At 39.9% G+C, this 576,716-nt stretch overlaps 3 protein-coding genes and 1 non-coding gene across 4 annotated transcripts; 1 reads left to right on the top strand and 3 right to left on the bottom strand.

Annotated features, from left to right (window-relative positions):
- Positions 1–19,873: 19,873 nt before the first annotated feature.
- Positions 19,874–118,006, bottom strand: LOC124804222 (arrestin homolog). Its single transcript, XM_047264736.1, has 8 exons — positions 117,849–118,006; positions 100,293–100,483; positions 78,943–79,121; positions 57,736–57,871; positions 27,021–27,178; positions 23,521–23,664; positions 20,738–20,867; positions 19,874–20,434 (listed from the first exon to the last, which is right to left on the bottom strand). Exons 1-8 carry the CDS (start codon positions 117,955–117,957, stop codon positions 20,333–20,335), a joined length of 1,149 nt encoding a protein of 382 aa, XP_047120692.1. The 5' UTR covers positions 117,958–118,006; the 3' UTR covers positions 19,874–20,332.
- A 54,240-nt stretch (positions 118,007–172,246) lies between these two features.
- Positions 172,247–400,440, bottom strand: LOC124804190 (MMS19 nucleotide excision repair protein homolog). The gene is made up of 19 exons (XM_047264733.1): positions 400,150–400,440; positions 399,803–400,041; positions 384,203–384,347; positions 369,151–369,338; positions 349,492–349,653; positions 327,205–327,421; positions 317,177–317,289; positions 299,342–299,462; positions 299,051–299,249; positions 298,833–298,927; positions 280,001–280,166; positions 261,751–261,951; positions 254,992–255,112; positions 232,342–232,510; positions 221,122–221,404; positions 186,756–186,915; positions 179,080–179,247; positions 178,920–179,000; positions 172,247–172,584 (listed from the first exon to the last, which is right to left on the bottom strand). The coding sequence occupies exons 1-19, from the start codon at positions 400,226–400,228 to the stop codon at positions 172,465–172,467; spliced, it is 3,027 nt and encodes a 1,008-aa protein (XP_047120689.1). The 5' UTR covers positions 400,229–400,440; the 3' UTR covers positions 172,247–172,464.
- Positions 400,441–400,490: 50 nt separating this feature from the next.
- On the top strand, positions 400,491–467,447 carry LOC124804206 (ubiquitin domain-containing protein 1). Its single transcript, XM_047264735.1, has 5 exons — positions 400,491–400,691; positions 400,888–401,124; positions 408,808–408,930; positions 435,145–435,263; positions 465,716–467,447. The coding sequence occupies exons 1-5, from the start codon at positions 400,610–400,612 to the stop codon at positions 465,866–465,868; spliced, it is 714 nt and encodes a 237-aa protein (XP_047120691.1). The 5' UTR covers positions 400,491–400,609; the 3' UTR covers positions 465,869–467,447.
- A 23,065-nt stretch (positions 467,448–490,512) lies between these two features.
- Positions 490,513–490,586, bottom strand: Trnaa-cgc. Its single transcript has one exon. It is a non-coding gene; the product is annotated as a tRNA-Ala (tRNA).
- Positions 490,587–576,716: the final 86,130 nt, after the last annotated feature.

Below are 576,716 nucleotides of genomic sequence, written 5' to 3'. Positions count from 1 at the left end.
TTGTTTGTGCCCTCTGTAGATTAGTTCAGATGTTCTTTGCACAATAGTATTTAGCATGGATAGGGACTGCAACTGCTGTGTTCGGATACGGGCTGAGTTGACATCCCTTCACTCCCAGCTTCAGGCATTGTTGGCTTCGGTCACACAGCTTGAGGCTGTTGCCAATGGGCATCACTGTGGGGGTCTGGATGGGGGTTTCACTCGTCCCACGCATCCCCTGATCGGACTACGGCTGTGGCTGCCCGGGATACTGCCCACATTGAGGCTGACCCCTCACCCGTGGTAGAGTGGGAGGTTGTCTCGAGGTGTGGCAGGGGGCGAAAGACATTCCGTAGGGCTGAACGGAAGGCCTCTCCAGTTTGTCTCATGAACCGGTTTCAGGCTCTGTCTCTGGCTGATACTGATCTTCGGCCGTTCCAGAGGTTGCCCCTCAGTCTGCAAGATCCGGGCAGTCGCAGAGGGTGGGCTTACTGGTAGTTGGGAGCTCCAATGTCAGGCACGTAATGGGGACCCTTAGGGATATGAAGCAAGAGAGGGGAAGAAAACCAATGTGCACTCCATGTGCATACTGAGGGGAGTCATTCCAGATGTGGAAAGGGTCCTTTCGGATGTCATGAAGGGTACAGGGTGCACCCATCTGCAGGTGGTTGCTCATGTCCGCACCAGTGATGTGTCGCTATGGATCAGAGGAAATCCTCTCTGGCTTCCGGTGGCTATCTGATTTGGTGAAGACAGCCAGTCTTGCTAGTGGGATGAAAGCAGAGCTCACCATCTGCAGCATCGTCAACTGGACTGACTGTGGACCTTTGGTACAGAGCCAAGTGGAGGGTCTGAATCAGAGGCTGAGACAGTTCTGCGACTGTGTGGGTTGCAGATTCCTCGACTTGCGCCATAGGGTGGTAGGGTTTCAGGTTCTGCTGGATAGGTCAGGAGTCCACTAAACATGGCAGGCGGCTACACGGGTAGCAGGGGTTGTGTGGCGTGGACTGGTCGGTTTTTTAGGTTATATGGCCTCGGGCCAGTACAGATAGGGCAACAGCCTCAAAGGGTGCGAGGCAAAGTCAGGACGTGCGGGAACCAAGCAGCAATCTGTCGAAGCTGCGTTGGTAAAGTACCGGAACTTCAAGCGCTGATAGAAAGCACCAAAGCTGAAATTGTTATAGGTACGGAAAGCTGGCTGAAGCCAGAGATAAATTATGCCGAAATTTTTACAAAGGCACAGACAGTGTTTAGAAAGGATAGATTGCATGCAACCAGTGGTGGCGTGTTTGTCACTGTTAGTAGTAGTTTATCCTGTAGTGAAGTAGAAGTGAATAGTTCCTGTGAATTATTATGGGTGGAGGTTACACTCAACAACTGAGCTAGGTTAATAATTGGCTCCTTTTACCAACCTCCCGACTCAGCAGCATTAGTGGCAGAACAACTGAGAGAAAATCTGTAATACATTTCACATAAATTTTCTCAGCATGTTATAGTCTTAGGTGGAGATTTCAATTTACCAGATATAGACTAGGACACTCAGATGTTTAGAACGGGTGGTAGGGACAGAGCATCGAGTGACATTATACTGAATGCACTACCCGAAAATTACCTGGAGCAGTTAAACAGAGAACTGACTCATGGAGATAACATCTTGGACCTACTGATTGATTGATTGATTTCTTTATTAATCCATGTAACAATTTACATTGTGTGGATTTCGTCAGCAAAATCATATACAATACAATATACCTACAATTATACACATAAAATTAGTATTTACACACATTTTTGAGGTATCTTAAATTAGTTTTATATCCTTGTGTAATTTGTAATTTTCTTATAGTACTGTACAATTTTTGATTTCATATCATAATTATTTCCTCATGTATTACAATGCAGGCTACTTTAATTACACTACATGTTTTAATTCAGATAGTCCGTTACTGCGTAATAACTTTTATTTAATAAAAAAAAATTTAGTTTTGTTTTGAACTGTCCAATTGTGTCAATATCTCTTATTTTTTGGGGTAATTTATTATACAATTTAACAGCATTGTACAACAAGCTCTGCTGAGTTTTAACTTTATTTTTCCTCTCTAGATGCAGATTGAATTGGTTTCTAGTTTCATAGCTGTGTACTAATGAATTTTTCATATAGCAGTCAATATTTTTTTTTACATACATAACACTTTGAAAAATGTATTCACAGGGGACAGTTAGGATTTCCAGCTTTTGGAAATGTTCAAGGCAGTGAGCCCTACTGCCACTCTTGGTTATTATACGAATTGCTCTTTTTTGTAATTTGAAAACTATTTGAATATTTTTACTGTTGACTCCCCAAAATATTATTCCATAGGTAACAACAGAGTGGATATAAGAAAAATATACAGATCTGACACATGTAGTATCACAAACTGCAGTCAGAATTCTCAGAGCATAGCATGCTGTAGTGATTCTGTTACTAAGTATTTTAATATGTTCTTCCCACTTTAACTGACTGTCAATATGCATACCAAGAAATTTTGTGTAGTCTACACATTCTATAGTTTCATTGTTTAACTTAAAGTTGTTAAAGTGTGGTTTTTTGCAGACATAGAAGTTAACAGCATTTGTTTTTTTAAGATTTAGTGTTAGTTTATTATTGGATGCCCACTCATGTACACTGTTTAGTGTTTGTTCGGCTTTTTCTTTTAGTGCATCTGGTGATTTGTCACTGATTAGAACATTTGAGTCATCTGCAAACAATATTGTTTGTCCATGCTTGATGCTCTGTGGGAAGTCGTTTATGTAAATGAGGAATAGTACTGGGCCAAGGACACTACCCTGTGGGACACCTATATTTACATAATTTGGGTCTGAAGTATACTTTACAATATAGTTTGAGCAACTTGAAATATGTGAGATTTCAGTTATCTGTCTTCTATTTTTTAGATATGACTGGAACCACTTTTTCACAAGTCCCCTAATTCCAAGTTCATCTAACTTATTTAACAATATGTTGTGGTCTACTGTATCAAACGCTTTAGTTAGATCAAGAAATATACCTGTTGTGTAGTTCCCTTTATCTAATGCTTCTAGAATGTGTTTTGTGAGGTGTGCTGTTGCTGATTCTGTGCTTTTCCCTGATCGAAATCCAAACTGGTCAACAGACAGTAAGTTGTATTTATTTAAATAATTGATTAGCCTATCTTTCATAATAGTTTCTAATATTTTTGCAAAGCATGATAGTAGAGAAATTGGCCTATAATTTTCAATTATTCCTGCATCACCTTTTTTGAAGAGAGGTAGTAATTTTGCATATTTTAAATAGTCTGGAAAGTAGCCCTGCTTGAAAGATTGATTTATAATATCAACTAAAAGTGGAAGTAGGCTCTTGATACAGTCCTTAATTATAAAAATGGGGACTTCATCCAGACCAGCTGAGTTTTTGTTTTTCAGTTTGCTGAGTGCTTTATAGACTTCTTCCTGTGTTGTAGGGAATAACACCATTGAGTGTGATACACCATTATTTGGCTTTTTGACCTGAGGGGCTGTTAGAAAATTTTCCTGTAATTTTATTCCTATGCTACTAAAATAATCATTTATATAGTTTGCCAAATATATTGGGTCTTTTATTAACCTCCCTTCCTCTTTGATTTTCAAGTTTGACAGATTCATTTTCCTGGTACCAGTTTCCTGCTTCACAATCTTCCATACTGCCTTATTTTTGTTTTCAGCAGAGTGCACTATTTTGGAGTTATGAGCTCTCTTTGCTGCAAACAATATTTTCCTATATGTTTTCCTATATCTTTTATAAAAGAGTGAGAAAGCAGGATTAGTTTGGCTGTGTTTAATGGAGCTCAGGTACTTTAGTGTTTCAGATGATTTTTTGATTCCTTTTGTGACCCACTTGCTTTTTCCTGCTGTTGGTAATGGACATAATACTTTAGGAAACGTTTCTTCAAAATTTAATTTAAACAATGTCATGAAATTTTTGAATTTTTCATTTGCATCTACCTCTGAGTATACTGAGTCCCATGTTTGTCCTGCTATGTGTTTGGCAAACTCATGTCTATTTTTTTTAGAAAAAATTCGTCTGTAAATATGCATTTTCTTTGTTTCTTCTGGAGCCACTTTTATATTAATGATTTGAGCTGAGTGATCAGATAATCCTAGCTCTGCTACCACCACCTCACAGTTTTCTTTGCCTAAATCTGTTAATACCTGATCAACAGCTGTCTTTGAGTATTTTGTTATTCTGGTTGCACTGTTAACCATTGGAACTAAATTGAAACTTTGAGCAAGACTTTGTAATGAGTCCCATGTAGAATCAGGATTCAGTTTATCCACATTTAGGTCTCCACATATGAGAATGTGGTTCTTTGGAGTGGATATCTTGTCAAGAACATGATTAAGTTTGGAGAAAAAGATATTGAAGTCTCCACCAGGAGATCTGTATATACATAAGATAATCAAATTCCTACACCTGTATTGGTCCCTGATTTCAACTGCTGCCAGTTCAAAATGTTGCTCTTCACTGATTACACATAAATCGCTTCTGGTCTTACACTGATAATTTTGTTTTACATAAATACAACACCCTCCACACTTCATAGAAGTCCTACAGTATGCACACGCTAAATTATAAGACTGCAAGACTAACTGATTAATTTCAGCCTCATTGCACCAATGCTCAGTGAGACAAACAACTGAGCACTCTGTAGATTCCAGCTCCACTTCCAGCTGTTGGGTCTTATTTGCTAGGGAACATATATTTTGGTGAACAATTGTTAAGTAATTTTTTCCACCGCTATTTGCATTCCCACTTTTTTTCGTTTTAATGTCGTTCTGTTTTGGTTCAACTGCTTCCTTATTACGACTACACTCACGTTTTTTGATTGCATATGTTATTCTTGTATAGTCACCCCCTGCAGACCGTATTACTTTCCCTTATTTTTTATAATTTTACATAAATCCAGGAGCATTTTACTGAAAGTCATTGCACCTAGTCTGTTTAGGTGCAGGCCATCCCTACCCAGACATTTGTCGTCGAGAAATTTATTTGGGTCAACAAACACAACACCAAGTTCGTCGCACTGTTCCCTAATGCCGGTGTTTATTTTGTTTGTATACGCGTTACTCACCGATCTTCTTTGTAGAATTCCGTTGATAACAATTCTGGAGCTTGTAAACAAACCTTTGGCTGATCGAATTACATTACGAATATCATTTATGATTTCTTCTTGTCTGCTGCTTCTAATAGAGTTTGTCCCTACGTGAATGATCACGCCTTTAAAATTTGTGTTGGAATCATTGTTGTTTTGGTTGGATTTTTCCGTGTTCCTAATGTTGTTGAAATGTTTCACAATCTGCTGTGGTCGGATTCCAGGGCGAACATCGACTTTACAGTTCGGAACCACTACATTTTTAACATGGAATCGCCGATAACAAAGAAATCACTTTTGTCGATCTGTTTTGCTGGATTTCTTTCACATTTATCTTTTTTCTTATACGTCACAGTTTTCCACTTATATTTGCTTACAGATTTACCGCACGAATCGTTTTCCGCCAGTTTTCACTGGGATTTGCATATGCGAGTTTACACAGGTTTGTTTACTTCCCAATACCGGAGTTTGCACGCGCGAGTTTATTGAATTTCCACATGTTTCGCTTTCTGCCATTGTTTTTGCGGGAATATGCACATGTAAGTTTTCAAGGTTTTGTTTTTTCCTCGCGAACGGAGTTTGCACAAAAGAGTCCTCACATTTGTTTGTTTTGTTCTGTAATGGGTTTCCGCATACGCAGCTGGCCGATTCACTTTTTAGCTTTGCGTTTTCTTCTTTCAGAGACTGAATCTCTTTTTTGAGAGTTCCGATATAACTTTGTAACACTTTAATTATTTCTTCTTTTGACTTTATGGTACTTACAAGTTCTGATGTTTCCCACTGCAAACAGTCGGTGCATGTCCACGGAACTTCGTCACTAATGAATTTCAGGTTCACTTTTGCGCACTTCTCATGAAGCCAAAAATTGCACTTTACGCATAAGATTCCTTTTATCACACGTTTTCTGCATTGCTTACATGTAGAACCGCTGATTTTTTCCTTTTTTGTAGAGACAGACGTGTCGTTACACTTTTCATTCGGCGCCATCTTGCTTACAGACCCGAACTTTTCAACTTTGTAAGTGCAGAACAGGGAATCAGTGATCATAAGGCCATTGCAGCATCCCTGAATATGGAAGTAAATAGGAATATAAAAAAAGGGAGGAAGGTTTATCTGTTTAGCAAGAGTAATAGAAGGCAGATTTCAGAGTACCTAACACATCAAAATGAAAATTTCTGTTCTGACACTGACAATGTTGAGTGTTTATGGAAAAAGTTCAAGGCAATCGTAAAATGCATTTTAGACAGGTACATGCTTAGTAAAACTGTGAGGGATGGGAAAAACCCACCATGGTTCAACAATAAAGTTGAAACTACTGCAAAAGCAAAGAGAGGTTTCCTGCAAGTTCAAACACAGCCAAAACTTCTCAGACAAACAGAAGCTAAATGACGTCAATGTTAGCATAAGGAGGTCTATGCGTGAAGCGTTCAGTGAAGTTGAAAGTAAAATCCTATGTACCGACTTGACAGAAAATCCTAGGAAGTACGTTAAATCAGTAAGTGGCTCGAAACAGCATATCCGGACACTCTGGGATGATGATGGCATTGAAACAGAGGATGACACGTGTAAAGCTGAAACACTAAACACATTTTTCCAAAGCTGTTTCACAGAGGAAGACCGCACTGCAGTTCCTTTTCTAAATCCTCGCACAAATGAAAAAATGGCTGACCTCGAAATAAGTGTCCAAGGAATAGAAAAGCAACTGAAATCACTCAATGGAGGAAAGTCCACTGGACCTGATGGGATACCAATTCGATTCTGCACAGAGTACACGAAAGAACTTGCTCCCCTTCTAACAGCCGTGAACCACAAGTCTCTAGAGCAACGGAAGGTTCCAAATGATTGGAAAAGAGCACAGGTAGTCCCAGTCTTCAAGAAGGGTTGTCGAGCAGATGCACAAAACTATAGACCTATATCTCTGACATCGATCTGTTATAGAATTTTAGAACATGTTTTTTGCTCACGTATCATGTCATTTCTGGAAACCCAGAACCTACTCTGTAGGAATCAACATTGATTCCAGAAACACCGATCGTGTGAGACCCAACTCGCTTTATTTGTTCATGAGACCCAGAAAATATTAGATACAGGCTCCCAGGTAGATGCCATTTTTTTTGACTTCCAGAAGGTGTTCAATACAGTTCCGCACTGTCGCCTGATAAACAAAGTCAGAGCCTACGGAATATCAGACCAGCTGTGTGGCTGGATTGAAGAGTTTTTACCAGACAGAACACACCATGTTGTTCTCAATGGAGAGATGTCTACAGACGTTAAAGTAACCTCTGGTGTGCCACAGGGGAGTGTTATGGGACCATTGCTTTTCACAATATACAGGGTTATTACAAATGATTGAAGCGATTTCACAGCTCTACAATAATTTTATTATTTGAGATATTTTCACAATCCTTTGCACACACATACAAAAACTCAAAAAGTTTTTTTAGGCATTCACAAATGTTCGATATGTGCCCCTTCAGTGATTTGGCAGACATCAAGCCGATAATCAAGTTCCTCCCACACTCGGCACAGCGTGTCCCCATCAATGAGTTCGAAAGCATCGTTGATGCAAGCTCGCAGTTCTGGCACGTTTCTTGGTAGAGGAGGTTTAAACACTGAATCTTTCACATAACCCCACAGAAAGAAATCGCATGGGGTTAAGTCGGGAGAGCGTGGAGGCCATGACATGAATTGCTGATCATGATCTCCACCACGACCGATCCATCGGTTTTCCAATCTCCTGTTTAAGAAATGCTTCTGCTTTAGCCTTTTCCGTAAGATTTTCCAAACCATCGGCTGTGGTACGTGTAGCTTCCTGCTTGCTTTATTCGTCGACTTCCGCGGGCTACGCGTGAAACTTGCCTGCACGCGTTCAACCGTTTCTTCGCTCACTGCAGGCCGACCCGTTGATTTACCCTTACAGAGGCATCCAGAAGCTTTAAACTGCGCATACCATCGCCGAATGGAGTTAGCAGTTGGTGGATCTTTGTTGAACTTCGTCCTGAAGTGTCGTTGCACTGTTATGACTGACTGATGTGAGCGCATTTCAAGCACGACATACGCTTCCTCGGCTCCTGTTGCCATTTTATCTCACTGCGCTCTCAAGCGCTCTGGCGGCAGAAACCTGAAGTGCGGCTTCAGCCGAACAAAACTTTATGAGTTTTTCTACTTATCTGTAGTGTGTCATGACCATATGTCAATGAATGGAGCTACAGTGAATTTATGAAATCGCTTCAATCATTTGTAATAGCCCTGTATATAAATGACCTAGTAGATAGTGTTGGAAGTTCCATGCGGCTTTTCACGGATGATGCTGTAGTATACAGAGAAGTTGCAGCATTAGAAAATTGCAGCAAAATGCAGGAAGATCTGCAGCGGATAGGCACTTGGTGCAGGGAGTGGCAACTGACCCTTAACATAGACAAATGTGATGTATTGCGAATACATAGAAAGAAGGATCCTTTATTGTATGATTATATGATAGCGGAACAAACACTGGTAGCAGTTACTTCTGTAAAATATCTGGGAGTATGCGTGCGGAACGATTTGAAGTGAAATGATCATATAAAATTAACTGTTGGTAAGGCGGGTGCCAGGTTGAGATTCATTGGGAGAGTCCTTAGAAAATGTAGTCCATCAACAAAGGAGGTGGCTTACAAAACACTCGTTCGACCTATATTTGAGTATTGCTCATCAGTGTGGGATCCGTAGCAGGTCAGGTTGACAGAGGAGATAGAGAAGATCCAAAGAAGATCGGTGCGTTTTGTCACGGGGTTATTTGGTAAGCGTGATAGCATTATGGAGATGTTTAGTAAACTCAAGTGGCAGACTCTGCAAGAGAGGCACTCTAAATCGCGGTGTAGCTTGCTGTCCAGGTTTTGAGAGGGTGTGTTTCTGGATGAGGTATTGAATATATTGCTTCCTCCTACTTATGCCTCCCGAGGAGTTCACGAATGAAAAATTAGAGAGATTCGATCACGCACGGAGGCTTTCTGGCAGTCGTTCTTCCCACGAACCATACGCAACTGGAACAGGAAAGGGAGGTAATGACAGTGGCCACCGTTGGGTGGCTTGCAGAGTATAAATGTAGATGTAGATGTAGATGTACCCTGGAAAACCAAATACCAGTTATGGTAAATTGGGAAGCTGTTGGGCATCTCAACAAACCTGGACCTCTTTTAGTGGCTATGAAATACTGAGAGCCCTTAAAGTATGTCCATTAAACTGTGAAATATTATTCGCCATAAACTGGATGGGGCATGATCTAACTATCAATGGATAAACCAGTATGAAACAAAACTCTGGTGCAGTACTAACTGTTTCTGGTCTCCTTCAACCACTTTCAGATGCAACTCCAGCAGACTGCGGAGCTAGTACCGCAAATCTAGTAAAGACAGAAGAGAGATTAGTTAGACACTGGGAGCAAGGGTGAAAACGGTTTTTGGAACAATCAACAAGGAAGATATACAAGGGTAATAAACACACAATGTGACAAGTGCATACACACATGGGAGATAACAGGGAAACAATAGAACTGCATGTCACATAACTGGGAAATGTGAAGAAGTACATAGTTAACAACACAAGGCACCTCTATGCTTGAATCTCTGCATTAGTGATTCACATTCAGGAGACAGCAGCCATGGTGTACCAAGACTTAGACATTGTCAGAATGCAATTTAAATCATTCACACCCAGCTGACCACTAAGAGGCTACTGTGAACCTTCACTGATGCCAACATCGAAGGAGCCAAGCTGCTAGAAGCACTGATTCACACCACCCATGGATACCTAATCTCATTACTATTGCTGCTGGGACAATTTCTTGAGGAACTACAGAAGGTTCATGACGGGTTAATGGCCCCTCTAGCGTTGCTGTTGACATTGTAAGAACCACCATTCTACCATGTGGCTGAATTGAATGTAACATTAGATGAAATGTAGCTACAATTATGGTTACTATAGCACTGACATGTAAAGAGTGCCGGTTGAAGTGCTATGTAATTCACTCTTACCTTCAAGCATGAGGGGCCCTAAAAACTTGTTAGTGCAGAACATTCTATTTATAATTGCTGATAGAGAGTACCACATGCTAATTACCACCTCAGAATTGTTACAGAACCAAACCAAACAAATCACTCTACATTCCACAAAACTGATCCATAACACTCAATGATCATGTGAGCTCAGCCTGTTTGATGCATAAAACCCCATATATGATTATCCTCTGGAAATACTTACTAGTCAAGGAAAATTGGTTCAAAAGATTAGCCCAGATTGCTTTATTTTCAGCAGTGGAACTGATGATCATTATTTGCACTTGTTATGATCTGGAGCACCTAAGCAGATCACACCACCTAAAACTAAAGGGTTGGAATTTAATGATCAATGGAACTCATTGTGATGTATTTGCAACCATTACATGAATCACAGTACTGGACTCCACCTATGTACTGCCTCATCTACCCTACCTTTGTTTCAAGATTCTCCCCACTGAAAACCTAACATACCTGAACACTACATTGGAGCAACACTTCTTGTCTTTCTATATCAGCTTTAGCATCTCAGAATAATTGTACTTGAATGGAGCAACTATTGAGACAAAGGCAATAGCACAGAGAATATCAGTATTGACTTCTCAAATTGGGAAAATCCACATTAGCCACCTATCAAGCCTTGATAATGATAGACACTGTCTGTTGCTACCACAAACAGAGAATTATTCAGATCCTACCTCCACTGTCCTTACACCTAAGAGCCTATGACACTGGCACACCAGAGAGCTACAGCTCTACAAACCCTAGAGAGAGTTGTAGCTTTTAAGTGAGACTGAATGTCTATTTCTAGTATCATCACAGCTAGCTTTCCTCAGAGAAGCACCACACTAAATTCAGGGACTGAATTTCTCTGAAGAGGAAAGGAAATTGCAGCATTTACTGAACACAGGAGTGTCATGGAATATTGTGGCATGGTGATTCAGTTGCTGTTTCTGAAGGCACTTGGTTGATGACATGCCCCACCAGTTAACTGCTACTAGCATTAAGTCAATGCGTAGTGAGACTCCTGTGTTAACTCGGCATTGTAGCAATTTCCCGTATGTGCCTCCACCACCAGGCAACAATGCAACTTGCTGAGGCTCAATTTCCTACCGGGCAGGAAAGAGATGGTGACAAAGCGCAATGGACCTGTGTATAGGGCCAGACAGTGTCTGCCAGCAGGTGGTCCATGTAATCCCATGGATGCAGCAGGCCTTTTCCAAGCCCCACCAATTGCACTAACCACAGCTGCTCCTGCCTACGAGATCACTGCTTATGCACCAACTCACCATCACTGCAGTCTGTCACCACCACACCACCTCCTAACATTGAGCGAGAGCTTCAGGCACAACCACCACTGCTACTCTGTGTAAAAAGATGCCGTGAGTCAAGATCTGTGTCTGCTCCAGTGTGATGTAACATGAAGAGTTTTACTGCAATCAGTCTGTCTTACTTGAGTGCCTCTCACTTTCCACAGTCTCTTGACTCCTTGCCTGCTGAATGAATCCACAATGTCTGAGTGGGAGGGTGGCTATGTCATTCTGGCCGAGAAAAAGCAACATTCCTCCACCTCACGATGACAGACTGTAGAAGCTGTCCATTACAGAGAAAAGGAGTTTAGCTGTTGAAGAAATTGGTGGAGTTCATCAGGCCAGATAACAAATATGTCACTGAAAATCCTTTACCAATCCATGTGGTATAGCTTCTGGAAGTTGAAAATTAGCTCTTCCGTGAAGCCCATGAAAAAAAAAAAAAAAAAAAAAAAAAAAAAAAAAAAAAAACCAAACCAACTTTATAAAGAATAGGGACTCCCTGCTGACATAGATGTCCTGATTTGTTTGTAGGTCTGACCCTCAAAGATGAAGAAGTTAAGGGTAAGGATAAAGTTATTCCTTTATCTTTTGGACATGCACATGGGATGCTGTTATTTCTTCTGTTGCTAATTTAGCTGATAACCTTACAGCTATCACAAAGATGAGTCACATTCATAATTTAAACCATTTGATGGAAAACGGTGGAGTAAATGCACATGTGTCAGATATAATGTTGGTTAATATGAAACAACAAGGTTGTAGAATGAAATTTTCACTCTACAGCGGAGTGTGCGCTGATATGAAACTTCCTGGCAGATTAAAACTGTGTGCTGGAGCGAGACTCGAACCCGGGACCTTTGCCTTCTGCAGGCAAGTGCTGTACCGACTGAGCTACCCAAGCACGACTCACGCCCCATCCTCACAGCTTTAATTCCACCAGTACCTCGTCTCCTGTGTGGGAGTGTGTGTCATGATTAATCTTGTAATTTGGTACTAACAAGTTCTTACCCTTTGTTATGAGTATTATCTTGCATTAATCAACATTTAAAGGGAGCTATCATTCATTATATCAAGTGACAAATTTGTCCAAACCTTTCTGCATTTCCTTACGATAATCCAATGATAAAACATTTGTGTAAATAAGGATATCAGCATTGAACAATGTTATTATGCTGTTTACTAAATATGATAAACCATTTATGTATATTGACCTCACTGGTGGTCCTGTGATGTCCTTTGGGGCAGACCAGATATTACATTTGTTTCTGAGGTATATTCGGTGTCCATTATAACTGGTAATGTACGAGAATTCACTGATCCGATTCTTTGAGGGAAGCTTATTTCCTCCAATAACATTATAAAGTTCAAGCTTAAAATATGCTCTAGTACCCTGAAACAAATGGGCAAGAGAGCTATTGATCTGTAATTCTGTACTTTTATACTTTTTATTAGCAGGAGTGGTGTACACTCTTTTGCAGTTATGTGGGACTGTTTGTCACACAAGAAATGCTTGGTGAATATAAGCTACGAAATGAGCGAATTTCACAGCACATTCAGTCCAAATTGCATTAAATGCCTGGTGCCTTGTTCACTGTGATTAGTCTTAACTGTTTTCCAATATCAGGAATGCTTATTTTAAAATATTTTGTGTGTGAGAATATGTGTTGGTGGTGTAACATTGGTATGATAGTACCCTCACATGTAAAGCTCTTTTCAAATGCAAATTTAATGTTTCGGCATTCTGTCTGCAGTCATCAGTTTTAAATCTAATCTACAAGAATTTGGATGAAAGCTTTGAATCATTCACTAAATTTACATTAAACCAGAATGTCTGAGGATTTTCTAGAAGGTCCTTTTCCATAATCTATCAAAAATATTATGGGTATTACATGTAGCCCTTCCAACAAAGTATCACATGCCATCAAGTTTTTTTCTTTAAGTTTCTCTGTGTCCTTTTTTGTAGTTAGACCATAGTAAACATTATATTGTTACATTTTCTATGTTGTATCATTATACCAAGCTGGGTCTTTCCACTTTTGTTTTAGTTTACTAAGTATATACTGGTGTTAATTTGAAGAGCACTTTAAATCGAAAGACCATAACATTGTAAGATGAAGTTTTGAGCTGTTTCTCACTTTCATTCAGAATAATGCTGTCTGATTCATTGTTTAAAGCTCAAAAGTATATTTCTCAATCAAGAGAAACTAAAGCACAAAGGAAATATACTTCCCAGAATAATGATGAAATGAACTTCCTAATGTACAATTTAAGGTATGACATAATGATATGATACGAACTTCTTACTTGTACAATTTAAATTGCAACATTTTAGAACAAATCCATAACTAGAATGGTGTAAGACTTCGTACAGTTATGGTAGATATGACAAAGCAATACTGACTGAGACTGAAAGGACAAATATGATGGTGGTTACTAGCTAGAGAAACTTCTGAAAGAACTTGAAGATGAAAGGACATGCAGAACATTGACTTTGTTCATGAAGTTACATATGCAGCTGCTACATTTTTGGATATCATGCAGATTTTATTTCTAAACAGTTACATTGAATCTATAGTTACTGACACTCCTTTTATTACAGAAAACACACACACACACACACACACACACACACACACACACACACAGAGGCACATGCCTCTCTCCCTACATTGTGTTCAGTTGACTGGCATCTCTTTTCTGGCCCACAGTGAGGTGGGGGTGCATGGTAGGGTGGGGTGATGCATGGAGAGAGGCTGGGGGCAGAGAGGGGGTTGGGGGGAGTGCCCAGCGGCTTGTGGGAGAGTGGGGAGCTCTCTGTGGGCTATCTAGGGGTGCAGGTAGAGGGGGCAGGTGGCAGCTGGCTGAGCATGTGATTTCACAGATTAGGGCATGAGATGGCAGCATAGAACTATGTGACACATATTGGGTGGACATACTGTGGGGATGGCATGTGTATTTACAAACAATCTCTCTCTCTCTCTCTCTCTCTCTCTCTCTCTCTCTCTCACACACACACACACACACACACACACTACTGGGTGGGAGATGGGTGGAGGGGGAGAGCAAATTACCTTAGGTTTAGACCAGGGAGGTTGCAGGAGCGAAGCATGTGCTGTAATGGTAGCTCCAATCTGCACAGCTGAGAAAGGTTAGTAGTGGTGGGGAGGATCCAGATGACATTGGTTGTGAAGCAGCCATTGAAATCTTGTATGTTGCGCTCTGCTGCATGTTTTGCCACTGGGAGGTCAACCTTGTCTTGGGCAACGGTTAGGAAGTGGCCATTCATTCTGGTTGACAGCTGGTTGGTTGTCACATGAATGTAAAATGCTGTGTAGTGGTTACAGCAGAGCTGGTATATAACATGGCTGCTTTCACAGGTGGCCTGGTGTCTGATGGGACAGGATAAGTCTGTGACGGGACTGGAGTAGGTGGTGCTGGATGGGTGGATAGGTCAGGTTCTTGCATCTAGGTCTTCCACAAGGATATGACTTGTGTGGCAGGAGATTGGGGGTGAGAGTGGCTTACGGATGGACTAGGATGTTGTGGAGGTTCCACCCTATGCCACTCCCACCCCCAAACCCCTGCCACAGGGATCCTATCCTTGTGGAAGACCCAGATGCAAGACCTGCCCTATCCACCCACCCAGCACCTCCTACTCCAGTCCCATCACAGGCTTAATCCACCCCATCAGAGGCTGGGCCACCTGTGAAAGCAGGCATGGTATGTGCAAGATCCCAGTGAATCTTCACACCCCGTGCCATCAGGATCATCCCCATCACCACCAGCTTTCCTCAGTTGTGTAGATAGGAGCAATCCTTACAGCACACGCTTTGCTCCCACAACCTCCCTGTCGAAACCTAAGGTAACTTGCTGTTCCCCTTTCCCCCCAATCCCCACTCCCTAGCAGCACCCTCGCTGCAGCAAAGCCCAGCTGTCTGCCGCTTGCCCCTCTGCCTGCACCCCTAGATAGCCCAGAGAGAGCTCCCACTCTCCCATGAGCCAGTACATGCTCCCCTTCCCAAACCAACCTTGCCTCCCACCTCTCTCTATCCCACATCCCACATCACACTGCACCCCCACTTCACCCTAGTACACTCACCGTAGGCCAGGAAGGAGCTGGCAGTTGACTGAGCACAATATAGGGAGACGGGTGCATTCATGTGAGTGATCAAGCAAGTGTGTGTGTGTGTGTGTGTGTGTGTGTGTGTGTGTGTGTGTGTGTGTGTGTGTGCGTGCGTGTGCGTGTGCGTGTGCGTGTGCGTGTGTTTTTCTCCTACAAGCTTGAGAAAGGAATTTCGTTCTGAAAGCTAGTAAAGCAAAGCTAGTAAAGCAAAGTGCTGTACATCTTATTTGTGTAACTGTCGATGAAACAGCGCTTCTGCCTATGTACGTGCGTGTGTGCATTCCATGTTTCCGACCTTATTTTCATAGTCTCTACTACCTTCTTATTTGAGCCCCTTTCTTTTATTCCATGCCTTCAGTTTATTTATCATGTACAAAAATGCAATAAATGAAGCCAGTGAAAGGGAATACAAATGTGTAAAAAATGGCTAAGTGGGAATGGCTAGAGGAGAAATGTAAGGATGTAGAAGCATATATTACTAGGGATAAGTTGGATACTGCCTACAGGAAAATTAAAGAGACCTCTGTAGAAAAGACAACCACCTATATGAATATCAAGAGCTCAGATGGAAAACCAGTCCTAAGCAAAGAAGTGAAAGCAGAAAGGTGGAATATAGAGGTTATACACAAAGGAGATGCACTTGAGGGCAATAATGTGGAAATGAAAGAGGACATAGAGGAAAATGAAAGGGAATATGATACTGCATGAAGAATTTGACAAAACACAGAAAGACTCAATTCGAAACAAGGCCTTGGGAGTAGAGAACATTCCATTAGAGCAACTGATACCCTTGGGAGAGCCAGCCATGAGAAATCTCTTCCATCTGGTGAGACAGGTGAAATACCCTCAGACTTCAAGAGGAATGTAATAATCTCAGTTCCAAAGAAAGCAGGTGCTGACAAGTGTGAAAATTGCCAAAGTGTCAATTTATTAAGTCTCAGCTGCAAAATACTAACATGAATCGTTTACAGAAGAATGGAAAAACTGGTAGAAGCTGATCTCGGGGAAGATCAGTTTGGATTCCAGAGAAATGTAGGAACATGCAAGGCAGTACTGACCGTACAACTTCTCTTATAAGGTAAGTTAAGGAAAGGAAACCTTCATTTATAGCATTTGTAGAGAAAGCTGTTGACGATGTTGATTGAAATGCTGTCTTTCAAATACTAAAGGTGGCAAGGGTAAAATACAGGGAGCGAAAGGTATTCCCAATTTATACAGAAACCGAATGGCAGTTATAAGAGTCAATGGGCATGAAAGGGAAGCAGTGGTTGAGAAGGGAGTGAGACAGAATTGTAGCCTATCCCTGATGTTATTCCATCTGTATATTGAGCAACCAGTAATTAAAACAAAAGAAAATTTTGGAGTAGGAATTAAAGTCCAATGAGAAGAAATGAAACCTTTGAGGTGACATTGGCATTCTGTCAGAGACAGCAAAGGACTTGGAAGAGCAGCTGAATGGAATGGACAGTGTCTTGAAAGGAGGATGTAAGATAGACGTCAACAAAAGCAAAACAAGGATAATGGAATGTTGTTGCATTAAATCAGGTGATGCTGTGGAAATTAGATTAGAAAATGAGACACTTAAAGTAGTAAATGAGTTTTACTGTTTGGGAAGCAAAATAACAGATGATGGTCGAACTAGGGAAGATATAAAATGTAGACTGGCAATGCCAAGAAAAGCATTTCTGAAGAAGAGAAATTAGTTAACACTAAGTATTCATTTAATTGTCAGGAAGCCCTTTCTGAAATTATTTGTGTAGAGTGTAGCCCTGTATGGATGTGAAATGTGCACATAAACAGTTTAGACAAAAAGAGAATAGAAGTTTTTGAAGTGTGGTGCTACAGAAAAATGCTAAGATTAGATGGGTATATCATGTAACTAATGAGAAGGTACTGAATAGGATTGGGGAGAAGAGAAATTTATGGTAAGACCTAACTAAAAGAAGGGATTGGTTGGTTGAACACATTTTGAGGCATCAAGGGATTGCCAGTTTAGTACTGGAGGGAAGTGTATAAGTAAAAATTGTAGAGGGAAACCAAGGAATTCGTACAGCAAGCAGAATCATAGGGATGTAGGTTGCAGTAGTTACTAGAAGATGAAGAGGCTTGCATAGGATAGAGTAGCCTTGAGAACTGCATCAACCAGTCTTTGGACTGAAGAATACAACAACAACAAGATGACATGAGACCAGTGTACATAAGCTTCTGACCCTTTTCAGTTCCTCTTTTCATTTGACATATAAAGACAAGCACAATATATTTTCTGACAGAACAAATTTGAAAATATCAGTTAATTGCTACTTATTAACTCTTAAGCTCTCTGTTAGTTATACTCATATTATTTTACTTCTCGGTAAAAATGTAATCTTTTTCATTGATACTGTAAAGTCATGTTTAAGGTAACCACCTCACCTTCCTCACTCATTATTCCCTGAAGTGTGAATTATAGGAAATTGGATCTGTTGTCCCAATAAATTTGGTGATTTTTCTGGGTTTTTCTTTTACTTCATGCTGTTATGAGGATCTTGAGGAAGAGTACTCATTCTGTATGAAGCAGCAGTTCATTTTTCTTAAATTTATTTTGTGGTTGCCACATGTTCTGCTTCAGAAATAGTGTACTGGAGAGTACAAGCTGCTTACTTGTTACGGTGTCTGTTTGTAACTTAACATTGTATATCAGGCATCAAAGTTTAATCACTGGCAGATTTTATATAGTCCTGTTGTACAGAGATTGGTAAATTGTTGCACTGGTTCCAGATTCATGAGTATTTGTTGACGATAAATGCTATATCACTGTGCACAGAACCTCATTCGTATGTTTATATGCGTTATACTCCTTTAGGTATTTTCTGGTTTTTAAATTTACACATGTGACTCTTCTGCAGTCTGCAGTAAGCACTTTAATAATAATCAGTGGTGCATTTAGTAAATAATCGTGGTTTGTCATATGTTTGATAGTATTGCTGACATAATCAAATTTTTGATTGCTGCTGTCTGTCATTACATTGTGGGCAATTGAAGCATCTTTTGGGACACTGAATATGATCATGCAGCCAATTATATATATTTATGGCTATCTAATGGTTTTCTAACTCACTTCATTTCCAGTTTTATTACACAAATTTACTAGACACAGCCTGAAAATCTATTACAACATTTATGTGTCTTGTGTTGAGAAGGACATAATGTGTTTCGTTATGAAAAAAAAAGAAATAAAAAGAAACATTTGGGTGCCAGTACACAACAGAAAATCATTAATGTTATAAGCAGGCAACAGTATGTGGTAAATATACATTCTCTGTTGAGAAACAATTATGAAATCTGTAAGTGAAAGACGTTATTAGCTATATTTGCTGTCATTTGTTCATAATTTTATAAAGAGACTCCTGAACTACACCACCTTTTTCCATCCCTCCTTCAAGTTTTGTATCTATACCACTCTACTTAATGAATGTATTCAGTTTCTTTTGTATGAAATCTAGGCACTAAGAAACAAATTTGCTCACACAAAATAGGTTTAATCAAAGCTATTTGGCCAATTCTATTTCTTTAGAATTTTTATTACCATAAAAAGTCACCTATAATTTCTTTGTTCAGTATTTGTGGATAACAGTACAGAAAGCACATACAAAGCTTTTATTCAACGAAGTTTTTCTTTATTCCAGTTATATAAGTACACAATTTTCCAGTCAAGTTTTAATTTTAATTTACACTTTTATACCCCTCCTCCCCAACTTACATTAAGCAGATAAGAAATTGATATTTTTTTTCAAGGCTCATAGAATTAAATTGATATTCCCTGATCCTTAGAGACTGCAAGCTATGTAGTTGCACTGTGGTTATGAATTTTTAAATGATCATATAAATGAAAGAAATTGTACCATTTTCAGTGGATACAATGGCTAGAAAAGGCCAATAAAACTAATGACTGTTTCTAAAACTTTTAGAAACAATTGCTCATTTTTAAATTAAATTGTGTAAAATAAAGGAAGAGGAACTTCAAGAAGAAAACAAAAGTAACTGAAAAATAGTCAAAATTTTGTGCCAACAGAAATGCAGTATGCACTGAAGGATATAAGTAAAATATGGACATAATGAATAATTGCATCACAATTTAAAAATGGCATGATAGCCACTAATGCTGTATAGCAGAGAATGCAGTGAATTCCTCAGAGAATAGAGCAAACATAAAAAAGATTAGTAAAGGACAGAAATGTGGTGTGAAATATAGGCAGGAAAGATGTTTATGTGCACATTTCCTGGTTTACATATTCTTCATTTTCTTTTTTGTGTTCTCTCATCCCTTTATTTGTACTGATCTTTTTTTCCCTCTCTGTGCTCATCTCTAAGTATGTGACTGCATTCTCTTCACATTTTGTCACAGACTTATTTTTCATTTGACATTTCATCCATACAATTGTTCCTCATCACAACTTGTGACCAGTGTATTTGTTTATGCTGATAGTATTTGCACTGATTCATGCTTACATTAATAAATTTCAGATGTAATATAGTTTTCTTCTCACTTCAATCAAAAACCGTAAAAGAAATCAAGACAGCTGTTTAAAAGGCAATTTTGAATGATCAGGATGGCCTATTGGTCTAATAATGATTTTGTTATAATGAGGACAAATCCTTAATTATCAGTGTCATATGTGATGATCTCATTTATTTATTTATATTTATTTTTGCTTAAATTTGTAGAATGCATTGCATGACAGTATTAGAGATATCACGTCAGCATTTAGCAGCATTTGTCATGTCACCATCAAAGGTTTCCTGTCGAAATGTCTCTACATCAGCATGACTATCTGCATGTACAGCTTTCATCTTTTCTGGCTGTTATTAAAAAAGAAATAAAGAGAATTATTAAGTGTATTTGTATATTACTTAATGAATTGCATGAATAAATGGAATAGAGCAGGTTGCTTTTAATTATTGCAATGAATTTGAAGTTCATTATTAAATAGTTAATGACATTAAATCACAAAATTTATTTTTAAAATGTAAACTTTTTGTGCATCAGATATTTCTTGTAAACATACACTCTTTTAAGAAGTATGCTAATGAGCAATGTATTTCATAATGGAATTGAAACACATAAAATATTAAATAGATAATTGAAACTAATAATTGAAATACCTTAGGATGCATAAGAACTAACGGTAGTTCTGCAACAAGTTCACCTCCAAGAGCACCAAGATAAAGTTTCACTTTCACGGAATATGACACCACTATTCCAAATGCATCTCGATGATCTGGAGAGGCAAGTCTGTCAATGAAATGGCATGTATTTAAACTCCAAACAGTCTGCTGATGGTGAGAAAGGTATAAATTTCTAAGCTATACTAATCATTGAGCATGAGGAAAAAATCATTATTAATTCTGTGGCTACGACAGCAGACAGTAAGTTGCTGATTTTGAACAACAAAATTTTAAAATTGCCATTTTGAACTACAAGCAGTAAACATATTCACAACTATGACAGAATTAAAATATGATTACAAACTCTTTACAAACAAATTACTACTTTGGCACAACTAGAAACTAAACAGAAATTTTATTGTGACATATATCATTAATTTGTGTTATTTAATCTCAAGATGAGAGGTCACTAAAATTAGATTTGGTCTACATTTTTGGATTTCATGATGAAACAATGTCTTGCTGACACTCTTTGGCATAGTGCCTGACTTTGACACCAACTGAAATAATCCAAAAGAGCCTCAGTAATGCATAGAGGTTTTACCTAAAAAAACCAATAGAGCATTGGTTCCCAGAATTCCTTAGACCATTACCCCTGGGTGCAGTTAGACATTAGCTATTACCTGGCTCTTGGTTCCATCCCCCCTGCCATCTGTTGCCCTTCCCCCACATTATCACCAACGTTAGCACCTAACTGAACTGCCGAATGACAGACTTTTCTTGGAAAACTTTTATTTTTAAAATGATAAAAGATGAATAATATTTTGTGTGTGTGTGTGTGTGTGTGTGTGTGTGTGTGTGTGTGTGTGTGTGTGTGTTAGTATGAATGAAGAAGGAATTTGTGGTGCATCACAAGTGCTACCCGCAATTCCTTCTCAGATAATAAAGCTAACTTCCACAGTGAGGGTAGACACTTGTTACAAAACATACTTCCCTCTTCTCCATTGTGGCACTTGCTTGACCTGCACACTGCAAACTCATGTAAAATCAACGAAGTTAAAATGTATACACTATATGTTATACCAGAGTCAAGGTAGCACCTGAGGGCTGCCAACCCATATTACACCACAGAGGACGAGGTTGTCTATGCCCAAGGCATACCAAAAGTACCATGGTAAACACGGAAACAGACATTCTGAGAACTACTTCCTGCAGGGGGAGCAAGAGCCACAGCCTGTGGGAAGTATCAACCTTCTGAACTTACATCAATAAAAGTTGTGTTTGTGAAAAATTGCGAATTGTCAGTCACAACACTATACATACTGTTTGTAAATCACTTGGTTGCTGCACTACTTACTTCTGAACTGACTGAAGTTGCAAGACTTCAGGCTGTTAATGTTTTGCATCTAACTGTTCTAATAATAATAATAATAATAATAATGCTGCGTACAGCACTATAGTAGCCCTTATGTAGTTACTGCTGTGTCTTGCTGTCAGTTAATTCATTTACTTTTTTCGAAGTGAGTAATGAAGCAATTTATGAACTACTGCAGGTACTATCAACAACCTGGAGAAGACATTTTCTTGAGATTTTAGCATTTACTCTGTATATATCTCACTTCATCATCGGCGATGGATGGGACAAAACACAACATATGTATGTAGTCAATGAACTATGTGAGTAATCTGTAACCTCCACTGCATTAATGCTACAAATTGAGAAAAAGTAATTATTCTAACTTATATAATCAATATTACAGTTTTACAGAATTGTGCTAATAGTAATGATCTTCTGAAAATAATTTAGTTTTGTGACTGAAATAGAATTGAATCATTTAGTTTTTATCCCTCAGAAAATTTCAATTTATCCCTAAGGGGATAATTACCCCCAGGTTGGGAACCACTGCAGTAGTGTGTTTGTGATATCAAGGATAACATAAGCACTATTTATGATGTACAACACCACCATTTCTGGGATTTTTTGACACCTATTTCATTTCCATTTCCATCCACATTGAAGGTCACTACATATGTTAGTTGAGTTATCGATCTGAAACCCAGTCATGGAAAATAATTGACAATGAGAATTTAGCTGGGAAGGGTAGGAGATGTGATACAAAAGTGGGCATCAGAATGTGTGCAAATATCATAGATTGGATTAAAAATCTCTCGACGGTGCCCCATGAAATGAGAGAATGTGACATTACTCTATGAAAGGGATAAGCTCAGAGATCACTTTTGTAATATTCAAAAATAATATTAATTGAATATTATGAAAAACACAGTATAATAATTGTGTGCTTGTGACTTACTGAGTAAATATTATACTGCATATGTAAATATTGTATTTTTTATTCCTAGCTGCTTGTAGGATTTCTTTCTTTCATTTAATACAACCATCTCTAACAATGTTTTGCATATATACCCAGCTGCTCACTGTTCAGACTCTGCACTTTACTGGAAGCACTTCCACAATAGCCTGAGAGAGTTGGTTCATAGACAAGAAGCTGACTGAGGCTGTATCATCTCCAAAAGACCAGGCCTAAAATATCAGTGTAGTGTTCAACTTAATGTTTAGATTCTTTCCTGATTCATGTTTTTAATCTTGTAATATTTGGAAAATAGTGAAGCACAAAACACTTAAATCATTCTTACCTGCATTCCTACTTAACAGTTTAACATACACAGTAAACACTATTCACAATGTAAAATTGACATTTACTATGCCATAGTCTATATTTTACAAAATCATCACTGATAAAATGATGTCTTGAACTTACAGAGTTGTTGATGCTAATGTAACATCTTCGTGTTTGAGAGTACCATCCAGAGCAACACCTCGTCTTCCTCTATTAGACTCTAATGTAGGTATTAGATAGATTACTTTCTGGAGACTGGATCCAGGATTTACAGGACAACCTTCTCTGGAAAAAAGAAGAATATATACAATATCAACTGGGAGAAAACTATGAAGAACTTTAATTTAGAAGATGTTTCTGAATTGTGTTGTACTTAAGTGCACAAGACCAATACCATTGACCTTATATTCCAAGAGAGGTGTAGTATAAGCTCCTAGTATTGTAAGGAACAAAATCTACAACAATCGTAGCTCACAAAGCTCTGTTTTAGGTCCTATACTCTTTCTGATTTTTATAAAGTATTTAGACTTAGCCAAATTCTAATGTAAATATACATAAATTCACAGACAACACCATTGTACTGTCCAAAGGAAGATCTATTGAAGACATTGAAAAGTTTTTTCTATTTAAGACATTATACTAAATAAACAAATACATTTGCACACAACACTTGCATGTGGTGCTGAATACCTATCCTCTGGAGCCAACTGTAGCTATTCAGCAAAACCATGGATAACAAACAAGTCATAAAATTCCTTGGAATAAGGGTGCTACATATCTAAGAAAACAAGTTTCTGTAATGTCTTCATCTGATCATAGTGCATCATAATTTTTTGTTCTTATTGTAATTTAATCATCAATCATACCATGGCACATCGCCATCTGCACTGACAGAAAAAAATTGCAGCACCAAGAAGGAGTTCTGTGACATGGCAGGCATGTTTCAACATCTGAAAGATGATATCTATTCAAATTTCATACTAGTCACATAATAATGGTGCTAGTAGTGCCAATATGAGGATGTACATTAAGTTTGCACTAAATACATGCTGTAAAGCTCTTGAGCATTAGTTACCTTTGAGATTGGACATGGTGAGTTGAAGTTAGTCAAGAATGCCTTTAAGGTGACAAAGATGCAATTATCAACATAACTATGTGATCAAAAGTATCCGGTCACCCCAAAAACATATGTGTTTCATATTAGGTGCATTGTGCTGTCACCTGCCACCAGGTACTCCATATCAGTGAACTCAGTAGTCATTAAACATTGTGAGAGAGCAGAGTGGGGCGCTCCGGGGAACTCACGGACTTCTAACGTGGTCAGGTGACTGGGTGTCCCTTGTGTCATACGTCTGTATGCAAGATTTCCACACCCTTAAACATCCCTAGGTCCACTGTTTCCGATGTGATAGTGAAGTGGAAACATGAAGGGACACGTACAGTATAAAAGTGTACAGGCAGACCTCATCTGTTGACTGACAGAGACCACTGACAGTTGAAGAGGGTTGCAATGTGTGATAGGCAGGCATCCATCCAGACCATCACACAGGAATTCCAAACTGCATCAGGATCCATTGTAAGTACTGTGGAAGTTAGGTGGGAAGTGAGAAAACTTGGATTTCATGGTGGAGTGGCTGCTCATAAGCCACACATCACACCGGTAAATGTCAAACGACACCTCGCTTGGTGTAAGGAGCATAAACATTGGACAACTGAACAGTGGAAAAATGTTGTGCGGAGTGACAAATCATGATACACAATATGGTGATCTGATGTCAGAGTGTGGGTATGGCGAATGCCCTATGAACATCGTCTGCCAGCATGTGTAGTGCCAACAATAAAATTCGGAGGCGGTGGTGTTATGGTGTGATCGTGTTTTTCATGGAGGAGGCTTGTGCCCCTTGTTGTTTTGCATGTCACTATCACAGCACAGGCCTACGCTGATTGTTTTAAGTACCTTCTTACTTTCCACTGTTGATGAGCTATTTGGGGATGGTGATTGCATCTTTCAGCACAATCATAATGCACGGCTTTTGGCAGAGTGGTTCATGACAATAACATCCTTGTAATGGACTGGCCTGCACACAGTCCTGACCTGAAACCTATAGAACACCTGTGCAATGCCGACTTCATGCCAGGCCTCACCGACCGACATTGATACCTCTCCTCAGTGCAGCAGTCCGTGAAGAATCGGCTGCCATTCCCCAAGAAACCTTTCAGCACCTGATTGAACATATGCGTGCGAGAGTGGAAGCTGACATCAAGGCTAAGGGTGGGCCAACACCATATTGAATTGCAGCATTATCGATGGAGGGTGCCGCAAACTTGTAAGTCATTTTCAGCCAGGTGTTCGGATACTTTTGATCACATAGTGTATAACTGAGTTTGACTGAGGTCATGTAATAGGGCAACAAGAAGTTGGATGCTCCTTCTACGATAATACAGAAAGGCTTAGCTGAAATATACCACTGTACATGACTGCTAGTGGTGGTGGCCACGAGAATGTATGATCACAAGAAGAAGATAAGGGTCCGGGTGGTCACGTGGCAGTACCGAGAGGGAAGACCACTGTCTTTAGCATATGCCTCTATCACATCATACTGCATCTGCAACAGCAATTTGAGCAGCAATCGGTACCTCAGTGAGACAACAAACTGTTACAATTGGTTACTTCAAGGACAGCTCCGAGCTAGATGCCCTGTAGCGTGCATTCCACTGACCCCAAACCACCACCGTTTGTGATTTCAGTGGTGTCAAGTGAGAGCTCATTAGAGGGCAGGGTGAAGGTCTGTTGTGTTTTCTGATGAAAGTTGGTTTAGCCTTGGCACCAGTGAGGGTCATGTGTTGGTTAGCAGGCGGCCAGTTGAGGGCCTGCAACTAACCTGTCTGCATGCTATACACACTGGACTTACACCTAGAGTTATGGTCTGGGGTGCAATTTTGAAAGACAGGAGGAACAGTCTTCAGTTATCCCATGCACGCTAACTGCAAATTTGTGCATCAGTATGGTGATTCAACCTGCTTTGCTGCCATTCATGAACAGCATTCCAGAGGACATTTTCCAATAGGATAACGCTCACCCTCATACCATGGTTGTAACCCAGCATGCTCTACAAAGTGTCAATGTGTTGCCTTGGCCTGCTTGATTGCCAGATCTGTATCCAATTGGGGACATCATTGGATGGCAACTCCAGTGTCATCCACAAATAGCAGTGAATGACGTCTGTATTGACACACCAAGTGCAATTGGCATGGAACTCCATCCCACAAACTGACATCCAGCAGCTGTACAACACAATGCATGCACATTTGCTTGCTTGCATTCAACATTCTGGTGTTACAATGGTCATTAATGTACTAGCATTTCACATTTGCAATGACTTATCTCACACTTACATAACATGTCATTTTGCAGTGCTAATCACTTAAATAAGTTACTTAGACAAATTCCTGTAATTTCATTACTCCACATTAATTATTTTTTAGTGTTGTGATTCTTTTCTGTCAGTGTACGTTTGTTATCACATGATCTTGCATAATTCCCAATATCACTATGCTGACTTGTCCTATATCATCCTGTACCACTTTTACTACAATGATTTATGAATGAATACAGTTACAAGTTATTGTAATTTGCTTACTGTGATTCAACACTTGCAACAGCAGAACGGTATTGGCCATTTTGGAAAAGTACAACATCAACACCTTGTTGAACCATTGCTTTAATTTTCTTAACAACTTTGTTGCTGTTATTTCGAATACAAATATTGACACCAATTTTTTCTCCATGGTGGTAAACCTGCAATCAGAACCAAGACAGGCAAAACTAATACAATGTAACAAAAATATAGATTCATTTCTCATTAATTTGGGTTATCACATCAATTAGTCATGGAATCTGACTATATTAGTTGATTAACTGAAGTGTGTAAAATGCTTTAGAATACTGCACACGAGCATTAACTAGCTAGACAAAATCAAGTAACAGCTTGGACCTCTTAATTTCTAATGAAATTTTTCAGTGCAGTTATTATCAGTTTGTAAGAAATATCTCATTGAATTCTATAAACATTTGTGTCTGTAAAAGTCTTTTGTTGTAAAAATAGTTCTTGACATTGACACAAATTTCATATAACTTAGACTAACAGATAATATCGGTGTCGGGAGAATTTGTGTACTCAATTGTTTATGCTGTGTTGTTTCCCATACTTAGTAAGGCATAGGGCCAGACTTTGGACTTCGAGTGGGAAGCAAAGACAGATGCTTGATACTTGTAAGGAAGAGGAAGCAGCAATTTCAATCACGGTGCAGGCCCATTGTGCCAGTTGCTCCTGCAGTGGGCCAGAGTTGCCAAGAGCTTGTCCAGCTCACTTTCCTGTGCACGCACCACTTCAGCCCTATTTGGAAGGTTCCAGACACTGCTGTCATGCCTGTTAAAGTGAAACACTGTCCAGCCCCAGCAGTCAGTAGTTTTTACTCCAATGGTAATGGTGGAGAAAACAATTAAAAATTCAAATATTTTGTTTCAAATTATGTCGCTTGAAAACTGATAAGATTTTATTTTTATTTTCCTTATGCTGTGTTATTACAGTCACAACAAAATATCATTGCAATTTTAAATTTCAATGAGGAAACCACCGCAGAACTTAAAAATTGTTTCATTGTCCTCTTTTGTTTTCGTCAACTAATTAAAAAGAAACATAAAGCAATAAACACAGATAGCACTCTATGGTATTGATAAAAGCATTTTCACTTGCATGTTCAAAAAAATCTAAAACATAGCAACGGCACTAGATTATCATTTCCAACATAATTTGTGAATGATTTCAGCCGGATATTACTGGGTTTAAAAGAAGTTTCGCATGTGCCAAACATTTCTGCATACATTCCAATGAAAGGTGATTTCCTTACAGCTGTTCTTTATTTTTATTTTGATATTCATCTCACGTCTGTACAATAAATTTCAAGGCAATTTTGTCTCATCTTCAGGCAGTTGTTAGGTGTGTTTCATGAATCGCATGCCATAAGTACTGTAACTGTTCAGTTCTGCCTTCAACTCCTCTAACCTGAGTCTTGTTTTTGTATAATTTGTAGACAGTCTTTTGCTCTTCACTGAAGCTGGCTTCTACCAGTCTTTCCATTCTCCAGTAATAATTTGTGTTAGTATTTTCCAACTACGGCTTATTAAACTTATGGTTCAGTAATATTAACACTTTTTGGCATCTTCCTTCTTTGAAATTTGAATTATTGCATTCTTCTGGATGTGTGAGGGTATTTTGCCTATCTAATATGTCCTGCATACCAGATGGAATAGCTCTGTCAAGGATGGTTCTCCCAGTTCTGCCAAAGATCTCAGTAATTCTAAGGGAATGTTGTCTAATCATGGTGACTTGTTTTAATCCCGGGAGCGGAAAGACTTACCTTAGGGGGAAAAAAGGACGGGTATACACTCTTTGTCTTCAAATATGTCTGCTTGTGTCTGTATATGTGTGGATGGATATGTGTGTGTGTGCGAGTGTATACCCGTCCTTTTTTCCCCCTAAGGTAAGTCTTTCCGCTCCCGGGATTGGAATGACTCCTTACCCTCTCCCTTAAAACCCACATCCTTTCGTCTTTCCCTCTCCTTCCCTCTTTCCTGATGAGGCAACAGTTTGTTGCGAAAGCTTGAATTTTGTGTGTATGTTTGTGTTTGTTTGTGTGTCTGTCGACCTGCCAGCACTTTCATTTGGTAAGTCACATCATCTTTGTTTTTAGATATATTTGTGCAGTATTATAGATTCCATCTGATCTTCAACTACTTCCTCTTCACTTTCCATAATATTGTTTCCAATTTGTTCCTTTTGTACAGCAACTCTGTATATTCCTTCCATCTTTCTGTCTTCCCTTCTTTGCTTAGTACTTGCTTTCCATATCAGTTCTTACAACTGTAATATTACTAATTATTCTGAGGTTGTTTGATACCTTAAGTCAAATTATATTATTTATGAAACTGGGATGTATAGGTATTAAACAACCACAAATGTATGGATAATATAATTCCTACAAATAAAAAATAGGTAATGGAACCCGTATTCTATAAAATACAGAGGCACGATGCGGTTAGTAAACATATTGACCTGAGCACTGTAAGACATGATACGTATAACGTCCTTGTGGCTGTGGCACGTGCAAGAGAGGGCGAATAAATTTTGCACAGCTTGGCAGAGGCTGCGAGATGATCGCCATTACCTCAGCTAATGACGCAGCCACTTGTGCAGCTTATACAGCCTTGTGGAAAGCTGCAGATGCACACAGGTCGCAGAGCTGCAATGTGTGAAGGCTCGATACTTTTCCGTAGGCCTCGCACTGCATTATGGTGTAATTAAACATAGTGTTTCCTTATACATATGAAAGGGCCCACATGCCGTGTTAGACTGCACTTGCCAAGTGCGAATGAGATTGGACCACGTGGATGGCAAGTGATGGGGAAAGAGTGCCACTCGCTCAGTTTGTCACACAGATTATGATGTAATAATGTCTTTACATGTATCTACAAATACCAAATGGGTACTGATAACTACTTGTGTGATGTAATAAAATTCAACACATTGTATGTGCCTATTGGTACTAATGGGTATGGACTGCTATGGTATGTGGTGTAATCGAGTCTAACCGATACCTTATATGTACCTACTGATATCACTGAGTGTCAGTAACTACAGTAGAAAAATCAAACTTTATGTAAGTTAATTTTCAAGTATGAGTAATTTAAATTTGATTTTTTACATTCATTTGTTATGGATTAAATAATTTTGACAAATAGCAACTTGAAAATGAAAATATATCAAACTTACATCACAACTTACAATAATATTTTCTTTAACTTCTATATTTTTTAGATAAAATTTATATGAAATTAAATCAGGGAGTTTGTTTGAAGCTATATTGATTCTTACATGATTGTACCTTTTTAAAAAAATGCAAGGAAGTTCACCAAAGACTATTACCAATTGCTGGTGACATGTGGTGGTCTCTGAAAAAAAATTTTAAGTAGTTTGTTTGCTAATAATATGAATGTTATCACTCTCTGTTTTGATTATAGTGATAAATGTACAATAAATTGTACTGTAATAATTATTGTAACGGAAAGCATTGTTTGGACAATATTTTGCCATGCTCATCTTAAGTGGCAGTTTCAGTTGGTAGTTGTTAGCAGGCAGCTGGTTTTTTATTTTTCTGTGTATATAAAATATACTGTCATTTAGAAGATTATTTTGAGGGCAAAATTCATAACAGAAAACTCAAAAGAAAATTGTGTTAAGATGATTTAATTGATGCTATCTGCATGGTTCACTTTGGTTTATAAAGAAAATTACAGCCACTTCATAATGCAAGATCTGAGTCAACATTCATTACCCTTGAAGAAGACAATGAGATGATCATATAATGTGATAAGTATTGTTTTAGGAAATTAGTAATGTGAATGTGTCTCTATACGATCCATATTGAAATGACACAAATCTGAATATTGAGCCTCAGATAGCAATGACAGAAAGTGTCATGCACATATGATCAGCCTATCAGGTGTGAACGACATGACAAAGAGTGAAGCCAATGTACATTTTTTTCACTGTGAAAGGCTTTGTTATCCTTAAAATATGAAAGTGGTTGTAGGTGGAGCACCACACAGACAAGACCTGGCAGACTGAACATGTATAAGTCAAGAAATCCCATACATAAATATGAAACTAAACAGACGCTTTCAAAATATGGTAACCATCAACACTTCTGTTAGCAGAGATAACAGGCAGACATACACAGCACAATTTTTGCACCTGAACATTAGAAACAAATGGTAAAAATGATTACTGAATTATTGACAATAAGAGAAAGTGTGTAAAAACTCATGAGAACTTGGCTGGAAAACCATTTGGACACAAAGAAGTATAACAATAGACTCATAAAAATTAAATGCTTCAATAAGTAATTCAACAACCAACAAACTCACCATCCTCAATTCACCATGAAGGAGAGAGGGAAAAGTTGACTATTTATTGAGCAGAAGTGGCAGTTGAGTGTAGTGTGTGATTGAATTGACAGGAACACGGATGACTGGGATTGAGATTTGATGATTTACACTTCATGATTTTGCATGATATATTAAATTGTAAGACATTTCCAGGGGCAGATGTGGACTCTGACCACAATCTATTGGTTATGAACTGTAGATTAAAACTGAAGAAACTGCAAAAAGGTGGGAATTTAAAGAGATGGGACCTGCATAAACTGAAAGAACCAGAGGTCATACAGAGTTTCAGGGAGAGCATAAGGGAACAATTGACAGGAATGGTGGAAAGAAATACAGTAGAAGAAGAATGGGTAGCTTTGAGGAATGAAATAGTGAAGGCAGCAGTAGGTAAACAGACAACGGCTAGTAGAAATCCTTGGGTAACAGAAGAGATTCTGAATTTAATTGATGAAAGGAGAAAATACAAAAATGCAGTAAGTGAAGCAGGCAAAAAGGAATACAAACGTCTCAAAAACGAGATCGGCAGGAAGTGGAAAATGGCTAAGCAGGGATGGCTAGAGGACAAATGTAAGGATGTAGAAGCTTATATCATGAAGGGTAAGATAGATACTGCCTACAGGAAAATTAAAGAGACCTTTGGAGAAAAGAGAACCACTTGCATGAATATCAAGAGCTCAGATGGAAACCCAGTTCTAAGCAAAGAAGGGAAAGCAGAAAGGTGGAAGGAGTATATAGAGGGTCTATACAGGGGCAATGTTCTTGAGGACAATATTATGGAAGCGGAAGAGGAGGTAGATAAAGATGAAATGGGAGATATGATACTGTGAGAAGAGTTTGACAGAGCACTGAAAGACCTAAGTCGAAACAAGGACCCGGGAGTGTACAACATTCCATTAGAACTATTGACAGCCTTGGGAGAGCCAGTCCTGACAAAACTCTATCATCTGGTGAGCAAAATGTATGAGACAGGCGAAATTCCCTCAGACTTCAAGAAGAATATAATAATTCCAATCCCAAAGAAAGCAGGTGTTGACAGATGTGAAAATTACCGAACTATCAGTTTAATAAGTCACAGCTGCAGAATACTAATGCAAATTCTTTACAGATGAATGGAAAAACTGGTAGAAGCTGACCTCAGGGAAGATCAGTTTGGATTTCGTAGAAATGTTGGAACACGTGAGGCAATACTGACCCTACTACTTATCTTAGAAGAAAGATTAAGGAAAGACAAACCTACATTTCTAGCATTTGTAGACTTAGAGAAAGCTTTTGACAATATTGACTGGAATACTCTCTTTCAAATTCTGAAGGTGGCAGGGGTAAAATACAGGGAGCGAAAGGCTATTTACAATTTGTACAGAAACCAGATGGCAGTTATAAGAATTGAGGGACATGAAAGGGAAGCAGTGGTTGGGAAGGGAGTGAGACAGTGTTGTAGCCTCTCCCCGATGCTATTTAATCTGTATATTGAGCAAGCAGTAAAGGAAACAAAAGAAAAATTCAGAGTAGGTATTAAAATCCATGGAGAAGAAATAAAAACTTTGAGGTTCGCCGATGACATTGTAATTCTGTCAGAGACAGCAAAGGACTTGGAAGAGCAGTTGAATGGAATGGACAGTGTCTTGAAAGGAGGGTATAAGATGAACATCAACAAAAGCAAAACAAGGATAATTGAATGTAGTCGAATTAAGTCGGGTGATGCTGAGGGAATTAGATTAGGAAATGAGACACTTAAAGTAGTAAAGGAGTTTAGCTATTTGGGGAGCAAAATAACTGATGATGGTCGAAGTAGAGAGGATATAAAATGTAGACTGGCAATGGCAAGGAAAGCGTTTCTGAAGAAGAGAAATTTGTTAACATCGAGCATAGATTTAAGTGTCAGGAAGTCGTTTCTGAAAGTATTTGTATGGAGTGTAGCCATGTATGGAAGTGAAACATGGACGATAAATAGTTTGGAGAAGAAGAGAATAGAAGCTTTCGAAATGTGGTGCTACAGAAGAATGCTGAAGATTAGATGGGTAGATCACATAACTAATGAGGAAGTACTGAATAGAATTGGGGAGAAGAGGAGTTTGTGGCACAACTTGACCAGAAGAAGGGATCGGTTGGTAGGACCTGTTCTGAGGCATCAAGGGATCACAAATTTAGTACTGGAGGGCAGTGTGGAGGGTAAAAATCATAGAGGGAGACCAAGAGATGAATACACTAAGAAGATTGAGAAGGATGTAGGCTGCAGTAGGTACTGGGAGATGAAGAAGCTTGCACAGGATAGGGTAGCATGGAGAGCTGCATCAAACCAGTCTCAGGACTAAAGACCACAACAACAACAACAACAACATGGATTATTTTAATGTATACTGAACGATGAAATAGAAAATCAATTTAACTTTGCAAATTTGTGCACTGTAATCAAATGTATGGATAAGAGCACAATGATGCACCTGAATTTATATGTTGGTGATTCTGAAGCAGCTTTCTCAGTTTTTGGTGTTACAGTTGTGTAAGGTTTAAATTCAGAGTGTTTGAATTACCAGTAGAAGTGTCAATGTTAAATTAATTTTCCTGGTAATCATCTTTAATTATCCTGCAGAGTCACAAATACATATGGAGTAGTCATAACAATCTATTTTAGATTATGTGCAGTTGCTTGCTATAAGTATAAAAATATATTTGTTACTTTATTGGTCTACAAAGTTACAAAGTATAAATCTGAAATCAAACAATGAAAAAGCCAGACCAGAATATCAACAATATTATGAAAAATACAGATTGCTACTCACCATAAAGATGACACTTTGAGTTTCCCACAGGCACAATGAAAAGAGTTACACATTGAGCTTACGGGTAAAGCCCTCTTCTGAAAGGAAAACACACAAGCATTCACACAAGCAAGTGCACCTCACACACACACATGTGACCACTATTTCTGGCCACTCAAGGCAGAATGCAATGTGTCACACAAAAGAAATAGCAGTCCACCATGTGGCAGGGTTAGAGGAGGGATAACAAAGTATGGGTGGGGGTTGGGGTGGGGGGGGGGGTGAGGGGGGGGGGGGAGAAGTCAGCACTGCCTGGCCTGACAGAGTGTGCAGGGAGTAGGTGGTGGCAGGAGAAAGCTACCAGGTGCAGTGTCAGGAGGATGTGAGTGTGAGCGAGGGGAGGGGATTAGGGAGTGGAAAAGGAGAGGAAGAGAAGGGGAAAAGACCGGTGGGTGCATTGGAAGAGAGCAGTGCACAATGAGGGTGATGGGATGTGAATTGGGAGAAGGTGATAGGACAGAGGGGATGGAAACTGCTGGGTGCAGGATGTGGAGACAGTAGTTTACTGTAGGTTGAGGCTGGGACAATTTTGGGAATGGAGAATGTGTTGTAAGGATAACTCCAGTCTGCACAGTTCAGGAAAGCTGCTGGTGGAGAGAGGGTCCAAATAGCTTGGATTCTGAAGCAGCCATTGAAATCAAGCATGTTATTTTCAGCTGCATATTTTGCTCAGGGTTATCCACTTTGCTTTTATCCACTTTGCCCTTAGTCACAGTTTGGTGATGGCCGTTCATTCTGGTGGGCAGCTGGTTGGTAGTCATACCAATGCAAAAAGCTATGGAATGATTGCAACAGAGCCGGTATATGAGATGGGCATTTTCACAGATGGCCTGGGCTCTGATGGGATAGGATAAGCCTGTGACAGGAATGGAATAGGAACTGTTGCTTGGATGGACTTGGCAGATCTGTTGCATTTGGGTATTTCACAGGGATATGATCCCTGTGCCAAGGGGTTGGGTTTGGGAGTGACATAGGGATGATCTAGGATGTTGTGGAGCTTGGGTGGGTGATGGAACATCACTTTAGGAGGTGTGGCAAGGATCTTGTGTAGGATGCCCCTTATTTCAGGGCTTAATAATAGATAATGAAAGCCCTCAAGTCCCAGAAGTCCAGTATAACCTCCAATCCCTGCTTAAAGCCTTAGGCTCTTCCCAGAACTTCTCCCCTGAATGCCTTTCCCTGCTCATCCCTATGATATTGCATACTACATGCTCCACAAAAATTCACAAACCCAACAATTTTGAACATCCCACTGGAACTGGTCATTGTGCTACCACAGAAAGAATTTTGGCCCTCACTGAAAAACACCTCCAAACAATTTCCTGAAGTCTAGCCTCCCATGACTGTGATACCAATCATTTCCTCCACCAACTCTCCACCATTCCCACCCCTTTACCTCCTGGATTCCTACTCATCACTGTTGATGCCACTTCACTATTCACCAACATCCCTCATGTCCAAGGCCTTTCTGCTATTGAACACTCCTTCTTGCAGACTCCATACACACTATCTCATTCTTCATACCATGCAATTACTTCTCCTTTGAAGAAAAAGTATAAAAACACATCCATGGCACAGACATGGGCACCCACATGGCATCCTCTAGTGCTACCCTGTTTATTGGCCATTTAGAGGGAACCTTCAAAGCCTCCCCAGACCCCTGGTCTGATCAGGATCATTTAAAATACCTTCATGATCTGGACTCAGGACCCAGACACCCTATCCTCAGTCCTTCACAAGCTCAATACCTTCTCTCCCATCCACTTCACCCGGTCCTCCTCAAGCCAAAGAGCCACCTTCTGGGACAATGACTTCTTCCTCTCTGATGGCTCCATCCACAGTGCTGTCCACATTAAATCCACCAACAGTGCCTGAATTTCAAAAGCTGCCACTCCTTTAACACCAAAAAAATCCCTTTCATACTGCCTGACCAACCAGTGACAAGCAATCCCCTGCCAAATATGCTGAAGGTTTCACAGACAGGCATTATCCTCAGACATAGTCCACAAACAGATTTCCCATGCCATATCACCACACACCCCCATTCCTCTCACTACACCCAAGAATCATCTAGAAAGGAGTGCCACCTTTGTCACCCAATACCAACTGAACCACATCCTCCATTAGAGCTTTGATTACCCATCATCATGTCCTGAAATGAGGGACACCCTACCCGATACCCTACCCACCTCTCTTATTGTGGTGTTTTATCACCAGTCTGAAGTTCTAAAACATTATAGTCCATGCCTATGCCACTCCCAATCTCAGCCCCCTGCCACGGGCATCATATACTTGTAGGAGACCCAGGTGCAAGACCTGCCCAATCCACCCAGCCAACACTTCCTATTCCAGTCCTGTCACAGACTTATCGTATCCCATCAGAGACCAGGCCATCTGTGAAAGTAGCCATGTCATATACCACCTCTGCTGCAATTGTTGCACAGATTTTTATATTGGTATGACTACTAACCAGCTGTCCACCAGGATGAAAATGGCTACTGCCAAACTTTGGCCAAGAGAAAAGATCACCCTGTCCAAAACATGCAGCTGAACATCATAACATGCTTCATTTCAGTGGCTGCTTCACAATCCAAGCTATTTGGACACTCTCCCCACAACCAGCTTTTCTGAACTGTGCAGATTGGAGTTATCCTTACAACACATTCTCCATTCCCAAAATTATCCCAGTCTCAATATATTGTAGCCTACTGTTCCCAGACCCTGCACCCAACAGTTTCCATTCCCTGTGCTCTATCACCTTCTCCCAATTCATGTCCCCTCACCCTCATTGTGCACTGTTCTCTGCCAAAGCACCCATTGGTATTTTCCCCTTCTCTGCTCCTCTCCGTTTCCACTCCCTGATTCCCTCCCCCCACCCACCCACACAGCCTCTTGACGCTGCACCTGGCAGCTAAGCCCTGCCAACTTCTAGTCCCAGCATGCTCTGCCAGGCAGTGCTGACTTCTCTCCCCCCACCCGTACCCTGTTATTGTGCCTCCTTCCCCGCCCCGCTGTGTATTGCTGTTTCTGTTTTGTGAACAGTGCATTCTGCCTGGAGTGGCCAGAAATAGTGGTCATGTGTGTATGAAGTGTGCTTGCTTGTATAACAGTGTGTGTGTTTTCCTTTCTGAAGAAGTCTTTGGCCAAAAGCTGAATGTGTAACAGTCTTTCGTTGTCCCTATCCGGAACTGTTTGTGTCATGTTTAAAGTGACCAGCAATCTATCCTTTTCATAATAAAGTATAAATATGGAGCCTTTTCATGTTTCTCTGTCTTCCAAGTGTGAGAATTTTATTTTTCGTGTTCTTGATTACTTGTGTTAATAGCATCAAATGTGTTGAATTCTATTTTCTGAACTGAAGGGGAATATTTTGAAAAAGGATATTTTCATATGAGACTACTTTATTGTCAGTGATGCACTGGAATACTGAATCATTTAGAATTGGCAGAAGCTGGTGTTTTGGTTGGTGTCTCAAGTAGTTCTACTCACTGCTTTGGTCATCAAACATCAAGTTATCCATTACAAGATCAGTGGGAAAAATGAATGACAATAGACCAGCAGTAAGACAAACATTACACCTCACAAAAGCAGTCAGTTCAAATGGCAGCAAAAATAACAAGAGAAATCAAACACAAGCACAGCTAATAACCCATGCAAGAGCTGCAGAATTGTAAGCCAGTATGAAGTTGTCTACAATTAATTAAAGTATCAGTATAAGAAATGAATAATTTATTTCAACAAGTAAATAAGAAAAAGTATAATTACTGTTTCAAGACTCTAGGAAGAAAAACCAAATTTTAGAAATCCTGTATCCCATCAGCAGGCTACATACAGCAATTAAATCATAGAAAGAAACTGCCAAACATTTTTTTGGTGGTACCAGGTAGCATGCAACTCCAACCTAAATGATACAGACTGTCAAGTTCAGCAGACTGTCAAGTTCATCACCAAGTACATGTAAAAGAAATAAAGTAGGCAGAAATACTGGATTGCAGACAGTCATAATGGCTAGAACTATGAGTGAATGTGTATAGGTAAATTGCTAGTAGAGGAAAATGGGTAAAGACAACATGCTGACTTAATTGCAAGTTGACATCTGCTGTATTAAATGTAAGCTATTAGAAATGGAACATTTTTGTAATATTAACATACTCAGTGTTATATTTATATCTGAACAAGCACTGACAAAAATTAACTGTATTTTCCCCTCAAGGAAATATTGTAGCAGACATCACATGTAGAAGACACATCAAGTGCAATTTTGTAAGATAGTGGGAGTGCAATTTTCAAAAACTGAGGTGTCAGCATGCTATGGGAGTGGGGAGTTGAGTTGTGTAGGACTTGTGTACTAAGACGTAATAATTGTTAGCTTGTTCTGTAATGTATTTACTGAACAATTTAGTAGCTAAAAAACTTAAAATTTCAAAACCAGAGTTCATTATTATAGTGTCACATAGTGATACTGAGATGGACATGTAACAGGGGGCAGTCTCTTGCTGGAGGACAGTGCACTCTTGGGCATGGTGGGATGTTCTGTGTCGCATATGGTGTGTGTGTCCTGTGGCATGGTGTAACCATTAAAAGCCATCATCACATCCTGATCACTTCACTTGGTATTCATCACTCACCATGTTGTTCACTCAAACTTTCAGACTTCTCTGAGGACAATGATCCCCGGAACCTTGGTACATTTGTGGATGCTATTTCGATTCACTGTGACCGTGTTATTGACAACTCACTATAAACTGGTGTATGGACTGCCACTTCAGTTGCATATCTGTACTAAAACTACATATTTTGTCATGAGTATTCATTACTGTAATGATTTTCATGTGTTTAAAATAAATTCTTCCTCCAGAGTGATTTTTTGCTGGTGATGAGATGTGTCAGACTTTACATTTTAATTAACAAATAATGTAATGGATGCTGTTGTTATAGGAACAACAGTTAGGGAAATTACAGGAAAAAATGAACTACAACAGAATAAACTGTTTTTCTAGCATTCCCATCATTCAAGGAAGCCAAAGAGGATTGGGAAGCTTACATCAAAGTAAAGGACATTGTCAACCGAAAAGCCTTCTTTTGTTATGGTTTAAAATAGATGTGTTTCATTTGCTACATAGTCTGGCCTCAGTAGCAGACCCAGGTGCATTGCCATTTGTGGAAACGTGCAGTAGAATCTATTGTTCATGACACAATGGTGCAACATGCACCAGACAAGAAGGTGTGACACATGGATTCAAAGTTATGTGAGCCTTCTCTAGATTTCATTGCCCAATCATTTGAGCTTGCCCAATAAGCTAATGTACAAATAGAACTTCAAAGAGTAACAGTTCTGGAGCAGAGAGCTTCTAATGTATCACAGTCATTCGGCACATCACATAGGAGCTCAGACTCACAACAAGTGTGCCCCAAGCATGTTGTGTCATGGCTACAGAATCAATCATGGACTCCATGTCAGAACAGCTAGCATCATAAACAGTCAATAAACCAAGCTGCACTGCAGTTGTTTTCTTGTCCATAGTGCTTTATTAGGTACTGTAGTGTAACTGTGGTGTACTGTAGTGTAACAATCCCTAAAAAATCTTAAATCTGTGGGCTGGGATGAAATTCCAACAAATATCATAAAGACAGGAAGTGACAGCATTGCACCTCAACTCTGTAAAATAATAAACCAATCATTTGATGAGGGCTGCTTTCCAGACAGACTGAAATATGCTGAAGTCTGTCCAATCTACAAAAAGGGAAAACAAGATGATTTAGTAAATTTCCACCCAGTGTCTATACTCCCAGTTTTCTCCAAAATAGTTGAATGAATAGTATGTAATCAATTAGAAAAGTACAATAAGGAAGGTAATATTATTCTCAATAACCAATATGGATTTAGGAAGGGATAAAACACTTCACAAGCTGTAAATGAACTAATCTTTAAAGTAAGTAAATGCCTTGACAACAAACAAAGTGTATCTGGTATTTTTTGTGACCTCTCAAAGGCATTTGATACAGTAAACCATAAGCTACTGCTCCAAAAATTGGGTACCTATGGCTTCCATGGAAAATCTATAAGATGGTTTTCATCGTATCTCAAAAATAGATACCAAAGGGTGGTGATACATCAAAAGGGAGAGAAAACTTGCTCTATCTGGAAAGAAATTCAAGCAGGCATGCCCCAGGGCTCGATATTAGGACCACTTCTGTTCTTATATTACATAAATGACATGCCTAGCAAAGTAAATACAGATACAATACTTTACGCAGATGACTCAACTGCTGTAGTCTGCTGCAAAACCACTGATGAATTAGTAAGGACCACAAAGCAAACTCTACAAGAACTTGAACAATGGATAAAAGATAATGCTATGAAATTAAATCTTGAAAAAACCCAAATCATACACTTCAGGACCAAACAAACTACTGAATGTATATAACAAATAGAATATTCAGGTAAAAAACTGACCACAGTTGATTCTATAAAATTTCTTGGGATAACTTTAAATAAAAACTTGCAATGGACCGACCATGTGGACAGTTTACTGAAGAGATTAAATAGTTTAGTTTATGCAATGAGGGTACTACATTCATGCAAACCACTATTCAAAAGCTTGGACTTCATGACAATCCCTTCCATCTTCATATATGAAATACTTCTCTTTGAACAGAAAAACGCGCATCTGTTTGAAGGAAATACATTCACACATGCCTATGAAACTAGACATAAATTGAAATACATGCTACCTTGTCACCGACTCACAGTATATGAAAATACTCCATATTACATGGCTCTGAAGATCAGAAATAAGATAAGGTCAATATTTGGGGAATCCACATTGGAGACCATTGGCACATACCTAAAAAGCAAATGTTATTATAGTCTAGAAGAATTTCTAAATGAATAAAAAGCAATGTTATAGTTTAGAAGAATTTATAAATAGGAATAGGGAGTAAAGATACAAGTACAAGTGGTATACTTTCGAAGCCATATAGATACAAAGTATACACGTTCACTGTATATTCATGTTTATATATAGAATTATAGTTTGAATGGCAGTTTGTATCCCATTCACTACATCCATACTTCATATAGGTGAGTGAAGGCTACGGTAATGATTGGATGAGTTATGAAAAGATTTAAAATATAATGTTGTATTTTTATTATAATAAACAATGTGTGTATTACGTATTTCCTGTAGTATATAAAATACTGTAACAACTTAGGTTAAAGACTCACGAGTCACCAATGTTCTCAATCAAATGATTCTACAAAAACATGTTATGTGACAAAAAAGTATCTTATCTTATCTTATCTGAAGTAATGTTTTGCAAAAACATTTTTCAAACCAATGAATGATGAGCTTCATTATAAAAAGTTTATTTTCATAATGAATTACATAATATCCTGTTTGGATGTATGTTTTATGCATGCACATGTATTATGAAATGGATGGACACAACTTTTCTGCAAACTGGATTTATGATAAACATTGTACCATGTTCATAGTACCTGCTGGAGAGGCAATTTATCCCATGCCATCGGGTCCTGCCTTGGAGATATGATGTGAGTCATGGAAGAAGAGTGGCGGCCTTGACCATGCCTATGACATCATGGGGACAAGAGGAAACTTGTTATACACTCCTTTGGAACCTCTTAAATAAGACAGACTGTTTTTGGGCTTGGTCCTTATCAATGTGATTATGATGTTTCGAATATTGAAGCAATTTTTATAGTTAATGGTCAATCTAAACAATAGTACAATATATGAAAAGGATAGATTGCTACTCACCGTGTAGAGGAGTTGTTGACTCACAGACAGGCACAACAAAAACACTGCTAAACATGTGAGCTTTCAACTAAAGACCTTCTTCTAAAGTAGACACACACACACACACACACACACACACACACACACGTGAATACTGTCTAATACTGTCTCTGCCCACTGAGACAGTGGTCATGTGTGAGTTGTGCTTGTGTGAATGTGTGTGCTGTCTACTTTAGAAGAAGGCCTTTTGGCTGAAATCTCTTCATGTTTAGCAATCTTTTTGTTATGACTGTCTGCAGCTCAACATCTCCTCTATATTACAATAAGAAATCTATCCTTTTCACAATATTGTCATTATTCCATCCTAGATTTTCCATTGTTAGAATACAATATACAATACATTGTTTATGGGAAGCTTCATATTTATTTCAAGAAATGGATGTTGGGTTTGTAGTCTTAACTTCCTACAGTAACTGCCACACTTTGACAAACATAGTTCAATTGGAAAAGGTGGGCAAGTGTGCTGAAAGAATGAAATGAGCAAGATTGGATACCAGAAAGTCTTAGCTCCTGATCAGACTTTACTTTTTCACCTAATATCACAGTAAAGAACAGGCAGAACTTTGCATGTGATGACTGTGACAGGATTCAGAACAAATGCAACTGGAAGTAAACAAAGTTATGAAGATTGAGAAAAGTATACAGAAAATTGAAATTTTAAAGAGGCTTGGTAAATTTTGAGCAAGCAGATTTGCAGAGTGGATATTATTGTCAATAGTAACAAAGATCAATAGCCAAAATCATGCTGCAGTGCAAAATCAATTGCTAGCCCTGCAAATCAAGAGAAGTTGAGTAGTTGATGGACAATTATTAAATCCTTTGACTATAATTACTACAGAGACGAAAATAATGATTCCACAAGCCAGAAGATTTCAAGTATGACTATGGAGGGCTTTGACTGTATTATCCACAATAGTCTACAACAGCAGTTGCAGATCACAGCTGTAGCTTGTCAACCTGCAGTGGTGGAAGTGTCAACAGTGCACTCACTTTCGGTGATACGGTACAACCTACACCAATCCAGCTTTGTGTCAGCATTTACATGTGCTGAGATTCTTGTGAGCTGTATAAAATCTGAGTTGATTAGTTTCCAATACAGTTGTGGTGGTGGTGTTTGTGTTGTGGGGTGAACTGCAAGTGATAGTGGAACAGCGAATGTGGGGGTATTGCAGCGGCATACCTAGCTTTGATACAATATTAAGCTGAGGTTAATTAAACATGTATTCTTGTAGACATTGAGGGCCCATGGTGACAAGAAAAATTGATGTGTATGTATCTGTTTGGTTTAGAAAAATATAGTATACAACTGAGTAATGACCTAATCGAGTTCACTGTTAGTATAAGGCAATAAACATGAAATACTAAAACTGAATTAAAAAGTGAAATAAAAACAAGAAACACAACACTAGAACAGCATATCAATGATTCATTTAAGGCAAAGGAAGTCATCAAAACTGGAAAATTGCAGTTACAGATGAAACTTTCCACCTTACCACAGGAGCTAATTTTGGAAATTTTGAAATAGTGTGATTTAATTCAAAATTAAGTGAATGAGCAATCAGAGATGTGAACAAGAACCTGAAACAATCAAAAGAATCAACTGAGTAGGAATCTAACACAACACATGATCAAATCTCAGGCACACAAGTAAGGTTCAGATTGTCGGAAAAATTGAAGATTCAAATGTGACCATCATTCCAGGCTCCATGCTTGGTAGTTTGCATGGGCAAGTAGTTGAATTAGCTGATAATAAAGTATGAAAAAGGATTGAATCATCTGTAGATACATCTTATTTTAACACAGAAACAGAGAAAGACTTCAGAAGGAATCTCTGAGGTGGAGTTAAGCGTACATTTAAAAATGTCAGATGCTACATATAGAATCTATTATTTATGACAAAAATTTTACGGCATGAACCAGATAAGAGGCATGACACAAGGCTTCAGAGTTACAGGACCCTTCACTAGACCACACTGCCTATGAATTTGAGGAGGAAGGAACAGGAGGAGGCAACTGATGCCCTAACGACACAAGTTTCTGAAATAACAAATTCTTATGAAGCAGATTTTAAGCAACAATTTACATGTCCATGGGACTGTGCTAAAGTATACCATGCTCAGAAACCTACCTGAGTACACTGATGAAGATTTAAGCCTCGAACATAGTCTGTGTCAATGGGAGGTGGGATATGAGTGGATACATCAAATCATACTGTGATTTTTATTTTGTCTGTGTCTGCTTCCTTAACTGAGCGGTCAGCATGTCTGACTGTCATACAGCAGGCCTGACCAGGTCAGAAGTTTCTCTGCTCAGGTACAGCATGTTGTGTTGTCCTCACATCATTTCATCATCATTGTCCTCACATCATTTCATCATCATTGACAAGCAAGTCACCCAATGTGGTGTAACATGAAAATACTTGCGCTTCAGTGGCCAAACTTCTCCAGGTGGGGACTCCCAGTCATCAGTGTCATACAATAACCTCACTTCATTTTTATTGTGAGAAGTATTTGAACAAGAATATGCATTTGTATGGAGCACTACCTATGAAAGTGTTTTACATAAACTGCTATGCAATTTATTATCTGTGGAAGCAGTAAGGTTTCTTAGTAGTGTACGGTGCATAATTTTAGGTATGCTATCTTATGTAGATGCTTGGTGCCAAGTAACAAGAAGTGTACTGTTCAGTGCAAAGAGTCAGAAGGTTAGATTTAAAATGTGTCTTTTGCCCAAATCCTAGAGGTGGTTCAGTTATTTTATGCTGAAGACACATAGGACCTGTCTGATGTTGTGTGCCTCACAAAAACCAGTATCTGAAGCATTTTTATTTCATTTACGGTGTTGGTTAATATTTCTATAATTTTAGTTACCGCTACTCATATTTATTTACCTGAAGCAATAGAGTTACATTTATTTGTTGGAGGAGAAGAATAATATCTCATGTTAGCAAAATGCAGAAAATAAAAGATGAGCCAAAAACTGATGAATATTTTGGAAACATAATAAATTTGTGCGCAGTATATAGGTTATGAAGGAAGGTAAGAGAAATGGTTTACTCAAAAGAAGAACATTATATTGGAGACAGCATGAAAAGTCATACCACCGGAAGCTGCATATATTTAAAATAGCAGTAGGGGATCTGATTTGGTTCATATACACGAGATATGGACATTCTGGTATACAATAGTGAATCTGGTATATGAAAAAGTTTTATTACTTTAAAAATCTAAGTAGATAAATAAAAAGGAATTAAAAAGTTGTGATCTTTGTCAGAATGTTAAAGAAAATAATGAACAAACAATATTAATTGTATCCAGTAACATTACATGATTTAACCTGGATGTTAGCTTTGCCCTTTTTGCTGGTGGAATGAAGGGGGATATACCCTTAGTTATGAAGTGTAAACATGATGAGCTAACATCCAGGTATGATTGTTGAACCATATAACAGGAGGACACTCATTAAAACACATGATAAGAGGGCTTTCAGAGTTACTGCAGTGAGTGAGTATGTACGGGGAATGAAACAAATGCGAGAGTGAGTATTTAAGGGGAGTGAAATAAATGCAACATAAAGAACAAATTAAAAACCAGGGCTACAGCAGGAGAAGGTTACCTCAATATATAAGTATAAAAGGAGAAGGTAGAGGAAAATGATGACCTACATCTGGGAGAAAAAGAAGACTACATAAATATGACAATGAAAACAATCAATTTTTGACAAAATAATTTAATAATTTAATCTAATTGGATAGATAAAAAAAATCTACTCACCAAGTGTTGGGAGAACACACACATCAAAGAAGGTTGTAATTAGGCAAGCTTTCAGAGATAGTGGCTCCTTCTTCAGGCAGAAGAGAAAGGAAGGGGGGTGAAGGAAAAGGACTGGAGAGATCTAGGAAAAGGGGTAGATTTCAGGAAAGGCACTCAGAACCATGGGTCAGTGGAGACTTACCATATGGGATGAGAAGGAAAGACTGATTGTTGGGGACTACATCCAATTAGAATACATAAATCGTAGCACTGTAACTATGAAAAATTAAAAAATTGTTAAAGGATAATCTTTCTTCAGAAGGAGGTGTATCTTGAAGATTACTACATAAGTTGGTACCATTAGTTTTAAGGTACCTCCAAAACAGCAAAGTAGATTAATTTAACTGAGTTTGTCAATCTGTTCTATATGCTACTTTACAGACAGCATAATAATGAGGCAAGTGTCTGAGTTTTGTATGCTGTTCTTCAGGATTGGAAAGATAGGTAACTGATTATAGAATGTCCAACAACAAATGCTTGTTAATTATTCAAAACATGTAACTCCTCTGGTTCGATGAGAGTTTATAAATGCTGATGGTGTTTGATGAGGAAAGTGGCCTCATAACAATGAATGTTGTGTTCCCTACAACAACCACATAGGACAGCATCCCAGTATAGCTCTGTGAGTTTTATAGAGTCTCATATGATCCTCTTAGAATAATATCTTTATTATTATTAATAGGGATGATAAGTATTATGACTACTTTTATAACAATTTTCTATGGGAGTTTTGGGTGATCAAGTCCATGGAATTAATATGAATGTGGAGTTTACAAAGGCAAATGTGATTACTGTGTTGTGTTGCTACCTTCTTCTCTAGCCATCAATAGTAAGGTGTTAGGGCCACTTTTTGGGGTCTGCATGAATGAAGCCAGGAAGTCAGTTCTGGAGGGTATGCTGAACAACTTCAACCTCTAGCTCCTCAATGAAGAACTTGTCAGGAAGGAAATCTTGGGGGGGGGATCAGTCTTTGGAATCAATTTTCTTTTTCTCTTAGGTTCTAACATCCTTAGTCTTTCTTTTTCTTTCTTTCTTCTCCTCCTGGATACCTTGGATAATTTCCCTCTTTACGATATTCGATAGTCTCCATCATGGAAACCTACTTTTATCTGTTCATCAAAACCTATATTCACACACTTGCCCATGGGGTAGCACAAGACCAGTAATTTCCAAAAGTTTCATGAGCATGGCTAGAAAAGCCTGAGTTCTGGATGCAGTATATTTGATTATGTGAAATAGGGTAGTATATGTTTGTCATCCAAGATTCATATCCAGAGTAAAATAATGATTACTGGGTAGAAAGGTTAAGAAACTTAATTAAAGTGAAGTCAAGGCAAATATATGCCTATGATTGATGGTTTGCAATTCATTGAGGAGCATTCCACATGTAATAAACATGAATAAGCATAATAATTACATATGAGATACAAGTACATCTGTGGTTGTACATAAAATAAACATAATATATTAATTCCTGTTGCGAGTAGCTTAAAACTAGTTTTAAACTTTGAATATTTACTGTTTGGTCAGCACAGTGATGGCATCATTCTCTAAGGGAAGGAATCTGTAGTGCAGAGCTTCCCAACGTGTGGTCTGTGGACCCCTTAGGGGTCCACCGGCTCTTTCTAGGGGGTTCGCGGCCACCTTTCACCAAATCGTCTAAAGTAATGAGTGAAATTATTGAATAAAAATGTGAAAATCAAATTCATTATATTTTTATTTATTTTTTTTTTTCATGTGAAAAACATGTGTACTTTTAGTTGGGGTCGTATTCCCAAGCAGCCTTTGCAGTTCCTAAGTGAGAACGCATACACAGTTTAGTGCTGGAGAATGCGGCTTCTCTGATCGTCTGTTTCACAACAATATGGGGGTTGTTTGTGTGCCAGCTCACAGCGCTAGATGCGCTGAAACCTTTTAAGCATGCACGGAGCGAGCTTTGTCAACCAATCACAGTGCTCGCTGGCACGTATGTGATCCCAGGCATCATTAAATGTTAAACTTGCTTTGTCAGTGCACTACCTATTTCATAAGTCGATTTTTGACCAGTTTATTATTTCTAACATGGATCCTTGGCTGAAGTTGGGGTTGGGTTGGGTTGTTTTGGAAAGGAGACCAGACAGCAAGGTCATCGGTCTCATCGGATTAGGGAAGGATGGGGAAGGAAGTTGGCCGTGCCCTTTGAAAGGCATTTGCCTGTAGCGATTGAGGGAAATCACGGTAAACCTAAATCAGGATGGCCGGACGCGGGATTGAACCATCGTCCTCCCGAATGCGAGTCCAGTGTCTAACCACTGCACCACCTTGCTTGGTTTGGCTGAAGTCAGGATCATTGAAGAAGGGTGCAGTTTCTCCATCGCCTTCACAACAGGGGAAGTGTCCAGTTGAAATGAATGAGGAGGGAGGATGACCAAAGCAAGAACTGTCACAAGAAGCTCCAAAGACTATTGATACTGCGGGAAGGTGGGGGTGGGGTGGGTGGGGGGTGAGGGTGGGGGGGGGGGGCAGGGTGTCATTGGGAACATGGCACTTCCATTAAGAAGCTTTCAGTTCCCATGGGTTTTGCTCTGAAATTTAAAGTTACTGTGCTCTTGATTGACTAGGGTCCGCCATGGATTTTCGACTGTAGAAGGGGTCCACCAGCTGAAAAGTATGGGAAGCCCTGCTGTAGTGGAACATACCACTTTGATGAAGTGATGTGTTGCACAAGCATTTTTTGAACTGATAAGTGATAATCACCACTACAAAAATTTTATTTTTGTGATGCATTAGATAATCTACTATTTGGATGTATGTTTTATTTATGTTCATGTATCATGAAATGGATGGATGCAGCTTATTGGCAAACTGGAATGACACTAAACATCATAACATGTTCATGGTACCTGTTGATCAAGTGGTTTATTTTGTGTTGTTGGACTCTGCCTTTGAGATATGGTGAGAGTTGTGGAGGAAGAGTAGCAGTGAAAATGCCTACGATGTCACGGGGTCAAGAGAAAACTTGTTATACACTTAATCAATTGGAATCTATTAAATAAGACAGTCAATTTTTGGGCTTAGTCCATATCAATGTAATTTAGATGTTCCGAATAATGAAGAAATTTTATAATTCATGGTCATTGTAAACAAGAGTACAATATATGATACGTTATTTATGTGAAATCTTGTATTTATTTTGAGAAGTGGATGCTGGGTTTGTATTTTTTACTACCAACTGCAGCACTTTGAGAAACGAAGTTCAATCAGGAAAGGTGGGTAAGTGTGCTGAAATAATAATTTGAGCAAAATTGGATAATAAGAAGTGTTAGCTCCTGATTAGACTTAACATCACCACACAATATCACAGAAAAGAACCAACAGAAGTTCACAGTATCAACATGAACACAGCCATTTTTGTAATGCAGTCTGATAATGATGCAATGTACGATGCCACCTAGAAATAGTCTAATAAAAAGACTGTATGATTGGTCATCCTCAAGTGAGGAAGCTGTTGTAATTAGAGCAAATGTATTAGAAACCCAGTGTTATCCTGGATCCAATATGCTCTATGAAATATCAGTGACAGTTAATATCACTAAGCACCAGCATCATTTCTAGTACAAAACAGTGCAATAGTAATGTTAAACAGCACTGAAATGTTGGACCTTGTGTTCCAGTGGTAAAGTGCATACCTGGAAATGAAAAGGACATGTGATTGAATAATGGTCAGACCACAAAATATCTCAATCTGCCTTTAACCTAGCCTTCACTTCTTAATTATGTGAATGACATATGGTTTCAGATTCCACATTAAACTGGAGGTTCTCTTTCCTCAGTCTGATTAATGAAGTAGGTTAGGGGTATGCATGTCAGTGAATTGGTCTTGAGAAGTTTCAGAATTCAGCAGAATTAAATTTTAGGAAATTTCCCATTTACATTATAAGCACAAGAATTTCTGTACTTAGGTCATCTGAAAATGAGCAAGTGTGTGATAGAACAACTGTGTTGACTAATTTAATACCAACAATTAAAAGAGATGAAAATGTTCAAGCAGTCCAGGAAGCTCTAATATTCATATGTGGATAAAAAAATTTTATATGTCCCAATACTTATTTTGTGTTTCAATATTTTGTTTGAGGTACTCCTTGGTCGACCTGTGGCAGCCAGAGTTATGAAGCGGAAGGCCGGACATCACATCAAGTGCTGTACGAAGCTACCAATGCCAAATTGGATGTCAAGGAGGGCCTCAGATTACTCCATTCATTGATGTTGAGTCAAAAATTGTCTAAGTATTGAATGTAGAAACAAAAACCTACTAACAGTTAGTACTATATGAGTAAGTGTCAATGTTGTGATGATCAAAGATCTGCAGATTTGTAAGCCAGAGGTTGTCTAGAATAAATGAAAGTATCAGTATAAGGAACAGAGTGTTTAAATTCAACAAGAACATATTGTATAATTATTTAAATATGGGTGAACCTGAGTTATGAAAGCAGAGCTGTGGCAATTGGGAAAGAAGGAGAAGAATGTCTTGAATTGTACATACATGATCTACTGGTTCATGACTCCAGAAAGAGAAACAAAGTATGAATACCTCATCACATTTTTATTACATCCTCAATAGACAATGTTGCATTTCAGAATCTAATCAACAGACTTGCATCAGACATTGTGCCACATGAAATAATAATAATAATAATAATAATAATAATAATACTAGTATAATACGGAAGTGTTCACCATTATCATGAGCTGGCCACTGACTGACATAATATGGCAAACAAGGAATACCAATTGTGACGAAGCAAGCTGGGATATTTTTACTTCCCCTCTTATTGTGCCATCAGCCTCCTTAAATTCATTTTTTTGATTTTTAACTGATTACCATTAACATACGTGAGTATAATCTACATTTTCATAAAAGAGAAAGAGTGGCCCGCAGTTTTATAGAATATAACACCAGATATAATTTTGTGCTTGGTTTTATGTATGTAATTGATTTTCTAATTTATTTTGACTATTACTAGTTAGTATCTTTCATTATAGGGCAAAATCAGTAATTGTTTTGTAACTTAAATTCTACTGTAGACATACAAACAAATATAAATTCTGTATTAATTATACACACTTGGAAGACAAAATACTAGTAATCTTAAAGTATCTATTTGGCTATATTTGAAAACACATTAGCAAAGCCAGCCCTTAATTAATTCCAAAGTAATTAACAAGTATAAGTTATACATAATGAGTGACCTTAACGAACAAGACAGTGTGACTGAGAAACACGCTGTAGTGGTTAAGTTGTTAAATGGACAGAAAGGCCTAAGTAAGACTGGTTCTGTAGATGATTATAAATCAAACATGAATGTAACTTTGAATGATGGGGACGAAAATCTTATCGTAGATGAAATGGTAAATCATCATCTACAGTGTATGGTGAGGTGAGTGAAATGGACGAAAACAGAACAAAAGTGCATGAGGTCGTTAAGGTTAAGGAGGAGAAACCTAGTGGCAAAAATCAGCAAGGGCAAAAGTTTATGGCAAACAGAAAAGTGCAAGCGATGTTAAGACAAACTATGAGTATTTTGAATAATATAGCTATGAAAGAAGACATTAATAGTTTGAAAGAAGACATTAGGGGGTTGGGAAATAGTATAAAGAAAGTAGTACATAATGCTAATGAGAAATTAGCATTGAGTAGAAAATGTGTAGAAGAGAGAGAGAAACTTTGTTATGACAATAATAGAAAGGTGGAGGTTTTCGAGAAACAATATGCTGAAAATAGGGTTAAACTTGACAACCAAATTGGTCACATTAAAAATGATTCAGAAACAGATGTAGAAACCAAGGGTTCTGTAGTGGTAGAGGAAAGACTGGAAAAATTAAATGAAAATGTAGATTCAAAATTGGCTGAAATTGAGAAAAAGGTGGAAGAAGTAGAAAATCTAAAGCATAGAGAAAGTGACAGTGGGTCTGATAATCATTTTGGTAAGCAGGAGGATAGTTTTTCCAGGGAAAAAATTGAGGATTTGTTGTATGAACAAGATGAAATGTTAAGTAAAAAGGAAGTTGGCACCCTGTAATAACAGCAAGGGTACAAGGAATACATGTCAAGTGTTTACTAGACAGTGGTAGTGATATGAATGGTATTTCACAAGCATTTTTTGAATCTATTAAGAACACAGAGAGTGTAGCAGTGATGTATGTTTCTGGAATAAAAATTATTGGTGCTACTGGTACGCTATCAAAGAGTGTGAAACGAAATTGGCAGGACAGTTGTTGGGGTGCAATTTGTTGGTGATCCAAAATCTCAGCTTTGATGTAACATTGGGACTACATCCTTGTGCAATTAGCAAGTAGGGGTTTCAACATTCTGTGTTGGATTCATTGTTTGGTGATAGTGCTTCCCCAGCTGTCTGTCTCATTTTTCATGTTTCCTGAGGCAACCAAACTCTTCTCCTATCCTGTCTGTAGCTTGTAAGTGAATCAGAATTAAGCTCTCTTCAACTTTGAAGTGATTTTGTGCAATAGCACACTTTAGTATAGAAATATGTTAGAAAAGTTTTCCTTAGCGTTATCTGTATATCTATTTATATTATGTTGTGTTCATTATAAGTAATGAATCACAAGAGGATGGAAGAAAGTAAATTGGTACAATGGTTAAAGAATTTCTGTCTAAGAGGTAAGGTAAACAGAAAATGAGAGGTGTCAGCATGTGTGGAGGATAATTAAAATCTGAAGTAATCAGCTCATTGGTGCAGCAGCAGAGGCAATATGCTGTAAGAACCTTCCTGGATACCAGATCTTAATATTAATTCTTGTATAATTGAAGTTTTCGTGTTCAGTGCAATCAGTACATGGAGATAACTATATATCGGTGTCATGGTACAGCCTTTTCTAACATTAAGGAATTACAACTTTAAACATAGTTGCCTGGAGTAATGTGTATGGAAAGAGTATGGAAGATTTGTATCTATATCACCCTTCAGGCAAGGATCTTTAGCAATTTGATGGAATACAGGTAAATAACAGTTTTTCTGAGTGATAATTTTGTCCGATCAATAATGAGAGTTGTTTGCCTTAGCATAAGGATCTGTTACTGTGGAGTGTTTTTCAATAGAGTCAATTTTGCATTAGATAAGCAGAGCAGGTGTTTATTTATTAGATAATGAAACAGTTATGAAATAAGAAAATAGTCAATAATGTTAGGGTCTTAATGGTTAGGGAACCTGTCACTGCAGTAGGGATATTTTTTGAGAATGCACTCCACTAGCTAACAAGGTAAGAAATGTAAGTGTAATAATGGAGCCGACAGACATGATTAATGAAAAAGGTAACTGTATACAAACAAAAGTGGTGTAACTGTATTAATGATCTAACTGTGAACTAGGCAACATTGTGTACTATGTATATTGTGCAATTCATGACACTGCAGCTGGGAATGTGAGCTTAACCAAGAAAGTAAAATTCTAGTGTGGTACAAGGCATATAATGCTGCATCATTGGACCTATATGTCATCTGAAAACTTCTTTTTTTGTTTTGAGGAATTATGAGCTCGAAGTGGTAACACTAGGATGAAGGACAATAATTTTGCTGATTCACTGATAACTGTGGTGGTAGACTGAGATGAATATTCTGACAGGTAAACTATTTGGTAACATTGTGTGACTTTGTGAGGATTTAATTTTCTGATTGAGTGAGAGTAGTACTCAGAGTGGAGAAATAGGGCAATGATTTGGTACAACTTTCATCCCCTTAATTTTGATCTGAATAGTACATATGGTGACTACTCTTTTTTCATACTGATTTGTAAATCTATGCTACTGCACGTCTTGAGTTCTAGAGGTAAAAAATGAAATGTCGTGTGACGAGGGCCTCCCGTCGGGTAGACCGTACGCCTGATGCAAGTCTTTCGATTTGACGCCACTTCGGCGACTTGCGCGTCGATGGGGATGAAATGATGATGATTAGGACGAACAACACCCAGTCCCTGAGCGGAGAAAAATCTCCGACCCAGCCGGGAATCGAACCCGGGCCCTTTGGATTGACAGTCTGTCGTGCTGACCACTCAGCTACTGGAGGCGGACAGTTCTAGAGGTAATGCACATCTTGAGTTTTTCATATTTTGCAAATGGAAAAGAAACCCAAATCTTTCAAGTTTAACCAGTTTCAGACACTTATGACTTATAGTAATGTTTTGTTGTGTAATGTGTACTTGATTTTAAAATATTTTCTAGTCCACACCTTTCATACTATAGTCAAATTTAGTGCTAATTATTGTACTGTTGTGAGAACTATGTATTTATTTATGATGTAATGACTATCTTTTGCCATTAGTATTAACATTTTTTGGGCTTACTTAGAAGTAAAAGTAAGTGTACTAAAGTAAGATATTTTGTCAATTTTTTCATGTACCACCTCCAAGGAAACGGATTGCAGTGCATTTCCTTATTAAAGGCCACTTGGACCTGTTGAAGATGTGTACTGCTTGGTGAGAAAGCATGTTGAGGCTCATTAAAAGTGTGGAAGTGATTGCAAAAAATACTAAACACTGAGTAAGTGAATTTTTTGTCTAAACATGAACTGCAATGTGCACTGTAATTTAAATTCTTTGCTACCCATGAGGATTTATTTTGTTTGACTTGTATCAAAGTGATATGTATTTTAAAATGTAGTCTTTGCTTAACAAAAAAGGACGTCACTTATGATGAAGATGTGTAATTTTTGTTAAAAAGTATAACTTGTGGATATTTTGTGATATTATACAACACACTGTATGCAATTATTTTGTATGGGGATTTTCATATGGCCAGTTCACATAAGTATAAATTAAAAAAAAAAAAACATATGTACTGTAGTTTTGATAAGATTTCTTTTGTAATATTTTTTGTGTGTAGATTTTATACCCAATTTCTGGCGTCACTTGTGGTCATTGAATTGCCCATTTAGCTATCTGCAATATCTATCTGGTCAATCCAGTGAGGGGGTGATGTGATGAAACAACCAGGGATATTTTTACTTCCCCTCTTGTTATGCCATCTGTCTCCATAAATTCATTTTTTTTAACTGATTACCATTAAGCATACGTGAGTATAATCTACATTTTCATAAAAGAGAAAGGTTGGCCTGCGGTTTTAAAGAATATAACACTAGATCTAATTTTGTGCTTAGTTTTATGTATGTAATTGATTTTCTAATTTATTTTGACTATTACTAGTTAGTATCTTTCATTATAGGACAAAATCAGTAATTGTTTTGTAACTTAAATTCTATTGTTGACATACAAACAAATATAAATTCTGCACTAATTATAAACATTTGGAAGACCAAATACTAGTAATCTTAAAGTATCTTTTTGGCTTTATTCAAAAACAAGTTAGCAAAGCCAGCCTGTAATTAATTCCAAAGTAATTAACAGTCCATTCAAAAGTATTGTTTGTGTACTTATATTTGTTAATTTCATGATTTAAACAAATAATTCGGCCTAACTCTTTTAGTAGAAGAAACTGTTAAAAAGACGGAATTTTTCGATGTATTCAGTTAACTTAATGAGTTAAGTTTTAATTGTAATTTCTGTAAATTTAACATTGAACAATGTGTAGTTTCTGTACCTATTATTGTGAGGATATATAAGGGCCTGATTTTTGGTCACGAAACAGTCAGTCCATGGCCGAGTTTCAGATGAGGAACCTGTGCTGGTTAGAACGACAACAATGCATCAACTTAACAGTGAATAAGTGTCACACCAATAGGCCATGTGTTAAAGCAATGACAGGGACTGTTCAATTTATGTGAAAGGCTGTGAACTATGTGGTTATGTTTTTACTGCTTGTAGATGTTCAACAGTAAACTGTGGTAGCAGTGTATGGATGTTCGCCTGCTAAATATTTATGAGGCTTATGGGAAGTTAGAACAATTGGGCACTGGCTATATATATAACTGTGTATTATTGGGGGGTTGTGAAAAATGAAAGTAAAAGACTGTGAAACACAACTGTTCATCTGTCGGCAACATTATTTACAGTACTCAGTGTCGGAATTACAAACCCCATTTTTCAGACAGTGTAGCAACACAGAATGTTGACACCGAGGACAATCAATAAAGAAATAAAGAAGGCAAACCGCTACACAATCAAGAATATGTTCAGAAGAGAAGCCAGTTACAAGGAAGTAGTACGAAACATTTTGATGATGGCACATACAGTGACAAATATTTTTGGACTTGAGCCATTCAAAACTTTTAAGTTCACTATGCAAGATTCAATCAACTTGAGATATTTCTTTCCTCCATTTAGAAAGGTTGGTGAAGATTTTTAAAGAACAATTTTAGCCTGGACCCAAATGTGCAGGCAATTTTAAAGCCCCCAGTAACATGAAACAGAGCATGGCCAACATCAACTGCAGTTAAAGCAGCAGCCAAGCAGGAAATAGCGCGACTCCAGATGCTCTGCTGAAGAAATCTGTAACTTTAAAGTCTTGTGTCATTCTTCCTTATCTGTGCATGCTGCAGAGTAATTTCATGACTAATAGATTTCATACATGGTGTTAAATGTACATTTATGTCCCCAACCACGCAAATCCATTATGCAACCATTGTAAGATTGATTCCTATTGTTACGTGTTTGATAAAAACATAACTATGTTACCTCAATATGTGTTTGCTCATGATAATATGATTTTAGTAAATCACACATTTCCACAAATAACAAAGCATCTGGGTCTGCTGCTTGTGGCATCTTATATAGCAAATGAAACATGTATGGTCCACACCACCACAAAAAGAAGGCTTCTTGGTTGGGTATGTCCTCTACCTTAAAAATTGCAAAATGCTGCCACAATGTATGATTCTCAAAATTCTTTGGCTTCCTTGAATGAAAGGAAAGCCAGAAGTAGCATAGTGAATGACACCACTGCTGCCTGTGGTTTTTGCTACATTTGTAAGATGTAGTCCCGCCATTTCTGCATATTCATAGACTAGTCAGTATATGCTGAGTGCACTCTACATACTGATGTACTGCTCATACATACAGCACACTCAACATGAAGAGGTGGAATCTGATTATGAACATACACAAAGATTAAATAATACATAAATACATATTACTAATGTATTTTACTACTGGCAGAAGTGACAAGGGATGGATTTATTTTATTCGATGTTGCAGTTAGAAAATTGCCTTGTAAAGCACTGTAAATACCTTTATGAAACCTGAAGAAGATCTGATGATCAAAACTGATAGTAAATATGGAATTATTTTATCAGGAGTGACTGGCCATTTTGATATATGATTTTATTTTGAATAATAACATTTAACTGAAGCATTTCCTGGTAAAGGTCTCTTTAGTTTACATTGTTATTTTTGTAATTCTAAGCCACCCCTAAACGTTTGTGACACCATCTGTAAACATACTTATATGATTGTCTTTTTGTAATCAGTAGCAGTAGATAAAATTAACTGACATATGTCCCAGCAACAACTTCCACCCTAGTATATACAGAGTATATTTACATTCTGAATCGTCATTCTTTCTGTTTTCTGCCTCCTTATTACTTATTATAATGCATATGTGTGTGTGTGTGTGTGTGTGTGGTGTGTGTGTGTGTGTGTGTGTGTGTGTGTGTGTGTGAAGGGAGGGAGAGTGGGAGGAAGGGAGGGAGGTAGGGATGAAAGGTGTGTGTGTGTGTGTGTGTGTGTGTGTGTGTGTGTGTGTGTGTGTGTGTGTGTGAAGGGAGGGAGAGTGGGAGGAAGGGAGGGAGGTAGGGATGAAAGAACAGAGAAAGACATGGAAATTGTGCATATCTTTAGAATGATAAGTAGTGATGCCGATTTTTATAGGAAATTGAACCCCAACTGGGGGAAAAAAACTAGAGAAGTTAAGCACTGTAAATCATTAAATTATAGTGGTGTAGTATTTCATACCTGTTTGTCTAGAGTTACTTCCAGTTCAAGCTCACCAGGACTAAGCATAAAATCTTTCCTCACAACAGTACATGGTTGGCGGCCTTGTTTTGAAGGTGCATATTGTACTTTTCTTATGCCAAGTGCTACTGTACTCCTAAACCACAAAGCAAATAGAGAAATTGTTAACAATCAGTACTTATATATTACAACATTAAGAGAATCAGAATTGATTAACTGATTTGCTAAAACAAACAAGCCTTTTGGTATGGATGTGTGTATGACAAGGCATGTACATTTCTGTACACAAACACATTTAGACACACACAAATTACATTTCAGATTTCCTTTTGATTATTATTATGTACAAAGATTTCACTGTATGATATAGTGATTTATTATTGCCCATTAGCAAAAACCTTACTAATAAGTTCAGGTAATATTGATGAGGTAATATTCAAAATGGTATTTGACAGGATGGAAATTTATAGTGTTTAATATGTTTCGATAAGACCAATAAAATGATAAGATCAATAAAAAAGTTTAAATATCTACTGTTTGGATCACAAAGGCTACTTTGTATTTAAGAATCACTGCTCCTTCTCTCACACTACTTAGATGCTGTTTTTGTTTAATACTTCAAACAAAGCATTTATGTAACTTTACAGAACCAATGTCAGCTGTCTATATATTGGAGAAGTCAGGATTTATCTAAAACATATATTAGAGCTAAGCTGAATTTACATACCTGAGTCAAAATATGCTGATAAACTGCAGGAGCAGCTAATAAGATATTCTTTTACTTTCTTTTTGAATACTCAACAATTTTCAATTTTCTTTCTGGTATCTACCAGCAATCTCTTAAAGACTTTTGGAGCAGAATATAAAGCGCCATTCTGAACCATAGAGAGGGATGCATATTCTGTATGGAAATTATTTTTTGCACTTCTAGTACTGTGATTCTGAATTGCTGAGTTCATCCTAAATTCAAATACCTGTATGGAATATAAGAACTGGCATGTAAGTGCAAGAATCCCTATGTCCCTGAAGAGGCTTCTGCAAGATGTTCAGTTATTAACTTCATGCAATCTTCTTCTTATTCTCTTCTGTTAAATAAGTACTTTTTTATCTTACCTGCATTGTCACAGAAAATTATTTCATAGGACAGAACTCAGTAAAAGTATGGAAAGTATACTAGAAATTCCGTTTGCAGCCTGTCAATGAGAAAGATTTTTAAGTGCAACGCAGACTGATTTGATATTTTTGGTAGCCTACCCGCATGCTGGTGCCAGCTCAGGTGTTATCCATCTGGATGTCCAGAGACTTCACAAATGGAGCCTCATTCAAAGTGTGTCCATTGGCACTTGTAAGTCATTTTTAATTTGTTTGGAAATAGATGCTGTGAGTGTTTTGTATGATTAAGTTTTAAGCTGTTGGCTGTCAACCAGAAGTAGGTTAATTCCATTATTCTCCTGGTGCATCCAGTATGGATATTTTTGGGCCTATCACTACACCTGTGTAATTAGCAAACATTACAGTTTTGAAGGAAGCCTCCAGTGTTGCAGGTAAATCTCTTATGTAGACCAAGAACAGAAGTGTGCTACACACTGGACATTACAGCACACCACATTTAATGTTTCCCCATTATGAATTTAATCATATTCCAATTGCATGCAACCCTCTGTTTTCTATTGTTCCATGGAAGGAAGAGACCTTTAATGCTGTACCATTTTAGTTTCCTCAGTAGAACTTTGCATACTTCAATCTTTCAGGACAAACACCTTCACTCATCAATTGGTAACAGAGGTATCTCAAGTGTGGCACTACCAAGCCAGCACATTTTAGTGATTTACTTGAGGTACCATCTTTGCCACAAGAACTGCTACTTTTTAGTGACCTAGTGATTTTTGTGATCACTCTAACATATTAATTGGCAAAACAGAAGAAACCATTTTTTTGTTCTCATGGTTTCATCTTCTGTTGGGAGAATTCATTGAATCTAGTTGTCAATGATTGAAATTTTATATCATCTGTCATACTGCTACCGCTACTCCCAGATGACAATCTGGGTTTAGTATTATTTTTCTTGCTGGGTTTATTTGTTTCATATCTAATAATACTCCATATTGTCTTTGCAATTTTCTTTGGATGAATTTTTTTTGCATAGTACATGTTTTCTGCCTGTTCACTGACACACTGAAGAATGTTACAATACTGCTAGTAAAGCAATTTTTAAGTCTTGATTAGAGCTAACCATCTATATTAAATAAAGCACTCTCTCTCTCTCTCTCTCTCTCTCTCTCTCTCTCTCTCTCTCTCTCTCTCTCACTCGTACAAGATACTCTGATTTCCCCTTTTCCGCTTTCATTTTAAATGTCCCCTTACCCACTGTAAAGAAAAGCTGAATTCTCTTTGTTACAAGAATGCTATTGGGAAGAATTCAATTTCTCATGTATCTAGCATCCTATGTAAGCTACTTCCCATTCTTCATCTAGCAAATTCTCTGTAATAGTGTAAATGAGTCAGCATATACAATTCTCAGAAAATTTCCTTTTCCATTCGTAGTTAAATCTGACTGATGGGGATGATTATTGCTGTCATTTTACCATCACAGTCAGATGGGTTCACATCTTTTTCAGGAAAGACAGATGGATTTAAAAATAAAATATGACCTTATATTACTAATGAGAATGTTACTGTGGAAGTCAAACCAGAGCTGGCCTTCAACTACCCTAGGTGCCATCAATCAGAACTGTCTCAGAGGAAATCTATATTGAACTCTCCACATATAATCACTCCCCAGACATTACTATTACTATGTGTTGTTAATGCCCTCTCTTAAAACATTTTTGTTGGGAGCCTATAGACTGTCAAACTGCTATATTGTTTGCTGGTCTATTACTGAATTACAGCAATCAAAGAGCTGGCCATGTATAAAGTCACTCCTCCTTTCTCCGTATTCCCAAATGTATTATGATTGTTTTCCTTTCTACTCACCAAGCTGGCATTTATTTATTTATTATTTGTCCCGTAGATCAAATCAGTACAATGGCTTGTACAACTGATATGGGATAAGTCAATAAAAATATACAGTTTACAGTAGTCTAAAATAGTAAACAAGAACACAGAAGAATGATTATTTTACATTACCTACAAAATTATGTTACTTAAAGTTACAGCTTTACAGAGAATTGTTACATGATGTGAGAAAATTGACTTAACAGCATTCAGCTTTGATACATTATCATGCACTAAGACAATTTTGATTCCAAATATTCCTGGATGGTATAAAAGCAGTCTTTTATTAAAATAGATTTCACTGTCTGTTTGAATTTATTTATTTCTTGGATTTCTTGTACAAAAGTTGGAAGCTGATTATAGAATTTTATTCCCATGCACTTGACACCATCACTGTACCGTTTTGTTGAGTGGGGAAGTATTCTTAGAGAGGTTTTTGATCTTGTGTCATAATCATGGTAATCCATATTTTTGCTAATTTTGTTGATACTTTTTTTGGTAAAGAATAATAATTCTAGTATGTATTGGCATGGGAGGGGCAAAATATTTAGTTTCTTAAATAATGGTTTACTAGTGTCTCTTTGTTTTTTGAACATAGTTGTTGTGACTATCTTCTTTTGCAGTTTGAACATCTTAATTGATTCAGAATTTTGACCCCAGAAGATGATTCCGTAGTTAAGTACAGAGTGAAAGAGTGCATGGTACTTTGTGGTTAGGGTACTTGTGTTAGTGACATTCCTTATTGATCTAATCATGAAGTATACTTTACTAAGTTTTGTGCTGGTAACGTCAATGTGCCTTTTCCATGTGAGTGTATCAGTAATAGTGACCCCCAAAAATTTTATTTCATTTTCAAGTTTAACATTATTTTTTTCCAGTGATATAGTTGGTAGTAATGGATTTCTGTTTTGAGCAGTGTGAAAGGTTATTCCAATTGTCTTTTTTGCATTAAGCAGCAGCCTGTGACTTTGAAGCCATCGACTTATTTGATCTGTGGTCCTATCTATATTAGATTGGAGAATTTGTTCGGGCACAGATATGAGTATAGAGGTGTCGTCAGCAAATAAAAGGGTTTTTGTGTTTGGTAGGCTGTGAGGAAGGTCATTTATGTAAAGTAAGAACAGCAAGGGGCCCAGGACGGAGCCTTGGGGAACGCCTTGCTTTATGGTATGTATGGAGGAATGCACAGTGCTAGCTGTACCTGAGAGCTTAGTTTCATTTAATTCGACATACTGCTGTCGATCTTCCAGATAGCTTTTAAACCAGTCATAGGCATTTCCTCTTATTCCATAGGAATGCATCTTTTGCAGAAGTATACTACGATTAACCATGTCGAATGCCTTTGTTAGATCTAGGAAGATACCTATGGCTGGGAGTTTTTTGTCCACAAGCTCCAGTGCATGATCTAGAAATTCTTGTATTGCATCAGTTGTAGCTTTTTTACTTTGGAAGCCAAATGGAGCAGGTGACAGGATATTTTCTTTGTCTAGAAAGGACATGATTCTGGTGGCCATTATATATTCAAATACTTTACTAAAAGTTGAAAGCAGTGCAATGGGTCGATAATTACTGGGATCCTCTTTGCTTCCTTTTTTGTGGACAGGTATAATTTTTGCAATTTTGAGCATACCAGGAAATGTACCAATCAGGAATGAGAAGTTTATAATGTGGGCTAGGGATTTACTGATAAAGTTACTGCAATTATGAAGGAGGAAGCATGGGATTTGATCTTGTCCACCAGATGATTTTTTTTAATTTTGCTATGAAGTGTCTTTTCTATTTCAATTTCAGATGTAGGCCTTAAAAAGAGTCTCAGAGCATAAGTTTGGTTCTAGTTGTAAGGGACAGCTATTTTTAAGATGGTTAGCCAGGTTTTCTACTGTTTCTGTAAAGTAGTTATTGAATTCCTCTGCTGTTTCTTTCCCACTGGAGACTAATTTTCCATTTATTTTTAAGTTAATATCACTTTGTAGCTGTTTTCCTCTATTAGTATTCATATTAATAAGTTTCCACATGCTTTTGCTCTTATTTGATGACACTTTGAGGTAGTTATCATTCTGTAGCTTTTTGGCTGCATTTACTATGTTCCTTAATATCTTTTTATATAGAGTAAAGTATGACTTAAATGCTTCACTACTGCCTAGTTGTAAGGGAAAGTGGCAATTAAAATAATAACAGAAAATATCAAAGAATGCTTCATATTTGCTGTCTACTGTTTGAGCCTAATATACATTTTGCCAGTTTTCATTTTGTATATCAAAGAGGAAAGTATGCATGTGGGTTTTATTGAAGTTTCTCCTCTGTACAGTGATTTTATTGTGTTCTTGACTGTTATTTTGCAGCCAGACCTGCATAATTAATGCATTGTGATCTGAAAATCCTAGTTTGACGGAGGACACAGTACAATTTATATTGCTTGCTACTTGATCCAGACAAGTGGTACTGTGATTTGTTATCCTGGTTGGAGTGTTAACCATTAGGTCTAGGTTGTAGCTGTTCATAAAATTTTTAATGCTTAGATGGCTAGAGTTTTCTGAGAGAAAATCTATATTATAGTCACCACATATTAGAACACTATACGATTTTCTTTTACTTAGATTTTCTATTACTGGTGCTAGATTTTTGTAGAAAGTCCCTAGGTTACCAGAGGGTGACCTGTAAAGTGCTGTTATATAAACATTTATATCTGTAAGCTCTACACCTGACAGTTCTATATCTTTTTCAATACTATACGAATTGCAAATATCAAGAGGTGTAGCAGTAATGTCTTTTACAAATATGCAACTACCTTCACCTTTGTAAGATGTTCTTGAGAAGTGACCTATGAGTTTAAAATTTGGTATCACAACACTTTCTATTTCAAAAGACCTCATGAAATGTTCATTAATACATAATATCTGTGTATCTGACAGTTCACTTGCACTTGATAACAAAATTTCTAATTCATTAAGTTTGGTTTTGAGCCCTTGTACATTATGGATGTATACTTTTAGATCAAGAATTTTTTTGTTTAATTTTTTTACACATTGGTGAGGAGGTTCAGACTTTACCTTATTTACTACAATTTGCTGATGGAGTCCTTTGCAAGTTTTATGGTGTATCTTTAACTTGTTTGATGATGCTATCTTTAACTTGTTTGGTGATGCTAAGTTTTTTCTTTTCTCAGAGGGGGATAGAAAAAATCCTCCTTCTTGGGTATATTCCGCCTTGATCTTAAATTAACTCTTACAGGTGTAGCTGCTGCAGCTCTTTGTGGATCTTCTGATGTCTCCTCTTTCCTGCTTTCTTCATTCTTGTCGAATTTGCTTTCCTCATTTTTGCTTGTAAGTCTTTCAGGAAGCTGATAGACTGATCTATTTCGTAATAGTCTTTCTTTAATTATTTCACTGATGTGATCGCACATAGCACTTTTTCCGTCGTAACTAAGGTGCATTCCGTGTTTGGTGTGTAGGTTTCGATGTAGTTTACTTACATCCAGTACATCGCACTTTGCGTATTCTGCACACAATTTCTTAATTCTGATGTTAGTCTTCCTAATTTCTTTATTAACATACGATCTGTAAATTAGGTCGTGTCTATGAGGCACAGTGGCTACTATTGTGTTCCTAGATTTATTCATTTCTAGAAAGTTCTGTAGCATTTTAATGCAGGCATCGGCTTCATTTTTAGCTATGTCATTCGAACCCGCTATACATACTATAAAGTCATTATCCTGTATTGTGTTCATCTGAAGATCAGTGTCTACGACATGGTGTGTTCCCGCTCCAGGTTTCACTATGCTAGTCACTGCCGTTTCTCGATTTTTCTCTCGGAGCATGCTTCATAGCTTTCTGCCATTGCTTGTTGCTACTTTGTGTATACTTATTAAGCTCCTCACACTTTAGAAAAATTTAGCTTGAAAATGCCCCCATGAAAAAGTTGGAAATCCTAGGGATTGGACAGCTGGGGTTCAAGTTACAATGAATGATTCTGGAAATTTGTACATTCAGCTATGGACTATGCTGTATGTGATTTGACCATAAGAGCAGCAACATATCAGACACACCTATTTGTGGTTGCCCTAGTCTGTTGTGTGACTCCTGTAGCTCTATATTTAAATACACAATAGAACATTTCATCCAGGGCTTGTCATTTTGCTCACAGAGTGACACAATCTTCACATCTGTGTGAAGAGCATTCCGAGCAATGTGCCCGATCATCCATTCCATTCAACTAATCTTTCAAGTCCTTTGCTGCCTCTAATGGAAATATATCATCACTGGCAAACTTCAAAGTTTCCATACGTTCTCCCTGAATTCTAATTCCTTTTTCCAATTTATCCTTGGTTTCTTTTACTGCTTACTCAAAATACCAACAGAAGAACACAAGGTACAGGCTACAAACCTGTCCCTTCTCAATAATTGCTTCCCTCTCATGCTCTTTTACACTTATTACTGCAGTCTGGTTCCTGAACAAGTTGTAGACAAAGTGTATGTGGTACCTGGTCTTTCGGACATGTCCAAAAAAACACACATCATTTTTTGATCCAGCAGCCATTATGAATGAAGACACAAAGGAACTGCAGTCTTTAGCTGTGAAGGGGCACTGATTGAAATCATTGGAGAATGTTGAAATCTTGTGCCAGACCAGGATTCGAACCCAGGTCTCCTGCTTACTAATTAGATGCTCTGACCAACAAACTGTCTGGACACAGTGATCATTGCAACTGCATGGACTATCCTAGCATGACTCCCATTAGACCAAAATTCTCAACTTAACCACACACCACTAATGTAGTATTCCTTGCCAATTATCTTCATTATTTGTGGCATTTTGCCAATTCCCATGAGAGTTTGAGCCTGTTTTATTTTTTTATTTACACGTCAAGTTCTGTAGGACCAAATTGAGGAGCAAATCTCCAAGGTCATGGAATGCGTCAGTACATGGCATAAAAGTAATAACAGATAAAAATAAAATGTTTATGAACCTGAAAAAAATTCAGTTCATAAGTTTATATAAACACAATCAACAATACGACAAGTATCAGCCTACTTTTTCAAGGAACTCCTAGAAAGAATAGAAGGAGCGACCCACGAAGAAACTCTTCAGTTTCAATTTGAAAGTGCGTGGATTACTGCTAAGATTTTTGAATTTGAGTGGTAGCTTATTGAAAATGGATGCAGCAGCATACTGCACACCTTGTTGCACAAGAGCTAAGGAAGTCCGATCCAAATGCAGGTTTGATTTCAGCCGAGTATTAACTAAGTAAAAGCTGCTTATTCTCAGGAATAAGCTAATATTATTTACGAGAAATGACAGTAAGGAATATATATATTGAGAGACCAGTGTCAAAATACTCAGACTTGTGAACAGGGGTCGACAAGAGGTTCATGGACTTACACCACTTTTTGCTCAAACCGCCCATTTCTGAGTCAAAAATATGCTTTTAGAATGGAAAGAGTTACCCCAGAATATAATACCATATGACATAAGTGAATGAAAATAAGCAAAGTAGACTAATTTCTGTGTCAAACAATCTCTCACTTCAGATACCATTCAAATGGTAAAAATGGCAGCATTAAGTCTTTGAACAAGATCCTGAACGTGGGCTTTCCACAACAGTTTGCTATTTATCTGAACATACAGAAATTTGAACTGTTCAGTTTCACTAATCATATGCCCAATCTGTGAAATTAAAATGTCAGTTTTATTGAATTGTGTGTTAGAAACTGTAAAAACTGAGTCTTACTGTGATTTAGCATTATTTTGTTTTCTACAAGCCATGACGTTAGATCATGAACTGCACTATTTGAAACCGAGCCAATGTTGCATTCAACATCCTTTACGACCAAGCTAGTGTCATCAGCAAACAGAAATATTAGAGGGCATATCATTTATGTAAATAAGGAACAGGAGTGGCTCCAACACTGATACCTGGGACACACCATACCCCACTCAGACCTCACATCACAGCCATTCTCAACATTGTGAATAATGACCTCTTGCTGTCTATTGCTAAAGTAAGAGGTGAACCAATTGCAAGCTACTCCCCGTATTTCATAATGGTTCTACTTCTGGAGCAATATTTTGTGAGCAACACAATCAAACACCTTAGTTAAATAAAAAAATATGCCTCATGTTCAAAACCTTTTGTTTAACCCATCCAGTACCTCACAGAGAGAATATAGCATTTTCAGTTGTTAAGCAATTTCGAAGGCTGAACAGTACATTTGATAGGAAATCGTGTGATATAAAATGATCAATTATCATTACATACACAGCCTTTTCAATAACTTTAGCAAACACTGATGGCATAGAAATAGGTCTAAAATTGTCTACATCATTCTGGCAGCAAAGGACATTATGGAAATCGCTCATGACGAAGATGTCGAAGCATATGCCTACGCGGACGACATCGTGATAGGCTCAAAAAACTTAAAGAAAATACAGGAGAGTATAGAAGACGTGGAAAAATGGTGCAGAAAACACAAGTTTGTAATCAACACCAACAAAACGGAAATGATGGTATTCAGACCAGGCGGGCAAATCCCAAAAATGACAAGAACTGCACTACAAGGAAAGCAAATATCTATCACAAAAGATTACAAATATCTAGGGATAACACTCCAGCCGTCCGCAAAGTGCTTCACTAAACACACAACAGAGAAAGCGACACAGGCCATCAGAGCGATAAACGAAATAAGTTCTATCAGAACACTAAATCTAGACACAGCCATGGCACTCTTCAAAGCAAAAATAATACCGATACTGGCTTATGGGATAGAAATCATATGGATACACCTAAATGAAAAGAACTTAGAAACATTGGAAAGAGTAAAAGCAACCTATATCAAAAGAGCATTAGGGGTAGCAAAAACCACAAGATCAAGATTAGCCTACCTTCTCGCCCGAGAATCTTTCCTCATCTAGGATCTAAGGACAATGTTCTTACTTCCCAACACATCAGCATCGGAGAACCTACTAAGATCACTACTCAAGAAAAGAGAGGAAGTACCAACGGATTCTATGGATCCGGGGCCATGATCGACCGCACTTGGACAGCAGCAAATTTTGAGATGAGACACATACTTACAAGACTCGCAGTACACGGATTCCACCATGAAATTTGTGCAAATACAACATACCATGAACCGTCAAACCTTTGCAAGTGTACACTATGTGGACAGACTTGTGAGAGAGACCATATAGAAACATGCAACAAGAGGACCAGATCAATTAGAGACTATGCAATAAATGGTTCAAATGATAATCTGTTATAATACTTGCACTGAATGTAATCTACTAAGAATTATGCAGACACTCAGTACATCCTTGTAATTCACTCTCAAATGATTGTAATCTAATGTATAACTATAATGGCTATTTTGCTGCAATAAATCGTTTATGAAATTGTCTACATCATCCTTTTGTCCCTTTTTATAAAGCAGCTTTACTACTTAGTGCTTTAAACGTTCAGGAAACTGACCATTCTTAAAGGAAAAATTACAAATATGGCTAAATACAGGGCTAACATCTGCAGCACAGTACTTTGTATTCTGCTAGGCACTCCATCATAACCATGCGTCTTCAGTGATTTAATTATTGACTCAATCTCCCCCTTGTCTGTATCACAGAGGAGTATTTCAGACATCAATCTCGGAAAGGCATTTGCTAAGAAAGTTATATGATTCCCTGTAGAAACTAATTTTTTATTTAATTCACCAGCAGTGCTCAGAAAATGATTGTTAAATATTGTACATGTATCTGACTTACTAGTAACAGAAATATTTTTACTGAAAACTGACTTTATATCGTCGAACTTGTGCTGCTGACCAGACACTTCCTTCACAATGGACCATATGGTTTTAATTTTATCCTGTGAATTAGATATTCTATTTGCATACCACATACTCCTTGCCATCCTAATAACATTTTTGAGAACCTTACAATACTGTTTATTATGGGCTACTACAGCTTGATTGTGACTACTTCTAACATTTTGATATAATTCCCACTTTGTTCTACATGATATCCTTATCCCACTAGTCAGCCACCGAAGCTGCCTTTTACTGCTACTATCCCATTTAGTATGTTCTAATGGACAGCAACTCTCAAAGAGCATCAGAAATGTGTTATGGAAAGAATTACATTTATCATCTATGTTATCGACACTATAAACATCCTGCCACTCTTGTTCCTTGACAAAGTTTAAAAAAACTCTCTATTTCTGTTGGATTGACTTTCCTACATAATTTGTAATTAAATCTGGCATTTGTTTGAGTACAAAAGCCTTTTAGTGTTAAAATTTGTGCATCATGGTCTGAAAGGCCATTCACCCTTTTACTAACAGAATGCCCATCTAGTAATGAAGAATGAATAAAAATATTGTCTATGGCTGTGCTACTGTTGCCCTGCACCCTAGTTGGAAAAATCTCAGTCTGCATCAGATCATATGAATTTAGGAGATCTACTAACATCCTTTCTCTTGCACCATCATACACAAAATTTATACTGAAATCACCACACATAACTAATTTCTGGTACTTCCTACAAAGTGAATCAAGAGCCCTCTCTAGCTTGAGCAGAAATGCAATTATGTATATGTGGTGTTTGTTCTTTTAGAAATGTGCAAAGTCCCATGTTCAACAATGTGTGCTAAACAGCGTGCTTTGAAAGACTTCTGATTGCACCAGCATTGTACTCTGTCATGAAATCTCCACAAATCACCATCTGCCCTGCTTTATGGGGTGAGCAAGGCTCCAGTCTCCACATTATGTGATGAGGCACAGGTGTCCAACAACTCATCACCTACTCATGGTTTCATTGTCTTTCAACCACTTTCCATGTATGCTTATGACAGTGACCTGAGACACTCATTCCCAGGTGTTGAGCCACAGCAATCTTTGCTTTCTCATTGTCTTTGGTGTCAGTAGATTTCCCCGTTTATGGCCACTATCATCACTAGGATGATTCCCCAATCATCTCTATTCTACTTTTATGTGTTCTTTACTGTGCCATGTGCCCACAACACAAGTAGCAATCAGTCTCATGGTGAGTAGTGGTCATATTGATCTGGCTCATCAGTGTACATGTATGGTTCACTAATATTAACACCTGTCAGCTCCTGACTTCTTTGAAATTGCCATTATTACTTTTTTCTTGAAGACTTGGGAATTTTGTCTGTTTAATATATCTTGCATACCAGGTGGAACAGTTTTGTCATGGCGTATTCTCTCAAGGATCTCAATAATTCTGAGGGAATGTCATCTACTCCATGTGTCTTGTTTTACCTTATGCCTTTCAGTACTCTGTGAAATTCCTCTCACAGTACCATAACTCCCCTCTCATCCTTACCTATTTCTGTTTCCCTTTCTGCGATATTCTGTTCAAGTTCATTTCCACTGGATAGCCCTTCTGTACAGACTCCAGAAATCATTGATAAAATCCATGATATGGTGAAGGATGACAGGAGAGTTAAGGTGTGTGAGATTGCTAGTGCTGTGGGTATCTCGAATGAATGGGTACATAATATTTTGCATTACCATTTGGACATGAGAAAGCTATCTGCAAGATGGATTCCGTGATTGCTCACGCTTGACCAAAAACGGAATCGTGTGAAGTGTTGCAAGGATGGTCTGCAGCTGTTCAGGAAGAAACCACAGGACTTTAGGGATTGTTTCATCACTGTGGATGAAACATGGATACATTAATATACTCCTGAGACCGAACAACAGTCTAAACAATGGGTTACCAAGGGAGAATCTGCACCAAAAAAGGTGAAGACCATTCCTTCAGCTGGAAAGGTTATGGCGACTGTCTTTTGGGATTCGTAAGGGATAATCCTCATCGACTATCTGGAAAAGGGTAAAACTATTACAGGTCCATATTATTAATTGTTATTGGACTGTCTGAAGACTGAGCTCCAAGAAAAATGGCGACGATTGGACTGCAAAAATGTCCTTTTCCATCACAACAATGCACCAGCACACACCTCAGCAGTTGTGGTCGCAAAATTATTGGAAATAGGAGCCCAACACGTTTCACATCCCCCCTGTTCTCCAGACTTGGCTCCCTTGGACTGCTATTTGTTTCTCAATTTGAAGAAATGGCTGGCGGGACAAAGATTTTATTCAAACGAGGAGGTGATTGCAGCAACTAATAGCTATTTTGCAGACTTGGACAATTCCTATTATTCGGAAGGGATCAACAAATTAGAACAGCATTGGATGAAGTGTATAAGTCTAAAAGGAGACTATGTCAAAAATTAAAAAAGGTTTACCCCAAACACGTAAGTGGTTTTTATTTTTGCACAGACTTTTCAAACACCCCTCGTAATAGTGCAACAGTACTCACAGATATTTGCACTTTCCTTCTTTGGGATTGTAATTAATATATTTTTCTTGAAACAATCCTGTTGGACAAACATTCACAACTGAGCATTATACCAAAGGTTGAAAATACCGCTTCAGTTGTAAAGTTCTTTTATTATCACACGACTGGTTTTGGGCTTTCATACGCCCATCTTCAGGTGTCGTAACTTGGTCCTGTGTCCTCCAAGTGCTGCAGTAGCTGTGTACAAGGCATGGTGTGCTACCTATGAGTGCAGAGCAGGCTTTTTGCTCATAGGTAGCACACTGCGCCTTGTACACATCTGCTAAGGCACTCGGGGGTCGCAGCACGAAGTTATGACACCTGAAGATGGGCGTATGAGAGCTCGAAACCGGTCGTGTGATAACAAAAGAACTTAACAATTGAAGCAGTATTTTCAACCTCTGGTATTTTTCTTGAAGCCTGAAAGTATTTCCGTTGCACATCAGGTGCAATAGTTTTATCTGAGCTGGCTCTCCCAAAGATATCAATAATTCTAAGGGAATGTTGTCTACTCCAGGTGCCTTACTTCCACACAAGTCTTTCAGTGTTCTGTCAAATTCATCATGTAGTATCATATCTCCTATCTCATCATCACTAACTTCTTTTCTTTCTATTTGATTTCTTCCCCACTATACAAGGGGGATACCCAAAAAAACTGGAATTACTTTTTAAAAGCTATATATAAACAACCATATCCCCTTTAACATACTCTCCATTAGAATTAATACATTTGTCCCACCAGTGTTTTCACTGTCTGAAACATTTTTTGTAGGCATCTTTAGAAATGGCTGACAGCTCCTCCCTTGTTTTTTTCTTAACTTCAGTGTTGTCAAATTGGTGTTCTTTCACGTCCTTTTCATGCATGGGAATATGAAAAATTCACACAGAGACATATCAGGCAAGTAAGGTGTGTGGGGCAGCAGAACCATGCCATTTTTAGCCAAAAACTGTCTAACAAAGATGGCTGTGTATGCAGGTGCGTTGTTGTGGTGGAAGAACCAGTCTCCTGTTGGCCACAAATAGGGCATTTTTTATGAATTCTGTTGTACAATCTTCTTAAAACTTCCAATTAAGAGGTCTGATTGATGGTCTGACCTGGGAGAACAATCTTTTAAACATTTTCATCGATTTGGGCAGTTGATGGGTGTGCAGAATAAGGTTTGTCATCAATTGATATGTTGCCATTTTTAAATTGAGCAAACTACTCGTACACTTGAGTTTTTTCCGTACCACATCTTGGTAAGCTGTTTTCAACATTAGAACAGTTTCAGCAGCATTTTTACAGAGTAGAAAACAAAATCTTACAGCTGCACGTTGTTCACTAAAACACGCCATCATAAAAGACGAAACAAGAACAAAACAGTGCTAGCAAAAACAATCACTGCAGATGAACAGAACAAGCCAAGTCAACATCACAGGCAGCATTGATCTGGCAATGAGTTGCACCATACCTCAAAAAGACCCTCTATATATCTTTCCATCTTTCATCTTTCCCTTCTTTGCCTAGTACTGATTTGCCTTCTGAGCTCTTGATTAATCCGAGGGCCTCTTAAATCTTCTTATAGGTGATATCTGTTTTTCCCCTAGTTCTGCTTTTTCCTATAGCCTTGTGTTTTAGACATTCCCTTTTGCATGCTTCACTTGCCCTAATTTTATATTTTCTGCTTTCATGAAATAAATTCAGTACCTATTGTGTTATCCAAGGATCTCTACTATGCCTTGTCTTTTCATCTATGAGATTCTCTGCTGCCTTCACTATTTCATCTCTCAAAGCTATCCATTTGTCTTCTATTGTATTCCTTCCCCCTGTTTCATTCTGACATTGCTTAATGCTCAACAACATCTTGTTCTTTCCATTTATCCACATTCCATCTCCTTAAATTCCAACCTTCTTGCAATTTCTTCAGTTTTAAACTGCAGTTCATATCCAATAAATTATGGCCAGAGTCCACATTTGCCCCTAGAGATGCTTTAGAGTTTAAAATCTGGTTTTTGAAAATGGTGTCTTGTTATTACATAACCAATTTGAAACCTTCCGGTGTCCCTTGTTCTCTCCCCATTTACAACCTTCTTTCATGATTCTTAAGCCATATGTATTCCTTTTTGTCTGCTTTGGCTTCCATACTTTCGTATTTTCTCCTTCCATCAACTAAATTCAGTATATTCTGTGTTATTATTAAATTATGCCCTATGCAAAATACCACCAGGTGGCTCCCTCTTTAATTCCTTTCCCCAGTCCATGGTTTGCTATTATTTTTCTTTCTCTTCCTTTTCCTACTACTGAATTTCACTCAATGATTACGATTAAATCCTATCTGATTTTGTGTTGACAACCCTGTAGTGAGGTGACCAGAAGTCTATTCTTCCTGCTGCTGAAGTTCACTAATTCCAGCTACATCAAATGTCAACCTATCCATTTCAGAGTTTAAATTCACTAGCTTATCTGCCCAATTGAAGTATCTAACATTCCGTTCTCAAACCCATAGAATGCCAGTTTGTTTTCCTAATGACACCATCCTTCTGAGTAGTTCCCACCTGGAAATATGAATGGGGGACTATTTTACCCAAGAGGATGGCATCATCATCTACTCATACAGTGAGCTGCATGACCCCAGGATGTATAATGGCTGTAGCTTCCCCTTGCTTTCAGCTGTTTGCAGTACCAACATAGCACTTTGATTGGATTCAGGGACTGCAGTCATGCCTATATAAACAGAAAAGTGTACCACACCTGGTAGCTGTTCTTGATAGTGATGAAAGAGATAGCCAACAAAAGCTTGAGTGTTATATTCGAATTGACAGGCTTGAAAACTGAGAAGATTTTATTCAGTTATACAGACTGCTGTCCCAGCAGCTAGTGGAAACGCTAGCTGTTTTAATAGTTAGGAGCTACCCAGCATACATAAAGGAAAATTCACATCCAGTATAAGAAACTACGATTAGGAATTTAAAGTTTGCATTCTCTTCTAGCCATTCCTGCTTCACCATTCTGCACTTGCATCAGTCTCATTTTTTAGATTACTATATTTCCATTTGCTTGATTTATTAGCCCCATTTTTATATTTTCTCCTGTCATCAATTAAATTCAATTTCTTGTGTGTTGTGCAAAGATTTTGACTCATCTTCTGGTTTTGTCTATTTGATCCTCAGTTGCCTCCACTGGTTCATCTCTCAAAGATATCCATTTGTCTTCCATGGGATTTCTTTCCCCACTTGCTGTTGACCATTGTGTAATAGTCACTCTGAAAACCTCAACAGCTAGTAACTCTTTTGCTATATCCAGGTCCCAGCTTGGTAATTTCCTATCTTTATGTAATTTTTGAAATTTTAATTTACAGTTAATAACCAAAAAAATGTTGTCAGAGCCTAGATCTGGATCTAGAAATGTTTTGGAATTTAAAATCTGATTTCTACATCTCTATCAAAGATTGTGGTGTCTCCCTCCAGGTTTCTTCCACATATCTCTACATCTACATTTACATGACTACTCTGGAATTCACACTTAAGTGTCTGGCAGCAGGTTTACTGATTCAATTTTTACACTTGGACAGCTTGCAGGAAAAACAAACTTTTAAATCTTTCCAAGAGCCTGGCAGAGAGTTTACTGAAGCATTTTTACGCATTTCCCTATCAGTCCACTCTTGAACACCACGCGGGGAAAAAAAAAAAACTTAGATCTTTCCGTGCAAGCTCTGACTTCTCTTATTTTATCACAACAATAATTTCTCCCTATGTAGGTTGGTGCCAACAAAACATTTTTGCACTTGGAGGGGAAAATTGGAAACTGAAATTTCATGAAAAGATCTAGCTATAACAAAATACACCTTTGTTTCAATAATTTGCATCCGAAATTGTGTATCATTTCTGTGACATTCTCTCCCCTATTTTGTGATAATTCAAACCAAGTTGCCCTATTTTGAATCTTTCTGATGTCTTCCACCAATACTATCTGGTAAGGATTCCATACTGCACAGCAATACTCTAACAAAGGATGGACAAGCATGGTGTAGACAGTATCCTGTAGATTTGTTGCATTTTCTAAGAGTTCTGCCAATAAGTGCAGTATTTGGTTCACCTTTCCCCAACATTATCTATGAGGGGCATTCAATAAGTAATGGAACACATTTTTTTCTGATAGCACACTGGTTTTATTTGGGTTTCCAATACACAATATTATTCCCCACTCTTTTAGTTACAAAGCTCTATTTTTTTAACATAATCTCCTTTCAACACAATGGCCTTATTCCACCTTATGGAAGGACCTGTATGCCTGCATGATACTTCTCTACTAGTCAATGTCAGAACCAATATATAGCTGCATCAATAACCTCACCATCATCCATTTACTGCTTCCAGCAGAGTGTATCCTCCATTGGGCCAAACAGATGGAAGTTGGGAGATGCAAGATCCAGGCTGTAGGGTAGTTGAGAAAGATAAGTCCAATGAAGTTTTGTGAGCTCATCTCAGATGCCCAGACTTGTGTGAGGTGTTGAGTCATCATGGAGAAGTTTGTTTGCACTTTTGTAGCAATGAACACACTGAAGTCATCCCTCCAGTTTCCTGAGGGTAGCACAATACATTCAGAGTTGTTCATTGAACCACAAAGGAAGACATCATTCAGAATAACCCCTTTGAAGTCCCAGAAACCTGTTGCCACGATTTTACTGGCTGTGGGTGCAACTTTGAACTTTTTCTTCGGAGGAGTGGTGGCATGGCGCCACTCCATTCCATGGAGTGCCGATTTGTTTCTGGTTTGAAGTGATGAACCCATGTTTCATCACTTGTGATGATTTTCATCAGAAAATTGCCACAATCAGCCTCATAACATGCAAATAATTCTGCTCAGGCCTTCTGTTAGGCGGCAAGAAACCCACTGGGCACACACTTGTGAGTACCCCAACTGATGGATTAGTGTGTCAGCACTACCAACAGAGACATCCAGATGTGTGACGAGATGTTTGACAGTGATCCATCAGTCACCTCCTATGAGTGTGTTGGATGTTCCAACACTATAGGAGTCATAGCTGTGTGTGGCTACCTGGCATGTGGAAGATCAGATGGGTTTGCATGACCTTGTTGCAATGATGACAGACAGCTTGCCCAATAACTCACTATGCTTCTGTTCACTGCTAGGTCTCTGTAGGCATTCTGCAAGTGCCAATGAATATTTTTGATCCTTTGGTTTTCTGCCAAAAGAAATTCAACAACAACTCTTTGCTTGGAATGCACCTCATTACTGACACCATTTTGAAGGCTTTGTATAGTACTGCAACCTATCAGAACTTCATGAAACTATAGAGGCTGAAATGGGAATATTCGATGCTATCCCACAACAAATTCTGTAATTTTACAACTGAAATTGGCTGAGAATTGCATTACTTACTGAATGCCCCACATACATGACCATTCCAATTTAACTTGTTCATAATTGTTATCTGTGGGTAGGTAGTTGAACTGACAACCTTTAGATTTGTGTGATTTATTGTGCAACTGAAATTTTCTGGTTACTCTTGTGGATGACCTCAAACTTTTCATTATTGAGAGTGAATTGCCACTTTTTGCACCCTACAGATATGTTGTATAAATCATTTTGCAATTGGTTTTGATCTTCTGATGTCTTTACTAGATGGTAAATGACAAAATCATCTGCAAACAATCTAAGATGGCTCCTCAGATTGTCCCCTAAATCATTTATATAGATTATAAGGCCTGAGGGAACACCAGATATCACTTCTGTTTTTCTCAATGAATGCTAAGGAGGACCACAGGCTACTTCATAAAGTGTGTAGTACAGCATATTTACTGATTTGAAGAATATAACACAAAATACAGAAAAATAATTACTCTTTGAAAAAGCTATTTACTCTTTGACTTTTTAACTTTATCATATTTGTGAAAATGCTTTTATTGTTTGATTTGTTCTACATAATATGATTCAACATAATGAATACAATGCTTATACAGTCCTTCTGTATTTAATCCATACCTCTATACTAATACCAGTCACAAGCCCATCACATTTTTATAACTACTTTTTTTGCATTCTAATTTACTTAACAGCTCTGCTCATGTGGTTAGTGTCATAGACTCACAATCACGGGTTCCCAGGTTTAATTACTGCTCGAGTTGGGTTTTTCTACCTGCTTGAGTCGGGTTTTTTTCCCTGCTTGCCTTTGGATGAGTGCATTGTCCTTTTTTTCTGCTCACATCTGGATATGTGCCTTGTCCTCAACATCATTTCATCATCATTGACATACAAGTCACCAAAGCAGAATCAAATAAAAAGACTTGCACCAAGCTCCCGAACTTTCCAACTGGGGTGTCCCAGACAATAGAGTCATTTTACTGATGCACAAGTGCAGCCATGGGTAACAGCTAGAATACAATGCTTGTACAATCACCAAAGTGTTTAATCCATGCCAATTCATACTTTCATACTAATACTATAAATACAAAAGTAACTCTGTCTGTCATGTTTTCACGACTGAATCGCTGAACCGACTTCCATGAAATTTAGTGTGAGATAGCTTGAATCCTGCTGAAGAAGACAGGCAAGCTGCTCTGTAAAGTGTGTAGTACAAAATATTTATTGCTCTGAAGAATATTACACAAACTAAGGAAAAATATTTATTCTTTAATAAAGCAATTTACTCTTTCACTTTTAAACTTTATCGTATTTGTGATGTTGTACATAATATGGTTCAATGTAATCAGTACAATGCTTATTCAATTCTCAATGTGTTTAATCCATAATTTAACACTAATACAAGTAGCTCTCTTGTTTTGTTTTGACAAATCTACTAATGAACAGATTCCAATGGTATTTGGTATGGATATAGCTTGAACCCCGAGGAAGGCCATAGGCCACTTTAGAAAGTTGTATCTTTTTTAGTGTTATTAACTTTTTTAAATATGGTACATGTGAGTGACATGCACACAATGCTGGCATGATGGTTGGCGACTCTTGGTGTTTATAGATTATTCTGTGACAGTGCAAATCCAATGTTACTATGTGTGTGGTTTATGATATTGAATTCCTGCACCACCTGTCATAGTAGGAAAGTTTTGGTGGAGATACAACAATAAAACTGGACAGTAAGCCTGAGAACCATATTTAAAACTGTTATTATAAGCCTCACAAATGTAAATCTGAGTTAGCACTTAGTTCTAAGAGAGCTCAAGTTGTAAAAATTACTCAAATCCAACAAACCTCAGAGCAATCTCATGATCACTGGAACTTGGGACACAGACTGTCAGGTGGCCTTAAGAGCTTAAGAGACATTAGAACATTCACAAGCCCATCATATTTTAGATGCAGGCTGTCACACCTCTCTTACAGCTTCCAAGATGCTTGAAGACTCACAATGTTGGCATCATTTAAAGGCTGTATGACAAACAGAGAGTCACACCTTTACACGTGGAGAGTGGGAGGCTTTTCATGAGACTGCATTTGATTACACTTTATTAACTGACTATGTTAATCATAAATTAGTCATCACAGGAGGATGGAGCATGCATTTAAAATGGAAGAGAGAAATAGTTGGTAGGTGTTGCTCTGGTGGAAAAATCTCATGAACAGTACTAGGTGACCCAAAGACACCCCTAAAAACTCTACTTCTGCACAAATGTAAAGAATTGAGGCATTTTAAATATAATTAGAAAATATAATGTATCCTTTCAGATTCAACATTCAGCAAACTAATAGAAACACTTCCATTATGTACCTACACATTGGCATTGCAGACATTTTTTAGATGTATATCACTACACCACAATATTGTTCATCATAACAAAACTAATAATATGCGAGCAAAGCAGCGGGTAACAACTAGTATAATATAAAAACCAAGTGTAACACACCTTCTGTGAGTTCGGTCAGTTTCAGAATCTCCAGAAAAAACTTTCACAAAATATTTCACACCACAGGGTTCACCTTCATCCTCTCTTCCGGGTTGCAATGTCACTGATGCTGGAGCATTTGGTGGTAGTGTGAAGGTAAATGGAAATGCATTTGGTCCAAGTTTCTTTATGAGACGTTCCTGTAAATACCACATTTTTGACTAGTTATTGTAAACATCATAACTTTTTAAGATATTTATTGTCTCTCATTTACTTTCAAGCTAATATCGAACAAAAATATTTTCCATCTACAATCAATCAAATTGTTTTGTCCAACTAAGTGTTATATTACAAGAATGTGTTACTTAATGTCTCTGAATCATCTGGAAATTCTAAAAGAAAAAATCATACTGAATGGTAAAGGAGGCCTGGGCCCTGTCTATGATTATCATCATGGTAAAGAGGTAAATGCACCAAAGGCATGGATGGGCTCCCAGTTTCATTAACTAAGTCACTTTAACCTTTCATGAAAATGCTGGTATTCACCCATGCAGCAGAATGAGATGACTTTAGTGGTGTATGAAAGCAATCAGAGAGTAGATTATAGCTGTTTTCTGGTACTCTCTGGACCAAATGTGTCATTTTACCTCCTTGTTTACTTAAACCTCCTACAGAGTTAGTACACCTAAAACTTTTGCAGTATTTTCTAAACTTCTTAAATACTTTTGAAGCTTATTCAATTTAAGCTATTTGGTGCCTGATGTTAAAAGTTTTTGGCTATTTTCAGTGCTTTGCTATGTGTGACCTAATTTAGGCCACACATATGAAATTTCTATAGAAATATCCATTTGTTTGTTTACTCACACTATACTGTACTTATATGTGAAAGTAAATCTTAGACAAACACCTTTCTAGGAAATCAGAATGTCACGGCATATCTAGCCGGGATATCTGTTAAGTAACATACATAATCCATTGCTTGCTTAAAGCTAAATACAACTTAAATAAAAATGTTATTTACATGTAATTTTTAGCCTTTGGTGTGTTCTATGTCATATCTGTAGATTCTCTTGCTAAGATTCTACAATATGTTAATAGTTTCATGATAGCTACTTGATATTATCATTGTGAACTATATCTCAAAGAGCATTCTATTTATATTCTAAGACGTTGGTTTTCATTTCCATTCATTGTAGCCACTGCGACTCTGTCATCCACTTTCATGGAAATAAAGCAGTGGGGCACATGGTCAATTTTTTGTGGGAGGGAGAAGTTTGGTTGATGCCCCTTTATAGTGACTCACTAAGACTGAATATTGGACATTTATAAACAGACATTAGAGTTTTGTTGGACAAATCTTTCCGATGTAATTCTGATGTGGTATCAGTGTTTCATCTCTTGAAAGAATTTTGTATGAAAGAAGTTAAAATTGTGCCAGACCAGGATTCGAATCTCTGTCCCTGTATTTATTTAGTGGGTAGTGTGTTACCAATTACATCATCTGAGCATGACACCCAGACTAGCACAAAGTTTCAACTTGTCACGAGCAGTTCTTATTTACTTCCAAATTCTGCAGAAGCTCTCTCATTATTCTGCAAGACTTCTTTGCAGCAAATACTCTGCTCAGAACTAAGCCAGAGGCCATGAGTAGGTCAAAATTCCATACTTGATCACACAGAGGAGATGATGAGTCACAAACAGGCACAACAAAAATATTGCTATACGTTTATGTGAATTGCGAGTGGGCAAGTTGTGCTTTAGTGAATATTTGTGTGTTTTCTGCTTCAGAAGAAGACCTTCTGACTGAAAACTTAAGGTATGACAATTTTTCCATTGTGCCTGTCTGCAACTCAATGTCTCATCTATATGGTGGAGTAGCAAGATATCCTTTTCATAATATTGTCTTGATTCCATCATGGACTTTCCATTGCTTGATTTTTTCCATACTAGATCCTTTCTCTTGGAGTTGCTAGCCCCATCATTCAGGAAGAAAAGGGGAGCAATTCTGTATCAAGAGCAGAAAATCAATGGAAGACTATGGCACAAATGTTCTAACATTGTTATTGACTACAGTGAACTGTATTGGTTAATAACAGTCTTGGTTGCAATTTTAGTTTTTTTATTTTTCAACGACGTAGTTCATGGTGTGGGTTCCTGTAGTCATGTCCTAGTTCATGAACCATGGACAATGTATGAGTGGCCAAGTAAGTGGTCCCGACAGTCGGGTTACCAGTTACTTTGGAATAAGGCTGGGCATCTCGGACATATTCTGAGTTGTGGTCACCTTTGTGCTCATACGGCAAAGACTACCAAATCCACCGGTTAGTCCCTCAGCCATTAGGGGTAAAACCCAATGCGACTCGGGGCAAGTAAGGCTAGCAACCTGCTTCCCTGGTACTTTAAATATGATGCTGGTAACAATCAGAGCAAAATGCTTTGGACCTTTGGAGGTGATGGAGTCACACCTCTAACTGACAAACCAGGGACTCCTAAGATACGACTTGGCAAACAAATGGTAATGAGATGGGGAGCTATTAATATCAATGGGGGCTACTCTGGGAAGAAGGTAGAGCTGGCAGAGGCTGCAAGTTAGATGGGGCTGGACGTTTTAGCTGTTAGTGACATTTGGGTAAGGGGTGAGAAAGAAGACGAAGTGGGAGAATACAAGGTCTACCTGTCAGGAGTCAAAGCAGGAATAGCACAATGGGGTGTAGGGCTTTACATCAGGAAAGAAATTGAACCCAGCATAGTTGCAATAAGGTATGTAAACGAACGACTGATGTGGATAGATTTGACAGTGTCTAACAAGAAAATTAGGATTGTGTCAGTATATTTGCATTGTGAAGGGACAGATCAAGATAAGATGGATAGTTTTTATAAGGCACTCAGTGATGTAGTTGTTAGAGTAAAGGACAAAGACAGTGTTCTGCTCATGGGTGATTTTAACGCCAGGATTGGAAATCGAACAGAAGGGTATGAAAAGGTTATGGATAAATTTGGAGAGGATATGGAGGCCAACAGTAACGGGAAACAACTCTTGGATTTCTGTGCCAATATGGGCTTAGGAATCACAAACTCATTTTTTAAACATAAGAACATTCACCGGTATACTTGGGAAGGCAGGGGAACCAGATCTGTCATTGACTATATAATAACAGATCAGGAATTCAGGAAGGCTGTGAGGGACACATGTGTATTCAGGGGATTCTTTGATGACACTGATCATTATTTAATCTGCAGTGAAATTGGGATTGTGAGGCTGAAAGTGCAGGAGGTCAGGTCCATATCTAGGAGGATAAGAGTGGAGAAACTTCAGGATAAGGAAATCAGGCACAAGTACATAACAGCGATCTCAGAAAGGTACCAGTTAGTTGAATGTAGTCAATTACAGTCATTGGAAAAGGAATGGACAAGGTACAGGGACACAGTACTAGAAGTGGCTAAAGAATGTCTTGGAACAGTAGTGTGTAAAAGTAGGATGAAGCAAACAGCTTAGTGGAATGACATAGTCAAGGCAGCCTGTAAAAGGAAAAAGAAGGCGTATCAAAAATGGCTACATACTAGAACTCAGGTAGACAGAGAAAGTTATGTTGAAGAAAGAAACAAAGCCAAACAGATAATTGCAGCATCCAAGAAGAAATCTTGGGAAGACTTCGGAAACAGGTTGGAGACTATGGGTCAAGCTGCTGGAAAACCATTCTGGAGTGTAATTAGCAGTCTTCGAAAGGGAGGTAAGAAGGAAATGACAAGTATTTTGGACAGGTCAGGAAAACTGCTGGTGAATCCTGTGGATTCCTTGGGCAGATGGCGGAAATATTTTGAAGAGCTGCTCAATGTAAGTGAAAATACAATCAATAATGTTTCAGATTTCGAGGTAGAATGGGATAGGAATGATGATGGAAATAGGATCACATTTGAGGAAGTGCAGAAAATGGTCAATACATTGCAGTGCAATAAAGCAGCTGGGGTGTATGAAATTAAGTCGGAACTCATCAAATACAGTGGAATGTCAGGTCTTAAATGGCTACACAGAATAACTGAATTGGCCTGGGAGTCGGGACAGGTCCCATCAGACTGGACAAAAGCAGTAATCACACCAATCTTTAAACATGGAAACAGAAAAGATTGTAACAACTACAGAGGTATCTCTTTAATCAGCATTGTGGGTAAAATCTTCTCAGGTATTGTTGAAAGGAAAGTGCGAGTATTAGTTGAGGACCAATTGGATGAAAATCAGTGTGGGTTTAGGCCTCTTAGAGGTTGTCAGGACCAGATCTTTAGCTTACGGCAAATAATGGAGAAGTGTTATGAGTGGAACAGGGAATTGTATCTATGCTTTATAAATCTAGAAAAGGCATACGACCGGGTTCCTAGGAGGAAGTTATTGTCTGTTCTATGAGATTATGGAATAGGAGGCAAACTTTTGCAAGCAATTAAATGTCTTTACATGGATAGTCAGGCAGCAGTTAGAGTTGACGGTAAATTGAGTTCATGGTTCAGAGTAGTTTCAGGGGTAAGACAAGGCTGCAACCTGTCTCTACTGTTGTTCATATTATTTATGGATCATATGTCGAAAACAATAGACTGGCTGGGTGAGATTAAGATATGTGAACACAAAATAAGCAGTCTTGCATATGCGGATGACTTAGTTGTGATGGCAGATTCGATTGAAAGTTTGCAAAGTAATATTTCAGAGCTAGATCAGAAATGTAAGGACTATGGTATGAAGATTAGCATCTCCAAAACGAAAGTAATGTCAGTGGGAAAGAAATATAAACGGATTGAGTGCCAAATAGGAGGAACAAAGTTAGAACAGGTGGACGGTTTCAAGTACTTAGGATGCATATTCTCACAGGATGGCAACATAGTGGAAGAACTGGAAGCGAGGTGTAGCAAAGCTAATGCAGTGAGCGCTCAGCTACGATCTACTCTCTTTGCAAGAAGGAAGTCAGTACCAAGACTAAGTTATCTGTGCACCGTTCAATCTTTCGACTGACTTTGTTGTATGGGAGCGAAAGCTGGGTGGATTCAGGTTACCTTATCAACAAGGTTGAGGTTACGGATATGAAAGTAGTTAGGATGATTGCAGGTACTAGTAGATGGGAACAGTGGCAGGAGAGTGTCCACAATGAGGAAATCAAAGAAAAACTGGGAATGAACTCTATAGATGTAGCAGTCAGGGTGAACAGGCTTAGATGGTGGGGTCATGTTACACGCATGGGAGAAGCGAGGTTACCCAAGAGACTCATGGGTTCAGCAATAGAGGGTAGGAAGAGTCGGGGCAGATCAAGGAGAAGGTGCCTGGATTCGGTTAAGATTGATTTTGAAGTAATAGGTTTAACATCAGGAGAGGCACCAATGTTAGCACTGAATAGGGGATCATGGAGGAATTTTATATGGGGGGCTATGCTCCAGACTGAACGCTGAAAGGTGTAATCAGTCTTAAATGATGATGATGATTTTTCAACGACGTGTTTTGCCTTATTTAGGCATCTTCATGTTATCTACATAGAAAACAAGGAACAAATACATCTATTTAAGAATCGCGATCACGTTGTGCAGACTTGGATAACCTATAAGCATGTATAAACAGATCACCTATTGAAAGTATAAACAGATCACCTATTGAAAGAGCAAATACCTTAATTTGGTATTTCTTAAAAGAATCCATTAATCAGTGTAGCCAAAGGGCATTGTCAAATATATCAGGCCAACATCGCCTTTGCTAAACTCAGTAAAAACTAGAAATATAAAACAGTAAAATCATTACCTTTTCTAGATAGACGCGAGAGGCACCAAGATCTGAATAATGCGTTCCCTTTCACAGGAGTGAGTAACAGTAAGATGGGGGCTCAGGTAGTAAGCATAATGCACCACAGCGTCGTGTGCCAGTACTGAAGCCTAATACAGAATCACCTCAAGAGGTGGTGCTCTGACGCAGCAGTGATTAAAAATGAGAGATTGTAAACTGGATATACATACCCACTAAAACTTTATAAATGTAATGCACATAAAACATAGATAAGATGGAATTACTAGGGGCAACACTTGTGCTTAACTTATCCTAAAATTTTGACAAAGTAAAATATAAATGGAGGCAGTAAATTTAAAATGAGAAGACAAGGTGTATAATACAACACACAGATGCAGTACATAAACAGATTTTTCGTATCATATACCACTAGAACGAGAATATTAAAAACACAGGACCGTAATTTCAGATAAAGAGGTCACCACCCATATAACACTCCATACTGCATCATTCGAAGCTAGAACGTCTAGCAAGAAAACTTTTTTTAATTTTTTTTTAATAACATACAAGTAAAATTATTAGGCTTAAAAAATACACACCAATATGGAAGACGGATGTTATGTGGGTAAACTCCCCCCCCCCCCCCCCCTCCCTTTTTATAGTTACATTGAAATGTGTAAAATGAGTCATCATTTAAAGCGACAAACTCGCAAGTATCCTATTTTGAGTCAAAAAAAGACCCTAATGGCTTGGCTAAGAAGATGACATAAGACCAGAGAGGAACAGGGCTCATATTTAGGCAGAACTATGAGAGCTCCAGGATTACATTAATAACACCGATTTCATAACTTCTAAAAAGGCCTGATTGGCGCCAAATATTTGGCTGTTAAGAAGAGACAAATCTTTGTCTTCCGTATGCCTAAATATTTCAATTTCTTCCAAAATGTTCAACTTCTTACCCTTTTGGGCAAAAAGCAAAATCTTAAGATTTTGTACTTGCGGAGGACTGTGGCCACTGGCTTTAAGGTGTTGGGCAAAGGCAGAGCTCTGTTTTACCTGTCCCCATCTATTAAGAAGATGTTCTTGCGATCTAATTTTGAAGGTTCTGCCTGTTTGTCCAACATATCCTGCATTACAATCGCGACACTCCAGCAGATATACCCCCGATGCCAAAAGGTTGTGCTTTTTAGGTGATTCATTATGTATGTACATAAACTGGAGACTGGTAGCCACGGAAAATACTATACGAGAGCTCACTCCCCAGAAAAGTTTTGCCAGTTCATAACTAAAATTGCCCATAAATGGCAAAGAAATGTAATTGTGCTCCACGACAGAAGGTGCATTGTGTGCACTCTGAAGGGGCATTGTTGTTTTGTCTTGGTATATCTTATCAACGAGCGCAACACTGTAGCCATTATTATGGGTGATATACTTTAGTGTGTCAAGTTCTCTATTAACTGTGTCTTCAGATAATGGTAATTCGCATGGACGCGTAATCATAGCTTTAAAAAAAACTAATCTTATGCTGGCGAGGATGGCAGAAAGAAGCATGAATAATAGCATCTGTGGTCGTGAGTTTCTGCCTAAATATGAGCCCTGTTCTTCTCTGGTCTTATGTCGTCTTCTTAGCCAAACCATTAGGGTTTTTTTGACTCAAATAGGATACTTGCGAGTTTGTCGCTTTAAATGATGATGCATTTTACACATTTCAATGTAGCTATGAAAAAAAGAGGGGGGGGGGGGGGGGGGGGAGTTTACCCGCATAACGTCCGTCTTCCACGTTGGTGTGTATTTTTTAAGCCTAATAATTTTACTAGTGATATATGATACGAAAAATATGTTTATGTACTGCATCTGTGTGTTGTATTATACACCTTGTTTTCTCATTTTAAATTTACTGCCTCCATTTATATTTTACTTCATCAAAATTTTAGAATAAGTTAAGCACAGGTGTTGCCTCTAGTAATTCCATTTTATCAATGTTTTATGTGCATTACATTTATAAAGTTTTAGTGGGTATGTATATCCAGTTTACGATCTCTCATTTTTAATCACAGCTGCATCACAGCAACACCTCTTGAGGTGATTCTGTATTAGGCTTCAGTACTGGCACACGACGCTGTGACGCATTATGCTTACTACCTGAGCCCCCATCTTACTGTTACTCGCTTCTGTGAACGGGAACGTGTTATTCAGATCTTGGTGCCTCTCGCGTCCATCTAGAAAAGGTAATGATTTTACTGTTTTATATTTCTAGTTTTTACTGAGTTTAACAAAGGCGATGTTGGCCTGATATATTTGACAATGCTCTTTGGCTACACTGACTAAAGGATTCTTCTAAGAAATACCAAATGAAGGAATTTGATCTTTCAATAGGTGATCTGTTTATACTTTCAATAGGTTATCTGTTTATACATGCTTATAGGTTATCCAAGTCTGCACAACGCGATCACAATTCTTAAATAGATGTATTTGTTCTTTGTTTTCTATGTAGATAACCTGAAGATGCCTAAATAAGGAGAAACGCGTTGTTGAAAAATAAAAAAAAAAACTAAAATTGCACCCAAGACTGTTATTAACCAGTACTGTTAAGCACTGGTTTGCTGTATGCCACATATGGATTGGAAGAATTTCTATAGTGAACTGTCTTTAATTTACAATATGGTGAGATATGTACAGTAGTTTGTGGCACACTGAGTTCTAGAATACAGTTTAGGTATCCTGAAGATATATGTATTGCTGATTTGAGAGTTTTATAGTATTCAGTGGTTGAAATAACTGTACATGGTGTACTGTGTAGTGATACATGCCATTCCTTGAATGAGACACATCATGTTCTTAAGACATATGTCAGGGAAAAGATGTTTGTGACAGAGAGTAATTAATAAGTGGTGGGCACCACACTGTTGGGAGATGTTTTAAATCATAGGTGCTGATACCAGGGCTAATGATCCAGTGATTCTATGAAATTGGATAGCAACCAGACAACCCTACGTGCTGAGTGGGAGATAGGTGTTTCATGGGGTGGGTGGTGCATAGGAAAGAGCTCCATGAAATCTAAGAATGCAAAATGTCAAAGCTAATAAATGTATTGTTAATCATCAAGTTTAATGTCAGATCTGTTATGTATGTGATACAAAGAGGCAGTATACGAGTTGGTAGCTGCCCTAATTGATCATATATTGGGTTGTAATTTTGAATATAGTATAAGGGGGGTGAATTGAGTCTCACTTCTTATTTGTGTGTTGGAATGAATGAGAATGAGAAGTTAATTCTCAGCAGCTTTATTTTCAGCCTGCAAAGAGGCGAAGTCTGAGCCAAATTGGAGGAAGAAGGCACAGACTACCTGAACCCTGATTAATAATATTTAACGGTGACTAAATACTCAGTAAGCAACATTCATTGTTTATACAAGGAATGTTCAGGTGGCAACTTATTTAAGTGTTTGATGCATGAGGTGAAGTATAACAAAACACCACACAGTCTGAGCCAACCTGAAACACTTCAACTGCGGATCCCACTTCCTCCTCCAGTATCAAGTGGTCACTGGGTTTGCCACTAGATAAACTGAGAAAAAGAGAGATATCAGAAAAAAGAGAGATATCACAGCTTTAATTACTCTACAGAAATAATTCACAGAATCCGTACTTTGGGTTAATCACAGAACAAGTGTTTATCAAAGTATCAAGGAATTAAAAGAACAAATAGCACATGCATCTTAAACACATTCAGTAGCCAATCGTAGGTTTTGCTACAATTAATATGCACCATGTCCCCATAGACCCATGGCACCAGAGAAATGTCTCATTTAATATTTATGTAATTTTACTACATTTTTCAGTCTAATGTCTTGTCATGCAATTTCTTGTTTTGAGAGGGTATTTTTTTTGTCTTTTTCTTCATATTTGTGACTGCTATGTTGTAGGTAGAAGTTTTACCCACCTTAATTTAAAAAAAGATTTCATACTGGAGTTCATCCCTTTTGCTGAGGCAAAATAAAAAATTTTAATGTTACAGTTTAGCTCAATTCTATATTAGTTCTCATTACATGGACAGGAATGAAATAAAATGCTTAAGGCTTCTTGGTATTCAGATGAGTAATAAGTTGAAATGAAATGAATACATCAGCTAACTATTCCAAAACAGGTTTCAACTGTGTTATATTGTAGTGCCTCAAAAAGTTTGGTGTAAATTCTAGAAACACTTGGCCTTCAACTGTCTCAAATGCCTGATATTTTAGGTATGAGTGCAGGAGAGTGAGAACGTTTCTACTGATCCACCTGTTTCTATGTGCAGGTCGGAAGTTTGTTTTTAGAAGGCTGTAAGAGGGGTCAGTCACTGACAACAACAACTGTTTGCCGCCAGTGCCACAGAAGCCATGAGGAGAACTCAAGTAATAATTATGTCGTATTCTTTGATGTGTTAGTGTCTGTGGTGATTGTAAAAAAGACATTTGAACAATGACAGATAGACTGCTATGCACATTCATGTCTTGGACCCGGAGGAGTGAAGATGCAGGTTCAAATTCTCATATGGTTTTTAAACCAACTCTTATGTCTCAATGTGCTTAATTATTTCTAAAGCTCGACCTGCAAGTGAGATGATGAAGATATTTATATATCTAAGAAGAGAATTTTGTTCTGTATAGCAGTTCTGGTACATCATTAATCAACGAGTACGTTGACACTGAAGTTCATATATGTGATCAATAGATTACAAAAATAAGAAGATATTATTTTCTGTCGCAGAAAATGTTAGAACGTGGCAACCTAAGTGACAGGACCAGAAGAAAATGGGGATTTAAAAACAGAAACAGAAAGAAGATATTTGGTGTTGCCACAGCAACCAGGCCAAACAAGATACGAGAACTATTTTCAGTAATTGTATTGAGTCCAATAAACAAATGGAAGAAAGATGCAAGTTCAATGCAGTAAAAACCATGAGAAAGTAATATTGGAGAAAACTGGAGAGAAGACCTCAACTTTTCGACTAAGAAGATCGGGTGTGGAGAGTAAGCAGTCACATACACTGCTTCAATGCAGACGCAGTAATCAGCTATCGATGCTGACTGCACCAGCAGCCATTCACCGGTGCTGACTCTGCATCCGCTCACCAACGATGATGCTGAAACCAACATCTGACGCCACTGGTGCCAGTGCTCTCCACCGCCACTGATTACACATTCACTCACCTGCACCTCTAGAACTCTACACCAGGTGAGCGAAAACCAATAATTATCTGGTAAAAGTTGAGGGGATGGGTGAAAGATAAACTGTTATTATAGTTATTGTACTCAGGGATGAATTTTCTTTAGATCTAAGATCTTTAGGTCTAAGATCAATAAAAATAGGATAAAGAACAACAACTAGCAGAATCAGTCACAGCAATTAGAGTGACCAGGAAAATGCAGACTTGTCTGAATTAGTGAATTTAATTAAATGCCAGCGAGCAAATTCAGTGTCTGTAAATGCTCAAATTGAGAATTTAAGTGAAAAATTAAATGCTCAGAGTGAAGCTTTAAGGAGAGAAATAGGTGTTGTACATTCTAGATTAGATGCTAAGGTAGAGGACCAGAGAACAGAGTCAAATGCTCAAAATGCTTCACTGAGAAATGAACTGAATGCGAATTTAAGTCTTAAGTTAGATTCAGTGAATACCCAATTAAATAGTAAATTAGATGCTCCGAGTGAAATTTTAAGTAATCAAAGTGAAACCTTGAACAGTCAAGCAGCAAATACAGTTTTATTAAAGACTGAATTTGACTCTTTAAATAATAAGGTAGAAAATCTGAAGTTAGATTTAAAGAGTGAACTCACTAGTTCTTTGAATACTCTCGTAAATCAACTGGTCACTGACTTTAATCAGAGACAGAATGAGACTTTAAATATTCAAATGACAAATATAGGTTTGTTGCCCATCAAAATAGATGCTCAAAGCAAAGAATCTAGTAATTGGTGCGAAGACATAGTTACTTTGGACACTGAATGCGACGTCAAATATAATAATAATAATAATAATAATAATAACAATAATAATAATGTAGAATCTGAATTTAGTAAAAAATTAAAATTTTGTAAAAATGTATGTAATGTTAAATTTAATTCTGCAGGACAAGAAATGAATACTTTGGAAGAGAGCACAGACCAGCCTAAGCAATTAACGTCTATTATTCAATCGAAAATTCCAGGTGTTAGTATACAAGATGTTACTACACGAGCTGTCAGTTCACAAGTAAATAATGTAGAACAAAATTTCAAAGAAAAAATAGTCATCTTTGACATTATAAATATAAGTAATCTGGCAGAAACATTTGAGCTAATTACAGAAAGAGAAATTACTGAGAGTATAATCTCCGGACATGTTGTGACTGTTGCTTTTTCCAAACCTAATGATACTAACAATGTTATAGACGACTTGTGTAAAGAATTCAAACTTGTCCATGACAGAGTAGAAAATAGAATAATTTTACCTAATGTTGTGTTATCTAGTAAAGTGGTGATTGTTTTGTTGTGGGTAGATTTTCACACAGAATTTAACGAAAAGTACCAGGCATTTTCTAAAGTGAGTTTAATATCAGATCCATGGGATCTGGGAACAGTCACATCTGTCTCCTAGGGACGTTAATGTTCTGTGTTAATGGGCGTGGTGACGACTGTTGGATCCCCAGTTGTTTTCAGCGATTCTTCTGTTCTATTTTTCCTGCAACAAATTTCCTTCAAATCTTAAACTATTCTGTAATCTGTTCTTGAATTCTTATACTACAGTATTATCCTATTGCTTCTGCATACTTGTCTTTACTTGGCTGACAAGCAAAGCAAGTCATTGATATCAAGACCATACTGCTTCTTGTAGTAATAGCAATAAGTGATTATATCACTACTCGTGGTCTTAAATGTGTTACGTGTGCTTCTGGTCCACACTATGTAATCAATGTGATAAATTTTGTTGTTATATCGAGTCAGGACTGAAGCATCTATTAATGTTTTCATAATATGCTTCTCAGAAGCAGTTGGATTCCAATTTGATACCTCGGCAGTTACATCCAGAACAGTTAGTGCCCAATAAGTATTTCAATCGACTTCACGCTCTGCTCTAGTCAGCGGTGGCCTCGAATCCCAGCTTCAAAGTGTAGTTACATCTTAATTTTGCCTAAGTTATTCTTTGAGAGTAATCAAGGAATATTAGATTAATACAAAATGGAAGTTTATATGAATCATTACATAATTGTGATAGCATGATACATAATAATTTTTACCCTTTGTGAGATGTAATGTATCACTTTTGGAAAGGGGGGGGGAGGGGGTAGTGTAAATACAAGCAGACTAACACTAATCACACACCCCACCTTTCAGACAACCCTTGCAGACAAGTGTAACTGATTCTTCACCATTTGTGATTCCATAGGTGTTCCTAACATTTTCTTTGGGGGGCTTCAAAGGTGAAGGTGAGAATGTCCATTCTGTAGGAGATGTTTAACATCATACCTCCTCTGGCTTCTCACTCAAGTACTGGCAAAGTAGGGATCCTGGGGAAAGGGGGTGGTAAGGGTTTTTTTGTCTTTGGGGCTATCTTCTTTCTCTTCTTTGATCTTAGCATTCTCTTCTCATTTGAGTACCGGTCTATCTTTCCTTCTTTCCATATGCATATACTTCTATCGCTGAAGTCCTCATTATTTTCCATGGTTTCCAAAAACCTTCAACTTATTTCATATAAGTAGGCCAAAGAATCAGAATACACAAACACACATCTACATACACACAAAGATAAACTTAAACACAAACAGGAGAATTACAAATTAGATGTCTGAACTGCCAAGGGATTTGGGGAATAAAGATATATGTACATCTGAGTCGATGCACATATTACATTGCTGATATGTGATGATTCTGTATTGTTATTTTTTGTCATGTACATCTGAGTCGATGCATATAATACATTGTTGATATGTGACGGTTCTGCATCGTTATTTTTTGTCACTCTCAAAAATATATTTACATGTGCCATGCTAGTCCTTTGAGAAAAGGCATAGTATCTACTGGGAGGTGGTAAATACAGGTAGACAGAGCATCTACTATGTGTGGGCTTGATATCTGTTTATATGGTAGACGTGAGGAGTGAAAGAGAACTCTAGGGTATTAGATGGAGCATTAGAAAGTGGAGTTAAGGTGTAAAGTAGAGTTGTAATTTTTCCAGAGAATATTTATGGATAGTATTCATAAAGATGTATGATAGGGCAATGAACCAGGTGGCCTACTCAAGAAGAATATGGAGGGCGCATTCAACAGTTATTGGATGAGAAAAAGGGCGGATAGGCAGACATGTGAAAGGCTGACCTATACTGCATGGGCAGGGGCACCAAGAAGGGGATTGACCTTTACCATAGGAGGACAGGAATGAGAAAGGGGCATACATACCAAAACAGAAGGAGAAGGGGTACTCGTAGGATCAACCCATGTAACATATCAGTACAGTTCCCAATGGGAAAAAGAGCAGTATTGTGACAGAAGTCACACGTTTAAAGGGATGAGTGGTAAGTTTGAATTCTATGCAGCACTAGCATTTTTACGTTTTGGATTTACAAGGGTCAGAAGAAGGGAACATTTTTTTTCTACCCAGAGTTCCTCCAGATTACAATAAGTAATGCATAAGTACATAATTAGGACAAATAGTATGGGAAGTAAGAACAAAGCAGTAGAGTATTCATGAGTTGCATGCCCCTGGAATTTATGGTTGGAAGAGGAATAGAAAACAAAGATGTTTTTTGGAGACTGAAAAGAGCTAACTCACAATGTGGATTGAAAGGTTCACATTTTCTAATTGTGATAAAATATGCATGGTTATTAGTAAAAAAGAGAGGTACTGTTAAAAGATAAAGAATTATCATCTTGTGTAATATTATTGTACATAATGAATATGTATAAAATATCACATGTTCAAGCTAAGGAGAGGGATATATAGTGCCTCAAGAATTTCGGTGTAAATTCTAGAAACACTCGGCCTTCAACTGTCTTGAACATCCGATGTTTTAGGTACAAGTGCGGGACAGAGAGAACATTTCTACCAATCCACCTGTTTCTACGTGCAGGCCGGAAGTTTGTTATTAGAAGACTGCAAGAGGGGCGAGTCACTGACGACGACAAGTGTTTGCCGCTAGCATCACAGAAGACATGAGGAGAACTCAAGGAATAATTATGTCATAGTGTTTGACGTGTTTGTGTCTGTGGTGATTGTAAAAAAAGACTACTGAACAATGGAAGATAGACTGCTATGGACATTCATGTATTGGACTCACTTGAGACTAGAGACTTTTAAATTATTTCATGTCTTGGCTATGAATTAAACAAGACACTTGTATGTTATTTGGATATGTGTAAATGAGTCTAACATTTAAGGAATAAGTTAGCTTGCAGAAGTTATTATCTGTGAAAGTTAAAAATATAAAGTGATGGAACTAAAAATTATTATACAAGTACCAAACTTATTTCAAGGATAGAGAAGAATTTTAATAAATTCCCTTAACCAGCTATAGTCTTCGGAGAAGGAGCTTGTGGGAGATCGATGAAGCTGATTACCCAGAGAAGAGAATTGGCTACACACAATGTGCAAGTTAACTGAATTGAGAGACATGTGTGCCTTGCAACCCAATACCACACTGTCTCTTGTCGTCTGAAAATGTTAGAATATTTAGAATTGTTTTATAGTGAGTCAATATATATGAAAATGTTCTGTATTTTATACATTTTATTTGTTTGTGTCATGTGGGATATCTTCCCAGCCTCACTTAAGATGAAGAATATTTGTACAACAAAATCATGCAGAAAATGAAGAATAAATAATCAAATGTTGGTCATATACTATTTAAAAACAAATCCTTTCTTGTACTTGTTATAATAACTAAACTTATTATTTTTCTTGCTGATGACAGAGAATAATTCATGTATATAAGTGCCTGCAGATTGAAACAAAAAGTAGGGAACAGAAAATTTAAGATATAAGTGGAAAATTAAGTATAAGGAATACAAGACTATGAATTTCTTTCAAAAAAATTAGTGTTGATGGTCTAATGTCAAGTCAGCAATGCTCTTTTACGTAAACCAGTCAGTAATATAAACTGTTCAGTACTTTTTTTACATTATTATTTAAATTATGGTATCCTTGTAAATTTTCATCATTTACTGTGAAGCATAGTTACATTCTTATAATTTAATGCCATTTTATTGTATAATTTTGTCTGTATTTTTATGTATAACTGTGCTGCATATACTCAAAAATCAACAAAGCATTTGAAAAATAATTAAGTCATATATAGTAAATGAATTATTCCAGCCATGATAACGCTGTCTGTATGCTGGCCTATATTCACATAAATGAAAGGTACTTAAAAATGTATCTATCATTTGTTGTTGTTGTTGTTATTGTTGTTGTTGTTGTAGTCTTCAGTCCAGAGACTGGTTTGATGCAGCTCTCCATGCTACTCTATCCTGTGCAAGCTTCTTCATCTCCAAGTAATTACTGCAACCTACATCCTTCTGAATCTGCTTAGTGTATTCATCTCTTGGTCTCCCTCTATGATTTTTGCCCCCCACACTGCCCTCCAATTCTAAATTGGTGATCCCTTGATGCCCCAGAACATGTCCTACCAACCGATCCCTTCTTATAGACAAGTTGTGCCACAAATTCCTCTTCTCCCCAATTCTGTTCAGTACTTCCTCATTAGATATGTGATCTACCCATCTAATCTTCAGCACTGTCCTGTAGCACCACATTTTGAAGGCTTCTATTCTCTTCTTGTCTGAACCGTTTATCATCCATCTTTCACTTCCATACATGGCTACACTCCATACAAATACTTCCAGGAAAGACTTCATGACATTTAAATCTATACTTGATGTCAACAAATTTTTCATCTTCAGAAATGCTTTCCTTCCCATTGCCAGTCTACATTTTATATCCTCTCAACTTTGACCATCATCAGTTATTTTGCTCTCCAAATAGCAAAACTCATCTACTTTAAGTGTCTCATTTCCTAATCTAATTCCCTCAGCATCATCTGATTTAATTCTACTACATTTCATTATCCTCAATTTGGAATTGTTGTTCATCTTATATCCTCCTTTCAAGACACTGTCCATTCTGTTCAACTGCTCTTCCAGGTCCTTTGCTGTCTCTGACAGAATTACAATGTCATCGTCGAATGTCAAAGTTTTTATTTATTCTCCATCATCATCATCATCATTTAAGACCGATTATGCCTTTCAGCATTCAGTCTGGAGCATAGTCCCCCTTTTAAAATTCCTCCATGATCCCCTATTCAGTGCTAACATTGGTGCCTCTTCTGATGTTAAGCACACCCTCCCATCTACTAGTACCTGCATGGATTTTAATTCCTACTCCAAATTTTCCTTTTGTTTCCTTTACTGTTAGCTCAATATACAGACTGAATAACATCGGAGATAGGCTACAACCCTGTTTCACTCCCTTCCCAACCACTGCTTCCCTTTCATGCCTCTCGACTCTTATAATTGCCATCTGGTTTCTGTACAAATTGTAAATGGCCTTTTGCTCCCTGTATTTGACCCCTGCTGCCTTCAGAATTTGAAAGAGAGTATTCCAGTCAACATCGCCAAAAGCTTTCTCTAAGTATACAAATGCTAGAAATGTAGGTCCTTAATCTATCTTCTAAGATTCGTTGTAAGGTCAGTATTGCTTCACATGTTCCAACATTTCTACAGAACCCAAACTAATCTTCCCTGAGGTCGGCTTCTACCAGTTTTTCCATTCGTCTGTAAAGAATTTGTGTTAGTATTTTACAGCTGTGACTTATTAAACTGACAGTTCGGTAATTTTCACACCTGTCAACACCTGCTTTATTTGGAATCAGGATTATTATATTCTTCTTGCAGTCTGAGGGTATTTTGCCTGTTTCATACATCTTGCTCACCAGATGGTAGAGTTTTGTCAGGGCTGACTCTCCCAAAACTGTCAGTAATTCTAATGGAATGTTGCCTACTCTTGGGGTCTTGTTTCGACTTACCGGTAGGTCTTTCAGTGCTCTGTCAAATTCTTCACATAGTATCATATCTCCCATTTCATTTTCACCTACATCCTCTTCTATTTCTATAATATTGCCCTCAAACACATCGATCTTAAATAGACCCTGTATATACTACTTCCACCTTTACTTCTTTGTTTAGAACTGTTTTTTCATCTGAGATCTTGATATTCATACAAGTGGTTTTCTTTTCTCCAGAGGTCTCTTTAATTTTCCTGTAAGCAGTATCTATCTTACCCCTAGTCATATATGCCTCTACATCCTTACATTTGTCCTCTAGCCATCCCTGCTTAGCCATTTTGCACTTCGTGTCGATCTCATTTTTGAGACATTTGTATTATTTTGCCTGCCTCATTTATTGCATTTTTACATTTTCTCCTTTCATCAGTTACATTCAATATTGCTTGTGTTATCCAAGGATTTCTACTTTGCCTCAACTTTTTACCTACTTGATCCTCTGCTGCCTTCACTATTTCATCTCTCAAAACTACCCACTCCTATTCTACTGTATATCTTTCCCCTCTACTTGTTAATTGTTCCCTAATGTTCTCTACAACCTCTGGTTCTTTCAGCTGATCTAGGTTCCAGCTCCTTAAATTCGCAACTTTTTGCAGTTTCTTCAGTTTTAAACTACAGTTTATAACCAATAGATTGTGATCAGAGTCCACATCTGACCCTGGAAATATCTTACAATTTAAAACCTGGTTCCTAAATCTCTGTCTTACCATTATATAATCTATCTGAAATCTTCCATTGTCTCCAGTTCTCTTCCACATATACAACCTTCTTTCATGGTTCTTAATCCAAGTGTTAGCTATGATTAAGCTACACTCTGTGCAAAATTCTACTAGGTGGCTCCCGCTTTCATTCCTTACTCCCATTCCATATTCACCTACTACTTTTCCTTCTCTTCCTTTTCCTACTATCAAATTCCAGTTCCCCATGACTATTAAATTTTCATCTCCCTTCACTATCTGAATGATTTCTTTTATCTAATCATACATTTCTTCAATCTCTTCATCATCTGCTGAGCTAGTTGGCATATAAACTTGTACTACTGTCGTAGGAATGGGTTTTGTGTCTATATTGGCTACAATAATGCGTTCACTGTGCTGTTTGTAGTAAGCTTACCCACACTCCTATTTTTTTTTATTTATTATTAAACCTACTCCTGCATTACCAATATTTTATTTTGTATTAATAACCCTATATTTACCTGACCAGAAGTCTTCTTCCTCCTGGCACTGAACTTCACTAATTCCCACTACACCTAACATTAACCTATCCATTTCCATTTTTAAATTTTTTAACATACCTGCCCGATTACGGGATCTGACATTCCATGCTTCGATCCATAGAATGCCAGCTTTCTTTCTCCTGATAACAATGTCCTCCTGAGTAGCCATCACCTGGAGGTCCGAATGGGGGACTATTTTACCTCCAGAATGTTTTACCCAAGAGGATGCCATCATCATTTAACCATACAGTAAAGCTGCAGGCCCTTGTATATTTAATAAATAAATAAAAAGAGAGAAAATCAAAATGGAAGAACTTCCTTTAAAATCCTGATTTTCTTGTGTAGATGACAGTCATTTTATTTGCTGTAATGGATCAGTAATAAACAATTGAGGATCACAGTACTTTATTGTTATCACATAAGTAAAACTACAATTAATACTAAATGGCAGAAGCAGTGAACAAGATTTTCATTATTTGCCTAATGTGCAGTGATCACTCCCATAGGGATCGTGAGGATGCCAAAGCACATATAGAGGCACTTGAACATCACCCTTTCTGCACTCCATTATTATAGGCTAGGAATAGGCCCAAAGACTGGAACAATTGGAAGTACTCTTTCCCATGCCTTCACTGTGGCTTTGCAGAATATGGATGTAGATGCAGAATGATAAATGAAGTACTCAAGTAAAGGCACTCCGGGTGTTGTCAATGGTCAGTGCAGTTGCATTTATATGACTGAACTAGTACAATATTCCCATAAGGTGGAATGTTGAACCACTGGTAGGACAGGAGACGTTTGAACACAGCATGAAATAACAAAGGTCATTTTAGTTTCCTAAAGTGTAATACAATGTATTCAGAATGGTGGTATTTGACTGGTGGTATGGAAAATGGGTTAATTAAGAGCTCTAACATATGGGGACAAGGAAAACCAACATTGCACACTGCCGAATGTTGATGCCATAGGCCGTTCTTTCCATTTTATGAATGGCAATCCTCAACAACACAGAGCCCACTATAACCATGAATAATGATTAAAATTCTACACGAGACAAATAGGCCTATAATGACATGCCATGGTCCTAATAAGTTTACTGTCTGCTCCCTATTGGCCAAATAAAGCACCATCAATTTCATTCAGTTTGACTTCAGCTGTGTAGACCCAGACACAGTTACAGAAAGCAGATAGTACTCAATTGCTGGATATTCAAACTAAGCAGGAACAGATATTTAATGCTATAAAGAATTTTAACTCTGCTGCTTTTCCTTCAAGAATATCTTCTCATATTTGTGACTAGGTTATGGAGGTAGCCTGCTACACTTACAAATACTCATGTTCTTGTGCTTATCCTTCTTTTCATGTCAGCCATCTGTGGACCATGTTAATTTGGATCAGCTTTATTTCTTAAATGGTTTTCTTCAGCTGAACAACTGGAAGCACACCATTAATCATGATGAGGAAACCTGAGAGATCATATAGCTTTCGATTTCACTTTATCCTTGTCCATTTTTCTTTCAGTCTCATACTTTGCAATCTTCTTCATTTCACTGTGCATGATGTTTTCATCTTGACTGTAATTGTGACTTCTGCAATTAATATAAACAAAGTAAAGAAATAGATAACTAGCTATGTCATGTGTTCACTGGCTTTGAAGTTGCTGAACTTGTCTGGAGTTCACTTTAAAGATGTATTACATCTGAAGCAGCTCCTCTCTTAGCTATTCCACAACAGGAATTTTTTTCTTTGAGAAGCAGTAAAATTTCCTCCAGGAACTCTTTTCTCTCCAGGGAGTTATACCATATTCTCCATGGGTTTATGCCGTACTCTCTGTTAATTTAGTTAATGAACAGTCCATTGAACAGCCAGCTAAAGAGTACGTTCAATGAAATTATTCTGGAATGTTCCAAGACATTGTAAATGCTCCACCTTAAATGCTCAGCTGGATACAGTAATAGGATTTAAATTTCTGATTGGTTTATCCATATTATACTGCTGTATATTTTTATTAAATACAGCTGCCATACAAATAAATGATATAAGTAATAATACCTTAATTGTTCTGATGACGAGTGTGTATCTCTGACTGGCTCAGAGATGGCTTCATTTCATACAGGAATTTATTAGAAGAAGTTCGTGTGTGTGTGTGTGTGTGTGTGTGTGTGTGTGTGTGTGTGTGTGTGTGAGGGAGGGAGAGAGAGAGGGAGAGGGAGAGGGAGCGAGAGAGAGAGAGAGAGAGAGAGAGAGAGAGAGAGAGAGAGAGGGAGGAGGGTGGGGGGCAAAGGTTGGGGGGGAGACAAAGTAGATATTTGATCAGAAAAGAAACATACCTGGAGTTTAGTCAGACCATGTTCTGATTTTTCTGGAGGTGGATACAACTGTTCCGAGGCAAGATAAAGATCCTTTTGGAAATTAAGTCCCATAACTTCATCTTCTTCACGGCCATATCTGAAACTGCATATAACCTGGCCAAAAATTTTTCTTTGATCTATGTAGTCCTGATCAAGTAAAATTACACCATCTGAAACAGAGTATACAGCAACGATTTTAATGCGTTATGTTAAGAATGTTTCTGTACTTCACAAAGACATTTATATACAGTCTTTCTTTCTTTATTTAATCTTAATGTATACTGTCGGTTTCTTACTTTGTATAAAGCACCATAGGTTTTTTTCCATTGCTTTATTGTTATATATTGTTACTTTTCAGAAATCACATGCTAAAGATGGTAGGAAGGAGGCTACACACACACCTCATGTCTGTTCATCGGGTCTCATTCTCAGTGAAGCTTTTGTTTCATCATAGCATCTTCCTTATCAAAAACTACTGTGGTAAAATGATATAACCACTTTTTCTATATAAAACTGATAACTAATTATACTGATCAGTAACTTTTCATACCCGTTAAAAAACTTGGCGATATTTCATTTCGTAAACACGACCTTAGCAGTGGACCTTTCAGGATGCTGTCAATTGTGTGATTGTAAATGTATATACAAAATGTGGCCTATTTTTGTACATTACTAACTTTCATTTTCTACTCTATACTTTTTGCAAACATTCTGAAATTATATTGACAAACAATTGTGACATCAAAAAGTAATAAGGAAACATTAAAAAGGCACAACACATATGCTACAAATTACTCAGGATGATGATAAGTGAAAATCTGGAATTACTGGGAACAGATGATAATAAGTCACTATTCTCCAAATAGAAGAGACATTGAGAAATAGGCAGGCACAAAGAAAAGTACGATAACAGCTGTTTTTTTGCAGCGTATGTGAAAATGCTGCATTGTGTGTCATTTGTCCATGATGTTTATATGATATTAATGATATGACAAGTGGCTTTTTTTCTGGTGAAATAAGTGAAAACTTGGAGAGTGAAAAGAGGAATAAGAGTTGGCAAAGCAAGTTTCGGAACAATGGTACACGACACTGGTACTGGAAAGAGTCTGGAAATAGGGAAGCATAGTATCTCACAAGTGTGTTGCCATTTTTCTGATGGATAATAAAATTATGTTGAAAACAAAGAAATTAGAATAGTTTTTATTTGCACACTGGTGGTTTTTTGGTAATAAACCATTTATGCTTGAATAAATATTCACATCAGTTGTGATGATAATTTTTAAGTCAATTGAAAGACATGCTCTTGACTGCTAGACAGGGATGCGATCTGTGACAGCAATGAAAGATGGCAAGGCCAGAGATAAATATTTATGAGCAATCCAGTGTGCACTAATTAATTAGTAGCTGTCTGTCTGTCTGTGTTGGGATCTCAAGGAGACTAGATGCATGTCTATGCCCACCAAGTATGGATAACATTGTGAATGTATTACATAAAGGTTGTGTGTTCAAATAAATTTTGGGCAGTTATAAAACAGTTGTTTGAATATTTATCAGTCTGCCACCATCCACCTTAACAATTTTGGATGATTTTGATGACCTGTAAGGACACCAGTAATAATGGAGGGAAACACCAGGTTGTCACCACAGCGTTGTAGAGGTTTAACAAGGAAATTATTTCAAAAAGGAACACAAAAAAATTAACTTTTATATCTATGTATTCATAACAAAATGTTCAACCTTTTCTTCATTAGCTATGGTGAATGTTTGATTATTCCAGAATAACGTGAAAAAAGTCATTTACTCATTTAAATAATATTTTCCTGGTCTTTTCCAAATCTGTTTTCTACTAATAATACACTACACAATAAAACCAAATTCAGTAAAATGAAGTTAATGGGGATGAAATAGTTTTGAAATACCAGGTGTCTCAAAATGACCATCAGCATTTTTAGGCTTTGTAGCATTTTTTGTATTCAACTTACAATTATAAATAATACATCAAATGAAAGAGAAACTTAGATAGTTTTGTTCGTATCACTGTATGCATGCACTGTTTCCTGAGCTTTCCATTATAAAGTTTGCTTGATGTTGGATGGTGCTTCTGTGCATAGAGGCTGAGTGGCAGGGGATCTTGAAGGGAATCAGATCTGTGCATGCATGACAGTAGAGAGCGGGCAAACAAAGTCCATGTTGCTGAACTGTGTTATTGCAGACAACAGCCAGGTACCTATGCCTACAGTACATCATTGTATTATACATTCACATCTATCAGGGGAATAATAAATTTTAAAATTGGTTTCAATCAGTCGTCGTGAGAGAAATCTTACTTCACATCTTGACAACGTTGCGTCCTCTGCTCCACAGCTTTAGTTTGCATGATGTTAGAAGGCGAGAACAACCCACACAGCTTTGTGAAGACATCTAGTACAATTTTTCTCAAAATGACAACAGTCTAATGACAAGGTCATTGAAACTGCTTGTTATAAATGTGAGTTATTGCAGTTTGGACTGTATTTTAAGTAAAAATGTACGACACAGCAAAATTATCTTGAAATACCAACCAGGATCATTATATTTGCTTGACAACTGCTTCTACTCCATAGAATTTTTACAAATGTGTATAATGCATGTATGTGGGTGTCTTTGACTGTAGTTAAGTGTAATTAGCCTGCATAAAAAAGGATTACTGGTAGAAAAGACTAATGTAAAAGACTATTATAAAAATGGTCAGTATGTTTCATATTTTTCACTGTCAATGGATATTCTGAGTATAAACAAACTTGATCGACATTATAGTGAGAGACTGCATTTATAATAACATCAAAAACCACCTATATCATGACACATAACTGTCCCTGTCATTTTAAGGTATTTTTCAATTTGCACCTTGAAAATGACAGGGGTTTAGCTGTGGAAATATCACAGTTTTTAATGAATTTATCTGGCTGCATTCTTGCAAGTTATTAGAGCATATGACACACTGGGAAAAGCTTAAGTTCTTCTTGGGCAATACACTGAGCCGAAACATTATGACCATCTAATAAATAGCTTGTTTGTCTGTCTCTGGAATGAAACAAATAACTGATTATGCGTATCAGGGATCTGACAGTCCGTTGGCAGGTTTGTGGAGGTATGTGGCATTAGATGTCTAAGCACCAGGTCAAGTAATTCATGTAAATAACGGGCCACTGATTTGCGTATGTGGAGATGGCACCCAATAGCTACCCAGGTGGGTTCCATAGGATTTACGTCAGGCAAATTTGATCAGCAAGACGTCAAAGTGAGTTCACTACAATGCTCCTCAAACCACTCTGGTACAGTTCCGGCTCTGAGACCCAGACAATTATACTGCTGACAGATGACATCGTCAAGGAAGACATCAAGCATGAAGGGATGCAGATGGTTTGCAGCTCTCAGCGTGTCTTCGATTGCTAAAATAGATCCCTTGCAAGTGCAGGAGAATGTCTCCCATATCATAATACTGATACCACCAGCCTGCATCCATGGCATGCTGAACATTTTGAGCTCCCATTCACCTCTGATGGCTTTTCTGGAAACAACCATCAACCTAGTGTAGCAAAAATGTGATTCACCTGAAGAGCCAATACGTTTCCATAGATCAACAGTTGAATCCTGATGGTCTTGTGCCCACTGGAATTATGTCATTGGGTTAACACATTCAACAACATCTGATGAATGGTGTGCTCTGAAACATGTGTGCATGACATAGCATTTGCACCCTTTCAGCAGAGATGCCACAGATCACCATCTATCCTACTTTACAGAGCAGACAAGCCTCAGAACCCCACATTCTATGAAGAGTCATGGGCATCCAATCATTTGGTGCCTAGTGGTAGTTTCACTGTCCTCATTTTTGATATACTAATTCACAGATTCTGTGTAATAATAATCTGCTCTTTGTCAAAGTCGTTTATCTCAATGGATTGCCTCATTTGCAGCCCATATCTTCACTAGGGTGACCCCCGTCCATGTCTGCTCCACTTACGTCCTTTTGTTACCATGTTATGTGCCCACACCACCACCAGGTGGCATCCAACATTGCATCGGGTAGTGGTCATAATGTTTTGGCTGGCCACTGTATGTTGAATATTATAGTCTTCATTCTTCTTAGGATACAAATTCCTAATCAATAAAGTCTAGGAAGTTCTTGTATACTATGTATGCAATTGAAATGTTGACAAACGCATTTCTTAAACCATGAGTCTTTGAAACTAAGAAATATTATTACTTTACTTTGTTCCAAAGCCTACATCATAATACCATCATCATTGCTATCTGAGTCTGTGTCTGAACCATCTGCTTGTAAATTTATGATAATAAGTTCAAGGCCTATATCCATCTTCACCTCCCTATCAAAGTCTTCTTCCTGAAGCTTTTCAGCATGCCGCACAGACTGTGCCCATGTTGAAATGGGGATGTTTTCTGTTGCTTTTCAATTCAGTTTCCTTTAACCTGAAAGATATTTTTTTTCCTTCCCCACACATAGCCTTTAACCTTTTCCCAAATTAATTCCATGGGATTATACTGACAGTAATAAGTTGGTACATGCAAAAATGTGTGACCACCGTCATATGCCAGGAAGTCAAGTCTGTACGTATAAATTAATGAGCTGCAGGAGTTCGGCATGAGTCTGATTTATATTGTGTGATATATTTTTATTTTTAAGCCAGGGCAAAATATCCGCTTTCCTTGTGTTTGTGATTGGTGTTTTCTCTGCAACAACTGAATGATAACTTATATGGTAATTACAAAGACAAATTTCGAAGCAAGGTATGGCAAGAATCGTTCAGTGAACCATTTCACAAAACTAACAGCATTCATTTCCAAGTGGCAGTCACTGCTGTTTTCTCTACAGCTAAATACAAGTTTACTCTCAGGAACATAAGTAGAAGAAGCACTAGTGTGTACAATAATTATCCAAGAACCTATTCCTATGTGAATTTTAAAACTGCCTGTACATCACTCACATTCCAGCAAGTTTCCCTGGGATGACTCTGACTCACCTTTGTTTCATGAAGATGGTACAGTGTTGAATTACCTCCTTCTCTGGTATTATGCATCTTTATAAGAGATGTGGTTCGTGCTGCACCTATGTCCCTTCTTTCAACTAAAATCTCTCTTCTTAACATACTGTCTTTGAAACCAATGTATTTTAAAATTCTTTACATTGACAAAGTGCGACCTTTGAAGCCATGCATAACTGTGAAAAAGTTTTTGGGATTTTGGGTAGTCACCATTCACAAGGACTGCTTATTGAAGCATTTGTTGTAGCAATTACTCCAGACACAATGATCAAGGTTTGGAAAGACTTCACCTCTTGACTCAATCTGTGTCATATGACACATAGTGCTCACGCTGAACACGTGTATGAAAACTGTTTGAGCTGCTCTTTCATTAAATGTATCATTTATAATCGTACATTGAGTGTAATAAATGCTACAAAGCCTTACAACCTCAATATTCATTACAAAATACTCAGTACAATGATAAACAGGGTGAGTCACCTACCATTACCAATGGAAACACCTCCCAAACCACAACAAACACTGAATAATGAGTTCTGCAGACAGAAAGTGTGGGGAGGGGCTGGTGTCATTAGTTAATACAAAACCATTGAGAAATGCACGGAAGTATGATTTTCAACACATACTTATGTTTTTTTTTTAAATGTAAACCTGTTATTATTTTTAGCACAACTGAAAATAGAAACAAATACTTAATCAATGCCATTTGTTACATTGTAAAATGTTAATTACATCCACAGTAATTTGTGACATAAAGTTGACACTTGAGTAACTCCTCAGCAGTTCAATCATGTGTATAGGAGAGAACCGAATTAATTAGGGATACAAAAAGAACAGTGATGTAACATAGGTACAGAAGAGGCATGATCAGCATGTTACATCCACATGCTAACATTTTTATTAGTCTTTTTATCTGAAGAATACTGTATGGCACTGATTTGTTAAAAGAAAATGTACATTAACATAAGAATGTAGTTAAACTTATAAATTTGGTTTTTGTTTTCAATTACAGAATGTAAACAAGTGTGTCTTGACATTTCAGGCCAATAAATGTTCAAAGTGGTGCCCAATATTTTCTGCACACATTTGCAATCTACATTTTCAATGAATGTCTTACACAATGTAGTACACCTGGTGTAATGTTGCCACAGGCTGCCTTAATATGATGTTTCATATTCTCTGGAGTTGTAGGCACATCATGATACACATTCTCCTTTAACGTACCCCACAGAAAGAAGTCTAAAGGTGTAAGATCAGGAGAATGGGCTGGCCAATTTATGTGTCTGCCATGTCCTATGAAATGCCTGTCAAACATTCTGTCAAAGGTCAGCTAGTGTTCATTGCAGAATGTGCAGGAGCACCATCGTGTTGATACCACATATGTCTACGTGTTTCCAGCAGGACATTTTCTAGCAATGTTGGCAGATCATTTTGTATTTTGCAGCTGTTTGGGTGCCTTCACTGTGCTGAGGACCAATGAGATGGTTGCCAATTACTCCGCACCATACATTTACAGTCTACGGTCGCTGTCACTCTACCTGTCAAAGCCAGTGAGGATTGTCCATGGACTGGTAATGCATGTTTTGTAAATTCAGTGCTTCATCAGTAAATAGGTAGAACTGCAACACTTTCCCTGTTAATACTCATTGACAGAAATTCACTCGATTATTAAAGTCATCTCCATGTAATTGCTGATGCAGTGACACATGATAAAGGTGAAATTTGTTACGATGAAGTAAGCGCATTACACTACTTTGACTCATTGTACTGCCTCTAGCGATGTCATGTGAACTCGTGTGGGTTCACGGCAACAGCAGCTAACACACCAACTGCACCTGCTTCTCCAGTGATGGGTTTGTTATGGAACCGTTTGTGTGTTACGACCACACCTGTTGCATACAATTGTTTGTAGATGTTTTCAAATGTGCGATGCATTGGATGGTCTCTGTCTGGGTACCTTTCTACAACATGCAGGCTACAGTTGCATTTTGTGTACACTCGCCATAGATGAGTATCATCTCTGCCTTTTCAGAGTTAGAAAAAAGCATTTTCACAGTTCTTACAACACTGTACACACTGTTGTACTTGTGACCTTCTCTCGCTCTTACTATGCGTACTTCTGTTCTTACTTGTGTACAGTACACTATCACAGACATCTGGTAACACAGCATACTACAGTTATTCTGAGTACAAGGACTAATTCAGCAAGTGCTACATGGAGACACTGAGACAGCTGAACTTGTAAACATCGTAGTCTTCATAAACATATCCCTACAGATCTTGTTTGTTACAACACGCAACTGAACATCTGAGGTTTCAAGTGTCAGCTTTATGTTACAAATTACTCAGGATGAACTTAACATTTTACTGTGTAACAAATGGCATTGATTAAGTATTCATTTCTATATTCAGATGTTCTAAAAATAATAACAGGTTTCCATTAAAAAAAAGTATGTCTTGAAAATCATACTTCCGTGCATTTCTCAATTGTTTATATTAACCAGTTCCACCAGCCCCTCTCCTCACTTTCGGTCTGTGGAATTGGTTATTCAGTGTTTGTTGTGGTTTGGGAAGTGTTTCCAGTGGAAATGTTAGGTGACTCACCCGGTATACACTATATGATCAAAAGTATCCGGACACCCCTAAAAACATACGGTTTTCATGTTAGGTGTATAGTGCTGCCACCAACCACCAGGCACTCCATATCAACAACCTCAGTAGTCATTAGAAATCATAAGAGAGCAGAATGGGGTGCACTACAGAACTCATAGACTTCGAACATGGTCAGGTGATTGGGTGTCACTTGTGCCATGCGTCTGTACATGAGATTTCCACACTCGTAAACATCCCTAGGTCCACTGTTTCTGATGTGATAGTGAAGTGGAAACATGAAGGGACACGTACAGTATAAAAGTGTACAGGCAGACCTCATCTGTTGACTGACAGAGACCACTGACAGTTGAAGAGGGTCATAATGTGTAATACGCAGACATCTACCCAGACCATCACAAAGGAATTCCAAACTGCAACAGGATCGACTGCAAGTACTGTGGAAGTTAGGCAGGAGGTGAGAAAACTCGGATTTCATGGTTGAGTGGCTGTTCATAAGCCACACATCATGCCGGTAAATGCCAAATAACACCTCGCTTTGTGTAAGGAGCATAAACATTGGATGAGTGAACAGTGGAAAAACATTGTGTGGAGTGACAAATCATGGTACACAGTGTGGCGATCTGATGGCAGGGTGTGGGTGTGGCGAATGCCCTGTGAAAATCGTCTGCCAGCATGTATTGTGCCAACAGTAAAATTTGGAGACAGTGGTGTTACGGTGCAGTCGTATTTTTCATGGGTGGCTTGCACCCCTTGTTGTTTTGTGTGGCACTATCACAGCACAGGCCTACATTGATGTTTTAAGCACATTCTTGTTTCCCACTGTTGAAGAGCAATTCAGGAATGGCAATTGCATCTTTCAACATGATCATATCGCATGGCCTGCGGTGGAGTGGTTGCATGACAATAAAATCCCTGTAATGGACTGGCCTGCACAGAGTCCTGACATGAATCCTACAGAACACCTTTGGAATGGCGACTTCATGCCAGGCCTCACCGACCGACATTGATACCTCTCCTCAGTGCAGCACTCCATGAAGAATGGGCTGCCATTCCCCAAGAAACCTTCCAGCACCTGAATGAACATATGCCTGTGAGAGTGGAAGCTAAGGGTGGGCCAACACCTTATTGAATTCCAGCATTACCAATAAAGGGCATCACGAACTTGTATTTTCAGCCAGGTGTCCGGCTACTTTTGATCACATAGTGTATGACATCATTGAAATCCATTTGTAGATGCTGAATGTGCAATGGAATACACATGAAAATTTATACCAGACTGGGATTTTCAGGCAGATCTCCAGCTTTTCATGTGTAAGTATGAGATCTGACCAAATCACACTCCGGTGCATTTTCTTCAAATATCGGATGATCACTGCATTGTGCCACTCCACCTTCTCCCTCTTTCCTCTACAATCAGTCAATTCCATTTTGTATTAGTTTCATGGTGAATCATCATGCAACCCTTTAGTATTAGCAAATGGATGTGTTAATCTGTTGGTTTAGGCATGATGGAGGGGACAGATTATACAACTTTTGGAGCTGGTGCTTCAGTCTTGAAAAAGAGTCAGTTTATGAAATATTTGGTAGCTGATACAGTTGATGTATATTAAGACTATCACCAGCAGGAGGAAATGAGCCCTTAGCACAAGTATGAGAGACAAGGAAAGGTGGGTTAGCATGAACTTCTGAACAAACATGAATTATTTGTTATATCTGGACAAAAATGATTTATTTATTGCTTGGAGTAAAAATTGGTGAAGAACTAAAAGATAATTATTGCTCTGCAAGACATTAGTAATTGAACAGCATAGCAACAATCACTACTGAAAAATTTCTGTCATTGCCTATCTTTTGTTTACAACAGCATTTCTTGTTAGTTCCTTCTTTAAGTCCATTGACACTTACTTAAATTACATAGGGACAACAAAACACTGTGTTCTCACATCACTGTTGAGCTGATAAGGTAGAATAAGATACACAGTGCTTGTAACATTTCTGTATCTAAATTAGGCCAATACAGAAGGGTCAAAGACTGTAGTCTCAAACAATAGAAAGTCAGGGATGGAATAACAACAATCTACAAAGGTAAGATTGCTGCTCACCACATAGAGGAACTGTTGACTTATCAACAGGGGAACTGCTGACTTATCAACAGGCACAGTGATAAAGACTGCTTTACTCTCAGATATTTACATTGGTACTTCAGTCACAGGCGCCAAAAAGTTTTCTGTGGGTTGTGTGTGGAACACAATCTCATTCCACATTTATATTCTTACAGATACAACAAATTCAGAACACACTCTCTTTTTTTTCTGCCACAAGTTTGCAACTTAATCAGCGAAATATCAGAACTTTTTTTTTTATTTCGGAAATTATAACAAGTTGTTTGCTTACATTCCCATTGTTTAATAGCTTCAGCTCATTTCTCTTAGCTATGAGTCTAAAATTCAAGGTGAATAAGAATTCTTTGTTCATTCTCACATTCTGTCCTCTTATGAAGGAGAACTTTCATGGATGTGGAATGCATCAGTTATATGTGCAACTGACTTTGTACTATGTCACTGTTTATTTCAAAAGTACCATCACATGAGGGTATCAAACAAAGTTTAAAATATTTGCTGTTGAATGACTTCTGTAGCTCTGCATTTACACATTTGATAGAATGCTTTATCTTCAGAATGTTGTATCACTCAAAGAGTGTGCAGTATTCACATTTCTGTGAAGGGTGTTCCAAGAGTCATGCTTTTTGTCATCTTTAAACACATGGTTGGTGTTACTATCAACACTGTTCCTAGCACCCTCGATAGGCACTATAGTATTGTGCTTATTGAGATCTTTCCCCAGAAGGCCCAAATCACAGGTGGCACAGCTAAGTCCTGTACTTCAGTTAAGAATACATGGAAGGTATGGAAAATGCTAGTTGTTCAAAGCCAGATATCTGTTTTCTTGTCACCACATACTTTTATGCTGTCATGACTATTAATGAGTAAGTGATTGAAGGATCACTTTACAATGCTATAGGATCTGCCAGTTTGATATACAGTGGTTTAATGAGGAGGGACAGGACTAGTGTTTAGCTGTTACCTTCTTGAAGGAACTATTCCAGCAATGAAAAATTCATACAGTACAGATATTTTTAATATGTCAAACAATCTATTGAAAGAAATCATACATTACATTGCAGCACCATTAACATATTCTATAAACCTGTGTCTCATAGAAGGGTGTTTTCCTGATGCTCTCAAACTATCCAAGGTAACTCCAGCGAGAGCACCAGCAGCAGCGAGTACTGTTTGTATAAAGCGTTTATGTTGCATTTTGTTTACGACCTTCCACTAAGGAAGGGATTCTATTTGTGTTTATCTGCTCTGCATAGTAACTAACAGTTCTTGATAAAACTTTACGTAGTTTTCGTGTTAGATTTCTTAGTGTTTTCTTGATCGTTTAGAACAGAAATCGCCCTAAAACCGTCTTTTGTTTGTTTCGCGGCCGTTAGCCACTAGTCACTTGAATCAGCAGTTGCCTTGTGACAGCCAGAGCGAGAGCACCAGCAGCAGCGAGTACTGTTTGTATAAAGCGTTTTTGTACTTATTTGCTGCGCTTAGCTTTTAAATAGTTTTTCTGGGAAAACCTAGCGTAGTTTTCGCGTCTCGTATTTCAGTGAGTGTTTCTTGAGTATCAGAGTAGCTCATCAGAAGATTATCTTGGGAATTTGTCACCGTATAGAGTAGGGTAAACATAGTCATGTGTAGGGACTGTGGTTGTTGTGAGCGGACGCAAGGAGAATTGGCCACTCTTCGGGGGCAGGTGGAGGCTTTGTCTGTTAGGCTCATCGAGCTCGAGGCGCAGGCGTCGGCTCATAGTGGCGTTGGGGCAACTGTGGTGAGACCTATGCCTACTTCGGTGGTCTTGGAATCACATGGAACCCCTGATGTCGCTGCGTCTTCCGGCAGTGAGCATCTTACTGGTCAGCCATCACTCCAGGGTGAATGGCGGACAGTGGTGGGCTCGCGCATGCCTGGCCGAAAGGCGAAGGTGGGATCTGGCCGCGTGGCAGCTGCCTTACCCCTTTTCAACAGGTACGGGGTGCTTCCTAGTGGTGATGACATCGTTTCCGAGCCACCACAGGATGCCTCGCCTGTTGGGCCAGTGGCCGATTCTCCGGCAAGGTCCCGACAGTCACAGAGGGCGGGCCTATTAGTTATAGGGAGCTCCAACGTTAGGCGGGTTATGGAGCCCCTCAGGAAAATAGCGGGTAGGTCGGGGAAGAATGCCAGTGTGCACTCGGTGTGCTTGCCGGGGGTCTCGTCTGTAATGTGGAGGAGGCCCTTCCGGCAGCTATTGAACGCACTGGGTGTGACCGGCTGCAGATAGTAGCACATGTCGGAACGAATGACGCCTGCCGCTTGGGTTCTGAGGCCATCCTTGGTTCCTTCCGGCGGCTGGCTGATTTGGTGAAGACAACCAGCATCGCACGCGGAGTGCAAGCTGAGCTTAATATCTGCAGCATAGTGCCCAGAGTCGATCGCGGTCCTCTGGTTTGGAGCCGTGTGGAGGGTCTAAACCAGAGGCTCAGACGACTCTGCGACTATAATGGTTGCAAATTCATCGACCTCCGTTATTGGGTGGAGAACTGTAGGGCCCCCCTAGACAGGTCAGGCGTGCACTACACACCGGAAGCAGCTACTAGGGTAGCAGAGTACGTGTGGCGTGCACACGGGGGTTTTTTAGGTTAGAGGGACCCCCCCTTGGGCGAAACGATAAAATACCTGACGGCTTACCAGAGAGGACATTATCATCGTTGATAAAGAACGTCCGTCCTCAGAGACCAAAAACAGGAAAAGTTAACGTAATATTGGTAAACTGCAGGAGTATCCAGGGCAAGGTTCCTGAATTAGTATCTCTTATTGAAGGAAATAGTGCGCATATAGTATTAGGAACGGAAAGTTGGTTAAAACCGGAAGTGAACAGTAACGAAATCCTAGACACAGAATGGAATATATACCGCAAGGATAGGATAAACGCCAATGGTGGAGGAGTATTTATAGCAGTAAAGAATTCAATAATATCCAGTGAAGTTATTAGTGAATGCGAATGTGAAATAATCTGGGTTAAGTTAAGTATCAAAGGTGGGTCAGATATGATAGTCGGATGCTTCTATAGACCACCTGCATCAGCAACCGTAGTAGTTGAGCGCCTCAGAGAGAACCTGCAGAACGTCGTGAAGAAGTTTCGTGATCATACTATTGTAATAGGGGGAGACTTCAATCTACCAGGTATAGAATGGGATAGTCACACAATCAGAACTGGAGCCAGGGACAGAGACTCTTGTGACATTATCCTGACTGCCGTGTCCGAGAATTACTTCGAGCAGATAGTTAGAGAACCAACTCGTGAAGCTAACGTTTTAGACCTCATAGCAACAAATAGACCGGAACTTTTCGACTCCGTGAATGTAGAAGAGGGTATCAGTGATCATAAGTCAGTGGTTGCATCAATGACTACAAGTGTAATAAGAAATGCCAAGAAAGGAAGGAAAATATATTTGCTTAACAAGAGTGATAGGGCACAAATCGCAGAATATCTGAGTGACCACCATCAAACGTTCATTTCTGAGGAAGAGGATGTGGAACAAAAATGGAAAAAATTCAGAAACATCGTCCAGTACGCCTTAGATAAGTTCGTACCGACTAAGGTCCAAAGCGAGGGGAAAGATCCACCGTGGTATAACAATCATGTACGAAAGGTACTACGGAAACAAAGAAAGCTTCATCATAGGTTTAAGAGTAGTCGAATCATAGCTGATAAGGAAAAGCTGAACGAAGCGAAAAAGAGCGTAAAGAGAGCAATGAGAGAAGCATTCAACGAATTCGAACATAAAACATTGGCAAACAATCTAAACAAGAACCCTAAAAAGTTTTGGTCATATGTAAAATCGGTAAGCGGATCTAAATCCCCTATTCAGTCACTCGTTGACCACGATGGCACCGAAACAGAGGACGACCGAAGAAAGGCAGAAATACTGAATTCAGTGTTCCGAAACTGTTTCACTGCGGAAAATCGTAACACGGTCCCTGACTTCAGCCGTCGCATGGACGCCAAAATGGAAAATATTGAAATAAACGATATCGGAATTGAAAAACAACTGCTATCACTTAGTAGCGGAAAAGCATCCGGACCAGACGAGATACCCTTAAGATTCTACAGTGATTATGCTAAAGAACTTGCCCCCTTTCTATCAGCAATTTATCGTAGATCACTGGAAGAACGTAAAGTACCTAGCGACTGGAAGAAAGCGCAGGTCGTTCCCATTTTCAAGAAGGGTCACAAATCAGATGCGAATAATTATAGGCCTGTTTCGCTTACGTCAATCTGTTGTAGAATAATGGAACATGTTCTGTGTTCTCGTATTATGACGTTCTTAGATAATACAAATCTCCTTCATCATAACCAACATGGATTCCGCAAACAGAGATCATGTGAAACTCAGCTCGCCCTATTTGCCCAAGAAATTCACAGTGCCGTAGACACTGGCGAGCAGATTGATGCCGTATTCCTGGACTTCAGGAAGGCATTTGATACGGTTCCGCACTTACGTTTAGTGAAAAAAATACGAGCTTACGGAATATCGGACCAGGTTTGTGATTGGATTCAGGATTTCCTAGAAGAAAGAACACAACATGTCATTCTTAACGGTTCAAAATCTGCAGATGTAGAGGTAATTTCGGGAGTACCGCAAGGAAGCGTGATAGGACCTTTATTGTTTACAATATACATAAATGACTTAGTTGACAACATCGGTAGCTCCGTGAGGCTATTTGCAGATGACACGGTTGTCTACAAGAAAGTAGCAACATCAGAAGACTCGTACGTACTCCAGGAAATAGTGGGAAAAGCAGGCGCCAGGTTGAGATTCATAGGAAGAATTCTAAGAAAATGTGACTCATCGACGAAAGAAGTAGCTTACAAAACGCTTGTTCGTCCGATTCTTGAGTATTGCTCATCAGTATGGGACCCTTACCAGGTTGGATTAATAGAAGAGATAGACATGATCCAGCGAAAAGCAGCGCGATTCGTCATGGGGACATTTAGTCAGCGCGAGAGCGTTACGGAGATGCTGAACAAGCTCCAGTGGCGGACACTTCAAGAAAGGCGTTACGCAATACGGAGAGGTTTATTATCGAAATTACGAGAGAGCACATTCCGGGAAGAGATGGGCAACATATTACTACCGCCCACATATATCTGGCGTAATGATCACAACGAAAAGATCCGAGAAATTAGAGCAAATACGGAGACTTACAAGCAGTCGTTCTTCCCACGCACAATTCGTGAATGGAACAGGGAAGGGGGGATCAGATAGTGGTACAATAAGTACCCTCCGCCACACACCGTAAGGTGGCTCGCGGAGTATAGATGTAGATGTAGATGTAGGTGGCAAATCAGATCCTGCAAACTACAGACCAATTTCACTAATTCCAGTACTAGGAAAAGTCTTTGAAGGCATAATATATAAGCAGATGTATGAGTACCTAGAACTAAATGGTATGTTAAGTGCATCACAGTTTGGTTACAGAAAAGGAAGGTCAGCTATACACGCCATAGAGCTCTTAGTCAGAGACATTCTAGCAGCATTTGAGGACCATGCGCACGCACAGGTAACCTTATGTGATCTGAGCAAAGCTTTTGACTGTGTTGACCACTCACTTCTGCTCTCTAAACTTGAGTACTATGGAATATGTGATAAAAGTTTAAAACTCATCAAATCATACCTCAATAAAAGGAACCAGGTGGTGAGTTCAGGAAGTCATCTGTCAAACATACTCGAGGTTCAACATGGAGTGCCACAGGGATCTAAATTGGGACCACTTCTTTTCCTGGTACACATAAATGACTTACCAGGAAATATAGATGTAAAGACATATATGTATGCAGATGACACAACTTTTCTATCTGTAAACCATGTACTTGATAACCTTGTAAGTGATATGAAATTGGCAAAAGAAAATGCAACATCATGGTTTAATGCCAATGGTCTGCTATTAAATGAGGAAAAGACCCAGAATATGTGGTTCAGTCTATCAAAGACTACAAAAATAGAAAAACAAAAGGCAAAGTTTTTAGGTATTGTACTTGACAACAGTCTAACATGGAACTCTCATGTTGATCACATAGTGGTTAGGTTGTCAAGAGTTATATATTTGTTGTAGAGACTGATGTGCTGTGTGACATTTGAGTACGTAAGGACAGCGTACTTTGCCTTTTTTCAATCTGTTTTAAGGTACGGGTTAATACTCTGGGGAAACAGCAGAAAAATAAACGAAATTATGGTGATCCAGAAGAAAGCAATCAGAGTAATGGCTAAGGTAGATAATAGAACACATTGTAAACCATTGTTCACTAAATATAGAATTTTAACAGTAATTAATTTATATATTCTTGACAGTGTTAACTACATACTTGCTGAACTACCTAATTTAAGTGTAACAAATGAAATACATGGCTACTATACAAGAACGTGTACTTCTCTGCTGTTGCCACAAAATAGATTAGCTAAAACTAACAATAGTCGTAAGTATATGGCAATTAAAATATATAACAAATTGTCTAAAAATGGGTCAATCAAGCCTGACAAATTATTTAAAGACAATGTTCATAACTTCTTGTTAACCAATCCATTCTATTCATTAGAAGAATTTTTAGAAATGCCTAATATCAACTTAAATGCGTAATTTTTTTTTTTTTTTTTTTTTTTTTTTGTAAAATTAATAGGTTAAGTGAACTGATGAAGTCTATTGCATGTAACAATGCTGAATGACTAATAAAGAATCTGAACTGCCTGAAGCGATTTAGGAAAATCTAAACCAGAATGTATAGTCTGCTGAAGATTAAAACTTCACATATGAATAATACCTTAGACTTTCTTACCAGATTATAGATCAGTAGACTTCAATCTTAACTCTCAAAACTTTGAAATTATTGCCTCTGCTCCCCCCCCCCCCCCCCAAATTCCATCCAATGAGTATGTAGTAGGTCCTAGCACTGTTTATGAGAATTTATTGAAGCCATTACACCTTTCTACCCAGCAGCCTGTGGCTGTCTTCATTTTCTATTTTACTAAGAATCTTGTGTCTTGGAAATACAAGATTTTTCTCTCATCTTTTTTCACAAAGAAAATTTTTAAGTAAGAGTGATTTCAAACATGTAGTTTGTACCACAGCTGCATCTTATTACCTTCAATGTTTGTAAGTAAAAGTTGTAGAGAAAACATAAATTGGAATAGCTTATTTAACTACCTTTTTCATTTCCTTGCAATTGGGCATGCAGCATCACAAACAGTTGGCTTAGAGAATAAATATGTCCCTATTAAGCAGCCAGGTATAGTCATGTTGCACTTACACAACAATTCTGTAAAAATATGGTGAAAATTTATTCATTCATTTTGTGAGCATAGATGTTTAATAATATGAGTAATAATAAAAAAAAGGAAACTTGTAGTTTGCAGAGGTGGGCAAAATACAGGAGATTTGTTTTTATTAACATGACTGGGCCCAGCCTGAATAAACATCCCTAAGCACTTCAAAAAACTGTATCTGTATCACATCTGGTTTGGTTGTCACTATGCAACATCATTAGACAAATGCTCACTTTGAAGTTCATAAACACTCATATTGCTTGCAAAATTTGTATCTTTTTGTTAATGTAATATTACTAAAGAGAATTAGTAGTTTGAGAAATATTATAAAAGTTTACTACAGATGTATTCCATCAAGAGTAACTGATTCACAGACATGAGAAGAAAGCAGTTTGTTTCACCTAGCAAGACTAAAACAGTTAAACAATAAATAATAAACATTAACAGATAGTATGAGCTTACCTATTGGTTCAGTGCCAGTAATATGGTCTACAAAGTCCCTTTTCCCCAAATATAATGTAAGTTTTCCATTTGGAGAGCATTTCTTAAAAACTTTGAAATTTACAACCATTGTTGCTAAATGGCTCACTCACGCCTTCTTAAGGAATCTGCACAAGACATTTAAAATCTGGCTTATATATGCCCACACAAATGTGACGTTCACCTCATGTACGGCTTCCTAAGCCTGTTACTAAGCACATAAACTGCAGGAACTTGGGGTAGTTGCTGTGTGCATTTATAGGTCTTCAAGTAATCTAATAAGCTCCAAGGGCATGAAGGGACTCAATGGAAGACATGTAGAGTGAATCAGTCCCATCGAAATGCAAGCAGTGTTACTGAGGGTATTTCTTTCTGAAAATGCGTCAACTGTTGCAAATAATATATGATCACCATATAGTAGAGCTACTCTATTTCTTATGATGATTATATTGTGCATTGACCCCGAATGACTTATTTCCTGCTAAACAGTCACTATTGAAAAGACACCCATAATTGATTAAAAGCTAACATGTAGTGCTTCTTAGTTATTTAAAATTTCTACTTTGATTTCTTTCTTTTATGTAAGTCAGTCATCTCAGAATGACCTTGACAGAACACAAACAATACACACTTGTTATTTCATGTTTTCAGTGTAACTGGTGGAGTGCATCAGTTATAATAAGTAAAATAATGTTCAATGAATCGTGGCACATGGTGACAAAGGATCATCATTGTTAGTCGGTATGATTTTAATGATGATAATGCAACTTCAGATGATGAAAATGCTAAAAAATCTATTTACTGAATAAAGTGAAGCCATATGGCAGCTTCCTGGCAGTTATGTCTTCCTTTAACATTTACAATCAAGTTAATTTCAGTTCAATAGGTGCATACAATTTTCAATAGCGAAGCTGCTTTCAACTGATCATAGTTTTTTTCCATAGCCCATGAACAAGCCTTGACCTCATGCTGGATGATAATATATGAGTCATCTTTTACATGAAGCTTTTACCAAAAGTCTTCTCCTACAGTCCTCATATCTTATGCTGAGCAGAAATATCTACAGGTAAGCATATCTTCATCTATACACATACCCTGCATTTCACTATATGTTAGTGGCACAGAGTGCCTTACACTTGCTGTCCCCCTCCCTGTTTTACCATTCCATTCACATGTGTTATGCAGGAAAAACAATTTTTTACTCTACAATCTCTAATTTTATTCCTCTGGTCTCTCCACAGTACGTACTTGGGAAGGGAGAATAGCCTGCGGCGACCAGTTATTGAAGGGTTATGCGAGGCTTCTCAATGAACCACAATATGATATTTGCTATATCATATATGTGAAGTGCAATATTTGGAATTTGTTTGTGTCTAGAGACCTGCCAATCACTATAGCAAGACCAGATCATCTGAAAATCCTCCTAAATATCGCAAAAGTTCTCATGATAGATAAGATCTCTATGGCAGGGACCATATACTGTAAAAATCTATAATGAGGTGCAGACATTGTCCAACATTGTGCATGTAATCAACAACAATGTTTGCATATTAAACTCTCACATCAAGACTGATGATTTGCTGCCCTCTAATAATGTATGTGTAAATTGATGACCAGGGTAATATATAGAAAAAAAGAAAGAAAAACTGAAGATGTACTGGAGGGAGATCAGTTTGGTTTCAGGAAGGGAAAATGCACCAGAGAAGAAATTCTAACATTTTGTTTAGTATTAGAAGGCCAACTGAAGAAAAATCAGGATACATTCAAAGCTTTTGTCACTAGAAAGAGCCTTCAATCATATAAGGCGGAATATGAAGTTTACAATTCTCAGAATATCACGGTTACCTTGAGGAGACAGATAAATTATGTATACAACACTTCTACAAAATACAAGGAGAATAATGAAAATGGAAGATCAAGAAATAAACTTTCATATTAATGTAATTGTACAAGGTGGCTACAGCTTATCATCATTCTTGTTCAATTTGTACACTGAGCAAACAATTATGGAAATAAGTAAAATGTATAAAAGCGCAATAGGAACAGATACCAGTGCTGGTGGCCAGATGTAATGCAGGCTTAAAAGACCTGTGGGAAGGACTGGACAGTACAGTATACAACTTAAGCATAAACAAAGCAAAGAAAAATGTGATGAATAGTAGTAGAAATAAGAATATTGAAGTACTTAACATCAAAATCAGGAATGACACATTGTTGGAGGAAGTGAAAGAGTTTCCCCTACATAGAAAGCAAGGCCGTGTGGGATGGACAAAACAAGGAAGATATCAGAAGTAGCCTGGCAAAGAGGAATAAAGCTTTCTTTGATAAAACAACTCTGCTGGTACTGGATATTAATATGGAACTGAGGAAGAAGTGCCTCCTGGAAGAGTATGTCTGGAGCACAGCGTTGTACGAAAGAGAAAGGTGAACCATTGGGAATCTGAAAGCATTTGAAATGCATTCCAATTGAAGAATGTTAAAAATTGAATGGACTGATAAAGTATGAATTGAAGAAACACAATTAAAGAGTCTATGGAAGAACCTTGGCAGAAGGGACAGGATAGTGGGACATCGGCTGTGTTATAGTTAGCTTGGCGCTTAAAGGAGCATTAGGGGAGGAAAAATTGCTTGATGATAAGGGCTAGAAAATGAAAAGCAGATTATATATAAGATGTTAGGTGGAGAAGTTACAAGGAGATAAGATTAGTACAAGATAGGAAAAGCTGGAGGGTAGCTTCAAACTAGCTGAAAGATAGACTGAAAAGGCTCCATCTAGAAGCAAAGACTGAAATCCACCTGACAAGAAGTCATTGATCTGTTGCATACTTGACATGATACTCTGAAAGTAGCTTCCTAAAGTGAATAAGACAACAATTGTCTAATTGCTCCCAAACTTACCATAAGACATTTTATGTAAGAAATGGGATACATTGGGAAATACGCATTTTAAAATAAATCCTTAAGAACAAACTGAATCGTGAACATCATAGTGTCTGGAATCCAGAGGAAATTAAAAGCTTCAGATAGGACATTAACACACATTTAACATGGCATCAACTAGGAAATTTATATTTTGCTCTTCCGATTACAATTAAACGGAGAGTGGTTTTCTAGTTTTGTGAAAAGCTTGCACTTACAATGTTCCTACAAGCTGTTGCATTAACTCTCCTTCATAGATTGCATCATCGACAACAATGCTTGGCTTGGTTTTTCTTGGTGGATACACATATTTAAAATCTATTTTCACCATTCGGTGTACTAGGAGAGGGAGGCCAGTTTTAGGCTGCCACAAATTAACTTCTAAACTGCCCAAAAATATTTAATTAACACTAGTATGCAAGAAAAAGTTCTCTCTTCATTTCAACAGTACAAAAATGTATTTTTAAGCATGTAATTTACCCTACAACATTTCAGTTTTATTTTTAAAGTGTTGATTAACTTGCTACTGTCACAAATATTTTTTGTGATGTCAACAATTTGTTACAACATAAAAACACTTCCAAGCAAATAATGATTACAGAATGAGATTTTCACTCTGCAGCGGAGTGTGCGCTGATATGAAACTTCCTGGCAGATTAAAACTGTGTGCCCGACCGAGACTCGAACTCGGGACCTTTGCCTTTCGCGGGCAAGTGCTTTACCAACTGAGCTAACGAAGCACGACTCACGCCCGGCACACACAGCTTTACTTCTGCCAGTACCTCGTCTCCTACCTTCCAAACTTTACAGAAGCTCTCCTGCGAACCTTGCAGAACTAGCACTCCTGAAAGAAAGGATATTGCGGAGACATGGCTTAGCCACAGCCTGGGGGATGTTTCCAGAATGAGATTTTCACTCTGCAGCGGAGTGTGCGCTGATATGAAACTTCCTGGCAGATTAAAACTGTGTGCCCGACCGAGACTCGAACTCGGGACCTTTGCCTTTCGCGGGCAAGTGCTCTACCAACTGAGCTACCGAAGCACGACTCACGCCCGGCACACACAGCTTTACTTCTGCCAGTACCTCGTCTCCTACCTTCCAAACTTTACAGAAGCTCTCCTGCGAACCTTGCAGAACTAGCACTCCTGAAAGAAAGGATATTGCGGAGACATGGCTTAGCCACAGCCTGGGGGATGTTTCCAGAATGAGATTTTCACTCTGCAGCGGAGTGTGCGCTGATATGAAACTTCCTGGCAGATTAAAACTGTGTGCCTGACCGAGACTCGAACTCGGGACCTTTGCCTTTCGCGGGCAAGTGCTCTACCAACTGAGCTACCGAAGCACGACTCACGCCCGGCACACACAGCTTTACTTCTGCCAGTACCTCGTCTCCTACCTTCCAAACTTTACAGAAGCTCTCCTGCGAACCTTGCAGAACTAGCACTCCTGAAAGAAAGGATATTGCGGAGACATGGCTTAGCCACAGCCTGGGGGATGTTTCCAGAATGAGATTTTCACTCTGCAGCGGAGTGTGCGCTGATATGAAACTTCCTGGCAGATTAAAACTGTGTGCCCGACAGAGACTCGAACTCGGGACCTTTGCCTTTCGCGGGCAAGTGCTCTACCAACTGAGCTACCGAAGCACGACTCACGCCCGGCACACACAGCTTTACTTCTGCCAGTACTTCGTCTCCTACCTTCCAAACTTTACAGAAGCTCTCCTGCGAACCTTGCAGAACTAGCACTCCTGAAAGAAAGGATATTGCGGAGACATGGCTTAGCCACAGCCTGGGGGATGTTTCCAGAATGAGATTTTCACTCTGCAGCGGAGTGTGCGCTGATATGAAACTTCCTGGCAGATTAAAACTGTGTGCCCGACCGAGACTCGAACTCGAGACCTTTGCCTTTCGCGGGCAAGTGCTCTACCAACTGAGCTACCGAAGCACGACTCACGCCCGGCACACACAGCTTTACTTCTGCCAGTACCTCGTCTCCTACCTTCCAAACTTTACAGAAGCTCTCCTGCGAACCTTGCAGAACTAGCACTCCTGAAAGAAAGGATATTGCGGAGACATGGCTTAGCCACAGCCTGGGGGATGTTTCCAGAATGAGATTTTCACTCTGCAGCGGAGTGTGCGCTGATATGAAACTTCCTGGCAGATTAAAACTGTGTGCCCGACCGAGACTCGAACTCGGGACCTTTGCCTTTCGCGGGCAAGTGCTCTACCAACTGAGCTACCGAAGCACGACTCACGCACGGCACACACAGCTTTACTTCTGCCAGTACCTCGTCTCCTACCTTCCAAACTTTACAGAAGCTCTCCTGCGAACCTTGCAGAACTAGCACTCCTGAAAGAAAGGATATTGTAGAGACATGGCTTAGCCACAGCCTGGGGGATGTTTCCAGAATGAGATTTTCACTCTATTTTCACTTCTATTATATAGATATGATAGTAAGATTGTCTTAAATCAAAAATGAAAATGGTTAATTGGTTATGGGGTCAAGAGGATCACAAATAAAAGGAACTTAAGAATAATATTAATTACAAATAATTTGTTTGTATTGCTATGCACGTTTTTCAGATACTTCGGCTGATCCAGAAAAGATAGCCACACTGTTATAAAAAGTAACAAGATATGAGAAATAATATTATAAGTATGAAGAAAATGAATGAATCCTGCCAAATAGGAACAAAGTACTTAAGTAATTAAGTGAACATAATCATGAGTGATCATTAACAACTATAAAAAGTTATGTTGGAGAGATTATGTACAGACAGTTTAAAGATGTAAGAGTAGGATAATAATAATAATAATAATAGAATTGTTAGTAAAAATGTGTATGTGACTAGAGACTTAAGCACGAGATCTCTTGTCTGAGTGGCGGGATATGTAGTGTTTCGGGATATTTGTAAACATCCCAACACACCTTTGGAAAGCCATCAACAAGAGATGCTTGTGAGTAAATTGAATAAGGATAAATTTAGTGGGAAAGGGAAACTGCGTGTTTTCCTTTCTTGTATGCAGTGAATGTGAAGCAGTGGTGGAGCCAGTACAAATGGGGAATCATTTGTGCCATGGAGCAGCAAGTGCCTGAATCCGAGAGCCAAGGAGTAAACAACACACCAACAAGGGCATAATGAGCAACTGAAGAGTGGTAGTTGTTTTCTAGTTTTTTCTCTCAGATATGCATGTATTGACTTTTGAATGTACTCAAGAGAGTGGTATTACCGTAGCAATTGTTAGTCATGTGTGAATATTAATAATGAAAATGTTGGGCAAAATATACCGCTGTTTTTGAGAAATGTGGCTATTTATTTTAGCAGTGCAGTAGAGAGAACTTGCGGAAGCATTCCAGGGATCTTCACCGCAGTTGGTGGATTCTCAGGGAGGTGGCACATATGGATCCGGACCACCAAAAGGATAAAGGTAATACTATTTTCATCTGGTGGTGTATTGGGGTTGGCAAAATATTGCCCTGTTATATCGGACAGGAACACAATTTCCCACTAGTGCTGGTATAAGACCCACCAAAAATCTTACAAAACAAACAGCAGTGGAAAAGAAGGAAAAATACACCCTAGACGATGGGTTGTGAGTCGTGCTTGGGTAGCTTATATGGTAGAGCACTTGCCTTTAAAAAGCAATGATCCTGAGTTTGAGTCTCATTCCGGTACACAGTTTTAATCTGCCAGGAAGTTTTATATCAGTGCAGACTCTGCTGCAGAGCGAAAATTTAATTCTGGAATATTAAATTTGTTTGAGTTCAAATGTAACCAATGTCACAGTTATATTTATTCTCAGAGTATGTTGTGCTTCTCCAGTATAGGATGGCAATGCTAGGAGCTCAAGTATTCATGTCCATGTGGGTACTTCCTCTCACAAAGTTAGTGTGGTTGCCATCCCATCCTGAACTCATGTGCCATCACTCACCATAGTTCTCCACATAGAAATAAAATAACAAATTTACACAACATTTGTGCCATCTGTGTGGTCACTTTTTTAGGGTTTTCATTCACGAGTAGCATTTGCAAGCACGGGTATCCTCAGAAATTTTTGCAAGAGGGCAGCAAGATGCAAAACTTGCATTTTGATGCAACTGATTCCGTGCATTTGAAAATGCGTCATGCTCGAAGGACTAAATTTGAAAAAAATACACAAAACTTAATGTATCTCAGTAGTTGGTAGTTATCTACTTAGTATTTTTAATGTAGGTGACTCTGGTACCTAAACGGTAAGCATATTTCAGTAGTATATGTGAAGTACATATTTTTTTGTTATTAATATGAATATGGACACCACCTTTTTGATTCAACAATCTGTAATTACAGCCCCATATAATTAAATCCTGGATATCCAATAAAATATGAAATAAAGTGAGAAAATAACTCCAAAAATAATTTATTCATACTTCCATAACATTAAGTTGAAAATGAAGATTAAAAATCTGGAGCAGGGTAAAAAGTCAGAGTGACTGAGAAAATCCTGGTCACATTAATACCCCTCAAAGTGGAGAAAAAAGTAATAAATTTTTAAAAACGGTTATTCAATTTTACTGCCATCTGCAACTCATTCTTGTGTATAAAATGTCACATCTGGTCATGTTAATGGATTTAGTGCATTATTTTAACGAAATCCATTTTTTTTTTTTTTTTTAATAGACTGGTCTAACCGAAGTTGGACAAAATGCATTTTGGACTCTACATTTTTATGGTTTGCTTACGTACAGGTTGGCCCAGGGAAAATACAGGTCTACATGAATGAGTGAAATCTCCCAAAACTGTCCTCTAACTGGGCAGTAAATTCAACTTTTAGCGGTCTAGGATTGCACCAAGGCAATGCTTGTCTCTTCACTTCTCACACCGTTGCAGAGCCAAGCCAACTGGAATACAGAACTCATGCATTTCTTTCTGCTTGTGGCACTGTGTTACACCCACAGAACTTTGAGAAGGTACCAATGCAGGAGAGCACAGTTTTTTGACCTTGAAATTTCAGACTTTTTCACTCTCTTCTAGTTCAGGAAATAGTGTGATGTATTTGGGATTAAGTACAGATATACACATCTACAATATAGCATGGCGGTGTTCTTGCAAGTGTACAAAAATATCACTGTCATGTAAATCTGAATGCAGAATCCTGCCATCAACGGTTTTCTTTTTCTATGGGAAAATGGTGAACTACTGCTGTGATTCCGTTGTTGAAGTGGTATCGTCTTGAGAATTTGAGACTGATGATTGGCATGTATACAACTCCCGTTTTTATGCGTTGGTAACTGGTGGTAGAATGCATGTGTCAGGATGTAGGACCAGCTCCTTTCTGCTCCTCGATATGGACTGAATGAGGAAGCAATAGGAAAAGATTAAAGGCCTTATTTTGGAACAATTCTTTAAAGATTCATATCCATTTTGAGAGCAGATCAGTAGAAAAACTCTAGACGCACCAAGAAAATTGCATTATTTCCTGTGAAAAGAACGACTACTAAGAAAACCCAATGTGTATAGTGACTGCTAAGAGACAAAATAATTAGACATTAGATGCCAGAGAATACAGATTTATGTCAATGGGGCACGTTGAAAATTTGGGCTGGACTGGGATTTGAACCTGAGCCTCCTGCTTACTAGGCAGATGCAGTGACCACTGCACCAACCTGACACAGAGGCCACTGCAACTGTCTGGAGTGCCCTAGCATACCTCCCATGAGACACAAATTCTCAACTTATACCACACACTACTGATGTAGTGCCCCTACTCATTATCTCTCATTACTCGCAACATCTCTCTGGTTCCCGTAAGGGTTTAAGCTTGGTGTGCATTTGAAATGAAGAGATCATTGGCTGTCATTGCCTTTATTATATATTTGTGGTGTCTGTTCACAGCAAATATACATAATTAAGACAAGAATGGCCAATGATCTCTTCAGTGCAGATGCACCCCAGGCTCACTCTAACTGGAATCAGCAAAATGCACCGAGTAATGAGGATAATGGGCTAGGGGACTCTCCATTAGCAGTATGTGGATAAGCTGAGAATTTGAGTCTGCTAAATGTCCAGACAGCATAGTGGTCAACCCATCTGCCTTGTAAGTGGGAGGCCTCGATTCAAATTCCAGTCTGGCACATATTTTCAACTTGCCCTATTTATATAAATCACTGCCTACTGCCAGCTAATGTCTTTAATTCCTTTGTATCTTGAATAATAGAGCCTGCAGGATCAAAATAGTGTCTGTTCTTTTGGACATGTCCAAAAGAACAGATACCACATTTATGTATAATTAAGGTTACAGTATTTCTCACGATATTCAAACTTCTGCCAATTAGCAGTGCTTTTTATATTATCAATAAATTCCCCAGGTAGATCTCTCTACTTATGCTGCATTGTAAAGTTAATTCTATCTGGTGAGTATAGTAACATGCTTCTCATTTTTCACTATTGGATGTTTCATCTTGATTAACAACAAAAAAGGAATCATAACTGAATTGTAATTGAAGGAATGTACCTTTGGCTTTGCACCCATGTTCTTGATATGATAAATATTCATACTTAACCATTACTTGCCAAAACTTTATTATTTTATTTTTTAACCCTTTTTAGTGACTGTGACGAATGAAAAGCACAAGGTGTTCTGAAAAATTTTGGTATATTACTACAAAAACTATAGGCCATCTCATTTTTGGGACATTGACAAAATTATCTATGAAAATGCACAGTTTTATTGTCAGTGCAGAAAACTACAAGAAACATAATTGACAAAATAAAAACACTGTTGTAATATTATTGTGTGTTTATTTAGTATGTAATGTAAACTAATACAGTACCTATTTTTGTTGGTTTATTTCCTTTGCAGTATTCACATCTCTTCGGCATTTTACTTGGCACAATGAGGTGGTTTCATGGATCTAATTATTAGGAGTATACAAAGACAATGCAGAAGACGACATATAAGCTGATTTACCAAAGTCTTTATTAGCAAGTTCTGCCATATGGTAGGTACGATAGGCAATGATGTCTCTACCGACAAAACTTTCAAGTCCAGGAACACTAGGTACTCCTGTACCTCCACGTACAATGGCTACAGTGAGCCAACCATTACCATGATCAAAAGTATCAATAATGTCAATACTAAAATTAAGTCTACAACCACAGAAAACACAAGGTCCGTCGACAAGTGCAGTAGCAGCAACACTCTTAACTGGTATGCGATACTTCTTGTCTCCAGCTGTTGTGGCGAACTCATGTGCCGCCACTCTGTAAATGAGTCTGTATTCATTTGAGTTAAAGGTAAAGGAGTATGTCAATATGTAAAATTTGTTGGTGACTGTACTTTGTATTTTCATAAATAAATTTATCTGTATGGAAACTGATCTGTAGCGTCAGCCATTAACCGGACACGGGTACATCACAAACCGGGGGGCTCAAGGAGGCAACAGCTTTGTGCTATTAATAGGCTTATCGCTTGACCTTGTTGACCTCTCGCAGCTGCGGCCGGCTGACGCAATCGTGGCGGCGCGCCAGCGGACGCGCATACACTAGAACACCCGGTATGCGTGTCCAGGATAACACTCCGCTGGCACTATGAAAATATTCTAAGTCCAAGCTACTGCATTTACTATATAAGCGAGCGAGAGCCGTGCAGAGGCTCATTCGCGCTGCTGCTGCTGCACAGGCAACTGCATTGGTCGCCGCCATGACGCCTTACAGGAGATTTCGTCGCCGTTCTAAACAGACAGTTTATAAAACCATCGAGTTCACCACAACATCTGGAGACAAGAAGAACCGCATACCAGTTAAGAGTATGTGAATATGTAAAGTTTGTTGGTGACTGTACTTAGTATTTTCATAAATAAATTCATCTGTATGGAAACTGAAAAATATCTGTAAATGAGTCTGTATTCATTTGGGTTAAAGGTAAAGGAGTATGTGAATATGTAAAGTATTGACATTAATGATACTTTTGATCATGGTAATGGTTGGCTCACTGTAGCCATTGTACGTGGAGGTACAGGAGTACCTAGTGTTCCTGGACTTGAAAGTTTTGTCGACAGAGACACCATTGCCTATCGTACCTACCATATGGCACAACTTGCTAATAAAGACTTTGGTAAATCAGCTTATATGTCATCTTCTGCATTGTCTTTGTATACTTGTAAGAAGAGAAAAATATCTGTAAATGAGTCTGTATTCATTTGGGTTAAAGGTAAAGGAGTATGTGATAAAGTTTGTTGGTGACTGTACTTTGTATTTTCATTAATAAATTCATCTGTATGGAAACTGAAAAATATCTGTAAATGAGTCTGTATTCATTTGTGTTAAAGGTAAAGGAGTATGTGAATATGTTAAGTTTGTTGGTGACTGTACTTTGTACATTCAGAAATAAATTCATCTGTATGGAAACTGATCTGTAGCGTCAGCCATTAACTGGACACGGGTACATCACAAACCAGGGGGCTCAAGGAGGCAACAGCTTTGTGCTATTAATAGACTTATTGCTTGACCTTGTTGACCTCTCGCAGCTGCGGCTGGCTGACGCAATCGTGGCGGCGTGCCGGCAGATGCACATACACTAGAACACCCAGTATGCGTGTCCGGGATAACACTCCGCTGGCACTGTGAAAATATTCTAAGTTCGCCACAACAGCTGGAGACAAGAAGTATCGCATACCAGTTAAGAGTGTTGCTGCTACTGCATTTGTCAACGGACCTTGTGTTTTCTGTGGTTGTAGACTTAATTTTAGTATTGACATTAACGATACTTTTGACCATGGTAATGGTTGGCTCACTGTAGCCATTGTACGTGGAGGTACAGGAGCACATAGTGTTCCTGGACTTGAAAGTTTTGTCGATAGAGACATCATTGCCTATCGTACCTACCATATGGCAGAACTTGCTAATAAAGACTTTGGTAAATCAGCTTATATGTCGTCTTCTGCATTGTCTTTGTATACTCGTAATAAGAGAAAAATATCTGTAAATGAGTCTGTATTCATTTGGGTTAAAGGTAAAGGAGTATGTGAATATGTAAAGTTTGTTGGTGACTGTACTTTGTATTTTCATAATTAAATTCATCTGTATGGAAACTGATCTGTAGCATCAGCCATTAACCGGTTGGTCACAGCCAGTGTCCTCCCTGCCGCCGTTGGATAAGCAGCTGCCAGCAGAAAGTCGTATACTCCTAGCTTACTTATTTGTTACATAGTTTAATTCTTAATTTCTTTGCGTGTTTTTGGTACTTGCATTGTTTAATTCATAAATTTCGGGCGTATTATAGTATTTGAGAGTTGTAGCATCACGTTTTAGTATCTGAATAGTGTAAATTCGCGTAGTCATCTGTCTTCTGTTTTTGTTTTGAACGGCCAGTGTCGGTTGGTCACAACCAGTGTGCTCCCTGCCGCTGTTGGATAACCAGCTGCCAGCAGAAAGTCGTATACTCCTAGCTCACTCATCTGTTACATAGTTTAATTCTTAATTTCTTTCCGTGTGTTTGGTACTTGCATTGTTTAATTCATAAATTTCGGGCATATTATAGCATTTGAGAGTTGTAGCATCGCGTTTTAATACCCGAATAGTGTAGAATCGCATAGTCGTCTGTCTTCTGTTTTTGTTTTGAACGGCCAGTGTTGGTTGGTCACAGCCAGTGTGCTCCCTGCCGCCGTTGGATAAGCAGCTGCCAGCAGAAAGTCGTATACTCCTAGCTCACTTATTTGTTACATAGTTTAATTCTTAATTTCTTTGCATGTTTTTGGTACTTGCATTGTTTAATTCATAAATTTCGGGCGTATTATAGTATTTGAGAGTTGTAGCATCGCATTTTAGTACCTGAATAGTGTAAAATCGCGTAGTCTCCTTCCGCCGCCGAGCAGTGTGTCAGCAGTGCGCAAGTAGCAGCATTACTGCATTTACTAGGCAATCTTGTATTTTAATAACAGTTTAAATTTTGTGTCGATTTGTTTGTGCTCTCTGTAGATTAGTTCAATCGTTCTTTGCCCAACAGTTTTTAACATGGATAGCGACTGCAACTGCTGTGTTCAGATGCAGGCTGAGTTGGCATCCCTTCGCTCCCAGCTTCAGGCAGTGTGGGCTTCGGTCACACAGCTTGAGGCTGTTGTCAATGGGCATCACTGTGGGGGTCCGGATGGGGGTTTGTCGGGGACGGCCAGATCATACCACGCATCCCCCGATCGGACTACGACTGTGGCTGCCCGGGATACTGCCCACATTGAGGCTGATCCCTCACCTGTGGTAGAGTGGGAGGTCGTCTCGAGGTGTGGCAGGGGGCGAAAGACATTCCGGAGGGCTGAACGGAAGGCCTCTCCAGTTTGTCTGATGAACTGGTTTCAGGCTCTGTCTCAGGCTGATACTGATCTTCGGCCAGAGATGGCTGCTTGTCCTGTTCCAGAGGTTGCCCCTCAGTCTGCAAGATCCGGGCGGTCGCAGAGGGTGGGCTTGCTGGTAGTTGGGAGCTCCAATGTCAGGCGCATAATGGGGCCCCTTAGGGATATGGCAGCAAGAGAGGGGAAGAAAACCAATGTGCACTCCGTGTGCATACTGGGGGGAGTCATTCCAGATGTGAAAAGGGTCCTTCCGGATGCCATGAAGGGTACAGGGTGCACCCATCTGCAGGTGGTCGCTCATGTAGGCACCAATGATGTATGTCGATATGGATCGGAGGAAATCCTCTCTGGCTTCCGGTGGCTATCTGATTTGGTGAAGACTGCCAGTCCCGTTAGTGGGATGAAAGCAGAGCTCACCATCTGCAGCATTGTTGACAGGACTGACTGCAGACCTTTGGTACAGAGCCAAGTGGAGGGTCTGAATCAGAGGCTGAGACCGTTCTGTGACCGTGTGGGCTGCAGATTCCTCGACTTGCGCCATAGGGTGGTGGGATTTCGGGTTCCGCTGCATAGGACAGGAGTGCACTACACGCAGCAAGCGGTTACACGGGTAGCAGGGGTTGTGTGGCGTGGACTGGGCACTTTTTTAGGTTAGATGGCCTCGGGCAAGTACAGAAAGGGCAACAGCCTCAAAGGGTGTGGGGGCAAAGTCAGGACATGCGGGGACCAAGCAGCAATCGGTATTGTAATTGTAAACTGTTGAAGCTGCATTGGTAAAGTACCGGAACTTCAAGCACTGATAGAAAGCACCGAAGCTGAAATCGTTATAGGTACAGAAAGCTGACTGAAGCCAGAGATAAATTCTGCCGAAATTTTTACAAAGGCACAGACAGTGTTTAGAAAGGATAGATTGCATGCAAGCGGTGGTGGCGTGTTTGTCGCTGTTGGTAGTAGTTTATTCTGTAGTGAAGTAGAAGTGGATAGTTCCTGTGAATTATTATGAGTGGAGGTTACACTCAACAACTGAGCTAGGTTAATAATTGGCTCCTTTTACCAACCTCCTGACTCAGCAGCATTAGTGGCAGAACAACTGAGAGAAAATTTGTAATACATTTCACATGTTATAGTCTTAGGTGGAGATTTCAATTTACCAGATATAGACTGGGACACTCAGATGTTTAGGACGGGTGGTAGGGACAGAGCATCGAGTGACATCATACTGAGTGCACTATCCGAAAATTACCTCGAGCAATTAAACTGAGAACCGACTCGTGGAGATAACATCTTGGACCTACTGATAACAAACAGACCCGAACTTTTTGACTCTGTAAGTGCAGAACAGGGAATCAGTGATCATAAGGCCATTGCAGCATCCCTGAATATGGAAGTTAGTAGGAATATAAAAAAAGGGAGGAAGGTTTATCTGTTTAGCAAGAGTAATAGAAGGCAGATTTCAGTCTACCTAACAGATCGAAACAAAAATTTCTGTTCCGACACTGACAATGTTGAATGTTTATGGAAAAAGTTTAAGGCAATCGTAAAATGCGTTTTAGACAGGTACGTGCCGAGTAAAACTGTGAGGGATGGGAAAAACCCACCGTGGATCAACAACAAAGTTAGGAAACTACTGCGAAAGAAAAGAGAGCTTCACTCTAAGTTTAAACGCAGCCAAAACCTCTCAGACAAACCGAAGCTAAACGATGTCAAAGTCAGCGTAAGGAGGGCTATGCGTGAAGCGTTCAGTGAATTTGAAAGTAAAATTCTATGTAAGTGGCTCGAAACAGCATATCCAGACACTCCGGGATGATGGTGGCACTGAAACAGAGGATGACACGCGTAAAGCTGAAATACTAAACACCTTTTTCCAAAGCTGTTTCACAGAGGAAGACCGCACTGCAGTTCCTTCTCTAAATCCTCGCACAAACGAAAAAATGGTTGACATCGAAATAAGTGTCCAAGGAATAGAAACGCAACTGGAACCACTCAACAGAGGGAAGTCCACTGGACCTGACGGGATACCAATTCGATTCTACACAGAGTACGCGAAAGAACATGCCCCCCCTTCTAACAGCCGTGTACCGCAAGTCTCTAGAGGAACGGAAGGTTCCAAATGATTGGAAAAGAGCACAGATAGTCCCAGTCTTCAAGAAGGGTCATCGAGCAGATGCGCAAAACTATAGACCTATATCTTTGACGTCGATCTGTTGTAGAATTTTAGAACATGTTTTTTGCTCCAGAATCATGTCGTTTTTGGAAACCCAAAATCTACTCTGTAGGAATCAACATGGATTCCGAAAACAGCGATCGTGTGAGACCCAACTCGCTTTATTTGTTCATGAGACTCAGAAAATATTAGATACAGGCTTCCAGGTAGATGCTATTTTCCTTGACTTCCAGAAGGCGTTCAATACAGTTCCGCACTGTCGCCTGATAAAGTAAGAGCCTACGGAATATCAGACCAGCTGTGTGGCTGGATTGAAGAGATTTTAGCAAACAGAACACAGCATGTTGTTATCAATGGAGAGACGTCTACAGACGTTAAAGTAACCTCTGGCATGCCACAGGGGAGTGTTAGGGGACCATTGCTTTTCACAGTATATATAAATGACCTAGCAGATAGTGTCGGAAGTTCCATGCGGCTTTTCACGGATGATGCTGTAGTATACAGAGAAGTTGCAGCATTAGAAAATTGTAGCGAACTGCAGGAAGATCGGCAGCGGATAGGCACTTGGTGCAGGGAGTGGCAACTGACCCTTAACATAGACAAATGTAATGTATTGCGAATACATAGAAAGAAGGATCCTTTATTGTATGATTATATGATAGCGGAACAAACACTGGTAGCTGTTACTTCTGTAAAATATCTGGGAGTATGCGTGCGGAACGATTTGAAGTGGAATGATCATATAAAACTAATTGTTGCTAAGGTGGGTACCAGGTTGAGATTCATTGGGAGAGTCCTTAGAAAATGTAGTCCTTCAACAAAGGAGGTGGCTTACAAAACACTCGTTCGGCCTATACTTGAGTATTTCTCATCAGTGTGGGATTCGTACCAGATCGGGATTATGGAGGAGATAGAGAAGATCCAAAGAAGAGTGGCGCGTTTTGTCACGGGGTTATTTAGTAACCGTGATAGCATTACGGAGATGTTTAGCAAACTCAAGTGGCAGACTCCGCAAGAGAGGCGCTCTGCATCGCGGTGTAGCTTGCTCGCCAGGTTTCGAGATGGTGCATTTCTGGATGAGGTATCGAATATATTGCTTCCCCCTATTTATACCTCCCGACGAGATCACGAATGTAAAATTAGAGAGTTTCGAGCGCGCACAGAGGCTTTCAGACAGTTGTTCTTCCCGCGAACCATACGCGACTGGAACAGAAAAGGGAGGTAATGACAGTGGCACGTAAAGTGCCCTCCACCACACACCGTTGGGTGGCTTGCGGAGTGTAAATGTGAATGTAAATGTAAATATCTGTGCTTGCTCTTACTCCCATCAGTTTGCTTCCTTGCGATTGTGTGTGTTTCAGTGGTGATCCTGTTTTCTATGACTGGTACAACATCATATTTTTCTTTGCACATCAAAAAGAGAAAGCTTACCATTTGGGTTAGAAATCTGGTATGTACAGCATGCATTTACCATGCAGATATCAATTGTCTGTGTGAGTAATGGCCACTGCCAGTTCCTTGATCATATCATCATTCCATAAAGTGATATCTGCTTGTCTAGTACATCAAAGACAGTCATATGGGCATTGTATTCTTTAATGACATGTGGCATTGTAATAGATAGGTTGGTTGTTGGTATGTTTAAGGGGGGACTAAACAGCGAAGGTCATCAGTCCCCCATTCCAAAATCAGGCGAGCCGAAAAGCTAAGGAGCAGATAAAAACCAAAGGGGGAGGAGACGTCCCCCCAGGCGCTAAAAGAACACAAATGCAGCAACAAACACTACAGACAAGAACAGGACAGAGGAACACCAGACAGAAAGAAACAGAAGAAAGGAAGATGGCCGGAGACTGGTTGACTGACCACGAGAACAAAAATGGGAAAGAGCCAACCATCTCACGGCACACCAGAACAGCAACAGACACAAGGACAAAAGACACAGAAAGGGAAAGGCGCAGGACCTCCCTAAATCGAACCATAAAACGGACTACCACGGATAAAATTTAAAACGTCATCAGCCATGGAGGCATCGTCAGATAAAACCAAAGCCAAAGTGCCCGGGAGATTAAAAGAGTGCCGGAGTGTGCGCAGTCGAGGACACTCCAGCAAAATGTGGCCGACCGTCAGCCGGGACCCACACCGACACAAGGGGGGATCCTCCTGACGCAACAGATGGCCGTGCGTCAGGTAGGTATGGCCGATGCGCAGCCGACACAGGACTACCGAGTCCCTGCGAGAAGCCCGCAGGGAGGAACGCCACACATCGGTCGTCTCCTTGACAGCCCGCAGTTTATTCGGGGCTGTCATTCCACGCCACTCAGCAGCCCACATCCCACTCAGCTTACGGCGCAACACCAGCTGCTGGCCGCGAGCCGTAAGGCCGATCTCCAAAGCCGGGGCGTCGATCGCCCCTTTGGCCAGCCTGTCTACACGTTCGTTCCCTGGGATGCCAACATGACCGGGCGTCCAAACCAGGACCACCGAACGACCAGATCGGGCAATGGCGGAAACAGATTCCTGAATGGAGGACACCATAGGAGAGAAGGGATAGCAGCGGTCGATGGCCTGAAGGCTGCTCAGGGAGTCACTGCAGATGACGACGGACCTACCTGAGCAGAAACGCATATGCTCAAGAGCGCGCAATATGGCCACCAGCTCTGCAGTAAAAATACTGCAGCCAGCCGGCAAGGAGCGCTGCTCAACATGGGTACCATGAGCAAAAGAGTAGGCAGTGCGACCATCAACCAGGGAACCATCAGTGTAGACAGTCTCACAGTCCGAAAATGAGGCGAGGAGAGCAAGAAAACGGCGACGGAGGGCCACAGGCGGAACCGAGTCCTTGGGTCCCTGTGCCAAGTCCAGACGGACGGACGGCCGGGACAAACACCAGGGAGGCGTAGGTGTACGGACCCGGAAGGGAGGCAGAAGAGGGAATGACCCCAGTTCTGACAGCAGGGACTGGACACGGACAGCTATGGAAAGCCCAGACCTAGGGCGCCGTTTGGGCAGATGGAGGACCATAGCAGGGAAAAGCAGGCGAAGATTGGGATGATCTGGCGAGCAATGAACGTGGACAGCATAGTCGACAAGCAGACGATGGCGGCGAATCCGCAGTGGGGGAACCCCGGCCTCCACCAGTAGACTATCCACGGGGCTGGTGCGAAAAGCGCCAGTGGCAAGCCTAACCCCACAGTGGTGTATGGGGTCTAACAACTTTAACACTGAGGGGGACGCAGACCCATAGGCCAGGCTCCCATAATCAAGCCGGGACTGCACAAGGGCTCTGTACAACCGCAGCAGCGTGCAGCGATCTGCACCCCAAGACGTGTGGCTAAGGCAGCGGAGGGCGTTGAGGTGCCGCCAGCATTTTTGCTTCAGCTGAGTAACATGAGGAACCCATGTGAGCCGGGCATCAAACACGAGTCCCAAGAAGCGGCAAGTGTCCACCACTTCAAGCAGGTGGCCGTCGAGGTAAAGTGCAGGATGAGGGTGGACCGTCCGACGCCTGCAGAAGTGCATTACTCGAGTCTTGGCAGCAGAGAACTGAAAGCCATGAGTCAGTGCCCATGATGCTGCCTTGCGAACGGCGACTTGCAGCCTGCGTTCGGCGACTCCCGTAGTCGTGGAGCTAAATGAGATGCAGAAGTCGTCGGCATACAAAGAAGGAGACACCGACGACCCCACTGCTGCTGCCAGACCATTAATGGCCACTAAAAATAAGGAGACGCTCAACACCGAGCCCTGCGGGACCCCATTTTCCTGTATATAAGAGGAACTAGAGGTGGCACCGACTTGCACCCGGAAAGAGCGGCGCAATAAAAAGTTTTGAAGAAAAGCCGGGAGCCGACCACGAAGACCCCACCCATGCAACGTGGCAAGGATGTGATGCCTCCATGTGGTGTCATACGCCTTCCGCAGATCGAAAAATACAGCAACAAGATGCTGACGTCGGGCAAAAGCCGTACGGACAGCAGATTCCAGCCGCACCAAATTGTCCACTGCAGACCGGCCCCGACGGAAGCCACCCTGGGATGGAGCGAGGAGACCGCGCGACTCAAGGACCCAACACAAACTCCGCCCCACCATACGTTCGAGCAATTTGCACAAAATGTTGGTGAGGGTAATGGGACGATAGCTGTCCACCGCCAGTGGGTCCGCACCGGGTTTCAAGATGGGGACAATAACGCCCTCCCGCCATTGCGACGGGAACACGCCTTCGCTCCAAATGCGATTAAATATCGCGAGAATGTGTCTCTGGCAGTCCCTGGAGAGATGCTTCAGCATCTGCGCGTGGATGCAGTCTGGGCCTGGTGCTGTATCAGGGCAATCGGCGAGGGCGGCGAGGAATTCCCTCTCGCTGAAAGGAGCATTGTATGTTTCAGAACGACGCGTGTGGAATGAGAACGGCGTCCGCTCGGCTCGCTCCTTTAGAGAGCGAAAGGCGGGGGGATAGGATGCAGTCGCAGAGCTCTGAGCAAAGTGCGCGGCTAGCCGTTCAGCAATGGCGGCAGCGTCCGTGCAGACAGCGCCGTCCAAGGAGAGCCCAGGGACACCCACAGGGGTCTGGGAGCCATAAATCCGCCGGATCCGGGACCACACGTGCGAGGACGAGACACGGGAGCCCAGGGAGGAGACATACCTCTCCCAGCACTCCTGCTTACGCCGTGCAATAAGACGACGGGCGAAGGCACGGAGCCTCTTAAAGGCGATGAGGGTCTCCAGAGACGGGTGCCGCCTATGACGCTGGAGAGCCCGCCTACGGTCGCGAATAGCCTCAGCAATCTCCGGCGACCACCAGGGGACAGCCTTCCGCCGAGGGAGGCCAGAGGAACGGGGGATGGCAGCCTCGACCGCCGAAATGATGGACGTGGTGAAAACACGGACGACCTCGTCAATGTCACCCTGTGGGGGAGACGCAATGGTTACAGCGGAAGTAAAAGCTGGCCAGTCAGCCCTGTGGAGAGCCCAGCGGGGCAAGCGCGCAGAAGAATGACACTGTGGCAGTGACAAATAGATGGGAAAATGGTCACTGCCACACAGGTCAGGATGCACCCTCCAGTGGAGGGATGGGACAAGTCCAGGGCTGCAAATAGAGAGATCGATGGCCGAGAACGAGCCATGGGCCACACTGAAATGCGTGGGAGCACCGGTGTTCAAGAGGCTAAGGTCGAGCTGAGCCAACACATGCTCCACGGCCCGACCGCGATCATCGGAGACAGTCCCACCCCATAGAGGATTGTGGGCATTGAAATCGCCCAGAAGCAGCAATGGTGGCGGGAGTTGAGCCAGCAGCGCAGCCAAGACATGGCGGGGCAGCTCCCCATCCGGAGGAATGTAAACAGAGCAAACAGTAATAGCCGGCGAGAGCTCAACCCTGGCAGCAACTGCCTCTAAAGGCGTCTGAAGGGGTACTGGCGAGCTACAGACAGAGTGGTGAACAAAGAGGCAAACCCCACCTGACGCTCGTTGACAGGCAGCACGGTTCTTATAGTATCCCCGATAACCGCGAAGGGCGGGGGTCCGCAGTGCAGGAAACCAAGTTTCCTGCAGAGCAATGCAGAGAACAGGGGAATCACTCAGAAGCATCCGGAGCTCTGGCAGGTGGCGGAAATAACCGCCGCAGTTCCATTGGAGAATGGAAGCAGGAAGGGACTGGGAGGGCGTGAATGCGACTAAGAGGCAGACAGCGCTTCAGAGCCAACCGCCGCCACTGGGGGAGAGTCAGCTGAGTCCATAGGAGAGGCCCCCAAGGGTTCCGTGAGGGCGAGATCCGCGGCAGAGGCGAGGATCTCCACCTCATCCCCGGAGCCAGGACGATGTACAGCAGGCGGTGCTGAAACCGCCGGAACGTCCTTCTTCTTGGACACATTCCATTCCTTCTTCTCGCGTCTGCCCTTAGGGTGAGAGGGCTGGGAGAGCTTCTCTGAAGGAGCGTCGGAGGCTGACGACGACGCAGAAGCCCTACGACCAGCAGGTGGCGGAACCTTCAGCCACTGGCTGACATCTGGCTGGGAAGGAGAAGAAACGGAGGAAGGGAGAGCCCCGAGGGACCCCTTCCGCGAGAGAGGAACCGGCGGAGGCAACGCCGCCGGAGAAGGAGGGGGAGGAATCGAGCCTCCCGGTTGTGGAGCAGATGTCACTCCCGAAGTAAGCTTGGGGGGAGCGACAGAAGAGGGTTTGCCCCCAACTGCTAAGGGGGCAAGAGAGGAAGGCTTGCCCCCAGGCACGAGGGGGGCAGACAGAGATACATGGCCCCGAGGGCCCACTGAAGGCGGCACAGATGAAGCGACAACCGTCGCTCGTGCGGGCGACGATAACGTGGCTGCAGCATAAGATGTTCGAAGGGAAGCAGGATACAACCTTTCATATTTCTGTTTAGCCTCTCGATAAGTAAGCCGGTCCAGGGTCTTAAATTCCATGATCTTCCGCTCCTTATGAAGAACGGGGCAATCCGGCGAGCATGGAGAGTGGTGCTCCCCACAGTTAACACATACAGGCGGAGGCGCACATGGAGAATCGGGATGAGAGGGGCGTCCGCAATCTCGACATGTAGTGCTGGATGGACAACGGGAGGACATATGCCCAAACTTCCAGCACTGGAAGCACCGCATCGGGGGAGGGACGTATGGCTTCACGTCGCAACGGTAAACCATTACCTTGACCTTCTCGGGCAAGACATCACCCTCAAAGGCCAAGATAAAGGCACCGGTGGCCACCCTGTTTGTCTTGGGTCCTCGATGGACACGACGGACAAAATGCACACCGCGTCGTTCCAAGTTGGCTCTCAGCTCGTCATCGGATTGCAACAAGAGGTCACGATGGTAAATAATCCCCTGGACCATATTTAAGCTACTGTGGGGAGTGACGGTAACAGGGACGTCACCCAGCTTATCACACGAGAGCAACGCTCGTGACTGGGCTGGGGAGGACGTCTTGAGGAGGATGGACCCATTCCTCATTTTTGACAACCCCGCCACTTCCCCAAACTTATCCTCCAGGTGTTCCACAAAAAACAAAGGCTTCGTCGGAAGAAAGGAGTCACCATCAGTCCTGCTGCAGACATGGTATTGCGGTACGTAAGGCTCCCGCTTCGCACTAGATCGGCGTCCCTCCCATGGCGCAGCCAACGAGGGGAACGTCTGAGGGTCATACTGCGCAGCATCGAAGTCGACTCTACCTCGCTTAGAGACGCTGGTGGCCGTGCGACCACCAGCTTGATGTGATTTATTGCGCTTCATTGCGCCACATCCGCCCAGATGCCACCTACTCCGAACGAGGGCTCTCCCCAAGGGCGCCACCCAGCCAAAGCAACGGGTACCTGGCCGATATCCCGTTGCCCGGAGTCCCCGTGCCCCAGACAAGATGGGCACATACTCCTTGGCATGCATGGGGAGGAAACAGCTCAGGCATCTGTAGTGCGATCCCTGCGTGGTCAGGGGGCTACCACCAAGAGGGTACATGACGACCCCACCACAACGGACTGGCTACCGTGCTGGATTTTAGGTGTTTAAAGGGTCCACAGTTGTCGTAGGCGCTAAGAAGAAGAGTGCGCACAAGGCGAGGAGGAGACCACCCAGAAGATGTTGGGCGTAGTCCCCCCCACACGACAATAGGTAACATGCAAGATGGTGGAGCATGATGGACCGATACAAAAACACCACGTAAGGTGTCCTTCCCCAAATGGCACGCACTGACGACGGAAATTTGGAAGAAAAAAGGAGGTCAAACCCAAGAGGGGACCATCACAGAAGGCCGAAACGTTTGAGACTCCTTTTAGTCGCCTCTTACGACAGGCAGGAATACCGCGGGCCTATTCTTACCCCCGAACCCGCAGGGGGATGTAATAGATATTTCCTTGTTCTTTGCCCATGAGTATCTTTTAGTACAGCTCAAAGGAGTAATGCTACTGTAATTTGTGGCTGTAATTTGTTGAGCCTCCATTTCACTACGAGAACTTCAGTCTCTTTGTCAAACATGTACTCACACAAGCCTTATCCATGCTGGTTATAAGTTCTAATGGACCTGCTAAAACTTGCACGATATTGTCATCAAAATGGTTCAAATGGCTCTGAGCACCATGGGACTTAACATCTGAGGTCATCAGTCCCCTAGAACGTAGAACTACTTAAACCTAACTAACCTAAGGACATCACACACAGCCATGCCCGAGGCAGGATTCGAACCTGCAACCGTAGCAGTCTATATTCATCCTTCAGTGCATTTTCTTCAATGTCTTTTTCATTTTCATTTCATATTTGCATCCAAGAAAAGGGGCAATGGTAAATAAAGAGCTAATGTAATTCTGCTTTATTATCACAGCATTTGCTTCTTAATTGCACTGTAATAAGGTTGTAATAAAGTTCTTTCAATGCATAATTACAAGAAAGAACTTTAAAACATGCAGTTTTCATGGTAAAAAACAGATTCTGGGTATCTTATTCTTCCATAGTTCTGTCTTAATAACAATATAGGTTGAATTACATTCTAAGTACATATAATGTAATTGGATAGATAAAAAATGCTCACCAAGTGGCAGCAGGAGAACACACACAAAAAAATGTTTTACTTATGCAAGATTTCAGAGGTAGTGGCTGCTTCTTCTGGCAGTAGGGTTGAAGGGGAAGGAAGATGGATGAAGGAAAAGGACTGAAGAGGTTTAGGAAAAGGGGTAGAGTTCAGAAAAGTCACCCAAACCCTGGGTCAGGGGAAACTTATTAGATGGGATGAGAAGGTGAGGAGATTTTTTTCCTCCGTCCAATTACATTATACAGTCAAAAATTGATTATTTTTGTTATTGTAAGTACATAGTAAAATTAAACATTCCTATGGCTCTTATTTCTAATATACAAATTCAGACAAACACTCTTCATATTTTGAATATTTTACTATTCAGTTCTATTCTTTAATATTTTACAACTCAGGCAACATTTCTTCTGTACAACATAGAAGTATGTCTCAAAAACACCAACACTTATGTCTTACTGAAATTACAGCACACATCTTTTTTTTCAAACATTCTTCCACCACAGAAATACAACATTATTCCCTTACCTCAACAAAGGCATACATCCTCCTTCCTTTAACTCTTCTTTCTACCATTCTATATATATTAAGGTACAGTTTCCAGTTCAAAAATCATACCTCCTTCTTTCATAAGACATTTTTATACTTAGTTGCCTAGTTTTCTGCCATCTCTACATTCAAAGTGCTCATTTGAACCACTTTAGCCAGCAATTCTTATAACTAAATTACTTTTCACAAACTGATATCAGTATGTCAGAATGTTATTTTAACAGTTATGAAGCAACATAAAAATTTTTAATTTTAATATTTATTTGATATCACCCCCCCCCCCCCCCTTTTACTTCCACTTCCCAAGATCCATCACTGGGATTATTCATTGGTTAGCCAGAGCACAGAGATGATCACTAGTCCTCATAACATAAACCACCAGCTTCATACCCACATGCTCTGAATGGTGGTCTAAACATTCCGCTATTGCAGGCTGGTGTGGATTCTCTATGTGATGTGCTCCTAGGATGCTGCAAATCAAATAATACTCACCTGAAATACCTCAATTACATATACATCAAAGCTGTGTCAATGTAAATGCCTTTAGATGCTGTCAGATATTTTACTGCTTAATCATTCAGCATATCTGACAAAATTTGGACTGATAAATTATCGTAGAAACTGCCTGGATACTTAATAAATAAAAGTATCCATTTAGCTGTAAATGAACATACCCTTGATGTGAATGTAACTGCATCTTCTGTCTGAAGTATGGGACTATGGCTGGTCAATATCCAATAAAACAATTCCAGTCATGGTTATTTAGGTTTTATTTTTAGGCTACCAGTTTTGACGATACACTACATCTACATCTACATCCATATTCCGCAAGCCACCTGACGGTGTGTGGCGAAGGGTACCTTGAGTACCTCTATCGGTTCTCCCTTCTATTCCAGTCTCATATTATTCGTGGAAAGGAGGATTGTCAGTATGCCTCTGTGTGGGCTCTAATCTCTCTGATTTTATCCTCACATGGTCTCTTCGCGAGATATGCGTAGGAGGGAGCAATATACTGCTTGACTCCTCGGTGAAGGTATGTTCTCAAAACTTCAACAAAAGCCCGTACCGAGCTACTGAGCGTCTCTCCTGCAGAGTCTTCCACTGGAGTTTATCTATCATCTCTGTAATGCTTTCGTGATTACTAAATGATCCTGTAACGAAGTGCGCTGCTCTCCGTTGGATCTTCTCTATCTCTTCTATCAACCCTATCTGGTACGGATCCCACACTGCTGAGCAGTGTTCAAGCAGTGGGGGAACAAGCGTACTGTAACCTACTCCCTTTGTTTTGGGATTGCATTACCTCAGGATTCTTCCAATGAATCTCAGTCTGGCATCTGCTTTACCGACGATCAACTTTATATGATCATTCCATTTTAAATCACTCCTAATGCGTACTCCCAGATAATTTATGGAATTAACTGCTTCCAGTTGCTGACTGCTTTATTTTAGCTAATTGGTAAGGGATCTTTCTTTCTATGTATTCGCAGCACATTACACTTGTCTACATAGAGATTCAATTGCCATTCCCTGCACCATGCGTCAATTCGCTGCAGATCCTCCTGCATTTCATTACAATTTTCCATTGTTACAACCTCTCGATATACCACAGCATCATCCACAAGAAGCCTCAATGAGCTTCCGATGTCATCCACAAGGTCATTTATGTATATTGTGAACATCATCTCCAGGCCTGCTTCAGTCGAGTAACCTTCGTGTGACAACATACAGCAGCACTTTTAACTGGTCTCATAATGATTATTATGGGCATGCATACTCCTTGGACAACTGTCAGCAGTTGCTGAGTATGCATGCCCGCAATAATCATTACGAGACCAGTTAAAAGTGCTGCTGTACTTTGTAACATGAAGGTTACTCAACTGAAGCAGGCCTGAAGATGACGTAGTGTTCTGTCGAAACTGGTAGTCTAAAAATAAAACCTAAATAACGACGATTGGTATTGTTTTATTGGATATCCTTGATGTTGTCATCAAACAAGAACTCAAAACAGTTTTAAATACCTTCAAACTTTGATGTTTATCCACTAATTAAAATTACAAGAAGGATGGTAAGTACAGTATATAAACATATGATCACAAACAAGAATGAAAGTTGGTGATGCAGAGCTTATATCAAACAGCCATTTTGTTATAGAAAAAGCCTTAGTTGTAAAAACTGTGTTAAAGAAACATACATTCAAACAACATGAAGCTCAATAGTACTTCTATTGCAGAGTGTTAAATTGTAAAAAACGCAGTAAAAACATATTGTCAGTGAATTTGCAGGTATGTGTGTCCACTGAAAGATGGCAAATTTTAGTGTTCTGCTGTGAGACAACATTATCTCTGCTGCATGTTAGTTTTAAGTAATAGCAGTTGATTCTTTAAAGATACTGGATAGCACAACTTGCTTTAAGTTTACAGGGTTTAAAGTACTCAAGATAGGAGGTGAGCTTCCTTAAAGTATGCAGGATAGGAAGAGAGCTTCCACATAGTGACTCCAGTAAATAATTCAGCATTAATACTGCAATGTACCTCACACAGTACTTCACATTTTTTATTGGAGTTAGTGTATGATGGGCCATGGCTTTGATATCTGAGTATCTTTTAACTGCAAGAGGTCAGTGCCAACAGTTGTAATGGTATACCGTATAAAATGGCTAGGAATGCAATACAAGGATAAATCATTTAGCAAAGCAGAAATGATGATGTATAAATATGACAAAGGGTTTGATATAATGAATACAAATATAGGCTTTGCACATGATACAAGGTGTGTATTTTACATTAATGGTACATGAGACTAGCACATAATTTGTACTTGTCAAGCATAGTACTACCATAACAACTTATACATTATGAAGATACAATTTATGATTGATACCCAAAAAGCTGATGGCACTCCACATGCACATGCACTAACTTCATAATGATAGAGTCAAATCATATTTTCTTTCTCTTCGAAAGACCATGAAGTTTAATATACTGCAGCTTTTCGTGTAACCTTTTGGCTAATTTGGGGTTACAGATGAAATAAGAGCATATTGCTGCAATGGTCAAAGGATTGTGCAAGGTAATAGCACAAATACAGTAGGTGGCCTACTGTGTGCTGTCCAAGTCCCCTTTGGATAATTTATTGGTTACTGGGATCTATTAATATCAGTATGCATGCAAGAAATATTGTGTACGAGGTACACAAGTACACAGTCATGTAATACTAGACTTGTAAAAGTAAAATCTGTGCAATACAAGATTATTCTGCCAACACTAATAAAATATATTAATTTTATTGTCATTTTGACATCATCGAGCCAGTACCAAAACTAAGTTGTACCGTGCCCACAACTATTCACCAAAATTATATAGTCCCCCTGTGCACCCAACATGATTACTGCCTCCTATATGACAATAAGAGAGAATTGCAATTGAAGTGTTTAGGATAAAAGGAGAGAAGGACCTATGTATGAAAAACAAAATATGAAGAAATACAACAAATGACTTAGGACCTTGCAGATGTCAGACTACAAATTCACACAGACTTCACAGAAATGTTGTGAAGTTTCTACACCATCTGATGTTAGCCTAAAAACATTATAGAAGAAAACGTTCAGTTTTCTTCTCCAGTTTTCAGTAGAAGTAAATTTCCATATTTAACTTGTCTTTACAGGTTTATTTACAACACACTTTATCTAACCTTGAAAGCAGTTTCCAAGAAAAAGGGACACTTTGTACGGAATTCGCTATCAAACTGGGCTCTTCATATGTTCATTCCTTCGAAGAAGCTCAATATTCTCAAGGAAAGTCATCATATTTAAGTGCAACGTATAAGACAAAATACTGAAGTAAATTGATGTCAGGATGTTAGAGCTGTAGTTCTGCAAATCCATCTTGTTGGCATTCTTCGAAATATGCTTGAGCTATGGCCTCTTGTAATCATATGGGACACTTTGTCAATGGAGTCAACTGCATTCAGTAAAATAAATGGAACCAGTACTGCTGTATATTCAACACACGTGAGACAGAAAAATGTATCATAAGGAAATTCACTTGATAAAACTGTTCAATTACACAGAGACAAAATGGCTGATCAGCCCTTATCTTCAAGAGGCGAAATTCTAGAGCCCATTGACATGTTTAAAAGAACAAGAAGGAAACAGAACTAATCTGAACTTCTTTCAAAGCTGTTAATTGAAAGAGAGTATCAGGTCAATGACAGTACAATGGTGATCATTGTGTCAGCTTCAGCTGAGATGATGGAAGGATAGTATGAGAAATGAATATGGTTAAGAGGAAGAAAAATCAAGGCTGATATGAACAGTGCAATTAAGAACAAGGAAAGGAACACAAATGAAGACAGCGAGAAACCAAAGTCAGAGGGTGAAAGGTAAAAAAGTACAAAAGAAGAAAGTAAACAGAAGGAAAAATGAAAAAAGAAATAAGGTAAAAGAGGAAACACTACCAATGAAAAAATTAAATAAATGGTGTGAGGGTGGAATGTTAATGAAGGTTAAATCCAAGAGGTGGCAGCAGGTGAGAAAATGTTGGAGAGCAAGTTCTTATTGCCACAAATTAGGGAAATCGACAGGAAGGATCCAGACTGGAGAAGCAGGAGCTCAGGTCCCTCAAGTCATGGTGTAGAGCATACTCACCAACTGGGCACTGATTTCCCCAGGATGAATAGTTCTTGTTTGTCCATTCATGTGCTCAACTATAAAAATATATCATATATGGCTGCTAGCTTTTGGCTCCAGTTTTGTTATTTTCTTGCTCAGCCAAGAAATGTCTCACATATGGTTACCTTGCTTTTGGCTCCAGTTTTGTTATTTGCTCATTCCACAGTTTTTTTAATGATATCAAACAGGTCAATGTGGAAGACATTTTCAATTGTAATTCAAACATCTAGAAACAAAATTCTTCTGGCAGGGCACCAATAATGGCCTACAGGCTATGAGTCACATACACCGATGAGCCAAAACTTTATGACCATCTGTTTAACAGCATGTTGGTCCACTTTTGGAATGTAATACAGCAGTGATTCTGTGTGGCATAGATGCAACAAGACCTCGGTAGATCACAAGAAGTACGTAGAACCAAAAGTCTGCACACATTATACAATTATTATAATTTATGGGCCAGTGGTTTGGGAATGTATAGCTGGCTCCTTTGTAGTGTCGAGATGTGTTTCATCAGATGCAGGTTAAGTGAATGTGGTTGTCAAGACACCAAAGTGAATTTACTATTGTCCCTCCTCGATTACTGTAATAGAGTGTGCTTACATCATTGAACTCCCCATTTCCGGTGCATTCATCACTTGAATGATTCCTCATCCAACCTTGCTCTGCTTATATACTTTCCTTACTGCACTTATATACTTTCCTTACTGCATCATATACCTTCAACACCACCAAGCAGCAGTCGGGCTCATAGGGCCAGTGGTCATTATATTTTGGCTCATCAGAATATATCAGATATCAAAACAAAATCATCTTTGAAATTGTAAATTGGTGACAGCAAATGAAGGCTTAAATTCTACACTCTATTTTAAAGTTCTTTCACTCGAAAAGAGTGCACTAAAGATTTCTTTCAGGGAAAACTGCCCCCACCAGAGTCAAATGCCATAGGAAACAGCACAATGATGACAGGGGTCGCAGTCAACTATCCCAGTGTAGCAGTGGATAGATGGGTCAAAATACAATTAGCCATTTTCCATTCAATGAGGCACAATGATAACCATTAAGTAGTCATACTGTCCAGAACCCCCGCAGTCCCAATATTAAGATACAGAAGCAAGCACACTACAAGTTTACCTATTGAAGGATGACGCATGGAAAAAGGAACCTGAACTGACGTGTCGCTGTACACATCAATGGCAGGTACTAAGTACATCAAAAACCATGTACTACATCTCCCTTGCTAACAAGTACACTTTTCAGGTGGGAGATGAGTATTCTCATGTACAGGATGTTTACACAGATCCGTTATTTCATCCTTAGGGCACCCCAGACAACATACACTTTTAGCAAAACAATGCCCCCCGCCCCCCCCCCCCCCCCCCCCCCCCCCCCCCCCCCCCCCCCCCCCCCCAAAAAAAAAAAATCATTTCTGAAATGTCAATGAATTAGGAACATCAACACATCACCATGGATATAAAGATGATTTCGGGCGTGCCCCCACAAAGGCACTTAACATTAATCCTGCTGAACACATCTGGGGTGCCAACGAGCAAAATGTGCATGACTTAGATCCAGCTCTGACCTAGCTGTGAGTTGTTGGTGGTGCTTAAGTGGACAAGGATTAGGCAGGTTCCCAAATGCTTATGTGCCTCATGTAGTTCCTGCCAAACTGTATTACCACTCTAATCCTTATTCCATTATTCTTGCCACACTTCTTGTTCTCTCTCTCTACTAATTCTTCCTCACTTCTTACTGTTCTTTTATTGTCTCTAAACTGATGTTGCTACAGTGTGTACTAATGTACTAATCTTCAATCTCTGATTTTCTGTGACACATTTGACTTCATCTTTGGAATGTATAAGTCCTAACATTACGGGTATTGTTTTCTGCTGTAAAAGTTACTGGACAACCTTTCCATCACTTTTACAATTGTTTGAAGTGAAGTGAAATGAATTTGCCAATTAAAAAACCAACAGCTTTTCCTACTTTGGAGAGAATAAATTGCAGAACTTTAGGACTCAAAGAAACATTGGTGGAGTTTGCAAGAGAAGTTAAATAATCTCAATATAATAAGTCTATCAGAAGGTGGTGCCAAAAACAAATATGACACAGAATTAAAATCAGGACATACTTTTATTACAAAGGAACAGGGAGGGCCTTTCTTCACAGTGATGGCAAATACCAGTACATAGTGTTAATGGGAAATTTTCATGCAGAAACAAGACAAAAACTAAACACTGATTCTTCTGTGGGGAACTTTGGATGTAATAGCAGAAATGGCGGAGGTAATACATCACTAGAACTTGCTTAGAAAAAAACCATGTTTTCTCTTAACAGGTTCTTCTAGAAGAAAAGAAACAGAAAATGGACTTGGAATACACCAAATGGAAATAAAATTAAAGTTGATTATATTTTACCATACAATACAAGAAATTTACAGAATGTAACAGTTCTACATCATCTCAGAATTGCAAAATGTCTCTCTGTCCCCTCACATACGTGTGTGTGTGTGTGTGTGTTTGTATGTGTTTTGTGTAGGGAGGGAGGGAGGGAGGGTGGGGGAGAGGGAGGGAGGGGGGGGGGGGAGGGAGAGAGAGAGAGAGAGAGAGAGAGAGAGAGAGAGAGAGAGAGAGAGAGAGTGTAAAGCTTCATATTATGATGGGGTATAAAATCAGGTGTGATAAATATTTTAAAAAGACCAGCACCCATGATGTCGTACTTGTATATAACAAGTGTGGCTTCATGTGATACAAGGGGTTGCAATACAATGCAGCAACAAATCGCAGGAGGCTGATGGTTGCTATGTTCGAGTCTCGGTCCGGTATACAGTTTTAATCTGTCAGGAAGTTTTCTAGTACCCTTTGTATATTAATATTTATGTAATGATGCTGAAAAAAAGTGATTAAAGAAAAAAATGTAGGCTTTGTAAAAGAAAGATTCTTGTGTTTCGGAGGTTGCTGTTGTCAGAGAGGTAATGGAGTGCAGCCAATGGGCGAGTAACAAGTATGATGAACACTAGACACCACACTATGTTTCAGGCCGCTACAGGTCTGTATCAAGAATGCTCTCAAAGATCTGTCTAAGAAGTGACCCTAAAAGTGTCTGTCGTTCTTTGTTATAACAACATTACTTTACACTGCCATACTCTGTAAATAAAAACTTTAAAAATGTGACAAAATTAATGATGTGACTGTGTTAGAATGCTGCAGCCAGTCTCTCAGTACATTTCAGGTTGATAAAGTTGTTATAAACTAGTGCTCACTAAGATAGGAATGCAGACATTCAGTGTATACTGCTGATGAAATCATCTTGCGTACCCATCCAAGTGGCAGCATCAAAATCCTGTGATTTTTATGAATGTAATTCTCATCAGTTCAAAGTGCTGAGGTGGTGTGGGTGTCCCATAAACAAAGCCAGGAAAAAAAAATTGTACAACTGGAAAGACAACGTGCCAATGGCCTTGTCACAGTGGTAACACCAGTTCCTATCAGATCACCGAAATTAAGCACTGTCGGGCTGGCCTAGCACTTGGATGGGTGACCAGCCGGTCTACCAAGTGCTGTTAGCAAGTGGAGTGCACTCAGCCCTTGTGAGGTAAACTGAAGAGCTACTTGATTGAGAAGTAGTGGCTCCAGTCTTGTAAACTGACATACGGCCGGGAGAGCGGTGTGCTGACCACACGCCCCTCCATATCCGCATCCAGTGACGCCTGTGGGCTGAGGATGACACGATGACCAGTCGGTACCATTGAGCCTTCCAAGGCCTGTTTTGATGGAGTTTAGTTTTAGGAAAGACAATGTCAATTTGATGCAATGATGGCACTTGCTACCTGGGGGATAGTAGATGTACTGATAATGGTTTGAATGCTGTTTGACAAAATAGCATAGTGGCATAGCTACCAGACCGCCATCACTGTCTACCTTTTAATACGGAATGCTCAGAACCAGAATGCTCAATGTGGTGCAAATGTGCGATGCAAACAGATAACAATGCCATGAAAGTGCATTCGTGCTTCATACAGCCAACTGAATAAGTTTGAAAGGGGTCAAATTGTGACCTTCCGAGTAGTACGATGCTCCTTTCAGAAAATTGCCCTACAAGTTGGATGTGCTGTGTTGGTTGTGCAACAGTGCTAGTGTCAGTGGTCACGGGAACATTCTCACACCCATAGACGCAGCACAGATGCCTACCATGACTGTCATATTGTGGGACATGAGCTCACTCTACAAAGGAGACTACTTGCAAAGCACTCACGCAATACATCCCATAATATTGCTCAAGTGTGTGGAACCTATACCAGATAGGACTAACACGGGATATTGAACATATACAAAGAAGGGCAGCATGAATGGTCACCCCCTTTGATTAATCTGTGGGAAAGTGTCACAGAGACACTGGAGGAACAGGACTGGAAGACTCTTGTAGATACGTGTAAATTATCCTGAGAAAATCTATTAACAAAGTTTCAAGAACCAGCTTTAATTGATGAGTCTAGGAATATACTACAATCTCTTATGTATCGTTCACATGGGGACTGTAAGGAGAAGATTAGAATAATTGCTGTGCGCACAGAGGCATTCAAACAATCATTCTGCCCATGTTCAATGCATGAAAACCTAATAACTGGTACAATGAAATGTACCTTCAGCCATGCACCTCACGGTGGCTTGCAGAGAGTAGATGAAGCTGTAGATTGTAAGGGCAATAATGGCAGATTGTACAGCTACCACAGCACAAATTCAGTGGTATATATGAACAGTATCTGTAAATGTGTTGCAAATACATTTAGTAGTAAAGAAGTAATAAATTAAAATATCATGCTGAAGTTTTATTGCATGATCAGTGAGTCCAGACATGTCAACATGAACTCCTGTGAACCGGTTATTAGCAGGAGGACTATGGGTATGTATACCTCTAGCCTGTCTTCCACTCATGCCACTGCATCTATGTGCATGGCTCAACTGGTACTGTCAGAGGATCACTTGGAAGATGGAATGGTGCCCCATGGCCTTTAGCGATGAAAACAGATTCTGCTTGCATGCAAGTGATGCTCATTTGCATGTATAACACAGACCTTAGTGATCACTGTCTCGTACAGTGCATTTGTCCAAGACACACTGGCCTTATGGTCTGGGATGCAATAACCTAGAACTTTCATTCAGCTTTGGTTTTTCTGGAGAGGACACTAAAAAGTGCTCGGCACACGCAAATGGTTATAGACACCATACTTTGCCATTCTTGCAACAGGAAGGTGCAGGATAATGCTCACCCACACTGCCTGTGAAAATCTACATGCTCTGCAAGATGTGCAGTAACTTCCCTGGCCAGTACGATATCTGGACTTGTCTCTAATCAAACATGTGTGGGGTATGATTGGGCAAGAAGCGACTTGTGCAACTTGGCAATCAACAACTCTTACAGAACTACATGAACAGGTCTGGATGCCAGACTCAGTGCCTGCATTGCTGCCCTTGAAGGCCACACCACATACTAACATGGGTGTTTGGGCATGGGTTGATACCTAGTATCTTAGAACTGCTTGTTCTATTGGTCTGCAAATGTAAACATTTCATGAACTTAATATCCACTATTGCAACAACAAATCCTGAGTGAACTGGACACCTCTAAAAGGGTGTAATAATTTTTTTTCCAGCAGTGTATGTATAAATGCGACAGCCAGATGATGAGACATTGTGGAATTTTGAAGCAGTCACCTGGATGGATGCCCAAGAAGATTTCATCAGCAGTATATGCCAGGAAAGTCTATATTCATACATAATCCACCTTTATGAACAGGAAGCACTCTGCATGTTTAATGTATATGGGACACCTGCATCATCTTGACATTTGGCTAGAAGACGATGAAAATGACACTCATCGAATTGTCACAGAATTTTTACGTAGTCGCTCAGATAGCAGTCTGAGAAGATTTCATTAGTGTTCATGTAAATGGGGTGTTTTTTCTTGTGAACAGAGAAGTGGGTGGAGCATGTTCCAAAGAGCAAAATAATTTTACAAGTGCTTGGCCTGTGATATCAAAAGTGTAATCATCAGCTGAAGTCTGATACAGAGATCAAAACTCAATTGCGTATTAAAATCAGTGATCAAACTGAAACACGTCGGTATTCAAAAACGGCAGGAGATGTTTACTTACAATACATACGCTTCAAAGCTCACTCACCAACTTGAAATGTATTACATGAAGCTACTGACAGTAAATAGCGAAGTTAAAAGTCCAGAATCTCAGAGGATGTTGACACACAGTAACAAAGATAAGCAGCTATCAGAGAGTAATTACGCTGTGTTAATAATTAACTATCTATATTACTAAATGGCTAACCTGGTTTATGGGGCATTATCCCAGTTCCAGGTTGGCTATCTAATGGTAATGGCTTCCCGGGGCTACAAAAATTTTGTTTTCAGTATTTCATATAATTACTGACAGAAATTAAAAAAAGATTTAATTGCAGTTACAATCTTATGCCAAGGATTTAACACAGTAACACACATATTACTGTTAGAAACTGTATATAAGTCTTGGGGCAGCATAACTCATGGCATGAAAACTATCCAGACTATATTCTTTCAAAATCTAAGAATGAGAGCACTTATTATCCTCCAACAAACTTTACACAAAATTTCAAGTATTTATGAAACTTTTTTTAGCTGATACTCCAAACAAAATGATGAAAGGAAAAAGTTTATTGTTTACTAAATTTTGCTGATCATGCAATAAAACTTCAGCAACAGACATGATGTTTTAATTTATTACTTCTTCACTAGTAAATGTATTTGCAGCACATTTACAGATACTAGCCACATATACAACTGAATGCACATGGTACATGCATATTATTTCACTATATGACACACAGCTCAGGAGATATGTCATAAACATTGAGAAGCATGAAAAAGAAGTATTTGCTTAAACTACCAAAGACTATACTAATGCAAAGTTTGATAATGAGGGCATTTAGTGATTTCTAACACACCTTAAACATAAAGTAATTCCACACCCCTTAAAAACTTTTTCCTCACTTTCATGCTTAATATGAAATATTTACATGTCTGAATCTGTTTTATACATGGGAGTTTTGATTCTTTAAAAAAAGTGGGGATGGGTGTTTACTACTTATATTTATTTCTGAATAAATGTGTGTATACAATTAGCTGTTCATGTTATATATTAATGACCTTGCAGAAAAGTTCAATAGTTACCTGAGTTTTTTTGCAGATGATGCAGTTATCTATAATGAAGTACTGACTGAAAGAAGCTGCATAAATATTCAGTCACATCTTGACGAGACTTTAAAGTGGTGCAAAGATTGGCAACTTGCTTTAAACATTCAATAATGTAAATTGTGCACTTCAAAAAAGGACTATGACTACAATATCAATGAGTCACTGCTGGATCGCCCAACTCATACAAATACCTGGGTGTAACACACTGTGGAGATTTGAAATGGAATGATCACATAGGCTCAGTTCAGGGAAAAGCAGGTGGTAGACTTCCGTTTATTGGTAGAATACTGGGGAAATGCAATCAGTCTACAAAGGAGACTGCTTACAAATCACTTGTGCTGTCATTTCTAGAATATTACTCAAGTGTGTAGAACCCACACCAAATAGAACTAACAGGGGACACTGCACATATACAGAGGAGGGCAGCATAAATGTGAAGTGGTCATAGGTCTGTTTGATCCATGGGAGAGAGCTGCAGAGATACTGAAGAAACTTAACTGGTAGACTCTTGAAGATAAATGTAAGTTATCTGGCTTTAAATGACCCATCCAGCAATATACTACAATCCCCTATGTATCACTCACATAGGGATCATGAGGATGAGATTATAATACTTACAGCAAGCACAGAGAAATTCAGACAATAATTCTTCCTGCATTCCGTATGTGAGTGGAATGGGAAGAAATCCTAACAACTGGTACAATGGAAAGTGCCCTCTGCCATGCACTTCAGTGATTTGCAGTGTGTAGGTGTAAATACGGCTGAAAAGCTGCTACTTGGAAGAAAAAATGAATTTTCAACTATATTATCTAGATATTTTGCTTGCTGGTGGTGGCTTAGTATTTATATGACTGCTCTGATGACAGTGCTACAAAAACAGATATTCATTAACTGCAAAAACAAAAACCTACTCACAATGAACTTTGTTATTTGTCATATAGTACAAGTACTATTCAATATCTTGATGATGAGATAAAGCCTGGATTTTCTTCTGAATGTGCAGTAGTTCCCAATTTCTTGCTTTACATCTGCCAACGGCTTATTAAAGACCTTTACGCTAAAACGCAATCCCATTCTGAACACCACACAAGAAGACAAAGGTTCTGTTTAAAGTAATTGAGTTTTTTGTACTGAGGTTATCTAAATTGTAGTACATCTGAAACTGATATTTATTATTGAACACACACACCATAAAGATGTATATATGTTACAAGCAGTGACGACCAATCTTCTGACAGAGGCTACAGTAACTCTGACAAGGGGACCTTACAGGCTGGTATGGCCACTTTAATTTTATTCATACTTATAAACTTTAAGCTCAGTGCTCCAACATCAGTTTCCTAAAGCAGTACAATGCAATACTTAAGAAAACTTGACAAAATTGCCTTTGAGGATTTCCAAGTGCAGTTAAGCTCAAATCATTTACAACATGTTGACAGAGGTTACTAGGTGACTGGTTAACATAAACATTTTGTGATCGTGTATTTGCTAGTTCAAATTTCGCTAGTTCTAAGTGTTCCCACATAAAAGTCAATCTCCCACACGACAGTCAGGAATGGTAGAGCAGTGAAGACTGTGAAGAAGACATCAGCCAATAGCACACTATCTGATCCCTTTCTAGGATGACACCGAGACAGCAGCAGCCCCTAGGCGAAGATAACATAAGCGTCGCTTTGCCTGGCTGTGGCCCACTTGAAGACTAGCCATTCTACGAGCTCTACAGCAGCGACTTAGGAACTGTATTGTTTCACTTGTATTAGGAGTTGTGTATACTGAAGAGATTTTCTTATTTTGTCTGTCGCCCATTGCTTGCGACACACCATTGTAAATTCTCAAAGTTAAGTATTGTCAAATATCTTACTGTAATAAAAATTCATTAATACGATTTGCTTGAATCGTTGGCTAGTGATCCGAGAAAGCAGGTTTCCTAGGCACCTCATATTCGATGAGTAGGCAGGGCACAACATTGGTGACGAGGAGGTCAATGGCTTCCATAGTGACAGCCACCACTGATTCTCTGTTTTCCTTTTTTGTGGGCTTTTGTGTTTTGCTGGCACCTTATTTCTCTCGTCTTTTGTTTGCAGGGGTGTTGATTTGCTTTAACAGTCACTTATAGTGTTTTCAGGTGGGCGTTGCAGGAATTTTCTTTGCTTTTGTACTAATTTTTACTGCTTGCCTTGTCTGCATTTATTTCTTCTAACACCCCCCCCCCCCCCCCCCCCCCGACCCATTTATCCCACCCCCTGCTCATGCACCACAGTTGCCAGCATTAGATGCAACACAGCTAATGCAGATGTTTCAGTTTCAGAGTCAACAAATTTCAACCCTGCTAAATGCAGTGCGGCAACTACTGGCCAATGCTGTATCGCTGCCATGTATCGCTCGCATACGCGAACTGTACCTTTCACTGCGCTACAATCACGCAATTTTGAGAACATATTTGGCCTTGATTATTTTTATTTGTTTGGTTTTAACATTCAGGACAATGTGTCATCAGTGTCTGCATTAAATGCAAAAGACAGTCGGGTGAAAGAATTCCCGGAACTCTTTTCTGAAGGTTTGGGCAAGGCTAACAATTTTTTTGCACATATTACTCTGAACGCAGCAAAAATTTTGCCAGGCCAGAACTGTTCCCATTGCAGTACAGGACAAAATTGCTGCTGAACTTAAAGAATTGCAAGAGAGGAGAGCTATTGTGCCCATACAAGCTAGTTTATGATCATGTCCACTGGTTTTGCTCCCCAAGTCTTCATCAGGTCACATTCACCTCTGTGTTGACTTCAAGCCTACAGTCAACTCACAAACTGTGATTGATACATACCCATTGCCATGCCCAGTGGATCTCATGGACAGATTTGGTGCTAGTCACTACTTTTCCAAAATTGATTTGCACAACGCGTATCTTCACATACCGCTAGATGAATCTCAAACTGTGTGTGTTGTGAACAACCATTTGGGCTTGTTTAAATTCTTGCACTTGCCTTTTGGCAGTGCTTTTGCACCTGCCTTTTTCCAATGGTATTTGGAGCAGCTAATTGCTCAGGTACCAAACTGTTAAAAAATATTTGGCTGATGTTGTCGTAGCAGGTCATACACCTGAAGAACACATTGCAAATCTGCGTGCTTTGTTTCATATTTTATCTGATGCAGGACTAAAGTGTAGACTGGACAGGTGTGATTTTTTTAAACCTGAGTTACAGTATCTTGGTTATGTCATAAACAGTCAAGGTGTACACTTGTACACTCTCTTCAGATGCATTTGTTAGCTGGCACCTCGCAATGTCACACAATTGCAGTCAGTTTTAGGGAAAATGAAATATTATATTCGGTTCATACTGAATGGTTCACAAATCACAGCGCCATTGCGTCACTTGTGTTGCAAGACTGTCCCCTTTGTCTGAACAGATGAATGCCAAGAAGCTTTTCAAAAAACTTACAGATGCATTGCTCAGTGACTGATGTTTGGTTCACTCTGATCCGGACAAACCAGTTATATTGCAAGTCGATGCTTCTTCTTATGGAACTAGTGCAGTGCTTTCGCACAGAATTGGTGATACGGACAGGCCTATTGTTTTCACATCAAAAGTGTTGTCCAAAGCTCAGTGTAATTATTCACTGATAGAAAAAGAGGCATTGGCTATTGTGTATGCTATTACCAAATTCCACAACCAATCGTATGGCAGAAAATTCTACTCGGTAACGAATCACAAGCCATTGCAGTCTTTGTTTCATCCGATGAAGCCGGTTCCTGTATGAACTGCCCAAAAATTGCAAAGATGGGCTTTTTTGTTGTCTCAATATCAGTACAAGACTGTGTATCATTCGACAGCTAAACATGGCAATGCGGACACACTTTCACGTCTTCTGGTTAGCCCAGATACAGTCTTTGACACTACTGCTGCATCTCGTTGTCACATCAATGTTCTGGATTCTGCATTGCTTCAATCCTTTCCTCTGAACTATAGGAAAATTGCACAGACCACGGAAGCTGATTCAGATTTGAACATTTTGCTACAACACATTTGTACATCTTGGGCTCACTCATTGAATAGCATCAAGAACTCTGTAGTGTGCCAATACTAGGCACACCTGCATAGCCTTGCTACGCAGTATGGTGTAATTCTTGTGCAGAATGACAGTGAACAGTCCTGTGTGTTATTCCCTACAGCTTTGCAAAAAGAAGCACTGCAGTTACTTCACCAAGAACATTGAAGAATTGTTCGTACGAAACAGTTAACACATCGACACTGTAGTTGGCAGGGTATGGAACCCCAAATAGAACAGATGGCATCAGAATGTCACTCATGTGTGAAAAATCAGTCCACTCCACCACAAAAATTCTCTGCTTGGCCTAAGTCACAACCACTGTGGCAACATATGCACATAGACTTTGCGGTACCTTTTTGGAATAATCATTGGTCGATTGTGGTTGACTCCTGCAGCAAGTTTCCTTTTGTTGTGCCAATTAGGTGGACAACGTCACATGGCACAATTCAGGTGTTGTCCTCTATGTTTTGCCTCAAAGGTTTCCCTGAAGTCATAGTGTTGGACAATGGACCTCAGTTCACGTCAAATGAATTTGTAACATTCTGTGAATGCAATGGCATACAGCATCTAACTAATGCACGGGTCCATCCACAGTCAAACGGCGAAGCGGAACATTTTGTCAGCACCTTCAAGTAGCAGATGACCAAACTTCACATCACACACAACAGGAATCAAGCATTGATCCTATTGTTTGCATCCACAAGCTGGACCATCGCCGGCGGAATTGCTTCACAGCTGGCGTCATCGGACACTGCTCCACCCTCTTCAGCATCTGGCACTGAAGGAAGGCCACAAGTATTGTTTCCCACCACATGGTACTGTGTTTTTCAGGGTTTTTAGCAGCAGCAGCAGCAGCAGACAAAAGGCGCAAGGCAATATTCTTCATCAACTTGGCACATGCATGTATCTCATTTCAGGCCAAGACGGATTGCAGTGCTGACAAAACAATCAAATTTGTCACTGTCAATTGTATGGTGATTCTTCTGTGTCCCTCCCACCAGATTCATGGACCTCAAGGACGAGTGGCCAAGGCAGCCGCCAGAGGGTGTCATCACCACACTGCGGGATGACCCCATGGAGACGGAGCCTTTGCCGCCTCCGCCTCCTTTCATCCAACTGATGGAGTTGGACTCGCCCACACTGCAGCAGCCGATGCCTTCTACATCTGGTTATGGGCCTCAGGAGGTGGATGCATACCCCTCTGGTCATTTTCCAGGGGACGTTTCCACCAGAGTGAATACTGAATGGTGGGATACAATCCACACTCCTGCCTCCCCTGTTGTTGTTGAGCTACTTAAACAACGATGGTCTGTCACTTTGGGGGAGAGGGAGCGGGGGGGTGGGGTGTGCAGTAATGTTCTGGTGTAAAAGTCAAGCGCCGGCACAATTGTCAGGAATGGTAGAGCAGAGAGGGCTCTGAAGAAGACATCAGCCAATAGTATGCTGACCAAGCCCTTTCTAGGATGACACCGAGACAGCAGTACCCTCTAGGTGAAAAGAACATAAGCGCCGTGCTGCCTGGCCCTGGCCCAGTTGAAGACTAGTTGTTCTATGAGCTCCACAGCAGCAACTTAGGAACTATATTCGTTTCACTTGCATTAGGAATTATGTATACTGAAGAGATTTTTTTATTTTGTCTATATTGCTCAAAGTTAAGAATTGTCATTTATCTTACTGTAATAAAAATTCAGTAATATGATTTGCTCGAATTGTCTAGCGATCCAAGAAAGAAGGTTTCTTAAGTTCATCATATTCAACAAGTAGGCAGGACACAATGGTGAGCTCTTTTATTCTATTATTTAAATTCTATTTTTATTAACAAACATTAATGGTAACTACCAAATGTAAAATCTCTGGGCAGGGACTACTCAGGAGCACGTTGTTATCAACAGGAAGAAAACTGGCATTCTATGGGTCGGAGCATGGAATGTCAGATCCCTTAATCCTGCAGGTAGGTTAGAAAATTTAAAAAGGGAAAAAAACTTTAAGCGTCTCACTTCCTAATCTAATACCCTCAGCATCACACGATTTGATTCGACTACATTCCATTATCCTCGTTTTGCTTTTGTTGATGTTCATCTTATATCCTCCTTTCAAGACACTGTCCATTCTGTTCAGCTGCTCTTCCAGGTCCTTTGCTGTCTCTGACAGAATTACAATGTCATCGGCGAACCTCAAAGTTTTTATTTCTTCTCCATGGATTTTAATACCTACTCCGAACTTTTCTTTTGTATCCTTTACTGCTTGCTCAATACACAGATTGAATAGCTTCGGGGAGAGGCTACAAACCTGTCTCACTCTCTTCCCAACCACTGCTTCCCTTTCATGTCCCTCGACTCTTATAACTGCCATCTGGTTACTGTACAAATTGTAAATAGCCTTTCGCTCCCTGTATTTTACCCCTGCCATCTTCAGAATTTGAAAGAGAGTATTCCAGTCAACATTGTCAAAAGCTTTCTCTAAGTCTACAAAATGCTAGAAACGTAGGATTGCCTTTCCTTAATCTAGCTTCTAAGATAAGCCGTAGAGTCAGTATTGCCTCACGTGTTCCAGTATTTCTACGGAATCCAAACTGATCTTCCCCGAGGTCCGTTTCTACCAGTTTTTCCATTCGTCTGTAAAGAATTCGCGTTAGTATTTTGCAGCTGTGACTTATTAAACTGATAGTTCGTTAATTTTCACATCTGTCAACACCTGCTTTCTTTGGGATTGGAATTATTATATTCTTCTTGAAGTCTCAGGGTATTTCGACTGTCTCATACATCTTGCTCACCAGATGGTAGAGTTTTGTCAGGACTGGCTCTCCCAAGCCTATCAGTAGTTCTAATGGAATGTTGTCTACTACAGGGGCCTTGTTTCAACTTATGTTTCGCAGCGCTCTGTCAAACTCTTCACGCAGTATCACATCACTCATGTCATCTTAATCTACATCCTCTTCCATTTCCAAAATATTGTCCTCAAGAACATCGCCCTTGTATAGACCCTCTATATACTCCTTCCACCTTTCTGCTTCCTCTTCTTTGCTTGGAACTGGGTTTCCATCGGAGCTCTTGATATTCATGCAAATAGTTCTCTTTTCTCCAAAGGTCTCTTTAATTTTCCTGTAGGCAGTATCTACACTCCTGGAAATTGAAATAAGAACACCGTGAATTCATTGTCCCAGGAAGGGGAAACTTTATTGACACATTTCTGGGGTCAGATACATCACATGATCACACTGACAGAACCACAGGCACATAGACACAGGCAACAGAGCATGCACAATGTCGGCACTAGTACAGTGTATATCCACCTTTCGCAGCAATGCAGGCTGCTATTCTCCCATGGAGACGATCGTAGAGATGCTGGATGTAGTCCTGTGGAACGGCTTGCCATGCCATTTCCACCTGGCGCCTCAGTTGGACCAGCGTTCGTGCTGGACGTGCAGACCGCGTGAGACGACGCTTCATCCAGTCCCAAACATGCTCAATGGGGGACAGATCGGGAGATCTTGCTGACCAGGGTAGTTGACTTACACCTTCTCGAGCACGTTGGGTGGCACGGGATACATGCGGACGTGCATTGTCCTGTTGGAACAGCAAGTTCCCTTGCCGGTCTAGGAATGGTAGAACGATGGGTTCAATGACGGTTTGGATGTACCGTGCACTATTCAGTGTCCCCTCGACGATCACCAGTGGTGTACGGCCAGTGTAGGAGATCGCTCCCCACACCATGATGCCGGGTGTTGGCCCTGTGTGCCTCGGTCGCATGCAGTCCTGATTGTGGCGCTCACCTGCACAGCGCCAAACACGCATACGACCATCATTGGCACCAAGGCAGAAGCGACTCTCATCGCTGAAGACGACACGTCTCCATTCGTCCCTCCATTCACGCCTGTCGCGACACCATTGGAGGCGGGCTGCACGATGTTGGGGCCTGAGCGGAAGATGGCCTAACGGTGTGCGGGACCGTAGCCCAGCTTCATGGAGACGGTTGCGAATGGTCCTCGCCGATACCCCAGGAGCAACAGTGTCCCTAATTTGCTGGGAAGTGGCGGTGCGGTCCCCTACGGCACTGCGTAGGATCCTACGGTCTTGGCGTGCATCCGTGCGTCGCTGCGGTCCGGTCCCAGGTCGACGGGCACGTGCACCTTCCGCCGACCACTGGCGACAACATCGATGTACTGTGGAGACCTCACGCCCCACGTGTTGAGCAATTCGGCGGTACGTCCACCCGGCCTCCCGCATGCCCACTATACGCCCTCGCTCAAAGTCCGTCAACTGCACATACAGTTCACGTCCATGCTGTCGCGGCATGCTACCAGTGTTAAAGACTGCAATGGAGCTCCGTATGCCACGGCAAACTGGCTGACACTGACGGCGGCGGTGCACAAATGCTGTGCAGCTAGCACCATTCGACGGCCAACACCGCGGTTCCTGGTGTGTCCGCTGTGCCGTGCGTGTGATCATTGCTTGTACAGCCCTCTCGCAGTGTCCGGAGCAAGTATGGTGGGTCTGACACACCGGTGTCAATGTGTTCTTTTTTCCATTTCCAGGAGTGTATCTTACCCCTAGTGAGATATGCCTCTACATCCTTACATTTGTCCTCTAGCCATCCCTGCTTAGCCATTTTGCACTTCCTGTCGACCTTATTTTTGAAATGCTTTTATTCCTTTTTGCCTGCTTCATTTACTGCATTTTTAAATTTTCTCCTATCATCAATTAAATTCAATATTTATGTTCTGTTACTCAAGGATTTCTATTAGCCCTCATCTTTTTACCTACTTGATCCTCTGCTGCCTTCAGTATTTCATTCCTCAAAGCTACCCATTCTTCTTCTACTGTATTTTTTTCCCTCATTCCTGTCAATCGTTCCCTAATGTTCTCCCTGAAACTCTGTACAACCTCTGGTTCTGTCAGTTTATCCAGATCCAATCTCTTTAATTTCCTACCTTTTTGCAGTTTCTTCAGTTTTAATCTACAGTTCATAATCAATAGATTGTGGTCAGAGCCCACATCTGCCCTTTGTCTTACCATTATATAATCTATCTGAAATCTTTGAGTATCTCCAGGCCTCTTCCATGTATACAACTTTCTTTTATGATGATATGAACCAAGTGTTAGCTATGATTAAGTTATGCTCTGTGCAAAATTCTACCAGGCAGCTTCCTCTTTCATTTCTTACCCCCATTCCATATTCACCTACTACGTTTCCTTCTCTTCCTTTTCCCACTGTCGAATTCCTGTCATCCATGACTATTAAATTTTCATCTCCCTTTACTATCTGAATAATTTCTTTTATCTCATCATACATTTCATCAATCTCTTCGTCATCTGTGGAGATAGTTGGCATATAAACTTGTACTACTTGGTAGGCGTGGGCTCCGTGTCTATCTTGGCCACAATAATGCGTTCACAATGCTGTTTGTAGTAGCTTACTCGCACTGCTATTTTTTTTATTCATTATTGTACCTACTCCTGCACTACCCCTATTTGATTTTGTATTTATAACCGTGTATTCATCTGACCAGAAGTCTTATTCCTCCTGACACTGAACTTCACTAATTCTCACTATATCTAACTTTAACCTATCCATCTCCCTTTTTAAATTTTCTGACCTACCTGCCCAATTAAGGGATCTGACATTCCATGCTCCAATCCATAGAACGCCAGTTTTCTTTCTCCTGATAACGATATCCTCCTGAGTAGCCCCCGCCCAGAGATCTGAATGGGGGACTATTTTATCTCTGGAATATTTTACCCGAGAGGACGGCATCATCATTTAACCATACAGTAAAGCTGCACGCCCTCGTGAAAAATTACGGCTGTAGTTTCCCCCACGTTTCAGCCGTTCGCAGTACCAGGACAGAAAGGGCGTTTTGGTTAGTTGCAAGGCCAGGTCAGTCAATCATCGAGACCGTTGCCCCTGCAACTACTGAAAAGTCTGCTGCCCCTCTTCAGGAACCACATGCTTCTCTGGCCTCTCAACAGATAGCCCTCCATTATGGTTGCACCTACGGTACAGCTATCTGTATCGCTGAGGCATGCAAGCCTCCCCACCAACGGTAAGGTCCATGGTTCCTGGGGGGAGGGGATTTTTAAGTAGTTGCTGTATAAAAATAAATAAAAATTTGATACAGAAATGTGAAATGCCTAATTGTTAAATGAAAAAGTCTATATATATATTAAGAAAACTGCTCAATTTATAGATGTAAATTGTACGTGGTGATTAAAATTAAAGTTTTAAAACTCTGTAGAAAAAAAACTGCTGCTCAGAATGACATCAAATTGGAAAGGAATATTATTGAAGAACAGGGAAATGTTACACGGGGGAAAAAAAGAAGTTATACCGCTGGATGGTATTGGAAGTGTCATAATGTAAATGGGTTCGACCATAAATGACCAGTGAACAGCAATACAATGGCTATGGTGAGAGTTGCACATAAAATCAACTATTCTGTGCAATACGCATGACCACCGCACAAGTTTGGCGCTCAACAGCTGCGGAACTGTTAAGTTAGATAAGCCTATCTACAGTGGGAAGGTTTTAAAATATCAGCTGGGAAAAATGGCTTTTTAATAGTCCTGAGGCCAAAAACCTCATAAGACACGGGGTTTTAATTGTTCTGAGGCCAAAAACCGAACTGTTCTGAGGAAAAACACCACATAAAAAGCAACAATGAAATTGGTTTTTAATTGTTGTGTGGATGCTGCAGTGCATGTTCAGTATTTTGTCCACAATTTTGAGCCACAAGTTAAAATCGAGAAACAGGATGTTCCACAACAGATCGAAGTGTCTCAGGGCCACATTCAGTATGCGTTGCACAATGCGTGCCTTCAGTTCAGCTATGTCAATGGAGCACTGAACACAGCGTCTTTCAGATAATCCCACAGCCAGAATTCACTTGCTTTAAGATCAGGTGATCTGGAGGTCCAGGCTATAAGGAAATGATGGCTGTTAATTCTAGCATTTCCAAAATACCTCTGCAGCAGCTGCTTCGCGGGCTGTGTAATGTATGGAGGAGTGCCGTCCTGCATAAAAATGATCCTACTCACATATCCATTTATTTACTAGTAACAGTACTGGTAACAAGACCCACAGCACCAATCTCTTTGAAATAACGAGGTGTCAATCTGCAGCACTTCGTTATTTTTGCAGAATGAAGCAGTACCAGTTGATATGAGAGTGGATTCTTCAGCGCCCATATTCTGCATTTATGTTTATTGACATGTCCTTGGAGAAGGAAATGAGCTTCACCTGTATGCAGAATGGTCCATGGCCTTTCATTGTTCACTTCCATGAGAGCAACGAATTCTAGAGTAAACATTGGTCTTTCAGGCTGGTCAGCATGAAGCAACTCCTGAACATGGCTAATTTTGTATGGAAAGCAGTGTAGGGCATTTTGCAGCATTGTAAGCATCATGATCACACGGATATCCACAGTTTGGACAATTCCTCATGCACACCACCACTTGACTCCTCCTGCAATGCTCTGGCCACTGATGTCAGATCAGTTGTTTCCCTCTCTGCCACACTGCATTTTTTAAAATGTCTTTTTGAATTTTATAATCATTTTCTGCGGAGCAAAAGATTTTCAAATACCCATGAGTGTCCAGAATTTCTGCTGAGATACTGGCGCATAGTCACTGTTCTTGTAACAGAACTTTACGATCAGTGTGGGATCCTGCCCAGCATGACTGAAGAGCAGCTATGTACACCGTGTCTGTTATTTTGCATATTTTGTCGCTTACAGAGCCATCTAGTGGCAAAATTTTTGATAAACATTTTTTTATTTCCATAATGTTTCCCCCTTTTCTGATAACATTCTGTTTAAATTTGACACCATTCTGAGCAGTGGTTCATTTCTTACAGCATTTTGAAACTGGGACTTTAATTATAATCTGCCTCTATTTTACCTTTTATTTGATATTTAAAATTCTTGTACCAAATTTTAATTTACTATAAATACTGAAAATTCTCAAGTCATTAGTAATGAAAAAGAAAATGTTATTTTTATTAAAAAAATATGGTTCATTGTCTTGATTTCAAAATAGTGTAATTATCTAAGAGTCTTGATCAGACCCAGAAACAGTTGTACAGTGATTTAGTTATCTGTGGTTGCTGATACAGATTAGTAAATTAAACGAAAGGAAACTTAAGTTACTTAGCTGAACTGTCATTTTTGATAATGCACACTGTTGAAGAATTTCTAATTTTGGAATGTTCTTCCATAGAAGAATGAGGGGTTAATGCATGCAACACTGTTGTTACATGCAGCTAAAAGAGGATCCGCAGAAACACACACTAGTTTGTTTCCTTGCAATCAACAACAAAGCCTAGGTAAGACTTCGTATCTGAAATAATTTCAAATGAATATGAGTGAAATAATTGAATTTTTTGTGCTTTAGCTATATTTCCACACATTTGCAATTTTCTCCACACAATAGATTACATGTAGGCTGGATCACATGAAGAACTGCCTGTCTACTTCAATGGGTCAACCCCAGAAATTCTTGATAACTTTATATTACTTGAAATTTGTGAACATTACACAAGATATCTTCTCAATCATCTCATTTGCTTTGTTCTGGCAGTTTAAAAGAATATAAGATGTCATAAAAACTAATTACTGTGCTGGAAAATTATCTAACTACATTCGCCGAGTGAGTCTGTACATAACCTATGCATTATGTTACAACAGTATGTTGTACACGTGATGACACCATAAGGAAACTAAGGAAAGTGTTGCAACTGTTTCATTCACAAAGCTCTCTCCTTCTGCAAATCACCGATGACAATATACTATGTCATGTCTACTTTTACACTTTTCTTTTTAACTGTGCTGCAGCCCACTATGACAAATGACACTCTTCATGTCCAGTGAACAGTAACTTTTTCAACTTTAACATTAATCATTAAACTTGTAAATGATTATTTTGTGAAAATGTAAGTAATTAATTTTCTGCTACTGGAGTTGCTCTGAATTTGAATAACAGGTGTGTCACCAATCACCAATAATTATAATAAATAGGAAGTTACCTTTTTCATACTACATTTTGATGTGAATGTTAACCAGAAAAATCATACTATAGATTTGTTACTTTTAAGGGTAATAGAAGAAACTTGTGCCAGGGGGTATGATTCCAAACATGACTAAATCTGAGAAAATCAAGGCTTGGCTTGAAATTGTTTTTGTCAAAATAATGTTACACTGTTAAGTAATTTTTTTTCAGTTCAATATGGTCAACATATATTGTGGATAACTAGAAAATACAAGCACTTGATAAATATTTGTTATTCTATTCACTTTTTTTACACAAACTTGACATTTAAGCAAGCAAATTACTATCAGAAATTTTAATTTCAAGAAATAATCATAAGAACAGATAAAACTTCTGGAAATACAAATAACAACAACAATATTAATTTCTTTGGCATGTTCACTGGAATCTGCACTATTTGCTGATGTCAAAGCAGTGTAAAAGGAATGGTAAACTCACGGGATAAGCTATTTCATGGAGTGTAGAGCTCATAGTTTTTGCAGAATAATTTCTTTCTTCATGAAAAAATTATGGCACTTCTGCCACCAATGTAGTAACTAAAGCAGGTATAATATTTAGATCCTTTCTGTCTGGGATCTTATTCCAGGATTCTTGGATAAGTTAACTTTTTCCCGTCTTTCATCTCCAATATGGCATTTCTGTAGAATAATACATTTGATCCAGTGCTTACTTTGCTACAACTTTTCTAATTTCAAAATATTTTTCATCACAATATATAATATATTTAACCTTATTATTTCTGAGTTCTTGAAGCCTTCCTCCTACATTTCCATGTAATGGATTTGAAATGTGATTCTCTAACTCTACACATAAAGACAGTGTCTGTGTTACAAACATGAATGTGCAGACAAAGCTGTTCCAGATAAAAGATTGTTTCAGTTGGTAGCTTTGCAGTGGGCAATGCTTTTTGCAAATCATATGTTGGCAAAAATGAATCACAATGTTCTCTTTTCGAACCCAATTTCAGTTTTAATGTGCATAAGCTTTATACTTGATGAAATCATGTAGCCAAAGAGATTTCTTACATTCCTTAAATAATCCTCTCACTGCATGCTGCACAGTTATGAAACAAATGTAATTCCAATGAAATGCTGAAGTCTGTATTAAATACCCAGTAATACATGTACTGTGATGAATGGTTTACGCATCTCTTCACACTTCTTTTTACATCATCGTAACACTCAGCTACAGAAGTCACTGTACTTACATACACTCTTTTATGACTAACAATTTGCAAAGGATAGATTGCCACTCACCACATAGAGGTGGCATTGAGTCGCAGGCAGGCACAATGAACAGTTGCTAAAAATGTAAGCTTTTGAACAAAAAAGGGCTTCTTCCAAAACAGAAAACACATACACATGGAGGGAGGGGGAGAGGGAGAGAGAGAGAGAGAGAGAGAGAGAGAGAGAGAGAGAGAGAGAGAGAGAGGGGGGGGGGAGGGGGAGAGGGGGGGAGGGAGGGAGGGAGAGAGAGAGAGAGAGAGAGAGAGAGAGAGAGAGAGACAGAGAGAGCACAAGCACACTCTTCGGGCAGTGGGGCCTGACTGCGCACAGACAGTGGCCGTGTGTGTGTGTGTGTGTGTGTGTGTGTGTGTGTGTGTGTGTGTGTTTTTCTACTTTGGAAGTAGGGCTTCTTTGTTTGAAAGCTTAAATGTTTAGCAATCTTTTCCACTGTGCCTACCTGAGACACAGATCCTCATGAATGTGGTGAGCAGCAGTCTATCTTTTTCATATTGTTGTCACTCCACCCTGGACTTCCCACTTATGACAGATGCCAACACGCTTACAGGAATTTTGTTTTGTGTATCTGCATCACTTCACTTAGATCAGAGAGAGATGAGCATGATAATTTCTCATTGCCAAGATCATCATTTCCTCACTCATTTTCACATGATGTTGTAGGACTGTCTCCTCTTGCAGTGGAGAGTCTCTTCTACACAGGTCAAAAATTCCACAAAAACACTTTCATGCAGACATTCTTGTATTCACCACTTTCTAATTTCACGCTATACACAAAACAGTTCTTCCATTTGCTCACTTTTGTTTCCTCATCAAATGCACCATAACAGCACTTCAGATTTGGTTTGTTGCATGTATTTTACACATGCTGAAGCAACTTGCTTATGACAGGTAATATGCTTTTTTTTATTTTATAGCCTACACACTCATCATCACTATTTTATTTTTGTTTGATTATGCAAGTTAATGAAGACTTTCAGTCAAATTTTAATTTTTTCCTAACAATAACTACAGTATTTATCTTCATTTCAAATCACGTTATGGCTAACTTCATGATTAATGATGGGGTTAGAGGTTTGTCATACTGAAGGCTACAATAATGTTGAAATAAAAAACTGTAATACACACATTACATTTCAGCATAACAGAATTGAAAATGGTTAGTTGAAAATTCTCCCTATAGGCAAAAATAATGTTTATAATCCACACATCTTCAGCTATAGGATAACTCCATCCAGCACTGACACATTTAAATATATTGGCTTTGTGTAAGTGATGCAAGAGAGCATATGGAACACATCTCTCACTACAGATTTTAACAGTTGTTGACTGACAGCATGAGTTGCGCAAACTCTCCCATTCAGTCTCTCAACTGCCAAGTGGGATCATTAAAATATGGCAAGCACACCAGTATTTTGTGTTTATTGATTCTATGGGAACTGGAGCATCTCTTGAGGGAAAAATAACCACAGAGGACAATATGTTATGTTATAGTCCATGCAGATACTCATGCAGTAATCTATTTGGGAAACATGAAAACTGTCTCACACTCATTCTTGGCAACACCTGTTTTTTGACAATCCATTCTTGTTTTGGGGGAAATAACAGTCAATATTTATAACTTAATGATTTATGATAAATATGCACTACAGGGTATTAATGGAAGGTAGACAGGCTATGTACGAAAACATGTAGAGGAACATTGGCAGTTAGAAGTGAAGGTCTTAAGTCTACTGGATGATTTTATGCAGATTTAGATGTCAAATGGGTGCTGGTGTTGATGGTAAAAATTCACAATTGTCTTCAGGTTTCTAAGTCACATTCTTGTGGATAACACAATCATATGCTAACCCCTACAACATTTTTCATGGTGAATAATTCCACTTCAGTCGTACTTGACTATTCTTTATTTGGATAAAATTGTATGCATGACCCAGCTACAACATTAGCTGAATTTGAATTTCGGAGAGGAATTAAATCAGTTATAGTTTTTGTGGATCCTCCCTTTCTGATTACTTTGTACATATGCGACATGCCCGGTATTACATAAAACAAAATCCAGTATGCATATGATGTGGCATTAACATGTCAGAATAAAGATATCTAGCATTATGAGAGTACCCTCTCAATTGACCACACCATATTCAATTATTACTTTCGCAAATGGTGCCTAGCCAAACACAAGTAAAACAGAGGGTCAGAGCATTTCATCTCCATAATAAATTGGCAGAGATAACGATACACATGCGACTTGATGGGGCTGAAATTCACCGTAACTACTTCCCCAAATATCTGTGTGTCGCCCTTGATCAGACACTGTCATATAAGCAGAACTGGATAAACCTGTAAAGATGTTTGGCTCAAGAGTAAATCTACTCAACAAAATAGAAGGAAACAACTGGGGTGTAAATGTAGATATGCTAGAATACGCTGCAATTTTATTTGTGTACACAGCTGGAAAGTATTGTGCATCTGCATGGGAAAGCAGTGTACATACAATTAATATAAAGGTACTTATGAATAAGGTCATGGAGACCATTATCGACACTGTCCAATCCACTCCCATTCAGTTGTTTCCTAGTCCATCCAAAACGGTTCATCCAGATCTCAGAAAAAAAACTGACAAATGCAGATTCTGAAGACTACAAAGTACCCTAACAACTGTGTTTTAAATAGCAGTTTCCAGAATCCACAAGCTATATGCCTGAAGCCATGCAAGCCACCTTCTGTCGATCTTCAGATCACAGATGTTTTTGATGTCACCAAAAAGAAGAAAAATTGTTGGAAAGAACACCTACCCCATAGCACCCACTTAATTCAAACCCAAGGATGCAGGGTTTGAGCTTTCCTGTTGTGAATGGCTAAGAAACTACCGCATCCGAACAGCGGGCAGGGGATAGGGGATATGGTCGTATCCTGAGGAAATAGGGTCATTATGAAACAGCTGCATGTGACTGTGATGCAGAGGAACAGACAATAAAACATACTGAAGAGCTGTCCACTCATTACTTTTAAAGGGAGGTCTCAACGACTAGTGTGAAGCGACACTGAATGCTGCGATCTGGTTGTCAAATTTAAACATTAAACTGTAAATACATTGTGTATGTATATGTTTACATTCTATAATGTCATATGATAATAAAACAATAATAAGGTACCCAATGTACAACACAGAGTATTTCTATCACATGAAATCACAGAAAAACCTTTAGACTCCTCTGTGTCTGTAATTACAACAAAAACTAAATTGTAGCAGTTGTTAATGAAATGTCCTCAGGTTATCAGCCGAGTGACACTGTCACGTCTATAAGCAACATTTCTATGTGTTTTCTATTCACCATCATCATGTGAATATGACAAGCAGGAAACTCGCTGAAACATTGCTTCAAGATGATGCTGCCACTTCATAATTCCAGCAGGTTTCATCAGTGGAATTCAATTCACTGTGAAAACTTCCATTTTCTAATCACTTTTGTTTAAAAAGTGACACCTGTTGTCTGAACTTTCCACTCCTGATAGAAGATTGGCAAAAATGCTCATATGAAGTAGCAAATAGAGAAGCTGCATTCCTGAGAAACAAATTTTTCTGAAAATGGTAAAGTCTGCTGATTCCTGTCCATTTTTCTACAAAAGACTTAATAAATAAATATAGGCAAACAATTTGGAAAATATTTTTTACTATCATACAACACTGGCAATAAAATACCAATTTTACAGCAAATATGAGCAACAAATAATGGTCACTAAAAAAGAGACCAATACTAACAATTATTTCCAGCATAAAATAAAAAGATAACAAAAATCTGAGTTTTCCTCACATGTACAAAGTAAGTCCTTAAAAAGATTAAAATCACATTCTTGAAATGCACTCAGCAATCACGATTTACTTGGTTCACCTGGTGCTCCGACCAAGAACCACCTGGAGCGAGCTCTCACAGCCTGAGCTCTAACGAGTCTCTTCTTATCATCCAGACACTTACACAGTTCTCTCACAACCTGTAAAACATGAGATACACAATTCAAAACTCTTTTATATTTGGTGCACATTTTCTGCCTTAGGTGCATCAACTAACTATTAACACTAAGAGAACAGCTATATTTGTAAATCAAAATGAATAGAAGCATGAAACAAGAATATGTTGCCACTTTTATAGTATGACACCTTTTTCTACCTAAACACACAAAAATGGTGTAAAAAACCAAAACTAGCAGTGAAATGAAGAAAAGGGTGAAGTAAATAACAGTCTACATGGAAAATGCCACATTCATTTAATAAATTTAATGCTGTAATACCTACTATGGAGAAGATTTATTAACAGAGGTGAGTTCTAGTAAAAAGTGTATCTGAATGTATAAGAGAAAAAAAGCAAATGAAGAAATCTGCAGGTAGTATTTTGATAGTTTTATGCTTCACATCAAAGACTAAAATGTTACTTTGTGACAGTGCCAAAACAACAGCCACCAAGTGATAGACATGATAGACATTCAAATGTTATGTAGCTACAAAAATGCACTTAGTTGCTTGTCTCTTTCACCATGAAATAATGCAATGGAATGTTTTATTGTTGAAGATGATGTTTGAAAATTATTGAGTTTGTACTCAGTTGGGCAAGTAAGCTCACACTGTTGACACCATTATCCCTAACTTCAATGTTAAAAGTAAAAACAAATCTGTACTTTGTTAATGGCAATTAGCATTGTAAGCATGGTGGATTAATATTTATTAGTTAGAACATGGGAAAAAAGCTGTATATAATATATAAGGTATGGAAACAATTTCACTTGAACTTCCTGTGTTACACATAGTTTAACGTAAGTGCTTCTATTTTAGTTTCGCTTTTGCAGAACAAAGTATGACTGAACTAGCAGGTTTTAACCGAATTAAATTGAAGACAGATAGTTGAAATCAATGAAATTGATGTATCACAGACAATTTTTCATTTGTTCTCAAATTCAGCAGAGTGACAATTGTAATTGCTGAGCTGCTATCATCAACTCCATCTAGAAACAAAGTGTAGTGATCAATGTGATAAAGAATTGAGCCAGGTGTGTGGTTTTTGGATAAACTATAACACATGCTGCATGAAGTGATACATAAAAACAATGTAAAACATTATGTATTTCAGAAGACAATGTTTCAAAAACCAACAGTAGCTCTAGCAGTTCAAAAGTAGAAAAAATTGGATAAAAAGTACTATTTAAAAATTGCATTAGAAGTTCGTGATTTGTACTTTTATTTTGAATTTCTTGAACTGTTGTTTAGCCTGGTGCCATTATTTAATTGAGAAGATGCATTTCAGTTGTTTAGTAAAGTCACCCCATTCTTTACTATTTAATCAAAAGGTTAGTTGCTACCCACCATATAGGTGCTGAGTTGCAGAAAGGCACGACAAAAAGAGTGTCTGAAAGTTAGCTTTTGGCCAATGAGGTCTTTGTCAAAAGCAGACAACATACACACACTCATGCAAACGCAACTCACACACGTGACCACAGTCTCTGGCAATTAGAGCCAGACTGTGAGCAGCAGGTCATTACAAGAGAGGCAACCGGATGGGGGTAAGGAGGAGGCTGGGGCGGGGATGAGAAGGGATAGCAGGGTAGGGGTCAGGTACGCTAAAATGCTGCTGGGAGCATGCAGGGACAAGGTGGAGAGTGGGGCAGCTAGTTGCAGTTGAGGGGTTAGATGGAGGGCAGAGGAGAGGGAGGGGGGATAGCAGGAAAGGAGAGAAGTAAAAACACTGGGTGTGTTGGTGTAACAGAGGGCTGTGTAGTGCTGTCACGGAAACAGGGAAGTGGCTACGTGAGTCAGGACAATGACTAACGAAAGTTGATGCCAGGAGGTTAAGGGAACCCACCTAGCCCATTCCCTGTTCCCATCCAGCACTACAAAGTCCTCTATTCCACAAACGCATCCAGTCTTTTTACTTCTCTCCTTTTCCGCTACGCACCCTCTGTCTAACCTCCTGACTGCACCTAGCTGCCTCACTCTCCACCTCATCCCTGCATGCTCCCAGCAGCACATTACTGTCCCCGACCCCTACCGTGTTATCCCTCCCCATCCCCGCCCAAGCCTCCTCCTTACCACCACCCAATTACCTCTTCCATAATGTCCTGCTGCTTGCAATCTGGCTCTACCTGCCCGAGACTGTGGCCATGTGTGTGTGTGTGTGTGTGTGTGTGTGTGTGTGTGTGTGTGTGTGTGTGTGTGTGTGTGTGTTATCTACTTTTGACAAAGATCTTATTGGCCGAAAGCTAACTTTCAGTCAGTCTTTTTGTTGTGCCTTTCTGCGACTGAGCGTCTTGGCTATATGGTGAGTAGCAACTATCGTTTTCATTATATTGTTACATTTCATCCAGGATTTTCCATTGTAACAATTTCTTCACAGAAATATTGACTCATAAACTTGCCCACCTATGACTGTCAATTCTTTAAAGTAAACATGCTCTAATCATGATTTCTGACATTGAAAGCTAATTATAAGAATAATGAGGTAAGATTTTCTCAATGGCAAACAGCCCTGTTGAACTTATTGTATTTGTACTGTGGCTATGTAAATTAAGTGTATGTACATTACAGTATTGAAAATGCCTCGTACTGATGTACACAGACAGACTGATACATTGACTCTTGTTTAAAAACATTCACTTTTATTACTGTACCATGTTATAACAGAAGTTACACAGTTCATAACATGAAATTTCACACTGACTTCAACAACTGATGATGTTCAAAAATGGTTCAAATGGCTCTGAGCACTATGGGACTTAGCATCTGAGGCCATCAGTCCCCTAGAACTTAGAACTACTTAAACCTAACTAACCTAAGGACATCACACACATCCATGCCCAAGGCAGGATTCGAACCTGCGATCATAGCGGTCGCGCAGTTCCAGACTGAAGCGCATAGAACCGCTCGGCCACTCCGGCTGGCAACTGATGATGTAAAATGGATTTCATAACACATGCAGCAGCAAACAATCAATACCACAAAATCAGAAATTTCTAATAGTGTGCTCTTAGGTATTCTGCCGAGTCATCGTTTCCATTTTATGGAGACTATTTTGAAGATAAATATAGTCATCTTCTTCAAGTACTGTGAGTTTTATTATTGAGTGTACATGCTGCCGAGAATCCTATCAGACTGTTGTGTCTGCTGTGAAAGTCTGGCTGGAGTCTAGGCAGAGAGTACACGTAACAGGAAAACTCGCAGCACCTGTGGAAAATAATGGCTAGGTTGATTCTGCATAAAATGGAAACAACAACTAGGCAGAGAACACCTGGAAGTGCACTATTAATCAATCACATAGAGAAAACGTGAGAAAGCCTTTTGTGTGTGTGTGTGTGTGTGTGTGTGTGTGTGTGTGTGTGTGCGCTGTGCGTGAGCGTGTCGTGCACACAGGCGCTCAACGGCGAGGTTATCAGTTCCCTTACTCATATTAAAAGTAACGAATGTGGAGAAAAGTAGTTAAGACAATGGGAAAGAATAAAAGATGCTATACAGGAGACTAAAACATAAGTAAAACAACAAAGGAGATTTTTTTTAAAAAAAAAAAAAAAAAAAAAAAAAAAAAAAAAAAAAAAAAAAAAAAAAAAAGAAGGGGGGGTGTCACTGCCTGACCACTTGCGTACAATAAGGATGAAACAATTACCCCGTGAACATATGAGAACCATCTCCCTAAAATTTTGGTAAAAATGTTGGACACTTCACAAAACTTTAAAACTCTAAGCACATTCCATTTGATTATTACCTAGAATATGCTGCAGATACATTGGCAAATCAGCCATGGCCCGCTCGTTGGAAAATAAAATGCAGTCTAATAAAATGTGGCACACAGTGATCTGTATGCCACAAGTGCCACACACTCGAGTGTCTCTTGCTGGAGCAAAAGCCCGTGCATCACAGGGTTGTGGCCTATGCGAAGGCAAGTGAGGAGGACCTCGTCCTATTGACTTTGCTGGAATGAGGTACAACACAGCCTAGTTGTGCGCTTTACGGCACAGAGCTTATTGTCAGTTACTTCGAGTCACTCATCCTCCTACAGATGAAAGACTACGGAGCTCAACAGTGCGGTCATAACACACAGAGGGATGGCACACTGAAATACCTGACGATCAAGGCAGGCCTCCTTGGCTGCTAGGTCAACCCTTTTGTTTTCTGCAATTCTCTGGTGCCCTGTTACTCAGGAGAAAGACACCACTTTCCCCAGCCAGTGTAGGTGGAGGATGCTGTCCCGGGTGAGAAAGCCTTGGTTCTACATGATCTGTACCTAGAGGTTACCCAGCTGATAGTAAAAATTAGTATGTTGGTACTCAAGTCTGAGGTTATCCACTGTTAACTCCACACACCACCTCAGAAGGTACCCCAGAAAAATCACACTGTGGAAGGATCAGACTCTGGAAAGTGGACCATCTTTAGCAACAGGTCAGCTGACTAGTGTGCATAGAGAGGCATTTCTGCAGATGAATCTACATAGTGGATGTGGATTCAGTATTTGAACTGAACAGACCAGCCTACTATCAAGCTGGAAACCCAGGGGCGTTTTGGAGCAGAATACTATGCTGGACGGATTTCTCTACCTACATTTGATGTGTCATTACGGAAGTCACTTATGCAGACCCTCTAATGTTACCTCTCTGGTATTAGCACATATGCCTGCTACACTATTACGATTGTACTGAGTAGTCCACAGAAAAGTGTTTATGTTAACACCATGCAGTCCGCCAGCGGGTTTCACTGAGGGTCACAAGGGCTATTGCATACAAGTGAACCCCACATATATATATATGGCTAGACACTTTAGATTATTCCTCCGGCATGCTCCAAGAACACAGTGCAAGGAGAAAACTGTTACTGACAATTTGTAAAGGATCATATTATTTTTTTCTCTCGTTCTCCACACACACACACACACACACACACACACACACACACACACACACACACACACACAATGATAAAATAATAAATTATTTTATGGCAAAGATAATGTTTTCAAAGAATAGAGATATGTTCTTCCACTGATTAATTTCTGTATCTTCACCTGTTTGTCTCTATAAGTGGTCACTGTGTATGTATGGATGTGTGTGTGTGTGTGTGTGTGTGTGTGTGTGTGTGTGTGTGTGTGTGGTGTATGTATACCTGTCCTTTTTTCCCCCTAAGGTAAGTCTTTCCGCTCCCGGGATTGGAATGACTCCTTACCCTCTCCCTTAAAACCCACTTCCTTTCGTCTTCCCCTCTCCTTCCCTCTTTCCTGATGAAGCAAGCGTTTGTTGCGAAAGCTTGAATTTTGTGTGTTTGTTTGTGTGTCTATCGACCTGCCAGCACTTTCGTTCGGTAATCACATCATCTTTGTTTTTAGATATATTTTTCCCACGTGGAATGTTTCCCTCTATTATACACACACACACACACACACACACGATGCCTGTGCCCGCACCAAGAATTCTGCATTTCTGCATCAAGAGGATCGAAGCAGATGAGAAATTTGCGTGAGCAGCAGGGAAGTGACCCAGTAACAGCATTTTCACAAACAGCTCTATGCACAATGGAACTATTGAGAAGAAGTACATCACTTTAAATAATGAATGTTGATCTAAAGCGTATTGACATTGAAGGTCTGCTGATTTTAGTACCAGTTAAAGGTCACCCAGGATACATGTACCTTCCAATCTCTTTAAATCATTCTTTCCAATTTTTTAATTATTCTATCAGCAATTATTAATCAGTTTCTATTCCATGATATTTTGTGCAAACCCCCCCCCCCCCCCCCCACTCATTCTGCCAATACTCAAATTACATTCATACTGACTAGCAACATGTCTAGTGGTTGTGGTATGGAACCATCAGGCAATTCGGGCATTCACAGTAATTGTGTTATTCCTAAGAGAAACAACCATACTCCCATACTGTGAAATATTGTCAGGCAACCAATCAAAATTAGTTTCTGATATTCCCACAGGAAATAACATGTGTCATAGGCAGGTTATCCCCTTGTGTGTTACCTTAGCCTTCTGTTACAGCAGTAACATAACATTTGGGTTCCACTGTAGCAATGAGACAGTAACTTTACAGCCTCATTAAATATGAGTAAATGTGTTGTAATGTCAATAACTTCCAAATAGTCATTACCAGTGGAAATTTGAGATTCAGGGAAAGGAAGCTAGAAGCAGATCTGACTGAGAATTTTTGAACAAATGTCAGAGTAAATAGTACAGAATGAATAAAGCTCAGGTGAAGGCAGCAATCAAAAATTAATTTCATGTAGTTTATAAGTCCTCATTGCCAAGTAAAATGTTACCATTGCTTAAACACGTCTGATGAAAATACTAACCTGATTTCTGTATGGCAATAGGCATTCCGTTGGGTAGAAGCAGAGGTGATAAAGACACTGCAACGCCATAATACGAACTCTCTGCTCAACAGAAAGCAACCATCTTAGATGCCATAAACAGAATAATTTAACAAACTAGTTAACTTAAAACTGTACTTACCATCGATTGCTCAAACTGACTTAACAGTAAGAATTTAGTAACAAATGTGTTCAAATAGTCAATAATATCCTTCTCTCTTTCTTCAAGCAAAGTACAAAGGGTTCCCAAGGCGGAGAGCAACAGTGTCAAATTCTGCTGACTGAGAGATTCCACAAGTAATGGAATTACCTGTAAAGTTGAAAGTAAATTTTTCATTCGATAAATTAAGAAATGTCTTATCGTAACCTAAATTCATAAGATGGATTTAAAATTATATTTAATATCTGCATTTTTGAAATATATATATATATAAAAAAAATACCTAATCTGTTCTATGAAATATGGCATGTATTTGTGCAGATCCTTGAAGAAGAAATATGAGAATGAATTTAGAGTGTTTTCTTAGAATTCACTAATAGTCACACAATCTGAAGTATCTAGTAGGCATGAACAGAGATAAAGCTTATCACAACTGTAAAGAATGATTCTGTCATTTTCTCTACTCTACTACATGTTACTCTAAGTAACATTCACACTCGCACAACAGGAAAAGGGATATTCTGTCATGAACTACCTAGAGGTACTACAATACCTATGTCATTGGCAATAATGAAAGAAAATTGTGTTACCCACAAGAGAATGTATCAAAACAATCAGCCTACACAAAGTTAGGAAAGCAAATTTGCAGTCATTACTGAAAAATATATTACATTATAACATATTATTATCCAACAAGACGAAGTGGTAACCCAGCCATAGCAGGAACTAAACTGGACACATGACAACATACAGTAATGTATAAATTCAAAATAACTTGTGTTATTACCTCAATGTGAGCAAGGAAAGAGATCATAAAAAATGATTGCAGAAAATACCTTTGTGTGAAGCCATGATGACTTGCTGTTAATGTCTTTAATTTTATTGACAATGAGAATGAGAAAGCGGTGACAGTGCCAATGGAGAAGGCAATGAAAGGTGTAAGCAAATGTTGACAAGCAACAGTTAAGATAGTCAGCGGTGTGCAAATTACACAAAGAGGGACACAATGCCGAGTGGAGCATGACTGAGGTACCTGCCCAAAGCAAAATAAATAAAATGAAGACAGTAAATATTTCATTGATAGTACAGATAAATGTGTTACTTTACATCGTCAACATAAGGAAAGGAGAGACTGCGCTACTCGCTGTAAAGTTGACAGTCAAGCACAATGAAAAGGCTGTTGTCATTTACACACAAGCAAGCACGCCTCATTCAAACTTGATGAACAAAAGCAGTAATCTGGTGACCAAGGGGAGGGCTTGGGGATGGAGGGATAGCGAAGTACCAGTTGGGGGGGGGGGGGGGGGGGGGGGGCGGAAGAGGTCTCTCTAATGGAGCCTACAGGGACTGGATGGAGGCATGAAGATTGTCAGTCCCAGTGTCAGGAAGTTGGGGGGGGGGGGGGGGGGGGGGGCGGCGAAGGAGCACGGAAGGGAAAAAATTGGTGGGTGCATTGAAAGAGGGTGGAAACTGTTGGGTGAAGGATGTGGAGACAACAGGTTACTGTAGGCTGAGGCCAGGACAATTTTGGACATGGAGAACATGTTGTAAGGATCATTCCCATCTGTGCAGTTCAGAAAATCTGGTGGTGGAGGGGAGGATCCAGAAGGCCCAGGTTACGAAGCAGCCATTGAAATCAAGCATACCGTGTTCAACTGCTTGTTGTGCCATAGGATGGTCTACTTTGCTCTTAGCCACAGTTTGGCAGTGGTTGTTCATCCTGGCGGACAGCTGGTCATACCAATACAAAAAGCTGTGTAATGATTGCAGCACAGCTGGTGTTTGACATGGCTGGTTACACAAGTGGCCCTGTTTATGATGGAATAAGATAAGCCTTTGTAAGGGCTTTGATTACCTATCATCATGTCCTGAGATGAGGGTCGTCATAATTAAGATCCTTCCTACCCCTCCTAAAGTGGTGTTCCATCTCCCACCTAACCTTAAAACATCCTATGCCATTCCCAATCCCAATCCCTTGCCACAGGCATCATGTCCTTGTGGAAGATCCAGGTGCAAGACCTGCCCAAAGCACCCACCCAGCACTTCCTATTCCGATTATCCTACCCCGTCTGAGGCTGAGCCGCCTATGAAACCAGCCATGTCCTACACCAGCTGAGCTGCAATAATTTTACAGCTTTTTATATTGGTAGGACTACCAATGATATGTCCACCAGGACGAATGGCCACCACCAAACTGTGACTAACAGTAAAGTAGACAAACCTGTGGCACATCATGCAACTGAACACAATAGGCTTGATTTCAAACGCTGGATCTTCCCTTTCACGACCTTTTCTGGAATGTGCAGGTGGGAGTTATCCTTACAATACATTCTCCACTTCTGAAATTATCGCCGTCTCAACCTGTAGTTCCCACATACTGCACTCAACAGTTTCCACCTCTTCTGTTCTATCACCTCCTCCTATTCACATCCCCTCAACCTCACTGAGGGCCATCCTCTGGCAATGCACTCACCAGTCTTTCCCCTTCCTGATCCTCTCCTTTTCTATTCCCCCATCCTCCTCCCTGTCCCACAGCCTCCTGACGCTGTGATTAGTAGTGTTGAAGCCTCCATCTAGTTCCTGCACACTCCACCAGACATCACTCTTCTTTTTCACCCACCTGACCCTGCTCTCTTCCCCTTCCCTCCAGATTGCTGATTTCATTCAACATAACAGCTGCAGTCTGATCTGAGCTGCAGAGATGGTGGTCTTGTGTGCAAGGTATACTTGCTCGTGTGAATGAATGTGTAAGCGTTTTCTTTTCTGAAGAAGGCTTTGGCTGAAAGCTAAATCATAATAGTTTTTTCATTGCTTCTGCCTGAAACTCAATGTTCCATCTTTATGGTGGGTGGCAGTCTATACTTTTCCTTATGTTTTTGATATTTCAAGCAGGAGTTTCCATTGTGTGTGTTACAGGATAGAAATTTCTGCAATATTAACATTACAAGGAAATATCATCTTTGCAAAAACTTCACAGCTTTTGTCACACATAACTTAAGACTTCCAGGTCCCGGGGGGGGGGGAGACTGTTCCATCTGTGGGATACGATTTTAAAAGGTGCCAGAATGAACATATTATTATGTCTGGATGACACAACACATTTGCAAAAAGAGCAAACTACACTAGACTTTTTATGAAAAATAACACATTAGAATTAAAACAATTGGTGGTTTACTTAGACAAACGTGGATTCATACGTATTACACCTGAACAAGTGTTACTGCTTTGTTCTGTGAGACTTCTATAAAAAACAAGAACTCCAAAGTGATGGAAAGAATGAACTGTACAACATTGTCCTCAGGATGATCATAACAGTCACAAATATAAAATACATAATAATGTATTTTTATTACACATAAAACAAAAAAATTGTACAATCATCACATTCCCAGAAGAAAAATATGTACCGTAGTCGCTGTCTCGTTATATGTATAAATAAGTTAAAATCATCTAATAAAGTCAATTGAAATATAGCGTAGAAAGGGGAACTCTATGATTATCTCCCCCCCCCCCCCCCCTACCACTCCCGCCCTCTTCCTTCCAAGGAGTTTAATAGGAAGGAATACAATAGTCCTCGGCACAATATCAGTAGTAAACCTTACTGACAATTTCTTTAAAGTTGTCAATAAACCTTCTAATGTTACTTTAAGTTTGGTCTTTCAATATATTGTGTGGCTGTCTCTGAGAGTGTCTGTATATTTCAAATTCCTTTAATACATTCATGCACCTACACTTTCCAATTTCAAATTCATTTAATACATTCATGAACCTACACTTCCCAAATTATGAAGGATGGTACTGACATCCTTTATACTACTAACAACATAATCCTTGTTGCAGAAGTGCAAATTGAAAGAAGACAAGTTATTTTCACTCAAATTAACATGTTCCCTATATCTTATGTTACATCTCTGTCCTATGTGGCCAGCATAAAAACATTCACACTCTGTTCTCACTGGCCAACACAACATGATTCACAACAACTGCATTTGTGTGTAAATTTTTCCCATGTGCCATTTGGGAGTGGAACGGTTGAGAAATAGTCTGAAAGTAGTTCTACGAACCCAAAATTGCAGAGTAGCCATGTAGATGTAGATCTGATCCCATTCAGAGTCTAAAAAAACTGAGTATATAAATTAATGATATGAATATAATAGAGGGAAAATGTATATACAAAACAAAGATGCTGTGACTTACCAAACGGGAAAGTGCTGGTAGATAGACACAATAAAAAACACACAAACAAATTTCAGACTTTTGCAACCCTACGTTGCTTCATCAGGAAAGAGGGAAGGAGAGGGAAAGATGAAAGAATGTGGGTTTTAAGAGAGAGGGTAAGGAGTCATTCCAATCCTGGAAGCGGAAAGACTTACCTTAGGGGGAAAAAAAGGACAGGTATACACTGGCACACGCACACATATCCATCTGCACACATACAGACACAGGCAGACATATGTAAATGCAAAGAGGTCGGGCAGAGATGTCAGTCGAGGCAGAAATTTGTGTGTGTGTGTGTGTGTGTGTGTGTTTTTATTGTGTCTATCTACCAGCACTTTCCCGTCTGGTAAGTCACAGCATCTCTGTTTTTTATATATATGTATATAAATTTGTAGAGTTGTTAGAGGAGATAAACAGGAACTATTTCATCATTTGACACAGGTATCACAGATGCACCATTTACCTGCTATGGGTCCTTGAAGGGTTTGATGCTCGACTTCCCTTAGGCCAATGTTCACTATTGTTTTAATTGCTACATGTTGACATTAAAATCTGATTTGCAAAAAAATTACATATCACTGCTAGGAAGGGTAAGTTATCATCACTGCTAGTAGTGTCCACACTCATGGATAAACAATTACATTATTATTGTTATGTAATGTTTACATGAAAGTTCCTCTTGATGTTCGCATTACCCTGATGACTGATTATGCTCTAACCAAGTTGGCCGATATGCATCTCATTTATGGAGAGGGATGATGCAACAGCTGAGCAGCAAGGTATCTGTGTGATGAATCATTTCCAAGGAGAAGGTTACACAGTCATTTCACATTTCAGTGAGTTGATGATCATCTTCATGAAACAATATCCCTAAGAAGAAACTGAATGGAAACAGATAGAGCTCACATTCCGCAAACTGTTCAGTTTCAGGAAACTGTGGTGCAGCAAACTGAGGACAACCTCAGCACACAGTCCATAGCTATGGAACTGAATTTCTCTAATGTCAATGTTTGTAAAGTCTTTCAAGAGATGTGTATGTACCTATCCATTCACATATCAGTAGGTATGAGACCTATCAGGTGATGACTTTCCCCAGTTCTTGGAATTCTGCAAGTGGTACCTATACCAAGCTGTAAACTTTCCTGACTTCCAAATAGGTGTTTTGCTTACTAATGAGGCTGCCTTCATAAGGGTAGGAATATTTAACAGCCACAATAGCCATGCCTAGGAGTTGGAAAATCCTATGGCAACTCGTGTGTTCCAACATCAATGGAGATTTACCATAAACATGTGGGCTGGTATTGTTCAAACCTTTTAATTGGGCTCTATCATCTGCCTAACATGCTCAAAGGAGGAAATTACCATATATTTCTCCATGAAGCACTACAAGAAATAATACAGAATGTTCCACTAGCAGTCAGGCAACCACTACGATTCCAGCACGACAGGGCTCCATCACACTTAGCTCTTGATGTCAGAGAATATTTAAATAATGTTTTCCTTAATTACCGTACTTGGAGGGGTGTGGCAATACTGTAACTACCACATTCTCCTTACCTCTCTCCTATGGATTTCTTTTCATAAGGGGAGATGAAGCATTTGATGTAAGAGACACTGATAAGACACTTCTAAAGGTCAGCCATTATTTGTGAAACACCTGGTTGTTTTGAATGTGTTAAACAACCTTAGCACACAGATGCCAGTTACACATTAATACAAATAAACATATTCAGTATCATCTCTAATGCTATAAAATTTTGTACACATTGGTACAACTCATAGGGATAGTACTCAGACACATTATGTATATTATGCAAAAGACATGAATTCATCTTACTGTGATTATGTAAAGTACTATAAACCTTAGTCATGCAGAAGGCATATGCTATTTTGTCTGACACACCATTCATGTAGGGGATTATGGCGTACTTCTTTCTGATTATACAGGGCAAAATTTCTTCCAAAGTGATTTCTCTCTTACTCCTTAAGGATAACAAATGAGGTGTCTTACTATACATTTTACAAAGAAATTATTATTCCATCCTGGACTTTCCATTGTTTTATTTCAGATAATAATATAAGGAAGAAGTTGAGATATTAAATAATTTAGCATGCGACAATTGATGTGACCCTGTCAGATGCTTCGCCAGAGTGTACATTGGGGCACCAACATACCCTCCGGCAAAATGCACCTGGCTGGCATACTGAGCCCTTATGTCAGTAAGTTTACACACCACATACGGATCTTGGGAGATTTCATAGGTCAGCTGAAGAAGCTGAGGCTGCAGAAGTCTGATTCATGGCAAGGTTTGATGTTGTCTCACTGTTCACCTGAGTTCTCTTAGAAGACTCCATAGAATTAATCATCGAGGTGTTTTGCTCAGAGCTGACACAGCTTTTCAGACATGTCCTAATACCAACTTACTTTGTTTTCAATGGACAGTTCTAAGAGCAGACTGATGATGTAGCAATGGGCAACCCTCTCTTGCCAGTTGTAGCAAATATGTTTATGGAGCACTTCAAAGAGAGAGCACTGGAAACTGCAAACTAAAGTGTGTCTGTTTTTTCCATTATGTCAATGATATGTTTGTCATTTGGCCACATGGTCCCGAAAAAGTACGGGAGTTCTTAGAAACATCAAATTTACAGTGGAAACAGAAAAAAGGTGGCAAACTTCTGTCCCTTGATGTTCTAGTTGGGCGCAGGCCTGATGGCTCACTGGCCCACAGTGTTTACCGCATGCAAACTCATACAGATTTATATCCTACACGTCTCTGGCTGCCCACCATCCCTCGCATAAGAATAGCTTGCTGAACGCGTTTATACACAGGACGTACACTATTTCAGATGAACAAAGTCTGAAGGCAGAGCCGCAACACCTGGAGTCTGTCTTCTGTGAAAATGGGTACACCAGCCAACAGATTCGGACAGTCCTACAAAGCAGGAACCCCAAGAGTGCCATGGAAGACGAAAACCCTGAAGTAGAAGAAAATAAGAAGACCACTTTCATACTGTTTACTGGCAATGTTCCATCCAAAATTGGCAGACTACTTCGAAAATACCAAATAATGCTAGTGTTCAGCCCTCCAGCCAAAATATGAGCCTTGTTTGGAGTGATCTGCTTCCATCTATGATTGTGAGATTGTCTTCAAAACTCCATATGTCTCTCTATTACACAATCTGGCTTGGAAATCTTAAGAATACTTCTGGAGTACCCTGATTATTCACAGCATGGGAAAAATATTGGTTCTTCCAGAGTGCATAGTGGGAAAGCCACAGTTTACTGTGCTTTAAAAACTCAGTCATCAGAGATAGAGATAGATAGAGAGGTAGAGGTAGAAGTGTAGAGAGAGGTAGAGGCAGAGGTAGAGAGAGAGAGAGAGAGAGAGAGAGAGAGAGAGAGAGAGAGAGAGAGAGAGGTTTTCTGATTTAAAAATTACCTTTGGTAAGTCAGCCAGTAATGCTTGACGTGGTACTTCTTGTAAGATGTGCATTAGTGACAATAAATGGTTACATTTGGAAGTTACAGTGACTGCATTGTGATGGCTTTCAAACAGTTTCACCTGTGCTACTACAAACATGTGCTGCCTAAACAACAACCTGTAAATAAAGAAACACATTTATCACTATTAAGGAAATAATGCACACAGGTCATGTGACAAATGTTAAGATCATTTTTAAATAACAGCTTTGATGGAATTACTGTATGTCTTTAGTGTAATTTAAGCCCAACTGCTTAATTTTTTTCAAGGGAGGGACATGATCATTTAGGACTACTGGGCCACTCCGTCCTCTACTGAGGGAGGCTGATTGGGTGTCTCCAGGTGGGAGGCCCTGGTGTTGAACCCTGGTGCTACATTTCATTCTGTCCGCAGCCTGTACCGCTATTGAGGGAAAGCATTTGTGATGAATTTATATTGTTTTCAATTTATTAAAAGAGTACTTATTTGCAGTTGTTAAGTGAACATTTATGTAAAATATGTTCCTATAAACAACAGCTCATAATTTTTTCATTCTTAAGTGTAATGTTGTCAGTGACCTAAGTAGTGTCGGTGGGAAAGGGAATGGATTGGCGTATGTAGCATCTTGCAACTATCTATCATTGACAGCATATTGTAAAGCAGTTCAACGCTGTGTAGTCAATTGACGGTGTGTTAAAGAATGATCAGAAGAATACTGTACTTCTCTCGCCACTAATTATGTTACTGATAGACTGCTCAAATCTCTTCCATTAAGGAACTGCAGGCAATTGTAGAGGTGCTTCACTGAGTGGAGCCACTTACAAGACACCCACAGTTCGTGTACATTTGGCAAGGTGGATGTGAATATGTCTGATGGAAAGGGACCGATCATACTCAAGCCTAAAATTGTAATCTGCTGTAATGCATTGTTTGAAGTATGTTGCATTATCTGAACCCATGAACACGTAAGGGACCTACTTCTATTGCAGACAGAGTCAGTTTAAGCACCAGGGCCTCTTCAGATGTTGAGAGCGCTGAGGCCAGTATAATGTATTTGATACACCTCAAGCTGTGGAAAGTATTCCAGCTACTGATAGCAGACACAATGAAAACTGACACGGTCGAATACATATTAACAGCATGTTACACTCGGAGCAGACTACAGCGTTGTTACAACCCCCCTACCCCTCTTTGAGCTCTGGGGTTGTAATATGTCAGAAAGACCAAGAGGTATTGTTTTGGAAAGGAGGGTGGCTCACGCTGAAGCTTGCAGAGAAACACCAACAAATGAGTCATTAACTTTATTGCATTGGAGGTACGCAGTCAGCTTTTTGCTGATCTCAGTGAAGATGCCATGCAGCATGCATATATGGGTACATGGATCAATGCCAATACCAATGCCAGAATCTGCACTGTTGGCATTCAGTCATTCATCCTTCAAGGTGCACGATTCATACTCACGCCACAGCTAAGTGGCGGCCACGCATGTTCGCAACACTGATAGCCCGCAACATAGGTGACTGCTCCCTCAAGTCCAACTCATGGACCTAGTGTAGAGTGCTGAAGGGAAACAGCTATCTGCCATTGTTGTAGTGAGCCTTAGTAGCTCCAGTCATCCACCCAGGGCAGCTCAGTCAGTGGCCACAGGCAGTTCTGCACCTGGGAGGCCGCGAGTTCATGTCACAGTCCCGTCCCTGCTGATGGCAGCTTTTAGTTCACCAGACAATGTCGCCCAGAGAGCGGAGGCCAGCAGCTCTCTCGCTACTCACGCTGGTGCAACTCCAAGGTCATCGTGGTTGGCCTGTAACTTAAACAATTGTCATTCTCTCTGGTTCTAGACACAGACAGAATGGCTACATGGCTGCCTGATTTGAGCCTCTGGGCTCATTTATGTGCCTTTCCCCTATCCTCTGACAGGTGGAGGCTCTTAAATAATTACAATGTCAGCTTTCCTCATCCCGATTCAGCCCCCATACACAGGTAACCACGTGCTATTGTAACTGCAATGTATGAGGTCTTCACAGCACATCAGTGGGCTGTGCTGCCCTGATTACTTGACACCTGTATGTAGTGCCCATCAGGCTGTGCCTTCTTGCCTGCGAGTGGTGTCGTAAACCTGCCTCACAGATTCATTTGCTAAATATCAATATTGCCTATGCCTGCCATTCGATGTGCCAATCAGCCCCTTAGCTACTACCTTCCAGCCATAGACGTGCAAAATTTACAAGAATTTCCCAAATCCATGCCGGGTACTTATTAGTGGCACAGCATACCTCCTCCTTTCTGAGAAGATTCATCCCGAATCTGTAACATCGGGCTACCACTCAACTACCTTAACTCTAATAATTTACATACTGAGGGCAATCTCCTGAATTTATTGTACAGGACTTACACTCACACTTTACTACTACCACATACTCCAGATTATCTATATACACCAATTAAGAACTTAAAACTAATTGCTTCCCTGAAGCTTGAGGTTTTTCAACCCTAATGGAATGCCTTCTTCTTAGGAATTAAACCATACAGTTTTCGGAGTGACTACAGAGTTTAACCAATGTGTACCTGTGCTCTGGAAGTATGTTTGGGCCGGTAGAAGCCTCTTCCCACAAGTCAATCCATTTATTTTCCTCAGAAACTAATTCACTTCACATGTCTGCATATCAGTCCATACTTGCCACCCGGACAAATCACAAACTTACCTCGTACGCACAATCCATAAAGAAAAAGTAATAATGACATGAAAAAGTAACAACTCGAGGGGGGGGGGGGGACAAATATCCCTATGGCAACAAAAATATATATTCCATGACACACACTAAAAAAAGAGAGAAAAAGGAAAAAGAAAAGAAAATTACAATTAAACAACTTACTTACGCAACCTTGCAAATATCCCTATGGCAACAAAAATATATATTCCATGACACACACTAAAAAAAGAGAGAAAAAGGAAAAAGAAAAGAAAATTACAATTAAACAACTTACTTACGCAACCTTGCAACATTAACCTAAACGGCACCCAATGCACCTTACGTTGCTCACCAATTCCAGGTTCCTTCATATTATCCTTAATAACTTTCATCTCCAAGTTGGTCACCAGTTACTCTGGTATCACCTCTACCATTCCTTTAAATGATTTTATGTGAATGACTCGTATAACAGATATTTTATGGCGACCTGTATCTTTATAGTTGACTGGTGTAGTCATTTCCATGATCTGGTATGGTTCCTGGTATTCCGTTAAAAATTTCTTTTTTTTACCCTTTGATATATAGAGACTAGGGACCATTACCCGTTGCTCCACATGGTATTGTGGCAATTTGCCCATGTGTCTGTTCGGTTGTTCCTGGCATTCTAGGACCTTCATGTTTGCCTTTTGCACATTTCCCAATTGTTCTGTCTCACCATCCAGTCCTAATTTAGGAACCAAAACATCAAAGAGAGATAGCATTTTCCTGCTGTACACCACCTCGAATAGCAACAAGCCTGTTGCTGTATGAATCTTCGAATTATGAGCACACTGTACATAAGGTAAATAGGTGTCCCAATCGTCGTGCCTGGAACCTATGTAATAGCTGAACATCTTTGCAATTCTCTTGTGCACTTGTTCCATTTTCCCACTGGTCTGTGGATGAAACAGATTTGTCCATAACTTCCATATACACAACAAGTGGCATAGTAGTTTCATTAAATCTGAGACAAAATTTGTACACTGGGCCGTAATTATGATCTCAGGTCCCCCAAACTTTAATATCTAGTTGTTTACTAATGCCTGCACTATAACACTAGCCTAATGATGCAGCATCAGTACTATAGCCAAAAATTGAGAAAAATGATGGATGATCATGAGAATGTACCTATTTCCTGGAGGTGTTTTATTAAATGGCCAAGTTCATCTAACCCTAACATGAAAAATGGATTTTCTGGTGCATAATGTCGGCCACGCACACGTGGAACACAGTTCTTAACATACTGCTCCATGTCACACTTCCTGTTCCTCCACTGAAACTGCTATGCTGCGTATCTGTCTGCTGCATGTCGCCCACTACGACCTGACAACATATGGTTGTGAACTTGCTGCGAAACTGCCTTCCGAAAACCCTCTGGAACCACCAAATGTGGTCTACACCTCGTTATTCTGCACAACAAACCCTCATGCGTAACGAAATATGGCTACGATTTAAATGCCTGGCAATCCTTATTCCTTGCCTGTGCCCGCTGCCACTCTTCAACGCTCTTCCCTAGCATACTTAACATCGATACCCCGCAGCTTAACGAATCTGCATTTGTTTGTGATCTCTCTGGCTTACAGATTTCCTACTTGAATTTACTAAGCTTAAGTGCCCACCAAGGTAATCTACTAGACGGATCTTTCAAACCAAACAACCATTTCAAAGAGGCATGGTCTGTCATGGCCCTAACTTCTTACCGTACGGATAACACTGAAAATACGTAATACCATATATGGCTGCCAACATCTTCTTCTCCATAGTTGTGCTCCGCCTTGTTTAACTGCCTTGAAGTGTAAGCTACTGGTGTTCCTGACTATCTACCGTCTCTCCCAAAACACAACTGGTTGCTTCATTTGAAGCATCACTTGAAAGGATAAACTCTTTCTCGAAATCTGGAAAAACAAATACTGTAACTGAAACTAATATTTCTTTCAATTTTTCAAATGCCTCCTGGCATTCCTGGCCAATTTTGAACTGTATCTGTGAGACAAGGATCAGTCTGTACACCACACTCGGAAATCACATGCCCTAGATAGTTTACCTGAATTTGCACAAAATGGCACTTGTCCACACTTCATGTCAGACGTGCCAATTGTAGTCTGCTAGAGACATCCTCCAACCATCTTACACACAATGGTAAAGCTTCTGAATAGAAAATTATGTCATCGAGATAGACCAAACAAGTTTTTGGCTTTAATCCTCTCAGTACCCCATCCAACAACTGCTCAAAAGTTGCCGGTACATTCTTTAGTCCACATAGCATGTGTTTGTAATGATAAAGTCCTGATGAGATGTAAACTTCTACTACCCTTCTTGTAGATGGGTGGGATCTGTGCCTTTTTCAAGAACTGGGCATGGGTTTTTGATCCCTCAAACAAAAAATGCCCAGTTCTTGGAAAAAGGCACAGGTCACACCCCTCAACAAGAAGGGTAGTAGAAGTGATCCACAAAACTACCTTCCAATACCCTTGACATCGATTTGTTGTAGAATTTTAGAACATAATCGGAGCTAAAACATAATGAGATATCATGAACAGAATGATCTGAATGGTAACCAGCATAGTTTTCATAAGCATAGATCCTGCGAAACCAACTCACACTTTGCTCACATGACATACTTTGTATCAAGGCAACCAGGTAGATGTAGTGTTTCTTGATTTCCAAAAAGCATTTAACTCAGTACCACACCTACGCTTATTGTCAGAAGTATGATCATATGGTGCATCAAGTGAAAAGTGAAATTTGTGACTGGACTGAGAACTTTTTGGTAGGGAGGACACAGCATGTTATCTTGGATGGGGAGTCATTGGCAGATGTAGAAGTAACTTTGAGTGTGCCTCAGCAAAGAGTGTTCGGACCCTTGCTGTTAATGTTGTATATTAATGACCATGCAGACAGTATTAATAGTAAAATCAGGCTTTTTGCAGATGATGCAGTTATCTATAATGAAATACTATATGAAAGTAGCTGCATAAATATTCAGTCAGATCTTGATAAGATATCAAAGTAGTACAGAGATTGGCAACTTATTCTAAATGTTCAAAAATGTAAAGTTTTGCACTTCAAAAAAAAAAAAAAAAATATAAACAGTATCCTATGACTACAATATCAATGACTCACTGTTGGACTCACCAACCCAAACAAATACCTGGGTGCAAAAACTCTGTAAAGATATGAAATGGAATTATCACATAAGTTCAGTTGTGGATAAAGCATATAGTAGACTTCGGTTTATTTGTAGAATACTGGTAAAGTGCAACCAGTCTATAAAAGACTTACAAATCACTCGTGCAACCGATCCAAGAGTATTGCTCAAGTGTGTGTGACCTGTTACAGACAGGACTAACATATACAGAGAAGGGTAGCATGAATGGTCACAGGTTCGTTTCATCCATTGGTGAGGGTCACAGAGATACTGAAGGAACTGAAACGGCGGACTACAGAAGACAGATGTGAACTGTCCCGAGAAAGTCTATTAATAAAGTTTGAAGAACCAGCTTTAAACGCCGGTATCTGCTCCTGAGATCCATAGCTGTAAAGAACCAATACTGACCCAGGTTATACAAAGTTTATGAGATGTTTACAATTGTATAAGCATCCAAAATAGTGTGGGTGTTTAGTCACAGCAAAATCTGTATTTTCATGTCCCATCTGCCGACTCCTTTGGCACAATGACAATATTTGTGCTCCAGGGACTATCCCTCAGTTCTATGATCCCATCCCGTGACTGCTGCTCAATAAATTCTTCTACCAATGGTTGCAGCTGCTTTGCTAAATGGTATGGCTTACTATACATTGCTGTGCTGCACTGTCCCCAGTCAGTATGTGACGATGCATCTGTGGGTTTGCTGGTAACACCTTGTTCGCACAAAATAAATCACTAAACCGCAACAAAAAGTTCTCCAAAGCCATTCGATCACTGCCCTTCAAATGACCTACTTTCCCTGGTAACAATTCTGTATCGATGGTTTGCTTGTGGCTTTCCTCTAAGCTCAACCTATTGAAGACCTCATCTTCCATGACTTCCACAGTGGATGTTATTGCACCCTTTGACAGAGTCACCTCCCATCTGCCAAGTTATCCACATTAACTGGAATCATCTGTTCCCCATTAATGTCACTTAAATGGGCAAAACTCTTGCAGACAAAACAACACGAACTATCCAACTTTTTATTGCTTAAGAGTGGTTCAACCACATATGATGTTTCCCTTCACGAACTGGTATCCACTGAAACCTACACTATCTTTCCCATCCCTGCTGGTATTTTATCCTACTGATCGATCTTTACTGAACACATACACAGTTTAGTTGGTTCAAATGGCTCTGAGCACTATGGGACTTAACATCTATGGTCATCAGTCCACAGTTTAGTTGGTCTCAACCCTATGATAGGTGAACCTTGCACCATTGTCTCAGTTGCTACGGTTTCCCCCAGTCGAAACAAAGTCCCACTGAGTTTCATGGGGCGTTGCAAAAGATCAATCTTAGCATGATGTTTGTCAAGAAAGTCTAGCCTGAGTCACTGAATAACCTTCACCTATACACGGCAGTGCCTCCATGTGTTTGCTGAACTTAGTTTTCCCAACAGAAAACTGCAGTACTGACGTACCCAATGATTCCCCCCTATTACTGCCAGCCCCACATAACCTCTACTATGGTGGCCCCACTCTCCTCTTTCCCATGAGATACTTACTGATAACAGACACACTCACACCTGTGTTCACCAAAAATCTGTTTCCTGCCACCCACTAAGCTACATCCGTCTGAGCACAACTTGTGTCGTGTTACAGTCTTCCGATGGTTGTGTTTAATGGCTGCTTCCCTTGCCAGTGCATTCCAGCACTCCTACCTCTACACTCAAATGCCCATTGGCCCCCTATGCCACATGCAAAGCACTCTAGCTGCTTACATTGCTTCCTTACATGCCCCTCCTGATTACATCTATGATAACTGACTTCAGAAGCGAACACGCAGTGGTCCACTCTCTGTGTTGTGTCCATATCCACGTAGTGTTGTGATCCTAAGAACGAATGTAAGTCCTCTGGTCCTCCATCCATACCTGCTGTGATATTTCAGTGGGTATACCACAAATGTATATTAGCAACATACAGTAACTTCATCTGACTACCCATGTGCTTCCACAGCATCCCTAACATCCTTAATGAAACCTGTCATGTCCTCCATTACCTTGCCTCACAAGGGATTAATCAGTGTGACCACTACGTCATATGAAACAGAAGGCACTCTCAATCCAGATTTACTGGTCGCACTCGTGACTCTCATTATGACTGAACGTGACTCTCTTTAACGAGCCTCTAACTCATGATTAATTTCAAAATTTCTCTCTTTCATGCTCTATTAACACTTGCACTTGCCGAGTTAAAGCAGCAACTGCATCTGAGGTAGTAGCTAGCGTTTCCACCACTTTTCGTACTCTACACCCACTTTAATTCAACTGATTTAAAAAAAACTCCCATTTAACACTATAAAGCCCACATACCTGCAATACAACTACTAGACACATGACTAGTATGCCTACATACAGGACAAACAGCAGCTACATGGCAACCCGTGCCCAGAAAAATAGCAAAATGAACAACTCACTTGCACTAAATTATCATGTCCACCATTACCTCTAAACAATGTTTTTAAGTCCACAGGTTCCTGTGGCTTCACAAAAGTAACTCTAAACACCTTGTACCATAGCTCACAAAAATAACTCTGACAATGACAGCAAACATCAAAAATAATATAAATAAAATTTACTCACCACACTGCATTGTGCTGAGCTGGTACCACCCAACCTACATCAAGTGCCTCATTCACCACTCACTAAAACCAACTCTCACCAAAACTTAGTATTAGATGTGGATAACCACTTTCCAATACAACGTATTGTGTTGGAAAGGGATAAACTACTTCCTGACACCAAATTGTTACATCCTCCTGAGCTCAGGGGTTGTAATATGTCAGAACGACCAAGAGGTGCGGTTTGGGAGAGAAGCGTGCATAGAAACTGTGTCAAGTGTATCATTAACTTTATTGTACTGAAGGTACACAGCCAGCCTTTTGCTGACCTTGGTGAAGGTGCCGTGCAGCGTGCGTCTGTGGGTCAGTGCCAAAGCCAAAGCTGGAATCTGCAGCATCGACATCCAGTCACCCAGTCTTGCAGAAGTAGTGCTTCTACTCCTGTCATGGCTAAATGGCCACTGTCCACCGTCGCTGTGGAAACAGCCATCCACCATCATTGTCGTGAGCCTTAGCAGCTCCGGCTGTATGCCCAGAGCAGCTCAGTCAGCATTTGCAGACACCTCTGCAGCCAGGAGGCCGCTTGTTCATGCCTCGGCCCTGCCCCTGCAAATGGCAATTGGCAGTCTGGTGGACGAAGTTACCCAGACAGTGGAGGCCAGGAGCCCTCTCGCTCTTCACGCCGATGCAGCTCCAAGGTACGGTCTGCCGCACCACAGCTAAGACGCATCCCTGCAGCAGAAGTTGAAGGTAGCTTCTGCATTCCGGTTGGCTGACGATATTCATCACCAGGAAGTCATCATGATTGACCAGCGACTTCAACAATCGTCATTCTCTCCGGTTCTAGATGAGGATGGAATGGCGACATCACTGCCTGATTTGAGCCTTCGGCTTGGTTGTGCACCGTCTTTCCCCTATGCTTTTGATGTAGTTTCTCTGGAGAGGACAAGTGGAATGCTCTTTAATAACTACAATGTCAGCTTTGCTCAGCCCACTTCAGCCCCTACACACAAGTAATTAGGCTCTGCTGCAAATGCAATGTACTAGTTCTTCACAGCACGACAATGGCTTGTGCTGTCCTGATTACTTCACACTTGTACACGGTGCCTGCTGGGCCATGTCTTCTAGACTTTCAGTGGTGTCGTTAACCTGCCTCGCAAAATTGTTTGCTAATTATCAACATCACTCATGCCCGACAGCTGATGTGCCAATTGGTCCCTTAATTACCACTTTCCAGCCATGGCTGCACAAAATTTACAAGAATTCCCTGAATCCATGCTTGTATTTATTTGCAGCACAGCAGTGTACTAGATAGCTCACAGCTCCAGCTACTGAGCGTTTTTATACAATAGCTCACTTAACAACTGCAAATAATTACTCATTTATTAACTGAAAATAATTCCCCCAGGGAAAAAGATCCCCGAGAATTCCAGATGTGAGGAGGAAGATGGTTTCAAGAAGATCCTGGTAAATTAACGGTGAGCAGGGTGGGGTGGGGGGGGCTACCTTCCTTTCAGCTGAGATGTACTACCCATAAATAGCAGTTTAACTGCAGTTTTTAAACAGCAATAACTTATGATGAAAAAGTTCATTTAATTAACATACTTTGAAATGCTAAGTATTTGGAAATTTGTCATTTATAAAACACATTAAAATTAAAATTCAATGTATGGTTAAAAACACAGACTCCCCTGAGATTTCCCTGATTTTTCCAGGTAAAATATAATTCCCTGAGAATTCCACGTTTTCTAGAAGAAATGGCACTCTGTTCACTAGCTAAATGAAGTTATTTTGTCGACTCACGTAAGAGAATTACGCAGGAAATGCTAGGGAGGTATCGGTTGCATGTAAACTGAAAAGAGAGCAGCACTCACAGTGGAAGAAATTACCTTACCCAGAAGAACACTACACCAATTGCACAGCATTAAGAATCAATTTTTTCCTCTGGCAGCTTATAACAGAGTACAAAGATTAAAAACAGATTCTGTGTACATGTGTTTCCTATCCTAGTGTTGTCAGTAACTCATATCTGCATTCCATGTAATGTTAATGTATTCTGTACACTTCAGCCTCCCAAACATCTCTGTGCACTGCATCATCAGTGATTCATAATGCACGCTGCAGAAAGGTCAGTATAACTTTCTGAAACACACTGTAGTTGCGCATTGTGATGAAATGCATTAGAGGAAGTGGAGAATTGCTTGTTCACTCTTCAATTTGCGGATCTATGAAAAAGACTGGATGGCCACTTGCCTTACTTCATTCTTCTTCCCTCCATTTTCACTCTTCCTCCTTGTATACCCGCAGATCACAATTTATCCCTTAATACAACTCTACTGCACTTATATGTGGTACATAAATTTATTATTTGGTCTCAACCCATTTAACAACAAACATTAATTTTATATCATTAAACCTATTTTTGATAATTGCGATTTTGCATCCTCTGCAATGTGGAAACTATAAGTCTGAGGGGGGGAAAAAATGAATAGAGCATTTTTTGTAGGAAGTTTTATTGGAAATCATTTTCACTAGAAGCGACAGTTTCTGAGTTATTCAAGAAAAAGTGAAAAAAAAGTGACTCTTAAAGGGCCTCTCACCCCCAATGCTCACACCCCACTGATAAGGATTTACAGTACACTGTTCATGGCACTTCCTCCTATACTTGCAAAAAAGCAATGAAAAATGTGCAGTCATCGTCGTAATGTGGAAATGGAGCAATTTATATTACATCCAAAATGGCACGATCACTGGCTTTCGAACCAAGAGTGGAAGCATTTCCGAAATGGCTATGTCTGTAAACTGTTTGCTTGTCACCTTGGTTAAAGTATTCCACATATGACAAAGTGGCACTACACTAAACCAGTGCCGAGGCAATTGTGGTGCATCATGGGTCATTGATGACAGGGCTGAACAACAGCAGTGGAGATCTACACAGAAAAATAGATGTGTAACTGACCATCTGGATGAAACAAGGGGCTACCAACACCGTCTTCTCAATGACTATTATGCTAACATTGCAGAGTATGGTAATCCATAACAGGTACACGGTTCCTGCATCCGTGCTGACTATTGTTCAAAAGTGACAAAGGGTGGAATTTGCTCGCCATTACAGCAACTGGACATCCACTGAGTGGTCTTCTCAGATGAATCGTGCTTTATGTTCCGACAGACGGCCATTGGCATATATCCTGCAACAATTGTTGTATGGATCAGGGCCAGAGAGGGATCATTACGGTCTTGTGAATGTTTTTTTGTGGTATTCCCTCGGCAATTTCGTCATTATGGAAGGCACAGTGGATGAAGTATGCATGTATCCCTAGGGACCGTGTCCCTCTACATGCAGTTTGTTTTTCCTCAGCACAATGTCATTTATTAGCAGGAAAACGCAACCTGTCACACAGCTCACAGTGTACGTACCTGGTTCAAAGAGCACCAGGATGAGTTTATCGTACTTCCCTGATCACCAGACTCCCTGGATTTAAACTGACAGAGAATCTGTGGGACCATCCTGGCTGGGCTGTTTACACCACAGATCTTCAACTGAAAGACCCAGCACAGCTGGTCCACATCCCTCCTCTACCTTCCAGAACCTCACTGACTCTCTACCTGCACATCCACACTGCGAAAAGTGATTATTCAGGCTTTTGACAGGTGGTCACATTAATGTGACTAGACCATGGATACTGAGTTCTGTTGTCTAGAAAATACTCAATCCATATCTGCTCAGATATGCTATATTCACATATAAGGAACTGATACACAGGATTTATGAATGTCAAGAAGCAAGGTATCAGCCTGAACTTCATTATCTGCTGCTTTCTAGGTCTCACGAATGAGAAAGAAAACTGGATTTCACAGAGTCAGTGTAGTAATTTGTTACTGGCAGCTATGACACACCAATCCAGATGACTTCTTTAGCTGTCTTGATAGGGCTGACACAACTATATCATTTCTGACATAGGTATAGCATTTCTGACACAGCTATAGCATTTCTGACACTGCCAAAAATGAAGTATCAGATAGGTTGTACCATTTTGTACGGGCACCTCTAACCACAAACTACAATACTGCAGCCCGGGGATTTCAATGCGTATCAGGAATGCAGGAATGTTATCTGCAAACAAATCAAGAATTACTTTATTTTTCCCCAATGATGATAAAAATATTATAACTACCTCCTACACATTTTCAGGCATTGCATTTTTTATTGTATAATGTCAACACATTCTTTCAGTACACACTAGAACAGAAGTATCGGCTAGCAAGGACAGGCATACCAGCAGGATGCCGTTAACTGGTGTGCGTCACTTTCAAATGAGTCTATACCTATCTAGTGCTTTGTGGTCACAAGAGAGTTGCTTTTATATTACACTGGACAGGAGAAAAAAAGCACTATCACTGTGGAGGGATCACAAATTTGGGAATTTGTGGTAAGGCGCTATGTGACCAAACTGCTGAGGTCATCGATCCCTAGGCTTACACATTAATTAAACTAACTTACACTAAGGACAACACACACCGTGACAAGGCGTCTCAGACCGTATGGCTATCCTGCACCGCAGGGCCACAAATGAATGACTCACTGTTAGCTATGCATCAATAAAAGATGTGTATGTGTAGCTTGGAGACTGCAAAGCTGAAGTGTCAAATCACAAACCAGTGTAGCTTAGGTACAAACAATCCTCAGCTGCTCCTAGTATTTTTCTGGCACTTAATCTGTATTTCACCTCTAGTAATGCTCTGTATATAAGACAAAATTAAGTCACACTTTTGCCAAGATTACATGTTAAGCTGTAGTTTTGCAGCAGGTCAAAAGCATATCTCCTTCACTGTGTCTATACATGTAAAAGCACTATTGTGCATTAATCAACTTCCAGGTTGACAATAACTTTGCTTTAAAGTGAAGATACATAAATGATCTCTAATTAGAGACCTGTCTTATTGTTATCAATCCAATTAATCAGCCAAGAAATGCAGAATGATATATGATTTTGAGAAATGAATAAGTGGAATGCACTGAAATTCTTTAACTTCATTTGTAGTGGCAACAAGAGGGTTACCTAATTAATGAATGTAAACAGTCACACTGTAAACTTTGAGTAGTGGTAAGAGCAAGGCGCGCAATAGTAAGTGAACTCGAGAAGAAGGAGGAAGATGAGAGGATGGGCACAAAATGTGTATGTGTGTGTGTGTGTGTGTGTGTGTGTGTGTGTGTGTGTGTGTGGGGGGGGGGGGGGGGGACCGAAGAGGGAAATTAATAGAGGGAGATGTCAAATAGTTGAGGCGGGTGTGTAAGCAAAGATGGTAAAGAAAGAAATAAGTGAAACAGTATGAAGATAGCTTGCATACAGTGGGTAAGTATGCAAATTTAATAGTAAATGCAGCAAAAAGCAAGTGAACATGCAGTAAAAGTATACAAGCATGTTAAGGTCAATACAGAGTACGGTAGCAACTACTTGCTGAAGCTCAGTCCACAAACATTATTTTACTGGCATACACTTCTGCAACTTATGTCATACTAAATAAATAAACGTGCCTGAAAATAAATCCAATGGGCTTATTGTAGCTGTATGTAAAAGTATTCTGCAGTAAATGGCATATTTCAGGAAAAATTCATTGAACTTCATATCGATGAAAGAAGTACTGTCTTCTTAAATGTTTTGATGGTATAAGAAGAAGTGCTGAAAAGTAATATCTCCGAATTTTTTATTCTATTCTTGATATTGGTTGAGGTATTACACGTCATGTATATTACTCGGTCGACTTTCTCACTTTGCTGATGCAGGCTGCAACCCCCGGCTGCTAGCAGTTCCCAAATTGTAGTGTGTAACTAGAGTGACCCTCAGAAAACTGAAAGCAAGAATTTGAAGAGTTCATCCACACATGGAGCACTCTCCCCTTCAGCAACCAATCCACACACGAGCGTTGTGATGTCTGCAACAACCCACTGCTTTGAGTTCTCTCTCATGGATCATCCTCCGTAGAGTCCTGACTTGCCCCAATCCAATTTTCATCTGTTTCCAAACCTTGAAAAACACCTCTGAGGACTTCACTTTGATAGTGATAAAGCGGTGCAAGCAGAGGTGAGGTTGTGGCTTTGTCAAAAAAGTGAAACATTCTACAGTGACGGTATCAACAAACTGGTCTCTCGTTGCGAGAAATGTGTGTGTAGCCAGCGCGACTATGTTGAAAAATAAATATGTAGAGATGAAGAGTAAGGATGTAGAATGTTATTAATATGTTTCATTTAAAAAGCTTCCAGAGTTTTCATATAAAAATTCAGAGACATTACTTTTCAGCACGCCTGTTCACTTGAGACTGAGCTCTAACTCTGATTCTTATGTTTGGCAGAAAAATAACTATCTGACTTCATGAAAAACCTCACCATTAGTTTTCTATGAGAATGTGTGAACATTCCACATTAAACTAAATTTGGATGGCTAGATTGGCATTTGGAACTCCAGTAATTACACCAAAAAATAAGTCAGTCATCTTACATTATTTTTCACAACTATTCCTTTCTTCCATTTCTTCATGTAACATGATAGATGATTTTTGCAATTTTACCGAGTTGCAAGGAGTTCCTAAATTTTGCCTTATTTGGTACCATAATTTGTAATTGTGTGATTTAGCTGTCCTCAACCTGGGAGCTGGGTTGAAATTTTTGTGTTGCATTTTATTATGCACATTAGGAAATAATGTAAAATGTGTTAAATCAGTCACTAGTTCTCTATGTTCTTTGTAAAATAAAAATTAATATGCCCAATCTTTAATGGTTTTATTAGAAGTGGCTATATTCCAACCTTTGAACTTGCTGGCTTAAAAAATTACAGGGAGACTTACAGTTTAATGTGAAGTCCAAACCACATTGCAAATTAGCATTTTTTCACATTAGGATCATTCCATATCAAGTGGCCTAAATTTAAACAAGGTCCCCATTTGACCCTCTCCATTTTTAACGAAAGTTTTACAGGATGTAGATACAGAGCTTAAAGCATCCACATCAAGTTGCAGCCTGGTAAGTGGGACTACTAGCTATGTTTTTGGAAAGTGAATAGTGGCATATAGGTGGGTGGATAAATAATGGAAACTGATTAATAAATGCCACTTGAATAATTAAAAAAAAATTGGAAAGAAATTAGAAGGTACACATATCCAGGATGAACTTTAACTCGTATTAACATCAAAGACCTTCAATGTCAATACATTTAAGATCAATATTCATCATTTAAGTTATGAACTTCTTCACATTAATTCCATATTAACTTATAGAAATTTACAGAAACAAACAGGTGGAGATACAGGAATTGATAAATTGAAGAGCGTATTTCATCTATCTGCTCAAAGTTTTGGGTACAGAACCCTAGTTGCTGACTGTATGCTCAGTATACAGAAGATTTATTACAGCTTGTTGTCAAAGTAGCTCATAAATCTTGTTGTGACATATATGGATTATTGATCAATTGAAGACATGAAGTCTGTGTATGAGTCCACCGTCATTTTATTTTTAGCACTTTTATTTTCACAAGTCCATTTTGATCAAATAGATTTCTTGACACTTTATGACCGGTTTCAGATTATCGCCATCTTCAGGTCTGTTGTAAATATAAATATTTATATTTAGATTTATTTACACTTTATGAAAGGTCTCAGCTGTTAATATTTATATTTAGAACAGATCTGAAGATGGCGATAAGCCGAAATCAGTCATAAAGTGTAAAGAAATCTATGTGATCAAGACGGATTTGTGAAAATAAAAGTATATGGATTATGTTTGGCAGTTTGTATCTTACAATAGAATGACTTCCCAATGCTGACATTTTCTACACTTGTACCAATCTGTGTGTCATAAGGCTGTGAAAGTGGCTTCTTGATGATTCAAATAATTAGTAGGTTATCCAAGATTACAGTTGTTTCACCAGATTTATTCATCAATTTTTGTCTGATTATCAGAAGGCTCTATCTCAGAAGTGTGAATTCGGATTTGATTTTTCTTTGCATCTTTGAAAAGATCTCATTTTGTTTCACCAGGAAAAATTTCTTTCATTTTTGAGATAAATCCATCTACAGATAATAAAGAAGTTCACAAACATGCTTTGACTGCTACTACAAGTGAAGAATGTAGTGGCTTTTTGAATATGCACATTTGAAAATGATATAAAACCTGCTAAAGCTGCCATTAGTTGTCTTTGTTTTTCTCAAATTAAAAATTAATTTGTTCAACTTCTGACTTTTAGAAATCTCTGCCTGTTCATTTAGGTAGCTGCTGGGCTAGTTTAAAATTCACCACATCACTTTCCAGCATCTATGAACATACAATTTTATTCATGTGAAAATATCAAGTGCTCTTAGAGCTGAAAACAAAGTCAAGTAGAAGTTAGAATCAAGATGTAGATTTTAATAAAATACAGAACAACCACCCTCAGTCACAATCATGATTTCATGATTTTATTTCAACCCATGATGCATTTTCAGTCCTGGGGGCTCATCTTCAGATGCTTTGACAGTCTACATTGATTTTTTCCAGATTTAGGTTAATTCTGGTTCTGATAAGATTACAAAAATATATTACAAAGTGGACAAATTGTGAATGTAAGTTTACAAAACTAATATGTATCACAAAATAACTTACAGTTTCCAGTGGTGGATACATGGTTTTTGAAGCACAGTATCAATAAACATATTTATTTACATACGAGGGTTGCCTAGAAAGTAATGCACCACATTCCTCCCCCCCCCCCCCCCCCCAGCCGAAAACAATGCTACGAACGCGAAACATTACATATGTATTATTTGAGGTCTCCTGAGTGAGTGCACCATGTTTCCGACACTTCTGACAGGTAGCATAGCTGCAGGACAGTTTCAAAATGGCATCTGTAGCTGATGCATCTTACAAGCAATGTGCTGCCATTGAGCTTTCCACTGCAGGGATAGAAACTGTGGGGAATATTCACAAACGCTTGTGCAAAATCTATCGAGCATCTGTTGTTGACAGAAGTACAGTTAGTTGCTGGGCACAGAGGGTGGGGTCATCAGAAGGTGGTTCCGCAGAGCTCCATAATTTGCAGCACTCAGGGAGACCATCCATGGCTGTCACACCTGACCTAGCTCCCTCGGACTTCACTTGTTTGGGCCATTAAAGGATGCCTTTTGTGGAAGACATTTTGAGGATGATGAGGAGGTAATTCACACAGAGAAGCAACCGCTCCTCCGGCAGGACATGGATTGGTACCGACAGGGAATACATGTCCTTGTTTTGCGCTCGAGGAAGGCCACAGAGCGGGATGGAGCTTACATCGAAAAATAGGGTGTGTACATAAAACACCAGTCTTTCATGTGTGATATTCTCATTCTCTTCAATACAGAATAGTTGAAGAAAAAAAAAGTGGTGCATCACTTTCTGGGCAACCCTCGTATATACCCTTCTCGTTTTACAGCACAGCAGCATCTTCGCATGTGAAATTCTTTGACTTATTTTGACTTGTGTTTACCAAATGAGATGTACCAGGACCAGTATTAACCTAAATTTGAGAAATAATCTATGTACACTGCCAAAATACCTGAAGATAGGGTTCAAAATGCATCGTGCATTGAAATAAAATCATGGTTCGACTGAAAGTGGTTGTTTTTTATTTTATGAAAGTAATACAGTCACGGAAGAAACAGGGACTGAAACTGATAAAATTAAGCAATATTTTAATGCAGTGTAGTGTTGGGTTTGCTGACAACATTTGCATTTTAAAAATGTTTCAAAGAAATAAAAGAATTTTCAGTACAGCAGCAACCATTACTTAATAAAAGAAGCGAATTATGTCTTGCTGCAATTGTCCAAATATGTTTTCATCGCAAAGCATTGCTTTTGGATAAGTGTGAACATCTACTGAAATTCTGTCGTAATTCTTTTGGTGCAAAGAATAATTTCTTGAAAAAGGGCTTATGGACTTTGGCAACTACTGATCACTTAAAAGCTATAACAAAGAGCAATGTTAAATCAGGTCAGAAAATGTGCCCAGCATGTTGAAAACAATTTTAAGCAAAAAACTACTTCCTTACAGTCAGGAGATGAATCAGACAAAGTAAACCCAGTGGAATCCCTCAACACAAGTCTAACTGCTACTGGGATCTCTCTCCTGAAATTTCAATGGATGTCAGTGAGGGATGCCACAAGTTATGCAAGTGTGAAACTCAAGAAGCGTTTGCACAGAACATTGCTGCTGCTAGAGACTCTTATCCAAAAGATCATAGACTGCTGATAAAAGAACTGAAGGAAGGGTTCAAATGTCAAAACATCCTGGAAAAAACACAGATTTTGATGTTATCACCTAAAAGTTGGACTATACTAGAACTGATTAAGGAATTTGGTATCTTGAAAAGGCAAAAGCAGCTAGAAAATAAAAGCCAGAAAATGGCTTACTGGCGCTACCAAAGAATAAATGTAGCAAGAAGATTCCAGAGGCTGTGAACAAAAGAGTAATGAGATTTCGTCAGAGTGAAGAACTCAGTTGAATTTGCCCATGAATAGAAGACTGCAGGTCTATTAGAGGAGGTGGGAAGAAAATTTATATGCAAAAGCATTTGTTATCAAACAGTCTGAAAGAAATATTTGCTGATTTTAGGCTTAAGCAAGGATCAGAAATTGTATTTACTAAATTCTGTGAATTTAGACCAGTAGAAGCTGCATGAACATATTTAGTCTGTGTCTGTAGTATCCATCAAAATGTAAAGTTGTTGCTTACAAACAGAACAATTAAATAAGATATTAAAAGATAAATTCCAAAATCAGTGTGTGTATTGGAATCTAAAGAATATACGATGAATATTTTTCATCTGACAATTAGTGAATATTCAGAGGTGGGAAAAAGTTCTGAGGTAAATCCAAAATAGCAAAAAAACAATCTAAATGAACATACAGAGATTTCTAAAAGTCAAAGGTTGTACAAATTAATTTTTATTTCATGAAAAACAATGACAACTAATGATTTTACATTATTGTATAATGTGCATACTAAAAAAAGTCAACACATTCTTCACTCATAATAGCAGTTAAATTATGTTTATGAACTTCTTTGTTATCTTTGAACTGGATTGTCTAAAAAATGAAACAAACTGTTCCTGATCATATAAAATGAGCTGCTTTGAGTGGTACAAAGAAAAAGCAAATCCAAACAGACATTTTGAGATATAGCATTTTGAAAATCAGAAAAAACTGATCTAAGAAGATTTTGAATCAACTTTAATCTTGTGTAACCTAATAATTATTTGAGTCATCATGAAACCATTTTCATGTCCTTATGACACATTGGCTGGCTGCAAATGAGGAAAAACATCAGCATTAGAAAGTCATACTATCACATGATACAAGCTGCTAAATATGATCCATATTTGTCACGACAAGATTTATGAGATACCTTGATACTTCAACAACAAAATGTGATAAATCCTCTGTACACTGAGAATATGTTCACCAACTGGGCAGTTATACCTATAAAGTTGAGCAGAATCACCCTTTAGATCCTGAGCAATAGTAAAGCAAAGTCGGTCATTAATTGTATCTGTTACAAAATGGAAAAAATGGCCCTTACAAAAGCATGGCTAGTGACCCCCCTCTCCCCCCATACCGCTTACTGAGCTTTAATTGATGTAGCTTCATATAGCACCTTTATGAACATCTTATAAAAACTTCATAAAATTGGAGAGGCTCGAGTGGGGACCCACAGGTCTCTGGACATGATAAGAGGTGGAATGACCCATTGACAAATCACTGACACGTGTCAAAGAAGCAGTAAAAACAGAAAAAAGTTCTAGGACAGACTGAGGATTGATCTCTGAATTTTGATTTGTAGTCTGACACTTACCTACAAAATAAGTTCTTAAAAAAAGGGGGTGGGGTGGGGGGAGGGCAAATTACGCAGTGAAGGGAATTGTCCTCATTTTAGTAGAAGTCTACTTATTAACAATGCAAAAACACACTGTAGCGGGACTCTGAATTTCGCCGCGCTACACTCGTTCCCTCAGATAAAAATATCCCGTCGCAGCGGTATGAGCGCTCGACGGCAGAGAGAAAATACTAAAATTGTTAACTCTTTTATTTTTTATTCCATTTCAGCTGTCTCTTGTTAGCCGAAGCTTAAGGCAGGCGTGATCTGATGCCGACGTAAAAAACTTAATGGCTAATCTTGATCTGATTGTAATGTGTAGACATTGTGGAAGTGGTTAAGAAATTCGGAGGACGGAAGTAGCAAAGTGAATTAAATTGGTATAAATTAGTGATTCCTGGACTATTGCAAGATTTCGGAGCAGATTTTTCACGCAGAAACGAAGGAGATTTTTGAAGACCTGGACGCCGCCCGAAAGAAGACATGTTAACCTGGTAAAGAATGAACTCTAAGCTACGCCATTTCCCCCTGTCAGTTACATTTTGTTATTCTCTGTTCTTTTTCAAAATTTTTTGTAGTGGAAATTGGTTTAACTTTTGGTCAAAAACGCCACAAGGACCACCCCAACAATAGCTTTTTCGAATTACGAAGTCCGATAGCTTTTCTGTAATACAAAGTCCGATAGCTTTTCTGTAATACAAAGTCCGATAGCTTTTCTGTAATACAAAGTCCGATAGCTTTTCTGTAATACAAAGTCCGATCTGCATTTCTTTCTTTCTTTCCCTTTTTTCACGGTCATTAACGATTTTGAAAAAACCATTTTTATTCACGATTTCTTCCACATTTTCAACCTTTTTCTTTTCTTATCTAATATTTTTATTTTATTTTATTTATTAACCACTACAACTGGCTCCCGCGACAGGACGCAATTTTCGGATGTGTCGTTTTTGAGCAAATTTGAAACTTTAATTTGTATTTTTTCCCAACAGAGAATAACCAAAAATCCTGAAGTTTAAAGGGTAACGAAAACACCAACTTTATTGTATCTAAGCAAATGATTATACAACAATATTGTAAAGAATTTTTGTAACTAATTCAATCTGTTTTTCTTTGCATGGCACATATTGATGCAAAACTTATTTTGAGACCTTTTGGTGACTATCCGATGGAGATGTATTAAGAAAATCCATATTTTGACGAATACGATTTACGCAGAAGTGATTGACACAGCCGCTGCAGGACAGTAAATTTAACGGTGAGTCACACAATCAGGTTTCATTCAAACATTCAATAGCCAACTGCAGAATCCATTTTTCCCTTTCCACACATCCTGTAGTTTTCTTCTAGATTTTTCCGAAATCATCTATCTCTATTGTAGTTTGTGGTAATTATAGTATTGTTGTAGCATATGAAGATCGTGAATTTGACAGTCATTTGTTACGAAAAATTTTGTCCGCCCTGCTGCATCTTTCTCAACCATTGTTTGCAATAGAGCAATCATTTACATTGACGAGAAAATATTTCAACCTAAATTTGAGTCAAATCATTATTAATCAGACTTATATTATTCCCTTTTTGACTTATGGTTATACATCCTATTACAATGGAACGCGGTAAGCTAGAGATAATTTCGGCAGATGAGTTAGTGAAGTAGATTCATCGTTCAACCAACACGAAAGTCCGCGTTTCCCTACATGGACCAGTTCACAGATCAATGCAATGATTTTGCCTCAAACTCGCAACATTTGTGATAATACACAGATGGCGACTTTAAATGACGAAATGTGGAATGGACGCGAGACTAGACCGTCAGCGCCATTGTTAACATCAATGTCAGAACCGAATATGAGACAAATTCAGCAATGTGACACAAATCGGACACAGGAAACTGACAAACTGGACCGACTATTACAGTTATTTGCAGACATGAAAAGAGACGTTAGTCAGAAAATTGACGCAAAACTGGACGCACTTGGTCAGGACTTTAAACAAAGGCTAGATAAAAGCGACGAAAAATTTGACGTATTAAACCGAACTATGACCGAAAATTTTGAACGAACGACAAAACAGATGACAGAATTAAATAACACCACTAAACAGCTCGGCCTGCGATTTGAGACATTATCCGATCGAGTCACTAAACAGGAAGAAACTTTGATTACATTCACACATGAAACAAAAACAATATCACCCGATGTGAGAATCAGTTAACTCAAATAGTTAATGTGCAGCAGGAAGTGAACACTCGTGTGGAAGAGTTAGCTCAGGCCCACACTTCAGCTAGCTCCACCCAAGAAAAGCTGACTGAAGAAGTGGGAAATATTACCCAACAGCTCACAATGGTAGTTCTTGAACAAACCCACCTCAAAGAAAAGATAGAAAAACTAAAAGATCGAGCGGACCTCGCTTCACTAAACAACGACAACATGGCCGAAAGAATTGTACATGAATGTAAATTGTGTGACGACTATCTGGACAAAAAACTTGAAACAATTACACAAGACATACTTTCAAAAACAAAGACACATGTTAAAGACGAGACAAAACACATACAAGACGAAGTGACAAAATTAAGAGACCATGTTGTGCCGTGTTTGGCGATAGGTGCAAACGCATCGTCAGGAAACGACAAAACAGCTAAAACCATGGCTAATGACACAGACAGAACACCACCTATTGTGGAATCACCTATTTCAAATCAAAATTACAACGTGCCGCTTTCTTTTCCACCAAACGAGCAATATTACGGTACCACACCTAGAGTAGCAAGTGACCTAAATCACATGCCAACCGGCATGGCCGATGACACGTTTGTAAGACATGTGTATTTCCAGACATTTTCCAGTGAGGACAAGCACAAAGTCCACCCTATTGTGTTTATTAGATCATTTGACGGTGTTTTTCAACGTAGTTGGTCAGAAGTCGATAAAATCAGATACGTCACCAATCTCATGAGAGGACGAGCAGCTAAGTGGAGTGCCGCTATGAAACGGCGGTGCCTTACTTTTGAACAGTTCGAACAAGCCTTCTTGGACGAATTGTGGTCCTAGAATGAGCAACAGAGTCTTAGGAGAGAAGTGTGCAACCCCGAGACCTATGACCCTAAAAAAGAGACATTAAGACAATACTTTGAGAGGTACCTAGACAAGACACTGTACTGGTCCAAACCAGCCGACTTGCCAGCTATAATTGACACTTTAAAGAGCCACTTACCCTTCCCATACCGAGACAGATTAATAGGAGTACCGGAGAATGACGTTAAGACTTTCTTAAACTTCTTAGATCAAATGGACGTAGTTTACAGAGGCGATTCACGCCATTCAAATTTTACTCATATTAGTAATCAAAATCAGCACCCACCCCAAAGGAACCATAGTGACGGTGGTGGGTGTAACCATCCCTCCGCGCCGCGACACAGTACGATGCCTGCGCGCGAAACATACTCAAATGGAAACGTGTATGACGGTAGGAACAACCGCAGAAATTCGTGGAATAATAATAACAACAACAATAATTATCACCCATATCAAAATGGTAACTACAGGCAAAATGAAAATCACAGACAGTACAACAACAACCGCAATAGGAGACGTGAGAATAACCGGTACAACCCGGGCTACTTTGACAGGAACATGATATATAACAGACATAATTACCACCAAAACAAAAACAATCCCAACAATCACCGACAGAATATGTGGAACACACAAAATTCACGCATGACAAATCATAACCCTCCACGGAATCCGCCGCCGTTCCCCGGTACAGTTATGCACTCCCCGCCACGCGAAGTAGCAATAACAATTGCGGCGCGCCATCAGCTGACGCGAGGGCGCCAACCGGCCGGAATGTAAACATAGTGGGGCTTGTCAATGAACCCGGCCAAACACAGCAGACGACGGAAAACAGTCGACGACCGAGCTAAGCGCTCGTGCTTCGGTCGTGAGGTGTTGTAAGAGCGCAACGGCTGAGACGGTTTGTTTCCTCAGGTACGACGACAAAATGACAGCAGAACAGGAATTAAAAAACCTATCAGGTTGATGACCTTGTTCTCTTGCGTTCACGTCCCAAGTCTACAACATTAAAACAACTGAACAGAAAATGAAAGCTATTATATTCAGGTCCTTTCACAATATCAAGCATACCTCACCCAGGTTGTTACTCCCTAGAATACCCGTTATCTCACAAGTCGAGGGGGCTGCATCCCCACAGACATTTGAAACCCTTTGTGCACTAAAACAACATAATATAATAATAACTAAGTTGAACATGAGCAAGTTGCTGTGAAAACGAGATCATAGATATTTGTATTGGATACACAAACATTAAGTTATACAGCCTAAGAACACAAACATTCATTTATGGAAATTATATACTGCAGTTACACTTGTACACATAATTATGAAGAGAAGGTAAACCCAGGTGAGTACACTTACTAAATGAGAAAAGATATTCATATAGGAATGAGACCTACGCAGGTTACATTGGTTGTTAATTGTAAATTATAAGGTGAATCAACAACTAGTTAGTTATTTCAAGGCACTACAATGAGAGGAAATAATAGCTATTGAGATCAGTAATGACATAGGTATGTAGCAGAATGAATGAGGACGTTAGAATGAATGATCAGTATGAATGAGTTAATATTTAGGTTAATATAAGAAGGTAAGTTACTGTGAAGTAGTTGATGGAGACAAGAGATTATTTGAGGAAAATATTATTGGAGTTTTATGAGAATGGAAGTGCCAAATGGCCCCACGTATGTGATATATTAATGTTTGATGAGGAATATGTTTAATATATAAGAATATATATATTATGATGATTATGTGAGTAAGGAATGAGTGAGAATGTTTTGGTAATATTGTGCTACATAGAGAAGTGAGTAAACAGTCTACATCTTTAAGATTATATAAGAATTTCAGTTTGAAAGAAAACATTTGTGATGAGTTAGAACACGTGAGTACAAGACACTAAATGTGAATCTATTTTCTATGCCCTTGAAAATGAACGAATGCAAAAAAAGCAGAATGAACACAATGATGATTACAGCTGTGGAAATAAGTGTGATAAGAACGTAGCTTGGAAACATTAGCTTTAATTTATGGCAGAAGTGTAACTTGGCAACCTTTCGTTAAGTTTTGTTAAGCCACTGTGTGGAAGAAAACATTTATAGTTTGTGCTCAGACAGGAGAATGATATTTTAAGGAACTTAAGTTGAAATATAGTTTTTACACAGCCCTCATGTGAATACATTTGTATAGAAAAAATTTTTTTTACACAAGACAGAAAACCCTGAGGAAGCAAAAGATAGGAGAGTTATTAAGGCCATTATGCGATTCATACAACACCTCCACTTAAGCGAACAGATGACAAAATTACATCTACGTTGAAGACATTTGACTTTTCAGGCTATGCAAGGTAAGTGCAAAGGAGCAGTGAGCACCCGTGCAGCCGACATCGAGCAACGGACACTGAGAAAAAGACATTTTACTGTCAATTATAATACTATGTTCTTTATTTATGTTTTATAGAAAGAAGTGATATATATATACACCACATACATGTTGTTTAACCTTCACTAAAGTAGAAGAAAGTTCATGGTTGAACTCTTGAGAGAAAATTTGATATGTCGTCATACAGGGTGATTCAAAAAGAATACCACAACTTTAGGAATTTAAAACTCTGCAACGACAAAAGGCAGAGCTAAGCACTATATGTGGGCGAATTAAGGGAGCTATAAAGTTTCATTTAGTTGTACATTTGTTCACTTGAGGCGCTGTTGACTAGGCGTCAGCGTCAGTTGATGCTAAGATGGCGACCGCTCAACAGAAAGCTTTTTGTGTTATTGAGTACGGCAGAACTGAATCGACGACAGTTATTCAGCGTGCATTTCAAACGAAGTATGGTGTTAAACCTCCTGATAGGTGGTGTATTAAACGTTGGTATAAACAGTTTACAGAGAGTGGGTGTTTGTGCAAAGGGAAAAGTTCTGGACGGCCGAGAACGAGTGATGAAAATGTTGCACGCATCCAGCAAGCATTTGTTCGCAGCCCAGGAAAATCGACCGCAGAGCTAGCAGAGAGCTGCAAATTCCACAATCAACTGTATGAAGAGTCCTACCTGAACGTCAACTACCCGAGGCGATGGATTGGCCGCCAGGCAGCCCGTGACAGAGCACTTCATCACTGGCCTCCAAGAAGCCCTGATCTTACTCCCTGCGATTTTTTCTTATGGGGGTATGTTAAGGATATGGTGTTTCGGCCACCTCTCCCAGCCACCATTGATGATTTGAAACGAGAAATAACAGCAGCTATCCAAACTGTTACACCTGATATGCTACAGAGAGTGTGGAACGAGTTGGAGTATCGGGTTGATATTGCTCGTGTGGAGGGGACCATGTTGAACATCTCTGAACTTGTTTTTGAGTGAAAAAAAAAACTTTTTAAATACTCTTTGTAATGATGTATAACAGAAGGTTATATTATGTTTCTTTCATTAAATACACATTTTTAAAGTTGTGGTATTCGTTTTGAATCACCCTGTATAATACACATTATGAGATAGACAATCTCTGAGATATGTTTTCCATTTGTATAGATGGTATCCACAAGAAGTGGAGATATTGAGGAAGTACTGAGCAGATATGTGATTTACTCATGCAAGGATTTGTTAAGGTATCATACACTTTGTCATATGAACAGTCAGAACACAAACAGAGAATCTGTCATGAGGTTACACTACACAGACTTGACGTAAGGACACTTACATTTACCCATGATTTGGTAAATTGTAAGCACCTCCTTTCACACACCCCTTGAAGGTGATGCAAACATTATAACGTATTGTGTACTCTTTTTATGTATTAGCTGTAGGATTTGGCAGTTTTTAGGTAGTGAATAGTTTCTTCCAGTCTATCTTTCTTTCTCCATTATCCTACCACCTACTGCAGCTGGGTATTGTTTGTTTATGGAATGTAAGAATATATTGTGTGACAGTAAACTTTCAGGTATGAATAAAAAGACATGAAGAAAACTGAATATTGATGGCATTACAAGCCTGGTCAACCACTAGCCAAGATATGGAATCAAAAGAAATAAATAAATAATAAATGAAGGAAAGCCCGTGCTTTAAGTATTAAGTCTGATGTCCCTTAGCACGCCCAAACCTGAATAAAAAAAATTAATACCCCAATAAAAGAAAGCCAATGGGACTTAGTATAATTTTTTAGTGTAAATATTTCACATGCATGTTCTTGTAAATTTATATGTATTTGTATATGTGTTAAAACTTTCCTTATTGTCAACATTTTGAAATGTGACCACGAAATGTAAGCTTTCATAATTAACTATGTAAACATGCTGGGACACCGTGAACTTTGTTAAAATGTAAATGTGGCAAAAAGTGTTGCAAACTGTGTTAAACAGTGAACGTTATAAACGACGAATTTTGTGTTGTTTGTGAAACTTATGGTGCATAAACCAAATAACTGTTTGTAAATCGATATAAACTGCAATTTACTTCGACGATAATGAGGATTTCGACACTACAAATGAACGTTTGTTGGCAAGTGTAAACAATATGGTGAAACACCTACCTTTGCGAACATCGACGCCGTTGTTCCTGGCCGGCCTTCAGATGCTTGGAGACAATAAACTCAGCACCTGTCGTAGGCGATGTGGAGGCTAAAAACTACATCGACCATATATGCCCGGGAACAATAGTCATGAAAACGCACAAGGACCTGGAGTGTTGTGTCGTCACAGAAGACATGGACGTTGCTTCAGATCACGCACACGCTCAATCTTATGGTGTCACCGGACTTAACACGCCATTTATACTGGAATAACAACTTGTAATGAACACTATGTGAAAGTGAATACTGTGCAAGATTGTCATAACACAGTGATTTTGAAACTGCTGAAACTGCCGCATGCGAAATTCAGTGATGCTAATGCGCATGCGCAGAGACCATGGCAGAGACTACGTGCTGCCAGAGATGCATTGGGAAACCAACGCTGGAAGCGCACAACATTAACTGCGCTGGTGAGCAGCTTGCTCAAACACACACTATGTAAACACACAGATATATATATATATATATATATATTGTCTAAAAAGGATCAAAACTGTAACAAGTGTATGTAGTATATAGATTTAGAAACCAAGTATTGACAAAGATAATCTTCTAAATATGCACGTGGCGTTTCCTGGGAAAATATGTATAATAGACATTTAGGTATATCTATTCTATTGTTTGCTAGCCTGCCACGCTAAATGTTTTAGCGTGACAGTCGAGGGGGCTATGTAGCGGGACTCTGAATTTCGCCGCGCTACACTCGTTCCCTCAGATAAAAATATCCCGTCGCAGCGGTATGAGCGCTCGACGGCAGAGAGAAAATACTAAAATTGTTAACTCTTTTTTGTTTTTTATTCCGTTTCAGTTGTCTCTTGTTAGCCGAAGCTTAAGCCAGGCGTGATCTGATGCCGACGTAAAAAACTTAATGGCTAATCTTGATCTGATTGTAATGTGTAGACATTGTGGAAGTGGTTAAGAAATTCGGAGGACGGAAGTAGCAAAGTGAATTAAATTGCATACAGTATCAAGATGATTTTAATTGGTATAAATTAGTGATTCCTGGACTATTGCAAGATTTCGGAGCAGATTTTTCACGCAGAAATGAAGGAGATTTTTGAAGACCTGGACGCCGCCCGAAAGAAGACATGTTAACCTGGTAAAGAATGAACTCTAAGCTACGCCATTTCCCCCTATCAGTTACATTTTGTTATTCTCTGTTCTTTTTCAAAATTTTTTGTAGTGGAAATTGGTTTAACTTCTGCTCAAAAACGCCACAAGGACCACCCCAACAATAGCTTTTTCGAATAACGAAGTCCGATCTGCATTTCTTTCTTTCCCTTTTTTCACGGTCATTAACGATTTTGAAAAAACCATTTTTATTCACGATTTCTTCCACATTTTCAACCTTTTTCTTTTCTTATCTAATATTTTTATTTTATTTATTAACCACTACAACACTTTCACCTCTTCTCCTGAATCTTTACAATTGCTCACTATAAAACTATTACCACTTCAGCAAATCATTTGTCTCTGGTGCCTAACTTTTGCCAATGACATAAATTTTATCAGTAGATAAATATCTATTGGTAAAATTGTTGATCTATTTTCAAAAACAATTAGTAAAGACTTTTTTCTCACTACTTCAATTATCTATGTATTTTCATCTGACAGAAGGTGAAGAAAAAGCTAATTGTCATGATGGTTAACGCAAACTTTGCCCACGCAATCTGTCCAGGACTGCAGTGACTTTTGGAAAGTATGTGTAGGTACTGATCTTTAATGACACACTTAAATATATTTGTTCTTTTATTCTGCACTTCATAACATCTTTTGGCAATGGTACACAAGTACATATTTAGTTCACTAACTGGACTGAGGGAAACATCATCTCCCAAGCAAAGCTTCACTGTTTTAGTTTATTTGCTGATAAACAACATTCATGAAATTATTGGAAGATGCAGTGCCTAGTCTATAATCTCACCTCAATAACTGCAGTTGCTGTACATTATTATTTAAGTACATTTTGAGGGTTCAGTTGATATGTGTGTTATGGAAGACTACACATTTGCCCTGTAGCAGTCATTGTACTCCTGACTAGATGAAATCCTACACATCTGCCCTGTAGCAGTCACTGTACTCCTGACTAGATCAAATCCTACACATCTGCCCTGTAGCAGTCATCTTGTCTTGATTTGACATCAGCTACTAAATCAATATTCCAGCATCTTGGACTTACTACACGTTGGCCATACATCAGACAAGAGATTGGCATCCACCTTTACAATAGACTGACAACCACATCAGATTGTGACATTCAACCACTTAAACAAAAAGCTGTTTTTACAAAAGGATTCAATACATATACTGACATTATTGTTCTATACTATGTTAGAGTTGCCAACATTCCTAGGAGCCGCACACGATGTGGCAGTCTCTTTGCTGCACTTGCAATGGCATCAAGCACAGTGCTACAGTTCTCGTTGCCACACCAAGTCCATAAGGAGTACCTCACAAAAATAAACAGAACACCCACGACAGAATGTGATCCCTAATACAAATCTTCAAACATAATAAAGATAGTTCTAACTCAAGGTGATTTTTGTACTCAACTTAGAGGAAGCCTTCTTGTTTACCCAGGCCTGCCAACCCAAAGTTTGGTACAGATTTATTGATGACATCTTCATGATCTGGACTCACAGTGAAGAAGAACTCCAGAATTTCCTCTCCAACCTCAACTCCTTTGGTTCCATCAGATTCACCTGGTCCTACTCCAAATCCCATGCCACTTTCCTTGACGTTGACCTCCATCTGTCCAATGGCCACCTTCACACGTCCGTCCACATCAAACCCACCAACAAGCAACAGTATCTCCATTATGACAGCTGCCACCCATTGCACATCAAACGGTCCCTTCCCTACAGCCTAGGTCTTCGTGGCAAACGAATCTGCTCCAGTCCGGAATGCCTGACCCATTACACCAACAACCTGAAAACAGCTTTCACATCCCGCAACTACCCTCCAGACCTGGTACAGAAGCAAATAACCAGAGCCACTTCCTCATCCCCTCAAACCCAGAACCTCCCATAGAACAACCACAAAAGTGCCCCACTTGTGACAGGATACTTTCCGGGACTGGATCAGACTCTGAATGTGGCTCTCCAGCAGGGATACGACTTCCTCAAATCCTGCCCTGAAATGAGATCCATCCTTCATGAAATCCTCCCCACTCCACCAAGAGTGTCTTTCCGCTGTCCACCTAACCTTCGTAACCTCTTAGTTCATCCCTATGAAATCCCCAAACCACCTTCCCTACCCTCTGGCTCCTACCCTTGTAACCACCCCCAGTATAAAACCTGTCCCATGCACCCTCCCACCACCACCTACTCCAGTCCTGTAACCCGGAAGGTGTACACGATCAAAGGCAGAGCCACGTGTGAAAGCACCCGCGTGATTTGCCAACTGACCTGCCTACACTGTGAAGCTTTCTATGTGGGAATGACCAGCAACAAACTGTCCATTCGCATGAATGGACACAGGCAGACAGTGTTTGTTGGTAATGAGGATCACCCTGTGGCTAAACATGCCTTGGTGCACGGTCAGCACATCTTGGCACAGTGTTACACCATCCGGGTTATCTGGATACTTCCCACTAGCACCAACCTGTCAGAACTCCGGAGATGGGAACTTGCCCTTCAGTATATCCTCTCTTCTCATTATCCTCCAGGCCTCAACCTCCGCTAATTTCAAGTTGCCGCCGCTCATACCTCACCTGTCTTTCAACAACATCTTTGCCTCTGTACTTCTGCCTCGACTGACATCTCTGGCCAAACTCTTTGCCTTTACAAATGTCTGCTTGTTTCTGTGTATGTGCGGATGGATATGTGTGTGTGTGTGTGTGTGTGTGTGTGTGTGTGTGTGTGTGCGAGTGTATACCTGTCCTTTTTTCCCCCTAAGGTAAGTCTTTCCACTCCTGGGATTGGAATGACTCCTTACCCTCTCCCTTAAAACCCACATCCTTTCGTCTTTCCCTGTCCTTCCCTCTTTCCTGATGAAGCAACCGTTGGTTGCGAAAGCTTGAATTTTGTGTGTATGTTTGTGTTTGTTTGTGTGTCTATCGACCTGCCAGCACTTTCGTTTGGTAAGTCACATCATCTTTGTTTATATATATATAAGAATAGGATTATCCTCTTAATCAAGTGATTTCCTTTTTTCAAATTCTTACTAATAAAATAGAGGAAAATCTTGTACCCTCTCACCTGCCACCGTACATAGATGAATGCATGTCAAACTACTTAATCACAATTAATAAATAAAGAATTACTGCAAAAACAGTTTCAGTTATTAATGGTGCAATTGTTAGACTGTCTTCCGTTACATCTTTTCTTACTGACTGTTCATTACACTAGTGTATAATACTTCCTTTTCTCGAATCAACGGAAGTCTGTATGTTTCACACAAAAACAATGCATATACGTCATAAGTTGTTTTACAGTCACAGCACGTTGCAAAATGGGTCAGACAGGTAATTAACAAAACAATTAAAATAGAGAGGTTGTTTGTTCCATGAAATATGGAAATTCAATATAACATTAGACAACACTCTTAATGAATTAGTCCTTGAGAGATTTATAACGGTTTTTAAAATGTTTCACACTAATATTAAAATGTCTGTCACTATATATCTTTCAAATTTCAATATGGTACTGACCCATAATAAATATAGTTAGAAATTAGAAGTTACAATCCTATAGTTAGTTGGAAACCTTCTACGGCTGCACTACTTTGGACTAGTCTTGTTATAACAAGCTGTGGAGAACTGATATAAGGAAGGGTTCATGTGCTGGAACTAGGGGATATAGACACAGATACAGGGTGCACCCTGACAGAGGAAGAATGAAAGAAAAAGGAGAAGGTTCTTCACTAGTGGGCAAGAGGATCCTGGTGTTCATTGATTATACAGAAAGGACACCAGCAACTTCACGACCCCAGGACCCGAAAAGTGGTCACTACTCCCTACTATGGAATGCCAATGGAAAGTGCTATCTAGCCTGGTTTTCGAAGAGGAACAGAAGGAAAAGGAAACTTGGCACTACGGTCCTAAGATTATACGGTTGATTATTCAAAGTGTTCAGAGATGCCCTTTTCTATAGAATGAAAGTGGTTTCCACTTACAAATAAGTACAACTACCCTTCCCTAAAAACTTAAAATAAATAAATAAAACATACACCGAAACACACCATGCCTTTCCCTACAAAACTTATTCAAACTACAGCTAACCCCCCCCCCAAAAAAAAAGGAAAGAAAGAAAGATGGGAGGATAGAAACCCTTTCATGTGTAAGTGCTCTACCAACTGAGCTGTCCAAGCATGATTCATGACCCATTCTCACATGTTTACTTCCATCAGTATCTCATTTTCTACCTTCCAAACGTCACACTAACTTTCCTGCAAAACTGGAAGTTTTATTTTCTTACCCTATGATCCAAAGAAAAATTTACGCTTTTGAAATCATTAAAAGGTTAGGTATAGTATTTATCACTTCAGTATCATTGGGCTAGATATTGTGACCACTGAATAAGGCATCTATAGAGGAGAAGCCCAGGAAAAGTTTAGGCTTCATTCACTCTTATTGCTAACCATGGAAATAATAGATCATGTAATTCCTGTACTGTTAAAACACATTTCACACAGCAAGCCTTACCTTAGAAATCCCTCATGCAAAGGCAACAGGTACAAAACCTCCAATGCTATGAACAATCTCCCTTGTCCCAGAGCTGTTACTCCAATCCACACTTAAAACACAACATACAAGTCATTACTCGGGTAAAAACCCTCTCAGAAAAATTTAAAATAAAACAGATTAGTTCACTGCCCAACCCGTTTATCAGATGGTTTCCTTTTTTGAAATTCTTATCAATAAAATAGCAGAGGATCTTATACCCTTACAATAACTTCCTGTTTTCTACATTAAAACATGGAGATACTGCAATCTCAACCATTATATCTACAGAATGAATTAGTTTCTATCACCTCACAAAATAATGATACAAAAGCAACCAATAAGTAGCAAATGACACGGGTAATAAAATTGCAGTGAAAGGAATATCTGCACTCCATACAGTCTTCATACAAACTCACCAGACTACGGTGTGTGTTGTTAATAAGTCTGTTTCTATTCACCTTACATAGGTCTAGCTTATTTCCCACAATTCTTTACCGATTTTAAATTTTCACTTTTGATGACAGTTTAACAAATGTTCACAATCAGAACCCAAAAAAGAGAACACCAAAGTAGAAAAGATACAGCTTTTGATAAATCTAATGTCACAATGCATCATACATATCTTTAATAATTCCCAAAAAATTAACTCTCCAAACTCGTATTACTGACAATTTCTTGTGTTACCTTATGTTGCAGAAGTTGTACTGTGTGAAAAACTCTTCATTTTCTTTCATGATGATTTCAAATCCACTAGCTGTCTCTGATGACACTGAATCATCATGAAGTGTGTCTATGAGAAAAGAGATCCAATTACCAGCATCTTCATGATCTCTCATAATAAGTGCTTTAGTTACCCAGATCATTAGCCACACAGCATTAACTTTTTTCATTAGATTACATGTGCCATTATTTATGCTGTTTGTCACTTTCTCATAAATTTTCAACAAACACTCCTTCAACACTTGATCTGAAACACATACATGCAGATTTCATGAAATTAATTTTAAGAACAAAATGATTATTGACTTTAACTCATAATACAAATACTGGAACTACAATATTAATGTGATAAGGAAGGTTCTGGAAGTATATAAATAATTTAAAATTATAGGAAACCACTCATAGAATTATAGAATTGAGATGAAATATCTTCTCACTTTAATTCATCTGTGATTGAAGGGCTTAATACTGACAGAGCAACAAAAGAAGCAGTAGTAGTATAAATATTTCTGCTGCTTATGTTGTGAGAAGTGACCATCAAAAATCCAGGTAGAAAGATGGTGTTATCAAAGAATGTTAAACATTAAGCGGTCTGATAGTGTACAAAATACAGAAGTACTAAAGAGAACAAGCAAGGAAAGAAGCCTATGGGGAAAACCCCTACCAGAAGAAGGGATAAGTTAGTGAGACATCTGATAAGGCATCCGCAAATAGTTAAGCTACTTAAATACACAATAGAGAGGAAAAATAGTGATGCCAGACCAACATTGGAATATATGAAACAGATTACAGAAGATAAAAAGGTTAGCACACGGTAGGGACAGATGTAGGGCAGCATCAAACTAGTTGAAAAACTGATCATTAAGAAGTTGTCATGATTATAGAAACTACCTTATCTGTAATTTCTGATATCATCAGGTACTTGGAGATTACATGAAGACATGAAAATGACAGAACTGGTGACACAGAAGAAATGAGTAAGTAGTAACATTATAGTTTTTGAGCAAATTTTAAGATGTGTGATGATTCCAATGCTGAAGAGAATGATACATGGTACTTAAAATTTCAGAATACAGCTAAAGTAATAACAATTTAAAAAAAAAATGTACCCATATGTGCAAAATATTTGCTTAACAGGAGAGATTCCTGAAGACTGGAAAATAGCCTCGATCCACCCACTACACAAAGCAGGTGATAAGACTGGTGTGAATGACTACAGAGCCATTTCTCTCATACCAGTTACCTACAAAATCTTATCAAAAGCATTACCACCAAGGGTACAGCAACAACTAAATCCTCAAGTAATTGTAATATCAATGTGGCTTTAGAAAGACTAGATCATGTTCAGACCAGATTTTAACTTTAAAGTCAACAATAATGTATACGAAAAGAAGATATAAAACAATTGTAGTCAGTTTTGTTGACTTCAGGGAAGCCTGTGACTCACAGGGAACCCATCGAGTGTGAGGTCGCAAAAGACCAATGAGTTTATGGCATGTGACTCCCTACATATTGTCTAACATGCAGCCACAATATTAGCTGCTAATGGTAACAGAGGGTGGGACAATAGGTATCCAATGGTGAGCAATAAGGCTATGGAACATAGTTGAATTGCTTAGTGGATGAGTAATTCACAACAGTAATACAGTGCTAGTGGTGTTGATACAAAGCAGAGCAGTGGCAATGATAAACAAAGCAAACATTGCATTATATCTACATCAAAAGTTGCTAATTGACATTTTGTCAGAAAGGACCCAATTTTCAGAGCAAGAAAGATGTGGCAGATGTCTCCAGACAGTGAAACATAGTAAAGGACAATCGTTATCCGAGGAGCAGTTACTAAACATAATTGCATATAAGGAAGATCCTTCACAGCATAGTAAGAGAACAGTTAAAAATAGATTTTGAATAAGTCTGTAGCAATATGACCATGAAGTGTATAAGAAAAACTAAAGATATTCAAGGGAGGACAAAGGGCACTTATTACAAAAACTGGTGTTTTTGCATTTTAAGAATGCTCAATATAATTTACATGATGTGTGCGATAGAGACCTATTTTATGAACAACAAAGTGTGCATGACATAGATTATAGTGATTTCAAGGGAAACAGTGTATAGATGCATAACTTCAAACAGTGTTACAGAATTGGATGACATAACACAACGAAATTTGAAACAAAGTGTCAACTTGGCAATGCGTAACAAATTGTGGAATAGTCCTGGAAATTTTTCAATGAGATAAACAAACTTATCCCATCATTCAGTAAGGAATTTGGTTTGAACTCCAACTAACTGGGATTTGAAGAGAAAATGCATATGAAAGGTGCTCTAAAAATTAGAGGTACTAAGAGAGTTGTATCAAGATCAACTACCATCAGTGCCATAACACATTCATATTCAATTATGTAGACTTTTTGTTGATCTGGATGGTAAATTGGTTGGCAAGTTATTTATTGTGCTGTGAGAAGTTGGAGGTGCTCTGCCTCCTATGATTCTTCCTTGTGTGTGTGATCTTGCAAGGGCAGTAGGGAATATTTAGATCACAGCAATTGAGAGTGGAAAAATGGGTAATAAGAGATTACAGCTATGGTAATTAGCACTGCTTTTGGCATTACCTGATCAAAATAACTTGCTTTTGTTTGAGCTTTGGTCTATGTATAAAAATCATAGTTCTTTAGAGCAAACTATACCTCCTGGAAAGTGCATGACACCGAAATTCAAACCACCTACAAACGCTGGACAAATTCATTCTCTTGTTTTTTTCTGTGTCAATAAAACAAGTTATAACACTACCTGCAGCTATGCCTTAAGGGACAACCAGTTTCACAATAAGCTCCATGCCATCACATTACATCAGTTCTCATCACCCTGATACACCAATATGATTCTACACACATTCTTTAAGAGTGGATATCTAGCTGACTGGCCTGCATGGTTTGTTAACCCCAAGGAGTTTGTCTTTAGTCTTGTAGTGCGAACCTTTGTGATCACTGTGGCGCGCCATTTTTCATTCAGTGCTCATGATATTGGTTAACAGTCTGTTCTGAACATTGTTTAATGTCGATAATCTCCATTTTGTGATGTGTAATACAGACATCCCACATAAGGTTGATGTCTGTACCTCCTGGACACTCATTTTCTGTTGCCCTCCTGATGCACATGGCAAGCATTAGCAGCTAATATTTTTCCTGTCATAATAACTAACACAATACTTTCAAATCAGCCTTACAAAAAACTGAACTTGTGACCTCGCATTCAAGGAGCTTGTTGTTAGTTAACAGGAAGTCATTGCTTCATATTCTCAATGAACTGGACTTAGACAGTAAAAAAACTATTTAAATTAAACAAACATTAACAAACACCCATCTAAAGTGAAATTTACATGTGAAATTTCTGGAAGTTTTGAGAACATAATTGGAAGATGGTCTCTCCCTCCTGCTATTAAATTAACTGTGTTTCAGAAAAAGTTATAAGAAAATGGTGGATGTTGATAGAAGAAAATCAGGGAGTTAGATTACAAAAGGGACCTACAAATAAACAGTCTAGTGCTTACAGATGACCTAGCTATTTTTTTCAGGCTCAATGGAAACATCGAAATTTTTTCCTCAGACTCATCTTAACTGTAATACGTATAAATGTACTACCTAAAGTGACGTATGAAAATGTGTGCCAGAGCAGGACTTGAAGCCGGATTTCCTGCTCATCACATGCAGTTGCCTTATTGCTTAGGTTATCTGAACACGTTCCCTGGACCAACCCAACCTTCCACGTCTCGCACACCTATCAATTTCTTCTCATAGACACAGTTACTAGACAGATAGAATATCTGAAAAAAGCTGAAAAAGAAGGCTTACAAATCTCCTTTGAGAAAACCAGATTTATGACAGACATTAAGACACCCCCAACATAATGAAAAAAAATATGGAGAAAATGACAGAACTAACAAATTTGGATATCTCAGACAAGCACCTGAACAAGACATTTCAGAGAAGGAAGCTATTAAAGCAAAAGTTAATATGATGAAAACAGCATGCTACCTCACTAAGGATGTATATAATAAGAAATCAACACCCCTCAATGCTAAACTTAACACTACTCTACCACAATTTACCCTGAAGCACTTAATGCAACATGAGTTCTAACTATAAACTAAAAGATGATGATGTAAGCGCTGGATATCACAGCAAGAAAAATGCTAAGGAAAATTTTGGGACCAGTTTTAAAAAAAACCGGAATCAAAACAGTGAACTGTATATAACTATTGAAAAAAATAGATACGATTCAGAAAAGAACAGCTTTCTATGGACTTGTGCAAAAGATGAATTACAGCAGACTGACAAACAGAATGAGAATGTTTATTTACTTTGGTAAATTAAAAATGGGTAATACATTATAGGGGTGAGGGCGGGGGGGGGGGGGGGGGGGTGTACCATAGGCAAACTATGAATTAGTCGACAAGATATTGAGGAATTACTGCCACTCAGAAACAAATCGCAAGATTTGAAAGGCTTCCAAGAAAAACTTAAGAAGACTGAAGCCACTTGGACAAAAGAAAGAACATAGAAACAGCAAGAAATAATGAGAGAAGTATGGAAGAAAATAAAATAGAAACAGATGCAGTTCATGGTGGCTCATACATGATAAAAGAAGAGCATATTTTCAATTCCAACACACAAACCCAGATTATAACTACTAATTCAGCGTGTATACGTGGACAAAGAAAAAAAATTCCTGAATTTTTCCTGGATTTCCTGGTCAAAAATACACTTCTCCCAGATTTCCCCATTAAAAATACACTTTCTCCCGGGTGAAAACACACTCTTTCCATGTCAAGTGACAGTGTATTTTCCCTCGAAACATATCAATCATTTGAATGGTTATGGTTTTATACATGGGCATAGAATTTCCCGGCAATTTAGAAATGAAACTCAGGAAAAGACACGTTTCAGAAACATCTTTGATGTGCAGCAACTTGTACACTGTGTATTTTCGTATTACGAAAGTATACATTGGAATTCCATCAAACACTGCATGTTACTTTCCTAATCACTGAAATCGAGATTGTGATGTGCTTTTGTAAGCCAGTCAAGTTCATGTCACATGATCTCGTCAGCCGATGACAACGGATATGGAGAGCATAGGACACGTGATGTAGTCAGCCAACATCAACGTCAGTGTTATGTAGCACGAACACACAAACAGGGAAAGTTATTAGTTTAAATTAATATACATAGTGTTGCTACAAGAAAAGCAAAGCCTTCACAAATAATTTTGGTCTCTAAGATTAATAAGCTGCAAGAGAAGCAAAGCTTTCGCATACAATGTTGATCTTTTCTGCGCGTGTTACACTTTAAGATATATCACACAAATGCGCCAGTAAAATTTTTAATATTGACATAAATGTCTGATCTTCAGGGTTTGAAATTCTTCTAAATGGCTCTTCATCAAAGAGTTGATTTTTAAATGAGATTCAAACGTTCTGTGATTTAAGATATTCATGGTACAGTCTCGCAAGTAGTTCAACTTATGTAAAAGGATATTTACTTTGAAAGTAACGCTTTTCAAACTACCATTCACAATATTTTCCCGTGACTTGTTAGAAACAGGTTCGTTTCAGCAGTTGCCAGAGAGCGCAGATAACAGGCGACACCACGTTTGCGCAGCTAGCCTGACGTAGGAAGCCCGTACGTATGTACGTGTAAAACCATTGAAATATCCTACTTAATGTCATAAAAGAAACAAGACATCAGATGATACTCCAAGAGCATCGGAATTTCGTGAACCATTCTAAAATGTACACATTTAAAGTGCATACTCAAAGTGCTCATTCTTATGTCCAGATTCCCAATGAAGTAGACCTCGACCTGATATTAAGCCTTTCAGTGTGGTTTTCGGGATGTAAATTTTCCTGGAGAACCAGTACTGTTTTATATCATGTTTGGTTCTTTATTATGGCATAATGCCATACGTGCTAGAAGATGACATCATGCACATGAAATGCAGCGGACAGTTGAAACTAGCCAGTACTGTGGAATTAACCATTTCGTTTCAAATACACTGACTGCCTCTGCAGAAAAGGTTAATAAAAGTCAAATTTCTTCAGCAAACAGACAAAAATAACTTCATTGTTCTGTAAGGCGATTAATGCTTGCCTGTCAGAAAGGTGGAAATAAAATCTGAAACTAATAACATATTTTAGCCCTCCGTAATTATGTGAATGTATTTTAATTCATTTGATAGCTACCGGTCACAGATATCCGTTTTGTTTTCATTTGATGTGAGAGTAAATGAAGGGGAAAACAGCAAAATCACTAAATGTAAACAAGGGTCACATGGGGACCACCCATTATAACTCACACTGCTCTGCGCATCAGCCCCAGACCCCGGATCTACGATATTTGCTAACCGGATCAATACTAAAAAAAAATCGAATTTTCAAAAATATGTTCATCTTGTAGCACACACAACATATGTGTTCGAATTAAGTGTGCCAAAGTGCAGTGCCATGCCTCTTCATACAGCATTCTTCTATCGCATGTCACTGTATTTCGCTCTGTGGAATAGAAAAGTGTATATTTGTAATGGATGCCATCAAATTATATTCAGGACAGTGGAAATTGAAATGTCTATGGTGCCTCTCCTGCTCCCAGTTGGCCGGTTTGACAGCCTGGCCCTCTTAAAATATTCGCAATTAATAGCGGATGGGATTATTTGTAATCAGAAGAACTAGAACTCTTCAGAAAATTTGCACTCTTTATTGCCTATTAGCTAATAACTTGCTGTTTTGTGTGACATAAAATTAAATATAGGAGACATAAAACCAATGAAGACATGGGACAAGTGAGAAAGTATACATTTCAGTCCTTAGCTCTTAGCATTTTTTTCTCTCTAATCTTACTACAGCTTAACATGGTGTGGTTTCCTTTTTGCGAAAGAATCTATTACCTCATCAAAGTTCGTCAAACGATTTGCTACATGAAAAATCGAAGTGTCGTTATGTAAAACTGAAAAAGCTGTTAATACACGTAATAACCAAGACTGGTGTGGTTTCTCGATCTGATTACGTCTATTTTGTCACTGTCTGCTAGATAAAACAAAATAGGCCTTTCTACTATTGCAGCAGTTTTGTAACACAACAAATAAACGAGACTGTTTTGGGACAAATGTTCATTTTTATATCACGACAGAATATAATTCACGAAGTACCAATATCAAATGCCTATAAGGCCTACGACAAGCAAAAAGCTCTATGTTAGGAAATAGTTTCACTTTTCATTCATATGCACCAGTTTCTCAAGCACGAGAGCGAACAGTAGTATTACAAATTTTTTTATATAAATTTGGAATCGTGTTAATCTTCCATAATATATGTGATGTCTCCGTTTCTTCTCCTTCCTCGTTCTAACAAACCATCTTGTCATCACAAATTCTGTAGCTATTCCTGCCACTGTCAAAATCTGTTCGCCGATTAACTTCACTAACCCTACCAGAATCACTGGTTTAGTTATCCTGTAATTATTCTCCGGTTAGGCGTTGTTACATGTCCGTACAACACGTTTTCCGCATTACTTCCAGAATAGAACTTAAGTGGCTGCTAGTCGGGGACTGTACAACTGGTCCTTACTAGTTTAGCGACCTGGCCTAAAACTGTCTGTCAAAATTTCATTTTCTTGGATACACCGAGAAGATAATATGTAATCTTTCTCATCTGTTATTCATTTACTTCCATTCTGGTAGTCTGAATTTATGGATTTCGCTAGTAATTATAACAACGCTGATCATTCGCAAACCCAATCAACCACATAATCAGACAGTGATTGGCATTCAACCGTTCGGCTATACTCTGCTCAGCTCGTATAGCCCCGTCCGCTTTTGTCTGCGGAAAGTTTATTTCTAGATGCGATGAGATTCTCCTGACAGAGACATCACGTACACTATACACGCATTCAAACATCAACTTACGATTCATTCGGAAATCAATTGAATGTGTTCAAAAACCGACAGGGATGCGTTTCAAAATAATATGAATAATCGATAGACCAACGTGCGCTGGATGCTAGGAGCTTTGTGAAAAGTCTTTTTTCTCAAAAATATGAATTTGGCGCCCCCTTTTCCCGGTAGCATCTAGACACTTGCAGCGACTGCTTGCACAGCCAACAGCTACATTCCTGTAGCCAGAAGTGGGAGAATCTATTATTCAAACACAACTAAAATGTGCACGCGCAAGAGCCCGCTCGTAACTGCTAAAACCAATCTAATGTAAACAGTTGTGACTTCATGCTCATTGGAGGCAATTTGTTGTTATGAAGCATTGCATTGTCTTCCTAAAGCCTTTGACACATTTTGCTGTTGGCAGACGCTTGCACAGCACTGTGTGTCATTGTATACAGCACATTTCCTTTGCAATTTAAGTTATTTTCATTTTTTCTCTCGTTTATGTTTTATTGTTGAAGTATTATTCTGCAGTAGCGGCATACAGTAATTTCCTTAGTTATAGTATCGATTCATACCAGTCAAAATTACAAAAATTTAACAGAAAACTAAAACAATGAAAAATTCCTGGAATTCTAAAAAATCCTGGGTTTTTCCCCGGTTTTCTCCCGGATGAAAAAATTCCGTGGTTTTTCCTGGATCTCCCAGTTGTCCCGGGTCGTATACACCCTGTAATTATTCTGTAGGGTGTCAATGCATATTGTTGAAATGACAACAGTTTGTGCGATGTAAACATTGTTGTAAGAAAAAAAGTGAATTGGTGAATCCAAGTCTGAATTAGTAGTACAGCACACAACACCTATTCATAATCATATTTTCACATCAGCAATGAGAAAGACAGATCTGAAAGCAACCTACATTTTGTAATAAGAACTGTCTCCCTTTAGAGAACCACGAGGTCCATAAAATATTCCCTGTTCCATTACTGAACAAAGAAAATCCAATGATAAGGTGTAAGAGCTATAATGACGATGTGCTTAATGCACAGATGGAAGAAAAGAGAGAGAACATACGAAAAGTATGAACTTGAATATTTTCTGTGACATGTTGCAAAACTGGCAGGACATACGATTAAAAGTGAAGGCTGAGGTGATCAGCACACAAGTTTCTGACTCTGTATCAAATATTTGCACAACTGATGTGGAACTGCCCTGTAACAGTAGCTTTACTTTTCAAATGTATCACATCTTTTTTTAAAAGTTCCACAGAGTTCTGCTATAAACACTAGTATCACTTCACTATATTCATTGTTTCAGTTTTCCTTGAATACTGTTAAAAAGTTATGTCACTTCATTTTTCATTGCACAGACTGCATTCCACCAATCTCACAATACCTATAGCTGTAGCAACCATCAGAAGTTGCCAAACCTTCATCTCGCGCCACAACACTTTCTGCTTGCAGTTTTTGTGTTTCAGGCAGCTTGCTGTCCTGTGTGATTCTTACACACTGCAATTTTGTTTGTTGTCTTTTTACTATGGGAGGAGTTATTATTTTATTTGTTGTTAGTGTTTTTTGTTGTGTGGTAGTAGACAATTTCAGAGAGAAGTTGGCCAAAAGTTATGAGTTGACTAATTCCACTTCATTCTCTTGGCTGGGGGATGGCCGTACAACGCCAGATGAGAGAAATGGTTTACACATTATGTGCCTACTTTGAGACCAAAAAACGTAATATACAGAACAGCTGCAGCTCTGAATACAAACACAAACACTATAGTGAAGACTGGAAAGGAAATGTTTGAGAAATAAGATACACATGGAAAACAAAGCAGCTTGAAACTCTTGGGGGAGGGGGGGATGTTGTCGGGATAACTGGATTACGAATACTGATTCATTTGCTCAGGATGTGATTTGTCATCATGTTTATGATTGTTTTCACAAAGGAAAATCCTACACTCAGTAAGTTATGTGTTACCCTTAGGAATCAAGACTTTTTCAAGGCAGTCTCACACAGTTTTCTGGTTTCATTAAATAACGACAGTAACAGTTACAGTGATACTTTAAGCATCTGTCACAGCGACAGACATGATGTCTGTAGGGTTTTTCCATTATCACCACAGAAATGAAGTACAAATAAATTCTGCTGCATAGCAAAATTATATTTTCATAAGTTATTATATTTTATTAAGAAGGTCTCAGCAGCAACTAACTCCAAATGAAGATTGTCTCAGAAATTCAGTCTACATCATAAAAAAGAAATATTACTGTTTACAATATAATTGCTGCAGTGCTGAAGTAATATTTTTTGTATTGTTTTTGTTCTTTCCCCCATACTGGTTGGCCTATTTAAGATGCGTTTTCCCACTGTGATAAACATGCATACACATTATATTTTGTTATGTTAGAAGTAAGTAGATGAATCAGGAAAATTAATAAATTTTTAATCGCAAAATTAGCAAATTGTTTCTAGTAACAAAACCATATGGGAGACCACATAGTACTCAATGCATGACCAAATCATTGTATGTCGCATTTTATTGAAATTCTATCATGTTAGAAAACTCTGACAGAGTTTCGGTTTAAAGTAGATGAAAATTTGATATTCCCAAAATTTCACTCACTTAATGTGTTCACCTAGCTTGAATAACAAAAAAGTTTCCCTAGTGTTGAAAAATCAGTAACATCATCACAAAATGCATTTTCATAAAATGTCTGTATAACATCTTAATAATTTGCTGTCACTAATAAATTAAAATGAAAACGTAGTGCACATCTTCCATAACACATTTATGAGAGTTTTATATTTATAAAGTAATTAGTTTCAGAGTTTGAGTGAGCTGAATGAATTGTCAGATTACGCATGCATTTCATGCAGGGTATGACAACTCAGGTCCGCACTTCCATATGCTCCTGCCAAACTGTCAATCATGAAGTAATTTTGAAAAGACTTTAGCTCTGTCATTTCCCTAACACTGCTCATAGGTTTACCTTCCTTTCCTGATACGCTGTGCCAGTGTAAAACATTGCACATCATGCACAATGAAATTACATTAAATGAAGTATATTAAAGCACCAGGCTCTAATGTTCTTGTTCTACAATGGTTAAACTGACTAATTAACTTCACAGCCTTGTAAATTACAAACTGTAATGAGTTACATTATATCTGAATAAAAACATGAAACAGAGAAGATTGTAGGATAAAATTCCTTCAATGAAGCATCTGAATTAAAAACTATGCAGTTTTTCCACATACCATTTGGAGCTTTATTTATAAGATTTCCAATGAGACGGCTTGCTGATCTGTGGGTATGTATATGATTTGTTTCTATGCTCAACAATGTTAGAATGTTTATCAGCTCCTCTCTGCATTGTAAACTGACATCCTGTCTCATAGAGCCAATAAGTCCTTCCAATAAAATTACCTGGCAAAACAAAGATACATCAACAGTTAATTTATCATTTTATTGTGAAAATACAGGCTGGTCACAATTAAAACTTCCACTACTTGAGAGGGCCCCAACAAAAATTGAGTTATTGTAGGACAATGAAACTTTGGGGAAACATTTGTATGGACTTGCGGAAGAGAAATAATGAACAAACCACTGATAGAGAGTGTAACATTTATTTAACTGCATACAAAGTTTACATTCCAGGTTACAAATGTTGCTCAACTTGATGACCATCTGCATCCACAGCAGATTGGAACAGCACTAGAGATCCCATTATTAAATCATATGCAGCACTTTTCGAAAGTTGGGCCATGAAACGTTCAACTGTCATAACACAACTTGTGACAAAGCAAGTTGAGATCTCTTTTTACTTCCTCTCTTGTTTCGCCATCTGCCTCCTTAAATTCATTTTATTTTCATTTTTGCCTAATTACTATTAACATGCAAGAGTATAATCTGCATTTCCATAAAAGAGAAGGGTTCGTCTTCAGTCTTAAGGAATATACCACCAGGTCTAATTCTGTGTTTAGTTTTGTATATTTAATTAATTTACTAATATATTTTGACTATTCCTAGTTAATATCTTTTGCTATAGGGTGACATCACTAATTGTTTTGGACTTAGATTCTATTGTTGACTTATAAGCAAATATAAATTCTGTACTAATTATAAACATTTGGAGGAAGAAAAACTAGGATTCTTAAAGTATTTATTTGACTCTATTCGAAAACATATTAGCAAAGCCAGCCCTTAATTAATTCCAAAATAATTTCCAAGTTTGTCAAAAGTATTGTTTGTATAACTGTACCTGTTAATTTCATTACTGAAACAAATAATTCGACCTAACCTTTGTGGTAGAACGAACAATTAAAAAGTAGGATTTTTTCGGTGTATTTAGTTAATTGAATGAATTACGTTTTAATTTTAATTTCTGTAATTTTAACATCGAACAATGTATAGTTTCCATGCCTATTATTGTGAGGATATATAAAGGACTGATTTTTGGTCCCAAGACAGACAGTCCACGGCGGATTTTCAGATAAGAAACCTGTATTGGTTAGAACAACAACAATGCATCAACTTAACAGAGGAATAAGTGTAACACAATAGGCTGTGTGTTAGAACAATTAATGACATTCTCTGTTTAATTTATTTGAAAAATAATGTCACATATACTGTATTACTCTACAAGAAGTGTGAACTGTGTTGTTAGGTTTTTACTGCTCATAGATATTCCACAGCAAACTAATTTAGCAGTATGCTGATGTTGCCTGCAACCTATTAACGAGGCTTTCAACATTTACCAATAGTGAACTGGCCATATAATTGTGTAGTATTGGGGGGTTGTGAACAGTGAAAGTAAAGAACTGTGAATCACAACTGTGCAACTGTTGGCTACGTCATTTACAGTAGCCGGTGTTGAACTTCCACCCCCCATTTTTCAGCCAGTATAACAATGCAGTATGTTGGCACCGAAGACTATCAACGAAGAAATAAAGCAGGCAAACGTCACATGTGGTGCCTTTTGGGTGAGGACTATTGTACTTGGACACAATAAACATGGACTCGCAAACTTCAAACAGGGGCTGAATGGAGTGACTGAATTTAAAGTACATGTGGCACCAGTATTATTGAGAACAGTGAACAGATTAATTGACAGCGAAAAGTAATTATAGTATTCCCAAAGTTTGATCGTGCGTGAACAAGTAATGCACAGGAAGCATCAACAACTCAGCATAACAACAGAAGATCATTAACCGAGGTTATGGAAGCAGCCACTGAGTACTGGAGCAGCCAATCAGCACTTGGGTGGGCACAGTCAACAGGCATAAGCAACACACTGCACTGACAGAATTAGAACTTGCAGCAGCATTGCAGATGACGAATCAAGATGAAAAGTGCAGCAGCAGCAGCAGCAGAAGGTGAGTGAATAAAAATAACGTAATTCATAGCAAAAGCTGTTTTATATTAAGCGATACAAAATGAGTGGCCTTAACGAACAAGACAGTGTGATGGGGGAGAATGGACAACAGAGGAGTGATGTGATTGATAATAAAACTGTAGAGGTTAAGTTTATAAATGAACAGAAAGACTTAATAGGGACTGATTCAGCAGACAATAGTGGTTATAAATGACGAATAAATGTAACTTTGAATCATGAGGACAAAGGTCATATTATAGATAAGATGATAGATAAGCATCATCTACATTACATGGTGATGTGAGCGAAATGGAAGCAAACAATACTGAAGCTGGCAAAACTGTAAAGGCTAAGGAGGAAGAATCTAGTAGTGAAAGTCAGCAAAGGCAAAAGTTTATGGCAGACGGAAAATTGGAAGTGATGTTACGGCAAATTATTAGTAGTATGAGTACGAAAGAAGACATTAGCTGGGTGGAAAATATTATGAAAGAAGACAGTAGCAGGGTGGAAAATAGTATGAAAAAAGACATTAGCAGAGTGGAAAATAAAATTGATAGCATTAAAACTGACATGGCTAGCTTAAAAGATGAACTGAAGAAAGAAATTAAAAAGGAAATTAAGGTAGGTAGTTCTAATCTTTCAGAAATTAAATAAGAAAATTGAGATGGAAATGAAAGATTGTGGTGAAAAGATAAAGAAAGTAGTACAGAATACTAATGAGAAATTAACATAATAGTGAGAAATTAACATTCATGAATAGTAAATGTGTAGAAGAGAGAAAGGAACTTTGTGATGACTATAGTAAGTGGGTGGAGGCTTCTGAGAAACACTGAAAGATGAAGTCAAGCAGCGAGGAAATTGTGTGCTGAAAATAGGGTTAAACTTGAGAATCAAACTGATCAGATTAAAAATGATTTAGAAACAGAGGTAGAAACCAAGTGTGCAGTAGTGATTGAGGAAAAACTGGTAAGAGTAAATAAAAAGTGGAGTGTTTTTCAGTAGAATCAATTTTGCATTGGACAAGCAGAGTAGGTGCTTATTTATTAGATAATGAAGCAATAAGGAAATAATTAAATAATGAATAATGGTAGGGTCTTAGTGGTTATGAAGCCTGTCTCTGTAGTAGAGATATTTTTTGAGAATGCACTCCACTAGCTACCAAGGTATGAAATTTAAGTAAAATAATGGAGATGACAGACATGATTGAGTAATGAGAAAGATAACTGTATACAAACAAACTATATTGATGATCTATTTTTAAAGTAGATAACACTGGGTACTGTGTATATTGCACAATTCATGACACTGTAGCTGGGAATGAAAGCTTAACACAAAGAGCAAGATTTTAGTGAGGTACAAGTCACATAATGCTGCATTATCAGGTCTATAGGTTACCTGAAAACTCCTATTTGTGTTCTGAGGAATTATGAGTTTAAAGTGGTAATACTGGAATGAAGAAAAGTAATTTTGCTGATTAACTGATAACTGTGCTGCTAGACTAATGTGAATATTCTGACAGGCCAACTATTTGGTAATATTTTGTGCTTTGTGAGGATTTAATTTTCTAGTCGAATGAGAGTAGTACTCAGAGCTGAGTGGAGAAGTAGGGCAATGATTTGGTACAGCTTCCATCCCCTTAATTTTGATTTGAGTAGTAATTATGTCATGATTACTATTCTTTTTTCATAATGTAGTGATTAGTAAATCTATGCTACAGCACATCTTGAGTTTTTGCTAGAGATAATGTACATATTTTGGACATTAAGGTGATATGAGTCCATAAACGGCGTGAATTTCATAGCAGGATTTTGCATTTTTAGCAATTCTGCAAATGTAAAATAAACCCAAATCTTTCAAGTTCAACCAGTTTGAGACAGAGTTATGACCTAGAGTCACGTTTTGCAGTGTAATACTTGAAAATTTTTACTTGTCCCCCACCTTTTGTACTATGGTCAATTTTAGTGCTAATTACTGTGATGTTATGAGAACTGTGCGATGTGTTTATTTATGAATTAATGACTTATTTGCCATTAGTATGAAACATTTTTCCCTTATAATTACTTAGAAGTAAAAGTGAGTGTACTAAGGTAGGGTATTTTGTCTAATTTTTTCATGTATGATATCGCAGAGGAGGACCACCTCCAAAGGAACTGATGGCAGTGTATTTCTTTACTAGCTGCACGTAGACCTGTTGGAGGTGTGGACGACTTGGTGAGAAAATGTGTTAAAAGCTCATTAAAAGAGTGAAAGTGCTCGTGCACAATTCTAAATATTGAAAGAGTGAAATTTTCTGTCTGAAAATGAACTACAACATGCAGTGCAATTTAACTTTTTGCAACCCATGATCATTTATTCTTTGAAGCAAGACAGGACTTGTGTAGAGTGATATGTATCTTAGAATGTAATCTTTGTTTATCCAAAAAGCACATCACTTATGATGCAGATGCCTATTTTTATTAAAGATATAATTTGTGGATATTTTGTGCCACTGTACAACACACTATTTGTAAATTTTTGTATGGGGATTTTCATATGGCCATTTTGTACAAGCAGAAATGTGAAAAACGTGTATACTGTACTTTTGATAAGGAGATTTCTTATGGAATATTCTTTTGTGTGTAGAATGTTAAACCCACTTTCTGGGGTCACTTGTGGTCATTGAACTGCACAGTTAGCTATTTGCAATATCTATCTGGTCAATCCAATGGCAAACTGGAATCTCTATACTTCCTCTGTTGTTTCGCCATCTGCCTCCTTAAATTCATTTTATTTTCATTTTTGCGTAATTACCATTAACATGCATGAGTATAATCTGCATTTCCATAAAAGACAAAGGTTGGCCCTCAGTCTTAAGGAATATAGCACCAGGTCTAATTTTGTGCTTAGTTTTGTATATTTAATTAATTTACTAATTTATTTTGACTATTCCTAGTTAATATCTTTTGCTATAGGGTGACATCAGTAATTGTTTTGGACTTAGATTCTATTGTTGACTTATAAACAAATATAAATTCTGTACTAATTATAAACATTTGGAGGAAGAAAAACTAGGATTCTTAAAGTATTTATTTGACTCTATTCGAAAACATATTAGCAAAGCCAGCCCTTAATTAATTCCAAAATAATTTCCAAGTTTGTCAAAAGTATTGTTTGTATAACTGTACCTGTTAATTTCATTACTGAAACAAATAATTCGACCTAACCTTTGTGGTAGAACGAACAATTAAAAAGTAGGAATTTTTCGATGTATTTAGTTACTTGAATGAATTATGTTTTAATTTTAATTTCTGTAATTTGAACATCGAACAATGTATAGTTTCCATGCCTATTATTGTGAGGATATATAAAGGACTGATTTTTGGTCCCAAGACAGACAGTCCACGGCGGATTTTCAGATAAGAAACCTGTATTGGTTAGAACAACAACAATGCATCAACTTAACAGTGGAATAAGTGTAACACAATAGGCTGTGTGTTAGAACAATTAATGAAAATGTCTGTTTAATTTATTTGAAAAATAGTGTCACATATACTGTATTACTCTGCAAGAAGTGTTAGGTTTTTACTGCTCATAGATATTCCACAGCAAACTAATGTAGCAGTATGCTGATGTTGGCTGCAACCTATTAATGAGGCTTTCAACATTTACCAATAGTGAACTGGCCATATTGTGCAACTGTTGGCTACATCATTTACAGTAGCCAGTGTCGCACTTCCAACCACCTCCCCCCCCCCCCCCCCCCCCCCCCCCCTCCTTTTGCAGCCAGTATTACAAACGTCGACACAGAGGACCATCAACAAAGAAATGAAGCTGGTGAATGTCACAAGCTCATGTTCTGCTTGAAGATCACACATTGTGTCAAACATTCTCACAAGGGGAGGCCGCGAATTGTGAAATTCAGATTCGATTCATACTGCGCATAATAAAAGCTCATAGCCAGAGGTGTAATGTGGCAAAGCACCAAGATGCACTTCTCAGCCGTTGTCGAGAAAATCGACAGTTAAAAGAAACCGTTGCAGTGAAATACTCTCTACGATTAATAATTTTCTACAGCGTCGTGCCGCAGCGGTAAGCGCTCGGCTTCATAATCCGAAGCTCGCCGGATCGAATCTCGCGCCATGCAATTTTTTTTTATTATTAGTTTTTTGTAATTTATATATATATAAACTATTAATGAATTGCTTATGCATGTTGGTGAAGGCAGATCTTTAAAAACAAAGATGATGTGACTTACCATACGAAAGCGCTGGCAGGTCGATAGAAACACAAACAAACACATACATACACACGAAATTCTAGCTTTCGCAACCAATGGTTGCTTCGTCAGGAAAGAGGGAAGGAGAGGGAAAGACGAAAGGATGTGGGTTTTAAGGGAGAGGGTAAGGAGTCATTCCAATCCCGGGAGTGGAAAGACTTACCTTAGGGGGAAAAAAGGACAGGTATACACACACACACACACACACACACACACACACACACACACACACACACACACATATATATATATATACAGACCTTGGTCTTTAAATATGTCTGCTTGTGTCTGTATATGTGTGGATGGATGTGTGTGTGTGTGTGCGCGAGTGTATACCCGTCCTTTTTTCCCCCCTAAGGTAAGTCTTTCCGCTCCCGGGATTGGAATGACTCCTTACCCTCTCCCTTAAAACCCACTTCCTTTCGTCTTTCCCTCTCCTTCCCTCTTTCCTGATGAGGCAACAGTTTGTTGCGAAAGCTTGAATTTTGTGTGTATGTATGTGTCTGTTTGTGTTTCTATCGACCTGCCAGCGCTCCGCGTGGAATGTTTCCCTCTATTATATATATATATATATATATAAAAAGAAAGATGATGAAACTTACCAAACAAAAGCACTGGCAGGTCGATAGACACACAAACAAACACAAACATACACACAAAATTCTAGCTTTCGCAACCAATGGTTGCCTCGTCAGGAAAGAGGGAAGGAGAAGGAAAGACAAAAGGATATGGGTTTTAAGGGAGAGGGTAAGGAGTCATTCCAATCCCGGGAGCGGAAAGACTTACCTTAGGGGGAAAAAAGGACAGGTATACACTCGCACACACACACATATCCATCCACACATACACAGACACAAGCAGACATTTGTAAAGGCAAAGAGTTTGGGCAGAGATGTCAGTCGGGGCGGATGTACAGAGGCAAAGATGAAGTTGAAAGACAGGTGGGGTATGAGCGGCGGCAAATTGAAATTAGAAATTAGCGGAGATTGAGGCCTGGCGGACAGCGAGAAGAAAGGATATGCTGAAGGGCAAGTTCCCATCTCCGGAGTTCTGACAGGTTGGTGTTAGTGGGAAGTATCCAGATAACCCGGACGGTGTAACACTGTGCCAAGATGTGCTGGCCGTGCACCAAGGCATGTTTAGCCACAGGGTGATCCTCATTACCAACAAACACTGTCTGCCTGTGTCCATTCATGCGAATGGACAGTTTGTTGCTGGTCATTCCCACATAGAACGCTTCACAGTGTAGGCAGGTCAGTTGGTAAATCACGTGGGTGCTTTCACACGTGGCTCTGCCTTTGATCGTGTACACCTTCCGGGTTACAGGACTGGAATAGGTGGTGGTGGGAGGGTGCATGGGACAGGTTTTACACCGGGGGCGGTTACAGGGGTAGGAGCCAGAGGGTAGGGAAGGTGGTTTGGGGATTTCATAGGGATGAACTAAGAGGTTGCGAAGGTTAGGTGGACGGCGGAAAGACACTCTTGGTGGAGTGGGGAGGATTTCATGAAGGATGGATCTCATTTCAGGGCAGGATTTGAGGAAGTCGTATCCCTGCTGGAGAGCCACATTCAGAATCTGATCCAGTCCCGGAAAGTATCCTGTCACAAGTGGGGCACTTTTGGGGTTCTTCTGTGGAAGGTTCCGGGTTTGAGGAGATGAGGATGTGGCTCTGGTTATTTGCTTCTGTACCAGGTCGGGAGGGTAGTTACGGGATGCAAAAGCTGTTTTTAGGTTGTTGGTGTAATGGTTCAAGGATTCCGGACTGGAGCAGATTCGTTTGCCACGAAGACCTAGGCTGTAGGGAAGGGGACCGTTTGATGTGGAATGGGTGGCAGCTGTCATAATGGAGGTACTGTTGCTTGTTGGTGGGTTTAATGTGGACGGACGTGTGAAGCTGGCCATTGGACAGGTGGAGGTCAACGTCAAGGAAAGTGGCATGGGATTTGGAGTAGGACCAGGTGAATCTGATGGAACCAAAGGAGTTGAGGTTGGAGAGGAAATTCTGGAGTTCTTCTTCACTGTGAGTCCAGATCACGAAAATGTCATCAATAAATCTGTACCAAACTTCGGGTTGGCAGGCCTGGGTAACCAGGAAGGCTTCCTCTAAGCGACCCATGAATAGGTTGGCATACGAGGGGGCCATCCTGGTACCCATGGCTGTTCCCTTTAATTGTTGGTATGTCTGGCCTTCAAAAGTGAAGAAGTTGTGGGTCAGGATGAAGCTGGCTAAGGTAATGAGGAAAGAGGTTTTAGGTAGGGCGGCAGGTGATCGGCGTGAAAGGAAGTGCTCCATCGCAGCGAGGCCCTGGACATGCGGAATATTTGTGTATAAGGAAGTGGCATCAATGGTTACAAGGATGGTTTCCGGGGGTAACAGACTGGGTAGGGATTCCAGGCGTTTGAGAAAGTGGTTGGTGTCTTTGATGAAGGATGGGAGACTGCATGTAATGGGTTGAAGGTGTTGATCTACGTATATTTTTCCCACGTGGAATGTTTCCCTCTATTATATATATATATATATATATATATATATATATATGTGTGTGTGTACACATTTGAATTACAAAAAAAACAAATACTAAAAAAAAAAGGTTGCATGGCACGAGATTCGATCCGGCAACCTTTGGATTACGAACCCGAGCGCTTATCGCTGCGCTACGATGCTGTAGAAAATTATTAATCGTAGAGAGTATTTCACCGCAACGGTTTCTTTTAACTGTCGATTTACTCGACAACAGCTGAGAAGTGCATCTTGGTTCTTTGCCACATTACACCTCTGGCCATGAGCTTTTATTATGCGCAGTATGAATTGAATCTGAATTTCACAATTGGCGGCCTCTCCTTGTCAGCCATGGCAACAACTACTATGTCAACAATTTGTGGCACAATTTGCCACTGGCATTTCCCAGGAGCAAATTGCCAGTTAATTTGAACTTCCAAACCATATCCCTTCATGTCAGTATGGAAAGGGGACCTCTCCATAATCTTTTAGTGTTTAAGCAGTTGTGAGAGCAGTAGCACTATTGCTGTTAATGATCTTTCCTTTGAGGGAGACCACAGCCATACAGAATTTTTTGAAAGAAATTTCTACCATTACACTGTTAACAGTCAAATGGCAGCAATTTAAAAATAAATAAATACAATGCTGATGTTCTGATAAAATAGTTTTGTGAGTAAAGCTGTGCTCAGACCCATGATGACTTTCTGCAACTTTAATGCACTCTGGTGCATGTTTCAACCCTATGTCGTCGTGTCAGTACTGGCACATAATGTCAAGTTATGACACTTGCACTTCCAACAATGCAATTTCTACAGCAAACAGTCTGAACATCAGTTCCACAAGATGGGCACCCATGCTGGAAATGGTATTCCATCTCCAATGACTCAAGTAGCTAAAGATTAAATACAACCACTCTGTTTCTTCACAATACTTGATCCTCAAATTTCTGCACCCATCTACTACTATATATGTTAGAAAGTAATTCTCACAGTATACCCCTGCACAAGCTATGTACCTGCTGTGGGAAAATATTAACTGTAAGAATAAAACACTGTCTCACGTCTACTCTGTTTCACTATAAAATAAATAATAAGTACAGTAACAATCAAAGGAAATACACAAATGTTCTCGAAACATTATTTTCCAAAAAACAAATCGAGTTCATAACCAGATGGTACATTTATGGATCTAGGAAAGTCTGAGAAACTCAGAGTGGTAATCATAATGACTTTTTCACTCTGCAGCGGTGTGTGCACTAATTTGAAACTTGCTGGTAGATTAAAACTATGTGCTGGGCCAGGACTTGAACCCAACACTGCTGCCTTTTACGAGCAAGTGTTCTGCCAACTGAGAATGCCAGATGGTGAATCAAAGCTGAAGTCGGACACATTACTAAATTGGAGAGTTGAATAACTGATACAGTAATTCCATAAGAGTGCTAGTCCCACAAGACATGCAGGATACATACACACAAATTGAAAACTGTTGTATTCTATTTAAATGCTCTCAAAAAAGCATCTTGTATGAACTATCACCCTATGTTGCCTGCACACCACATTAATGTATGATGCCAAAAGGTGAACCAACATTGAAATGAGAGTCATTACTAAATTGAATAGCTGGATAACAGATACAATAATTTCACAAGAATTTTTGTACGTGAGGCCCTATCCTGAATTTTGCCACATTATCTCCAGAAGCTTCAATGTCACAGATGTTTGCTTTAGGTACCACACACCAAAATGTTTAAAAACACTGCTTACAATTTATTACATTCAATTTCTGCATGGAAATTTATATGCTGAATTTTGCAGTGACAGAAAGTACACACTTCTAGTTACGCTGCAAAGTAGTAGGGATACCTATTCTGTTTATTATGAAAGATTTCAGCTTCAAAATAATTATTTCCCAGAACAGCCTGTTATTTCAAATACAATACCATCCTTCATAATACGTCTGAAAATCTATCTGTCAAATTATACGTAAGGTACAGCACTGTGAATCATGATTTTTCAATGACTATTGCAGGATTCAGTTAGTATTGTGCAGAGAGAGGAACTGGTGTAAGTACACTCTCCCTCTGCACAACACTAACTGAATCCTCTAACAGTGACTGAAAAGTCACAATTCATAGAGCTAATCCTTATTTATAATTCGACAGATAGTTTGTTCGTGAGATTAGCAGCTGAAATTTGAGGTCACTGTTTTGCCTCATTTGGCAAAACAGTGATCCAAGTCTCACTAGCAACATTATACAAGGCAAAGGGGAATATAGACCATCAATGGCTCTTTAATGATTTACTGGTGATAATCTGTGAAATAGTAAAACACCCATCCACACCAGAATTTTAGTATAATCCTCCTCACTGATCTGACATGATCCCTTATGTACAATGTTTATCAAAGAACTATAACCAATTTACATGATGCTTATGTATTAGACAGCCAATGTCTCTGGGACTATGATGGGAGGATCCTGATACTAAAAATAAACAGATTAAACAATGATTTCATTTTTAGATGTTTATCTAGCAATAAGAAAAATATAACTTTCTTTTGCAACTGAATTTTCTTTTGTTTCTTAACTAAAGATTTTTTACCTCGTTGATTTTCTTCAGCAGTTCACAAAGGGAATTGCTTTTATTATTATTATTATTATTATCTACTTCACCTATTTATTCTTATTTGCAAGATAGACAGCACTGAACTGGCAATGAGAGATGACAGATACTAACAATGTAATGTAATTAGTTAAATGCACATGGGACATCAGGATATTCAGCAAAATGTTTACCTAAATTAACATCGTTCTTATACAACTGTGTTACATTCAGAATGGCTCATAATTATTTGAATTCATGACGTTATCACAGTACATATAAATTCTTGTTCGACAAGGGAGCTTAAAATATCCTTTTCTTGCAGTATTAATACCAATGGCTGTCTTTCACTAATATAAAATGGGGGAAAATGTCGATCATCATGCTACAATTTGAAATCCTTGAAAGTGTTTCTCACTGCACACAGCTCACGGCTTTTGGTGGTCATGCTTATCAATGACCATATATACCAATGAAAATACTAAATTTTTGAAAATACTATATAATAGGATGGATGAAAAATCTACCCACTGAGCAGTTGCAGGAGAAAACACATAAAAATGTTAAGGACATGTGCAAGTTTTCGGACCTAGTGGCTACTTTTCCTGGCAGAAGTGTTTAAGAGGAAGGCAGAGGGATGAAGGGAAAGAACTAACACGATTTAGCAAATGGGAAGGGTTGTGGGAATGTCGACCAATACCCCGGGTCAGGGAAGACTTACCAAATGGGATGAGAAAGAAAGACTTTCTTTCTCATTCCATCCGGTAAGCCTTTCCTGACCCAAAATTTTGAATGACTTTCCCATCACTGTCCCCATCTCCTAAGCATCGCCTGTCCTTTTCCTTCATCATTGTTCCTTCCACCTAAAACCATCTTCCAGAAGAAGGAGCCACTGGCTTATAAATGACCCTGTATGCTGAAACAAAAGTTTTACCCACTTTTACCCCCCATCTCCCAAACATCGCCAGTCTTTTTCCTTCAATACTATCCTTCCCCTCAACCCATCTGCCACAAGAAGGAACCACTGGCTATAAATGACCCTGTATGATAAAACAAAATTTTTATCCAGTGTCATCATCATGAGCAGCCATCGGATGAATGATAGTAGCTTTCCAGCCTAAGTGCAGAGTCTAGGTAAAGGGCTAGTTCTAATAGCTCTAGTTCTAATAACTCCAGCAGCAAACCTAATGTTCTAATGATAGACTCCATCTAACATTCACAGGAATGAAGGAAAGATTCATATGTAGAGCAGCCATGCAGAAAGCATCCATACAGGATTGGCAAAACTTTTACACAACTTCAACAGGCATGTTTTACATGCCTCCAAGTTTTGTCATTTATAAATTTCAATACATTTCATGCTTTATGCAACTTTGCATTAAGATTTCTCAAATGAGGCAGCCAAATATACTTTCATGCATGTGAGGCCCAAGGAACTTCATGTAAACTATAAAAGATTGAAAAGAGCTCCTAGATGCCACTGAGCTTTATTAGAAACACAACAGAAGAGATTAAATTTGATGGCCATAGCTTTTAATCTACAGTGATATTTGAATAATTTGTGCCAGACTTGAATTCAATCTCAGATCTCTTGCTTATTATGAACAATTGTCTTAAAAAAGATACACCATATATGAATGACTCCAGGCCATACTAGATTCTTCAATGCTGATGAGGTTCTCTCCTATTATTTCAACAACACACAGACAGGGTATGCAGGAATAAAATAAGTGATTACATTTAATTCTTTGAGTTCAGTGTTTTCATGGGCACCAACAACTCTGAGCCTAAGACATACAGCGTGATTATAACTAAACTTTCAAAACGCTGCAGAAATAACACTACTGGTCAGAATGATGTCAAATTGCAACAGAATATTATCATAGAAGGGAGAAAACGGATGGCAGAAAAAAAGTGTGAAAACTGATCAATAGATGGCATTGTATGTGTCAGAATATGCAAATGAAAACACCTGTCATACGCACGATCCATTGAAGTTGGTATAAACACGCCGAGTACATGGCTTTTCTTCCTTTTGCATCTGCGACATTTGCCATGACTGTCTCAATGCAGGGTTGCACTCTGCTTGTAAAGCTGTGTTACAAGACTGATGACTGTGCACATGTTGCTCTGCAGAAGTTCGGGACACTGAAGGATTTGAAAAAAGGCACTGGTCCGATGACTGCCGTGGGTCTGAAGAAAATGATTTGGAAATTTGGGAAGACGGGTTCTTTTGGTTGGTTTAAAAGGGGGGCAGAAGGGACCAAACTGCATGGTCACCGGTCCCTTGTTCCATATAAAACAAATCCTCAAGCGTGAGAATCAAACATACAATACGTATAATGCAGAACGGAAAGAAAGGAAAAACCACAAGAAAGAAGGAAAGGCAACGAACACTAGAAGGAACAAACAAGGACAAGAACACAACAGAGACATGCAAGAAACAGCTAGAAGAGAGTAAAACAAGAAAGCAGATTACAGTGGGTGCCCAACCATGAAAATAAAAAGGAGAAGCCAGCCACTCTGCAACACATTAAAATCTCCACCCACGTACTAGGGTGGAGGACACAGAGAGACAAAGGACATGTGTTAAATCTCAGATCAAATGAGAAAACCCACCCTCATGGATAAAATGTAAAACCAAATCAGAGGAAGAGGCATTGTCTGCTAAAATCAATGATAAAAAGGCTGGCAACCAAAGATGAAGTCGCAGGGCAGCCAAAGAAGGACACAGCAGAAGAGTATGGGCCACAGTCAACTGGGTGCCTCGCTGACACTGCGGCAGATCTTCATGGCGCAGGAGGTAGCCGTGGGTTGCCCAGGAATGAGCAATGTGGAGCCGGCAGAGAACCACGGAGTCCCTGCAAGATGCCCTCATCGAGGACTTCCACAGATTCGTGGTCCCCTTAATGGCTCACAGTTTGTTGTGTGTACTGAAATTTTGCCATACCGTCTCCCAAAGCTGAAAAACCTTGTGGCGTAATAATGAACGCAGGTCAGTTGCGGGGAGGCCGATCTCCAGAAGCGGTTTCCGTGTAGCCAGTTTGGCCAACCTGTTGGCAAGTTCGTTTCCTGGGATTCCGACATAACCAGGGTCCAGACGAACACCACTGAATGACTGGACCGTTCCAGGGCATAGATGGACTCCTGGATGGACATTACCAAAGAATGATGAGGGTAGCACTGGTCGATAGCTTTCAGGCTGCTCAAGGAGTCAGTACATAAAAGAAAGGACTCCTCAGGGCATGAACGGATATACTGAATTTCACAAGATATGGCCACCAGCTCTGCAGTGAATACACTGCAGCCACTGGGTAAGGAATGCTGTTCAACATGGCCGCCGTGAACGTAGGTGAAGCCAATGCGACCATCAGCCATTGAGTCATCGGTGTAAACCACTTCAGAGCCCCGGAACATGTAGAGAATTGAGCGGAAGTGACAGAGGAGGGATGCAGGTTTAACGGAGTCCTTAGGGCCACGGGAACGGTCCAGGCAAAGCTTCGGCCTAGGGCTAGACAATGGAAGTGTACGTGAATTGACCACATGTACAGGTGGTAAAGGCAAGAACTCCAGTTCAGACAGAAGCGATTGCACGCGAACCCCAATAGTTAGCCCTGATAGGGCTGCTTATGCAGGAGGTGAACCACCATGGTTGGGAAAAGAAGACTTTCATTAAGATGTTCAGGAGAGCTATGAATGTGTGCAACGTAACTGGCGAGCAGTTGTCCATGGTTGATCTTCAATGGAGGGACTCCAGCCTCCACCAGTACACTGGTCACCGGCTCGTCCTAAAAGCTCCTGTCGCTAGTCGAGCTCCCCAGTGGCACAATGGGTCGAGCAAACGCAACACTGAGGGCGCTGCCAAACAATAAATCACAATCCCATAGTCAAGGTAGGATTGAACAAAGGCTCTATAGAGCTGCAGAAGCATGGAGCGATCTGCACACCAGTTGGTGTTGCTCAGGCAGCGGAGACCACTGAGATGCTGCCAACATTTCCATTTAAGTTGAAGAAGATGAGGAAGCCAAGTTAAATGAGCATCGAAAACCGGACCTAAGAATCGATATGTCACTATGACAGTGAGTGGATTGTCATTAAGGTAAAGTGCTGGTTCCAGATGAAAGGTACGACGTCGACAGAAATGCATGACACACGTCTTCACAGCTGAAAACTGAAAGCCATGGGTGAGAGCCCATGACTGCGCCTTATGGATGGCTCCCTGTAGGCGATGCTCAGCAACACCAGTACTGGTGGAGCAGAACAAAATGCAGAAGTCATCTGCATGCAGAGAGGGTGAGACAGAAGGCCCTACAGCTGCTCCTAGCCTGTTAATGGTCACTAAAAACAGACACTCAATACAGAGCCCTGCGGGATCCCATTCTCCTGGATATGGGTGGAACTATGGGAGGCACCAACTTGGACATGGAAAGTATGGAGCGAAAGAAAATTTTAGAGAAAAATCAGAAGCGGGCCTTGGAGACCCCACTCGTATAATGTAGCAAGCATATGGTATAGCCAGGTGGTGTGATACACTTTTCGTAAATCAAAAAAGACGGCAACCTGGTGTTGGTGTCTGGAAAAGACAGTTCGAATGGCAGACTCGAGGGGGACAAGATTATCAGTGGTAGAGCGACCCTGGCAAAAGCCACCCTGACATGGAGCCAGTAGGCCACGTGACTCCAGGACCCAACCCATCCGACACACCATACGTACCAGCAGCTTGCAAAGAACGTTGGTGAGGCTGATGGGCTGATAGCTATCCACATCAAGCAGGTTTTCATTGGGTTTAAGCACTAGAATGATGGTGCTCTCCCGCCATTGCGATGGAAAGACACCATCGCACCAGATCCGCTTGCAGATGATGAAGAGATTTAGCTTGTAGTCAGATGAGAGATGTTTAATCATCTGCCCTTGGATCCGATCTGGCCCAGGAGCTGTGTCGAGGTAATGTGTATGGGCACTGAGGAGCTCCCACTCTGTAAATGGGGCATTATAGGGTTCACTGTGGCGTGTAGCAAACAAGAGGACTTCCTTTCCATCCGCCGTTTGAGGACGCGAAAGGCTGGGGGGTAGTTCTCTGATGCAGACACTCGAGAATAGTGCTCAGTAAAGTGCTCAGCAATCACATTTGCGTAAGTAGATAATAAGCCGTTTATGTGAACACCGGGAATGCCTGTTGGGGTCTGGTACCCAAAAACTTGTACGGTCTTTGCCCAGACTTGGGAAGGTGACGTATGGCACCCAATGATCGACACTTATCTCTCCCAACACTCCTGCTTCCGTCTTTTGATAAGCTGGCGAATGCGGGCACGGAGCCGTTTAAAGGCTATGAGGTGCGCCAGAGAAGGGTGCCGCTTATGCCGCTGTAGCCCGCCAACACTCCTTCGAGTAACGACCACGAGCCACACTGAAATGTGTGGCAGCCCCAGTATTTAAGAGGCAGAGGTCGAACTGAGACAGTAAAGTTTCAACATCTCTGCCTCGACCAGTAAGCATGGTGCCACCCCACATGGGGGTTATGGGCATTAAAATCTCCCAAAAGAAGGGAAGGTTTAGGGAGTTGACCAATCAGTGCAGCTAACACATGCAGGGGTACTGCACCATCTGGAGGAAGATATACATTGCAGACAGTTATTTCCTGTGTCATCCTTATTCTGACAGCCACAGATTCAAGAGGGGTTAGAAGGGGCACACATTCACTACAGACTGAGTTCAGGACTTAAACACAAACTCCACCTAACACTCGATTATAGACGCTATGGTTTCTGTAATACCCCTTGAGTGCAGGGGTCCGCATTGCCGAGAACCAGGTGTCCTGGAGAGCAACGCAGAAAGCAGGTGTAAAGCTTAACAAATGCTGTAAATCGGCCAGGCGGTGGAAAAAACCACCGCAATTCTACTGGATGATGACATCATTGTGAGACTGGGAAGGCATGGAGCATTCAATGAGGCAGTTTAAGCCTCAGGGTCACCTGCTGCCACCGACTTATTGCCTGAACAGTCAATATCCATCGTATCTGAGAATCAGGTGAAACCTAGGTCCTCAGCGGATGCCAGAATCTCCACCTCATTCTCAGATGCACAGCTTGTAGGTAGCAGTGGTGTGGGTGCCACTGTAGTGCCTTGGCTCTTGGGGGTCTTTTGCTTTTTTGATTTCTCTCATTGTCCCTTAGATTTGTCCTGCTGGGAGGGCGGGCTTCACTGATTTTGAGTCTCCAGGGACTGAGGAGGACCATGACGCCCTATGACCAGCTACCTGTGGTTGCTTCAGCCACTGGCAGGTGTCAGCTGTGCCACTGGTAAGAACCTGGGAAGGGTGTGACCTAAGGGATCCCTTCCTAATGAGAGGAGCCAAAGAAGCTGTACGCTTCTCCTGCTTACAAGTGGAGAGAGATGCCCCCGATGGTTGGTGAGGGGGGGGGGGGGGGGGGAGGGGGGAGGAGGTTGCTCCCGAAGTAGTTGGTGCAGGAGCAACAGGGAGGGTAGTGCCCCCCATGGTCAAGGGGGAGGTGTAGTCTTACGGCTCAGAGAGCCGTCTGGAATTCGCTGAACTGATGGGGCTATCACTGTTGTCATAGCGGCGGCATAAGAGGAAGCCATTCGCACAAGATGGAGTCGTTCAAATGTCCTTTTAGCCTCAGTGTAGGTCAGTTGGTCCAGGGTCTTGTACTCCATGATTTATCTTTCTTTCTGTAAGATCCTGCAGTCTGGTGAGCAAGGGAAATGATGTTCTCCGCAGTTAACACAGATAGGAGGGGGGGCACAAGGAGTATTGTGATGTGAAGGACGTCCACAATCTTGATATGTGACACTGGAAGTACACTGGGAAGACATATGGCCAAACTTCCAGCATTTAAAACACCTCATCGAGGGTGGGATAAATGGCTTGACATCGCGGCAGTAGATCATCACCTTGAACTTTTTGGGTAATGTGTCGAAGGCCAAGATTAAGGCACCAGCAGCAACCCGATTATCCCTCAGACCCCGTCGGATGAAGTGAACACCTCGTCATTCTAAATTGGCGCGCACCTCGTCGTCAGACTGAAAAATAAGATCCCTGTGGAATATGAGACCCTGAACCATATTCAAGCTCTTATGGGGCGTGATGGAAACAGAAACATCCCCCAGCTTGTCGCAGGTGAGTAGTGCCCACGACTGGGCAGAGGATGCTGTTTTGATCAAGACCGACCCAGAGTGCATTTTGGGCAAGCCCTCCACCTACCCAAACTTGTTCTCTAAATGCTCAACAAAAAACAGGCTTCATCCATCAGCCCTCGAACAGACAAGGTACTGGGGCGAATAAGCTTCACCGCCATCCTTAGGCTGGTGTTCCTCCCGTGGTCTGGCCAGGGAGGGGAACGACTTGGGGTCATACTTCTGTGAATTAAATTGAGCCCTGGAACACTTAGAGACTACTGGTGGTTGGCCACCAGCAAGAAATTATGTACCACGCTTCACTGCATGTCATCCACCCTGATACCACCCACTCTGACATAGGGGCCCTCCCCACGGGCACCACCCAGCCTCAGCAAGGGCCACCTGGCAGGATGGCCATTGCTGGGAGTCCCGATGCCCCAATGGTGACAGGCATCTACTCCTTGGCATACGTGGGGTGTTAATGGTGCAGGCATCAGCAGTTCGATCCCTTTGTTGTCAGGGGGCTACCACCAACAAGGTACATGGTGGTCCCTCCACAACAGACAGGCTACCATGCTGGATATCAGGTGCAAAGAAGTCCATGACAGTCATCAGTGGCAGAAAGTGGCACTGTATAGTGCATGGTGGAAAACACACGCAGGAATTTAACCTCACCCAAGAGATGGAGAATGAGCGGAACTGCAATGCGACGATGAGTAAGTGGGCTCGAAGATCTCAATGCACAAATGGACACGATGCACAATTGCCTCGATCTCTGGAAAAATTTTCAAATATGGAGGTCAAACCCTAAGAGACCATCACATAAATGCCGAAAATGTGTGAGACTCCTTTTAGTCACTTCTTATGGCAGGCAGGAATACCTCGGGCCTATTCTTACCCCCAGACCCGCAGAGGGGATTCTTTTGGTGTGCAACATGGTATAGCAAAGAAACGAATTGATTCAATGTCAGTGGAAGCAGAGGCCATAGCAATGCAGGAAGAGAAGAGCTGTGGTGTACAAATGTGTAGTGGATGGAGAATTGTGTGAATATTGGACATACCTGTGAGCATGGTGCGTAAAATCCTATGAAACATCCTTCTTCGCTACCCATTCAAAATTACCCATTTGCGATGAGTTGCTTCCCGTTGACCTGCCACCAAAGGAAGCCTTTGCTTTAGAACTTTTTCCTTGCATAGAAGTGACAATGATTGGTCATGGAAGATTTTGTGGGACAGATGAAGCCCTCTTCCACGTGACAGTATTTGTCAATACACAGAATTGTCCAATATGGGCAATGGAAAATCGACATGAGAAGTGACAACGATTGGTCATGGAAGATTTTGTAGACAGATGAAGCCCACTTCCATCTGACAGGATATGCCAATACGCAGAATTGTCGAATATGGGCAATGGAAAATCCACATGCAAATCAACCAGTAAACTTCATCCTGAAAAGGTCACTGTATGGTACTTTTTACAACATCATTTATCATACAGCCATATTTTTTCGAAGAGACAGGTGCTTCCGGTCCTGTTACCTGTACCGTGGCAGGTAAGCGCTATGAGTGTCTTTTGCGCAAGCTCGTCATTCCAGCTCTCTAACAGCATGGATGTGTGGTTGGGACTATTTTTATTCAAGATGGCACACCTCCGCACATTGCAAATCCAGTTAAGCAGCTGCTGAAGCGCCATTTCAGAAATGCTACAATTATCAGCCACCTTTTCCCTACAGTCTGGCCATTCCAATCACCTGATCTTAATCTGTGTGACTTCTGGCTGTGGGACTACCTGAAAGATGTTGTGTTCAGTGTTCTGACTGCAGACTTAGCTGCATTGAAGGCATGCATTGCGCAACACATTCTGAATGTGACCCCGGAAACACCTCGATCAGTTGTGGAACATGCTGTTTCTCGATTTCAACTTGTTGCAGAAAATGGTGGACAGCATATTGAACATGTTTTATGCCAGTCACATGGAAATTAATAATCTGATTTGATTTTTATTGATGCTTTTTAAGCGGTTTTTGGCCTCAGGACAGTTAAAAACCAATGTGATTGATGCTTCTTATGCAGATTTTGACCTCAGGACAATTAAAAATCGATATGATTGGTGCTTTTTTGCAGTTTTTGGCCTCAGTACAATTAAAACTGAAGTGAGTGATCCTTTTTATGTGGTTTTTGGCCTCAGGACAGTTAAAAACTGATTTTTACCAGCTGATGTGATTTGGCCTTTCCGTGGTGGATGGGTTTATGTAACTTACAGTATCACAACTGCACACCCATGCACACTGAGTAGTACAGTTTGGTTAACATCTAATATACACTTTAGACATTGTTTGTAGTTGACCACTATTAAATTATAAATCCCTCAATTACTACATTTTGTAACTATTTATTTTTCTTCTGCCACACATTTTCCCCCTTCTCTGATAATATTCTGTTGCAATTTGAGATCATTCTGACCGGTGGTGTTATTTCTACAATGGTTTGAAAGTTAAATTGTAATCACCCTGTAGCTCAACCATTCTGCCTAAATTCATTCCCTCTGAGGTAATATTTTTGCACATTTGCAAGGAAGAATATCCAGCTATAATGTTTTGACATAACAGGAGGAAAACTTGAGTAACAGTGACAGTTTGAGTCTGTGCTGGAAGCACGTTTGTATGATTAACTGCTTTATGCAACGGCTCACAATAAGCAGATCTGGGTTCACATCTTGTTTTGGCACAGATTTTCAAAATGTCCAATAGGCTAATTAAACTATTAACAACTGCATTAGTGAATTGAGTTCCAATTTTTCCGTGGATGTACACAATTTGCTCGTGGAAAAAAAAATCTGTATACTCCATTAATATTTCCATCTTCTTCAATGTCAGCTCCTGCCTATGTATGTAAACGTAAAACTAGAACAGGAGAAAGGGAAAAAAATTAACATCATCTAATATGTTCTGAAATTATTCGAAATTTTGTGGATAGCTTCTCTTAGATTCCTAAAAACATTTGTACAATTTTTGGTCTGGAGATCTTTTATTTAGAATTTGTTATGCTGATCTCTCCACTTTCTTAACCCTGTGGCACATAGCATCACTGCAGTGGACAGCTGTTAATGGTCACTTTTTTGGCATTTCCAACCAGTCCACTGCACTGGATACTTCCTACTGGTGACGTGCCATACATGTATTCGCACCCTAATGACTGACTGAAAATGCCAGAGTAGAGACCATTAAATGTTATCCACTGCAGTGAAAATCATGCACTACAAGGTTAATGGCTTCTGACTGTCATTGTGACAATTTTTTACAGTTTTTAATTGCATTTATTAGCATAAATTAATCAATAGAATAGCTTTATTACATTTAAGTTGCATTCCATACTGTCCAATGACAACTTTCCAATTTTTGTATACATGCTGAATATTTTTTCTGCCTTTGTGCTCTATTTTTGAATTTCTGAGGACTTTCAAAAAAATGCTTCAGTTTAATATTTTGATGGTTGTCACATTTTCTTCGTTGAGGCTCAGAGTTTTCCTAATAATTAGTAGATTCTTTCTAATCAAAAATTTGTTCAGTGTTCAGAAGATTGGGACCAAAAAAGCTCTAATTAAAATATAGCTGCTAGAGAAAAGGCCTAAGCAGCTGTTCATTACACTACTCAACCAAGGGGAGAAAACTGCGAAATCACCAAAACATCTGATCGAGCGGCAGAATTTCCTCCACACACTTGACTATCAGTAAGCTTGAAAACTTTTTTTTTATTTATTGAAAAGATTTGAATTTTAGTAACAACCATGATGTATCAGCAATTTAAAGTCCTAATTCAGGGCACAAATGATATTTTTTTTATCTTACCAGTTCATTACTCCTAAATGCTTATCTATGGAAAAATTTCATTGCAGATGTGTAGTATGTGGAAACAATATGGCAAACTAGTGAAAAAGTTACACACATATTTATAATGTAACTAACTTTACAGAGACTTTTAATGCAAGTAGTATCAACAAGAAAAAGTGAACGACAATGTGTATGGAAAAGACTACAAACCAGCTGTGTCTGACTGGCAGGAGATGCAGGATTCAGTGGAAAAACTGGCTTTTCACTTTTAACATAAGCTTCAGGATTCAGGAACCATGGAACAAATTGTGATACCACATCACTTTGAACACTGTAAGATACAACAACACATTTGTAAGTACAGAATTTGTACATCACCTCAAAAATACCATAAATGAATAATTACAAAAGATAAAACTTTGATGTACTTAAATACAGAAAGAAAATCATAAGCATTAGAAAAATGTATAGGCTAACCACAAAAAAAAGGATTTATTTAAATGTGCTTCAAGAGTATTTATTTGCCAATTATGATGAATAATGGTATAATTTCTTGCCAGTTAATATCATGATCAAGATGGCAACAACACGGTAGAGTTGCTATACAAAAATACACAGTTCTTTTAGTAGAAGCTTAAGGTGTGACGGAAAGAAATACAGAAATCATAGGAATCTCACAATATTAAATACATAAAGAAAGAATAAAAAAAGGGCATAAAAGAAAATTAAAATATGTGCCCCAAACTCTTCAAACCTTGCTTTGCATATAAGGAATAAATGAAAATTTAAAAAGCTTGCTAAGAGGAAAGGGAGAAAAGAACAGTAGAGAAAGGTTAGCAAACATAACATGATGGTGGATAAGTGGGACAAAAGGAGTTGTGCAGAATTTGTGAACATTGTTGAAACTGTGAGACAGTGCAACACAAATTAAAATGGCCTATTTTTTAATTAATGTGAGATCAGAAGTTACAACGTCTGAAATACAGTCCTCCTCATGCAAACTTCCAACTTCATCAACTTAGGTGATTTAAGAAACAAGATAGATTTGCGGTAATAAAATATTTGATATATTTACCCCCTCCCCTAGCTGAAATTTACCTGTCAAAACTATTGTTAGAATTGGAGCAGTTTTAACTAGCAGGAAATTAAATGAGCTTCACAAGTTACAGGTATATGTTATATGCAACAGGCTTTCTGTACACTCTGTCATTTAAATTGACAGATTTGTAGTCTTATAAGAGAATTGCAGCTGGGAGTGTATAAAGTTAAACTGAAATGGATGGAATGAAATCTGATCTTTTCAAAAATGTCACTTAAGAGTCCAGAATTATAACCCATGATACTACTGAGGGGACGATGGTCATAAAATGCAAATGTTCATCAAGAAAGCTAAGATAGTGTTTGTATTTTGTAGAACTGATGGACAGACATTACAACTTACAAAGACAAAAAATGATTGCATCTTTAAAAATGGCTATATGTGAAGCCAACAATAATTTTTACAGTAGATCCTGATGATAGATCTGTTACAAGTACGTAGAAAATTCTGGTAATAGGTAAACTGAATTTAAACATTTCATTCAATCTCACTTTAATCGCTCTAGTGTATTAACTGAGTACAAAAGACAAGAAGATGAAATATAAATTTCTGCAATTAAAAATATATGCATGCATATTACATTACCATACCGTGTTTGAGCATTGTCCAAAACTTACAAATGGGAGGTATTGAAATAAGCACCCACTGTACTAAGACACAAGATTAACAGTACTAGACCTAATAAACTTCTTATTAGATTTTATACTGAGTATGCTCCAGAGATAGACCCCTTTCTAGCTTGCATTTATCGAGGATCTCTTGTGCAGCATGCAGTCTCACATAACGAGAAAAGAGGGCAGGTCAAACTTTTTCACCAGCATGGTCATGAGGGGCTATCACGGTGCTCTGTAACATTGGGAATTACTGCCTCAACTGCAGTGCATGCTGTCTGCCTAACCACTGGATCACAGTTAAACATTATTCAAGCAGCAAATTACTATTTCAACTCCAAATCCATCCACCCCTCCTCTACACATTGCTCCCATTATCATTTACATCAGTCACTTATTTCCACCAAGTACAACAATCGTTGACACATAAATAAATATCTTCTCATCCTACACCCCTCAGCACAATTTCTTCTTACAGGTTCATTTCCTAAATTCATCAATAGTTATCAATAGTTCTCTTTACAACCATCTAGAATTTTCGTTTGTCCATTTCTCACATCTATTTCAGATTTTTAATTCAGTTTTTTTCCCCTTCTCATTGAGCACCACTCTGTTTTACTTCCAATATTCCCCAGTGGTTACCCCACACTCACTGACATTATTTGCATTTCGCTCTTCCTCCCTCATAAAACATCCCATCCCAGTTGGACCACTGTTCTGTCAGCCTGAGTCAGTTTAGAAAAATATCCCCACACCCAGCTAAATTATAGTCCCGTATTTTATCTTGTTTCTTAAATGCTGCCTCCGCCATGGAAACCACTGCCCCCCCCCCCCAAAGAACTAACCATAAAAATTCTTCTCTCTGGGTACCACCCCTCCCTTCACGATGACTTTCAAATTTTCGGATACCTCCAACCCCTATCCCTAACTGAAAGGATACTACAGAAATGAATCTCTATGGTGCAGGCATCTCTGGATCATCTGTTTTCCCTCTGGAAGATATTGTTACCATGCACCTGGACTATCTATATCATATCTCCCAATCTGATACTCTGCCCTCCGACACTTGGAGAAAACTCCAGACACCACCTCCAAAAGTTATCATATTTAATAACATTCTATTCCCACCTTGGAGCACCACTACTCATCAACATCAATCCTACTCCTACTGAACTCTCACATCAACCCCTCATAGCACCAGATCCCCCGTCTTGCTGACCTCTTCCATCTGTCATATCCTCCAAAACTCCCTCCTAACATCCCACAAAACCTAGAACCTAAGCAAATGCAAAACACTTGTCCACTCATTCACCAGGAACTTCAATCCTACAGAAGTTTCAGTCCTACCCAAACACCTCACTTTGAACCTCATGTCCAAGTTCTGTCATGCCAAACTTGTCAAAAAACATACTCTCCTTCTCCTGATCCCTATAGTGGAATCACTTTTTTGCCACCAATCCCTCCCATCAAAGTCAATCTAATCCCAACACTGAACCTTGCCTCTCCTTATTCATACCACTATCCAACTGCGACCCTCCACTTCTCCCTCCTAACCAAACCCAGGTTACCTTCCAGGAATTCCTTACCTCCAACTTGGCCTCACAATCCTTACCCACATCCCTTCTCAAGAACACAAAACTCTCGAAGGAAGAAATACCAACCTCTAGATAATATATCGGGTAGTGTTGAGCATTATTATCAGATTGTTCTCTGAGAATACTGTTGTCTACAATAAGGTATTATTGCTAGAAGATAACAAGGAAATGTAGAAAGGACTTGGGCAGGATTTCAATTTAGTGCAGTGAATGGCAGCTATCTTCAAACATGGAGTATTGCAAGATAGGAAGACTCAGCATCCTGGCTTGGAGTAGCTAGGTGCACCATTAAATAAGGATGTGCTATGACAATGCTGATGATTCATGGCAAACAAAAGAAGCATTTGTGTAATGTCAGAGTCTGACACCAAATGGAACTGACAAGCAATGATTCCTGTTATTAACTGTTGTAATGTTGTTTGTTGGGATCCAATATAAGCCTCCTTCTTCTCCTGATCAGTATAGTGGAATCACTTTAGAAGAATTAGTATGCTGCATTCCTTCGCACAAATTTGAAACTGCTTGAAGTTTCCAGCATAAGTGCCACTGCAGGGTTAAAAAAGTCAAGATGTGCTGCACTAATACGGTCAAGATGAATATTTAATTATACGTACAGCCATTCATAACAATGCACTTGAGTCTGAAAGAGGCAAGGAAAGCTCTCTCTCTCTCCCTCACACACACACACACACACACACACACACACACACACACAGAGAGAGAGAGAGAGAGAGAGAGAGAGAGAGAGACTGTATAAGGAACACTGCACATCTCACATTATTAAAATCATTAGGGGCCATGATAAAAAACTAAAATGAAATAGGATGAACACGTAAAACAAGTTGCATGAAAGGCAAATTTATTGTAACGACACTGGGAAACTGTAGTGCATCTGGTCGAGTGAGAATGCCAATTTTTAGTCCCTTTTATTGATATTCGTTTCTTTTAATATTTGTAAGGGTGCTAATTGTTGAACACCTGCACAATCCAAAAGCAACAGCAAAAGTAATGCATCTGTAAATGAAATTACATTACTAGTGCACACAATTCTACACTACTGTTCCAGCTTCTGATATCTCCTATCATGGCTATGAGATAACATGTTGTTTGTTGTTGTTGTTGCGGTCTTCAGTCCTGAGACTGGTTAGATGCAGCTCTCCATGCTACTCTATCCTGCGCAAGCTTCTTCATCTCTCAGTACCTACTGCAACCTACATCCTTCTTCTGAATCTGCTTGGTGTACTCATCTCTTGGTCTCCCTCTACGATTTTTACCCTCCACGCTGCCCTCCAATACTAAATTGGTGATCCCTTGATTCCTCAGAACATGTCCTACCAACCGATCCCTTCTTCTAGTCAAGTTGTGCCACAAACTTCTCTTCTCCCCAATCCTATTCAACACCTCCTCATTAGTTATGTGATCTACCCATCTAATCTTCAGCATTCTTCTGTAGCATCACATTTCGAAAGCTTCTATTCTCTTCTTGTATAAACTATTTATCGTCCATGTTTCACTTCCATACATGGCTACACTCCATACAAATACTTTCAGAAATGACTTCCTGACACTTAAATCTATACTCGATGTTAACAAATTTCTCGTCTTCAGAAACGCTTTCCTTCCCATTGCCAGTCTACATTCTATATCCTCTCTACTTCGACCATCATCAGTTATTTTGCTCCCCAAATAGCAAAACTCCTTCACTACTTTAAGTGTCTCATTTCCTAATCTAATACCTTCAACATCACCCGACTTAATTCGACTACATTCCATTATCCTCGTTTTGCTTTTGTTAATACCTACTCCGAATTTTTCTTTTGTTTCCTTTACTGCTTGCTCAATATACAGATTGAATAACATCGGGGAGAGGCTACAACCCTGTCTCACTCCCTTCCCAACCACTGCTTCTCTTTCATGTCCCTCAACTCTTATAACTGCCATTTGGTTTCTATACAAATTGTAAATAGCCTTTCGCTCCCTGTATTTTACCCCTGCCACCTTCAGAATTTGAAAGAGAGTATTCCAGTCAACATTGTCAAAAGCTTTCTCTAAGTCTACAAATGCTAGAAACGTAGGATTGCCTTTCCTTAATCTAGCTTCTAAGATAAGCCGTAGGGTCAGTATTGCCTCACGTGTTCCAGTATTTCTACGGAATCCAAACTGATCTTCCCTGAGGTCGACTTCTACTAGTTTTTCCATTCGTCTGTAAAGAATTCGCGTTAGTATTTTGCAGCCGTGACTTATTAAACTGATAGTTCGGTAATTTTCACATCTGTCAACACCTGCTTTCTTTGGGATTGGAATTATTATATTCTTCTTGAAGTCTGAGGGTATTTCGCCTGTCTCATACATCTTGCTCACCAGATGGTAGAGTTTTGTCAGGACTGGCTCTCCCAAGGCCGTCAGTAGTTCCAATGGAATGTTGTCTACTCCCGTGGCCTTGTTTCGACTCAGGTCTTTCAGTGCTCTGTCAAACTCTTCATGCAGTATCGTATCTCCCATTTCATCTTCATCTACATCCTCTTCCATTTCCATAATATTGTCCTCAAGTACATCGCCCTTGTATAGACCCTCTACATATTCCTTTCACCTTTCTGCTTTCCCTTCTTTGCTTAGAACTGGTTTTCAATCTGAGCTCTTGATATTCATACAAGTGGCTCTCTTTTCTCCAAAGATCTCTTTAATTTTCCTGTAGGCAGTATCTATCTTACCCCTAGTGAGATAAGCCTCTACATCCTTACATTTTGTCCTCTAGCCATCCCTGCTTAGCCATTTTGCACTTCCTGCCAATCTCATTTTTGAGACGTTTGTATTCCTTTTTGCCTGCTTCATTTACTGCATTTTTATATTTTCTCCTTTCATCAATTAAATTCAATATTTCTTCTGTTACCCAAGGATTTCTACTAGCCCTCGTCTTTTTACCTACTTGATCCTCTGCCGCCTTCACTGCTTCACCCCTCAAAGCTACCCATTCTTCTTCTACTGTATTTCTTTCCTCCATTCCTGCCATTTGTTCCCTTACACTCTCCATGAAACTCTGTACAACCTCTGGTTTAGTCAGTTTATCCAGGTACCATCTCCTTAAATTCCCACCTTTTTTGCAGTTTCTTCAGTTTTAATCTACAGTTCATAACCAATAGATTGTGGTCAGAGTCCACATCTGCCCCTGGAAATGTCTTACAATTTAAAACCTGGTTCCTAAATCTCTGTCTTACCATTATATAATCTATTTGATACCTTCTAATATCTCCAGGGTTCTTCCATGTATACAACCTAACATCTCTTAGCAAATTTAGAGACACACCACTATGATTGCAATATATCACGGTCTTACAGAGATGCTCAAACGAGAATCCTGGAAAGAAAGCAACACTTGTTTTGTGAAAGCAGAGAATTGGTATTTGAGGAAGACTGTGTGAAAACCTTCATTGTTACCTCACATAGAGATGTCAAGAATTAGATAAGACGGACTAGGGCACATATTCAAGCACACAGATGGTCATTCTTTCCCTCATTTCAAACACAAATGGAAAATCACAGAAAATTGCTTATATTGGTTCAAAATACCTTCTGCCATACTCTGTACAGTGGTTTGAAGGACAAGGTCAGTATAACACAAAATGAATTCTTCATAACATATACTATTTGTACAATACCATCTTACCTTGACATTTGTCTCCGCATGACACAATCCAGTACTTGTGCAATTAATCTCAAAAGGTCTACAAATTGTGAAGCATTGACAAAGTCCTCCTCTTGCAGTTTTTGGAAGCACCAAAAGACTAAACAGGACACAACATCACACTGCTCATAGAGAAAGTTATGTATCCGCGATTCATCATCATCAGGAACTTCCACAAGCTTTCTGGAACAAATGACAATGTCAGAATTAAAAGATAACTGTTGCAAAGTTATACTGAAATAAGCTACCACTGCACTACTCCAGAATGCTATCAACAAGTAATCATTTTAGATGTTACTCTAAATAGTAAGTGCCAAAGACGTCAAACTGCTGAGCCATAGTTGAAAATTAATACTGAATGCACTGTTTTTTCACTATCAGAGCCATACACCAGGAGTTACTCAAAAATTAAAAAATGCTTAAGTTATTGATAACTTAAACATTCAAAACAGCTGGCAACTCATACTTTCATGTATGTGTCCTGGGAAAGTCTGCATGGACATCTATTATTGTGGAACACACTGCTGATGATGGTAGGGTAATCATTATCTCCATCTCCACCAGCTTCGGACAACATGTTTCAAATATTAAATCCTTCTCCTACTTTCCACACAATTTATGCTCATGCAGCCTTTCAAAATTACAAAGTACATAAACAGAAACTAAATGCTAACTCTCAGCAGACTGCCATTTCTTCTTCCAAATCATGACACTTTGAGATGGACTCTTGAATATCCTTCTTTTCAATAATATGTAAGTGTAAGGAAAATTAAGTTGAAATGTTTAAAGGTTGGAAACTTCCATTCCAAAAACTTTCCCACCTACTCATAGAAGATACAGCAATCAGTTATGAGTTACCATCAATGTATAATTATGCAGTATGAATTCTTCAGAAAATCATCAAAAATTAATGATCACACCTATGGCTTTACAGACTATTACCTTATTACTAACCAAACAGAGCTGCATTAAAATAAACCCTTCATTAGGGATGAAAACAATGAAATATAATACCTGACTGGGACTTGAAACAGGAACTATTTCTTGCATGAATAGTCATGTTAATCAAATAGGACATCCATTTATACATCTAGGACTGATTCAAACCTTCACTGTCCCTAACACTTCCCTCCTCTTACTTCACAACACTAGTGAAGCTGATGTTAGATGTAATGTCTCCCAAGGAAATGAGATAGGGCCTTCACTGTACTTCATCTATATAAATGATTTAGGAGAAAATCTGAGCATCCTTCTTACACTGTTTGCTGATTATGCCATCATTTACGGTCTTCAGAAGATCAAACTGTATTATAAAATTATTTAGACAACATAGAGTGTGGGGCAAAATAGATATTACAAGTCTTTTCTACTACAATATAATAAACAGTGACAGATTTATGTTACCATATTCAGCTATGGCAGACAATCTGAAATTTAATACAGAAGATTTTGAAAGTGCTTCCTTTGTGCAGCAATGAGTTTGTACAGCCTCAAACTAAATTCTGTGATGACTTTCTGGAAAACAACACTTTTGACTGCATGCAACTCTCTGGAAATTGCAGTACACAGATTCAGGACTGTTGATGGTCCTTGTTTGAAGACCGCGTCCTTTAGATTACACCATAAGAAATAATCACAAGGGCTGAGATCCAGGCTATAAGGCTGTCATTCTAAACCAGATATAGTGAATTTTAAAGTGAATATGGCAACAACTCAATCTCTGACTGTCATCTGAAGGAAATTGTACTTGTTCATGCAGAATCGAGCACAGCCACACTGTACTATAGACATCTTCAAATACTTTCTAAAATCCTATTCTGCACCACCCTGTGTCTGAATGACATGAAAAGTGACAACTGACTGAACAATAAAAGTATGAGGTCCTCCACATGACAACTAAGAGAAGTCTGTTGAACTTCTGTTACATGATAAATGACACAAATTTTGAGGTAGTCATCTCAAATATCTAGGGCTTACTGTTAGGAACAATTTCTATTGGAATGATCACACAGAAAGTGTTGTATGGAATGCGAACCAATGACTGCATTTTGTAGGCAAAACTCTTACAAGATGCAACAAATTCATTAGATAAACTGCTAACAAGGGACCGATGACCTCAGCAGTTTGGACCTATACGACCTAACCATAAATTTCAAAAAGAAAACTGCTAACACTATGTTTATCTGTTCTCTCTTTCTTTAACTATTTCAGTGCAGTATGGAATCTTTGCCAGATAGAGTAACACAGTACATCGAAAGCATTCAAATAAGGTTGGCTTGAATGAGTTATTATGGTTAGCTTGAATCAATTATTATGGTTGGATCAATTTCTGCTATCAGGAAAGTGGGCAGAGTCTCATTGATATGACAAGAAGTTTGCATGGATTTCACTAAGTCGAAAGCAGCAAGATTTTCTCACAAAAATTTCATTCACAACTTCCTCCCCCTGATACTACAACATTCTGTTGCCTCTGCAACAACCACCACAATAAAATAAGAGTTCACTTGGAAAGATTTAAGTGGTCATTTTTCCGCCATGCACTAATCGAATGTGTGACTGCACATATATAATTTGAGAATGGTGTCTTGCACCCACTATATATTCAAGTTCCACCAATAACAGCATGTTAGTGAAATCGAGATTGCGATGCTTTTGTAAGCCAGTCACAGCTCATGTCACGTGATCTCGCCAAGTGATGATAGCAGATCTTCATAGTGTACAGCTCATGATGTAGTCAGCCAATAAAAACATCAATTTTAAGAAGTGTAAACCAAGAGATAGGAAAAGTTAATGGTTTAAATTAATGTTCATAGCGTAGCTACGTGAAAAGCTAAGCTTTCACATATAATATTTGTCTTTTTGTGTGTGTTAACACTTTAAGATACATCACGCAAATGTGCCAGTAACATTTTAAATATCGACCTAAATGTCTGGTCTTCTGGGCTAGAGATTCTTCTAAGCGGCTGGCCCTCAAAGAGTTGATCTTTAAACGAGAGTCAAACATTCTGCGATTTAAAAAATTCAAAGGACGTTCTTGTTCTAACATAATTCAACTTGCATAAAATTAAATTTACTTTGAAAGTAATGCTTTTCAAACCATCATTCACAATATTTTCCCACGAGCTATTAGAATTCGTTTCAGCAATTATCCGACACCACCAGAAAACAGGTGTTACTATCCATGTGTAAGTACGATGACGTAGGAAGCCCATATGTTTGTATGCACGTATCATTAAGAGATCGCACAGCATTAAGATATCTCACCTTACGTCATAAACAACATGGGACATCAGATGATACTCCGAAAACATCGGAATTTCGTAAATGATACTAAAATGCATAATTCGGCTTAAAGTGCACATTCGTGTGTCCATATTCACAAATATGTAGGCAGCAACCTGTTATTAAGCTTTTCGGGATGCAAATTTTCTAGGAATACTAGTACTGTATTATCTCGTGTTGGGTTTGTGGCATCTCTGGCGTGAAGTGCTATGTTCAACAGCCATCTTTCTGTATTTGCTCTATTAAGTGTGCTTTTGATCCTAAAAGTGTGTTATTACGGTTCAATGCCATGTAAACCCCACAGTCCCCGACTTCAACGTTGTGCATTTGGGAATAATTTTGTGTTATTTTCACCAGTAATGAACTTTGTGTGCTGGTCCACATTGTCTTCAGAACAATTGATCTATCAGTGTCATTTTGTGCTTGTGCCACGCACAATTTTAACTCTGCTTGCGTATATACAAGTGTTCCTAATGTGCAATTGGTTAAAACTGAACAATTACCTGGCCCCTGCGATGCCAGCAGCCACTTAACCATTACCGGCCCAACATGGCCACCGTCAAATGCTACTACGCAGCAATGCCTGCCACCCGGACAGTGCACGCCTCTCACTGACGCTACGATTAAGCAGTCGCCTTCTGGTTGGTTGATGTGCTGACAAACATGTACTCCAAACGCTCATATGCGTGGGGTCGCTCATTCCTACTTGCCTAATGTCATTGCACCCCCCCCCCTCCCCCCCACAGCTCCACTCTCTGCTTCCTTGGCTACACTTTCCACATGTGCATCTCTGCTCGAAGGTATTACGGCACACCTCTTCGATTTACTGGACGTGCACAAGCAAATTGATGGGCTCCACATATATAATGCAGAGTTACGCTACCGCACTGCTACCGCCTCTACTGAATTGGCTCACGTACGGAATAAATTATGCAGCCTCTCTGCAGAGCCGCTTCTTTCGGCGCCACCTCCCTCTCCTAGTGTGTCTTCACTCTGCTTTGCTCCTGTGTCAAGTTGCACTTTCACTGCTGCTGGTTCTGTGCCGACGCAGATGGACCAGCGGGATGCTCCTGTTGTCGCTTCGGGGGACCCTTCACATCCCATGGTTGCCGAATCACACCCACCATTGTTGACTACTGCCGACACCCCGCCAACTTGACTCCGGCCCAGCATGGACGATCTTGTTCTCGCTATGCGGTAGCTACCACGTTGCGTCCTCAGTCATGGCCTGCTGCCGACGCTCCGCACACGCCATCCCAGCACGTCAAGATCAGTCAACCGCCTGGTGACCAAATCCACACCACAGAACCCCCCCCACCCCCACCCCATCCGACCCAAAGCTCAACATCTTTTCCCACCGCTCCCAGTCGGCCTGCCTCTGCTGACGCTGCTGTCGCGGCCTCCTTTGACTCGCCGCCGCCTGCGCAGCTGTTTGGCATGCAGGACCCTGACAACGAAGCGCCTGAGCCGCACACTTCGCGTGCCAGATGCCGCCTCTGCGCGCCGTGCTGGCATGAAGGTTTTTTTGTGGATGTGTGCTAGCTCCGCCCCACCAGTGGTGGGGAGGCTCTGTGGCGTCTCTAATGCAAAGCGACAGTTCTTGGGCTATGCTCTTTGGCTTTTCTCCTTGTCTTTGTGTTCTAGCGCTATGTTCAACAGCCATCTTTCTGTATTCGCTCTATTAAGTGACAAAATAAATGTCTTTTTTATCCTAAAAGTGTGTTATTATGGTTCAACACCACGTAAAACCCACAGGTTCTTTATTATTGTATAATGCCATATGTGCCAGAAGATGAGAATGTGCATTTGAAATTCAGCAAATAATTGAAACTAGCCAATGGTGTGGAGTGAAACACTTCATTTCAAACAAATTCACTGTCTCTGGAGGGGGGGAGGGGGGGAGAGGGGGAGAGGGGGAGAGGGAGAGGAGGGGGGGAGGGGGGGGGGGGAGAGAGAGAGAGAGAGAGAGAGAGAGAGAGAGAGAGAGAGAGAGAGAGAGAGAGAGAGAGACTAATAAAAGGCCAATTTCTGTAGCAAATCGAAAAAAGTAACTTCATTGTTCTGCAAGGCAATTAATGCTCGACTGCCAAAAATGTGGAAATAAAATAAAATCAGAAAACTGAAACCATTAACATATTTTAACCTTCATTATTATGTGAATGTATTTTAATTCATTTGATAGCTCCTGGCCACAGAATTATATTTTGTTTTCTCTTAACATGAGAGCTGTAAATAAAGAAGAAACAGCAAAATCACTAAAAGTAAATACTAGTCACGTGGAGACTGCTCCCCTTCCCCACTACAACTCAGACTGCTCTGCGCATGTGCAAATCTGGCAGCTTGGGTTCACAGAAAATTTTTCCGGGTAGCATCTGGCTTCCGCTTACTACTGCTGATACAGCTGACGCTCCTAACAGCCACATTTCAAATAGCCAGAAGTGGGAGAAGGTACTGCTCATACGCGACTCAACAACACATGCGCATATGCTGCTGAGTCGCGTATGAGCCCACTAGCAACTCTTCATACAAACCTAATGTGAACTGTTGTGACATCACCCTCATCGGAAACAGTTTGTTGTTATGAAGAATTGCATAGGCTTCATCCTAAAGCCTTTGACACATTTTGCTGTTGGCAGGCGCTTATGTCTGCACTGTGTTTCACTGTTGTAAATGACGCATTTCCTTTGCAACTTAAGTTTTAATTTGATTTTTTTTATCTCATTTATGTTTTTGACCGCAGTATTGTTCTGCAGTGGCGGGATACAGTAAAATTCTTTGTATCAGTTCTTGGCAGTCAAAATAACAATAATTTACCTGCAAACTAAAACAATGAAAAATTCCCGGAATTCTAAAAGAATCCCGGGTTTTTCCCAGTTTTCTCCCGGATGAAAAAATTCCCGGGTGACACTGTCACATTATAAAATGTAAGTGCACAGTACCTATTGTTATTTAGATTTGACATGGACTCCTTTTGGTGCTTTGGTTAGAGATTCCACACCCAGTACATCAACACGACTGTTCTTGTTAAAATGCAAAGAAAAAGAGAGTAAGTGATGTGCAAAGTTTTTTACCATAATCACTTACACATCTGCTACTAACATTTTACATTACACCGGTATACAGTGTGCATTCACACAATATTTATAATACTTGCATATCTTGCATCCAGAATTCTACTGTGTAAGACAGAAAGTGAAAGGGCATCAATGACCCCAAATTTGATAGTTCAATATAATGGATCGTATTATTTTTTCTTTCTTTGTTCTTTTTCTTTTACATGATAAGGTATATATACACAAAGCCAAAGATAAATGTAAATTAATTAGTTGCTCTGTGGCATAGATGATCTTTTGATACAAAACAGAGAAGAGATACGCTCTTCAATTGATTAATTTCTGTATCTTCATCTGTTTGTTTCTATAAGTGGTAGCAGGCGGGTGTATGACGAGATCCACACCAGTATTGTTTAAAAATGTGTATTTCTAGTGTACATTAAAAGCGTCAAAGGTTATTGCGAAAGTAGAGTTTTATTCACATAGACCACGCCTGTGTTCACCATTTCGCCCGCACCGAGAATCCTGCATCCGGAGGTTTGGAGCAGACAAGAGGAATTTGCACGAGCAGCGCAGGAGCAATCCTGCATCGGTATTGCTATAATCAGGACTACGTACAATGGAATTAATGTGAAGAAGTACGTAACTTAAATGATGAATATTGATCTTAAATAGATTGACGCTGAAGATCTGGTAATATTAGTACCAGTTAAAATTCACCCAGGATATGTGTACCTTCCAATTCCTTTCAATTATTCTTTCCAATTAATTTTTTTTAATAATTCAAGCAGCAATTATTAATCAGTTTCCATTATTTATCCGCCCACCTACAAGCCATTATTCATTGGCAACCGTTTAAAAGGATGGCACCTAGCGAAATAGGAACAGACCATTCAACTGTTGAGAAAAAAAAAGTTTTTTGAGATAAATGATTCACTTTATTGTTACTAGAAACAAGTAAACTTTTGTTGTATTTGTTACATGTCCGTGAGATTGGGAATGAGAAAAACATTGAAAGAGCATATTAAAATTAAATTCTACCAACAAAAGAGACGTGCTGGGAATGCTGATTTCAGCGGTAAAGGTAGGAAGCTGCTACAGTGTATGTTTTTATGGCCGCACTCGGCACCATCTCTCTGGCAGTAGATAATGTCTTATTCTTCCTATCAACATCCTTTATGGAAAGTGCATTTCTAAAGACAGGATGAAAATTTGTATAAACTCATCATTAAAGTGCAAGATAAATCATCAGTTTCTATAAGGCTGTGACAGATAATAATCAGGTTTTTTTTAATGAATACGCAGCTAAATCTACTTTAATTGAAAAGCACTGATACGACAAATTTTCATGTTTGAAAATTTTTTTTCATAATTTGGTTAAAAACTATTCCCAATGGAGTCAAAGGAAATGTCCATTGCTGAAAATTCATTACAAAATGCAACATGCCAAGATGTTTGAAATCCAAGCTTGGCAACAGTTGAAGGTAAAGCGCCAACTCGTGAACTGGCCGATGGCAACCTAAACAACAATTTTGGTGTCCCATCATTAAAAAATCATGACACTGATAATATAACTGTTCATGGTGTCACTTTTATGATGCCCAATGAGAGAATTTCTCAGTTGTTACCAGGAAACATTTTTCCAAATAGTGAAACTGAAGTGCACGACACAGAAAATTCCTAAGATTATTTTCTCACAACGTCGCAAATGCAAGAGCAGGAACAGTTCATAAAAGCAATGTAAAAACTAGTGAGACACACAATTTGACACAACTCATGCGACTAATAACACTACAGTTTACACAGCACTGCACAAAAGATCAGGAAAATACAGGACAACAGCTTACACAGCAAAATTAGGTATTGAACGACTTCAAGAATAGTATTAGTCAATAGTTTAGTGAAGTGAGCAAAACTATATGCACTGAATTATCTGACGAACTATCCGAGAAGTTGACAGAGCTGGGTAAACAACTAAAACAAGAAATAATACCTACATATCTCACAATATAAATATGTTAATGGAAAAAGTATCATCTGTAGACAATAAACAGGAACAACTTGCAGGTGGGCATATTCTCAAATTCAGGAGACACAATATCAAATGGATGCGTTGGTAAAAAAATGTTACGAATGCAGTCAGTGAGCTGCAAGACGTTTGTAAAAACTTACTTACAGAAGTACAACAGCAAAGTCTAAGAGTGGATCAGTTAAATTTCGAGTCAAATTTGCCAAAAAACTTAGAGGTAAGATATGTGCAGATGTAAAGGGAATAACTGAAAAGGCTAAAGCCAGGATGCCGGATAAGGGCAGCACCCTTGCTGAAAAGATAGTGTCAGAGTGCAAAATTTATGCATGCACTGTAGAAGAAGCCCCAAAAGAGAAAGAAAGTCAACTTCTAGCTAAAACAGATTCAGATTTAAAGGAAGCCGAGGAGAAGTTATGAGGCAGTACTGCTAAAACTACTGACATTCCAAAACAACATTTGACAGAAAACAAACCCATACTTTTAGAGAAGTTAGATACTTTCACTGGTTATGCACAATACATGGCTAGCCTGTCGAAGGAAAATAGCGAAGGTTGCAGAATGCAGCAACACTTGTCGGCAGCTGTATCTCTCAAGCAAGCGCAATTGCCATGTGCTAAGCCACAAGTGAACACAAACACACCCGTCATTGACAGTGCAGTGGGTTTGTCAACATTACTTGCAAATGAGGGATTGCTTAGGCACCATCAATTTCTGGTATTTACCTCTGGAGGAAGAAAAACAAATCCCCTGGTCTTTATCACAGCATTTTGAAATGTTTTACCTAGTACCTGGACCAAAGCCCAGAAAATTAGATTTGTTGTTGGATACACACAGCATGATGTTCTGCTATGGGCTATGGACATGGAGGAATGTTGCCAATACTATGAACAGTTTGAGAGAGCCTTTCTGGATAAATATTGGTCTGAGTCCGTACACGAGAGGCTCAGATGTGAAGTATTCAACCCAGCTCCGTTCAATAGCAAACAAGGAAGCTCAAGGAAGTATTTTGAAAAATATTTGAATAAAACCAGATATGGGACGAATCCAGTATCTCAAGCAGACATTCTGAAAATTTTAAAGAGTCGTCTCATTATCAGTCCTGAACACAACACCGAATACTTTCTATCTGTACTGGACGCAATAGATTTGATACACGAAGAGAGGCCAGTATAACCCAAGCCTGTTAATACGCAGATAATGCCACAGAGATTTATGGAACAACACGTGAACAACGGATTCTGAGTACAACATGGATGGCAACCTTACCTCACATAGACCTATGGTAATGGTAATCACAACAGCAATGGAGAAAGCCATAAAGTCAAAGGCAGATATAAAAAAAATAGGTAAAAATTTAACAAAAACAACCACAACAGGTAAGTAGCGTATGACCGGCCTGTACATAATGTACAGACACGAGCTACCGGCAATAATCAGCTCATCACTTGACAAACACAAAACAATAGTAGACAGCCAAATAAGTCACAGACAGCGGGATTCAGCCAAAAAAGTAATGCAAATATGCCAAACAACGAGCGAAGGCAAAGAGAATTTTAGTCGAGAGCCTCACAGGATACTAATTGGCATAATCAAACACCAACATAGTGGAAGTTACTCCTAACTGAACCGATGCCACTGCAACACTGGAAAACTTGAACTGGTCATGGTCGGCTCCTGTTCTGTTCATCCTCATCACTGACATGCGAGTCACCCAACGTGGTGGTGACTGAAATAAGATTAGCACTCGGCGACCGAACTTCCCCGGATGGGCCTCGCAGCCAACAAAGTCATGCGCTCATTTCCATTTTGTGACCTTGGAGGAGAGTGGAGGCACAAGCTTGATCGACACTTGCTTAGTCAGATACGATCAAGGTAGTGATGTGAAAGATGACCTGTATCGAAGTAATGAGGGTACACAGAAAAACTTGACAGTACGCAAGGTACAAGGTACTCTTAAAGCCAAAATATTTGATCTTGATGCACCCATTGTGATTGACACAGGTGCTACAACTAATTTGATGTCACAGGGATTCATTCAAGAACTGAAGAAACATGGGCGTATACCCACACTGCCAGTGCAAAACTGCAAGGTGCAAACCACAACTGGTCAGAAATCAATAGAAGTCAAGATACAAGCCTTAATTCCTGAACAATTAGGACAGTTTTCTGTACTATGAATTTTTTTTTATATTAGAGAAATTAATAGTTGAATGCTTAATCAGTATGAATACATTTAGGACATAGCAAGTACAAACTGATATAGGAAAGGGCCAATGTCATTTCACTGCAAATAAGCAATTATTTGTAATGGACCTAATCAGATGAAGTACTTATAGACTTAAAACAGAAGTTATTCACGATTTTGAGGTTCAAGTGGAAAATCCCACAGTTATGTATGTCAACACATACAATAACAAACAGTCGGTTGCAGAAGTCATAAACGTCAACACAATAAGCACAAAAGCAAGTGAATCAAAGCGTGTTTTCTCAAGAGCAGCAAGCAGAACTTATGGAACTGATACTTGCTTATATACATGTGTTTGAAAAAAGACCAGGTATCATCAACAATTTTGTGTACAAAATGGAAGCATACCCTCACGAAAATTTTTGTTCTTCTTCATACCCTACACCATGGACAAAGAGGGAAGCAGTAAGAAAAGAGATTAGCAGGATACTTGAATGGGGCATAATACAACCAACATTTTCTCCTTATTGTAGTCCTATTTTGGCCATGAGTAAGCCAGATGACAAGGTGCGCTTGGTCCTCAAAGCACATAACATTAATAAGATTGTTGTACCAGTCAGAACACATTCAGACAGTTTAGATGAACAGCTTATGAAATTCCATGATGCTAAATTTCTTGCTATAATCGACCTCCGGTCTTCATATTGTCAAATAAAACTACATGAAAAAAGTCGGAAGTATACCGCCTTCGTATGTGGGGCAGGAGCCTTGAATTTCAAGTATTACCATTTGGATTGAACGTAAGTGCAGGTGTCTTTATCTCCGCACTGGATAAAAGTGCTACGGTCTGAACTTTTGGGTAAGGTAAAACTATACGTGGATGACCTTCTAGTAGCTACACCCACTTGGGTAGAACATTTAAGATTAATTGAGTAAGTATTGAGCAGCTTTTCGAAATATGGAGTGACACCAAATCTCAATAAATCTAATTTCGGACAAGAAAAGGTAGAAGTTTTAGGACACATAATCTTTTCAGAAGGCATATTGCCAGAGCCCAAAAAACTTGATGTCATTAGGAACTGCCCTGTTCCTCAAAACAAGCGCTTGGCAATTAAAGGCATACGTAGGACTAGTCTCATTTATCAGGAAATTCATCCCTAACCAACTTACAAACAGTGATGCTTTACTCAATTTTCTCTAGAAAAACAGATCTTGGCTATGGCACGAGCAATGTCAAACCGATTTCGAGAACATCAAGCAAACCTTATTAAATGCTAATATTTTATCTCAAACAGACATGAAGGATTTTTGTTTATGCACTGACGCGTCTTCTCAAGTTCTGGGTGAATGCATTTTTCAAATGGTAGAAGAAGAGAGTAATCTCATCCCTAAAGTAATTAGCTCCACCATCTGAAGCTGAATGTTCATATTCAGTTATGTAGCTGGGGCGTACGGCTGTAATTTGGTCCTTTAAAAAGTTTGAATATTTCCTTTGGCATAAACATATAAAATTATACTCTGACCGTCTGTCCCTATAATTTTTGTTAACTTGTAAATTGCTACACTGACGGATGGCCCGGTGGTGTGACATTTTTGTTTGTATTTTCTCTTATATATCAAATGTGTGTATATGATGAAATGAGTGGTTGTAATAAGGAAGAATTTTACTCTTATGTATATAGTGGCAGTGATACTCTAAATACAACGCTTTGCCTTATGTGTAGCCCAGTTGTAAATAAATAAATGAACTTGCGAAACACACGGTAGCAGGCAATACAATACACAACTTGCCGTGACGTAAGTGGTATCAGAGTGCCACAGCGCATGTGCATTGGGGAGCAAGCTAGTCAACAAACCACAAGTGCGTGCAAGCCAGACAGGCACAGCTGGAAGTGTTGCAGCACACAAAACAAACAAACCCAATGAGCTACAGCCTGCACTAGCATTTGTAAGGTCTATTGCATAAACAGGGGCATAGAAAATTAAGGGGGAATCTATACTACAACTACAACTATCTACACAATACATACATACAAAGATAAGTTAAGGAATGATACACACAGGAAAGGGCCCCTAAACTACAAGATATTTACTTAAGCTATGCTACTATATACATTATATCTATAAATGTACAATATTTACAAACTTAGGTACTGAAAGAGCATGCACTAATTATACTTGAAGAACCAGAAAAGTCTTTCTGCAGGTAATCAAACGACTACAGTATAAATGTCAAACTGAATAAGAGGTCGCACCACACCTGTAATACTCTTTATCTTTCAGATTTATAAGGTAAGTAGAGATGCACACAAGACATTAAATAAGTTTTGTGATAGCATGACTGCGCACTGAAGTGAATGAATATATGGTTGATTATATGAAAATGGTATTAGCAGCCATCGAGCCACTATACACTTATCTATGAAAAATTGGTTTTAAGTTTTTTTCTTCCATGGAAAGGTGCATCGACATATCCTAAACTGAAGAAAGATAAATGCCTGTAGAGTGTTAGGTACCATATGAACAGAAGAAAGGACCACACCGTAAGATAAATATAGTTATAAATTTATGATATGTATGTATGTGATAGTGGAAGTTTGTGAAGAATAAAACAGTTAAAGTACGTCACATATGATGATGCTGAAATAAGGTTGAGCTCTAGCAAATAATCAAGGGGTCAAAACCTAACTACTGTGACTGTCAACTACCCATGAAAACGTCAAACCCCTGATTTATATTGAAATTTTTATGCACATTTGATACTTATGTAAACATTGTTTTACGGTCATTGTCCCATAACATATTGTATTGATGATACAACTCTGTATACCTTAGCATATGAAATGCTATCTTTTATACAATGAACATAACAAGTAAATACTGAGCTACACTTTTAAACACTGAAAAGTATTTGATATGAGTGGTATTGTCAGATTTGAGTTGTGCTTATAAACAACAAACTATTTTGTTCTTGGAATCATAGTTAAGTCTATTAATGAGGTGTAACTGAGTATATAAATGCCTTCCTGTGGAATTTCCTCAGCCTTGTAGTGTGTAGATCATTCCTGGAGAGTGCTAGAGAGACGAGGCCATGCATAGTTATCTGAGTGGCGCATAAATATATTGTAGCGACTATTGTTTCATTCTGTAATTCTTTGGAATTGATAAATAAGCTCTGAAAAGGAGCCACTGTAAATTAAAATGAAATGTATGTTAATTTATGCCATAAAGGAAAAGATAATCTATTATTGTATGATTTTTATATGAAGAATTTATAACCAAACAAGAGTAAAATGTGTACTCGTATAACTGGAATCGAATAATGTAACTAGATTGTAATTTCACAAAATGTACTAAAGCAAAATGACAAGCAATGAACATATACATAAAAAGGGGAGAGAATATGTTACGGACTATATTTTACATAAGTGACGATAATGGCAAGTCAGCAAACGAATAGGATAAGTGTATTTTGTAATTGTATTTGTGTTTTGTTTTGTTATGTGCATAGCATGTCAAAGGAAACAACAGAAACTTTATGTAATGCAACTGTATGAAAGACGCTCAAAAACAAAGTGCAAAAACATACAAAACCTGGCTGCAAAGCGTTAAGTGTGCGTGTGATATATGTGGGTGTGTGCAAGATAAACTAAAGATGGAAATACTTTGTGTAACATGAATTTCCTGTGCTTGACAACGTCATAAAAACATGCATTTTCTGTGCTTGACAATGTCGTAAAAGTGGCAAGAAACTTCCCCTGTCAACAGATGTCGGATGGTGTCCCCACTGAATAAGTGAGAGCAATGAGAAGAAATAAATTCCTCAGACCGCTGATATGGAAACCAGTAGTCACCGCATCGAAGATGCGGACCATGCCACTGAACACATCTTCAGAAACTTGTGCAGTGAAAGATACGTAAATGCACGACATGGACACTGGCCTTTTACTAAACACATGAGCGCGAGCTGGGCAATAACGGACATTGCACTGCACGCACATGCTTTACAAGCTAAACACTGTGCAGATGCTGAATGACAACAATGGAACTATACGGTTACAGCAATCACTTCGTTAGGAGGGAAAACTTATGTATGTATGTGTTAAAAGAGTCTGACAAGCCCATATAAATTGATAACCATACAGGATAACTCCAATGGTCAAACATAAAGGCTATGCCTATACCAGCCAGGGTTATCAACCCTCAAAAGGAGAAATAAGCTTGGACAATGTGTACCTCCATGTGATGTCGATGCACAGTGGGGGAGGAGGGGAGGGGAGGGGGGGGAGGGAGGGAGGGGGAAGGGGGGAGGGAGGGAGAGAGAGAGAGAGAGAGAGAGAGAGAGAGAGAGAGAGACGAAATAAGCTCTTCAGTTTTTATCTTCACCTGTTTTCTTCATGTGCAGTACCACAGACATATATTTGTTAAAATACATTTTGAAGTATTCCACCGTGGCTGTTTTGAAAACAGCTGGGATGGAATACTTCAAAAGTCTCACTCAACTTTTCTTCTGCTCAGTTGTGAGGTTGTTACTTCTTCTTGCTCTCACTTATTCAGTGGGGACACCATCCATACATCCGACATCTGTTGACAAGGGAAGTTTCTTGCCACTTTTATGATATTGTCAAGCACAGAAAATAGGTGGTAGCTGGCGGACATATGAAGAGATCTGTCACACAAGTATTGTTTAAAAAAGTGTATTTCAAGTATACATTTACAGTGTTAAAGAAGGTTATTACAAAAGTAAAGTTTTATTCATATATTCACATCGACCACACCTGTCTGTTCATCATTTCGCCCGCATCGAGAATCCTGCATCTGAAGGTTCGGAGGAGACAAGAGGCATTTGGATGAGCAGCGGAGGAGCAATCCTGCATCGGCATTTTTATAATCAGGACTACGCACAATGGAATTAATGTGAAGAAGTACGTAACTTAAATGATGAATATTGATCTTACATGTATTGATGTTGAAGATATGTTGATATAAGTACCAGTTAGAATTCACCCACGATATGTGTACCTTCCAATTTCTTTCAATTATTCTTTCCAATTAATTTTTTTAATAATTCAAGCAGCAATTATTAATGAGTTTCCATTATTTATCTGCCCACCTATATGCACTACTCATCATGTGCAGAAAGAAAAAGTTTTAGATAGTGTGTTAAGTATACATAAGGAAGCATCTGCTGTCCCAAGGATTATTATTGTTATATTATAGTTCTTCAAAGATTTGTCTTTAGTTATAATGTTTGAGGTTCTGTTGACCAACAAAGCAGTGACTCAAAACCTGGCAGACACTGGCATAGCACATGCAGCAGGTGACTAACTGTGGCTGCAGGAAGATCGTGGTTTAACACCCTGTCAATGATGAGAGAATTGATTGTGTTGCTCAAATCCAGATCAGAAGTGGGTAGAGAAGGAAATCAACCATACCCTTTCATAGGAACTATCCCAACATTCACTTTAAGCAATGTAGAGAAACACTGCAAAACTAAATCTTTATGACTAGACGGGGGGATTGAACTGCTGCCGTCCTAAACACAAGTCTAGTGTCTTAACACTACAATTGGTCAAGAACTTATGTAAGGGTCGGCAAGAGAAGTCCGAAAGTAATGAGACTGACTTTTTTTTTTATCATAAGCTGTAATCACTTTACACATCAAATATGCCCCACTTCCAAATGGTTCCCTTCAGAACTTTTACAATGATGGAGGTGATGTTTCCAGTCTTCATAACAATCCTGGAATGCTTTTGCTGGAATACCTTTCAACCTCTTTATAGGACAGGTAGAGTTTGCAGTGTGCCCCTCTTGACTTTGCTATTTAGTTTAGGGAGCATATTTGAAAATCCACACTTTGCTACCTGTGTAATGTGACTGAAGAATTCTGGCTCCCTCTGAAATGGTCCATAAGATTAATAAACACAACCATCCAATTGTTCATTTTCTTCATGTGCAGTACCACAGACACTTGTTAAAATACATTTTGAAGTATTCCACCTTGGCTGTTTTGAAAACAACTGGGATGGAATACTTCAAAAGTCTCACTCAACTTTTCTTCTGCTCGGTTGTGAGGTTGTTTAGAACCATCTTTGCACACACTTTTTGCATGTCCTAATACTGTGTTATGAATTGGTGAATGCTAAATACAATCAAATTTAGATTGCTAATGATCATCTTCACTGTCAATCAGTGACCTGATGAAGCAAGACAATTCACCTATTCCACATTATCATTAGCTCTTGAGGTTGAAAGCCCTTCCACATGGGTTTAGTGTTCCACTTCTTCTCTGCCTGCTGAAAAGGAATTATGCCACCTGAATATTGATGCCTTGGATAAAGAATGTTCACTATTAAGCCATTTGCAACTTTCACAAGTCACAGTAGTAATTTCACTGAACTTCACAAAAAAATCAATGGTACACATTGCTCATACTTTTGCTGACCTGCATTTGTAATTCACTTGAGAAACACAACTTCACTTGAGAAACACAACTTCACTTGAGATGCTCTCAAAACTCACTAATCAACTGCAGCAAATTAAAACTGGTACTGAGTCAACGGCATGAGTTAACTCATCTGCCACGTGAATGGCGAGGCAACAGTGTTGTTGCTCCATGCACACTGTCAGCGGAGCATGATCTAGAAGACCCATTGACATATATATGGTGTTTCAGATCTGCTGTAATGGTGTGTCTCATTTACTTCTGGTAAAATATGTTTTGGCAAATTGATAAGAACGAATATAGTGATGAACATTTATCAAGGTTTCTGTACTATAAGAGCCTTCAGTGGTTTTGAAAAACAGATTCGAGGCTTCAAGATCTGTGAAGAGATGGTCTGTAGCTTGTACTATCAATAGACTGGAGAAAGCTGGTTTTGTATAGTAAAAAAAGTTTAATGACAATTGGTTGGAAGGTGATAATACATGAAAGACTATATGTTTGTTTGTGATGAGTATCCATCCAATTTAACCAAAAGTGTTCAATTCATTTTAAACCTCATAATTTCTACTCCTAGTTTTTTAATTTAAAAACAACTTACCAAATAGAGATAATAGGTACAAAAAGGAGACAGTAAACACTCTTTAGTTCTGGAAAATGATTCATCCAAAAACTAGCAAGATTCTCATTTTTGTTTGTGTAATTATTTATGGCTCAATGCCTCAACTGTTCTGTGAGTTATTACCTTTACTACTTCAATTACTTATGTTTCACCACAGACTTTCCATTACTATATTAATGTTAAAATTGATATCACATAAAGCACAATAAAAACACATTCTCACACATAATTATGTACGATTTCAGTATGAGAAGCTAACATATTGAACAGGTCAGATTTTTTTCAGTAGATAAAGAGAGAAGCTTAGAAATACTTCTTGTATTCATTCGGACAATTATTACAGAAGTCAAAAGAAATGCCTGAACATAACTGATAGGAATACTGAACAATACCTCCAAGCATACAGATACGAATTCAACTCTTCTCTATTGCTTTACAACACACAACCTATAAAATTATTCTTCAAGTAGCACCATTCAGTTTCTTTTTTTTAAACTATAGAGATTTCAGGGATGTTTATAGAAAAGAAACAATTTGGAACAAACTTATATGGAAAATATGTTCCTTGATAAGTTAATGATTAATTCATGGTGGTGATAGAGTCCGCCAAATTACTCACCTCAAACAGCTGATTCCCACAAGGCGTTTCTTGAAATCATGTGAACCAACCACCAAGTCTAAAAATTGTGGTACAATAAATGTTGTAAATGATTCTATGTCTGCAATTTCACACAAAGCAAATTGGCAGCACTCATAAACATCATCAAAATTTTCATCCCCACCACCTGAAAATAGGAAAAGCAACTGAATTGTTTGCAGTCACTCTAACTGCTAGTATTCAAGAGAGAGACATTATAATGACTTAACAAATAAGTGATTATGTTTTGAATAATCTGAAGAAAATTCAATTATATCAAGTCAGGTACACCTTCAAAATACAGAAGCCCAAATACAGTATTCACTGTACACTCAATATTCTACAACGTGGAACCGCATGTCTGCTATACCAATGTACATGGTTTGAGCAAGTTCTATGGAACAAGCCGTACGCTGCACATAACAAAAAACATGCTCACTGTAGTAACTATGTAGTACATGAAACTGATCCAAGTAACATGTTCGCCAGACCAATGTACATGGCTTGAGCAAGTTGTATGGAAGAAGCAGTATGTTGACACCATATATAACAAGAAAAAACAACCATACAGAAGGTGTAACATAAATGATACATGGAACAACTGATGTGAGCAGTACAAACTAAAAGGACATAGAGTGAGTCATTGCTCCTCCGTGCGTATATAGGCACGAGTTGCTGGTAGAGGGTACCATGCGCACACTTCCTACAGGTGTTCTCTAGTGGCCGGCCTACACTGATACAGCTGGTGTTTGGATTAACTACAAACGTGCCGTGACACTACCCTCGGAGCACTCACAATTGCAGGCGCTTGCAGCAGGATACAGTAATCTTCTACCTCGTGTGAAGAGGGTGCCCAGGAGACGCAGGTGGCCTAACGAGAGACACATCCATTGGAACTGGACCAGAGGCATCTGGTGCCGACAGTGGGAGTGGGACACTGTGCCAGGCAGGCATCAGGGCTTTGAGCCAGAGCGCACGAAGATGCAGACAATTCCAAGGGCAGTTGTCCCGTACGACACCCGATGACAGCATCGAGAAGGAGAGTGCCAATCATCAGCAGGCAAGCCACAATGCAAAGGAGACATAGCTGGACCCAAGGGCATCAATGGCTGTGGTGATGATGGTGAGGGGGGCAGGAGAGGCTGGAAAAGTAAGCTGTGGCAATGGAGCCGATGACAGAGATGGACCCATGCCAGGTGCCAGGAAGCTGACATCCCAAGGCATCGCTTGTGGAAGAGGCAGCCAATGGGATGGGGGCATCTCCACACCAGGCGATGATGGGCTCAAGGCAGAGGGTGGCAAGGCGGGCTACGGGGCTGGGGGCTGCACCAGCAAACTGGGAGCTTCTGGTGGCGAGTGGGGGCACAACTAATCAAAGAGGCACAGCACCAGCTCTTTGGCTGTACCCAACCGCAGCAGGTGCAAAACAGGCTGCGGAAAGTGGGAGAGCATGCTTGGTTGTTGGCTGTGAAGTTACTCAGTTGGGCTCCGCTCCTCCATAAGAGTGAAGTGACAGATGTTCAGAAAGCAGAAAAGGCATTGTCCAGGGAAAACTCACAACAAATTTTTTTCATTTGGGACTTGAATGTATACACTAATTGTTTCACCTCACTATTTGATTGATGGTGGAATGGTTGATCAGTAACATGTGCAATGCCATGATGGGAACAAAACAATTGAAAGGTGCGAGAAGCAAACTGGGGCCCATTATCAGAAACAAGTACAAACCAACCCTTCAAAAGCACACTAACTGTGACTTCAGCCAATGTCGACGCACACTGAAGAATATAAGGAAACCTTGAAAATGCATCCACAAATAAGAGCCACTACAAATTAAAGAAGGGACCCGCAAAGTCTACATAAATGCATCCCATGACTGGTGTGGAGAAGGCCGGGGCGACAGAGATGCCCTGGAAACTGTCTGCTGTCATGTGTACTGCTCACAAGCCAGGAAAAAAAAGACAGACAGACAGACAATTTCGCCATCAATCCCTGTCCAAAAAAATGTCTCCTAGCTAACACTCTAGTGCATGAAACTCCCTAAAAGCCCTGTTGGAGAAGGTGTAGAATTTTGCACCATAACACTGCGGGAACAACTACTCTGAGAGGGAGGTCTTACACAGACAACAGCAAAACACCATCAAAAACAGAGAAGCAACACCATAAGGAGAAATAGTTGCACAGAGGTCCAAAGCCCGACCCGGCGGTTTACCTGGCCAGCCTTGTTGAACAAACCGGACCACCTGGTGGAGAACCTGGTCAGCGGCAACGGCAGCTGCTATGTGCGAGCTTGTAATTGGGAAACCGTCAAATCATGAACTGCATTTCAATATCAAGATGGAAACAAAGCAATTCTTCACGAATGAAGATGGGAAGATGGCAAAAGGTGTCCACATTGGCATGTTTAGATGTAGATCAAAAATGGATTTCGTAATTGTAGTGAGACAAGAATGCTGCCTAGCATTGTAGACTTGTGGAGCCTTGTCAGGCAAGGAAGTGTGAGGGTTAAACAACGAAACCAAAGGTTTACGACCAGCAACAAGGTGAAACTTGGAGGCATACAAAAAAAAAAAAAAGTATGAAATTTTTGGAGAGCATAGACTATGGCAATAGCCTTTTTTTCCACATTAGAGTAGGAATGCTGGGCTGGAATGAGGCATTTAGAGACGAGTGGGACAGCTATCTTTATACCGATAGTGTGACAATATGTGTGCATCTGCACTATGCTCCCACCTACAGGCCACTCTGCACGCTGTTTGTAGCATGCTTACCAACTTACAGAATAATGGCACGAAATGTCAATTTGTTATTACAAATTTAAGGTTTTCATTTGACTCACCCTCATATTTGCAGCTCTTTGTCAATGCATCTGCCCATCTTCCTCCTTTTTTCTCAACCTCCTGACACTGTACCTGTTGGCAGCCTAGTCCCTGCACATTCCACCAGACAGTGTTCATCTCTCTCCCCACCTGTACACTACTATTCCTTCCTTTTCCCCGCCTCTTCCAGATGCTGCTTGCACCCCAAGTACATTTGCATTCTGGCCCAAGGTGCTGGAGTTGGCAGTCACGTGTGTATGAGGTGTGCTTGCTTTTTTGTGTGTGTGTGTGTGTGTGTGTGTGTGTGTGTGTGTGTGTGTGTGTGTGTGTGTGTGTGTGTGCGTGCGCGCGCGCGCGTCTTTTTTACTGATGAAGATTGTGGCTGAAAGCTTTATGTAAGTGTCCTTTAATTGTGCCTGTCTGCAACGTGACACGTCTTCTTTTCGGTAAATCACAATCTGTCTTTTCTTACATTGCTGAAATCCCTACCTGGAGTTTCCCTTGTTTGATTCATTTTACATTTCCATGTACGCTCTCTATCAGACATTTAACTATTCACAAACACACTCATAAACAAGTTTACAATAGTCATCTTTAATAAGACGTAATGCCACAATACTTAGAAACCCAGCTAGAAAATTTGAAAATAAGGCAACTTTGAAAAGAAGGCAACTTATGAGAGGACTCATACTATGCAGTTTTGTGCAGCTGTTGATGGACTTACTACAGAAAAACTGTTTTGAAGTTTCTGGAAAGTCTTCAAGACACTTTAGAGACCTCATTTCATTAGATGGCACTATCCACAATTTTCTCTGTCACAATGATAATGACACTGATGTGTAGATATGTGAGGAATATACATACAAAATTAAACACATTATACAGAAGTCTGCAAAAGCAATTGATTATATGCATTCAGCCTTAACATCGTAGATTAATATTGTGTCACTTACAGTGTCCATACAACCCACTGTACTCAAGTCTATCAAACTATCAACCACTAAGTTTGAATCCTTTTGCAGAGATGCCGATCCATTGCTTTCTACAATAAAGAAATATGTTTTCCTTTTGGGGTTTCTGTCAGGCGAACCAAAGTTGTTAGATGAAGTACCTCTAACAGCTAACATGTATGACGAAACAAATAAAATTTATTGAATCAGTACAGACATAGGAACCACGTTATACTGGTGCATCTCTATTATTTGGATGCACTAATGTCTCTACAGTCTCAGTGACAACTGAAACACTGAACTGTACATTCCTGGAATGCAACCACCATATTCAAGCAAAACATGCCCTAGAAAAAGCCATTGTAGCATATGGTAAAGTTCTCACTCCGAAAATTCTCTGAGAATTTCTTACTGAAATACGTCCAAAACGGGTTACCCATAGTAGAACTGTAAGAGATGTGCTGAAATTACTGAATGTTTTGGAAGTAGTAGTTCAAGGTGCTCTTGCTGCACAAAAGACTGGCAGATATCATCTAACATTCTCTAATTCCAAACCCACTGCAGTGACACTTCACATAAATTCAAAGCAAGAAAAAGACTTGCAAAAACCCAGACAAGAACTATGACCATGCTGTGTAATTTGTGAGGCTCACACTCATTGTGTCCAAGACTGCACTGTAGTGACTGACAACTAATAATGTATAGATAAGTTAAAGCAAGATAATCTCTGTTTTATATTTGTACATCGGCATCAAAGTACTAAAAACTGCAGTAGGAAGGGCAAGGTCTCACTTTCTAGTTGCATGAAACATCATCACAAAGCTGCCTGTACTGACACTGTTACTCCTGCTTCATCTTATCAGAAAGTTATCGTTACTTCTGAAGGGAAAAATCAACATCAATTCACCTGATTTTACTTATCTTCCGATAGCTCAAGTTTGGGTGATGGACAATGAGTATTAAGCAGACTTACTCATTCTTTAGTCAGTTGAGCTTCATTTCCAAGTTGCCAAGCTAGAAATTATAGAACATTGCAACCTAACTGTCAGCACCTTTGAAATGTCTTCCACAACTCCAGTGCACCTTATAGTCGTAGAAATCACTCTAAAGGGAATGTGGACCAATTCCATGACATATGTGAATGCATTTGAAAGCATATACTCATTTGCCGTGCAGCCAATTATACCTTCCAATATAAGGAAACTACTGCAAACCCGGATACTTCAGTTAGCAGACACAAACAATGACTCAGGTCTTCCTATTGAGATCCTTATAGGAACAGATTATTATTGGAAAATTGTTAAAGATTCTCTTTAGATTTGGCTAACATCATCCATTGTACTGATACCTTCCATTCTAGGTTGGATTCTTAATGGGAGAAAGTAGAAGAGTGGCCCCTTTCCCCAAAAAACCCTATGTTATGGTATGTAATAATCTTCAGCAAACAAAGAAGAAATTTATTTCACTGGAGAAAAACATAACAAAGAGCACCAACCTGAAACACATTTACAAGCCATAAATGAAAGGCCACATCAAAGAGAGATATGTGGAAGAAAGAGACATGAAATCGCACCTCCTGGACATACATCCAGTGACACAGTTTATCTGCCACTTCAGGCAGTAAATAAAGAAAAGTTTGATGTAATGAAAAGGAGGGTGGCATTCAATGGTTTGTCACGTGAAAAGAATGCTCATTCACTGAATGACTCTTTAGAAATAGGCCCCAATTTCCTTCCCGACATTATTTCAGTTTTACTGTGATTCCGTTTATATCCAGTGGTCTTAATTGCCACTATCAAACAAGCATTTTTACAGTTAGTTCTTCATGGGAAAGAAAGAGATCTCGTGGGGTTTTTATTTATTTAAACAGACCAATAAGGAAACTATATCACAATTGACAAAAAAGATTATGTATCACTTCACCAGACTACCTTTAGGACTCACCTGCAGCCCATTTCTTCTCGACGTCGCACTAAAAGAACTTGCTACAATGCATAAAATAAATTTTCCTTGAACCGTTTTACTTGTTGAAGAGAACATATACATGGATGATTTTGTAGCAGATGCTGAAGATGACAGCACCATGATTAATTTGTATTACAAGCTTATGGTACTCGTAGGACACTTCAGCTTACCAATGGCGAATGAGTCAAAAGCTCATGCCAACTGACTGAAATATGGCTGTCACAAGGTGTCATAAACTTTACAGATATGGAGGTACTAGGAGTCCTCTGGAACACATGGACTTAAAACATTATGCACAGCAATGTCGTTGACAATATTATAGAATGTCTTGCCACTAAGTGATAAGCATTTCGCAGTACTGCCAGATCCTGAGAGCCATAGGGTATATTGTCATCTGTGCCCTTCAATGGAAATGTATTTTTCCAGGAAATTTGGTCAGGAGGAACTGAATGGGACAAGCTCTTACCTGTTGACAGACAATGGAAAATATGGGTATCAACTTTACCACCATGTTCAAACATACACATGGACTAATGGGTTGGTGTTTCTGCAGGAACTGAATCGGAAGTCCTTTGTGCATTTCCTCCAATTCTTATAGGTAATTAGCAACTTTTTAGCTTAACAGATTAAAAGATAATCAGTGGGTTTAATTTAAATTTATTCGTTCTCTGTCTTGTGATACATTGCATCAGCCAAAATGCAGCCCCATTGTGAATATTGTTCTCAAACACGGGATGAGTTGGGTGACATTTGTAAGCACTGGACATCGCCCTGACTACTGTCAAACGACTGACAGCTGCTGTAAATTGGTGTGTTGGAGAGTCGTGTACCTGTGATACCTGTACTAGAGATAACGTAAATATTATCCTCTCCTGTGGATGCTGTCTCCTCTGCAGAAAGTACAGGATCTGTCTTTACTCATCCACCTGACTGCAAGTGGCATATCAATGGTAAAGGGTGGATGGGGCCAGGAAGGACTCAGGGTGTTCTACCAGTCCCCCTAACCAAGAAATCTGAGGTGTTGGCTTTCACTGAAACTGAAAATGAGTCAGTGGGACTCATTTCGCCTGCTTTGGGGAAACCTGTTTTGTCTGGTATCAGGAGTAGGCAGTCACAAAAGGGTAGGGGTCTACTAATTGTCAGGAGTTCAAATGTATGGCAAATGACAGTATCTCTTAGGCAAATGACAGCAAAGGACAGGAAAGGGCACCAGGTTCACTCAGTGTATATGCCTGGGTGTCTCACTCAACCTGTTGAAAGGCTATTCCAACAGCCACTGAGGGAACAGGCTGCAACCAACTGCAGATTGTGGCACACACTAGAACAAATGATGCCTGCCGTCTGTGCTCTGAGGTTATTCTTGGGTCATTCCAGTGACTGACAGAGAAGGTTGAGAAGACCACACTTGCACATGGAGTTTCGACGATGCTCACAATTTGCATCATTGTCCCCAGATTTGATTGTGGACCTTTGGATCTGTGATGAATGGAAGGGCTGAACCAAAGACTTCGAAAGTCAATGACAAGCTACACTGCAACTTTCTGGGCTAATGTCAAATGGTTGAGAACTGTAGGGTCCCCCTAAAAGAGTCAGGTATGCACTACACATCAGGGGCTGCTACTCAGGTAGCTGACTGTGTAAGGGTATACACAAGGGCTTTTCAGATTAGGCGACACACTATCCAATCCAGATAACAATAGCTGTAGGAAACCCCCAAGTACCAGTGTAAGATCGAAAGAGATATCTCCCACAGGTGAGAGTGTTAAAACCCTAATGGTAAACTACTGAAGCATTTGCAACAAAATGCCAGAGTTTGAAGCACTCATGAAAACCAGTGAAGCTCACATAATACTAGGTACCAGAGAGCTGATTGAAACCTGAAATTGATAGCAGTGAGATTTTTCAGGAAAATATCGAAAGGATAGGCAAACAGGAAATGGAGGTGGTGTACTTCTAGTAGACATGAAACTCAAATTCACTGAAGCTGCAAATGTGATTGTTTGAGCAACACTCAGTATGAGAGGTGGGCATACATTGATAATCCCCCACCAGACACAACCAAAAAATTTGGAGAAAACCTCATTTCACTTGTATGTTCCCCAATCATGCTGTAATCATCAGTATAGACTTTAATCATCCAACAATTAATTGGAAAAATTAGTGTTGTTATTAGTGTGCATGGTGAGACATTCTGTGACACTTTACTAAATACCTTCTCCAAAAAGTGTGTAGAGCAGATAGTTAGGAACCCCACTCATGATGGAAATATATTGGATCTAACAGCAACAAATAGACCTGCTCTTGGAGGATGTCCACAACGAAACTGGTATCAGTGACCATGATGTGGTTAGAATAGTTGACTATGTACTGAATAGATATCTACCAGTAGAACAATTAATAATGGGAGGGAACCTGCATGATATACAGTCCCTGTAAAGTAACGTCTAAAGAAACGAAAAACTGCATAATAGGTGTAAAATAAAGCATAAGGCTATAGATGAAGACATGTTGAATGAAACACATTTGGTTGTCAAGAGAGCGATGTATGATGCCTTCAATGAGTATCACAGCAGAATATCATCACATGGTCTTCCACAGAAACCAAAGAAATTCTGGTCATGTGAAAAGGCTATCAATGATACCAAAGTTAGTGTCCAGTTTCTAGTGACTGAGACAGGAAATGAAATTGAGGGTAACAAAGCAAAAGCCGAAATGCTTAACTTCATTTTCAAATGTTCCTTTAAAAAGGAAAACCCCAAGGAGAATTTCCCCAATTTAATCCTTGTGCCGCTGAAAAGATAAGCGAAATAATTATTAGTGTCAGTGGTGTCAACAAACAGCTGAAATCGTTTAAATTGAACAAATCTCTAGGTCCCAATGGAATCCCTGTTAGATTCTATATTGAATTTGTAGCTGCGTTAGTCCTTCTTCTAACTATAATCTACTGCAGATTGCTCAAACAAAACACTATGCCCAGTCAAGGGTAGTCGACGTGATCTGCAAAACTACCATCCAATATCTTTGATGTCGATTTGTTGCGGAATCTTTGAATGTGTTCTGAGGGATGGAACAGGAAAAAACCTTAATAACTGGTACAATAGGATGTACCCTCTGCTATGCATCTCATAGTGGTTTGTAGATGCAGATGTGCTTCCCAAGCATCAGAAGACGTCTACACAGCAGTCCCTTATGGATGGTACACCAAACGTGTCCATTTAGTGTGCAGCAGAAACAAACCTAGGTCCCATTAAGAGGATAACTCTTCCATGACTAAAACTTCAAGCAACACTTCTTGGACCATGACTAGTTCATTATTTCTGTAAGGCTGCAAGCCACAATGTGAGTTGTACAACACTGTGAGATGACTGAACTGAACAGTCTTAGGATGGATATGACATGACCCTAACTGATGGAAGACCTTTGTGTCAAACAGTATACAAAAACTAACAAATCTATCACACTGGAGACACTGCCCTGGTGAGAAAAACTCGGCTGATCTGCTCTCCAGAGATACCACAGCAAACAAAACTTCATTATGCTACTGTATGGTTCCATGAGCCCGTTCTGTCAACAAAGAAAGGAACATGGTAGCATGATTTATATAGGTGAAAGACCATTCTTTGCCAGGGAAGAAATTAACAGACTAGTTCTTCACAGTAAAAACAGTACTCCCTATTTTAATAGTTATGTGGTATATTAACTACTGCAAACTGCTGCAAGTCACAGGATGGACACTTGCTTCAAATGACAGTTAAATGAAAATGGGGCACCTGGTGAACTGACAGCATCAGACTTGCACAGAGCACTTACTTAATGGACTCAGGTTGTTCCACAACATTTAGTGATTGAACTGCGTGCTCTGCACAAAATTCAAAGATAGATTGTATCAACTTGTTCCTGGATAGTGGTCTTATTAGTCTCAGTGGACATTTGCAGTTTGTGGGATTACCCAGAGACCAATGCCAAACTATTCTTCTCAACTAATACAATCATTTCACCAGCTTACTGATCCAGCAGACTCATATTTGACAGCACCACCCTGGAGTAATGATAGTGTTAGCTGAACTGAGAACAGGATACTGGATTCTTAGCACTACACAGGTAGTTAAAAATGTTCTACACTGATGCCCATCCTGCAAGATGGTGAAGGGTCACTTTGCTCAACAGAGACTAGACTCGGTTACCAGTTGAATGAGTAGCATCACTGGAACTATTTGAAGTAATAGGTATTGACTTTGCTGACCCGTTGCACATCTGACAGGAACATACTAGAATAAGGCACATAGTGCTCTATTCACATGAACAATAACACATGACCTGCTACTGAAACTATGCTCGGTTATATCAAATGAAAAATTTCTTCGAGCCTTGCAAAGGTTTGTGGGAAGACAAAGAATGTCCAACACAATATATACTGACAATGCTGCTACCTTCCATTCTGTGCACACAGAGGTGAAAGAGCTCTGGCGTGCTCTCACGGGAAGAAAAACGTAAGAATATCTTGCCCAGCAAGTTATCAAGTGGAAATTCATTACCCCACAAATGCCTTGGTTGGGAGATGGTGGAGGCGGATGGTAGGATCTGTCAAATGCTGTCCAAGTAAGATTTTCTGATGGCTGCAATTGGATGACGAAGGTCTTAACGCAATACTGGTCAGCATAGAAGCAGCACTAAATACAATGCCAATTAAACAAGGGGTAGGGGAATCTGAGCCACAGATGCCAGCACATTTCCTTGAGGAACTCAACAGTGGGACCTGGTGCCTTAGAACAAAGAAACACATACCATAGTGAGTAGAAGAGAAAGTTTGCCGACTCTCCTAGTTCACCGATTCCACTGCAAGATGTCACCTGCGCTGTTTGTGACCCAAGGAAGTTCATATTACCACAGCAATTGCAGTACATGAACTGATTCATTCAAGAAATTTATATAATGAAATGATAAGAATGTGGATATAGTTAACTAACCTTAGCATACGTCAGCTGTCCATTAGTTTAAACAGTTTCCAGGCAGTCTTCGAAGTTTTTGAAGACTTCAGCTCTCTCCGAATTTGTTTAAGACCCATGAAAAACTGGCATTTCAAATAATGAAGAATCAGCTTAGGAATGATGTCCATCACATGATCTTCACACACCCAATTTTAGATATTTCAACACTAATGTCATCCAAACTATTTAAACATTCATAAAAAAAAGTGTCGTTCCATAAACTGTTCTGAAGGAGTTTTACTGTGATGAATTTTTCCACCTCGATAAAAACACAGAAGGTGTCTTTCAATGGGTATGTAAGCAATGTCTTTCCTGTAGAAGAGCCATAATCATTACTAGACATCAATAAAGAGAGTGGCTTCTCAGATGAATTCCCATTTGGAATTTTTATTTGTCAAACATCTAACATCCCATGACAAAAAGCATACTTCTGAAATAAAACAAGAACTCCCTCTTTAAAAGCCCAATGCCCAAACAAATCCAATTTCTCTTCACCATTTACACTGGCTGAATTGGATGAGGCCTTGAAACAAACGAAACATGGTAAAGACCCTGGTCTGGCTAATATACACCCAGAATTTCTGATGAACATGGGTAATGGTGAAAAAAAATTGCTGATCCACTTCTTCTCAAACATCCTAGATAGTGGATCACTGCCCAATGAGCTAAACAGAACAAAAATTGTGGCAATTTTGAAACCGGGTAAACCAGCTGACCACCCACAAAGCTCCAGACCAATTTCCCTTTTGAGCTGTACTTATAAACTCTTGGAGAGTCTCATCTATAATAGAATTAGCGGCTTGATCCACGAACATATTCCAGCTGAGCAAGCGGATTTCAGGTCCCAGAGAAGTTGCTGCGACCAGCTAGTGTCCCTAACAACTTTCATAGAGGCTGGTTTCCAGAAAAACATGAAGACATCTGTTGCGTTCGTAGACATAACTGTGGCATATGACACAGTCTGGAGATAAGGGATGATATACAAATTACTAAAATTTATCCAATGCCAAAAAACTGTAACTCTCATCAACACCATGATGTTGTTGTTTTTGTGGTCTTCAGTCCTGAGACTGGTTTGATGCAGCTCTCCATGCTACTCTATCCTGCGCAAGCTGCTTCATCTCCCAGTACCTACCGCAACCTACATCCTTCTGAATCTGCTTAGTGTATTCATCTCTTGGTCTCCCTCTACGATTTTTACCCTCCATGCTGCCCTCCAATACTAAGTTGGTGATCCTTTGATGCCTCAGAACATGTCCTACCAACCGATCCCTTCTTCTAGTCAAGTTGTGCCACAAACTTCTCTTCTCCCCAATCCTATTCAATACTTCATCATTAGTAATGTGATCTACCCATCTAATCTTCAGCATTCTTCTGTAGCACCACATTTCAAAAGCTTCTATTCTTTTCTTGTCTAAACTATTTATCATCCATGTTTCACTTCCATACATGGCTACACTCCATACAAATACTTTCAGAAATGACTTCCAGACACTTAAATCTATACTCGATGTTAACAAATTTCTCTTCTTCAGAAACGCTTTCCTTGCCATTGCCAGTTTACATTTCATATACTCTCTACTTCGACCATCATCAGTTATTTTGCTCCCCAAATAGCAAAACTCCTTTACTACTTTAAGTGTCTCATTTCCTAATCTAATTCCCTCAGCATCACTCGACTTAATTCGGCTACATTCCATTATCCTCGTTTTGCTCTTGTTGATGTTCATCTTATATTCTCCTTTCAAGACACTATCCATTCTGTTCGACTGCTCTTCCAAGTCCTTTGCTGTCTCTGAGAGAATTACAATGTCATCGGTGAACCTCAAAGTTTTTATTTCTTCTCCATGGATTTTAATACCTACTCCAAATTTTTCTTTTGTTTCCTTCACTGCTTGCTCAATATACAGATTGAATAACATCGGGGAGAGGCTACAACCCTGTCTCACTCCCTTCCCAACCACTGCTTCCCTTTCATGTCCCTCGACTCTTATAACTGCCATATGGTTCCTGTACAAATTGAAAATAGCCTTTCGCTCCCTGTATTTTACCCCTGCCATGTTTAGAATTTGAAAGAGAGTATTCCAGTCAACATTGTCAAAAGCTTTCTCTAAGTCTACAAATGCTAGAAACATAGGTTTGCCCTTCCTTAATCTAGCTTCTAAGATAAGTCGTAGGGTCAGTATTGCCTCACGTGTTCCAACATTTCTACGGAATCCAAACTGATCTTCCCTGAGGTCGGCTTCTACTAGTTTTTCCATTCGTCTGTAAAGAATTCGAGTTAGTATTTTGCAGCTGTGACTTATTAAGCTGATAGTTCGGTAATTTTCACATCTGTCAACACCTGCTTTCTTTGGGATTGGAATTATTATATTCTTCTTGAAGTCTAAAGGTATTTCGCCTGTTTCATACATCTTGCTCACCAGATGGTAGAGTTTTGTCAGGACTGGCTCTCCCACGGCCGTCAGTAGTTCCAATGGAATATTGTCTACTCCGGGGGCCTTGTTTCGACTCAGGTCTTTCAGTGCTCTGTCAAACTCTTCATGCAGTATCGTTACTCCCATTTCATCTTCATCTACATCCTCTTCTATTTCCATAATATTGTCCTCAAGTACATCGCCCTTGTATAGATCCTCTATATACTCCTTCCACCTTTGTGCTTTCCCTTCTTTGCTTAGAACTGGGTTTCCATCTGAGCTCTTGATGTTCATGCAAGTGGTTCTCTTATCTCCAAAGGTATCTCCTTACCCCTAGTGAGATATGCCTCTACATCCTTATATTTGTCCTCTAGCCATCCCTGCTTAGCCATTTTGCACTTCCTGTCGATCTCATTTTTGAGACGTTTGTATTCCTTTTTGCCTGCTTCATTTACTGCATTTTTATATTTTCTCCTTTCATCAATTAAATTCAATATATCTTCTGTTACCCAAGCATTTCTACTAGCCCTCGTCTTTTTACCTACTTGATCCTCTGCTGCCTTCACTACTTCATCCCTCAAAGCTACCCATTCTTCTTCTACTGTATTTCTTTCCCCCATTCCTGTCAATTGTTCCCCATATGCTCTCCCTGAAACTCTGTACAACCTCTGGTCCCATCTCCATAAATTCCCACCTTTTTGCAGTTTCTTCTGTTTTAATCTACAGTTCATAACCAATAGATTGTGGTCAGAGTCCACACCTGCCCCTGGAAATGTCTTACAATTTAAAACCTGGTTCCTAAATCTCTGTCTTACCATTATATAACCTATCTGAAACCTGTCAGTATCTCCAGGCTTCTTCCATGTATACAGCCTTCATGAACAAAGTGTCAGCTATGATTAAGTTGTGCTCTGTGCAAAATTCTACCAGACGGCTTCCTCTTTCATTTCTTAGCACCAATCCATATTCACCTACTACGTTTCCTTCTCTTCCTTTTCCTACTACCGAATTCCAGTCACCCATGACTGTTAAATTTTCGTCACCCTTCACTATCTGAATAATTTCTTTTATTTCATCATACATTTCTTCAATTTCTTCATCATCTGCAGAGCTAGATGGCATATAAACTTGTACTACTGTAGTAGGCATGGGCTTTGTATCTATCTTGGCCACAATAATGCGTTCACTATGCTGTTTGTAGTAGCTTACCCGCATTCCTATTTTCCTATTCATTATTAAACCTACCCCTGCGTTACCCCTATTTGATTTTGTGTTTATAACCCTGTAGTCACCTGACCAGAAGTCCTGTTCCTCCTGCCACCGAACTTCACTAATTCCCACTATATCTAACTTTAACCTATCCATTTCCCTTTTTAAATTTTCTAACCTACCTACCCGATTAAGGGATCTGACATTCCATGCACCGATCCGTAGGACGCCATGATAAACAATAGACATTTCCATGTTTACTTGGGAGAAAATGTGAGCAAGGAGAGGAAATTAAGTAATGGTCTGGCCCCCCTATTATTCAACCTATACCTCTCTGATCTACCCATACCAGGTCAAAAAAATTCTGGTACGCAGACAATATCACTCTTGCTTGTAAAACCAAGGACCTAGGACAAGCCGAGACAATTCTCACAGAAGATCTAGCCATTATGAGCACCTATTTTAGAATATTGCGACAAACCCAGTACAAGTAAAACTGAAGTATGTCCATTCCATTTAACAAACAAACAAGCTAATGCGGAGCTCAGACTGAAACTTAATGGAAACACTCTTCGCCTTATCAAGTACCCTAAGTACTTTGAGTCACCTTTGAATGCACCCTTCCACATGGAAAGCATCTTGAAAATACTGTTGCCAAGATAAAAACTTGTAACAATATCATTCAAAAATTGTGCGGAATGATGTTGGGAGCTTCAGCAGATACCTTGTGCACATCATCCATTGTGCTGGTCTCCTCAGCAGTCGAGTATTGTGCCCCATTGTGGCTAAACAGTTAAAAACTAACTTGATCGACACCCAGTTGAATAACTGGGGCAATCCGACCAACACTGATTTATTGGCTTCCTCTGCTGAGTAACATCTATCCACCTGCAATCCACAGAAGAAACGATGCCTTGCTTAAGGAATACCGCAAGATACAGAAGAACCTGGACTTACCCATACAGGAAGACATACCATGTTTACAACAAAAAAGACTCCGTTCAAGAAACCCACCAATATGGCAAGCAGAAAAGCTAGATGCCAGTAATACTGTGGGTGAGAGACCTGTGGAACCAAAGCTGTCAACTTATTGAAAATCCTGAAGTGTGTGAGTGGTTCCAAAAGTATAACTGTGATACTGCTAGCACAGAACTCGACAGGAAACTGTGTGTCAAATTGAACAGAGCTCACACTGGGCATGGACGATGCGCAGACACTCTTTACAATTGGGGTGTTGCAGAGTAGTCTCTGGTTGTGACTGTGGGACTCCAAACCAGAAAATCAAGCACATCAGAGATGAATGCCCTTACGTTCCTGTCAGGGGAGTTGGAGCGACCTCATGACAGCTGATGGTACGGCCTTATATAGGTTAGAAACCTAGATATTGACATTTAATTAGTTTTATATGTAGTTTTGTATTTTCATATTCCTGTTATATATAGTATTACTGATGTTATGTCTGTAATTTTAAACTGCATGTGAGGTGCACGAATAAATAAATAAAATTCCATTTAGAAGGCATTTTGTGAATCTTCTTGTGTGATGCACCACATAACCTGCCAGATGATAAACTAAACATTTTTTTGCCGATGAACTTCCAAGACTCTCCGGCATATGTTATGGATCGTGTTGAGTCTCTGTCGAATTATGTGGAACACACGGCATGTTTTTAATTATGTCTTTCCAGTTCCAGAACTCTGTCTCTCTTCACTGCTGCAAATTTCTAGCTATTGTCGACATAAATAACAAGCCATATTTTATACGTGACATATAAGTACTCTCTCTTTCTTGTACAGTGAGTTTGTACTTACACTTTTATACAAAAAATTTTTTTCCTTAAATTTGTACTTATGTTATAAGCCACTTTAAATATTTAATTTCTGATGAAGGCGCTCGTAGAAGTGTTAAAACCTGGTCAAAAAGACTAAAAACTGTGACCGGGGGCTTATTTAGTTTAATTTATAAATCGTCATGGAACGAAGCAGCTATGTTTAAAACTCTGTGATGTACATAAGGTCATGAATATAAAAATGTTTTATGATGGTAAGTCACAAACAGACAGACAGAGACGCACATGTGCGCCCACACACGCACACACACACACACACACACACACACACACACACACACACACACACACACACACACACACAAAAATCTTTATTTTAGTAAACTAAAGTGCGCGTCATATATCTTGGCGGCCGAGTTTAGGTTCGTTCTGCGCATCTGACGTCACAAAACACAGTCAGCCAATGAACAGAGAACGATGTTGCCAGATCTCGACAGCAGTGCAGAGCACGGACAAGTGTCTTCAGTTTTAGAAACGTTCAGTCATAAATAAAGTAATAGAACAAAAGCAATGTCTTGATAGCAGACTTTCTTTTACAGAAAGTTTGGAAAAAGCATTCTTTATACCAATTGCTTCATATTCTATTAATTAATTAAACCAAACAACCAATAAGACTCCTAATTCAGGCGATAGCAAGGAAAGGTGTTTGTTTCAATCTCACGAACTGCTTTTTCGCCATAAAGAACAGCGGTAATTGTTTATTTCCTATTGTACTTCGACGAAGCGGAAATAATTCATAGTCATACCAACAGTGTTTATAAGTAGTTGCGTGAGGTGTTAGAGTCCTTATGGAGTTACACTGTTCGATGAGCTGAGGTAGCGGAACGGTTAAGGTGTTGGGCTGCCAAGTGAAAGGTTATGAGTTCAAACCTTCTGTGATGCTTGATATTTTCTTTATTTAAAAACAATATTGGAGTGCCTTACTTCACGAATTTTATTCGTTTGAATGAAATTTCTAGTGCTTTGCCTCTTCATTAACTTTTTCGCTGCTGCAGACACGTGCTCCCCGCATTCCGCGCTGTGCGCGATTTTGTCATCACTGCACTTCTCGCCTGTGCAGACACATGGTGTTCCCACTGCTTTGACACACTTATCATTCGATTTCACAAAAACTATTTGGCCAAAAAATTTGAATTTTACACATCTTCTTGCCTGATACCTTCCCCCCATAAATGACTTAATTTTGTTTTGGTGAGCAGCATTAAATGTAGTAAACTATTGCACGAAATTTTGAAGAGTTTGCAGAGGTAAAAGTCCATAGCGTATGCTTTCCGTATGGTCGATTTTAGTTGCCACAATGTTGAGAATGAAATGTGGACAAGATACCTAAATTTCATATAATATTTACTGTATAACAATATCTCATTTAATTTAAGTACCACATAGGTGTCGTATGTAATATTGAGAAATATTCCGTCTTTCGCGACTGTAATAAAAGTTTTCTATACACACGGCGCGTTTGGCTTTATTTTAAAGCACTTCCATCGGTGAAAGGTATGGCACATACACAATGATATTCATGTTCTATTTCTTGTTTTTGTTCCACAGTCGCAGTTTTACCAATGGTATTGAAATATATCCCTCTTCTGCAACTGTAATAAGCGACTTATTTAGACAAGACGCGTTTCTCTCTTTTGAAGCATCATAAGAGGACTGTATTTTGTGTCCTCCATTGCCAAGTCACCTTTCGTAGTTTTGTGCTGCGGTAGCACAATATTCAACGTTTGTGTTGGCTCATCAGTGTTTTAGCAAATAAATGCTGTTTTTGTGTGTACCACACACAAAATTATATTTGACATAGCTCTGAGCACTTCACTGACAGACGGTATATTCAAGTCCTAATGTTTTTGTAAGTCCACAGTTTTGTTTAATGTATTTTGTCTACTTCCTTTTGATTGATTGAAGTGCTTTAAAATAAAGCCAAACGTGCCCAGTGTAAGTAAAACTGTTGTTACAGTCGCGAAAGGTGGAATATTTCTCAATATTACATATGACACTTATGTGGTACTTAAATTAAATGAAATATATAGGTATCTTGTCCACATTCCATTCTCAACATTGTGGCAACTAAAATCGACCGTACGGAAAGTATACTCTATGGACTTTTACCTCTGCAAACTCTTCAAAATTTCGTGCAAAGGTTTACTACATTTAATGCTGCATAATAACTGCGTTGAACATCGAAAGAAAATTAAGTCATTTATGGGGGGAAGGTATCAGTCAAGAAGATAGGTAAAAATCTAATTTTTGAGCCAAATAGTTTTTGTGGAATCGAATGATAAAGAGTGTCAAAGCAGTCGGAACACAATGTGTCTGCACAGGCGAGCAGTGCAGTGACAAAATCGCCCACAGCGCGGAATGCAGGGAGCACATCTTAGTAGCAGCGAAAGGGTTAATGTGGCCGTGGTGGCTTTACTTCATGAACTGCGCGCTCCCCCCTACACGTAAGCTTGCGAACTATGCTATACTATGGCGCTGCTTCTATTGGCGCGTGCATCGTGTGCAACTGGCAACGCAGCAATCTCCAGCGTCTGGGCGGGCATGCGCGAGCCGCCAAGATAAAAGAATTGAACTATAGTTGCTTATGATTCATAAAGCATAAAGTTCATTATCTTACCTTCAAAGACTTGAAGTTTACAGTTAACCATGTTACTCATAATCTCTTCTGTATGTATTTTGGCCAGTTTCTTAAAACACGTAATGGCTTCAAGCCTAAAATTTTGAAATTAAAAAAAATTAGAACTGATGTAACTATTCATTTTCTTCTATTTCGGGTCCATCAACAGGATAACATCTGGGTGGGTTAGCAATAATAATTAAAGAAATAATTGTTACCTTAACTTTTTCTTTCTCGATTGTTTGAGGCAACCAGCTAAAATGTCATACAGCTTACAGCGGCTATTACTATCTAAACAGTTAATAATAATACTCAGTCCACAAAGAGCTTCAACTAACACCTCTTCATTTTCTGTCACAACTGCATCTAAATATAAGGAACACAAATCTCTACGAATTTGCAGCAGTTCTTCTGCTTCTGAAATAAAAGTAAAATAAATGAGAATAGATACAACCATTTTATAGGAAAACACACTACTTTATTTTACTGCTTCAGAATCATATAAATACCTTCTGATACCAGGCCTTTGTTATTGCAGACATTAAGAAAATTCGTTATAGTTTGCAACACAAGTGCTTTTTCAGTAAAAGTCTGATCTCTGTAGTACTGTGTTTGAAGAACTGGTGTAATCTGTAATCATAAGTTCAAATGATCTTTAGTGACAACAATTTTTCTTTCCTGGAACAATATGAAACAAGTGATTACTCATAACCATGATCACAATGTAGAACAAACCTTTCGGGCACTAATTTAGTCAACTAGATCAGATAACTTAAGACACTGAAAACTGTAAGAATGTCCATGAATAAAAAATGAATACACATTACTTCATCACTAGCTTTTAAAACAACATGGTTTTACTAAGTTATCAGGAGAAAATTACACAGAGCAAAGAACTCATTTATTGTCACGCTTTTTCTTGGCACTCTAGGAAACTTTGCATTAACACCTGACATTATTACATATTTTGGCACAGGGGCAGTAACAGCATCTCAAGATCACCATAAAAGTCAGGTGTATATAAATTAAGGTTGCTGCAAACAATGACAAGGATCACTGAAACAATGAAAAATCTGCAAGTGAGAATTACATGCAAGAATAAAATACATTATGCCTGAGCTGTATTTCTGCAGCCTGGTTGGGGTGAAGGGTTGTGTTGGTTGGAGAGGACAGGGGGGAAAGGAGTTGGGGAGTGGGAGGGAGGGTTGTGGAAGGCTGGTTGACGCGTGGAAGAGAGGCAGCAGGTGCACAGTATAGGAGTGTGACACTGGTGCCAGCATTCCCAATCCACTGTTCCACATCGCTTGTTATCATGTGCTGCACAAACCCACCTCTGCTGGAGCAGGTGCCTGGGTCGCATTCCTACCCCTGCATCTGCTGCCTCCCTCCCAGTCATCATCCATCTTTTGCGTTCCCTCCCTCCTACTCCCCACCACCCTTGTCGCCTTGCCCACTCCATTCAACACAACCCTTCACCCCACCTGAATGTAGAACTGCAGCCCCAGCACAGTGTACTCAGTCAATGCAATGTAACCGTACAAGTCTGTGTGTGTGTGTGTGTGTGTGTGTGTGTGTGTGTGTTGGGGGAGGGGTTTGTTTCAGTCTCTTTCATGCACCTTTCAATAACTCAATGTCACTGCTATTCAGTCATTAGCTAGTTTTGCTCCTAAAGTATGCATTATTATGTACATACAGATAAACAGGGACGGTATAAGAGAACAGAATTTGGAACAATTAATATCCTCTGCACACTCAAATATAAGTCATTAGCTACAAATGGTGCTTCAGTTATACTTTTTGTTCTGCAAAGTTGTGCCATAATTTGTAATGAAATGCTGCAGGTTCTCCTTGGACGGTCTGCAGCACTTAGCAGTATGATATAGTGGGACTGTACTATGAACAAGAATATGGCTGTCACTGCTGGCTACTGTTCTTACATAGGAGATGATGATGTTTCAGTTGTTACAGAATAAAATAATAGTGCTAGAGGCTCTTCAGCTATTGCAACTTATTCCGTCTATTGTAAAAATGCAAACAGCAGGCTAGCTGCCTATGAGTGATATCAGGTAAAGATACTGAAACAGTGTGCATGAAATGTCTGACATTTGAGCTGTACTTTAATGGTTAATAAACCAAATGAATTGTTACTGAGCTATAATTTCACTATTGTTATCAGTAGAGAGTAAAAAGGGAAGATATATATTGCCTTTAAAAAATTATGGTAAGTCTGCTCCATGAATGAGAACTATATCAATTCCAAACCAAAAAGTTTTAACTGCTCTGTTACAAGGAGAATATGGATTCGTGCAGATAAATCTGATACAAAACTGTCTTTAAAACCTACGAAGTGGAGCAATTACAATAACACCTTAGAACAGCAGAGGTGGTTACAAACTGTTGAACCTACATGTTTTCACCCACATGTTACATGGTATTTTATCACCAATTGTTATAGGTGGTATTTTCTGCCAGTTATATCATATGTCAAAATTCAATAAACAAGTATTTTGATCCACAAGTCTGAACATAGGCTGTACCCAGTGAGTTCAATGATTAACTGAAGAGACTACTGAAAGGCATCTCTGCCTAGAAAACTGTGATGGTCTTTGGTGGACTTTTTGTTGTTCTTTTGCTTGTGACTTTAAAGTGATTCTGTTTCCTTTCTTAACAAACATGGTCAAGAGTTGTGTTGCATATCGATGCAGTAACTGATTGAGAACAGGAAGTGTATTCAATTCCATCTGTAATATACACTCCTGGAAATGGAAAAAAGAACACATTGACACCGGTGTGTCAGACCCACCATACTTGCTCCGGACACTGCGAGAGGGCTGTACAAGCAATGATCACACGCACGGCACAGCGGACACACCAGGAACCGCGGTGTTGGCCGTCGAATGGCGCTAGCTGCGCAGCATTTATGCACCGCCGCCGTCAGTGTCAGCCAGTTTGCCGTGGCATACGGAGCTCCATCGCAGTGTTTAACACTGGTAGCATGCCGCGACAGCGTGGACGTGAACCGTATGTGCAGTTGACGGACTTTGAGCGAGGGCGTATAGTGGGCATTCGGGAGGCCGGGTGGACGTACCGCCGAATTGCTCAACACGTGGGGCGTGAGGTCTCCACAGTACATCGATGTTGTCGCCAGTGGTCGGCGGAAGGTGCACGTGCCCGTCGACCTGGGACCGGACCGCAGCGACGCACGGATGCACGCCAAGACCGTAGGATCCTACGCAGTGCCGTAGGGGACCGCACCGCCACTTCCCAGCAAATTAGGGACACTGTTGCTCCTGGGGTATCGGCGAGGACCATTCGCAACCGTCTCCATGAAGCTGGGCTACGGTCCCGCACACCGTTAGGCCGTCTTCTGCTCACGCCCCAACATCGTGCAGCCCGCCTCCAGTGGTGTCGCGACAGGCGTGAATGGAGGGACGAATGGAGACGTGTCGTCTTCAGCGATGAGAGTCGCTTCTGCCTTGGTGCCAATGATGGTCGTATGCGTGTTTGGCGCCGTGCAGGTGAGCGCCACAATCAGGACTGCATACGACCGAGGCACACAGGGCCAACACCCGGCATTATGGTGTGGGGAGCGATCTCCTACACTGGCCGTACACCACTGGTGATCGTCGAGGGGACACTGAATAGTGCACGGTACATCCAAACCGTCATCGAACCCATCGTTCTACCATTCCTAGACCGGCAAGGGAACTTGCTGTTCCAACAGGACAATGCACGTCCACATGTATCCCGTGCCACCTAACGTGCTCTAGAAGGTGTAAGTCAACTACCCTGGCCAGCAAGATCTCCGGATCTGTCCCGCATTGAGCATGTTTGGGACTGGATGAAGCGTCGTCTCACGCGGTCTGCACGTCCAGCACGAACGCAGGTCCAACTGAGGCGCCAGGTGGAAATGGCATGGCAAGCCGTTCCACAGGACTACATCCAGCATCTCTACGATCGTCTCCATGGGAGAATAGCAGCCTGCATTGCTGCGAAAGGTGGATATACACTGTACTAGTGCCGACATTGTGCATGCTCTGTTGCCTGTGTCTATGTGCCTGTGGTTCTGTCAGTGTGATCATGTGATGTATCTGACCCCAGGAATGTGTCAGTAAAGTTTCCCCTTCCTGGGACAATGAATTCACGGTGTTCTTATTTCAATTTCCAGGAGTGTATATAGCGTGTTCGAGAAATTCGAATCCCATGAAAAGATATCTAATATCTTTCCAGTTTTGCTCGTTCATGTTCAGAGCTTTTAAAGAAATCGGTGCATACAGTACAAAGGGAATACTGAACTCCATCAAAACATGGCATCACTTGTAGCTCTCAATTTACAAAAGACAGCTATATTTTCGACCAAGAGCTGATAGACAGGTGTTGTAGGAAGATGCTATACCAGGTTTATTCAGTTTTCCTGGCCATTTGCAATTGAAAATCAATCAGACAAGGCAACTTGTTTGGAATAAATCATCAGTTTCTGAGGTAAAACCATGTTTTTAACTAGCAAAAGGATACACATTACTGTTAATGTGTCTTTCTGAATTTTTAGAGCTTGTAATTTTTGCTGATGGAGTCTTTTAATTTTGTTTCAGGAAAGGAATTAGACGCAAACCACAAATAAATTGTGTGAATTTGATGGCAATCATGAGAAGTGTAATGCAAGTGTTCAGACTGATGTCTCTCTCAGAATTGTGGCCCTTAGGAAAAAAGTGAGACGATTGCAGATGAAACTTAAGCAGTGTGAAAAAAAGGTGGAAACAATGGCAGAATAGATTACAGTCCTGAAAAGAAGAAACTGTGTAAATGACAGTCTGGAAAGAGTTCTTCAGGAACGTTTTAGCGACATTTCTTTAGACTTTACAGCTACCCAATGGGAAACCAGTGGTGCAAAGAAGCAACCCAGGCAATACAGTAAATGGACCAAACAATTTGCCCTCACTCTGCATTTCTATTCTCCTATGGCATATAGATTTGTACGCTCTACGTTTCTTTTGCCCCAACCCAGCATTCTTCGTAGTTGGGTGTCATCAGTAAATTGCAAACCTGGCTATCTAAAAGAAGTTTTAACTATGTAAAATATAATACAATTGAAAAATGATACCTTAAAGAGTGTGCACTTATTTTTGATAGTTTGTCAATTAGGAAGCAACTTGTGTGGGACAATAAAAAAAGTGCATGCAGGCTATAATGATCTGGGCAACATTGTGAATATAGATGAAGAACTGGCTACTGAAGTTTTTCAGATGGTGTCGTATACAGAAAAGTTTAAATGCACAACGGCATATTTAGTTGTGAATAAAATGTCATTAGATGTAATGGCTGAAACTGTGAGAGTGTGTACACTGGAACTGTTTTCTGTATTTGTTCTTATGAGGTCAGTGACATGTCATGGCACTGCTGTCAACATTCAGACACTGAAAAATCTTGGGTGCTCACTGAATCAGGAAAATTTTGCCCCTTACTTCAAGCATCCTGCCAATGACAGTAATGTTCATGCAATTCTTTATACATGCCCTACTCTGAAATTAGTTCGTAATACTTCAAATGAAAAGAAAATTATGAACTGTGAAGCTGGAGATATGAAGTGGAACTTTATTTGGAAGTTACATTATCTGCAAGAGTGTGAATCTTTAAAATCTGCCAATTCTGTCTCTGGTTTACATGTGAATTTCTGAATTTATTTATGTATTCTTCATAACTACAGTTTATTACCTAAAAAGCTAAAACAGGCCATACAAATCACATTTCCTTGGATAGTTATAAGTTATGTATTAATTATTTATTTCTGATACTTAATTTTTCTAAAAAAAAAAAAAAAAGGACTAAACTTCAACTACTACTACTATTACAAAACTACATTAAAACCCTTAACCAATTACCCAGTAACTAATCTACTACAAACACTAGAGTTTGTTCTCTCTTTTTTCATTTATTTTGGTGCATTTAACTTGTACATGGTTGTTTCCACTACTGGATCCGCCCTCATGGTACCATGGTCAACAGCCATAGTCTGCTGGATTCCTTGCGCGTTGGGCAGCACATCAGCAACGTTTCCATTGAAGCGACTACTTCCATCCATCACTGTTACTTCTTACAGTCCGCACTTCCATAACCACTTTCACTAATGCAATATAGATTCTGGAGACAGTATTTCACTTGGTGGTCGCCAACCTTAATCTTTTGTACATTGTCTAGCCTGGACGGAAGCATAATGACTTATGGTTGAATGCCTCGTGAAGTCTTCCTTGGCCTTCCAAGACGCACCAGGTCGACTCAATCCTCAGTGCAGCTTTGGGATTCCATATCCTTAATACCTGACATCCATTACCCATTGCATCTTCATAGAGTGTAAGCCTCACAATGCGTGTTCCGGAGTGCCCACACTGCCGCAGGCACAGCTATCACTCATCTGTCTTCTGATTTTGTATAGATATGTGGCATAAGGGCAATGGCCAGTCAGGTAATGCATCAATCCACTTGATGGGTTAAGAAATCTCATTTTTAATCTCTCCCTGGTGTTAGGGAGAAATTCATATATTCTCCTGTCAGTGTCCGAAGTGCCCCATTCATTCTTCCTCAGTTGCACAGTTGTAATATGCGATCTTTTATTGCCTTTTCAAACTGGCCTCAGTTCCAAGCATCCTTCATACTCTACTCCCATTTGATTGCCTTTCTTTAACCAGTAAAAGGCTCCCCTTGCCCAAAGCATCATTTGGGGTATTGCCTTAGGCCCCTGTTAATCTTAGTAGCAAGCCTCGTTGAACTCTTCTAACTATTGATGCTGAATTTTAAAATAAGACAATGAAAGTATCTTAGCAGCCCAGACAATGAGCTCCAGTGTTGCTTATGCCATTGAATTTCTAGAGAGTTCCCAGCACCCAGATTTTCAGATGCCTCCGCCACTTCATCAGAATTATTGATAAACTGTTTAATGAGTGCAACTCTAGCAATGTTCATGCTAAGGGCTTCAAACAATCTTTGAGAGCTGAAAATGTAAATTATGGACTAATTTTCTTTGCTGTGCACAAAACTTCCTTCAAACATTAAGCATTGATGGTGTGTGCATTAGTACACCATGACAAACATTTGTGCTGGGATTTTTGATGTGCATACATGATATTAGAAATCCGTCCCAGGGGTTTCTGTTTTGGGATACTGAACCCCTAAAGTATTTTTTAACGTACAAACTCTCACAAGATCATCTAGAACTCTTTCTTTCTTGCATCAGTTCTAGGTTTGGTTGGAACAATAATCCCACCACATTACTGTTCTAGCAGACTCTGAGAATAATGTTGCTCAAGAACAATGTTACTGCAAGTGACAAGAGTAATGTAGATGACACTGAGAAAATGAGCTCCTTCAGTTTTCATGAATTCAAATTCGATAAGAAGCAAAGCGATACGTTCACTGATGATAGTAATGATACTAGTTCTTTGAGGCTTTTGATTCAGGACTACTAAGCGAACTCCTGGATAAAGTATAATAAATAATATCAGGATATAATGTGAAAAAGATTATGCAATATTAAGATGTGCTGGATATAAAATGTAGACTGGCAATGGCAAGGAAAGTGTTTCTGAAGAAGAGAAATTTGTTAACATCGAGTATAGATTTAAGTGTCAGGAAGTCGTTTCTGAAAGTATTTGTACGGAGTGTAGCCATGTATGGAAGTGAAATATGGACGATAAATAGTTTGAACAAGAAGAAAATAGAAGCTTTCGAAATGTGGTGCTACAGAAGAATGCTGAAGATTAGATGGGTAGATCAACATAACTAATGAGGAGGTACTGAATAAATTGGAGAGAAGAGGAGTTTGTGGCACAACTTGACAAGAAGAAGGGACTGGTTGGTAGGACACGTTCTGAGGCATCAAGGGATCACAAATTTAGCATTGGAGGGCAGCGTGGAGGGTAAAAATCGTAGAGAGAGACTAAGAGATGAATACACTAAGCAGATTCAGAAGGATGTAGGTTGCAGTAAGTACTGGGAGATGAAGAAGCGTGCACAGGATAGAGTAGCACGGAAAGCTGCATCAAACCAGTCTCAGGACTGAAGACAACCACACCACACAAGATGTGCTGAGTGCAAAGAGCTTATTACTGTTCCCTAAATGTGCCCAAATGATCACGCTTACTGCAAGACTCTTGTGGCAAATACAGCTGCCTTTACTATGAAGGTTGACAGAGGTTATTTGTTTCACCATCAGTAGCAGTGTTGAAAGTAGTGCAGCACACAGAAAAATGCTTTCGTTCTGCTCTAGTGAGTTTTACCTTAAGCTCAAACCATTTTTACGATAGACTTATTAATACTGCTTGTTGTTACATTGGTGAACAAGCCAATGTAATTGGCAAAACGCATACACTAGTCTGGGTCATTGACTATCAAGGAATGCACGAGTCACAGTTAATATGAAGTATTGTTAGTATATAGCTTCATATTAGATTAAAAGCAACAGCTACTGCACAGGATAACCATTCTGGCATGAGGCACAGGTTGGGGAAGCTAATTAATTTGGCAATGTATGACATGAAAATTGATGCTTACATGTTACTAATTTGACTACCTCCTCCTTTTCCAAAATTATTGCCTCTCAATTATTAACATACAGTCTGTTAAGTTATTTGGCTTAACATTAAAGATTTTTCCCCTTTTAGCAGCTGAAATTAGCAACAAATCAATGGTTTAGCAGTTCTGTTGCCTAATGATCCGTACAAAACTTTTCTCGTTACATGTAGAGAGAAATGCACTTTGCCTCACATGTGTTATTGTGTGAAAGTTCGCTACCTGTCTGATTAAGTAATTATAATAAGAAATTTTTCATGGTCATTTTTATCGTTATCATGAACCCCCATGACCGTGCCGTTGGTGGGGAGGCTTGCGTGCCTCAGTGACACAGATAGCCACATTGTAAGCATAACCACAATGGAGGGGTATCTGTTGAGAGGCCAGACAAAGGCGTGGTTCCTGAAGAGGGACAGCAGCCATTTCAGTAGTTGCAGGGGCAACAGTCTGGATGACTGACTGATCTGGCCTTGTAACACTAACCAAAATGGCCTTGCTCTGCTGGTACTGCGAATAGCTGAAAGCAAGGGGAAATTACAGCCGTAATTTCTCCTGAGGGCATGCAGCTTAACTGTATGATTAAATGATGACCGCATCGTCTTGGGTAAAATATTCTGGAGGTAAAATAGTCCCCCATTTGGGTCTCCGGGTGGGGACTACTCAGGAGGACATTGTTATCAGGAGAAAGAAAACTGGCATTGTACAGATTGGAACATGGAATGTCAGATCCCTTAATTGGGCAGGTATGTTAGAAAATTTAAAAAGAGAAATGGAGAGGTTAAAATTAGATATAGTGGGAATTAGTAAAGTTTGGTGGCAGTTCATCAGTCCCCTAGACTTAGAACTACTTCAACCTAACCTAAGGACACCAGACACACCCATGCCCGAGGCAGGATTCGACCCTGCGACCGTAGCAGCAGCGCAGTTCCGGACTGGAGCGCCTAGAACTGCTCAGCCACAGTGGCCGGCTGTGGACAAGATAGACACGAAGCTCTTGGCTACCACAGTAGTACAAGTTTATATGCCAATTAGATCTGCAGATGACGAAGAGTTTGATGAAACGTAGTATGAGATAAAAGAAATTATTCACATAAAGAAGGGAGGTGAAAATTTAATAGTCATGGGTGACTGGAATTCAATGGTAGGAAAAGGAAGGGAAGGAAACGTAGTAGGTGAATACTGAATGGGGGTAAGGAACGAAAGAGGAAGCCACCCGACCAAATTTTGCACAAAGCATAACTTAATCATAGCTAACACTTGGTTCAAGAATCACAAAAGGAGGTTTTATACATGGAAGTGGCCTGGAGATCTGGAAGGTTTCAGATAGATTATATAATGGTAAGACAGAGATTTAGGAACCAGGTTTTAAATTGTAAGACATTTCCAGGGGCAGATGTGGACTCTGACCATAATCTATTGATTATGAACTGTAGATTAAAACTGAAAAACTGCAAAAAGATGGGAATTTAAGGAGATGGGACATGGATAAACTGACAGAACCGGAGGTTGTAGGTACTTTCAGGGAGAGCATAAGGGAACAATTGACAGGAATGGTGGAAAGAAATACAGTAGAAGAAGAATGGGTAGCTTTGAGGAATGAAATAGTGAAGGCAGTGAAGGATCAAGTAGGTAAAAAGATGAGGGCTAGTATAAATCCTTGGGTAACAGAAAATATATTGAATTTAATTGCTGAAAGGATAAAATATAAAAATGCAGTAAATGTAGCAGGCAAAAAGGAATACAAATGTCTCAAAAACGAGATCGGCAGGAAGTGCAAAATGGTTAAGCAGGGATGGATAGAAGACAAATGTAAGGATGTGGAGGCATATCTCACTAGGGGTAAGATAGATACTGCCAACAGGAAAATTAAAGAGACCTTTGGAGAAAAGCAAACCACTTGTATGAATATCAAGAGCTAAGATGGAAACCCAGTTCTAAGCAAAGAAGGGACAACAGAAAGGTGGAAGGAGTATATAGAGCGTTTATACAACGGCGATGTTCTTGAGCAAAATATTATGTAAATGTAAGAGGAAGCAGATGAAGATGAAAAGGGAGATATGATACTGTATGAAGAGTTTGACAGAGCGCTCTAAGCCCTAAGTCGAAACATGGCCCTGAGAGTACCAAACATTCCATTAGAACTACTGACAGCCATGGGTGTGCCCTGACAAAACTCTACCATCTGGTGAGCGAGATGCATGAGACAAGTGAAATACCCTCAGACTTCAAGAAGAATACAGTAATTCCAATCCCAAACGTGAAAATAACCGAACTATCAGTTTAATAAGTCATGGCTGCAAAATACTAATGCGAATTCTTTATGGACGAATGGAAAAATTGGTAGAAGCTGACCTCGGGTAAGATCAGTTTGGATTCTGAAGAAATGTTGGAACACGTGAGGCAATACTGACCCTACGACTTATCTTAGAAGATAGATTAAGGAAAGGAAAACCTACATTTCTAGCATTTGTACACTTAGAGAAAGCCTTTGACAATGTTGACTGGAATACTGTCATTCAAATTCTGAAGGTGGCGTGGGTCAAGTACAGGGAACAAAAGGCTGTTTACAATTTGTACAGAAACCAGATGGCAATTATAAGAGTCCAGGGGCATGAAAGGGAAGCAGTGGTTGGGAAGGAGGTGAGAGAGGGTAGTAGCCTATCCCCAATGTTATTCAATCTGTATACTGAGCAAGCAGTGAAGGAAACAAAAGAAAAATTCGGAGTAGGAATTAAAATCCATGGAGAAGAACTAAAAACTTTGAGGTTTGCCGATGACATTGTAATTCTGTCAGAGACAGCATAGGACCTGGAAGAGCAGCTGAACAGAATGGACAGTGTCTTGAAAGGAGGATATAAGATGAACATCAACAAAAGCAAAACGAGGATAATGGAATGTAGTTGAATTAAATGCTGAGGGAATTAGATTAGGAAATGAGACGCTTAAAGTAGTAAATGAGTTTTGCTATTTGGGGAGCAAAATAACTGATGATGGTCAAAGTAGAGAGGTTATAAAATGTAGACTGGCAATGGCAAGGAAAGTGTTTCTATAGAAGAGAAATTTGTTAACATCAAGTATATATTTAAGTGTCAGGAAGTCGCTTCTGAAAGTATTTGTATGGAGAGTAGCCATGTGTGGAAGTGAAATGTGGACAATAAATAATTTGGACAAGAAAAGAATAGAAGCTTTCGAAATGTGGTGCTACAGAAGAATGCTGAAGATTAGATGGGTAGATCACATAACTAATGAGGTGGTATTGAATAGAATTGGGGAGAAGAGAAATTTGTGGCACAACTTGATTAGAAGAAGGGATCGGTTGGTAGGACATGTTCTGAGGCATCAAGGGATCACCAATTTAGTACTGGAGGGCAGCGTGGAGGGTAAAAATCACAGAGGGAGACCAAGAGATGAATACACTAAGCAGATTCAGAAGGATGTAGTTTGCAGTAGGTACTGGGAGATGAAGACACTTGCACATGACAGTGTAGTATGGAGAGCTGCATCAAACCAGTCTATGGACTGAAGACCACAACAATAAGAAATTTTTCACAGTTTCATCATTCAGGAAATAAAATGCAAAAATTGAAAGCAAAAAATCTTTTGCACATAGGAAACATTTTTTAGATGCATAATTTGTCAGCAGCTTTAGCAGCAATATGGAAATTATGTATCTAAACACAGCATAGCAATTGCAAAACTGATCTTGCGGGGAAGCGTTAGAAGGTATGAGGCAATAGCTAACGGTGAACTAAACACGCATGGTGTCATATAGCGTACATAAACGGTAACTTATATTTTTTCTATGTATCAGAACAATCTGACGCCTTGCCACAGTTTAACAGGGCAACTGTGACATCACGCACCACGGTTCTGATTCGTGTAGTTATCTCTCCAATTTGGGATTGAGCTCACTGGCTGTACCTGACAGAAATCATTTGTTAATCTGTAGAAAGTGTAATTCCATGAATACTGAGATCATCACTAAAAGCACAAGCAACAGTTTTGGTGGAAAGACATATCAGCAGCAAATAAACTGTTTGATGGTAGCACACACTATTAGTGATTAGCAGTTAGCATAAAGTGAAAATACTTCTTGGAATAGATAACTGGAGATACAATTGTAGCTGTACTTGAAAGGACAAAAATTGGCATGACCTGAAAATGGCAGATGATTAAATGTTCTGCAGGAGTCAATCACATTGCAATATTACATTATGGCTAACAATAGTACAGAAGCTTTTAACTATGTATGTGAGTGATACAGTTAAATTACGACACTAAATACAAGGGAAGCAAACATACAAGGTACCCTGTACCCTTTAATTCCTATGATTAAAGACCTGAAAAATGGCACTTGATGATTTGGTGAGGTGAAGAAAGCATGAGTTAGTTGCAATTAATTCTTGGATGTTAGATGTGCCAGCATAATGTTGGGTTACTTCAGCAGTTTCGTTGAGAGGCTGGTCATTTGAAGGATATCGTTCAGGGAATTTGTGTTAGTGCATCAATTGTCTTCATCTGTAGAAATCAACAGAACAAAGTCTTACAGTTTTCATTGAGATTCTTGGCTTTCAAAAGAGCATTGCATTAAGTTCATTCACTATTTAGAATATTAATCTAAAGTCTTGGACTTCAATGACCATCTCCGAGGAAGTCTCACTGTAAAAAATGAGTTATTTATCGTCCACCTAAAACTTATCCCAGGCAGCTAGGGTTACCCTCCTAAGGCCATCTTGGGTTCTTGAAATGACATTCCCGTCCATTCCATGTCCATTCTGGCTCTGCCCATAATTTTTTTATGGAACCGAGTTCTTGGGCTGAAAGAAGAGAGCCCAAAGGGCAATCTTGTTCTGTTCTGCAAGCTCCTCTTGCACTATCACAGATGTATGTATTAGTGACTAGAAACAAGTTTATTCCCTCTGAATATAACTGCCAATTGACAGTATCATAGAATTTTTTATAGTGTGAGTAGACTAGGCAGAATCAAATTAAAAAGCCATCATGAGATACATATTAAGTCTATAAGAAGGCAGCCAGCCACTAATGTATTATGAAGTTATAATGAAATCTAGACCTTTCGCTGCCTATGAGCGTTGCTAAATAGCAACGGGGCACACATTTTTCAACTGTCCCTGTTGATATTTACCTATGCCTGTAAGCAGCGAAAGGCCTAGATTTCGTTGTACCTTCATTCTTCGAGAGCTGCAAGATCACCAATGATATATGTACAGATACCAGCTTCATATAGATAAGGCTTACCGGCCAATGATCGTCTTCAGTGCGGATGTACTCAAAATGCACAAACTCTTATGGGAATTGGTAGATTGACTGCCGCAAGTAATGAGTATGGTGGGCAGGGGCACTAAAAATGTAGTGTGTGGACAGAAGGTTGGAAAGTGTGGGTCTCACAGGGAGCGTGCCAGAGATAAGTCCCTGCAGTTGAACTATCATCTGTGTCCTTGGTGGCTCAGTCAGATAGAGCATCTGCCATGTAAACAGGAGGTCCCGGTTTAAGTCCCGGTTGGGGCACATATTTTTGAACTGTCCCCGTTGATATTTATCAACACCTGTAAGCAGCAAAAGGTCTAGATTTCATTATAACTTCATTCTTCGAATGCTGCAAGTTCACCAATGATACCTGTACAAACACCAGCTTCATACTAACGTATTAGGATTCAGAACAAACTTTGCAGTCTTTAGATACAAATCACTAAGTGAGAAAATATACTAAGGATACTAGGAATGTTTTGCAATATGACGCAACAATTAAGTTGCAGGATGCTGGTTGTTGCTGTGTTCTGAGAATACTTCATACTTGCATTATAGCCGCTGTGCCAAGTCTGTGGGCACAGTCGTTCCCTAGCAGGGTTATTTTGAAATGCTTGCTATGGCATCATGGTCATGAATTGAGATTCGGGAAGTTCTGCACTACAGCTTTGCGCATGGGTTAAATATGGGCCAGTGCTTTGAAGAAATGACTCTTGCACTTGATGATGTATGTCCACATTGTAAAACTATATTCAGGTGGTACAGAGAATTCCAAAGAGGAAATTTCACTCTACAGGACGCAGAGAGGACGGGAAGGTCGCAATAATCAGTCATCAGTTACAGAGGAAAACATCGATGCTGTGAGAAAAATGCTAGACAGAGATAGATGAGTGATCTGTAAGTAGAGAGAGGCTAGGGCAAAATGCACCTGTAATTTGTTCGACTCTGCATGATCATTTGTAAGTAAAGAAATTTTGTCGTCTCTGGGTGCCGCATGGACTGACGGAAAGGCCGATGACACAAAGTGTGACTCGGTGCCGGGAGATGTTAAAGAAGTTTTCTAAGGGATAATCTCAGTACATGAATAACATCATGATAGGTGACAAGACTTTACTGTGCTATTATCATGTGCTATCTAAGACTCAAAACAAAGTTTAGGTCTTTGAAGATGACGACAACACACACATAGCTATCAGAAAAACTTCTTGAGCAGCCTCTTTTCAGTTGAGACCTTGCTCCTTGTGACTTTATACTGTTCGTGCAAGTGAAAATGAAGTTGAAAAGAGTGCAGTTTTCAAGTGAAGAGGACCTCTTGTGGGCTTGGAACAACAAATGTGCCTTACTCCCTGGGAAACTTGGGAGAACTGGTAAAGGGATTCGTTTCAGAGGATGGAGACGTGTATTCAATGTGGCAGAAATTACATGAAAAAATTATGTAAATAAAGCTGTATTACAAAACTTTACTAGTACCCTTTGTAGAGTCTTCAGAAAATATACATTCTGCCAGTTAAAACTGTAATTTTCAATAGCTAACACTTATTGGTAATATCTGTCTTCATTATACAGACTCACCTCCAATGGCTGCATTTTTATTTTGCTGTCCACAAAAAGTATCAAACCTTACCTACCAACTCTGAAAAATCAGTAGTGTACTTCAAAAAACTCCGTTTAAAACTGATTCTGCCAGAAAGTGTTCACCAGTGTTTTAACACACCATGTTTCTTACACAACATGATGTACTGGGTTTGATCACTGTCTGATGTAGTCTCTAAGGCCTCTGACAATGTAGAGTGAAGATGCTATGTGGAGAAGGGAGACTTGAATTCCTGAGTGTTAATGGAAATGGTGTTCCAGCCACCCATCTCCATTGATACTTAGTTATGGTGGGAAACTGAACCCTAGTTTTCAGTGGTGGTAATCAAAATGAAGTACTCTGCTATTATTTGCACATTGCTATGAGTTGTTATTTGGGGACACAACTGTTCCAGTACAGCAATTAACACAACTTGACATGTTTGTAAGAAATTCTTAATGTTGTGAACAACAGGCCTCAGTCACCATTATAGCTGTGAGAGAGTTCTCCAGCCACTAGACTCTCATTGGCATAGTTATATTACTCTTGTCATGTCACACAAAGACTGTACTACTTGCCATTTCAAAATTCATTGCAGCACTATTATACTTTATGTTAGTTTTTCCTGAAGTGACACTCCTTTACAGCCATAACACTGCTACACCTACTGCGGGAAATTCACTGCTTTTAATCACAAATGAGGAATGTGTTTCATATACTACAGTGGAGGGTGTCCATGTTGAGTTATCAACACTAAAGAACGACTCTTGTTATGGGAACTGACAGAAGGGATGCATATTCTCTCTCTCTCTCTCTCTCTCTCTCTCTCTCTCTCTCTCTCTCTCTCTCTAAGCTCACGCTACACAGACAAGCTGCACACTAGAACACAATGGATACATAAATCTCTTTTGCTTTCCAAATCAATCATTTTGCTCATTCAATATATTCGTTGATTATTTATTGTTAGTGGTATTGCTTTAATTACTACTCACAAGACATCCAAAGTGAAAAGCTCAAACATAAAAAACCACAACTTCTTTCAGATGGTAGCAATAGTGACAAAATGAAATGAGAATGGTGGAGCTCAGGATGAGAGTGTGGGTGGAGTTTGGGTGGAGGGTGAGTGTGAGTGGAGGGTGAGTGTGAGTGGAGGGTGAGTGTGAGTGGAGGGTGAGTGTGAGTGGAGGGTAGAGTGTGAGTGGAGGGTAGAGTGTGGAATGTGGGTGTGAGTTGAGGGTGGGGGAGTGGGGGAGTGGAGGAGGGGGTGGGGGAGTGGAGGAGGGGGAGAGGAAAGGGAATGTGAGTGGAAGGGGAAGGGGAGTGAGAGTGAGGAGGAAGATGAGACAGAGCAACAACACATACATGATATGCTCACATTTCTCTACTTACTATCACAGTCAAAAATATCACCAGACAGTTCCTGCTACTGCTGCAATGCACCCAATTTGTGACATTCATCAAATACAGTAACATATCTTCTTTTGAAGCCAATGCCAGTCTTAGTATGCCAACTCCAGAGTACAAACCATCATCTCATTAGAAAATTCTAATATGCTCGAACACAAAGGACCAGCAGTGGAATTTAAAATCTTTTATACATTAGCGCACAGCACAAAATTGTATGAAATATATCTGCTATTCCAAGTAAGAGCAGATTTTACTATGGATGATAATACTCATTTTAAAATTAATCTTCCATACACACACATATAGCAGACCTTAATGACAGTGCACTATAAATTATAACAACCAATTTTTGAAATACAAATGCCCCACACATAGAGATGACACACTCTTAGTAAGTGGACACTGAAACTTCATTCTTTGGAAATGCTATGCTGTTGCTTTACTTGTGTAAATACGAAAAAAAAGTAGTAATAGGGTAAATGTTAGCCACTGTAGGGGAAAATATGCTATCTTAACACTCTGCATAAATAATGTATTAAATTCAGATACAAGTTTTCCAGCAATAACTAACAAATAATGGCAGAGACTTATATTTCAGAGTACTAGTAATAAGTTGTCAGAAAATAATAGGTAATGAATTGAGTTATATTGGCAGAAATGAAGGAGAAATGTATAAGGAGTGCTCAACAGAAAGGTACAAAACATTATAATAACCAAATCAGTTTAAATTTGCATATGCCACTTTAGGACAATGTAGTGAGACATCTAGGGACAGCAATGTAGTAGCCGATGTGGCTATGCATATCCTCCTCAAAGATTCAAAGCTATGCCCTCAGCAGGCAAGATGATGCTCAATGTCTTTTCAATGTCTGAGGTCAATATTCATCGAATTCATCGTGCACAGAAAAACGATTAACAGTGACATGTTCTGCGAGACACTCTGCAGCCTATGCAGGTCCATTAACAGCAACTGGCCTGGACTGCTCACAGGAGGAGTGATTCTGCTCTATGATAATGTGTGTCCACATGTCACTGTGGTCGCACAAAGTGTAAGAGCCACATTCAAGTAGGAGCAGTTCAAGCATCCGCCCTACAGCCCGGACATGTCGTCCTGTGACACCCACGTGTTTGGTCTGCTAAAAAAGCTCTTAATGAGAAGCGCTTCAACATGGACAATGAACTGAAGGTCAAATGCAACAGCTGTGCTCTGGTCTCCAGTGATTACTTCTGAATAAAGACTTCAATTATATCAATTATACCCACAGTGTTGTTTTGTACCTTTTCTTTTGAACATCCCTCATATAAAATGGAGAAGGAGAGGCACCAACATGTGAGAGAATGAGAAATTGTGCAATGAAAATTGAGGACACCGTAAATAAAGAAGAGAAGGAAAAAAATCTCTAAAAGAGTATAAAAAATGGAAAAGAAGCATTAAGTTTTCAATTCAGCGGAAGATTTGTGAATTTTTATATTAATTACACTTTAGCTCAATTTATCACTTAGTAAAATTTAATACTGAAGAAAATGTGCTCACCTCAGTAACAACCTGAATACACGATGGCACTGATGCTTCGGCGACACACAGCAACAATTGGACAGACGGCAAAAATGCATTCATCTCCACTTCCTTCAGCGATGGTAGAGAATCTTATTTAACATATCAAACGAAACTTTAAAAACCTGATGCACAAAATGTATTTCAAGTGTAGATTACAAAGCTTTGAATTTCATCATCAACACATTATTATTTTATTATGCCCAACTTCATTTTTTTCTGCATGTGTGCACAAGCAGAAGGAAGTTTACTTGCAATCAGCACTATCACATTGGTAATTAATAATACAATGTAAACAAACAAACAGTTTTCCAGCGAATACATAGTTAAAATCCTTCTCAGTGTTCAGCCAAGCTTAGTCACTGATACTACATAAAGGCTTGGGTTGTTGCACCTGGCACACTAAGGTGAGGTGGAAAAGCTGAACTGGACCAACAAAGAACATCTTTCTTCCAGTTCCCCATCATGGAGACCACTGTCAGGGAGTGAGGGTTATCCACATAAAGGGAAGCATCAATGGAACAACCTATAAGTCACCAGCATTCAGCTGAAGATGGCGTTATGTCTCATTACCAAAAATTCATGCACTATTAACAGCTATACCTGGCTGAACACTCAAGAGGAATTTAAGATAAATAGTTTGCAACTAATAATGAGACCACTGAAAAAGTGATAAAATTTCACCAATTATCTTGCTCGGAGGATGTCTATACACGCAGAGCAATTGGCAGACGTTCCCGCTATACCAAAATAGAACAAAAGACGAACACATTATGCAATATCACAACAGAGCCCCTTAGCTAGCATGCATTTATTGTGACTCTCTCGCCCAGCACAAAGTCTCAAGCGACTGAAAAAAAAGCACAGGTGACTCCAGTAAATAAGAAGGGTAAAAGAACAGACTCACAAAATTACAGACCAATATCCCTCCTTGAACATATTCTCAGTTTGAATATAATAAACTTCCTTGATACTGGGAAGCTTATGTCGGAATCCACACGGTTTTAAGAATCATCACTCATACGAAACTCAGATTGCCCTTCTCTCACACGATACACTGATGTGGCAAAACAAGCGCTGTATCGTTTGTGAGATAGAGAGGCGAGCGATTGTGCCGGGATTTACAACACTTCACTGCTAGTAGTTCCACGTCACCATAATACGCCTGCACGTAGTATTGTACCACAATTAAGAATATAATTAAAAGTTAAAATTGCTTTTTCAGAATTTGTCAACATAAACTTTAATGTAATAATGTTTTAAATGTCAAGTCTTAGAATGACTAGATCAATAGTTTTCCTAAATATACCGCTTTAAGAAAAAAAATAAGTGGCACTACACAATAAAGCTAGAAAGTCAGAAATTGGTCATAATGTGCAGATGTATGCCAAAATTAACAGGTGCAAGTCTCAACATGATATAATAAAAATTGTAATCAGAATTCATGTTTTTAAGAAAAATTGAAGGCACTACACATTAGACTTAGAAATGTGAAAATTAGTATGATGCTTCAGTTCAGGCTAAAAATAATGACTACGTAACCCCATTAAGCTATCTCTAATAGTTTTTGAGTAATTTAATGAAAACTAAAATTGGAACTAAAATGCCCTTATTTGTAGTAGATTAAGTTCTCTAATTTTAATGCTAGAAAATTTTTATTACAGCACACGATAAAACCTATCAAATAATAGAGCTGCAACAAGTTTCAGGACCATAATGTTAATAACAACCAATACAAGTCTCAAAGTTATAGTTCAGAGGTAATGATCTACTGTCAGTTCCGTTCTAAAAATTCTAGAAGGCAAAGTTTTTATGCAAGTGACTTGAAACTACTACTGTAATTTCAACCAACTTACCTACATGCATGCAAAAATTATGAAGATTCTAAATTAATTCATAACTTTGTTATTAAATATTGTGTGTACAAGAAAACAGCCATTTAGAGACTGCTGCAGTGTGCATAAGGCGGATGACAGCAGGTGTTTCCTTGGCCGTCTACTGTGCCACATGTTTAAATCGAGCCTGAGAGATGAGACTAGGCTTCACTTTGCACCCAGCCACTGTAAGATCTGCTCGAGTCAAACGCCGGAGTGTGCACTGCCTCAGATGACGTCAGAGACCAGCTGTTTCAAAGCATTTGGTTGCGTTGGGTTGTTTTGGGGAAGGAGACCAGACAGCGAGGTCATCGGTCTCATCGGATTAGGGAAGGACGGGGAAGGAAGTCGGCCGTGTCCTTTGAAGGGAACCATCCCGGCATTTGACTGGAGCGATTTAGGGAAATCATGGAAAACCTAAATCAGGATGGCCGGACGCAGGATTGAACAGTCGTCCTCCCGAATTCAAATCATTGATTTTCAGTAATAATTTATAGTGAACTCCCGAGGATTGTACACCATCCTGGATCACTTAGATTTTCGCTAAAGTAACTGTTAGTGTGCCATCCGTGATATTTACAAATCCGCGTGGTACGTGGTGACAATTATTTTCCACTTTTGTGGCGAGCATTTATTTTGAATATCAGCAGTCAGGGCGAAAGACAATTTGGTAGGAACTTACCGTAGAGGTTGAATACTTCATGTTGTGCTTGAGAAACTTCACTAAATATATGTAACAATTAGAATTTCAAATCTTAATTTATAATCATAGTCCTGATCCTGCTACACAAATAAAAAAAGAAACATTTCTTTAAGTGGGCTGGACAAGAATGTGGACTTGCAGACTGGGAACTATGATCAGTATGTTTTCCATCGCTTTCTGGCTGACCACAAAAATAGTGGCCAGGCTCTCGTAAACAGACGGCGAAACCCTATAATATTTAATGCACTACCCCACACAGAGAACTACGAATGAAGGGCAACAGGCAGATTCCATATTTCTATATTTCCGAAAAGCATTTGACACGGTGCCCCACTGTAGGCTGTTAATGAAGATACAGATATGTGAGTGGCTCGAAGGCTTCTTAAATAATAGAATCCAGTGTGTTGTCCTCAATGGCGAGTGTTCATCAGAGGCAAAGGTAACATCAGGAGTGCCCCAGGAAGTGTAATGGACAGGGTGGACAGAAATCCATGATTGTTTCCTGATGATGACATAGCATATGGTAAGGTGCCGAAGTTGAGTGACTGTAAGAAGATACAAGATGACTTAAGACAAAATTTCCAGTTGGTGTGATGAATGGCAGCTAGCCCTGGACGTGGAGAAATGTAAGTTAATGCAGATGAGTAGGAAGATCAAACCTGTAATGTTCGGGTACAGTATTGCTAGTGTCCTGCTTGACACAGTCAAGTCATTTAAATATCTGGGTACAATGTTGCAAAGTGATACGAGGTGGAACTAGTATGTGATAAGTGTGGTAGGAAAAGTGAATGGTCGACTTTGGTTTACTGGGAGAATTTTAGGAAAGAGATGTTCACCTGTAAAGGAGACTGCATATCGGATGCTGGTGTGACCTATTCTTGAGTACTGTTCGAGTGTTTGGGATCCAAATCAGCCCGTATTGAAGGAAGACATTTTAGCAATTCAGAGGTGGGCTACTAGATCACTGCATACTTTAAACATTTATTAAAAATAAAACTCAGTGGCTTACTTATCAAGTGAACTGTCTGTTGAACAACATAATTAGACATGTAGTAGCTGTCACTACATTTGGAATTAGATAATTTGGAAACAGTTTTACGGCCATCATCGGGTCTGATTTTATCCCAATGAAATGAAGGCCTTGCATACAACTAGGGACCAAGCAAATCTCTTGCAGATGTGTCCAAGTTCTCTGACTGATGTGACGAAGTAAGTAGTCATTAAATTCTTCTGGATCATGCAGAGCTTGACATACGTAGCTGGAAGAATTATCTCGTCTGACAACCTCCCAATGTGCATTATACTTGTCTGGAGCACCTTCCGTAGCTTTGTAATACTTTCTACTTGTAAGGAAATCATTGTAATGCAAATCTCACCATTCACTCCCTCGATTACCCTCATTTTCATATACTCGATACTGTATGATCATGTTTTCTCTAATTTCTGTAGATTCTTTTGTATACCAGATAATTTTTGTATTTTTATGTGTATTTGACGAGTTATCTTTATTAACATACAACATGAAAACTATTGTATTTTTATGCTTATTTGAGATGTTAATTTATATTAATGGGGAACATGAAAACCATAAATCCCGACATTTTTTAAAAAATGTCATCAAAATCATTTTCAGCTCCAATTTTTCTTGTCTAACATTCACGTACATAATCCCAGTTTGCGTTCTTTAATTTGTCAATATATGACATATTGTTCTTCTCTCCCTGACCTCTTACCCATGCCACACTAAATTCATTTGAATAAGTTGGTTGTGTGAAACAAAGTGTTAAAAACAATGGAAAATGATCTGCAAATACTCCACTGGTCAGGCTAGTCACCTATGCCTCCCAGTGTAAGTTAACAATAACATTGTCTAGAAATATGTTATTACGCAAGAACTTAAAATGTTAACAAATGTTCTGGACTCCCATTGCTTTGAATTCCCCATATCAATATTAAAATCCCCACAGATAACAAGCTCCGTTTTAAGTGTAAAAAGTTTTCTAACCACTAATTCAAACTGTTCAAAACTACATTTGAATCTCCATTTGGGGACCTACACACAAGCTTACGATTATTATACTACCTTCACTGAGACTTACACATCTAAACTCAGCATTTACTTCCAACAATATTGTGTAAAGTTTAATTTTGTACATTTTAGAACATACTTGAAGTAAACTCCAGCATGACAATTTTTTCTGTTTCCTACACATTACATCAGCAACAACATATCATTGAGAATATGTTGTTAGCCAGTATTCTGATACACACATCACATCTCCATCCCTAATGCTACAAACATGTTCCAGTTCTAACAATCCATTTATTATACAACAAACATTGACTTGCAGCAGAGTAAATATTTTATCACTGTTTTCATTTTTCAAGCGAGTGCTTAAGGTGCAGCTGGTTCTGCTAAAAAATCATTTTTGTCATTGCTCTTGGTAGGGACCACTACCAGTATTGTTTCCTCACACCGCGAGCTTAATTCCAGCACATTGCTTTTGCCTTTCAAAGGTATAACTTGCTTAAAACCTCACTGCATGTTCAATTTCATATGAACTATATTTGAGATCTTATGACTAACAAAGGCCTTTCCCACTCTCTTGATGTGTAAACCATGTGCTGGATGAAACCATCTCCCTAGTGTGCTTGTATCAATGTACATTTTTTACTTATCCATGAAAATGCGCAGCTGGCTAGCTTCCTACCTTTCATTGTTATATGGTGTTTTATTCCACACCTTTATACAGCAGTGTAGAGAAGTCGCTAATGTCTTTTTACGATCTGTATGTTTTTAGTTTTTAGTTTATACCCAAAGAACACATACCATTTTTTATTGTACTATTTTCATTCCTTTATTTTATTATATTATTCACACAGGACCAATTAAGTAGACTGTGGCAATGGGATGAAATACAGGTGGTAACTCACTGACTAGCTGAGAAGCTGAGTCACTGATATAGACACAAACAATACACAGACTGTTGCCAGCTTCCGGACGAATCCTTCATGTCAGCTACAGAAAACATAAATGCACACATACACAAGCTCAACAACATTTTTCCTACTGACTACATTGTGCTGGCAGTGTAGCTTGATTGGGTGAGGGGTTGTAATGAGTGGAGGGGGCCACAAGAGAAAGGGACTGTAGAGATTGCTGGGTGAGAGAGGCAGTAGGCACACAGGATATGAATTTGGTACTACTGAGCTTGTTTTGGCCACAGCCAGGGGGAATTAAGCACAGTGCACAGTTATGTTGAGTACTGGATTGGGAGAGGCAGCTAGAACAGATGCAGAGGCAGTCTGCAGAGAGAATGATTTGAGTGTAGGATGAGTGAAGTTAAAATCGTGCCCAGAGATTAGCTGAGATTGACACCTGGAAGATTACGAGATTGAACAATATGTTGCAATAACAATTCCCATTTAAGGAATTCAGATGGCATGGTTTATGAAGAAGCCACTGAAATTGAGCATGTTTATTCAGCAGCATGATCACCACTGGATAGATAACTTGCCTCTTGACCACAGTTTGATGGTGGCCATTCATTTGGGTGGACAGCTGGTTTGTGGTCACGCCCACATAAAATGCTATAGCAGAGCTAGTATATTATACGACTACTTTGATATGCTTTCATAGATGGCTCTGCCTGTGACAGGACAGGATACACCTGCAATAGGTGACACTGTATTGAACACACTGTGTTGATGTTTAATACAAATAGCCATAATTTCACTGATATTTTATGTTCTCAAACATTATCACACATTAATGAAATTGGAATCCATACACTCCCGTTTGTGCAGTGACCATTGAGTATAGATAATGGAGAAAAGAACAACAATTAATTGTGAAATCCATCATTTTATTACAGCAGATCTAAGAGTTCAACTATTACATAGTTCTTCAGTGCTGAAAATTACAAAACAGGAGAATCAGGAACAAATGGTAGTTGACAGTGTATCACAAGTGCAAACGTAAGCACCACACAGTTATATACCATTTAACAACAGGCGACTAAAGTACAATGTCATGTAGTAAACAATATTGGTGGTGTAGAGTGTACAGGAGTCTAACATGAACTGAAGCTACTGCTTACATGGTTAAACAGGAAGAAAATGTGATGTCAGAGCCATGTGGTGTCCTTGTAGAGGTGCTGGTGAATAGTTAAATAATAATAAGGCTATACAATTTTTAATTTTTTTAAATGTACTGAACAATAAAACCACAAGTAATGGTTAAACCATGGAAAGCAAATCACATGTGTGGAGCCACAAGTATAGCCCAGCGACACTGAGCACAGGATAGTATGTCATGTATTTTTGTGTTACAAACTAATGGACGAGGCTCCATTTACACTTTCACACAACACAAAAAGTACAATGTTAAAATAATGCACCAAAGTAATTAAAATTTAAAGGAATGAAGAAAGAAAAAATAAAACATGGTGTATCCTCTTTGGGCATAAACTAAAATCATACAACTTTACAATTACATTAATGTCATCTCTGCGCTTACAGCATTAACACGTGTAATAAAATAGCATACAACATCAAAAGGTATGAAGCTATCTAGTGATGCATACAGAATGAACAAATAAGTAAAATCACGGAATGCAACAGAGTCATGGGAGATAAAATACATTCAAACAAATGGAATTATGTAAGGACGTGGTTATTTTCAAACATGCACCCTCGGTAGGCTAAAAAAGTCACAAAACCAGCCAAGTAACCAATAACCATGCTTAGTGTTTTTTTATCTACCTAGAAGCAAATAAAAATATAAAATAGTATCGTAAGTTAGTTATTTCCCATAACTCTGTTACAATCCTTTATTTTACTAACTTGTTTATAAAAAGGCGCCACTGACTACCTTCCTATGTTTCAATGTTAAATGCTGTTTTATTCTACATCTTTATACTGTAAGCACAGAGATGGAGGTAAGGTGTTTTTACGACCTGTATGACTTTTAGTTTATAAGCAAAGAAGGCATACCATTTTTTATTATACTATTTTCATTTCTTTATTTTACTTACTGTATTTACCCGAGTATAAGATGTCCCTGATTATAAGATGACCCCTTTTTTTTTTTCAAGGGGCTTCTTGAGAAAAATTTGTTTTTAACATATTCTGACTCTTCAAAATTACAAACCAATTTACTGGTGTAAAGTGTCTAGCTAAAAAATTAACACTACACCTATTCTAAATTTATGCCATTTATTGATTGTCTACATTTTGATAATACAAGCATAAATAAAATAAATGGAAAGAAAGTTTTTATATTCATTTGACAATTCTTTTCTACATTTTTCACTTATCATCCCTGTTGTCTTTGGTATCACTATTTTTAATCATCATCATCCCAACAATACGGCTGTGTAGTTTATGTCTTTGCTGTTGCAAATATTTGGCTGGTTTTTTCCAAATATGTTGTGAAGGTGTGGGATCTGGTAACACATCTGTTTCTATCCGAATTCATATCAGATTTCGCTTCTGTGCTGACACGAGGGTGTGACAATGTCTCTTGCTTCCAGATTTATCAACTGCCAGCTGCTCTCTCACTGGCTGCATAGAACCACCCCCCCCCCCCCCTTTCATTCCCATCATATGTCATGGTGACCATTCACAACATTACAGCATGATACATACCTAGACTTTTACCATCTCCTGCACAAATGAAGATTACTGTCCAATTTTTAAAGTCAATTCAATTCTGATTACAAATGTATTCAAGCAAACTGCAGTCCGAACATGGTAGCTGTTCCTTACAAGGCCAAATTACCTGATATGGTTTCCCATGGTTGGCAACATGACATAATTTGCCACCTGCTCATACTCCCTTCCCTGCACTCATCTAGTTTTTAGTCCAGCTGGTATCACTGTTCCCCTTCCAATCCTTCGGTGGTGCTGCGCTTCAGCAAATGCGAAATACTGTTCGAGTAACATCAGTTCTGACTAGAGAGCTTTGGCATATCTGGAAATCTTGATCCTCTATGAGTGCAAATATTGTTTGCCGATCCCTGCCCTTCTGAATTTTTCAAAATAAATCTGTACCTGATGTCAATAACTAAAGCCTTGTCAGTAAATGTAAGACAACTCCCTACATATTCTATTAAACAACATCAAAACATTGACCTCAGGATAAATAACTTAATCTGCGAATATAAGATGACCCTGTATTTTCTGAGTGACGAATTTGGGAAAAGATCTTGTCTGATAATTGGGTAGACACAGTATTTGTTCATTTATGCACCTCTGGCTAGCATTCATACCTTTCGATATTGTAATGCTGCTTTGTTCCACATTTATACTGTAAGCCCAGAGGTGGCGTTAATGTAATTTTATGAGTTGTACGATTTTAGTTTATGCCCATAAAGGGCACACCATGCTTTATTGTACTATTTTCATTACTTTAAATTTTAAGTATTTTGGTGATTTTGTTAGCACTTTCTGGCAAGCGTATAGGATTACTTTGTGTAGCAAGTAATTATGATACATCTGTTTGTCTTATTACATGCAAGACTAACACCAAAAACTGAAAATCTGAATAATTTTATAGTATTTTAGTATATAGCATGGTGCTGAAATTGTAAATGTTGCTGCATAAATGTGACAGGTACACAGAAAGGATGAAAAATTATTCCGTTTTCAGACAAAGCCCTCCTCTCTCTCTCTCTCTCTCTCTCTCTCTCTCTCTCTCTCTCACACACACACACACACACACACACACACACACACACACACACACAGAGAGAGAGAGAGAGAGAGAGAGAGAGAGAGAGAGAGAGAGAGAGTTTGAGGAGGAATCAATGTGCCAGCATGAACTATGCATTTAGACGTAGAATCTGGGTAGGTATACACTAAGAAAATTTTCAGGAAAAAATTATCGTTAGAAGGGAAAAAGGAGAATCTAGAGCAGGAAAACACAAATATATAAGGCCATTTTACAATGGCAGAACTATGGTGGAGTAGAATAGAGGCAGGGGGAGTGTGAAGTAGTTGTAGGGGCAGCAGAATGTTCCACAATAGTACCCCACCCCATTTCCTGTGTGTGTGCGCGCGCACGTGTGTGTGTGTGTGTGTGTGTGTGTGTGTGTGTGTGTGTGTGTTTGTTTATTTGTTTTCTGAAGGAGCACTCTGAAAGGTGAGAAGTTTTCTGCTCCTTCTTCACACCTACCAGCTCTTCAGTATCTCTTCTATTTGATGTGTAGTAATTCATCCTCATAGGTTATTGCATTCAATCATTTATTTTCCAATGATAATAGTCCACATGCATTTAAAATCTTTTCAGTACGAAGACCAAGTAAAATATAATAAATTTTTTTTTTTCAGATATTTCCCTAGATGAGAAGAAACTGGATCTTCTATTCTGAATTTCTAACACTTCAATTTCATTAACACATAAGGGAGAGGGAACCTAGGCCACTTACCTCTTATCACAACCTGTACAACTTGTGTAAGCAGCGCTGCGTATTCCCTGTTGAGAGGAGACACTGACAAACTGTGTAGCAGGGCACGTAGTGCTTCTAAAGCGGCTTCACGGATATCCTTATCTGCCCCTGGCAGCACTTCAGGTTTAATGTTTCTCCATATTACAGGTAAGTTTGGTTCTATAGAAGAAATAGGAAAACTGGAAAATCCTGTTTTCTGCAAGTACAAGAAAAACTTGAGGGTAATACTGAGAAACTTGAATACAAATTTGAAATATAACTTACACACAGAAAACTAATAGTTTATTATAGATCCATTTGTTTTTCTAAGAATGCAGGAAATTTAACTGAATTCAGGTTATCATGCAACTAAAGGTTCCTTTCTTTGCTTTGATCCTGTTTGGTCTCCCATTTTTGATCACCCTGAGGCCAAGAATGAATAATTCTCAGAACAAATGCACTTATATACATCTCTAGAAGATACAAGGGTAATCCCAAAAGTAAGGTCCCCTATTTTTTTATAAGTACATAGGCCTGTTTATTTCTACAATGGTTTACATCAGTTTACAGCTCCTCCATATCTGGCCTCCATACTCTATGTCCTACTTAATATCACAATAATACTTATCTGTGATAAAATGAGCATTAACATATTCTGCATACTGCACTTTTCAAAGGATTCAGCAAGCGAGTCCAGCTACAATGCTCTGTGGGCTTTCAAAGTGCTTTATCAGTCTTTTTGCTTCTAGCACATCTGGAGTCGCAATTATAAAGTACATACTGTACTGTTAATACTGAATAAATTACCAGGACCCTCTTCCAGTGCTCAGAAACAACAATGAACACACGGAGAGAGAACAGCTCTGTAGGTAACCCTGCACTCTTTGTTTCTTCAGTTGTATATAAGATGTCCTAAGTGTGTGCACTGTTAAATTGCTGTTTTGTTTGGTCCTTTGTATTTTAATTGAAGAGTCTGAAATGGGTGATAAACAAACAAAACTTGTAGTGACTACAAATCAGAAACTATGTGCTGTAATGGGAGTAGATTCTTGGATAGCAGCCAAAACTATTGGTTTGGAGTAAAGGCGTAGGAAATCATACTGTTGGAGACTGAAGAGAAACCGAGCAGAAATTGAGGGGTGGTGTGCTTCCCAAGCTAATGGAAATAGAGTAAAAGTAAGTAAGACAATGTTGAAAGACATTGAGGGAGCTTTATTTAGTGGCATGACCATTTAAGAGGAAAAAGTTTTCCCATTACTGGGCTGATAGTGCAAGAAAAAACACTGCAATTTCAATGGCCAACAGGAGGAGATAATTCCGAATTTATTGCCAGTGATGTATGGTTGGATCAGTGGAAAAAACAATTTCAAACAATGGAAACTCCAGTTAGGAATATCAACAATGTAGGAAAAGACAGATTGTTGCTTACCTTAAAGAACACACATCAAGTTGCAGAGAGGTACAATTAAAAGACACATAAAGCTTTTACAACAGCCTTCATCAGTAAAAGAGACACATACACAATCCACACAGACAAGCAAGTACACCTCATGTGTGCATGACCACTGACTCCAGCAGCTAGGGCCAGAATGCTGACATTCCTGCCTGAGATGCTGGAGTTGGTGGTCATGTGTGCGTGAGGTGTGCTTCCTTGTGTGTGTGTGTGTGTGTGTGTGTGTGTGTGTGTGTGTGTGTGTGTGTGTGGACCCAACAAAAGTAAGGAACAAGGTACTAGGCTCACTTGCAGTAATGCAACTGGCAACCACAAGCTTAGGCTTACATTAACAGGGATATCATGGAAACATAGAGCTTTCAAAAACATGAAAAATCAGGAATCACTACTCTACATTACACTTATCAAAAGAAAACATGGACGAAATCGGAAATCTTTAATACCTGGTTCCAACAAAAATTGTAACAGCTGTATAGAAATATCTGAAAGTCAACAATTTACTGCAGTTCTGCTGTTTCTTGAGAACACACTTTAGCATCCTACCAATGATGAACTCACAGATGGAGATATCAAAGAGTTATTTTTACCATCAAATGTCGCTGTTAGCTGTCACCCAATGGACCACAGCATTCTTGAAATGCTAAAGAAGAAATATTGCTGCTGTCTTTTCAGTTTGTTGATATCAGCAATTGATAGTAATGAAGACTGTGTAACCATTCTAAAGAGCACTGACTCGGTAATGTCATAGTGTGACTGTCTTCGGTTTCAAACATGGATTCAAAGTTAAAATGTCCACTTCCATGATCTGAAAGGATTTTCCAAGACCTTTCTTAAAAGTGTACCAGTCTGTGAGGTTGTCGATACAGAGGACATTACAGAATGGATGGCAAATAACGAGTTGATGAACAAACTGACAATGTTATGAACATGATGATGCAAGAGGAAGTAATACAAGAGGAGGAGGCAAACTTAGATGACAGGAGAAATGAAGGGTTCAAGATGACCGAGGCAGTGCTGCAGTACATTAGTACGCAGGAGGAAGCAATGCCACCTGATATGATCTGTCTGCCTAAGTGGAAGTATATTGCAGCATGGAAGAGGACTAAAGGAGGGAACAGTCATCTATCAAAGACTTTTTTAAGACCTCAAACCTGTATGTTTCATATTTTTTGTTAGGTCTGGCTTTTCACATGTGTGTAATCATACTTTCACACTTTACAATGTAGACTGTTTTCTGTAATAATTTCTGAAGGGTGCAGTATGCACATGACAAACACTTATAACAAGCAAGTATTACATAAGAACTCAGAAAATGTTAAAATTTGGGTTTTTTGTATTAAAAAAGGGTGTTTTCAACGGTATGGATGAAGTTGGAAGTCACAATTTACATAACTCCAACCTTTTGGATTGACCTTCTGCCAGATAAGGCTGGACAATCAAAAGACTACCATAACTAGGGATAGTAAAAAGTCATTTTACTTTTGGGCTAATTTCTGTTTTTTCCTTCTTTTTGTGTGTATTTTGGTGTTGTTTGAGTAAAGTTTGGTCTTATTTAATGCCAATTTTGCATTTCTTTTATAAAGTTTCTGACTGCTGATTTTTGACGCACCATACCTTATATTCCTATTTGTGTTTGTTTAATTGTTTTCCAGTGTTATGTTGAAAATTAAAACATACCTGTCTACTATTTTACATTTATTGAGATCACAAATTACACTTATTTACAACACTGCAAAAGAAATCATTTATATTAAATCTGTTAAATCTGATCAATTAAAGAAAAAATAATTTTACTACCACACTCGCTCTTTAAAGTTTTTCAGGAGAAAGAAGCATTGTCCTAACTTCAGTGTTTCTTCCATGAGATTTTATGCCACCAATCTGCGAGTAGCTCACTACGGTATGAAAACAGTCACCTGCAGTCTAAATTAGAAAACGGAAGACAAACTGTGTTCAGTATGACACCAGACATTTGACAGCATCCGTATATCTTGCTGGCATGGATAGTTGCTTTTCCACTAAATTATGAAGTGATTGGCACCCCTTCAGAATATCTCACATGGCTTAGACCCACCATCCTATACACACGTGGTCTTTTGCCATGTCAATTTTACAGATTTGCTTGAAAAAGCAATTGGAGCTATGAACACACACATAATACATGTATCTATGGCCTTAAGAGCTGTTAGCTTAGTCTGAGGTGTAACACAGTGCATTTCAGTGTTTGTTTCCCTTGTGCTTGAAGTATTAGTCCCTTCATATTTCTCAACAATTTACTGGTTTAACCACCAACAATTAATTTTCGCCAGTTTATTCTGGAAACTATTTCCAGGCTGTGGCTAAGCCATGTTTCTGCATTATTCTTTCTTCCAAGACTGCTAGTCCGGCAAATTTCACAGGAGAACTTCTGTAAAGTTGGAAGGTAAGAGTTCAGGTACTTGTGGAAGTAAAGCTGTGAGGATAGGTCATCAGTCATGCTTGGGTAGCTCAGTTGGTAAAGCACTCGCCTGTGAAAGATTTGAGTCCTGGTCTGGCAAACAGTTTTAATCTACCAGGAAGTTTAGTAATAAAGCACTCTTTAACTTTTAACTTAGAATGAAGGTAATGTTTTATTTGGTGATATTAGATTCCCCTATAGTGTTTGTGCAATAAATCACACCAAAACAGTGCAGTTTGAAGACATCTTTAATGTGGTGCATCAATTAAATGGTGTATTTTTCTAGTATGCAAGTATAAATGCAAAAATCACCAAATACAGCACTTTAGCTTGACAAACACACAAATCAACATCTTGCCCACTTGGTATGCTTCTATCAGCCAATCACAAGACAAGACACGTAATGTTACATGAATGTGTTTCTGGCTGTAAAACAGAACAATGAGAATACTCATTTCAATATTACTTTTACTATCTTATGGAAGAAGTCTGTGGTGACAGTACCTCAGAACACAGATATGCTAGACCATACGCTCCCCTATCTCTGTCACGTTTAGGTTACAAACCAACATTTAAGTCATGTGAGGGAGGCAAACAGCTGAGTTTCTGTCTTTGAGCAATACACGAAGTGGAGCCGCCAGTAAAAGGTTTTCTCATTTGTATATGAAATCAAGCACTGATTTTAACAGTCAAAAGACTTGTTGTGTTAGCATTACACAGGTAATAGTACAGTTACACTAATTTCTCAAAAATATTCATTATTAAAGCAATGGTTCTCATTTTTACATCTGGCTAGCTGAAAGAGAACCAAATAATTTGAAGCAATGTTTTGACATTTCTTTCTTTTTACAAACTAAAGAATTTCAGTTCTTCAGCAAACTTCTCTTTCTGTTGCACTGTGAGTCATTTAGTTTGCTGCATGACAGGGGTAGAAGATGAAATATTAGTATGGTAGGAAGAATTTATAGTCTGATCAAAATTACTAGACGGCTGACATGTCATGGGCTACAGGTGGTTTCTTCCAATCAAAGTGCTCAACTTTACATACAACTGTTTGTCACTGCCAAACTGCCACAACAATTAGTCAGTTCACCTTGTCACCCTCTTTCCTATTGTGTTATGACCCCGAATCCTGGATATAGCCCCTTAATTTCGTATATTTCATCACACACAATGGCCATAAAATGAAACACATATGCACAACAATGGTAACAATGTATATGTGTTTCATTACACAGCACAAGCCAAACACTACTAGATCCTTCTGCACAAGACGCAATTCAGCATCACATATACAGTTGTTATAATCACACAAATCAACTTACATTAGAAAATTTTTGCATGACATTATGTGTAGTCAAATTTTTGAAGACTGCAAATCATCACTGCTACTGGAATAGAAGCCATATATGTAACAACCTGAAGCAGGGTCGTGGCGTAGTGTAGAGGTTAGCGCAATAGATTGTCCTGTAGGTGGCCATTGACTTGAAACCTGTTGAGGTCAGTGAATTTTTTTTAACTGCTAAACCTAATCAAAAACCTTTCATTATTATAATTATAAAATTGATCGATTTAAATGTAATTTCTTTTTAATTTCTAATACTTCACCACATCATTTTCATGATTGTATTGACATCTTTATCTGCCCTTATTTTTCTTCCTATCATTTCTTTTTTCATTTGGAATCTATAATCTAAAACCAAATGAGAAACAGGAGTGCTCATCAGCAGTGGCAGTTCATGTAGCCAGTAAGGATAGTTTTAGGTAGCCAACAAATGATGGTGAGAAATTAAAAGTCATTTTTTAGGGCTGAAACCGAAATTTTTCTGTGTTGACGTTTCTCATAGAGATTAGCTTTAATCACCGTGAACAAAACGATCGTAATTTTAGTTCTTCTGCAGATTGTTGACTGCTGTTTTCTAGGATACATTGCACATCACAAGCTTGTTGTTACACTAGGAAGGGCTACAATATATGTCATCTGGCACAGTTCAGACTTAAAATCAGCTGTCAATAGAGGATCTCTCATTTCCGTCATACCTCATGGTGGCCTTTTCCAACATTGCTCCAAATTACACATTTAACAGCGAAGTGACCCACTGTGTTTCTGTGTCACTTATAAATGAGTGGTAACCTGCAACACTATAGTGGCAAATGACAGATGTCAACTATCAAGTAATTTTAATCAGACTGTAGTTTTATGACAATTTCTCAAAAATTCGTGTGACATGTTTTCATTATTTTATAAGAAATGGCATCCACTTCTATCCATAATGTCTGTTTTTTACACAAAATAAGTATTTATGTTTTATGACATTTGCCTGCTTACTTACATACAACACAACAACGTCAACATAAGAGGCACAATATATTAGGGAATATTGATTAAATGGAATATTTTGTAGTGAATTAGATATTAACAAACCGCTGTCTCAAAATCTTCATCATTCATCAAGTTTTAGATCTGAAGACCAACATACAGCCTAACTTAGAGTAAATGTGTTCACAGATTTTTGTTGTATTCTTAAAAGAACTTTATGTTTGAAACGAAATATTGCTTTCATGTATACCTGGCTGAAACCAAATAATGCACAAGATTTCACAACTGTACATTGTTTGCAAATGGATGCTGCCAATAGTCAGCTGATTGAGATGTTAGTTTCAATAAAATAATGTGCATTGTCTGCATCATCTATGGTCTAGTGACAGCATTATCTGTTGGTCGGGGCTTAGACTGTGTTGAAAGGTGCATCATTTGCTTTACATGTTTGCAAAAGCAAACTGCCATAGTTGAGGTTTTTCATATTCATACTTGTGTGCTATAAAATAGCTAGTTTAACTGACATACCACATTAAAGAACTCTCATAAATGCACAATTTTTTGTACTACAGGTGTGTAAAAGTGTTGGGAAATGTCACGTCAGAGACTAAAACTGTTAATGAAATGTATTTCATTTTATGTCGCATCTAAAGCCATAGTTCCCTTCATGGGAATCAGCTGTTATCTTAAGATCATACATAATTCTCAGAGCTCAGACAGAATTTTAAATCCAATTTCAGCATCCAATAACCATCAGGAACCTGGATTAGTAAACAGTTGCCCTCTGATTTACAACATTCGTAACGGGAACAAGAAGATCCCGAATTTCACGATATTTTGTAAAAAGTACAAATTTTGTGTTATGTCACGAAAGATCGCAAATTTCACATTAGTTTTGTTTTATCATTTATGGGAAATTTCCTACCCTAAAAATAACACATGGAGGAACCACCTTAAGGTCACATTCTCCGTGCCTCACAAAGTATGATCCTAGGCTCAACAAAATTGGTTTTTGGTTCTATGTTATTAATAATACTGATAGATGTCAGCAGTCAACAACTATATTGGACTCCATGTCAAGAGACAACTTGCCCCTTTCTCTTCGGACTTAGAACGTATAGTTTCTTCATACATAATGTTACTATCTATCTCTTTGCTTTTGTTCTACCTCTTTGTATCTCTTGGTCTTAAACAGTCTTTGTAATGATCTGTGTAGCTTTTATGCTATTCCATTGTTAAATTTAGTTTTATGGATCGGTGGAGCCTCTCTCATTTTGCATACTGAAGTTCACTATGTCCCTCGTTTTCCAAAACCTGCTAACTTTTACCATCCTTCTATCTCTCAGACACCGATAAAAGGTTTCCACTGTACTTCTAGTCTATTCGATATCCAAATAACATTTGCATTTGTGAATTTATATAATAATCACACCAACAGACCATAATGTTTGGAAGGTATACTGACACATATCTTGCATCTGAGCAGGTAAAATATTTGTGGCCTATATAAGTAACAGGACTGCAAGTGAGTAGCTTTCTTTTCTCCTACTGTGCACGGTTCTTGCTTACACTGAGCAATTACATAATACATTCATTTCAGGTGAACTGACACTATCCTTGATTATTAATTTCTTAGCAGCATTAATACGATCTTCAGTTTAACTACCCTGTCACTTTGGTTTGGTTTTGTTTTGCTCTACAGCGCAAAACTCAAATGGGGTCATATGCGCCCAAGTCAAAACTATAGAACATGAAGATAGAGAGGAGTTAAAAAATGACTGTGTGTCAGTCTCAGTTGACATACGAGAAGACAGCTAAAAGAGGAACATGAAGAAAGAGCTAAAAAAGACAGCATACAGAAACAGCGGCCCAAACTAAAAATTAAATGATCTTTGCCATATTGCTTTGGCAGATTAAAAGTAAAATGCGGTCGACAGCCCACATTTGCTTAAATGGCTGACAACTCAGATGGCAAGCCCAAACGGGAACGTAAACGGTTAAAAAAATGGGCATTCCATCCGGAAGTGGCACACAGTTAAAGCTTGGGCGCAATGTGTTCAAAGTGGTGGGGTAGCACCACTTAGCAAATGATGATGGCTACAAAAGGCAGTGCCCAATATGCAGCCTAGTTGAAATGACCTCCCGGTGGTGGGAGGGCCAAGAGGTGGTCAGCCAAGCCATTGGGAGGGGCTTAATAAGCCGGAGCTTATTCAAGTGAAGAGAGGACCACTGAGACACCACCTCCTGACAGACGGCAATGCAGTGATCATTGGAAGGAATATAGGAACTAGCAGGCTGAGGTACAAGGACTGCAGCCTTGGCAGCAGTGTCAGCAGCCTCTTTCCTTACAGACCAACATGACTAGGAACCCACAGAAACATCACACTGGCTCCACCAAGAGAGAGCAAGCGATAGTTTTTCTGAACCTGCTCCACTAAGGGATGGGCAGTGTACAGCGCATGTAGACTTTGAAGGGTGCTGAGTGAATCTGAGCACAGGACACAATTGTAAAGTCTGTGTCACCAGATGTACTCCATGGCCTGATACAGGGCGAAGAGCTCGGCTGTAAATACTGAGCAGTGAGCCAGAAGCCGATATCAAAAGACACAGGTGCCAGTGACCAAGGCACACCCAACCCCAGTGTATACAAAGGTATTATTGTGAAGTTCCATGTGAACATCATGAAACTGAAGGCGATAGAACGAGACTGAAGTAGTGTCCTTAGAAGGTGAAAGAAGGCCAAGGTTAACATGGGCCACTTCACGAAGCCGAAGTGGTGAAGGGTCACACCCACCAAGAAAGTTGCAGGTAGTGTGAAGTTAAGCCACCGTAGCAAGTGCTGAAAGCGGACTCCAGGAGGTAACAGAGAAGAGGGATGTGCCCCATACTAGCGATCAAAGGAATCATCAAAGAAGGAGCCACAGGATCAGTGGTCACTCATGGCAGAGAGACAGAATGCATACCTGCTGAGGAGAAAGTCGCGGCGGTAGTGCAGTGGTAGTTGAGCAGCTTCAGCATACAGACTCTCAACCGGGCTAGTGTAAAAGACGCCAGTGGCCAAACGGATGCCACCATGGTGGATAGTGTTGAGGCGGTGTAAGACAGATGGACGTGCACATGCATAAACAAAGCACCCATAGTTGAGTTTCAAACGGACAAGGGACCGGTACAAATGGAGGAGGTGGTTCGATCAGCATCCCAGGAAGTATCACTGAGGACATGTAGGACATTGAGGAACTGCATACAGCGGGCTGTCAGGTAAGACACATGGGAGGACCAAGAGTGTTTCCTATGGAGCATGAGCCCCAGGTATTTTGTAGTTTCAACGAATGGAAGGGCAACAGGCCCAAGACGTAAAGATGGTGGGAGCAACTAAGTGCATTGCCAGAAATTCATACAGACGGTTTTGTCAGTGGAAAAGCGAAAGCCATTGTCGATGCACCAGGAGTAAAGATGATCAAGACATCTCTGAAAATGCTGCTCAGTGAGACAGGTCCATGGAGAACTGCAATAGATGGCAAAATTGTCAACAAAAAGGTAGCAGGAGATGCCCAGTGGGAGACAGGCCATTATAGGGCTAATGGTGATAGCAAAGAGGACAATGATCAGGATGGAACCCTGAGGCACACTGTTTTCCTTGATAAAGGTGTCCAAGAAGGCAGAATCCACACACACCTTGAAAACTCGGTCTTTTGAAAATTCCTGAAGGAAACAGGGCAGGCGGCCATACAAGCCCCATGTGTAGAGTATGGAGAATACCAGTTATCCAGCAGTTGTCATAGGCCTTCTCCAAATTGAAAAACATGGCCACAATCTGGGATTTCCGCAAAACACCATTCATGAAATGGGTGGACAAAGTAATGAGATGGTCAACTGCAGAATGCTGCACTTGAAATACGCACTGTGCATTCATCAGTAAATTGCGAGATTCGAGCCACCATACCAGCTGGGCATGAATCATACGTTTCATTGCCTTGCAAATACAGCTGGTGAGAGAGATGGGGCAGGAGCTAGAAGGAAGGTTTCTGTCCTTACCAGGCTTAGGTATGGGTATGACGGTGGCTTCACGTCAAAGTCCGAGAAATGTGTGGTCTGCCCAGATGTGGTTGTAACATGTTAAGCAGAAAGTGCTTGCCTGCAAGAGAAAGGATGAGAGCATAATCCAGCTCCCTCATAGTAAACATGGCATTACGGCACTCACAATTTGGAGAAGAGAAGGGTATCGCCGAAGCCTCCTCTGCTTGTTTCCGATGGAGGAAGGCAGGGTGATATGGGAAGAGCTCGAAATGTCTGCAAAATGGTGGTCCAAGGTGTTAGAGGTAGCAATAGGGTCCACGATAACATCGACTGCTACTGTCGGGCCAGAAATTGGGGAATGGATCTTGGTCCCAGAGAGCCGTCGGAGGTTGGCCCACACGACGGAGGAAGGGGTGGAATTGTTAAAAGAACTAAACCCAACGACACTGCAGTAATGAATGCAGTTTGCCATCGTAGTATGACAGTTAAAAATTGCGGAGAGCACGTCTCCGTGCCCAAATTGCGTCATGGCATGCCTCAATCCATCAAGGGACTGGGACATGATTTGGTAAAGAGGAAGAGCGAGAAATGGAACATTCTGCAGCAGTAAGGATAACGTTTGTGAGATATTCCACACGGTCATCACAACTGGGGAACTCTTGTACTTCGTTGGTCGCCAGGGAGGAGTAACGCTGCCAGTCAGCCTTAGTAAGCTGCCATTTGGGTGTGCACGCAGATGGGGTAGGAGTCAGCAAACGGATAGCACACGAGAAATGATTGCTCGAGTAGGTGTCAGAAAGGATGGACCACTTAAGATGATGGGCAAACTGGGCAATGCAGAAGGATAGATCCAAATGGGAACAGGTGTACCAGGAGTTGGAAAGGCAAGTGGGTGCTCCAGTGTTAAGGCAGAAGAGGTTAAGAAGGTCAGCCAAGAGGACACCTCTCTGACAGGTCCTGGGAGAACCCCAAAGGCGATGATGCACATTAAGGTCACCGAGTAGCAAAAGTGGAGGAGATAGCTGCCCAATAAGCTGAAGGGAGTCTGTTCTGGTGACATAGAACGACAGAGGGACATAAATGGTAGAGGGAAAACGTCAGGTGGGGAAGGAAAAGGTGAACTGCAACAGCTTGAAGATGGGTAGTCAGAGAGATGAGTTGACTATGAATGTCATTCCGTATGAACAGCACCACACCCCCATGAGATGGAATGCTGACCTCAGGGGCAAGGTCAAATCGAACAGGTAAGGAATGTGAAAGCTCAAAGCAGTCAGGAGGGCACAATTTTGTTTCCTGAAAGCAGAGTACAGTGGGACACTGTGATGCTAAAAGCAGCCGTAAATCCTCTTTGTGGGACCAAAGTCTGTGAATGTTCCATTGGAGGAGAGTCATGATGAGGAAGAGATGTAAGGGTGTCGACTCAGAAGCTGTTGAGTGACAGCCTGTGAAGAGTCACTACTACAGGGCACAGATACATGGAGTCTACAGAAGAATCTGCTTTCTTGTGCAGTCAGACTGTTGAGTCCAATTCTGAGAAATGGTTGGTGGAGCGCACTGGTGACATGGAGGCTGGCCAGGCTAAAGTACCACGTGGTGACACCAACGAAGAGGATCTTCCAGTCAACGACGGAGAATACTGTTTGCCGTTGGTGGACTTCTTCGAGCCTTTCCAGTTAGAGGAAGACTCGGGTGTTGTTCAGATGGAGGGATGTAGGAAGTCTTCACGGAAGTACTCCTTTTGTCCTTTACGACCTACCAGTTGTGTAGCTGGTGGTGTCATCCCTTGAGGCAAGAGTTTGATGGCTTGTTGCATAGCTGGACAGGGGGATGGCAATGCTACCTTGACACTGGGTAATTTCACAACCTCAAGGGCTGAACTGGAGGTCACATGTCTGCGGTGCCAAGTCCTTCATGGGGTGAGGGGTAACAAGAACAGAACTATAGGTGCCAGACAGGAGGATACACGGTTTGCAACTAGCCAATAACTTGTGAGCAAATGGGTAAGGCACATTTTCCTTTATCCGAATCTCTTGGACAGCCCCCTTATCAAGATACACAGGACAATCCCGAGAGGCGGCGGCATGGCCACCATTGCAGTTCATACAGTGGGGAGAAGGAGGCGGACAATCGCCCTCGTGCGCATCCTTACCACAGGTTACACATTTTGCTGGGTGTCGACAAGATGTTCTAGTGTGGTTGAAATGATGACTGGTGACAGCGCATAGCGTTCGGAATGTACAGTTGCACTGTGATAATTCCATAGCCTGCTTTGATCTTTGACAGAAGCACCACTCTATCAAACGTGAGAAAAAGAGTACAGGTGGGCACTAAGGAGGAATCTACCTTTTTCATGACACGATGGAGGAGGAATCTACCTTTTTCATGACACGATGGACAGCAATGACACTCTGATCAGAGAGGTAAGATTGGATTTCGGCCTCGGTTAAACTGTTGAGCAGCCTAGTGTAAATAACATCATGGGAAGAATTCAAAGTTCAATGGTCTCGACACGAACAGGGCAACCGTGGAGAAGCGAGGTGGCACGAAGTTGTTGTGAATGAGAATCAGAAGTAGTCTCCAAAACCAAAGTGCCATTCCGTAAACGACAGCAGGATTTTACAGGGCTGGCAATTGCATCAACACATTTCTGAATAATAAATGGGTTTACAGTGGTGAAAAACTGACAGGTGTCTTCAGTACTTGAGACCAAGAGGAACTGTGGTGCAGCGAGAAGAGTCTTTGAATCATTAGCCTTATTAGGTTTACGTTCCGTAGATGTTGATTGTGAAGATGATTGACTCATTGCGAGAATATCCCCCACGATTACCAGTGTCTCCAATGGCGCGCTCCTTCCAATTGGTTCAAATGGCTCTGAGCACTATGGGACTTAACATCTGTGGTCATCAGTCCCCTAGAACTTAGAACTACTTAAACCTAACTAACCTAAGGACATCACACACATCCATGCCCGAGCCAGGATTCGAACCTGCGACCGTAGCAGTCGCGCGGTTCCGGACTGAGCGCCTAGAACCGCTAGACCACCGCGGCCGGCTTCCAATTGGGGGTCCCCTTCACATGGGGGCGCACACCTTAGGTGATGGTTCACACCTCAGGTCACACTTCCTGAACACCTGACAGAGGGAACAATCAGCAATATGGTAAGGCTGCAGTTAAGGCAATCACCCCTCCCTGGGCCTGGCCTGTACCAGGGGATACACGTAAAACCCTACCTGTCGACCCTGGACTGGGAATTACGCATTACCCAGTCACCTGTTATGCGTCAAACACTTGGGCTGGCCTTCAGGAGCACACAGAGAGGAATAAGGAAAAGAGAACGTCAAACACTGAAGTGGAGGAACGAGAGGAGAAGGGAAACAAAGAATAGAAAAGGGAGCAATAAATAATGGTGAGACTGTTCTTACGTCAGCAACAGACAATACTGAACATTCCCAATAATACCCCAGACATGTTCCCCAAGGGAAGGGAAAAAGAATAGCAAGAGGGTAGACATGCAGCACAGAAGGGAAAAAATGCTGCAAAAAGGAGTGGCGAGCCTGCTGGGGAGACCCTGTCACTTTGTCTAGGAAATAAACTTACCAGTTTCAGTAAGGGAACTATGTGTATTCTTTCCTTGATAAAATATTGTACTGATAAGAACTTTACTTGTCATTCTTCAGTTGGGTCAATCCAAATGAAATGGTCCAATAAAAATTAAGTTGGTTGCTTGACCATTTTTAAATATTTTAATTTTTTTTATGTGTGATTACCCTATAAATGAGAAGTTCAAAACAGTTTTTTTAAAAAAAATTTACATATCACCTTTACTGAATAGCGGCCATTTTCGTTTGTAAGCGTGTGACGATGTTTCAGTTTAGAGACGTTAGCAAAAATATGAATATCTCTGCACTGGGTTAAGTTACAACATTGCAATTGACATGATTGTTTTTAGAAAAGTGTCCTCTGCAACATTGTCTATTACACAAAATTCCCTAAATTAAAAAACAACCAGTCAATATGACCTCCAAAGTTTGGTATCCAAATTTTCAAAAATCCTCTTTTTAGGCCCAAAAATAACAAACATGGAGTGATTTATGAGAGTCTATTTTTTTCCTATAGTTAGATATCATAAAATACTAGCCTCATATAAAGCAAGAACACTTACAAATATTTCCTTAATTTTTTTATGAATTTCTGAAATTTGAAAATTTTCATATTTTGTAAAGTTTGGGGTTAGTTATCTCAGGTGGGACTGAATATAAAAATATGATTTTTGCACAGTTTATACACCTATATGATAGCAACGTACTGTAAAAATTTCAACATTGACATCTGACTGTGAACAAAGATACGAATTTTTGAAAATGAGGAGATAATTCACATTACTCTACAACTGATCTTATGGATGTTGCCTTAATATTGAAGTAAGGCACTGAATTATATACAAAAAGTGGAAACGTCACTGAAATTAACATTTATATTACTATGACATACTTAAAATAAATGTTTTCAATAACATCCTTCGAGATGCGACTGTTCCTAAACCTGGTGGTGAATGTTAAGAACACATTTTTCAGACAGCTTCTGTGATATAGAATAAGACCTCCCAGTTGCTGTGGTAAGTTCAAGCACTGAAAGTTTCCTTAAAACATTTTTCATTGGTATCCAAACTTTGTCACTAGTAGATTTCTTGATTTATGTTCTTGGGCCAGCAGGGTGGAAAAATGTACGAAAACATCACTGTTTTTCAAACTTATTCTTTCAATCTCTGCGAGCCACCAATGTCCATCATACACACAAGCCACTATGTCATTCAGTGTGAAAGACAGAGATGTAAGAGAGATGTAATATTACTGACACAATGATCCTCAAATTTCAGTTTCTGATGTTACATAGCATTGAATTAAGTTTTCTGCAATGCCAAGGAATTTGTGGAAGCGTCTTGTTCCTTTTATTGCTATACACCTTTCAAATCTGGTTTGAATGCAGAACCACTTCTTCTTTCTTGATGAGAAAATAGTTAATGCCTTTAATGTTATCCTTGCAAAAGACATATATGTCCTGTACTGTGAGAATTTGATCTGTGGTTGGTTTTTGTAGGCTGGCTTTACTTACTTCACGTTTTGTTATACCTCCTACTCCATCACACACATTTTTGCCATGGCAAGATGCAAAAAAAGTGCCATTCAGCCTCCAACCCAAAGCCTACTTTGTGGTTGCACAGATTTGAAAAATTCTTTTTGTTCTTATACTGACTACCACTTCCATCTGAAAGGTATATCACCTTCTCAACCTTGGTAAAATTTTCTTTCATGTATTTATTACATACTTTTGAAACTCATGTACAGCCAAAGTGTTGTGCTACAAGTAGTCGCTTAGAATGCAAATTGGAGAACTGCAAACTTCATCTTTCTCATTTTTAAAGTAAAGAATAAATGGATACACTGTTGCCTGGTCATTGACCCAATGGTACCCTTGTATTGCACCCTGAATCACAAATGTAAAATTTACTGCAAAATCAGGTAGCACTATGAATTCAGTTTCATGAAGTTGTGCTTTTTTGTCCTTCAAAAACTTACTTTGGATTTTAGAAACAGTGGTGACTTTTGAGTTTTTGTAAGTTATCAATTAAAGATTCCAAGTACTCTTCCTGAGATTTAACCACTGTTATCATTTCTGTCCTGTTAGTTGTGACCCACAGCTTGAAGGTAATACTGTCTGGCATTTCCTCACCATATCCATGAAACAATTCAATAACGGTTTCCTTACCAGGGCATTTATTACACAAACTCATCATGCATTCATAACTGTTAGTGTCACAGACCATTAAATCTAGTAACTCTTTGTAGTTAAGATCACTGAGTTTTGCACCCGCAATCATCAGTTTGACATTTTGATGATATAAAGAAACACATACGGAGTGTGTCCCTGAGGATCCAGCCACAATACACCACTTTTATTTATTTTTATTTCATTTCGTGTTCCATAGATCCTGGTAGTGAGTGAATCGCAAGGATATGGAACATGTCAGATGCTACATGGTTCAAATATAACTTGTATAAATACAATAAAAAGATACAATGTAAATAAAAATCAACTAAACAGCAGCACAATCAATTAACAGAAAATTGTGTTTCACATGTAAAGGATGAGTAATATATTTATGATATGGATGTGTCAGATTGTTGAAATATATCTTACATAAATAAAAGATACAATGCAAATAAGATATCAGCTAAACAACAGCATATTCAGTTAACAGAACATTTTTGTTTCTCATGTTAAGGATGTGTAATATACAGAGGAGTCAAGATACCAAGGGCGGAGGTCACAAAAATTTGACCTTCCAATTTTGCATTCAGGATGAGAATTTTTGAAAGCTACATAAAGTTCATTTAAACTTGACAGCACTAGTCGTTTCTGCTTTGTTACTTTAACTCCATTTGTAACAACTGTTTTGCAATGTTTGCAACCTGGGTACATTCTACTGTTTTCATCATCTTCAAAAAACTGATGGATCTTTTTAATTGTTTCTTCACTTATGCCTACTCCTTTCTTCTTTCCTAAAACTGGAAGAATGCCTTGCTCTTTCATTAATTCTTGGGTTAGTTTAACCAAACGATGAGAAACGTTGATTTCATGAACTACTTGGCCATGAGTCAGGGAGACAACTTAAAATTTTAACTTTTTCCTCTTTAGATGTCACTGAACATTTAATTTTTAATTTCTCTATTAAGCTCAAATACTCAGTGTCAGATGATGGTGGTGGTAGGTTTTCTTCTTCTATAGAAATAATGTTTGTACCTGTATTATTAAAGCATGATTCCAAGTTGTATTATTAAAGCATGATTCCAAGTCTTTTCTAATTTTGTCTGAAATTTGTTGTACCTTATTTTCAATAGCTGCTTATCTTTTACTGCTACTTAATTTTATTATTTTCGAAGCAGAAGATACGTCTAACTTAGAACAAGCACAATCCAATATGCTAACAGCTTCCTCATTAGGAATATAAATGTTATTAACAAGGTTTCATGATTCTGGTTCTAAATTCATAACAAATATTTTTGAGTAACAATTTGGGTACAGGGAATTTCCAGGAATCACATTATATTTCATTTGGGAAGCTGTTTCACTCTCACATACTAAGGACACATCTTCAAGTTTTATCTCCCTCAAATCTTTAGTAATAGGCTTATTATGAACTTTTAAGTGGATCACAGCACTTTCTTCCAAAAATATGGTTGTACTTCAGAATATATTTCTTCTCATGATACTCACACACTGATGTTACAGAAGAACTTACTCAAAATTTAAACAGAGTTCGTTTAACTTCAAAGTCATTGACATTTTTCAGGTTTTTTGAAACTGTTTTGTGACACACTTCACTTGCTATCTGTCCAACAGAGCACTGTTCATCCATGTTATTGCATTGCAGTTCACCTCTCAAAATTAATTACAAATTACACACAGAACAATGCACACAACACATTCTACACTCTTGATGAAGTATGTACATCCACTCTAACAGAGGTTTCAGAACAGACTGACTACAACAATGCCACACCCAGCAATAATTTATTTCTACAATGCCACACCTAGCAATCATGTACTTCTTTACTGACGATAAACCTAAATGTAAATGGGCATTTTTATTACCACAGAACACAAGTGAAAGCTCCTATTGTTTAATATTGCACTATTAAAAATAAATAAACTAAATGATTATTGGGTGATAGTGTTAACTAAATATATGTCACAATCAAATTTTATTACAATGAAACAATAAACCATTTAAATAGGCAACAGCCATAATATCAGTTATAGACTAATGTGAATTATCTCCTCATTTTCAAAAATTTATATCTTTGTTCACAGTCAGATATCAATAAGTACATTCCTATCATATAGGTGTACAAACTGAGCAAAAATCATATTTTTATATTCATTCCCACATAAGATCACTACAAAAAATTAAAATTTTCAAATTTCAAAAATTCATAATAAATTAAGGAAATGTTTGTAACTGTTCTTGCTTTATGTGAGGCTAGTATTTTATGATACCTAACCCCCATGAACCATGGACCTCGCCGTTAGTGGGGAGGCTTGCGTGCCTCAGCGATACAGATGGCCGTACCGTAGGTGCAACCACAACGGAGGCGTATCTGTTGACAGGCCAGACAAACGTGTGGTTCCTGAAGAGGGGCAGCAGCCTTTCCAGTAGTTGCAGGGGCAACAGACTGGATGATTGACTGATCTGGCCGTGTAGCAATAACCAAAATGGCCTTGCTGTGCTGGTACTGTGAACAGCTGAAAGCAAGGGGAAACTACAGCCGTAATTTTTCCCGCGGGCATGCAGCTTTACTGTATGGTTAAATGATGATGGCATCCTCTTGGGTAAAATATTCCGGAGGTAAAATAGTCCCCCATTCGGATCTCCAGGCGAGGACTACTCAAGAGGACGTCGTTATCAGGAGAAAGAAAACTGGCGCTCTACGGATTGGAGCATGGAATGTCAAATCCCTTAATCGGGCAGGTAGGTTAGAAAATTTAAAAAGGGAAATGGATAGGATGAAGTTAGATTTAGTGGAAATTAGTGAAGTTCAGTGGCAGGAGGAACAAGACTTTTGGTCAGGTGAATACAGGGTTATAAATACAAAATCAAATAGGGGTAATGCAGGAGTAGGTTTAATAATGAACAAAAAAATAGGAGTGCGGGTAAGCTACTACAAACGGCATAGTGAACGCATTACTGTGGCCAAGATAGACACGAAGCCCATGCCTCCTACAGTTATACAAGTTTATATGCCAACTAGCTCTGCAGATGATGAAGAAATTGATGAAATGTATGATGAGATAAAAGAAATTATTCAGCTAGTGAAGGGAGACGAAAATTTAATAGTCATGGGTGACTGGAATTCGAGAGTAGGAAAAGGGAGAAAACGAAACATAGTGGGTGAATATGGATTGGGGGAGAGAAATGAAAGACGAAGCCGCCTGGTAGAATTTTGCACAGAGCATAACTTAATCATCGTTAACACTTGGTTCAAGAATCATAAGAGAAGGTTGTATACATGGAACAATCCTGGAGATACTAGAAGGTATCAGATAGATTATATAATTGTAAGACAGAGATTTAGGAACCAGGTTTTAAATTGTAGGACATTTCCAGGGGCAGATGTGGACTCTGACCACAATCTATCGGTTATGAACTGTAGATTAAAACTGAAAAAACTGCAAAAGGGTGGGAATTTAAGGAGATGGGACTTGGATAAACTGACTAAACCAGTGGTTGTACAGAGTTTCAGGGAGAGTATAAGGGAACAATTGACAGGAATGGGGAATAAGAAATACAGTAGAAGAAGAATGGGTAGCTCTGAGGGATGAAGTAGTGAAGGCAGCAGAGGATCAAGTAGGTAAAAAGACGAGGGCTAGTAGAAATCCTTGGGTAACAGAAGAAATATTGCATTTAATTGATGAAAGGAGAAAATATAAAAATGCAGTAAATGAAGCAGGCAAAAAGGAATACAAACGTCTCAAAAATGAGATCGACAGGAAGTGCAAAATGGCTAAGCAGGGATGACTAGAAGACAAATGTAAGGATGTAGAGGCTTATCTCACTAGGGGTAAGATAGATACTGCCTACAGGAAAATTAAAGAGACCTTTGGGGAAAAGAGAGCCACTTGTATGAATATCAACAGCTCAGATGGAAACCCTGTTCTAAGCAAAGAAGGGAAAGCAGAAAGGTGGAAGGAGTATATAGAGGGTCTATACAAGGGCGATGTACTTGAGGACAATATTATGGAAATGGAAGAGGATGTAGATGAAGATGAAATGGGAGATACGATACTGCGTGAAGAGTTTGACAGAGCACTGAAAGACCTGAGTCGAAACAAGGCCCCGGGAGTAGACAACATTCCATTGGAACTACTGACGCCCTTGAGAGAGCCAGTCCTGACAAAACTCTACCATCTGGTGAGCAAGATGTATGAGACAGGCGAAATACCCTCAGACTTCAAGAAGAATATAATAATTCCAATCCCAAAGAAAGCAGGTGTTGACAGATGTGAAAATTACCGAACCATCAGTTTAATAAGTCACGGCTGCAAAATACTAACGCGAATTCTTTACAGGCGAATGGAAAAACTGGTAGCAGCCAACCTCAGCGAAGATCAGTTTGGATTCCGCAGAAATGTTGGAACACGTGAGGCAATACTGACCCTACGACTTATCTTAGAAAATAGATTAAGGAAAGGCAAAGCTACATTTCTAGCATTTGTAGACTTAGAGAAAGCTTTTGACAATGTTGACTGGAATACTCTCTTTCAAATTCTAAAGGTGGAACCGGTAAAATAAGGGAGCGAAAGGTTATTTACAATTTGCACAGAAACCAGATGGCAGTTGTAAGAGTTGAGGGGCATGAAAGGGAAGCAGCGGTTGGGAAGGGAGTGAGACAGGGTTGTAGCCTGTCCCCGATGTTATTCAATCTGTATATTGAGCAAGCAGTAAAGGAAACAAATAAAAAATTTGGAGTAGGTATTAAAGTTCATGGAGAAGAAATAAAAACTTCGAGGTTCGCCGATGACATTGTAATTCTGTCAGAGACAGCAAAGGTCTTGGAAGAGCAGTTGAACGGAATGGACAGTGTCTTGAAAGGAGGATATAAGATGAACATCAACAAAAGCAAAACGAGGATAATGGAATGTAGTCGAATTAAGTCGGGTGATGCTGAGGGAATTAGATTAGGAAATGAGACACTTAAAGAAGTACAGGAGTTCTGCTATTTGGGAAGCAAAATAACTGATGATGGTCAAAGTAGAGAAGATATAAAATGTAGACTGGCAATGGCAAGAAAAGCGTTTCTCAAGAAGAGAAATTTGTTAACATCGAGCATAGATTTAAGTGTCAGGAAGTCGTTTCTGAAAGTATTTGTATGGAGTGTAGCCATGTATGGAAGTGAAACATGGAAGATAAATAGTTTGGACAAGAAGAGAATAGAAGCTTTCGAAATGTGGTGCTACAGAAGAATGCTGAAGATTAGATGGGTAGATCACATAACTAATGAGGAGGTATTGAATAGAATTGGGGAGAAGAGGAGTTTGTGGCACAACTCGACAAGAAGAAGAGACCGGTTGGTAGGACATGTTCTGAGGGATCAAGGGATAACAAATTTAGCATTGGAGGGCAGCGTGGAGGGTAAAAATCGTAGAGGGAGACCAAGAGATGAATACACTAAGCAGATTCAGAAGGATGTAGGTTGCAGTAAGTACTGGGAGATGAAGAAGCTTGCACAGGATAGAGTAGCATGGAGAGCTGCATCAAACCAGTCTCAGGACTGAAGACAACAACAACAACAACAACAACAACAACTATAGGAAAAAAACTCTCATAAAACACTCCTTGTTTGTTATTTTTAGGCATGAAAAGTGGATTTTTGAAAATCTGGATACCAAATTTTGGAGGTCATATTGACTGGTTTTTTTTCATTTAGGGGATTTTGTGTAACAGACAATGTTGTAGAGGACACTTTTCAAAAACAATCATCTCAATTGCAATTGCAATTAACTTCACCCAGTGCAGAGATATACAAATTTTCGCTAATGTCTCCAGACTGAAAAATCGTCGCGCACCCACAAATAAAAATGGCCGCCATCCAGTAAAGATGGAAGATAAATTATTTTAAAAAACTGTTTTGAACTTCTCAAATATAGGGCAAACACATATAAAAAATTAAAATATTTAAAAATGGTCAAGCAACCATTACTGGACCACTTCATGTGGATTGACCCAGTTGCTATCTGTAATTTTTACACTCACTTATTACGTATGTTAAAAACACCTGTGTTACATGCTCCTCATGCAAGTAAATTATTATTCCGTATCACTAACGATAAGGAAAGAAGTCTGAGTTTTAAAAGCTACCAACTTTGGAATAGAGCTTAATGAAACAAAAGTGTTCTTTGATAGGTCTGTAATTAATGTTTTCGTTTTAAATAAGTGCATTCAACTACACAGTTAATACAACACACAAATCATTTAATGTTTAATACTTCTCTTAAACTTACAAGTAAATAGAAGCAATCCAGCTTTGCTTCTTTCCGAGTAGACTCCAACTTCTCAAATATCAGAGGAAAACAAAATTCTGAGAAATCCGCTACAGCAGTCAAGCAAGAAGCAAGTGCTACAGCTAACTGCTCACGAGTGACTGAGGAAGGACTGCTGGTAGCCTGCAAAGTAGAAATGATGTGGTTGGTAAATATATTAAGAAATATAACAAAGTATTTGGGCATCCGCCACATTAAAACTAATTTTCTAAGGACTTGCTTATTATTGTTAGAAAATGTGGTATTTCTGCCAGTACTGAAGACATTTTCGTTTGCCGTCTGACAATAGTAGGAAGTTAGTGAGTAATAATAGTTCGCTATAAATTCCACTATGAAATTTTTGTAATGATTTCATACTTATTGCCCTATCACATTTGGAATTATTTCAGTTACAATTAAAAACAAAAAACTGTTGGACATATTTAGTTGTGCATTCATTGAGAGACACAGTATTAGCTATGTCAGACAACAGTGAGGAGGAAGGAATCTGTCTATGGCCGGTTCAAAGGAAATATTGGGGCAGTTTGCTAAATTAATTTAGAGAAACCTGAATTTTATTGGTCAAATAAGCAGACAGTACTTATGCTGATGTATATACTAATCCTATAGCTTCAGTTACCCATGTATTCCCCAAGTACAACCAATAACGGTAGACAAACAGAAGCTGGGGGAAGCTGATCATATGTACAAACAATAACAACTAAGCCAATAAAAACGATTTTTAACTTTTTGGGGGGACATACAAGAACAAACAAAAAGAAAGGAAGGGCAATGTATTGAGAAGCATTAATAAAATAATGTGATAAAGTTATTAAAACAACAGTTCAGGAAAGGAGAGGAGGGAGGGAGGGGGAGATGGGGAGGGGGAGAGAGAGGGGGGGATGGAGGAGGATCTTGTACATAGTTTTATTGAAATATGGAAGCAGTTGTTAAGTATGAGAGCAGGGGCACGATTACTTATTCTGATAGTGAAAGACTTTTAATGTAATATAGGTATGAGGTTCAGAAAGTAATTCATCCCCCCCCCCCCCCCCCAAAAGTAAATGTCATATACAGGATAATATCTATGACAGTCACAATTAATTTGTCTTTTCAATATCATAATCGTCTTTGTTCATAGATTTATTTTTTCATCTTGAAATGAGAGCATGTATACCAGTGTAGTAAAAATCACTGTTTTATTTATTTATTTATCCTTTGACAAAGTACATTGTATGGATCAAGATATATTTTCATTCCATGCACTGACAGATACATAGTTTTTACTGTCTATTGTTTAACAAAAATATAATTTATTGCAAATTTATTCTAGGGCTATTTCATATTAAATTAGATTTTGTACAATATTTCTTTTTGATACACTAATGGTATTGCAATTGTTTTGAACTGTAGTGCACATAAATTCATTAACACTGTAATACCAGTTTTCTATTAGAAAATTTTTGAGACATTTTTTTGAAAATATTTTTATTGTTTATTTCTCTCAAGAATGTAGGGAGTTTTTCAAGGGCTTCTAGTCCTGCATACGATGGTGTGTGTGTGTGTGTGTGTGTGTGTGTGTGTGTGTGTGTGTGTGTGTAGGCTCATGGAAGAGGTGTGTCATGGTTGTGTGGTGTGTTGGTATCTCTAGTGTCGGCAGAATATTTGAATTTTGTCCAACAGAGGAGTTCGTATAGGTATATTCTGGCTAATGTTAGTATTTTGGGCGCTTTAAATGCTGGTTTACATGAATCTTTAAATTTAAGGCTGGCTATCACTCTTTTTGCTCTTTTTTGTAGTTTAAATACTTTATTAATGTTTGTTTTCAAGGTACCTCCCCACAAAACTATGCCATAACTTAATGTCATATGAATTAATGCACAGTATATTGTTTTCATAATGCCTACATCTTTTAGGTAGCTGAGTTAGTGCAGCACATATAGGCTTGTGCTGAGTTTCCCCCTTATATATTCTACATGCTTATCCCAGTGTACATTTTCATCAATAATTATCCCAAGGAATGTTGGATATTTGGTGTTCTCTGCTATGCACTCATCTACGCATACACTGATATCTTCACTGTGAAAGTTTCGAAGTCTGAAGTTTACAAAAAGTGTTGCAGTAATATTGTCGTGCAGGTTTAATTCAGTAAATCTTTGGATGACATTATTTACTTCTACATTGGCTTTTATTTCTAGCTTTTCTGTGTCTTTATCCTTGAATAGAAGAGTTGTGTCATCTGCATAGGTAACTATACTACCATACCTAATCATATATGGGATGTGATTTGTGTATAAAATGAAAAGCATTGGGCCAAGAATGGAGCCTTGTGGCACAGAGTAATGTAAAATTTTCTTTAGATCTTATTTTTTTCACCAGTAGTTTTTGTAATTTCAGTATGTCGGCTCCTATTTGTCAGGTATGAGAGAATCCCGTCTCCTGCATTTCTTCTTATGCCATATACTCCTAATATTTCTACTAAAATTTTGTGGTCTACAGAGTCGAATGCCTTTATTAGATCCATAAATACTCCTACACATTTATTTTTAGAGTCCAGGTTTGTTATGACATTTTCGATGAGATCTACTACTGCATCTATGGTGCATTTATCTTTCTGGAAGCCAAACTGATTCTTGTTGATTATTTCATATTTCATCAAAAAAGTAACAAGTCTCTGTGCATAAGGTCATTCAAATATTTTTGATATGACTGGTAAATGAGCTATAGGCCTCTAATTTTCTGGATTGTTTTCATTCCCCTTTTTACGCATTGGTTTTATCAGTGCTGTCTTTAAGCACTTTGGAAAAGTTCCTTCCAGGAATAATGAATTGATTAGTTGTGTAAGAGGTTTCTTGAGTTCCTGCATACAGTGTTTAATTTCTATACTTGATATTCCATCAATACCACATGACTTTGTTTGTTTCAGGTTTTTTATTATCTCTAGTGTTACTTCTTCTGTCACTGCCAAAAATGCCATTGTTTATCCCTGGGTATTAACAAATGTTTTCCAGGTGTTATTGTGTTTTTTATTGTTTTTTTTTTTCTTTCAGTTTTTGGCCTGCTGTGGCAAAATAGTCATTGAAGAGATTTATGATTTTATTGCGTTCAGTTATAGTTTTTTTGCTGATCATGAACTGTATTTTGCTGTTTTCCTATGAGTTGGAGGGTTTGCAATTTGTATTTATAATAGACCAACAAGCCTTGCTTTTATTATCAGCACTATTGATGTACTTTTTTTGCTTCTAGTCGTTTGGCTGCTTGCAGTACTTTAGCATACATTCTTTTATATTTTCTGTAGTACTCTAAAGTTTTCATCAATGCTAGTTTTATATATTCTGTGCATCATTTTATCTTGTTCCTAGAGACCAAAATGCCTTTTGTTATACATTTTTGTTTTTATTTGTGGTTTTGGCTTTAGTTTTTATTACTGGGCATTATTGAAATGATAGGGAAGTGTGTCAATAAAATGAGTCACTTTATGATCCACTGATGGAGAGTATTTTTCCAGTTTTTCCCATCTTTCTTTTTCAAGTTTTATCCTAAGGGCTGTTAAGTTTTGTTCATTTAAGTTTCTTTTTTCCCATTTTTTTGTTTGTTTTCATTTGTGGTGATATGATTTACCGTATTTACTCAAATCTAAGCCGCACTCTTTTTCCGGTTTTTGTAATCCAAAAAACCGCCTGCGGCTTAGAATCGAGAGCAAAGTAAGAGGAAGGTCTGAAAAATGTTGGTAGGTGCCGCCACATTTAACTTCTGCCGTCGAATATATGTAGCGCTACACAGGCATGCTTTGCAGGCACAAAGATAAATACTGGCGCCAGAACCTCTGCATCAGTAAATAAATTTAAAAAAAGGTGGAAGACGAGCTTTTTTCTACGCCCCGAGACTGGCTAGACTGTTTGGGATGTTTGTCAATATAGCCAACTCTACGTTCTGAATTTTTTCCTACCTGTGACAAGTGATGGTTGCTAATAGGAACTTTTATGAATTGTGAATCACATGCAGTATTCTCTTCACCATAAGAATAATTCGAATGTACACATTTTGCCATGTATTCTTTCGTGTTTGCTGCTATCTCATTTAAATCCTGTCTGCCTAATAAAGTACGAAACTAGAGTGAGACAACAGCAAACGCGAAAGAATATACATATCATGTCATGTTTATATTCGTATTATTCTTACTCCAAATAGTGATACAGTCAGAAATGAAGCACGGCAACTGACTAGATTTTTAAATCTAAGATGACTAATTTCTATGCAGAACGTAATGTACTAAAGAGGCGTCTGCAAAGATTTTTAAACAGAGAAAAATTTTCACTAAACTCCCGTTCACATCTTCTATCATACGCAGTCTATTATTTGGTTCTCGTTTATCTTTATCAATGAAAGCAGCAGTGTAAGTAACAATAAATAGCAGTCTCTTGCCATTGTTTCGCTAATGAGACAATTCCTCTTTTTTTTTATTGTAAGCGGCGGTAGCGCGCACAAAAGCAAGCGATGCCGCGAGCGCCAACAGGCCGTAAACACTTGTTATCAGAATGCAACAAAAAATGCATAACACATTACAATAATGCATTTTCAGCTTAGAGTGACGTAAACACCTATAACAAAGAGAACAGCACTTATCAGATCAAAGAAAAATAAGCAATCAATTCAAACCAGAGGAAGCACGCGAAAAAGGAAGGGTAGCCGTATAAATACGGACGGAGCGCCTGACGCATAGCAATGGCTACCTGGTAAAGCTTAACTGCTAAGCTTACGACTCGAACCAAACTACTGTAGCTGTATCGTCATTCATTCGACCTACATTGTGTCTCATATTACAATGGACCAACTTTGTTTCAATTTGGAGGTGCGGTGTAAAACTTTTCTCTCCCCTTGAATTTCGAGTCTCAAATTTCAGGTGCGGCTTAGATTCGGGAATTTTTTTTTTCCCTTGATTTCGAGTCTCATTTTTCAGGTGCGGCATAGATTCAAGTGTGGCTTAGATTCGAGTAAATACGGTAGTCATATTTTTATTGCATCATGGTCTGATAGGGTCATTTCTATATCTTCACTTTTGTACTTAAAGTCTCTTAAATTTGTGAAGATGTGACCTATTTGAGTAAAGGAGTTTGCAATTATACGTGTTGGAGTGGCTATTGCATTTTATAAGCCATATGTTTTCATTGTGTTCAGGAGCTCCCTACTGTCACAGGTGTCTTGCAATGTGTTTATGTTTAGGTCACCTAGTAGTACAAGAGCACAGTTCTTGCTTAGGATGATATGTAAGAGCTCTCCTATGTTTTCAATGAATGTTTCTATGCACCCATTTGGCGGTCTGTAGATGTTTAAGACGTACAGTGAGAAACTACTTAAAACTATTTTTTCGCCTGTTACTTCGGCTACATTTTCAATGTATGTCAAGGCTGTTTATATGGTTTCTGTTTACATTGTTATGGCTGTTCTGCTACTTGTAAAAACCATGGTCTTGTTTCCCATCATTGGTGCACACAATTTTCAAGGTCTCAACTTCTTCGCCCTCACTGAACTACTTAGAGAAAGACAAACAAATGGAAGTCTGATGGTACAAGGTCAGCTCAGCATGATGGATGGGGCAAGACTTCCCCTGTCTTTTGGTACTCAGCATGCACGAATTTTGGAGTAAGCTAGTTTTTCAACAATAGCCGTCACATTGCCTTTACTAATGGATAACTAGTGATACACTTCATCAATTACTACATGGCTGTCAACCTCAGCTGATATGCTGGTCAGCAGCCCTGTGTTGCATTAGCCAACTGTGTTTGCCATTCAGCTTCTCTAGAGCCACAAATTCATTGTCTAACAGTGCTGAAATACACTGCAGTATCTACTCATACCTTCTTTGGCCTTTCGTGAATACAACTGGATATTTCACCTTCTGCAGCAATGAGTTCAGTTACAAAATGCTTTCTTATATGTACATCAGTGTTGGCCTTTTCTAAAGCTATACAGTGCTGCCATCTGTTGATGCAGGATACTGTTACTGTAGGAGGTGGTTTGTGGAAGTGCACCAAATTTATAATTAAGAGGGCAAATCAAAATGTACATTACACTTAAAATTTATGGCCATTTATTAAAGCACATACACATAGGCAAAACGGCTATGACAGCATACAACGTAAGTTCTTTTTCCGCAAAGTCACCAAGCGAATATAAACATTTCTTTTTGATTGCAGATGCATAGTAATCATCCCCAGCACTATGTAACCATCTGAATACAGCAGCATTCACATACTCATTGGTTCAGAATCGTTGTCCATTGAGACCCTCTTTCATGCCATATGACAATCGCTTGGTGCTAGGTCTGGACTGTACGGAGGACGTTGCCATACCTCCCACTTGAATCAATGCAGCTGTTCTGATGTTTGGTGGGCCAAGAGCAGTGTTGCATTATTATGCAACAAAATCACACCAGCACTCAATTTTTCCCTGCCGTTTTTCTTTAATTGCCATACACAACCTGTGCAATATTTGGAAGTTTTTGTTGTTGTTGTGGTCTTCAGTCCAGAGACTGGTTTGACGCAGCTCTCCATGCCACTCTATCCTGTGCAAGCTTCTTCATCTCCCAGTACCTACTGCAACATACATCCTTCCGAATCTGCTTAGTGTATTCATCTCTTGGACTCCCTCTGTGATTTTTTACCCTCCACGGTGCCCTCCAATACTAAATTGGTGATCCCTTGGTGCCTCAGAACAGGTCCTACCAACCGATCCCTTCTTCTAGTCAAGTTGTGCCACAAATTTCTCTTCTCCCCAATTCTATTCAATACCTCCTCATTAGTTATGTGATCTACCCATCTAATCTTCAGCATTTTTCTGTAGCACCACATTTCGAAAGCTTCTATTCTCTTCTTGTCCAAACTATTTACCATCCATGTTTCACTTCCATACATGGCTACACTCCACACAAATACTTTCAGAAACGACTTCCTGACACATAAATCTATGCTTGATGTTAACAAATTTCTTTTCTTCAGAAATGCTTTCCTTGCAATGGCCAGTCTACATTTTACATCCTCACTACTTCGACCATCATCAGTTATTTTGCTCCCCAAATAGCAAAACTCATCTACTACTTTAAGTGTCTCATTTCCTAATCTAGTTCCCTCAGCATCACCTGATTTAATTCGACTACATTCCATTATCCTCGTTTTGCTTTTGTTGATGTTCATCTTATATCCTCCTTTCAAAACACTGTCCATTCCATTCAACTGCTCTTCCAGGTCCTTTGCTGTCTCTGGCAGAATTATAAAGTTTTTATTTCTTCTCCATGGATTTTAATTCCTACTCCGAATTTTTCTTTTGTTTCCTTTACTGCTTGCTCAATATACAGATTGAATAACATCGAGGATAGGCTACAACCCTGCCTCACTCCCTTCCCAACCACTGCTTCCCTGCCACGCCCCTCGACTCTTATAACTGTCATTTGGTTTCTATACAAATTGTAAACAGCCTCTTGTTCCCTGTATTTGACCCCTGCCACGTTCAGAATTTGAATGACAGTATTTCAGTCAACATTGTCAAGACCTTTCTCTAAGTCTACAAACACTTGAAACGTAGGCTTTCCTTTCCTTAATCTATCTTCTAAGATAAGTCGTAGGGCCAGTATGGCCTCACGTGTTCCAACATTTCTATGGAATCCAAACTGATCTTCACTGAGGTCGTCTTCTACCAGTTTTTCCATTCGTCTGTAAAGAATTCGCGTTAGTATTTTGCAGCCGTGACTTATTAAACTGATAGTTCGGTAATTTTCACATCTGTCAACACCTGCTTGCTTTGGGATTGGAATTATTATATTCTTCTTGATGTCTGATGGTATTGCACCTGTCTCATGCATCCTGCTCACCAGATGGCAGAGTTTTGTCAGGGCTGGCTCTCCCAAGGCTGCCAGTAGTAGTTGTAATGGAATGTTGTCTACTCCCAGGGCCTTGTTTCGTCTTAGGTCTTTCAGTGTTGTGTCAAACTCTTCACGCAGTATCATATCTCCCATTTCATCTTCATCTACATCCTCTTCTATTTCTGTCCTCAAGTACATCGCCCTTGTATAGACCCTCTATATATTCCCTCCACCTTTCTGCTTTCCCTTCTTCACTTAGAACTGGGTTTCCATTTGAGCTCTTGATATTCATACAAGCGGTTCTCTTTTCTCCAAAGGTCTTTTTAATTTTCCTGTAGGCAGTATCTATCTTACCCCTAGTGAGATATGCCTCTACATCCTTAAATTTGTCCTTAGCCATTTTGCACTTCCTGTCGATCTCATTTTTGAGACGTTTGCATTAGTTTTTGCCTGCTTCATTGATTGCATTTTAACATTTTCTCTTTTTATCAATTAAATTCAATACATATTCTGTTACCCAAGGATTTCTACTAGCCCTCATCTTTTTACCTACTTGATCCTTTGCTACCTTCACTATTTCATCCCTCAAATCTACCCATTCTTCTTCTACTATATCTCATTCCCCCATTCTTGTCAATCGTTCCCTAGTGCTCTCCCTGAAACTCTCTACAACCTCTGGTTCTGACAGTTTATCCAAGTCCCATCTCCTTAAATTCCCACCTTTTTACACTTTCTTCAGTTTTAATCTACAGTTCATAATCAATAGATTGTGGTCAGAGTCCACATCTGTCCCTGGAAATGTCTTACAATTTAAAACCTGGTTCCAAAACTCTGTCTTACCATTATATAATCGATCTGAAACCTTCCAGTATCTCCAGGCCTCTTCCATGTGTACAACCTATATTTGACAGTACAAAGCATATTTTACTGTCATGCATTTCGGCATAAGTTCCACATGCACCACACCCTCCATGTTAAAGAACACTGTCGCTATTATCTTTCCTGCTGAAGGCTGGATCTTGGCCTTCTTTCATTGTGATGATGGGTATGCACCAATTCCATCGATATTCTCATTGTTTAGAGGGTGAAGTAGTAGACCCATGTTTCATCTCCTGTGATGATTCACCACAGAAACTTGTTGCCCTCCACAGAACACTGTTCCAAAAATGCCAGCGACAATTGGAAACATTGTCCCTTGTGAACACCAGCTTGCAGTTATGAGACCCGTCTGCCACACAGTTTACAATATCTAAGGTGCTGGTGAACAATGGAGAGCACACTGCCATACGAAACGTTCAGCATGCTGGCAATTTCCTGCAGTGTTATGGACTGACCTCTCTATTGATCACATCCACATGGTTAACATTTGCAACGGTACTGGACACTGCAGGCTTATCTTCGAGATATTCGTCAGTGAGATCCATGCATCTGGCGTCAAATTGCTTACAACACTTTACAATACCTGGATGAGAGATTGCACACTCACCATACAGAGCAGTGATTTCATGACAAATGTCCATGCAATTGAACCGTTAAGCCCACTGAAACCTTATCACTGCTCACACCTTCAATTTGGAGTGAACATCCAGTTAACATACCATTGAGCCAAGACCACTCCGCACACACAACACGATGGGATACAACCCACACCATCCTATCTGACATGTCAGCATTACTGTTGCATGCTACACATTGGCCATTGTCACAAAATACAGCGTGCTCTTGAGGCAAGCTAGTGTAACTTACTTTTGATTTGCACTCGTACTATGTTACAAACTGAATGACAGAGAAATAATAAACAGGAGACATTATTTTCTGACTGGTTCTCATATATAATTTTCAATGGTCTCCTTTTAAATGGATACAAACTGTGCAACATGTTTAAACAGGAGACAATATTTTATGACTTGTTCTCTTACTCAATTCTCAAGGGTCTCAGTTTGAATGGGCACACACTGTGGAACATTCTCTCACTCAATGCAAATTCCTGAAGTGTGTTTCTGGAAGAAATCCAAAACATTCACCTACAGCTCTCATAACATCTACGTTAGAGTGAAAACATATTGCAAATACAAATTTCTTTATGTGGAGGTCAGAAGGTGTTAAATCTTATGACTAGTATTATTGTTTCAACTCTTACTTTTTTCTGCTTTTCCTTTTGCTCAAAATTTAACAAATGTGGCCCTAATCTGCTCAAAGCTTTCCTGTAGTCAATAGTTCATATAAAATTATGAGGGACCAAGCAAGTTTACAAAAGTGAGTTATTTAAACAATAGGTATTAATGTTTCGACAGCTGCATGTAGCAAGGCTCCACCATCAGAGTTCTTACTTAAAGTTGCTATAGTAAGTATATGTCATTGTGTTACTGTCCACTGATTCCTTTATTTGAAACATATCACAGACACCTTCATTACTAAGAAACTGGTATTCCCAAACAACTAGGAACCATGCAAATTAAGCTGCAGGCTTGAATGCAACACAAAAATTCTAACAGCCACCATATTATTTCTTTATTATTTGGTAGAGCTTGACAGGATGTGCTAACTTATACTTTCTAGCCATTGTTAGTGCTTATAAATGATATATATATTTATATGCCACAAAAAAGATCATCTTGCCAACTGTTTTAGTTGACCTTCAAGACTGTTACTGCAAAAGGCCCTTAGTTACTGGTGTTACCAAATTTTCTCATTGAAATCTTTTTCCAAAATATCATAGAAAAAAATGCTCTCAGAAACAGTGGCACATTTGAGCAGAAAAAAATTTACTTGGAACATTACACTATGGTTTTCAGAAAGGAAGGTCAACTATGAATATTGATGGAATGAGAAAACATTTTAAGACTGACAGGATGAGAAAAAGGTGAAACTCCATTGGTTCAATTACTTGAATGATCTTCCATGTAACACACACAAACCACAGTAGGCATTTTTTGCAGGAGGACACAAAAAACTGTAATGTATACTGTTAAAGAAACAGCAACAGAAGAAGTTGTTAATCGAGTTTTCCAAAGGACTATTATTTATTTTTTAATGGAATATATTTAGTTTTGTAAAGCAAATATACTTATCAGCCAGGACATTATTACCACCAGCCTACTATCAATATAAACCCTTACAGGTGACAGCAGCGTCACCTGGTGTGAAATGACTGCTAGTCAGATAAACACACATTGCATGTAATACGAGTGAGTGTGCTGACTGTGTGTAGAATCGGGAAGGCGCATGATCTATCTGAGTTTGACTGAGGGCAGATTGTGATGGCCTGGAAGGTTGGCACAAGCATTTCAGAAACTGCATGACTTGTCATGTGTTTGGAGGAGTACTGTGGTGAGTGTCTCCAACACATGGTGAAACCACGGTGAAACCACATCCAAACGTTGCGAGGTTGGGCGGCCAATCCTCATTACAGATGTCGGACATCGTAGGTTTGACAGACTAGTAAAAACAGCCAGCCAATGAATTGTGGCAGATCTAACGTCAGACTTTAATGCTGGACAGAGTACGGGGGTGTCTGAACACAAACTGCACCAAAAACTCCTAACAGTGGACCTCCGCAGCTGACAACCCATGCATGTCAACATTAACATCATGACATAGGCAACTTGGATTGAAATGGGCATGTGACCGTTGGCACTGGACAATGGAGCAGTGGCAGAGTATTGCATGGGCTGACAAATCCTGATACCTTCTTCGTCAAACCAATGGGAGGGCATGAATCCATTGTCTTCCAAGGAAACAGCTTCTTGACACCTGCACTGTGGGATGGAGACAAGCTGGCAGTGCCTCCATTATGCTTTGGGGAACATCCACATGATCATCCAGAGGTTCAGTGGAGCTTGTGTAAGGCACCATGATGGCCAAGGAGTATCATAAACTGGTTGCAGATCACGCACATCTCTTCATGACGATCATGTTCCTCGATGGCAGGGGCATTTTTCAACAAGATAATGTGCCACGTCCTAAAGCGCGCACACACACACACACACACACACACACACACACACACACACACACCAGACTGAGGGGAGCAATAGGCTACAATGGATGTACTTAGCCACCAGAAACAACGATATGTTTATTAAGTGTAATGAATAACATACAACAACACAGTTTCTTGAAATGTGAGTCTACAATAATTGGTTTAGCTGAAAGTCATCACTGATGCTGCACTGGAATATTCTTGACTAGAAGTTCATCACTGAAGTTTGAAGTCCATTGAGACAATGAGATAGTGGACAGTTGAATATGTGGTCCAGCAAGACGTGAGCTTAAGGATGACAGAGACGACGTGCAGCAAAGCTCAAGCTCTATGATAGCAGAGATGAGATCCAGCAAAGTGTGAGTTTAAAGCTGGCAAGGTGAGGTCCAGTGAGGCAGCAGGTTGAGGACAGCTGAAGCCAAGTTCAACAAAGTGAGGACTTGAGTATGAACTGCAATTGAAAGTTAATGAAAAAGTGAGAGAGAACAGATGCTTTACGATCTCAAATTTATGTGACAAGTTTCCTCAACTGTCAAGAAGTGTGCTTTATGTAACTGTTTCCTAACCAGGTGGAAAATTTCTATGAGGATGGCACTCAAAAGCTGGTTGTATGATATGATAACTGCCTTAATATTAGTGGGAATTATGTAAAAAAGTAGACCGCAGTGCAGGCTTTCATGTAAAAATAAAATTGCTAAAAAATATCTACTTGCTTAATTTTTATTCCAAAACAGTCCTTGCTTAAAAAACATGTCTCATCGGTTCTTCTCAAACACGTCCTTAAGGTGTATGAGCTCCCTTGGCAGACTTTCTTTGTCCAATGCTTCATGGCTCTATGGACCAGTGTATGTAGCACACAGTCACTCTGTAACGGATGGTAGCAGCTAGAGGTGTGGAGATACAAATCGGTGTATGTGACTTTCCTATACACACTGTGTCCCATCGTGCAGCCCACTTTGAGTTTCACTTTGACATCCAAAAAGGGGAGTTCACATTCTCTTCCCTCTCCATAGTGAATTTGATGCTGGGGTGCAGAGAGTTCAGATGTTGAAAGAAACTCCTGAAAACTTTTCTCCTCTGTGGCCACACCAAAAATGTGTCACTAACATACTTGAAAAAGTATGTGGCCTTCAGTGTAACTATTACCAGAGCTTTCTCTTCAAAATCCTCCATGAATACGTTTGCCACAATTGTTGATGGAGGACACGCCAAGGTGATGCCATCCGTTTGTTCATAATAGTTACTGATGATCAGAAAGTATGTAGATATGAGGACAAATTCAATGGCTTTAGTCATTGTGGGGCTGAATTTCTCCCTCATCAGCTCAAGAGAATTAGCAAGTGGTACTCTGATGAAGAGGCAGACTGCAACAAAGCTCACCATAAAGTCCTGTTCATGGAGGCATAGTTCCTGTAGACACTGAATGAAATGCATAAAATTCTTTAATACAACCATCAGATGCTTGCTAAGATGGTACATAGGTGCATCTATGTTGCTTATTTCTTTAAATATTATTTATTGTGCAGAAGTGGTACAAAGCTGTATCACTTTTCAACATAATCTCCACCACACTCAAAGCAAGTCCTCCAGCACTTACAAAGTGCTCAAGTTCCTTTAGAAAAAACTTCTTTTGGTAGTCCGCACAACCACTCATGTACCGCATGGCGTACCTCTTCATCAGAACGGAACTGCTTTCCTCCCATTGCATCTTTGAGTGGTCAAAACGCATGGAAATCACTTGGGGCAAGGTCTGGTAGGTATGGTGGATGAGGAAGACACTCAAAATGCAGGTCTGTGATTGTTGCAACTGTTGTAAAGGCAGTGTCATGTTGCAAAAGGACACCTGCTGACAGCAATCTACATTGCTTTGATTTGATTGTAGGCTGCAGGTGATTTTTTAGATCTGTGTATGATGCACTGGTGACAGTGGTCCCTCTAGGCATGTAATGCTCCAAAATGACACCTTTTTCGTCCCACAAGAGAGTCAGCATAACCTTCCCTGCTGATGGTTCTGTTCAAAACTTCTTTGGTTTTGGTGATGAGGAATCACGCCATTCCTTGCTCGCTCTCTTCGTTTCCGGTTGGTGGAAGTGAACCCAGGTTTCGCCCCAGTAACGATTCTTGCAAGGAAGCCATCACTTTCTTGTTCAAAGTGTTGAAGGAGTTCTTCACAAGCATCAACACGCCATTCTCTCATTTCAGGAGTCAGCTGCCGTGGCACCAATCTTGCAGACACTTTGTGAAACTGGAGCACATCATGCACAATGTGGTGTGTTGACCCATGACTAATCTGTAAACATGCTGCAATGTCATTCAATGTCACTCGGTGGTTTTCCTTCACTATGGCTTCAACTGCTGCAATGTTCTGTGGAGTCACAACTTGTTGTGCCTGACCTGGATGAGGAGCATCTTCCACTGAAGTCACACCGTTTGCGAACTTCCTACTCCATTCGTAGACTTGCTGCTGTGACAAACATGCATCACCGTACTGAACCTTCATTCGTCGATGACTTTCAATAGGTTTCACACCTTCACTACGCAAAAACCGAATAACAGAATGCTGTTCTTCCCTGGTGCAAGTCACAAGTGGGTCGGACATCTTTATACTAATACTGCGACGGTATGTATGCATCTGCACTACGCTGCCACCTACAGATCATTCTGCATGGTGTTTGTAGCACGCTTGCCACCTTACAAGATAACCGCATGAAATTTCGATTTGTTGTTACAAATTTAAGGTTTTCATTTGACTCACCCTCGTATTTGAGGTAAAGTAAGCAATAATAATTGTAAAATAAAGAAGATTGTACACACACACACATTGATCTTGCCAAAAGTCGAGAAGCAATTCCTCTTGGTGTTGTAGCTCTCGGGGGCGCTCTGGGATGCACACAGGGTATCTGGAACTAATACAATGGCATTTCCTTTGTCTGAGGGAGAAAGACTATTTCAGGAACATTCCATAATTTTCCAATGGCAGCTTTCTCTTTCAGCTTTTGTGATACTTGTGTTTGTTGGAAAGGCTCTGGTAAGCAAACAGCATATTTCCAGTCTTATCTCTTTCACATCATTGCTGAGGAGGGTGGAAATTACTTGTTCTATACCACTGACTAAATTTGCAACATGTACAGAAGTCAGTGACGGTGTGAAATTGAGTCTCCTTTCCAGACAAAATTTCACTGTGTCATTGATCTCTTTTCCCATGAGACTGGTAATGGTTACTGTTCTCTTCTTGCAGCTGTTGTTCCTTTGTGGCCACATTTTCGAACTTTGAGAATCAACAGCTTCTTTCACTGTGTCAAGATCGGTCTGTGTGAGCATAAGAGATGTTTTCACCCAAATCCCAAGAATCAGGCACGAGTAAATAAACAATCTGTAAGTGGAGTATGAGTGCTTTTGTTGCTCCTCATCAGGCAGAGAAGTCACTCTTGACCGACATAGTGATTTCGGTTGGCTCACCACTGGGTCTCAGGCTCTACTGAGAGTGAAACCACTGTCTCTGTTGATCAGGTCATTTGCTGCTTATATTTCAATAGTCTTCTTTGGGACACAGTCCTAAAACAATGAGGTCTGTCTCAACATTTCCATTTCCTCAGATTTCATTGAGTACCCTGTCGAGATGTAATGTTCTGCACCACAGATTTTGTTTGTTGCTTAAGTTCAGTGTGTCTCCTGTGTTCCTTTCCCCTTTCTTCGACTGTTTGCACAGCCTGCCCAACGTATACCTTACCACATTTGCATGGAGTATGGTAGACACCTGGTTTACGGAGCCCAAAGTCATCTTTTACTGTACCAAACATTACATACATTTTTGAAGACGGACAGAAAATGCACTTACTGTTACTTTGAGACAGAATTCTACTGATTTTGTTTGATACTTCTTCAACTTAATGGCAAACACACTAATGGCTGACCCTCCTCATTGTGTTCTAGTTGCTGCGCCTGTACCTTCTGCCTGAAAGTATACTGGATTTATATGTAACGGTTTTTTAAATTACCACTACCAGTCACAAACTTTGTCAACTATTGTATTACTTATTTATTTAGCGACATGTTTCAAGGGAATGCTTCATCTTCAGGCTAAATGGCACTACAAAAACAACTTTACAATAGGGTGATACCGATGTTACATAGTCTTTTTATAAATGCTGTGGTCATCCTGTGGAAGAAGAGAAAAGTTAGTAAGAGGCGATTTCACTTTGGAAGCTGATCTGATGTTTGCACTAAAATGTTTTGTAACGGTCACTCACTTTGTCCTTCTGGCGTGGCAGTCCCGTTGTGATGCGCTGAAGTGTTTCCATTTCCGTGACTCTCTTGACTTTCTTGGTCACTGTACACAAATTTTCACTAACATAACAGTACCTGGAAACACGATCATAAATCTGTAGTGCACTGGACAAGATGGCAGTCAAAATACAGCTGGTTTTGATTTGACTATCAATTTGTTGATCTTAGTGGTGTCAGATGTTTACATGACTTCTGCATGTCTTGTTATCGTATTTCAGATGTAGGTTGATGAAATACATTACAAACTGAGCACCTGTTACAATATTATTGAACACACCATGATACAAACTATTTATTTTACATATTTCTAAGCTATTGCTGGGGCTAGAGTCAAACGACTGTCTTGTTATGTATCTTTTATTCTAAGAGTACTGTAGTGAAGTTGGAAAATAAATGTGAATTTTTAAAGTCTGTAATTTCTCGTTATTCTGTGTATGTTGGTTTTCTGTATACAGTCATTAATAAATCTTCCACACATCCCAACTCAGATAAACAAGCTGCATTCAGATCCTTCTTAAACAGAGCACAGAAATTCCCACTTAATGCTGCCAATTATGAGACAGAAATGAACACTATCAAATACATTGCACATAATAATGGCTATCACGAATATGAAATACACACACTATCACAACACACAACTAAAAATAACAACAAACAATGTAACACAGCTTCCTCACACAACATCCAAAAACCCAAGCACAAAACGTTACCATATTTAGGTGTCATGTCACACTAAATAGTCAAGCTGTTCTAAAAAAAAAAAAAAAAAAAAAAAAAAAAAAAAAAAAAAAAAAAAAAAAAAAACAGCATTAGCTTAGAAATATGTAAAATAAATAGTTTATATCATGGTGTGTTCAATAATATTATAACAAGTGCTCAATTTGTAATGTATTTCGTCAATCTACATCTGTAATATGATAACAAGACATGCAAAACACATGTAAACATCTGACACCACTAAGATCGACAAATCGATAGTCAAATCAAAACCAGCCGTATTTCGACCGCCGTCTTGTCCAGTGCACTACAGATTTGTGATCGTGTTTCCAGGTACTGTTATGTTAGTGAAAATTTGTGAACAGAGACCAAGAAAGCCAAGAGAGTTACGGAAATGGAAACACCTCAGTGCATCACAACGAGACTGCCACGCCAGAAGGACAAAGTGAGTGACCGTTACAAAACATTTTAGTGCAAACATCAGACCAGCTACCAAAGTGACATCGCCTCTTACTAAGTTTTCTCTTCTTCCACAGGATGACCTTATTGTAAAGTTGTTTTTGTAATGCCATTTAGCCTGAAGATGAGGCATTCCCTCAAAACATATCGTTAAATAAATAAGTAATACAACAGTTGACAAAGTTTGTGACTGGTAGCAGTAATTGAAAAAAACCTTTACATATTTATTGAGACAGTCACAGTCGAAGAATAGTCACAATGGCTTCAAATTCATATTGGATTTGTCTCTCACTGTATCCATTCCTCGTGAATACATCCTTAAAGTGGTTGAGTTCCCTTGGTAGGCATTCTTAATCCAATATTGCATGGGCCCTGTGGACCAATGTAGGTAGTACACCATCACACGGTGAAGGATAATGGCAGCTGGAGATATAGAGGTACAAATCTGGAATTGGATTTTCTATTCACTCTGTGTCCCATAGTACCACCCCCTTTGCACTTTATTAGGGTGTCCAAAAATGGGAATTTGCCATTCTCTTCGACCTCCATAGTGAATCTGATGCTGTGTTGCAGAGAGTTTAGGTATTGGATAAACCCTGAAATCTTTCGCTCCCGCGTGACTGCACCCCACATGTCATCAACACATCTGAAAAAGTATGTGGGCTCAACTGTAGCTGTTTCCAGAGCTTTCTCTTCGAAATCCTCCATACAAAAGTTTGCTACAACTGGTGACAAAGGACACCTCATGATGATGCCATCTGTTTCACAACAGGCACACTAAAGACAAAAAACGTAGATTTGAGAACCAATTCAAAGAGATTAGAAAGATGACTTGGACCACTTAAACCGGATGTCTACCATAATCCATGCAAACACATTAAGGCTTATGTCGGGCAGACGATGCGAACGGTCGAAGAAAAATGCAAGGAGCATGGGAGAGACACCAGACTTAAGCGGAAGAGACACCAAACTTAAGCAAACCATAAAGTTTGCAGTTGTAGAATATTACATGGTTCTGAAGTGGAAATATTGAGATAGACTTGATCATTTTGGGACTGTGTCATAAAGGAGTATAAATAAATCCAAGACAGTGACTTCACTCCCAGTAGAGCATGGGACCCAGCACTCAGCCAACTGAAGTCACAACTTTGGCTGAGAGCAATTTCCATGCCTGATGGGGGTGGCATAAGCTTTGATAGACCAGAATTCACAGCAAGCATTTGGTGATCGTGTGCCCCACCCTCTACCTGATACAAGAAGTGACCAGGCAGTGGCGGAAGGAAAGGGTATGAAGTGCTAAGAGTATAAAGAAGGCTGTAGAGAAAACATTAATTCTACAGGTATCACCTGATGATGATGTTATGTAAACAACTGCACTCCACTTGGCACTAAAATGAAATACAAACAGCTGATTCACCAAGAAAGCTTAAGATTACACATGATCATATAGCCTCAAAACCTGACAGTGGACACCAAAAAAGAATTTGATCATTTATCCAATAACATAACATGTCTGGCATGTAACAAAGCAAATGTTAAAACTGAACTGAACTCAGGGAGGTGTATTCTGTCTTTGCAGCTAAATGAAAAGCAGTTTGGTTTTTGCCATTCACATTTCACTTCTTTTATTTGTGAAGAATCTTCAGTGGTCTGTAATACATGTTTGTGTTATACAGTAGTTGTAAATATGTTCATTTTCTCTAGTTACTCCCTTATTTTTCAGGTTAGAAACAACTTTTGCAACACAGTTACATGAGGTTAAATTACCATCTGGTGTTACACAATTTCTGACGTTATCAATCCATGTGCATCCTTCAGAAGACCGATTTTTGGCATTTTTCCAACCACATTTGTTTCAACACTTCACTTCCACTTTGCACTGTGTACTGCATGTTTGTGTTACCAACCATTGTCATGTTCTTATCTTTCATCCTTCGTTTGTGTAGTGCGTCTATGTGTAGTTTGGTATTTGTTATGTGTGAATGTGTTGTTTGTGTACCAGTGTGTTTTGCTTTGTGTAGGTGGATATTTACTTATTTATTTTTGCAAATATAGACTACACTTCCATGAACTTTGAAGCAACTGAGGAACGTCGGAAAATGGATAACGTGATAGTGAACAACAATTGCTTCCTTGTGAAATCTTGCTTCCATTATAATAGACATTTTTTATTAAAAAGGATGTAAGCTATAGGCCAAATAAATAAATACAAATAACAGAAGAAGAAAATAATAAATCTGTATGTGTGTGAAATCACTATTAAATAGTTAGATTAAGTTATTGTCTATCAATGCTACTAGAATTAAATTACAGAATAATTCTTTTTCATACTTACAGAATAAAAGTCGACGGGAAAATAGCACGAAAAAACATCAAACATTTCTTCAGTCAAGTGACCCAAAGAAAATGTCTTCAAAAAATTAGGCATCATTCCAAACAGGAACATAAGATTACGAGGATCCTTTTCACCATCAATATTTGAAATAACCTGGTAAATGAAGTCTGGTCCCAGTTGCTTAAGATCTAGAAAGAGTAACAAATACATATTTCAAAGGCTGGATTAAAACGGATACACACACGCAAGCGCAGCCCCCCCCCCCCCCCCCCCACACACACACACAGTATTATAATATAGCTGCTACTCACAAAACATGTGATTTATCTCATGTATTGCTAAATGAAAAAATATTGTTTTGTTGTGCCTGCTTTAAACTTGTCAAAGACATTTTATAAATTCCAGTGGCTTGCAAGTTTTTTTTTTTTTCTCTACTAACTGTAATAGTCAAAATTTATATTTCATGTATCTGCCTGACAATACTACCACAGAACCCTTAATGTCCAACCAGTTTTATATCAATTTCCAAGACATCTTGAAAAGACTGATTTTTCTTAGCTGTGGGCAAGACAATGCATTTCATATTTGTTTCCAATTATAATAAAGCATGTACAGTTTGTCCAATATAGGGCCAGTCAAATTCTGAACTACTGACATCCAGATTGTCTGATGACATATTGATAAACTGGTAGATGTTAACTGAAGGTGCTGAAATACAACATATCAATGTTTTAACTTAGAAGAGCAAAATATTAATCAACAACTTAATTCCCCTAAACAACTTATTATATTAATCAGCAAATATTAGTCTTCTCATTTCCTTTTTTGTGTCAGATTATTACAAGGGGTGTTCAAAAAGAAACAAGCCAGAGGAATAATTACAGAAACCAGTACCTGTATGTTAGAAGTATTGACCCTGGCTGTTGAGACACTTGTCCCAATGTGACACAAAGCGGTGAATGGCTCTCTCTTGAAATTCCTGGGGCTGCGATGTTAAGCAGTTCCACACGTACAGATGGGCGTCGACGTCCACATGAATGCAGGAAAGGTTATGCTGACGTTCTTCTTTGACCAAGATGGCCCCTTCTGATTCACTACCTGCAGCACGGGACAACAGTGAATAGCCAGCGTTACTTGCAAACCTTGATCATCCTTCGCCAAGCGATCAAATTGAAATGACCAGGCAATCTCACCCTTGGGGTCATTCTACTACAAGACAATGCAAAGCCTCATACAGCCAACACAGTCACGGCACTCCTGCAGAAACTAAAATGGGAGGTTCTTGGCCACCCTTCATATAGTCCAGACCTCTCTCCCTGTGATTACACCATTTTTCGTTCCCTTAAAATGGCTCTCAGGGGCAAACAATTCACCTCGGACGACGACGACCAGCTGTACATGCAGAACTGGTTAACATTGCAGCCCCGGGAATTTTATGAGACAGCCATTCACCACCTTGTGTCAAAGTGGATAAGTGTCTCAACAGCCAGGGTCAATACGTCTAACATACAGGTACTGGTTTCCGTAATTATGCCTCCGGCTTGTTTCTTTTCTGAATACCCCTTATATATCACGTCATGCTTACATCTCACCACAGGTTACACAGAGGTACGTGTTGTCCAAGGTTTCACAGATGAGCACCAAAATGGTCCACTTTATGAAGCAGTTGGACGGAGCTACTGACAAACTGATTGAAAGTACCACCTCCCAAAATATAAGATGGACCATTGTAACTAAAAGCAATCCTTAAAAGGTGGGCAGAAAATTAAATGCACTGAAGGATTTGAAATGACATGATAATTCAGGCTGAAATAATATATGCATTGATGCGGGTACAGTTGGAAATATTAAGAGGACCGCAACAGTGTAACTGGGTTCCACAACACAGAATAGGTTTGGGCTCAAAGTCAATGTGATAAATTCAATAATGGCTTATGAAGTTGTTCCTGAATATTAAGAATCTGTAGGAATCTACAGTGATGATAAAAAACTTAAATAGGCAGACTGATTTATACATCATGCCAGTAATGCAAAAAGGATACTAATTTGATATTAAAGTCAGCTGCATAAGAGTAGCAGATGCCCAGGAGGGCATATCTTTACCAACTGCCCACATGAAGCGTTATCCACGTGAAAGATTACAATTGTTTTCAAAATGTTTGGAAATCGTGTAACTGGGCTGGAACTTAGGTATCAGCCCAGTATCTACCAAGTCAGATGTGGAAACCTGCTAAAACCACATCCAGACTGGCCAGCATACTGGATCTCATTGTTAATCCACTGGGCGGATTCAATCCAGGTCCTCTGCACATGCCCGAATCCTGGAACTGGCACGATAAACACATGCGGCTATCCGAGCAAATTCGTATAGTGGGTAGTATTCTCATCTACAAATAAATTTTTAATGTACAATTTAATATTTTGGATTTATGTCAGTTCTCTTCAGTTTCACCACCAGAATCATTCATAAGAGACTGGATATAAGATTTGGTACTGTTAATTGAATTTACATATCACCAGAACTTCCTAAAATTTACAGATACAAATTTTGCCAGGATATTACTAGTACACTTCATGCTTATCAACTTTTATGGACACATTATTTGCCATTATGTATTACCTGTCAATTTCCATCAGTCTCTTATGTAGTGAGAGTAAAGCAACCTCTTTTATCACAACTTTTTCCAAATGGTATCATTAACCCTAAGATGTATTTGTGCCATGTTTCATTACTTTTGTTGATGTGTATTTACTTCGATTATGGTTGATGATGACTTAGCATTGTAAATAAAGTCCTTTTTTTTCTCTCTCACATCAGTCAACAGGGCATACTCTGTGAGAATATGGGTTATTCTGAGATGACTACCACAGCTAAACTGAGGGAAGTCTCTTGATACAAAAGAAAACTGTAGGTTACGTCTGGAGTGTCCGACACGCAATTGGCACAGTATGATGATATCTTTCCAAGAGGTCTGGAGAGAAGTATATCACATCTTGGTGTTTCCCTTGATTTCTCTCAGTTTGTCAAGGGGTGCTGTAATCTGTCACTCCATATCCTATGTTTTCAAAATTTGACATTGCAGTTACAATCAATGATCTGTTTCGGACACTCTGAGTACAAGTTTGTCTCCTGTAGTTCCTGCTTTAGCTGTTTTGTCAGCGGGTTCATTACCTGAAATTTTCCCATGGCTCAGTGTCCAGATGAATATTACTGTCATTATGGAGCTGTGGAGGTTAAGTGATACATCTTGGATGTTAGTAATCAAAAAGTTTCTGGGGTAACTCTGAGATACCCCTTGTAAGCAGCTCACGCAGTCATTACAAATCAGGAAGTTCTTTGTGGCAAGAGTTTCACAGACCCCTGATATGGCAATCACCTACACAGTGTATACACTGCATGCACTAGGAGAGAATACTTGCCAGGCAACAAAAGTCAAGTCTTCCCTTCTCATCCTTCCAATAAGTCTCCCCTGACCTGGGGTTTTGGGTGACTTTTCTGCAACTCTCCCCACTTTCTAAACCTCACCAGTCCCTTTCCTTCATTCTTCTTCCTTTTCCTTCAATTCTTCTCACAAAATAAGGAGCCACTGGCTCTAAAAGATTCTGCATTTTCATGTGTGTACTCCTGCCACCGCTTGATCATCAAAAAGTTTATATGATTTTGGAATATTTGCCACTGTGTCATACTGAAAAAGTATGTTACAAACATGATGAAGAGGATAGCAGTGTGTGATATCTCCCAAAAACCACATTTACTTCACCATAACAATCTAAAACTTTCAAATCACAGCTAATCTAAGACTCTCAAACTATAGTTTTCTCAGTAAAAAACCGAAAAATCGTCAATTCTTCTCTAGTCCCTGCAAATAATTTTGTTGTCGTTCCATGCCATATTCACATTCCAAAAGTGATTCCAAATCAAAAATAAATTTTCTTTTTGCTACAACTTCATTTCTGACTAGTCATCCCATTTTGTTCCAAGATTTCTGTGATACTAGGAGGTTCAAATTCTAAGTTCTCAGGTTTTCTTTTCTACTGTAATGTCAGAATTGTACGGCTGTAGCAGACAACGCCAGAGTCGACGCGCTGTGATCTTATCACACGGAATGCTGATGAGAAATGCAATCTGAGACGCGCGCCGAGGCGTGTACACAGCCACTGGCTACGAAGAGCAGTTTGAGACCAGCCAGTTGCGAACATGTATCACTCTCGACACAGTGATGACGGTTACCAGACGCGATTAATGCATTTTCACACCATCTTTATTAATAAATGGTAACACTAAGTTTTCCGTGTTCCACATTCTGCACTACCTGGAACTACCAGCCACGCATCCCATCCTAACAGCAAATGGACGCAATAACATTTTACTCGGCTGTTCAAAAGACCCCGTTAGAAAAGTAGTACCAGGTGTGGGATTATTTTCAGAAAACCTACAGTCCTGAAAAGTGCAGCAAAGTGTGAACTTAACATCGGACCATCTTCACAACACAGCAAGCAGCAGCAGCCAAGGACATCGTCCGACAACATGGGGACATCCAGCGCTGGAATTCAGGTTAGTCTACTCAGATTGGCTTAAAACAAAAGGCAGTGATGGATTTTAAATTTTTCTGTATTGAGTGACTGGTATAGACTGGTTTCAAAATGGTAGACGCAAACGCGAGTAACACGGTCGATCTCCAAACCGTTATAGAAGAACTACGAAGAGAGACTGAACAATTAAAAGCAGATAAATGCGAGCGTAGCCTCCCATTTGATTTGTCACATGACGGCACTTCTGTTCCAATAAAGAATTTTTAACTGTTGCCATCTGTACCAGTGTTCAGTGGAAAACCTGAGGAAGATGTGAAAGTATTTTTGCGGAAACTCAAAGGCGCTGCTCTGTTGGGTTCGTGGACTGATTCAGATAAGCAAGCAGTTGCTAAATTGAGAATCCAAGGAGCCGCACAAAAATTCATTAGCGCGGAGCCGATTTGCGTGAAAACAGAAGTATACAATGATTTTAAAACCGTAGTGGTTCAGAGGTTCAAACGCAAAAATGCAATCAGATTCTACCGTGAGCAACTTCATAGTTTGCACATGCGGCGTGACAAATCTATCAAGCAATTCACTGATAGAATCCGAAACATAAATGCTCAGACTTACAAGCTTGTAGAGGACGAAAATGAGAACCGGATACAGCTTTTCAAAGCCGATCAGAAAGCACTTGACACATTCATCCACGGGTTGTTTGGGGAAGAAGTACACAAAGCAGACAGATTCACACGCTGTAAGACATTTCAAGAAGAAGTACGCGCGGCTGTTGGTTTTGTTGAAGCATTGAGATGCCCAAATGACATGCGAAAAGAAGAATGTCGCGTGTTCAACTCAAATGTGGAATATTACCGATGCAATAGGCCTGGTCACAAGCGCAAGGACTGTAAGGAGAACAGGAACTGTCACAACTGTGGGATACAGGGTCACTTAGCAAGGAACTGTCGCAACAAAAAGAAACCAAATGTGAGCACCAGACAACTCAGCAGATCTTTAAATGAGTGCAGGGACGTACGTGCCACCACAGCGTCCGCCCCTTGCCCGAGGCAGTGATTCCTGTTAGTGCAGCTGAAAATCAATTCGATAATGACTTCATGATAGGTGCTGTTTATCATGGAAAAAATATTAAATTATTGATCAACACGGGAGCACAGACCTCATTGATGTGGTGTTCTATAGACGAAAGGGACAAGTTGATACTGCCAATGTTTAATGTGTGGGGGCTGAACGGTGGGAAACTATGTAACTATGGAGAAGTTGACGTAGAATTGAGCCTAGGCCAGGACAAATACACAGCAATGCTGCAAGTGGTTTCTAATAATGAAACGCGCTACGATGGTGTACTTGGATTTGATTTCTTATCCGCTAATGGGGCAGAGATATTTGTTGCAGAAGGAAGCGTCAGACTAGGTCGTAATAATTACAACCTGGAAAATCATTCTTCATGTCGCACTCAAAGGAGCCGAAATTCTGAGGTCGAGAGATCGATCACCCCGACCGATGCACCAGTTGGAACCCTCCAAGTCGAAGTGCAAATTACTCAGCCACAGCAAGGAACAGGAACGACATTCCATGTTGAAGTAAAGTTGCCACTGATCAGAAATAGAGCTCTGTTGTTGACCGAAAGGTCGGAAAATTGTGAATTATTGGCCACAATGCATCGTTATGTTGCCCGAAGTATAGAGGTAGCTACAATGGTGAAGCCGAACATGGCGAGAGTCCTAATTACAGTAACGAATATGAGCAATACAGATGTCGTTTTGCCAAGAGGAACGAAGGTTGCTGAAGTGTCGAGCATAAATAAAGATGATGTAATACCGATTCCAAACGAAGCAGCAGATGTAGCAGTCACGAAAACAGATTCTTGTAGTGATACTGAAACATTGAAACAAGGAGCTGAAAATGAAATCGAATTAAAGAACAAAATTTGGAAGAAGACTGAACATTTGTCAGCTGATGATCAGAAGATTTTAGCACCTGTTTTGTTAGAGTATTCAGATCTTTTCAGAGAACGTTCAAATTTACCTGTTACTCACTTGTTCAGCATAGCATACACACTGGAAATGCAGCACCAATCACGCAGAAGCCTTACCGAATTCCATTCAGTCAGAGAGAATTGGTCGATGATATGGTCAAGGAACAACTAGAGGCCGGAATTATTAAACCAAGAGATCCTGCTGAACCAGCATGGTCATCACCAGTGGTCCTAGTAAAGAAGAAATCTGTTTTGGACGAACCACAGTCCCGATTTTGCGTTGATTACCAAGCTTTAAATGCCGTCACCACACCAAACATTTACCCGTTACCAAACTTGGTAGAAACCCTGGACTATCTGGGCAGATGTCGCATATTCTCAGTCTGTAATCTAACTAGCGGATATCACCAATTAACAGTGCATCCAGATAATCAAGCAAAAACTTCATTTGTAACTGCAACAGGAGCGTACAAATACCTCAGTATGCCCCTGGACTATGTAACGCCCCAGCTACCTTCCAAAGCCTAATGGATTCTGTTTTATGTGGGCTCACCCCAACACAAGCTCTTGTATATCTTGACGATGTGATAATTTTTTGTGAAAACATGAGGCAACACACTGAGAGACTTCCAGCAGTATTTGAGCGTATCAGAAGTGCGAACTCGTCCTTATCAATAGATAAATGTCACTTCGCACAAAGTGAAGTGAAGCACCTTGGACATGTTATAACCAGTGAAGGTGTCCACCCTGATCCAAAATTAGTCGAAGCTGTCAAAACTTTTCCTGAACCACAAACATTCAAAGAACTACAATCATTTTTGGGTTTATCGAATTTCTATCATCGCTTCATAGCCCATTATGCAGATATCGCAAGGCCAATGGCACAATTACTTAAAAAAGGAACCACATTCAATTGGTCAACAGAATGCAAAAATGCAATGGAAAAACTGAAAACTGCTCTAACCACGGCTCCAGCTTTGGCCTATCCGGATTTCAGTAAGCCCTTCATCCTCTCCACAGATGATTCAAATTTTGCAGTTGGTGCTATTTTGTCCCAAAAATTTGATGGTCAAGAACATCCAGTATCACTTGCTTCCCGGCAATTAAATAAGGCGGAATGTAACTACACTACCACTGAAAAGGAACTTTGTGCTCTGGTCTTTGGTATCAAACAAAACAGATGTTTCTTAACAGGGAGAGAATTCACTGTAATCACAGACCATGCCGCACTTAAATAGCTGTTGAGCTTAAAGGATCCCAGTTCGAGACTAACAAGATGGGCATTAGAACTGAGCGCTTACCAATTCACAGTTATCCATCGTCCTGGGAAACAACATGTGAATGCTGATGCGATGAGTCGTAAGGTCCGTGTTTGTGACACCATAAGCCGTGAGGAGGAATTAAAAGCAGCCCAAGAAGGCGATCCACAATGCAAAATATGGAAAAATGATCAACGTTTCGTAGAAATAGATTGATTGCTGTACAAAGTTACTAACAAAGGGAATTGCCTAGTTATTCTAAGAGGCATGAGAGAGCAAATCCTAACCGAACAACATGATTCCTTACTACCAGGACACTGCGGTAAAAAGGCAATGAATATCAAAGTAGCTGAAAAGTATTGGTGGCCAAGTCGTAAGGCTGACATATTTGAGTTTGTTTCACAATGTGATTCCTGCAACAAACGGAATAATTCAGGAATAAAATACTAGCTCTAGAGCAGCAGTCTAACACAAATTCAATTAACCTTTCTAATGAAATATGTAAAAGACCGTTACTAACCACACACTGTTTATTGAACAAATTGTGAAAGAGTTCATTACACATTTTAACACAATTCGTGGTGAAATGAATGCAACCATCCGTGAATTATAAGCATTTCTTCAAGCTGTGAGTGCACATTTAGATTTAAACACCCTATTGTTAAGAATTACTGACAGTTTATCAAACGCTAAATTTGATGCTCTCAATTTAAGAATAGCCTTAGAAATTAGTTCAATGATTGCTTGAATAGTGTTTTATTGCAGCCAGACCAATTTTTACAAATGTTGCTGTTGATTGAACGTAAGCTATTAATGATTGAAGATCAATTAACTGTAATTGTTTCTATACCGATTGCCAGATCCAAACATAATTTTGAAATGTATAAAATTCATACTTACCCTGTGAAATGGAACCAAGTAGGTATTCATGCAATGTATCAGGTAAAGGATTATTTATTAATCAGTAAAGATAAAAGATATTTTGTATCCCTGAATGAACATGATGTTCATAAGTGTAAACGTAGTCATAAGCTAATCTGCCCAGAGACGGCAGTATTCTTAGATACTAGAGTGTACAGTTGTGAGAAAGATTTGTTTATGAACAATCCGCCTCACAGTGATTGCCCTAGAATTTTAATGCATCTTAATCAACCATTCCTTAAAAGATATTCAGAAGGTATAATATATTCATTTAACTCAAATCTCTAAATCACATTTACCTGTAAAACGTTTGACACACCTGAACTACCTTTCACATTCAAATTAACTGGTAGTCGATTAATTCTGAATGTTACGCACTGTGATTTATCATGTGATCTGTTTGAAATGCCTTCTGTACTACCAACCACCTTTCATGCAGATGCAAAATTCCCTTAAACAAGGATGTTACCTCTTTATTACAATGAATCATACTTACTGACCTACGCAAATCATTCCCTGTCCAGCTTACCCGAGGATGACAATTTAATTGCGCATATCCATGAAAGTGTAATAAATACTAATAATGAGTTAAATTTCTGAGAAGTAGCAACTAAAATTAAGTCTATTGAATCTTCCAATAATGCTAATCCATATTTGATTGTCAGTGTTGTGTTCTTTGTGCTTTTATTGATGTCTCTTGTATGTACAGCCTATGTAGTGTATGAAATTGTTGTCCTGAAAGCCCACTCGTCAGTGCCCATCATCACTGTGTCTGCAAACAGAATAAATGTTGAAGTGCCCCCCCCCCCCATGCCGCCATTGGCGAGAAAAACGCATGACGCCCAGGAGGTCGTCTCGAGCAACCTTCGGTAGCTCATTTTCATGAGGGAGGGTGATTGTAACGGCAGAATTGTACGGCTGTAGCGGACAGTGTCAGAGTCGCCGCGCTGTGTGCTTATCACGTGGAATGCTGACGGGAAATGCAATCTGAGTTGTGCGCCGTGTCTTGTACACAGCCACCGGCTACGAAGAGCAGTCTGAGACCGGCCAGTTGTGAACATGTATCGCTCTCAGCACAGTGATGCATTGTCGCACCATCTTTATTAATAAATGGTAAAACTAAGTTTTCCGTGTTCCACATTCTGCAATACCCGGAACTACCGCCCACGCATCCCATCCTAACAGCAAATGGACGCAATAACATTTTACTCGGCTGTCCAAAAGACCCCATTAGACTACAAAATAGTCACACAAAACCTTTGAAACTTCTATCACATCTCAAATAAGATACTTGTAGCCATGCACACATTTCACAACACTGACATCGTGATTCCATGACTGTTGTAAATGTTTCTTTAAGAACCAGTTTCAACCACTGGAAAGTCACTGATGCAATAGTAGCGTAACTGGTGAATGTGTGGCCATGGAGTCTTTCATCATTGGAAAAAGCCATAGTCACTAGAAGGTGAGTAACAGGCATGAGAAATCACTTCAAAGTTATTTTCACAAAGTAACTGCTGTGTTACATTTCCATGATGAACTGGTACATTGTACAGGTGAAAGAGAACACATACAGCCTTTGCCTGCCATTTTTCTCATAATGCTTCTCCAAAACATCTTGGTAGCTCACATCTTTGCCCATGGTGGCCTTTGAAAAACAACGAGTAACGATGATGCCATCACTGTCCAAAAGCATGGCAACCATCAGTTTTTCACCACTGCCCTATACCAGAATTGTTTTGGGATTGGTGAACCTCATTGCTTCCATCAAGCTGATACTTTTCAGGACCGAAAAGGTATCTATCCACTGTCACAAATGGTGAAACTCCGTTATGGGTACACTCCTGAATGAGGTACGGACAGACATAATCTGTCTCCAAGAGCGATATATGTGCAGTAGCAAACTTTCAGGCCTTCCCAAACATCTCATAACAATTACTGTGACCCAAGAAGCCACGGCAGCATGTATATAAAAAAATTAGATTTTTCACAGATTTCCCAGTTACAAATACTCTTTTTTCCTGGGTGAAAATACACCTTTCCCCAGGTGAAAAAACATGTTCTCCTGGGTGAAAATACATTTCTTCCCCCGGAGCTGTAAAACTTGGCACTCCTTTGAATGGTAAAGGTTTTATACAATGACATAAAACTTCTTGGCACTTTAGGAAGCAAAACCCAACAAAAAACAATGTGTTTTGGAAAGACTTTTGCTATGCGACAACATGTACACTGTATATTTTCACATTATGAAAGTACAAATACGAATTCCACAAAATATAGCACAGTAGCTTCCAAAGCACTGAAATTGAAATTGGGTTGCAAAATGCACTTTTGTTAGACAATCATAACTCATGTCACATGATCTCGCCAGCCAATGACAGACAATATTCAGAGCATAGGACACGTGACATAGTACGCCAATAGCAACATCAATGTTAAGTAGCACGAACATACAAATAGAAAAAGCTAATGGTTTAAATTAATATACAAACAGTTTAGCTACAAGAAAAGCTAAGCTTTCACCTATAATATTGGTCATCAAATACCCCCTCCCCCGACAACTACATGGTTAGGCAGGATACTATGAGCACAGCTTAAATTGCAGAACGTGAATATTTCTGAGGCTGCACACTGAATATTTCATGGGTTACCTCACTGAACACATGTCCTGTTAAACACTTCGAATTTTCCATTAAAAAAAAAAAAGAAGCTAATTACATGTAAAATTACTCAAGAACTCACTTTGAACTATTGTTTGAAGGACAATTACACCTTTTTTGGGATCTTTAGTGCATAATTTGTAATCTATCCAAGAATAAAATATGCAAAGGTATCACTGAAGTCAGGTCTTTTTATAGCATTTGTTACCCTTTAAGATATTTCAAACACAAATGTGCCAGTAAAATTTTAACTAATGGCATAAATGCTGGTCTTTCGAGTCCGAAATATTTCTAAGTGGTTGGTCCTCAAAGTGTCAAGATTTGAATTAGACTCAAACTCTCCACGATTTAAGAAATTCATTGCACATTCTCACAGGTATCATAAATCATCTTGCAGAAAAGGAAAACTTCTTTGAAAGTAATGCTTCTCCAACCACCATTTGCAATATTTTCCCATGCACTATTAAAAATGTGACATGTTCATCGAAAGCAATTTGCTGTTATGAAGTACAGCGTGGTCTTTGCCCTAAAGCCTTTGACACATTTTGCTGCTGGCAGACACTTGTGTGTGCACTGTGTCCTGTTGTCATAAATAACACGTTTTCTTTGCAACTAAAGTTTTATTTTGGTGTTATTCTCTTGTTTATAATTTATTGTTTCAATATTATTTTGTTGTAGTGGGCTACAGTACATTTCATTGCCAGAGTATCAGTTCTTACCAGTTAAAATTACAAAACTTTAAAAGAAAACTAAAATAATTAAAAATTCTCTGAATTCTAAAAAATCCCAAGTTTTTCCCAGATGAAAAAATTTCTGTATTTTTCCCAAATGCCCCTGGGTATATACACTCTGTATGGCTGCAATTGTAATAGCAAATATGAATTACACATCACAAAAAAAACAAGTCTATTCTGAGCACGTAGCCACAGCGGTAATTATACATGGGTGAGAATCTTGGATTTTTCACATCCATGTACATACGGTATTCTTGTGACATAGAGCCTTTTGCAGATCAAATAAGACACACAGCACCATTTTCCCTGGACAAAAGACTATTCATACTTTATGACATCATTGCGTGATCGATGCTATGGCATTCAGATAGAACAGTCAATAGGGGACAAATCGTGGTTGACACAATAAATGAATGCAGCCTGCCGGCCGGTGTGGCCCTGCGGTTCTAGGCGCTTCAGATAGACAAGGTAAAGATGCTGGCAGTGCTGTTAACTCTTAGTCACACAGACTGGAATATTAAAAGGGTTGGAGATGTTCAGCAGAGTATCTGATGAACAAAGTTCTCTCTGACAATGAAATAACAAATGACCAGGAACATCATACAAGCTTACGTAGACAAATGGATGATACCTACACAAATGATCCCATTACTGTCCCTGTTATCCAAGAGGAGGCACCATTAGCAATTAAACAATTAAAGAACAAGAAGGCTCCCAGTCCGTATGGCACACACTTAGAAACCATTCAAAATTACAGAGTCTGAAAAAGGTTGTGCAATAGGGCTACGAGAAACTGGATATTCCTTCTGTGATACTGCAGAAAGATTTGGCAGGAATGTAGCCACTGAACATAACTGCTGAGTGCGGTGCTCACAAGAATGTAAAGTCGAAAGAAGACCAGGGTCCGGATGACCATGTGGCACTACCAAAGTGGCTGGTGCATCGTACAGCATCTGTAGCAGCAATCTGAGTAGCGGTTGACACCACAGTGACGCAACAAACTGCTACAGATCAGTTACTTGAAGGACAGCTCTAAGCCAGACCATCTGCAGAGTGCATTCCATTGACCTCCCATCTGCAACATCAGTGGTGTCAAGCGAGAGCTCTTTGGAGGACAGGATGGAGATCTGTGGTGTGTTCTGATGAAAGTTGGTTCTGCCTCAGTGCCAGTGATGACCGTGTGTTGGTTAGAAGGATGCCAATTGAGGGCCTGCAACCAACCTGTCTGCATGCTAAACACTGGACCAACACCTAGAGTTATGGTCTGGGGTGTGATTTTGTATGACATCTGGTGATCCAATCTGTTGTGTGTGTTGAATCATATTATATTTTCGTTCTTTTCTTTTCATACGTTAAGCTATATGTAAACTGAATGGGATATACACAATGCCAAATGTTTAAAGTTGTTTTGTGGCAAGAATAATGTTTTGATACATCTGCATCAAAAAAGAAGAAATCCACTCTTCAATTTATTAATTCCTGTATCTTCACCCGGTTGTTTCTATAAGTGGTAGCTTGTCTTGTACGAACTGGTGATTCTAACAGTGTCTCATTGACATTATAGTCATATGAAACAGTTCTCACAACAATGCAGTGTTGGGATGTATGGTGGCAGCTGGATGCATACAGATATCCATATGCATAAATTTCCTGTATGTACTTTCTGTGCCCAAATGTAAAGGAATGGAAGACAGCCATCTGTCTCTTCTTCTGTGGTGAATTTTTTGCTCTCACGGCCAGCGTTCAGATGTGCAACACATTTAACCATATATACTCTGCTATGTAGTCACACAATGCAGGATTCTTCTTATCTACAGAAATGCTTCGGCTGAAGGCACGCAGTCCCAGTGGCTACTTCCTCAAAATGCTCGATGCGAATAATGTTCTTGCTGAGTCAGATATACTTCAACAATTTCATGAAATCGTACAAGCTATTCATGTGGTGGTCACTGTGTTTTGACAAAGGGGTGTTCTGCCAGATATTTGGAGAGTGTATATTTTGCCAAGTTGACAGTTAACATCATACTTCTATGTATTTTTAGACTGCCACATAAGTGGGGGGAAACTGATCTGTTACACTGTTAGTTGTTTTGTATACCCTGTTTGAAACAAGGATGATCAAGAAAGCCTGCACACCAAACTGTAACACCTGTGGCAGGTCTTGCAGAGGAATTGCTACACTGGTACACTAATTAAGAAGGCAATATGAACAATGTGTAATGTTGAAACAACACAGGAACACAGGAAGAGAGCAAGGCACCTGGCGTTACTGACATATGTGTGACCACCAAAAGCCAAGATCACAAGGATTCCGAACAAATGCAATGTTAAATCAATCATCCGACCACCACAGAAAATTAGAAACCTCACCACATGCCTGCTGTCTACAGCATTCAATGTGAGTGCAAGGTGCAGTCCACTGGGCAGACAGAACACTGCGTCCTGCAGAAACGTAAATCAGCAGTCTGATCACAGCATGGATGAAAGCCATATAACCAGTTTTAAATGGACCAGAGTGCTGAGCAGAGTCATTAGACTTTAGGGTAGCATAATAAAGGAAATCAACATAATTAGGATCAATGACGACCTCTTTAAATAGAAATGGAAACTATCAACTCAGATCTGTGGAGACGAGGGGAGGGGGGTTGTTACTGGCCACAATAAGCAACATGTGCTCTCAGACAAAAGACAAAGCAGCAGCAGGGGCAGTGACAGTGAGAGTGAGTAAGTGGACCAACATCAGGCACTACCTTCATAAAGAAAACACAAACACCCTTTCAACATTGCCAAAAGGTGCTGCGTGTAAAAAACATCAAAATATCAAGCTCTTTCGCCAAACTCACAGGACTGGGAACAAAATAATTTAATATTAGTTTAACTCGCTGGGAAGAACAAGGATCATACTAGAGTCTTATTTGCTTCATTTTAAATTGATATTGTTACTTGATTATTTTCAAACTTTCAACTTACCATTTGGGTATACCTTCACTAACTGGCTGATGATATTATATATAGTGAATCGATCAGCTTGCAACTGAGTTTGACAACTAACATGCTGATTCATTTCAATCAGAAGGTAATCTGGCAGCTTGGCAGGCACATTGTGCATCTGTAACTAGAATGCAAAAGCAATTACCATGGAATAATACACACAGGTAGTGATATGGCCCAGGCAAATGATCAGTGGGCAGAACATTTATAAATGGGCATTTGCCTGGGAATTTGCTCAAAGCATTTTTAAATGCCTAAAACTGAACATTAATAAAAAAGTACTTTTTAAAGCTTTTACTGCTAGAATGCATAATTTATCAATTAAAATAAGGGATGAGATGTTACTTTCAATACTGAAAGTCATTGCTTTTATTAATAAGAATGAAAGGAAAGAAGAAAGTAGCAACGTTTCTTTTTCCTAGCATTTCAATTTGTTGTACCAAGGAAGGGTGCATGTTGCTGACAGCTGCCTAACATCTATAATGTCCTTTTTCTTTTTACCAGTTCTGCTCTTCACACACACACACACACACACACACACACACACACACACACACACACAGTGTTGAACAGCTGTATAGTGACAGTCAGGTTATAAAAAAAAAATAACATTGTCCTTTGGTCATCGCTTTGTAACGTAATACACTTTATAATCCATGTCAAATCTCTGAATATTATTGAAGAATGATTACTGATAAAAAAATTATTGCTGGATGTGTTAAACAGCTGGCATGTGTTTCTTGATGGTAAATGTATTCTTAAATGTTAAACTGCCTTTTCAGTGAAGAAAAAAATTCTTTATTGTTAGATGTAGTTGCATCTAAGCCAGACTACAGTTTTATATTCTGCTCTTCTCTTTATCAACTTCTCTATGACTGCACTGCTGTGAAGATAAAACTGATCACATTAAAGACACAAAAAGTTATGTTTACAGTCCAATTTATTTCCCCTAATAACTCTCTCCTAACTCTCAAGCAGCTTTTCCAACTTTATTACTCAACCACTACAGAAACAGTGTTGGAAATCAGCTCCTCTAATACAAAACATCAGATTAAAGTTTTTTTTATAAACACTAATTATTAATTAATGTTTAAAATGCATAAATGCCTGAGCATTTATGAATTTTAGGCTTTTGCCCATGCATTTTACACCACTACACACAGGACAATGACGTTATAATGACTACATATATTAATCATACAATCTACAACAATATTATGCTACTCACCATATAAAGGAGTCATTAAAACATAGACAGGCACTACAAAAACACTGCTATATATTTGAGCTTTTGGACAAAAGCACTACTCATATACACATGACCACTCTCTCTGACTGCAGTCTAGTCCCAGTATCAAGCGAATGTACATGTGTTTTCTACATCAGAAGAAGGCCTTTTGGCCAAAAGGTCAAATTAGTAGTCTTTTTGTTGTACCTGTCTGCAACTTGACATCTCCCTTATACAATAAGTAGCTATTTATCCTTTTCATAATACTGTTGTTTTTCCATCCTGGATTTTTCACCGTTTCATCATACAATATACAAACACTCCCAGTGCAGTAGCTGGGAGTAGCTGCATTGATTGAAATCAAAAGGCCTCAACTAGTACTGACAGCTTCCTTGGTGCAGCAACTTCATCTAACAGACAACACCATGTCCTGTGCACCTACATACTTGTACATGAAAGCAATGTTGTATGGTATGTAATCAAGTTTGAAATTATCTAAATTTATTGATAGAGTCAATGAAGATACTTTTTGCTTCAAATTACAAAGCAGATGATAGCAAATCGCTATGAAGTAATACACCGTCTTCCAACTTCTTTCAAAACAGTTACTGCCATCACTAGCCATTGTATGGGGAATTATCTTACAGTGTATGATTATTAGATCAACTGATCATAAAATTATACAAGATGTATGATTATTAGATCAACTGGTCACAAAATCACATAAATTTATTTTCTGTTACATCTTTTCTAGATATTCAACACCATCTAATGTCATTCTTGTTACCACATACACAGAAAATAGCATTCCAAGGCAAGAAACTACATGTAAATGGTCCAAAATTAGAAATGCTCATCAGAAAAAGTAGAAATTTTGCACTATTCACTTTTTTAAAGGAAATCATCAATAAAATATTGAAATTTAAGGCATACAATAATTAATATCTGCACACAAATGAGATATGATGGATCTACAATAACTGCTGGGTGTATGATGAAACAATGAAATTCTTTATAGCTGTGGCAGACCATTTACAAACTAAAATAAACAATAAATACAGTCACTATCTATACATTGTAACTTAGCACTCCACACCGGGGATTGTGGAAGTGGGGAATACAAAGAATCCCTTATATGCTTCCAGAAGCGCCAGTTTGAAGCAGCAAGCTACAACGTGCATACACAGGGTGCACGAAAAGTCCCATACCCCTGTAACCCCTGTTTAGTATTTAATGTTTTTAGGCAGGTTGGTAGCTACATTACTTCTTATCAATTGTTGAAATTCATGTTTACAGGTTTTTGCAGTCACAGTCAAGTTTTAATTCGTAGCCACGGCAGATGTTGGGGGTCATAGTTACACTACTGACGAGCACTTAGGGCCAAGTGTGTGGTTGCATGAATGCCAACACACAGGGCAGACAATGAAATGGATTATGGGAGCACTCCAGGAAAAATTTAATAGGGCTCCACCACGAAGGGCAATACTTCTGGATTGGGAAAGACATGTTATGCTTTTGGAAGTGTTGAAGGAAGAAGGCATGAAAGAAACATGTGCCAGAGTCCCTGCTTCAAATGAACAATCTCCTATGAAGTCAACTTGTAAAGATGCTTCAGAGCTCTGTATACTGATAACAATGGGGGATCGCTTTGGGGGGGGGGGGGGGCACAAAAGAAGCCTTAAGGTCATACCCTTTTGACCGACATTCATAAATGAGTTATCAGATACAGACCCGAATGAGCGCATTTTAGCATGCCGTGCTTTGTTAAGTCAGTTTCCAAACACAGTGAACTATGGCCAGGTTTTATTTTCAGATGAATGTTCCATTTATCACAGCTCTTGTTCTAGAAATATTGTTGTATCGGTCAAAGAGAAGTCTATATTACACAGTCGAGCTAGAAAGGAACCTGCCTCCCACATAATGAAATGGATAACGATAACATCACATCTGCTTGGACCATACTTTTTGAGGGGACTGCGAATGGCACAAATTATTTACACATGTTAAAAGATGGTTAATGCCTCAACTGAGGAAGCATATGGAAGCAGCAAGAGGGAGCATCTCCTCACTACACTCTTGCATTGTGAGAGTTCCTAAATGAACACTTTCCAGGATGGTGGATAGGTCATGGTTTGTCAGCAACACCAGCTCCCTTGAAATAGACACTAAGGAGTCCTGACCTCACCACACCTGACAACTCCTTATGGGAAGTCACCGAGGTGCATGTATCTCTAAGTCACCAAGGAGGTGCTTCACACTATAACACTGGACATGCTCAAAAATATGTTGAGAAGAATATGGAGGCATATGGAAATGTGCTTACTGCATGATGGGGAAAATACCATATTGGGCACTCAATATGTAAGCAAGCACTTGTTCTAAAACAAATAAAATCAATTAGTATTCAATACTAGGGGGAATGGGGATTTTGCACACATCCTATAGTATATAGGATTGATGCAGACAGGCAATGCACATAATACAACAGATTTTACTTTGTACACCATAACAATCAAATACTACTGATTATCAGTCTTTTTTCTTACCATGATGCATTCAAGTGCAGTATTAAAATATTATAATGATCATATAGACTTTTGCTGAGTTGTGCTCACAGTCAAAACTAAATGTGGTATTCAGATTGGGATTCAAAGATTTTTATTCCAGTAAGACAAGTTATGCACCAGGGAAGCCAAAAAATGTGCAGCAGTTTACACGGAGAAGACTTAAGCTGCATTGTCCTGTTCTTTTGTTTTGTCAATTAGCAATGTTTATAACTTTGTTTATAATAACTGTTTTGTATGAGAGTTGGAACCATTTGTCCTATGAGCTTTTAGTGGTTCAGGCAGGATGAACAGAATAACTGATGACACAGTGTAACACTTATATCAATTAGGAGTAGGTTTATTTTAAGTAACTGTGTATCTGCAATTTATGAAATGAGCATTCTGTGTTGTTTGAACTCCTTGACGTATGTCAAGAAAATTAGAGTTTTGTGATGTATGTATGAGAAAAGCAAAAGAATAAGTTGAAATTTTAAATTTTTATAATATGAATATGTTTATGGAAGAAGTATGTTTGTTAAAAGCTGGTTAGTGCTTAGGGCACTTGTATTTGTAACATGTAAAAGCTGTAGGGAAGTCCCTTCGCAACAAAAGTGGCATGGCGTGATGTAAAAGGTGGGTTTGGCGGTTGGACTGAGTGGCTCCTTTGTGTGAACGGCATACAGTGTGTGGCAAGCCTTAGCATGGTACACCTCAACGGTGCTGAGAGGCAATTGGAAACTGCATTAGAAGGGATTTGCTTCGGACATGGATCTGGCTATTATTTGGTATTCACAGAATAATGGAATGGCTTTAGTATGTTGAAAATTGGATGCCAAGAAGAGATTTTATAGAGCATTTGCACATCAAGAGTCATGAGTACAGTTAGCCGCCATTTCGTCTGCCATCTTCGCCACTGCTTCACGGACTTCATACATTCAGTTACGTAATGTATATTGGCATGGACCAGTTAATTTGTGTATTATTTCAATAATAATCACACAAAATGTCAATTTGTGGTCAAAACCATAACTTCCATCCCGATCACGAACCTACACTATTTCAATAATAATCACACAAAACGTCAATTTGTGTTCAAAACCATAACTTCAACCCTGATCACGAACCTACACAGGGTCCTACCTAAGTGCTACTAAAACCAAGAATCCTGATTTAAATGAACAACTCTGACGTTCATGTGTTTAAAAGTGATTTTTTGTCTAAAGTAAAAGGAGTAGTAAAAGTTAAAGTAAGAGTAAAATTTGGATGCTTTGTTTATGGACTACGTCAAGTGAAACTGTTAAGGCAAGAAGTTTAAGTACAAAAATTTAAAGATCAACCAATAAGAAAATGAAAAACCTTAATTATTTAATGTCTAAAAACCATAAAAGTGAAGTTGGATAGGCTTTTGCTAAAGTATCCTAAGTTTATCATAAAATATAGTTTTGTAGGATTACAGTGCAAGATTGTGTAAATATTACTGCCAAGAATACCTGCTTCACATGTGATTCAAGTACAATACATTTAAATCTTTAACGAACCAATTTGCGATATCACTATCAGAAGTGAAGTTATGCACATTCCTAAGTGCTACTAAAACCAAGAATCCTGATTTAAATGAACAACTCTGACGTTCATGTGTTTAAAAGTGATTTTTTGTCTAAAGTAAAAGGAGTAGTAAAAGTTAAAGTAAGAGTAAAATTTGGATGCTTTGTTTATAGACTATGTCAAGTGAAACTGTTAAGGCAAGAAGTTTAAGTACAAAAATTTAAAGATCAACCAATAAGAAAATGAAAAACCTTAATTATTTAATGTCTAAAAACCATAAAAGTGAAGTTGGATAGGCTTTTGCTAAAGTATCCTAAGTTTATCATAAAATACAGTTTTGTAGGATTACAGTGCAAGAGTGTGTAAATATTACTGCCAAGAATACCTGCTTCACATGTGATTCAAGTACAACTACATTTAAATCTTTAACGAACCAATTTGCGATATCACTATCAGAAGTGAAGTTATGCACATTTTCAAAGATAATGTAGTTTTGGTGCCCATCATGAATGGTTCCTTTTGAAGTTAATTAAGCCCAGTGATGCATTTTATTACCTTTCAAAGTAATTTAAGTGAATGGACAGCCTTTAGAGATAGTTTTTACTTTTGCAATAATCAAAGAACCTTGGCTTGTGGCAGTTCATGGGTCCCCATCATATTACCCTCCTATAAGAAAGAAATGAACTATTACCGTTATTAAGGAAAACTGCTATATGCAGAGGAGCTTAAATAGTGTATTTAAGATGTTATTCATCTTTGTGTTATTCGTGTAAGTCATGATAGAAGCCCCTCATGTCCAAAATTAGTTCTGCTCTTCATGCAGAAGAATAAGGCAGTGGGAGAAGGCAGTTTTACAATCATAGTGAACTTTCTCAGTAAACAATATGGCTAAACACTAGCCATCTACATGACTGTCCGAAGTAGCCCACACACTACCCTACCATATGTCGACTATCTTTCCTGCAGTGCTTCCTCTGCAGTACTACAGTTATCTTAACAAATTATGGCACTGTGGCACTCTTAGCAAAGTTGTTTTAATAGACAAGCTTCCCATTAAACACTACAGAAAATTTTCATCTAATGTAACTAGCTGTGGATAGGAATTTAAAGTTTACCTAGATCTGACTGTTTAGATGAAAACATTATCTTCATCTAATTTAATTAGTAACTGCACTCTTAAACATAACAGGTATTAGCTCGGTCAAGTTAATTTAAATGCACACACTTTCAAGCAAAATTTTCCAGGTAACTCTACATCGAAAATGGGTCACTGTGAAGCTACGGCCATAAAATGAGCACCCATCAGCAAAAAGTGAGCAGAAGTGTGCAGATTTAAATTAACTTGCCCCAGATAATACCAATTATGCTCAATGGTGCAGATATTGGTTTCGTTGAACAATCAAAGCTGTCAAACTTTATATACCTACCCAACGCTAGTTTCATTAGCCGTAAATTTTCAATGCTGTTTATGGGGGTAAAGCTTGACTATTAAAACAACTGTACTAAAGTATTCCACTGTCATTGATTTGTTAAGACAACAAGCAGTACCAAAGAAAGAGCATTGCATTTAAGATAGTCGTGTTCTGGTACAGTAAGGTGCACTATTAATAATAATTAAATCTAAAGGCTACATATTTTAATGTTTGCTAATGCACAGAAAGCATGAATGAACTTTTGTTCAAACAACTACAGTAACTCAGTACATATGAACTAAAATAATGGTGATAAAGGAAAGAGAAATTAAGTTTTAAACACGCTTTCTTTTTCTTATTTTTCCAGAAAATGCTTACAATTAAAAATTGCTTTTTTACTTTCAGTCTACAACTGTAGCTTCACGAAAGTGAATTTCTGATTTATGTTAATTACAAAAATTTGGCTCTATCTGACATGCCCTATTCTGTTCGAAACTTATTAGCAAGTTTCTTTTCTCCACCTTCTGTATTACTCATTTGTAGGTCTTTCTAATTAATACAAGGATTTGTAAAGCAGGTATGATTTCAGTTTGTGTACAAAGTAATTTCTTGATCTATTACATTTCTTACACTACTGATTACGTGGGCAAAGACTTTTACGAACTCCCAGCATACTGGATGATTTGAAAATGGGTCCTAGCCAGAAACTAGTCATCAAGTGAACGAAAAAAGAGAAATTTGCAACTTCGGCTGGTTTTTTGTTGGGAAGATTTTTATAGCTGAATAACTCACTTCCAAAAATCTTTGACCAACAGCCCAGTTTTATGGTCGTGTACCACAGTTCTCTTACCCATGATCAGTGGATGTTGAAGTGATGGGGTGGCTTACAGGCCTCCTCAATGATACAGGTAGCTGTACCGGAGGTCTAACCACACTGGAGGGGTATCTGTGGTGAGGTCAGCCTAACATATTTTAACTCACATTGTAGGTGCCCAGTCTGCTCCCTACCTGGAATAGCACAGTGACAGCAATCTGCTTTGGAAATCTGTCTACTGGCTGCCTATCTTTGGGTGTGAGCTTATCTGATCGACAATACAGAGCAGACGATTTGTTTGTGTGTTCTGTCACCCCTTACCTCTAGTGATGTGCTGCGCAGCTATGCCACAGCATGTATTATGGTTTTGAACTTGAAGAGATGCTCTATTCATTGGAAAGTGTCATTTTTCTGTACATCTTATAGTTTTTGCACATTTGTCTTCTGATATCCCTCAGGTACTTATGACTGACCCTGTACAGCCAAATATTTTTCCTGAAGAGATGCAGCTGTATAGCTTAATGATGATGGCACCACCATAGGCAAAATATTCTTCAAGTCAAACAGCCTCCACTTGGGATCTTCGGGCTGAGACTACTCAAGAGTATATTGTCGTCATGGAGAACAAAACTGTCATTTTATGAGTCTGAATGTGGGATGGTCAATACTTAACTGTTTAGATAGGTTGGAGAATTTAAGAGACAAATGGATAGGTTGAAGTTATACACAATCGGAATTAGCAAGACCAACATTTCACTTCTGGTGAGTACAAAGCGACCAAAACAAAGTCAAACAAAAGTAGTGCAGAAGTAGGTCTAATAATGAATAAGGAAATGGGTGTGTGAATAAGATACTACTATGCACAAACAAACCACCACAATGGAACAAATTTATATGCCTACTGGTTGCTGACATCTTTATATGACAGGAATTGCTCAGATAGTTAATAGCAATGAAAATTTAATTCCTATGGGGGACTGCATTTTGACACTATTAAAAGAAAGAGAGAAACAGTAGGAGAACATAGGCTGAAGGAATGAAAAGATAATGGGAAACCACTTGGTAAGATTTTGCGCAGATCACAATTTAATAATTGCTGCAACTTGGTTTGGAACATGAAAGAGGGTCGTACACATAGAACAGACCTAGAGAAAGGTTCAGATTAATGATATAATGGTAAGACAAAGATTTTGAAACAACACTTGAAACTCTTCCATGGCTGGGTGTATACTCCGAGCACAACTAATTTGTTATAAACGACAGATTAAAACTGAAGAAACTGCAAAAAGATATGAAAATAAAGAGAGGGGACCTATTAGCCTATGGATGACTGAAAGGGAGCAAAAGACTACAATAGAAGACGAATGAGGAGATTTGAGGGCTGAAATAGTGGAGCATCAAATGGGCAAAATGACAAAGCCAATAGAAATTGTTCAGTAACGTATCAGATATTTAATTGAAAAAAAGGAGAAAAATATTAAAATACAGCAAGTGAAGAAAGCAGAAGGCAGTACAAATGCCTAAACAAATGAAACTGAATGGAAGTGCAAAAAGGCAAAGCAGAAATGACTAGAAAAGAAATGCAAAGCTATTGAAGCTTCCATGAATTTGTGAAAGATAAATGTAATCTATAGGAAAATTATAGACTCCTTTGAAGGAAAGAGAAGCAGTTGAATGTATATTCTGATGTGATGAGATCCTGATCACAGAGTGTGTACCAGAGTTTTCAGCACATTGTGTGATGCAGGTATTGTTCCAAGTTCCCAGGTTTCCTCTGAACATGTAGTGCGACAAACTGTGCAGGATCAGTACACATTGCTGAAATGGTGCAATGCAGTCTTACTATCAGCACATGGCAACTTGCTGCACATCACTGTACCACAGACACACGTACGGCGAACATTGCATCTTGGAAACTTGCACCCATTTCAAACACAGCATGCCCACAATCGTTACATTGGTAACAATGCCACACAATTTGAATTTTGTCACTGGTTAAATGACAAAATCGTCATTTGCTTCCAGTATTACTATTCACCAATGAAGCCACGTTTACACAGAATGGAACTGACAATGCACATAATAATCACTGATGGTCGCAGAAGAATCCACACACTGCAGTGGAAAACTAGAGAGCTTTAATGTGACATGTATGATAAAGCTCAGAGATGAATGAGTTAAAAATATGTATTTTGTCAATTGATACTTTGTGAAATGTCTGTTGTAATGCTTATTAACAGTTGTACATGTGTAAATCTGACAATGTACTGAATAACACAGAAAATAAATAACAATATACATTAAATGTATTCTGCCTCCAAAACCATTCGGACTAGGTCATATGTGCATAGGAAGTTTTTTGCTTCAAATGATCCTTTCTGTCATATCTCTGAAAATTGCCCATTTTGCCTAGGACACCCTATATAGAAGGGATACACAAATACTTGAACAACAAATTTTATGAAGGGAAGAGGAAGTAGGTGACGATGAGACACGAGATATGGTGCTGCGAAAAGAATTTGACAAAGCAGTGAAAAACCTAATTCAAAACAAGGCAACAGGAGTAGATAACAGTTTCTCTCAGAATTAATGAGCACCTTTGGAGACCAAGATCTGATAAAACTATTCTATCTGGTATCCAAGATATGAGGCAGGTGAAATAGCCTCCAGTTTCAGGAAGACTGTAATAATTCCAATTCCAAAGTAGGCACATACCAATGGGTATGAATATTGCCAAACCGTAAATTTAACAATAGAAGATCAGTCTGTGTTCTGGAGAATTGCAGGAACACACAAGGCAACACTGACCCTACGGCTTATCTTAGGAAGCAAACTGTAAAAAGGCAAATACGTTTAAAACTTAGCAAAAACTTCTGACAATGTTAACTGGAATAAACTCCTTGAAATTCTGAAGCTAACAAGGATGAAATACATGGAATCAAAGGTTTTCTATAATTTGTGCAGAAAGTAGACTGCTAATGTTAAGAAGCAATGGATATTAAATGAAAGGAGTAGGGCAAAGGGAGTAAGGCAGGGGTGCAGCCTATCGCCAATGCTATTCCAACTGTACATAAGCAAGCAGTAAAGGAAACCAAAGAGAAATTTGAAAAGGTAATTAAAGTTCAGAGAGAAGAAATAAAATCTCTGTGAGGTTTGCCAACAGCATTGTAATTCTATTAGAGACAGCAAGGTCTTGGAAGAGCAGTTGATAGGAATGGATAGTGCTTTGGATAGAGGTCATAAGATGAACTTCCACTAAAGTAAAACAAAACTGAATTAAATAGGTGTTGCTAGAGGAATTAGATTAGGAAATGAGACACTAAACGTAGTGTTATCAGTTTGGCTATTTGAGCAGCAAAATAAGTGACAGTAATTGAGTGGGAGGATATAAAATACAGACTAGCAATATCAAGAAGAATATTTTCGAAAAAGAGAAATATACTAACATTAAATATAAATTTAAATGTTACGAGTTTGGAGTTTATTTCCTGAAAATTTTTGTCTTGCGTGTAGCCTTGTACAGAAGTGTAAGAGGACAATAAACAGTTGGGACAAGAAGAGAATACAAGCATATGAAATTTGGTGCTACTCTGCAATTATCTGAACCAAACTAAGGGTAAAAAATTCACACACAACCTCAGTAGATAGTTGATTCAAAATGCCCCGAGTTGCCAAGTAATTGTGAATTTAGTAAAGGAGAGAGATATGAATGTGTGTGTGTGTGGGAGGGGGTGGGGGTGGGGGGGGGGGGCAGAGAGAGTTCATACAGGGAAAGCTAACAACAGTAAGCTTATTCAAATGGATGTAGGTTGCAACAGTTATGAAGAGATGAAGAGCCTTGCACTGGTTAGACTAGTAGGGACAACTGTATCAGTCCAGTGTTTGGACTGAAGACGACGACGGCACAGAGTAAATGCACTGTGTGGCTGTCAAATAGGTGTCTAGAAGAGGTTCTAGAGTGAACACAACATGTTACCCTAACTGAACACTTTTGTGCAACAAACAGTTACCTCATAATATAAGCACAATTAAATGCTTTTGAAAAGTTACACCAATTATCATTGACAGTATTTTGCCAATTAAATTTTGTGTAATCTGATTTATGAATTTAAAAATAGCATGTTCTAAGGACAGACACTTTTGAAATCCAAACTGGGACTGACTAAGCAATGTTTCTTTGAGACAGGCATTTTATGGTTGTGTGTACATGATCTTTCCCAGTCCCTTAAAAAGAAGGCAAGCAGTGAGATTGGCTGTTAATTATTAATCTCTGTGTTACCGACATTCTTGTACCTGGGTCTGAGAACAGCATATTTCAGTCTGTCTGGAAATATCCCCTACGATAGTAACATATTGCGTATGTGACTGGGGTCATTCTGTGTCAGTTCAACCAGAAAAAAAGCATTTTCTCAACCACCATCTCAGATCTGAATTAAACTTAGGTTATTTGTTCTCAGTGCGGCAATAAGTAACCACACCAATCTTCAGCATTTTATCTTACTTTTTCCATTTTACAGCACTTTAAAGTTCAGAAATTCTGCTGTTTTTAACATTGTGACAGCACAAAATGACAACTGTAATTATTTGGAAAAATAAATCACCATTTTTGTTTATTGAAAGAGGTATCTTGAACAGAATGACCTCATCAACACAAATGACTGTGTCATACAAGCTAAGCTGCAACCACTGTGCTGCATTCTATGTAGGCATGACAACCAACAAGCTGTCTGTCTGCATGAATGGCCACCAACAAACTGAGGCCAAAAAACAAGTGGACCGCCCCACTGAACGCACTGCCAAACATGATATCCCTCATCTCAATGACTGCTTCACAGCCTGTGCCATATGGATCCTTCCCACCAACACCAGCTTTTCTGAATTGCACACGTGGGAACTTTCCCTGCAACACATCCCATGTTTCCGTAACCCTCCTGGCCTCAACCTTCGTTAGTCACTGTCCTCACTCATCCAGCCCCCTCCATGTTCCCATTCCAACACTACACAGCCGTCATTTCACCACCACATCCAGTCTTTTAATTTCTTTGTATTTCTTTCCTTTCCACTTCTTCCCCCCCCCCCCCCCCTCCACACCTTCTCTCCTGCCCTCCGTCTGAACTGCAACACTTCACTTCTGCCACTCCCATCATACTGTCCCTCCCCCTTACCTCCACCCAGTCGCCACTCCCATCATGCACTGGTGTTGCTGCTCGCATTGTGGTTTCAGTTCTCTGAGACTGCAAATGTGTGTGTGTGTGTGTGTGTGTGTGTGTGTGTGTGTGTGTGTGTGTCTACTGCTGACAAAGGACTTAATGGCCAAAAGCTATAATTGTGTGAATCTTTTTGTTGTGCCTATCGCAACTCAGCATCTCCGCTGTATGGTATTGTTACATTCCATCCTGGATTTTCCATTGTTTGATTCAATAACTGGTACAATGAGACATATCCTATGTCATACACTTCACAGTGGTTTGTAGAGTATGGAAGTAATTGTAGATGTAGATTTAGGATTATATGTGTTTCTGCCAATAAGGCAAGTGGTCGACCACAGATGCTGAATAGCAGGATGTAGTTTTTAGGTGTTCAAAGAGAAGACACAGTTGCATTGTTCTATTCTATTATTCTGTTTATCAACAGAATCATAACTTTGAAAATAATGAATAATTTGTGAGAAGTCTGAACTGTTTTCCTAACATTAATGGCATTTTTTTCAAGGATCTTACACATAGCAGTATTACAGATCTGTAAAAAAATAGGATACGAAAATGATCTCTTAACTACAAGCTCCTCTTAATTGTATCAGTTCTCTCAGTTTAAATCAAACAATGGAAAATCCAGGATGGGATGTAACAACACTAGAGAAGGAAAGTTGCTACTAACCATATAGCAGAGATGCTGAGTCGCGATAGGCACAATAAAAAGATTCACACAATTAAAGCTTTCAGCCATTAAGGTCTTTGTCAGCAGTAGACACACATACACACACTCACATAAACACAACTTGCACCGACGCCTGCAGTCTCAGAAAGCTGAGACCACACTCTCAGTTCCTCACCTAAAATGTGGGTTATGGTACAATAATAAGCAGGTATGTGTGTACCTTCTTAATGGTATCTCTGGTGGGGACTGATGACCTCAGATGTTAAGTCCCATAGTGCTTAGATCCATTTGAACCATTTGTACCTCTGGTTCTCGTTGGAAAATTTTAGCTTAGCTAAATAGCAATAACTGTCCTGTATGCCTTATGGGAGACTGCAAAGTTTTTGGATTTTCATGTTATTAAAATTTTGCAACAAAAACTAAAATTACATGGTATTAATGGTACTTACTACGCAATAACAAATCATTTTATAGAAAGGGTTGCAAGGGTGGAAGAGAGAAAGAAAGGCGGAGCAGGGGTGACAAAACAAGCCATTTGAGGTTTAGTATATGGTCTTAATATTGTTGCCCTCCATATTTTCTTTTTTTTTCCAAAAGTTGTTTCTGAAAATTAATGGTGGTTGATATAAGCATACTTATCAAGGGTCTAATTAACACACACAAGAGAGAGAGAGAGAGAGGGAGAGAGAGAGAGAGAGAGGGAGAGAGAGAGATATCGCTTTAGAGCTGGTGTCTACCATACCTTCCTCATATTAAAAATTCAGGCAGACTCAAATATGAATGCATATATTTGTCTTACGCAGACAACATCATGAAGTTATGTACCATCTCTGGTAAAAATGTAAAATTTTTAATTGCTTTATGTTCTCTTGAATTTGAAGCACCTTTCGCATCTCACATAACAAAGTCAGCTGCATTATGAATAAAGTCTTTCTGCACTCCAGCTGTGACTGAAATAGGAAGAAACCCTAATAAGCAAGTACAATGGGAAATACCCTTTGTCTTGCTTTCACAGTGGATGGGAGAGTATAGAAGTAGATGAAGAAATGTGGGATTAATTGAAGTCTTTGATACTGCCAAATAAACTGTCATCTTTACGCCTAACCTGGACCTCTGGCTACACTAGAGATTGGTCTGTCATCAGAACCTCCATTCCAAAAACTAATGTATATGCTGATACAATACTATCAGTTTTCTGTTCTCTTTCTCTTTGTGCATGTACAACGTCACACGACGTCTTTATTAAGTCCTGGATACTAATCTGACACGCAGTTTTGTCAGGTTCTATTCTCCATGAAATAATGACTTGAAACCGATCTTCGACAGGAATCCATTTTGGCCCTTGCATATCAGATGGAAGAAACAACCTGGTATTGCAAAAAGTTTTAATGGAGACTGCCTATGACTTATTCACATGGTTAAATGTTACTTACAGATGCCAAGCGAAGTGTGCTGATGTTGGCAACGAACACTGAATGCTGAGAATTATGGACTTCATTTTAAAACAAATGTTTTGTTATGAAATGTTAGATTTACAAGGATAATTAATTTACTGAGTGGACAAGGATACATATCAGAACCTGTCAACCATAGAGCAGGAACAGTATTAATTATTTACTTCATGGCTGGTCGTTGCCAACATCAGCACATTATGCCGCCTCTGCCATTCAGTAAAATTTTACGAATAACCATTCTGTGAAATCCCAAATCATTAACAATTGTTTTACCTCTGATACCTACATAGGTCTGCCAAAACTGCATTTGTTAATACTATTAAGGGTGTAAATAGGCAACAGATTAATATGGAATTTAGAGATAAAAATGATAAGCAATTTAAAAAGCTCTATTTGGCTTGCTTTGTCATTGTAGTACTCAGAGACGTGAAATATGGAAAACAGCCAAGCATAATGATTCATAATTTGCCTCTAAAACGTAATGCTGAATAAGGGGAAAAAAGAGGGAGAGGGCAGTAAATCTGACAGCTTGCTATTCTGATTTCCTTCGGTGCAAGAAGGCTTAGAAAACAGCACCTAAATGTCTGTCTGTCATAGGATCAAGATTCTTGAGCCGGGAAGGGTGCACTATCACATAGCAACATTTACTGAGGAACTATTTAAAAATCTCGTGTGACACTGTAGAGAAAAAATATTAACTTACAATGGTGAAAATTCCTCGTAGAGCCGTAGGTACAACAGAATGGTGATCTTTCAGTCTGTCTGTGAAGAATCTAAGAAGGAAAGAGAGCTCATTCTCCGTCAAAAAGTCACCTGGCAACAGACGAAGAACGTCCACAAGAATTCGAACACCTCTCTCTCTTATATTGGGTCTTGTATCGGTCAGTGGATCATGAAGTCCTTCAACCACTTCCAGCAGGCGACTATGATGTTTTTTTATGTCTGCAATACACATATACAGCATCAAAAACAAATCATTGACTAGCTAGCGAAGTGCATTCGAAAAAAAACTTTGTTGCTCTAGTCGGTCATTTCTACATTCATTATCACCTGCTGCAAGTTCATGACATGCTTTTCCCAAATTGCCGTCATCGCTCAATATTGCCGACAGTTTTCCGCTGACATCCATCACAACACGTGTGAAACTTAAAAGCGCTGTCTAGCAATTTACTTCAGCTTTCGAAAGAAAGCAACAATAGCGAACACTAACAGTAAATCCGTATCAGTTCATAACAAGAATACAGAAAATAAACACATTTTTGTATCATAAGAATCTTAATTATCACTTTTAATCGAAGACACAACTTCAGCCTAAATGTAAATATTCAAATCAAAGACACTGACGAAAACAACATACAACAGAGTCCTCTACATCACAAACCGTGAATTAAAACAGTGATGCGCAAATGTCGCTTTGTCAAAGAAATGGGTACGGTCAGAAAATGGTTCGCGAAGCATGCGAAATGCTGAAAAATATATTTGAAATGCCTTTAGTTAATGGGCATTCAGAATGGGAGGATGTATAGGAATTAGGAGGAATAGAGATGACGCCACAGAAGATATTTCAGGCAATATAACGAGGCCAAATTCAGGTAAATCTTATCTCCGTTCCACCTTAGCGAATAGAGTGTAATTTACAGATTTTGTAAATAGTGCAAACGGAGCCCTCCCAGCCTGTAATTCTGTATCACTGCTATTAGAAATATTAACAGTAGATTGTAATTACAAGTGGTCAATAGGACATTATTGTACAATATTGTAATGTCATTGTTTCGATTCTGTCTGAAGGAAACACCCGTAAGAACCATCCCCTGTGTCATGAGACAATTCGGTGGAAGTCTGATGTGCCATTGACAGAAGGACAATTGCGAAGCAAAAGGGATGAGTTCTGGGACACAGCACCAGCTTTTGACGGTCGGAAGGAGATTTGGGATGCCTTACGAGCTGCAGCGGTAGCAGCAGAATCATCAGATTATGAACTTGCGCAAGCCATCCTAGATGGGGCGAACATATCAGTTCCTAATGGTAATAAAATTTTATTTATTACGTTCTAAATATATGCTGGGTGAGATTGATCCGTATCATTAGATGAACTGCAGTCAAGTTCAACATTAGTCCAATTATGTCAATTACAACTGTTGATTCCACAAAATTTATATATTGTATAGTAAAAAAAAAAAAATTAACCAAAGCATCAAATGCTTGTCAGTTTGTATACAGTTGCATCATCCCACTTACCCCAACACACACAGTTAAGTTCACGTATGAAACATGCTGACAAAACATCAGAAGTAATACAATAATTTTTTAGTCATCCATACTTTATTTAATGATGAGTTTATTAAATGTTAACCAGTTGCCACAGGGAAATATGTTAAGTTAGAGTGTTATAGGCATATAGCACTTAGCTATAAGATTGTCGTGACCCAATTGTATGTTATATGGTGCAGATTTTTGGAGATATGTAGAACTCTGTTTAATGAAATTATATTAGTACCCAGAACAGTATCTGAAGTATTGCATTACTAATTGTACCATACCCCAGTAGGAATCTTCACTTTTTAATGAACAATTTTTAAAGCCCTTTTGCCTTAACTGGTAAAATAAGCAAACTTTCCTAATCTACAGGGAAATGAATGAAAAATCGTGTATTGTCAGCAAAGAGAAAAAAATTAGTAATGGTATGGGAAAGTTCAGAAATTTGTCAATAGTACCACCAAAAGACAAATCCTTAGATATCACAAAGAATTAAATTAGGAAATGGAAATAACACAATATAAACAAGCATTTCATACAGTTCAGTATTGTGTTCATAATTGTGTGCTTGTTGTGTGTGCATCTTGCCTTATGATTTAGGGTCAGGTTGCTTGTTCCATTGATCATATTCCATGATAAATGTTATGTGGAATGTGCCAACAGATCAGATACAGAACACATACAAATACTAAAAAAGAAAGAAAATATCTGTATTGTTGGCACAATTTGTATCACATCAGGCAGAAGGCTTACCTTTATAGTCTCTAATGTTATTGAATTTAGCATACGTTAAAATTCAGATGTAAGTAAGAAACACACATTTTTTGTTTTCTCCAAAAAAAATTCCTGCTTCAAAATACAGGCCTCCTTAGATGACACTGCAAACACCCTTTTGAAGATGTAAATTTCGGAACAGTTTTAGATATTTTGTTAGTTTTTTATTTGAAAGATAATTGCTTTATGATTATAATGGTATCCTCGGTTTGGACATATCTGACAAAGTTATTTTACTGTCACCTTTTGAATTTTTTTATAATTTACAGAAATTTTTTTCCCAAAAATGCCAATCCAGAAAAGTTAAATTTTCTTCTCTTGATTAGTATCCTGTAGCACTAAAGAAGAGTTTCCACATTTAAGGTTGACAGGATTTATTTTAAAGAATCATTTTTTTTAACTTTAAAGGGTAATGTATGTCTTCACTGAATACATTTATTACTAATTTCTTTATTACAATGTTTATTTCTATTGTCTTTGTTGCAGTTATTTTTCACTTTCGTTGTTGCAGATATTTCTTACACTTTGTTGTAGTTTCTTGTGTTTCTTTGTCTTGTTTGTTCATTGCAGGTTTCTGTATTGTAGTTGTTCAGTGCTAATTTGTTTACTGAAGAAGCATCTAAGAAATCTGAGGCCATCCAGTGAGATTTGTGTTTTCGTGAGGAATTTACCAGTTGACACAGTTGTAGTGTGTTTTGTGAAAAGGACTGTTTGAAATGTCTTCTGTCTGGATCCACAGGAGAGTGAAGTGTACTGACTATTTGCATATCTATAAAAGAGTGATATATATGACAAAGGGAATAAGTGCTCTCATTCGAAGACTCTGTTACAAAGTGAAGATGTTCCCAGTGACGACTTTTTATGTCCTAAATGTTTTGACAGAATAACAACAGCGATAGTAAATGAACAAGGTGAAGCCTCCCCATGGTGCAGATGATGTAGATTTTGCAATAGTAGAGGAAGAATTAAATACTCTGAATCAGTCAACTCCAGAGGTAGGTGTTAGTCCGTACACAAAACCGTGGTCAGTGAAGTTGAGTCATAAGCTGTACACATCAGGAAAGTACAGAGAAATTACTAAAGCTATGGATGAATACACTACAGCAAAACTGGCCACACTCTTCAAAGTAGAGATTCCATCTTCAGAAGAAAATGAAACAAAGCACTCTTGCACCTCTTTCCATGAATTTTTCAGAACCACGTTCCATCAGGATCAAATTACATGCTAGACAAACCAAGAAATGTGAGGTCTGTAAACGGAGCCTTTGGAAGACCAGATCCCTATTATGGTCATCCTGTAGAAGCAGTTCAAGTTCAAATAGTGCAGTCATTTTATCTGGAAGATAAATGGGACTGTTCTCGCCATAGTGCCAACAAAAAAGACACTATAACTGTAACAGTTGAAGGTCAGTAAGTTGTGAAAGTGAAGAGATACACAACTCACAGTATTAAAGAAACTTTTGCAATTTATAAGAGCAACTATACAACTTCACATATTGGAAGATCAAAATTTTATGCACTAAGACCTTAGTGGGTAGTTCCACACCCACCTAGAGATGTCTGTTTATGTGTGTACTGTGCAAATTTTGAACTGTGTATGGTGACTTTGAAGAACTTACTGGAGCACGTGACATATGACACCTTAGTTGGGTGTGTGAAGTCATTAGTAGTCTGTTACGTAAAGCGTGAGTCTTGTTTGTTTCAAGGATGTGTTAACCACCCTGGAAAGGGAGGACTGTCTTTACAGACATTTGGCCTGGAAGACGTAGCAGATAACTCTGCAGAAATTACGTGGGAGGAAGATAAACTAACTGAAAAAGACTGTTGACTTTGACAGTTTCATTGATGAACTTGGTAAATTGTCAGTGAAAGCAGTAGCACGCCAGCATCTGAAGAAATTGCAACACCACATTGCAGAAGTGAAAGGGTGTGTACAGGCTGTAGAACTATGTTTAGTGCTTCACTGTGATTTTGCTGAGAACTGGTCTGTAATCCTCCCACAAGAAGTATGAGGGTATTGTTGGAGTAATGACCAGGTTTCAATTTTTACAGTAGTGACGTATTTCAATACAAGACCACAAGTGTTGCAGTTATAACTGATGACACACAATATAACATTACATGAGTATGTCCTATATAGTCTGATCTACTTTGCGTCACGTGAGTGTGGGGGAGGCGAAACCAGTAGTGACACTTACGTCATATCAACTTGAGATTTTTTTTGTATACAAGTCATTCATTTCTAAATTTTATTGATTATTTGCAAAGTAAAGAATTTAATTCTGTACAACATTTAATAAGTAATGAGTTTTAATGAGATATATATAAATATGTTTTGACTTAGCAAATAACCTTGTTGCATTATCCATGATATGTTTTTTCTTTGCAAGGGAAAAAACTTCCGTGTTGCTCGAGTGCGCAATCAAGTAGTCGTTGAATGCGGATCTGCTGTAACTTTCATGAATGGGCATAGAATTGTTAATTTACTGCGGGTTCACAGTTGACTTAAAAATTATTATGGGGAACCATAGCCCGATTTTGGTGCAAACAAATCGTGCACGAATTCTCAAATATAGGCGCGGAGTTCAATATATGCGACTGGATGTCGGGTGTTATCGTCGTGTGTAGGATTCAGTAACATTAACTGCAATTTATGGACATTAGCTTGATAATAACTATCAAAGACTTATATGAGCGGCATAGTAATCATCTTGATGCTTAAAGCAAGCGAAAAGCGATTTACTGTTGGGATACGACAAATATTAATCATTGCATAGTCAGCTTGTTGATACATTGCTTAGCAACTCATAAACAGACAGCGATAGAATTATTGAAATGATCTTTTAAGTATTAATGACCACTTCACACACATTAGAAACTAATTACTCTAACTGTGAGTGACTTCTGTATTGGGTGAGTTTTTTTTTTAGTTATTTATTTCATCTAATTGGTATCAATAAACTTCTTTTGAGGTTGAAACTTAATCAAAGGTGTCGAGCTCATTCAGTTTTGTAGAACAATAGATAGTACTAGTTATGCTACTATTTATAGTTTTGAAAGAAAAGAGAGCACATACCTGTTTTTCTTTTGAGAAATGTTCATACTTCAGTTGTCAGTCTTCTCAAACCAGAGGCATGAGTTATGCTCCCTCACAGCACTATGATATCGTGAACCACCACACACATGTGGCCCCTTCTCACTACATTTCTGCATTGAAAACAGTGAGATATAGCCACGTAACAAAGAAGGAAGAAAGAAGAGGAATGATCAGCGAAAGAAACGGAGCAAAGAGAGAAAGGGAGATCACGACGACATGACTCAGCACATGCTTTGCTAGCAGTGTGCAAAATTCTTCAACTGCGAACGGGGTGCGTAGATGATCATCATCATTCCTGATGCTACTCCTAGTCATTTAAAAAACCGTTACCAGCTGTTTGAATTGAGTAAGTCATGTGTGCCAACTAACTGGGTTTACAGTGCTACTGGTCGCAGGAAGGGGCCTTGTGATGGTGTGGATGCCTGCTGAAGCATCATGCTACAAAACATTATCTTTCCAGACCAAATACAGCTGTGGTTCAGAATTCTGAAGTTTTTATGAGAGTCGAGAAATCTTACACATCCACAGCCCTCATTCTTTTGTCCAAAGAGAAAATCGAAGATTTCTGTGAGCAGAAAAAAAAAATGAATGGTCCAAACAAACTACTCCTGTGAACGGAATTCAGAAGACGCACTTTTGGATACGAAGTGATGGGTGACCTCATATTGCACACACTTTAAAGAGCAAGAAAGAAGAAATTTCTTTTATTTGGCCAACACCTCAAAAACAGCAGGATAATATTCAGATTCAAAACTTGAGAAAGGGAATATTTGTGGTGTGTGTGTATGACTGTGACTGGTGGATTGCAGAGATTATAGATGCCAGTTATGAGTTAAATGAAATTGTAGAGAACTTTATGCTACCACATGGACCAGCTGCTGGGCTTATTTCCTGTTCACAGTGTTTTGAAGGTTGTAAGGGTTACAGTTCCTATTGGTTCAGCAGGAAGGCATCAATCTATGTCAAAGGAAGATACTGAAGCTGTGGAACACTTTTTAGGTCTTTGACTGGCTAATTTCAGTACAAAACAGATTGCACAGAAGTTGTATAAATTGAAGCCTTTAAGTCTTTGGACCTTTCTCATCCATTTTGGAACCATTTAAAATGCTTGAAAAATGCGTCTCTTACTTATCTTTCAAAACTAAAATTCTGTTAAATAAGACTAGGTTTCGATTTTTATGAGTCTGTTATTTGATAATGTGGTAATAAAACAGGTTTTATGTATCGCAAAAATTTCAATTGTTTATAAAACCTGTTCAAACTAAAAGTGGAACTATATGGTACTGATCAACAGGGAAAAAAAATCAAAATTTTATGGATTGACATTTTTGAGGAAAAAAATCCATAAATTATAAAAAAGTTCAGAATGCTATAGTAAAAGAACTTTGACAGATGAGTCCAAATGGAGGATTTGTTTGTAATCATAAGGCAATTATCTTTCAAATAAAAAAACAACAAAATATCTAGAACTGTTCCAGAGATAAAACATTTTTAAAAAATTTCCCAAATTTGCATCTTCAAAATGGTATGCGCAGTGCCACCTTTGGAGTGCTGTATCTTGGAGAAGAATTTCATTTTGGAGAAAACAAAAAAAATACATGGTCCTTACTTAGTCCTCCATTTTAACATATGCTAAATTCAAGAACATCCAAGGCTATGAAGGTAAGATTTTTTCCTAGTCTGCCTGAACTGATATGGACTATGCCAGCTGCTGCAAACACCCAAGATTGCCAAACCTTCACCCTGCCTGCACTGTGTTTAACGCAGCTTGCTGGCCTGCGTGAATCTTGCATCCTGTGATGTTGTTTATAGTGTTCACAGTTCCAAGAGCTACTTTTTATTTGTTGTGTGGTACTTACATTGTCAGAAAGAAGTTCATTGAAAGTTATGAGTGGAAAAGTTCCCCACCACTCTCTTGGCCAGGGTATTGCAGTATGGGGTCATTTGAAAGAAATGGTTTAGGCATTATGTGCCTACTTTGGACTAAAAAATGTAGTGGGGGCCTACTGTCTCCTTTATAACAATGTAATCAATAGAAATGCTGCAGATCTGAACATAAGCAAGAACACTGTTGTGAAGATTGACAAAGGAGTGTTAGAGAAATAAAAGGAAGCTTAAGAATATCAGTTTAAAAATCCTTGGGGAAAAAACGTTCTGTGGATAAATCAGTGGTCAATATAGACTCCTTTACTGAGGATGTGGTTTGTCGTAATTGTGATTATTTTCGCAGAAAGGAAAATTTGACTCAGCAATTTATTGGTCATCCTTAAGAAATCTGTCTTTTTCAAGGTGAACACATACTTACTTCTCATTTCATTAAACAACAACAGTGACACAAAATAAATATTCAGTTATGGAAAGTCCAGGCCGGAATAATGACAATGTTATGAAAAGGATAGGTCACTACTCACCGTATAACAGAGATGTTCCCAAGTCGCAGACAGGCACAACGAAAAGACTATTAAACACACAAGCTTTCAGCTGGGAGGCCTTTTTCTGAAACAGACAACATTACACACACACACACACACACACACACACACACACGCACGCGCATTCATGCAAATGCAGCTCTCACACACTTGACCACTGTCTCTGGCTGCCAGATCAACCCCCCCCCCCCCCTTGTTACCTTCTAGAACCGCATTGACTCACTTCCTGTGTGTCTCAATGTGGTCCTTACTGCATGAGGTAGTTACTCAGGCTATTGACAGGTGGTCACATTAATGTGACCGGACAGTGTAATAGTATAGATACAGATTTTTGTGCGTGAAGGAGGATTACTTTTCAAACCTTTTCTGTCCTTATAAATTCATTTGTTTGTCGTTTTCAAGCACTCGTGTTTTACTGTGCATGAAAAACATACAAAATGACAAGTTATGCCTGCATCAGACTGGTGCGTCCTTTCAGACTGTTTACGATGCTATAAAAAGAAATCTTGTTCAGAATAGTATTTTAGTTGATATTAATGCCATCTTTGATACTGTCTGGAAGTAACAGGACCACCATTCCATTGTTAACTGTTATAATATTAATCAGTTCCATTTGAGTTCTGTGATGTGCCAGACAGTTGTGCAATAAATCACAGTTTTAACAGATTTTAAGATTTATTTCACACTTTATCTGACTGTATCTTAAAAATAAACACTCTAAGGAGCATTTTAAGCCAATAAAAATTAGACTAACACTGGTCTCCCCCCTAAATACTTACCACTGTGGACTTAAAATGTGTATAAAAATTATGTAGTGTGTGCATGATGTGGAGATTTATGTTGTCTTTAGATTTCCCTTCTTGTTATAATACTGCAGCGTGCAAACCTGTTAAAGATGTAAATACATATTGCTATAAAATAATCAGATACATAAAAGATGCATACCAGCATGGTTCATGGTTGCACATTGCATGGGATTGTGTGGAGCAGGCATTTATTCTGCTGCGGGAAAAATCTTTGTTGAAAAGCAACCCATGATCCTTGAAACTTGCTTGTACCTGTGATTTCATTTCCAGTCACAACTGTGGAATAAATTTTGACATGGACAGATCTTGTTCACAGATCATTGAAATGAGTTTGTATTTGCAGGTTTCTTGACTGAATGCTATGATGAGCTTGGCACTCGTTACCAAGTGCCTGTGTATTGTTTGTCGTATCCCATCAACATTGTGAAAGAAGATAATGGTAGAGATTCCCCAGCAGAATGCTCAGGTAAAATTTATCTTTTATATAGCTTGTGAAGTATTTTGTGTACTAGTGACAGTGTGTGTGTGTCCTGAATGTGCTGCAGCAACATTTTATGAACACTGTCAAAAGAGCAACTGTGAAACATTGCTCATGGCAATTGTGTCGATCAATAAACATTTTTGGTTGGTGCATATTGCAGTACATAACATTGTACACGTGTATCAATTTGCAAGACAAATTCGGCTTCAAATATCTGAATCCTGGAAGCTTTGTCAGCTATCTGTTGGACTTCACCCATAGACTTGTTTCATGCAACACTTCCTGCTAGTCTATCCTGTGCTAATCTCTTCATCACTGCATAACTAACGTAATGTACATCCATTTGAACCTGTTTACTATGCTGAAGCCTTGATCTTTCTCTACAGTTTTTACATCCCACCAGCTAACTTTCCCTTGATGCCTCTGGATGTGTCCTATTAACTGATCCCTTCTTTTAGCCAAATTGTACCATAAATTTTTTCCTCCCCAGTTCCAGTCCAGTGCCATCTCATTAGTTATTTGATCAACCCTCTGTATCTTCAGCATTCTTCTACAACACCGAATTTCAAAAGTTCTCTTCATCTCTGGACAGCTAATTGCCCACGTTTCACACTTTTGTACAAGACTACACTCCAAATACCCTCAGTAGATATTTCCTAACACTTAAATTGATATTCGATGTTAAAAAATTTGCTTTTTTCCAGGAATACTTTTCTTGCTATTCCCAGTGCGCATTTTAAATTGTCTCTTCTCTGGCCGCCGTGAATTACTGTAGTTAACAGAACTCTTGAACTGACTTTAGTATCATCAGTAAAGCTGCTGACCCCTGATTTTTTTTAAAATAAATGGTTTAATGTTTTAAAAAGTAAACATTAGGTGTGTAAAGCCTTTATGGCCGAAGAAGCAAAAGCTTTGTTTTTCATGCATTTTGATGTATATGTTGTTGTATCTTCTGAAATGTCTGTCATAAAATAATAATATCTAGCATTGCTTTCAATGGTATATGTGTAAAGTGTCTGCAAAATATGTTGTGAATAGAGTTACTAATAAAGAAGTAATAAATTTAAAATCCCATATGTGATGCTTGATGCTGAAGTTTTACTGCATGAACAGTGAAAACATAGTAAGCAGTTGTTCCACTCACTGTTTGTGTGTGTGTTGCCTTGGCCTGCTTCATCACCAGATTTGCCTCCAATCGAGCACATATGGGACATTGTAGGACGAGACTGCCAACATCATCCACAAACAGCATTAACTGTCCCTGTATTGACAAGCCAAATGCAACAGGCATGGCACTCAGTCCCACAAACTGACATCTTGCACCTGTACAACACAATGCAGGCACAGTTGCATGCTTGCATTCAACATTCTGGTGGTAACCCTGGTTATTAATGTACCAGAATGTCACATTTGCTTTGGCTTGTCTCGTGCTTTCATTAATATGTGATCTTGCAATTTTAATCACTTAAGTATGTTACCTAGACAAATGTATTCCCAAAATTTCATTACTCTGCATTAATTACCTTTTGGTGTTGCATTTTTTTCCCATCAGTGTTAATTTGTGACAGTGACTGATAAAACTGATAGAATGGTAATATCAATGCCTGTCAGCATCTTCTGGTATTGGAGTTGTAATTACTACATTTTTGTTGAAGTTGAGGGTTGTTTCAGGTCTCATAGATGCCTTTGAGGAGGTGACATGTAAAGATGGACATGTCTCCTTAATGCAGTTTTTCACGATCAATATAAAACTTGTTTCAGGCATACATATGAATGAAAATATCATATTGCAGTGAGAACAGGGAAGGGGCTAGATGGGTAAGGACATTAACTAATGAAGGTTGAGGCCAAGAGGGTTATTGGAATGTAGGATATATTGCAGGGGGTTCTTACCTGCCCAATTCAGAAAAGCTGGTGTTGGTGGGAAGGCTCCAGATGGCACTGGCTGTGAAGCAGTCATTGAAATAAAGAATGTCTTGTTGGGTGGCATTCTCAGCAACAGTGTGGTCCAGTTGTTTCTTGGCCACAGTTTGTTGATGGCCATTCATGCGGATAGACTGGTTGTTGGTTGTCATGCCCACCTAGAATGAAGCAGCTTAGCTTGTAGGTTACATGGCTGGTTTCACAGATATCTCTGCCTTTGATGGGATGAGTAATGCTTGTTACTGTGGTGGTGGTGGTGCTGGTGGTGGTAGTATGGGATAGGTCTTGCCTCTATATCTATAACAGGGATATGAGCCATGAGGCAAGGAGTTGGGAGTGGGGGTTGTGCAGGGATGGTCGAGGATATTGTGTAGGTTCATTGGACAGCAGAGTACCACTGTGGGATGGGTGAGAAGGAGAGTGTGTAGGACATTGCTCATTTCAGGGTATGACAAGGTTTAGTCAAAACCCTGGTGAAGAATGTAATTCAGTTGCTTCAGTCCTGGGTGGTAATGAGTCACAAGGGTAATGGCCAGATGGTGGGACTTTGGGAGGCGGTGGGTGACTGGAGAGATAAGGCATGGGAGATCTGCTTTTGTACAAAATTGGGAGGGCAATTATGGTCTGTGAAGACCTCAGTGAGACCCTCATAACAACAAATTACCTCCAATGACTGTGAAGTCACAACTGTTTACATCAGATTTGTTTTAGAGTTACGAGCGGTCTCGTGCACATGTGCAGTTGAGTCGCGTTTGAGTTGTAGATTCTCCTTGTTCTGGCTACAGGAATGTGGCTGTTGGCTGTGCAAGCAGTCACAACAAGCAGCTAGATGCTACAGGGAAAAGGGGGTGCCGAATTCATATTCTTGAGGAAAAGAACTTGTTTCACAAAGCGCCTAGCATCCAGCGCACGTTTGTCTATTGATTATTCATATGATTTTGAAATGCTTCCCTGTTAGTTTTTGAACATTTTTGAACACATTTTAAGTTGATTTCTGAATGAATCATAAGTTGATTTTTAAATGCATGACGTCTCTGTTAGGAGAATCCTCGTCGCATCTAGAAATAAACTTTCCGCAGACAGAAGGGGACAGGGCTATACAAGCTAAGCGGAGTAAAGCCGAATGAATGAATGGCAGTCGCTGCCTGATTATGTGGTTGATTGGGTTTGCAAATGATCAGTGTTGTTATAATTGCTAGCTAAATCTATAGATTCAGACTACCAGACTGGAAATAAACGACTGACAGGAATAACAGTTGAGAAAGATTATGTATTATTTGCTCGGTGTATCCAAGAAAATGAAATTTTGACAGAAAAATTTTGGCCAGATCACTATACTAGTAAGGACGAGTTGTACAGTCCCTGACTAGCAGCCGCTTAAGTTCTATTTTGGAAGTAACATGGAAAACGTGTTGTATGAACACGTAATAGTGCCTAAATGGAAAATAATTGTGGGATAACTAAACCTGTGATTCTGGCAGGGTTAGTGAAGTTAATCGGCGAACAAATGTTAACAATGACAGGAATAGCTACAGAGTTGGTGATGACAAGATTGTTTGTTAGAACGAGGAAGGAGAAGAAATGGGGACATCACACAAATTATGGACCCCCCCTGCGGGTCCGGGGTAAGAGTAGGCCCGAGGTATTCCTGCCTGTCGTAAGAGGCGACTAAAAGGAGTTTCAACCGTTTCGGCCTTCCATGTGATGGTCCCCCTTGTGGTTTGACCTCCATTTTTCAAAATTCTACAGAAGTACGAGCCTTTTGGGGAAGGACGCCTTACGTGGTGTACCACTGGTCCTCAGTGCACTAAGACCTTGGCACTCAGCATTGTAACGGTGTTGTCACCATACCCACTATTCCTCAAATTGGGCCTAAACGCCTGATGGGTTGTACAAGTTACGCCCATAGTGTGTCCCCATCTGCACCTACGATCATGATGGACTTTCCATGGCACCCGAAATCCAGCACGGTAGCCAGCCCGTTGTGGTGGGGTCGTCATGTACCCTCTAGGTTGTAGCCCCCTGACAACACAGGGATCGTACTGCCGATACCTGAGCTGCACCCTCCCCATGTCGGCCAAGGAGTAGATGCCCGTCTCCTTGGGGCATCAGGACTCCCGGCAACGGTCATCCTGCCAGGTGGCCCTTGCTGAGGCTGGGTGGCGCCCGTGGGGAGAGCCCCTGGTCGGAGTGGGTGGTATCGGGGCGGACGTTTCGCAGATGAAACCTCAACACGTATCAGGTCGCTCTGCGGCCGAGTCTTTCAAAAGGAACAGTACTGTCTCTGGTTCTGGTTCTCCTGCCCTTTCCCCCTTGGCCACTCCCTGGGAGGAGGGACAGGCCCGCCGGCTTGAGGCGAAGTACTTCCCCCGCTATTTGGTCTGTTCTCGAACCAATGGGGGGACGTTCGCCACCTCCAAGCCCATGTTCTTTGTTCAGCACATCGAGGACATCTTTGGGGAAATCGAGGCTCTCAGTAAGATGCGTTCGGGGTCCGTTCTTATAAAGACCACTTCCGCCATACAGTTGGCGGCGCTCCAGGCATGCGACCGACTAGGGGACATCCCAGTGTCCATTGTCCCGCATCTGGGACTGAATAGGACGCAGGGCGTTATTTTTCATCGGGACTTCCTACTGCAATCTTATGAGGAGCTCAGGGCCAACCTGGAGTGCCGAGACGTGCATTTCGTCCGGCGAGTCCAGCGTGGCCCCAAAAACCGTCACATCGACACCGGGGCTTTTATCCTCGCCTTCGAGGGGGACGTTCTCCCGGAGAAGGTAAAGGTGATGTGCTACCGGTGCGACGTGCGACCCTACGTCCCGCCTCCTATGCGCTGTTTTCGGTGTTTGCGCTTTGGGCACATGTCGTCACGGTGTGAGGCTGAGCCCCTTTGTGGTGATTGTGGACGTCCTCTTCGTGAGGAACATACATGCACCCCACCACCTCGGTGCGTTAATTGTCCTGGCATCTACTCGCCTAGACCCTTAGACTGCCTCGCGTGTCAGAAGGAGAAGAAGATTCAAGAACTCAAAACTTTGGATCGTCTCTCTTATTCTGAGGCCAGGAAGAAGTATGACCCCCTCCATCCCGTGACGTTGACCACTTCGTTTGCCTCAGTCGTGTCCACTCCTTCCACGGTATCCTCACCACTATCCTGTCCCTCCTCCGCCACCTCCCCCCATCCGGGGTCTATGCCTCCGCCTCCTAAATCCCTCCCTTCCAAATCCTCCTCCCCCGTGGCCCCCGCCCTCTCTGCCCCAGGGGCCACCCTTTCCCCCCACCCCCGCCTGAGAAGCGATCCTCTTCTCAGGCGCGTCCATCGGGGAAACGTTCCGGACCCCAGCTTCCGAGGTCCGGCGTTCCAAAATGGACCCCGTGCGTGAGGACCTTCTTCGGGTCCAGCCCACCATCCCTGTGCCTCCTCGGACATCCAAGAAGGCCTCCAAGAAGAAGTCTCTATCCCCCTCTCCACCCCGGCGCGTTTCGTCTGACGCTCCATCCATGAGTCGCTGCTCCCGGCCGTCCTCAGTTTCGCCAGGACGCTCTGCTGCCAGGCGCTCAGCTGGCCTCTCGTCGGCAAATGATGCTGCCTCTCCTACGCAACTCGGGACAGCGGCCGCAGCTGGCGACGACTCGATGGAACAGGATCCGCCTCCCGCCAGTTGTAGCGTTGTTCCCTCGAAACCTGGCCCTCCGCGGCCGTCGAGGTGACCAGCTCTTCCCCCGTCTCGTTCCCCCTCTTTTTTGACTAGCGATGGCCTTGTTACATTGGAACATAAGAGGTATTCGATCTAATCGGGAGGAATTACAACTGCTCTTCCGCCTGCACTGTACGCTCGTCCTTGGTCTCCAGAGTTGCGCCCGACTGACCGTATTGCCTTTACCCACTATACCTCGGAGCGGTACGACCTCACCCCTGTGGACGGTATCCCAGCTCATGGTTGGGTCATGTTGCTCGTTCGGGACGATGTCTACTACCATCCCATCCCATTGACCACCCCACTCCAAGCAATAGCTGTCCGTATTACTCTTTCTGCTTTTACTTTTTCAGTTTGTACCATCTACACTCCATCGTCATTCACAGTTAGTCGGGCTGACATGATGCACCTGATTGTTCAGCTTCCCCCGCCGTTTTTATTGTTTGGCGACTTCAATGCCCATCATCCCCTTTGGGGCTCTCCTGCATCCTGTCAAAGAGGCTCACTCTTGGCGGATGTCTTCAACCATCTCAATCTTGTCTGCCTCAATACTGGCGCCCCGACATTCCTCTCGGACTCTACTCATACCTACTCCCACTTGGACCTCTTGATCTGTTCTACCACTCTTGCCCATCGGTTCGAGTGGTATGTCCTTTTTGACACCTATTCGAGCGACCACTTCCCCTGTGTCATTCGTCTCCTGCACCCCACCCCATCCCCACGTCCTTCGAGCTGGAACATACCGAAAGCTGACTGGGGACTTTACTCCTCCCTGGCGACCTTTCCGGACCATGATTTTCTCAGTTGTGACAGTCAGGTCGAATACCTCACGGCTGTTATTATCATCAATGCTGCCGAACGTTCCATTCCTCGTACTACCTCTTCTTCACGTCGCGTTTCCGTCCCCTGGTGGAACGAGGCTTGTAGAGACGCTATCCGTGCTCGACAACGTGCTTTACGCACTTTTCGCCACCATCCTACGTTGGCGAATTGTTTTGGATACAAACGACTCCAAGCGCAATGCCGTAGAGTCATCAAAGACAGAAAAAAAGCTTGTTGGGCCTCTTTCACCAGCTCCTTTAACAGTTTTACTCCCTCTTCTGTCGTTTGGGGTGGCCTGCGCCGGCTGTCGGGCATTAAGGCCCACTCCTCGGTACCTGGCCTGACCTCAGGTAATGAGGTCCTCGTTGATCCTGTGGCTGTCTCCAACGCCTTTGGCCGGTTTTTTGCAGAGGTTTCAAGCTCCGCCCATTACCACCCTGCCTTCCTTCCCAGGAAAGAGGCAGACAAGGCTCGGCGACCTTCCTTCCACTCGCTGAATCTGGAAACTTATAATGCCCCCTTTACTATGTGGGAACTTGAACGTACGCTTGCACTGTCCCGGTCCTCTGCTCCGGGGCCAGATGCCATTCACGTTCAGATGCTGGTACACCTTTCTCCGGCGGGCAAAAGCTTCCTTCTTCGTACCTACAATCGCGTCTGGACCGAAGGTCAGGTCCCCATGCGTTGGCGTGATGCCGTCGTTGTTCCTATACCCAAACCCGGGAAGGATAGACACCTTCCTTCTAGTTACCGCCCCATTTCTCTTACAAGCTGTGTCTGTAAGGTGATGGAGCGCATGGTTCATGCTCGGTTAGTCTGGATTCTTGAATCTCGACGGCTACTTACCAATGTCCAATGCGGCTTTCATCGCCGCCGCTCTGCTGTTGACCACCTTGTGACCTTGTCGACATTCATCATGAACAACTTTTTGCAAAGGCGCCAGACGGTAGCCGTGTTCTTCGATTTGGAGAAGGCTTATGATACCTGTTGGAGAGGAGGTATCCTCTGCACTATGCACAGGTGGGGCCTACGTGGTTGCCTGCCCCTTTTTATCGATTCCTTTTTAATGGATCGAAAGTTTAGGGTACGTGTGGGTTCTGTATTGTCCGACGTCTTCCTCCAGGAGAACGGAGTGCCTCAGGGCTCCGTCTTGAGCGTAGGCCTTTTTGCCATCGCGATCAATCCAATTATGGATTGCATTCCACCTAATGTCTCAGGCTCTCTCTTTGTCCATGACTTCGCGATCTACTGCAGTGCCCAGAGAACGTGCCTCCTGGAGCGCTGCCTTCAGCGTTGTCTAGACAGCCTATACTCATGGAGCGTGGCAAATGGCTTCCGGTTCTCTGAAGAGAAGACGGTTTGTATCAACTTCTGGCGATATAAAGCGTTCCTTCCACCATCCTTACATCTCGGTCCTGTTGTTCTCCCATTCGTGGAAACAACTAAGTTTCTAGGGCTCACGTTGGACAGGAGACTTTGTTGGTCTCCGCACGTCTCTTATTTGGCGGCCCGTTGTACACGTTCCCTTAATGTCCTCAGAGTTCTTAGTGGTTCATCTTGGGGAGCGGATTGCACTGTCCTGCTTCGCTTGTATTGGTCCATAGTCCGATCGAAGCTGGATTATGGGAGCTTCGTCTGCTCGGCCATCCCTCTTACGCAGTCTCAACTCCATCCACCATCGGGGGTTACGTCTTGCGACCAGAGCCTTCTACACTAGTCCTGTCGAGAGTCTTTATGCTGAAGCTGCCGAATTACCATTGACCTACCAGCGCAACATATTGCTGTGTCGGTATGCCTGCCGGCTGTTGTCTATGCCCGACCACCCCTCTTATCAGTCCTTCTTCGCCGATTCTCTCGACCGTCAGTACGGGCTGTATGTGTCTGCCCTGCTGCCCCCCCCCCGGAGTCCGCTTCCGTCGCCTGCTTCGACAATTGGATTTTGCCCTCCGTACCACCTTCAGAGAGGGTGAGAGCCCGACACCACCTTGGCTCCAGGCTCCGGTTCATATTTATCTCGACCTCAGCTCACTCCCGAAGGAGGGTACTCCGGCTGCAGTGTATTGCTCACAGTTTGTCGAACTTCGTGCTCGACTTGCCGGTCACACCTTTATTTACACCGATGGCTCCAAAACTGACGATGGTGTCGGCAGTGCCTTTGTTGTCGGGGCAGCCACCTTTAAATACCGGCTCCTCGACCAATGTTCCAGCTTTACGGCCGAGCTTTTTGCTCTCCATCAGGCCGTTCAGTATGCCCGCCGCCACCGCCATTCATCGTATGTACTCTGCTCTGACTTACTCAGTTCTCTTCAGAGCCTTGGAGCTCCCTATCCGGTCCATCCCTTGGTTCAATGGCTCCAGCAGTCCTTCCATTCTTTCGCTGATAATGGTTCTCCTGTCAGCTTTCTGTGGGTTCCCGGACATGTAGGAGTGCCTGGGAATGAGGCTGCATATGCTGCAGCCAAGGCTGCAGTCCTCCTGCCTCAGCCAGCCTCCCATTGAGTCCCATCATCTGATGTTCGTGGGGTTATTTGTAAGAGGCTTGTGTTGTTGTGGTGGGATGCTTGGTCATCCCTCCAAGGAAACAAGCTCCGGGCAGTAAAACCGCTCCCAACTGCTTGGACAACCTCCTCCCGACCATCTCGGTGAGAAGAGGTCCTTCTGACCAGGTTGCGGATTGGGCATTGCCAGTTTAGCCACCGCTACCTGCTCTCCGGTGACCCAGCCCCGCAGTGCCCTTGTGGTCAGGCATTAACAGTGCGCCATGTTTTATTGTCATGTCCCCGCTTTAGTCAATCTTGTGTTGTCCTGTCCCTGCCATCTACTTTACCGGATATTTTAGCTGATGACGCTCGAGCAGCTGCTCGTGTTCTGCGTTTTATAACTTTGACTGGCTTGTCTAAAGACATCTAACTTTTTTACTTATTTTATCTGCATCTTTGTCAGGACTTTCTGGTGTCCCTCCCTCCCCTTGAGTTTTACTAGATTCCATGTGCTCTAACAACTGTGACTGGGTGCTAATGACCTCAGTAGTTGAGCGCCCTTAAACCCCACCAAACAACACAAATTATGGAAGAATAAGATGATTCCAAATTTATATAAAAATTTCGTAATTCTACTTTTCGATCTCGTGCTTGAGAAACTGGTGCGTATGAACGAAATGTGAAACTATTTCCTAACATAAAGCTTTTTGCTTTTAGTTGGCCTAATAGGCATTTGATATTGGTACTTCATGAATTATATTCTGTCGTGTTATAAAAATGACCATTTGTGCCAAAACAGTGTCGTTTATTCAGTGTGTGTTACAAAATTGCTGCAATATTAGAAAGGCCTATTTTGTTTTAGCTAACAGACAGTGACAAAATAGACGTAATCAGATCAAGAAATCACACCAGTCTTGGGTATTATTCGTGTTAACATCTTTTTCAGTATTAGATAATGACATTTCGATTTTTCATGTAGCAAAATATTTGACAAACATTGATGAGGTAATAGATTCTTCCGCAGAAAGGAATGCACGCCATGTAAAGCTGTAGCAAGATTAGAGAGAAAAAAATGCTTGGAGCTAAGGATTGAAGAAATGAGTAATTTCTTGCTTATCCCTTGTCTTTATTGGTTTTGTGTGTCCTATACTTAATTTTATGTCACACAAAACAGCATGTTATTAACTAATAGGCAATAAAGAGTGCAAATTTCTTGAAGAGTTCTTGTTCTCCCAATTACAAATAATCCCATCCGCTATTAATTGCGAGATTTTTTTTTTTTTTAAAGGAGGGGCAGGCTGTCAAACTGGAGCAGGAGAGGCACCACAGGACATTTCAATTTCCACTGTCCTGAATATAGTTTGATGGCATCCATTACAAAATATACATGTTTCAATCCCATAGAGCGAAATACAGTGACGTGCGGTAGAAAAATGCTTTATGAAGAGGCGTGGCACTGCACTTTGGCACACTTAAGACCAAATAATATGTCTTAACATTTCCGTGAACACATATGTTTCAGACTTTTCAGAAAGATATGCAATTCAAGATGAACATATTTTTGAAAATTCGATTTTTTTAGCATTGACCCGGTTCGCAAATATTGTAGATCCAGGGCTGATACACAGAGCAGTCTGAGTTATAGTGGGTAGTCTCCACGTGACCCATGTTTATGTTTAGTGATTTTGCTGTTTCCCCCTCATTTACTCTCACATCAAATGAAAACCAAACGGATATCTGTAACTGGGAGCTATCAAGTGAATTAAAATGCATTCACATAATTACGGAAGGCTAAAGTATGTCATTAGTTTCAGATTTTATTTTATTTCCAATTTTCTGACAGTCAAGTATTAATCGCCTTGCGGAACAATTAACTTATTTTTGTCTGTTTGCTAAAGAAATTTGACTTTTATAAACTTTTTCCGCAGAGGCAATCAATGTATTTGAAATGAAATGTTTAATTCCACAGTACTGGCTAGTTTCAACTGTTCATTGCATTTCAAGTGCACATTTTCATCTTAACTAGCACATATGGCATTTTGCCATAATAAAGAACCAAACATGATATAATACAGTACTGGTGCTCCAAGAAAATTTACGTCCCGAAAAACCACACTGAAAAGCTTAATATCAGGTCGAGGTCTACTTCATTGGGAATCTGGACATACAAATGTGCACTTTGAGTATGCACTTTGAATGTGCACATTTTAGTATGGTTCACAAAATTCCGATGCTCTTGGAGTATCATCTGATGTCTTGTTTCTTTTATGCCATAATGTATGATCTTCTAATGTTTTACACATACATACTGGCTTCCTACATCATGATAGCTGCGCAAGTGCGGTGTCGCCTGTTATTTACGCTCTCTGGCAACGAGAGCCTATTTCTAACAGGATGCGGTAAAATATTGCTAATGGTGGTTTGAGAAGCGTTACTTTCAAAGTAAATGTCCTTTTACATAAGTTGAACTATGTGCTAGAATGTACCATGAATTTATTAAATCACAGAGCGTTTGACTCTCATTTAAAAATCAACTCCTTGATGACGAGCCATTTAGAAGAATTTCGAACCCTGAAGATCAGACATTTATGTCATTATTAAAAATTTTACTGGCACATTTGTATGATATATCCTAAGAGTAAAACGTGGAGAAAAGATCAACATTATGTGCGAAAGCTTAGCTTATTAACCTTAGATACCAATATTATATGTGAAAGCTTTGCTTTTATTGTATCAACACTATGTATATTAATTTAAACTATTAACTTCCCTGTTTGTGTGTTCGTGCTACTCAACAGTGATGTTGATGTTGACTACATGACGTGTCCTATGCTCTGAATATCCGCTGCCATCAGCTGGCGAGATCACGTGACATGATCTATGACTGGCTTACAAACGCGCATCGCAATCTTGATTTCAATGATTTGGAAAGTAACATGCGGTGTTTGGTGGAATTCCAATGTGTAATTTTGTAATATGAAAATACGAAGCTTACATATTGCTGCACATCAAAGATATTTCCAAAACGTGTCTTTTTCCCGGAGTTTCATTTTCTAAAGTGCTGGGAAATTCTACCCTCATGTATAAAACCATAACCATTCAAAGGATTGGTAAGGGAATGTATACTGTCACTAAACACAGAAAACGCGTGTTTCCACCCGGGAGCAAGTGTATTTTTAACTGGGAAATCCGGGAATTTTTTTTCCTTTTCCGCGTATACACCCTGTCATAGTGGTGAGCAGGGCACTATGTGGTAAAGCAACAGGAACTGTAAAGTGTCTGTGGAGGAAATGGTTGGTATATTTTATATAGGAGAGTAGATTGCAGGTCATAGGCTGAAGGTGTTTGTCTACAAGAGCACACTCACTCTTAGTGGGGGCACAGTAATCGGCCAGAATGGGTTGTCCGGTTGGTTGAGCTCATGGACTTCAGGATCCCTATAGAAGGTAGGAGTTTGGGGAGGGGTAGGGGGGAGAGAGATGGACACTGGGGAGAGGCCTTGGGATGTGCCTAAGGATTTGAGGAGGGACTGAAAATCCTGCCAGATCTCTGGAATGGTGGGTGTCACTGTGGCAAAGTTTGTTGGTGGATGTATCTGACAGCTAGCGGAGTCATTCTGCCACTTAATTCTTGCAGTTCAAAACAACAGTAGAGGGGCATTTTCTGCAGGTAGGATTATAAAGTCAGGATCAGGTTTTAGATGGTGGACTGCAGTTCTTTCTGTGCATGTAAGATTAATTTGCATGTTGAGGGATATGGTGAATGACAGTGAGGCTAAGTTTGAGGTTAAGAAAATCTGGGAAGCTAACAGGGAGTGATTTGGGGGTGGTGGGAATGGATTATGGTTGGATGGAGGAGTGAACTGAGTCAGGCAGGGTTCAACATTGGTCTTAGGTTGAATCTGATTAGTAGTGTTGGAGGCAAAAAAGTAGCTACCTTGAGAAGGAGAGGTCTCGTACAAGTCCTAAGTTGAGGCCTTTCGAAAAGATAGATACTTTTGTGGGGCTAAGGCTTTTGGAGGAAAATTTCATGACTGTGTTTAAAGTCTGTTTAGGTTCTGGATTCTGTTTGGTGGTGGGAGAGTGGTTTTGAGGGTGGAGTAAACGTAGTAGGTCTGTGAAGTATGGACGTGTTCTCAGTTGCATGAACCATTTGGACATGTACAGCTTTGGATGATTTTCAAAAGCATATACCTTGTTTTATCAAAATAACTTGCATCTTATTGCGTAATGCTTGCTACTCTAAAACACGTCACATATTTGTAATAATTTTAGTATGTGATATTGTGGGGAAAAAATTATAAATTCAGCTGTAACATCAATATTCCTTTTCAGTGTTTTACCCAAATGTCTGATTTTATTGTTACTTCATAATTATTTAAAATATTTCAAATCACCAAGACGGAATACAGTGATGTAATGATGGCATTTCCTGTTATTAGAATGATTATTCAAGATAATTGTTACACTTAAAATTATAAACCATAATCATCTTATAAACAATCACAAACAGTTTCCTCTACGTCTGTGTTCAACCACATGGGTATATCGTCAGTGAAGACTCTGTGCCAACTTAAGTCTACTTGATTTCGCTAGTGTACTCCACAAATAGTTTGCAGTAAACGATTGATATCATCTTGTCATCTGAGATTGGATGGCTGAGAAGTTCTTCAGGTCGTAGTGATCCCACCATCTTTCAAAAGAGACTTCTGCCCTTTTACATCTTGCTGGGACCTGTAGAATTTAGTTGCCTCCACATCAGTGATGAGTGTTTCCAATAGCTTCATTCTTGTATATGAAAGTACATTTCATTTCACTCGTGTAATCTAAATTTCATAGACTTTTATATAGGAACTTCATGTTTATCACTCTCTGAACTTCACCAAGATTTTTTACTTCAAGTAACTCCATCTTTGAACTGCGAAAGTGAGACGAATTTCTTTAAAAGAACAGTCGTGTTCCAAAAAAATACGTAAGGGTATGAAGCACAATATTGTTCTCGTTTTGAACCCCACACCCATCACAGAAAAGTTTTACCACAGCCTCCTTCTTAAAATCAACAATTTTTTTTAAAATATGCAATGCTGAAGCCATTTATGCTGTGCCATGCCCTGAAAACTTTTCCAGCCTCATATAAAATAGTTACACTGATTTATTATTGACAGTTCACAAAAAGTAAAACCTTAACTGCCTTGAATGGAATGTTTGTTGAATTGAATCCTTGGGCAGTGGTTGCACCTGTTGCAGTTCAAAAGAGAATGTCACTGCTCATTATATTCTCGTAAAGACCATTGAAAGCAGTTGCTATTTTCTTATGCACCTTTTCCTTTGTTGAAGTCACATTCATTTTGTCGTCGATTCTTGTTCCAAAGCTGTAAATATCAGAAGCAGGGTTTCTGAGTCCCATATAATATTCATTCATAAATATTCTATGGAAATTGATACAGACACACTCTTGTCATTAGTCAAAGATTTGTTTTACATTACCATTAGCTATTTTATACTTCGTTCACCATTCAGATACAGCTGTTGTGAGTTTTGTCTGCTGTAATGACTTTCACTCCAATGCAAATTATAAGTTGCCAATCACTGTTGTTTTTCTTCTGTTGCCGTTCTGTGTAAAAAGAATGTACATAACATTAAAGTTCTGAGGTTTATTTTCACCTCCGTTATTTTGAGGTTGGTTTTATTAAACATTTTTCTATGACATTATTTGTGCCACTGTCCTCTCTTGAACTGCTTTGTCTTGAATTTTATAGATATTAACTGTTCAGGTGCAGTGAATCTTGTGATTGTATTTCATGATGATGAGAGCACACAGAAGTGTGAACTGGTGCTAACATGTGCTCTGCACAGGTACCTTTGGCTGTGAGTGAAATGGAAATTACATGACTTGAATCAGCATCTCCTAATGGCCCTAATGGGCTATTTCTTCTTCGCACAAGGTAGTCATGTTGATAGATTCATGTTTTCTCTGAACCATGTTATTTTTATAGGCTTATATCATGGGACATGTTCGAACTCACTTATATTGCATGATGTATGTAGATACTGGTTACCCTATGTATCATTCCATTTTGTATCTCATTTGTTTTAAATGGCGGTCACGTTCACCTTTGTGTGTCATCACTTAGCTAGTTTTGTCATGGCTGGCTCTCCCAAGGATTTCAATAATTCTTAGACAATGTTATGAAAAGGAAAGTTTGCCACTCACCATATAGCAAAGATGTTGGGTCGCAGATAGGCACAGCAAAAAGACTGTCACAAATAAAGCTTTTGGCCCATAAAGCCTTTGTCAAAAGTCTCTCTCTCTCTCTCTCTCTCTCTCTCTCTCTCTCATGCACACACGCACATGCACACGTGCGCTACTGTAACTCACACACATGACTGCAGTCTCGAGCAATTGTAGCCACACTGCGAGCAGCACCAGTGGGTGATGGGAGTGGTGATTGGGTGAGAATAAGGAGGAGGCTGGGCCGGGGAGGGGGAGGGATAGTAGGATAGTGGTGGCGGACAGTGCAGCGCTGCTGGGGAGCATGCAGGGACGAGGTGGAGAGAGGGTAGGGCATAGGGCAGCTACATGCAGTCGGGAGGTTAGACGGAGGGAGGGAGGGGGGTAGCGGAAAAGGAGGGAAGTAAAAATACTGTGTGTGATGGTGGAATGAGGGCTATATAGTGCTGGAATGGGAACAGGGAGGCTGGATGGCTGAGGATAATGACTAATGAAGGTTGGGGCCGGGAGGGTTAAGGGAACATGTGATATATTGCCAGGAAATTTCCCACCTGCACATTTCAGAAGAGCAGGTGTTTATGGGAAGGATCCATATGGCACAAGCTGTGAAGCAATCATTGAAATGAAGAACATCATGTTTGACAGCATGCTCAGCAATGGGGTGGCCCAGTTTTTTCTTGACAGGTTTCACAGATAGCCCTTTGATGTGATAGGTGATGTTTGTGACCGGATCAGAGTAGCTGGTGGTGGTGGTGGTGGTGGTGGTGGTGGTGGGAGGGTGTATGGGACATGTCTTGCATCTAGGTATATTACTGGAGTATGAGCATGAGGTAAGGGGTTTGGAGTTGGGGTTGTGTAGGGATAGACAAGTATATTGTTTTAGGTTCGGTGGACGGCGGAACACCACTGGGAGGGGTGGGAAGGATAGTGGGCAGGACATTTCTCATTTCAACGCACAACAAGAGGTAGTCAAAAACCTGGCTGAGAATATAATTCAGTTGCTTCAGTCCCGAGTGGTACTGAGTTACAAGGGGTTTGCTGCACTGTGGCCAGACAGTGGGACTTTGGGAGGTGGTGGGAGACCAGAAAGATAGGGCATGGGAGATTTGTTTTTGTACGAGGTTGGAAGGATAATTATGGTCTGTGAAGTCTTCAGTGAGACCCTCGCTATATTTCGAGAGGGATCGCTCGTCACTGCAGATGTGACAACCACGGGTGGCTAAGTTGTATGGAAGGGACTTCTTTGTATGTAACGGGTGAGAGCTGTCAAAGTGGAGGTATTGCAGATGGTTAGTAGGTTGGATATGGATGGAGGTACTGATGTAGCCATCTTTTAGGTGGAGGTAAACATCTAGGAAGGTGGCTTGTTGGGTTGAGTAGGACCAGGTGAAGCAAATGGGGAAGAAGTTGTTGAGGTTATGGAGGAATGTGGATAGGCTGTCCTCACCTGTTCCCATTCCAGCACTATACAGCTGTCATTCCACCATTGCACGCAGTCTTTTTACTTCTCTCCTTTTCCGCTACCCCCCTCTCCCCTGCCCCTTTCTGACCTCCCAACTGCACATAGCTGTCCTACCTTCTCTCCACCTCATCTCTGTGTGCTCCCCAGCAGCACTGCACTATCCACCACCCCTACCCTACTATTCCTCCCCTTTCCCACCCAAGCCTCCTCCCGTACCCCCACCCAGTCACCACTCGTATCATGCACTGGTGCTGCTGCTGCTTACAGTGTGGTTACAGTTGCCTGAGACTGCAGTTTGTGTGTGTGTGTGTGTGTGTGTGTGTGTGTGTGTGTGTGTGTGTGGACCAAAAGCTTTATTTGTGACAATCTTTTTTTATGCCTATCTGCGACTCAGGACTCAGCATCCCTGCTATATGGTGAGTGGCAACTTCCCTTTTCATAATATTGTTACATTCCATCCTGGATTTTCCATTGTTTAATGAATCTGAGACAATGCTACCAAACTCAGGTGCCTTGTTTCGATGTAGTGCTCTGTCAAATTCTTCTTGCAAGTATTGTATCTTCTCTCTCATATTGATTTAATTCCTATTCCTTTTGTAAAACATTGTCTTGAAGTTAATTACCATTGTACAAGCCTTCTACCCATTCCTTCCACCTTTACACCTCCCCTTCTTTGCTTAGTACTGGCTTTCCATCAGGGCTCTTAAAATTCACACAGGTACTTTCTATTCTTCAGAAGTATCTGTAATTTTCTGGCATATGGTATCTACCTTTCCCAAAGTTGTGCATGCTTCTTTATCTCTGTGTTGTAGTTGTTGTTTTTGTTGTAAATACTACCATGCAACAGCACCTTGATCCTTAAAAGAGTAAGAAAATCAGTTTAAAAGCATTGTGAATAATATTCAAAGAAACTCCACAGAAGTAAGGCCACGAAAACATGTAGATACAGCACTGTGGAATAAGAAAGTAAAACTAAAATGCTGGGTAGGAAAATATAAGAAAACTGTACCTAATTAAACTTGAAACATTAGTGACCATGAAATAGTTAGTCTGATCTGCCTGTAGGATGGATACAGTAAACTTGGTGGCCATCTTTACACTGTCAGAGAGCAATAGAGTGCCTGCAAGTAGAAGTCTCATCCTCATGTATCCTCTCATTTCCATAATTGTATATAACAGTACAATGATGTTAGCATATATGTAATACTTCATCACATGCATACAACGTAGAAAGATACGCTCAATACTGAGGAAAAGCATGTCTGAAACCCATGGACGTGGCTCAAAATATTCAGGTCTACAATGACAAGTTACGTAATTCTTAATTCAAGGAATACGACACACTTCACTGTCAACGTGTTGGATTGATTTTTTTTGGGGGGGAGGGGGGGAAGAGACCAAACTGCGAGGTCATAAGTCTTATCAGATTAGACAGGGAGAGGAAGGAATTTGGCCATGCCCTTTCAGAGGAACCATCCTGGCAAATGCCTGAAGCAGTTGAAGGAAATCACGGAAAACCTAAATCAGGATGGCCGTACGCGGGATTGAACTGTTGTACTCCCGAATGCAAATACAGTGGCCTAACCACTGTGCCACCTCACTCGGTCAACTTGTTCAATTATGGTGGTAGCCTTGGTAGCCTTGAAATGATGAATCTGGCTATGTTTTTGAACTCCTGAAAGTTTTGCTTTCAGAGTTTTTGTGTTGTCCCTAAAATTAAATAAGACAGATCTTTGTGATAGGAGGATGTTAATGGTCATAGTGGGAACATAGGTCTTAACACAGGCATACCAACTAGCTCAAGTTATGATAAGAGTTACAGAAAGTGGTAAATGACCGTATATATCATTACAAGACAATAATGTGGGATTTTAATATGAAAGGAGAGCAAACAAATTAAAAAGCGATTCTGCACTACAAAATTGGTTGAATTTGCTGAGAACAACTACATGTTAATGCTGAAGGCATTCTCTCAAAAGAAGCTAATAGAAAACAAACTTAGCAAGAACCAAACGAAACTGACAATATTTTATCAAAAACAAAGGAATTGTACAAGATATGATGGTTCTTACACAATTTCACTTTTTATGTGAACTTAGACGATTGGATGTGCCCAAAGAAGCATTCAAAGACCATGTTCTTAATATGTGTAAACAGTTTATCATATAAGCTCAGCTACACTATTTAACTTTTAGTTGACGATGCTGCTGTCTGCAGGAAAGTATTGTTTCTGAATGATCATAAGGAAATACAGAACAACATTTGTTCTAATGAATGATAGCTGTCTTTAAATGTGGGCAAATACAAGACAGTACTCATAACAACGAAAAAGAAGTTGGCAGTAACAGAGCAAAAGATTCTAGAGCCTATCACATTATTTCAATAATTAGGAGTAATAAATATTTAGAAGCAGTCTTAAATGGAATGAACACATTAAATCAGTTGTAAGCAAGGCAAGTAGAAAACTTACTTCGTTGGAAGGATTCCAGGAGAGTAAAGGAAATAGCTACTGCACTTTTCAGGGATCAGATCAAAACAACTTACTCTCTAGAATGAGTTAGCTCTTTTTCATGGCTCATCACTCACGTTCACTTATGAAAGTAAATGAAAGGAAGGTATGTTATCTTTTTACTCCAAGGTCACTGTACCTCTATTTTTTGCCTAATTTTAACCTGTTTGGGAAGAACATGGAAAGAAGATTAAAGATTTTCTGTTACATTCCTCTTTGTTTAAGATTTCTGATAGTCCATTTTGTTTCCAATAAAAATTAAAAATATCGGAACAAAATTCTGACGATTTTTATCAAATTGCGAATTATGAAAATAAAACTCATTTTTGTTTCTTACCACAACTTTCTTTGAAAACAAAATATAAAGGAACACAACTGAAATTAATTTTCTAACCTGTGAAGTTATTTTTAACTGTTATTTACAATCAGCATTGCAATATTTGTCAAAGTAGAGGAATCTGTCAGTGTTGTGATTTATAAATGAAATTTACTAGTTTTTCTTGAAGTGAGTTAGTTTCTTTTTTTGATACATATTTAACCTCTTTCTGAAAAGTGCACTCACACAGCACCAACATAGCTGGGATAAAGAAACTTTACAGAACCAACTGGTGGAGCATTAGGTACAGCAGTTATCTGGATTCCCATAAGTTTAGTGTACCGTTGCTTCTAACCAAACATGCTTCACATCAGTATTTGTCTAGGTTGACAATCAATGCACGTCCAGGATTATGGTTTCTTGGCTCCTAAACTCTTTTTGAAAAATATAACTGTTCTTTGGGCCTCATCAGCACTTCTCTGTGTTGGGTGTTGTACAACAATAATTAAAGAATGTGCAAAGCACCAGAGGTGGGCAAACTTGTTCATCTTTGGGAACTAGTTCACTAGTGACCATTCCCTGTTGGGAACTATTCATTTTTACATGTTCTCTATTCCTTTTTTTATGTGATTGTGCATTCTATGTGGATGTTATATAAATTTTCAGAAAAAATCAGGTATGCAAAATTATTTCTTCTACAGGATAAATTCATTGATTGCTCTATGTAGACAAGTTGTTCATTTAGATTTCCTTAGCTGAATGAATCCTTAGAATGTTTCAGTTAGTTGGCTAATGCGCCAGGCCAATGACCGCAAGATAGGAGAGAGAGGTCAGATCAGACTGAACGAGAGTTTGGATTACAGAATTTGTTTGTGACCCAATCTGGACCACCACAGCCATCATTCACTTTCAAGGCAAGCTTGTAATCATAGCAAGTACTGTGTCTTCATTTCCCATACATTTACAGGAAATGATGTATATTTTGTCTGCTTTACTAGCATGAAATAACTGAAAGTAAACTGTCATCTTTAAACTCAACATTAACAGTTTTCTTTTACAATGTGTGGGTGTAAACAACTACACATCAAAGTGTCATACTACCTTTGTGTGAAGCAAAGATTTCTTGGGAAAAATCACCACTCCGGAGACAGGAATAGAGCAGTTGCATACTAAAATTAGAAGATTTGTATGAGCATCTGTGGCAACTAAGTAAATATACTTGATGAGTGTTGAAACCTACTAAGTGAAAAGGAACAAGAGTCTCTTTTTCATAACTTTGATAACATAGTGCACTATGGAAAAAGTTTTTCATTAGACTCACAGTGAATGGCTACAATCAGTAATTTCTTTTGTAGCAACATAAAATAGAACCATTTTTAGATGTATATGTGTTTTGATTGAAAATGCATTGGAAAAAGATCTCGTGTCTTTTCTGTGCAGATGTAAGGTGCATGAGATGATTATGTTAATAGTTTTTTTTAATTAACTGCAAACTCTGTTAAACTCTCTTCTTGAAGAACAATCCCATGGAATGTAGATATGATAGTGAACATCAAATTAATTCAAAGAAATGCAGCTAGGATATTATGTGGTCAGTATGGCCAGTAAAAAATTTGCTGTAGATGCCCAGGGATATTAAATGGGAATAACTCAAATAAAAAATTCTAGTTCCTCTTTATAAATTTAGGAAACTGGTAGTCAAGAAAGACTGTGTGACAAGTTTTGTTGCCACTATAATGAAGTGGTCAGCCAGTCACATTTCCCTGTGCTGTTCTTTTAGCTCTTTTGTGTTTTTTTTCCCTCTGTTTCTGTTTCTTAATTAGCTATCTTGCCTCCCCATTGGTTTTAGTGCATATGAGAGTGCCTGTGTGATAGTCATTGTGTGGTCGTTTTGTGTGCATGCGTGTACAACAGTTTTCATTCTTATCCACGTTTTTTTGTTTTAATCGATGTCAGGGCGCTGATAACCTCGCCGTTGGGCACCCATAAGATCCCAAACCACACACACACATGCCACTATAATATATTCTGCATGGGAATCGTGTTTTCATTAAGAGAGTGTAGATTGTGTAAAAAGGTATGTAGACAACCATTACCCTTGCTCAACAGAGAGTTGTAGTAGGAGAAAGTTGTTAATATTCACATGAAGTACACTCTGCCTTACACTAAACAGTAGTTTGTGGAGCATATATGTGGATGTTAATGTTTCGTTCCATGTCCTTCAAAGCCATCCTTTGTTTTGGTCTTTGAAACACAATGTATGAATGTATGATTTTAGATCCAACCCATTATTGCAGCTACACAATTTGCTATACAGTATCCAGTACCACAGTTTAAATGATAGTCGTTAAGTCTCATGGAAAATGTGTACCATTATTGTAAATAAAAGAAAACTACTTTTACTTTTCTTGTCTTTCTCAGAAGTTTATCGTAATTCAGTCTTAATAATTTTTATATGTAAAAAAACATTTCCAACATTGTTAGATGCTGCTGGATCCCCAGCAAAAGCTTAGCTGAAAAGGCTAAAGTGATTAGTTGGATTTTTGGAATTCTAGTCTTCCAAAGATGTGCAAGATGTACATTGATGAGTAGCGTAACTGGACTGATTATGACTGATCAGTGTAGTGTGTCTGCTGTGGAGATGAGTCACTCCCACATCTTGTTTATGATTGTGCGCAACAGTTAATCACTTAATATGTCAGCTGAGTTCTTTCGCACCCTTTAATAACATAGGCCAAGAAATGTGTTCTTTAACATCACTTTGGCTCTTTTTTTGTATTCACTGTTGTCCAAAATTAAAGCAAAAAAATTACTTTTTCTCCGTCCTGTGTCCAATTCATGATATAATTGTACAAACTGTCAACAGATGTTCCTACAGTCGTATTATGAACAGAATATGGCATTCCAGTCAAAGGTGAGATCCCCTGCTATACCCACAGGACAGGACAGATAGTTTAATTTGTGGAAAGGGGCCAAAAGGAGTGGCTGTCAGTTGCATTCGAACATACTACTTTATTCATTTGATAAACATTACAAGAGTAAAGATAACATTAAAAACAGAGCAAGCCAAACATTAATTTTAGAACTTAATTCCTGACTAAATGCGCCATTCAATTTCATGCCTCAAGAGCACAACTACTTTAATTTAAAACCGGCTGAAGGCCAATCACTTCAGACTCAAAAACAAGAATTTGAATTTTGAAAAACAGAAGGCCTCATCTTAAAACATTTCTCTAAATTAGGCTGAAGGCCCAAACAATCTCTCGCCTTAAGGGCAAAACAACTTTAATTTAAAATTGGCTAGAAGCCATACATAAACAACAAGGACAAATAATAAAAGGCAACACATCAAATGTCTTGAGGTTTCCAAGGGTCGGCCTGGAATTCAAACATTAATGCTCACTTACGTGAGACAGGCAGTTGGCCCAACAATCTTAAATCCGACGGCAACCCAACCGATAAGACAGTCAACAGACCAAGTGACAGGATAACTTCCGCTCCACCCGACCAGCACACAACAGGGAGTTCAATGGAACAAAGGAGAAGGTATCGCTGCCCACAACGAATTACACATTCAGCTGTCAAACTACACGCCCTGCTGGACAGCCACAACACGACAAGGAAAATACACTGCCTGAATTTACGTCAACGGCCAGGGCAGGTAACCGGAACGTTAATGGCCACAAGGCAGAATATTCCGCTGGTGCACTTCAATTCCAAAATAATCAAACTCCACAGGAGGGCAGCTAGAATTTCGCCAGCTTGAAATCACACGTTGCTCGCGGGAATGTACCAACAGCCCACGACGAAATTCAAATGATGCAATGTGAAAAGTTGGAGCTGGTTGATAGATTAAGTAAAGGCTCAACTTTTGTGTCCGGGATTGGTGAGCCACAGACCTCGTAGCATTGGGAACAGCCCTTCACACTCCGACAGCGCGTGGACCCTGCCAACCGACCAACTGTCCAAGCCCGGAAACAGTGAAAGGACCAAATATTCGTCGGCCGATGAGATGAACGACCAACCAACAGTCGTCCGGCTCCAATCTCCCTCCGTCGGACAGTTCATGTGTGTCGCCAGCAGTCGGCGAGCACAGGCTGTCGGCGCCTCACTGTCGCACCATCCCCCACTTCACTGCTGCTGCGTCCCGACTGCACTGCTGATCCATTTCCAACTGACTGCCAGACATACGACGACCCGGAAATAATATCGGTCGCTCCAGAAATGGTACAGCAGTGCACTTACCTATATGCACTGCTGCTGCCGCTCACACGCAAATGAGGCAGGAAGTTAGTGACGCCAATAAATGGAATAAGAAAACGAGGCTGCAGTACCCTAATAGAAGATGACAAACAATAAATGTCATGAACACTAGCTGTGCATGGCTCAAATGGACAACCGTGCCATCAGTGATGTCAGGGCACCTATCAAATGGGATAGTGTTTTTTCCGGGCAGTTTCACGTCCACAGTCGGTGTGTACACAGTCGCAGACGGTGCACTGTGGCACAGACAAGACACCTACCAGACTCCCTGCGGTGGGGTGCCATAGGAAAAATGGAAGCAGGACACTCGTAAACTGATGTGGCTCTCTGGCTTAATGTGAATTGTTCTGTTGCTGCTTGGATGTTGTGACAGTTTATAGAGACCGAAACTGTATTCCGAAGACCAGGAGAGGACCGACCATATGTGACACCAGAAGGAGAGGACCGTTATTTGGCTGTAGGGGCATGGCGGTACTGCCTTAGCACTGCACAGCAACTGGCATCAACCTTGAAACATACACTGCACATGTTGTATCGAGACTCAGTGAACCGAAGGTTTCAACAGGATGGCCTTTATTGTCGGAGATATGCTGTGTGTTTATGTATGCCGCGTCTTCACAGAAGTGAATGTCCCATCTGGAGGTAAGGTGGAACACGTTATCGGGACCCAAACATTGTGGAAAGAGACCAATATCGAGGAGGATCCCTAATAGAGTGGGCAGTGATTATGTTGATCACTCAAACATCTCTTTGTGAAATTGCACCAGTGTGTCGGCAAGTTTTAACTGGTGTCTGGTACTGTGACGAGATCTTTGCACCTCACCTGCGGTTGTTATGAGTAGCTGTGGGCCCAGACTTCTCGACCTCGTACAGCACGGGTGGTTGATGTTTTCTTGGAAACTGAAGCTATTACGCACTTAGTGTGGCCTTCTCACTCTCCACATTTGAATCCCATAGAGCATGTTTGGAATGCACTAGGGAAACAAATTTTATCACGCCGGCATCCAACAATCAGTCTCCAACACTTACAAGCAGCTCTGCAGAAAGAATGGGCAGTACTGCCTCAATATGAGGTTGATGACATCATTCACAGCATGTCCTGCCATCATAAGGCCTGTACTACTGCCAGAGGTGGTCATACCCCATACTGAGCACATTAACCAGTTGTCGGAAAGTGTGCACAAATCCGTTAAGTTGGAATAAAAGAAACAAGATTTTCGTCTACCATTTTGTATCTTGCATTTGTTTAAGTTCTGTATTCTTTACATCATTTCTACTTTACCATAAACTGTGTATACTGTTTTGTGGCAAAATAAATGCAACCTCGAAAAATTTCCATTTGTTGCTTTAATTTTGGACACCAGTGTATTTTGTATCCCAGAGATGTGCAATGCTTTGCAAATGTGGACAGTATGCCCCCACAGGGCATATTGTTTAACATATTGGTTAACATTCATGACTTCATACGAAAGGCAGCATGGTCATTAAGCACAAACCACTGGATGTCTCTGCAGTCTTTGCAGTTTGATCACGTTACTGTGGCAATTTGTAACAGTAATATTCAAAAAGAATTTTTAGAAAAGTGTTGAAAGAGTTTTGTAAGTTTTCAAAGATGTGCATCCCATATTAAAAGGATCCACAAAACTTCTCATTGCCATCAGAGTGGAGTTTGTCATAGAAGTTTCCATGATGCATTTTATTTGAAGCATCATGTGTTTTCAGTGCTTGAGAAAGACACCTGTGAATGAGTCAATGTGCCCAGTTTGTGGATGCTTTTTAAATAAGAAAAATACTCCAGTAACATGGGATTACTGAGAAGACAGAGTCTTTGAGATTAGACAGTGCAACCTTTGAAAAATTAAAAGGGAAAGTAATCAGAGATTTTTAAAAGTCATGAGAATGAATGTAGCAGGTTCTCAGTTAATGGATAATAAAAGGCAGCAGTAGCTTCCAAAATAGCAATGCAAGTACCACTTGAAGGTGTAATGAGCTGCTACTTTACTTGCTAGAATGGCTACTGCAGAGATATCTGTTGGTTTGTATTTAACAACCAAGCTGCCTTTTCTCTGACATCATGAATGTTAGCCAATGAGCAATTCCTCTGTGACCTAATGCTGGCTTGCCACGAAGGGAAAGTCAGTGGCCATATTGAGCAGCTAGCTACATGTATGTCTCTGTTTAAAGTGACAGTAGTTCACATTAATTATTGTGTACATAACATTTTAAAACTGAAGTGAAGAACAAGTTTTGTTCCAACAAAAGTGATGTCTTGTGAGCTTTATAGCATTTTCAAAGTTGTGGAACTTTCATCTCGTGCAAGGAGACAGAATAGCTGGTCAGTACATATCCTTAGGTGGTGAAATATGAAGTACTGTCAAAAAGCATTGGCAGTACTTGAATTTTTGCCTCCTGAAGGTAATTACTGGTGAGTCATTCTATACATTTTCCTTTTTTTCTGTATGTCAAGTTATAATCCAACTTTAATTTTTAACAGAACCAGTTGATGGAGGCTTGGAAATGATTTTGAAGCTAAGGCTGTCTTCTACGTGCACTGATGTCAAACTTACAGTGTCGACGAGAGATACTATTGGAATGGCAAAAAGAAAATTGCAGGTACGTTTATCGTTGTTTTTAATGTTCAGTAACATGCTGCAAAGAAATGCTGTTATTTCTTTCATGACTAGTTTGTATCCAATAGTTTTTCCATTTTAATTCTTAATGGCTGTTATATTCTATGTGAATTGAGATCTCAAGTTCCTAGTGTATCTAAAAATTAATTCTTTATTTACTCTTATATTTTCTAAAGAAATGTAGTCGGCATGTAATATCTTCACTAAGCCTTCTATGGAACCCTGAAAAGTTTTCTTTGCTAGAAAAATCCTGTACATTTGTTGTGCTAAACCCAATTTGATGATGCGATAAGAAATGTTTTGAGGGCATATGTGTTACATAAGACTTACATGGTGACATCTTAGAAAAACGCTCTACAAATTACAGCAGTATTGGAAGTTGATGGGTAGAACAATACCTTAAATAAGGTAAAGGCAACCACTCATTTATATCAGGCTGGTGTGGGACAGATAGATAAATGTAACACAAAACAGTGTTCAAGAGGCTTTGAGCTCGGACTCTTTTTCTAGGAGACAGTACACCCATTCACACACGCTGTCACATAGACACCCAACACAGACTGCTGCAGCAACATTTTAATAACTGAGACCAGTTGCTTTGTCTTGGAGTTCTGTGGGTATAGGGAAGTGTTGTAGAAAGAGAAAGAAGCACAAGTGAGAAAATACAGGATGGGGGTGGGGGGAGGGGAGAGAGAAGAGGAAACTTGTGGAGGGAGGGAGGGAGAGAGAGAGAGAGAGAGAGAGAGAGAGAGAGAGAGAGAGAGAATCATGATCATATAGGAGTGGAGGAAGAGAGGTGTGAGAAAACAGTACACCATCCAGGCAGGTAAGGAATGGTGTGGACAATGATGGAAGATGAAAGTTAAAAAGGTAAGGTGAAAAAGTGTGAGCTGGGAGAGAGGGGGGGCGGGGGGGGGGGGGGGGGGGTTCCAATTCCTCAGTTTATACTGAAGAGAGAATTCCCGCCTGCGTAGTTCAGAGGAACTCATGCTGGGAATATCCAAAGGCCACACCTAGTGAAGCAACTGTAAAAGAAATTTGTGTAGTGGTGTGCAGCATGTTTGGCAACTGATGGTCAAGTTTGTAGTTGGCCACAGTTGTAAGCGTGAACATTCATGTGAGCAGACACTTGATTACCTGTCACACCCACATAGAATGCTGTCCAGTAATTGCTGCAGAGGCAATATACAGGGTGATTCAAAAAGAATACCACAACTTTAGGAATTTAAAACTCTGCAACGACAAAAGGCAGAGCTAAGCACTATCTGTCGGCGAATTAAGGGAGCTATAAAGTTTCATTTAGTTGTACATTTGTTCGCTTGAGCTGCTGTTGACTAGGCGTCAGCATCAGTTGATGCTAAGATGGCGACCGCTCAACAGAAAGCTTTTTGTGTTATTGAGTACGGCAGAAGTGAATCGACGACAGTTGTTCAGCGTGCATTTCGAACGAAGTATGGTGTTAAACCTCCTGATAGGTGGTGTATTAAACGTTGGTATAAACAGTTTACAGAGAATGAGTGACAGAGCACTTCATCACTGGCCTCCAAGAAGCCCTGATCTTACCCCCTGCGATTTTTTCTTATGGGGGTATGTTAAGGATATGGTGTTTCGGCCACCTCTCCCAGCCACCATTGATGATTTGAAACGAGAAATAACAGCAGCTATCCAAACTTACGCCTGATATGCTACAGAGAGTGTGGAACGAGTTGGAGTATCGGGTTGATATTGCTCGAGTGTCTGGAGGGGGCCATATTGAACATCTCTGAACTTGTTTTTGAGTGAAAAAAAACCTTTTTAAATACTCTTTGTAATGATGTATAACAGAAGGTTATATTATGTTTCTTTCATTAAATACACATTTTTAAAGTTGTGGTATTCTTTTTGAATCACCCTGTATAACATAGCTGCTTCACTACCTCCTCCCACCCCCCACGTCCCCTCCTCACCCTCACCTCCCCACCAAATCTTTGGTGAGTTCATGCTTGGCTACCACCACAGGACCCCAGCCATTGCAGCACCTCTTCCTTTTACATGCTGCACATCTGTTGTTCAGCTATTCTTTTTCCCGTCCCTTGGGGAACGTGTCTTGTCTATTTTCAGTAGCCCGTTATTGAAACAATACCTTGTCTGCTTTTCCTTCTTTCTTCGTTCTCCATTTCCTCCCCTCTTCCACTTCAGGGTTTCAGGTCTCTCTTTGTTTCTTCTTCCTCCCTGTTTCTAGCTCCTCCATGTGCACTTCTGAAGGCCAGCCCACACATTTAACATGTAACAGGTGACTGGGTAATGTGTAATTCCCGGCCCCGGGGTCGAGCCAGGTGGCGCAGTGATTAGCACACTGGACTCGCATTCAGGAGGACGACGGTTCAATTCCGTCTCCAGGCATCCTGATTTAGGTTTTCCGTGATTTCCCTAAATAGTTTCAGGTAAATGCTGGGATGGTTCCCTTCAAAGGGCACAGCCGATTTCCTTCCCCATCTTTCCCTAATCCGAGCTTGCACTCCATCTCTAATGACCTCGTTGTCGACAGGACGTTAAACACTAATCTCCTCCCAGCCCTGGCTTGACAGATAGGATTTGCGTGTATCCCTTGGTGCAGGTCAGGCCCAGGGAGGGGTGACTGCCTGAGCTGTTACCTTCCAAATTGACAATTGATCCTTCTGTCTAGAGTTCAGGAGGTGTGACCTGAGTTGTGAACAACCACGTAAGGCACATGAGCCCCCCTCTGAGGGGGCTCCCAGTTGGAAAGAGCGCACTGTCCGACACAATAATAGGGGATTTTTTCACAATGAACCAATCATCTTCATCTCAGTCTATGTCTACTAAACATAAATAGAATGAGGCTAAAGATTCAACAACTCTCCCAGTTGCACCTCAGTTTCTCATGGTGTCACATACCGAAGAAGCTCATTCCTTTGCTACCGTTAATCAGTTTATTATTCAGACTTTACTCCTGGAGATCAATTGTGATTTTCATGCCCAACAACTGCTTGCAGCTTTGCTCCTCCACGACTATACTGTTCGTGTCAAGGCTCATTATATGCTGAATTCTTCACAAGATGTTATTTACACTCACTCCTCGGTCTGACCAAAGGGAAAATCGAACATTATGTCACTGAATTAGGGTGGGTGTATCAATTGTAATGGTGACCATGCTGCCTCGTTCCTTGAGTGTCTCCTGGTAACCTTGCTGTTGAGCACCCATAAGCACCAAACCAACCAGTTAGTGTCCTATGCGTCCCGATGAACGGGCCTTCTAGGAGATCCAGGTGAAGGAAAAAGTACTGTACCTTGTCACTTGCAAGTTGCTGGCAAGTCAAAAGTCCTTCATTTGACCATCTGGCACTACAGTACCATTCTTGCTATGCCTTGCTCCATGAGGACTTGACCACACAGGCTTGTGACCTCCAGTTCAGTACTGAAGTTGTAAATCGCTCTGTATTGTGGTAACATCCCCGTCTCCCACTACAGCTGTGCAACAGCCCACCAAATCTGCACCCTCGGTGGCGAAATCACCCGCTACACGACTGAAAGGCTGGAAAGAACAAAAGAAACACTCTCACGAAGAGTTTTTATGTACCTCCAGCCAACAAATGTCTGAGTCTTTGTCTGCCAATTGTAAAGGCTCCAAGAAATTGAGCAAAGGCAAACGATCTTCTCCTTCCCTGACTCAGACATCCTCTTCTGCAGTGTCTGTGATACCCTCACCTAGCCGACCTGTATTTCACTGGTGTGCACTGTCTACCATTTGTCTGACATGAGGAGAATGCCGATGCCTCCGTGGATTTCATGGAACAGGATCCTCCAACCCCTGCACCCTATAGCAGTGAGTCTTCGAGGGCTGGCACTCAGCAGCCACCTCAGTGACAGCCTTCCGTTTGTCCCCTCCACCCCATTCCCTGTTCTGACTTGTCTCCAGTGGAACGTTTGTGGCATTAGAGCCAACAAGGAGGAATTATAGCTGCTCTTGGAGTTGCCATGTCCAGTTCTTGTCTGCTTCAAAGAATTTAAATTGTGTCCTCGCAACCATTTTGACCTATCACGTTTCTTTCCGGTCTGCTTCGGGCTTCCCTCCCTGAGGGCGGCATTCCGTCTCATGAGGGAGTCATGCTGCTCATTCAGGATGACGTCCATAGCCAAACCGTCTCACTGAACACCTGGCTGCAAGCCATTGCATTCCACATTTTCTTTCCTCGTTTCACCTTTTCTATTTCACTGTCACCAGGGCAGACGTACTCCAGCTCGTTGGTCACCTTCCCCACCTCCTTTTGCAGCCAGGTGACTTAACATCCACCATCACCTTTGGAGTCCTTTGAGAAACTGTCTGGGAGGTTCCCTCTTACCTGACTTACTCAATCAACTCAACCTCATCTGCCTTAACAAAGGAATGCCCATGTCCCTTTCAGACTCCACACACATCTGTTCCTGTTTAGACCTCTTATTCTGCGCTGCCCAGCTTACCTGCCGTCTCAATGTGGTCTGCTCTCTTCGACACATATTGTACTCAAGTGACCATTTCCTGTGCACTGTCCATTTGCTGACTCCTAGGCCACCTTCATGTAAACCCAGTTGGCAGCTTCCTAAGGCCGAGTGCAGGCTTTACTCCTCCTTGGTGATCAACATTTCCCCAGTTGTGATGACTGGGTAGAGTACCTTATGAATGTCATTCTTACCACCACAGAATGTTCCATATCTTGCCATTCTTCTTTACCACACCATGTCCTGGTTGCCTGGTGGACTGAGACATGCGACAACAGGATTTGCATGCAAAGATATGCTCTCTGCTTTTTTTTTTTTTTTTTTTTTTTTTTTTTTTTTTTTTTTTTTTTTTTTTTTTTTGATTGTCCTACAATGGTGAATTGTATTAGTTATAAACTGTTGTGTGCGCAGTGTTGACACATTCTTCAGAACAGCAAAAAAGCTAGCTGGATTTCTTGTAATACTTCTTTCAACAGTTTCACTCCCTCTTTCATTGTGTGGGGCAACCTCCATCAGCTCTCTGAGACCAAGGTTCATTTAGCAACCCCCCCCCCCCCCCCCTCCCCCCCGACCATAGCAAACAATGTCGTTGTGGACCCTGTTGTTACCTCCAGCACCTCAGGCTGTTATTCTGTGGAAATTTGGAGCTTGACCCACTATCACCCTGCATTTCACCCTGAAATGAGTGGAGGTGACTCGGGTGATATCCTTCACCTCTCAGAATCACAAATGCTACAATACTGCATTCACCATGAGGGAGCTTGACTATGTTCTCACCTCATCCTAATCTTTCACCCCAGGGCCAGATGATGTTCACATTCAGATGTTACAACACCTCTCTTGCTGGCAGGCATTTTCTACATCGTACATATAGTCCCATTTCAGCAGATGCTGCTGGCATGGAGTCACTGCCATACCCATACATAAGCCTGGTAAAGACAAACACGTCCCTTCTAGCTACTGCCCCATTTCCGTCACCAGCTGTGTTTGCCAGGTGGTGAGTGGAATGTTTGATTCATGGCCGGGTGGTATAGTAGCTTGAGTCTCGCAATCTACTGACCACTGCACAATGTGGATTTCGTGCCCACTGCTCTGCAATTCACCATCTCGTCACTTTGTCAACCCTTGTCATGAGCATTTTCTGCAGAAATACCAGATTGTGGCCATGTTTTTTGATTTGGAGAAAGCCTACGACATCTGCTTGAGGGCTTGTATCCTCCGTACTTGATGAACATGGGGCATCTGAGGCCACTTACCACAACTTTATTATGGCCTGTCTCCCACCAGGCATCTCTGGCTCTTTTCATCGACGACTTTGCGTTGTATTGCAGTTCTCCACAAACTTGTCTCCTTGAGCGGCATCTTCAGCAATGTCTTGGACGTCTTTACTTGTGGAGCATCCACTAAGGCTTTGGCTTTTCCACTGACTAAAACGTCGGTATTAATTTTGGCAGTGCAGTGGGTTTCTTCCAACATCTTCACATCTGGGGCCTGTTGCTCTATCGGTCACTGAAACTACAAAATTCCTGGGGCTCATATTTGATAGGAAACTTTCTTGGTCCTCTCATGTGCCACCCTCCTCCATGTATACAGATCACTTGTTCATTCGAAAGTAGACTATGAGTGCTTCGTTTATTTGTCTGCATGTCCATCCACTTTATGCCATCTTAACATGATCCACAATTGTGGAATAAGTTTGATCACTATTGCCATTTACGTCAACCCAGTTGAGAATCTACATGCAGAAGCTGCCGAACTACCACTGTCATATCAGCATGATGTGCTCTTCGGAAGAACACATGCCATTTGTCTTCCATGCTTGGCCACCCATCCTGTGTCCCTTTTTTTTTGAGACTACGTTAACTTCCAGTACGGGGCACACCCTTCGTCTCTGTTACCTCCTAGAGTTAGCTTTGGGCTACTGCTCTGGCAGCTACCATAACTTCCTGCCATGTTCCTGATGGGTGTGAACCCTTCACTGCCTTGGCTTCCTACAGTGGTCCATGTTCATCTTGGACTCCATTTGCTTCCCAAGGTCACTACTCCTGATTCGATATATCAATGTAAGTTTCTCGACCTTTACAAGCAACTTAGCGATACTACCTTCTTGTGCAGTGATGGCTCTGAGCCCAACTGTGGTGTCGGGTATGCCTTTGTAACTGGCACGGACCATTTTTAGTATCAGCTTGCAGAACACTGCTCAATTTCTACAGTATAGCTCTTTGCCCTCTTATCAGGCCACCCAGTACATACAGCAACACAAACTTTTTAATTGTGTCATATGTTCCAACTCTCCAGTGCTTTTCAGAGCCAGTGTGTGTTGTACACAGTCCATCCCTTAGTGCAATAGATCCAAGAAAGCTTCCACTTGCTCACTGTTGAGGGAGTCATCGTAATGTTCATGCGGGTTCCTGGTCACGTCGATCTGGCCGGAAATGAGACAGCTGCCAAGGTTGCATTCTTTCTACCTCGGTGTACTAGCGCTTCCGTTTCGTTAGATGATCTCTGTGTTACTGCCTCTCAGCAGGCTGTCTCATTTTAGCACCACCAGTGGTCTTCTTTTCATGGGAACGAGCTCCAGTGAGTAAATCTCTCCCAGCAGCTTGGCGGACCTCCTCTCGGCCCTCTCGTTGCAAGGAGATCATTTTAAGTAGGTTGTGTATTGGGCATTGCCATTTAAGTGGTGCTCCCCAACCACTGTGTGCTCATTATCATCAATCTTTGATGGTTTGCCATTTCTTGATGCAGTGTCTTTTTTTTTTTTTTTTTTAACTGCTTGGGTTTCAGTGTATGTTTGCCATCTAAGTTATCAACCATTTTAGTGAATGACACACAGTCAGTCAATCAAGTTTTACTTTTTACCCATAACAGCATTATGGCGAATGGCATTTAATTTTTTGTTAGGGCCATCCACTGTCTATGGTGTGTATTGTGGACATTTCTCCAAGTGGACATCCTTGTTTTTAGCTCTCTTTTCTTCCGTTCAGTGGGCTTAGCGTGTAGTCGCTTTCAACTTCTTTTACTTATAGATGTTGTAAGGTTCCGGCATGGCATGGGCACTTATGACCTCACATGATTTTGCACCCCCCCCCCCCCTCCCCCAGCACAAATAAAGGCAAACAAGCTGCCTCTCAAATGTGACTGCGTGACCCTGCCTGTGGCTGGACTGTGGTTGGAGGCGGTGGGCGAGAGTATGGGACAGGCCTTGAAATCGTGATAATCCACAAGGGAGTGAGAGGTTCAAATGTAAATAGAATTGCTCAAGGTTAGTCTATGAGTTCAGTGGGTGGCAAAATACTATTTTGGTATTATATTGGTTGTGATATTCTTCATCTCAGGTGACTATGAGAGATAGTCAAAGCCCTGGTTGAGGCTAGGCCAGGGTGCTAGTGGGTGATCAGAGGAGTGCTGGTCCATGGCTTGTTAACAGGTTTACTAGCATCAGAGGAGGAAATGCTTAGGTTATTGGTATACTTCGACAACTCTTGCTTTTCACTGCAGCTGTGTTGTCATTGTTGGTGAGGCTGTTAGGAAACTATTCACATTGAACAGGTGAAGTAGAAGTCTTGGTTTGGTAGTGGTGGGTGCACTTGATGTGAAGAAACGTATTTATGGGCCCATCTGAGGGTTTGAGATCGACATGTAGGAAGGTGGAGCATTGAGTTGAGAAGGACAAGGTGAAGTGGCTTTGGAAGTAAATGTTACTGTTATAGATGAAAAATCAAAGGTTGTCTTTGCCGTGAGTCAAGATAATGAAAACGTCATCAGTGAATCTGAACCAGGTAAGTGGTTTTAGGTGTTGACTGAATTGATGTATTCCTTCAAATGGCCCATAAATGTCATGCCTGTACCCTTGGCAGTACATGGATTTGCTTGAAGATTTGTGCCTTCAAAAGTGAAATAATAGTGTCAGGATGTGGTTGGTGAGGAGGATTGAGAAAGAGTTGGTGGGTTTGGTATCAGGAGGATGGTGGGAAAGGTAGTGTTTCATGGCCTCAAAGCCATGGGCATGGGGATTGTTGGTAAATAAGAATGTTACATCCGCAGTGGCCCACAACTATTCTAGTGGTAATGGGATAGGAACTGTGGAAAGATAGTGATGGAAGTGAACTGTGTCTTGGATGTAGGAAGAAAGATATGAACAATAGTTTGCAGGTGTTAGTAAACAAAGGGAAGAGGTTCATTCTGTGGGACCATTGTAATAAGCCACAGTATGATGCCTAGTAGGAAGTCCTCTGGGTTTCGGTTTGTGCAGGAGGAAAAAGGTTAGGAGTGCATGGGGTTGCCAGTGTGAGGAGGGAGATGGATTGAGATGTCAGGTTTTCATTGAGATTCATGACCATAGTGGTGATGCCTTTGTGAGCAGGACAGATTATAAGGTCTGCCTTGGTTTACAGGTTATGAATAGCTGTATGTTCCATAGGAGCAATGTTTGACTCGTTAGGGAGTGATTTAGGAAAGAAAGGTGAGGCCAGGTTAGAAGTGAGGAATTCTTGAATGATTACTGTGCCATGACTGGGTGGAAGGAGAGGAGTCACAGATGGATGCAGGTTGGAACTGTTCCAAACAAGGTACTATGTGGGGTTTTGTTGTTGGTTGGCTGTTTATCCACTGTAGAGAATGAAGGGGGGTTGGGGGGGGGGGGGGTCAAGCCCGCATGGTTGAAGGTAGGTTTTGGGCTAAGGTGAAGCGAAGCTTTTGGAAAGTACTGAGACTGCTGCAGCGGTCAGAGTTTTGGCAGAAAGATTGACAACAAAGTTGTGGGATGGGTATTCAGGAGCAATGTGTTTCTTGCAAATAGGATGAACTTGAATAAAATGAACAGTTTGAACAAGGCAAATCTGTAGTGTACATTTCTGCTCCATTTCCATTGTCTGTGCGATTGTAGTTGGTTTGCTTGTTCATATTATTAAACATGGAGACCTGTATTTATTTTCTTCTTTTTGCTTTCTGAAAGGTATCCCCAGATGGCTTAAGTCTCTGAATGTATATTTAAAAACCTCATTTACCCAGTGGGTAACTTTATTGAAAAGCTGTAACAATGAATCACTAAGAGTAGCTGCCACTTCAAAAATAGGCAATTGCTCACCTGGAAATAAAAAAATGTGCTGTCTAGGTACACTTAAATAGAAGATGGGAGGTTGTTTGTAAGAAAGTGTATGGTAAGTACGATATCCCATCAGTAGTTCAGGAAAACTGGGTCTTGATTGAATGACAATATGGACTGTCTGATGTAACAAGCACTAGATCTTCTGAATAGCATTGTAGAACGTTGTCAACAGTTCAGATGTCTCATTCTTTACATTCACACTTTTTAAGTCTGAACTGTGACCTATATCCTCACCTATACTTTGGTAGCCACAGTGCATGTTAGCTGATATTCTCATAACACTGTCATTTCCCCTCTTTGCTACTCAATTTGTGGATGATTATTGGGATGAACAACTGTCAATAATTTTCTGTAAGAACTCAAATTTCCCAATTATTGTCATTTCGCAATGTGTTGTGAATCTCTCACACTATTAAACAAACCTGTGAGGAAATGTGCAATTCTTATTTGCTTGTTTCTGGCTATTTTTATAAAGATATACTTCATAAGGTTTGATACTCATCTTGTGGGTCAATTAAATTTCTTTTACCTTCTTCAGATGAATTTAAACATGGCACTTACTTTTTTACATCTTGTTTTATATAAATGTTTACTATCTAGAAGTATACTTGTAAATATTTTAAAACTGTTGTTATTTTCGGTCATTTTTTGCCAGTAGTTTAATAGAGCAGTGATACATATTTTCAGTTATTTATACTCAATATGTTGGGGCTCAACTGCTAATCCATGTACAAAATGTTGATCTCCTGCATCGCATTTTACTGAAATTTTTAGGCTTTGTAATTTTCCGGTATGCACAGCACTGTCTGCAAATAGCCTCACAGAGGGTATCCACCAGGTAGTTTAAATGTATTGTGAACAGTAATTGCCATACAGCTGTCACTCGGGGTCCTCATGAAATTAAGTCTATGGATGACAATTTTGACTCATTAAGACCAATGTGTTGAATTTTGTGCACCAGGAAGTCAAGAACCAGTCAAGAAATGGATCCAGTGGTAGTAAGCTCATATTTTTCTACTGTACAACAGTGCAAAACTATATCGAATGGCTTCAGGAAGACAAGGAACAGAGTGTTGATTGGTCACTGTTAGGTACTGTCCCTGATAGCTGGTTGTAGTGGTGCAGCAAGCTGGATAGTCCCATATCAGGCATCCTGTGACCCTTATGGAAGAGATGTTCATCTAGTATTCAGGACCACGACTGCTCTCCCAACTAGGCATTGTCGGTTCAAAGGGTTGGGAAGTGTCAAGTGAATATGTCGGAGGTGAAGCTGCCTGCAGTATGTCAGTCGGTATGCCCATAAACACTTCATTACTCCATTACTGGTGTGGCCCAGCATTGACCCTCGACATCCATGATCCATGGGCGTGGTGAGGTATCAGTCTTGTACCCACAGTGGCAAGAAATGGTGCAGGCAGTGTGGCTATGTTCCGGCCTGGTAAGCGAGTGTTGGGCACTGAAAGGTGTCCAGAGACTCAGCGACAAGGATGGCATCGGTTCGACCATTGCTCCACCCTGCAGGGCCTGGACCAGGAAGAAATCCCAACACTATCAAAATGTCTTGAAACTGCGGTTACTGCTCCAGTGTCCAGGTTGAGGTTGCGGAGCTTGTGGGTGTTAGCAAGCATTAGGATTATGTCATTGTGCTTCAGCTAGTGCCCAAGCTGTACCCTCTCCTGTCCTGGAGTAATTCGACCTACTGAATTCTTGAGTGGCTAAAGTCTGGTTGCAACATGGGAGATATTGCCTTATTTCATATTTTACAAAATATTAGTCCAGAGTACAAATTCTAATTTAGCTCCCTTACATTGGAACTCTTCATTCCCTGTGTATATTTACACTGTATGTACTGTTGGGGTTTTTCTGTGGGCTCAGACACGGAGACAAAAATATGAATGATAGGTTTCTCTGTAGTTTGTATAGTTATAGTAAGTGGCTGATGCTGTAAACAATGCACAAATTTTGTAACACAGACACTGCTACATCAAACAAAAGAAAGTTTAGGATGGAGAGATTGCTACTACCACATAGAGATGTTGACTCACAGACAGCCACAATGAAAAGACGGTCGTATATTTAAGCTTTTGGCCAAAAGTCCTCCTTCCAAAACAAAAACACACTCATGACCATTGTTTCCAGCTGATGTAGCCAGACTACAGATGCAACTGCACATGATGGGATCAGCAATCTGGTATGAGCTGTGAGGGTAAGAAAGAACCATGGGGTAGAGAGGGGGAGGAGGAACATGTAAGGGGTCCGTAGGCCCTTACTATAACTTTGCACTCGGCACAGGTCGATAGGGCGAACAATCGATTATGAAGTGTTGAGAGAGCGAGTGTCGAGATGCGCCAGTGTGGTTGGCGGGTATATGTGTGTGAAGGCCATTGTTGAAATACAGGTCTTTAACGGAGAAGGGTGTCGCCATCGCCGTGGTTAGACCCCTATGTAATAGATTAATACCAGGAAAGTGAAGAAGTATCATTATGAAAGTGATCAGTTACGTTACTAGTGCCAATATTTGGTTTCGCGTCTACCGCGCTGGCCTAACCTTGGATTGCAGTGATGGATTAGCATGTGACGATAATGGAAAATGAAGAAAGCCTGTGCTGAGATTAGCCGTAATTAGATATGTATGACGAAGGCAGTGGCTATCTCCTTTTCTTTGTCTTTTGAGAATAATATAAGTTCGTAATTAGTAAAACTGTGTTGGTGTTCCTCATTACCAGACATTCAGTATTATAGTATTGAGCAGAACGAACTAGAATGTAACAACTTCCGTAGCAGTCAATTCCGATTGCCAGCCCCATTAGGTTCACGGTCGTGTTAATAATAAATATTGGGCTGCTATTCGATCAGATCAGGTCGGGATAATAAATCGAAGGTGTTACAAAAAACAGGGTGGGGTGGGAACAAGGACAGGTGCAGGTGTAGTGCTGCTTGTGAAAGCCAGGTTGATGTGGGGGGGGGGGGGGGGGGGGGTGGGGGGGGTGGAGACAGACAGAATGGGGGACAGGGGGCAGCAAAGTTGAAAAAGGGAAAAGACAAATGGATAAGTTGCTAGAATAGAAGACTTGCATAGTGCCGGAGTGGGAGCAGACAAGGGGATGAGTAGATGGAGGAGAGGTACTAGCAGAGTTTAAGGCCAGGCAATGAAATAACACATGACGAACAGAGCAAGGAGGACATAAAAATCAGACTAGCACAGGCAAAAAGGGCATTCCTGGCCAAGAGAAGTCTACTAGTATCAAACATAAGCCTTAATTTGTGGAAGAAGTTTCTGTGAAGTTCGTATGGAATACAGCATTGTATGGCAGTGAAACATGGACTGTGGGAAAGCTGGAACTTGAGAACTGAAGCATTTGAGGTGCGGTGCCACAGACAAATGTTGAAAATTAGGTGGACTGATAAGGCAAGGAATAAGTTGGTTCTGTACAGAATTAGATGGGGGAAGGAATGTATGGAAAACACTGACAAGAAGAAGGGGTACTAGAGGAAGCTGTAGAGGGTAAAAACTGTAGAGGAAGACAGAGATAGGAATAAATCCAGCAAATAATTGAGGATGTAGGTTGCAAGTACTACTCTGAGATAAAGAGGTTGGCTCAGGAGAAGTATTCATGGTGGGCCACATGAAACCAATCAGAAGACTTAAGGCCAGTGGGGTTATAGGAAAATAGGATATGTTGCAGAGAGAGAGAGAGACCACCTGTGAAATACAGAGAAGCTGCTGTTTGTAGGATGAATCCAGATGGTACAGGCAGTGAAGGAGTCATTGAAGTGAAGCTCATTGTGTTTGGCAGCATGTTCAGCAACTGGATGCTCCAGCTTTTCACTAGGCCACAGGTTGTTGGTGGCCATTCATTTGGACAGACAGCTTGTTAGCTGTCATGCCCAAATAGAAACCAGAACATTGGTTGCAGCTTAGTTTCTGGGTCACATGGCTGCTTTCGCAGGTAGCTCTGCCTTCGATGGGATAGGAGATGTTTGTGACTAGACTGGATTAGGTGGTGGCAGGACGATATATGGGACAGCTGTTGTGCTGCACACGATCTCACAAGGAGCAATACACCTACCCCCACCCATAGCCCGCTCTCTCTGCCCCCTCACCAGACTGCTGCTTTCAACTGGCACAATTGCAGTCCACAGTGTGGCCACAGCGGCTGGAAGTAGTGGTCGTGTGGGGGTGGGGGGAGAGAGATTGGGGGGAGGGGGGTCCCACAGCTCTTTTGTAGGTACGTTTGTGGTGCGCACCCCCTGCCCCCTCCTCATCCTATTGCTGCCTTTATTCTTTTCTGGGCTGCTTTACCTTCTCCTTCCCTGCCCTTGTTCCTTTCCCTTTGTCTCTTCCATTCCCTGTCTTGGTGTTCTTCTTCATGTCAGTCCGGCTGTCCTCATGACTTTGCTTCATCTTGCAGGTTTGGTTGGTAGCTTTTCCTTCTTGTTTTCTTTTTCGGTCCCCCTCAGGGATTTGACCTCTATCTCTAAAATTTGAACTCTATAGTGTGAGAGAGGTGTGTAAGAACTCTCTCCCTAGCATCTCTGGCATTGGTTCCTCTCCCCCATCCCCCTCCTCCCCCCATCTCCCTCCTCCCCCCATGCACCGAGCGAGGTGGCGCAGTGGTTAGCACACTGGACTCGCATTCAGGAGGACGACGGTTCAATCCCGTCTCCGGCCATCCTGATTTAGGTTTTCCGTGGTTTCCCTAAATCGCTTCAGGCAAATGCCGGATGGTTCCTTTGAAAGGGCTTGGCCGATTTCCTTCCCCATCCTTCCCTGACCCGAGCTTGCGCTCCGTCTCTAATGACCTCGTTGTCGCTGGGACGTTAAACACTAATCTCCTCCTCCCCCATCCCCTCCTCCCCCTATCCCCACCTCCCTCCACCTCTCACCTCACCTTCCCCCTCCCTGCCACTTCCCCTTCCCCTTCCCTGCCCCTTCCCCCTCCCTGCCCCTTCCCCCTCCCTGCCCCTTCCCCCTCCCTGCCCCCTTCCCCCTCCCTGCCCCTTCCCCCTCCCTGCCCCTTCCCCCTCCCTGCCCCCTCCCCCTCCCTGCCCCCTCCCCCTCCCTGCCCCCACCCCCTCCCTGCCCCACCCCCTCCCTGCCCCACCCCCCTCCCTGCCCCCACCCCCTTTCCCCTCCTCCCCACCCCCTTTCCCCTCTCCTCCCCCTACCCCCCTACCCTTCCCCTTCTCCCCTACCCTCCCCATTCCACCTCCTCCCCTACCCCCATCCCCTGTCCCCTTCACTTTCCTCCACTCCCCCCTCCCTCCCCTCCCCAGTTCCCTCCACTCCCCCTCCTCTCCCTTCCCCTCCCACACTGCCATAGCTCTTTTGCCTCATTGCTAGGTCACCAGCTGGGCAGCCAGTCCGTGTGGTGGGGCTGTTATATACCCCTCTGGCTGAGCCCCCTGGCACCACACGGATCACACTACTGGTACGTGCACTGTGAACACCATGTCCAAGCGTAGGATGGTTGCCCACCTTTTCAGGGCATCGGATTTCCTGGCAGCGACCATCTTGCCAAGCAGCTGTTGCTGTGGCTGGGTGGCACCCACAAGGAGAGCCCCTGTTTGGAGTGGGTGGTACCAGGGCAGACATTTGGCACATGAAATGTGTTAAACACTCTGGCTACTCTTCTGCAGCAGGGTCTCTTCCTCAACATGGTTCTGTCTCAGTTCCTGTTTCTTTTCCCGGCCTTAACCTCCTTGGCTACTCCCTGGGAGGAGTGCCAGGTCCACCAGCTTGTGGCAGAACCATTTTCACGGTTCCTGGTCTGTAGGAGGACTGACAGGGAGACATTTGCCTCCACCAACAAGTTCCTTGAAGTTGAATGAGTCGTTAAGCAAGATGAGATATGGCCCTCTCCTTATAAAGACAACTTCTGCAACTCAGTTGGGTTGGCCTCCCTCTGTGCTGCGACCATTTAGGAGACATCCCCGTGACTATCGCTCCTCACAAGTCACTCAATATGACACAAGGTGTAATTTTCCATAAGGACCTTCTCCTCCAGATCGATGATGAACTTAGGGCTAATCTGGAACAACGTGGCATTCATTTCATACAGCATGTCCAGAAAGGCCCTAAGGACCATTGTGTAGACACTGGTACTTTCATCCTGGCATTTGGAGGGGATACCCTGCCCAAGTAGGTCAAGATAATGTGATGTGAATCCATGCATTCCATCTTCTAAGCATTGCTTCCGTTGCCTCAAGTTCGGCCACATGTTCTCGCGGTGTGATGCCACTGCCATCTGTGGTGACTGTGGCCACCCTCTTTATGTGGGGATCCCTTCGACCCCACTGCCTAACTGTGTAAACTGCTCTGGTCTCCATTCTCCCCTCCCTCCTGAGTGTCCAGTGTACATGAAGGACTAAGAATTCAGGAAATATAGATCATTTACTGTTTCAGCTACTTTGAGGGCTGGAAGACGTTTGACAGACTTCATCCTGTAAATCTCTCCTCTGCCATTGCCTCGGTTATGTCTTCCCCTCCTCACCCCTCCCTGTTACCCCAATCCTGCCTCCCTTCCCTTCCCTTCCCTTTCCTCACCCTCAGTGGCTCCCATCCTTGCCCTCCAGAAACCCTCCTCCTCCTCCTCCTCCTCCTCCTCCTCCTCCTCCTCCTCCGCCAGGGAAGACATCCTCTTCTTTGACTCCTGCTAGGAATGGGGCTCCCCTCTTGAAAACACACCCCTCCCGGGCATTCTTGAAGTATGAAGCTTGCACCCTCGGGTTGGACGAGAGACCCACACTCTGAGGGCCTCAAAGCCACTCGCTCCCTGTCCGATCCTGACATTGGTGTCACCTATTCCCACTTTCATGTATTTCCTTACTGAAAACGCTTCCTCCCTCCCTCTAAGAGAGAAGCAGCAGCAGCCAAGTCAAAGGACAAGGTTTCTTGGGGGCTTCGCCCCCTTCTCCTCACTCCAAATCATACCCAGCTTGTATGGATGTCACCCCATCATCGTTGGTGACAACCACTGACTGAGTGACATGACCTCCCCTCGGCTTCTTTGTGTCTCACTTGGACCTCTCACCACACGATAATCCTGTGGAAAGGCAACAGATATTATCGTCACCTACCAGAAATACAATGACTTGTTTCCTTCTGCTCTGCATTTTGTCATGCTCTTCAAGAAACCACACTTCCATGATGATCACACTCCAACATTTTGTGGTTATCGGCATTCTGTTGGAACCATGGTGGCCCCAGGATAGCATCTGGAGAGATCTGCACTTTGGTTCGCGCCGATGTCAGTAGTGACTGGATCCCCTTCATACCAACCTGGAAGCAATAGTGGTTGGAGCACAAGTGACTCCTGCAATCACCATTTGCAATGTTTACCACCCTCCAGTTAGGCCACTTCCTTATATTGAACTGTCTACTTTAATACAGCAACTCTTCCCCCCGTCTCTCCTCCTTGGGGGACTTCAGTGCACACCACCCTCTGTGTGGGGGAGTGCCACTTCGACAGGTAGGGGTCTATTATAGACTTTGATTTGTCTCTCCTCAGTGATAGTTCACTTACCCACTTCAGTGCTCCTTGTGGCACCTTTACTGCTATCGATCTCAGTCTCCTCCCTTGCTCTCGTGGCTTCTCCACATTGGTCACCCCATGATGATCTTCATGACAGTCACTTTCCGGTGATTGTATCATTTCTCTACTGCCGCCAGGCAGACAGGCCCCCACATTGGACATTCCGCAGGGCCAATTGGCCTTTATATACTTCTGCTGTCCACCTGAACAACTATCTCTCGAATTACATTGATGCGGTCATGCAGGGCATCTCTGCCACTATTCTTCATGCTGCTGGCACTGCTGTCCCCCCCCCCCCCCCCCCCCTATTTACAGGTCCCCATGTTGTCGACCAGTACCGTGGTGGACCAGGAACATAGCAGTCACTGTCCAGGACTGTTGAGTGCTGCAGCAATTCAAATGACACCCTTCACTGACCAACCCTCTTGATTTTGAGCATCTCCGTGCTAAGACTCATTACTGTATTAAGCATAGTAAAAAGGAATGCTGGGACCACTATGTTTCTTCCCTGGGGACGTGTGCCTCTTCATCACAGGTTTGGTCCAAGCTCCGTAGCCTTCTGGGCCGCCAGCTGTCCAGGGCCTTACCCTCCAAGGTGCCCTGTGTACTGATCCGTTGGTCCTTGCATAACACCTCGTGACACACTTTGCTACAGCATTGGTGTCCTGCTACCTTTCTCCAGCAGAAACACTGAGTTGAACAGACACCCCCCCCCCTCTGTTTCAACCCTCACCAGGCTGAAGCCAATAATGCCCCAGTCCCAGATTCCATCCACAACAAGATGATCCAACCCTCAGGTCTTCAACAGTGTTTGGCTCATGGGTTCCTCCCCTCACAATGGCACCTTAATTCCGGGAAGAACCCAAGGCCTCTCAACAGCTAACCACCAATTAGCCTGACAAATGTACTTTGTAAACTGCTGGAGAGGATATTTACCTTCCGATTATGTTGAGTATTCGAATCTCGGGTCCTTTTGTTCCCATATCAGTGTGGCTTCCAGAGAAGACGATCTCCAACTGACATTTACTCAGATTGGAAACTGCAATCCAACAGTCTTTTTTCTAACCACTGACACCTTGGCACAGTCTTCTTGGACCTACAGAAGGCATATGACACTGCTTGGCACCATCACATTTTAGTTACTCTTGATGAATGGGGCTTTTGCAGCTCCCTTCTGATTTTTAACCATGAGTTTTTATCCCATCGTCTCTTCTGGGTTCAAGTTGGCACTTCACTCAGCACCCCTCAAATTCATTAGAACACTATTCCACAGGGTTCTGTATTAGGTGTCACACTGTTCGTCATAGCCATCAATAGGCTTGTAACCTCTTTTGGGCCTCTGGTTACCCCAGTGTTGTATGTTGATGATTTTTGCATCTGGTGCAACTCTCACTTGGTAGCGTCTGCTGAGCACTGGCTAAAGGCGCTGTCTAACGGGTCGCTGCATGTGCTGTCTCCCATGGCTTCCAGTTTTCTTCCTCCAAAACACAAAGTATTCATTTTTGTCGTCGTCCCACAGTAAACCCAGTTATTTAGGTGACCGGCTCTGAGGTGTTGTAGCACAGTCCTGTTTCTTTTTGATAAAAAGCTGATGTGGTTCCCCATCTTGCCACCTGAAGACTACATGCATGTAGAATCTCAATGCCCTCTACTTCCTGGCCCACACATCATGGAGTACAGACTGCGCTACTCTTCTCCATCTTTACTGTGTTCTGGTCTTCTCCAGACTAAATTACAGTAGTCAAGTGTATGGCTCAGTGGCTCCTTCCACTCTTTAAACACTTGACCCTGTTCACCACTGTGGGGTGCATCTGGCTATTGGTGCCTTTCGCAGGAGTGCTGTTGACAGTCTCGCAGAAGCAGTGATTCCCCCTCTACAGATATGACGGAGCCAACTCCTGGTTTCTTACGTAATCGCCATTCGCAGATTTCCTGACCATGCTTCTTTGCAAACAAGGGATGTCTCCCTCCTGATCACTGCCCATGAGTGGGATTGCCAGTTGCAATGCATCTCACTTCCCTCTGTTGGGATCTCCATCTCCGCCCACTGGAATGCGTACCATGTATTTCCTCTCGTACATCCCATTGAATGGTGCCTAGACCATGGATTATGACCAACCTATTCCAGGATCCTAAGGTCTGTCTCTCCCCTGTAATCTTCCAGCATCTTGTACGTTCCATCCCTGCAGAGTTCCAGGATGCTACTTACTTACTTACTTACTTACTTTCCGTGTCCGGAACTAGACTTCAGACTTCCAAAAATCAGCAGCAAATATGGCCTTGTCATTTGCCTCCCACAAGTCATTCATTGTGCAGGGCTGGTCTAAATATGGACAGATAACCAGGTGTTGAGGATCCTGGACAGAACCACACAGACAGAGTGTTCTCATTCTCTTTTAGGAAACCCCATTGTTGCAGGTTTGTCTTGCACTTTGGGAATTCTACCCTTATACGGTTTAGGGTTATCCAGACTGTATGGTAGGTCTCCACCAGGTGCCAGTTCTTCTTTTACATCTTTATGGGGGTTTCTCAGGTCGATTTCCTACCTTTTCAAACGATTCTCTGCAGCCGACCCTTCCAGGTGCTACTATCTTCTACATTGGTGGTTCTAAGATGGAAGATAAAGTTGGATATGCTTTCACATCTCCTACTGGCTTAGAACAGCATTTATTGCTGGGATCATGTAGTGCATTCACAGCAGAGCTGCTAGCGATTAACAGGGCCTTCCATTTTGTTTTTCAGGTCTCCCTCCACCATGTTTTAATATGTACTGATTCAATGAGCAGCCTACAGGCAATAGCCCAATGCTACTCTCATCACCTTTTGGTCTCTGCTATCCATGACCTTCTCTCTGCCCTTGGCCGTGCCGTCTGCTCAGTTGCCTTTCTCTGAGTCCCAAGTCATGTGGGTATCCTAGGGAATGAACTGACTGACTGGCTAGAGAAGCTGATACTTAACCCCCATTCCCTTTCATGATTCTAGCTGTGGATATGCGGATCTACGTCATCTCTCTTTGCCCAAAAGTGGAATGATATCTGGTGTGCTACTGATCTTGTTAATAAACTCCGCACAGTCAAGGAGACTACTGCAGTTTGGCACTCATCCTCCTGCCCCTCTTGAAAGGAGCCCACTCATTGTATTAGGCTGTCTATTCATTTGTCGTACCAGGCTCACTCATTGTTTCCTCCTGCGTAATGAACCACCCTGACAATATGGTTGTGGAGCCAGACCGATGGGATCCTGTGTTTTAGTGGAATGTACCCTTCTTTTGGCCCTTCGTACTGAGTATGTTGTTGTTGTTGTTGTGGTCTTCAGTCCTGAGACTGGTTTGATGCAGCTCTCCATGCTAATCTATCCTGTGCAAGCTCCTTCATCTCCCAGTACATCCTTCCGAATCTGCTTAGTGTATTCATCTCTTGGTCTCCCTCTACGATTTTTACCCTCCACGCTGCCCTCCAATGCTAAATTTGTGATCCCTTGATGCCTCAGGACATGTCCTACCAGCCGATCCCTTTTTCTAGTCAAGTTGTGCCACAAACTTCTCTTCTCCCCAATCCTATTCAATACCTCCTCATTAGTTACGTGATCTACCCACCTAATCTTCAACATTCTTCTGTAGCAACACATTTCGAAAGCTTCGATTCTCTTCTTGTCCAAACTATTTATTGTCCATGTTTCACTGAGTATAGTCTTCCAGATTCCTTAATTTTAATACTAGCAGACAATTCACAGATGGTTGAACTGGTCCTCAGTTTCCTCCATCAAAGTGGTTTTTATTTCCTGATATAAGGTTTTGCTTTACTCTTGGAGCAGGGGCAGGGTGGTTGTGGTTGAGGCCTCTCTTCATGTTTTCTCGTTCTGGGACCCCATGACCACTCCCCCCTAGAAATGCTGCTCTTTTTTAGATTTGGTCCACCCTTCTATGCCCTCTACTGCGTGTGTTTTAACTTTTTGTTTTATAATTTAACTCCTCTGACTGAATCTGTCCGCTTGTAGTGGACCCTCTCTCTTCTGTTAGTAACCTTGAAATCGTGGCACTGATGACCTCGCCATTTGGTCCCATTACCCCTCTCAATTAATAAATCAATCAATTCATGCCTCAGTCCATTTTTGGTAGTCCACTCGCTGCTTCCTGCCTAATTTTCTTTGCTGTTCTACTGAATCTCTAGATTAGCTAGCCCATAGAACACACACAATCTTTGGCATTCACTTGTCCTTTCAGCAGCAGTGTTAAACTACCTCATAAGGTAGAAGTGTAGTCTGGGATGCGTCCTAAAACATTATGAAACCATATAGTCACTCTTTCTACATTTACAACTAAACTGTATGAACAGCTGTGATGTGCATGGTAGAGGGTACATCCCACTGAGGGCTTTATCCCATTCCATTTATATTTGGAGCGTGGGAAAAATGATTGTGTCTACTGTAATTAATCTAATCTTATTCTCACTGTCCCTATGGGAGCAATATGTAGTTGGTTGTAGTGTATTTGTAGAGTCATCATTTAAAATCTGTTCTTGAAACTTTGTCAGTAGACTTTCTCGGGATAATTTCTGTCTGTCTTCAAGAGTCTGCTAGCTCAATTCTTTCAACTTCTCATTGATACTCTTCTATGGGTCAGACGATCTGTGACCATTGGTGCTACCTTTCTCTATATACGTTCAGTATCCCGTGCTAGTCCTATTAAGTATGTGTCCCACACACTTTAGTGATATTCTAGGATGTGTCACACGAGTGATTTGTAAGCAGTCTCCTTTGTAGACTGAGTGCATTTGAAAACTGAGTTAACCCCTTAATGCTGAGTGTTGGGAATTTGCCTCATACCAATGCTGTGCTAATAATTGGAAGGCTAACTGTTTCTGACTGCCAGAAGATACTGATTCTACATGAAGCTGCCAATGCTTCGGACATGTATGCGTTCTTATTCAGGTATTAAAGGGTTAAGCATTTGTGCCTTTGCTGTGCCACTCTAAACTTCAATTCCAGTGCTGTCCATGAGTGACTCGACAACTTTGGCGCCACTAACGGCCTTTACATATGACCAGAATTTCATTGGGTTTTGTGAAAGATCATTTGACAATTTTCTGCTATGTTAGTCATTGAAGGCTGCATTCATTGCTCTCTTGGACTACCAAAAGTGTTTCATTCAGCATCTCTCTGTCTACAGCACTATGCTTTGTTTCATACATATTATGCAGTAGTCTCTGTTTCTTTAGATGTTTCTTTACAGCTATTGAATACTGTGGAGGAGTTCTTCCATTACGAATTGCACTACTGGGTATATAGCTATCCAGCACATGGTCAACTGTTCTTTTAATCTTGAACCATAGTTCCTCAATATGCTCCTGTTCTGAGCTGAAGGTTTCAAGTTCCTCATTGAGGTATGAAGCTATTGTTTCTCTGTCTAGTTTGCTGAACAAATAAATCTTTGTTTGTTTTAGTTGTCCTTTGTGTTTGGTATTCATTGTTGCTATAACTGTGTTATGATCACTGATACCAGTTTCAATGTGTAGCTCCTCAAAGAGGTCAGTCCAGTTTGTTGCCATTAGACGTAATGTATTTGCGTCATGATTGGGGTTCTGAACTATCTGTTGTAGGTAGTTTTCAGAGAAGGCATTTACTAATGTTTCAGAAGATGTCCTGTCATGCCCACCAATGACAAAACTACAATTATACCAATTGATTGTTGAATGATTGGAGTATTAGAAAACTTACATTCAAGTGAACTGAGGGTTTCTGTAAAGTTTTTAGTTACACTGGGAGAAGTATGTTGTGTTTGATAGGGCTCTTATTAGTTTTTGCCAACTCTTGATACTGGGTCTTGCTCAAACAATCTCATACACAGCTTCAACTTCTAGCTCGGTGCATTTGAGTATCTTGTTTGCTCCAACAAATACACCATCTCCATTTCCTGTTTCTCTACCCTTTCAGTACGTGCTTAGGTTGTTCCCAATGGTCTTACTACTGTCAACTTCAGGTTTTAACCAATTTTCTGTGCGAAATAATATGTAAGCTTCAGTGCTTTTTAGGAGCATTCTGAATTCTGGCACTTTGTCACAAATGCTTAAGCAGTTAAGCACTAGGATTTTGATTTAAGCACTAGGATTTTGATACTCTCATCTGCGGGAGTCATTTCTTCGGATCGTGCAATGATACTTGTGAGTTTCCCCACAGTTATCATTATCTGGATTTGAAGGACAGTCACTTAATCTAAAAAATCCTTGTGTACATTCCACACAGCATTAGCTACTTGGGTAGCTGCATCTGATGTAAAGTGCACATCTGACCTGTTTAGGGGGAGCCTATAACTCTCAACCCGATGGCGCAAGTCTAGGAACTCATAGCCTGTCGTGCTACAGAACTCTGAGTTTCTGATTTAATCCTTCCACTCTACTAAGAACCAGGGAACGACCATCTGTTCTGAGGACAATGCTACAAATAGTTAGCTTCATCGAAACTCTGTGAGCAAAGCTGGTATTCTCAATCCTCTCTGCTAGTCACTGGAATGATTCAAGTTTGACCTCGGAGCCTAGACAACAAGCATTGTGTGTTCCGATGTGTGCCACAATCTGTAGTTGGATGCATCCTGTTCCCTCAGTGCTTGCTGGAATGGCCTGTTCAATATGTTGAATGAAGCCTTCAAGCATACGCACTGAATGTACTTGGTGTTCATTCCCACCCCTTGCTGCGAGTTCCCTGAGAGGTACCATTATTCGCCGTACATTTGAACTGCCTACAGTTATTAGAGCCCCTACTCTTTTGTGTTTGTCTCATCTTGACAGGGGACAAAGCAGGTTACCTCAAACCAGGAGAAGTGATTCCTGCTGACTCAGTTTCAGTCTCAGTGACAGTATGACACGTTGAGTCATTCTTGGTCCCTGTGTAGCCTGTAATGGACGTGTAGACCTCACATTGACATGTGTGTCATTGTGAAGTCGACAGGTAATAATGATGGGGGCTTATATTGCCTGCAGGAGTGTGTGTCCACAGGAGAGGACAGTAATTATGGTGTATCTGATGTCCCAGGTGCACAATTCTTAGTAGTCCTCCCAACACACCCATTTGCAGCAGGTTCTAATTGCTTGACAGTTGCTAGGGCAATTTCCAGCTGCTTATGAATAGTAACCAACTCATCCTCTGCCTGAGAACAGCAAAAACAGTGGGGCTGCATTATGCCTGGTGCAGTATTTTACAGAACAGTTAACAATTTATGTCTGGTGCAGTATTTTGTAGAATAGTTAACAATTAACTTAACTTTATACTAAGCTTGCTGATTCTCTTTTAATTTATGTGTTTGATTTGCTACAAATATCATCAGCAGTCTTTTGAAATATAAGTTAACTTATACTGAAAAATGAGATATCTGTTACGAAATCAGAGAACTTGGTAAGTTTTACTATTTCTGTGAGCCTTTTTCATGTTGTGGTTATTAAGAAAGTTCGACAATAACATTATTTTATGATAATTGTAGACAATATACATTCTTATTAAAAGAGAGCTAATATCAAGCTATGGTACTTATTAATCGCAGCTGTTGATCACAAACAATGATTTCTTATGAAATAGGTTGTGCAATCTTTGAAAGTGTCCGAAATATCACAGCATATACCTTTTTCACATGACTGTCTGACAAAATCTTGGCACTGTTAGTTGTGGTCAAGAGTATTGTGACCAAGATATTGAAAAGCGCAGTCAATCTTACAGCTGGCGATATGGTACTACATAATATAACATTTTCCTGGAAGACTCATGTTATGTTTACTATTGACGATTTAATACTATACAGTACATCTCGACACCAGCATAAGTTTTGGTTGAAATAGCACAAACAAATTTCAATTTTATGTCAAATTTTTGTACCTAAGTTTTCGAAGTGAATTTATAATGCATGTGATTTTATTCTAAGACAAAGGAAGTACTGGGAGCTGGCTTATATACTTAAGTAAATAAACGTGCAGACTGCATGGGTTTGCAGGTTTTGTATCTCCTTCAGTATATCTTGCAAAAAGGCATGAAATATGAGAGCACAATAGATGCACATTCACTTGGGGCTGCTATCGATCTCATGCTATCCTACTTAACCTCGAAAAGTATCACTTATCCTCATTACACACTTCAAAACTAAGCATGCTAAGTTTCCACTATACACAATAAAATGTTACACATTCATCAAAATCAGAAACCTTGCCTTCAGTTAAGTAATCTCTGAATCATATTTCTACGTGACCTATCTAAAACGACAGAACATGTCCACATTCACTTTAAACCTGTAACTACCTACATCACGATCACTCATCATCAATATTTCCTTCATGGTTCCTGCACTAAACATAACCTTTCTAATCGATTACATCTTATCACAGCATTGTGAAGTCAATTACTTAAAGTACAGTACAAGAATTCATCAGGAAGATCTTAAACTTGAACTATGCCAAGAAAATCCATGGTAATTGCTCCAAAATCAGGTTTGTAATCATAAGTCTAGAAACTACAGCTTAAATCTGGATTCCAGCACTACGCAGTCCTCTATACCACCATCGCACCCACAATCTTCTTATCTCTCTCTCCTTCCCCCCTCCCTCCCCCCTGCCTCGTCTAACCTCCTGAGTGCACCTACCTGCCCTACCCTCTCTCCTCCTCAGCCCAGTATGCTCCCACAAACAGCAATTTACCACCCCCTCTCCTACCCTGCTATCCCTCCCCCTCCCCACCCCAGCCTCCTCCTTACTCCCACCACCTGTTTTGTGTGTGTGTGTGTGTGTGTGTGTGTGTGTGTGTGTGTGTGTTCTATCTCTGCTCTCTTTTTGTTGTGCCTCAGTATATACATGTCATAGGTGTATTTTACAGTACTTTTGAATGTATGTAATGATATTCCATACCTTCATTGCAGAGGTGAATGTTTTATATTGATTGCTAAGATAATTTACACTCTGTTTCCTGTGTCACTTACTAAGGAAACATATTAGCTTGCCTTGCCCTACTTAGTATCCCTTTTAGCACTGATAGTTAATGATGCTGCAATTGCCAAAAGGTACTTACTCAGCCCTCTATGTTTGAATAAAAGAGTTGAGATCTGTTAGTTACTAAGAGTTGTGAGATGTGTAACCTTCAGTATTTGGTTCTCTAACGGCTTAAGGCGATTCTCAGAAAAGATGCTCACAACTGTCTCACATTGCTAAGTATACCATTGTTGCAGATGTGGGTGACAAACCTAGAGTATGTTAACCTTCTGAGGATTTTTAAAACTTTGTGGCGAGGGACAAGCCCTTAGCTATCAACATCCATGGAGTCAGCATCGTAGAGGGGGCCTAAAAGTGACACATTCTAATCTGTGCCAGGGAAAAATCTCTTGATTTTAATCAGTTGGCACTGGTGCTGCGTCTTGTGTATTTCATGAAAATCAAAATTGCAAGTGGACATCAGTGCCTCACTCTCAGCTTTTAACTTAAGACATAAATTTGATAACCTGCATTACTATTCTTCATGTGTGATGAACACATAACAGACCATAAGAACAGGTAAAAGGGAAAAGAACTGGAAAGGTCAATGTCCAGTAACTTGATGTAAGGAAGAAAGAAAAAAATCCTCACATTGTTAAAAGACATGCATATGTTGCACATCAGATTACCTTATACAACACAAGACTGACACATCCTCCAAAAGAATCAAATCTAATATCCACCTGCCCCCTCCAAAAAGCAGTAAACACTTGAATGTAGCTTCTCGTCTCCAACTGATTTAAATACTGTGTTATGACACTGAAAATCAAATTGGTTGTGCAGGTGCAGCATTGCCAACCTCGGAGTGTATTCCAAGTTTGCTGTTTGATGATCAATCTGGAAAATGGAAAAAAAACTTAAATCAACAAGTGTTATACAAGAATTTATCAAGTTTTGAAGTTAATAGACGTCACGATGTTACTCTGTTCATGATAATGATGCAACAACAGCCCTGACATTATCTTGACTTGTTGACTCGTACAGTACACTCCTACTCCGTACATTTTATGACAGCCATGTGACGTACGTGCATAATCTGCAAAGTGCTGAATAGGTCCATAAACACAAACTCGTTAACTGGAAGAAGCTGACTTTCGTATTCCAGTATTACACATTTTGAACATTCCAATCATCAGATGTCCTGGAACATCATGTTGCACTTGGATATAAAAGTTGCATGTTGTAGTCGTAACAATTCTAAGCAGAGTCTGGTTATGATCATTATCATTACAACATGTAACTATTATGTCCATGTGTAACATAATGTGACAGGATATCTGATTATGGCAGTGGTTGAAATGTGTATATTGGACTAATAATGTCAGCTTGTTTCCAATCAATGTTTTATTTTCCACAGCGACCTTCCAGCATTTTGCAGACTACACATACTTTTCAAGATGGTTGCATACGTCCTTCATGACTTTGTCACAGCAAAGACGTATGAATATTATTATTGTTGTTTTAATTTATTTATTTTTATTTATTTATTGGAAAGTACAATCAGAAAGCATTTAGTAAAATTCGATCCTTTGTTCGTTATGCAGTAACAAGACTGATAGGAGGGTTGAGTCTGATTAATGTGAGAATTTTGTGGGGGGAGTGGGATATTAATCTATTGTTCTAGGCAGTGTTGAGGCTTGTGATCTAAATGTTTCTGAAGTGATTAGTGAAATGAAAGGAGATGCATTTGGATCACTTACTCAGATATACTTCTGATAAAGTTTGAAATATTTATATTAAATTTGTTGATGAAGTCCTTGCCTCTCCGAATTAAGGGTGACAACAGACTGCATTCACAGACTGCTGTACTTAGTATCTTCCGAGTACTGTCACTATTTTATAATTCAGTGCAGAGAAACCATTCCTCACAATTTATTCAATTTTCAACATTATTTAAACCAGTTGTACCCGTTTGTATTTAAGAAAATATGTTTTGAAGCTTCCATGCAGTTTAGCAAATTAAGATATTTGAAGGACTATAGTGGCTTCTTTATGGGACCTCTTACTGTGTGTCAAACTTTGTAATGACCATTCTGCCCTAGCAGTCGCTCAGTAGTTACTGGACAGCAGAACAGTGAAGATGAGCTACAACAATCAGATTTGTAGGGTTAGGGGCAGATTACATGAAGAAAGAGCAGCTTATACAGTACCATGTTCATTGTAACAAATATGAGTAATTTGGGGTCTGTTCAAAAAACTCCAGAACTTTGACCACAAAATTTTTCTGCACCAGCTTTTTACTTGTTGTGCGTGGCCTCCTTTTAAATACTCTCCTCCACAATTGACACACCGCTCCCATCGCCATTTCCATCTGTGAATTTTCTTTTATCTCGTCTATGTTTCAAATCTTTGTCCTTTTAGTATCTGCACATCATAACTGTAGTCCCACGTCTCATCACCAGTTAAGATTTTCTTAAGAAACACATTGTTCTCATTTGTGCAAACCAAAAGCTTTTCACGGATTGGGAGGCAAAGATCTTTCTGGTCTTGACTTATGAACTGTGGGGTGAACTAGGCAGCAACATGATGTGTTCCAAGATTCTTTGTCAAGATTTCATGACATAATCCAGCTGAAATGTTACATTCTTCTGCAATCTCTCAGGCAGTTAGTCTTTGATTGACATGCACAATTTCATTGACGTTCCTGACATGAATGTCATCGGTAGACGCCAAAGGGCATCCTGAGCAAGATTTCCTGCATCATTTGGTGTGTCTCTGTAAAGGTTTTCTTGGGTTTCACACAAAACTTAATGCAGACATGTTGCTCTCTCGAAATTCACTAACTGTTTGACAAAATGTTCTATTCAATACAGCACTGAGCAATAACTAATAACAAGTCCAAAACTTGCGACAGTTACACATTAAAGACAGAAGTGTACAAGGATGTCAACCACATTTTGCTCCAACACATCATTGGCGTGAAGTTATGAATGTTCCACAATTTTTTTAGCTGACCTCATACATTATAGATCTATAATTTCCACAAGGGAACGGAATTAAACGATTGCTTGGATAGAATATTTATTGTATGTTAGTAATTTCTTGTGGCCCCCTGAAAGCGGTTGCAAATTGCAATGTCTGTGATAAATATGGTCTTTGAACTTGATGTTGTTGGTTGTTCAAAATCGTCATAAAATGACACTTCGAGATTGCATCATTTCTCATCAAACTGAAAATATATATGCAAATGTATTCAGCTGTTTTCATTGAAAATTGTTGTTGTTATAAGTCATATGGTTTATTCCAAACAACTGAATATTTTTGCATGGTCTAACAGACGTGCAGTAGGTACCTACCATATTTTCTTTTGCTGCCTGAGATCACTCATTGATGCACAGGTTGAGTAGTCAAAACTGGAAAAGGAGTTCGTGTGTTTCACAATAATTAGATGTGGAGATACGTTGCATTTTAACTTTTCCGTCTACAGAAACTTAAAATGAGGTGAAACTGAAAATTGTTACAAAGATTGCTTAGTAACATTCTAGTGTTCTATTTTGTGTTGAACATTCCATAAATTACCCTCCCCCCTCCCTCGTGCAGGACTTTGCATATTTTATTTAATAAAAATGTGAGTATTTGTGTATTCTGAAAAGTTTTTTCATTAACTGGTGAATGTGGGGGAAGACAAATTTTTAGATTTTGCATATAGTTTGGAGAAAAAATCCATCACAACTGAATTGGAATGAACGGACAAGGTCATTTTTGTGAGTATTCAGAAAATGTGCAATAATTGTATTCACTTATTGTCTCTGTTGTTGTTGTTGTTGTTGTTGTTGTTGTTGCAAATGAGGGTATATAGTATACAATTCTCTCGACCTCTCGTGACTGGAATTGTTAAAACTCTGTAGAAACCCTATAAGCTGCAGTTTTGGCTGCAAACTGAGAACAGCTAAAAAGTGGAATGACCTCTAAGTAGACAATGATTTCATAATTTTGGTGTAAAAATAGTCGACCTTTTAAAGTTCAGTTCATTTTATACCTTAAGGTTGTTTCATGGAGTAAGAGCCCACCAGGAGATACAAATATTCTCATTTATTCGCCAAAAAAAGTCAATTTTCATCAGGGTATCAAATTACTTAACTATATGTTTTACTCCAACCAACATTTCCACCTTTCTATGTCTATTGGAATACTCCTGGAACTTACACTTCAACACTTTTTGTCGTACACGTTGTTCTATATTTCTGATGCAAAACAGTTCCTCTGTAATCAGAAAATGTTATCCATTTAGAAAAATTGTCGAGGGGAGGGGGGGGGGGGGGGGTGAGCATACATATGCATATGTACAATTTTTCTTATTGTTATTAATTTTTAGTTGCAGGAAGGTCTCGAACCTTCTCGCCAGCGATGGTTTTTTGGTGGGAAACTCCTTGGTGACAAGCTTCGCATTGAAGAGACGAAAGTTTTACCCGGATATGTTGTGCAAGTAATTGTCAATAATGACCAGACATCTGCTGCAGAGACTTGAACTGTATCTTCAAAGTGACCTTTTCATTTTTAAAAAGGAGTTTAGATTTGTTATAATGGTTGGCATAAAAGAACAATGACTGTTATTTCCTAATAGATATGTACATGTGTGTATGTGAGGTATAAAGGTGTGTCTAATATGAAAACGGGTGTATATTGTTTACTAATCACATCTGTAAGTTGTGTAATGTTGTGAATTTTCTAAAAACTGCAATTATATTGCATTCTTCTTGCACAGAAGTCTCAGTTTTTATCGGCCTTATTTTAATGGTATACTAAAGAGGCAGAAAATGCTGTGATAATGGATACTCACAAAATACCATGCACAGAGGAACATTGTGAGTCCTTTATTTCACAATGAAACTCCATTTTCTCTTTGCTAAGTTTGTAGTTTCAAATTTTATTATGCAGACAGAGTGTAATTAACAGATTCACTGTATCAGACAGCAAAACTTGCTTTTCCAACAAGCACTGTTTCCAGGAGTAGTAATTGTTCTAGTCTTAATATTTCTTAGTGTTGCTTTCACAAACTACTGACAGTGAATATGAATAGTTTTATCACTTCATTGCTTTTGGAGCTGATTATTCTGAGACTTTATTTTTGTTACAGTGTTAATATTTTTTCCTGTTTTACATGGTGCAGGGATTTGTCATTTCACAATTGCTGATTATAAATTAGCATTTCATAGGTATTATTTGTGTCAGAAGCCTCTCATCATACGTGTCTCATTAGACATGTTTGAAAATACTACAGAGGGTTCTGTAGTTTTCTGTGATGATTTAATGTTTGGTCTTATATAATAGCATAAAACTAGTTCAGTCATTGCTTTTTATTTATGCAGAAGCAAGGTTTTGATTTATGCAAGAGCAAAGAAGTCTGTGTTCAGATCAGTGCCAAACAAGCATTCCAATCAACATTACACAGTTTTTGTGCCTAAGAAATAAATGTAAATACAGCTGTGTCTGTGTATGTTTAAAACTAGACTGAAACAGATGCTCTCCTTAGTATGGCTGCATTGAAATTTAGGTGTCAGGTTCAAAACCTGTTTCTGACAAGATTTCAGTTTTTAATTTTTGGAAGAAAATTAGATTCCTCTCATCATAACTAGAGTGACAAAATATGGAAGGAAAAGCTGTTGATGGAAAAAAAATATTTACTTATGTTTTTTGATTTGTGTGTAGTTTTCAAAAGTGCAGTGATGTGCAGTTGTTGGAAGTGACAATAATACACAGTTGAGTTTGACTTGCTTGTCACAGGAGAAACAGAAGTTCTTCCTAGTTTGTCACTTTCAGAACTTTTGAGAAACCACTAAGGAATAACCACCCACAATGCCATTTATAATGTAATTAGTGGCATTTTCCTTTCCCAGCTTGTTGTGTTTGTTATGAGGAGGATGGCAATTTGGCAAAATAATGAGTTACAATAAGGGCTGGCCAAGTTAAAAGATCTTTTATTTTTAATGATGTACTTACATTTTGAGTATCACTTCTGTACATTGCAGTTTCTCAGGTAATTTTATCTTTGTAACTGTGGCATGTAACATAAATTTCGTAAATAAATCATTTACTGAATGCCCTCACTACTGAAAATCTTATTTATGACATGCACAAATAGTGGATAACTGTCATGTAGAAAGTGGTACTACTGCTGAGACTGAGAGGGAACATTTTCCTTATACTGTTTGTTGTGAATATTTGCTACACCATTATTATTTTTAATTTATTAGATTCTTAGTTTATGGCTATATTGTTCTCTTGTGCTCTGTTATTTGTGTAAGTGGTAAAATGATCTTCACAAATGTAACATTCATTATATTACTATTGTGGTATCTTCTCTATTAATCTTTTCCTCAACACATACGTGAATGAGTGGAAAGACTGGGGAAAGGGGAGGGGAGTCAAGATTCTCAATGATTGTAAGTACTTTCTTGCGGCATTCAGAAATATTGGGTTTGTTTAATTTTAATACCTCAGTACAAAATGTTTTCTGTATCATTTATAAAGCTATGTAATTTAATAGTATTTATTTAGCAAAGATTGTGGAGCATTGATATATTTTGTTACTCATTTTCCTGTCATTTATTAGCGCTTCAATAAACTATTAAATGTAGAACTCTTTTTTTTTTTTTTTTAATCTTTTCGATGAATATCGGAAAAATGGCCCAAAAATTAGTTACTTCAGAAATACAGCGCAAAATTTAGTAACTTCATTGCATTTTTGTAATATACTTTGTTGATTTTGGACACTTGTACTATGAACATATTTTCTTTTATTTATTTCATTTTGGTACATCACTGAAAGGAAAACCTTATGAGTGGCTGATGCACTTTTGCTAAGAACTAAGTTAAGTGGTACCCACTTTGTCTGAGGAGGAAATACCTCATTTTCTCCTTAAATAAAGCGGGGCCCCACTTAATATGCTTTGAGTGTCCTGCCCATGCCCTGCGTCCTGCCCCTCTCCAATCTCATGCAACTGTTTCCTCTCCCTTTCTCTCAAGAAAAGAAGTAACATATGGCTATGAAAAGTAGATGTACTGCCATTTATTATCTGTGTATGTGCCAGTTAGCTGTAAAGGGAATCATTCCTCCTCAAGGTAAGTACTGGATAATCTGTCTCCTTGTGAATATAATGAATTTCTGAAGCAAATTGTTGTTGTTACTTTTCTATTCTGTAATGGTTTTCATACTAATATTGGGAACATCAAAACAATTACAGAAAGCTTCTGAACAACAGATATCTGTGTATACCACTCCTCCTCAAGTCATTTCACACAGAAAACCTCACTGCTCTCAATTGACGAGATTAGGTGTATATGCAAATGTATCTGAAATGGACAACAAAAATTTCAGGTGCAAACCTCTTGTAAACGACCACCTCTCCAAATTCTTCCATTAGTTGCATAGCAGGATTTTGCAAGGCAAGGAATAAACACAGTGTGGGTGAATTTTAGATTCCAGTTGCACATATTGCAGGGAACATTTAACTAATATGCTGGATGCAAAATTGGATTGTTTGTGAAATGCACAGTAGTCTCAAGAAAGTCTTTTTAATGCATTATGCGTGCAGACAATTGTTGAATTGTAACTCAGCAGAATCAGTCTTACATCTTTAAAAACACACAGAAAATTATTCTAGTTAAACACGATCAGAATACCCAATAAAATAAAAATGTATACTGTTAACAGTAAATCTACTATCTGCTTACAAATATACCCACCAAAATCCCTTAGGGATTAATATTTACTTTGTTTAAAAACATTTCTCAAATATAGTTTTGCTTTTATTCTTCGCTAAATTTATTTTACTTTTCTAATCTTTAGGCATAAGCTATCAGTGTATTGTAAAGAAAGATTCCAATGTGTCTCGCATTTCTTAAAGTGCAAGTTCATTTTGTCATTCTAGGTTGAGGGCATTGTAGTTGCCTGTATAGAAGCTGTGAATCTTCAAAGCTGGCACTGATTATCAAACAAGTATTTGCGCATGAGTGAAGTAGTTTTTGTAATTGTACAGAACTCTGTGGATAGGCATTAACAATGTGTCTTTAGGGGGTCAAAGCTGTGTGATATTTGACTAGCTTTTTTTCTGTAATGTATTTTTTCCCCTAAATAACAATTGGTCTTGACACTAAAAATGCTGTTCCATGAGTTACAGGAGATTGAGAATTCCCAAAAATGCCATTTGGATATCTTATGTAAAGCACACTTTATAAATAATTTATGCAGATAAATGTGCTGAATTGACTGGATGGAAGTTTCATTGCACAATCTTTTAAGTTATGATTTCATCAACATCCGTTCCCAATAGTTTTGTAGAGTATGTACTCTTTATACCTGTTGGGTAAGCTGGTTAAGGCACTAGACTCTTATTCTGGAGGAGAGAGGTTGATATCTTAGTCTCCATACTTATGATTTTGGTTTTCTATGGTTCCCTAAGTCACTTAAGGCTAATTCTGGACTGACTCCTTTAAAATACATGTGGCCAATTTCCATCCCTACATTTGTTCCGTTTGAGCTTCCACTTGGTCTCTCAACCCTCGAGTGGGTGCGCCGTTTTTCATAACACGAGTGGGCACACTGTACACATGTATAGAATAGCTTCATTTATGTTGCCGAGGTGAGTCATGTATGATCAAAATCACAGTTTAATCATAGTTTATTTAAACAGCAAGAAAATAAACATACATAATATGAGTTACACTACTGTTTTGTTAAACAATATTGAAATAATTTTCAGTACAACACACTGTTGCCAAGGACAGATGATACAGAGACAGTAATGACCCACTCGAAGCATTAAGCAGTGCAGTGGCATCAGATACCATCCAGCTGCTTATTCAATCACTAATTATCTCATAGACAACTGCCTCAATGTGGCATTAGGCTGCTAGCTCATAATCAGGGTCTTTTTCTTTGGACGGATCGTAAATTTTTTCTGCCTAGCTCACTTGGACATATGACAACACAAATTATCATTGTGTTACCTGAAGCAATAATGAAGGATTAGTTACAGGTCTGCAGTTGTGAAACAAAAATAGAACTGTGCAAAATCACTTAATTTTTTGTTGGTGCACTTCATACACAGGCGCGCGCCCGCACAAGGGTTTATGATATTTTGTTTACTGGATGGTATCTGTAATTTAGCATTCTTACACTCTTCCCTCTCATTGCCAGATTTAATGCATAACTTTGATTCTCAAATGTCAATCTGCATGCATTGAAACATAGATGTATGCAGTGGGATTTGGTCAGTAGTTACAGACATTCCTTTTCATTGCTAAAGGGAACAGGAAGAGTTGGTTTTCATTTTCAGAGGTTATGAATATTATAATTTTCACTTTATGCTTAGATCGAGCTAGTCTGTGTTCTACAGTATGAATTGTGTTTTGTAGTTAGTGAGTGAGTTCAAAGGTCAGAGGAAGGCATGGGTGTACCACCTCCAATACAACGGCTTGTATAAAGTATGATTTATTTGGACCATACATTTCATTGAGAACAGATTTACCTTTTTTAACACTTTGCCGTCCGCACGTCTCGTACAAATTTATTCGGTTGGCACTGGCAGCGCTAATTTGGATTACTTGGCTTGTCGCCAGCCGTTCTTGACATTATCAGGAGATTATAAATTGTTACGTTTTACTAATATCATCGTTAGTTCTCATAAGTTCTCAACCCTGTTCCCCTACATTCATGAAATTTAGAAGATATAGATATGTAAATAAATAGAAAATTTGTTTGTTTCATCTATTTATTTGCATTGTCTTTGGTATTTGGTATTTATCTTTCATATAATATGCAGCAAATCAGTCTCCAAGATATAACGCAACTCCAAAAGACGTGCACATTAAGTTTGTTGTTCCTTTCTTTTGTTTTTAGAACACACATGGCAGTTTCTTTGTTTCGGAATACGTAGGCCTATTAGTTGGTGTTGCTTCATGTGACCAGAAAGTCTGTCAACCGGATCATGATAAGATATGCGCGATGTAGTGGCGACCTCCAAGTTTTGGTCCGTGCATTCATCGTAAATACTTGTATCGCCTGTTTTGTCTGCCACAAGTACTTATAAAAACAAAACACGTGATGACGTGTGTAACTTACTGTTACGTACACATAACTCCAACAGAATGCAAAAGATACTAAAGTGCTGTCACCGGCCACGCACGATACTATGCTTACGCCACCACCGTGGTGTCGGTGGCCACTGAGCGATACTATGCACACGACACCACTGTGGTGTCGCCTGCTGTTGACCACTGTTTCGCACACGACACCACTGTGGTGTTGCCGGGCGGCAGAGTGTTAATATATTGTTACTATTTTGTTAATACTATTCAGAAAGCTGTTTTAAGGATACAGGGTACTTTTTGGGCTCAATATTATGTAAAAATCAACACCTATTTCTTTCAGGCACAGTTTATAATGTATATGTTTCACAATTTTTTTGTTGATATCAGGTAATGCAGCATATTTTGAACCTGCTTAGGGTTATTAAAAAAAATTACAAAGAAATTGATGCAATTTTTTTCCAAATGCTTCCTCGAATTCAGATACCATCTAATCCAATGTTATACATTTGAAGAAGACCAAATTTTTATCAGATATGCATGACATGATTACTGAGGTACTAGGCCTATTTAATTCCACCTATTATGTATATTACAAGGATAAAAAAATATCACATCTTACATTTTAATTTTTTTCCTCGTAAAAAATGTTATTTTTTCTATAATTTAGTTGATTCTGCAATAAAGCTTAGGTCTACTACATGTTGTTGTTGTTGTTGTGGTCTTCAGTCCTGAGACTGGTTTGATGCAGCTCTCCATGCTACTCTATCCTGTGCAAGCTTTTTCATCTCCCAGTACCTACTGCAACCTACATCCTTCTGAATCTGCTTAGTGTATTCATCTCTTGGTCTCCCTCTACGATTTTTACCCTCCAATACTAAATTGGTGATCCCTTGATGCCTCAGAACATGTCCTACCAACCGATCCCTTCTTCTGGTCAAGTTGTGCCACAAACGTCTCTTCTCCCCAATCCTATTCAATACTTCCTCATTAGTTATCTGATCTACCCATCTAATCTTCAGCATTCTTCTGTAGCACCACATTTCGAAAGCTTCTATTCTCTTCTTGTCCAAACTATTTATCGTCCATGTTTCACTTCCATACATGGCTACACTCCATACGAATACTTTCAGAAATGACTTCCTGACACTTAAATCAATACTGGATGTTAACAAATTTCTCTTCTTCAGAAACGCTTTCCTTGCCATTGCCAGTCTACATTTTATATCCTCTCTACTTCGACCATCATCAGTTATTTTGCTCCCCAAATAGCAAAACTCCTTTACTACTTTAAGTGCCTCATTTCCTAATCTAATTCCCTCAGCATCACCCGACTTAATTAGACTACATTCCATTATCCTTGTTTTGCTTTTGTTGATGTTCATCTTATATCCTCCTTTCAAGACACTGTCCATTCCATTCAACTGCTCTTCCAAGTCCTTTGCTGTCTCTGACAGAATTACAATGTCATCGGCGAACCTCAAAGTTTTTATTTCTTCTCCATGACTTTTAATACCTACTCCGAATATTACTTTTGTTTCCTTCACTGCTTGCTCAATATACAGATTGAACAACATCGGGGAGAGGCTACAACCCTGTCTTACTCCCTTCCCAACCACTGCTTCCCTTTCGTGTCCCTCGACTCTTATAACTGCCATCTGGTTTCTGTACAAATTGTAAATAGCTTTTCGCTCCCTGTATTTTACCCCTGCCACCTTTAGAATTTGAAAGAGAGTATTCCAGTCAACATTGTCAAAAGCTTTCTCTAAGTCTACAAATGCTAGAAACGTAGGTTTGCCTTTCCTTAATCTTTCTTCTAAGATAAGTCGTAAGGTCAGTATTGCCTCACGTGTTCCAGTGTTTCTACGGAATCCAAACTGATCTTCCCCGAGGTTGGCTTCTACTAGTTTTTCCATTCGTCTGTAAAGAATTCGTGTTAGTATTTTGCAGCTGTGACTTATTAAGCTGATAGTTCGGTAATTTTCACATCTGTCAACACCTGCTTTCTTTGGGATTGGAATTATTATATTCTTCTTGAAGTCTAAAGGTATTTCGCCTGTTTCATACATCTTGCTCACCAGATGGTAGAGTTTTGTCAGGACTGGCTCTCCCACGGCCGTCAGTAGTTCCAATGGAATATTGTCTACTCCGGGGGCCTTGTTTCGACTCAGGTCTTTCAGTGCTCTGTCAAACTCTTCACGCAGTATCGTATCTCCCATTTCATCTTCATCTACATCCTCTTCCATTTCCATAATATTGTCCTCAAGTACATCGCCCTTGTATAGACCCTCTATATACTCCTTCCACCTTTCTGCTTTCCCTTCTTTGCTTAGAACTGGGTTTCCATCTGAGCTCTTGATATTCATACAAGTCGTTCTCTTATCTCCAAAGGTCTCTTTAATTTTCCTGTAGGCGGTATCTATCTTACCCCTAGTGAGATAGGCCTCTACATCCTTACATTTGTCCTCTAGCCATCCCTGCTTAGCCATTTTGCACTTCCTGTCGATCTCATTTTTGAGACGTTTGTATTCCTTTTTGCCTGTTTCACTTACTGCATTTTTATATTTTCTCCTTTCATCAATTAAATTCAATATTTCTTCTGTTACCCAAGGATTTCTACTAGCCCTCGTCTTTTTACCTACTTGATCCTCTGCTGCCTTCACTACTTCATCCCTCAAAGCTACCCATTCTTCTTCTACTGTATTTATTTCCCCCATTCCTGTCAATTGCTCCCTTATGCTCTCCCTGAATCTCTGTACAACCTCTGGTTCTTTTAGTTTATCCAGGTCCCATCTCCTTAAATTCCCACCTTTTTGCAGTTTCTTCAGTTTTAATCTACAGGTCATAACCAATAGATTGTGGTCAGAGTCCACATCTGCCCCTGGAAATGTCTTACAATTTAAAACCTGGTTCCTAAATCTCTGTCTTACCATTATATAATCTATCTGATACCTTTTAGTATCTCCAGGGTTCTTCCATGTATACAACCTTCTTTCATGATTCTTAAACCAAGTGTTAGTTATGATTATGTTGTGCTCTGTGCAAAATTCGACCAGGCGGCTTCCTCTTTCATTTCTGTCCCCCAATCCATATTCACCTACTATGTTTCCTTCTCTCCCTTTTCCTACACTCGAATTCCAGTCACCCATGACTATTAAATTTTCGTCTCCCTTCACAATCTGAATAATTTCTTTTATTTCATCATACATTTCTTCAATTTCTTCGTCATCTGCAGAGCTAGTTGGCATATAAACTTGTACTACTGTAGTAGGCGTGGGCTTCGTATCTATCTTGGCCACAATAATGCGTTCGCTATGCTGTTTGTAGTAGCTTACCCGCATTCCTATTTTCCTATTCATTATTAAACCTACTCCTGCATTACCCCTATTTGATTTTGTGTTTATAACCCTGTAGTCACCTGACCAGAAGTCTTGTTCCTCCTGCCACCGAACTTCACTAATTCCCACTATATCTAACTTCAACCTATCCATTTCCCTTTTTAAATTTTCTAACCTACCTGCCCGATTAAGGGATCTGACATTCCACGCTCCGATCCGTAGAACGCCAGTTTTCTTTCTCCTGATAACGACATCCTCTTGAGTAGTCCCCGCCTGGAGATCCGAATGGGGGACTATTTTACCTCCGGAATATTTTACCCAAGAGGACGCCATCATCATGTAATCATACAGTAAAGCTGCATGCCCTCGGGAAAAATTACGGCTGTAGTTTCCCCTTGCTTTCAGCCGTTCGCAGTACCAGCACAGCAAGGCCGTTTTGGTTATTGTTACAAGGCCAGATCAGTCAATCATCCAGACTGTTGCCCTTGCAACTACTGAAAAGGCTGCTGCCCCTCTTCAGGAACCACACGTTTGTCTGGCCTCTCAACAGATACCCCTCCGTTGTGGTTGCACCTACGGTACGGCTATCTGTATCGCCGAGGCACGCAAGCCTCCCCACCAACGGCAAGGTCCATGGTTCATGGGGGGGGGTCTACTACATAAGTATGGACTATTGCAAGTTACAGAAAAAATTAGAGCAATGCTTTGTAAACTTTAGGAAATATTTGTCCCTGAATTCTGAAAAGTACAACTTGCAGGAAATTGTGAATGAAGATAAGAGTCCAATTAAACTGTGCCTCAGAACATTCCTGAAGCATAGACTTCATCCTACAGCATTCCTGTATCTTCAAGCTTCCTCTTGGCATTCATTTTAGCACTTCTTGCTTCTTTGGTAACTTGAAGAGCGAATCTTTGAGTTTCATGCACCCTTTTGTTGTCTGTCACACGCAAGCAATTGATGTTCCATATTATATCCACATTTTATGCCTAAATTTCTCAGGACTTCCAACCTTCCATCACTCCATCATTGAAACACATCACTGCATCTAGTCACCAACTTTTAATGTATTTAGTCCTACAAAAACATTCTTGGGTAATCTTTCTCATATGCAATGGTTGAAACTTTTATTTGTATTCTGAGTGCCCCCATGAAGACATTTACTAAGCAAAACAGTGTCACTCAGGTCTCTAAAAATTCATTTTATTTCATTCATAACAGGCTCAGGAAGAGAATGCTTATGATGGTATATTTCACCACTTTTTTTTTTTAACTACACCAGGAATCTGCTCCTTTGGGGCAAAGTCCTTGAACAGGGTGGTCATCTGTGGACAAATTATGAAAGCAGGTGTCCATACAGCTTTTCTCATTGCTGTTACCTCATTCAGAGGTGCAGTTCGTCTAATGGCCAGTCCATAATAACTCTAAAGAGGGTCTATTTCAGTTTCTGTCAATCTGCCTCAGCCAGACAGATTTTCCATCAGATAGCAACTTTCCTTTCATTTCTCTTCGTAGCTTCATCAATCTAGCACCAATCCTCTTTCACACATGTCCACAACACTCCAGTTTTGTTACCGAGGTATCACCATAAACATTGAACTCATTAATTTTGTTGAAAGCTTTAGAGTTCCCATCGCATAGGTATTTCGTATATCTAACGTTATAAATGGGCACTGACCTCTGAAATATTTTTAGAGCTTCATCAGACTCTGCACCTCCACTATAACCATCATAATTCTGAGAACACTTATGTTCAGTGTGTCCTTCTGTGTTACCATGACAAGTGTGGCAGTGCTTAGATAAGCACTCAACATCACAACTTTTCCATTCTCCCGAGAAGTAGCACTTACAACACCATTCAAGGAACGATGTCCTCAACGTTGCCATGTCCTGTCAAGTGCAACACCCATGTCCCTGGTTCCACTAATATTTACAGTTTCTTCTACTGCACATTTCATAGATGCTTTAGACACAACCGTCGAGGCACAAAGTATTTCTATGTACTTGCTGAACATACTGGGAGGTGAAGGAAGGTCCATCAAACCACAAAACGTTTGAGCAGCCTTTTTTCCTTTTCGTATTGCATACACCAACTTCAAATTCACATCATGTTAAGTATGCACACTGTTTGAAGTCATTTTCGAGAACAACTAATTTTGACGCTAAACCCATCCTGCTACGTTGTTGTTCAGTTATTTCCAGACAGCCTACACCATCACATTGTTCACATTTTGCCACTTCCATTATCAAAGAAGATAAGATGCCCACATCAACAACAAAAAATCCACTACAAACAGCGTCATTGTTAACCCAAAAATTTGAATCACCAGGAGGCGTGCCATGGGGGAGTTTCTTCCCTGAAAAACTGATACATAGATTACTTTCAACAGTGCGGCTTGCTTTGTTTATGAACTGGTTACCACGGAATTTCCTTTCATTGAATTTCTTGATGCATCGCGTATTTTGTTCTCATTGCACACTAAAGGATATGTACTTCCACAAATATATGTATCACTTGGGCCACAAACATTCAGTAGCACATGAACAAACAGCTTCAGTGAAACAAAAGTAAATACTAGCAAAGATAATCATTCACAAACACTAGGAACCTGCACTGTTATCAACATATACAGTGTATCATACGTATAATCGCTGGAAACAGAAAGTTCACAGTTCTTTTCAAAATAATACTGGTTTCTGTAACAGAAATAAAGGGGGCGTGGCGGCATATATGACCGTAACTTAAATATTTGGTATATATAGGTCATTTTTCATTTGAAACCCTATAATTTATATATCAATGTAATCAGGAAAGACTATAGAATTTAATAAAGTCGTAAAAAAATTCGATTTTTCCACCATTTATAAGTACCCTGCATCCTTAAAGGATTTAAAATTGAGAAGTTTTTATGCATATCAAATGCTCTCATCTGTATACACAATTAGAGAATTGATTCTTCCTCTTTCAGTGATGTTGATTCCAAGTGGTCAAAAGAAAACAATGGGATGAGTGGAGGTGCATCATTTAGCTGTGAATTCCATTTCTTATACTAGCCTTCTTTGCTAGAATAGTTATTTAGTAACAAACGTCTTGAGCTAATTTTGATTGCATGATGGAAGACTTGTTAGAAAGTTTTATCCTTTATGTATGTGAATAAATTGTGTTATTTTCACAAGGAGGATAACAGCAGTTTGTCAGTATTTTTGAAAAAATGTATTTCTTGACTTCTTTATGTAGTATATTCGATAATACCCAGTCAATGCTCTAGAGCTGTTAGTTTGAGCCATTTCTGATACAATGAATCTTGGATCAAACACATTTCAACATTACTTCAACATCTTTGTTCAGTTATCTTCTCAACTGACCAAATCCCATTGATAAACTCCATGTCACATTAAATAATAACAACTTGTTGTTGTTGTTTGAGCAAGATACTGTGGAGATGGTTGCAACATGCCTTCTGATACCAGAATTCGATAGTGAACTTGTAGAGCACACATTGAGCCACAAGTAAGCATCAGTCCATAGTCTGGAACCCCCTGGTAATCACTGAATTCATGTAGCACTGTAAGTAGAAAAGATTTGGCACACTTATTGGCTAGTTTGGACATTAAGTTTTGCATGCAGCGTGACTTTTAATATTGGCTTCACCAGTATTTGTTGCAGTGTAGAATAATAATAATAATAATAATAAATAATATTTTGAAATGACTCACACTATGTAGAATATATACCACTATATACAACAATAGAACAGCTGAGACCTTTCGTCTACAAACTCATTCATCTAGTCTTTTTGTAAGCCTCATAACCATGTTTTTGGCAGCTCTTAAAAACATGAGACTTTTGAATTAACCAGTGTGCATGTAATCAGTTTATAATACTGCTCAAAAGAGTTAGGGACTATTCATCTTTAGCATCTGCAGCTCTTGTTTTTCTATGAATGGCAGAGCCTATGTCCTATAAAGAATTAGGGAAACATGACTTTGGGCATCTGCCATACTCCATTGAGCAATAATTGAGGACAGGGTATGTTACCAAATTATGCCTTTATCTTTCACAGATTAATTACACAACAAAACATTATTATATCTTCATTCATTTGCATAAAATGAACTGTAATGTCTGCCAGATACCTTTCACAAGTGTTTCATTGCCTGACACCTGTGTGGCATGCTCCAGATAAGTCAATGGAGGTCATCCTGTGGTATCCGTACCCTTTTGTCAATGAGAGTTCTTGGAGAGACTGTGGTGAAACAGTATGACCTGACCATCATCATGTCTGTCTAGCAAGTTCCACTTAATGCACATTGGTATTTAGGTCAGGAGTCGCCACTGACCATTCTATTAGTTCAATGTCCAGGATTCACAATACATTCTTGCTGACGTGCGCCACATAGGTCCTGGCATTAGAAAGAATTCATGGCCCCACCATATGCAGCAGCCACAACAAGGTCCAACAGGATCTGTTCGATGTAAGGTGACCATGGACAATGAGAAGACCCATTTAGCTATCGACACTGAAGCCTCCCCACATCATCACAGAACCTGGGAAATCTGTCAATTTCCTGGTCAACATTTGGCAGTTACTATTCGCCACAGGTCTCTGCACGTGAACATGGCTATCATCTTGCATCAGAGGATATCTGGATTCGTCTATGAATGAGACATTTCACCAGTGCCAAAGTTGTCCCCTGACATATGAACGGCAGAACTGAAGGTGAGCTGCAAGATGTCATGTAATTGGGTTACTATTACAGGGTGTCTGGATCATAAGGTCCTTTCTTGTAACCTGTTCAGTATAGCTTGATCAGACACAATGGCTTCAGTGGCCCTTCTGAGATCTTCTTGCAGTACTCAGACAGTATCCATACAACACTGCAACACAGAGATGCCCAGATATCGGACTTCATGTGGTGTTGTAATGCATCTGCGACCTTGTCCAACTTTCCTTATGTACTGACACGTCTTCCTGTATGTTGTTCACAAGTGAAGGATGACACATGGAGAAGCACTGCCATCTGCAGCAACATGACAGAAAGTCTATCCTTTTGGATCAGACAGACAGCCTTGCAACTTGCACTCATTAAGATGTCGCGTAGCATGTGCGTTAGCTAATAAAACATCCACATCTGTGTACCTCACTAGAAAGCACTGGGGCAATGGCATTTACTTCCTCACTCCATTTTTCCGAGGAGTGACATGGCACTGTAATGCATAACATGGCCAGTAGATGGCTCACCATTTTAATTGTTGCCCAATTTGAAAGCGAAGATCTCAAGCTTGCAATAAAATCACAGATAACGCTTGTTTCAAAATAGATTTTACGTACTGGATGTTGATACACATGTTCCGTTAATTCTTCATCACATAGATGGAGGTAGTGTATCCACACGAGTTAAGTGAAATTTTTCCTGTTTTGACGTCAGTATTCTGTTTGTCGCTGGGCAACACATGTTGATCTGGTTTTTGAAGTGACTGTTAGTGTAAAGGGTCAAGAAGGCTGAAGCTTTCTGTATGAAACACAATGGCTATTGAGAAGAAAGACTGTGGGCTGCTGGGATGTTGCTAACAGAAACAGCTGTGAAGAGGCCCAGTAACAATAAATGGGCCTAAGAATATGATCAAGAAATTCGAAGAAACGGGTGAATGAAGTGGTGCAGCAGGGGGGGGACTGTCCCTTTCCTATGGCAGTTGATGGAATAGCTGTATCTATAGACAACCATGCAGCACATTCTGCAGACAGTGCTTGAGCTATGTCATGGGAATTCTTTCTCCCTGGTCAACAGATCAAAGATTTCGCAGCACATTTTACGCTGATTTCCCTGAAAGATTCAGTATGTGTGCCAAATGAAGCCCCAAGATAGGCTACAATGCCACGACTTACCTTTCTTTTTTTAGCATGCATGGAAATGGATGACATGTGGCTGTGGCATATACTTTCAACAAATGAGGCACATTTTACTCTGCACGGGTGCTTTGAATTCGCAGAACTGTTGGGTATGGAGTCCTGTCCCCCACATGTTGTGCAGGAACGTTCATTGTGCTCAGGTTATGAGGCAGTATGGTATGGTTTCACAAACTGCTTCATTCTCGTATCTGTTTTTCTTCAAGGCAATGACACCTCGCGGGCCTGCTGGGTGTACAGTGACATCTGCATCCTATACGGATGTTCTTGTGCAATGCGTGATTCCAGCTTGGCAAGAGCGCAACTGTGTCCACACCACTATTTTCATGTAAGATGGGACAATACCACACGTTGTTTGTCAGGTGAAAGATTTGCTTCGAGAAATCTTTGGTAAAGACTGCATCATATCTAAACAATTTCAAGATGTGTGGCCGTTCATATCCCCCGACCTAAATCCATATGACTTGTGGTTGCAGGATTATCTGAAAGATCATGTCTATTAGGGATGCATCCGAACTCTTCCTTATCTGAACAACAACAACATATCGCTCTCATTACAATGCAATCAACTGTCAACCATGCCGTATTATGGATGCAGTGTGTTGTTGAGTGGGGGGACCATATTGAACAATTGTTGTAACTTGTGACAATAGCCTAATAAACATTCCAAAACCACCATAATCGTGTGTGATTGTTCCTCTCCTGTTCTTGCACCTGCACTAAATTCTGAGTGCTTACAGCATCATATTTTCGTCTGGTGGCAGAAAGTGGAACTATTATTTTTCAGCATATTCCGTGAGCACACTGATTAATAAAAATAGCTAAAATGTTTCAGCATCCTGCAATATATACAGCATGCACTGCAGCATTGGGAACACCATCAGGTTAATAATAACTACCCGGTACATATATTTGTAGAGGTTAAATGTATGGATTTCATGTAATTTCATGTACCGAAGACTTCACTATCTCCAGAGCCATATATTCCTAAAAATAGTTGCCTGTTCAAAAACTGTGGCAATTAAGATTCTGGCCTGTCAATCAAATAATTTGGGGTTTTCTAATACTCTCCGTTGTCCCAAAAATCAAAAAATCACTTTGTTCATAAAAAAAAGTGTTGCTCAAAATTACACTTTTTGCAATAGCTAAGTCAGTATAATTTCTAAACTAGTGACACTGGTAGAATTTCACTATATAGTGTATTGTAAGCAGCTCCATTCCCAAGTTGATACACTGTTAAAGATACTTCAAATGTTGAATACGTATTGCTAGTTTTCCAGTGTCTGTCAAACACTTGAATCTTTGTTTGTCCCATATATAGTGGCAAATCACTGGCTTGCGATATGCCAGATCTACCAATAAGAGATTTGCTATGTCAATGTCATTGGGAAAAATACATCATTGCATTCTTCTTAAGTGCCATTCAAACTTCCCTTTAGGTCTGATAAGTTGCTAAGTAGGCTGTAGTTGTAGTGTAATTTTGATTAAAAAAAAAAAAGGAGAGAAAAAAAAAGAGAGAGAAAGAAGGATAACTTTTATTAGAGAAAGTTTGAAAGACATTTGAATTTTGTCAAATATGTGGACTATATTTTTACTGTTCCACTTTTGAAATTACACAACAATGGACATTGTGGCTGTGCCTATAGTGTGCTTCATAAAGAGAAGAAAAATATATAATTTCATTCATACTATTCATTAAAGTAACAAATACAATTTCTGTGCAGAGCAGGCCATTTGGAAAAGAGATTTATGTTTTTACACCACGATGGATGAGGCTGTGGTAGCCGTCCAGATGCTTTGTACTGTTTATATACCAGGCCATGTAAGGGACTTCCTCATCGACGGGTTGTAGAGGATCAGTGGATAAATAAATTGTGAACACACTTTGTATTAACTTGTAACTATATTTTCATTGAAGAAATACACGTAGTATTCAAGCAAACATGCTACCCTGTTGGTAAGAAGAAGAAATACGGGCAGACAGTAGAACCCAGATTTTAAAAAATCTGAAGCTATCTTTTCACATTTTCTCCAAAGATAGCCTCGTTAGCATTTAGAGGCACCCATACATCGTTACCTATTCCACTGTATTGAAGCAATCTTACTGTAACAATGGAAAAATAAATTTAAAAATTCAGTTGAACATATATGAAAATTCTTATCTTTTCTTGTTCCTTATTTATTTTTTATATTACACTTTGTAAGCAGTTATTATTCAGCTTGGGACAATGTAGGTGTACTGGCTGGCATCATTCTCAGTCTTGTTTTTAAGGGGTAGACACCAGCTTTCCTAAACCCATGTACGGCAGTTTCTATTGTTGCTGCTGCACTGTAAGCTTTTTCCTGAATCTCAGATATCTGGTAGTGTGTAACTGGACATACTGGGTCTCTGTGATTTGTCAACCATGTCCGAATTTTGGCCTTTTAGAAAGCCGTCTGTGGATGCATAATTGCAACATCTAATGGTAGCAGTTAATGAGAACTGTCTGGAGGGAGGCACACAACTGAAACATGATGTTCCTTTGCATAAATATCTAAATTTCGAGAATGTGGATAATGACAAAATATGGACTGGGTCTTATGCAGAAGGTTTTGTAGTTGTTACAAAATGTTTAAGTCATTTCATGAATAGTCCATTTGGATCCACCCAGATTTATGGCAGTCAAATATTGACCCAAAAGCTGATTCTTCATAGTCTGTTTTAGAAATATCAGGAGTGGCGATACATAATTTCCAGCTGCAGTTGTGCAAATGACGATGGTGACTAAACTTCCCTGATTACCCAAAGAAAGTGAGGCTACTTGCTTCTTCACTTTCTTTGCTACAACCTTGACCTGTTTTGACTGTACAATGATTAGTTCTGTCTCATCAAAATTTTAAATTCTGTCAGTTTTGAGGAACATCATTAAACTCTCCTTCTAAAATACCAAATAATTTTGAAACACTTTCTTTGTTGAACCTGCACACTCCGGACAATGTTGTTGATTCAGATGTTCTTAAAGGTACAGAGGGATTCCTCTTTAAAAATTCCTTGAACCACTTTCTTGCAGCAGACACTTTCTCTGTTGAAGGGATTTGGTATATTGTTGACCCGAGGAAGTTGAAAAGCAAGTCTGTGTACATTCTTGCTTGACAGGCCAAAAAATCTCTGTCTCCACACAATGATCCAAGGTCCTCTCCCATACTGACTGGTAAAGTGGGCTTTTTTAATAATGATATGTTAACATCATCAATAGTTAAATTTCCAACACCTTCCAAAATTTTAGTAAATTGGGAAAGAGTCCCTTTGCTGTTCATTGTATGTACTTTGGTCTTTAAGAAAATCCATGTTTTTGGACCACATGACCTCTATCTCTGCTGCCATGTTTCCTACTGACTGACTACGACGTTAGCCAAGAGAGAACAGTTCTTCAAACAATGGAAACCCTAGCTAGGAATATCAACACTGTAGGACAAGACAGATAGTTACTTACCGTAAAGATAACACACTGCATTGCAGACAGGCACAATTAAGACACTTATGCCGGCCAGGGTGGCCGTGCGGTTCTAGGCGCTACAGTCTGGAACCGCGTGACCGCTACGGTCGCAGGTTCGAATCCTGCCTCGGGCACGGATGTGTGTGATGTCCTTAGGTTAGTTAGGTTCAAGTAGTTGTAAGTTCTAGGGGACTGATGACCTTAGAAGTTGAGTCCCATAGTGCTCAGAGCCGTTTGAACCATTTAAGACACTTACACACATGCTTTTAGCCACAACCCTCATCAGAAAAAGAGAAACACACACCATTCGTTCACACAATCAAGCGCACCTCACGCACACACGACCACCAACTCTGGCAGCTTGTATCAGATCTGGACCAAGGTATTGGAGATGGCAGTCGTGTGCGTGGGTATGCTTGCTTATGTGAATGAATGAATGGTGTGTTTTTCTCTTTTTCCAACGAGACCTGTGGCCAAGAGCTTGTGTGTAAGTGTCTTTTAATTGTATCTGTCTGAAACTTAAAATGTTGTCTTTATGGTAAGTAGGAATCTTATCTTTTCTTAGAGTATAATTTGCATGAGATTATGTATATTTTGCTGTCAGGCATGTAACAGTGTGACATGTGAATTTCTGCATTTTAATTTGAGTAGCCTTTCACATCGATTGGGAGCACAAGAAAAAATGTTGCAAGTTAAAGGTACAACATTACTGAAGTTTTTAGGTTTATAGTCATCATATATTGTCAGTTTTTAGGAGAATAGTGACAACATATACTAACAGAAAAAAAATGCTGCTCAAGAAGGAACTGCGACACATGAATGAAAGTTGGTAGTTGTGTTTCTACATCTGAAAGATGATGTCTATTCCAGTTTCACACCCATCGCATAAGAATGGTGTTAGTAGTTCCACTATGTGGATGCAAATCAGATTTGCTTTAAATATCTGCTGTAATGGTCATGAGAATTAGTTTCCTTTGAGACTAGATGTGGTGATTAGATGTTAGTCAAGATGCCTTTTAGGCAACACATCATTATCAACACCCCACTGAGTTTGAACAAGGCCACGTAATAGGGCTGCAAAAAGCTGGATGTTCCTTCTGTGACACCGGTGAAAGACTTGGCAGGAATGCAGCCACTGTACGATACTGCTGGCAGTGGTGGTCATGAAAATATACGGTTGCAAGAAGACTGGGTTCCAGACAGCCACATGGCACTTCCAAGAGAGAAGACCATTATGTTTGGTGTATGGCTCTGGCGCGTCAGACTGAATGTGCAGCAGGAATATGAGCAGCAATTAACACCACGTTGACACAGCGAACTGTTACAAATCAGTTACTTCAAGGACAGCTCCGAGCCAGAAGCCGTATATCGAGCATTGCGTTGATCCCAAACCACTGCCATTTGTGTCTCCAGTGGTGTCAAGCAAGAGCTCATTGGAGGTCAGGTTGGAGGTCTTCTGTGTTTTATGATAAAAGCTGGTTCTGCCTCAGTGCCAGTAATGGCTGTGTGTTGGTTACGAGGAGGCCAGTGGAGAGGTGCAACCAACCTTTCTGTGTGATAAGACACATTGGACTACACCTGGAGTTACAGCTTGGAATGTGATTTCTCGTGACTATCCCACACATCATTAATGCAAATTTGTATGCCAGTCTGGTGATTTGACCTACTAGGCTGACACTAAAGGACAGCATTCCAGTGGATGTTTACCAACAGGATAACACTCACCCACATTTTGCTGTTGTAACCCAACATTCTCTACAGCGTGTTGACATGTTGCCTTGGCCTGCTCTATTACCAGATCTGTCTCCAATCCAGCACATGTGGGACATCATCAGAAGACAACTCCAGCATCACCTGCAAACGGCGTTAAACATCCCTGTATTGACCGACCAAGTGTACCAGGCATGGAATTTCATCCCACAAACTGACATCCAGCACGAGTACAACACAATGCATGCACACTTGCATGCTTGCATTCAACATTCTGGCAGCTGCACTGATTATTTATGTGCCAACATCTCACATTTGCCGTGACCTATTTAATGCTTACATTAACCTGTGATCTTGCAATTTTAATCACTTAAATACAGGGTGATTCAAAAAGAATACCACAACTTTAGGAATTTAAAACTCTGCAACGACAAAAGGCAGAGCTAAGCACTATCTGTCGGCGAATTAAGGGAGCTATAAAGTTTCATTTAGTTGTACATTTGTTCGCTTGAGGCGCTGTTGACTAGGCGTCAGCGTCAGTTGATGCTAAGATGGCGACCGCTCAACAGAAAGCTTTTTGTGTTATTGAGTACGGCAGAAGTGAATCGACGACAGTTGTTCAGCATGCATTTCGAACGAAGTATGGTGTTAAACCTCCTGATAGGTGGTGTATTAAACGTTGGTATAAACAGTTTACAGAGAATGGGTGTTTGTGCAAAGGGAAAAGTTCTGGACGGCCGAGAACGACTGATGAAAATGTAGCACGCATCCAGCAAGCATTTGTTCGCAGCCCAGGAAAATCGACTCGCAGAGCTAGCAGAGAGCTGCAAATTCCACAGTCAACTGTATGGAGAGTCCTACGAAAAAGGTTAGTTATGAAACCTAAACGTCAACTACCCGAGGCGATGGATCGGCCGCCAGGCAGCCCGTGACAGAGCACTTCATCACTGGCCTCCAAGAAGCCCTGATCTTACCCCCTGCGATTTTTTCTTATGGGGGTATGTTAAGGATATGGTGTTTCGGCCACCTCTCCCAGCCACCATTGATGATTTGAAATGAGAAATAACAGCAGCTATCCAAACTGTTACGCCTGATATGCTACAGAGAGTGTGGAACGAGTTGGAGTATCGGGTTGATATTGCTTGAGTGTCTGGAGGGGGCCATATTGAACATCTCTGAACTTGTTTTTGAGTGAAAAAAAAAACCTTTTTAAATACTCTTTGTAATGATGTATAACAGAAGGTTATATTATGTTTCTTTCATTAAATACACATTTTTAAAGTTGTGGTATTCTTTTTGAATCACCCTTATGTTACCTAGACAAATGTATACTTGAAATTTCATTACTCTACATTAATTATTTTTTGTTGTTGTGATTTTTTCCCATCAGTGTAGTTTGATGTTATATGACATAGTTCTGGGTCCACTTGATACTAGTCAGTGCTTAAAATATTAAAAGCTCTGATTTTCTTCATATTCATGTATCTGCATGTATTTTCGAACAGTGCCTTATAGGGTTCTTACTGGCCAGAAAAGGCCTTCTCTGCTGACCATATTTATAAGTTTGTTCACAGTTTCACTGCATGTTGTGCCAACCATTTATCCAGAGCACATGAACATTTATATTATTTTGTTTCCTTCAGTGCTGGCTTCATCTACAGCATTGCATTACACCCTAAACCATATTCACTATAAAAATGAACAGGGTAAAGATTTAAGTTGTATATTGCCTGGTGTGTATTGCGGAATTATTCGCACATATTCATGAGGAAGTGTGTATCTGTGTCTGTGTATATCCTTGTATATGCAACAAAATTTATGATATTAAACTGATATTAAATTCCTGCCACACTCAAAAGTATATGTTCGTACTCTTTGTCAGTTATGGCATCTGCTGTAATAAAGGTGGCCACAGTTGTTACTACGATCTTGACGAGGCTCCTTGCATCACTTTACGGGTTCCAAAGTATTATAATTATGAAATCAGCCATTGTAGAATACATAAAAGTGGTATTTGAAGCTCTTGCTAAGAATGGGTATCTCACATGCATACTATTTGATCTGTCCTAGTCATAGACCACATGATTTTATTAACTATACCAGAATAGTTTCAAATACAGGCTGTAGCTAGCAACTTATTGTGGTTGTACCTAGCAGATAGGTTGCAAAGAGCAGACATAACACAAACCTCAAATAAGGTTAAACATTTAATGGAACACTTGCTAGAACTAAAATATATTGATATAGGATTTACTCTGGGTAGCATATTATGGCTAATACTGTTCCTGGTGAACATCAGTGACTTTCCTCCTAGTGATTGTCATAAGGGAGGGAGCAGTTACCTTTGTTGATGACCGCAGCAACTAATCACTAAAATCAAGCAAATTTCTTACAGAAAGCAAATTAAGTGCTCAATAAAGTTTACAAATGTTGATATACAATAAAGTAACATTGAAAACTAATGCTATGAATTTCAGTTTGAAGAGGAAAAATGACACTGTTAAATTAAATGTAGATGGGATCTCTAGACTGTGTGGAACAAACAAAATTTCTAGAAATGAATACTGACTATTAGGAAACATACTTGCGAACAGAATCTCATCAGCATGTAACACCAAGTGTCTGTCAGTTATATTCTATTCATGCTACTCTAATTTTCAAACCACAGAAAAGGGCCGTAAGATTCATAACCAAAAACTGTAATCAGCTCATGCCATACTGTACAACTTTTGAGATTTTAACTCCATTGCGTGAGTAAATTTATCATTCACTTGTGCACATAAAAAATAACCTTGATAATTACTACACAAACAGCTCTATTCACAGCAATGGAACAAAATTTAGACTGAAGGTACAGTTAATTAGAAAAATCAAACAATGGAAACTCTAGGTTGAAATATCAACAATCTAAGGGAAAGATAGATTGCTACTTAGTGTAAAGATGTGATACTAAGTTGGAGACAGGTACTACTAAAGGAAACTTACACATTAGCTTTCAGCTAGAGTGTTTGTCAGAAAAGGAAACACATATACGTGCATTCACACAAGCAAGGATGCCTTATGCGTGCTAACATGCCAGTCCTGGCCACTTGAGATGGCGGTCATGTGCGTGAGGTGTGCTTGCTTTTTTTTTTGTGTGTGTGTGTGTGTGTGTGTGTGTGTGTGTGTGTGTGTGTGTGTGTGTGTGTGTGTGCGCACGTGTGTGCGCGCTTGCTTGCTTTTCCGATGGAGGCCGTGGTGGAAAGCTAATACGTAAGTGTCTTTTAATTGTGCCTGTCTGCAACTTAATTTCTCATCTTTAGGGTAAGTAGCAATCTATCTTTTTCTTACAGTGTTAAAGTTTGCTAGAAAAAAAATAATAAAACCCAAAGCAGCAATTTCTCCCAAAGAATAACAATTATTTGAAATTTCTTAAAGCCAGTCATTCAGTTTATTTTATTAGTAGCAGTTAGCTAATTTCACTCCTTTGGTCATTATAAAGCCACCTGTTGATAAGAATAATAACAAAAATTGTGGACAGCTTCAAGCAAAAAGAAAAATGCAAATAAAAAAAGTAAATGAACAAAATCATTTTTTAGTTATTTGAACAACAATTTAATGCACAGAATACTACTTCCCAAGACAAAAATCTGACGCAGATCAAATCCGTGCGGCAGTTTATGACCATGGGTCTAGTACACTGAACAGCGTGAGCATGGTTTTCAGGCAGTTTTCTTCAATCGGTTAGTCAGATGCTAGCCTGGTCCCACACTCTCAGCTTCAAAAAATATGATACACAAACAGTTAAAATATGTTCTCACACACAACAAAGTTTACGCAAATTACAAACAAATGGCACACACAGTTTCCTTCCCTTAAACTGACTGATGACTGTGGCAACAGGAAGGGCATCTGGCCATAAAATTAAAATGAAAACAAATTTGGCATATCATTAAAAATGGTCGACCTTGTATCGCAGGATAAATGCTTGGAAAGAGAGGGATAGGCTTTGTACATCACACTAACAGTTTTATGACACCCAATATTGTAGGGGAAAAACACACTACTGACATCAAACTCAGTACCACAACCATAGAAGGATGACTACAGCAACCCCATGGCAATCAGTTACCTCCTGAAAATAGAAATATTTGGGGAAGCTGCTCATCAAGAAGGCTAATCAATTAAAGTCTCTTTCCTTACATTCGTGCTACATGAAGAAAATATGATCCCATGGTAAGTAATAATGCCAGCTCTGCTGTCATCATAAGTATCTTTCTCTATGCAGGTCACACACTGCTACAATAGCAAATGTGTTACAACTAGAGTCACTTTCAACCTTAGACTGGGACTCGATTGATGTGGCCACACTGTGACAACATATGTCATCACAAAGGTGTTTCACAGATAAGCAGAAAAGGAATTTCAGCTGACATTCTAAACTGCCATATGGTGCTAAACATAAATTGTGGTAACGAGAGAAACTGATACGAGTATTGGTTAAGCATTTTGTAAGGGGCTTTATAACGGAACAGTGTTACTTTATGTGACCTGTGCTTTGTTATAAAAATATGATCTGACACATTAATAAAGATGGAAATAAATGATAATTGACACCCTCAGCTGCCGACAGGTGTTGTTGATATACCTCGATGGGCACAGCTGAAAACATATGCCCCGACTGGGACTTGAACCCAGAACCTCCTGCTTGCGTGGCAGACGCTCTATCCATCTGAGCCACCGAGGACTCAGATGAATGGCGTGACTGCAGGGACTTATCACTTGCACACTTCCCGTGAGACCCACATTCCCAACTGTCCACAATCCACATACGTAATGTACCTAATAGAGGCTGGCTGCAGTGGCCAAGCGGTTCTAGGCGCTTCAGCCTGGTACTGCGTGACTGCTATGGTCGCAGGTTCGAATCCTGCCTCAGACGTGGATGTGTGTGATGTCCTTAGGTTAGTTAGGTTTAAGTAATTCTAAGTTCTAGGGGACTGATGACCTCAGATGTTAAGTCCCATAGTGCTCAGAGCCATTTGAACCATTTGTACCTAATAGATATTTACCCCTCCGCTCATTACCGGCGCACACTAAGGTGGCAATTCCCGTAAGAGTTCGGGCAACCTGTGCGCATTGCACAGACGAAGGTCAGTGGCTGGGTAGCCTTTAACTATATATGAAGATAGTAACTGCTCTCGAAAGAACAGATACCATTGAGGGCCGTGCAGCTTCTCTATAATAAATGATAATTAATTGGAACCTTCAGCTGCCGCCAGGTGTTGTTGATATACCGCGATGGAGACAACTGAAAATGTGTGCCTCGACCGGCTCTCAAACACGGGATCTCCTGCTTACATGGAATCATCACCTTCGTGTGCGCAAGTAATGAGTGGATGGGTAAATATCTATTAGGCACATTACGTATGTAGATTGTGGACAGTTAGGAATGTGGGTCTCACAGGAAGTATGGAAGGGATAAGTCCCTGCAGTCGCACTATTCATCTCTGTCCTCGGTGGCTCGGATGGATAGAGCATCTGCCATGTAAGCAGGAGATCCTGGTCGGGGGGGGGGGCACGTTTTCAGCTGTCCACATCGAGGTATATCAACAACACGTGTTGCCAGCTGAGGTTTTCAATTAGTTATCATGTATTCTAGCAAAGCTACAGTCATCAATGGTATCTGTTCTTCCAAGAGCAGGTATTATCTTCATATAAAGATGGAAATGGTGCTCATACGGAAAGAGAGATGTAATCAACACCTTATGAAACCCTGAAGATTATTTGATATCATGTATTTAACTACTGTTCTAATTTTAAATATACATAAATGAACATGAAATGGGAATTGTCTAAGCCAATCCTTATTGTAATTTAAATAATTGTTATGTAATGCATAGTATACTGCATAGTAACTGTAGTAGACATTAGGCCTTACGAAGGGCAAGGTGTTCCCCTTGTAATTCTGTTCTGGAGATACTTCTTTTCTGCTAGGGGAATTGTGCAACAGGTTGTCCCAGTGGGTATCACAGTGAATGGGTGGGAAGCATGACATGGCATTTTCCGTTCTGGGAATCAACTTTTTCCAGTAAGAGGTGTGCTGCTGACAGACAGATGGTCAGAGTAGCCTGCTGTTAGTGATAGTGAGAGACTGCTCTCAGCAATACAATAAATATTTGTGCTAACTTTGGGACAACTGATGGCAACAAGTAATAACTAGCACTTGTGCAAATAAAATTCATCTCTATTAGATCACTGCTGTCAATGCAAGACTTTTGCCATCATTATTGGGTGCAACAAATGTTTCACCATATTTTTTCAAGTGTGCTGATTGGGGGAAGCCATTATGGCACTTTGATCTACCCAAGTTATTAGAGATGTGAAGAATATGCAGTAGTATGTTAGCACAACTTCCTCATATGCACTGCTTTAGGCAAGCAAGCTACAGACAATTTATTTTTTAATGGTTTGTGGAGCTATGTCGCATTAGGTGTCTGCTGACAGGGCTTGTAATTTGCATAAATAAAGGGCCGCCGATTTGCATATACCATGATGGCGCCTATTAGCAATTTAGATGTGTTCCGTAGGATTTGTATCTGGTAAATTTAGTTGCCAAGACATCAACTTGAGTTCACTACAACGCTCTTGGAACCATAGTAGTATGTTTCTGGCTCTGAGACATGGATATATATACTACTTAAAGGTGACATCGCATTCGAGGAAGTCATGAAACATGGAAGGATGCAGGTGGTTCGCAGCCGTCAGTGTTTCTTCGATTACTGCTCTAGGTATCATGCAAACATAGGACAATGTCTCCCATAACATAAAAAACTGCTACATCCAGAATACGCTGCAAGTTTCGATCTGCTGTTCACCTCATCTTTTGTAGCAAAAATTTGATTCAGCCAAAGAGTCGCACATTTCCATTGATCGGCTGTCGAATCATTGATCGGCTGTCGAATCCTGATGGTCCCGTGCCCACTGCACTCATAGTGGACGATATTATTGGGACAACAAGTTAACATGTAGGAGTGGTTGGCTGTGGAACTCCATGTTCAGCAGTGTACGATGAACAGTGTGCTCTGAAACACTTGTGTGTGCACCAGAATTGTACTCTTTCTGCAGAGATGCCACAGAACGCCATCTAACCTACTTTACCGAGCAGACAAGCGTCCAAATCCCACGTTCTGTGAACAGTCATGAACATCCAAACACAGGACAATGTCCCCCATAACATAAAACTGCTTCCATCAGCCTACATCCAGATCACCCTGCAAGTTTCGAGCTGCTGTTCACCTCGATGATGACTTTATTAGAGACAACTATCAATTTCTTTCAAATAGTCTTTGTACGTTACTGACAGTACAGTTAGCCTTCTGCTGCCGAGCAGTGTGCAAGTGGCAGCATTACTGCGTTTACTAGGGAGTCTTGTATTTTAATAACCGTTTAAATTTTACGTCGAATTGTTTGTGCTCTCTGTAGATTACTTCAGACGTTCTTTGCACAACAGTATTTAGCGTGGATAGGGACTGCGACTGCTGTGTTTGGATGCAGGCTGAGTTGGTATCCCTTTGCTCCCAGCTTCTGGCAGCGTTGACCTCGGTCACACAGCTTGAGGCTGTTGCCAATGGGCGTCACTGTGGGGGTCCGGACGGGGGTCTGTCGAGGACGGCCAGCTCGTCCCACACGTCCCCCGATCAGACTACGGCTGTGGCTGCCCAGGATACTGCCCACATTGAGGCTGACCCCTCATCCGTGGTAGAGTGGGAGGTCATCTCTAGGTGTGGCAGGGATCAAAACATTCCAGAGGGCTGAACGGAAGGCCTCTCCAGTTTGATGAACCAGTTTCAGGCTCTGTCTCCAGCTGATACTCATCTTCGGCTGGACACAGCTGCTTGTCCTGTTCCAGAGGTTGCCCCTCAGTCTGCAAGATCCGGGCAGTCGCAGAGGGTGGGCTTACTGGTAGTTGGGAGCTCCAACGTCAAGCGTGTAATGGGGTCCCTTAGGGATATGGCTGCAAGGGAGGGGAAGAAAACCAATGTGCACTCCATGTGTGTACTGGGGGGGAGTCATTCCAGATGTGGAAAGAGTCCTTCCGGATGCCATGAAGGGTACAGGGTGCACCCATCTGCAGGTGGTCACCCATGTCGGCACCAATGATGTGTGTCGCTGTGGTTCGGAGGAAATCCTCTCTGGCTTCCGGCGGCTATCTGATTTGGTGAAGACTGCCAATCTCGCTAGCGGGATGAAAGCAGAGCTCACCTTCTGCAGCATTGTCGACAGGACCGACTGTGGACCTTTGGTACAGAGCCGAGTGGAGGGTCTGAATCAGAGGCTGAGACGGTTCTGCAATGGTGTGGGCTGCAGATCCCTCGACGGGAGGTGGGGTTTTGGGTTCTGTTGGATAGGTCAGAAGTCCATTACACACTGCAGGTGGCTACACAGGTAGCAGGGATTGTGTGGCGTGGACTGGACGGTCTTTTAGGTTAGATGGCCTCGGGCAAGTACAGAAAGGGCAACAGCCTCAAAGGGTGTGGGGCAAAGTCAGGACATGCGGGGACCAAGCACCAATCGGTATTGTAATTGTAAACTGTCGAAGCTGCTTTGGTAAAGTAGAGGGACTTCAAGCGCTGATAGAAAGCACCAAAGCTGAAATCGTTAAAGGTACGGAAAGCTGGCTGAAGCCAGAGATAAATTCTGCTGAAATTGTTACAAAGGCACAGACGGTCCTTAGAAAGGATAGATTGCATGCAACCGGTGGTGGCGTGTTTGTCGCTGTTAATAGTAGTTTATCCTGTAGTGAAATAGAAGTGGATAGTTCCTGTGAATTATTATGGGTGGAGGATGTACTCAACAAATGAGCTAGGTTAATAATTGGCTCCTTTTACCGACCTCCCGACTCAGCAGCATTAGTGGCAGAACAACTGAGAGAAAATCTGGAATACATTTCACATAAATTTCCTCAGCATGTTATAGTCTTAGGTGGAGATTTCAATTTACCAGATATAGACTGGGACACTCAGATGTTTAGGACGGGTGGTAGGGACAGGGCATCAAGTGACATTATACTGAGTGCACAATCTGAAAATCGTGGAGATAACATCTTGTACCTACTGATAACAAACAGACCCGAACTTTTCGACTCTGTAAGTGCAGAACAGGGAATCAGTGATCATAATGCCGTTGCAGAATCCCTGAATATGGAAGAAAATGGAAATATAAAAAGAGGGAGGAAGGTTTATCTGTTTAGCAAGAGTAATAGGAGGCAGCTTTCAGACTGCCTAACAGATCAAAACGAAAATTTCTGTTCCGACACTGACAATGTTGAGTGTTTGTGGAAAAAGTTGAAGGCAATCGTAAAATGCCTTTTAGACAAGTACATGCCGAGTAAAACGGTGAGGGACGGGAAAAACCCACCGTGGTTCAACAACAAAGTTAGGAAATTACTGCAAAAGCAAAGAGAGCTTCGCTGCAAATTTAAGCGCAGCCAAAACCTCTCAGAGAAACAAAAGCTAAACAATGTCAAAGTTAGCGTAAGGAGGGCTATGCGTGAAGCGTTCAGTGAATTCGAAAGTAAACTTCTATGTACCGACTTGACAGAAAATCCTAGGAAGTTCTGGTCTTACGTTAAATCAGTAAGCGGATCGAAACAGCATATCCAGACACTCTGGTATGATAATGGCATTGAAACAGAGGATGACACGCGTAAAACTGAAATACTAAACATATTTTTCCAAAGCTGTTTCACAGAGGAAGACCGCACTGCAGTTCCTTCTCTAAATCCTTGCACGAACAAAAAAATGGCTGACATCGAAATAAATGTCCAAGGAATAGAAAAGCAACTGAAATCACTCAACAGAGGAAAATCCATTGGACCTGACGGAATACCAGTTCGATTCTACACAGAGTACGCGAAAGAACTTGCCCCCCTTCTAACAGCCGTGTACCGCAAGTCTCTAGAGGAACGGAAGGTTCCAAGTGATTGGAAAAGAGCTCAGGTAGTTCCATTTTCAAGAAGGGTCGTCGAGCAGATGCGCAAAACTATAGGCCTATATCTCTGACATCGATGTGTTGTAGAATTTTAGAACATGTTTTTTGCTCGTGTATCATGTCATTTCTGGAAACCCAGAATCTACTCTGTAGGAATCAACATGGATTCCGGAAACAGTGATCGTGTGAGACACAACTCGCTTTATTCGTTCATGAGACCCAGAAAATATTAGATACAGGCTCCCAGGTACATGCCATTTTCCTAGACTTCTGGAAGGCGTTCGATACAGTTCCGCACTGTTGCCTCATAAACTAAGTAAGAGCCTACAGAATATCAGACCAGCTGTGTGGCTGGATTGAAGAATTTTTAGCAAACAGAACGCAGCATGTTGTTATCAACGGAGAGACGTCTACAGACGTTAAAGTAACCTCTGGCGTACCACAGGGGAGTGTTATGGGACCTTTGCTTTTCACAATATATATTAATGACCTAGTAGACAGTGTCGGAAGTTCCATGCGGCTTTTTGCAGATGATGCTGTAGTATACAGAGAAGTTGCAGCTTTAGAAAATTGCAGCGAAATGCAACAAGATCTGCAGCAGATAGGTACTTGGTGCAGGGAGTGGCATCTGACCCTCAACATAGACAAATGTATTGTATTGCGAATACATAGAAAGAAGGATCCTTTATTGTATGATTATATGATAACGGAACAAACACTGGTAGCAGTTACTTCTGTAAAATATCTGGGAGTATGCGTACAGAACGATTTGAAGTGGAATGATCATATAAAATTAACTGTTGGTAAGGCAGGTGCCAGGTTGAGATTCATTGGGAGAGTCCTTAGAAAATGTAGTCCATCAACAAAGGAGGTGGCTTACAAAACAATCGTTCGACCTATACTTGAGTATTGCTCATCAGTGTGGGATCTGTACCAGGTCGGGTTGACAGAGGATATAGAAAAGATCCAAAGAAGAGCGGCGCATTTCGTCACAGTGTTATTTGGTATGCGTGATATCGTTACAGAGATGTTTAACAAACTCAAGTGGCAGACTCTGCAGGAGAGGCGCTCAGCATCGCTTGCTGTCCAGGTTTCGAGAGGGTGCGTTTCTGGATGAGGTATCAAATAAATTGCTTCCTCGTACTTATACCTCCGGAGGAGATCACGAATGTAAAATTAGATAGATTCGAGCGTGCATGGAGCCTTTCCGGCAGTCGTTCTTCCTGTGAACCATACACCACTGGAACAGAAAAGGGAGGTAATGACAGTGGCACGTAAAGTGCCCTCCGCCACACACCGTTGGATGGCTTGCGGAATATAAATTTAGATGTAGATGTAGATGTTTAGAGCCTATTGGTAGTTTCACTTTCCTTCTGCCTCTGCCGTAGATGCTCACGACAAAAGCACGTGAACAGTAAACCAGCTTCGCCATTTTTGAGATATTCATCGATAGGCTTTGTGTAACAATAACCTGTCCTTTGTCAAAGTCACTCAACTCAATGGATTTTCCCATTTGCAGCCCATATCTTCGTTAGAGTGATCCCCCATCCATGTCTGCTCTATTTACATACTTTTGTTACCAAATCGTGTGTCCGCAACGCCACCAGGCTGCATTCAGCATTGCAGTGGGCAGTGATCAGTGGTTCTCAGTGTATTTCATGTGTTTTAAATCTAATTTTAAAATTAATTGCTACATCAAGAAGGAATTGTGAGACATAAATCAAAGTTGGTAGTTGTGTTTCTATGTCTGAAAGATGATGTCTATTCCAGTTTCACACCTGTCACATAAGAATGGTGCTAGTAGTTCCACTATGAAGATGCGAATCAGGTTTGCTTTAAATATCTGTTGTAACAGTCATGAGCATTAGTTTCCTTTGAGACTGGATGTTGTGAGTTGATGTTAGTCAATATTGTCTTTTAGGCAACACATCATTATCAACACCCCACTGAATTTGAACAAGGCCATGTAATAGGGCTGCAAGAAGCTGGATGTTTGTTCTGTGACACCAGTAAAAGGAGTACACTCACTAAAAAGCGGAAACGCTGGGTTCTCTGCAGGCACAAAAAAAGTTAGCAAACTTGCTAGTTTTCAAGGGGGGCACATATTCATTTTCTCAAAGTTCAGGATTTATATAACTGATAGACCAGTATTAAATTCAGTTTTGCTAAGAAGTTTTTTAAAGTAATAACTGAATACAAAATAATTTAATGTCTGTTAGTTTCGTCATAATATAACGAGCATTTACAACGTTCATGAAACATTCAATTCAATAATTGTTGTTAGGGGAACAAACAAGTACATTTTATCAACATTCGTTCCCCTTCAAGACATGGCGACCAATTATAGCAAGTACTAAATTATTTTCTGAAGTATTTGTTCACAAGGTGACATGCAAGGCAGCATGGTAAATTATAAATCAAAGTCTCACTTCCAAACACATTCAAGTGCCTTTGATGGATCCTGAGGTACTAAACAACTTTTTTATTAATTCAGTTAAGGAAGTAACAAACAGTGTTAAAGAAACAAGTTCTTCCGCAACAGACCTGCTGGCTACCCCTCTGCCCAATGAACATGTATTTTACTCGAATCCTATCACATCCACTGACTTTTTAAAAACTGTTGCCAAATTTTCAAATTCAGAAAGTGTGGATTGCTACTGGTGGTCTAATTACATCATTAAAAAAACAATTCATTTAGTATGCTCACCATTAGTCGGTACTTTCGATAAATGCTTAGAATTTGGAGTTTGTCCCAATACAATCAAGATACCTAAAGTCATCCCAGTTTGTAAAAGGGGAATAAAATACTGCCTGAAAGCTATCGACCAATTTCTATTGTTCATATATTGTCAAAAATATATGAGGCACTAAAGCACAACCAGCTAAATACCTACTTTGAAGATCATGGCTTACTTTTTAACTTTCAGTTTCGATTCCACAAGGAAAAAAACATAACTTCTGCTGTTTTAGAAATCAGTGATCGAACATTATCTGATATTGAAAACAAAACAAAGTATCACTTGTATTATGTGACTTAAGGAAGGCATTTGATTGCATTCCTGTTGACATCCTACTAAAGAAATTGGAATACTATGGGTTGCAAGAGAACACTTTAGACATCATCACTTCTTACTTGTATAACAGGAAACAATTCGTTTCAGTCAGGAATATGCATTCTTCCTTGCTAGAGATAGACACAGGTGTTCCCCAACGATCTATCCTCGGACCCTTCTTTTTCATTGTTGCAATCAATGACCTGTCTTAAAACATACCACATTCTGTCATATGTTATGCAGATGATACTACACTGTTTACCTCTCATCACAACATCTCTGAACTCAATCACATAGCAAAAGAATCTCTTGACATAGCTTTGGACTGGTTTACTGCTAATAAACTCCTACGTAATCTCGATAAAACACAACAGCTCATACCAGGCATGACAATGGATATAGAAACTAAATCACTAAAACTTCAAGGTATTCACATTGACTCCAAACTTAATTGACAAGAACATGTCAATCATGTCTGCAAAAAGATATCTTGGGTATCATACCTCTTTTTGAAACTAAGGGACATAGTAAGCCTGGATTACTTTCGGATGACGTACTTTGGACTTTTCCAGTTGCATATGCCATATGGCCTTACTTTATATATATATATTGCAGGTCTTCACATTAAAAATAATATGACAGAACGTGTTGACAGGGGGAAATTTATGACCACAATATTATGGCTAAGTCGAAGTTAGATATACCTATGCACAGGTTAGCAATGACTGGAAATTCTCTCAAAGTAGTGGTGGGCAGGAAATCGCGTATCTGTCAGAAATCGCAGTGACAGAGAAGTCACAGATATCACAGTAGCAACTTTACAGAATCTAACTGCGATTTCAGTCACAGTTAGCAGTCGCAAGTAGTATTTCACATTCAGAGACGTGAGCCATCTATTGGTCGAATTTAGCACTGCTTTATGCGATTTCAGTGACAAGTCGCAACTAAGAGTCGCAAGTAGCAACTAAAAAGCGCGGTTAAGAGTGGCATCTGTTGGCCGAAGTTCGTACTACGTCCATCTCTGCGGTACGCTATGGAGTCTAACTGCGATTTCCGTGACAAGTCGCAACTAAAAGTCGCAAGTGCAACTAGAAAGCGCGGTTAACAGTGCCATCTGTGGATCAAAGTTCGTACTACGTCCATCTCTGCGGTACGCTATGGAGTCTAACTGCGATTTCCGTGACAAGTCGCAACTAAGAGTCGCAAGTAACAACTAAAAAGCGCAGTTAGCACTGCCATCTGTTGAGCAAAGTTCATACTACGCTATTCGCTACCGAGTCAAACTGCGATTTCTGTGACAAATCGCAACTAAGAGTCGCAAGTAGCAACTAAAAAGCGCGGTTAACATACTTTTCCTAGTGTCATCTGTTGACCGACATACGTACTTCGTTATGAGAGCCTTGTGCCTCACGAGATCGATGTGCTGTGTGTGCATATGAAGGGCTTATTTCAATAGTGGTACAAGTCCATTTTTGTTAATTTTGAGATATAGAGTCGTAAAGTTAAATGAGTGCTGAAAAATCTGCAGTTGAGATACCAGAAATATTCAAGCATATGGCTTCTTGCTTGAGATGAACCTTTATTTATGTTTGTTTGGATTACTAATTTCAGAAGCATTATAGACAGAAAAGTGTAGGTAATGGACTTGTACCACTATTGAAATAAGCCCTTCATATTATATGACGACATGCACATTCAGCATCAGTTATGGTTGGTCAAATACTGCTGTGACTCTGAATGTATTATATTAATAAGAAGCAACATTGCCTTTTTCTCCTGAAAATATCAAGTAACGTAACAAATGTGTTTGATTCTGCTTCCAATATGACAGTTTTGGTTAATACTCCACATGCCTACAGGACTTTGCAATGTTAACACAGCAGAACTCAGACATCTGTATAAGTGTAGAGAAATGAAAACAGTCATATGAATGCCTCACTTTTGTTCCGACACAGTTCTAGACTCGGGAGAAAAGTTTTACACCTGGTGTTCTACATGGCAACTTCACACACAAGAACTTTTTGCCGACACTACTACCACCTACACAAGTAAGCTTTTCCTGTGTCACTTTCAAGTAATGCACATAAGCTATTCCTGATTTAACTGGAAGATCTGTACTTCCCACTTTCATATCAACAGCCTCAAAATGCATATTGTAGACTTCGGGATATGTTACAGGTCAGTGTCACACCAAGATTGGGGAGAAAGGGGGGGGGGGGGGGGGGCGGCACGTCGGTATCCAACGAGTGTTTACCAATAAATAAGTGGCGGAAAATTACGGGTATAGGACGGCTTAACATGTGGAAAATGAGATTTTTATTATTCACTCAATGTATTTAACATTTATTATTCCTTTAAAATCGCACAACAACTTCAATAAAACACTTTAATCAGTCACACACTCATTTCATAATTATTTCACTTTTAAACTGCAAATCCTCTAAGAGCTGTCTTGAATCTTCACGAGTCTCTCTCAACAGCCTTGATGTGGATAGATATGTACAGCAAACAGTAATCAGTCAGAACTGCGTCTGCAAAAACACAAGGATTATTAAACAATTTTTGCTGTCACTTTACTAGCAATATAATTGACAGAGTAGATTGCTAATATTTGCTATATCACATTTGCTAATATTTGCTATATCACATTCGCAAGAACGATCCCACTGAAGTAATTAGGTCCATCAAAACGCTTAGAAACTAACCTCTCGTCTGACGAAAACGGTCTAAAGACTGACAATTTCTTCAGCTCTGTTGACAATGATATTTTGAATTATCACTTTACTGAGTGACTGAAATGTAGTTCAGGTACCTATGAACATAACAATATGTTAGAATTCATTTTCTAAACACGAATTATTACGGTACTGTGCGGCTACTTACATATTAATTACACTATTAATATTTTCACAGTTGTTTCTTTAATACAAAATTAAAGCCAACGGAAGAATAAACGTAAAACATACTTACCAATGACAGATTTGTTGAGATGCAATTTTCTGTGTGGACAGATGTAACTTTTTCATACGGTGGTACGTCGCAGAAATCGCAGGAGTCACAGAAATCGCAGAAGTAGCAGAAGTCGCAGAAATCGCGGAAGTAGCAGAAATAGCAGTGGCGGAGGGATACGCGACTTAGGTTCCTTAACTGCGACTCTTAACTGCGACAAATCACAGTTAAGAATAACAGATACTGAAAAGTAGCATTCACAGAAATCACTGATATCGGAAAATCGCAGTTTAGCCCATCACTATCTCAAAGTAAACCCACTTAGAATTTTCAATAAGTTACCAATCTTTGCTCGGCCCATGGCTATAATTAATTTTAAACATAAGTGGTACAACTGGTTAACAAATCACCAGTTTTATAAAATTAAAAAATACTTTCATTTACCAGATTATTATATCAACTTTTAAAAACTGTTACTTTTAATTGACTTTTTTTGCACTGCATAAACTTTGTAGAACTAATATTTAATGCTACACTTGTATTACTGTGCACTGTATATACTTTATTTTGTATCAAATTGACAAAATCCGTATCATTGTGAAATGATTTATGGTGAATAAAGGCCCGTCCACACGTTACGATCTGTCTGCGCACATCATATCTGCGCATACAGATCGTTGCGTGTGGACAGAAGATTTGCACCAACCTGAGGTGTGTGCAAACCTGGAAGTTGGAGTTGGAGGTTTGAGCGAAACCTCTCAAATCTGTGGGTTCAAACCACATCTGCGCAGACAAGTTGGAGCGTGTGGACAGGAGATCGCCGCAAATGTGGCGCGAAACAGCTGTTTGCTCAGTCCAGTGTTTGTATTTGTGCGCACAGGGCATTAAATTGACTGATACTCGTCAGTGTTCTCGAGAATTTGTAAGTGAATTCATTGAAATATGTAGAAACCACCCATGTTTGTGGAAGATTAAAAGTAAAGAAAATAGTGACCGAGACAAAAATACTGCAGCATACAATGCTCTAATTGAGTTATCCAAAGTTCAGAAATCTAGATCTGGTGTAGGAGTAGATCAAGTATACCAGCCAACGTTATGGTATTTTGATCTGCTTGACTTTCTTAGTGATCAAGAAACGCCAAGACCAAGCAGGAGTACAATTGAAGATGAAATTGGAGTGTCAAATTTTACCGCCAGCCGTTCATGAGGAGAAATTGCCCTTCTCATACAAGTATTTTTTCTCGTAATATGAAGGGTTACAAGCTTTAAGAGATAATTATAAGTTTCGACATCCATCCGCAAATAATTTCGCCAGTCGTTAGGTTCGTCCTGCAACTCTCTCAGTAAATTTACGTGAGAAAACTGCTTTCGCTTTAGCAGCCACTGTCTACACCATTTTGCGCGCTTTCTATGTTTCCTGCGGTTGGTCTGAATGTTTTTTGCAACACAAGTTGCGAACACAGACCACAACAGAACTTCCTCCATTTCTATATTTCAAAATAACTGAATTAAATGTTTGACGTTTACGGGGAGCGTAGTCGCTTGCCACTGATATTTCTTTTCTACACCGACAGATGGCGGGCGAGTAGTAGATTGGGGTTTGTGTCGTGTGAACACACCACATTTGCAGCGATCTTTTGCATGTACAGACATCTGCTCCGATGTCTGCGCAGACAGATCGTTGCGTGTGGACCGGGCTTAAAAAAGATTCTTGATTCTTCGTATCGTCTGAAGGGATGAAGTCGATCAGGTGCGGTGAAGTCAATCACCAATACATCATTATGCTTTTCGCTACTGCTGCCTGGTGACAAATCCAGGAAGTTCGTGATATATATTCTCTTCATAAGCCAAAGAGTTGCAGAGTATTTTCTATATATAGATTGTTCTCTATGAATATCCTTTCAATGGCACTGTGGGAAACAAACATATGCATTTTGGCGGCCTGTGAATGAAACCAGACAAAATGTGTCACAATACCACCATATGGGTGTATAATTCTGCTGTTTTCACACTGCTTGCCGATAAGTGAATTTATTGTCATGCAATTTATGTATCCACATCAAAAAAAGTTTTGCATCACCTCAGTTCCCAGATTTCTGGAAACTGTACAGAAAATTTGGAATAGAGACCAACATAAACATAATTTCCGCCCTTTTTATTACTCATGAAAACCACACATTATATTTTGTACCACAGGGTGTATACGATCCGGGAAAAACCTGGGAATTTTTTCATCATGGAGAAAACCAGGAAAAACCCGGGAATTTTATAGAATTCTGAGAATTTTTCATTGTTTTAGTTTTCAGTTAAATTTTTGTGATTTTGACTGGTAAGAACCAATACTCTAACAAAGGATGTTACTGTATCCTGCTTCTGCAGAATAATACTGCAGCAACAAAACATGAAGCAGAGAAAAAAAAACTTAAGTCGCAAAGTAAGTGCGCCATACACAACAACAAAACACAGTACTCATACAAGCGTCTACCAACAGCAAAGTGTGTCAAAGGCCTTAGGATGATTATGCAATGCTTCCTAACAACAAGTTGCCTCCGATGATCGTGGCGTGACAGCTGTTTACATTAAGCCTAGTTTATGCGACGACATTGGGTTGCGCCTCTCATTGTTTGGAATGAGTTGGACGCAAGTGGTTTCATGACTGTAGGCACGGTGACACCAGTGTACACTTCAGTTTCGTCGCTTTGTGGGTCCCTGAGTCGCGTCTGAAATGGAAGTTTTGGCACGTCGCACGAGATGTGATGGAGTTAAAGCTTGTTGCATGGAATCGGTACATAAGAAAAAAATAAGAAACGTGTTTCGATTTGTGACCAGATAAAGAAAAGACGTCAGCTCGGTTGCTCAGCATCCTTGCTAAAATAATTTATAACGGAAGATCCCAGAAGTTTTTTAATTATCTTAGAATGTCACTAGAACTGTTCACATTTCTTCTAAATAGAGTTAATTATGCGATAAGGAATAAAGGTACAGTAATGCATGAAGCACTGTCGCCAAAACTGAAATTACATTCGAGAACACTCGGCACGCTATAAGATACGGTTTTAGTTGGTGATGACACTATTTCATTAATACCAATAATTATTAACATTAACAGTAATAATTATTAACATTAGCAACAATAATTATTCGAAGCAGGCCGCATTAAGAAGAGAATGGTTTGCAAACTACTTTCTTGAAGACAGATCTGTACAGTGGCAATATTTCAAAATTCTAATATATGTGAATGGGGAGCACTGCAGCGACGTTTTAGGCACATGAATATCAAATAAAGAATGCAGCTTCTTGAACTTGTATAGCCTTCCCTTCTGTCAACAATATTCCCCAACAAAGAGTTGGCCAACTCGAATGAGGACATTTTAGTCTTGTAGACGAGAGCATTGCCACAGCTAGAATTACACTTGCTTGTATTTTTCTTAATTCAGTTGTATATGTGCTCCTAACTCAATAAAATTTGCCCTGTAGCTCAGATATTGTCAAACCATCAATGATATGATCGCACATGACGTTCTCAGCGGCGTCAATATGTTGCTTATTTTTGTAATCAGCATCACTCAGATCCCACAAACACCTATGCAAAGCATAGATATTCAAAAAGCGAACATTATTCTCCTTTCCCCACTTCATATTTCAGTTTGTCTACACTCTACGGACACACATAACTTCAAAACTCATGCAACTAATGTCGCCAAAGTTGGAACACGCCGAAAGTGTTTCGTTTCACCAACGTGTTGCGCAAACGCGTGGCGCGCATGCGCAGTGGCCGGTAGCGCAGTTGCCTGCAACCTAGTGTCTCTGTGTAAACTAGCCTTTAGATTCGATTGAGCAGTTGAGGGCGGACACTTGCGCATGTGCAGTTGGGTTGCATATGAATAGTACCTTCTCCCACTTACAGATACAGATGTGTGGCTGGGCGCCACTATCTAATATTGCCTCGGTTCGGGAATATCGTAGATCTGGGGCTGATGCACAGTGCAGCCTGAGTTGTAGTGGGGAGGTGGCTAATCTCCACAGGACCTGTGTTTACGTTTAGTGATTTTGCTGTTTCCTCTTCATTTATTGCTCTCACATTAAATGAAAACAAAACGTATTTCTGTGGCAGGGAACTATAAAATGAATTAAAATACGTTCCCATAATCATGGAAGGCTAAAATATGTTATTAGTTTCAGGTTTTATTTCCACCTTTCTGACAGTCAAACATTGAAATGAAATGAAAAAAAAATGATGGTATGGCATTGTTGGCCGTGCGGGGAAGTTCGGCCGCCGTATTGCAAGTCCTTTTTAAGACCCGTCCACACGCAACGATCTGTCTGCGCACATCACGTCGGCGCAGACAGATCGTTGCGTGTGGACAGAAGATTTGCACCAACCTGAGGTGTGTGCAAACCTGGAAGTTGGAGTTGGAGGTTTGAGCGAAACCTCTCAAATCTGTGGGTTCAAACCACTTCTGCGCAGACAAGATGGAGCGTGTGGACAGGAGATCGCCGCAAATCTGGCTCGAAACAGCTTTTTGATCAGTCTAGTGTTTGTATTTGTGCGCTCAGGGCATTAAAATGGCTGATACTCGTCAGTGTTCTCGAGAGTTTGTAAGTGAATTCATTGAAATATATAGAAACCACCCATGTTTGTGGAAGATCAAAAGTAAAGAATATAGTGACTGAGACAAAAAGCCAGCAGCATACAATGCTCTAATTGAAAAACTGCGGTCAGTTGACGCCTCGGCAAACAGAGAAACGGTAATAAAAAATAAATTCGTTGCGAACTGGAGAAATTATTTGCGGATGGATGTCGAAACTTATAATTACCTCTTAACGCTTGTAACCACTCATATTATGAGAAAAAATGCTTGTATGACAAGGGCAATTCCTCCTCATGAACGGCTGGCGGTAACATTAAAATTCCTAGCAACAGGAAGGAGCTACAAGGATTTGGAATTTTCAACTGCAATATCGAAACAAGCGTTAAGTAAAATAATACCCAACACATGTGAATCCATTTACGCTGTCTTGAAGGATGAGTTTATGAAGGCAAGTCAAGTAAATTAAGTCTGTCAGCGAACTATTTACCGAAAAGAGTTATCCAAAGTTCAGAAATCTAGAAGATCTGGTCTAAGAGTAGATCAAGTATACCAGCCAATGTTATGGTATTTTGATCTGCTTGGCTTTCTTAGTGGTCAAGAAACGCCAAGACCAAGCAGGAGCAAAATTGAAGATGAAATAGGAGTGTCAATGTGCCAGGAAATGGAACAAGACGTTGAAAGGGTACAGTACCACCCGACATTGAAAATAGGTACAACATACTTCATTATTTTTGTCAGAAGAACACATTTTTTTGTAAAATAACTCAATTTCAATTAATACAGCGAAGCCGGATACCAGTGTGGGAAAGAATGACAATTTATTTATTTAATTGATCACATGTGCATCCCACAAAGTAAATCCCTACATCCAGTTTGGTGAGACCTGTGAAATGAATGAATGTATGGTCGTCTGCTAACCGCAGATAGTGAATGTGAATATATGATCATCTTTGAATCGATCCTTTGGCCACCTTTGGTGGGACCAAAGAGATGAAATTTACCAGAGCTTTGAGCGCCTGAAATGTGGCTGACCAATACGATAGCAAGGTGCTTCCCCCACCTCGACAGAGATGGGAGAGAACCTCAGGAACGGCCATGTTTCAGCACTCTGCCGCTGGATCTTGTGCTGTTAAGACCTGTTTTAGTTGTGCTCCGTAATGACGAAAGAGTGGAGACATGGTATGCATGTGGAATATTTAAGAGTAGTTTGAAATATTAATTTCTCTATTTCAGGAACTTTTGTGGGGAGAATTAAATGTTAGGCAGGTAATATTAATGGGATTGTAGTAATCTTCAGAAGTGACCAACGGTCACAATGAAACCACGTGTAGCAATAAGTTGAAATACTTCTGTGTGCTTAAGTTAAGCTGAATTACTAGCGTGTGTACAATAAGTTGAAATATTTAAGAAATAGCGTGTGTACCATAAGTTGAAATATCTAAGAAATGGCGTGTGCAGGACTTGAAATTAGAGACGAGTACTTCCACGTGGTGAGTACTGTGTGAGTCTCAATCTGCGTATGAGACAAAGGATAAAGAGAAGTACTCGTCCATGGTATCAGTTGTGGACTCGCGTGTGTGATGTTCTTAATGTTAAATTGTGTGATATGATTCCGTGTGACGCTAGATTTAAACTCTGAGAGAGAATCAAGGTGAGTCGGCCGTCTATCCAGCAACGCCACTTGGCTTGCATTGCACAGGAAGACGTGCATATATCTCCAGAGTCCACAGTAGGAAAGTAGAATTACAAGGTGGGGCAGTGTCGTGTGAAACTGGGATAAATACTAATTGAAGTGGGAAAGCTGAAAGTGATAATGTTGTGACTATTCTCTGTGTAGTATTTCATGTTGTAGTGTGGTGTATGTCATGTAATTTGGGTATGTGTGGTTTGCATGGGAGAGTAGCGAGGTAGTTTCAAAAGATTAGTGGGTTATGCTTGTTCCTTCGATACCGCTCGGTCTGGAGGAAAGTTTCGTGATGATGATTGTGAGAGTCGAAGTGTGAGGTATAATAAAAGATCCACCATCCTATCCAGAAAGTGCACTGTAGCGTTAAAATAATTACGAGACCATAATACAGAGATTAACCATTGTAAGGCCATCCCCACTGGGCGGAATTTCTCATGTGTGATTGTTGTAGGTTATAGAATTTGTGTGTTTAGGTTAGAGAATTTATCGGAATAAATAAGATAGTGAAAAGAAAAAGATTGGTAGACTATTCCTTCGAATTGTGTGTTGTCATAATGTCCCGAATTTATAATGTGTGCGCCATTCATATTCAGTGCGGTGGCCACGTGTTGACAAAAGCCGTTAAATAAAAGACAAAAAGAAAATGTGGTATTGCCAGTGCATAGTGTACAGTTAGAGTTCCGTAAATTATTGATAGTCAGATGCGTGTTTCTGTTGCGTATTAATCATACAGGAGGATAACTTGTAACTTAAGTGTGAGTACTCGACAAATAAGAATGAATCCACTCGCTTGGCAGGCCACTCATCTTGCAGGCCTGACTGCTTGATGCCACAGTATGAGCAAGGCATGTGGGTGCCTCTCATAATTTCGACCCTGCCAGGATATTTTGTTGCCAGGATAATTTGGCCAGGAAATAATTTGCCAGGATATTTTTTGCCAGGATTTAATGCTGTTAGGTTTATTGCTGTTAAGATTTTTTTTTTTGATGGAATATATTGTGATACCGCTAAGAAGTAAAATTTTTTCTGTTTGCAATTTCTTTCTGGATTGGTGAGGATCTTTTATTTTTTTATGTAATTAATTGTTATATCATCCAAGGTTGGAAGATCGTTGTATAATTTTTTTTGCGTAATGTCCGTAGTAACTAGGTCGCAGTCGAAAAGTGTAGCCACCATGGAAAATAGCGATTCTGGGGTGAACGTAACAGTGCAGCAGGAAGTAGCTGTTGACCATGGGTTAATGAGCGAGAAAGACAAACACTCGGAAGGGGGTGAATTGTTCAGTGGACCGCTGCTGGGTGATCCTTTATGCGGCGGGCTTTGTCCACAAACGGGGGGTTTTCCCGACGACGCGGGCGAGCCGGGACTAGGTCAGGTATGCAGTGAAAGTGCAGCTACCCTTAGCGAAGCTACGGTTTCTCAGGCGAACGAGGTGAGCGCGTCGAAAGTAGCAAATGACGATGTGATACTACAGTTTTTACAGAAGATGGATAGAGATAATAAGGAGAGAGATAGGGAGAATAAGGAAAGATGGGAAGCGTATAAGGAAGGATTGGAAAAGATGGATAGGGAGTTTAAGAAAATAGTGGACGCGATGCGTAGAGGTAATAAGGAAAGATGGGAAGTGATGGATAAAGATAGTGAGGAAAGTATGGAGGCATTGGATAAGGGAAATAAAGAGGCAATGAGGAAGCTATACACAGTTATCGATGAGCGTCTGCCCGCAGTTAATAATCAGTTAGATGAGGGGGAGAAGAATCTAGGTGTGTTGAAGCAAGTGTGTGACGCCGTGAAAGAAAAAGCTAATAAATTGGAGGTACAAGTATTTGCAGTAGAGAGTGATACTACTGAGCGTAGGGACGTGTTGCCGGATGAACGAATCAAAGAGGTAGTGGTCAGAATGAATACGATTAGTGCAGATATAAGAGGCGAGACAGGCTCTGACAGTACGCAGCGAGAGGTTTATGCCGACCACGAGGAGGTACAATCACTATTACAACTTAAAGAGGCACAATTAGAAACAAATAGGAAACATAGGGAAGAACTAGCACACTTGCAATTAGCGAGCAGAAGCGAAGGTGAAACACCACCAGGTAGACTGCAGAGGGAGAGTGAGATAAATTCAAAAAACGAAAATAGGCAGAAAGAGGAAGACGAATTCACAGAGTCAGAAGAACGGTTGTGTCAGATAAAACAGGTGGCAGACCCAACTGGGTATAGTTCAAGGCTGTCTCAATTTCAAGATTCATTACCTTCATCGTGGGGACTGCTCCTCAAAACGAAGTTTGTGTATAACCATTTTAGGGACGAGGCTAGAGCGAAAATGCAGGAAGACGTTAAAGACTGTAGTAGCTATTTAAATGAATTCTGGTCGAAAAGTAAGCAGGACCAGCTTAAGCAAAGTATATTGATGATGCCAAATCGTAACGAAGGTGGTATAAGGGATTCAGTGTCGTGCTATCAGGAAATGTTCAGACGAAATAGGTATTTGGATGTGCCATACGAACCTGGGGAGTTCATTAGGATCTGTATAACGAAGTTGCCAGTGAAATTGCGCAGAGATATAGCGATAGCAGGCAGAGGCGTAGACGACTCTGTGTCATTTCAGCACTTGTTACAAGAATTGGGTAATGAGAGCAATATCATGAACGGAGACACGACTCATAGGTCAGATAATGTCGAGGATAGGAACGGCAGAAAGTATCAGAATGACAGGAGAGCATGGAATCCTGGCATTTCTTTCTTGTCGTAATAGATTGATGGATAGGAGAAACTAATCCAACATATCAGCCCTTAGCATCTTGCCTTAAAACAATGCAGCTGGCACTGAAAATTGTCTACGTAGCAGACATACTCTACTAATATGTAGGAATGCAAATACCATACTTCTGATCACAGAATAAAACACCAGTAATGGAATCTGTTAGGCTGGACTCTCAGAGCACAATTTGAAAATTTTTATTTGGAATACTAAAGTAAAAGGACTGTTTCCTCAAAGACCAGTTGCTAAAAATGTTATGTAATAATGCCAATGAGTCCAGTTTAATTAGTGCGATTTGACTATGGCAGGTACTTAACATGTGATGTACAGGGTGTTTCAAAAATGACCGGTATATTTGAAACGGCAATAAAAACTAAACGAGCAGCGATAGAAATACACCGTTTGTTGCAATATGCTTGGGACAACAGTACATTTTCAGGCAGACAAACTTTCGAAATTACAGTAGTTACAATTTTCAACAACAGATGGCGCTGCGGTCTGGGAAACTCTATAGTATGATACTTTCCACATATCCACCATGCGTAGCAATAATATGGCGTAGTCTCTGAATGAAATTACCCGAAACCTTTGACAACGTGTCTGGCGGAATGGCTTCACATGCAGATGAGATGTACTGCTTCAGCTGTTCAATTGTTTCTGGATTCTGGCGGTAGATCTGGTCTTTCAAGTGTCCCCACAGAAAGAAGTCACAGGGGTTCATGTCTGGCGAATAGGGAGGCCAATCCACGCCGCCTCCTGTATGTTTCGGATAGCCCAAAGCAATCACACGATCATCGAAATATTCATTCAGGAAATTAAAGACGTCGGCCGTGCGATGTGGCCGGGCACCATCTTGCATAAACCACAAGGTGTTCGCAGTGTCGTCTAAGGCAGTTTGTACCGCCACAAATTCACGAAGAATGTCCTGATAGCGTGATGCAGTAATCGTTTCGGATCTGAAAAATGGGCCAATGATTCCTTTGGAAGAAATGGCGGCCCAGACCAGTACTTTTTGAGGATGCAGCGACGATGGGACTGCAACATGGGGCTTTTCGGTTCCCCATATGCGCCAGTTCTGTTTATTGACGAAGCCGTCCAGGTAAAAATAAGCTTCGTCAGTAAACCAAATGCTGCCCACATGCATATCGCCGTCATCAATCCTGTGCACTATATCGTTAGCGAATGTCTCTCATGCAGCAATGGTAGCGGCGCTGAGGGGTTGCCGCGTTTGAATTTTGTATGGATAGAGGTGTAAACTCTGGCGCATGAGACGATACATGGACGTTGGCGTCATTTGGACCGCAGCTGCAACATGGCGAATGGAAACCCGAGGCCACTGTTGGATCACCTGCTGCACTAACTGCGCGTTGCCCTCTGTGGTTGCCGTATGCGGTTGCCCTACCTTTCCAGCATGTTCATCCGTCACGTTCCCAGTCCATTGAAATTTTTCAAACAGATCCTTTATTGTATCGCTTTTCGGTCCTTTGGTTACATTAAACCTCCGTTGAAAACTTCGTCGTGTTGCAACAACACTGTGTTCTAGGCGGTGGAATTCCAACACCAGAAAAATCCTCTGTTCTAAGGAATAAACCATGTTGTCTACAGCACACTTGCACGTTGTGAACAGCACACGCTTACAGCAGAAAGACGGCGTACAGAATTTCGCACCCACAGACTGCGTTGTCTTCTATATCGTTCACATCACTTTCAGCGCCATCTGTTGTTGAAAATTGTAACTACTGTAATTTCGAAAGTTTGTCCGCCTGAAAATGTACTGTTGTCCCAAGCATATTGCAACAAACGGTGTATTTCTATCGCTACTCGTTTAGTTTTTATTGCCGTTTCAAATATACCGGTCATTTTTGAAATACCCTGTAAAAGGTCAACATTGTGACCGAAGTTTTTAGATTAGTTGCCATCTGATCGGTAGTATGTCATTGTCATAGTGACAATTATAATGAGGTGCTGTGTATGGTTGTTCGGAATCCGGTGTTAGTGAAAAAGGCCACTAGCACCAAAGTTTCTAACACTTGGGCTGTCCCATCTCTCCCAGCTTGTATATTCTCTGCACACTTTTAATTTTCATGTAAACTTAGATTCCTAACTAGCAAATTCTTTACTGTGTATAGTGGACCATTCAGAGTGAGGCGGATTGTCCATGAAAATGCTGTACTGATTGAGACGATCAAGGGAAAACAATCTTATGGGCTTCATCACATTTCTAACATCAAATTATGGAAAAGTTAAGGATAGATCGAAAGTAGGCAATTTATTGTAGATAGTCAGGGTATTTATTTGTGGTGTGTAACGTTGTGCAGGGTCAAATCGAACATAAGAATTTTCAGGCAGGATGTCAGGAAGTATGACAGAATAGACTGGTCGAATGAGTCATGAACAGGAGTCGACAGAGTGGTGTATGTACGTATTTTTTGTCATATGAATAAGGATCAAGCAGAAACGACGTGATGATTAATGAGTGGATAAAGATGGTAGATAGAGAAGCGACGTGATAAATAGTAGTGGATAAAGGTGATATTTAAGGAGAGAAGCGACGTGAAGCAGTGTGATTAATAAAGAAAGATTCGACGTGATGAAACAGTGGTAAATAAAGGTGAGTAGAAGTAATAATGTGGAGGTGTCTTAGATGTATGTTACAGAGAGACCTGTGTATGCTGCAATAGAGATTGATGCCAATGGCGAAGGAAGACCAGGAAATGATGGAGTAATGGACGGACGGAGAGCCGAAATACGAATGAAGAGATGAGGACAACTGCACGATGTGAAAGGACATAAAGGGAGTATGAGATCCAGATGGTGAACGTTGTGGAATACTGACGTAAGATGTAATATAAGTGTAGATCTAATTCTTAGCATAACATTTGCGATTTGGCAAAAATAATATTTTTTGTTGTTGTTGAAGCCTGGTACCAGTATAACTAATCAAAATGGTACCAATAATGTGTACAGTTATTTTGCAGGAGGAATAATTTGTGTATTTTTTGTTCTTAGATGAAATGTCGCAATTCTAAAGTGATAGTCAGCAGGAGGAATAGTCGGTAAAGCGAATGCAGAGGTAAGCCGATGGAGAGAGGTGCCAGAGTGAAAGGACGAATTCGGAGACTGGAATGCTATCTCCGAAACAGCTTCATGTGTTATGTGGTTGAGTATAAGGGAGCAAAGGTATGGTATGTTGTCATGAGTGTGGTGGTGTTATGAGTATAAGGGAGCAAAGGTATGGTATGTTGTTGTGAGTGTGGTGGTGTTATGAGTATAAGGGAGCAAAGGTATGGTATGTTGTCGTGAGTGTGGTGGTGTTAAGGTTAGCTGACTTCTAGACCTATTCTGTTAGTGTATTAATGGATTGAATGAGAAGGAAAATGTGATGTCTGGTGAGTGAGAGTCGTAGAGTAGTGTGATCAATGCGCACACTCCTGTAAAGGGGATGCTACCGATCTGTAACTAAAACATTATTGAGTATTGTTTGATTTGGATGAACCTCGATGGCAGGTCAGGATCTGACATCATGTGGATGGTACATACGTGTCCTAGAAATGTTGTTATATATAATAAAAAAGGTAAAATATATAAAGAGATACTAATTTCAGTCTGTCACAAGCACAAAGGTGCATTGTATGTTGTAGATTTAGAGTCACCAGTTTCTAAAATGTTTATTGTGATAGGATGTTAGAGTAGTCTACTATTTTATATTGTAATTATAAGTCGTATAGATTGTTTATTATTCCTTTTGTTTTTTTTTTTTTACACTTTCATGTTTTGTATGAGGGACGACAGGTACAATCAATAGCGCAAGTGTGGGCTGTATATAGAAAAGGGATAAAGGTTGATGTATGTGTAGAAAACTAGGGTGTATAGTTTTATGTTTTTTAGAACAAAGATTCTTTTATTACCAATGTATCTAATAGATCATACATGTAATCAATGAGTATTTAAATATATCCTTTTGTCTGTAATGTTGCGAGATGCACGGAAGGGTCTGACTGATTGGGTGTCGTAACGCCCATACCGCTAGCGGGCCGAGCTGACGTAGCCATGGCGACGGGCGACAGAGCCGCGGCACTCCCCACTCCACTGCCGGACGGGGTACACTCCATGCGCCCGTTACAGCAGGTCAACGGCCTGGGGCGACACGCACGTACCACTGGCCATTCATAAGTTCTGCCACCCTTACGACTGGGGAAAGCATCCCGCGGAGGCAACAGCGGGTGGTTTATTTCTGCTGAACGGCTCGCGCGGCGGCGGCGCCACGGCACAATGAACGACGTGCGGCAGAGTCCGGCGGGCATTTTTTACCAGCAGCTATTAGCTAGTACTGGACTGTGGAGCCGTGAAACAAGATGACTGCTCGTATGTCTCCATAAGGTGGAAAGTGAAGGACTGGTGTTTCCACGTTGTGAGTGGTGGAAAAGATTTTGTCTTTAGCAGACAGGACGATTGTTTTGTTTTGTCTTGACCACTGAACGGTGGGATCCATAAGCTTTTGGCAGTGACTTGTTAAGTGTGCTTTGTGAATTGTATGTGGGACGCTTGGTATACGTAAAGAGGACAGTTGTCGTTTGGTGACTAATTATTGTATGAACGCAAGAAACTAAAGTGGGACATTGACATTTGCGTCTGTAGTAGGAGACATTTCTTTAATTGGTGCGGGAATAAGTGCTGTTTGTTGGAATTTACGACTTTTAATTACACCATGAACTGAGAGGACAGAACCGTGGGTAATAGTAGTTGTAGGGCCATTTCTAGACGACCAGATTCGTGTGGATGGTACGCTGAGAGTGACTTATGACATTTGTGTTTAATGTGAGATACAGTTTACTGTTCAGTGCGTGTTCAAAAATGCCAATTTGAGTGACTTAAAGACTTTCGTCCAGGAAACCATGGGAGAGCTTTGACACCGAGACAGTGTTTCTAGGAAACTATCAGCAACTTTTTGACCCCAAGAAAATCACAGAATGAAATGTTTCCGTGTGACTCGCAAGATAGGGGATAATGTATTTGTAATTGTGTAAATGTTTTTTTATGTGTTTCATTCCTGAAGGGACAGCAAGTGTAATTGTATTTTATTAACATTTGTGTTTAGAATAGTTAGTGTTTTTTTTTTGTTTGTTCTGGGTTATCAAGTTCACGGAGCATGTTTATTAGAATATTTGGTACAATGATGCTTTAATTATTAGCCAGTGGCGTAATACTAACGTAGCGGCCCTTGTAGCATTGATCAGTAAGATTGTCACAGGGGACAAGAGTTTGCATTGCACAACAAATATCGGAATTAACTGATGCATTTTGATGTCGTGGACAGTAATGATCTTGTTGGGGTGTTGACTGAAGCCACTTATTTTATTATCACAGTGGTGATATTTCACATTAAAGTGTAACGAAGGCTAGTCGAAATGCAAGTTCTTGTCGTGTAAATGTGTGACAACAGAGAAATGAGCAGTAGAGTAAGATGCGAGAGCTACTGGTGGATTCAAGCACTTATTGCGAACTATTTATTGCGTGTATTGATATGGAGCCTGACTTCTACGTGCAACTAGTGTATGCAATTTTTTTCTTTCGTAGATTTTGTTTTGTATTTAGACATTGCCGTGTAAAGATTATTACAACGCAATTTATGAATGTCAGATTACTTGTTCTGTGTTTGGACGGTGAGCTACTTAAAATTTCATGAGTACAATTAGTATTTTTTTATTTGTCATAGAATTAGTGAAGTTTGGATTACTCATAAAAATAACGAAGATCCCAGTAACTAAGCAAATTTTTATCTCAACATTATTTTTTATTTGTGTGATGTAATGTTTTATTTGTCATGTGGATTGTTGCAAACTTGTATGTGTACGCTACTCCGGATTGTGGAGAGTACAATAATGGAACAATTGTGTGAATACTTTGGTAAAGTAACAGCGATTGGTCGTCTATTTGAGGTCACCAGGGGCTAAGGTCTCCTCCTGGTTACTTTGATGACTTGCTACGTTTGTTCGAATACAGTTTTCTTAAAAAAATGTTCGGAACTATCCTTGCATTGCAAGGATAGTACCGTGCCATTTTTTTCTGCATGGGTAGTCGGTGGTGAAAGGGTACAGTACCATCCGACATTGAAAATAGGTACAACATACTTCATTATTTTTGTCAGAAGAACACATTTTTTTTGTAAAATAACTCAATTTCAATTAATACAGCGAAGCTGGATACCAGTGTGGGAAAGAATGACAATTTATTTATTTAATTGATCACATGTGCACTCCCACAAAGTAAATCCCTACATCCAGTTTGGTGAGATCTGTGAAATGAATGAATGTATGGCCGTCTGCTAACCGCAGATAGTGAATGTGAATATATGATCATCTTTGAGTCGATCCTTTGGCCACCTTTGGTGGGACCAAAGAGATGAAATTTACCAGAGCTTTGAGCGCCTGAAATGTGGCTGACCAATACGATAGCAAGGTGCTTCCCCCACCTCGACAGAGATGGGAGAGAACCTCAGGAACGGCCATGTTTCAGCACTCTGCCGCTGGATCTTGTGCTGTTAAGACCTGTTTTAGTTGTGCTCCGTAATGACGAAAGAGTGGAGACATGGTATGCATGTGGAATATTTAAGAGTAGTTTGAAATATTAATTTCTCTATTTCAGGAACTTTTGTGGGGAGAATTAAATGTCAGGCAGGTAATATTAATGGGATTGTAGTAATCTTCAGAAGTGACCAACAGTCACAATGAAACCACGTGTAGCAATAAGTTGAAATACTTCCGTGTGCTCAAGTTAAGCTGAATTACTAGCGTGTGTACAATAAGTTGAAATATTTAAGAAATAGCGTGTGTACCATAAGTTGAAATATTTAAGAAATAGCGTGTGTACCATAAGTTGAAATATTTAAGAAATGGTGTGTGCAGGACATGAAATTAGAGACGAGTACTTCCACGTGGTGAGTACTGTGTGAGTCTCAATCTGCGTATGTGGACTCGCGTGTGTGATGTTCTTAATGTTAAATTGTGTGATATGATTCCGTGTGACGCTAGATTTAAACTCTGAGGGAGAATCAAGGTGAGTCGGCCGTCTATCCAGCAACGCCACTTGGCTTGCATTGCACAGGAAGACGTGCATATATCTCCAGAGTCCACAGTAGGAAAGTAGAATTACAAAGTGGGGCAGTGTCGTGTGAAACTGGGATAAATACTAATTGAAGTGGGAAAGCTGAAAGTGATAATGTTGTGACTATTCTCTGTGTAGTATTTCATGTTGTAGTGTGGTGTATGTCATGTAATTTGGGTATGTGTGGTTTGCATGGGAGAGTAGCGAGGTAGTTTCAAAAGATTAGTGGGTTATGCTTGTTCCTTCGGTACCGCTCGGTCTGGAGGAAAGTTTCGTGATGATGATTGTGAGAGTCGAAGTGTGAGGTATAATAAAAGATCCACCATCCTATCCAGAAAGTGCACTGTAGCGTTAAAATAATTACGAGACCATAATATAGAGATTAACCATTGTAAAGCCATCCCCACTGGGCGGAATTTCTCATGTGTGATTGTTGTAGGTTATAGAATTTGTGTGTTTAGGTTAGAGAATTTATCAGAATAAATAAGATAGTGAAAAGAAAAAGATTGGTAGACTATTCCTTCGAATTGTGTGTTGTCATAATGTCCCGAATTTATAATGTGTGCGCCATTCATATTCAGTGCGGTGGCCACGTGTTGACAAAAGCCGTTAAATAAAAGACAAAAAGAAAATGTGGTATTGCCAGTGCATAGTGTACAGTCAGAGTTCTGTAAATTATTGATAGTCAGATGCGTGTTTCCGTTGCGTATTAATCATATAGGAGGATAACTTGTAACTTAAGTGTGAGTACTCGACAAATAAGAATGAATCCACTCGCTTGGCAGACCACTCATCTTGCAGGCCTGACTGCTTGATGCCACAGTATGAGCAAGGCATGTGGGTGCCTCTCTAGGTAATGTAAAACAAAACAGGTTCGCCCTCCACTCTCGCAGTAAATGTTCGTGAGAAAACTGCTTTAGCTTTAGCAGCCACTGTCTACACCATTTTGACCGCTTTCTCTGTTTCCTGCGGTTGGTCTGAATGTTTTTTGCAACACAAGTTGCGAACACAGACCACAACAGAACTTCCTCCATTTCTGTATTTCAAATAACTGAATTAAATTTTTGACGTTTACGGGGAGCGTAGTCGCTTGCCACTGATATTTCTTTTCTACACCGACAGATGGCGGGCGAGTAGTAGACTGGGGTTTGTGTCGTGTGAACACACCTCATTTGCAGCGATCTTTTGCATGTACAGACATCTGCGCCGATGTCTGCGCAGACAGATCGTTGCGCGTGGACCGGGCTTTAGTTGACGCCACTTCGGCGACTTGCGAGTCAATGATGATGAAGTACACATAACACCCAGTCATCACGAGGCAGAGAAAATCCCTGACCCCGCCGAGAATCGAAACCGGGACCCCGTGCACTGGAAGCGAGAACGCTACCGCAAGACAACGAGTTGCGGACTAGTCAAGCCTTAATCACCTTGCAGAACAATGATGTTATTTTTGTCGGTTTGCTAAAGAGATTTTGCTTTTATTAATTTTTTGCGCTGAGGCAGTCACTTTATTTGAAACGAACTGTTTAATTTCACTCTGGTGGCTAGTTTCAACTGCTCGCTGTGTTTCAAGTACACATTTTCTATCTTCTAGCTCGTATGGCATTATGCCATAATAAAGAGCCAAACATGAGATAATACAGTACAGGTACTCAAAAAAATTTTCATCTGAATCTGGACATTTGAATGTGTACTTTAAACCGAATTATGCATTTTAGTATGGTTCACGAAATTACGATGCTCTTGAACTATTCTCTGATGTCTTGTTTATTTTGTGACATAATGCAAGAGCTTTTAATGTTTTACACGTGCGAACATACCTTAGTCATCGTAGCTGCGCAAGTGCAGTGACGCCTGTTATCTGGCGCTCTCTGGCAACTGCTGAAACGAACCAATTTCTAACAGGTGACAGGAAAATATTGCGAATGGTGGTTTGACAAGCGTTACTTTCAAAGTAAATTTCCTTTTACGCAAGATGAGTGCGAGAATGTACGATGAATTTCTTAAATCACAGAGCGTTTGACTCTCATTTAAAAATCAACTTTTTGAGGATGACCACCTAGAAGAATTTCGAGCCTAGATCATCAAACATTTACGTCGTTATTAAAAATTTTACTGGCACATTTGTGTGATGTATCTTAAAGTGTAGCATGTGCAGAAAAGAGCAACATTATATGTGGAAGCTTTGCTTCTCTTGCAGCTTATTAATCTTCAAGAGCAATATTATATGTGAAAGCTCTGTTTTTCTTGTAGCAAGACTATGTATATTAATTTAAACCATTAACTTTTCTTATTTGTGTGTTCGCGCTACTTAAGAGTGATCTTGCTATTGGCTGACTACATCGCGCGTCCTATACTGCCATCAGCTGGCGAGATCACGTAACATGAGCTATGACTGGCTTACAAAAGCATGTCGCAATCTCGATTTCAATGCTACGGAAAGTAACATGCGGTGTTTGGTGGAATTCGACTTTATACCTTCGCAACATGAAAATATGCAGCGTACATGTTGATGCATATCAAAGATCTTTCTAAAACGTGTTTTTCCCTCTGAGTTTGGTTTTCTAAAGTGCTGGGAAATTCTACAACGTTGTATAAAACCATAAGCAAAGGAGTGATAAGTTTTACAGTGCTGAGGAAAAGTATACTGTCACTTAACACGGAAAAAGTGTATTTTCAACCGGGAAATCCGGGAAAAATCCGGGATTTTTTTTCGTTGTCCATGTATACACCCTGTACCATCATACAGCGAGACCTTCAGAGGTGTTGGTCCAGATTGCTGTACACATCGGTACCTTTAATACCCAGTAGCGCCCCTCTAGCATTGATGCATGCCTGTATTCGTCGTGGCATACCATGCAAGGTTTCATCAAGGCACTGTCAGTCTAGATTATCCCACACCTCAGCGGCGATTCGGCATAGATTCCTCCAGAGTGGTTGATGGGTCACGTCGACCATAAACAGCCCTTTTCAATCTATCCCAGGCATGTGCGATAGGGTTCATGTCTGGAGAACATACTGGCAACTCTAGTCGAGCAATGTTGTTATCCTGAAGGTGGTCATTCACATGATGTGCACTATGGGGCGCGAATTGTCGTCCATGAAGATGAATGCCTCGCCAATATGCTGCCGACATGATTGCACTATCAGTCGGAGGATGGCATCAACGTATCGTGCAGCCATTATGGCGCCTTCCACAACCGCCAGTAGCGTACGTCGGCCCCACATAGGCTAATGCTACCCCAAAACATCGGGGAACCAGCACCTTTCTGCATCGCTGGACATTGTGTCTAAGGCGTTCAGCCTGACCGGGTTGCCTCCAAACACGTCTCTGACGATTGTCTGGTTGAAGGCATATGCGACACTCATCAGTGAAGAGAACATGATGCCAGTCCTGAGCTGTCCATTCGGTATGTTGTTGGGCCCATCTGTACTGCACTGCATGGTGTTGTGGTTGCAAAGATGGACCTCGGCATGGATGTCAGGAATGAAGTTGCACATCATGCAGCCTATTGCGCACAGGTTGAGTCATAACATGACGTCCTGTGGCTGCACGAAAAGCATTATTCAACATGGCGGCGTTGCTGTCAGAGTTCCTCCAAGCCTTAATCCTTTGGTAGTGGTCATCCACTGCAGCAGTAGCTCTTGAGCGGCTTGAGCGAGACATGTTATCGATAGTTTCTGTCTCTCTGTATCTCCTCCATGTCCAAACAACATCGCTTTGGTTCACTCCACGATTCCTGGACACTTTCCTTGTTGAGAGCCCTTCCAGCCACAAAGGAACAATGCGGACGCAGTCGAATCACGGTATTGACCATCTAGTCATGGTTGAACTACAGAACTGATCGGCTGTCTAATTGGTGCTTCTCATGCCTGGTTGTTCACATCTTTGGGCGGATTTAGTGACATGTTTGATCAGTCAAAGGGACTGTGTCTGTGACACAATATCCATAGTCAAAGTTTATTTTCAGGAGTTCTGTGAACCTGGGTGATACAAAACTTTTTTGATGTGTGTATTTGCGAAGGCTGAAGTTTTTCGTATGGACGAGTACTGGTCTAACAATTGAATTCTTGTATTTTGCGGAGTGGAGTCATTCATGCTGCGAAAGTACTTAAAGAAAATGAGCAGGGAGGGGAAAAGGAACTACAGTGCAACATACCTAGAAAATTTTATTGATTGGCGACTCTGTGTAGTGTCTTGTGCACCACGACCAGATAATGGATATACTTAGAAGGAGAGACAGCATTGGTCGTATTTTTTTTGTTTTATTAACCGCAAAATCGAATTTCGGTCACTTAGTGACCATCCTCAGTGATGTAATATACAATTTAAAATGGTAGGCACTGGTGTCAACAAGCTTAGAGCGATCACATGAAGGTAAGAAATGGAGTTCATAATTTTGCTTCGCAACGACCCTCTAGTTTGCCCACTAACCGAGTTGAAGTATGATTGCACAGTCAATTTTCAAAGATGTATAGATGTGATTAATTATAGCATAGTCCAGTCAAGTGGTGCTCACAAGATCCAAATAACGAAAAATTTTGTGGATACGTATGAAGAACTTTCCATACGTTTTCGAGGCCGCTAAACCTGAATTTTCCAAGCCCCACCAAATTTCGGCATGTACAAAGTTGACTATTTGTGAAAGAGGATCAAATTTTCCACACAATAGATGTCAGTGACCTTTTCCATCAGATCACCTGTATTGCGTGTAGCACCTGTTGACGTTAGCATAACTGCAGAACTGGAGATGGGCCATCTTGGGAATTACCCCCATGCCCTCACCACACTTTGTTGCACATCCATTGCCAAGTTCCATCTTCCAATAGTGTCATAATGCAGTTGGAATAGTTGTTAGTTGATACTTGCCGTAGTGGTGGGATATGTTGTTTGTGAGATGTCAATAAACGCCTCACTGGCAGGGGGGAGGCCGGTCCTTTCTCATGGTCTCCTGCGCCAGCAGTTGTTTACGAGTTCGCCCATAGAACCTTGCTCAGAACATATTTGCAGTTGGAAAATTCAATTTAAATGTATAGATTTTTTTATGTATAGAAATGTATATGTGTATAACATAATGAGTTCAAGTTAGAAGTGTGCTCTATGTGGCGGTGTACTGGATAATGGGAGGAAAGTGTCATCATTTAGCTAGGTTCACACAAGCAGCTGATGTGGCGCCACTACTTGTGGCTTTCTGCGGAGTCACCGTGAGCTACCGTTCACACAGGATGGCACAAATTCTACGAAGTTGGACGGCTTTCAGTATGGCATCAAATGAAATCACGTGGACAGGAATCAGTGCTATAGTGCAGGTTATGGCGTTAGTGCAAGAGTTAAATACAAGGAAGATGAAGCCCAAAAGCTGGATCTGAAAATAGATTTCGTGCAAAGATAAAGCAGCATCCACAAACACATTTATAAAAAGAAAAAAATAACACCGAGAGACGAGTGTGCTGTCTGCTATGGAAAACTAACCAACAGCTGGCATGTGAATATCATCCACAGACAAGCCATTCGTTCAAGATTTTAGTATCTTCTTGTATGCAATGAGGTTGTAATTTCGAATAATAGTGGCCCCATCACACTCAGGGGCTATTTCCCACATATAATCCACAATTTTTACAGTGCTTGGCCTCACAAATCGTGAAGTTTATATGATTCGATTTTTAGGGTACATATTTATTTTGTTTATTTATTCACCCAAAAGTCTTTTAAGATTATGGGGTACATCACTGGTTTACAAACATTGTGTCCTTGTGCGAGCGCCTTCACACACACACACACACACACACACACACACACACACACACACACACACACACACACTGATACAGAAAATTAGATATAGGTTGTTGAACTTTTTGGGGCATGGCGAAAGTTGCATCCTTTAAGTATTATTGGTAAATAATTAGAGTTGAAACCACTGTACAGTGTTTGTTACAGTAATGAGGTCATGATGAAATTTCGCAATGGGAAATTATAATAACAACAATATGAAATACGGCTAACTTTGTGTGGTGTGGTAAATGGGTACTCCCTCCCAACTTTAATGGAAACTGCTGGTTTCAATATGTGTTTGGGTGTGGTAGTCGGCATTGTCGAAGACAGTTTGAAATGACACAAATGGATCGAATTCCAATCACTGTACCATGATTACTGTGGACAGTACATCAACTAGTTTGTGAGAGCCATACTTCTTGAGATAAATGTGGCCAGGCCCATTTGCGGTGGTGACAAGAAGGAGTTGGGTCCAACAGCTGCCACCATGCCATGTGCTATGGCCACATATGGACCCCCTTTTTTTTCGTCTGTCTGCCTTGGGCTGCTGTGCAGGAGCTTCATGCATTTAATTTGGTAATGGGCATCTGCTACAAAGGATTGCCAGATTTTTTCATTCTTCTGTAGCCAACTGATGAACAAAAAACAGCCAAGATACCGCCATCTTTCTATAAATAAAAATAGCCACAATATCTCCATTTTCAATCAGCTAATTTACTTGTGCTAATTGAAGACTAAATTGTCATATGACTCAACATCAACAATCCTGAAATAAGTTCCATGAACTAGGTGGTTATTCAATAACCGATAACACACGCTCCAAGACGCTCATATGAACACTTGCCAGACTTCATGTACTGAGGAATCTTCTTCTACAAGGAAATATTTCTCGAGTCCAGCTGGAAATTGAAATTGGGAACAATTACGGACTGAGCTATGAATCCAGTCAAAATATAGGCATATTGTAAATGGACTGGCAAGAATCTGGAATTTAATTATCATATTTATTAATCTGAGAATTATAAGACATAATACAACATGGTTCATAGATCATTATACCAAATTTAATTACTGGATGAATTCTCACGCATAGCTAATAATCACTGTCATCTTCTTGAGTATGCTGTTTACAGCCACTGAATAAACTGAGTTACTGAATCCTTCAAATATTTTTTTGTGCACACAAAATCATTGAGCTGGACTTTAATTCGTAACAATGCATTAAGTATTCCTGTTTTCATTCTGTTTCTGAGTTGGCAAAACATTGCATCCATAAAATGCAGCCCAGTTACCTTCTCAATAATATTCATTCCATTTGTTGTATAAATATCTATGAATGGCAAACCTTTGAAATCCATTTTTAATGCTTGTGACAGGTGTATCTTAGGACTGAAATATTATAGTTTCTTAAAATGATTCAAATATGTGGGAAACCTTTCTAGGAGATGGTAAATTAATGCCCTCATACATGGTGTTGCTCTGATCTGCAACTGAAGCAACCTACCCTCTTCAGGCTCAATTTTTTGACAGCACAAGTTAAAATTCTGATCCTAGGGCAGTATCTTTATTATCTAGGGAGGCTAGATTGTTATCATAGATTTAATTATTGCTAGCAAACCATTTTGCACAAAAATACATAGATTTCAGAACCATTCTAGCAAGTAAGATGATAAACATTTAAACATCTTCAAAGGCAAGTCCAATTTCGACGTCTGTCTGCTGAAAAATAAAAATTGACGTTTTTATCTAAGAACAATAAGTTTCAAAGCTGTTAAATAAACATAGTTAACATCTCATTTAGTGTTCTTACCATAAAGCATTTTTCTTTGTGTACCTCAGTATGTAAATGCACTTTTAGTTCTTAATAGTGTTCGAATATTATGTATGCTACACTATATTTACATAGTTACATGGTTGGCTTAGCTGTATGAAACTTTGAAACGCTTTCTCATTTCTAAGAATTTCAATTAACTTTCGGTATTCTAATTTCTGTAAGGACTGGAGTGAAACCAATTGTAAATTTCTTTGCATATGAAATCTAGGTTTACAGGAAGCACATCATAAGTCTGTGTTGCAGCTTTGTCAGTTGAATGAGAAATGTACTTTAATTACTTGGGTTTAATTATTACGTATTTTGTACCCAACGAAAATTGCTACCACCGTCTCCAATTTATTTACATCAAAGAACAACTTTTGCAGATACAACTTAAGTGCTTCATACAAAACCATTGCCGTTCTTTTCTCAACCTCTAGTAAACCAAGAAAGCCTACAGTTACCGTCCATTTTACCCTGCTGTAATATCTCACACAAATACAAAGATGTTTTGTTTCCCCCACATCAGTGCTCTCGTCCAAAACTAATGAATAGGTCTCATTATCAACGTTATGCAACGAAGCATCGATTAAACATGGTACAATAACATGTTTGACGAGAGCACAGCATTTAGTTCCGTGACTTCTTGCAGTGTTTTTTGTACTCATCTTATTTAGAATTCCTAGTTGATCAACGGCTTTTATGCAATGCTGCATGAGAAGCTACTAGCAGCTCATTCTTCTTTCCACGTATCATTAATGATTTGCACAAATTTGTTTCACTTCCACTGTTCCTTTGAGGGTACTTTTTTCCTGTTTTCGAGACATGAGATTTCTCAGTTTCATACTTCTGCATATCTGTCTTGTGGGCGCATAGATATTTATCTACAACAGACTTCTTTGAAACTATTGCCATATTTTGAACTGTCAGTTACAGAATACCAGTATTATAGTCGAAATCAATACTTATTAGTGAAATCATTTAGTTTAACTAAGCATCCACCACAGTCTATAATGCGACATAGAAAAAGGTACGTATTAGGAGTGATTTAAAATGAAATGATCATATAAAGTTGATCGTCGGTAAAGCAGATGCCAGACTGAGATTCATTGGAAGAATCCTAAGGAAATGCAATCCGAAAACAAAGGAAGTAGGTTACAGTACGCTTGTTCGCCCACTGCTTGAATACTGCTCAGCAGTCTGGGATCCGTACCAGATAGGGTTGATAGAAGACATAGAGAAAATCCAATGGAGAGCAGCGCACTTCGTTACAGGATCATTTAGTAATCGCGAAAGCGTTACGGAGATGATAGATTAACTCCAGTGGAAGACACTGCAGTAGAGACGCTCAGTAGCTCGGTACGGGCTTTTGTTAAAGTTTCGAGAACATACCTTCACCGAAGAGTCAAGCAGTATATTGCTCCCTCCTACGTATATCTTGCGAAGAGACCATGAGGATAAAATCAGAGAGATTAGAGCCCACACAGAAGCATACCGACAATCCTTCTTTCCACGAGCAATACGAGACTGGAATAGAAGGGAGAACCGATAGAGGTACTCAGGGTACCCTCCGCCCTTGCGGAGTATGGATGTAGATGTAGATGTAGAAGGTGTAATTAGAGGAATGACGAACACTAACTTCACTTAACGAAGATTTATTCAGCACTTCCACATACAGGAGCACGGAGCGAACTGCCTCCAGCCAGAACAAATACAGTATATATACAGCTACAGAACATTCCAGTACACTGATTCTTTTCATTTGTGGATACTTCTAGAATGTACTCGAACCGAATATAGACATTAAAATAGTTCAGTCCAGGTGAATTTTGAACTCACAAGTCAATAGTTTAGTATCATAACCACCACACCACAGTACTATTCAGCTTCTTCCGCCACATCGCTCCTTCCTTACGAGAACAGCATCTCTGTGTTACGTCGTCCTAGTCTAGGAACAAGTCATCGGTCCTGCATACTCCGACTCCCGATGACTGATGCTCAGCCTGGCGATGATCTTCTTAGAACCTCTTTTGCCGCTAAGCTCTTCATCACCTTTCCACTTGTTGTGTGTTGCCAGAGCTTCGAATTTACCCTAGGTAGCAGGATCCTTGTAGGGCTTCATACCAAGGACGTGGACCGTATCTCTGATCTTTCGTCGTCTTGTGTCAGGGTCGAAATCTTCAACTTCATAAGTAGCATCAGACAACTGTCTTAGAACCTTATAAGGTCCAACGTAGTGCCTGAGGAGCTTCTCAGAGAGACCAGCCTTCCGAACAGGAGTGAAGATTCAGACGATGTCACCAGGCTGGTAGACAACAGGTCGGTGGCTCGCGTCATACCTTCGGCGATCGTTTTCTTGAACCTGCAGCGCGCGGAGTCGAGCTAACTGCCGAGCTTCCTCAGCCCTGGTTAACACCTAGCCGAAGTAGTCGCCGTCGACGTCATCAGGATGTAACGGAAACACAGTGTCCAACGTCGTAGTCGCCTCACGCCCATGCACCAGGAAAAATGGCGTAAATCCTGTAGTGTCTTGTTTGGCGGTGTTGTAGGCAAACGTCACGAAAGGTAGCTCCTCATCGCAGTTGCTCTGCTCAACATTGACGAATATTGATAGCATGTCGGACAACGTCTTATTAAGGCGTTAGTAAGCCCTTTAGTTTGCGGATGGTAGGCAGTCATCATGTGATGACTAATGTTGCACTGACAGTTTATCTCTGTCACAAGATTAGATTGAAAAACTTTCCCTCGATCCGTAATTAACGACCTTGGGTCAACGTGTTTTAATACAATGTCTTCTACGATGAATCTGGCTACCTCGGATGCTTCGGCTGTTTTCACGGCTTTTGTAACGGCATAGCGTGTCAGATAATCAGTGCAAACAATAATCCATCTATTGCCACTAGCAGACGTTGGAAATCGTCTAAGGAGATCAATCCCAACACGTTGGTAAGGCGTTTCGGCTTGTGGAAGTGGTATGAGCCGGCCATGCGGTTTCTGAGGAACTGCCTTTCTCCTCTGGCACTCTCGTGCGACACATAGTGACAGACACTCCTAAATAAACCTGGCCAGAAAAATCTCGTAGGTCTTAATAAATCCTAAATATCTGGCCTCAGGTGTGTCTGGGAATTTCTGTAGAACATCTAAGCACATGTGTTTAGGAATCACTGGTAGCCACCTCTTTCCAAAGGGATCAAAGTTTTTCTTGTAAAGTAATCCATTAACTACCTTAAATTGTCCTTTCACATCCTCTGACCGATTTAAGGCAAGCATAATTTGAGATATCTTGGCGTCCTTCTTCTGCTCAGCAGAGAGATCCTGGAGTGCAGCGACACAGTCACTATCTTGATGGTCTTGCACAGGGTTTCTTGAGAGACAGTCGACATCTTGGTGTTTTCTTCCACTTTTGTACACTATGGTAATGTCATACTCTTTAAGACCTAGTGCCCACCTGGCGAGTCGTCCTGTTGGGTCTTTAAGACCTGGCAACCAACAAAGTGAATGATGGTCTGTAACAACTGTCGAAATCTGCACATGGTCCAGATCACAGCAAGACATTCTCTTTCTGTAGCTGAGTAGTTTCTCTCGGCTTTTGTAAGTGTCCTAGAAGCATATGCTATAAACGTCTCTTTTCCATCCGAAATTTGCAGCAAAACAGCACCGAGCCCATGCCCACTGGCATCTGTGTGCAGTCCTGTAGGTGCTCTCTCATCATACAGACCAAGTACAGGGTCAGTCGCCAGAGCTTTTCGCAGCACATCGAAAGAATCTTGTTGAGCACCACCCCAAATAAATTTACCATCAGCTTTTAACAACTCTTGGAGTGGTCTGGCTTTGATAGAAAAGTCTTTGATAAAATGATGATAATAAGAACATAATCCGAGGAAGCTTGTCACATCTGTAATACTTTTAGTAATAGGAAAGTCCAGTATAGATCTCACCTTTTCTGGGTCTGGCCGCACACCTTTGTTTGACACAAGGTGTCCAAGTATTTTGATTTCTTTTGTTCCAAAGAGACACTTTCTGGATTAAGTTTCAGTCCACCTTGCTGGAGACACTTAAGAATGGCCCTCAGTCTTTTCATGTTTTCGTCAAATGTCTCTGAGAACACTATAATATCATCTAAATAACAAAGACACATCATCCACTTCAGGTGACTTAGAAGATTACCTATCACATGTCAAAAGTTGCTGGGGCATTACACAAACCCAACGACATTATCTTAAACCAATACAGGCCCTCAGGGGTGATGAATGCAGTTTTCTCACGATCAGCCTCATCTAATTCGATTTGCCAGTATCCTGAGTACATGTCTATGGTTGAGAAGAACTTAGCCCCCTTCAGACAATCTAGTGTATCGTCAATTCATGGAAGAGAGTAAACGCCCTCTTTAGTTATCTCATTACGCTTCCTGTAACCAACCCAAAAGCGCCAACTGCCATCCTTCTTCCTGACAAGGACCACTGGTGACGACCATGGCCTCTGAGAAGGCTGAATGATGTAATTCTTCATCATTTTCTCTACCTCGTCGCGAATTATTCGACGTTCCGTTACTGACACACGGTTTGCTCTCTGCTTATTGGTTGATGGTCTCCAGTGTTAATCCGGTGCTTCACCATCCATTTGTCTAATTTGCTCTTCACCTGTGGACTGAAGCATTCAGAGAACTCTTGAAGAATAGCTAGTAGCTTCTTCTGTCGTTCCTTAGTGAGATCTGGTGATAGTCGAGCTAGAAGATCTTGTCTCGTAGTGGTAGCGCTAATTTCGCCCACAGACTCGGCATGGGAGGTTTCTATGACGCTCAGCTGTTCTTCAATTAACGGCTCAGCGTTTGCTATGCACATGTGTCTTTGAAGGAACTGCGGTTCTCGGCGACAGTTAACTATCCACAATTCACAGAATCCGTTCTTAAACGAGACGACAGAGGCTAGAATGACCAAATTATTCTTCAGTGGTATGCTTCTCTTACATTCCACTACAAGATCCATGGGTTGATGCACGGCATGAGATGTGACAGTTACCTTTCTAGCACTGACTGCAGGAATGATCACTGCATCCAGCACACATGTCTCCACACACTTGGATGAGTATCTCCCTGTCCACAATATCTCATCTCGTCTAGCATAATGTTCGAGCGACCACAATCTATAATTGCCTGAGAAGCTTTCAAAAAGACCCATCCGAGAATGACTTCATGACTACACTCTTGTAAGACGATGAGCTCTAAGGGCTGTGTATGGCCACTTATACCCACACGAATGGTACATCTTCCTGTAGAGTTTACATATTTCCCATTAGCCAGCTTCAGCAGAGATGTTATGTTGTCCATGAACACGGTTTTCTGCAACTGGCGACGGTACTTCTCCGAAATGACTGAATATGATGCTCCAGACTCCACAAGAGCTTGGGTTGGTCGGCCATCCATGAGGATATCGACGTAGTTTCCTATCATTTTTGTAGTAATCGACGGGGGAGAATTTTTCTCTTCGGTGGCCTCACCTGCAAGGAAGGTCGCACCCTTCAGTTTTCCAGGTTGCAGACGCTAGGTGATCGGCTGGAGCTTCTAAACGGCGATGAAGACCTTTATCGGCGTGCTGGGGAGCGTCCTCTCCAGCAGTTAGCTTGCGGCGATGGTGACCTACGTCGTCCTGCACCCACATCTTGTTAATCTTCGCCATCCTGGAGTTAGATTCGTCTAAGATCGGTCTGCTGTCCTCTGGCGCGGGTGTCATCAAATATCCGCCGCCTTTCTCGACAATAGCGCACCACATGTCCCGGTCGTCCACAGTGGAAACATGTTGTTGTTGTTGTGGTCTTCAGTCCTGAGACTGGTTCGATGCAGCTCTCCATGCTACTCTATCCTGTGCAAGCTTTTTCATCTCCCAGTACCTACTGCAACCTACATCCTTCTGAATCTGCTTAGTGTATTCATCTCTTGGTCTCCCTCTACGATTTTTACCCTCCACGCTGCCCTCCAATACTAAATTGGTGATCCCTTGATGCCTCAGAACATGTCCTACCAACCGATCCCTTCTTCTGGTCAAGTTGTGCCACAAACTTCTCTTCTCCCCAATCCTATTCAATACTTCCTCATTAGTTATGTGATCTACCCATCTAATCTTCAGCATTCTTCTGTAGCACCACATTTCGAAAGCTTCTATTCTCTTCTTGTCCAAACTATTTATCGTCCATGTTTCACTTCCATACATGGCTACACTCCATACGAATACTTTCAGAAATGACTTCCTGACACTTAAATCACTACTCGATGTTAACAAATTTCTCTTCTTCAGAAACGCTTTCCTTGCCATTGCCAGCCTACATTTTATGTCCTCTCTACTTCGATCATCATCAGTTATTTTGCTCCCCAAATAGCAAAACTCCTTTACTACTTTAAGTGCCTCATTTCCTAATCTAATTCCCTCAGCATCACCCAACTTAATTAGACTACATTCCATTATCCTTGTTTTGCTTTTGTTGATGTTCATCTTATATCCTCCTTTCAAGACACTGTCCATTCCATTCAACTGCTCTTCCAAGTCCTTTGCTGTCTCTGACAGAATTACAATGTCATCGGCGAACCTCAAAGTTTTTATTTCTTCTCCATGAATTTTAATACCTACTCCGAATTTTTCTTTTGTTTCCTTTACTGCTTGCTCAATACAGATTGAACAACATCGGGGAGAGGCTACAACCCTGTCTTACTCCCTTTCCAACCACTGCTTCCCTTTCATGTCCCTCGACTCTTATAACTGCCATCTGGTTTCTGTACAAATTGTAAATAGCCTTTCGCTCCCTGTATTTTACTGGTTGGTTATCCTATGTCCTCCAGATGTCAGTCTTCCTTGGTGCCCAAACAGGTTCCTCATGTGGCATTATAGGAACGTAACTCCGCCTAGGTCTCGACTTTTTCACCGTTTTAAAGGGAAATGAAGGACGAGAGATGGGTTCGATGTCTGTTCCACTTCCTCCCTTATGACCTCTTGAAGCGTCTTGGTTTTTTGCTCGCCATGCAATCAAAGTGCCTTCTGAACTTCCTCTCTCACTATCTGACGAAGAACACTTGTGAAATCAGTTGCATCCTCCATCACAGACATCGATACGACCTTTCTAAGCCGTTCAAACTTCTTGTGTGTAATTCTTTTTTGATGCATTGCCTCGATATACTGGCGCCATTTTGTGAAGTCGTCTGCTGTCGAAACCTCCTCTAAGAGTAGGGCTTGATACATGTCCTCAGCAACACCCTTCATGAGATGTGCAACCTTGTCTTCCTCCTTCAGTCTAGGATTCACTATTTTACACAGCTCCAAGACGTCTTGAAAGTAGGATGCTGTAGTTTCTCCTAGACGCTGGGCCCTGCACTTTAATTTATCTACAGCCTTGCACTTTGTCGTTGTATGTCGCCGAAATACTTGCATAGTTCCACCTGTAATACTTCCCAGCTTGTGAACTTCTCCTTGTTGTTCTCATACCATTGCTTGGCAGTGCCCTCCAAGTAGAAAAATACGTTATCCAAACACACGGTGTCATCCCATTTGTTAAATTTGACTGTACGCTCATATACCTTCAGCCACTTGTTGGATCTTGGCCATTGTCACCAGAGAACCCGGAAGGATGTCTCATGTGGTGGCACACAGTTGCTGTCATAGTAACGTCCTCTTCTTTTTCTGTCTCCGGTAGACTGGGATCTGTTGAATATGGCTTGGACTCGGGTTTTTCGCCATGTTAACGGCGGCTCAGTCGTGGCCTGACGGGAGCCACTGTGTCGTCGATAATGTGCGCTACCACAAGTTTCAATACCCAGCGCCTCCACCAGAATAATGTCACGTAGAAGGAGGTGTAATTAGAGGAATGACGAACATTAACTTCACTTAACGAAGGTTTATTCAGTACTTACACATACAGGAGTGCGTAGTTAACTGTATCCGGCCAGAACACATACAGTATATATACAGCTACAGAACATTCCAGTACACTGATTCTTGACATTTGTGGATACTTCTACAATGAACTCGAACCGAATATAGAAATTAAAATAGTAGAGTCCAGGTGAGTTTTGAACTCACGACCCTCCAACAGTATAGTATCATAGCCATTACCACACGGCACCACTCAGCTTCTTCACCCCCAATATGGTAATTCATACCTTTTACCTAGTACTCTGCTTCCCATTCTTGGCGATATCTTGTAAAGCTCGTTGTTGCATGGATTCGAAAGTACACTAATCATGACCTTGACTCCACAGTTCCTTCAGTACACCAGCAAATAAAACTTTTATCTGTTGGGTCAACTCAGCAATAACTGACGACGACAGCGATAGCTAGGGTTGAGTGCTACTGTACCATAAAAGAATGAAAGAGCCACGCAAGTAGGAAGGGAGACCACTGTTCAGTTGTTTTGTTGCGTCACGAAATAATCCAACATTGTGCCATGAGATCGTCAAGGAAATTATCATGTGATTAGCTTGTATTGTCAACAATGATGTCCTTTGAAGAGCCATTGAGTCACTGCTAATCTAAAAAAAATCAAGAATACAAAAAATCGTCGCTCCTCGTAACCCTGATGCCACAACCAAGTCAGGAACTGGCGCAATCTGACGTATTACTGAGGTCCTAATTCATAATTTTGTCTCTTAGCAAGTCTCTCGTAGCCCCAGCTCACACACGCAATCCACTAGGTCCCACTGATTGGATGGGTGCTTGATATGTTGAGTCAGAAATTCTGGCGTAATAGCCGACCGACACAAAAAATAGTTCGTTCTGAATTCAAAATCTAGTTGAGTAGATCGAGTTTCCTTCCGGCTGCTACCAGTCACAACCGTCTTGTCTCTGCAGCAATTCACGTTTTGTTAGAGTACTTTTTTCGGCATGGTTGGTGAACCATAAACACAATTTTGACCTTTAAAAGGGCAGCTACCCATTCTTCCACTTCTTACTTGTTTGAAGAACACTCTTTAGACCTGGCTTCAGTCCTAACCCCAGGTTCACATACACAACAAAACAGTCGCCACAGCTGGTGGCATACTGCGGTTGTAATGTAAATGCATGAATGCAACATAAAAGGAGCAACTTTCGACATGCTACAAAAAAGTTCAACAACCTATGTCTAATTTTCTGTATCAGTGCATGTTTCACTAAATGTATTTGCCTCTGTAAGTTACAAAGTAATAGTCGACGGAAATATTTATTGCTGTAGCTTACCATAAGAAATGTTACACTGTCTGCAGAGCTATGAACATAGTTTATTGTGTTATTGTCCAAAGAGTTACAGCAAAAAGATACATTTTTTAAATGGAACAATAGTTGTTTCTATCATGCACTGGCATCAGTAACACCAGCTGTGTATACATCAATTTAAATTACATTCCTATCACTTTTAGTTTGGGAACTACAACCCTCCAAAGTTTCAGGGGCAGATACCATACACTGTACATAATATATGGCTGTGTGATGGGTGATGTGTGAGTCTGGCGGTGGGAAGTTGATTTAAATGAGATGTTCAAATATGTGTCCATGCTCCTGAATGCACAATGCAATGCGCCTTCTAAAGGATCTGCAGACGAGATGTAACATCGCCGGTGTCACGGAGCAACATGCGTCTTTGATGCCCCGTTTTAGATCATCTGGGGATGTGGGCTCAGTGACATAAACCCAATCCTTTAGATATCCCCATAAAAAGAAATCCAATGGGTCTAAATCAGGTGACCTGGCGGACCTTCAATGAGGACCATGGCGCCCCAACCACCTTCCTGCAAACCTGTTGTTTAGTTCTTCCGCAACAGCACGTGCAGAATGGGCTGGGTGACCATTGTGCTGCATCCTCTTATGGACTTTCATCACACATGTTTAAGGAGGCCACCCAAACTGTCGACTATAAACGCGCGATATAACTCACCTGTCAATGTACCTGGGAAGTAGTGTGCACCGATGATTTTATCCCCAAGGATTCCAAATCATCCATTAATAGACCATCTACGTTGATGTTCGACAGGTCGTACCCACTGAGGATTGTCTGCGGCCCAGTGGTGCACGTTATGACGATTAACTGCACCATAATTTGTTAATGTGGACTCATCAGATCACCTTGTAAGGACTGCAGCGTGAAATTACGCATGGCCCATTCACAGAAAGTAACTTTTGCACGGAAATCGTTCCCATGCAGATCCTGGGTCAGTGACAGGCGGTACGGGTGAAACCTGTGGCCGTGTACTGTACGCCACACAGATGTGAGACACACTAGCTACTGCAGCAACGGCTCGTAATCTGACATGAGGATCGTGGTGTACTGAAGCTAAAACAAACACCTCCGTCTCCTCACTTCTTGCAGTTCTTCATCTATTACTGCGACGCATTAGCAAACTGCCTGTTGTTTGGCACGTAGAAAGAAAATATCTCATGGCGTACCCCATGACTGCTTCGGTGGCATCCTGTGGGCATTCGCCGAGCATCAGCAACATGTCAACGTACTCGTTGTTCGTGTATGCCATCTTCATCCGATGTCAGTATATGTGGTATATTGAGACCCATTTGTTTGTGTGGCTCGAACTGTCGGGTATACAGACGTGTGCGGCGACATCGGCAGTATAACAGCGCATCGAGGAAGCTTCTCGTTCCGTGACACCGGCCGCCGTCGTTACAACTCGTCGGCACCACATTTAGAAGGAGCATTGCGTTATTGGCAGTGTGTGTGGTATCTGCCTCTGAAACATTGAAGGGTTGTAGCTCCCAACCTATAAGTGATAGGAATGTAATTTAAATTGATGTATACACAGATGGTGTTACTGATACCAGTGCATGATAGAAACAACTATTGATCCATTTAAAAAAATTGTATCTTTTTGCTGTAACTCTTTGGATAATAACACAATAAACTATGTTCATAGCTCTGCAGACAGTGTAACATTTCTTATGGTAAGCTACAGCAATAAATATTTCCGTCGACTATTACTTCGTAACTTACAGAGGCAAACACATTTAGTGAAACACCCTGTATATATATATATATATATATATATATATATATATATATATATATATATATATATATATATATATATATGTGTGTGTGTGTGTGTGTGTGTGTGTGTGTGTGTATGTGTGAGCACGCATACGGTCACAATGTTTGTAAACCAGTGATGTACCCCATAATCTCAAAACATTTTTGGATGAATAAATAAACAAACTTAATATGTAACCAAAAAATCGTATCATATAAACTTCGTCAATTGTGAGGCCAAGTACTGTAAAAATTGTGGATTATTTCGAGGAAATAGCCCCTGAGTGTGATGGGGCAGCTGTTATTCGAAATGCCTACCTTATCGCATACAAGAAGAATCTAAAATCTTGAATGAGTGGCTTGTCTGTGGATGACGCCAGCTGTTGGTTAGTTTTCCATAGCAGACAGCATGTTCGTCTCTCAGTGTTATTTTTTTTTATAAATGTGTTTGTGGACGCTGATTTATCCCTGCACGAAATCTATTTTCAAATCCAGCTTTTGGGCTTCGTCTTCCTTGTATTTAACTCTTGTCACAGCACTAACGCCATAATCTGCACTATAGCACTGATTCCAGTCCATGTAATTTCAATTGATGCCATACTGAAAGCCGTCCAACTTCGTAGAATTTGTGCCATCCTGTGTGAACGGTAGCTCATGCTGACTCCACAGAAAGCCACAAGTAGTGGCGCCGCATCAGCTGCTTGTGTGAACCTAGCTAAATGATGACACTTTCCTCCCATCATCCAGTACACCGTCACATAGAGAACACTTCTAACTTGAACTCATTATGTTATACACATATACATTTCTATACATAAAAAATCTATACATTTAAATTGAATTTTCCAACTGCAAATATGTTCTAAGCAAGGGTCCATGGGCGAACTCGTAAACAACTGCTGGCACAGGAGACCATCAGAAAGGACCGGCCTCCCCCCTGCCAGTGAGGCGTTTATTGACATCTCACAAACAACATATCCCACCACTACGGCAAGTATCAACTAACAACCATCCCAACAGCATTATGACACTATTGGAAGATGTAACTTGGCAATGGATGTGCAACAAAGTGTGGTGAGGGCATGGGGGTAATTCCCGAAATGGCCCAACTCCAGTTATGCAATTATGATAACGTCAACATGTGCTACACGCCATACAGGTGATCTGATGGTAAAGATCATTGACATCTATTTTGTGGAAAATTTGAACCTCTTTCACAAATACAACTTTGCCGCAAATTGTGTCGTTTCTGAGTTATAAGCGGGAAACCAAAGAAGTCGATCACTACTTTATTAAAGACCTATAAAGACTTCACCCAGGTAATGAGGTGATACCGATCAACTTTTAAATTAAAATTGCTCTAAAGGTACAGTAGACTATGTTTATACTCATTTTTAAAATAATAGAGGGTGATCCTCAGGGACCTAACATGTATGTAAATGAACAAACAGAACATTGTATTTTTCTTAAAACTAGTCATTATACAAAAAAATACCTCACATTATACGGAATTGTCATTTAATCTGTGAAATTCCAATGTCTGGGAAAATGTAGCATCCATGACTGATGGCCTTTGGCTTCGAATTTATTTTATTTCAGTTTGCTTGATAATAGTCTTGAATACAGCAGGATCATCTGTAACTAAACCTTCTTGGATCCTCTTTTCCTTAAATAGGTGATTTCTGTGTCACTCTCTGCCATCTGAACTACTTCCTATATAATTTCTGTTCCCGCTACTGGTGCAAAATGATACCAAATTCACCACTCTTGTAAGAACTACAGTTTTCAACTTCTTCAGTAGTTCCACCATAATTTATGACACTAGAACTACTAGCATCATCCTCGACAATTAGCTCCAAATCAGAATGCCACTGATTGTCGTCTGACGATCCTGATTACATATCATCATCTGACTCTGTGAGATCGCGAACCACTATTTCTTTGCCAGCTGCAACATTGAGACGTTTTTGTCTTGGGTGTTTCTTTGTACTTCCGGTGGTCACCTTCCTTAGTTGCTTTAGGTGTCCCACCAATGTCACTCCACCATCATTCCAATTCTTCAGAGATTCTGCAGTTTCTTAAGGACAGCTTCTCTAATTAGAAGAACAATGCCACATCCTGTGAATTGTATCATAGCGTTGGATGTTGGGTGAATACCCACTTCCTCGAAGGTCTTCTTCAGCATCTTCAGAAACTCATACTTATGCAAGATTCCTCTGTTTTTCACTTTCCATTCACTAAGCACTTTCTCCAGTCTCCTTTTAGTGGATAGAAGGAGGCTACGCAAGTGGTTGGCAAATGTGGATGGTATTTGGTGGAAGTAAAATGCAGTCAGGTTAGTTCTCTTCACACAAGTGAATAACATAAAGAGAAAAATGACTTTAGAGGCTGTCTCCAATGAGTACTTTTCTACCGCTCAGCTTACAAACAAATTGAAGCACTCTTCAAATATCTCAAGGTCAAACCAAGTGCTTGTGTTCCTGTTGTGCTCACTGCCAGGAATGCCATTTTCAATCCGTGTTGGGTGGGGATACTTTACTTTATATACCACATACAGTGTTTAATATTTTTGCGGGATCTAAAATTTGAAAACCTCTCTCACACCGGCCTGATTTAGCTTCACTGATCAGGATAGTAAAAAACATGCGTATATTAAGGGAATTTTCATTCACAAAGCAGGCTTATCACATTCACACAGTCCAATACCGTTCTATCCTGATTAAACTGAGCTTAACTTAAATTCCATAAGGCAGTGGAGCAATTTCGAAGTCTCGGTACGACGAAAATTGTCAGTCGATCTCCTAAAAACATTTGTAATAATTATTAACTTTCGGTGATCACATGGGGAAGACCGGAGATCTGCTGGTAAGACCGTGTTGGCCTATTTATTTGAAGTAATAAACTGGATATCTTGAGCATACAAAACAGCAGGTTCCTCCAGTGTAAATCAGACATTCCCCACTGATCCCGTGCAACACAGCGTAGTAAGCAGACACTGTCAATAATAATGAGTTAAATAATACGCGAACACACTTACTTTAGTTTAGTTCATGTATTAAATTCCTTCTCATACAGAATCTCATCAAGATGGCGACTAGCTCAACAGTACATACATATACATCTTCGTTCTTTCACCGCTAATCTGCCAGCACTCTTTCATTCTTTTCATAAGAGAAAACATATGTAGATAGCAGAGAAGGTATTCCATGGAGTAAATGGACGCTCCAAGGAATAATAGGGCTTGAAACTACTTTGCATTGATAATCATCGTATATTAAATATTAGGAATCGGTAAGATAAGAAGAGATATTTCGAGATATGTACTGAGTTATAAAATTTATAAAATTTCTGAAAATATAGCAGAGAGACCGCCTCGCAGCGAGCAAAGTTGATATGTATCCACTTTGCGAGCTAACTATTGGCTTAGCTAACTCGTTAGAATTTGTGGAACATACGTTCCTATAAATTTTAAGAAGTTAGTAAGATTTTTTGATTACAAGAATTGAAAGAGATTTGGTATAGGTAAAACCAATCTTCGTTACCTAGATACCTAGTTGTTGCTTTCACGTGTACTGGGGCATACCCGCATCCCACGCACACAACCAGGGAAGATGGACTTATATAGTTGTTAATCAGGTCTACCTATTCGTGAACTGGCCTTCACAGGGAAACCCCGGCAAACCTGGAGGCTTAGATCCCAACGAGGTATCACAGGTGATAGGAAAGACAGAATAATTTAGAAATTTGAGAGATATTCTAGAGTTCATAGGAAAGATAAAATCTGCCTCATAGCAAAAAAAAAAAAATCTTTACACATGCAAATTTTTACAATCTTCTGAAAAATTTTCTTCATCGATGTCTTGCTGAACTGCAGTGAAACTGATCGAACAGGAACATGGCACAGAGGACAGGCATCACATTGGCGTACTGGACAGGAGACGTAACGGATTTGAGTGGCCAGAAGGAACCTCAAGAACAGGTCCTCAGAATTGTGGCATTAAACAACCGAAATTCGTCTAAGGAATGGTCAACTATTAAAGATTCCTGTAAGAGAAGGGTTAGTCGAATTTCTCCAGATTCATTTTGAACTCAAATATGGACCTGATCCATCCAGTCTCCCATCTGAAGAATGGGAAAATCCATTCGTCTTATACTTTCCACACCTTGGTGTCTTAATCGATACTGTAGTTGCACAATATCACAGCTCCAGATCGGAAAACAATTTTTGAGAAGATGGATAATTTCAGTCATCTTCTTGAGTAAGCCGAAAGTTTCTAATCCTGGTTTTAATTTTTTTTTTTTTGTTTCGTTGGCTTTTCCAGGTGGAAGTAGATCTGAATCTTTCCTAATTTGGTTTCAAGTACGAATGTGGATAGCATGTCAGAATATTAAAAACTTTATTATTTGAGACAATTTCCAAAAAAATTATATCTTATTCATTATGATTACTATGAAATTCTGCTGGAAGAGAACGTTTAATTAAATCTCGCTGCATGACCTCTCCAGCTGAAATTAATCTTTGTTAGTAGTGATTGACGATCAAATTTTTCTCTTTTATACTCCGATTGCCGCATTTTCTCATGAACATATATGAATGCAATATAACAATAAACAAATCCAACTGGAAAATGACACATAAATATAAATTTAATGAAGAACTTTTTTATTAACTCTAATTTTATAAACACACACTAAGCTAGTTAATTAAACTCTCTTGAATAGAATTTAGTTCGCGCCAAAAAAAACCAGCGAGTCTTTATGTCTGTGGACAGTTGCAATCGATTCTAATTTCCTAACGCGGTTCATTTGTTCTCCTGTGAACTGTCACTTTACAAACACTAACTTCACACGCAAGCGCCGTATTCGATCATATACTTTCAGTAAACTTATTATCACTGTAGATTAACACTTCCTGAATGTATATTATTTCACACGCACAAGCTTCTTTGGTGATCATCGTGTAGACAGATAAGCCGTAAGTCTTCACAGCAGTAATAGCTACAGTTCCACTTACTTTTCTAAATATTCCTATACTATCACAGAAGCAATCGCTTACTGTTCATTAAACTATCACAGATGCTTGGCATGCTGTCATTTAACCTATCACAGTAGCTGAGGCATACTGTCCTTCACACTTCAATTTTTTTTTCAACACCCAAATACTTCATACAGACTTTTCATTTAATTTGAAACACTTTCCTTAAAAGTACCTCTTTAGGTCTACATGGGGAAATAATCCTTTTATTCTTCCAGAATCCGGATATGCTAATAAATACACACCAGGATTCGGTATATCAACTATTATATATGGACCTGTATAAATTAGATTCCATTTTCTGATGGTCTTCTTCAACCTTGATGACTTGATGTGTCTTCTTAAAAGAATTTTCTGTCTGATATTGAAAGTCTGAATTCGTTTGATGATTCTATCACGGATTTCCTTTTGCTGTCTTGCTTTCTCCGTAATATTAATGAGAGCATTGCGAATTTTTTCTTCCCATGACATTTTGGTGTCCTCGAGTTTAGGCAAGCTATCTACCCAAAAGTTTCTTTCTTTATCTCTGAACATCAGTTCATTCAGGGTAAAGTTTGTAGAACTATGTGGTAAATTATTATAAATCTCTTCAAACTCGGTCAAATAGTTTATCCAGGTAGTTTGATTATAATGACAGTATGTTCTCATGAATCTGTTTAGTTCTCGGGAAACACATTCAATTAAATTCCCTTGTGGATGGCAGCAAGATGTAAATACCTGTTTTATTCGTAGTTGTGATACTAATTCTCTCCATAAATATCCAGTAAATATCTTCGCGTTGCCGGAGATTATAGATTTTGGAATCGCTGCATGAGGAATGTAGTCATTTACAAACTTTACTGTGGCAGCTTTTGCAGTTGCTGATTTTATAGGATATAGTTTAACATATTTTGTAAACACATCAAAGAATCCAATAATGTACTTAACACCACCTCTGGCTCTAGGAAGTGGTCCAAAAATATCCCATAATGTAAGTGATCTCAGTGCTTCAGGTATTATTGAGTGAAGCGCAATTTTATTTCCCTTGTTGTCCGGCTTAGCCTTTTGACACAGAACACATTTCTGTATGACTTTGTGCACTTTTCGCCTTATATTTGGGAACTAACAATAATATCTAATCTTATTAGCACACTTCACAACACCAACATGACCCCAGGTCAAATGTGTAAACCAAATTAATCGTTCTTCATATTCTTCGGGTATGCAGACACACCACTTTGGATTCTCAGCCTTCCCAGATTTAAAAAATAAAATATTATCCACAAGCCAGTAGTATTCCAAATTGACCGTAGGATTTTGTTGATTGAATTGTCGTATTATAGCATTACATCGCCGATCCTTCTTCTGAAGCTGATCCATTGTCTTACATAAATGAATATAATATAACTTGTACTTATTTTCTTGAAGAAGAAGCACTGGAAATTCTGTCTTATTATTTACATCCATTTCAGGTGTTATTCCTTCTGGAGATCTTGGCAACACGTCAGCTATAATATTTTCTTTTCCGGCTACATGAATAATTTGAAACTGATATTCTTGCAGCGCCAGCATCCACCTTGACAAGCGAGGATGCAGCAACTTACAAGTTTGTAAAAGGCTAGTGATTGGTGGTCACAATAAACGGTTATCCTTGAGCCATATACATAATAATTAAACCTTTTCAAAGACCAAATAACTGCTAAAGCTTCCAATTCCGTAGTGGTATATGCTCTTTCACAGGTGGATAAAACTCTGCTAGCAAATGCAATTGGACAAAAGGTTTTTACACCATCGATATACCTAATTTGAAATAAACAAGATCCTAATCCCACATCTGATGAATCAGTGGCTAAACAGAATCCGACATTCATATCAGGGTGATATAATAATGGAGCATTTATCAGTTGATCCTTAGTTTCACAAAAAGCCTTTTCACAATCATTAGACCAGTGCCATGGTACATCTTTCCTCAGGAGCCGGTTTAGTGCTTCAGAGTTCATTGCTTGAGTTTTAATAAATCGACGAAAAAATGAAGCCAAGCCTATAAAGCCTTCCAGTTGTCTTCTGTTTCCTGGAGTTGGAAAATTTTTTATTGCACTAATCTTCGCTTCTGTTGGAAGAATGCCTTTTGCATTAATCATATGTCCTAAGAATTTAATTCCCTGTAGAGAAAATTGGGATTTTTTTAGATTTGCAGTTATACCAGTTTGTTTGAACACAGCAAAAATCCCGATAATAAGTTGTACATGTTCCTCCCAAGTTTTAGAGGCAATTAATAAATCATCCATAAAAATTGTTATTCGACTATGTAATCCTGGTCCAAGGGCATAGTCCAATGCAGAAATAAAAACTCCAGAGCTTATATTGAGACCAAACGGAACGACCTTGAACTGATAGCTTCTCCCTCCATATATAAAAGCAGTACATTTTCTTGAGTCCTTGTCTAACTGGACTTGCCAGAACGAACTTCTCAAATCAGTACTGGTTAAATAGGATACATCTTGAAATTGCTGTGTTAACTCATCAATGTTTTCCGGATGTGTGCACACAGGTACTATAATTTTGTTAATTTCCCTTGCATCTAATACCAATCGAACTTTTCCTCCTGGCTTTGGTTCAACAAGCAGCGGAGAACAATATGGGCTGTTCGACGGTTCAATAAGATTCCAATTTAACAATTTTTGTATCTCTTCCTGAACTGGTTATTTTAATCGCCAGGGAATGGGGTAGTGTGTGCGACAAAATGACTTATGGGGCTTAATCTGTAATGTACAAACATATCCTTTAATAATTCCGGGCTTTTTATCGAAAACTGACTCATATTCTGTTAATATATTGAATAATTGTTCCCTCTGACTATCCGTTAGGCAATCTGACTCAGCAATCTTCTGTTCGACTGTTTGTCTGAAATCCTCTGCTTGAATTGACTTGATCGGTAGTCGGTACATATTATTATTTTCAGCGCAAATCAACTGCACAGCAGCACCACGGAAATATCGCTCATACACTACCTCCTTTCTCATTAAGATCAGTGTAACAAATTGATCTTCGATTTTAAAATGCACTTTTCCTTCTACCAAGTCCAACTTGCAATTGCAGGATTGCAAAGTTCCAATGCCAAGAATACAATCTACTAACAACTTTTCCACTACAAGTAATGTGCATTGTTTAGCTACATTTCCCAATGTTATCTCTATAAGCGTTTGTATCTTAACGTTCCGGGATTTTGCTTCCACTGCACCTATAACTCGGCAATTTTGTACTGGTAGAACAGGGATTTTCTTAATTTTACTAATTCTGCGAAACAAAGTACCGGATACTACGTCTGTAGATGAAGCTGTGTCCAATACAACATTGGTTAAAATTCCTCCCACGTCTGTGAGGATCTCAGACACAGGAACCCTTTTGTCTTCGACTACACAGGCCTCTAAGTCTCTCGTCAATTCATCTGTCATTAATTCGTCTTCATTATATCTCAAAATTGCCACGGAATTAATTTCGTTTAAAACAGGTTTGCCCCTTTTGTATTCCCTGGCCGACTTTACGGAGCATAAAGCGGCCCTCTTCAGTTTAAATGTTGATTATTATTTCCTCTTGAATCATCTACTACTTCTGTTATGACTGGTTGTGTTATTTGCTTCAAATCGAGGCTTATAATTTCTGTATGCATTTTTATTGTTCGAAAACTGCTGGTTCTGATAATCTCTTGCATTTCCAAACATTGGGTTGTATCTGCGGCCTGTTCGATTGTCTCTGAACCTGCCGCTCACAGCACTGTTATTGAAATTTCCATTTACGTTGCAATTGTTTTCGTTGAATCTCTGTCTATTCCTAGTATAATAATTATTAAATCCGTTTCCATTCCGGTTTGCGTTTAGCGCATCAATCGCTCTCCTCTGCATAACCGGTTGTCTTGGCCGATGTTCATCTTCCTCGATCATATCAATAGTGTCAAGCGTAGTCATGAAAGAGTCAAGGTCATGCTCATTAATATACAGCATTCTATTTCTGATGCTGGCCGGAAGTCGAGATTTTAATATGCCAATCACGTCTTGTAGAGGCATAGGCTTATCCCAATATCACGATTTGTTTATATATTTCTCAAAGTATTTCTTTAAAGACCCACATGAAAAGGAAAAAGGTTCTGGGTATAATACCTCCTGCCTTAAACGTTCTTGTACTCCTTCAGACCAGTATTTGGATAAAAATGCTCGTTCAAAATCTTCATATGTGTCCCAAGTTGATATCATATCAGATGCCCATATAGCTCCTGACCCCTGAATATAACCGGTCACGAAACTAACCTTTTGCCACTCACTCCAATTTTTTGGCAATACTCTCCTAAAACTTCTTATAAACACTACGGGATGAACATTTTTCTTGTCTGGGTTGTAGATCTGGAATTGACGTTGTTTCAGCATTTTCTCCTCAGTATTGCTTTTACAATTACAGTCATTATGACTACCCTCATAGTGTTGTGATTGATGTTGATTGCAAAAACGAATGTGTGCATTGATGTCCCTTTCTGTACTTGATCGGTTAAATAATGTGGCTTCATTGATAGATCTTGTTATGGGTTCATTTCCTGCGTGGAACGCAAATTTACTCGAGATAGATTTAAAGATCTCTCAATGTTTTCCTTCCATTGTTTAAGTTCTTCGCCTAGTTGTTCTCTGGCTTCACGCAAACCTTTATTAAATAAATTTTCTTCAGAACTCTCGGTCATAGATTGTATAGCTGCTCTGACCGTTTGTTCAATATTGTCTGAAGAAATGCTTTGCCTTTCCAAACTTTACTGCGAGAATTTTCCCACGAGAATGTTTACCTTATGATCAACCTCGTCTTGTCTCTCCTTTATGTTATTTATGGATTTATCCAAATTTTGGATGTCCTTCAGAATCTTGTCTTGTGATTGTCTCAAATCCTGCATATCTACTGACATCTCATTTACTTGTTGCTTTAATTCATCTTGAACTTCAACTAATACCAGAATTACCGCCATAGAACATTACATCTGTTCTTGTGCTTGAACTATCTGTGGGATTGACTGGACCTGCTCTTTAATAGTATCAAGCTTAGTAGCAACATACTCGGTTAGTTCTAGGCGTAACTTCTTCGCATTTTCATTACACTGTCGAGTGACTTGCTCAATTTGAGCAGCTAATTTTAATTCTGTCTTTTCATTCCGAATTTTCAATTTTTCCGCAGTTTTATTTAATTTATCATCAAGTTTCTGAAAACTCTCTACTAATTTAGTATTTAATTCCGCTTGATTAGCTTCTAATTGCTCATTCAACTTTTTTTGATTAGCTAGTAATTGCTCCTGGACTTTCACTTGATTGGCTGCTAATTGTTCAACTTTCACTTGATTGGTTGCTAATTGTTCATTCATTTTCCTTTTAGTCTCTATTTGCGCTTTAGTTAAGCCTGTTACGTTTTTGGCTATTTCCCTTTTAGTCTCTATTTGCGCTTTAGTTAAGTCTGTTTCATTTTTGGCTAACAGTGTTAACTGCTGCGTGATTACAGTCAATGGGTTTATTTCGTCCTGCTCAGATGACATCGAAATACTTAAGCTTTGTTGTGGGGCCTGATTAATGGTGCCGCTAGGCACTACTTCAGTTAAGCTAGCGTCTAATGTTTCACTAACCTCAGAAACAGCTGAGGGCTGTTGTGATTCGCTCTGCTGTTGCATTGCCATTTTATAAGCCACCCTAGTAAGAACCATTAATACACAGAACAATAAATATATAAAGTCACTCGTATCTGAGTTAATAACGTCACTGACCTAAACTTTGCATAATACTCACTTATAATAAACACTTCCTATCTAACGTTCAACCCAACAGTCAGTTAATAAATCTGATTCAAAAATATTCAACGTCCAAGTTTAGACATTTAAATAGTTATCCTTAATTTCTATCTACAAAAATTTAATTGTATATTGTCTGGCCTGAATGACGTTCTCGTAGGTTTAAGTAATGCTCAAAAATGTGTCCTGTCACAGTGAAGCCAAATTTAATATTTTTGTGGGATCTAAAATTTAAAAACGTCTCTCACATGGGCCTGATTTAGCTTCACTGATCAGAATAGTAAAAAACATGCGTATATTAAGGGAATTTTCATTCACAAAGCAGGCTTATCACATTCACACAGTTCAATACTGTTCTATCCTGATTAAATTGAGCTTAACTTAAATTCCATAAGGCAGTGAAGCAATTTCGAAGTCTCAGTACGACGAAAATTGTCAGTCGATCTCCTAAAAACATTTGTAATAATTATTAACTTTCGGTTCTCACATGGGGAAGACCGGAGATCTGCTGGTAAGACCGTGTTAGCCTATTTATTTGAAGTAATAAACTGGATATCTTGAGCATACAAAACGGCAGGTTCGTCCAGTGTAAATCAGACGTTCCCCACTGATCCCGTGCAACACAGCGTAGTAAGCAGACACTGTCAATAATAATGAGTTAAATAATACGCGAACACACTTACTTTAGTTTAGTTCATGTATTAAATTTCTTCTCATACAGAATCTCATCAAAATGGCGACTAGCTCAACAATATATACATATACATCTTCGTTCTTTCACCGCTAATCTGCCAGCACTCTTTCATTCTTTTCATAAGAGAAAACATAGATAGCAGAGAAGCTATTCCATGGAGTAAATGGACGCTCCAAGGAATAATAGGGCTTGGAACTACTTTGCATTGATAATCATCATATATTAAAGTTTAGGAATCGGTAAGATAAGAAGAGATATTTCGAGATATGTACTGAGTTGTATAATTTATAAAATTTCTGAAAATATCGCGGAGAGACCGCTACAAGAGACATAACAAGTGGTAAAACAAACACCTTTAACTGTAACTGCGATCATAACACTAACAGTTGTCTTGGACTAATCCATGATTTTCTTTGTATGCTTTACTCCTGGTTTAACCAGTGCTTTGTATTGTCCTGTCTCATCTGTAAATTTGGTCTCATCAGGTTTTATTATGTTACTAGGAGGCATGTCTGCAATGTATACCTTCATATGATCAAAATGATGAGAGAAGCCTCCACGAAGGGTGTGTCCTGACAACTAAGCCTTACATATCCGGGCGTCCCCTGGGCGTCTAGGTATAACTAGACGTCTGATTCTCTCACACCAGAAGCAAACAAACATGCGAGTAAATCAACGGTCCTTATCAGAGACAACTTTAACTATCATATCTATAAATATTGAAGGCATATCATCAGCCAAAGAACATCTGTTATCCATCCTATGCCGTGACAACAAATGCGACGTCCTGTGTATACAAGAGACGCATAGATATGAGCGACAGAGACGACCAAAAATACCAGGCATGAAAATAGCTGCAGAAACACCGTACTCTCAGTATGGAAGTGCTATATTCGTAAGACCATGGCATAAGATAATCAGTGCTCTCTGCACCGTAGAAAATAACATCGAAGTCATCTCAGTGGAGCTGAGTAACTGCGTGGTTACCTCTGTGTATAAGCCCCCTTCGGCTGCATTTTCCTTCACACCACCCAGGAACTTCCATAACAGCAAGACGTCTGTAGTAATCGGTGACTTTAACAGCCATAGTCATTTTTGGGGATACTCTGAAGATGACGAAAATGGTGAGGCAGTCCTCTCCTGGGCTGAATCCTGCCAGTTGTCTCTTATACATGACAGCAAGCTACCCCGTTCCTTCAACAGTGGCAGGTGGCAACGTGGATTTAACCCTGATCTCCTCTTTATGAGTGAAGTCATCACACAGCTCTGCTCCAAATCAGTGTGCTCGCCCATACCAAAGACGCAACACAGGCCACTACTGTGTCAAGTTCTTCCAGCAATAAGGCCACAGGATGTGAATTTCAAACGGAGATACAATTTGAAGAAAGCTGATTGGAAAAAATTTCCTAAGGTGCTGGACAAGGACATTAAGTCTGTGCGACCTATTCCTGAAGAGTATGACAGCTTTGTTCAAACTGTCAAACATTGCTCCCGGGCATCAATTCCAAGAGGGTGTAGGACAATGTATCTGCATGGTGTGACACCTCAAACAGTTGCTCTGCTGGACGGATACTATCGACTATATGAAGAAAACCCTTATAGCGAGGAAACGTATCTGGCTGCGCAAAATACTCTCTCCTCAATCTCTGAGGCGAAGATAGAACAGTGGATTAAACTGATGACAGAATGTGAGATGAGTAGAAGTAGTCAAAAGGCCTGGAGATTGTTACGACACCTTAACAATGATCCCTCCCAACCCAATACGCATACACCAGCTTTTGAAAAATGGTAAACCTGACCATACCAGTAAAATCGGGAGACGAACCCTGGAAAGGGAGACTGAACAAGTGGGAAACATTCTGTCTCGACCATTCAGTTCGAATGAGCTCGACTCAGCTCTAAATAAGTGCAAAGTCGTAAAAGCAGCAGGGGTAGAGGACATAAGAAGTGAACAGATCAAGAACTTTGGTCCAGGCTCAAAGTGCTGGCTACTCGAGCTAATGAATAATTGTGTCAAGAGCGGCAAGATACCAAAATCTTGGCGGAAAGCAAAAATTATAGCTATACATAAACCAGGGAAAGACCGGGATGACCCCAAAAGCTATAGGCCAATCTCCCTCCTATGCCATCTGTATAAGGTATTGGAAAGGTTGATCCTCCAAATAATTACAGATATGATAGAACCATTACTGATCCCTCAACAGGCAGGATTCAGACAAGGGAAGAGCTGCACAGCACAGGTGTTGAATTTGACACAGCATATAGAGGACGGCTTCCAAAGGCGGCAGAAAACAGGAGCGGTGTTTATAGATCTTTCAGCCGCATACGACACTATCAACCACAGACTCTTGTTGCTGAAGCTATACAACCTCACCAAGGACTACAAACTAACCTGTCTAATTAGAAATCTTCTGCAGAACCGAAGATATTTTGTGGAATGTCAAGGACAAAGAAGCAGATGGAAGCAGCAGAAAAATGGGTTGGCACAGGGCAGTGTACTGGCACCCACCCTCTTCAATATATACACTAACGACCAGCCGTTACCAGAAGGAACACAAAGCTTCATATATGCAGATGACCGAGCAATCACAGCACAAGATCACAGCTTTGAGAGGGTGGAGCGGAAGCTAACTGATGCTCTGAAAGAATTAACTGCCTATTACAGGGACAATCAATTGAAACCAAATCCTTCTAAGACCCAGACCTGTGCTTTCCACCACCGAAACAGACAGGCTAGTAGAACCTTGCAGATAGATTGGGAAGAAACCTCTTTAGAACACTGCAACACTCGAAAATACCTCGGAGTCACTCTGGACCATGCTCTTACATATAAGGAACACTGCTTAAAAACAAAGCAAAAAGTGGCTGCCAGGAACAATGTGGTTAGGAAGCTGACTGGAACAACATGGGGAGCACAGGCAGACACAGTGCGCACATCCACTTTAGCCCTCTGCTACTCTGCAGCTGAGTACACTTGCCCAGTATGGTGCGTATCACTATGGGTTGTCTAAGAGCCACACCTGTGGAAAAACTGTACTGCTTATCCGGCATAGCCGCCCCCCCCCCCCGGACATCCGAAGAGATACAGCAGCACGGAGTGAAATGAAGAAGGCATTAACATCTGAAGCCCACCCACTACATGACCACCAACCAGCACAGCAAAGACTTGTGTCTAGAAAGAGCTTCCTTCACAGTACAGATCCACTCGCTGACACTCCACATCAACACCGGGAGAAGAGATGGCAGGTCAGATGCCAGCATCTGGAGGAGTGGCTGATCCCGCAAGGAGTTCTTCCCCCAGGCCACACAGGGAAATGGTCCACATGGAAATCACTCAACCGCCTGCGTTCTTCTGTCACAAGATCCAAGAGTAATCTGGAGAGGTGGGGCTTCCAGGTGGACTCTCTCCAATGTGACTGTGGAGCTGCCGTGCAGACATCAACACATCTACTACAATGCACATTACCTCCAACTGTGTGCACCATGGAGGACCTCGTAAACGCTACACAAAGTGCACTGAAGGTTGCAAATTTTTGGGCATCCATTGTATAGATTAAAATCACCTTATGTTTGACAACACAATCTGTGTCTAATCATTTATTTCATTCTTGACTAGTTTAATTTATAAACCATAATGTATGTATGTATGTAGTAATGTATCTAATATTGTTTTTTTTTAGTTTGCTTCTGACACGATAAATAAATAATAATCAAAATGATCATGAACTTCCTCACTAATTCCAGCACAACTCCTCTTGATATTTTGCACTAATGTTTCAGTAAGCTCCAGGTTCCTTTTCCCAAAGCCTAAGAGCCTGACTTTTCCTGGTTTATTGTTCTTAAAACATTTCTCATCTCGCTCAGAACGATTCAAGTACCCCTGTGCAACATCACTCACATCATTTCGTTTCACTCTCCTCACTTGATCAGTCCATACGTTAAACATTATTCCTCTTTTGAATGTAGAACAGGCTGCACACCATACTTGTTTTTACGTTTGCCCTTCATTCATTCATTTAACGTTGGATAGGGATCACAGTAACGTTCAGATCGTTTACGAATAGTCAACTTCCCTTTCTTCACTTCCTGAGTAGCATTTTCCAGATATCCTGTACTGTAGTTCCTTTTCCTCTCCCTACTCACTTTCTTAAAGTACTTTCGTGGCATGAACGACTCCACCCCGCGAAATACAAGAATTCAATTGTTAGACCAGTACTCGTCCATACGAAAAACTTCAACCTCCACAAATATGTAAATTGTATGACAATGAATTCATTTATCAACAAACAGTGTGAAAACAGCTAAATTATACCCCAGTATGGTGGAATTGCAACACATGTTGTCTGATATCATACATAGGCCACTAAAATGCATGTGTTTATTTCCCACAGTGCCATTGAAAAGATATTCATAGAGAACAATGGACAGATAGAAAATACACTGCAACCCATTGGCTTACGAAGAGAATATATACCATGAAGTTCCTGATTTGCCACCAGGCAGCAGTAGCGAAAATCATAGCGATGTATTGGTGACCGACTTCATCCCACCTGATCGATGTCACCCCTTCTGACGATTCCATGTCATGTTGTGGACAATCCTTCAGAAAATAATTTAGTACTTGCTATAAACGGTCGCCATGTCTTGAAGGGGGACGAATGTTAGAAAAATCCACTTGTTTGTTCTACTTACAACAATTACTAAATGAATATTTCATTAACATTATTAATGTTCGTTATACTAACAGACATTAAATTATTTCGCATTCAGTTATTACTTTAAGAAAGTTGTTAACAGAACTAAATTTAATACTGGTCTATCAGTTACATAAATCCTGAACTTTGAGAAAGTGAGTATGTGCCCGCTCAAAAGCTAGCAAGTTTGCTGACTGTTTTTGTGCCTGCAGAGAACTCTGCGCTTCTGGTTTTCAGTGAGTGCACTCCTTTATATCTAATGTATTAACTTTGAAATAAGATTTAAAGCACATGAAATACACTGAGAAGCCAAAACAATATGACCACTGGCCACTGCCCATTGCAATGCTGAATGCAGCCTGGTGGCGTTGCGAACACGTGATGTGGTAACAAAAGTATGTAAGTAGATCAGACATGGTTGGGGGATCACACTAACGAAGATATGGGCTGCAAATGGGAAAATCCATTGAGTTAAGCGACTTTGACAAAGGACATGTTATTGTTACATAAATCCGATGGATGAATATATCAAAAATGGCGAAGCTGGTTGACTTTTCATGTGCTATTGTCGTGAGCATCTACGGAAGAGGCAGAAGAAAAGTGAAACTACCAATAGGCGCTAAACGGTTGGACGTTCAAGACTCTTCACTGAACGTGGGATTTGGACGCTCGTCTGCTTTGTAAAGTAGGTTAGATGGCGTTCTGTGTCATGTCTACAGAAAGAGCACAATTCTGGTGCACACACAAGTGTTTCGGAGCACACCATTCATCGTACATTGTTGAACATGGAGCTCCGCAGCCAATCACAGCTACACGCTAACTTGTTGATCCATCGATATCGTCCACTACGATAGCAGTGGGCACGGGACCATCGGGATTCGACCGCCAATCAATGCAAACGTGTCAACTCTTTGGCTGAATCACATTTTTGCTGCACAAAGTCGATGGTCGTCTCTAATAAAGTCATCATCGAGGCGAATGGCGGCCTGAAACGTCTTCCCTGGACGTAGGCTGATGGAAGCAGTTTCATGTTATGGGAGACATTGTCCTGCGTTTGCATGATACCTATGGTAGTAATCGGTGAAACACTGACGCCTGCGAACCATCTGCATCCCTTCATACTTCATGACCTCCCCGAAGGCGATGTCGCCTTTAAGCAGTATAATAATCTGTGCGTCTGAGCCAGAATCATACTACAATGGTTTCAGGAGCGTTGTAGTGAACTCACGTTGTTGTCTCGGCTATCAAATTCACCGGACGTAAATCCTACAGAAATCATCTCGGTTGCTTACAGGTGCCATCATCGCATACGCAAATCAGCGGCCCTTCATTTATACAAATTACGTGACCTGTGTGCAGACATCTGATGCCACATAGCTCCAGAAACCTGCTAACAAACTTGTGGATCCCTTATACGCAGAATCAGTGATTTATTTTTATTTTTTTTTTTTTTTGAAAGACGGACAAATAAGCTATTAAGTAGGTTGTCATAATGTTTTGGCTAATCAGTGTAGATGCTTGAAATGAAATGTGGACACTCGTTAATTTTCGCAGATGTTGTATTAAACCACTACACTTCTCACAGCTGGTGAGTTAATACGAGTATGACTCTCCTGCAAAACACGAAAAAGTAAATTGTCTGTAGCTCGCTTGACTAAAGCGGTGCAGATCAGGAAGTTGTGCTAACGTATTACTACATGTTCTTCACATCTCTAATAACTTGGGTAGATCAAAGTGCCATAATGGCTTCCTCCATCAGCATACTTGAAAAAATATGGTGCAACATTTGTCGCACCCAATAATGATGGCGAAAGTCTTGCATCTTCAACAGTGATCTAATAGAGATGGATTTTATTACTTGTTGCCATCAGTTGTCCTAAAGTTGGCACAAATATTCGTTGTATTGCTGAGGGCAATCACTATCACTACCAGCAGACTACTCTGACCATCTGTCTGTCAGCAGCACACCTCTTACTGGAAAAAGTTGATTCCCAAAACGGAAAATGCCATGTCATGCTTCCCACCCATTCACTGTGCTGCCCACTGGGACAACCTGTCGCACAATTCCCCTAGCAGAAACGATGTATCTCCAGAACAGAATTACAAGGGGAGCAGTTTGCCCATCGTCAGGCCTAATGGCTGCCACAGTTTCAATGCAGTATACTATGAATTACATAACAATTATTTAAATTACACTTAGGATTGGCTTAGACAATTCCCATTTCATGTTCATTTATGTGTATTTAAAATTAGAACAGTAGTTAAATACATGATATCAAATAAGCTTGGGGGTTTCATAAGGTGTTGACTACATCTCTCTTTCTATATGAGCATCATTTATCTTTATTAATGTATCAGATCATATTTTTATAACACACCACAGGCCACATAAAGTAACACTGTTCAGTTATAAAGCCCCTTACGAACCAAGACTTGTGTCAGTTTCTCTTGTCATTTTATTCTCAATGGTGCATTCAAACAATTTATGTTCAGCAACATATGGTGGTTTTGAAAATCAGCTGAAATTCCTTTTCTGCTTATCTTTGAAACTCTTTGTGATGTGTTTTGTTGTCACAGTGTAGCCACATCGGTCCAATCCCAGTCTATGGTTGAAAGTGACTCCAATTGTAACGCATTTGCTATTGTAGCAGTGTGTGGCCTGCATAGAGAAAGATACCTCTTATGACAGCAGATCTGGCATTAATACTTACCATGGGATCATATTCTCTCCAGGGAAGCATGGATGTAAGGAAAGTGACTTTAATTGAATAGCCTTCTTGATAAGCAGCTTCCCCAATCATATCTATGTTCAGGAGGTAACTGATTGTGGTACTTAGTTTGATGTCAGTAGTGTGTTTTTTCCCTACAATATTGGGTGTGTCATAAAACTGTTAGTGTGATGTACAAAGCCTAACCCTCTCTTTCAAAGCATTTATCCTGCCATACAAGGTTCACCATTTTTCATGACCTGTCAAATTTGATTTCATTTTAATTTTATGGTCAGATTCCCTACCTGTTGCTACAGTAATCGGTCAGTTTAAGGGGGGGGGGGAAATATGTGGGTCATTTTTTTTGTAATTTGTGTAAACTTTACTGTCTGTGAGAACATATTTTAACTGCAGTTACCAACTGACTTACCAATTGACGAAAACTACCTGAAAATCATGCTCATACTGTTGAGTGTACTAGACCCACAGTTATAAACCGCCGCGTGAATTTGATATGCATCAGATTCTTGTCTTGGGAAGTAGTGTTCTGTGCATTAAATTGTAGTTCAAATAACTAAAAAATGATTTTGTTCTTTTACTTTTTTTAGTTGCTTTTTGCTTGAAGCTGTCCACAATTTTTGTTATTATTCTTATCAACAGGTAGCTTGATAATGAGCAAAGGAGTGAATTTAGCTAACTGGTACTAATGAAATAATCTGAATCACTGACTTTCCTTGGCAGAAAATGCTGTTTTGGGTTTTATTATTTTTTCCTAGTAAACTGCAATACTGTAAGGAAAAGATAAATTGCTACTTACCCCAAAGATGAGACGTTAAGTTGCAGACAGGCAAAATTAAACGATATTTACGTATTAGCTTTCCGCCACAGCCTCCATCGTAAAAGCAAACACACACATACACAAAAGCAAGCACACTCACACATACGTGCACCATCTCAAGCAGCCAGTACCGGCATGTTAGCATGCATGAGATGTGCTTGCTTGTGTCAGTGAATGTGTATGTGTTTCCTTTTCTGACAAACGCTGTGGCTGAAAGCGAATGTGTAAGTTTCCTTTAGTAGTGCCTTTCTGCAACTTTGTATCACATCTTTAGACTATGTAGCAATCTGTCTTTTCCTTAAATTGTTGACATTCCAACCTGGAGTTTCGATTGTTTGATTTTTCTAATTAACTGTGCCTTCAGTCTAAATTTTGTTCCATTGCCATGAATAGAGCTGTTTGTGTAGTAATTATCAAGGTTATTTTTATGTGCATAACTGAATGGAAAATGTACTCACACAATGCAGTTAAAATCTCCAAGGTTGTACAGTATGGCATAAGCTGATTACAGTTTTTGGTTATGAATCTTACAGCCCTTTTCTGTAGTTCGAAAATGATAGAGTATTATATAACTGACAGACTCTGGCTGTTACATGCTGAAGAGATTCTGTTTGGAAGTATGTTTCCTAATAGCAAATAGCTGACAGTTTCAGAGGACTTTCTGATACCTTTCTTTACCCAGTTCTTTCTACTAGATTTACCAACGGAATGTACTCTCTTAGGAAATGCCTCTCAAATTTTAATTTGAAAATGTTCATTAATTTGTTAAATTTTTCATTTACATATATTCATGAATATACCTCTGGCTATATCTGGCTTGTTGTCTGCATTTCTTCTGAAGATAAGCACTATTGTTTGTTGCTTTGTAAATGTTTTGAGTTCAGCAGTTTCACCAAAATGGTCTCATACCCTAACGGTTTGACAGCTACTTTAAAATATTTATGGCTGATATCTGTTAGAACATGGTCAATAACTGAAGATGAGTGATTGATTATTCTTGTGTGGCATTTGTTACACGTTGTGAGAAATCATAACTGTACAGGATATTTAAGAATCTGTTGCTGACTTCTCTACTTTCATCATACTTATATTTAAATCTCCACATATAACAGCATGTCTTTTAGGATTACATATCTTCTCCAGCACTTTTATTAATTTAGTGAAAAAGGTTTCACTATCACCATTAGGTGTCCTATATGAGCATAGTATAAACAGTTTCTTTAAGTTTATTTTGTTCTTTTAACTCTACTACTGAGAGTTCAAAATATTTTTCTCCACTCAGAGATGTCATATCATTTCTTACTGTGGATTAGAGTCCTCTTTTTATGTAAGTAAATAAGCCTCAGACCTCTTTAATGTCTGCTATAGTAACAAGCTATTTCACAAGAAGGTAAAACTATTTTATTCAATTTCAGTTCCTTTACAGCAGTGTCGAATAATGCCATAACCATGCTGTCTACAGTTTCCAGTTCAGTTCCTAATTGTTGCAGTTCGTTTCTTATTGACTCAATATCTTGGTGAAACATTGTAAAATAATTAAAGTTACTTATCTTGGCCACTTCTTCTTCCTTCCTTCTATTAAAAAAACCCATAGATGGGACGAGGTACTGTTCTGCTTTTACTCACACTGTTTCAAGCTAGTTCTTCTACAGTTTCTGCCCTGACTACTATTGATTGCTGCTTCGTTTGTGGTTCCCTTCGTCGCCATTGTTGTTCTACTTTTTTCCACTTTATCCTGGATCTTCCATTGCTACTGATTTTAAATTCGTTGTTCTTACTGCTGTTGTTGTAGCTGTTGATGCTGACATTGGTTCCTCTTCTGCTAATGTTATTAAATCTGCTTCATTTGCAAATGGTGCTTCCATGGTATCTGCATGTATAAGGGCAGGCTTTTCATCAATAGCCAGTTGCTGGTTGTATTTCTGAGTGGAGGCTCTTCTGTCTGAGTGTTCTGTTGTCTCCAGTGGAATTGAACCGTATATTTCACTGTTTATGTAAATAGGTTTCATTAACTCTGCAATTTTTTACATAAATAGGACTTTCCTTCCTTGTTCAAGTCCATTCCAAGTTTCGTGAAGCACATTGTTTCCAAATCAGTTATATCAAGAAAGAAAACATCCATCGATATGCAGATTTCTTGGTGAACCCTGTTCACTTTCTGGATTTCCTTGTTTACACACGACTATTCCATTAGATCATGCCTGTGAGTTAAGCATATTGCAATAACTGTTCGGTCTTTTATTCGGTTTAAGCGTCCGATAAAATTCAATAAGCTGGTTTTTATATGTCATATGCACCACAGAATATTATTATGCACTGATTTTGCAGCGCTTTATTGCTATAACTGCACTATGTGAGTGCAGGCTTTCTCGGCGAATTTCTTATATGAAGTCTTCACGGGTTGTCAGCCGAGTAGCGTCGTCGTCTCGTAGCAACGTTTCGATGGAATGCGTCTCCATCATCTTCAGGCGAAGTTGCTACGACACGACGACGCTACTCGGCTGACAACCCGTGAAGACTTCATATATGACTACACTGTTCTAAAATTGCTTTCATACAGACATTTGGTTTGATGAAATCTGTAGCTTTGTGTCCTTCCTGATATAGTAGGGTTTCAGCTAAGCCTCTTCTGTTACCCTCTGGACGTAAGACAATATCCACCATGTTATTAAACAAGATGTCTTGTCCTAATTTATCTCTGTAGCGACGCTGCCTCGCGCTAATTTAAGCTCGCCGGTGTGTGTGTGTGTGTGTGTGTGTGTGTGTGTGGTGTGTGCGCGTGTGTCAGTGCAGTGCTGTGCGGTCGTAATTACTGTACACGACGTCTGTGCAGTTCCGCGCCCAACCTCTAGAGGCGCTGTGTTTTCTAGCTTTTATATACGTTCTGTTTATTATTATTATTCCTTGTTTTTCGAGTTAATTGGTAGTTCCGTGCCTCCTGACTTGTGTGGACGAGTACTGTTTTCTCTCCAGTAACTACGGAAGTTTTTCCAGGATTAAGGATCCTTCTGTAGAGACCGGAAGCAAATTTTGTAACTCCGATCAGTCCATGCATGCCGGGCGTCGTCAGATACGCGCTCGCAATAAGGTTATTGTTGCTGAACTGAAGTTCTTTATTCTTCTGAATCACGTTAAGCAAAGGTCGGACAGCCACCACTTTAGCTGAACCCGACAAGTGGTGACCCCAACGTGATCCAAGCAGAAACCGACGTGATTAAGAAGAAGCAGGCGTGAACTACGTAAGTAACGAGCACATAATGACCGAACAGCAGTCCGTCTCCAGGATTGCAGTCCGTTTGCCTCCGTTCTGGCCTGACAACCCGGTACTCTGGTTCTCGCAGGCAGAGGCAAGTTTTAGCTGCGCTGGAATAACGGCCGAAGCAACTAAATTTGCGCTGATTGTGAGCCAGCTCGACCAACGTTACGCAGCCGAGGTGCAGGACATAATCACAGCAGCGCCCGAGACTGGAGCTTATGCCAGGCTAAAATCAGAGTTGATTCGACGGGTGGCCGCGTCAGAACAGGACCGGATACGTCAGGTTCTGACACAGGAAGAAACTGGCGACAGGAAGCCTTCTCAATACCTGAGACATCTACGCAGCAAAGTTGACACCCTTACTGTGCCAGACAGTCTGCTCAGAACGCTGTGGAGCAGTAGGTTGCCGCCTCAAATAAAAGCCATCGCCTCGCAAACGGATATGCCGCTGGATGACGTGGCGCAGCTAGCAGACCGGATTCGGGACGCGATAACATCGGCTCAGGTCAGCGCAGTCGCGGCGTTGGACAACAGAACAACAGTACCGCGTCTGTAGCACGGGCCGGCCATGATTCACTCGCGGCCAAGGTTGAGCTTTTGTGCGCCCAGGTCAGTGCGCTGCTGGCACGTGACGTCGACAACAATAGAAGAAGCCGGTACAGACGGCAGCGTTCGAGAAGCAGATCTTCCGGCGATACTACTACTCCGCAAGGCGAGGTACCGTTGTGCTGGTACCACCGACGATTCGGCGATCAGGCAAGGAAGTGCACGTCGCCATGCTCGTACCCAAACGCCACCGGCGGTCGATAATAGGCGCAACCGACTGCCAGTTATCCTCCAAGCGCCTGTTCGTTACCGATAGGAGTTCCGGCGTAAAGTTTTTAATTGACACTGGGTCGGACCTGAGTATCATACCACGAACAGCCATATATCGTTGCCGGCCGAAAACTGCCTTCCGTCTGACGGCTGCCAACAATTCTTCCATCGCAACATATGGCACACAGAGGATGGAGCTTAATCTCGGCCTACGTCGCCCGTACGAGTGGAATTTTACAGTGGCTGACGTCACGGAGGCGATTGTCGGGGCTGACCTCCTGGCGCACTACCACCTGCTGCCGGACGTCGCGAACGCGCGCTTGGTAGACAGCGTCACTGGCTTAGCAGTCACGGGTTTCCGTCGCAACACCGCAACGCACAGTTTCAAGTTGGTCCATGCTACGGAGGGTGAGTACACTGAATTACTGCTTAACTATCCGAACTTGACCAGGCCGCCCGGCGCTCCCAGGTTCATACCACATGATATGCTGCATCACATTCAAACGACTGATGGGCCCCCAGTAGCATGCCGACCTAGGCATCTCGCTCCGGACCGATTGTCGATAGCGAAGGCAGAATTTGACGCCATGATTTGCGAGGGCATAATACGGCCATCTAAGAGCCCGTGGTCCTTTGATTGTTCAGAGATGTCATTAAACGCACCCCCTCCCTCCCCCCCCCCCCCCCCCCCGCCAAACAACCATGAATGAGCAGCGCCTATTAGATGGAGGGGGTCTGACAGCCAGTCAGTTCCACCAGGAAGGAGGCACACAGCTCGTGTTGTCTGTAGTTCAACCATGTCTAGACGGTCAATACCTAGTTCCATCGCATTCACGTTGTTACTTTGTGCCAGGAAGCGCTCTCAACAAGGGAAGTGTCCAGGCATCTTGGAGTGAACCAAAGTGATGTTGTTCGGATGTGGACGAGGTACAGAGAGACAGGAACTGTCGCTGACATCCCTCACTCAGGCTGCCCACTACTACTACTACTACTACTACTACTACTACTGCAGTGGATGATCGCTATCTATGGATTATGGCTCAGAGGAACCCTGACAGCAACGCCACCATGTTGAATAATGCTTTTTGTGCAGCGACAGGACGTCGTGTTACAACTCCAACTGTGCACAATAGGATGCAAGATGCACAACTTCACTGTCATCGTCCATGGCGAGGTCCATCTTTGCAACCACGACACCATGCAGTGAGGTGCAGATGGGCCCAGCAACATGCCGAATGGACTGCTCAGGATTGGTATCACGTTCTCTTCATCAATGAGTGTCGCATATGCCTTCAACCAGACAATCGACAGAGACGTGTTTGGAGGCAACCTCGTCAGGCTGAACTGCTTAGACACACCGTCTAGCGAGTGCAGCAAGGTGGAGGTTCCCTGCTCTTTTGGAGTGGCATTATGTGGGGCTGACGTTTGCCGCTGGTGGTCATGGAAGACGTCATAAGAGCTGTACGATATGTGAATGCCATCCTCCAACCAATAGTGCAACCATATCGGCAGCATATAGGCGAGGCATTCGATTTCATGGACGACAATTCGCACCCCCATCATGCACATTTTGTGAATGACTTCCTTCAGGATAATGACATTGCAGAGTGGCCAGCTTGTTTTCCAGACGTGAACCCTATCGAACATGCTTGGGATAGATTGAAAAGGGTTGTTTATGGACGACATGACCCACCAGCCACTCTGAGGGACCTACACCGAATCGCCATTGAGTGGTGGGAAATTCTGGACAAACAGTGCCTTGATGAACTTATGGATAGCATGCCATGACGAATACAGGCATGCATCAATGCAATAGGACGCGCTACTGGGTATTAGAGGTACTGGTGTGTACAGCGATCCTGACCACCACCTCTGAAGGTCTCGCTGTATGGTGGTACAACATGCAATGTGTGGTTCTTATTATCAATAAAAAGGGCGGAAATGATGTTTATGTTGATCTCTATTCCAATTTTCTGTGCAGGTTCCAGAACTCTAGGAAGCAAGATGATGCAAAACATAGTTAAGGAGATATGAGGAAAGGGAGACGTACAGTGAAAGGTGGGAGAGTAGGAGCTGGACAGAGAATAAGGAGAGCAGGTGGTGGCTAGGGAGAGGGAAAGAGGAAATGGATGCAGAAACGTAAGAGGGGGGATGGACAGAGGGTGGGGAGGGGTGGTGAAAATGGAGAGAGAGAAGAGGAGAAGGAGGTGGATGGAGAGGGGGCAGAGGAGAGGGACAGAAAAAGGAAAGAGAAGGAGAGGGACAGAGGGGGGGTCAGAGAAAGTGGACAGAGAAAGGGGGAAGGAGGAGATCGACTAATGAGCTTGAAATGAGTACCTATTAGAGCAGCAGCAGGTATTCATGTATTATTTAAGTAAATTACATTATAATCATACTTTCAGCAACACATAGTTTATTGTTTTTTTTTTTTCATTGAGTTCTCGGAATCATTGTTTCCATGTTATTGTATACTAATGGTCAATTTACATTGGCCATTATGTCATGTCACAGGATGTCACATGATGGCACCATCTCGTCAAAGAGTACTCACAGTGTCTGTCATGGCACATCAGTGCACTTAGCCCAGTGCCAAACTGTGAATGCAGGCCATCAGTTACCATCTGTATTCAACGTTAAAGTTTATTAATGGCCAAAGCAAACTTCATGATGTACATTCTTGATCAGTTTTGTGTGGTAAAGTGCTTTGATGTGAAACAACATTTTGATAATGCCCATTTATTTAGTAACTAAAATGTATACATATAAACACATCAAATAATATTTATAAGGTAATAAATAGGGTCTGTTATCTTATCAGTTACATTTTTTCTTACATAACTAATAATGCAATAAAGAGCTACATTCTTCTTCTTCATTGGAGCTGACATTTTCACTCATAATGAGGTTTAATGAAAATTGCTCTACCAAGTTATGTTCTTATTTACAGAGTAGAGTAGAGTAGAGTTCCGTTGGGCCTGCTAGTCATATTGTACACAAATTGCACATTCTTATGTAGGACAAGTCAATGTATAACAAAATATAATAACAAGCAATTTACATGTACATTAACTTCATTATTTCCACGTTAAACAATCTTTGAGTTACAATATACAGTGCAAATTTTGTACAAAAATAAAGGGAAGATATTACAAAGCAGAATGAGCATAATCTATACTGGCAAATTTATATTTGTATTACAGTAAAATTTATACGTTAAATCATCAAGGCTCTCATAGCACTTATGTGATTCATCACTAACGAAAAACACAAATTTTTGGTTTACTTCCTGAAGGAACTCATGGAGGCTATAGAAATAGTGATCAGACAGATATGCCTTAGCAGCTGATTTGAAATTTGCTATGTCATTTATTGATTTAGTTTCTGGGGAAAGTTTATTATAAATAACTTCCTCATAGTATAGTGGAGGTTTATTATAAATAACTTTCCCATAATACAGGGCTTTCTTTTTATTTAGGGTGGTATTGATGGGCTTTATATGAACGTTTCGTTTCTGCTTAGTGTTATGGAAGTGGATATCTTAAATTTTTTCAGAGCAAGTGGGATTTTTCCATTGAATATTTTACCACAAAAAAATTATCAAATACACATATATACACGGAATTTAGAGGATTTCTAGCTTTTTAAAGAGTGGTCTGCAGGGTTCGTTCCGTTTTACACTTTCCATTGTTATTATAATTCTTGTTTTCAGCCTAAAGAGCTTTTGGCTAAGAGAAGAATTACCACAGAAAATAGGTCCTTGTTTTAAGTTGTGAGTTTATATAGAAATAATATACAGTTTTGAGACAATCTTTGTTGCAGCATCCTTCTAATATTCTCATTAAGAATTTCTTACAGATTTTTTCAATATGCATCCCTCCATTTAATATTATCTTGGAGTGCTCAACCAAGAACTTAATGTTGTCTACACTATGAAGATGCTTGTCAAATATCTGAATCTGCACAGTTTGTTCATCCTTCTTCATATTGCAGAAATTTAGTGCCACTGTCTTACTTGCATTTATTACCAATTTGTTGTGACTGAACAAGTTTTCAATATTGTTCAGTGTCTCTGTTGTAGACTTCTGAAACATTTTCATTTTCCCACTCACTAGTACACATGTATCATCAGCAAACTGGATGGAGCTCTAGCAGAATTTGTTTAACTCATTCACATACAACAGAAATACAAGAAGTCCTAGCACTGCACCTTGTGGCACTCTATATTTAATGGCTCCATAATATGAATTGTGTTGGGTCCATTTGCTGAAACTTTGATTTAGTACTTCAACCACTTGTTTTCGATCGCTTAGGTGTGATTTTATCCAATTGTTAAATGTTCTCTTTACCGCCCATATTGTCAAGCTTAGGCAAACGTTTTGTCTGATCTATGACAACAATACTTCTGGTCAGGTGACTACAGGGCTATAAATACAAAATCAAATAGGGGTAATGCAGGAGTTGGTTTAATAATTAATAAAAATAGGAATATGGATAAGATACTATGAACAACATAGTGAACACATTATTGTAGCCAAGATAGACACAAAGCCCTGGCCTACCACAGTAGTACAAGTTTGTATGTTAACCAGCTCCACAGATGACGAAGAGATTGAAGAAATATATAATGCGATTAAAGAAAGTATTCAGATAGTGAAAGGAGATAAAAATGTAATAGTTACAGGGGACTGGAAGTCGATAGTAGGAAAAGGAAGAGAAGGAAAAGTAGTAGGTGAATATGGAATGGGGGTAAGGAATGCAAGAGGAAGCTGCCAGGTAGAATTTTGCACAAAACAAAACTTAATCATAGCTAACACTTGGTCCAAGAACCATGATAGAATGTTGTACACATGGAAAAGACCTGGAGATACTGGAAGGTTTCAGATAGATTATATAATGGTAAGACAGAGATTTTGGATCTAGGTTTTAAATTGTAAGGCATTTCCAAGGGCAGATGTTGACTCTGACCGCAATCTATTGGTTATGAGCTGTAGATTAAAACTGAAGACACTGCACAAAGGTGGGAATTTAAGGTGATGAGGCATGGATAAACCAAAAGAATCAGGGGTTGTATAGAGTTTCATAGAGAGCTTTAGGGAAGGATTGACAAGAACAGGGGAAAGAAATACATTAGAAGAAGAATGAGTAGCTTTGAGAGATGAAAAAGTGAAGGCTGCAGAGGATGAAGTAGGTAAAAAGGCGAGTCCTAGAAGGAATCCTTGGGTAACAGAAGAGATATTGAATTTAATTCATGAAAGGAGAAAATATAAAAATGCAGAAAATGATGCAGGTGAAAAGGAATACAAACATCTCAGAAATGAGATCGACTGGAAGTGCAAAATGTTTAAGGAGACATGGCTAGAGGACAGGTGCATGGATGAAGAGGCATATATCACTAGAAGTAAACACATATTGCCTACAGGAAAACTGAAGAGACCTTTGTAGAAAAGAGAACCACCTGTACGAATATCAAGAGCTCAGATCGAAAACCAGTCCTAAGCAAAGAAGGAGAAAAAGAAAGATGGAAGGAATATATATGGGCGGTGCACATGAGGGCAATATTGTGGACATGGAAGAGGACGTAGATGAAGATGAAATGGGAGATATGATACTGGGCGCAGAATTTGACAGAGCACTGAAAGACCTAAGTCGAAACACGGCCCCAAGAATAGACAACATCCCATTAGAACTACTGATAGCCTTGGGAGAGCCAGCTGTGACAAAACTTTACCATCTGGTGAGGGAGCTGCATGAGACAGGTGAAATACCCTCAGACTTCAAGAAGATTGTATAATTCCAATCCCAAAGAAAGCAGGTGTTACTGAACTATCAGTTTAATAAGCCATAGCTGCAAAATACTAACACGAATTCTTTACAGACAAATGGAAAAACTGGTAGAAGCTGACCTCGAGGAAGATTCGATTAAATTCCATAAAAATGTTGGAACACATGAGGCAATACTGATCCTACGACTTATCTTAGAGGATAGGTTAAGGAAAGGCAAACTTAGGTTTCCAGCATTTGTAGACTTAGAAAAAGCTTTTAACAATGGTGACTGGATTACTCTCTTTGAAATTCTGAAGTTGGCAAGTTTAAAATACGGAGAACGAAAAGCTATTTACAATTTGTACATAAACCAGATGGCAGTTATAAGTGTCCAGGGGTATGAAAGGGAAGCAGTGGTTGCGAAGGACGTCCGACAGGGTTGTGGCGTATCCCTGATGTTATTCAATCTGTATATTGAGAAAGCAGTAAAGGAAACAAAAGAAAAATTCGGAGTAGAAATTAATATCCATGGAGAAGAAATAAAAACTTTGAGGTTCGCCGATGACATTGCAATTCTGTCAGAGACAGCAAAGGACTTGGAAGAGCAGTTGAATGGAATGGACAGTGTCTTGAAAGGAGGATATAAGATGAACATCAACAAGAGTAAAACGAGGATAACAAAATGTAGTCGAATTAAATCAGGTGATGTTGAGGGACTTCGATTAGGAAATGAGACAATTAAAGTAGTAGATGAGTTTAGCTATTTGGTCAGCAAAATAACTAATAATGGTCGAAGTAGAGAGGATATAAAACGTAGACTGGCAATGGCAAGGAAAGAGTTTCTGAAGAAGAGAAATTTGTTAACAACGAATATAGATTTACGTGTCAGGAAGTCCTTTAGAAAGTACATGAATGGAGTGTAGCAATGTATGGAAGTGTAACGTGGACGATAAATAAGACGAGAATAGAAGCTTTCAAAATGTGGTGCTGTAGAAGAATGCTGAAGATTAGATGAATAGATCACATGACAGATGAGAAGGTATTGAATAGAATTGGGGAGACGAGGAATTTGTGGCACAACTTGACTAGAAGAATTGATCGGTTGGTAGGACACATTCTGAGGTATCAAGAGATCACCAAATTGTACTGGAGAGATGCGTGGAGGGTAAAAATCGTAGAAGGAGACCAAGAGATGAATACAGCAAGCAGTTTCAGAAGGACATAGGTTGCAGCAGTTACTCAGAGATGAAGAAGCTTGCACAGGATAGAGTAGCATGGAGAGCTGCATCCAACCAGTCTCTGGACTGGCGACCACAACAACATCATCACAAAAACAACAACATGACAACAAAACCCTTAGAGAGATCTAGAGATATTCCAATGACATAATCGCCATTGTCTAGTTTCTTAAGTACTTCACTTAATAGTTCAAAAATTGCTACATTAGTTGTTGTGGATAGTATTTTGTGCTCTTCCAGGAAAGCTACTACTCTTCTTTGAAAATTTGTTCTATGATTTTTGAGTATACTGATAGTAGAGTGATGCACCTGTTGTTAGCCACTTCATCCTTTTTACCTTTTTTGAATAGTAGTTTGAGCTTAGCTGTTTTTAGGCACGATGGTAAAATTCAAGGTGAGCAAATGGTTGTACAATGAAATCTCCACATTTTTAATAAGACTTTCAGGAATGCCATCTATACCAATGGAACAGTTCATTTTTAAACTATTGATAACTGACAGGACGTTTTTCTGAGTTGTTGGAGAAAAAATGTTTTTATTGCAAGGTTTGATTCAGTGACTAACTGCTCACTTATATTGCTAAAATAAATATTGAACACATTTGCTGTTTCTTTAGGGTCATTAACTTCTCTGCCATTTCAATTCAGTGTAATATTGGAACTCGTGGAGAAACATTATCAGTTTGCCGTTTCACTATATTCCATACAATTTTCATTTTGTTGTTAGAGTTACTTATAAAGCAGTCATCTGCCATTGCTTTAGTGTCCTTGATGACCTTTTTAAGTATCATTTTATATTTCTGACATATGTAAGGAATTCATTAGTTGCTATGGAGATGTTGGTGGTCGCATATAATCTTTGCTTTTCAGCTATTTTTACACATATTATCAACAAGCAATTTTTTTGTTAATTTGTTGATTTTCTGATTTTTAACTGGAAATGACTTGTTGAAACAATGTGTAAGGATATCTGTAAATATGTTGAACTTCTCATGCTTGTTTTTGTATCTGTGCATGTCAGACCATGTTTCCTTGCTTAGTAAATTCCTAAAGTATTAAATGTTTTGATGGTTGCAGGGAATTTATAATTTAAAGCAGGTTGCATGTTGCAAAAATAGCCATAAGATCGTCTCTATGTTTCTGAACTTTGTTGAAGTCTATGTTAAACTCTTCACAAATTATAACTGTTTTGTTCAGAACTTGGTGCTGTCAAGACTACCTTCAAATTGATTAAAGAATACTTTTATGTTTGGGTTTGGACTTCTGTATAGCCTAATGATGATTGTTTTTATTGAAGCTACTTCTACAGTAGAAATTTTAAGATCACCTTCTTTTTCGAACTTCTCCAGAGATTTTAAGCACCAATAGCTGATACTTTCTCTCGCAAACAAACATGTTCCTCCTCTTGTAGATATTTTTCTACACAAATGAGATGTCCTAACTTAGCCCTGTATGCTTGTGATTGTTAACACCTCACCAGTTAGTCAATGTTTAATAAAACACATGACAGATGGACCTGACAATGATACTTCTAGCTCATTAATTTGCAATGTCTGCACATTTTTATGGACAACTATAAACATGGTGTTTCTGCTTGGCATATTTGATTCATTACTTACCTTTATTATTTTCGCTTTCATCTGAACAGCACTTCTGGGATGATCTATGGAAACGCTGTCTTCCTGTATGGCCAGTTAAAATCCGTAGTGTAGGTGTCTGTTCTCTTGTGTTGTTGTAAAATCTGAATAATTTTTAGCTTTCCGATATGTGGTTCCACTTGACTAAGAACACTCAATGAAAAAAGTAACCAAGCCACTATAAAAACTTGCTATTTCTAATAATAAAATACAAATTAATATCTAAAAGCACAAAATCCAATACTATAACATTTGTGAGGGCGGCGAAAATAGGTTAAGTTCCGATGTCAGCAGACGACGTCACCATCAAAACTTTCTTCCCGAAAAACCTTGATGTGACGTGACGTGATACGATGGTCCGCTGATGGCTTGTGTGTATGGTAAATGGCACTATTTGAATTGCATTGTGCAATAGGCAGTTTGTCAACAAGTGGCCATGAAAGCCTTAACAATTTTGTATTACGCCTCTACGGGGAGGAGATTTGCAGATTGTACCAACGCTTTGACCAACGACGGAAGAAGAAAGCGCGACTGATGTCCTGTCTCGCCTTTCTGTCACGGTGCCAAGATGAATGTGCTACACCGAAGTTCTTGAGGTGTAAGCGCCTATTCACTACCGCCCAAGCACATCGTATCTACGACAGAATGGAACGAGCTTTTCTTCGTGAGCAAATACATACAACACAGAGAGACTTGGCAAGAACGGATCAGGAATTTCTGGACATTTTCTATCAACTAAGTAGCAGAATGCAGCGAGACGACTGGGACAAGATCGACAGCATCACTCACAGGAGCATGCAGAACGAACGCGAGCGCTGCACCGAGCGACAGAAGAAAAAGTTTGAAAGATGCCGGAAGCAGACTGACAAGGCGATTCCCGACATGTCACACACAGTGGTCAACCTCACTGAACGACAATTGACCGAAGAGGAAGTGTCTGTTCTTCAAAAAGGAGGGAATTTCGCTATCATCCCGAGAACTATACCTATGGAGGATATCATTGCCAACATCGAAGCAGCCATTCGGACCCTTCCTTGTGAAAGGGCAGAGGAAATACGCACGGAAACAGCCAGGATACTGCGTCGAGCAAAACCACCAGCTTGCAACCTGAAGAAAGAAGAGGTACAAGCCATTAAGAATCTCAACGCCGACAAGAGTATAAGTAAGGAACCAGAAAAAGAAATGTCGGGTACGGCCTTTCTGCCATACATTCCCAGAGTGACGGACAGAATCGGCCGTATATTGCGCTAACATGGCGTAAAGACGATTTTCAAACCGACAAGGAAGAAGGAGAAAAGAGACCCACTTGCAATGTCGGGATCAAAGAGTGTCTTAAGCGACATTGTAGGTTGGGGCAGGTGGAGAAATCGGCCGTGGCAGAGCACGCACTCAATGAGACCGACCACTTAATAAAATTCGCCGACACGGAAGTTCTGGCTGTAGAGAAGCACTATCACTCGCGCTTGTTCAGAGAAGCTGTAGAAATACAAAAACACGCGAACAGTTTGAACAAGAAAGAGGAAAGCCTTAAGGTCAACGGATCCTGGCTTCCCGCGCTGCAGCGAACGACCGTCGCAGGTAGCAAGAGGAGAACCGCACCGGAAATGACCGCGGAGAAGCCCTCGGACGTTGGCGCGCCAGGTACATATAGTCTGCGCCCGCGAGCTCGGCTCCAGTTCACCACCGGCAATGGAGGGTGAAGCTTTGACAATGCCAGCCACTCATGCTGGCGAAACGTCAGAAAAATCATTAGATAAACGTCGGCCAAAGAACCCGAGACAGAAGCCAATAGGCAGTTTGTCAACAAGTGGCCACGAAAGCCTTAACAATTTTGTGTTTCAATGATATTAACACTTTGATGTTTCCATCATCATGGTGGAAATATATTGGATCTAATGGCAATAAATAGACCTGACTTCTTTGAGGATGTCCACATCGGAACTGGTATCAGTGACCATGATGCAAGTATGCCAAAAATGATTACTGAAGTACAAAGGACAACTAAAACAAACATAAAGGTATATACGTTCAGTACACTAGACAAAAAGTCAGTAGTGTCACATCTCAATGAGGAACTTGAAAATTTCAGCACAGGGCCAGAGCATGTGGAGAAAGCGTGGCTCAAGTTTAAAGGAATGGTTGGCCATGCACTGGATAGTTGTGTACCCAGTAGAACAGTTCAGAATGGGAGGGAGCCTCCTTGGCATACGGTCACTGTAAAGGAACTTCTAAGGAAACAGAAATTACTCGATAATAAGTGTAAAACAAAGCGTAGGTCTACAGATAGAGAGATACTGAATGAAACGCATTTGCCTGTCAAGAAAGCAACGTGTGACACTTTCAATGAGTAACTGGTCATATGTAAACGCTGTTAGTGGCACCAAAGTTAGTGTCCAGTCCCTAGCGAATGAGACAGGAAATGAAACTGAGGGCTGCAAACCAAAACCTGAAATGTTCCTTTGCAAAGGAAAATCCGGAAGAAGTACCCCAGTTTAATCTTTATACCGCTGAAGAGATGAATGGAATACATGTTAGTGTCAGTGGTGGTGAAATCGATAAAATTGAACAAACCTTCAGGCTCTGATGGAATCGCTGTCAGATTCTACTGAATTTGCGGCATGTTAACTCGGATGGAGAATCTGATGTAGTAGTAACTTTGGGTGTGCCCCAGAGAAGTGTGTTGGGGCTCTTGCTGTTTATGTTGTATATTAATGAGCTCCCAGACAATATTAATAGTAAAATGAGGCTTCTTGCATATGATGCAGTTATCTATAATAAAGTACTATCTGAGGGAATCTGAATAAACATTCAGTCGGACTTTGATAAGATTTCAAAGTGGTGCAGAGATTGACAAGTTGCTGTAAATGTTGAGAAATGTAAAATTTTGCCCTTCACAAAACGAAAGAGTGTAGTATCCTATTACTATAATATCAACTGTTGGAATCAGCCCACTCAGACAGATACCTGAATGTAGTACTTTGCAGGGATATGAAACGGAATGAACACATATGTTAAGTTGTTGGTAAAGCAGGTCATAGCCTTTGGTTTATTGGTAGAGTATTGGGAAGTGCAATCAGTCTACAAAGGAGATTGCTTAGAATCACTGGTGCACCAGTTCTAGAATATTGCTCAAGCCTATGGCACCCTTACCAGATAGGAATTGCAGCGTGAATGGTCACACATTTGTTTAATCTGTGGGAGTGTCACAGAGATACTGAAGGAACTGAACTGGAAGACTCGTGAAGATAGATTAAAACTATCCTGCGAAAGTCTAGTAACAAAATTTCAAAAACTAGCTTTCACTGATGACTCTCCCACCCCCTACGTATCGCTCACATAGGGATCGTGAGAGTAAGATTACAATAATTACTGTATGCACAGAGGCATTCAAACAATTATTCTTACCATGCTCCATAAGTGAGAGTAGCAGGGAGAAATCCTAATAAGTGGTAAAAGGGAATGTACCCTCTGCCACGCACTTTGCGGTGGTTTGCAAAGTATAGATGTAGATTGTATATATTCGAGACCATTGTGACTGCATTACAGGACCCCACAAAAATAGAGACCAATGAGGCTGTTCATCCCCATAACGCAAGGAACAAATAATACAAATAATACTTGCGATGAATCTCCCACTGACTTCATATTTTCGAAAAGTACCTAACTACACCTGATGAGTATGATTAGGACCATGTTAGTTTATCAGTGTGTGGGTGTTGTCCTTACTTTTTCATAGAGTTTAGGGAGTATGTTACAACGTTCTTAGTAGAGAAGGGTTTTGGTATTCATGGAGATAGATGATGGCACTCGCTTTATGGGCTTCAACTTCTACAATCTAGTGGTCTTCACATACTCATTTAGGTTTTATTTTTTTCCATACCCACGTTCCCTATCGTGACACAAAATGCAGTTTCTTAGTATTTAGATGGTTTAGCCTCTATAGACAGGTCGTGGTGGGTATTGCCGTATACTCCCAGAGACACTGTATGAAGTGGTTGGCTGTCAGCTTAGAGGACTCACCTTGCGTAAGTAGGTTTTGACTTTCTTGTTTATTCGTTTCACTGTGGTAATGCCGACGTGTTGAGTGATATAAAGGAAACCAATCATATCTTTTATTCTGATTAACTGTACAACCTAGGCGACAAGACAGTTGTGAATATTCTTAGTGTTCGCTATGCAATGTTATTTTCTCTTAATATGTCGACTGTCATTGGGTTTTGCGTCAAGTTATTTTTGATGCTGTGACAACTAGTTGTCTTACCCTCCATGATATTGCCTAGGCTGTAAATATGCATATTATCGTAATTAATATCCTTACTTTGTGATATTTTACTTTAAATGAAAATTAGTACTCGTATACAATAGGCGGTTCCTCATTTAAAAGAATTTTATAGGATTTTATTATTTTAAAAAGGGTTTTGTTTCTATGGAGATCTTGGTTGTATGCTGTCTAGTGCTGATCTTTTTAATGAATTTACATGTTCCCTTGTAAGTAAATCTATGACATAAAATAGTTTTATGACTAACAAATATGTACACATGTTTTAGTCTTTTGTGCTGTATGTACACAGAGGTTTAGTTTAATGCTGCTAACAACTATATACACATTTCAGTCTATTGTGCTGGATGTACTATAGATTTGATTTAACACTAATACTTCCATCATTTTTAAGTTTAAGTGGAATTATGATTACATGTCACTTGTAAACTCTATTTGTACACCCTTATATTACTACATAGTGCAAAATGGGTAAGCAGGGATGGCTAGAGGATAAATGTAAGGATGCAGAGGCTTGTCTCACCAGGGATAAGATAGATACTGCCTACATGAAAATTAAAGAGACCTTTGGAGAAAAGAGAACCACTTGTATGAATATCAAGAGCTCAGATAGAAACCCAGTTCTAAGCAAAGAAGGAAAAGCAGAAAGGTGGAAGGAGTATATAGAGGGTGAATACAAGGGCGATGTACTTGAGGACAATATTATGGAAATGGAAGAGGATGTAGATGAAGATGAAATGGGAGATGTGATACTGCGTGAAGAGTTTGACAGAGCACTGAAAGACCTGAGTCGAAACAAGGCCCCGGGAGTAGACAACATTCCATTAGAACTACTGACGGCCTTGGGAGAGCCAGTCCTGACAAAACTCTACCATCTGGTGAGCAAGATATATGAGACAGGCGAAATACCCTCAGACTTGAAGAAGAATATAATAATTCCAATCACAAAGAAAGCAGGTGTTGACAGATGTGAAAATTACCGAACTATCAGTTTAATAAGTCACAGCTGCAAAATACTAACGCGAATTCTTTAGAGGCGAATGGAAAAACTAGTAGAAGGCGACCTCGGGGAAGATCAGTTTGGATTCCGTAGAAATATTAGAACACGTGAGGCAATACTGACCCTACGACTTATCTTAGAAGCTAGATTAAGGAAAAGCAAACCTACGTTTCTAGCATTTTTAGACTTAGAGAAAGCTTTTGACAATGTTGACTGGAACACTCTCTTTGAAATTCTGAAGGTGGCAGGGGTAAAATACAGAGAGCGAAAGGCTATTTACAATTTGTACAGAAACCAGATGGCAGCTATAAAAGTCGAGGGACATGGAAGGGAAGCAGTGATTGGGAAGGGAGTGAGACAGGGTTGTAGCCTGTCCCCGATGTTATTCAATCTGTATATTGAGCAAGCAGTGAAGGAAATAAAAGAAAAATTCGCAGTAGGTATTAAAATCCATGGAGAAGAAATAAAAACTTTGAGGTTTGCCGATGACATTGTAATTCTGTCAGAGACAGCAAAGGACTTGGAAGAGCAGTTGAACGGAATGGATAGTGTCTTGAAAGGAGGATATAAGATGAACATCAACAAAAGCAAAACGAGGATACTGGAATGTAGTCGAATTAAGTCGGGTTATGCTGAGGGAATTAGATTAGGAAATGAGACACTTAAAGTAGTAAAGAAGTTTTACTATTTGGATAGCACAATAACTGATGATGCTCGAAGTAGAGAGGATATAAAATGTAGACTGGCAATGGCAAGGAAAGCGTTTCTGAAGAAGAGAAATTTGTTAACATTGAGTATAGATTTCAGTGTCAGGAAGTCGTTTCTGAAAGTATTTGTATGGAGTGTAGCCTTGTATGGAAGTGAAACATGGACGATAAATAGTTTGTACAATAAGAGAAAAGAAGCTTTTGAAATGTGGTGCTACAGACGAATGCTGAAGATTAGATGGGTAAATCGCATAACTAATGAGGAGGTACTGAATAGGATTGGAGAGAGGAGAAATTTGTGGCATAACTTGACTAGAAGAAGGGACCGGTTGGTAGGACATGTTCTGAGGCATCAAGGGATCACCAATTTAGTATTGGAGGACAGCGTGGAGGGTAAAAATCGTAGAGGGAGACCAAGAGATGAATATACTAAGCAGATTGAGAAGAATGTAGGTTGCAGTAGTTACTGGGAGATGAAGAAGCTTGCACAGGATAGAGTAGCATGGAGAGCTGCATCAAACCAGTCTCAGGACTGAAGACAACAACAACAACAACAACATATTCCTTTATGATGCAGGAACCTGAAGATGGCAAAATGAATTGCCGAAACTGGTTGTGTTCGAAATAAAATAAATTAACCTAAAGTATATGGCTGTTGGTAAAGTTTATTGAATTGAAAAGTACATACCAACTGAGGTCCCCTGGCCATAATGGACCGACATAGACTAAATACTTTGGACCAACCTTTCCCTGCAACCCTAGAAAAGTTTTTCGTAGAAGAAGGATTCTATAGAGTGGCTGAGTATATGTACACAACCTGAGTGGCAAATTGTATGCACCACAGTTAAAGAAAAATTAGCATAGAACTTAGTGCTAGAAAGTAAACTGGAATTAGAACCACTCATGCCCAATGTAAGATAATATCATGTCACAAAATTATATATTTTTAAACTTTATCACATATATTTTAATCATTCTGCAATTTATCACATATATTTTAATCGTTCTGCATTATGTAATATTATGTATGCAATGTGGAAACTGTTGTATGTAATTACTGTGTAACCAATTGTATGTATATATTGTCTAGATTGTAAGCACAATCTACATTTAAAGAGCTTCTGAGGCAATTTCTTTTAGCCATGTCATTTTACAGTTTGGAAGAGTTTATGAAACACAGTGAGAAACGGCCTTAAAATAAGATGTATTATCATATAAATTGAACATTAAGCTGAACATTCTTGTCACATATGTAACTCTTTTAGTGTTAACTGCTTATATTTAACAGTCTGGGTTATATGACCTTTTCAGGTTTAATTTACTTTGTTTTATACCTGTAATCTGTAGGTCTAAGGATTCTCATTCCATTATATTGTGTTATGGATCATTGTAGTGGTTAAGTAACTTTATATTCTTTACCTGTAAACATAGTGTACAAGTACTTGTCATTGACAATGTAAAAATTGACACACACTACATCCATGTGAAATTGTCACAGTTGGATCCATGGTGTAAGAAATAAATAAATAAACAATGACGTGTCTATGTTATAAGTTCATAGCTGTACAAAAGGTAATTTATAGGACCAATAACAATCACAATCACGTGATCTGGTGCGACGTGACTTCAAATGATTTGACGTGACAAGACGGCTAATGTGAATTGACCATAACCAGTGTTTTATTTTATTACTTAGTTGCATGTATGT

Source organism: Schistocerca piceifrons, chromosome 1 (genome assembly GCF_021461385.2).
Source record: "Schistocerca piceifrons isolate TAMUIC-IGC-003096 chromosome 1, iqSchPice1.1, whole genome shotgun sequence".
In the NCBI taxonomy this organism is placed as follows: Eukaryota; Metazoa; Arthropoda; class Insecta; order Orthoptera; family Acrididae; genus Schistocerca; species Schistocerca piceifrons.
Note: the sequence above shows the minus strand (reverse complement) of the source record. Positions and strands in the feature narration are given on the sequence as shown.

Coding starts and splice junctions, on each gene's coding strand:
- LOC124804206 (XM_047264735.1), top strand. CDS start 400,610: ATGGGAGGATGTATAGGAATTAGGAGGAATAGAGATGACGCCACAGAA. Junction 400,692..400,887: donor TATAACGAGGCCAAATTCAG/GTAAATCTTATC, acceptor TTCTGTCTGAAG/GAAACACCCGTAAGAACCAT. Junction 435,264..465,715: donor TGGCAAAAAGAAAATTGCAG/GTACGTTTATCG, acceptor ATTAATTTTTAG/TTGCAGGAAGGTCTCGAACC.
- LOC124804190 (XM_047264733.1), bottom strand. CDS start 400,228: ATGGATGTCAGCGGAAAACTGTCGGCAATATTGAGCGATGACGGCAAT. Junction 298,928..299,050: donor TCGAGAAAGAAAAAGTTAAG/GTAACAATTATT, acceptor TCAAAATTTTAG/GCTTGAAGCCATTACGTGTT. Junction 261,952..280,000: donor GTGGGAATCAGCTGTTTGAG/GTGAGTAATTTG, acceptor CATTTGTTCCAG/AAAGCTTGTGGAAGTTCCTG.
- LOC124804222 (XM_047264736.1), bottom strand. CDS start 117,957: ATGGTTGTAAATTTCAAAGTTTTTAAGAAATGCTCTCCAAATGGAAAA. Junction 79,122..100,292: donor ATGGTCTGACTAAACTCCAG/GTATGTTTCTTT, acceptor TGGTATTTACAG/GAACGTCTCATAAAGAAACT. Junction 20,868..23,520: donor ACATTAGCATCAACAACTCT/GTAAGTTCAAGA, acceptor TTTCATTGACAG/ACTTGCCTCTCCAGATCATC.